Raw genomic sequence first — 576,716 nt, forward strand, 5'->3', positions numbered from 1 at the left:
ATAGAACGAGCTCTGAGACGTGGGAACTCTGCTGACCGCAATCCCTAATCCTCTCCAACCACACTAGAGGCAGCCGTGGATTGTGCCTAACGCTCCCTATGCAACTCGGCACAGCCTGAGAAACTAGCTAGCCTGAAGATAGAAAATAAGCCTACCTTGCCTCAGAGAAATACCCCAAAGGAAAAGGCAGCCCCCCACATATAATGACTGTGAGTTAAGATGAAAAGACAAATGTAGAGATGAAATAGATTTAGCAAAGTGAGGCCCGACTTTCTGAACAGAGCGAGGATAGGAAAGGTAACTTTGCGGTCAACACAAAACCCTACAAAAACCACGCAAAGGGGGCAAAAAGACCCTCCGTACCGAACTAACGGCACGGAGGTACACCCTCTGCGTCCCAGAGCTTCCAGCAAGCAGGAAAAAACAAATAGACAAGCTGGACAGAAAAAAAACAGCAAACAAAATAGCAAAGCAGAACTTAGCTATGCAGAGCAGCAGGCCACAGGAACGATCCAGGAGGAAACAGGTCCAATACTAGAACATTGACTGGAGGCCAGGATCAAAGCACTAGGTGGAGTTAAATAGAGCAGCACCTAACGACTTCACCACATCACCTGAGGAAGGAAACTCAGAAGCCGCAGTACCACTTTCCTCCACCAACGGAAGCTCACAGAGAGAATCAGCCGAAGTACCACTTGTGACCACAGGAGGGAGCTCTGCCACAGAATTCACAACAGGATTGTGGGTCACAAGGGCCCAAAAAGAACGATCAACGCATCCAAATAGAGAAAAGTATAAAAATAAACAGCTTTATTGATACCATATGTATAAAAAATTACACAAATATACATATAATGCCAAGAACAGAGTGGATGAGTAGTGCCGCCTGGTGTGCAGAGACACCACATAGGCATAAAAACATATTAGGGGCGCATGGAGCCGGGAACATCCGTACCCATATAGGTAAATAGGCTGATCAGTAAGGGGTAAATACAACTCATATATCACACAAATAAATATAAATCACAGGAAACCATCCTTTATCTAATGTGATAAACTATGTGAAACTCCCTTATGAGCAGCCATACCAGATAGCATAGTAAGCATGTCACAAAGGGACCAATGGTCCACAGGGTGTAATACACATATAAAGTGTGACAATTACCTCTAAGTAGAGCACCGGGTAGGATGTACGCAGGGTCCGTGCGCCCTCCCCAACGCACGTTTCGGATATAACACCTTCCTCAGGGGGAATAAAATGGACAGCTAGGTGTGTTGTTATATACCTCACGATACCGGAAGTGACCGGGAATAACCCGGAAATGACACATCGCAACCATGGCAACTACTGTGCATACCCCTTAATGCGATAGAACACAGGCATAAACAGCGGTGGAATACTGCCCAGACATACCAGGTGGAGGATGCGCCGCAGATCGCCGACCGCCGATCAATCACAGGGCCCTGCGAAGACCGGCGGCGGACGAACACACAGCGCAGGCGCCAACGAGGCAAAAGGGCATAGGCGCGCATGCGCAGAATGCAAGTGAGTACAAAAGCCACCATTATAAGAAAGGGAATGCCGTGCCTAAGTAGAAAGAAAAAATAATAAACAACAATATACATATATACATAAAACACATGAATGGAAGTACACTCAAGGGTGTATATAAAGATACGATATGATATCACAAAATACGTCCATATCCGCATAGATATATTAAATGGCTAACAAAGCAAAAATGGATAATCCAGACGTCCTTCAACTGGAAAAGGCTTCAAAGATGTCAACCGGCGGCGCCTAGTGCTGCTCCATAGCAAAAGCTACCAGTCCAGCGGAATAGCAGATGGAATCTTGAGAAATAAACGTATCCACACATCCTCAGAGTGTAACAGGAACGACAACATCACAAACAACTAAACCTAACCTGAAACGAAATATGAAAATTAGTGACATAAAAATTAAAAAAATAAATAAAAACCACAGCAGTGTCCCGCAAAGATGAAAAAACGGGCGGTGATCACAGGAAGGACGAGAAATTGAGAGCCTCGTTAAGACCCCGTGGATGAACCGTGCCCAGAGTCCATATCCAGCGCGACTCGAGCTGTGTCAGACGTTGAGAGATATTACCCCCACGAATCCCTAGGTCAATTGTATCAATACCCTTTACACGCAACTCCTTGCTACTGCACCTATGATGTATCTTAAAGTGCCTGGGTATAGTTTTCAGAAGGGCTACATCACCCTGGTCACCGGCCGCCTGGATGCCACGCACGTGCTCCCTGACCCGTACCTTAAGTTGGCGTGTGGTAAGACCAACATAGATCAGGGAGCATGGACACGTGGCATAGTAAATGACATTCCTTGACTCACAAGTAATAGACTTCTCGATCTTATAGGTCTTACACCCAGATGAATCAACAAATGAGTCACTACGATCCACATTTACACAGGCGACACAGCGACCACAGGGCCTGCAGCCCCTCCTAACCGGGATGTCATCAAGAAATGTTCTGGGGGAAACACCATTATAATGACTATGAGTCAGGCGATCGCGCAAATTTCTGGCGCGTCGAAAGGTAATGGCGGGCTTATTAGGGAGAATCTTAGCGATGGTAGTGTCAGTCATCAAAATAGGCCACGCTCTTCTAAGAGCTGCACGTACTGACTCTGATTGGGTGTTAAAATTGGTGATAAACCTTACCACTCTAGAGTCATTTGGGCCAGTATTAGTTTTGTAGAGTAACGAATTCCTCTCTGACCATTTAGCTTTGTGATAGGCTCTTTTAATGGCCCTGCGACTATATCCTCTTTCAATAAATCGCTGCTTTAATTTTTCAGCCTCAGCCTCAAATAGTGACTGTGTCGAACATATACGCCGAAGCCGCAGGAATTGACCCACAGGCACGGCGCGAATCATGTGAGGAGGATGTGAGGAGGAGGCATGTAGCAGCATGTTTGTGGATGTGGGTTTACGATATATATTGGTGCTGACATTCCCGCCAACATCCCTCCGGAGCACCACATCCAAAAATTCAATTTTTTTCAGGGTGATAATTAACTGCAAGGCGTATGTTCTGATCATTATTATTAACCGCCTTAAAGAAGAGATCAAGAGCCGAAGATGAACCCTGCCAGATAAGGAAGACGTCGTCGATGTACCGCGCCCAAGATAGGACGCAGCACACCGACGACGAACAGCCATCTGACAGGAAGAGGTCCCTCTCCCAGAGCCCCAGGAACAAATTAGCATACGAGGGGGCAAAGGCCGCCCCCATAGCAGTGCCCTGGAGCTGTAGGTAGAGGGACCCCTTAAAAGTAAAAATATTATGGGTGAGAGTAAACTCTAACACCTCTAATACAAAAGCTTTGAAGTTGGGGGAGTAATCGGATGTGTCCAAAAAGAATTTAACCGCACGTAGCCCGTCACAGTGGCGGATACTTGTGTATAAGGACTCGACATCAGCTGTAGCAAGGAGGGTGTCAGAATCCAAGGAAAGACCGTCAACCATCCGAAGCAGCTGTGTCGTGTCCTTAAGGAAGGAGGGAAGACCCACCACCAAAGGCTGTAGTATGGAATCTATCCATTTATTAATATTCTCCAGGAAGTTTCCCCGCCCTGACACAATTGGACGCCCAGGGGGAACACTAATGTTCTTATGCACCTTAGGGAGGAGATAGAATGTAGGAATGGTAGGTTCTTTAACAGTCAATGCTGCCGCCAGCTCTTTCGTAATAATTTCACCATCGACAGCAGCCGCCAAGATAGTGGACAGCTGTACACAGAAGGCAGACAAGGGGTTAAACGTGAGCTTCTTATAACAAACCGAATTTCTCAGCTGATGGAATGCCTCACGTTCATACATGATAATGGGCCAAATCACAATGTTACCCCCCTTCTCCGCCGGTTTAATTACCACATCTGGAAGCTGCTGCAGATGGCGAAGGCGCTGCCTCTCCTCCCTAGTTAGATTATCCCCCTGAATTTTCATATTTCGTTTCAGGTTAGGTTTAGTTGTTTGTGATGTTGTCGTTCCTGTTACACTCTGAGGATGTGTGGATACGTTTATTTCTCAAGATTCCATCTGCTATTCCGCTGGACTGGTAGCTTTTGCTATGGAGCAGCACTAGGCACCGCCGGTTGACATCTTTGAAGCCTTTTCCAGTTGAAGGACGTCTGGATTATCCATTTTTGCTTTGTTAGCCATTTAATATATCTATGCGGATATGGACGTATTTTGTGATATCATATCGTATCTTTATATACACCCTTGAGTGTACTTCCATTCATGTGTTTTATGTATATATGTATATTGTTGTTTATTATTTTTTGTTTCTATTTAGGCACGGCATTCCCTTTCTTATAATGATGGCTTTTGTACTCACTTGCATTCTGCGCATGCGCGCCTATGCCCTTTTGCCTCGTTGGCGCCTGCGCTGTGTGTTCGTCCGCCGCCGGTCTTCGCAGGGCCCTGTGATTGATCGGCGGTCGGCGATCTGCGGCGCATCCTCCACCTGGTATGTCCGGGCAGTATTCCACCGCTGTTTATGCCTGTGTTCTATCGCATTAAGGGGTACGCACAGTAGTTGCCATGGTTGCGATGTGTCATTTCCGGGTTATTCCCGATCACTTCCGGTATCGTGAGGTATATAACAACACACCTAGCTGTCCATTTTATTCCCCCTGAGGAAGGTGTTATATCCGAAACGTGCGTTGGGGAGGGCGCACGGACCCTGCGTACATCCTACCCGGTGCTCTACTTAGAGGTAATTGTCACACTTTATATGTGTATTACACCCTGTGGACCATTGGTCCCTTTGTGACATGCTTACTATGCTATCTGGTATGGCTGCTCATAAGGGAGTTTCACATAGTTTATCACATTAGATAAAGGATGGTTTCCTGTAATTTATATTTATTTGTGTGATATATGAGTTGTATTTACCCCTTACTGATCAGCCTATTTACCTATATGGGTACGGATGTTCCCGGCTCCATGCGCCCCTAATATGTTTTTATGCCTATGTGGTGTCTCTGCACACCAGGCGGCACTACTCATCCACTCTGTTCTTGGCATTATATGTATATTTGTGTAATTTTTTATACATGTGGTATCAATAAAGCTGTTTATTTTTATACTTTTCTCTATTTGGATGCGTTGATCGTTCTTTTTGGGCCCTTGTGACCCACAATCCCCTGGGTAAAATGAAAGCTCAGTGGATCTGTTGTTTTTTTTTCTCTCCTTTCTGTGAGTCTTGACCTTTGTCAAGGGCTTTTTGTGTAATGTGTGTAGTTTTGTGGTAATTTTTGCATTGTGTTTTTTTGTTTTTGCAGTATGGGTTTTTCTATAGTTTCTCAAAATGTGAGAGTTTTTAAGAAAGCGAGGAGGAGAGCAGCAATTTTGGATTTTTTAGCTATGCAGAGTGCATCTATTTTTTGTTTGCAAGAATGTGGGATTGTGGATGGTGTGAAAGGGGATGAGTGGTCTTATGGTGCGTCTATATGGTCTGGTAGTGCAAATAATAGAAATGATGGTGTGGGTATTTTAGTTAAGGGGCAGGAGGTTGTTTTGAATAAATATTTGGTGGTGGAGGTGGGGAGGTGTATCTTAGCAAATTTTGAATATAAAAATGTTAAGTTTTGTGTTATCAATATTTATGCGCCAGTAGAAAAAAATGAGCGTAACTTATTATTTGAAAAAGTTAAGCTTTTTGTTCCAGGAAGAGTGCCTGTGGTGATTGTGGGTGATATGAATTGTGATGTGGGGGGAGTGAATGTGGATGTGTCTGGAAAAGTTTTGCTGGAGTTAGGGTACCGTCACACAGTGGCACTTTTGTCGCTACGACTGTACGATTCGTGACGTTCCAGCGATATCCATACGATATCGCTGTGTCTGACATGCAGCAGCGATCAGGGATCCTGCTGAGAATCGTACGTCGTAGCAGATCGTTTGGAACATTCTTTCGTCGCTGGATCTCCCGCTGTCATCTCTAGATCGGTGTGTGTGACACCGATCTAGCGATGCGTTCGCTTGTAACCAGGGTAAACATCGGGTTACTAAGCGCAGGGCCGCGCTTAGTAACCCGATGTTTACCCTGGTTACCAGCGTAAATGTAAAAAACAAACAAACAGTGCATACTTACATTCCGGTGTCCGTCAGGTCCCTGCCGTCTGCTTCCCGCACTCACTGACTGCCGGCCGTAAAGTGAAAGCAGAGCACAGCGGTGACGTCACCGCTGTGCTGTGCTTTCACTTTACGGCCGGCAGTCAGTGAGTGCGGGAAGCAGACGGCAAGGGACAGACACCGGAATGTAAGTATGTACTATTTGTTTTTTTTACGCTGGTAACCAGGGTAAACATCGGGTTACTAAGCGCGGTCCTGCGCTTAGTAACCCGACGTTTACCCTGGTTACCCGGGGACCTCGACATCATTGGTCGCTGGAGAGCTGTCTGTGTGACAGCTCTCCAGCGACCACACTACGACTTACCAACGATCACGGCCAGGTCGTATCGCTGGTCGTGATCGTTGGTAAATCGTATAGTGTGACGGTACCCTTAGTTACTGACTTTGATTTGAGTGATATGCAGCGTGTGTGTAAGGTTAACCCTTTGTTAGATACCTTTTTTTCTGATAGTGGAAGAGCACAGTCCAGGTTGGATTATTGTTTTATTTCTAAAAATATTATTCCTGTTGGATATAAGCAGGATAGGGTCGTTTTTTCGGACCATGTTTGTGTGTTGTGCGAGTTAGATATTAATGTTAGTGGTGTGTTTGGAAAGGGTTTGTGGAAATTAAATGTGAAATTGTTGGAAAATGAAGCTGTGAGGAAGGAGTATGTGAGAAAGTATGAACAGTGGTGTAAAAGTAAGGAAAGTTTTGGGAATGTTTGTGAGTGGTGGGATTGGGTTAAGAGGCAGACAAAAAAAGTTTTTTAAAAGTGTGGGGTATGAATTTGCGGCAATTAAGAGGGAAAAGTTTGTTAAGTTGAGTGCCCGTTTATGTTTATTGTATAAATTGAGGGAAGGAGGAATGGAGGTGGAGGAGGGGATAAAAAAGGTTAAAAAAGAAATTAAAGAGTTTTTGGAAGAGAAAGGGAAGAGTATTATTTTTAGGGCAAAAATTTATAGAATGGAGCAAGATGAAAGGTGTTCGAGGTTTTTCTTTAAAAAGGTTTTTGGGAAAAAGCAGAGAATGGGTGTTTTGAATGCAGTGGATGGAAGAGAGGTAAGTGGGGAGGATATGTGTGAACATGTGGCTAAGTTTTATGAGGAGCTCTATGCAGTGAAGTGGAGGGATGAGGCTTTGGAGGAGGATGTACTAAGTGTATTAGAAAATAAATTGAGTGAGATGGAGAGAGAGAGAGTGATGGGTGAGGTGACAGGTGATGAGGTATGGAAGGTAATTAATAGCATGGCGTTAAATAAGACTCCAGGAGAGGATGGTCTTCCTATAGAGTTTTATAGGGTGATGTGGCATGTGAATGGTAAGGATTTTGTGGATATGTGTAAGTATATGTGGTCTAGTATGGAGGTGGCTGAGAGTATGCGTGCAGGGATGGTTGTGTTAATACCTAAAAAAGGAGATTTGAAGAGTTTAAAAAATTGGAGACCGATAACGTTGTTGAATTGCGATTATAAGATCTATGCGAAAGTAATGGCGAATAGGATGCGTGATGTGATAGAGAGTGTGATTGGGGATGAACAGTGTTGTGCAGTGCCTGGGAGACGTATACATGAGTGTGTGTGTATGTTGAGAGATTGTTTGTGGGACTGTATGAGTCGGAAGAAGAGTGTATTTGTTTTGAGTTTGGACTTTGAAAAGTCGTATGATCGGTTAGCACATAGTTTTTTGTTCCGGGTATTATTGAGAATGGGGTTTCCGCCTGATTTTGTTTGGAGGGTGAGGAGCTTATAAAAAGACATTTATAGTTGTGCTTTGATGAATGGTTCTGTGGGTATAAGAGTGAATGTTTTTTCAGGTGTGCGACAAGGTTGTCCTTTGTCTCCTGTGGTTTTTATTTGTGCGATTGAACCGTTGCTTTGTATGTTGAGGAAAGATAAAGTGATTAGAGGTGTACAAGTGCCAGGAGGTGGAGGGAGGGAATGGAAGGTTAGTGCTTATATGGATGACGTGTGTGTGTTGTGTGATTCAGAGTATTCTGTGAGGCGGGTGAAGTTATTAGCGTCTATTTTTTGTGGTGCGTCAGCATTTAAGGTGAATTGGGAGAAGAGTGAGTGTAAGGTTTTTGGGGGAGGGGTTTTAAGTAAGGATGTAGGAGTGAATGAGGTGACTGGGTCTATTAAGGTTTTGGGTGTGAAATTTTCAGAGAGTTTGGATGGGAAAGAAAGTTGGGATGATGCGAAAGGAAAGGTTGAGCGGAAGTTATGTTTTTGGAAGATGAGAAGTCTTTCGTTTTTTGGAAAAATCTTAGTTATTAAAAGTGTGATTTTGCCTATTTTCTTATATATTGCAGTGGTCTTTCCATCGGGGTATATGTGTATGAGAGGGTTAAATAGGATTCTGTTTGTGTTTTTGTGGAATTCTAGAATGGAGAGGGCTAGGAGGGAGGTTTTGGTGAAACGTTTAGAAAAAGGTGGGTTGGGTTTTCCAAACCTTGAGGTGTTTTTTGGTGAAAATATTGTGTTTTTTTGTGTTGAGGGTGATTAGGATGGATGGGAAGTTTTCTTGTCTGTGTAGGTTTTGGTTTGGGGCATATTTATTTCGTTTGAGGTGGCGAGAGAGGGATCTGAGGTATCCGGTTGCTTTTGACGTGCCTAGATGGTATGTGTGGGTTTATAAATTGTTGGTAAAGTATGAGTTGTGTGATGTGGATGTTAGGTTGTTGAGTAATAAGAAGGCTGTGTATAGGATGATTGAATGTAGAGAGACAGAGTGTGGAATAAACATGGTTAGAGGGAATGATATAGAAAAAGTATGGAAGAAAGTGCGGTTGGACGGTATGACGAATAGGCAGAGTGAGATTGTGTGGCAGTCTTTGCATGGAGTGTTACCAGTTAGAGAATTTCAGAAGAATCGTGGGTTGGGGAGAAGTGATATGTGTCCGAGAGGTGGGTGTGGTGGAAGGGAAAGTGTAATACATGTGTTTTGGAATTGTCATTATGCTAGGGAGGTGATTGGAAGAATGGGACCGTTGTGTAAAGAATTGTGTGGTGTGAGCTTGTTATCATTCGAGTTGTTCATGTTTGGCTTGGGAATGTGTGATGGAGTGAAGGAGAGAGTGTTGTGGTTAATAGTTGCATGTATAAAGGAAGTATTATGGGATGTGAGGAATGTGTATGTTTTTAAGAGAAAGGAAATTGTAGTAAAGAATAGTCTAAAAGTGATTTTGGGGAAGATGTATGTGTGTTTTCTATGGGATAAAAGAAGAAGGGGGGAGGTGGATGCCGAAGGGATTTGGAAGGTGAAGAAGTGGAGATACCTTGTAAATATGTCTTGACTTGTTTTTTCTGATGTTGTAGTAAACTGAAATTTTCCGATGATGATGGGAACAGCTTTTGTGTTTTGGATTTGACGCAGCTGTTTGGGATTTTTCTTTGGTCTTGGATTTCTGGACCGTGGATTTTCCCATCTGAGGGAAAAAAAAAAAAAAAAAAGAAACAGCTGTCTGTGGATGGATACCATGCTTGGCATAGGTGGTTTTCCTTTATTGGATGTTTTCCTTTATTGGATGCTGCCCTTCCCTTGGTTGTTCCTTCCCGGGGAAAGGCCTAGTTATTCACTGCCTGCGTTGAGAAACACGTGATGGTGTCTCCGCAGCTCCTCTACATGCATTTGCATATTTTGGGGCAGTGTTCTGGATCACTGCGTTGACAAACACGTGATGGTGTCTCCACGGTGTTGGATGTTTTGGTCTCCATGAGGTCAATCATCCGTGCCTTTATAGACTTTCTACTAGGCACTGCTCCTGATAGCCAGTTTCCTACTCCACACTGATGAGGGGCAAAAACCCCGAAACAGCTGTCTGTGGATGGATACCATGCTTGGCATAGGTGGTTTTCCTTTATTGGATGCTGCCCTTCCCTTGGTTGTTCCTTCCCGGGGAAAGGCCTAGCTATTCACTGCCTGCGTTGAGAAACACGTGATGGTGTATCCGCAGCTCCTCTACGTGCATTTGCATATTTGGGGGCAGTGTTCTGGATCACAGCGTTGAGAAACACGTGATGGTGTCTCCACGGTGTTGGATGTTTTGGTCTCCACGAGGTCAATCATCCGTTCCTTTATAGACTTTCTACTAGGCACTGCTCCTGATAGCCAGTTTCCTACTCCACACTGATGAGGGGCAAAAACCCCGAAACAGCTGTCTGTGGATGGATACCATGCTTGGCATAGGTGGTTTTCCTTTATTGGATATTTTCCTTTATTGGATGCTGCCCTTCCCTTGGTTGTTCCTTCCCGGGGAAAGGCCTGGCTATTCACTGCCTGCGTTGAGAAACACGTGATGGTGTCTCTGCAGCTCTTCTACATGCATTTGCATATTTGGGGCAGTGTTCTGGATTACTGCATTGAGAAACACGTGATGTGTCTCCGCGGTGTTGGATGTTTTGGTCTCCACGAGGTCAATCATCCGTGCCTTTATAATCTCTCTGTTGGAGTCCGTCAAGGCTCTGTCCTAGGGCCCCTACTTTTTTCCATCTATACTCTTGGCCTAGCCTATGGCTTCCAGTACCACCTGTATGCGGACGACACTCAGATCTACCTCTCTGGCCCAGATGTCACCCCTCTGCTGTCTAGAATCCTGGAGTGTCTATCAGCCATATCCTCCTTCTTCACCTCTTGCTTCCTAAAACTCAATGTAGTAATCATAAAATGCCCAAAACTTTATTAGTATACAATCTCTAAAATGCCACCAACCTGTGGCTACACCAAAAAAAACAACAACAAAACACACCGTGAAAAAACTAGTGTAGGGGGAAGAGAGATACCCTATAGATACCTATGCTGGTGTCTGCCTATCAGCGGGGGTTGGCGCCCTAGGGGAAACGTTGTGGCGCCCCGGCTCCACGAAGGCTAGCCCTGGGGTCCCTACAAGGCCCTAATACAGCCAATGGGTCCCTCTACCCACACAATAATTGTAAACTTAAGGGTACCCCTCAAATGCTATACATATGACACTCCTATATTAAGGGAATCCTCAACCCCAGCACCGTGAAGATAAAAACAAATGAGAACATGTAGAGGGCTGATGGGAGGTATGAAGCGTGCACAATAAACGCCTAATGACTATATCTCAAAGCAGGCATTATTGTTATACATAGACTGATGATAGCACGCAGAAAGCAGCAAAACTGTGGATCACAGGCAACAATATAACCCCTGGACAAAATTATAAGTCTCTCAATGGGTATCTGCCCGATAGACAGTAACCTACATTGCCTAGGCAAGTGCCAATGTTATAGCCAAAGATCCACTATCATAGTAAATTGAAAAATAAAACTGCACAGTTGGTACTCATCGTTAAGTGCCGTGTCCCTCCATCAACCCGCTGTCATTAATCGCCTCGACGCGTTTCGCCCCTCTGGCTCATCAGGAGGCTGGATGGGTCTGTCATGTGTCTCGATGATAAAAGATAGGGGTCATTATATTAAAATTTATACTAAAACTCAATGTAGACAAAACTGAACTCATCATCTTTCACCCATCTCACGTATCCCCCTACCTGATCTATCTACAATATTACGGTAAACGGCATCACGCTCTCTCCCGCACCTGAAATCCATTGCCTTGGGGTAACTCTCGACTCTGCCCTGTCCTTCAAACCGCACGTCCAAACTCTTGCCACCTCCTGTCGCCTCCAACTCAAAAATATTGCCAGAATCCATCCCTTCATCAGCCCACAATCTAACTCTTGTGCATGCCCTCATCATCTCCCGCTTCGATTACTGCAACACCCTCCTCTGTGGCCTCCCCGCTAACTCTCTTGCACCACTCCAGTCTGTCCTCAACTCTGCTGCCCGGCTAATCCACCTCTCTCCTCGCTACTCCCCTGTTTCTCCCCTCTGCAAATCCCTCCACTGGCTCCCAATTCCCCAACGAATCCAGTTCAAACTGCTAACACTGATCTACAAAGCCATCCACAACCTGTCCCCTCCCTATATCTCTGAACTAATCTCCCAATATCTTCCCTCGCGTAATCTTCGATCCTCCCAAGACCTCCTACTCTCCTCCACACTTATTCGTTCCTCACACAACCGCCTCCAAGATTTCTCTCGAATATCCCCTATCCTCTGGAATTCCATGCCTCAACACGTCCAATTATCCACCACCCTCGGATCCTTCAGACGGAACCTGAAAACCCATCTCTTCAGGAAAGCCTACAGCCTGTAATAACCATTCTGCCGCCTCACCACCACCCAAGCTGCCACCTCACTAGCACCTAAGCTGCCACCTCACCACCACCAAGGCTGCCGCCTCACCACCACCAGAGCTGCCGCGGTGCACCAAGGCTGCCGCCTCACCACCACCAGAGCTGCCGCCTCACCACCACCAGAGCTGCCGCACACCCAACCTTCTGTCTCTTCCCCATTATCCCATAGAATGTAAGTCCGCAAGGACAGGGTCTTCTCCTCTCTGTACCAGTCTGTCATTGTAAATTTGTTTACTGTAAATGATATCTATAACTCTGTAGGTAACCCCTTTGTCATGTACAGCACCATGGAATTAATGGCGCTATATAAATAAATAATAATAATAGCAATAATCATTTTTCAAAGTGTCCCAGAAGCCATTTTTCAACACAACTCCAGACTTCTTTATACTCATGTTACTGTGAGCATCCTGTGTGGCCTAAATGTGCTATCATGGCTTGCAGCATCTCCAGACTTTTCTTTCATTAAGCACATCTGGGACAACCTTGGTCAGCAGTTGCAAAGGGAGCTGTCAACAGTAGAGCCTGAGAATTTGGGTGCCAAAATGTATTCAGTGTGGCAGAACATTTCTCAGACAACCATTAGTAACCTGATTGATAACATGCCAAGGTGTGTAAGTGCGGGGTTTCTGCATGTGACGCTCATACACAATACTGAATAAATGTCTATCAATCCTGTGATTTTTATAATTCCAAGACTTTTTCTTCTTGGTGTTGACATGGACGACCATATTTTCATTGTCCTGCTCCTAAAGGTAAAGCATCACAGATGTGAACACAACCTGAAGAGAAAACATTACATCTGTTTATCAGCTCATGATTTGCTGAAAGTTGAGCCAGTGAAATCAGGTAACTTTTCACTGAATGTATTGTACAGTCAATGACATAAGCCAGCCGCTCGCTGTAGGAATCCCAAGCAGCTAATGTTCTGAAAACAGCAGTCAGCTGCGTGACTGCACAGAACAAGGGGAGGCTCCGGTGTCTTGTGTGTAACCTTGTGTGAGCGGAGCTGCGAGCACTGGATCTCCAGAACTGGGAATATTTATTACCATGCACAGTGCATGACAAGCATTACATGAGCAGCACCAGAGCATAACCGTGCCTTGTCGTCCTGCCGAACATGGAAATGGTGAACAAGTGCTAAGGAAAGCGAACGTGCTACAATCATGAGTGCACCTGCAGCTACAGGAGTCTTTATATTGTCCCTAACAGCCATTCCTGTAACTTATCTCTTCAACTATGTATCTACAGTCCATAGGTAAGTGAATATAAATGTCATTTATATTCTGCTATATAGAGAAGTGTGTGTATAAATGACAACATAGTAGCACTTTTCTAGCAACTAGTTGGCCTGTGCGAAATTTTTGCGCATTGGTTGTCGGGGGAGCAGTCAATTTCAGGAAAATCAAGCTGGTCAAAAGTAAATGTATTTATTGAGATGACAAACATAGAGAGGTATGTGCCTCACTGACATATATGTATGTTTTCACGAATATTTGAGCCCATGAATCCATTATATGTCCATTTTGCAAGCCGGCGAAAACATCTCGTCATACGGATGTCACATGGATGCTTACATGCGAGAAAATCGTATCCTCGCACTGTACACGGATGACATACTGATCACTGTTCAGGGAACATTTCTACGATTCTCGTCCGTGTAAAACTGACCGATTTTTTTATATGTTGTGTGGGACTCCAGCCTAAAGGAGATCTCCCAACATTAAGCATAATGGTATTCTACTTACTGATCAGAAGGGGTCTGATTGCCAGGACCTTGCAAAGGAACAGGGGCAGCAGCTTTTTTTTCCCTCCACAGCAGCAGTGTCATCTATCTGAAGTGTAGGGAAGTGCAACACAGTCCTATGTATATGAACGGAGCAGCTCCTTGTATAGCAGTGCCACTTTGATAGTAAAAATTATGAAGGAGAATTGACCCCATAACTGAGCATATTTACACCATTGTAAAAAAAAAGTAATATCTGCAGATTATTTTACCCTTTTTTTCAATTTTTGCAAGGTTGTTTCCACCAATCTCTCCCATCAGGAAACAATGTACAATCTGAGTTATGTCAACGCTGCAGTTTTTTACTTGGAACCAGAGGTGACTCCAGGTCACCAATAAGCTGCCGCCTTAGAAGGAAGATAGACTTTTCAATGAATGTCCAATAATACGGAAAATTTGATGGTTCAGAACCTGTCCGGTCCCTGTTAGGCTGAATTCATTTATATCTTCAGTTTTAAAGCTGAAGTCTTAAACAGGTAAAGTTTTACTTTTATTCTACTTCCACATATGTAGCAAATATTTTATATGTACCTGCCTGAAATCGGCTGGGCAAGGAGTTCGGCAAGCTGGAAAGCTCTCAAGGTTAGGATTTGTTTCAGCTTTGTATTAGTATGCTTTGGGGTAGTGTGGTGCCACCTGCAGGTCATTTTTCCTTACTACAGGTTTATGAAAATTTATGTTTAAAGTGTATTTTGTGATCACATTGTGGATGTGTGGTTTGTTTGGCTATTTTTTTTTGCTGAAGGGGCAAGTTTACCTTTCAAATGGTGTATCATTTGTGTGTGTGGGTGCAGTATGAAGAGAGATGCAAAGGAATCGCCGAAAAAGAGTGTTTTGAAATAATACAGAAGGATTGGACTTTTGCACAAGTCTCTTGGATACTCTGACAGCAGTGGTCTAACTTGTGTAGCACTTTTATGAAGGGTAATTTTTCCGACATATTTGTATGGCAGGAATAGAATATATATGTCTTGTCAAATCCACAAAATGTCAAACATGTGCACGTGAGTTTGGCAAAAAATGTTACCCTTTTAAAATCCTTTAATACTAAATGACTGGCCTGAGCGGTTAGAAACTTTACAAAACTATTCTAAACCCAGGACTGTCTGACTTTGATGCCACTGTAAAGCCTCATCTGTTTTTTTTGCATCCGAGTGCTTTCTGTGGATTTCACAGATAACACTCATACCGGTGATAATCTATGGGGCCATTCAAATGTCCATGATTTTCCCAGATAGGGAAGTCCACAGAAAATGACGGAGACAAGTCCGATTTTGATCCAAGTATCAGATCACAATCTGCAATGCTTGTCTATGGTTCTGTGAAAAAAATTGGATGACATCCTAGTGCAGTCCGATTTTCACGGATTATTAGAAAGGAGAAAGTGGAGAAAGGTTTTTTCCTCTCCACGTATCAGAAAAACTGATGGCATTTGGACCATTTGGTGGTTTGTGGTTGTCCTGAAGAAGAAGTTGGAGTCATTCTGAAAAGCGTTGACAGTAAACCAATAATCCATTCTCCATCTTAGCTTATCATTTATCCAGCAGCACTGGATACTTCCATCGCCCACAGTAAATTTCGTATACAACTCTCTGGAAGCAGCAGCTGGAATCTATACATGTGTAGTGGTTGTGTCTCACATAACCCTATAAGGTGAGCCTAATAACCTATTGTTCCATCTCCCTTACTTGGATAAGATTTGGATAAAAAAGTATCCTTAAAGGGAATCTGTCACTAGGTTTTCACAATCCCATCTGAGAGCAGCATGATGTAGCGGCAGAGACCCTGATTCAAGCAATTTGTCATTTATTGCACAGCTTTCTATCATTTTGATAACATCCATGTTTTACCTGCTGCAAATCTACCAGTTCTCTGAATGTTGAGCTCTGTATAACCTCACTCACACTACTGAATAGTAGATTTCTGTGAAAGCTGCCAGTCAGTGTCAGGGTTATACAGAGCTCATGGAAACTCTACAATATGCTGCTATCAGATTAAGTAGCAAAAACCTAGTAACTGTGAGCACAAGATACGTCACACACAGAGAATGATCCAAAATATATCAGATATCGCAGATACCGATACCCGATACCAATGCAAGTCAATGGGACTCAAATATCGGAATGTTGTAGATAAGCCCTTTCTGTCCTTCTACATCCTGTTCCGGAGGGAGGAAGAGTGTGGGCGGTATGTGGGCGGACACTGTGTGTGTGTGTCTGTGTGTGCGGGTGGGGTCTGTGCGGGCCTGCCGGGGATCTGTACGGGCATCTCGGGGGTCTGTGCGTGCCTGCCAGTGCTCTGTGCGTGCCTGCCGGGGCTCTGTGCGTGCCTGCCGGGGTTCTGTGCGGCCTGCCAGGGCTCTGTGCGGGCTGCTGAGGCTCTGTGCGGGCCTGCTGGGGCTCTGTGCGGGCCTGCCGGGGCTCTGTGCGGCCCGCCGGGGCTCTGTGCGGGCCTGCCGGGGCTCTGTGCGTGCCTGCCGGGGCTCTGTGCGGCCTGCCGGGGCTCTGTGCGTGCCTGCCGGGGCTCTGAGTGGGCCTGCCGGGGCTCTGTGCGTGCCTGTCGGGGCTCTGTGCGGGCTGCCGGGGCTCTGTGCGGGCTGCCGGGGCTCTGTGCGGGCTGCCGGGGGCTCTGTGCGGGCTGCCGGGGCTCTGTGCAGGCTTGCCAGGGCTCTCTGCTCTCTCTCACTTGCGTTGGTACAGGTCCATCGCTATGCGTCAGGCTGATGTACCGACGCACGTTGTGAAATTTGTGCACGACGTGGGCAGCGGATGCAGTTTTTCAACTGCATCCGCTGCCCACGTCGTGCACAAATTTCACAACGTGCATCGGTACGTCGGCCCGACGCATAGCGACGGACCCGTACCGACGCAAGTGTGAAAGATTCCTTAATGAGTGTTGAATTTAAAAAACAACGGAAAAAAACGGCGTGGGCTTTCCCTATGGGGGAAAGCCGACGACCGTGTAGCCTGCTATGAATATCAGCCCGCAGCTGTCTGCGCAGCCTTTACTGGCTATTAAAATAGGGGGAACCCCCCAAAAAATGACGTGGGGTCCCCCTATATTTTATAGCCAGAAAGGCTACGCAGACAGCTGCGGGCTGATATTCATAGCCTAGAGAGGGGCCATGGATATTGCCCCCCCCCGGCTACAAATACCAGTCTGCAGCCACCCAGAAATGGCGCATCTATAAGATGCGCCAATTCTGGCACTTAGCCCCTCTCTTCCCACTCCCGTGTAGCAGTGGGAAATGGGGTAATAAGGTGTTAATGTCACCTTGCTATTGTAAGGTGACATTAAGCCGGGTTAATAACGGAGAGGCGTCAATAAAACGCCTATCCATTATTAATCCAATAGTAATAAAGGGTTAATAAAACACACACTTTAGGAAAAAAGTATTTTAATATTCTTCATTTAACCATACTTACCATACTTCAGCGCCTGCAAAAAACGTAAAATAATAAACCGTATACTACCTGTCCGCCGTAGTCCAATTAATAACGAGTGTCCCACGACGATCTCCCCTATAGAACAGTGACATCGGGTGATGTCACTGCTCTATAGGACCCTCAGTGACACACTGACAGGAGACAATGGCTCCTGCAGTGCATCACTGAGAGGTTACCTTAGGACAAAGTCTCACTTTATGGCAATTGCTGCGTGGGAAAATTTCTCACACAGCAATGCCAAAAGTGAGACTAGGGACAATTTTTTTTTCAGCGGCGGAGGAGTACAGTGCGGAAGGATACCTTTCTCCCGTCATTGTGTTCCTGGAGCCCCTAGAGAGCAGTTGCATCAGCTGATGCTGCCGTTCTCCATGGGAGATCGTTGTGGGACACTCGTGGATTTCTGCGGACAGGGAGTACTGTATATTGGTTGTTTGATATTTTAATCTTTTTTTCAGATGACACTGGCTTCGGAGAACAAAGTGACAAGTAATGGTGAGTATGTACTCTATGTTTTATGTACTGTATGTCTATATGTATGTATTGTATGTAATGTATGAATGTATTGCATGTAGTATGTATGTAGTATGTATGTGGTATGTATGTATGTAGTATGTATGTATGTATATATGTATGTAGTATGTATGTAGTATGCATGTAGTATGTATGTAGTATGTAACATGTATGTAGTATGCATGTAGTATGCATGTAGTATGCATGTAGTATGTATGTAGTATGTATGTAGTATGTATATAGTATGTATGTAGTATGCAGTATGTATGTAGTATGTAGTATGTATATAGTATGTATGTATATACAGTGGGGCAAAAAAGTATTTAGTCAGTCAGCAATAGTGCAAGTTCCACCACTTAAAAAGATGAGAGGCGTCTGTAATTTACATCATAGGTAGACCTCAACTATGGGAGACAAACTGAGAAAAAAAAATCCAGAAAATCACATTGTCTGTTTTTTTTAAAAAAAAATTGCATTTTATGGTGGAAAATAAGTATTTGGTCAGAAACAAACAATCAAGATTTCTGGCTCTCACAGACCTGTAACTTATTCTTTAAGAGTCTCCTCTTTCCTCCACTCATTACCTGTAGTAATGGCACCTGTTTAAACTTGTTATCAGTATAAAAAGACACCTGTGCACACCCTCAAACAGTCTGACTCCAAACTCCACTATGGTGAAGACCAAAGAGCTGTCAAAGGACACCAGAAACAAAATTGTAGCCCTGCACCAGGCTGGGAAGACTGAATCTGCAATAGCCAACCAGCTTGGAGTGAAGAAATCAACAGTGGGAGCAATAATGAGAAAATGGAAGACATACAAGACCACTGATAATCTCCCTCGATCTGGGGCTCCACACAAAATCCCACCCCGTGGGGTCAGAATGATCTCCAAGAACGGTGAGCAAAAATCCCAGAACCATGCGGGGGGACCTAGTGAATGAACTGCAGAGAGCTGGGACCAATGTAACAAGGCCTACCATAAGTAACACACTATGCCACCATGGACTCAGATCCTGCAGTGCCAGACGTGTCCCACTGCTTAAGCCAGTACATGTCTGGGCCCATCTGAAGTTTGCTAGAGAGCATTTGGATGATCCAGAGGAGTTTTGGGAGAATGTCCTATGGTCTGATGAAACCAAACTGGAACTGTTTGGTAGAAACACAACTTGTCGTGTTTGGAGGAAAAAGAATACTGAGTTGCATCCATCAAACACCATACCTACTGTAAAGGATGGTGGTGGAAACATCATGCTTTGGGGCTGTTTCTCTGCAAAGGGGCCAGGACGACTGATCCGGGTACATGAAAGAATGAATGGGGCCATGTATCGTGAGATTTTGAGTGCAAACCTCCTTCCATCAGCAAGGGCATTGAAGATGAAACGTGGCTGGGTCTTTCAACATGACAATGATCCAAAGCACACCGCCAGGGCAATGAAGGAGTGGCTTCGTAAGAAGCATTTCAAGGTCCTGGAGTGGCCTAGCCAGTCTCCAGATCTCAACCCTATAGAAAACCTTTGGAGGGAGTTGAAAGTCCGTGTTGCCAAGCGAATAGCCAAAAACATCACTGCTCTAGAGGAGATCTGCATGGAGGAATGGGCCAACATACCAACAACAGTGTATGGCAACCTTGTGAAGACTTACAGAAAACGTTTGACCTCTGTCATTGCCAACAAAGGATATATTACAAAGTATTGAGATGAAATTTTGTTTCTGACCAAATACTTATTTTCCACCATAATATGCAAAAAAAATTATAAAAAAACAGACAATGTGATTTTCTGGATTTTTTTTTCTCAGTTTGTCTCCCATAGTTGAGGTCTACATATGATGTAAATTACAGACGCCTCTCATCTTTTTAAGTGGTGGAACTTGCACTATTGCTGACTGACTAAATACTTTTTTGCCCCACTGTATGTATGTAGTGTGTATGTAGTATGTATGTAGTATTTTTATTATTATTATTATTATTATTATTAATTTATATAGCACCATTAATTCCATGGTGCTGTACATGAGAAAGGGTTTATATACAGAGGTATAGATATCGTTTACAGTAAACAAATTTACAGTGACAGACTGGTACAGAGGGGAGAGGACCCTGTCCTTGCGGACTTACATTCTATGTATGTAGTATGTAGTATGTATGTAGTATGTATGTAGCATGTATGTAGTTTTTTTTTTTTTTTACATTCAACACATTAGTCGGATGATGGGACTACTACTGTCCCATCATTGGCTAATGTGTCAATCACTGTCACCGTTGCAGGCATCGTCCGATGGGACTTGTAGTCCCATCAGACGATGCCTGCACAGACCCCCGGCAGCCCACACAGAGCCCTCGCAGGACGCACAGAGCCCCGGCAGGCCGCACAGAGCCCCAGCAGGCACGCACAGACCCCCCACGGTCACGCACAGACCCCGCCCGCACACACACACGCAGTCTCCGCCCACACTCCATTATAGTGCATCATTGCACTATGGGAACTTCCGATTCCGGTATCCGATATTGCAAAAATATCGGAACTCAGTATCGGAATTCCAAAATAGCGATTATCGTCCGATACCCGATATTTGCAGTATCGGAATGCTCAACACTAGTGACTACAGAAATAAATTAGGACAATGCCAGTTAGATGGACAGTTTTTACCAGCAAACTCATTAGCAGTAATCTTGATAAGATGTTGGATTATGGCACAGCCAGTCAACAATATGATCTGTAGCTCACTCCAATGTACAATGGCATATTAAAGTTTGGGCAACCCTGGTCAAAATTACTGTTATTGTGAACACTTATGAAACGATCGCTAAAAGGTCTAAAGTTAAAGGGAAACTGTCAGCAGGATTGTGCACAGTAACATACACACAGTGTCAGGTAGGCGCCGTTATACTGATTAAAATTATACCTTGGTTGATCAAATCCTTCTAGTGGTTGTTGTTTAATCTTTATTTTCAGCTTTTAGTTAATGATATGCCCGTGCTCCGGGGCAGCTTGTGGGGGGGTCTTCGTGTGGTGCTCTGCTTAGGTATTCATAATGCAGACTGCTGACAGGTCACTGATCCCTCACTGACCTGCCCCCTAGTTTGCATAATAAATATCTGTACATACTGAAGAAAAAACAAAAATGCTTCTGCCGGCAGGTGCCGGCCGTGACAGCTGCGCTGCAGCATAATCACATGTTTAGTGTCCAGTTAATAAGTATTCTTGATGTTATTGAGCAAGTGTAAAAAAAAAGAATCAATTTGAAAATGGTGCCCACTGCGCCTGTACAACTATCAGTGTGTATAGAGATCCGAGAGCTACTATTGCACAGGCGCTGGCGACGCCATCTTGCTGGAGAAGAAAAAAAAATTTCCTCCTCCAAGATGGAGCCATCCGCGCCTGCGCAGTAGCAGGTCTCAGACATCTTGACATCAGACAGGTACTGTAAGGACTCTGCAGGGAAGATACGTGGACATCCTTGTACCCATTCTATGGATGTTCACTAAAACCAGACCATAACATAACTTTAATTTTATCCCCCAACACATGGTGTGCTGGAGGAAACTATTCTGGTTTTACATAATTGATGCCATCATGCGCAGTAACACGTATCTCCCTTCCCTCACTTCACCAGTGACTTTGTCACAAAAAACCCCAAAAGCTTCTAAACTTCCTTCTCACCCCCAATGGGGGTGGTCTTTGTTGTCCTTTCTCATTCTCAGGTTCTCTACCAGAGGCCAGTGAGTTTGAGAGTTCTGGGCAGGATCTTAGTTGTTCCCAGCATTGTGCTTTTCTGGACAGAGAGTTCAGATGTTGCTCCTGGGATCTGTTGTAGCCATTCTTCCAACTTAGAGGTCACTGCTTCAAGTGCTCCTATCACCACTGGAATTATTGTTTTCTTCACCTTCCACATCTTCTCCAGTTCTCCAGCTTCTCATATTCCTTCTTTCTGATGTTGCTGTCACTTGGCACGGCCACATCTATTATCATTGCTGTCTTCTGATCCTTGTCTACTATCACAATGTCTGGTTGGTTAGCCAACACCTGCTTATCCGCTTGGATCTTGAAGTCCCACAAGATTTTAGCCCTTTCATTTTCCACCACTTTCTCTGGGGTCTCCCATCTGAACTTAGGGGGACTTAGCACATATGCTGTGCAGTTGTTCCTATATACAATTCCCGCTACTTGGTTGTGGCATTCGGTATACGCTGTTCCTGCTTGCATTTTGCATCTTGCCTCTATGTGTTGGACGGTTTCTGATGTTTCTTTGCATAGTCTGCACTTTGGGTCTTGTCTTGTGTGGTAGATTCCTGCTTCTGTGGATCTGGTACTTAATGCTTGTTCTTGTGCCGCTATGATTAGTGCCTCTGTGCTGTCTCGGAGTCCAGCTTTCTCCTGCCATTGGTAGGATTTCTCCATGTCAGCCACCTCTACTATCTGTTAATGGTACATCTCATGCAGTTGTGACGCCACAGAGTCCTGGTTGTCACAGTAGCATTGCTTTCCTCATGGGGAGAGTGATGTCACGCTTGGAAGCGATGAAAGATCTTTCATCAGGTAATCACATACACACATGTTCACACTCCAGGCCAGAAGGGGGAGCTCTGAACCCGGATTAAGGGGAACTTCCTTATATTCTGGTCTGGAGGGAAAGGAAGTTAGTCAGTCTGTCAGAGGACAGAGTAGAGAGCTGTCAGACCTTGAGTGTCGAAAGGACTGAAGGGGCCATATAGCCAGAGTTGCTACAGCTCCTGGGGAAAGAGAGAGAATACGAAAGGAAGAATATTGTTTAGTGAGCGTGCAGGAGAAGGAAGCACAGGAGAGTGACACCAGGGGAGCAGAGCAGCGAATTTGCTACCTCTGGCTGAGCGCAGAGGTTGTGTCGGACTCTAGGAGGCACAGCACAAACCAGCAGGACAGCTGGATTATTACAAGTAACCTGTCCGCCCTAGTACCCAGGAGGCACAGTGGCACATAGAGCCCGGGTCATGATAGAGACCCTGTAAAAAGGCTTGAGCCACCTGGCCTACGGGTTTGTGTCCTAACCTTTATGGGGGACAGAGAAGAACTGTGAGGACCTTATCAGAAGCCATAGGCAGTAAGGGACTACAACTCCACCGCGCTTTGAGGAAGGCTTTCATCTCCACCTGGTAAAGGAGACTCTGGATTCGCTTCCAAGCCGGCTGGACCCTGCCTGTACCTGTGATCTGGTGCCCTGGACTGCGGTTGCCTGAAGCTACAGTAAACCAAGTAAAGAGACTGCAAACCTGTGTCCTCCGTTCCTTACTGCACCATGCACCATCCTCATCCATACATCGGGAGCCCTGAGGACCTACTTCACCTGTGGGAAGTTATACCATCTTAGCTGCCATAACAACACCACAGGGCACCCCGTTAAGCAGCATCAGTCCCCTCTGACCGAATACCACAGGTGGAGTCATGAACACAAACTTTATTCACAAAACCCCTTAAAGACCTTACCCTTTTTAATCAGTGCGCTCAGGGCCACGGACCGGGTCGCAACCACGTGACATCCCCTTTAAGTGCAACCAGACCCGGTACCGTTTACCCCACTGCCCTGGCGGGCGACTCACAGCGGTTTGTTATACCATGGCGCCTCATATTCCTCTTCTTTCTTCCAGATCTGTTGTTACTGCCTTAGGCTTTCTCTCAGCATCTCATCTCTAGGTGCCATTTTTCTGATGTATTCCTGGATACTCCTTGTTTCATCCATGATGGTGGCTGCCTTGGATGATTATCAAGCCTCACCGACCCTCCTTTCTGTTGGTACACAATCTTTGGGCGTTGGACTTAGGGTGGAGACCTCCATGCATTGTGAGGAGCTTTCGCGTCTTCAGATCTACAGCTTCCATCTCTTCTTTTGGCCAGCACACTATGCCAGCAGGGTATCTGATATCTGGCAGGGCATATGTATTGATGGCACGGAGTTTACTGTTCCCATTGAGCTTGCTCTTCAGGACCTGTCTTACCCTTTGATGGTATTTAGATGTTGCTGTATATATATATACTGTATATATATATATATATATATATATATATATATATATATATACACACAAAAATGGAATAGCACAATACCAATAAGCGGGTGCTCAAGCCTCCTCAGCATCCTATACTTGCCCCAATCCAGATAAAGAAAAATGAAAGCAGCACTTCAAATGTGGTTTTTCAGGGCTTAGTGTGAGTCAAAACGTTGCCACGCCATGTGGGTTTAAATTAAAACCACATTTTTTTTCACCACAAATCTATGGAGTGCTGCCTTAAATTTTTCTTGATTTTTTTTTATATATATATATATATATATACATATACAGTACAGACCTAAAGTTTAAACACACCTTCTCATTTAAAGATTTTTCTGTATTTTCATGACTATGAAAATTGTACATTCACACTGAAGGCATCAAAACTATGAATTAACACATGTGGAATTACAGTGGGGCAAAAAAGTATTTAGTCAGTCAGCAATAGTGCAAGTTCCACCACTTAAAAAGATGAGAGGCGTCTGTAATTTACATCATAGGTAGACCTCAACTATGGGAGACAAACTGATAAAAAAAATCCAGAAAATCACATTGTCTGTTTTTTTATCATTTTTTTTGCATATTATGGTGGAAAATAAGTATTTGGTCAGAAACAAACAATCAAGATTTCTGGCTCTCACAGACCTGTAACTTCTTCTTTAAGAGTCTCCTATTTCCTCCACTCATTACCTGTAGTAATGGCACCTGTTTAAACTTGTTATCAGTATAAAAAGACACCTGTGCACACCCTCAAACAGTCTGACTCCAAACTCCACTATGGTGAAGACCAAAGAGCTGTCAAAGGACACCAGAAACAAAATTGTAGCCCTGCACCAGGCTGGGAAGACTGAATCTGCAATAGCCAACCAGCTTGGAGTGAAGAAATCAACAGTGGGAGCAATAATTAGAAAATGGAAGACATGCAAGACCCCTGATAATCTCCCTCGATCTGGGGCTCTACGCAAAATCCCACCCCGTGGGGTCAGAATGATCACAAGAACGGTGAGCAAAAATCCCAGAACCACACGGGGGGACCTAGTGAATGAACTGCAGAGAGCTGGGACCAATGTAACAAGGCCTACCATAAGTAACACACTACGCCACCATGGACTCAGATCCTGCAGTGCCAGACGTGTCCCATTGCTTAAGCCAGTACATGTCCGGGCCCTTCTGAAGTTTGCTAGAGAGCATTTGGATGATCCAGAGGAGTTTTGGGAGAATGTCCTATGGTATGATGAAACCAAACTGGAACTGTTTGGTAGAAACACAACTTGTCGTGTTTGGAGGAAAAAGAATACTGAGTTGCATCCATCAAACACCATGCCTACTGTAAAGCATGGTGGTGGAAACATCATGCTTTGAGGCTGTTTCTCTGCAAAGGGGCCAGGACGACTGATCCGGGTACATGAAAGAATGAATGGGGCCATGTATCGTGAGATTTTGAGTGCAAACCTCCTTCCATCAGCAAGGGCATTGAAGATGAAACGTGGCTAGGTCTTTCAACATGACAATGATCCAAAGCACACCGCCAGGGCAACGAAGGAGTGGCTTCGTAAGAAGCATTTCAAGGTCCTGGAGTGGCCTAGCCAGTCTCCAGATCTCAACCCTATAGGAAACCTTTGGAGGGAGTTGAAAGTCCGTGTTGCCAAGCGAAAAGCCAAAAACATCACTGCTCTAGAGGAGATCTGCATGCAGGAATGGGCCAACATACGAACAACAGTGTGTGGCAACCTTGTGAAGACTTACAGAAAACGTTTGACCTCTGTCATTGCTAACAAAGGATATATTACAAAGTATTGAGATGAAATTTTGTTTCTGACCAAATACTTATTTTCCACCATAATATGCAAATAAAATGTTAAAAAAACAGACAATGTGATTTTCTGGATTTTTTTTTCTCAGTTTGTCTCCCATAGTTGAGGTCTACCTATGATGTAAATTACAGACGCCTCTCATCTTTTTAAGTGGTGGAACTTGCACTATTCCTGACTGACTAAATAAATACTTTTTTGCCCCACTGTATATACTTAACAAAAAAGTGTGAAACAACTGAAAATATGTCTCATATTCTAGGTTCTTCAAAGTAGCCACCTTTTGCTTTGATGACTGCTTTGCACACTCTTGGCATTCTCTTGATGAGCTTCAAGAGGTAGTCACCGGAAATGGTTTTCACTTCACAGGTGTGCCCTGTCAGGTTTAATAAGTGGGATTTCTTGCCTTATAAATGGTGTTGGGACCATCAGTTGTGTTGTGAAGAAGTCTGGTTGATACACAGCTGATAGTCCTACTGAATAGACTGTTAGAATTTGTATTATGGCAAGAAAAAGCAGCTAAGTAAAGAAAAACAAGTGGCCATCATTACTTTAAGAAATGAAGGTCAGTCAGTCTGAAAAATTGGGAAAACTTTGAAAGTGTCCCCAAGGGCAGTGGCAAAAACCATCAAGCGCTACAAAGAAACTGGCTCACATGAGGACCGCCCCAGGAAAGGAAGACCAAGAGTCACCTCTGCTTCTGAGGATAAGTTTATCCAAGTCACCAGCCTCAGTAATCGAAGGTTAACAGCAGCTCAGATTAGAGACCAGGTCAATGCCACACAGAGTTCTAGCAGCAGACACATCTCTACAACAACTGTTAAGAGGAGACTTTGTGCAGAAGGCCATCATGGTAAAATAGCTGCTAGGAAACCACTGCTAAGGACAGGCAACAAGCAGAAGAGACTTGTTTGGCCTAAAGAACACAAGGAATGGACATTAGACCAGTGGAAATCTGTGCTTTGGTCTGAGTCCAAATTTGAGATCTTTGGTTCAACCACCGTGTCTTTGTGCGAAGCAGAAAAGGTGAACGGATGGACTCTACATGCCTGGTTCCCACCGTGAAGCATGGAGGAGGAGGTGTGATGGTGTGGGGGTGCTTTCCTGGTGACACTGTTGGGTATTTATTCAAAATTGAAGGCATACTGAACCAGCATGGCTACTACAGCATCTTGCGGCGGCATGCTATTCCATCCGCTTTGCGTTTAGTTGGACCATCATTTATTTTTCAACAGGACAATGACCCCAAACACACCTCCAGGCTGTGTAAGGGCTATTTGACCAAGAAGGAGAGTGATGGGGTGCTACGCCAGATGACCTGGCCTCCACAGTCACCAGACCTGCACTCAAACGAGATGGTTTGGGGTGAGCTGGACCGCAGAGTGAAGGCAAAAGGGCCAACAAGTGCTAAGCATCTCTGGGAACTCCTTCAAGATTGTTGGAAGACCATTCCCGGTGACTACCTCTTGAAGCTCATCAAGAGAATGCCAAGAGTGTGCAAAGCAGTCATCAAAGCAAAAGGTGGCTACTTTGAAGAACTTAGAATATAAGACATAATTTCAGTTGTTTCACACTTTTTTGTTTAGTATATAATTCCACATGTGTTAATTCATAGTTTTGATGCCTTCAGTGCGAATGTACAATTTTCATAGTCATGAAAATACAGAAAAATCTTTTTTTTTTTAATTTAAATAGATTTTTATTAACAATAAACAGAAAAAGAGAAAACATCATTCTCTCATCCACATTTCAATATATTACATACATCTTTTCTTAATTTAAGAATCCCCAACATACCCACAACAACCCTCCCCCCCCCCCACAGGACAGCTCATCCCAAGTCTAAACTCCCCTGAGGCCACCAGTGCCTCAAGTAGTTCTTACCTATCTGAAGCCTATAGTTCCCAACTTCTATTACTCCTCATCCCAACTCAAGCCATGGAGACCACATTTTATTAAACATCTCTATTTTCCCCCGTCTCTTGTAAACACCTTTTTCCAGCTTTAGACCATGTTGTACATATTGAAGAAATTCCCTCCTCGCAGGTGGTTCTGCCTTTATCCAGTTCCGTGCTATCACTTTCCGAGCCATATACAGTAACCTAGCGATTGCAATCTTCCAGGTGTTGTCCACTCCTATTTCATCCACGTATCCCAACAAGCATATTATCGGATCTCTCAGGACTCTACATTTATACGCTCCTTCCACCCGACTCAAAACTACCACCCAAAAAGCGGCCAATCTAGGACACGTCCACATCATATGATAAATTCCTGCATTCTCACACCCACACCTCGGACACTCAGAATCAGCACGCAACCCCGCTTTATGTAGCACTTCCGGAGATTTATATACTCTGTGTATAATATAGAGCTGCGACAACCTATACGGCTCACTCAATGACAATCTCGGAACCCACTCCAGCACCGATTCCCATGTTTCCTTCTCCACCGGGCCCAAGTCCCTCTCCCACTTAGCTCTGGCCTTTATGGGGAAATCTAACAGATACGTGTGCATAAGGTCCTTATATAGGGTGGAAATAACTCCCTTTGTAGTCCCGTCACCACATACATACTCCAATACTATATCCTCCTGAATCCCAATGTCAGTACTCTTTTTTTGAGCTCCAAAAGCATGTCTCATCTGTGCATACTGATATTCTCCTGCGGGCCTCAGACCAAACTCTGCTTGCAATCGGGAAAAGGACTTCAACGCTCGTTGTTGGACTATTTGGTGTACAAAGCAAATTCCTTTAGTCTGCCACTCCATCAGACCTCCCAGAGCCGCGAATTCCTTTAAATTACTGTTAGACCATATTGGTGTAAATTTGGTTAACCCTGTAACCCCCCGAATCTGCCTCAATCTGTTCCATAATTTACGTATCAGGAACAGGGTTGGATATAGCTTCCCCAATGCTCCCAAGGAGCCATCCTCTAAGCATTGCATTACCGGGCGTCGGCCTGTCACCCCTTCCATCAGGTGTTGTACTGCACTGGATGACGCCTCCCGCGCCCAGCCCTTCAAATGCTGACTCTGGGCTGCAAGAAAGTATACTTCAGGGTTGGGCAAAGCCAAACCACCATCTTCCTTGGGTCGCTGAAGCGTCTCCAGGCTAATGCGTGGGTACTGTCTCCCCCATATCAAGCTTCTAAAGAGGGCATTAATCTGTCGGAATTTCCCCCGCGGGACCCAAATTGGCGCGTTATGTAAAACGTATAAAATTTTTGGCATCAGGACCATCTTAATGAGATTGATCCTTCCAACCACCGACAAATGTAACTTATTCCAAGCATCTACCTTTGCCTTGAGCACCCCCATAACAGGAGTCAGATTTCTATGCAGGAACTCCGCGACTGGAACCGAAATCCATATCCCAAGGTATTTAAAATGAGATACCACCTTAAGCCGCTCATCACCAACATTCACACTTGCATTCTCTCCTACTCCATCTACCTTAAACAGAACCGATTTGTCCCAATTAATTGTTAGTCCCGATACGGACCCGAATCTTTCAACAATTTCAATGGCCCCTCCCAGTGAATCAACCGGATCAGCCAAAAACAGCAACACGTCATCGGCATATAGCGCTATCTTTTCCTCAACTTCCCCATATCTAAACCCAGGGACCCCATCAGATTGTCGAATCTTGGCGGCAAGTGGTTCCACAGCCAACGCAAACAAGAGAGGCGAAAGCGGACATCCCTGCCTAGTGCCTCTAGCCAACTTTATAGGCTGAGACAATTCCCCGTTCACCCTGATTCTAGCCGTCGGCAGCGAATACAACAGCTGAATCCAGGCCACAAACTGCGGACCAAAACCCATACTCTTCAACACCTGCCATAGATATCCCCACTCTACACTGTCAAACGCCTTATGGGCATCCAGTGACGCAATCACCCTCCGGCCACAATTGTCAGACTTCAGCTGTAAATTCACATATAACCTCCGCAGATTGATTGCCGTCGACCTATCAGGCATAAAGCCAGACTGATCCGGATGCACCAGGCCTGTAATGACACTAGACAGACGGGAAGCTAACACCTTGGCCAGAAGCTTGACATCAATAGTTAGCAAAGAGATTGGGCGATATGACTCAGGTTTCCCCAAATCCTTATCCTCCTTTGGAATAACCACTATTATGGCCTCCCTCATAGAAGCTGGTAAGCACCCCCGGGACCTAGCTTCCTCCAGAACCGTCTTTAATCTAGGAATTAACACTTCTCCCAAACTTTTATAGATCTCGGCGGGCAACCCATCGACCCCAGGCGCCTTCCCATTGGCCATGGACATCAATGCCCGACTCAGCTCCTCCTCCGTGATAGGGGCTTCCAAGCTCTCCCTATCCACCTCATTCAGTCTCGGCAGATCCAGACCCTCCAAGAAGGTCAATGTATCTCCGACCGACTCACCGACCCGGGAGGAATATAAGTCTGCATAAAAGTCCGCAAAAGTCCTCAAAATCTCCGGTGTTTCAGATACTCTGCTTCCACTTACAGGCTCCAATGAGTGTACATATGAAGTACCCCTCTGAGCAGCCACTACCAGCGACAGCATATGACCCACAGTTTCTCCCTCCTGGTAATACAACACTCTTTGAAATTCCTGCTTCCTCTCAGCTTTTTCCAACAGTACTTTTTCCAGTTGATTTTGTGCATTTTTCAGCCTTTTCCCCGCCTCAGGAGTTCCCAGTGTCGCCATCCCATCCTCTGCATCCTTCAACTCATCAACTGCCGCCCTTTCTGCCTCTCTCGTCCTTCGCTTACACCTACTAATGTCTCTAAACAGTAGTCCTCTCAGATACGCCTTCATTGCATCCCAAATCGTAAGAGCGTCTGTACTCCCATCATTCAAAAAGAAGAACTCCGCCACCTCCCGTCCTATACCTTCCATCTCAATACTATGTAACCAACTAGGATGTATCTTCCATTCCCTCCCATTTACAGACCGTGTTCCCGCCAATTTAAACTCCACCTCAATTGGACTGTGGTCCGACAAGGCCCTTGGGAGATATCTCACCTCCCCAACTAGTGTGTCTAATAGCTTATTTCCCAGAGCCATGTCAATTCTAGAGAGCGTGGCATGCGCCGGCGAATAACATGATTACCCTCTCTCCCCAATATGTCTAACCCTCCAAAGGTCAATCATACCTATCTCATGTACATAGGTGCCAAATGTTGTTGTATGTCCCCCCGACCTATTCTGGGTGTTTTTATTTTTATCCCAGAAGTCGTCACAGATGTTATTTAGGTCTCCAATAATCATCAGTGGTGTCGGCCCCCATCGTTCCACTCGCTCCAAAACTTCTCTAATCTTCCTGCTTGAGTAGGGAGGCGGAATATACATAGCTGCAATACACACTCTCACTCCATACACTATACATTGTATTAGTACGTACTGACCATCTGCATCTACACAAACTTTCACCTCCTCATACTGTACTCCCGCTGGGACCAAAATTGATACACCTCTCGCATACATTGAGAAGGTAGAGTGATATCCCTTCTGAATCCAGCGTCTATTTAAGACATTCACTTTCTCCCTTACCAAGTGCATCTCCAGCAAACATATCATTGAGGCCCGTTGGTCTCTTGCATACTGCAAAGTCGCGGCTCGTCTGGATTTCTCCGCCAGGCCTCTCATATTCCAGCTCAAAATCTTAAAACGGCCCCCCATCAATTGGCTCATCTTCTCTAACTATATCATTATTCTTGACCATGAGCTGTCTAACGTCCCTAACCCCCCCTATCCCAACTCCCTTTCCCACCCTTCCCCTCTCACAACTAACCGTTCTGCCTCTTTTCAAGAGTGGGGCATCATCGCCCATAGCGAACACTCCGATTGGCAGTACCTTCCCAACCCTCCTCCCGCCACTGTACATAGCAGAATTCCATACATTCTTTAACATGTCACAAGATTTCAACATTGATTAACCTGCAAATACAAGAAACCTAAACAAATTTATAATACGCCGCTTACCCTTCCTCCCCCTACCCCAGCAGCCGTTATAGCATTCCCTTAACTGTAGCTGATTACAACCCAGCTCCACCCTTCAGCTTTCACATCCCATAACCCCTGAGTTGTTAATTACAAGTCTCTTTTCCAACTGACAGAGAAATAATCGCATTCAGAGTCCCCCCTCAGTTTCAGTCTCCTTTTCCTTTAAGCCTTTTAGCATTAATGTCAATCCACTGAGTAGCTTCCTCCGGCTTCTGAAAAAAGTGAATTTTGTCAAACGCCACCACCCTCAGTCTTGCTTGAAACATCATGGAGTACTGCACTCCCAACTCCTTCAGCCGTCTCTTGATACCCGTGAACATCATCCGTTGTTTCTGAACCAGGGCAGAATAGTCTGGGTAAATCGCAATTCTTTGGCCTTCAACTGTCAGATCCGTCATATCTCTAGCCTTCCTCAGGATAATGTCTCTGTCTCTGTAATTTAGGATTTTGGCGAGCATGGTACGGGGATTCGCTCCAGGGACAGGTGGTTTCGGTGGGACCCTATGCGCTCTCTCCACCGCGAACACTTTTGTCAGCACCGTATCTCCAAAAGTCTCTAACAGCCATTTTTCAATATACTCAGTTGGATTCCTTCCTTCAGCTTTTTCAGGGATGCCCACTATGCGTATATTATTTCTTCTGGACCTATTCTCAAGATCCTCATTTTTTGCCGCCAATTCAGCTATTGCTTGAGTGAACTTCTTCTCAGCCTTTTGCAGCTGCACTATATGATCTTCTGCAGTGCTCACTCTCTCCTCTACCTCCCCCACACGTTTGTCAATCTTCTGCATGGCTGTGTCCCCCTTAACCTCCTGTATCTGTTGGGTCAGAGACTGTTTACATGAAGAAACCAACGCAAAAACGTCTCTCAGGGTAGGCTCAGCTTCTGGCGCCATGTCCTCAGATCCCCCTACTGCCACCGCCATATTGTTCTCCTGTCTCCCCTGTTGTACCTCATGCTCTCCTGCTGAGTTCTCTTCCTCCTCCTCTGTATCAGCTCCGGTTTCCTCCTCTGCAGCCTCCACTCTTACAAACTGCTGAAGCTTTGCCGCCACCTCCATGCGTTTCTTACATGCGGCGTTCTCTTTATCCGCCATCTCCCTTGCATCGGCGCCATCTTGGCTTGCGCCTGCATCCCCGGCTCCCGCGTCCTTCTGCCTTCTCCTAGTCATTCTCTCCGTTCACGGAGCTACCGCTCAGCACCGCCGAGCTCTCTGGGTCACCCCGCAGCCGGTAAGCCTCCCCTGGAGCCGTTCAGCGGCGGCTATACAGGATTTTATAATGCACAGCAGCGGGAGCTCTCTGCCGCACGTCCGCTCACATGGACACTCAGGCCACGCCCCCACAGAAAAATCTTTAAATGAGGTGTGTCCAAACTTTTGGTTTGTTCTGTATGTATATATATATATATATATATATATATATAGAAAAAATTGGAACGGCATCTTAAAAATACCTTAATGCAGTGCAAAGCTCTCCCAGCCAGTAGTCCAATGACTTCCAACAATATGAACAGAATAAGAAAAGCAGCACAAAAAAATAGAAAAAAGTGGACTTTATTGCCTGAACGGCGTGGCAACGTTTCGGATGCAAAATCCTTTTTCAAACTTTTTTCAAATCCTTTTTCCAATATATATATATCTATATATATAATTGTCTAAGGGTTTTTCTGTCTGTCTGTCTGTCCTGGAAATCCCATGTCTCTGATTGGTCGAGGCCGCCAGGCCTCGACCAATCAGCGACGGGCACAGCATGGCGACGATGATGTCATAAAGGTTGCCTCGGCCAATCAGCGACAGGCACAGTCTGCCGCGAATTCGTCTCGACCAATCAGCGACGAGCACAGTATCGACGTAGATGTCATAATGGTTGCCATGGTGACGATGATGTCATAAAGGTTGCCTCGACCAATCAGCGACGGGCACAGTCTGCCGCGAATTCTGGAATCATCATTGTCCATATACTACAGGGACATGCATATTCTAGAATACCCGATGCGTTAGAATCGGGCCACAATCTAGTATATATATAAAAATATATATATATACTAGATGGTGGCCCGATTCTAAAGTATCGGGTATTCTAGAATATGTATGTATATAGCAGCCACATACTATATAGCACAGGCCACGTAGTATATAGGAGCCATGTAGTATATAGCATACAAATAGTACGTGGCCTGTACTATATAGTATGTGGCTGCTATATACATACATACATATTGTAGAATACCCGATGCATTGTATATAACGCAGCCCACGCAGTATCTAACACAGGCCATGTAGTATACAGCAGCCATTTAGAATATAACACTGCCCACGTAGTATATAGCAGCCATGTAGTATATAGTACTGCCCACGTAGTATATAGCAGCCGTGTAGTATATAGTACTGCCCACATAGTATATAGCAGCCATGTAGTATATAGTACTGCCCACGTAGTATATAGCAGCCATGTAGCCAACGCAGACCACGCAGTATTTAGCAGTGTGGGCACATATCCCTGTTAAAAAAAAAAAGAATTAAAATAAAAAATAGTTACATACTCACCCTCTGGGATCCAACTGCGCTGTGGCGATGGGCGCGTGGCTGCCGCCATCTTCCGTTCCCAGGATGCATTGCGAAATTACCCAGAAGACTTAGCGGTCTCGCGAGACCGCTAAGTCTTCTGTGTAATTTCGCAATGCATCTCTGGGACTGGAAGCTGGCGGAAGTCGCGAGCGCATCCTCGGACTATGGAGGGTGAGTATAGCAGGCTTTTTTTTTTATTAGTATTTTTAACATTAGATTTTTTTACTATTGACGCTGCACAGGCAGCATCAATAGTAAAACGTTTGGGACACACAGGATTAATAGCAGCGGTAACGGAGTGCGTAACCCGTGGCATAACGCGGTCCGTCACCGCTGGCATTAACCCTGTGTGAGCGGTGACCGGAGGGGAGTATGGAGCGGGCACTGACTGCGGGGAGTAGGGAGGGACTAATCGGACTGTGCCCGTCGCTCATTGGTCGCGGCAGCCATGACAGGCAGCTGGCGAGACCAATCAGCGACTTGGATTCCATGACAGACAGAGGTCGCGACCAATGAATATCCGTGACAGACAGAAGGACAGACAGAACAACAGACAGATGGAAATGACCCTTAGACAAGTATATAGTAGATATGGATATATATATATATATATATATATATATGTTGCATCTTTTACATTTTAAAAATTACGAAAAGGAAAATGGGCATCCTGCATTATTAGTACTCATTAGCTTGTAAACACTTTTTGTAGGCAGACAAAAGTCTCAATTTTTGTTTGAGGGATTTTCATCCATTGTTCCTTGGAAAATTCTTCCAGTTCTGGGTCGTCTTGCATACACTGCTATTTTTAGGTCAAGGCATAGATTTTCAATGATGTACAGCCCAGGTTACTGTGAGGGCCATTGTAAGACCTTCAGCTTTCGAGGTAGTCTATTGGGGATATTGACGTGTTTAGGATCGTTATCCATTGTAGCAGCCATCCCCTTTTCAACTTCAGCTTTTTTTTTTTACAGATGATGTCATGTTTGCATCGAGAATTTGTTGAAATTTCATTGAATCCATTCTTCCCTGTGCTATTGGCTGCAACACAACCCCAAAGCATAATTGATCCACCCCCAAGCTTAATGGTTGGTAGATGGTCTTTTCCTGAAATTCTGTGCTCTTTTTTCTCCACACATACCTTTGATCATTTTGGCCACAGAGTTCTATTTTAACCTCCTCACCCATCCCTTGTAGATTGTGAGCCCTCGCGGGCAGTGACCTCTCTCTTCCTGTACCAGTTGTGACTTGTCTTGTTCAAGATTATTGTACTTGTTTTTATTATGTATACCCCTCCTCCTCACATGTAAAGCACCATGGAATAAATGGCGCTATAATAATAAATAATAATAATAATAACCTCATTAGTATACAGGACTTGTTTCCAAAATGCATCTGACTTGTTTATATGTTCTTTTGCATACATATGAAGCTGAATTTTATGGTGATGATGCAGGAGAAGTTTTCTACTGGTGATGACACTTCCATGAAGGCCATATTTGTGCAACAATGTACCACAACTCCAGAGTTTGCTTAACCATTCTGAAGGTCTTATGCAGTCATGTGGGGGTTCTGATTTGCCTCTTTAGCAAACCTCCAAGTAGCTCTCACTGAAATTTTGCTTGGTCTTCCAGACCTTATCTTGACCTTCACTGTTCCTGTTAACCTCCATTTCTTAGTGACATTTTGAACTGAGGAAAGGACAACTTGAATACACTTTGCTATCTTCTTATAGCCTTTGCCTGCTTTGTTGGCCTCCACCATTTTTATTTTCACAGTGCTAGGCAGCTGCGTAGAAGAACCCGTGGCTACTGTTTTTTGGCACAAGGTAACAGGAGGCTGGGTTTTATAAAGCTGAGAAATTTTCATGAAATGGCCTTTCCAATGATCATAGTGAACCAAGCTACAAATATCCAAGGTTGCCCAAACATTTGCATTGGTTAATTTTCCTTTTTGTTATTTTTAAAATGTAAATGATGACTCTATATACTGTATGTCTAAAATACAAATGAGTTATCTTTAACTTTAGGCCTTTTAGAGATCATTTCATCTTCAATTTGCTTACCTCTATAACAATAACAGTAATTTTGACCAGGGGTCCCAAACTTTTACATGCCACTGTATGCTACCAGAAAAGAGATGGATTTTATATGTTGGATTTCAACATGCCCTGTTACTTTGTTACCCTAGTGATTAGCAGTTTCTACATGTGTCTGTCAACAGCTTTTTTTCCCCTTGCCCAATTGAAATGAACTTGCATGCTTGGCCAGTGTGACCATGCATGTTTATGAAGAAATACCTGACAGTTGAATAAGCATGTGGCTAACAGCCATCTCATGTGTATGGCGCTTCTAAAGCATGTGAACTTATCTGCTATGTGAACAGCACCCAATCTGAAAAGTTGAAGTATTCTAGTGATGACAGCTCATGGGCACAGGAGATTCCTGACACCTAATGAGCATGCCAGTATGCAGTGGAGTTATACAATATATTTTAATTAATTCATATTGTTTTAAAGGGAACCTGTCACCAGGTTATTCGAATATAAAGTAGGACCAGCACCTGTAAGTCCACATAAACAGCATTCTAGAATGATGTATACAATCATGACCAAAAGTGTTGGCATCCTTGAAATTGTTCCACAAAATAAAGCAGTTCACTCAGGAACAGTGGCGTAACTACCACGGTCGCAGCGGTCGCCACTGCGACCGGCCCCGGCAGGTCAGGGGCCCGGCAGGTCAGAGGCACCCAACAACATTTTACAGTGCAGGAGATCCCTCCCACACGGCAACAGTCAGAGGCGTATCTAGGAGGAGGGGGCAGCCGGGGCATTCTTAAAAAGAAATAAGAAAAGGCGGAATACTCCGAATCTTAATCAACCAGAAACCAGTGGAGTAGAAGAACAGACCACCCAAAATGTAAATACAAACTAGATCAAATTTATTGATATACATAAAACACATACATTAAAATAACAAAAAAATATGAATCCAAAATTAGAATGGAAACATATGGAGAAGACATGGAGGTACAGTGGGGCAAAAAAGTATTTAGTCAGTCAGCAATAGTGCAAGTTCCACCACTTAAAAAGATGAGAGGCGTCTGTAATTTACATCATAGGTAGACCTCAACTATGGGAGACAAACTGAGAAAAAAAAATCCAGAAAATCACATTGTCTGTTTTTTTAACATTTTTTTTGCATATTATGGTGGAAAATAAGTATTTGGTCAGAAATAAACAATCAAGATTTCTGGCTCTCACAGACCTGTAACTTCTTCTTTAAGAGTCTCCTCTTTCCTCCACTCATTACCTGTAGTAATGGCACCTGTTTAAACTTGTTATCAGTATAAAAAGACACCTGTGCACACCCTCAAACAGTCTGAATCCAAACTCCACCCTGGTGAAGACCAAAGAGCTGTCAAAGGACACCAGAAACAAAATTGTAGCCCTGCACCAGGCTGGGAAGACTGAATCTGCAATAGCCAACCAGCTTGGAGTGAAGAAATCAACAGTGGGAGCAATAATTAGAAAATGGAAGACATACAAGACCACTGATAATCTCCCTCGATCTGGGGCTCCACGCAAAATCCCACCCCGTGGGGTCAGAATGATCACAAGAACGGTGAGCAAAAATCCCAGAACCACGCGGGGGGACCTAGTGAATGAACTGCAGAGAGCTGGGACCAATGTAACAAGGCCTACCATAAGTAACACACTACGCCACCATGGACTCAGATCCTGCAGTGCCAGACGTGTTCCACTGCTTAAGCCAGTACATGTCCGGGCCCGTCTGAAGTTTGCTAGAGAGCATTTGGATGATCCAGAGGAGTTTTGGGAGAATGTCCTATGGTCTGATGAAACCAAACTGGAACTGTTTGGTAGAAACACAACTTGTCGTGTTTGGAGGAAAAAGAATACTGAGTTGCATCCATCAAACACCATACCTACTGTAAAGCATGGTGGTGGAAACATCATGCTTTGGGGCTGTTTCTCTGCAAAGGGGCCAGGACGACTGATCCGGGTACATGAAAGAATGAACGGGGCAATGTATCGTGAGATTTTGAGTGCAAACCTCCTTCCATCAGCAAGGGAATTGAAGATGAAACGTGGCTGGGTCTTTCAACATGACAATGATCCAAAGCACACCGCCAGGGCAACGAAGGAGTGGCTTCGTAAGAAGCATTTCAAGGTCCTGGAGTGGCCTAGCCAGTATCCAGATTTCAACCCTATAGAAAACCTTTGGAGGGAGTTGAAAGTCCGTGTTGCCAAGCGAAAAGCCAAAAACATCACTGCTCTAGAGGAGATCTGCATGGAGGAATGGGCCAACATACCAACAACAGTGTGTGGCAACCTTGTGAAGACTTACAGAAAACGTTTGACCTCTGTCATTGCCAACAAAGGATATATTACAAAGTATTGAGATGAAATTTTGTTTCTGACCAAATACTTATTTTCCACCATAATATGCAAATAAAATGTTAAAAAAACAGACAATGTGATTTTCTGGATTTTTTTTCTCAGTTTGTCTCCCATAGTTGAGGTCTACCTATGATGTAAATTACAGACGCCTCTCATCATTTTAAGTGGTGGAACTTGCACTATTGCTGACTGACTAAATACTTTTTTGCCCCACTGTAAGTAGGGAGGGAAAACAGCACCAGATAACTACATCAGCGACAAAAGTAAAGTGCATAGTGTGCATGATATGCATTAAACCATCATCAATTCATTAACCCCTTTCTGACATTAGATGTACTATCCTGTCGAGGTGGGGTGGGCCCGTATGACCACCGACGGGATAGCATGTCATATGCGATCGGCCGCGCTCACTGGGGGAGCGCGGCCGATCACAGCCGTGTGTTAGCTGACTATCACAGCTGACATCTGGCACTATGTGACAGGAGCAGTCACGGACCGCATCTGGCACATTAACCCCCGGAACACTGCGATAAAACATGCTTGCAGCGTTCTGGCGGCATAGGGAAGCATCGCGCAGGGCTCCCTGCGTGCTTCCCTGAGACCCTCGGAGCAACGCGATGTGATTGCGTTGCTCCGGGGGTCTCCTATCACCTTCTCCCTGCAGGCCCCGGATCCAAAATGGCAGCGGCACTGCTTCTGGGTCCTGCAGGGAGGTGGCTTACAAGTGCCTGCAAAAAACGAGCCGCCATACAGCGTCATCAGCGAAAAAGTTAAAATCCTCCGAATAAAGCGATGCAAAAATAATTATATTTTATATAAAATAGTTTTTATCGTATAAAAGCACCAAAACATAAAAAAAAGATATAGCTGAGGTATCGCTGTAATCGTACTGACCCGAAGAATAAAACTCCTTTATCAATTTTACCAAAACGCCCCGCCCAAAAGAAATTCATGAATAGCCGGTTTTTGGTCATTCTGCCTCACAAAAATCGGAATAAAAAAGCAATCAAAAAATGTCACATGCCCAAAAATGGTTCCAATAAAAACATCAACTCATCCCGCAAAAAACAAGACCTTACATGACTCTGTGGACCAAAATATGGAAAAATTATAGCTCTCAGAATGTGGAGACGCAAAAACTATTTTTTGCAATAAAAAGAGTCTTTTAGTGTGTGACAGCTGCCAATCATAAAAATCTGCTAAAATACCAGCTATAAAAGTAAATCAAACCCCCTTCATCACCCCCTTAGTTAGTGAAAAAAAAATAAAATTAAAAAAAATTATTTATTTCCATTTTCTCATTGTGGTTAGGGTTAGGGCTAGGGTTAGGGTTGGGGTTAGGGTTGGGGCTAGGGATAGGGTTGGGGCTAGGGTTAGGGTGGGGCTAGTGTTAGGGTTGGGGCAAGTGTTAGGGTTAGGGCTACAGTTAGGGTTGGGGCTAAAGTTAGGGTTAGGGTTGGGGCTAAAGTTAGGGTTAGGGTTGGGGCTAAAGTTAGGGTTTCGATTACATTTACGGTTTGGATTAGTTTTGGGATTAGGGTTAGGGGTGTGTCAGGGTTAGGGGTGTGGTTAGGGTTACCGTTGATATTAGGGTTAGGGTTTGGATTACATTTACGGTTGGGAATAGGGTTGGGATTAGGGTTAGGGGTGTGTCTGGGTTAGAGGTGTGGTTAGGGTTACTGTTGGGATTAGGGTTAGGGGTGTGTTTGGATTAGGGTTTCAGTTAGAATAGGGGGGTTTCCACTGTTTAGGCACATCAGGGGCTCTCCAAACGCGACGTGGCGTTCTATCTCAATTCCAGTCAATTTTGCATTGAAAAGTCAAATGGCACTCCTTCCCATCTGAGCTCTGCCATGTGCCCAAACAGTGGTTTACCCCCATATATGGGGTATCAGCATACTCAGGACAAATTGCACAACCACTTTTGGGGTCCAATTTCTTCAGTTACCCTTGGGAAAATTAAAAATTGGGGGCGAAAATATAATTTTTGTGAAAAAATATGATTTTTTTATTTTTATGGCTCTGCATTATAAACTTCTGTGAAGCACTTGGTGGGTCAAAGTGCTCACCACACATCAAGATAAGTTCCTTAGGGGGTCTACTTTCCAAAATGGTGTCACTTGTGGGGGGTTTCAATGTTTAGGCACATCATGGGCTCTCCAAACGCGACATGGCGTCCTATCTCAATTCCAGTCAATTTTGCATTGAAAAGTCAAATGGCGCTCCTTCCCTTCCGAGCTCTGCTGTGCGCCCAAACAGTGGTTTACCCCCACATTTGGGGTATCAGCGTTCTCAGGACAAATTGCACAACATCTTTTGAGGTCCAATTTCTCCTGTTACCCTTGGTAAAATAAAACAAATTGGAGCTGAAGTAAATATTTTGTGAAAAAAAAATTGCAAACTGTCTCTTCAGAGAGGAAGAGGACTAGAACTCTAGTGCCACCTATTGGAAGTAGCAATCCTAACAGTCAATGTCAACCCTTTAACGAGCCTTGTCATATGGCTTAGGATAATAGCCAAACCAGAATCTCAATTTGTCTGATTACAATTTGTAGATATACAATTAGTACAGTGTGTGCAGCTTACTGGACATGGATTTAGTTGTTAAAAGATTATTTTTCTGAAAAAAAAATGGCGAGAGCTTTTGGGTGTCAGAGTATGAATCAAATAATCCTCACTTTTTTAGTAGTTAGATACGGTCACCACCCCTCCTAGGTGGTGCTATCTGTTCAATCACCTGGAAGCAAAGTTGTGATATTTTATGGTCCTTGTAAACAAAATGATGGGGAATGGTTAGGAGCAAATTCCTGCACCGAATTGTAGATTTATGTTTAGATATTCGGTCTTTCACAGGTTGCGTAGTTTCTCCTATATACAATAACCCACAAGGACATTTAATAAGATACTAGATGGTGGCCCGATTCTAACGCATCGGGTATTCTAGAATATGCATGTCCACGTAGTATATTGCCCAGCCAGGTAGTATATTAGGGGACGGGAAGAAAAACATTAGACTCGAACAAAGACGACCCAGGAAAACATACTCAGAAGGGAGGTAAGAACATTTCTAAAACAATCCACAGTGAGGAGATTGGAACAAAACAAAATCCTCTAAACTGCATGCTCGCAAACGCCAGAAGCCTGACAAACAAGATGGAAGAACTAGAAGCAGAAATATCTACAGGTAACTTTGACATAGTGGGAATAACCGAGACATGGTTAGATGAAAGCTATGACTGGGCAGTTAACTTACAGGGTTACAGTCTGTTTAGAAAGGATCGTAAAAATCGGAGAGGAGGAGGGGTTTGTCTCTATGTAAAGTCTTGTCTAAAGTCCACTTTAAGGGAGGATATTAGCGAAGGGAATGAGGATGTCGAGTCCATATGGGTTGAAATTCATGGAGGGAAAAATGGTAACAAAATTCTCATTGGGGTCTGTTACAAACCCCCAAATATAACAGAAAGCATGGAAAGTCTACTTCTAAAGCAGATAGATGAAGCTGCAACCCATAATGAGGTCCTGGTTATGGGGGACTTTAACTACCCGGATATTAACTGGGAAACAGAAACCTGTGAAACCCATAAAGGCAACAGGTTTCTGCTAATAACCAAGAAAAATTATCTTTCACAATTGGTGCAGAATCCAACCAGAGGAGCAGCACTTTTAGACCTAATACTATCTAATAGACCTGACAGAATAACAAATCTGCAGGTGGTTGGGCATTTAGGAAATAGCGACCACAATATTGTGCAGTTTCACCTGTCTTTCACTAGGGGGACTTGTCAGGGAGTCACAAAAACATTGAACTTTAGGAAGGCAAAGTTTGAACAGCTTAGAGATGCCCTTAATCTGGTAGACTGGGACAATATCCTCAGAAATGAGAATACAGATAATAAATGGGAAATGTTTAAGAACATCCTAAATAGGCAGTGTAAGCGGTTTATACCTTGTGGGAATAAAAGGACTAGAAATAGGAAAAACCCAATGTGGCTAAACAAAGAAGTAAGACAGGCAATTAACAGTAAAAAGAAAGCATTTGCACTACTAAAGCAGGATGGCACCATTGAAGCTCTAAAAAACTATAGGGAGAAAAATACTTTATCTAAAAAACTAATTAAAGCTGCCAAAAAGGAAACAGAGAAGCACATTGCTAAGGAGAGTAAAACTAATCCCAAACTGTTCTTCAACTATATCAATAGTAAAAGAATAAAAACTGAAAATGTAGGCCCCTTAAAAAATAGTGAGGAAAGAATGGTTGTAGATGACGAGGAAAAAGCTAACATATTAAACACCTTCTTCTCCACGGTATTCACGGTGGAAAATGAAATGCTAGGTGAAATCCCAAGAAACAATGAAAACCCTATATTAAGGGTCACCAATCTAACCCAAGAAGAGGTGCGAAACCGGCTAAATAAGATTAAAATAGATAAATCTCCGGGTCCGGATGGCATACACCCACGAGTACTAAGAGAACTAAGTAATGTAATAGATAAACCATTATTTCTTATTTTTAGTGACTCTATAGCGACAGGGTCTGTTCCGCAGGACTGGCGCATAGCAAATGTGGTGCCAATATTCAAAAAGGGCTCTAAAAGTGAACCTGGAAATTATAGGCCAGTAAGTCTAACCTCTATTGTTGGTAAAATATTTGAAGGGTTTCTGAGGGATGTTATTCTGGATTATCTCAATGAGAATAACTGTTTAACTCCATATCAGCATGGGTTTATGAGAAATCGCTCCTGTCAAACCAATCTAATCAGTTTTTATGAAGAGGTAAGCTATAGACTGGACCACGGTGAGTCATTGGACGTGGTATATCTCGATTTTTCCAAAGCGTTTGATACCGTGCCGCACAAGAGGTTGGTACACAAAATGAGAATGCTTGGTCTGGGGGAAAATGTGTGTAAATGGGTTAGTAACTGGCTTAGTGATAGAAAGCAGAGGGTGGTTATAAATGGTATAGTCTCTAACTGGGTCGCTGTGACCAGTGGGGTACCGCAGGGGTCAGTATTGGGACCTGTTCTCTTCAACATATTCATTAATGATCTGGTAGAAGGTTTACACAGTAAAATATCGATATTTGCAGATGATACAAAACTATGTAAAGCAGTTAATACAAGAGAAGATAGTATTCTGCTACAGATGGATCTGGATAAGTTGGAAACTTGGGCTGAAAGGTGGCAGATGAGGTTTAACAATGATAAATGTAAGGTTATACACATGGGAAGAGGGAATCAATATCACCATTACACACTGAACGGGAAACCACTGGGTAAATCTGACAGGGAGAAGGACTTGGGGATCCTAGTTAATGATAAACTTACCTGGAGCAGCCAGTGCCAGGCAGCAGCTGCCAAGGCAAACAGGATCATGGGGTGCATTAAAAGAGGTCTGGATACACATGATGAGAGCATTATACTGCCTCTGTACAAATCCCTAGTTAGACCGCACATGGAGTACTGTGTCCAGTTTTGGGCACCGGTGCTCAGGAAGGATATAATGGAACTAGAGAGAGTACAAAGGAGGGCAACAAAATTAATAAAGGGGATGGGAGAACTACAATACCCAGATAGATTAGCGAAATTAGGATTATTTAGTCTAGAAAAAAGACGACTGAGGGGCGATCTAATAACCATGTATAAGTATATAAGGGGACAATACAAATATCTCGCTGAGGATCTGTTTATACCAAGGAAGGTGACGGGCACAAGGGGGCATTCTTTGCGTCTGGAGGAGAGAAGGTTTTTCCACCAACATAGAAGAGGAATCTTTACTGTTAGGGCAGTGAGAATCTGGAATTGCTTGCCTGAGGAGGTGGTGATGGCGAACTCAGTCGAGGGGTTCAAGAGAGGCCTGGATGTCTTCCTGGAGCAGAACAATATTGTATCATACAATTATTAGGTTCTGTAGAAGGACGTAGATCTGGGTATTTATTATGATGGAATATAGGCTGAACTGGATGGACAAATGTCTTTTTTCGGCCTTACTAACTATGTTACTATGTTACTATGTTACTATATTGCCCAGCCACGTAGTATATTGCCCAGTGACAGTAATATTGCCCAGCCACGTAGTATATTGCCCAGTGACATAGTATATTGCCCAGCCACGTAGTATATTACCCAGCCACATAGTATATTGCCCAGCCACGTAGTATATTGCCCAGTGACGTAGTATATTGCCCATCCACGTAGTATATTGCCCAGTGACGTAGTATATTGCCCAGTGACGTAGTATATTGCCCAGCCACATAGTATATTGCCCAGTCACGTAGTATATTGCCCAGTCACGTAGTATATTGCCCAGTCACATAGTATATTGCCCAATGACATAGTATGTATAGTAGATTTTTTATTTTTTAACCTGTTACATACGTGGCTGTGCAATATACTACATAGCTGGGCAATATACTACGTCACTGGGTAATATACTGCGTGACTGGGCAGTATACTACGTGTCTGTGCTGTATACTACGTAGCTGTGCAATATACTACGTAGCTGGGCAATATACTACGTCACTGGGCAATATACTATGTGACTGGGCAATATACTACGTGGCTCTGTGCTGTATACTACGTCGCTGTGCAATATACTACGTGGCTGGGCAATATACTAAGTGGGCAATATACTACGTGAATGGGCAATATACTACGTGGCTGGGCAATATACTACGTCCCTGGGCAATATACTACGTGGCTAGGCAATATACTACGTCACTGGGCAATATACTACGTGGCTGGGCAATATACTACCTGGACATGCATATTCTAGAATACCTGATGCGTTAGAATCGGGCCACCATGTAGTAAACATATACTCACCTTCCGAGGGCCCCTTGTAGTCCTGTCGCCTGTGTGCGGTGCACGCGGCAGCTTCCAGTCCCAGGGTTGGTATGAGCGCAGGACCTGTGATGACGTCGCAGTCACATGACCGTGACGTCATGGAAGGTCCTTCTCCCATAGCATCTTTGGAACCGGAACCTGCCGCTTGCACTGCCGAGGACAGCACGCACGTCGGAGGGTGAGAATAATCTTTTTTTTATTATTATTATTATTTTTAACATTAGATCGTTTTACTATTGATGCTGCACACACAGCATCATTAGTAAAAAGTTAGTCACACAGGGTTAATAGCTGCGTAACCGGAGTGCGTTACACCGCGCTCCGGTAATGCTGGCATTAACCCTGTGTGAGGGCTGACTGGATGACTGGAGGGGAGTATGGAGCGGGCACTGACTGCGGGGAGGAAAGAGCGGCCATATTGCCGCCGGACTGTGGCCGTCACTGATTGGTCGTGGCAATGGTCGTGGGCGTTTTGCCACGACCAATCAGCGACTTGGATTCCATGACAGACAGAGGCCACGACCAATGAATATCCGGGACAGACAGAAAGACGGACGTGACCCTTAGACAATTATATAGCACTGGGGAACACAGTTTTTTAAGAGTTAGGTCAGACAACTGTTCTTAATTAATTTTTGGATGCTGAATCCAGAAATGATCTCAGTTTTTCTCTATCACGTCAAGTTTTTGAACTATAGGATTTTTGTCTTCTCAAAACTATGTAAACTACTGTACCTAAAAAGTGTTTTTTGTTTTGTTTTTAAATAGGACAAATATGAAAAAAAAATTAAATATATAAGAAATAGGCATGACAAAGTTGTGACTACTCTTAAAAGTTGCCACGTAGCTCTATATGAGTCGAATTGTAATCAGATAACAAGTCTTATTACAGATATCAATGCAATTGTGCTTCTCTGGCAGGTAAGTTGTGTAGGAAAAACTTGACGTGCTAGAAAAAAACTGACTAGATTTTTGGAATCAGCATGCCAATTTTAGTATAAATCAGCTGAAAAACCTAACTCAACAGAAAATTGTTTTCAAACTGTTCCCCTGTGTAGTAGATACCACGAAGAATCACATTTGAAAAAATTCCTAACTTTAAATGTTTTGCTAGAATAGGGTTGATAGATGGTGTCTCCTTTTATCACATCGCTACATTGATTGCAATGGAGGCATGGAAAAAGTACCTAATTTTGGCCTCTGAAGGAATAATTGTTTTTTTGAACCTATTGCCTTATCCAATGTTGGCTTTTACTAGTCTATCATTCAGGTTGGCTGCTCTTTTAAAACAAGGGAGAAATGGTTCCTTGAATTCAGGAATTTCAGGATGAGCATCATGTAATGCCAATGTTGGGGAATAGACTTATGTAATTTGTACACAAAGGGATGAAAAGTGTGTATAAAGGGTATACGCTTGTTGGAGTCCTGACGTCTCTTAGTGCAGCTAGTGAGGGATGCATCAAGTGTATGATCAGGGTATCTTCTATTGTTGAATTTAGAATGCATTTCACTAAGTCGTTGTGAGCGGAGTGATTAATCGGATACAATTCTATTGATCCTTTGAAATTGAGACTTCGGTATTGATTTTTTCATTGAGGTCAGATGGAAACGATGGAAATGTAAAAGACTATTGCGATCTGTATTTTATATGTACAGATCAGTGGTTAGTAGGGAACATATCTGTGACCGGCCTATTGCGGCGGCGCGTGCGCAGTAGAGACTGTGCACTTCGCTGCCTGCAGTCTGTTCGCATGTGCCTGGCCGGCCGCGCTTGCACAATCCTGCCTGCTGTTTCCCTTGCCTTTGCTGGTGGGGGATGCACCCTTTCATGATTCATTCCTGCCGCATGCGCACTGAACCAGGCGCTGCACTTCCGCTTTGGCTGGATCCACGCTCACCGGATCTGCATCAGGTTGGTCATACATAGTAACATAGTAACATAGTTAGTAAGGCCGAAAAAAGACATTTGTCCATCCAGTTCAGCCTATATTCCATCATAATAAATCCCCAGATCTACGTCCTTCTACAGAACCTAATAATTGTATATAGTAACATAGTTAGTAAGGCCGAAAAAAGACAAAATACCTTAGCTATTTATACAAGTCTCAATATACAAACTATATCTTCCCCTGACGAAGCCCTATTTGGAGGGCGATACGCGTGGGGCTGTGTCCCTTGGTCCCTGCCGGCTTGCACACGGGGACTGTATTTCCTCTCTCTCTCTATGTGGGTAATATCACGGTTCCTTGGCCTTATTATGGGCATTTGCTTGAACTAGGTCACAAACTATGCCGGTGTTCTATCCATAGTTGTGGAGTTTTCTCCATATTTTGTTACCGGTAATACCCAGGTGGTCTGTCCTTAAACACTATCACTAGGGCAGTTTTCTCCTTTCCTGCGCATACTCACCTTTATTGGGGGTCTGTGCGTGTTTTAGGGGTCTGGGTTTGGCCTACTGTGTTTACAGTCCCATGAGCCAGAGGGTAGGTTCCTTATTACATATAGGTGTGTGCATGCTTAGCAATATGCATTTGTATACTATATATAATATCTGTATATGGACCAAGTTTCTTATGTGCTATTGTTTTTAATTATGTTTTATGTTTTTTTGAAGTTGTGGTTTATTAATAAATTTCCTGTCTTTATATTTTGGTGATTGTCATTTTATTTGTTCGTGGTGTGCATTCATATAAGTGGCCTTTTTTCTGTTCAGTTACAGATCAGTGGTTAGTAGGCCACTGTCTTCTTTGATGACCAAAGTGTCAAGGAAATTGATTTGGTGGGAATCCTGTGTAAGCTATTGCTTACCCATGTCAGAAAGGAACAGTGATCAATCATGCACGCAGAAGCCCCGAGCCCCATGTCTATGTTAACATGTAACTTGGCCTGTTCAAATTTTTTTCATTAAAATAGCTTTTGATTTCTTAATGCTGCAAATTTCATAATTTCTTAATGCTGCAAATTCAACGAATGACAATTTTCAGCTTTTTACAACCTATAAAATATTTGGAAACCCTGTTGTGCATAATAATTTGCAACCATGCATTTTGAGTTTTTTCTAGTTTTGAAGAAAATACTGTTATCATTGGGAGATTTGTCCAATAGAATTTGATTTATACTCTTACTTGTTGAGGAGTTGAACATTAATTATACTGAGTCATTTGAAATCGAGCATTGTGGTGTAGAATTGCATTACATGCGTAAAATCAGGTAAAAACACCTATGTGTTTTTAGTGCATTTAAGCTGTGGAAAAAGACTAAAAATGTTTGTAATCCACATATGTCCACAAATGGCTGCTCACTCTCTCCAGTCCCACAAGCTCACTGCCTCGAGGTAATCCTTGACTCTTATCTCTCCTTCAAACCACATATCCAAGCCCTTTCCACTTCCTGCCGACTTCAACTCAAAAATGGATCCGTACATTCCTCAACCAAGAACCTGCAAAAACTTTAGTGCATTCCCTCATCATCTCCTGCCTTGACTACTGCAACTTCCTGCTCTGTGCCTCTCCTCTAACACTTTCGCACCCCACCAATTTATTCGAAACTTCGAAACTCTGCTGCCTGATTAATCCACTTATACCCCCTATATTCCCGGCCTCTCCCCTCTGTCAATCTCTTCACTGGCTCCCCATTACGCAGAGACTCCAGCAGGGCCGCCATCAGGGCACTACAGCCGTGACTGGCGTATGGGGCCCGGTGAGCAGAGGGGGCCCGCATCGGCTCACCGGGCCCCTACCGGCAGCCGCAGGCTGAACCGGGCCCTTAGCGGCGGCCGGCGCTACAGCTGTACGCTATTGACGTGCGGGCCCGCGCCCGCACGTCAATAGTTAACAGCCGCCAGCCGCAGCGTGCAGGTCGCCGGCGTCTGACGTCAGTCGCCGGCGAGTGCACGGTGCAGCTGCGTGGAGAGAGGAGCGCGGCAGGTAAGTAGAACTTTTTTGTTTTTTTGAGAGCTGCGATGCGGGGGGAGGGGGACCAGGGCAGTAAAGCTGGACACAGGGTGGGGGCCCGGGGGCAGTAAAGCTGGACACAGGGTGGGAGCCGGGGGGCAGTAAAGCTGGACACAGGGTGGGGGCCGGGGGGCAGTGAAGCTGGACACAGGGTGGGGGCCGGGGGGCAGTAAAGCTGGACACAGGGTGGGGGCCCACCAGGGCAGTAAAGCTGGACACAGGGTGGGGGCCGGGGGGCAGTAAAGCTGGACACAGGGTGGGGGCCCAGGGCAGTAAAGCTGGACACAGGGTGGGGGCCGGGGGGCAGTAAAGCTGGACACAGGGTGGGGGCCCGGGGGCAGTACAGCTGGACACAGGGTGGGGGCCGGGGGGCAGTAAAGCTGGACACAGGGTGGGGGCCGGGGGGCAGTAAAGCTGGACACAGGGTGGGGGCCGGGGGGCAGTAAAGCTGGACACGGGGGGGCAGAGTGCTGGGCAGAGTGCTGGACAGAGATGGGGCAGAGTGCTGGACAGAGATGGGGCAGAGTGCTGAACAGAGATGGGGCAGAGTGCTGAACAGAGATGGGGCAGAGTGCTGAACAGAGATGGGGCAGAGTGCTGAACAGAGATGGGGCAGAGTGCTGGACAGAGATGGGGCAGAGTGCTGAACAGAGATGGGGCAGAGTGCTGGACAGAGATGAGGCAGGATTGGAAACAGATGGGGCAGAGTGCTGGACACAGATGGGGCAGGATTGCACACAGACTGGGCAGAGTGCTGGACACAGATGGGGCAGGATTGGACACAGATGGGGCAGGATTGGACACAGATGGGGCAGGATTGGAAACAGATGGGGCAGGATTGGAAACAGATGGGGCAGGATTGGAAACAGATGGGGCAGGATGGATACGATGGAGACAGATGGGGCAGGATGGGGAGATCATATGGGGCAGAATGGATACCCATGAGGGCAGGATGGGAGAACATATGGCTGGAGCCTGGAATGAGACACACGGGGGCTAGGATGGCGAATATTACCATAGGGGCTAATTAAGGGATATTATTATTGCAGTGATGTATTTATTTTATTTTTTGAGTATACTGTTTTAAATGGGGGGGAGGTCCTGTTACTGTGTAGAGTGATACTATGTTGCCTTCTTCATGTGGTGTAATGTAGAAGTTGGGAAAATTAAGTAATGTGTTCTACAAGCGGAACTCGAGATAACTGTTTTATTTCCTGCAGAGACGAGTCCTGGCTGGATGAAGTGATGGCGGTCTGTGCTGGATGAAAGATGAAGGACTTCACCTAGAGACGTCACTGGTGAGTCAGTGTTACCTATACACTGACACTATACACTGTATACTATATACAGAGGTCCTGTGTACAATGTCACCAGTGATCACTGAATTACCTATACATTATATACAGAGCTCCTGTGTATAATGTCACCGGTGATCACTGTATTACCTGTACACAGACACTGCATACTAATTACAGATCTCCTGTGTATAATGGCACTGCTGGTGATAGTATTGTGGTTTTTTTTAAATTACTGATCAGTATTGTAGTATTCAGTCATTTGTGGTTATATGCGGTCTGGTCATGGTGTAGCGGTATTTGTTCCTTGTATTTTATATTATTCGATCACTGTGGTGGTAATATGTCATCTGGTCATAGTGCGGTGGTATTTGTTCCTTGTATGTAGTATTATAGGTCATTTTAAAAATTGAAAAATAAATAAAAATATACCTAAATTGTATTGCATATTTTAACAAATATTTAGTATATTTTAAGGTTTACACAGTAAAATATCGATATTTGCAGATGATACAAAACTATGTAAAGCAGTTAATACAAGAGAAGATAGTATTCTGCTACAGATGGATCTGGATAAGTTGGAAACTTGGGCTGAAAGGTGGCAGATGAGGTTTAACAATGATAAATGTAAGGTTATACACATGGGAAGAGGGAATCAATATCACCATTACACACTGAACGGGAAACCACTGGGTAAATCTGACAGGGAGAAGGACTTGGGGATCCTAGTTAATGATAAACTTACCTGGAGCAGCCAGTGCCAGGCAGCAGCTGCCAAGGCAAACAGGATCATGGGGTGCATTAAAAGAGGTCTGGATACACATGATGAGAGCATTATACTGCCTCTGTACAAATCCCTAGTTAGACCGCACATGGAGTACTGTGTCCAGTTTTGGGCACCGGTGCTCAGGAAGGATATAATGGAACTAGAGAGAGTACAAAGGAGGGCAACAAAATTAATAAAGGGGATGGGAGAACTACAATACCCAGATAGATTAGCGAAATTAGGATTATTTAGTCTAGAAAAAAGACGACTGAGGGGCGATCTAATAACCATGTATAAGTATATAAGGGGACAATACAAATATCTCGCTGAGGATCTGTTTATACCAAGGAAGGTGACGGGCACAAGGGGGCATTCTTTGCGTCTGGAGGAGAGAAGGTTTTTCCACCAACATAGAAGAGGATTCTTTACTGTTAGGGCAGTGAGAATCTGGAATTGCTTGCCTGAGGAGGTGGTGATGGTGAACTCAGTCGAGGGGTTCAAGAGAGGCCTGGATGTCTTCCTGGAGCAGAACAATATTGTATCATACAATTATTAGGTTCTGTAGAAGGACGTAGATCTGGGTATTTATTATGATGGAATATAGGCTGAACTGGATGGACAAATGTCTTTTTTCGGCCTTACTAACTATGTTACTATGTTACTATGTTAGTAGGTTATAGTAGAGTAGGGCCCGGCCAAAAGTGTCTACCGTGTTATGGTGGCGGCTTAAAAAATCTTTTGGCCAAAACAAAAGCTGCCGGCTATATGTGTGATCTGGTGATGGGAACTGTCAATGTGTGATAGGTGAGAAGTGGAGATTTTCCAAGAGAGAGCGGTGGGACTGTGGACAGTTCGAGGGGTGGAGCCTGGAGGCGGGGCTGGGGTGGAGCCTGGGCGGAGTTTCAAGGGGGCCCCGAAAATTTTGCCAGTATGGGGCCCCGAAATTTCTAGTGGCAGCCCTGGACTCCAGCTCAAAACCCTAACCATGGCATGCAAAGCCATCCACAACCTGTCTCCTCCATACATCTGTGACCTCGTCTCCCGGTACTTTCCTGCACGCAACCTCCGATCCTCACAAGATCTCCTTCTCTACTCCCCTCTTATCTCCTCTTCCCACAATCGCATACAAGAGGTCTTCCGTGCATCCGCCTAATCTGGAACTCTCTACCACCACATATCAGACTGTTGACTACTGTGGAAACTTCAAAAGGAACCTGATGACCTACCTCTTCCAACAAGCCTACAGCCTGCAGTAACCAGCACACTGCTGCACGACCAGCTCTACCCTCACCTACTGTATCCTCACCCATCCCTTGTAGATTTTGAGCCCTTGCAGACAGGGTCCTCTCTCCTCCTGTACCAGTCGTGACTTGTATTGTTCAAGATTATTGTACTTGTTTTTTATTATGTATACCCCTCCTCGCATGTAAAGCACCATAGAATAAATGTCGCTATAATAATAATAATAATATCACTATTTTTTGTCAAAGGCAAATACCAGGACATATAAAAAACAAAGCAGCTTTTAAAAAAAAGATGACATACCAAAAAGAGACAAAAACCGCAGTTTTAAAAACGTGATAAAAACGCATGTAAACTAACTTATCTAATAGGTGCAGAAATGCTGCCGAAAATCTGTAACATCAAAAACTCACCAAAAACTCATAATAGGAACGTAGCCTGAAATAGCACATACCAGAGTTTATAACACTGACTGGCACAGTAATGTGCCCCCTATACTGGTAAAATGGTGCAAGAGATATGTTTTCCATATTAAGTAAAACTGAAGGTAACAAAAGTAATTTTAATACAAGCACATGCTGAGATTTGTTCTTTCTCCATCTTACAGGATGTGTTAAAACAAGTTTGTAGCTATAAAATTCCATCTATGAAATAAATCATACTGTAAAGTTAAAAGGTTCTTTATATGGGCATGAAGCATGGCAAACCCCTTAGAGCCGCATTGTATATAAATACATAATTACAGAGGCACTAAAAAGACAAATGATCGCTCAGCTAAACCACAGAAGCTCATGTTTGTAACAATCTTTTTTGTATGTTTCTGCATATATTTTCTGCTGTACACCAGGCTGGAACTATTATTTTGAGGATTATTTTGTAGCTTTCAGAGATACTTGGGTATCCAATGCATCCTATTATTTTTGACACCACCCTTCACACCGTGACTCTTGTGGGGGCTGAACCAATAGACTGAAATTAATTCTGCTTATTATTTATAATTTTATGGCTTAATATTGAGTAGAATTAAGCATGCTGACATTCCCTTATATAAAGTATGACCCACCACATAGCCTCCTACATCAATATGAGCCCCCATACAGCCCCCTTAGTCAAAAACCAAAGCACTGCAACCAAAGCTGTACTGCAATGAGGATAACAGCTCACAGACCCAATATGCTCCCACATAGCAACCTACATATAATGCGTCCACACACAGCCTCCTATATACAGTATGAGCCCCTACATAGCTACCTATATACAGTATGAGCCCCACACAGTTCCCTATATTATAAAGGATTACACACTTCGCAAACAACAAAAACACAGAGAGTGGTGAATATCCTGTGGTGATGCACAATAAAGTGACCACGTGTTTGCTTAAATAGAATGGCAGACCATTCGGCAAAAATCAACAAGCAAGAGTGGAAAGACCGAACTGAAAAGTCAAATGTAAAGGGCAATGAACACAAGTAAATACATATGCTGCAAAAGGTATTGTTTATTATAAAGGATAAAGAAAGGGAAGAAAACACGGAAACATGGTACTAGTAACACTCAGTGAATATCTGCCCATAAAAACCACATAAGACCAAAAAATAGAGAACTATATAAACCTGACAACATAGATTAACAAAGCTCAATCATAAACCAAGATGGAAGCAATAGTACAAAATATGTGATATGGCCAATGATATAATATCAAGTACTAAGGTATACTGACATATATACAGTGTCAAAAAATGCTGCTAAATCATAATAGTGCCATATTTAACCTACACATGTTGTAGGTGACCATCCCCTAGAGCATATGTATGTCAGTTATAGAAAATAGAGTGTAATGTGTGCCTCACAATAAGGACCAGGTGAACAACATGATTTCAGCATCAGCAAACCCACTATAGCAGTTGCAATAATAACATGGCTATAACAATTATGTATAAATCAATGTCCAAAGTGACACATAAGGACAAAAAGATGTAAACGGGGAGAATAGTCTGTAGAAAGGTGATGCTGCGCCATATACCGATCAATGAATCAGCTGTAGATTGGCCAGAGATCTAAGTGTTGAGTATATGAAAATAGTGCTAGTAATATAGACATTTGGACAAGGAGATCACAAAATGATGATGCAAAAAGCTGGAAGATAACATAGAAGGTAATTACCTGGGTGGTCGTGTGGGTTATGGGCAGACACGTTCCCCGACGCACGTTTCGGAACAAGTCCTATACTATATATAGTATTAGCCCCATATAGCTACCTAGATACAGTATGAGCACTGCAAACTCACGAATGTCCAAAAAAGTCATCAGAGACTGGCACTTCAAGCAATAGTTAAACACCATATACGGACTTACATAACATAGCCGAACAAAGAGATCCAGAATAAAGTTAAAAACATCAGTTGCTTTATTAATAAAAAATGTTTAAATAACATCAACAAACAAACAAACAAGAGTGCCCTAACTAAGGGGGATGCTAGGTTATAGCACATAGGAAGCACATATACACATACCACATAAGGTGCACCAAATGTGGGGGGGGGGGGCCGTCCGGAAGAAGCTTATTGCGAAACGTGCGTTGGGGTGAGGAGGGACGCGGTGGTCAGCACAAGGCTAGCTTTAATTTGATCTCTACCTCTGGTAAAGTATTTTGTCTATTACATGTGCATACTTAGGTAACCTCTATTAGATTGGAACATAGATCTTTATGCACATTATAATGTGCGCCTTATGGGGCATGTGTATATGTGCTTCCTATGTGTATGTGCTATAACCTAGCATCCCCCTTGGTGAGGGCGCTCTTGTTTGTTTGTTGATGTTATTTAAACATTTTTTATTAATAAATCAACTGATGTTTCTGACGTTATTCTGGATCTCTTTGTTCGGCTATGTTATGTAAGTCTGTATATGGTGTTTAACAGTATGAGCACTGACATAACTCCATATATATACTGTATATTATAAGCCCCAAATAGCTCCCTATGTACAGTATGAGCCCACACATAGCTTTGTATACACAGTATGAGCCCATACATAGCCTCCTGTATACAGTATGAGTCCCCATAAAACCTCCTATATATAGTATGAGCCCACACATAGTATACAGTGTGAGCCCCATATATCCTCATAAACACAATACGAACCCGCACATAGCCTCCTGTGTACAGCCCCCATATTGCCTCCTATGTACAGTATGAGCCTGCATATAGTCCCCTGTATACAGTATAAGCCCTCACATAGCCTCCTAAATACAGTATGAGCCACCATATAGCCTCCTATATACAGTATTAGCCCCATATAACCTCCTATAACAGTATAAGCCCCCATAAAACCTCCTATATATAGTATGAGCCCACACATAGCCTGCTACATACAGTATGACCCTGCACATAGCCTCCTATATACAGTATGAGCCCACATATAGCCACTTGTATACAGTATGAGTCCGCATATAGCCTCCTATATACAGTATGAGCCTCCATATAGACTCCTATATATTGTATGACCCTGCACATAGCCTTCTAGATGCAGTATTAGCCCCCACATAAACTCCTGTATATAGTATTATTATTATTTATTGTTATAGCGCCATTCATTCCATGGCGTTTTACATGTGAGGAGGGGTATACATAATAAAAACAAGTACAATAATCTTAAACAATACAAGTCATAACTGGTACAGGAGGAGAGAGGACCTTGCCCGCGAAGGCTCACAATCTACAAGGGATGGGTGAGAATACAGTAGGTGAGGATAGAGCTGGTCATGCAGCGGTTTACCTTTAGTATGAGCCCCATATAGCCTTCTATATAAAGTATGAGCCCATACATAGCCTCCTATAAACAGTATGAGCCTGAACAAAGCCCCATATATACAGTACGAGTCCCACATAACCTCCTGTATACAGTGTGAGCCCCCATATAGCCTCCTATATACAGTACAAGCCAGCACATAGCCTCCTGTGTAAAGTATGAACACGCACATAGCCTTCTATATACAGTATGAGCCCCCATATAGCCTATTATATACAGTATGAGCCCCCATATAGTCTCCTATATACAGTATGAGCCCACATATAGCCCCCTGTATACAGTATGAGTCCGCACATAGCCTCCTATATACAGTATGAGCCCCCATATAGATTCCTATATATAGTATGACCCCGCACATAACCTTCTATATACAGTATTAGTCCCCATATAACCTCCTGTATATAGTATGAGCCCCATATAGTCTTCTATATAAAGTATGAGCCCACGCATAGCCTCCTATAAACAGTATGAGCCTGTACAAAGCACCCTATATACATTATGAGTCTCACATAGCCTCCTATATACAGTTTGAACACGCACATAACCTCCTGGGTGCAGTATGAGCCCGTACATAGCATCCTATATAGAGTATGAGCCCCCATATAGCCTCCTATATATATGAGCCCACACAAAGCCCATTATGTACAGTATGAGCTCCCACGTAGCCTCCTGTAAACACTATAAGCCCCATATAACCTCCTTTATATATTATGAGCTTGCACACAATCTCCTATACACAGTTTGAGCACCCAAATAGCCTCCTATATACAGTATGAGCCCACATATAGCCTCCTGTATACAGTGTAAGGCAGCACATAGCTTCCAATCAGGGGTGGATTAAGGGTAGCCAGGGCCCCGGGCTGTTCAGACACTGTGGCCCCCCCCCGGTCGTGTGACGGGGGTCATGTGACGGGGGTCATGTGACGGGGGTCATGTGACGGGGGTCATGTGACGGGGGTCATGATATACCCGAACCAGATTATTCCAGAAAAATGGCCGGGCCCTACTCTACTGTAACCTATTAAATATTTGGTAGAATCTGCAATACAATTTAGGTATATTTTGACCAATAATATCACATACAAGGAACAAATACCACCGCAACATGACCAGACCACAAATTACAACCACAGTGATCGAATAATATCACATACAAGGAACAAATACCACCGCACCATGTCAAGACCACATATTACCACCACTTGGTGACCAAATATCACATACAAGGGACAAATACCACAACACCATTTCCAGACCACATATTACCACCACATAGTGACTGAATACTACAATACTGATCAGTAAAAAACAACAACACAATACTATCACCATAAGTGCCAGTATTCACAGGAGATCTGTACTTAGTATGCAGTGTCTGTGTAGAGGTAATACAGAGATCACTGGTGACATTATACACAGGACCTCTATATAGTATACAGTGTATAGTTTCATGAAGACACAAAAGAGAATAGTAAAACCAAAAACACTCAGTTTGAAAAAATGTTGCAGTAATCCGCAAGTGCTAGTAAAAGATGTAAAAAACAGGGTATTTGGTTGATACGTTTTTTGCAAAAAATGTATACTAAGCTGCTCTACCAATCTTCACGGTATACCCTTATCAGAGCAGTCCTAACTAATGTATGCAATCCCTATCTGATGTATTTAAAAACCTGATCATCTGTATATAACCTGTGTGAACAGGGTTCAGAGAGGAAAAATCCATGTGTGCATACAGGGTAGAACAGCTTTTGTGCAGATAGCCCAAGAGGAGTGGTGGAACTCCCCAGTCTTGTAGACACAAGAGAACAATTATGGAAACAGGAACACATGGGCTACTTGCACAGTGAACAAGTCTGTATGATCATGTTCACACACCACCAAGAAACCTGAAGACACAAAAGAGAATAGTAAAACCAAAAACACTCAGTTTGAAAAAATGTTGCAGTAATCCGCAAGTGCTAGTAAAAGATGTAAAAAACAGGGTATTTGGTTGATACGTTTTTTGCAAAAAATGTATACTAAGCTGCTCTACCAATCTTCACGGTATACCCTTATCAGAGCAGTCCTAACTAATGTATGCAATCCCTATCTGATGTATTTAAAAACCTGATCATCTGTATATAACCTGTGTGAACAGGGTTCAGAGAGGAAAAATCCATGTGTGCATACAGGGTAGAACAGCTTTTGTGCAGATAGCCCAAGAGGAGTGGTGGAACTCCCCAGTCTTGTAGACACAAGAGAACAATTATGGAAACAGGAACACATGGGCTACTTGCACAGTGAACAAGTCTGTATGATCATGTTCACACACCACCAAGAAACCTGAAGACACAAAAGAGAATAGTAAAACCAAAAACACTCAGTTTGAAAAAATGTTGCAGTAATCCGCAAGTGCTAGTAAAAGATGTAAAAAACAGGGTATTTGGTTGATACGTTTTTTGCAAAAAATGTATACTAAGCTGCTCTACCAATCTTCACGGTATACCCTTATCAGAGCAGTCCTAACTAATGTATGCAATCCCTATCTGATGTATTTAAAAACCTGATCATCTGTATATAACCTGTGTGAACAGGGTTCAGAGAGGAAAAATCCATGTGTGCATACAGGGTAGAACAGCTTTTGTGCAGATAGCCCAAGAGGAGTGGTGGAACTCCCCAGTCTTGTAGACACAAGAGAACAATTATGGAAACAGGAACACATGGGCTACTTGCACAGTGAACAAGTCTGTATGATCATGTTCACACACCACCAAGAAACCTGAAGACACAAAAGAGAATAGTAAAACCAAAAACACTCAGTTTGAAAAAATGTTGCAGTAATCCGCAAGTGCTAGTAAAAGATGTAAAAAACAGGGTATTTGGTTGATACGTTTTTTGCAAAAAATGTATACTAAGCTGCTCTACCAATCTTCACGGTATACCCTTATCAGAGCAGTCCTAACTAATGTATGCAATCCCTATCTGATGTATTTAAAAACCTGATCATCTGTATATAACCTGTGTGAACAGGGTTCAGAGAGGAAAAATCCATGTGTGCATACAGGGTAGAACAGCTTTTGTGCAGATAGCCCAAGAGGAGTGGTGGAACTCCCCAGTCTTGTAGACACAAGAGAACAATTATGGAAACAGGAACACATGGGCTACTTGCACAGTGAACAAGTCTGTATGATCATGTTCACACACCACCAAGAAACCTGAAGACACAAAAGAGAATAGTAAAACCAAAAACACTCAGTTTGAAAAAATGTTGCAGTAATCCGCAAGTGCTAGTAAAAGATGTAAAAAACAGGGTATTTGGTTGATACGTTTTTTGCAAAAAATGTATACTAAGCTGCTCTACCAATCTTCACGGTATACCCTTATCAGAGCAGTCCTAACTAATGTATGCAATCCCTATCTGATGTATTTAAAAACCTGATCATCTGTATATAACCTGTGTGAACAGGGTTCAGAGAGGAAAAATCCATGTGTGCATACAGGGTAGAACAGCTTTTGTGCAGATAGCCCAAGAGGAGTGGTGGAACTCCCCAGTCTTGTAGACACAAGAGAACAATTATGGAAACAGGAACACATGGGCTACTTGCACAGTGAACAAGTCTGTATGATCATGTTCACACACCACCAAGAAACCTGAAGACACAAAAGAGAATAGTAAAACCAAAAACACTCAGTTTGAAAAAATGTTGCAGTAATCCGCAAGTGCTAGTAAAAGATGTAAAAAACAGGGTATTTGGTTGATACGTTTTTTGCAAAAAATGTATACTAAGCTGCTCTACCAATCTTCACGGTATACCCTTATCAGAGCAGTCCTAACTAATGTATGCAATCCCTATCTGATGTATTTAAAAACCTGATCATCTGTATATAACCTGTGTGAACAGGGTTCAGAGAGGAAAAATCCATGTGTGCATACAGGGTAGAACAGCTTTTGTGCAGATAGCCCAAGAGAAGTGGTGGAACTCCCCAGTCTTGTAGACACAAGAGAACAATTATGGAAACAGGAACACATGGGCTACAGACTTGTTCACTGTGCAAGTAGCCCATGTGTTCCTGTTTCCAGTGTATAGTTTCAGTGTATAGGTAACACTGACTCACCAGTGACGTCTCTAGGTGAAGTCCTTCATCTTTCATCCAGCACAGACCGCCATCATTTCTTCCAGCCAGGACTCGTTTCTGCAGGAAATAACACAGTTATCTCGAGCTCCGCTTGTAGAACACATTACTTAATTTTTCACAACTTCTACATTACACCACATGAAGAAAAAAAGGCGATATAGTGTCACTCTGCACAGTAACAGGACCGACCCCCATTTAAAACAGTATACTCAAAAAATAAAATAAATACATCACTGCAGTAATAATATCCCTTAATTAGCCCCTATGGTAATAATATTCCACATCCTGGCCCCGTGTGTCTCATTCCTGGCTCCAGCCATATGTTCTCGCATCCTGCCCTCATGAGTATCCATTCTACCCCATATGATCTCCACATCCTGCCCCATATGTCTCCATTGTATCCATCCTGCCCCATGATCCAATCCTGCCCCATGTCTTTCATTCTGCCCCATGTCTCCAATCATGCCCCGTGTCTACATTCTGCCCATGCCTCCAGTCCTGCCCCCAGTGTGTCCAGCAATCTGCCCCAGTATGTCCAGCATATTGCCCCAGTGTCCAGCAATCTGCCCCAGTGTCTCCAGCATATTGCCCCCAGTGTGTCCAGCATTGCCCCCAGACAGTGTCCAGCAATCTGCCCCAGTGTGTCCAGCATTGCCCCCAGACAGTGTGTCCAGCAATCTGCCCCAGTGTGTCCAGCAATCTGCCCCAGTGTGTCCAGCATATTACCCCCAGTGTGTCCAGCAATCTGCCCCAGTATGTCCAGCATAGAGTCCCAGTGTGTCCAGCATATTGCCTCCAGACAGTGTGTCCAGCAATCTGCCCCAGTGCGTCCAGCATTGCCCCCAGACAGTGTGTCCAGAATATTACCAACCGTGTGTCCAGCAATCTGCCCCAGTATGTCCAGCATTTCCCCCAGTGTCCTCCAGCCATCTGCCCCAGTGTCCTTCAGCCATCTGCCCCAGTGTCCTCCAGCAATCTGCCCCAGTGTCCTCCAGCAATCTGCCCCAGTGTCCTCCAGCAATCTGCTACAGTGTCCTCCAGCAATCTGCCCCAGTGTCCTCCAGCTATCTGCCCCAGTGTCCTCCAGCCATCTTCCCCAGTGTCCTCCAGCCATCTGCCCCAGTGTCCTCCAGCCATCTGCCCCAGTGTCCTCCAGCCATCTGCCCCAGTGTCCTCCAGCATTGCCCCAGTGTCCTCCAGCCATCTGCCCCAGTGTCCTCCAGCAATCTGCCCCAGTGTCCTCCAGCAATCTGCCCCAGTGTCCTCCAGCCATCTGCCCCAGTGTCCTCCAGCATTGCCCCAGTGTCCTCCAGCCATCTGCCCCAGTGTCCTCCAGCAATCTGCCCCAGTGTCCTCCAGCAATCTGCCCCAGTGTCCTCCAGCAATCTGCCCCAGTGTCCTCCAGCAATCTGCCCCAGTGTCCTCCAGCCATCTGCCACAGTGTCCTCCAGCCATCTGCCCCAGTGTCCTCCAGCCATCTGCCCCAGTGTCCTCCAGCCATCTGCCCCAGTGTCCTCCAGCAATCTGCCCCAGTGTCCTCCAGCATTGCCCCAGTGTCCTCCAGCAATCTGCCCCAGTGTCCTCCAGCAATCTGCCCCAGTGTCCTCCAGCAATCTGCCCCAGTGTCCTCCAGCATTGCCCCAGTGTCCTCCAGCATTGCCCTCAGTGTGTCCACCATTATAAAAAAGACAAAAAAAAAAAACAAGCAGTCTCCTCACCTGTCCGCGCTCCAGGCGGCGAGCTCCCTGCAGCAGCGCACACTCGCCGGCAACTGACAATGACGTCAGACGCCGGCAACGTGTGCGCCTGCGGCCGACATCAGCCGCCAGCCTCCAATTGGCTGGCGGCTGTTGTTAACTATTGATGTGCGGGAGCGCGCCTGCACGTCAATAGGAAACCGCCGCAGCGCCGGAAGGGGCCCGGTGAGCAGATGAGAAGGGGCCCGATGCGGGCCCCCTCTCTCTGCCCACCGGGTACGGCGGGGGGGCACATAAATGCCAGCGGCGGCCGCCGGCATTCACAGATGATTATCAGAGGGTCAATCTGTGCGGTAGCCCAGGGCCCCCCCAGACCACTGGGCCCTGGGCTACCGCCCATATTGACCCTCTGATAATCCGCCCCTGCTTCCAATACATAGTGTGAGCCCCTATATAACCTAGCCTCCTGTGTACAGTGAGCCCTGTATAGCCTCCTATATACAGTATGAGCCCCTGTATAGCCTCGGCCATCACTTCGCTCATCATCTCCATGCCGTACTGGTCACTCCTCCACTTCCAGCAGACTAATGGTGCCTTCTGGTTGCTTAGCATCCTACGTCACTACTCCACCAGTAACTGGGTAGGGACTTCTTCAGTGCCTCTGCCTATTTTTCTTCATCATACCTTGAGGGGTGGGTCTTCGCCTTCCACTTTGCTCTCTTTAGGTGGGCATCTCTCACTGTAGGCTGGCATTTCTTGTTAAGACACTCCCTTCTGTAGGCGTAACCTCTGGAGAGCTGAATGGACTGCCTCTACTGCACACTGGACCCTATCTGCCTTTCTGACAGAAAACTGTCTCTGTCCCTTCACTAAACAGCAAAACCACAAAAAGAGAACTTAAAAATCCTACAAAAATTCAAAAAACAGCAAAAAAAGGCAGAGATGTTTAACCGTCCAGGCCTCCAAACAAATGCACTATTAGGATGCAGTGGACCCATGTAGTTAAGATGGCGGCCACACAGGTGTAATATACAGATGAGACAACCACTCTCAGCCTGCCAATCCATGGAGGTGGTGGTTGCTTGGTATATTAATGTACAATAAAGGTTTCTATGCGGCGCTGTTCACATACAGGTGATGCACAGCATCTGACTTACAGCCTATTAGTGATGCCCATACTATTAGTTCAGGTGGGCTGCCCAGTGCTATCCAAATGCATCCCATGTGAACAAACACCACAAATTACAAGACCAAATGGGCCCAGCTGCACCCTGAAAAATAAAGTGCAGAAAAAAACATACAAAAAATATGTGACGTTTTAGTCCACATTTTGGCTAAAATATGCTAGCGTCAAGGGTCCTCACACTTGCGAGTCCTATCACAAAATAGCAAAACTACAAAAAGAGGACTTAAACCTCACCATTCTGGGCTAGTCCCAACTATTAACCCTAACTGTTCCTAATAGCTTCCTACTGCTGGGCACAATACAATCTATCACTAAAAATGGAACGCCCGCCAGGGCCGTGGGGTACCCGGTACTGGGTCCGGTATTCACAGGGGAATGTCACGGTGGCGAACCGGTCCATGGCCCTGGGCACCCATGTAAAAGAGGAAATTGATTAAAGTTCGTGTTCGTGACGCCACTTGTGGTATTCAGTCAGAAGGGACAGACGCTGCTTTAAGGGGTCCTCTGGGGTGATGTTATGGTAGCTAGGTGGTATAACTTCCCACAGGTGAAGTATATCCCCAGGGCTCCCGTGTGTAGATGGAAGATGGTGAATAGTGCAGTAAAGAACGAGGACACAGGTTTGAAGTCTCTTTACCTGGTTTACTGAAGACTTCAGGCAGACAGAGTCCAGGGCACCAGATCACAGGACAGGCAGGGATCAGCCAGCTTTGAAGCAAATCCAGAGTCCCCTTTACCAAGTGGAGTTAAAAGCCTTCCTCAAAGCGTGGTGGTGTTATAGTCCCTTACTGCCTATGGCTTCTGATAAGGTCTTCACAATTCTCTTTGTCCTCCATAAAGGTGGGACATAAATCCGTGTGGCAGGTGACTCGAGCCTTTTTACAGGATCTCTATCCTATGTGTCACTGTGCCTCCTGGGTATTAGGGCGGACAGGTGATGTGTAATCCAGCTGTCCTGTCGGTTTCTGCTGTCAGTCTTAGAGTCCCTCACAATTTCGGTGTTCCGACTACCGGTAATCTGCGCCAACCAGGGAGGTAGCTAATTCACTGCTCTGCTCCACTGGTGTCCCTTCTCCTGTGCTTCGCTCTCCCACACGCTCACTACAATCTGTTCGGCTTTTGGTATTATCTCTGTCCAGGAGCTGCAGCACTTTCTCGTGGCTACACGACTCCTCATACGTTCTTCCTGCCTCAGACTGCTCCAGTCTACTCTCCGGCACTATCTGACTAACTTTCCCTCCAAACCACAATATATCTCTATATGCAGGGGAGTCACCTAGAAAATAGGATCAAACGCTCCCCATTGTGTCCTGGAGTGTGAACATGTTGCATGTTTGTGTTACCTGGTGAGAATTATCCTTCATCGCAACACCACTGTGACGACCAGGACCCTGGGGCGTCACACTAACTTGTGTCACCCTACACATTACACATTCAAATGCATTATAACAATACATATATCTTTCAGGGAAAATGTGGGCAACACTTCCATGTTTTTACATAAGGAGCAGGGAAGAATCAGGAAATATGGTCAGAGATTTATAAAGGAAACAGAGTATGCACAGCCTTGTGTGTCATTGTCAGTGTTTTGAACTGAATTTACTGGCCAATGGTAGCCAGGGAAGGGATCAGAACAGTGGAAGAGTAATGAGGGGACGGACCAGTAAATTAGCTGGACAGCTTAGTTGAGAGAGGACTGGAGAGGCACCAGAGTGGCAGATGGGAGAACATAGAGTAGCATGTGGTTGTAGTCTAGGTGTTAAATGATGAGGGCATGCACTATTATTTGTGTTGATGTGGAATTTGCAAAAATGACTTTCTGTTTTTCAGCTCTTGGCCTGTTGCCCTTGCTAGTGGAATGGTGTTGGTGGTGATAACATTATTTTCTCGTCTGCTTGTGATTCAGAAACCACCCAAAGATCCATTATTCTATGGTATGTATATAATTAGAGCTTTTAAATATTTTTAGATATTTTTTATTATGATGATTTATTAGGTGCTTGAGTGGTAAAAAAGTGAGGCAAATGTTTATTAATCCCTTAGCCGACAACTCAGTTCTAGCCGGCACTTCGACTTTTGAAATTACTTACGGTATTCTATTTGAATTTACCTAGTTCCCCTTTAAGGTATTCCACAGATGAACCCAAATAGAGGAAATGCTTCTAGAAACCTACAGGGAAGGAGTTATAGGAGTTACATTACGTGTCTGTATGGATATTATGTTATTGACATCTCTGTGTTCAATAGCTCAAGAAGGTAAAAATAGGGCATCTTAGTTCTGCCACTCCGACACTGATTTGAAATACAAAGAAGATCACTGGGTTACCTAGAAGACTTCAACAAAAAAATTGGGTGAGATTGTTGCTGTTTTTTCTTCTGGACAGTATGAAAAACATACATAATCGTATGAGACGGGCAGCTAGTAAATATTTGTGTAGTTTAGTATCAACTTGATTATTTAGTTATAATTTAGTTTCATGGTGTGATAACGGGAAGCTACATAGAGAACACAACCACTGAGAACCTACATTTTCTGGCTGTTTTGATTTTAGGTTGCTTGGCATTTGGATGCAGTTGAATACCCGTGTGTTAGAACAGCCATTCTTGACCATTTTCTTTGTTTGTTGGCATTGGGTGCGCTCGACTACTCGTGCTATAATACGTATATTTTGTGTACTGTTTTGGTTAACATTAGCTATTTGTCATTCATTCTAAATGTTTCAATTAAAAGCTATGTCTTAAATTCAGCTTGATATGCAGAAAAATCATCCTAAAAGAACACAGCAGATGTGGACGCTGATCAGTGTAACTTCACTTTATGGTTACTTGTTATTTTTATGACAATTATGTCACCTGAAAAAATAGTCGACTCCAGTGATTGACTTTGTCGTACATTACCCAATCTGCTGTGTATGGATTATTTTGTTTTTTCTGACTCTACTTTTCCATTCAATGACAATGGTGCCATTGGGCTTTTGTCAGCAACATTTTTTTCTCCACAGACAGTATGGGAGTCTACATGATGTTAAGGACTGACGGAACGCACCAAGTACAAGATGAAATGGAACTAGGTGCGTTCGCAGTCCGAGGTCCACCGTGCAGGTAAAAACCCTGCTGCTAGTAAAGACGGACTATATGGCGGTACTATAAGAATACACACATGGGTTAGCTTCACCCTGTGTGAAGGAAGCGACCCTGTTGCGTCACAGGACCGCGGTACCGCACATAGAGCGCAAGCAAGGAGTCACTAATCTCAAACCCGAGACTGAGGATTTGAGTTCAGATGACCCCATGCGCTCGACACCGCAACTGGGGTGTCAGAGGAACATAAATAATAATATAAAGGCACAAGAGTGCGTGCGGTGCCGCACTGACGGACGCCACTAACCACCCAGGCTTGGGTCAGGAAAGCGCAGAGCAAGCGCACGGCGCCGTACTGGCGGACACAGCAACTGGTAGCTGTAATGTGTGTTACGTGCTGTTGGATAAGTCGGGCGCTAGATAGCAAACATACACCTTCCGCGAACAGTCATCCAATAGGGAGGGTTATTTAAAGAGCGACTTTCACTCACAACACACACACATATTTAGAAGACAATACTAGCGCATGGCCGTGCGGTCATGCGCAGTTTATATAGTTGCAGCACAGGAAGCTGCTACCGAAGTTTTGCCCTTTCAGGACCTTCCTGGAGGACCAATGGAATGTGCTGCAGTACCTGAGCATGTGACCCTCGATCTCCAACGGGAGATCTTGCCCTGGGCATACTCAGAGTGTGAAAATAAGGACTTAGTCCCAGAGAAGCCTGCTCGCCGCAGATCAGTGCAGGGTACAACAGGAGAGCCAGAAAAGGCAGCAGTAACCCTCTGCACAGAATCAGTCCCAGCAAGACGCTGGGAGCGACGCCTCCGCTGAGCAGACCCCACTGCGGCCGATGCAGAATGGGAGACCGCAGCAGACACGGATCGAGATTCCCCCTGTGCAGCAGAGGAAACTCGACTCCTAACACAGGATACTTTCATTATTTATTGTTTTGCATACATCATTGCATTCAGTTCATGATGTATGTAAAATTTTGACCTCGCAACATTCCCATCTCCAGTCACAGAACACTGTAAACACTCACTTTTCTTATCTGGTAACTTTATGGAAATAGACATTCTGCTCACATTCCCCGTTGAAGACATATGTATAAACATAATGTATTTTGATGTGTAATATGTATCATGATGTGTTGTTAGTGATAGGTTGTAGATTGACTGGCAATGGGGAGAGTTAGAGTTAATGTTTGGGACTAGCCCAAAGTGGGAGGGTCTAAAGTGAAAGGACAGAGAAAATTTCCTGTCAGCAAATCAGTTAGGGCTCAGTGCGCATGAGAAGCAGACCTGCATGATGTGGGTGTTCCTGACGTGAGTAGAGACGTAGGCAGGGGATAGCGTGATCCTGAGCAGAAAAACAAAAAGTGACAGAGAGACAGAAGTGATACATCGGAGACAGACCCCAGGACAGGATGAATAGTAGTATGGTACCGAATGTATAACTCTGAGAGGTAACAGGCCAGGATGGAACAGAGAGCGTGAGACAAAGAGAGTGCCTCAGGTCATAGTTCCAAGGCGTCAGCAAGTTGAGAAGCTAAGTAATGGCCATATTGGCATACTAGTTCCTTTAGGCGGGAAGAGCATGTGGAACTGCGGGTTGAGAATGGGATTCTCACTAACGGGACCTGTAGTACTGTGCTTGGTGGTGGTGAAGACAAAGAAATGCGAGGCGCGAGGCAGGTAAAAAGTAAACCTGCAGAGGTAGAGGGACTGTGTGTGAAGATGCTCCGTTTTGTGAAAGAAACATTTGTGAACCTATGCACCCCGCTATTTAATGTATGCAGTTTCCACCAACTTGATGTAAACTCCCACCTATGACCCCATTGTCACAGGATTGCCATTGGATTGCTGAGAGGTATGTTTGCAGTATATCTTACAGCTAATAATGAAACGGGTACTAGGTCAGTGAGCAAAAACTACCGTACAACCAAAAGAAAAGAGCATTACACAATGATAAGCACACCTGTAGAAAAAAAAAAAAAAACAAGTTCTGCTCTTGTCTGATCTTACAGTCCCATTCCCTGACCAAAACAAAAGATCTTTAAAAATGTGAGGAATTGAAATAGAACTATAATAAAAAGTTGAATAACGTTTCATTAAACAGTCATTCTTAATTTACATAAAACTAGAAAAAAAACAATTAGTAAATGCAACCGAACAGTTGTGGGTCTAATGGAATTTCTCTGCTTATGAAAAATAAATTGGCATTATATTTTTTTTTTCTTAACATTTCATGTTTTTCCTTGTAGTATATGCAGTATTCGCCTTCACCAGTGTGGTTGGTCTTATCATTGGACTTGAACAAGACGGAATTATAGATGGATTTATGACTTTGTATTTAAAAGAGGTAACAGCAAAAAACCTACATAAGCAGCTTCAGCAATGTAGGGGTTAAGTGGCATATTGGAAATTTGCCAGTGGTGTATTTCATCAGACCAGTCCCTTGCAACTTTTCCACCGCAGACCTCCCACAGCAGAAAATATGTACCATACTTAGATCTGCTTTGTTATGCAAATGCATCGGCTTTAATATCCGCTGAATAAATTGACACACTGGATATCAACTCTGCAGCACCACACAAATCTGCAGCTGTAATCCACAGCATTCACGCCACATAGGAACATACTTCTTTGTTCATAGATCATGTTCTTGAATTAGATGCATATTTGAAGAGTGCCACAGACAATTGTTATTTATTACCTTTGTATAAAACATAAGCATTTTTTGTGCTATTTTTTTGTATTGAAAAGCTTTTGTCTTTTTTTAGCAGAGTTAAAAACCAAAGTGTTCCGTGCGAACATTGTGTCTAAGGGGTACATGTTTTCCTTATGGAGAGCGCCAAGTTGGTGTAGGGAGACACACAAGCAGCCTCATCAAAGAGGAATTGGTCAGGGACTCTAGTGCCACCTAGTGGAGGTAGCAATCCGTCAATATTGACCATTTGAAGAGCCATTTCACATGACTCAGGATAGGAAGCCAAACTAGAAGCTACAGTTAGGCTACGTTCAGACTAGCGTTGTGCTAGTGTGCGTCGGGTGACGCAGCGGCGACGCACGCGTCATGCGCCCCTATGTTTAACATGGGGGACGCATGCGTTTTTGTTTGTTGCGTTGTGCGACGCATGCGTCTTTTTTGCCGCAAGCGTTGGACCAAGAAAACGCAACAAGTTGCATTTTTCTTGCGTCCGATTTTCGGCAAAAAACGACGCACGCGTCGCAAAACGCAGCGTTTTTGCGTGCGTTTTGCCGCGTTTTTGCGTGCGTCGTGCGTTGCGTCGCCGACGCAGCGGCGCACAACGCTAGTCTGAACGTAGCCATATAGACACGTTTTGTGAGTTTTACTACTCATCAGTAGTTCTCTGAAGAAGCTATTTACATATTTACTGTAAATCCCCAAGGTCAGCAATGCTTAGTCTGCAACTACGAAACATACAAAAGACACACAGCTAATAATGAAACGGATACTAGATCAGTGAGCAAAAACTACCGTGCGACCAAAAGAAAAGAGCATTACACAACGAGAAGCACACCCATATAAAAATATACAAATTTTATTGAGACCAAAATACAAGCACTAATATAAAACCAATTAAAACCAAGATAATCCCAAGACTCACGTATGCATAATGGAAACAATAATATGGATCCCACAAAAATATACAGCAATGGTCCAAAAAAAAACTATATGTATATGGCCCTAAATAAGATCAAGTATAAGTGGGTATATTCTAAATAGCACCTGAGAAGGAATACCTATATAATATCAAAATGTCATAAATAAGATGCAAGCAAATGGAACGCCCGCCAGGGCCGTGGGGTACTCGGTACTGGGTCCGGTCACACTTAAGGGGATGTCACGGTGGCTGCGACCCGGTCCGTGGACCTGGGCACCCAATTAATAGGGGAAAGGTCTTTTAGGGGTTTTATGAATAAAGTTTATTGTTCGTGACGCCACCTGTGGTGTTCGGTCAGTGGGGATCGACGCTGCTTAAAGGGGTCCTTTGGGGTGATGGTATGCGCTTGGAGGCAATAGGGGGGTCCCTCTCCCAGGTGATGTCTGTAAGCCTTTCCTACTTGTGCTACTTTAGTTGGCGATGTCCCTGCCGCTTGAAGCTTGGTTACAAAGTCCCCTCTCTCCTATCCTAAGACAGATGTCTGTACGATAGGCAGTGTGAGCCGGTTTATAGGGTCTCTATCACGATCCGGACCCTCAGGTTACTGCTTCACCTCAGACTTGATGTGGGCAATTGACATACAGTCCTATGCCCTCCAGTTCTGCCGCGTGTCCTGGAGAACAACACAACTTCGGGCTCCCGGTACCACGGTTTCTGCGCTCTGGCTCTTAGGGTTTCCTTCTGCTGTTCCCCTCCTGAGCCTCTTCCTCCTCTGTGCTCCTTTCCTCTAAGCACCTCCACTATTCAACTCCTTCAAATTCTCACTCTTTCCAGAGGTCGCAGCTCCCACATGGCTGCTCGGCCCCTCTGTCTGTTCCAGACGTCCTTCTCCTCTCACTCTCTCCTCTAGACTGCCCAACTCCTCCTCCAGACCAGGAAGCCTATAGCTAAGGGAGGCTCCCCTGAATCCGGGTCCTGGGCTCCCCCTTCTGGCCTGAATTCAGATTGTGTTGAATGTGAGTGCCTTACCTGGTAAAGAGAATCCTCCTTGCTTCCAACTGTGATACCACCCTCCCCGAAAGGAAGGCAACATCACTGTAACAACCGGTTACCTGGGGTGTTACACAAAAAGTATATGAATATACTGTATGCACTACATTTTATGCTTGCATTGGATGCATGAAGAAGCTTTTCCATATTTAGAGCACGTGGCTTATAGCTGTGCAGGGATTTCCATTCTTTTCAACGACTGCTAATGACCAGAGTATCTGTTCTATAGTATAGACCAGTGATGGTGAACCTTTTAGAGTGCCCAAACTGCAACCCAAAACTCACTTATCACAAAGTGCCAACATGGCAATTTAACCTCAATACTGAAGTTGTATTTTAGAAAAAAAAAAACTCATGCAGAGAGCAGGCGGGGGCAGCAGAGAGCAGGCAGGGGTAGCAGAAGAAGGCAATGAGAGCAGCCACAGACAGAAGCAGGGGTGCCAAACTGCAGATATAAAGGAATATGCTTCCTTTCCTGGTATACGTTCTCTATTATATGCCCCTCATCCTGGTATGTACACTTTCATCCTGGTATATGCACCCTCATACTGTTATATTAACCCGCATCCTAGAATATGCACCCACATTGTGGTATATGCTCTCCCCCACCCATCCTGGTATATGCACCCTCATCCTGGTATATTAACCCACATCCTGGTATATGCTACCCCACTCATCCTGGTATATGCTCTCCCCCACCCATCCTGGTATATGCACCCCCATCCTGGTCTATGCTGTCGCACCCCCCCATCCTGATATATGCTCCCTCAATACTTGTATATGCCTCTCATCCCTGTGTATGCCCCAATCCTAGTATATAATCTCCCAATCTATGTACTTGACCCCCATCCATGTATGTGTTCCCCCAATTCCTGTATATGTCCAATATCCATGTATATATTCCCCCATCCTTGTATTTGCTCCCCCATCCTTGCATACAGTGAGTACGGAAAGTATTCATGCGCCTTTAAATGTTTCACTCTTTGTTTCATTGCAACAATTTGCTAAATTCAAAAAAGTTCATTTTTTTCATATTAATGTACACTCTGCACCCCATCTTGACTGAAAAAAACAGAAGTGTAGAAATGTTTGTAAATTTCATAAAAAAGAAAAACTGAAATATCACATGGTCATAAGCATTAAGACCCTTTGCTCAGACACTCATATTTAAGTCACATGCTGTCCATTTCCTTGTGATCCTCCTTGAGATGGTTCCACTTCTTCATTAGAGTCCAGCTGTGTTTAATTAAACTGATAGGACTTGATTTGGAAAGGCACACACCTGTCTATAAGACCTCACAGTTCACAGTGCATGTCAGACCAAATGAGAATCATGAGGTCAAAGGAACTGGTCAAGGAGCTCAGAGACAGAATTGTGGCAAGGCACAGATCTAGACAAGGTTACAGCAGAATTTCTACAGTACTCAAGGTTCCTAAGAGCACAGTGGCCTCCATAATCCTTAAATGGAAGAAGTTTGGGACCACCAGAAGTGTTCCTAGACCTGACCGTCCAGCCAATCTGAGCAATCACGGGAGAAGAGCCTTGGTGAGAGAGTTAAAGAAGAACCCCAAGATCACTGTGGCTGAGCTCCAGAGATGCAGTAGGGAGATGGGAGAAATTTCCACAAAATCAACTATCACTGAAGCCCTCCACCAGTTGGGCCTTTATGGCAGAGTGGCTCAACGGAAGCCTCTCCTCAGTGCAAAACATATGAAAGCCGCATAGAGTTTGCTAAAAGACACATGAACAACTCCCAGACTATGAGAAATAAGATTCTCTGGTCTGATGAGGCGAAGATAGACCTTTTTGGTGATAATTCTAAGCAGTATGTGTGGAGAAAACCAGCCACTGCTCATTACCTGCCCAATACAATCCCAACAGTGAAACATTGTGATCACCCTATTCGGTCTAACCTATACAAAATAGCAGAAACGAAGAGATCCAGAGGTAGATAAGATCAACAAAGCTTTATTAAAGACAAATATATATTAGTGCATTAGTGCACAAACACCCTAACATAAGGTGAGAGGCTGAATAGTAAGCTGTACATTATGAAAATAACAATACTAGTAAAAACCACCGCAAAGTAATACATATATCCTCATGTACTGTCTGGTATAACTCCAGCTGCCTAAGCATACATAAAGTGCATCAATATTATAAATGTATATATAACCAGAGACAGTACTGATAGCTACCTGCAGAAAGTTCAGCGTCCCACCTCACCCCAACGCGCGTTTTGCAACCAGCTTCTTCCGGGGCCGTCTTATGGCAGAGTGGCTCAACGGAAGCCTCTCCTCAGTGCAAGACATATGAAAGCTGCATAGAGTTTGCAAAAAAACACATGAACAACTCCCAGACTATGAGAAATAAGATTCTCTGGTCTGATGAGGCGAAAATAGACCTTTTTGGTGATAATTCTAAGCAGTATGTGTGGAGAAAACCAGGCACTGCTCATCACCTGCCCAATAAAATCCCAACAGTGAAACATGGTGGTAGCAGCATCATGCTATGGGGGTGTTTTTCAGCTGCAGGGACAGGACAACTGGTTGTCATTGAAGGAAACATAAAAGTGGCCAAGTACAAAGATATCCTGGATGAAAACCCCTTGCAGAGTGCTCTGGACCTCAAACTTGGCGGAAGGTTCACCTTCCAACAAGACAATGACCCAAAGCACACAGCTAAATAACAAAGGAGTGGCTTCAGAACAACTCTGTGACCATTCTTGACTGGCCCAGCCTGATCCCTGACCTAAACCCAATTGAGCATCTCTGGAGAGACCTGAAAATGGCTGTCCACCAACGTTCCCCATCCAACCTGAAGGAGCTGCAGAGGATCTGCAAGGAAGAATGGCAGAGGATCCCCAAATCCAGGTGTGAAAAACTGAGCAAAGGGTCTGAATACTTATGTCCATGTGATATTTCAGTTTTTCTTTTTTAATAAATTTGCAAAAATTACTACATTTGTTTTTTTTTTCAGTCAAGATGGGATGCAGAGCGTACATTAATGAGAAAAAAATGAACTTTGAATTTAGCAAATATTTGCAATGAAACAAAGAGTGACAAATTTAAAGAGGTACAAATACTTTCCATACCCACTGTATGCTTCCCCAATCCATGTCTATACCCCATCCTTGTATCTGCTTCCCCATCAGGTTATAGTCCCTTCATCCTGGTATATATTCCCAAATCTTGTATATACTCTCATCCTTGTATATGCCCCCATCCTGGCATATGTCCCCAATCCTGATATATGTTCCCCCATCCTTGTATATGCCCTTCATCCTGTTATATAGCTCTGGCAAAAATTAAGAGACCACCACATCAAAACCCTGTCATGGGCAGCCCAATCTCCAGACCTGAACCCCATTGAAAACCTCTGGAATGCAATCAAGAGGATGATGGATAGTCACAAGCCATCAAACAAAGAAGAACTGCTTACATTTTTGCACCAGAAGCAGTGTGAAAGACTGGTGGAAAGCATGCCAAGACGCATGAAAGCTGTGATTAAAAATCATGGTTATTCCACAAAATATTGATTTCTGAGCTCTTCCTGAGTTAAAACAGTATTGGTTTTTCTAAATGATTATGAACTTGTTTTCTTTGCATTATTTGAGGTCTGAAAGCAGTGTTTGTTTGTTTTTATTTTGACCATTTTTCTTTGTCAGAAAAAAAAATACAAACTGTATTGCTTGGAAATTCGGAGACATGTCAGAAGTTTATAGAATAAAAGAACAATTTACATTTTACTAAAAAATATACCTATAAAGAGAAAAATCAGACAAACTGAACATTTTGCAGTGGTCTCTTAATTTTTGCCAGAGCTGTATATGCCCTTATCCTGGTATATGTGCCTCCAACCTGGTATATGTCCCCCATGATTTTATATGCGCCCGCATCCTGGTATATATCCCCCATCATTGTACATGTCCCGAACTTTGTCAATCTAATCGACTCCCTCTCCACCAGTGATTAGCTGCTTTCTGTCTATGCATAGTTAGTGGCACAGGCAGACATAGGTAAAACTCTTCAGTGAGAGGACTAGCAGAGTTGCAGCAGATAAAACAATGATTTTATCAAAACAGCAAATAGACCAGTAAATAACCAAGCTTTAGAATTTGGGTCTCTGCCCCTATTTTATGCTGCTCTAAAGTTGGTAAATGCGGTGACAGGATACTGGATTAATTAAATAGGCAAATCATGTGTTTTTAATCTGCTCTGATGGATTTATTATTATGTTATAGCAGTTAAGGAAATAAATTAACATAATATGATCAGGAATGTAACAGTAGAAAAACATTAGTGTCGCACTCCTCAATGAATACTTTGAGTTATATGTTAGAACATGAAAGCCTTAAAATAATTTGGGTCTCCTTCAAGAAGCACTCCTCCTCCCATCAAAATTTTTATCCTCATAATATATTGAAGTCATCATATTATATAGCACTGTGTACTTACAATTGCTCATTCTTCCTTTCTTCCCAGTTCATTTTTTTCTTTTCCATTAGGTCTGTGACATCACATGATTAATAACTGACCAGCTGAATCCGTCTATGCTCTGTGTAGAAAGAGGAGGTCAATTTTTCTTGTGTGAGTCATGAGTCACTGCAAAAGTTCCTGGCAGTGGAGAGGAGCGGTGTAGCTGGGTCAGGAGTTCATGAGGGGAATCATAAATGCAGGGAAGAGAGACTTCCTGTTTCTACATAGAGCAGAGAAAAGAGAAGAATTAGCTGGGTAGAAAGGCAAAATGAGCAATTGTAAGTACACAGTGCTATATAATATGATAATTGCAATACACTGAGGATAAAAACTTTGATGGGAGAGGAGGAGGAGTTCTTTAATACACAAGTATATCGCATTGCACACAGTGATGTCACTATAGATACATAATGCACCCAGTGATGTCACATAACATGAATAATGCACATACTAATGTCATAATATTAAGATAATGTGCACTTTGAAGTTATAGCACAACTATATTATGTATAGTGATCTCATAGCATAAAAAGTCACTATATACCTAATAGTTCACAGCATAATGATATCACTTGTAGGAATAATATACACATGATGGCACAGTATATATGCATGAGTCTCCTTTTTGGAACTTATAACAGGATCTCATTCAGTTTTCTACACTCCCTTCCATGACAATCACTAGCTACACATTCTGTCTATGTGGAAATAACTTATAAGCCAACTTAGTTGTTTGGCCCCGTGGCTACTTCTATGCCTGGTATCCTGGTAGCTAAGCTCAAAGCTATGATTTTCATAGACATTTTACTGCTGAGCTGGCACCTGAGGCATAAGCATTATGTGAGGCTGTAACTTTCCATCTTATTAGAGCATATGTGTTAAATATAAATAGCCATTTACCTTGTATACTTTTTTTCCCCATAGACTGAGCCCTATCTGAATACAGCACATGCTCATATGATCTGTTACTGGGATGGCACTGCTCACTACTTGATGTATCTACTGATGGTGGCAGCAATTGCATGGGAGTAAGTGACTTTGACAATAATCATTTGTCTTTATTTTGTCATAATCAACCTGGGGGCAGATTTTCAGCTTCTGTACAAGGTCTAAGGGTTAGCACTTCTCCTTGGGTAGAGTGACATGCCAGCCATGACATGCCAATGTAAGGAGACTTAGTTGCCGTGCAATGCTCTTCTGGGTAATTAAATATGCAACTTGTCTCTTCAGAGAGGAAGAGGACTAGACCTCTATAGCACCACCTGTTGGAAGCAGCATGACATAGGGTATACGTGAGTTCCGTGACCTGGAAAAAATTCCCCCAATCCCCTTAAACAGGCCCTATAACCATCGAAAGAATAAACTTCTATCATACACAAAACAGACTGAGACATATGTTGGATTTAATTGGCCACAGCAGCCATTTTATTAAATGAAAGATAACATAACTTTTATAACAACCCAGAATAGGAGGGGCGGTCCTTGAAGCCCCAAAGTTATAAAACTCAGCATCCCAAAATTCCACAATGTTCAGCCCAGGATGAGTCTTACCCCCAGCCGTAAAGCACCAGTTCAGGGATAGCTAACAACCAATCCTGGTCCACCGAACCCACCCCCATGCCAGGGGCCCATAAATCCACCTCACGCGGGATAACCGTACCGCGCCTTGTTAAATTCTCTTATGGGGTCCAGGACCTCTCAAGATCCACCCCATTGAACCACCATTTACCATTTCCACTGACTTCGAGGACCTCCACCCCCGCCAAACTGCCGTGACAATAACCTAACAGCATTCACAGAACAAAATAAATACATTTAAACGCCTCTTAAAACAGAACCCGAAACCTCGTGGGGACTTCCCCCCCATTGCCCTAATCAAAAAAGGGAGGTTGGGCGGGAGATTCCTCACTTGTCACGCAGGCACCTAAAATGGATGCCTGCGTGAGGAGCGTGCCCCTTTTTATGTGCCCCCTCCCCACAGTCCCATAGTTACACCCCCTTCATTCAAAATATGCCCCTTAAGCCACCCCTCAAATTCCAGTTAACCCTTGCCTCTGTACCCCAGCTCCAGCTCCCCAGGTCCCACATAACCCCGTCATGGCGGCCTCCCCTTAAGTGCCGTGGGCCCCCCAGTACGGCCTTTCTATCCTACAAGTCACTATTGATCCTTTACCGAGCCTTGCAATATGACTTAAGATAGTCAAATCAGATCTCGTACATTGCACTTATGAGGGGCAATACCTGAAACACCATGTCTGCAAACTGAGATTCTGTTTGGCTTTATGCTAAGTCATATTGCAAGGCTCGTTAAAGGGTTAATAGTATCTTATAGGATCGCTGCCTCCAGCAGGTGGCGCTATAGAGTTTTAGTCCCCTTCCTCTCTGAAGAGACAATTTGCATATTCAGCTTCTGGATGGAAACAGACAGGGGTCAAATTAATGCTTTTAACAACCATTAACTCTTAGTAGCGGTCATAGGATGAAGGAAGTGACAGACTTTTTACGGAGGAGGTGAAAACCAGTTAGCAACCAACAGGACGAGACCAGAACATTGCTTTACACGAGTTTCACACACCAGCTGTGATTTCTATAACTGGTTTGGAGAAATGGCTGGATTCCACCCAACGCTATGGAGTCGGAAAACCAAAGTTCCAACGCCGTCTCCTTTATATTACCACAATCAGACTCTGGTTCCTTCATAAATTAACTAATAATTAGAAGCAAAGGAAAACAGGGAACTCACCATGCTTTTGATAGAAATCACACCGCACAATAATGGATGGGTACCTATCCTGCTGGTGATGCCCAGCCAGTAGACGAGTAATGGAAGATGGATACGGCACAACCAGCCAGTTAATACAATCAAATTCTTAATTTAACCCCTTAGTGACCGAGCCAAATTTTTGAAATCTGACCAGTGTCAATTTTTGTGGTAATAACTCTGCAACGCTTCAACAAATCCCAGTGATTTTGAGATTGTTTTTTCGTGACACATTATACTTTATGATAATGGTAAATTTAGTTCAACATTTTTTGTGTTCATTTATAAAAAAAATCAAAAATTTGAGAAAAATGTTAAAAAATTAGCAATTTTCTAAATTTGAATGATTATCCCTTTAATCCAGATAGTCATACAAGAGCAAACCATTAATAAATAACATTTCCCACATGTCTGCTTTACATCAGGACCATTTGTAAAATGTTATTTTATTTTGTTAGCATTTTAGGAGGTTTAAAAATGTAGCAGCAATTTTTCATTTTTTCAAAGAAATTTACAAAATTTATTTTTTTAGGGACTTATCCATGTTTGAAGTGACTTTAGGGGTACCATATATTGGGAAACCCCCAAACGTGATACCATTTTAAAAACAGCACCCCTAAACATATTGAAAACTGCTGTCAGGTAGTTTATTAACCCTTCAGGTGCTTTACAGGAATTAATGCAAATTGGTATGACAGAAATGAAAATGTGTATTTTTACCACCTAAATGTTGCTAACTTCTAAACCGATTACTACAGCCGTCAGACTCTAAGGCCGCTATTTGGTCATGAATTGCCATGGCAAACATCAGGACCGCAAAATCATGATCTGAGGGCACCAATTGGGATAAAGAGGAAGCCCCCACACTCTGTTAACCATTTATAATGATGTAGTCACTATTGACAGCAGCATCTAAGGGGTTAAACAGATTTAGAAGGTGCAAATACTGATCGTGGCTGGTGCAGCAAGTTGTCAGCTATAGTGTACAGCCGACAGATGATGGATTGTCATCTGTATGGGGATACTATTCTCTTATATCTAAGGTCAGTTAAAAGACGTATTGGCGGTCATTAAGGGGTTAAAAATCAGTCCTCATCTGAACATCACTCTAGCAATTTTGTATCAGACATCTCAAGCTCCAGCCTTCCCAAAAAAATGCAACATAGGGAGGGGGGCAGGAGAGTCGGAGAAAGACATTCGAAAGCGCTATCCAATGAGAAACACAAAGAGGAACTATTACCACTAGAAATTAACCTTCAGAGTGTGCTGATATTATCTCCTACCATTCCAACCACCACCCAAGTAGAAGTTCTGGCAAAGTGTCTACATTTTATACCTTGTCAGAATTTCGATTTGTTTCAAACTATGAAAGATGTTAATACATTTGCTCACCTATTAACCATTAAGAATAATTTTTTCTCTGAGTGTGGTTCCAAGATAGTTGCTACTGACTGCAGTCCCATCAATTAAAAAAAATGCTTTTCCACTTCAATAAGAGAATAGAATGTTCTCCTCTCATTACAACATATTTAGACAAAAGCATATCATTAGGAGTTATCAATAATAAATCCGAAAAATATCTGTTGCCTTATTACCCTATCTCCCCAGTATTTCATGGGATACACAAAACTCACAAAGGAATTTTTCCTCCTCCCTTACATCCTATAATCTCAGTTATTGGATCTCTAAACAAGGGTTTAAGTTAGTGGCTTGATTAATGTTGATTATGATAATTTTAGGATAGCTTAAGGATATATCATCTGTATTACAGGTATTTGATAAATTTCAGAGGAAGAATGAAAAATCTTTCTTAACATGTAATGGGATCAATCTTTATTCAGTCATTTCTTATTCTTTTGATATATTAGCCATAGAGTATCAATTTTAACATGTATAGTGCTTATTCCATTGAATTAAAACTATTCTTACAGTTTTGGGTATCTATTACATCACAATTATTTTATGTTTGATTCTGATTTTTTTCTGCAAATTGAAAGAGCCCCAATGGTTTCAAAAATTTCCCCATGTTTAGATATTTTATTTATGGCTTGGAGGGAAGAATTTTTTATTTTCAATATTCAAAATCCTTTTTTTTCCCCACATATAATCTGGTATGGCTGTTATGTTGACGATCTCCTTCTCGTTTGGACTGGGCATTTGTCAGCCATCCCAATTTTTATTTCATATTTAAACTCTAATGATTTCAATCTTCACTTTACTTGTGGTATTCCAAGCAATAAGATTTCCTTTTTAGACTAAGTGGTAATCCATTATCGGGTACGGTAACATGTATGTTTAGAAAAAATTATGCTGGTAACACAATTCTGCATTCTATAAGTTGTCACACCAAACACACCATCAATGCGATTCCAAAGGGGGAATTTACAAGAGCTAGCTGTATATGTTCGGATGATTCTGCCAGAAGGAGCAGTCATCAGCGATAGATTACATGCCAGAGGGTAAAATCATTCTAAAATTCCTAAAGCATTTAATAATGCTCAATTGAAATCCAGAAATGAAATGCTGCACAAAAATAAATCTGGTAAGATCAATTCAATTACATATTAAAAATATAATTCTTAAATACCTGCCAGTAGTGAATCAAGTTGATGTTCTCTGACAGGTAGTCAGCGTGTAGCCAAAAGAAGATGCTTTATTGGTAATATGTTATCTCCTAGCATGGTATGTCAACCTAAAACCGGCACTAATTAGCTTACGGTAAATGGTTTTTACAAGTCTTCTGGTGTTAGATGCAATGTATGCAAATTTGCTGAAAACAAAAAAAAATGTTTCCTCTTCCCAGCGCGTTAGAATATAAAATCAATATTTTTATTAATTTTGATTCAGATCACGTAGTTTATTGCATTGTCTATAATGTTTGCAAATTACGCTACATAGGTTGCGCTACCAAGAAAAAAAAATCCATAGCTGTGGAGCAGTAAAACTCTTAATTTAATGGGGGGTGCGCCTCATAGTCCAGATGTACCTGCTCTGGATGTGGTGAGGAGGTGGGAGAGTGGCACAAGTGGAGAAGCAGAGGTGGAGCAGCGGGTCACAGGAGGCAAGAGCCGGCAGCTGTGGCTTACTCCTGTGCCCACTGCTAAAGAGAAATGAATATTCACTGCATTCCACACCCATGGGTGTAGAGGGCCGTGAATATTCATTTCTGTTTATTAGCATCCTGGTATGATTGGACCCCGTCCTGGTATGGATGGTCCCATCCCCATCCTGGTGTGATTGGCCCCCATTCCCATCCTGGTATGCAGGGCCCCATCAGAAAAACATTAAAAAAACAAAAAAATTACACTTACCTTCCCACGCTCCCTCTCAGCATCTTGCTCCGGTGTCAGCAGCTGCTTTATGCTTGTACGCAGCACAAGCCATGGACATCATGCACTGCTTACAAACCAAGGACAGCTGCGAGAATACTCACTGTTCTGCACACCAGTACTATGTGCATGGAGGTCAGTAAGTATTTAGTAGTGAGCACAGTGTCAGCTGCAGGCTTCCTGCAGCTGCCTGTCTGTCATGTGTCCCTGCTACTAAAGGGAATGAATATTCAATGCTCTCCACTCCCATAGGCGTGGAATGCAGTGAATATTCATTCCCATTAATAGTGGCACACGTGAGGATAGGGGACCATATATACCAGGATGGGGGATGGTAAGTACAGAATTGACCACATTTTTTGCTTCAAATTTTTTTTCTAATTTCCTCCTCCAAAACCTAGGTGCGTCTTGTAGTCCAAAAAATATGGTATATCCCATTTAGAAAAATTAGTCACACTTGTCAAACACTATGTTTATAAAGGCACGGATGATTGACCTCGTGGAGATCAAAACATCCAACACCGCGGAGACACCATCACGTGTTTCTCAACGCAGTGATCCAGAACACTGCCCCCAAATATGCAAATGCAAGTAGAGGAGCTGCGGAGACACCATCACGTGTTTCTCAACGCAGGCAGTGAATAGCCAGGCCTTTCACCGGGAAGGAACAACCAAGGGAAGGGCAGCATCCAATAAAGGAAAACCACCTATGCCAAGCATGGTATCCATCCACAGACAGCTGTTTCGGGGTTTTTGCCCCTCATCAGTGTGGAGTAGGAAACTGGCTATCAGGAGCAGTGCCTAGTAGAAAGTCTATAAAGGCACAGATGATTGACCTCGTGGAGATCAAAACATCCAACACCGCGGAGACACCATCACGTGTTTCTCAACGCAGTGATCCAGAACACTGCCCCCAAATATGCAAATGCAAGTAGAGGAGCTGCGGAGACACCATCACGTGTTTCTCAACGCAGGCAGTGAATAGCCAGGCCTTTCACCGGGAAGGAACAACCAAGGGAAGGGCAGCATCCAATAAAGGAAAACCACCTATGCCAAGCATGGTATCCATCCACAGACAGCTGTTTCGGGGTTTTTGCCCCTCATCAGTGTGGAGTAGGAAACTGGCTAGGTGGTTTTCCTTTATTGGAAAACCGCTGTCTGTGGTGCTGTCCCAGTTGGTGACAGACGCTCCATGCGGCTCCTCCGGTACCACGCTGGTGTATGAGCACTGCAGATTGGACATACATGACGACGGTGTTTCTGTAGGAGCAGGAACCCTGTGACGTAGACCAGTAAGGCCATGTTCACACAGTGCGTTTTTTTCTGCAGAACCGCAGCGTTTTTGCCGCTGCGGTTCCGCAGCTGTTTTCCATGCAGGGTACAGTACAATGTACCCTATGGAAAACAGGAACCACTGTGCACACGATCCTGAAATTCAGAAAAAAAGCCGCGCTGAATAGCTGCGGGAAAAAAGAAGTACCATGTCACTTCTTTTTTCGGAGCCGCAGCGGTTCTGCACCCATAGACCTCCATTGTGAGGTCAAACCCGCAGTAAAACCCGCAGATCAAAAATATATCTGCGGGTTTTATTGCGGTTTGTGGTGCCGAACCGCTGCAGCAGGAAGTGCGGGGAAGCGGGCGGAAGTGCGTGGGCGGAGTGTGGCTGCCCCGATCCCACCCCCCCATGCTCCGATGCCCCCCCATGCTCCGATGCCCCCCCGTGCTCCGATGCCCCCCCCGTGCCCTAATCTCCCCCCCTTATACTTACCGGGACTCCCGGTGTCCGTTCGGCCGTCTTCTCCCTGGGCGCCGCCATCTTGCAAAATGGCGGGCGCATGCGCAGTGCGCCCGCCGAATCTGCCGGCCGGCAGATTCGTTCCAAAGTGCATTTTGATCACTGAGATATAACCTATCTCAGTGATCAAAATAAAAAAAATAGTAAATGACACCCCCCCCCTTTGTCACCCCCATAAGTAGGGACAATAAAAAATTAAGAATTTTTTTTTTTCCACTAAGGTTAGAATAGGGTTAGGGTTAGGGTTAGGGGTAGGGTTAGGGGTAGAGTTAGGGGTAGGGTTAGGGGTAGGGGTAGGGTTAGGGTATTTTCAGCCATTTTAACCCTAAAAAACTTCCTAGAAAACACACAGACTCTGCATAGAAAACTGCATAAAAAACGCATCAAAAACGCATCAAAAAACGCACCAAAAAAGCACCAAAAAAAGGACCTGCGTTTTCTGCAAAGAGCTGCGGTTTTTAGTCCTGAAAAAAAGGATGGAAATCAGGAACGTGTGAACATACCCTAAGAGGTGCTAAAAGGACCAGCGCATTTTGGAAAACAAACGGTTTCCTTCATCAGGGATGGTCCTATTTATAGCATGGCTGCTTTAAATACTTAAGTTAATGCCTCTCAGGTGTTAATTAATGAAATGCGAATAATTCCACCTCGCTATTCAACCCTCTTGGTTTATGCCAATCCAATTGGAAAATTCAACGGTTCTCAGCCCATAACATCTGCTTAATATAGTCGCCCCTTCGCCAATATTTATGTATGATTTGTATATCCATTACTACTGTAACCTGTGCAGAGCCCCCATAATGTTATAAGAAATGCTTTGATAGAGCATGACCATCAAATTTCTTATTGATGTGACCGGGATGTTCAATAATCCTTAAATTCATGGGACGTTTTGTGTGTCCAATATATAATTTGCTGCAGGGGCAGTATCTTCCTACCTTGGCTAACCAATGTCCCTAGAAGCCAATGTCAATATATGAGCCAAAGTGTACTTCATGGGAGATGACCAAGGAGGACACCATTGTTGAAAAAAAATCATAAAAAAGCCAGACTGGAAATTACCAAACTACATATTGACAAGCAACAAAGCTTCTGGAAGGATGTCCTATAGAAAGATGAGACAAAAATGGAACTTTTTAGCAAAGCACATTAGCTCTATGTTCACAGACTTAAAATGAAGCATATCAAGAAAAGAACACTGTCCCTACTGTGAAACATGGAGGAGGCTGTTATGTTCTGGGGCTGCTTTGCTGCATCTGGCACAGGGTGTCTAGAATCTGTGCAGGGTGCATTGAAATCTCAAGACTATCAAGGGATTCTAGAGAGAAATGTGCTGCCCAGTGTCAGAAAGTTTGGTCTCAGTCGCAGGTCATGGGTCTTGCAACAGGATAATGACCCAAAACACACAGCTAAAAACACCCAAGAATGGCTAAGAGGAAAACATTGGACTATTTTGAAGTGGCCTTCTATGAGCCCTGACTTAAATCCTATTGCGCATCTTTGGAAAGAGCTGAACATGCCGTCTGGAAAAGGCAACCTTCAAACACAACTGGAGCAGTTTGCTTTTGAGAAATGGGGCAAAATACCTGTTGAGAGGTGCAGAAGTCTCATTAACAGTTACAGGAATCGTTTGATTGCAGTGATTGCCTCAAAAGGTTGTGCAACAAAATATTAAGTTAAGGGTACCATCATTTCTGTCCAGGTCTATTTCATGAGTTTTATTTTTTTTTTTTTTAATTCTGTGGAAGCATGGCTGAAAAGCAATGTCTGACTTTCATTTGTTCATTTTTATATTTTTTATTTATTACTTTTGTCAGATTCAAGTTATGTCTGTGACCATTGTGGGTTTTTCTGTCATTAAATGAGGGGTACCAACAATTTTGACCACGTGTGTATGTTGGATGCACAAAATGCCCCATGAATATAAGGATTAATGAACATCTCCGTAACATCAAGAAGAAATTTGATGTTCATCCTCTATCAAAGCATTTCTTAGAACATCATGGGGGTCTTCTTCCTCTCTGAAGAGGCAAATTGCATATTTAATTTCCCAGAGGAGCACTACAAGGCTAAAAGTCTTCTCAACTTGGCATGCCAGGCTTGACACTCTGCAAGGTGAAACGTCACCCCTTGGATAGCACACTTGGAGTGAAATGTTTTGTAGAATTTACGAATTGCTGTAAATACAATATCATAGTGTCAACCTTTGGAGTCTTCCGTGGCACAATGATGCATCATCTTGCACCCCATAAAAAGCTGATCAAGAATATCTTCTAAATATCCATTTTATTATAAAGCAACATTGGTAGCAGAATACATGAATTTTACAATATATGTTTTTGAAATGAACAATGCGTCTCTTACAACCTTCTTATGTCCAACAGTCAGAACTACAGAATAATTGGCCTTTACTGGGTAGGATCCATTATAATGACTATGATTGTATTTATTCCTGGAAGTATTGTTGGTAAGTAATACACATAATCCTTATATCTTATCTTTGTTCATCCATCTTACAAAACCATAGTCTAGAAAGATAGAACAGTTAGGGTATGTTCACACTATTGTTTTCAGGTGAATTTGGAGTGGGTCCACACTGAAACCCACCTGAAAAAGAGCCGATATACACTTAAAAGAATTAACACATTCATGTATATGTAAAAATGACTTGCTGTTCATATTTTCAGGCTTTTGAGCAACTTTTAAACGCTAGAGGTTTGGAAAGACACCAAGTGGTTACAAGAAATGAGCTGACAATTCTTGGGGCATTTTCCCTCTGAAGATGCTTTACATTTTCCAAAAATAGTCAATGGGATGGCTCAATTGACACCCGGAAGATACCCCTACATATTTTGAGCGTTTTATCTTAAAAAAACCCTCTGATGCTCAAAAACATTGAAAAAGTGCTCAGGAAATAACAATTTTTTTTTTAATAAAAAAACAAATGTTTTTGGCTGTCTAAAAGGATATTGTGTGAACATACCCTTAGCCCTAAGCTGGTCATACAGTTGATAACCTAAGGTCACGTGCACGTGTTGAGTCAGATTGCCTGAAAAACTGATGTCCCAGCCTATGATTGGTGCTCTAAGAGCATCGATCATAGGATGGTGCCTGGACCCGCTCTGTGTGATTGACGATTACATTGATCAAACCAATCACAGGGCACAGCCGCGTGTGACCACCAGTGACCTGCCTAGGATCAGAACTGTAAGAGCTCTGATCCTAGGCTGGTGCCTGGCAACGCCAGCATCACCTCAGCCAGCTCTGATTGGTGCAATCGACGACATCGATTGCACCAATCACAGGACAAAGACGCAGTGTGACCACTCTGTGATCTGTATTTGACTGCCCTGCACGTCCTCACAGTAGCTGAGGATTTTTACAGGGCGATCATGCAATTGGATCTGCACTGTGCTGGGCTTTGTGGTGCCAAAGAAGCCTGTGACACCACAATCGCTCACTTCTGCCAAAGAAGAAAGAACAGAGAAGAAAGAACAGAGAAGAAAAGAGAAGACATCTGTAAGAAGATCCCTGTCTGATCTCTCCTCCACCCCAATCCCCCTACCTCTCCCCTCACAGAAGAAGGAAGAGAGGAGGAAGAAAGAAGACACCTGTAAGATTTTTGATCCCTGCCTAATCTCTCCTCTTCCACCCTTCCCCCTCTTTTTACCCCCCTCCACACCTCCTTTGCACCACCACCAGGCACACATCCAGCAGCTGCCGAGAATTGAATATTAACACAGTACACTGATCAGCACTTGTGCCCGCTGTTTTACACTTTTTTTCATTGACTTTTTTTCCCCAGTTGCTGCTTTTTTTCTTTTATCTTTTTGTTTTAAAAAAAAGTCTACACCAAGCAGTCACACACACACACACACACACACACCTGAATAAAGTAGTGATACAAACATCCCATGCATAAGAAAATGTTGTCCCGCTCGTCACAAAAACACTATTCAGTGGAGGAGGCATACTCTTCCCCTGCCTCTCACTGACAGATCCTGAAGAAGCCAGAACGTTGACAATATTGGAGTGTTGATGTTTTATACAACACTCCAGTGTTCTGAATGGTCTTGGCCCAGAAACGTTTTTGAGGCCACCCACAAATTCCTGCATTACAATGATAATCCCCGAAATTACCCCAACTTTGACTGTCTGTCCAAAGTTGGGCCGGTCATCGAACACTTCAACAGAAATGTATGTGACCTAAAGTGACATCTGCATGGACGAGTCCCTAAATAATTTCAAGGGGAGGCTCAAATTCCGTCAGTGATCCAAAAAAAGAAGAAAAAAACGGCTTGCACTCACCAGGCCCGACGAACAATACTTATCTTTATTAAGATATGTGCACTAAATTCAGGGAGAATGTGCTGAATGTAGGATGACAGCTGTTTCGCGCACACCGCGCTTCCACTGATCCCGATGGCATGGGGGAAATGAGGTAACCACTTATACAAATGTACACCCCTCCCACCTCATGACACCATACATAATCACTCCTCTTATACAAAATGTGAATACATATCATTAAAAACATAGCTTAAAAACGATACAGCTTAATCTTTTTGTTAAGAGAACAAAAGAAAAAAAAACAAAAAGACAAAACACAAGAGGAAGGTCACTAGATATGACATCAATTATGACGAATCAGGTAATAAAAAAACGACATGTCAAGTCTCTCATTCAGGCCCATAGGGCCAACAGGCTTTGTCTTTTGTGCTTGGCCATAGTGCCTTCCAATTTGATGACCTGTGGTATATACAGGAGGAGGGTACTGCCATGGGTACATCGGTCTCTTGTACCCTGGCTAACCTCTTCTTAGCTGTCTTTGAGCAAAAGTTTATCTATTCCATCCAAAACCCATTTCTTAAGTATATCCAGCTTTACATTAGGTATGTCGATGACATATTGATTATTTGTGATGGTGACAATGAGGTTTTTTCTCAGTTTGTTGAGTATCTGGGATGTGTGAACACCATGAATATGAGGTTACATCCCATTTCGGAGGTGCGACTTTAGATTTCTTGGACGTTAAAGTTGTCCAGACAAGGGTTTTTCGCAAACCGACCTCCACGAATTCGCTGCTTCATTACAACAGTGCACATCCACAATATATCAAACATTCTTTACCTTATAGCCAATTTCTCAGGGTTAAAAGGGCAAACAGTACACTGGCGGGTTTCAGGGAACAATCAACAGAGTTATATAAACGGTTCCAAAATCGAGGTTACCCATCCGCTGTCTTGGATACGGCTCTTGAAAAAATAGATTCTAATGAAATAAATCTCCCCTCCAATACAATGACGGAGCAGGATAGGGACACGGAGGACAAAAACGCTTTGTTTTTTCCTTTAAATTTGGTCCCATGGATCATTATATTAGATCCGTTATTAGGAAAAATTGGGATATTTTGAGCAGAGACAATGACCTATTGCAGAGAGCTAAGAATGGCCCTTTGTTTGCTAGCCGTCGGGGAAAAACTATAAGGGATTTACTGGTGCATAATCGGGTGCAATCCAAACAAACAAATTGGTTGACAGAAGGTGCCCCCGTAGGCAACTTTAGATGCGGACAGTGCAATTTTTACTCTCCTCACCTTACAGCAAAAGCCTTAAAAATTGGTCCAATAGATCATGTGGTACGTGAGTTAATCTCTTGTAAAACCATACACGTAGTGTACGCCATATTATGCCCTTGTGACTTTTATTATATCGGCAAGACTTACCGCCCCATATTTGTGAGAACATTTCAACTCGTTCCGCACGGGAAAGGGGGTTCCCCGCCTCATCAATCATGTTAGGCAGGCACACCATGGTGATATTAAATCGCTTTCATTTGTGGGATTGGAAAGGGTGTCTCTGCCACTGCGAGGTGGAAATCTAAATAGGTTGCTCCTAAGACGTGAGGCAATATGGATAATGTGTACAAATGCTGTTAGCTCTATGGGCCTGAATGAGAGACTTGACATGTTGGTTTTTTTATGACCTGATTCGTCATAATTGATAACATATCTAGTGACTTACCTCTTGTGTTTTGTCTTTTTGTTTATTTTTCTTTTGTTCTCTTTAGATTAAGCTGTATTGTTTTTAAACTATGTTTTTATGTATTCACATTTTGTATAAGGGGAGTGATTATGTATGATGTCATGAGGTGGGAGGGGTGTACATTTGTATAAGAGGTTACCTCATTTCCCCCATGCCATCGGGATCAGTGGAAGTGTGGTGTGCGCGAAACAGCCGTCATCCTACATTCAGCACGTTCTCCCTGAATTTACTGCACATGTCTTAATAAAGATAAGTATTGTTCGTCGGGCCTGGTGAGTGCAAGCCGTTTTTTACTTTCTTTTCTTCTTTTTTTGGATCATTAACTCTTTTATGCACCGTGAAGTGCCCCTTCATGGATGAGTGGGTATGAGTACTGGAGCAGCATTACAGGGCGCACCATAAGAGGTTCGCATTAGGCAGCAGTGTGGGTGCTACACCTTTTTTTCTTTTTTGGACATCAAATTCCGTCAGTACCTGCCCAGTAAAAGGGCCAGGTCTGGAATTACATTCTATAAGCTGTGTGAGACTACCTCAGTGTACACCCACGGGTTTAGTGTTTATGAAGGGAAGGACACCCAGATTGAACCCCCTGGATGCCCCCGTCCTGGAAGTGAGTGGGAAAATTGTGCAGGATTTGGTTCACCCACTGCTGGATCAAGCTTATCACCTCTATTTGAAATGTGGATAACTTTTATACCAGCATCCCACTGTTCAAGTCCCTCTCTGCGCGAGGCACCGCAGCCTGCGGTACTATCCGCAAAAATCAGAGAGGCCTCCCGAAAACGCTAATTGGGCAGATGCTCAGAAGTGGTGACAGCAGAGCCCAATGTAGCGACCACCTGCTGGTGGTCAAGACAAGAACAAGAGGGATGTCTTGATTAAGGCCCTGATATTTGGCAGTCTGGGCCCCAGGACTTCCGGAAATGAAGGTGCTCGTATTGTTCCAGGCCAACATTTCCCGGGGGAGGTCCTTCAAAGCGGAAAAAAAGGTAAGTCGCAAAAGAGGTGCCAGTGTGTTACAGAAGGGGATATGCAAGGACACCATTTATCAATACGACACCTGCCCCAATAAACCTAACCTGTGTATGAAAGAATGCTTCAGATTGTACAACACATCCATGGATTACTAAATTTATTTCTGACTTACACAACTGACATATGACAACCTGACAAACACTACACAACTCACGTATGCCACTACATTATAAAATTCACATACCATGAAACAGTAGATCAGTTCCAAAAAGGGGGTAGTTGTTGGGCATTGTCATTGTTTAGGCACATCAGGGGCACTGCAACCGTGACATGACACCCACAGACCATTCCATCAAAGTCTGCATTTAAAAACATCACGCCTTCCCTTCCGAGCCCCGATGTGCACCCAAATAGTAGTTTTCTCCCACATATGGGGTATCAGCGTACTCAGGACATATTGCACAACAACTTTTTGGGGTCCACTTTCCCCTGTTACTCTTGTGAAAATAAAAAAGTGGGGGCTAAAAGATGATTTTTGTGGAAAAAATATTTATTTTCACAGCTCTACGTTATAAACTTTTGTGAAACACGTGGAGTTTCAAAGTGCTCACCGCACATTTAGATAAGTTCCTTGGTGGTCTAGTTTACAAAATGTGGTTACTTGTGGGTGGTTTCCACTGTTTAGGCACATCAGGGGCTCTCCATATACGACATGGCGTCCAACCTCAATTCCAGCCAATTTTGCGTTGAAAAAGTCAAACAGCACTCCTGTCCCTTCCGAGCTCTGCCGTGCGCCCAACAGTGATTTTCTCCCACATGGGGTATCAGCGTACTCAGGACAAATCAAACAACTTTTGGGGTCCAATTTCTCCGGTTACCAATGGGAAGGTAATAAAAAATTGGGGGCTAAAAGATCATTTTTGTGAAAAAATATTTTTTATTTTCACAGCTCTACATTATAAAATTCTGTGAAGCACTTGGGGTGTGCAAAATGCTCACCACACATCTAGATAAGTTCCTCTGGGGGTCTAGTTTCCAAAATGAGGTCATTTGAAGGGATTTTCCACTGTTTAGGCACATTAGGGGCTCTCCAAGCGCGACATGGCGTCCGATCTCAATTCCAGCCAACTTTACGTTGAAAAAAATCAAAAGCTGCTCCTTCTCTTCCGAGCTCTGCCGTGCGCCTAAACAGTGGTTGTTCCCCATATATGGGATATCGACATGTTCATGAGAAATTGCATTACAAATTTTGGGGTTAATTTTTCCTGTTACCCTTGTGAAAATAAAAAAAAATTTTAGTGAAAAAAGTTAAATGCTAATTTTTTCCTTTCAAATTCCACTAATTCCTGTGAAGCACCAGAAGGGTTAATAAACTTCTTGAATGTGGTTTTGAGCACTATGAAGGGGGCAGTTTTTAGAATGGTGTCACGTTTGGATATTTTATATCATATAGACCCCTCAAAGTGACTCCAAATGTGATGTGGTCCCTAAAAAATGGTTTTGTAAATTTTGTTGTAAAAATGAGAAATTGCTGGTCAACTTTTAACCCCTATAAGTTCCTACCAAAAAAAAGCTTGTTTAAAAAATTGTGCTGATCTAAAGTAGATATGTGGGAAATATTATTTATTAACTATTTTATGTGACATACTGTATCTTTCTGATATAAGGGCAAACAATCCAAAGTTTGAAAATTGCTAAATTTTTGCCTAATTTCTGTTTTTTACACAAATAAACGCAAGTCATATAGAAGAATATTTACCACTATCATGAAGTACAATATGTCACAAAAAATCTCAGTATCAGCAAGATCCGTTAAAGCATTCCAGAGTTGTTACCCGATAAATTGACAGTGGTCACAATTGTAAAAATAGGCCTGGTCATTAACGTGCAAACCACCTTCAGGGTACAGGGGTTAAAGAAGCACTCCCACTAACAGTTTTATTGTTTAAATGTGTGCATGTACATGTAATGTAAAGTGAGTATTAATATACTCACCTACTACCGTGGTCTCCGGTGTCCAGTGCTGTTCTTCTGCTCTTCTCAGTCACGTCACCGCAAATGAGACTTGCTGTCTCATTCTACACTCAATGTGTGATGCGGAAGTCACTGTTATAGTGAAAGCCAGTGAAGCCATGCTCTGATACCCCATAAGTTAACATTGAAAAAGTCACTTCCGGGTCACACAGAAAGCAGTGAGACCTGAGAGGAGTCTGCAGAGAGGTGGTGTGTTTCACAAGAGCGGAAGACCAGCGCTGGACACTGGAGAGAGCGGCGGTAGGTGGGTATATTAATATACTCTCACTACATTACATACACCCTATTTAAAAAATAAAAATATTAGTGGGATGGCCTCTTTAACCTAGAGATCTTGTGTGTCCATCTACCTAGATCTTTATAATAATAATAATGGTGATTTAAATGATTATATACCCCTATAATTTTGTGCAAGCCATAAGCGGTATAGTTTATAATTATTGGTTTTGCTGTCTTCTGATACTCATTAAAGCATTGTAATCTTTTTTACACTAGGTAAATATGGAACAAGAATTTGTCCTGCATTTTTCTTAAACCTTCTGTATATTTGTCTTCCACTATGGGCTGGGTTTAGAATCTACAAGCAACCGACCGTTATCAATAATCCTTCTACCAAGGTAACAGGTATAAATGTAATAGATAAGAATGATTGAAAAATTAAATAGTTATTACAGCCAATCTGGCCAGATTCTGAACTGCAGTCTGGGGATCAGTTGATGCATGTATCCTTACAATCTAATTGCTTTTAATTCTAATGTATAAATTGAAGCTTTATAACAAAGTATACTTAACGTGTTTTCACGCATCGATCAATGGGTGTCAACCTCTGGTACTGGCACCAATTAGACGAACAGGGAATTTTTTTGCGATGATGGGGCACTTTTATTTCTGTTGGAATGAAACAGCAATGCATATTCCTAATCGCTGCTCCATTTATTTATCCTTCTGCTTCCGGAAAAGGCTGAGCCTAGCAACTAGGGGTCAAGCATGCACACTGTCTCTGGAATTTTAAGGGGATAAAACAGCTCTGTTTTAGGCCATGTTCACATGTTGCGGATTTTATCGCGGATTCGTGGCGTTTTTGACGCTGTGGATCTGCAGCAATTTTCCATGCGGTTTACAGTACCATGTAAACCTATGGAAAACCAAATCCGCTGTGCACATGCTGCGGAAAAAAAACGCGCAGAAACAGAGCTGTTTTTTTTTTCCGCAGCATGTCAGTTCTTTGTGCGGATCTGCAGTGTTTCTGCACCCATTGACTTGCATTGAATCGGGCACATCCGCAGCAAAACTGCAGATGTAAAAAAGATCTGCGGTTTAGCTGCAGGGGAAACTATGCAGATTGGGAGGGGGGGGTGTGGGTGGAGTGTGGGCGGACACTGTGCGTGTCTGTGTGTGCGGGCGGGGCTCTCGGGGTCTGTGTGGGCTGCCGGGGTCTGTGTGGGGGTATCGGTGGTCTGTGCGGGGCTTCCGGGGGTCTGCCGGGGCTGTCAGGGGTCTGTGTGGGCCTCTCGGGGGTCTGTGCGGGGCTGCCTGGGGTCTGTGCAGGACTCTTGGGGATCTGTACGGCCTGTCAGGGGTCTGTGCGGGGCTCTCGGGGGTCTGTGCGGGGCTTCTGGGGTCTGTGCGGGGCTCTCCGGGTCTGTGTGGGCTGTCGGGGGTCTGTGCGGGGCGCCAGGGCTGTCGGGGGTCTGTGCAAGGCTGTCAGGGTCTGTGCGGGGCTTATGGGGGTCTGCCGGGGCTGTTGGGGGTCTGTGCGGGGCTCTCGGGGGTCTGTGCGGGGCTGTCGGGGGTTTGTACGGGGCTGTCGGGGGTTTGTTCGGGGCTGTCGGGGGTCTGTGCGGGGCTCTCGGGGGTCTGTGTGGGGCTGTTGGGGGTCTGTATGGGGCTCTTGGGGGTCTGTGCTGGGCTGTAGGGGTTCTGTGCGGGCTGCTGGGGGACTGTGCGGAGCTCTCTGGGGTCTGTGTGGGCTGCCGGGGGGCTGTGCGGGACTTTTGGGGATCTGTGCGGCCTGTCAGGGATCTGTGAGGGGCTCTCAGGGGTCTGTGTGGGGCTGCTGGGGTCTGTGCGGGGCTTCCAGGGGTCTGCCGGGCCTGTTGGGGGTCTGTGCAGGCTGTCGGGGGTTTGTGCCTGGGCTGTCGGGGGTCTGTGCGGGACTGCCAGGGGTCTGTATGGGGCTCTTGGGGGTCTGTGCGGGGCTGTCAGGGGTCTGTGCGGGCTGCTGGGGTCTGTGCGGGGCTGTCGGGGGTCTGTGTGGGCTGTCGGGGGTCTGTGCGGGCTGCCGGGGGTCTGTGTGGGGCTGTCGGGGGTCTGTGTGGGGCTGTCGGGGGTCTGTGTGGGGCTGCCGGGGGTCTGTGCGGGGCTGTCGAAGGTCTGTGCGGGCTGTCGGGGGTCTGCCGTGTCTGTCGAGGGTGTGTGTGTGTGTGCAGGCATCGTCCGATGGGACTACAAGTCCCATCGGGCTATGCCTGCTACAGTGGCAGTGAGTGACAAATTAGCCAATGATGGGACAGTAGTAGTTCCATCATCCGGCTAATGTGTTGAATGTAAAAAAACAAAGACACAAACATATAACAGTACATACAACATATAACATACAACATATAACAGTACATACAACATATAACATACAACATATAACAGTACATACAACATATAACATACAACAGAACATACAACATATAACATACAACATATAACATATAACAGTACATACAACATATAACATACAACGGTACATACAACATACAACATATAAAAGAACATACAACATATAACGGTAGATACAACATATAACATGCAACATATAACATACAACATATAACAGTACATACAGCCTACAACAGAACATACAACATACAACACACAACAGAACATACAACATACAACAGTACATACAACATATAACAGTACATACAACATATAACAGTACATACAACAGTACATACAACATATAACAGTACATACAACATATAACATACAATACATACATACATACAGTACATTCATACATTACATACAATACATACTGTACATATAGACATACAGTACATACAACATAGAGTACATATTCACCATCACCTTGATCCCCAAAGCCAGTGTCACCTGTAAAAAATATTAAAATAATAAACAAACAATATACTCCCTGTGTCCGCAGATATCCAATTAAAACGAGTGTCCCACGACGATCTCCAGTGGAGAGCAGCCACATCAGGTGATGCGACCGCTCTCCAGGGACTCCAGGAATGATGGAAGGTATCCTTCAGCAAAGTATTCCTCCACCACTGTAAAAAATAGTCCTTAATCTCACTTGTGGCACTGCTGTGGGAAATTTTCCACGCAGCATTGCCATAAAGTGAGAGAGTGAACTACAGTAACCTCTTGAGTGATGCACTGAAGGAGCCACTGTCTCCTGTCATTGTGTCACTGGAGGCCCTGTAGAGCAGTTACATCATCCGATGTCACTTTTCTATAGGGGAGATCGTCGTGGGACACTCGTTATTAATTGGACTGCGTCGGACAGGGAGTATACGGTTTATTATTTTTAATTTTTTGCAGGAGATAGAGTATGGTAAGTATGGTTAAATTAAGAATATTAAAATACTTTTTTCTGGCTGTGTCTTTATTTATTTTTTTAACTCTTTCACTACTATTGGATTAATAATAGTAAGGCGTCATATTGACGCCTCTCCATTATTAACTGGGCTTAATGTCACCTTATATTAGCAAGGTGACAATAACCCCTTATTACCCCATATCCCACCGCTACAGGGGAGTGGGAAGAGAGGGGCTAAGTGCCAGAATTGGTGCAGCTTACAGATGCGCCATCTCTGGGGCGGCTGCGGGCTGGTATTTGTAGCTGGGGGGGCCAATATCCATGGCCCCTCTCTACGCTATGAATATCAGCCCGCAGCTGTCTGCGTAGCCTTCTGGCTATAAAATATAGGGGGACCCCACGTCATTTTTTTGGGGGGTCCCCCTATTTTAATACCAGTAAAGGCTACGCAGACAGCTGCAGGCTGAAATTCATAGCCTGGGAGGGGCCATGGGTATTAACCCCTTCCTATGCTACAAATATTGGCCCCTGGCCGTCGGTTTTCCCTCTCTGGTGCAGAAAATTGCGAGGGAGCCCATGCCATTTTTTTCCTTTTTTTGTTTTTCTAATTAAACGTTCATTAATAAACATAGGCCTTGCTATTATATATCTATGGATATATCCAATATATCCATAGATAAATCTATAGATGGATAACTATGGCTATATCTATCTATAGACATATTGTCACGATCTATGTTTGGATCTGTGGCAGATCTGGTTTCCTTCAGATTAAAACGTTTTTTCCTTTCTGGTCATTGGGGGTTAATGCAGTTTTCTCCCCCTGGTGATATTGCATTGCATTGCTGTTGGGTCAGCTGATGTTTGTTACCACTCCCACCTTCCTTTAAAAGGTCACCTGGTGCATCAGCTGACTGTTGGTTATATAGGTCCTTTGGATACCAACCTTTCTGGAATTGCTGCTTGCTAAGTGCTTTGGTTCTGCAGCTGAATCCTCATTCCTGGTGCCTTACTCTGCTGTGCGGTGCATTGCAGCAGAGAAAGCTAAGTGTGCTGTTATTGTTTCTTTGTCCCTTTGTTGTGTAACTCTCCTTGTGTTGTATTAGTGCAGCGGTGGGACCAGTGCTCTCACCTGCCAGTTCCCTACTTAGGGATTAGAGCAGGGCAAGTGAGGGACAAGGTATCCTGGTCGGCGACGGGTTGAAAGAACCCGTATAGGGACGGTAGTAAGATCAGGGCACAGCCTCATGTGAGTGCAGGAGGTGCCCATTCCCCACTCCCTACCGTCAGGGCCCACCGTTGTTAAAGTGTCCCCGATGTACCCTTGTGTATTCTGTCGTTTTGTGACCGACCCGTCAGGTCGTGTTACACCAGGACAGTCACTTCATGACATTATAACCAACCATCACATTTTTTCTGGTGAGCTATGGCTCAAATGCAGGCCTTTGCCCAACTGCTTCAGACCCTCACCGACGAGTTTAAGGTGCTGCGTGGTGAGGTGGTGCAGCAGCTGCAGCAGTTGGTGGGGTTTTGGGCTTCGACCCAGGTAAATGCTCAACCTGAGCCCAAATTATCTCTTCCTGACAGGTTCTCTGGTGGGAGAGATACATTTTTGGTTTTTAAGGAGGCCTGTAAGTTATACTTTAGGCTCCCCCCTCGTTCATCAGGGAGTGAGGAACAACGGGTGGGAATCATCGTTTCCCTTCTTAAGGGTGATCCCCAATCCTGGGCCTTCTCTCTCCCGACCGGTTCTCCATCTCTACAGTCAGTGGATGAGTTTTTTGCGGCTCTGGCGCTGGTGTATGGTGACCCGGACGGTGTCTCCTTGGCGGAATTCCGTCTCTGTAAGATCAAGCAGGGGGCTCGGCCGGCGGAGGAGTACTGTTCAGAGTTCAGGAGGTGGGCCACTGACACAGTGGAATGACCCGGCCCTTAGGAGCCATTTTGTGCAGGGTCTGTCCCCTAGGTTGCAAGATACTCTGGTACAGTACGCCTCTCCCAGGTCATTGGAGGCCACCATGTCCCTTGCCATCCTGGTGGATAGACGTTTGAGGGAAAGGCATACACCAAATGTGCCCCCGGTAGTCCTTGCTAGGGAGGACACACCTGACCAGGTGGACGAACCCATGCAGGTGGGAGGAGTTGCTTCCCAAACGGGGTTGTCTGGGGTTCGCCATGGTGTGGGGGCATGTTTTTACTGTGGGCAGACTGGTCATTTTATCAATGTCTGCCCAGCTCGCGCCAAGATACCTGTTCCATCTAAAAAGCCACGTCCCCCTGGTTGTGTGGAAGGAAGCGACCAGGGAGTGTATATTTCCTCCATTTTTTCGTCTCGGTGTACCTTACCTGCTGAGGTGGTTGTAGGTGGGGTAACTGAGAATATTCCAGTGCTTGTGGACAGTGGAGCAGGAGTCAATTTGGTGGATGCTCATTTTGTCCAGAACCATGGCCTGATGAGTAGGTCGCTAGCTATACCCCTAAGTGTTCAGGCCATTGACTCCATCCCACTCAGCCAGGGGAGCATAACCCAAGTCGTAGACAACATACATCTGCGTATAGGGGCTTGTCATGAGTCCCTGTCATGCTACGTCTTGGAGGGCATACCAACTCCCATGGTCTTAGGTCTCTCTTGGTTGAAAAAACACAACCCGGTCATAGACTGGTGGTCCAGAGAAGTAGTCAGCTGGGGTCAGTCGTGTGAGGACTGCTGCCCAGGAGCTACGATCTCAGCCGTCCTTCTACAACCTACCCCTTCTTCTCCAGTGGGGGCAGTAGAGGTGCTCGAAGGGAGTAGGGGCAAGACTCTACCCTCACTACTTTCTAACCCGGTATGACAGAGACCTCTTACGAGGAAGGGTCAGAGGAGGGTGGTGGTTCCCTCGGTGCATAGTGGGGGTGTGAGTTTGGTGACACAGTGGGACGCCTCTGTTGTCGGTTCTGTAAAGAGTTCACCATCTTGTGGTAGACGCATGCGTGAAAATAAACGTCCAGGTCCGGACCTCTGTGTGAATGATTACGTATGGGTGTCCACCAAAAATATCAGGTGGAAGTGTGGAACTGGAATCTGGAGTTCCAGGGTAATCGGGCCATATCGGGTGTCAGCCATTGTCAGTCCAAAGACTTACCAGTTGGAGTTACCCTCAGTAATGCCCATACACAACTCTTTCCACAGGTCGGCACTCTGGAGATTTGTGCCACCTACGTTGTCATCTCCATCATGCTGTGTTCGCCATAAGCCTGAGAGTCAGGTGACTAAGGAGGTGAACTCTGGTGAATCGAGACGTTCTCACTGTAGGTTGTTTACTGATGAGGTCCAGTGTTGAGGGTCCAGAGGCCCCTCATTGAAAGGGGGGTACTGTCACGATCTATGTTTGGATCTGTGGCAGATCTGGTTTCCTTCAGATTAAAACGTTTTTTCCTTTCTGGTCATTGGGGGTTAATGCAGTTTTCTCCCCCTGGTGGCCGCTGGTGATATTGCATTGCATTGCTGTTGGGTCAGCTGATGTTTGTTACCACTCCCACCTTCCTTTAAAAGGTCACCTGGTGCATCAGCTGACTGTTGGTTATACAGGTCCTTTGGATACCAACCTTTCTGGTATTGCTGCTTGCTAAGTGCTTTGGTTCTGCAGCTGAATCCTCATTCCTGGTGCCTTACTCTGCTGCGTGGTGCATTGCAGCAGAGAAAGCTAAGAGTGCTGTTATTGTTTCTTTGTCCCTTTGTTGTGTAACTCTCCTTGTGTTGTATTAGTGCAGTGGTGGGACCAGTGCTCTCACCTGCCAGTTCCCTACTTAGGGATTAGAGCAGGGCAAGTGAGGGACAAGGTATTCTGGTCGGCGATGGGTAGAAAGAACCCGTACAGGGACGGTAGTAAGATCAGGGCACAGCCTCAGGTGAGTGCAGGAGGTGCCCATTCCCCGTTCCCTACCGTCAGGGGCCACCGTTGTTAAAGTGTCCCCGATGTACCCTTGTGTGTTCCGTCGTTTTGTGACCGACCCGTCAGGTCGTGTTACACCAGGACAGTCACTTCGTGACACATATTTATAGATAGTTATATCTGTAAACACATACGTAGATACATAGATATATCTATCCATATATCCATCTGGCTGCTTTCACACATCAGGTTTTTGCCGTCAGGCACAATCCGGCGAGTTTTGAAAAAAACGGATATGTTTTTTTCCGCCGGACCTGTTTTTTTTCTGATAGAGTTGTATTAGGTCCAGATTGCGCCTGATGGCCTCACGTTTCATCTGTTTTTTGCCGGATCCGTCAGAAAAGCTGTTTCCGGTGGACGGAGAAAACATACAGAAGAATGGTTTTTCTACCCGGCAAAAAAACGCTCAGCGACTGATTCGGCGAAAAACGGATGAAACTGAGATGTGAAATGATGAATCCGGCCTCCGAATCCGGTTTTTCATGCATGTTTCCATTAAAATCATGCACATTTTCCGTTCTCTCTCAAAAAAACGGATCCGTTGCATCAGTTTTTTACTATTTGCAACGGATCCGTTTTTTCAAAAATTCGCCAGATCCTGCCTGACAGAAACAAACTGATGTGTGAAAGTAGCCTAACTATCCATATATCTATCTACATTTTTTCCCCATTATCCACTCCCCGGTACATTCCTCTGTTATATGTGAGTGAATATTTGTATGCCTGGTATTTTCAGTTTCCCTTGTTCATCTGGTTGGTGTACTGTGGTGCACAGCTGCTCCCCTCTTCCCTGATTGGGGGAAGAGTACAGTCAGAGGGTGGATACAGGAGATATGGCAAGGTACATGGCACTGGCATCTTCACCCGGGGAATAGGGCAAGCTAGGGTGCCCCCTAACATCAGGGACAGGGATAGAGCCCTTGGTCCCGGGTCACCTGACAACCGATTCGTGACATCTGTCCTATATGCAGCAGCTAGGATGATATTGCTCAATAACCGTTACACCGATGTCTCTGACCTGTGACAGTCATTGCACTGATTACCCATCAACTACAGAGTTCAATATAAACTTTTCACTCTCACCCACAAATCGTTCCATGGTTCAGCACCAGTCTACATCACCTCCCTCGTCTCAGTCTACCACCCTTCCCGTGCCCTCCATTATGCTAATGACCTAAGATTGACATCTTCAATAATCCAAACCTCCGGCTCTCATCTTCCAAGACTTCTTGCGTGCTGCTCCAATTCTTTGGAATGCACTACCCAGGACAATTCGATTAATTGCTAATACTCATACAGTAGTTTTAATCGTGCCTTAAAACAAATTTTTCAGACTGGCCTACTGCCTCAACATATTTATCTAACTATCCCTGTTTTGCCCATATAAAATTTTCTTCAAAACCAGGACCCTCGTATCATCTGTTCTGACACCCGTTATGCATTTAATATAATAATCTTTATTTTTACATAGCGCTAACATATTCTGCAGCACTTTATAGTTTACACACATTGTCATCACTGTCCTCGATGGGGCTTACAATCTAAATTCCCTATCAGTATGTCTTTGGAATGTGGGAGGAAACCGGAGTACCCGGAGGAAACCCACGCAAACACAGGGAGAATATACAAACTCCTTTCAGATGTTGTCCTTGGTGGGACTTGAACCCAGGACTCCAGTGCTGCAAAGCTGCAGTGCTATCCACTGAGCCACCTTGCTGCCCTTAATATCCCTGTGTCTGTATTTTTATACATACTGGTTGGTTACAGTTAATGCAACATTACATAAACATCCTATTTATTACATTGATAGCAGGACCGTACAATGAAAGCAATTGTCAACATCCACATTTCGCATCTCCCCTATTTCCTCATAGTTTGTAACCTTGCAAGCAGAGCCCTCACTCCTCTATGTATCTGTTGATGTGATTGTTATTATGTAATGTCTTTTATTCTCTGTGAAAGTCCTCAGTAAAATGTAAAGTGCTGCGGAATATGTTGGCGCTAAAGAAATAAAATTATTATTTATTATTGAATAAAGTCAATCAGCTATCAATCAAGCTAAAGAGACTGTTGCTGGGCAGGGCAACAACCCCAGGAAGCAGAGGCTTGTTGAGTGCTCTTTCACGCCCAAAGCACTTAACACAGATGTGTAGCTAGGATTTTGGTTCAGGGAGGGCAAACCAGGTAACCGTGATTACAACTATAGTGACTTAGCCTAATAGTGGATATAGGAGAACCTCAGCAGACGACGGAGCTGTTACTAAAAAAAAATCTCTATACAAAGACGAACACTGATTTGGTGATCATATAGTGGTAGATACCAGTGCTAAAGAACGTGTAAGAAATTACAGTACAGTTACAGATAGAGACTCACAGCTGACGTTCTTTCTGATGGAGTCGTTAACTTTTCACGTCTTTTACATGTGGCCCAGACCGACATGACAACTTATTTCAGGCAGGACTTGGCTACAGACATTACAACAAAGACACATCTGACTTCTCACATTTCATGCACATCTATTCCCAATCTGCACAAACTCCTCATCCTACGGATACTCTAATGCTGGGCTGCTGCTGCCATAAGTGTCCCTATTACTGCACCTACTGTGTGTCCTCTAGATGGTAAAACAAACATTTAAAGCATATTAATGCCCTGTGCAAATTCTCTAGAAAACAGTGGTCACACTTTGCCCTCTAGAAAGTAATTATGCCCTCTGTGTGCCCTTTTCAGTCAGAATAACCTAAGTTCCCCTACACAATAAGTGCCCACTTAATATTTAATAATGTCTTGCGTCTCCCCCCCTGAACAACCCCCTCTACACAGTATGATTCTCTCCTATACACAGTATATTGACCCCCATACTATATAGTACCCTTCACACAGTATATCTACCCCTTAGTAGCCCAGAACTGTTTAATGGCCCCAACACTGTATGATCATCCCCACATTGTACAAAAGCCCCACATTAGCTCCCACACTGCATGATGGTCACCTCACTGTAATCCCCACTGTATGGTGACCCCCTAAATAGCCTCCATACAGTATAATGCGCTCCCCATAGTCCTCCATACAGTATAATGCACTCCCCATAGGCCTTCATACAGTATAATGCACTTCCTATAGGCCTCCATACAGTATAATGCACTCCCCATAGTCCTCCATACAGTATAATGCACTCCCCACAGGCCTCCTTATAGTACACTGCACTTCCCATAAGTCTCTATATAGTATAATGCACTTCCTATAGGCCTCCATATAGTAGTATAATGCACCCCCCATAGGCCTCCATACAGTATAATGCACTCCCCATAAAAAAATACAATACTCACCTCTCCTCGTTCCCGCGATGCTTGTCTCTACAGTGAGCGTTCTGAGAGCCTGCATGTCTCAGCACAGTGGGCGCCATGTAGGGATGTCATCTTGACCTCTGTGCTGAGACATCAGATGCAGACGGGGAATGATGGGAGAGGGAGCATCATTTGATGCTCCCTCTCTCATCATTGCTTTCAACTGTATCGGCATCCAGGATACTGACACAGTTGAACTTGTGATGATGGATTGGGGGCTTGGTGCTGGCGATGGCACCACCCCACCCTGGCTCACGGGCCCTATAGTGTCTGTGTGGCTGTGCAGGGAGATTGTGTCTCCCTGCTCTGCTGGAAAGCTTAACTGTATCGGCACGCTGCGCACACCTATTCAGTTAAAAGTAGCGTAGCTCTGGGTGTTTCCCTCAGAGCCCAGGGTAACCGCTCCCTCTGCTCCCTGGTAGCTACTGACTTAACATCTCCTTTGCATATGAATGAAAACGTTAGTTTCTCAGAAATGCAACAAGAGAAGTTAGAAAGGTGTTGATGAAATTTGCTGTCAAAGACCTACATGCCTTATATGTGACTTTGAGGGGTTGATCTTACTGACAGATTACTCTTAAAAAAATTGGGATATTTTTCTATTTCACTATATTAACCCCTTCCCAACCTGTAACAGTATGCATCATAAAAGTCGGTGCCAATCCGACCTGTGACGCATATGCCGTGTCACAGAATGATCGCGTCCCTGCAGGCTGGGTGAAAGGGTTAACTGTAATTTCACCCAACCTGCAGGGACAGGGGGAGTGGTACTTCAGCCCAGGGGGAGGCTTTGCCCCCCCTCCATGGCTACGATCGCTCTAATTGGCTGTTTAAAGTGACGTTTCACTTTCAATCAGAGCAATCGTAATATTTCACCAATGATAAGTTCTATCACAGCGATCAAAATAAAAAAAATAATAAATAAACCCCCCTTTATCACCTCCATCGGGAGGGACAATAATAAAATAAAGAAAATATATTTACTTTCATTTTTCCACTAGGGTTAGAACTAGAGTTAGGGATAGGGTTAGAACTAGGGTTAGGGTTACAACTAGGGTTAGGGTTACAACTAGGGATAGGGTTAGAATTAGGGATAGAATTGGGCTATATGCACACGGTGCAGATTTGGCTGCGGATCCACAGCGGATTGGCTGCTGCGGATTCGTAGCAGTTTTCCATTTTTACAGTACCATGTAAATGTATGGAACACCAATCCGCTGTGCCCATGGTGCAGAAAATAACGCGCGGAAACGCTGCTTTGTATTTTCCGCAGCATGTCAATTCTTTGTGTATGCAGTGTTTTACACCTGTTCCTCAATAGGAATCCGCAGGTGAAATCCGCACAAAAAGCACTGGAAATCCATGGTAAATATGCAAGTAAAACGCACTGCGTTTTACCTACGAATTTTTCAAAAAGTGTGCGGAAAAATCCTCACACGAATCCGCAACGTGGGCACATAGCCTTAGGGTTGGAATTAGAGTTAGGGTTGGAATTAGGGTTAGGTTTGAAAATAGGGTTAAGATTAGGGTTAGGGGTGTGTTGGGGTTAGGCTTGTGATTAGGGTTAGGGGTGTGTTGGGGTTAGGGTTGGGATTAGGGGTGTGTTAGGGTTAGGGTTGTGGTTAGGGGTGTGATGGGGTTATTGATGTGATTAGGGTTATGGCTAGAGTTGGGATTAGGGTTAGGGGTGTGGTGGGGTTAGTGTTGGAGTTAGAATTGAGGGGTTTCCACTGTTTAGGCACATCAGGGGTCTCCAAACGCGATATGGCGCTACCATTGATTCCAGCCAATCTTGCATTCAAAAAGTCAAATGGTGCTCCCTCACTTCCGAGCCACGACGTGCGCCCAAACAGTGGTTTACCCAAACATATGGAGCATAAGCGTACTCAGGAAAAATTGCAAAACAACTTTGGGGGTCTAATTTCTCCTGTTACCCTTGGGAAAATAACAAAATGGGGGCTAAAATCTTATTTTTGTGTGAAAAAAAGATTTTTTATTTTCACGGCTCTGCGTTATCAATTTCTGTGAAGAACTTGGGGGTTCAAAGTGCTCACCACACATCTAGATAAGTTCCTTGGGGGGTCTAGTTTCCAAAAAGGAGTCACTTGTGGGAGTTTTCTACTGTTTAGGCACATCAGGTGCTCTGCAAACGTAACATGACGCCCGCAGACCATTCCATCCAAGTCTGCATTCCAAAACGTCACTACTTCCCTTCCGAGCCCTGACGTGTGTCCAAACAGTGGTTTACCCCCACATATGGGGTATTGGTGTACTCAGGACAAACTGGACAACAACTTTTGGGGTCCAATATCTCCTGTTACCCATGTGAAAATAAAAAATTGCGGGCTAAAATATAATTTTTGAGGAAAGAAAAATGATTTTTTATTTGCACGGCTCTGCGTTATAAACTTCTGCAAAGCACTTGGGGGATTAAAGTGCTCACCACACATCTAGATAAGTTCCTTGGGAGGTCTAGTTTCTAAAATAAGGTTACTTGTGGGGGGATTTCCACTGTTTAGGCAAATCAGGGGCTCTGCAAACGTAACGTGACGCCCACAGACCAATTCCATCAAAGTGTGCATTCCAAAACATCACTACTTCCCTTCCGTGCCCTGACATGTGCCCAACCAGTGGTTTACACCCACATACAGTTGTGGCCAAAAGTATTGACACCCCTGCAATTCTGTCAGATAATACTCAGTTTCTTCCTGAAATTGATTGCAAACACAAATTCTTTGTTATTATTTTCTTCATTTAATTTGTCTTAAATAAAAAAACACAAAAATTGTCCTAAAGTCAAATTGGATATAATTCCACACCAAACATAAAAAAGGGGGTGGACAAGAGTATTGGCACTGTTCGAAAAATCATGTGATGCTTCTCTAATTTGTGTAATTACCAGCACCTGTAACTTACCTGTGGCACCTAACAGGTGTTGGCAATAACTAAATCACACTTGCAGCCAGTTGACATGGATTAAAGTTATTATTATTTATTATTATTTATTGTTATAGCGCCATTTATTCCATGGCGCTTTACATGTAAGGAGGGTTATACATAATAAAAACAAGTACAATAATCTTAAACAATACAAGTCATAACTCGTACAGGAGAGAGGACCCTGCCCGCGAAGGCTCGCAATCTACAAGGGATGGGTGAGGATACAGTAGGCGAGAGTAGAGCTGGTCATGCAGCGGTTTGGTCGATCGGTGGTTACTGCAGGTTATAGGCTTGTCGGAAGAGGTGGGTCTTCAGGCTATGTTTGAAGATTTCGATGGTAGGCGAGAGTCTGATGTGTTGTGGTAGAGGGTTTCAGAGCAGGGGTGATACGCGAGAGAAATCTTGAATACGATTGTGGGAAGAGGAGATAAGAGGGGAGTAGAGAAGGAGGTCTTGTGAGGATCGGAGGTTGCGTGTAGGTAAGTACCGGGAGACGAGGTCACAGATGTATGGAGGAGACAGGTTGTGGATGGCTTTGTACGTCATGGTTAGGGTTTTGTACTGGAGTCTCTGGGCAATCGGGAGCCAGTGAAGGGATTGACAGAGAGGAGAAGCTGGGGAATAGCGGGGGGACAGGTGGATTAGTCGGGCAGCAGAGTTTAGAATAGATTGGAGGGGTGCGAGGGTGTTCGAGGGGAGGTCACAGAGCAGGAGGTTGCAGTAGTCAAGGCGAGAGATGATGAGGGCATGGACTAGGGTTTTTGCAGATCCTTGGTTGAGGAATGAACGGATTCGTGAAATATTTTTGAGTTTAAGTCGGCAGGAAGTGGAAAGGGTTTGGATATGTGGTTTGAAGTAGAGATCAGCGTCAAGGATTACCCCGAGGCAGCGAGCTTGTGGGACTGGGGAGAGTGGGCAGCCAATTACTGTAATGGATAGGTTCATTGGGGGGGTCACGTGAGATGGGGGAAAGATGATGAATTCTGTTTTGTCCATGTTAAGCTTCAGAAATCTAGCGGAGAAGGATGAAATAGTGGACAGACATTGAGGGATTCTGGTTAGTAGGGAGGTGATATCTGGTCCAGAGACGCAGATCTGTGTGTCATCAGCATGGAGATGATACTGAAAGCCATGAGATTCTATGAGCTGTCTCAGGCCAAAGGTGTAAATGGAGAAGAGCAGGGGCCCTAGGACTGAACCTTGTGGGACAGATAGGGGGCGAGGTGAGGAAGTGACTCAACCTCTGTCCTGTGTCCTTGTGTGTACCGCATTGAGCATGGAGAAAAGAAAGACCAAACAACTGACTGAGGACTTGAGAAACCAAATTGTGAAGAAGCAGGAGCAATCTCAAGGCTACAAGTCCATCTCCAAAGACCTGAATGTTCCTGTGTCTACTGTGCGCAGTGTCATCAAGAAGTTTAAAGCCCATGGCACTGTGGCTAACCTCCCTAGATGTGGACGGAAAAGAAAAATTGACAAGAGATTTCAACGCAAGATTGTGCGGATGTTGGATCAAGAACCTCGACTAACATCCAAACAAGTTCAAGCTGCCCTGCAGTCCGAGGGTACAACAGTGTCAACCCGTACTATCCGTCGGCGTCTGAATGAAAAGGGACTGTATGGTAGGAGACCCAGGAAAACCCCACTTCTTACCCCGAGACATAAAAATGCCAGGCTGGAGTTTGCCAAAACTTACCTGAAAAAGCCTAAAACGTTTTGGAAGAATGTTCTCTGGTCAGATGAGACAAAAGTAGAGCTTTTGGGGCAAAGGCATCAACATAGAGTTTACTGGAGAAAAAAAGAGGCATTCAAAGAAAAGAACACGGTCCCTACAGTCAAACATGGCGGAGGTTCCCTGATGTTTTGGGGTTGCTTTTCTGCCTCTGGCACTGGACTGCTTGACCGTGTGCATGGCATTATGAAGTCTGAAGACTACCAACAAATTTTGCAGCATAATGTAGGGCCCAGTGTGAGAAAGCTGGGTCTCCCTCAGAGGTCATGGGTCTTCCAGCAGGACAATGACCCAAAACACACTTTAAAAAGCACTAGAAAATGGTTTGAGAGAAAGCACTGGAGACTTCTAAGGTGGCCAGCAATGAGTCCAGACCTGAATCCCATAACATCTGTGGAGAGATCTAAAAATGGCAGATTGGAGAAGGCACCCTTCAAATATCAGGGACCTGGAGCAGTTTTCCAAAGAAGAATGGTCTAAAATTCCAGCAGAGCATTGTAAGAAACTCATTGATGGTTACCAGAAGCGGTTGGTCGCAGTTATTTTGGCTAAAGGTTGTGCAACCAAGTATTCGGCTGAGGGTTCCAATACTTTTGTCTGGCCCATTTTTGGAGTTTTGTGTGAAATGATCAATGTTTTGCTTTTTGCTTCATTCTCTTTTGTGTTTTTTCATTTAAGACAAATTAAATGAAGATACTAATACAAAAGAATTTGTGATTGCAATCATTTTCAGGGAGAAACTGAGTATTATCTGACAGAATTCCAGGGGTGTCAATACTTTTGGCCACAACTGTATGGAGTATCAGCATACTCAGGACAAACTGGACAACACATTTTGGGGTCCAATTTCTCCTGCTACCCTTGTGAAAATAAAAAATTGCGGAAATGAGGGAAGAAAAATTATTTTTTATTTGCACGGCTCTGCGTTATAAACTTCTGTGATGCACTTGGGGGTTCAAAGTGCTCACTATGCATCTAGATAAGTTCCTTGGGGGGTCTAGTCTCCAAAATGGGGTCACTTGTGGGGGAGCTCCAGTGTTTAGGCACACAGGGGCTCTACAAACGCGACAGTGTCCGATAACGATTGTAGCTAATTTTTAATTTAAAAGTCAAATGGCGCTCCTTCCCTTCCAAGCCTTGCTGTGTGCCAAAACAGTGGTTTACCCCCACATGTGAGGTATCTGTGTTCTCAGGCAAATTGCACAACAAGTTTTCGGATCCATTTTATCCGGTTGCCCATGTGAAAATGAAAAAATTGAGGCTAAAGAATTTTTGTGTGAAAAAAAGTACTTTTTCATTTTTATGGATCAATTTGTAGAGCATTTGGGAGTTCAAAGTGCTCACTATGCATCTAGATAAGTTCCTTGGGGGGTCTAGTCTCCAAAATGGGGTCAATTGTGGGGGTGCTCCAATATTTAGGCACACAGGGGCTCTCCAAACGCGACATGGTGTCAACTAAATATTGGAGCCAATTTTTCATTCAAAAAGTCAAATGGCGCTCCTTCCCTTCCGAGCCCTGTCGTGTGCCCAAACAGTGGTCCCCCCCCCCACATATGGGGTATCGGCGTACATAGGACAAAATGTACAATAACTTTCGGGGTCCAGTTTCTTCTTTTACCCTTGGGAAAATAAAAAAATTGTTGCTAAAAGATCATTTTTGTGACTAAAAAGTGAAATGTTCATTTTTTCCTTCCATGTTGCTTCTGCTGCTGTGAAGCACCTGAAGGGTTAATAAAATTCTTGTATGTGGTTTTGAGCACCATGAGGGGTGCAGTTTTTAGAATGGTGTCACTTTTGGGTATTTTCAGCCATATAGACCCCTCAAACTAACTTCAAATGTGAGGTGGTCCCTAAAAAAATGGTTTTGTAAATTTTGTTGTAAAAATGAAAAAAATCGCTGGTCAAATTTTAACCCTTATAACTTCCTAGCAAAAAAAATATTTTGTTTCCAAAATTGTGCTGATGTAAAGTAGACATGTGGGTAATGTTATTTATCAACTATTTTGTGTCACATAACTCTCTGGTTTAACAGAATAAAAATTCAAAATTTGAAAATTGCAAAATTTTCAAAATTTTTGCCAAATTTCCGATTTTTTTCCACAAATAAACGTAAAAATTATCGACCTAAATTTACAGCTAACATGAAGTTCAATATGTCACGAAAAAACAATCTCAAAATTGCTAGGATCCGTTGAAGCATTCCTGAGTTATAACCTCATAAAGGGACATTGGTCAGAATTGTAAAAAATGGCCAGGTCATAAAGGTCAAAATAGGCTGGGTCATGAAGGGGTTAAAAACATTATTTAAATGTTAGGCTAAGTTCACACTTTGCGGATTCCACCGCGGATTTTTCCGCAGCAGAATTCCAAAATCCGCAGTGAAAACCCGTTGCGGTTTTTACTGCGGATTTATCATGGTTTTTACTGCGGTTTCTTCTGCGGATTTTCATCTGCAGTTTCCTATTGGAGCAGGTGAAAATCCGCAGAAAAGAAGTGACATGCTGCGGAATGTAATCCGCTGTGTTTCCGCGCGTTTTTTTTCCGCAGCATGTACACAGCGTTTTTTGTTTCCCATAGGTTTACATTGTACTGTAAACTCATGGGAAACTGCTGCAGATCCGCAGCGGTCAAATCCGCTGCGGATCCGCAGGAAAATCCGCAAAGTGTGAACATAGCCTTACAGGTTTCAGTCTGGTCGCTGAGCCTCATAATAGAATACCAAGTCCTATTCTGTAGGAAATCACTTTTTAGCAGCCTCATCATAACAGACAGGTTAATAAAAGATATAACTTCTGTACAATAGATACATGATCCACCATTTTCAATAGATGCTGGTCACAGCTCGCCTCCTCCCCCTCCAATTACGATTTCTACACAGAGCATACCTACAACACTCTCTCATCAATAGCAATTGAAAGTTAACTGATTCCTATATCAATGTAGCCGCTGTAAAACATTATTAATATACATTTTTATGGCGCCATTTATTCCATGGCGCTTTACATGTGAAAAGGGGCAAATATAGACAAGCACAATAAACATGAGCAATACACGGCACACACAAGTACAAAAGGAGAGAGGACCCTGCCCGCGAGGGCTCACAGTCTGCAGAGGATACACTAGGAGAGGATAGAGCTACCGGTAGTTGTGCGGCGGTTCAGCAGACTAAGGATCACTGCAGATTGTAGGCTTGTCGGAAGAGGTGGGTCTTCAGGTTATTTTGAAGGTTTCCATGGTAGGCAAGAGTCTGATGTGTTGGGGTAGAGAGTTCCAGAGTATGGGGGAAGCACGGGGGAAGTCTTGTATGCGGTTATGGGAAGAAGAGATAAGAGGGGAGCAGAGAAGGAGATCTTGAGAGGATTGAAGGTTGTGTGTGGGTAAGTACCAGGAGACCATGTCACAGATGTATGGAGGAGACAGGTGGTGGATGGCTTTGTATGTCATAGTAAGGGTTTTGAACTGGAGCCTCTGAACAATAGGAAGCCAGTTAAGGGGAGAGGCTGGGGAATAGCGGGGAGACAGGTGGATTAGTCTGGCAGCAGAGGATGGATTGGAGTGGTGCCAGAGAGTAGGAGGTTGCAGTAATCGAGGCAGGAGATGATAAAGGTGTGCACTAGCGTTTTTGTGGTTTCATGGTCAAGGAATGCACGGATCCGGGAAATATTTTTGAGTTTGAGTCGGCAGGAGGAGGCAAGAGCTTGGATGTGAGGCTTGAAAGAGAGGGCAGATTACTTTATATAAGTTTTGGTCTTTTTTATCTTCTGCAGGTGATCCAAGATGTTCAGCAAAAAAATATATTAAGCAGACCATGTGACCTACTGCTGGTCATGTATCTTATTGCTGCAACTCTCTTCTCTATATTCAGAGGAATGGTGAGTTTGAATCTGCATCCATTAAGTCAGTAAATTGTTCAAGACAGTAAAATGAATTGTCCACTAATGGACAAACCCTGCTTAATAATTTCAGGACCCCAAAACTATGTATACTCCCCAGCCACAATGTTCCAGTAATGTTGGCACTGCTACTGGTGACATTGTTGTGTCATGAGACCGCTGCAGCCAGCCAGCAGCCACTGACTGGCTGTAGCCTTTAACATTTAGTGAGCACGATCTGTGCAGACAATTAGCAGCTGCTGATTGGCTACAGTGATCACACGGCAACGTCACGTTACCTGCCAATATATTAACAAGCAGTTTCAGGTGCTGAGCTGTACATGCATCAGATGAGACCTGGTGTTCAGTGGATTGATCACTTAGTAAGTGGCTATTAGTAGCAGCCACTAATGCATTCCATGGATCTGGCAAGGTTGAAGCACCACTCCAATATTTTTTTTATTTATTTTCCCACTGGAGTGGTGCTTCAAATCTAATCCTTCAAATCCAGTCGGTCCAGTTTGTGACCTGCCAGCAACTCAAGTGTTTCATGAAGCGAGCCAGAGGTCACAGTGGAATGCGTGTCTATGAGAGTTTTGTTCTGGATCTCATAGACTTGCTTTGAGAGCTTGTGACTAGAGAAGAGATGAGCTAATTTGATCAGGTCCCTGCTTATTCGGCAAGATATAGCGCTTACCGAATATGCTGCAGTGGGAATCCGGCTTCCTGGATCGCTCCGGCTGATCAGCTGTTCTGCTCCGCAGCTGCATGTGTCACGGCTGCGTGACAGTCACGACACATTCCTGGAGAGCCTGTATGTTGGGACTGTCACACAGCGGTGACACATGCAGCTGCGGAGCCGAACAGCTGATCAGCCGGAGCGATCCAGGAAGCCGGGTTCCCACTGCAGCACATTCGGTAAGCGCTATAGCTTTCCGAATAAGCAGGTACCCAATCAAATTCACTCATCTTTACTTGTGATGTAGCTTCTGACTTCCGACCAGTTCAGAAGCCTCAGTCACAAGATGAAGCCATGAAGCGGACCAGAACTGAAAAACGGTGAAGATGCCAAAGGGTGAGTACAGTGGTAGGGGCAGGGACCTTAGATTGAAAGCACCATCTCAGCACTGATGCCCCCCCGCTGGAGTGGTGCTTTAACTAAATTGTATCAGTGGTCAAGTTAGTAAATAACCCTATTTTTTTTGTCTGCATAAAGGGTAAATTTGATGTTTTATATGCATTTTACCCTTGTCCACAGGTCGCTTTAGATTGTTCTTCTGACTTTTGTCGATTCTATACACAACTTCAGGAGCCGTATATAAAAGACCCCGCTACTTACTCAAAACTCCAGGTAATTTTTGTAAAATTGTCAGGATGAATTTCTCACAACAAATGGTATACTGTGTTCTAAATGATCTTGTGATACAAAATGTGTAATGATCAAGAAAGGTTGAACTTGATGGATATGTCTTTATTTTAATCAATGCAATATATATTATTGTGCGTATGCTTTTTTTTTTAACAGAAAGCATAGACATATTTTAGTCTGCAGGTATTTTATCAAAAGGAGAAATTTCCTACTTTGGACTGATTTGTGGGGCAAAGTGTTGTTTCAAATGATTGAATGAACTCATTTACTCCAGTATTTATACCATTGATTGTATCAGAGAAAATCACAAATGTAAGTACAAATCTTTTGGGGTTTGTTTGCACTGTTTTCACAGAATACCTTATGTCTTTATTTTGCAGATGTTAGCATACCTGTTCTATTCCGTTCCTTCTAATCTCTTCACTGTGTATGGGCTCCTGGTTCCTGGTTGCACGTGGATGCCAGATCTTACCCTTATTTATGCTGGTGGATTGGCTCAGGTAGTAGAAACATAGCATTCGACAAATACAAATAGAAGAGAATTATGCCAATATTATATTACATTTGATTAATGCTGAGTAACCAGTTCATGAACAGGCCATTTACCACCACAACTTCCTGACTAGGCACATTTTTAGGATTTCCATAGAAAAGAAAGTGGATTGGCACATACCGTCCCATGCAACAAAATCCTTTATTGCGGCATCGTCATACCAACAGCAGGCAGATAAAACAGTGGAGCAAATACAGAAAACGATCGTTTCACGCTTACATTGCGCTTCAACAGGTCATCGGCTAAAAACTTTTAAAATTGCATTCCCCTTTGCGTAGAAATTATTCCTATATATTGGACATATTTTTTTGCTGGGCTAAAATAGTTATTTAGACTATAGTATTTTTTTTTACATTTTTGTTTTTAATTTATGCTTTCTTCCATTTTATTTTTGCTATTTTTAATGTTTTACATTATGCCCCCGTAAGGTTTTTAAAAACCTTTTGGTTGGGGGAGGGCAATTTAAAGTATCATGATATTATATTTTGCTGATTTCCCCGTGGCATGTAAAGGTTCGGGCACCCCTGGTCAAGATTACTGTTCTTGTGAACAGTTAATAAGCAAGTTGAAATGATCTCCAAAAGGCCTCAAGTTAAAGATGACACGTTTCCTTTGTATTTTAGGCTAAATAAAACTACCGTAATAATAATTATATATATATCTACTATATAATTGTCTAAGGGTCAGTTCCGTCTTTGTCTGTCCCAGATATTCATTGGTCGCGGCCTCTGTCATGGAATCCAAGTCGCTGATTGGTCGTGGGCAAAACGCCCACGACCATTCAGCGACGGGCGCAGTCCGGAAGCAACATGGCCGCCCCTTCCTCCCTGCAGTCAGTGCCCGCTCCATACTCCCCTCCAGTCAGCGCTCACACAGGGTTAATGGCAGCGCTAATGGACCGCGTTATGCTGCGGTGTAACGCACTCCATTAACGCTGCTATTAACCCGGTGTGACCAACTTTTTTACTATTGATGCTGCCTCAATAGAAAAAAGATCTAATGTCAAAAATAATAAAAAAAATTAAATAAATCATCATATACTCACCTTCCGGCACCTTTCCTGCTCCTCGCGACTGTTGTGAATTCTGCTTTTGGGCTCCCTCCGGTGGTTGTAGGTGGTAATGCAGTTGTCCCTGGCTTGCAGTCCTGGACAGGTGTATCTGCTGATTGCAATTCTGACTGGGGTATTTAGGTTTGCAGGACTCATTAGTCCTTGCCAGTTGTCAATGTTTCTTGGGAAGTGTTGGATCTATGTCTGGCTTCTCCTGCTTAGCTGCCAATTCAGCAAAGATAAGTGTGTTTCTTTTTCTATGGCACACAAGCTGTGTGCTTTTTTTTTATTGTATTCCTGCTCTGAGTGTAGGAGTCTATGGAGTTGCAGATATACGTTTCACGTCTTTATTTAGATGGAGGAATTTTTTGTATAATCTGCTGTGGATATTTTTGGAAGGGTTTTAATACTGACCGCACAGAACTCTGTCCTATCCTTTCCTATTTTAGCTAGAGCGGCCTCTTGTGCTAAATCCTGTTTTCTGCCTGTGTTTGTCTTTCCTCTCCTACTCCCAGACAATATTAGTGGGGGGCTGCCTATCCTTTGGGGTTCTGCTCTGAGGCAAGGTAGTATTCCTATTTCCATCTATAGGGGTATCTAGTCCTCCGGCTGTGACGAGGTGTCTAGGGTTTGTTAGGTACACCCCACGGCTACTTATAGTTGCGGTGTTAAGATCAGGATTTGCGGTCAGTATAGTTACCACCTACTCCAGTGAAAGTTTTCATGCTGCTCCAAGGTCACCGGATCATAACAGTACAACTGGCCCATAATGAGTTAAATGCATCTCAGAAGAAGGGAAGAAAGGTGTTGAGCCATTTTTTCCCTTCAGTCTGCTTTATCGTCTTTTCCCTCTTTATCTCTGGGTGGCTGAGGAGCCTAGTGCTAGCATGAATATTCAGGAATTAGCTTCTCGTGTAGACCAGCTTGCTGCTAGGGTACAGGGTATTTCTGATTATATTGTTCAGACTCCTGTTTTAGAACCGAAGATTCCCACTCCTGATTTGTTTTTTGGTGACAGGTCCAAATTTTTGAGTTTTAAAAACAACTGTAAACTGTTTTTTGCTTTGAGACCTCGATCCTCCGGTGATTCCATTCAGCAGGTTAAAATCGTCATCTCCCTGCTGCGTGGCGACCCGCAGGATTGGGCGTTTTCCCTGGAATCTGAGAATCCGGCTTTGCTTAATGTAGACTCCTTTTTTCAGGCTTTGGGATTATTATATGATGAACCTAATTCTGTGGATCAAGCTGAGAAAACCTTGTTGGCCCTGTCTCAGGGTCAAGAAGCGGCAGAATTGTATTGTCAGAAATTCAGAAAATGGTCTGTGTTGACTAAATGGAATAATGATGCTTTGGCGGCAATTTTCAGAAAGGGTCTTTCTGAATCCGTTAAAGATGTTATGGTGGGGTTCCCCACGCCTGCTGGTCTGAGTGATTCTATGTCTCTGGCCATTCAGATTGACCGGCGCTTGCGGGAGCGCAGAACTGTGCACGCTGTGGCGTTGTCCTCAGAGCAGATTCCTGAGCCAATGCAGTGTGATAGGATTCTGTCTAGAACGGAACGACAAGGTTTCAGACGTCAGAATAGGTTGTGTTATTGTGGCGACGCTTCTCATGTCATTTCAGTCTGCCCTAAGCGGAAAAAGAGGATCGCTAGTTCATTTACCATCAGTACTGTACAACCTAAATTTCTGTTATCTGTGTCCTTGATCTGCTCATTGTCATCATTTTCTGTCATGGCGTTTGTGGATTCAAGCGCCGCCTTGAACTTAATGGACTTTGAGTTTGCCAGGCGTTGTGGTTTTCCCTTGCAGCCTTTGCAGAACCCTATTCCTTTAAGGGGCATTGATGCTACACCCTTGGCTAAAAATAAGCCCCAGTTTTGGACACAGGTGACCATGCGCATGTCGCCAGCCCATCAGGAAGATTGTCGATTTCTGGTGTTGCATAATTTGCATGATGCTATCGTGCTGGGTTTTCCGTGGTTGCAGGTACATAATCCTGTGTTGGATTGGAAGTCCATGTCTGTGACTAGTTGGGGTTGTCAGGGGGTTCATAATGTTGTTCCTTTGATGTCAATCTCCTCTTCTTCCTCTTCTGAAATTCCAGAGTTTTTGTCTGATTTTCAGGATGTATTCGATGAGCCCAAGTCCAGTTTCCTTCCACCGCACAGGGACTGCCATTGTGCTATTGACTGGATTCCAGGCTGTAAGTTTCCTAAGGGTCAACTTTTCAACCTGTCTGTGCCTGAACATACCGCCATGCGGAGCTATATTAAGGAGTCTTTGGAGAAAGGGCATATTCGGCCATCTTCTTCACCGTTGGGAGCGGGGTTCTTTTTTGTTGCTAAAAAAGATGGTTCCTTGAGACCCTGTATTGATTATCGCCTCTTGAATAAAATCACGGTCAAGTTTCAATACCCTTTACCTTTGCTTACCGATTTGTTTGCTAGGATTAAGGGAGCTAGTTGGTTTACGAAGATTGACCTTTGTGGGGCATATAATCTTGTTCGTATTAAACAGGGTGATGAATGGAAAACTGCGTTTAACACGCCCGAAGGCCATTTTGAATACCTTGAGATGCCATTCGGGCTCACTAATGCTCCATCTGTTTTTCAGTCCTTCATGCATGATATTTTCCGGACTTATATTGATAAGTTATTGATTGTATATTTGGACGATATTTTGATTTTTTCTGATGATTGGGAGTCTCATGTGGAACAGGTCAGGATGGTATTTCAGATCCTTCGTGACAATGCCCTGTTTGTGAAAGGGTCTAAGTGCCTCTGGGGTGCAGAAGGTTTCCTTTTTGGGCTTTATTTTTTCTCCCTCATCTATAGAGATGGATCCGGTTAAGGTTCAGGCCATTCATGATTGGATTCAGCCCACATCCGTGAAGAGCCTTCAGAAATTTTGGGGTTTTGCAAATTTTTATCGCCGTTTCATTGCTAATTTTTCCAGCGTGGTTAAACCCTTGACCGATTTGACGAAGAAAAGCGCTGATGTGGCGAATTGGTCCTCTGCGGCTCTCTCTGCCTTTCAGGAGCTTAAACGTCGATTTACTTCTGCTCCGGTGTTGCACCAACTTGATGTTTCTCTTCCGTTTCAGGTTGAGGTTGACGCTTCTGAGATTGGGGCAGGGGCCGTTTTGTCTCAGAGGGATCCTGTTGGTTCCTTAATGAAACCGTGTGCCTTCTTTTCCCGTAAGTTTTCACCTGCTGAACGCAATTATGATGTCGGCAATCGGGAGTTGTTGGCTATGAAGTGGGCGTTTGAGGAGTGGCGACATTGGCTTGAGGGAGCTAAGCACCGTATTGTGGTCTTGACCGATCATAAGAATTTGATTTACCTCGAGTCTGCCAAACGGCTGAATCCTAGACAGGCTCGATGGTCCTTGTTTTTTTCCCGTTTTGATTTCGTGGTCTCGTACCTTCCGGGTTCTAAGAACATTAAGGCTCACGCCCTCTCTAGGAGTTTTTTGCCTGATTCTCCTGAGGTCTTAGAACCGGTCGGTATTCTGAAAGAAGGGGTGGTCCTTTCTGCCATTTCCCCTGATTTACGACGGGTTCTTCAGGAATTTCAGGCTGACAAACCTGACTGCTGTCCTGTGGGGAAACTGTTCCTGACAGATGGACTAGTAGAGTGATTTCTGAGGTTCACTCTTCCGTGTTGGCTGGTCATCCTGGCATTTTTGGTACCAGAGACTTGGTTGGTAGGTCCTTTTGGTGGCCTTCTTTGTCGCGTGATGTGCGTTCTTTTGTGCAGTCCTGTGGGACTTGTGCGCGGGCCAAGCCTTGCTGTTCCCGTGCTAGTGGGTTGCTTTTGCCATTGCCGCTCCCTGAGAGGCCCTGGACGCATATTTCTATGGATTTTATTTTCGATCTTCCGGTTTCCCAAAGGATGTCGGTTATCTGGGTTGTTTGTGACCGGTTCTCTAAGATGGTTCATTTGGTGCCTTTGCCTAAATTGCCTTCCTCTTCGGATTTGGTTCCGTTGTTTTTTCAGCATGTGGTCCGTTTGCATGGTATTCCGGAGAATATTGTGTCCGACAGAGGATCCCAGTTTGTTTCTAGGTTTTGGCAGGCCTTTTGTGCTAGGCTGGGCATTGATTTGTCTTTTTCTTCTGCGTTTCATCCTCAGACAAATGGTCAGACCGAGCGAACTAATCAGACTTTGGAGACTTATTTGAGATGCTTTGTGTCTGCTGATCAGGATGATTGGGTGGCTTTCTTGCCATTGGCCGAGTTTGCCCTTAATAATCGACTAGTTCGGCTACTTTGGTTTCGCCTTTCTTTTGTAATTTTAGTTTTCATCCTCGTTTTTCTTCTGGGCAGGTTGAGCCTTCTGACTGTCCTGGTGTGGATTCTGTGGTTAACAGGTTGCAGCAGATTTGGGCTCATGTGGTGGCTTCGGGTTGGGGATCTGGTCTGGTTGTCTTCCCGTCATGTTCCTATGAAGGTTTCTTCTCCTAAGTTTAAGCCTCGGTTTATTGGTCCTTATAGGATTTCTGAGATTATTAATCCGGTGTCTTTTCGACTGGCGCTTCCGGCCTCTTTTGCGTTCCATAATGTCTTCCATAGATCTTTATTGCGGAAGTATGTGGAGCCCGTTGTTCCCTCTGTTGATCCTCCGACCCCTGTGTTGGTTGATGGGGAGTTGGAATATGTTGTTGAGAAGATTTTGGATTCCCGTTTTTCGAGGCGGAAGCTTCAGTACCTTGTCAAATGGAAGGGTTATGGCCAGGAGGATAATTCTTGGGTTTTTGCCTCTGATGTCCATGGCGCTGATTTGGTTCGTGCCTTTCATCTGGCTCATCGTGATCGGCCTGAGGGCTCAGTTGAGGGTTCGGTGATCCCTCCTCAAAGGGGGGTACTGTTGTGAATTCTGCTTTTGGGCTCCCTCCGGTGGTTGTAGGTAGTAATGCAGTTGAACCTGGCTTGCAGTCCTGGACAGGTGTATCTGCTGATTGCAATTCTGACTGGGGTATTTAGGTTTGCAGGACTCATTAGTCCTTGCCAGTTGTCAATGTTTCTTGGGAAGTGTTGGATCTATGTCTGGCTTCTCCTGCTTAGCTGCCAATTCAGCAAAGATAAGTGTCTGTTTCTTTTTCTATGGCACACAAGCTGTGTGCTTTTTTGATTGTATTCCTGCTCTGAGTGTAGGAGTCTCTGGAGTTGCAGATATACGTTCCACGTCTTTAGTTAGATGGAGGAATTTTTTGTATAATCTTCTGTGGATATTTTTGGAAGGGTTTTAATACTGACCGCACAGAACTCTGTCCTATCCTTTCCTATTTTAGCTAGAGCGGCCTCTTGTGCTAAATCCTGTTTTCTGCCTGTGTTTGTCTTTCCTCTCCTACTCCCAGCCAATATTTGTGAGGGGCTGCCTATCCTTTGGGGTTCTGCTCTGAGGCAAGGTAGTATTCCTATTTCCATCTATAGGGGTATCTGTTGTGAATTCTGTTGTCGAACTCCCTCCTGTGGTCGTGAATGGTACTTCGGCGAGCTCTGTCCATGGACTCCCTCTGGTGGCTGTGAGTGGAGCTGCTGCTTCTTAGGTTCCTTACACAGGTGACGTGGTTTATCCTTTGGTTGGCTGCTCTATTTAACTCCACTCAGATCGTTACTCCATGCCAGCTGTCAATGTTCCTGCATTGGTTCAGTTCGCTCTTGGATCTTTCTGGTGATCTGTCTACTCCAGCAGAAGCTAAGTTCCTGCTAGTTATTATTTGTTCATTGTTTCCTTGTCCAGCTGGATATCATGATTTTGCCTTGCTAGCTGAAAGCTCTGGGATGCAAAGTGGCATCTCCGCACCGTTAGTCGGTGCGGAAGTCTTTTTGCACACTCTGCGTGGTCTTTTGTAGTTTTTTGTGCTGACCGCAAAGATACCTTTCCTATCCTCTGTTTAGTAAGTCTGGCCTCCCTTTGCTGAAACCTGTTTCATTTCTGCGTTTGTGACTTTCATCTTTACTCACAGTCAATATATGTGGGGGGCTGCCTTTTCCTTTGGGGAATTTCTCTGAGGCAAGGTAGGCTTTATTTTCTATCTCTAGGGCTAGCTAGCTCTTAGGCTGTGAAGAGGCGTCTAGGGAGTGTCAGGAACGCTCCACGGCTATTTCTAGTTGTTGTGATAGGATTAGGGGTTGCGGTCAGCAGAGCTCCCACATCCCAGAGCTTGTCCTGTGTGAGTTTAACTATCAGGTCGTGCCGGGTGCTCCTAACCACCAGGTCCATAACAGTACAGCTGGCCCAAAGTATTAATGCATCTCAATAGAGGGATAAGAGAAGTTCTGAGACCATTTTTTTTCTTTGCACTGTGTTTTGTCTTTCTTTTCCCCTAAACCTTTGGGTGGTTCAGGACATAGGTGTAGATATGGACATTCAAGGTCTGTCCTCTTGTGTGGATCATCTCACTGCAAGGGTACAAAACATTCAAGATTTTGTGGTTCAGAATCCGATGTTAGAGCCTAGAATTCCTATTCCTGATTTATTTTCTGGGGATAGATCTAAGTTCCTGAATTTCAAAAATAATTGTAAACTGTTTCTAGCTTTGAAACCCCGCTCCTCTGGTGACCCCGTTCAACAAGTAAAAATCATTATTTCTTTGTTGCGTGGTGACCCTCAAGACTGGGCATTTTCCCTTGCGCCAGGAGATCCTGCATTGCGTGATGTTGATGCGTTTTTTCTGGCACTTGGATTGCTTTATGATGAACCAAATTCAGTGGATCAGGCAGAGAAAATCTTCCTGGCTTTGTGTCAGGGTCAGGATGAAGCGGAGGTGTACTGTCAGAAGTTTAGAAAGTGGTCTGTGCTTACTCAGTGGAATGAGTGTGCCCTGGTGGCAATTTTCAGAAAGGGTCTTTCTGAAGCCCTTAAGGATGTCATGGTGGGATTTCCCACGCCTGTTGGTCTGAATGAGTCTATGTCCTTGGCCATTCAGATCGATCGGCGCTTGCGTGAACGCAAAGCTGTGCACCATTTGGCGGTATTCTCTGGGCATAGGCCTGAGCCTATGCAGTGTGATAGGACTTTGACCAGAGCTGAACGGCAAGAACACAGACGTCGGAATGGGCTGTGTTTTTACTGTGGTGAATCCACTCATGCTATCTCCGATTGTCCTAAGCGCACTAAGCGGTTCGCTAGGTCTGCCACCATTGGTACGGTACAGTCTAAATTTCTATTGTCTGTTACTCTGATTTGCTCTTTGTCATCCTATTCTGTTATGGCATTTGTGGATTCAGGCGCTGCCCTGAATTTGAAGGACTTGGAGTATGCTAGGCGCTGTGGTTTTTTCTTGGAGCCCTTGCAGTATCCTATTCCATTGAGAGGAATTGATGCTACGCCTTTGGCCAAGAATAAGCCTCAGTACTGGACTCAATTGACCATGTGCATGGCTCCTGCACATCAGGAGGATATTCGCTTTTTGGTGTTGCATAATCTGCATGATGTGGTCGTTTTGGGGTTGCCATGGCTACAGGTCCATAATCCAGTGTTGGATTGGAGGTCTATGTCTGTGTCCGGCTGGGGTTGTCAGGGGGCACATGGTGATGTTCCATTGTTGTCAATTTCGCCTTCCACTCCTTCTGAAGTCCCTGAGTTTTTATCAGATTACCGGGATGTATTTGAAGAGCCCAAATCCGGTGCCCTACCTCCTCATAGGGATTGCGATTGTGCTATTAATTTGATTCCTGGTAGTAAGTTTCCTAAGGGCCGACTGTTTAATTTATCTGTGCCAGAGCACGCTGCTATGCGGAGTTATATAAAGGAATCCTTGGAGAAGGGTCATATTTGCCCGTCGTCGTCACCATTGGGAGCAGGGTTCTTTTTTGTGGCCACGAAGGATGGCTCTTTGAGACCTTGTATTGATTACCGCCTTCTTAATAAGATCACAGTCAAATTTCAGTATCCTTTGCCGCTGCTGTCTGATTTGTTTGCTCGGATTAAGGGGGCTAGTTGGTTCACCAAGATAGATCTTCGAGGGGTGTATAATCTTGTGCGAATTAAACAGGGCGATGAATGGAAAACAGCATTTAATACGCCCGAGGGCCATTTTGAGTACCTGGTTATGCCATTCGGGCTTTCTAATGCTCCATCTGTGTTTCAGTCCTTTATGCATGACATCTTCCGAGAGTACCTGGATAGATTCATGATTGTATATTTGGATGACATTTTGGTCTTTTCGGATGATTGGGAGTCTCATGTGAAGCAGGTCAGAATGGTGTTCCAGGTCCTTCGTGCGAATTCCTTGTTTGTGAAGGGGTCAAAGTGTCTCTTTGGAGTTCAGAAGGTTTCATTTTTGGGTTTCATTTTTTCCGCTTCTACTATCGAGATGGACCCTGTTAAAGTTCAGGCCATTTATGATTGGACTCAGCCGACATCTGTGAAGAGCCTGCAGAAGTTAATTTTTACCGTCGCTTCATCGCTAATTTTTCTAGTATTGCTAAACCGTTGACTGATTTGACCAAGAAATGTGCTGATGTGGTCAATTGGTCCTCTGCGGCTGTAGAGGCTTTTCAGGAGTTGAAGTGTCGATTTTCTTCTGCCCTTGTGTTGTGCCAGCCAGATGTTTCGCTCCCGTTTCACGTCGAGGTTGATGCTTCTGAGATTGGAGCAGGGGCTGTTTTGTCGCAAAGAAGTTCTGATGGCTCGGTGATGAAACCATGTGCCTTCTTTTCTAGAAAATTCTTGCCTGCTGAGCGCAATTATGATGTTGGCAATCGAGAGTTGTTGGCCATGAAGTGGGCATTCGAGGAGTGGCGACATTGGCTTGAAGGAGCTAAACATCGCGTGGTGGTCTAGACGATCACAAGAATTTGACTTATCTCGAGTCTGCCAAACGGTTGAATCCTAGACAGGCTCGATGGTCGCTCTTTTTCTCCCGTTTTGATTTTGTGGTTTCATACCTTCCGACATCTAAGAATGTGAAGGCTGATGCCCTGTCAAGGAGTTTTGTTCCTGACTCTCCGGGTGTTCCGGAGCCGGCGGGTATTCTTAAAGAGGGGGTAATTTTGTCTGGCATCTCCCCTGATTTGCGGCGCGTGCTGCAGAAGTTTCAGGCTGATAGACCTGACCGTTGTCCAACGGAGAGACTGTTTGTCCCTGATCGATGAACTAGTAGAGTTATCTCTGAGGTTCATTGTTCGGTGTTGGCTGGTCATCCTGGAATCTTTGGTACCAGAGATTTGGTGGCTAGATCATTTTGGTGGCCTTCTTTGTCACGGGATGTGCGTTCTTTTGTGCAGTCCGGTGGGACTTGTGCTCGGGCTAAGCCCTGCTGTTCTCGTGCCAGTGGGTTGCTTTTGCCCTTGCCGGTCCCGAAGAGGTCCTGGACGCATATTTCCATGGATTTTATTTCAGATCTCCCTGTCTCTCAAAGGATGTCGGTCATTTGGGTGGTTTGTGATCGCTTCTCTAAGATGGTCCATTTGGTACCCTTGTCTAAATTGCCTTCCTCCTCTGATTTGGTGCCATTGTTTTTCCAGCATGTGGTTCGTTTGCATGGCATTCCGGAGAACATCGTCTCGGACAGAGGTTCCCAGTTCGTTTCGAGGTTTTGGTGGTCATTTTGTGCTAAGATGGGCATTGATTTGTCTTTTTCTTCGGCTTTCCATCCTCAGACAAATGGCCAAACCGAACGAACTAATCAGACTTTGGAAACATATCTGAGATGCTTTGTTTCTGCTGATCAGGATGATTGGGTGTCCTTCTTGCCTTTGGCTGAGTTCGCCCTTAATAATCGGGCCAGCTCGGCTACTTTGGTTTCGCCCTTTTTCTGTAATTCTGGTTTCCATCCTCGTTTCTCTTCAGGGCAGGTTGAGTCTTCGGACTGTCCTAGTGTGGATACTGTGGTGCACAGGTTGCGGCAGATTTGGACTCATGTGGTGGACAATTTGACATTGTCCCAGGAGAAGGCTCAACGTTTCGCTAACCGCCGGCGCTGTGTTGGTCCCCGACTTCGTGTTGGGGATTTGGTTTGGTTTTCGTCTCGTCATGTTCCTATAAAGGTTTCCTCTCCTAAGTTTAAGCCTCGTTTCATTGGGCCATATAATATTTCTGAAGTTCTTAATCCTGTGTCATTTCGTTTGGACCTTCCAGCTTCTTTTGCCATCCATAATGTGTTCCATAGGTCGTTGTTGTGGAGATACGTGGTGCCTATGGTTCCCTCCGTTGATCCTCCTGCCCCGGTGTTGGTCGAGGGGGAGTTGGAGTATGTGGTGGGGAAGATTTTGGATTCTCGTGTTTCGAAATGGAAACTCCAGTACCTGGTCAAGTGGAAGGGTTATGGTCAGGAAGATAATTCCTGGGTTTTTGCCTCTGATGTTCATGCTGCCGATCTAGTTCGTGCCTTTCATTTGGCTCATCCTGATCGGCCTGGGGGCTCTGGTGAGGGTTCGGTGACCCCTCCTCAAGAGGCGGGGGTACTGTTGTGAATTCTGTTGTCGAACTCCCTCCTGTGGTCGTGAATGGTACTTCGGCGAGTTCTGTCCATGGACTCCCTCTGGTGGCTGTGAGTGGAGCTGCTGCTTCTGAGGTTCCTTACACAGGTGACGTGGTTTATCCTTTGGTTGGCTGCTCTATTTAACTCCACTCAGATCGTTACTCCATGCCAGCTGTCAATGTTCCTGCATTGGTTCAGTTCGCTCTTGGATCTTTCTGGTGACATGTCTTCTCCAGCAGAAGCTAAGTTCCTGCTAGTTATTATTTGTTCATTGTTTCCTTGTCCAGCTGGATATCATGATTTTGCCTTGCTAGCTGGAAGCTCTGGGATGCAGAGTGGCATCTCCGCACCGTTAGTCGGTGCGGAGGTCTTTTTGCACACTCTGCGTGGTCTTTTGTAGTTTTTTGTGCTGACCGCAAAGATACCTTTCCTATCCTCTGTTTAGTAAGTCTGGCCTCCCTTTGCTGAAACCTGTTTCATTTCTGCGTTTGTGACTTTCATCTTTACTCACAGTCAATATATGTGGGGGGCTGCCTTTTCCTTTGGGGAATTTCTCTGAGGCAAGGTAGGCTTTATTTTCTATCTCTAGGGCTAGCTAGCTCTTAGGCTGTGAAGAGGCATCTAGGGAGTGTCAGGAACGCTCCACAGCTATTTCTAGTTGTTGTGATAGGATTAGGGGTTGCGGTCAGCAGAGCTCCCACATCCCAGAGCTTGTCCTGTGTGAGTTTAACTATCAGGTCGTGCCGGGTGCTCCTAACCACCAGGTCAATAACAGGTATCTAGTCCTCCAGCTGTGACGAGGTGTCTAGGGTTTGTTAGGTACACCCCACGGCTACTTCTAGTTGCGATGTTAAGATCAGGATTTGCGGTCAGTATAGTTACCACCTACTCCAGTGAAAGTTTTCATGCTGCTCCAAGGTCACCGGATCATAACACGCGACGCTCCGGTGACCAGTCTGTTATGGACCTGGTGGTTAGGAGCACCAGGAACGACCTGATGGTTAAACTCACACAAGACAAGCTCTGGGAAGTGGGAACTCTGCTGACCGCAACCCCTAATCCTATCACACAACTAGAAATAGCCGTGGAGCGTACCTAACACGGCCTAGACGCCTCTTCACAGCCTAAGAGCTAACTAGCCCTAGAAATAGAAACTAAAGCCTACCTTGCCTCAGAGAAATTCCCCAAAGGAAAAGGCAGCCCCCCACATATATTGACTGTGAGTAAAGATGAAGTCACAAACACAGAAATGAAACAGGTTTCAGCAAAGGGAGGCCAGACTTACTAAACAGACTGAGGATAGGAAAGGTATCTTTGCGGTCAGCACAAAAAACTACAAAAAGACCACGCAGAGTGTGCAAAAAGACCTCCGCACCGACTCACGGTGCGGAGGTGCCACTCTGCATCCCAGAGCTTCCAGCTAGCAAAACAAAATCATGATAGCAAGCTGGACCAGAAAACAATGAACAAATAATAACTAGCAGGGACTTAGCTTCTGCTGGAGTAGACAGGTCACCAGAAAGATCCAAGAGCGAACTGAACCAGTACAAGAACATTGACAGCTGGCATGGAGAACGATCTGAGTGGAGTTAAATAGAGCAGCCAGCCAACGAATAAACTCCGTCACCTGTGGAAGGAACCTCAGAAGCAGCAGCACCACTCACAGCCACCAGAGGGAGTCCATGGACAGAACTCGCCGAAGTACCATTCATGACCACAGGAGGGAGTTCGATAACAGAATTCACAACAGTACCCCCCTTGAGTAGGGGTCACCGAACCCTCACCAGAGCCCCCAGGCCGATCAGGACGAGCCAAATGAAAGGCACGAACTAGATCGGCAGCATGAACATCAGAGGCAAAAACCCAGGAATTATCTTCCTGACCATAACCCTTCCACTTGACCAGGTACTGGAGTTTCCGTCTTGAAATACGAGAATCCAAAATCTCCACCACATACTCCAACTCCCCCTCGACCAACACCGGGGCAGGAGGATCAACGGAGGGAACCATAGGCACCACGTATCTCCGCAACAACGACCTATGGAACACATTATGGATGGCAAAAGAAGCAGGAAGGGCCAAACGAAATGACACAGGATTGAGAACTTCAGAAATCTTATACGGACCAATGAAACGAGGCTTAAACTTAGGAGAGGAAACCTTCATAGGAACATGACGAGACGAAAACCAAACCAAATCCCCAACATGAAGTCGGGGACCAACACAGCACCGGCGGTTAGCGAAACGTTGAGCCTTCTCCTGGGACAATGTCAAATTGTCCACCACATGAGTCCAAATCTGCCGCAACCTGTGCACCACAGTATCCACACCAGGACAGTCCGAAGACTCAACCTGCCCTGAAGAGAAACGAGGATGGAAACCAGAATTACAGAAAAAGGGCGAAACCAAAGTAGCCGAGCTGGCCCGATTATTAAGGGCGAACTCAGCCAAAGGCAAGAAGGACACCCAATCATCCTGATCAGCAGAAACAAAGCATCTCAGATATGTTTCCAAAGTCTGATTAGTTCGTTCGGTTTGGCCATTTGTCTGAGGATGGAAAGCCGAAGAAAAAGACAAATCAATGCCCATCTTAGCACAAAAGGACCGCCAAAACCTCGAAACGAACTGGGAACCTCTGTCCGAGACGATGTTCTCCGGAATGCCATGCAAACGAACCACATGCTGGAAAAACAATGGCACCAAATCAGAGGAGGAAGGCAATTTAGACAAGGGTACCAAATGGACCATCTTAGAGAAGCGATCACAAACCACCCAAATGACCGACATCCTTTGAGAGACAGGGAGATCTGAAATAAAATCCATGGAAATATGCGTCCAGGACCTCTTCGGGACCGGCAAGGGCAAAAGCAACCCACTGGCACGAGAACAGCAGGGCTTAGCCCGAGCACAAGTCCCACCGGACTGCACAAAAGAACGCACATCCCGTGACAAAGAAGGCCACCAAAAAGATCTAGCCACTAAATCTCTGGTACCAAAGATTCCAGGATGACCAGCCAACACCGAACAATGAACCTCAGAGATAACTCTACTAGTCCATCGATCAGGGACAAACAGTTTCTCCGCTGGACAACGGTCAGGTCTATCAGCCTGAAATTTCTGCAGCACACGCCACAAATCAGGGGAGATGGCAGACAAAATTACCCCCTCTTTGAGAATACCCGCCGGCTCAGGATCATCCGGAGAGTCAGGCACAAAACTCCTTGATAGGGCATCAGCCTTCACATTCTTAGGGCCCGGAAGGTACGAAACCACAAAATCGAAACGGGAGAAAAACAGCGACCATCGAGCCTGTCTAGGATTCAACCGTTTGGCAGACTCGAGATAAGTCAAATTCTTGTGATCCGTCAAGACCACCACGCGATGCTTGGCTCCTTCAAGCCAATGTCGCCACTCCTCGAATGCCCACTTCATGGCCAACAACTCTCGATTGCCAACATCATAATTGCGCTCAGCAGGCGAAAATTTTCTAGAAAAGAAGGCACATGGTTTCATCACCGAGCAATCAGAACTTCTTTGCGACAAAACAGCCCCGCTCCAATCTCAGAAGCATCAACCTCGACCTGAAACGGAAGTGAAACATCTGGTTGGCACAACACAGGGGCAGAAGAAAAACGACGCTTCAACTCCTGAAAAGCCTCTACAGCCGCAGAGGACCAATTGACCACATCAGCACCTTTCTTGGTCAAATCAGTCAACGGTTTAGCAACACTAGAAAAATTAGCGATGAAGCGACGGTAAAAATTAGCAAAGCCCAGGAACTTCTGCAGGCTCTTCACAGATGTCGGCTGAGTCCAATCATAAATGGCCTGAACTTTAACAGGGTCCATCTCGATAGTAGAAGGGGAAAAAATGAAACCCAAAAATGAAACCCTCTGAACTCCAAAGAGACACTTTGACCCCTTCACAAACAAGGAATTCGCACGAAGGACCTGGAACACCATTCTGACCTGCTTCACATGAGACTCCCAATCATCCGAAAAGACCAAAATATCATCCAAATATACAATCATGAATCTATCCAGGTACTCTCGGAAGATTTCATGTATAAAGGACTGAAACACAGATGGAGCATTAGAAAGCCCGAATGGCATAACCAGGTACTCAAAATGGCCCTCGGGCGTATTAAATGCTGTTTTCCATTCATCGCCCTGTTTAATTCGCACAAGATTATACGCCCCTCGAAGATCTAGCTTGGTGAACCAACTAGCCCCCTTAATCCGAGCAAACAAATCAGACAGCAGCGGCAAAGGGTACTGAAATTTGACTGTGATCTTATTAAGAAGGCGGTAATCAATACAAGGTCTCAAAGAGCCATCCTTCTTGGCCACAAAAAAGAACCCTGCTCCCAACGGTGATGACAACGGGCGAATATGACCTTTCTCCAAGGATTCCTTTATATAACTCCGCATAGCGGCGTGCTCTGGCACAGATATATTAAACAGTCGGCCCTTAGGAAACTTACTACCAGGAATCAAATTAATAGCACAATCGCAATCCCTATGAGGAGGTAGGGCACCGGATTTGGGCTCTTCAAATACATCCCGGTAATCTGACAAAAACTCAGGGACTTCAGAAGGAGTGGAAGACGAAATTGACAGCAATGGAACATCACCATGTACCCCCTGACAACCCCAGCCGGACACAGACATAGATATCCAATCCAAAACTGGATTATGGACCTGTAGCCATGGCAACCCCAAAACGACCACATCATGCAGATTATGCAACACCAAAAAGCGAATATCCTCCTGATGTGCAGGAGCCATGCACATGGTCAATTGAGTCCAGTACTGAGGCTTATTCTTGGCCAAAGGCGTAGCATCAATTCCTCTCAATGGAATAGGATGCTGCAAGGGCTCCAAGAAAAAACCACAGCGCCTGGCAAACTCCAAGTCCATCAAATTCAGGGCAGCGCCTGAATCCAAAAATGCCATAACAGAATAGGACGACAGAGAGCAAATCAGAGTAACGGACAAAAGAAATTTAGACTGTACCGTACCAATGGTGGCAGACCTAGCGAACCGCTTAGTGCGCTTAGAACAATCGGAGATAGCATGAGTGGAATCACCACAGTAAAAACACAGCCCATTCCGACGTCTGTGTTCTTGCTGTTCAACTCTGGTCAAAGTCCTATCACACTGCATAGGCTCAGGCCTATGCTCAGAGAATACCGCCAAATGGTGCACAGCTTTGCGCTCACGCAAGCGCCAATCGATCTGAATGGCCAAGGACATAGACTCATTCAGACCAGCAGGCGTGGGAAATCCCACCATGACATCCTTAAGGGCTTCAGAAAGACCCTTTCTGAAAATCGCCACCAGGGCACACTCATTCCACTGAGTAAGCACAGACCACTTTCTAAACCTCTGACAGTACACCTCCGCTTCATCCTGACCCTGACACAAAGCCAGCAAGATCTTCTCTGCCCGATCCACTGAATTAGGTTCATCATAAAGCAATCCAAGCGCCAGAAAAAACGCATCTACATCACGCAATGCAGGATCTCCTGGCGCAAGGGAAAATGCCCAGTCTTGAGGGTCACCACGCAACAAAGAAATAATGATTTTTACTTGTTGAACGGGGTCACCAGAGGAGCGAGGTTTCAAAGCTAGAGACAATTTACAATTATTTTTGAAATTCAGGAACTTAGATCTATCCCCAGAAAACAAATCAGGAATTGGAATTCTAGGCTCTAACATCGGATTCTGAACCACAAAATCTTGAATGTTTTGTACCCTTGCAGTGAGATGATCTACACAAGAGGACAGACCTTGAATGTCCATATCTACACCTGTGTCCTGAACCACCCAAAGGTTAAGGGGAAAAGAAAGACAAAACACACTGCATAGAAAAAAAAATGGTCTCAGAACTTCTCTTATCCCTCTATTGAGATGCATTAATACTTTTGGCCAGCTGTACTGTTATGGACCTGGTGGTTAGGAGCACCAGGAACGACCTGATGGTTAAACTCACACAAGACAAGCTCTGGGAAGTGGGAACTCTGCTGACCGCAACCCCTAATCCTATCACACAACTAGAAATAGCCGTGGAGCGTACCCAACACGGCCTAGATGCCTCTTCACAGCCTAAGAGCTAACTAGCCCTAGAAATAGAAAATAAAGCCTACCTTGCCTCTGAGAAATTCCCCAAAGGAAAAGGCAGCCCCCCACATACAGGTCCTTCTCAAAAAATTAGCATATAGTGTTAAATTTCATTATTTACCATAATGTAATGATTACAATTAAACTTTCATATATTATAGATTCATTATCCACCAACTGAAATTTGTCAGGTCTTTTATTGTTTTAATACTGATGATTTTGGCATACAACTCCTGATAACCCAAAAAACCTGTCTCAATAAATTAGCATATTTCACCCATCCAATCAAATAAAAGTGTTTTTTAATAACAAACAAAAAAACCAACAAATAATAATGTTCAGTTATGCACTCAATACTTGGTCGGGAATCCTTTGGCAGAAATGACTGCTTCAATGCGGCGTGGCATGGAGGCAATCAGCCTGTGACACTGCTGAGATGTTATGGAGGCCCAGGATGCTTCAATAGCGGCCTTAAGCTCATCCAGAGTGTTGGGTCTTGCGTCTCTCAACTTTCTCTTCACAATATCCCACAGATTCTCTATGGGGTTCAGGTCAGGAGAGTTGGCAGGCCAATTGAGCACAGTAATACCATGGTCAGTAAACCATTTACCAGTGGTTTTGGCACTGTGAGCAGGTGCCAGGTCGTGCTGAAAAATGAAATCTTCATCTCCATAAAGCATTTCAGCCGATGGAAGCATGAAGTGCTCCAAAATCTCCTGATAGCTAGCTGCATTGACCCTGCCCTTGATGAAACACAGTGGACCAACACCAGCAGCTGACATGGCACCCCACACCATCACTGACTGTGGGTACTTGACACTGGACTTCAGGCATTTTGGCATTTCCTTCTCCCCAGTCTTCCTCCAGACTCTGGCACCTTGATTTCCGAATGACATGCAAAATTTGCTTTCATCAGAAAAAAGTACTTGGGACCACTTAGCAACAGTCCAGTGCTGCTTCTCTGTAGCCCAGGTCAGGCGCCTCTGCCGCTGTTTATGGTTCAAAAGTGGCTTTACCTGGGGAATGCGGCACCTGTAGCCCATTTCCTGCACACGCCTGTGCACGGTGGCTCTGGATGTTTCCACACCAGACTCAGTCCACTGCTTCCTCAGGTTCCCCAAGGTCTGGAATCAGTCCTTCTCCACAATCTTCCTCAGGGTCCGGTCTCCTCTTCTCGTTGTACAGTGTTTTCTGCCACATTGTTTCCTTCCAACAGACTTACCATTGAGGTGCCTTGATACAGCACTCTGATACAGCACTCTGATATGGCACTCTTGATACAGCACTCTATTTGTTGAGAAATTTCTTTCTGGGTCTTACCCTCTTGCTTGAGGGTGTCAATGATGGCCTTCTTGACATCTGTCAGGTCGCTAGTCTTACCCATGATGGGGGTTTTGAGTAATGAACCAGGCAGGGAGTTTATAAAAGCCTCAGGTATCTTTTGCATGTGTTTAGAGTTAATTAGTTGATTCAGAAGATTAGGGTAATAGGTCGTTTAGAGAACCTTTTCTTGATATGCTAATTTATTGAGACAGGTTTTTTGGGTTATCAGGAGTTGTATGCCAAAATCATCAGTATTAAAACAATAAAAGACCTGACAAATTTCAGTTGGTGGATAATGAATCTATAATATATGAAAGTTTAATTGTAATCATTACATTATGGTAAATAATGAAATTTAACACTATATGCTAATTTTTTGAGAAGGACCTGTATATTGACTGTGAGTAAAGATGAAGTCACAAACACAGAAATGAAACAGGTTTCAGCAAAGGGAGGCCAGACTTACTAAACAGACTGAGGATAGGAAAGGTATCTTTGCGGTCAGCACAAAAAACTACAAAAAGACCACGCAGAGTGTGCAAAAAGACCTCCGCACCGACTCACGGTGCGGAGGTGCCACTCTGCATCCCAGAGCTTCCAGCTAGCAAAACAAAATCATGATAGCAAGCTGGACCAGAAAACAATGAACAAATAATAACTAGCAGGGACTTAGCTTCTGCTGGAGTAGACAGGTCACCAGAAAGATCCAAGAGCGAACTGAACCAGTACAAGAACATTGACAGCTGGCATGGAGAACGATCTGAGTGGAGTTAAATAGAGCAGCCAGCCAACGAATAAACTCCGTCACCTGTGGAAGGAACCTCAGAAGCAGCAGCACCACTCACAGCCACCAGAGGGAGTCCATGGACAGAACTCGCCGAAGTACCATTCATGACCACAGGAGGGAGTTCGATAACAGAATTCACAACACCGATGCATGCATTCCGATCTCACGAGATGATGATGTAGCGGTATCGCGAGACCGATACGTCATCATCTCGCGAGACCGCAATGCACTCTTGAGACCGGAGCGCGCGAGGAGCATCGGTAAACGCTTCCTGGATCCAAGGGTCAATGGAAGGTGAGTATATAACTATTTTTTAATTTTAATTATTTTTTTTAACAGGGATATGATGCCCACATTGCTATATACTACGCGGGCTGGGCAATGTACTACGTGGGCTGTGCAATATACTACGCGGGCTGTGCAATATACTACGTGCGCAGGGCAATCTACTACGCGGGCTGTGCAATATACTATGTGGCTGGGCAATATAGTACGTGACTGGGCAATATACTACGTGGCTGGGCAATATACTACGTGGCTGGGCAATATACTATGTGGCTGGGCAATATAGTACGTGACTGGGCAATATAGTACGTGGTTTGGCAATATACTACGTGGGCTGTGCAATATACTACGTGGACATGCATATTCTAGAATACCCGATGCGTTAGAATCGGGCCACCATCTAGTACAGTATATATGTATAGAACACACACTGCTCCAAAGCATAAAGGGAACCCCAGAATACCATTTCCTAGATATCAATGAATTAGATATTCCAGTTGCATATATTTGGTCTCGCAATGGGTCTGAGGATCTCATCCCGGTACCTAATGGCAGTCAGGCTACCTCTGGCTAGTACATGGAGAGCTGTGCAGACCCCCAAAGAAATGCCTCCTCACATCATCATTGACCCACTGCCAAACCGGTTGTGCTGGAGGAGGTTGCAGGCTGCAGAACGTTCTCCACAGCGTCTCCAGGCTCTGTCACATGTGCTCAGTGTGAACCTGCTTTCATCCATGAACAGCACAGAGCACCAATGTCAAATCTGCCAATCTTGAAGTTCTCTGGCAAATGCTAATGGCCTTGCACGATGTTGGGCTGCAAGCACAACACCCACTTGTGGACGTCAGGCCCTCATAGTCTCTTTTTAAGTTTGAGTATATACATGGATGTTAGGGGCCAGCTGGAGGTCATTTTGCAGGGCTCTGGTGCTGCTCCTCCTTGCACAAAGGAAGAAGTAGCGGTCCTGCTGTTTGGTTCTTGGCCTACTATGGCTCCCTACACATCTCCTAGTGTACCGGCCTGTCTCTTGTATCTGCTCCATGGTTTGGACACTGTGTTGACAGATACAGCTGCCTTTCTTGCCACAGCTCGCATCCTGAATGAGCTGCACTACCTGAGAAACGCCTGTGGGTTGTAGACATCGCCTCATGCTACTGTAGGGGTGAGGGAAATGACAAAATGCAAAAGTAAGCAAAACAACAGATAAAAAGGATGAGCACATAGAAAAGGTCTGTGGTCACCTATCGCAGAACCACTTCTTTATAGGGGTTGTCTTGCTAATTGCCTATCATTTCTGCCTGTTCCACTTGCACAACAGCAGGAGTAATTGAATCACAATCGGTGTTGCTTCATAACTGGACAGGTTGTTCTCAAAGAAGCGTGATTGACTTGGAGTTACATTGTGTTGTTCCCTTTACTTTTTTAGCAGTGTATATACAGTGGGTACGGAAAGTATTCAGACCCCTTTAAATTTTTCACTCTTTGTTTCATTGCAGTCATTTGGCAAATTCAAAAAAGTTCATTTTTTTTCTCATTAATGTACACTCTGCACCCCATCTTGGCTGAAAAAAAAATGAAATGTAGAAATTTTAGCAAATTTATTAAAAAAGAATAACTGAAATATCACATGGTCATCAGTATTCAGACACTTTGCTCAGTATTGAGTGGAAGCAACCTTTGAGCTAGTAGAGCCATGAGTCTTCTTGGCAATGATGCAACAAGTTTTTCACACTTGGATTTGGGGAACCTCTGCCATTCTTCCTTGCCGATCCTCCCCAGTTCCGTCAGTTTGGATGGTAAAAGTTGATGTCCAGCCAATTTCCGGACTCTCCAGAGATGCTTAATTTGGTTTAGGTCAACTTTTTTTTTTCTTTTTACAGATGGTGTCATATTTGCATCAAGAATTTGTTCAAATTTATTTGAATCCATTCTTCCCTCTACCCGTGAAATGGTCCCCGTGCCATTGGCTGCAACACAAACCCAAAGCATCATTGATCCACATCCTTGCTTAATGGTTGGCGAGATATTCTTTTCCTGAAATTCTGTGCCCTTTTTTTCTCCACACATACCTTTGATCATTGTTTGCAAAGAGTTCTATTTTAACCTCATCGGTCCACAGAACTTGTTTCCAAAATGCATCAGGATTGTTTAGATGTTCTTTTGCATACTTCTGAATTTTATGGTGAGGACGCAGGAGAGGTTTTCTTCTGATGAGTTTTCCATGAAGGCAATATTTGTGCAGGTGTCTCTGAACAGTAGAACAATGTACCACAACTCCAGTCTTCTAAATCTTTCTGAAGGCCTCTTGCAGTCAAGCAGGGGTTCTGATATGTATCTCTAGCAATCCAACGAACAGTTCACACTGAAATTTTATTTAGTCTTCCAGCCCTTATCATGACCTCCAATGTTCCTGCTAACTGCTATTTCTTTATTACATTTCGAACTGAGGGAAGGGCAACTTGAAAATGTTTATGCTATCTACTTATAGCCTCCTCCTGCTTTATGTGCCTCCACTATTTTCATTTTCAGAATGCTAGGCAGCTGCTTAGAAGAACCCATGCTGTTTTTTGGCACAAGGCTAAAGGAGGAATTTTTTTAAATGTAAAAACTGAAAATAAAAAATATATATATAGTAACATAGATAGCAAGGCCGAAAAAAAGACATTTGTCCATCCAGTTCAGCCTATATTCCGTCACAATAAATCCCCAGATCTACGTCTTTCTAAAGAGCCTAATAACTGTAAGATACAGTATTGTTACGCTCTATGAAGACATCCAGGCCTCTCTTGAACCCGTCGACTGAATTCGCCATCACCACCTCCTCAGGCAAGGAATTACAGATTATCACTGCCCTAACAGTAAAGAATCCTCTTCTATGTTGGTGGAAAAACCTTCTCTCCTCCAGACACAGAGCGTCTCCTTGTGATCGTCACATTCCTTGGTATAAACAGATTCTCGGAGAGAAATTTGTATTGTTCCCTTATATACTTATACATGGCTATTAGATCGCCCCTCAGTCTTTTTTGTAGACTAAATAATCCTAATTTTGCTAATCTCTCTGGGTATTGTAGTTCCCCCATCCCCTTTATTAATTTTGTTGCCCTCCTTTGTACTTGCTCTAGTTCCATTACATCCTTCCTGAGCACCGGTGCCCAAAACTGTACACAGTATTCTATGTGCAGTCTAACCAGGGATTTGTAGACGCAGTATAATGCTCTCATCATGTGTATCCAGACCTCTTTAAATGCACCCCATGATTCTGTTTGCCTTGGCAGCCTCTGCCTGGCACTGGCTGCTCCAGATAAGTTTATCATTAATTAGGATCCCCAAGTCCTTCTCCATGTCAGATTTACCCAGTGGTTTCCTGTTCGGTGTGTAATGGTGATATTGATTCCTTCTTCCCATGTGTATAACCTTACATTTATCATTGTTAAACTGCATATGCCATCTTTCGACCCAAGTTTCTAACTTATCCAGATCCATCTGTAGCAGAATACTATCTTCTCTTGTATTGCCTGCTTTGCGTAGTTTTGTATTATCTGCAAATATCGATATTGTACTGTGTAAACCTTCTACTAGATCGTTAATAAATATGTTGAAGAGAATAGGTCCCAACACCAACCCCTGCGGTACCCCACTGGTCACAGCGACCCAGCTAGAGAATATACCATTTATAACCACCATCTGCTTTCTATCAGTAAGTCAGTTACTTAGCCATTTACACACATTTTCTCCCAGACCCAGCATTCTCATTTTGTGTACCATCCTCTTGTGTGGCACGGTATCAAACGCTTTGGAAAAATCAAGATATACCACGTCCAATGACTCACCTTGGTCCAGTCTATAGCTTTCCTCTTCATAAAAACTGATTACATTGGTTTGACAGGAGTGATTCCTCATAAACCCATGCTGATATGGAGTTAAACAATTATTCTCATTGAGATAATCCAGAATAACATCCCTCAGAAATCCTTCAAATATTTTACCAACAATAGAGGTTAGACTAAGTCTAAGTTCACATTTGCGTTGTGCGCCGCAGCGTCGTCGCCGCAACGCACAATGCAAACAAAAACGCAGCAAAACGCATGCACAACGCAGCGTTTTGCGCCGCATGCGTTCAACGCATGCAGCGCAAAACGCTGCGTTTTTTTTAAACGCAGTTGCGTTTTTACCAAAAAACGCAGCGTTTTTCGACGCATGCGTTTTTAGTGCAGTGAGTCATTCTTCATCCCCCTCCCACAAAAAAAAGTGTCTACATAATAGATAAGGACCACCAATGGCTAGAAGAGGGTTGGTGTTAAAAATGTGTATATACCATGGCAGAGATGAATTCCTCCCATTTTGCTGGTATTCATGATGGAGCGACCCATGGACAGTATCTACATGGATATGGAGATGGAATTTGCCTTGGCTCATGCCTATGCTGTTGCCTGTTTTAATCAAAGGGAAAGGGAAAAACGGAGATTGAGTCGTCGCCGCTTTTGGATACACCCTATCGTGGAAGTCCGGGAGAGCCGTGGAGCATACCATTGCTTGTTCGGCGAACTGAATGACAACCGGGAAAAATATTTTGAATATACCAGGATGTCACAGGACAGCTTCCGCTATCTTCTGCGTCGGGTGGAAGGATCCATTAGCAGGCAGGACACGCAGCTCCGGAGAGCTATTTCCACAGAGGAACGGCTGCTGGTGACTCTACGGTACGTTGCTGTTTGAATGACTGTGATATGTATTTACTTTTTATTTTATTTTTAATTTTTGTTTTTAATTGTAATGGTCAATGTACTTTTATAAATTACAATGTACTTTAATCTAAATTTCTTTATCTTCTTGGCAGTTTCCTGGCTACCGGAGAGACGTTGAGATCACTTCATTTTCAATTCCGGATTGGAGTCTCCACTCTTTCCGGAATTATTGCTGAGACATGCCGCGCATTGTGGGATAATCTCCGGGAGGAATTTTTACCCGTCCCTACAAGCGAAATCTGGGAGGCCAACGCACAGAAATTCGAGCAAGTGTGTTCTTTTCCAAACTGTATTGGCGCAGTGGATGGAAAGCACATTCGGATTACCAAGCCTGCGAAAAGTGGATCCCTTTTCTACAATTACAAAAAATACTTTTCAACTGTGCTCATGGCAATTGCCGGTGCGGACTGCCGTTTTCTCGCAGTGGACATTGGTGCATTTGGGCGTGCAAATGACTCGCGCACATTTAAAGAGTCGGATATGGGCCAAAAATTATATGGCAACAATTTTAATTTCCCACAGCCACAACCTCTTCCCCACACCGAAGGCCCTGCGATGCCATTTGTTGTGGTTGGGGATGAGGCATTCCAAATGTCTGCCAACCTATTGAAACCCTACTCCAGTCGGGGCTTGGACCATACAAAAAGGGTTTTCAATTACAGACTGTCCAGGGCCAGAAGGACTGTGGAATGCGCCATTGGCATCCTTGTCTCAAAATGGCGGATATTAGGATCCGCCATTAATCTTAAAATTGAAACAGTGGATGAGGTGGTGAAGGCTTGTGTGGATCTCCACAATTTCATTATGGCCAAAGAGAGACTGAATGTGGAACTCGATGAACCCATAGCCAACCCATTGCCCGATTACCATGATCATCCTCTGAGGACAAGTGTGGAAATTGCGCAGATGCGGGATCGTTTTGCGGCCTATTTTGTGTCAGATGTTGGCCGTGTGTCATGGCAAGATCAAATGGTGTAGTAATGTTACTGTTGGACTGTCTTCTGATTTTAACTACACCAATAAATACCTCTACTGTGACTGTGCTAAAAATATATGAAAATAAAGTAATTCTCCAGTAAATGTGCAATAAATGTTCCGTTTAGGTTGGTTGGGTATATGTCAAATTTGGCATCTAACTATAGTTCACAAATTTAATATGCCTATAAAAAACTGGAACCCATTGTTTTTAAAATGTTGTTGTTTAATAAAAATTTTTTCTAATTTTATACCGATTCAAATAACATTTTTATACCATACCATAACATATTTATTTGTTTGTCTGATCGCCGTGTATCTTTGTGTTTTACAGCAAACGCAACGATAACAGCGATGTTTTACAATGGTAACCAGGGTAAATATCGGAAGCGTGGCCCTGCGCTTAGCAACATGATGTTTACCCTGGTTACCCGTGGGCCTCTGCATCGTTGTTCGCTGGAGAGCTGTCTGTGTGACAGCTCTCCAGGGACCAAACAGCGACGCTGCAGTGATCTGCATCATTGTCTGTTTCGCTGCTGCATTAAGTGTGAACACCTCATACACTTTAGTGTTTGTGAACACCTCATACAGCAATGAGAGACACCCAAAAAAAGGCAAACTAACAATTGTAAAAATAGTGTCTGACATTGCATATATGAGGTGTTTGAAGCACAAAATATGTGTAGACAGCACACGGCGTGACTTGCCGAGAAATATTCTGGAAACTAAGAACAAATATTGTTTTTTTAAACCAAAATTTTTTATTGGGGGGAAACAGAAAAAAAAAGGGGGAAATAAACTTAGGGGGTTTCAACCTGTGCCACCATGGGGGAATGGTATGTGTCTTGTTTGGAATGGGGAGAGGAAGGGGAGGATGATGATGAACAGGAGGATGATGGCGAAGAGGAGGATGATGTCCTATAGTCCAGGAGGCTCGATGGCAGGTCCAAACCCTCCACAGGGTATACTGGGGAAGAAACCGCCACCTCTGTAGGGGAGGGAGGAGGCAACACAAGCCTTTGAGTTTTTCTTGGTTGGCCCTGGCTGCTCCTGCTGCGGCTAGAGCCCCGACGCGCACTTGGTGTCTGTACTGGAGCAGCCAGAGCCTCAGTGTGTGCCTGAGTGTGTGTCCTCTTTCTTTTTTTGCGTTTTTTTGCTCCCGCGGCAGCTCCCCCAGAATGACGCCTACGGGAGGATGAGGGCATGGCAGGAGCAGGAGTCGGCGGAACTATGCTATGGTGCCTGTGGTGGCGTCGCTCGGCACGTGGACCACGGTGGGGTGGCTGGAGTGGCTCTCCAGCAGGAGTCGGAGTCATGCTTGCCAGCGACGGCACTACAGGCATTGTCGCTGACTGCATGACCCGAGCCTGCTGGAGAGCCCTCACGTAGGTAGTGTTGCAGGCCTGCATTACCGAAATCTGGAGTTCCGGCGTAAGGTGTTCCACCATGCCCTTAGCAATGGTACTAAAGAAATGTTTGGCCGGACTCGAGAGCTCGGATTCCATAGTTTCAAGGCGCCGGTCGATATTGGACAGACGAGTGTCCATTTTATCGCTCAACGCCTTGAAACAGTTCTGGAAAACCGTGCTCAAATGCAAAAATTCGGGCATGGCTGGCCTGTCCGAGGCCCGCTGGCGCTGTCGGGAATTCCCAAACGAAGGTGCGCCAGAGGCCTCGGGCAGGGAAACACCTGATGTACCGGCTGCCGGTTCTCCAGATGGCGGTGCAAGCCTGCTGTCGCTGTGGGAGGGCTGTGATGGGTCAGATGGCGATTCATGAAGGTCCGCTCCTGCGGGGCGAGCTCTCTCGAGGGTGCTGCTGTGTGTCCTGTGAAAAGATAATGGAAAAATTAGTCTTCAATTAATAACCTATCCCATACGCCAACTCCTGGAATAAAAATAACATTACATTACACAACAATACAAATCCTCTGTCTCTCAGTCTGTGTGGCCTATAATAAATTGCTGATTGTTATCGCCAGCTGACCGTTATGGCTGAAGATAAGAATCATGGACATTCCCGCTGCCAAAGCCTTTTGACCGCATACCACTGTGGGTAAAAAAAATTTTGGAATCTAAAACTCTTTCTTGACGCTGCCTATGCCGCAAAAATAGTATAAAATTTAATGTCAAGATAAAAAAAAAAAAAAATACACAGTGATTTCGCTGATCTGATTGCAGGAACGACCATGACGTTAGGATCATGTGATCGAGACTTCATCATTATTCCTGCGATCAGAACTACCCTGACTCAGAACTTAACCTGTCATGGACTACAAGGACTCACGCTTAACCCAAAAAATAACTAATGGCCTATATACCATTTCACTAGGGATAAATTTACGTGGATGGCCAATATGTTACGCTGACTACATGGATGGCCAATACACTATGTGCCTGGGAAATATACTATGTGGATACGTGGCTAGAACGTGTACTATGTGGCTGCGATATAGTGCCCTGCCAATATACTATGTGGATGCACAATGTACGTGGCTGGGCAATGTACTATGTGGCTGTGCAGTAGGCTATGTGGCTGGGCAATGTAATGTGGCTGTGCAATATGGTTTGTGGACAAAATACTTACTGTCGGCGGCCAAGGACCGGTCTTAAGAACTGTAAAGCCTTGCTGTATTTGTATGGCACAGACTTGGCCGCAGCAGCACCACTCTTTGATCGCTCCTCCTCAGCCCGGATCCCCTTATTGAAACGGTCCTTCATGGATCGCCATCTGATCCTCAACCTTTTAACTGTGAATGCAAAGAAAAAAAAAAGGTTACACATTTAGCATTTTAAAAGGATAAAACAACCGTGTGCAATGCAAACTTTAGGCGTTGATTGCATCACACACGGTTGTGTTTATCCTGGAAAGATGGGTCACAGCAGCGTATCAGCACGGCGTATCAGCAATACTCACCAAAGTTGGCTTTGTCCTTGGCTGGAGCAATGTCAAAGCCCTCCCACAGCGACTTTGCCACCTCTACCCACAAACGCCTCAACACCACCTGGTCCATGTGCCGGGAGTCACGGCTGTCCCACAACGGGCCACGCTCCTGGATGCTGGAGATCAGGAGCTCCACGTCAATTACTCCTTGGTCCCGTTGTGAAACCTAGAAAAATTACAAACCAAAAAGGTTAGAAATATGCAAATATTAACAACCACCAGCACCTGTCATGATATGTACCTTGGCCCTATCCTTTGCCATTTGATATATGTATATTGATGGTTTCTACACCTGTATTTTGGAATGTTTTTGTTCTGAAAGTTTCACCTTTGTTACCTTCCCCCAATACTTGCTACCCTGAAAAGTTATAATGTAAGCTTACTAAACATCCCTAGTGAAAGCAGGATGCTACTCAAATGTAATGTTCCGCACAGCAGGATGCTACTTAAAAAAAAAAAAAAAAAATTGTTAAAAAAAAATACTCAGTCGCCGTCCTGACGCCACACCTTGGCCCTGACCTCGCTGCTCCCGCTGACTGCCTTCCCCCTCACTTGAAGAAGCCTGTAAAAATTGTATAAATAAATTATTTTCAATACTACAAATGACAGTGAATAGTAAGCAAATGGACATAATTACTCAAGGCACTCCCCTGCGCCGATTGGCTATGTTCAGAATCACTCGCCATTCTTGCAAGTTTGTTCTGCCATGAAAAAATGGGAAAAAAAATCACATCCACACCTAACTATGGCACATACAATAAAATAGGCCCAAAAATTTAAACAACCACAATTGACTGTTGACTGATAGGACAATGCAAAATCAGAAAGCGACACCACAACGCCATACATTGCAAGAGAAGACAATAGAAGAAACTATACAAGAATAGACCCAAACAAAATTAAGCAAAAATAGACACCTATGTCCAAATTTTTACATATCAAAACTTTCCAAAAAAACATTACAGGCACAAAAAAGGACAATGAAATAGCAAAATAATGAACGCCATACTTTACAATTGCAACAAGACATGATCCAAAAAAACACCATCTGGTGAAATCTAACCACAGAAAGACATCAGAAAAAGGCAATAAATACCATTCTAGATAATAAGCAATAAACATTACGGGACAACTGCTGTAAAAATATACAGCAACCCAAAGATAAACCATAGTCAAATAGAAAAGAAAACACATGAAATTTTCAAAAAGGGCACCACCCAAAAAAAAAAAAAAATTATACTACACACTTGGCAATGCAAACAGTCAATGAAGGAAGATATATGCCATATGGAAAACGACGTAAACACATCAGAGATTTTTTTTTTAAATAAAGGGAAAGTACAATTGAAACTATAATGGCATAGCAGCACGGAACTATACAATACAAATGAGACATCATAAATGTAGCCCCCCCACCAGCAAGAAAAGACACTCAAGGAAAGAAAAAATAAAGCCAACAGCATAATAAAAACACAGCAAGACATGAGCCAAGAAAATGCCACACAGTTACCACCAACAATAGAAACCAAAAAAAAAAAGAAGCACCTGAAATTTTACAAGAAAAAATGAGCCAAAATCAAGACATTGAACAACCACATGACACAAGAACAAAACACAAAACCAATCCAAAACCAACGTAAAAAAAAAAAAAAAAAGGCCAAAGACAATAAACGCAATCATATAAAGCCAGAAGAACATCAGAACCAGAAAAACAATTTTTCAATAACAACCCATAACCGTAAAATAGCACAGACCAAACATTGCAAAAATAAATAAAAATCAAGAAATAAAACACAGAATACAAAATGTGCAAAGAGAAATATATACTTACAAGTTTGGAAAGCAGATTCTCTCCAGATTTTCTCCTGGGTGATGACTTGTAAAAGACAATGGCAAACCCCTTTTTCTTTTATATATATATAGGTTGTTTTTTTTGTGTCTAGACAATGTTTAGCATTTTTTATTGGAAAACGCATGCGTCGTACAACGCACCACGACGCAGGTACTTGCGTCGTCTGCGATGTCAATACAAGTCTATGGGGGAATAGGCGTTTTTTAAAAGGTCGGCGCCGCCCGAAAAATGCAACATGTTGCGTTTGCCGCGCCCAGACAGGTGCGCCCTAACGCTGCATGCGGCGTAAAACGCAACAAAACGCAACACAACGCATGCACATGCGGCCCCATGCGGCGCCAATGTTAAAGATAGGGCCGCACGACGCATGCGTTTTGTTGCGGCGGCGACGCTGCGGCGCAAACCGCAAATGTGAACGTAGCCTTACTGAACTATAATTTCCAGGTTCACTTTTAGAGCCCTTTTTGAATATTGGTACCACATTTGCTATGTGCCAGTCCTGTGGAACAGACCCCGTCCCTATAGAATCCTTAAATATAAGAAATAATGGCTTGCCTATTACATTACTTAGTTCTCTTAGTACTCGTTGGTGTCTGCCATCCGGACCCAGAGATTTATCTATTTTAATCTTATTTAGCTGGTTTCGCACCTCTTCTTGGGTAAGATTGGTGACCCTTAATAGGGTTTTCTTTGTCTTTAGGCATTTCACCTAGCATTTCATTTTCCACCGTGAATACCATGGACAAGAAGGTGTTTAATATATTAGCCTTTTCCTTGTCATCTACAACCAGTCTTTCCTCACAATTTGTTAAGGGGCCTTCACTTTCACTTATGATTCTTTTACTATTGATATAGTTGAAGAACAGTTTGGGATATATACATAAAGAAAAAAACAGCACCTGAAAAAATAACAACAGTTGGCTGCAGAGCTTCATAGGTACATACCAGTCCTTATTAGTGATGTACTCGTTGTTCGGGTACATCTATTAGCCAGCTTGATTACATGTGGGGATTCCCTAGCAACCAGGCAACCCCCATATGTACTCAGCGTGGCTAGTAGCTGTAAATCATTAAGCTGCCAAGATGAAAACAATCTCCAAGCAGTCATAATTACTCAGAGGTCACCCGAGCGTGCTCGGGAAAACCCACTCGCTCATCACCAGTCCTTATAGTAAAGAAAATGAGGAAGCAGTACACCATTACTTTAGTGCAAAAAAAGCTATTGTAATGGCCCATTTGTGTGACATTTCGGCTCTGAGTGTGAACATGGTGTCTCAATTCCAGTCAATTTTGAATTGAAAAATCAAACGGTGCTTCTTCCCTTCCGAGCTCTGCCATGCACCCAAACAGTGGTTTACCCCCACATATGGGGTATCAGCTGTAAGGTTTGTACCCGCTCAGATGCGTAGGAGGAAACAGGAGGCACATTCTCTTTAATGTCCATGTGGATTTGCTCCATAAACCAGCAAGACAGCAACAAAAAGGAAAACAGTCCATACATCAGGCCGACATAGCATAAAAGTCCATAGAAGAGCTCTGCTCTTCTCAGGCCTGTGGGCACACAGGCTGTGCAATGTCCAGCACTCAGGCTCTATCTGAAGCCACAGACACAAAAGGGCTTCTTCCTCTCAATACACAGACTCCTGTCTGTAGTGTCCAGCCTGGACACATGGAAATCTGTCCACACTGAGACTCCCAAACACTCCCCCATGTGCTAAATACACCTCCTTTACATAGGTGTAACCACACCCAGGTACCTGTCACATGGCCAGTCAGGTGAGCGTGACATCACCACAGGTCCTTAAACACAAAACCATTTTACGTGTTCAGACACACCTCTTTGGGTGGGTTTGTAGGTGACTGAACCCACCCATCTCTCCAATCACCTGGACGCCTTCCCAATGTAAACAAATCCCTCAGCAGTAAATCTGCTTGAGCAAAACATACCCAGGCTTCCATCACAGGGCCACCCACCTCTGTGATACATACCGCCCATTAATCACATGACCAGTCGCTATGCCACACAGCATACTCAGGACAAATTGCACAACAACTTTTAGTGGTCCAATTTCTTCTGTTACCCTTGGGGAAATAAAAATTTGGGGGCGAAAAGATCATTTTTGTGAAAAAATATGATTTTTTATTTTTATGGCTCTACATTATAAACTTCTATGAAGCACTTGGTGGGTCAAAGTGCTCACCACAGATCTAGATAAGTTCCTTAGAGGGTCTGCTTTCCAAAATGGTGTCACTTGTAGGGGGTTTCAATGTTTAGGCACATCAGGGGCTCTCCAACCGCGAAATGGCATCCTATCTCAATTCCAGTCAATTTGGCATTGAAAAGTCAAATGGCGCTTCTTCCCTTCCGAGTTCTGCCATGCGCCCAAACAGTGGTTTACCCCCACATATGGGGTATCAAGCATACTCAGAACAAATTGTACAACAACTTTTAGGGTCCAATTTCTCCTGATACCCTTAGTAAAATAAAACAAATTGGAGCTGAAGTAAATTTTTTATGAAAAAAAAGTTAAACGTTCTTTTTTTTTCAAACATTCCAAATATTCCTGTGAAATACCTGAAGGGTTAATAAACTTCTTGAATGTGGTTTTGAGCACCTTGAGGGGTGCAGTTGTTAGAATGGTGTCACACTTGGGTATTTTCTATCATATAGGCCCCTCAAAGTGACTTCAAATGTGATGTAGTCCCTAAAAAAAAATGGTGTTGTAAAAATGAGAAATTGCTGGTCAACTTTTAGGCCATGTTCACACAGTGCGTTTTTTACCGCGGAACCGCGGCGGTTTTGCCGCTGCGGTTCCGCAGCTGTTTTCCATGCAGGGTACAGTACACTGTACCCTATGGAAAACAGGACACACTGTGCACATGGTCCGGAAATTGTAAAAAAAAAGACGCGCTGAATAGCTCCCGGAAAAAAGAAGGAGCATGTCAATTCTTTTTCCGGAGCCGCAGCGGTTCTGCACCCATAGACCTCCATTGTGAGGTCCAAACCGCAGTAAAACCCGCAGATCAAAAATATATCTGCGGGTTTTACTGCGGTTTGATGTGCAGAACCGCTGCAGCAGGAAGTGCGGGGAGCGGGCGGAAGTGCGTGGGCGGAGTGTGGCTGCCCCCCCCGTGTTCCGATCCCGCCCCCCCGTGCTCCGATGCCCCCCCCCAGTGCTCCGATGCCCCCCCCCAGTGCTCTGATGCCCCCCCCGTGCCCTAATCTCCCCCCCTTATACTCACCCGGCATCCCGGTGTCCGTCCGGCCGTCTTCTCCCTGGGCGCCGCCATCTTGCAAAATGGCGGGCGCATGCGCAGTGCGCCCGCCGAATCTGCCGGCCGGCAGATTCGTTCCAAAGTGCATTTTGATCACTGAGATATAACCTATCTCAGTGATCAAAATAAAAAAATAGTAAATGACACCCCCCCCTTTGTCACCCCCATAGGTAGGGACAATAAAAAAAATAAAGAATTTTTTTTTTTTTTACTAAGGTTAGAATAGGGGTAGGGGTAGGGTTAGGGGTAGGGTTAGGGGTAGGGGTAGGGGTAGGGTTAGGGGTAGGGTTAGGGGTAGGGGTAGGGTTAGGGGTAGGGTTAGGGGTAGGGTTAGGGGTAGGGTTAGGGGTAGGGTTAGGGTATTTTCAGCCATTTTAACCCTAAAAAAATTCCTAGAAAACACACAGACTCTGGCTAGAAAACTGCATCAAAAAAACGCATCAAAAAACGCATCAAAAACGGACCAAAAAAGGACCAAAAAAAGGACCTGCGTTTTCTGCCAAGAGCTGCAGTTTTTTAAAAAACAGTCAGGAAAAAAAAAGGATGGAAATCCTGAACGTGTGAACATACCCTTAGGGTATATGCACACGTCCGGATTTTTAGCATTTTTTTTTTGCGGATTTTCGCTATAAAAACGCTATAAATCCGGTAAAAAAATGCTAACATTATGCATCCTATCTTTTAGAATGCATTCCGCATTTTTTGTGCATATGTTAGCGTTTTTTTCCGCAAAAAAAACGCATTCCGCAAAAAGAACGGACATGCTCATTCTTTTTGCGGATTTTTTGCGGATTCCATGGCAAAAAGGACATTCAGGAAAAAAAAAAAAAAAACGCTAAAAATCCGCAAAAAATCTGCGCAAATTCCGCGAGAAATCCGCGCAGAAAAAAACGTGGATTTCTGGCAGAATTCTCAGGATTTTGTCAGGAAAAAAACCTGACGTGTGCACATACCCTGAACCCTTATAACTCCCTAACAAAAAAAAATGTTGGTTCTAAAATTGTGCTGATGTCAAGTAGACATGTGGGAAATGTTACTTATTAAGAATTTTGTGTGACATATATCTGTGATTTAAGGGCATAAGAATTAAAAGTTGGAAAATTGCGAAATTTTCGTCAAATTTCCTTTTTTTCCCATAAATAAACGCAGGTAATATCAAAGAAATTTTACCACTATCATAAAGTACAATGTCACAAAAAAAAATCTCAGAATCATCAGGATCCGTTGGAAGCGTTCCAGTTATAACCTCATAAAGGGACAGTGATCAGAATTGTAAAAATTGGCCTGGTCATTAACGTGCAAACCACCCTTGGGGGTTTAAGGGGTTAATTATAGGTTTGACCAAAAATTGCAAGATAATTTTTAAGTTAAAAATCTCTGCTCTGCTATATCTACATCAGCTCAAACAAAGACTTCTGAGCCATGAATAACCCAATCCACACCCCTGATTGGCAGCTCCCTGTGTGCACTGTGCATTGTCAGCAAGCTGCTAATCAGCGATGTGGTTGGTGTTAAGGTACTGTCACACTAGACGATATCGCTAGCGATCCGTGACGTTGCAACGTCCTCGCTAGCGATATCGTCCAGTGTGACAGGCAGCAGCGATCAGGCCCTTGCTGGGAGATCGCTGGTCGGGGAAGAAAGTCCAGAACTTTATTTCGTCGCTGGACTCCCCGTAGACATCGCTGAATCGGCGTGTGTGACACCGATTCAGCGATGTCTTCACTGGTAACCAGGGTAAACATCGGGTAACTAAGCGCAGGGCCGCGCTTAGTAACCCGATGTTTACCCTGGTTACCAGCGTAAAAAAACAAACAGTACATACTTACATTCAGCTGTCTGTCCCTTGCCGTCTGGTTCCTGCACTGACTGCTGGCCGTAAAGTGAAAGCAGAGCACAGCCACAGCGGTGAGTCACCGCTGTGTGACTCACCGCTGTGCTGTGCTTTCACTTTACGGCCAGCAGTCAGTGCAGGAACCAGACGGCAAGGGACAGACAGCTGAATGTAAGTATGTACTGTTTGTTTTTTTACGCTGGTAACCAGGGTAAACATCGGGTTACTAAGCGCGGCCCTGCGCTTAGTTACCCGATGTTTACCCTGGTTACCGGGGACCTCGGGATCGTTGGTCGCTGGAGAGCGGTCTGTGTGACAGCTCTCCAGCGACCAAACAGCGACGCTGCAGCGATCCGGATCGTTGTCGGTATCGCTGCAGCGTCGCTAAGTGTGACGGTACCTTTACACAGATTAGTCTGACTAGTCTGCACAGGAGATGTAGTCCTGTAGTGCTAATTTCCTGCTGATAAAATGATTGCATTGAAACAGCAACACACAAGTGACACATCCCTGGAATCAGGCTCTCCTGTGCTATATTATGCTGTTATAAGATTAAATAGCAAATACCCGCTAACAGATACTTTTTAAATCCTGTTTCACTACTGTGTCTTTGCTAAAGTAGCTAGTATAACTGCTATATTATTTTTTTTCTGTTACAAAATGAAAAAACAATCAAATGTTTCTAATGGAAACCAGATTGAAATAATTTGTTACTGTCTGATACATTTGATTTATTGATCTGTAAATCAAGGAAAACAGCTCACAAGGCAACAACATATCTCTTATACTAGGCCCTTTCCATTGTTACTAATGATGAGGATTTTGACATGATGTATAACTTACAGTCATGGCCAAAAGTATTGACACTTTTGGCCATGTTCTCATACACTTTATGCAGTATTAGCCCTCTGTGTCTGTACTGCTACATACTGGTTCATGCAGCTTTACATGAACACCCGAGCCTTACACTATAGCTGGTCCGAATAACTAAAGCAATTGTTACCATCCACCTCTCGTGTCTCCCCTTTTCCTCATAGTTTGTAAGCTTGCGAGCAGGGCCCTCACTCCTCCTGGTATCTGTTTTGAACTGTATTTCTGTTATGCTGTAATGTCTATTGTCTGTACAAGTCCCCTCTATAATTTGTAAAGCGCTGCGGAATATGTTGGCGCTATATAAATAAAAATTATTATTATTATTATTATTATTATTGACACCCCTGCAATTCTGTCAGATAATACTGTCAGATAATACTCAGTTTCTTCCTGAAAATGATTACAAACACAAATTCTTTGGTATTATTATCTTCATTTAATTTGTCTTAAATGCACACAAAAGAGAATGAAGCAAAACATTGATTATTTCACACAAAACTCCAAAAATGGGTCAGACAAAAGTATTGGCACCCTCAGCCTAATACTTGGTTGCACAACCTTTAGCCAAAATAACTGCGACCAACCGCTTCCGGTAACCATCAATGAGTTTCTTACAATGCTCTTCTGGAATTTTAGACCATTCTTCTTTGGCAAACTGCTCCAGGTCCCTGATATTTGAAGCGTGCCTTCTCCAAACTGCCATTTTTAGATCTCTCCACAGATGTTCTATGGGATTCAGGTCTGGACTCATTGCTGGCCACCTTAGAAGTCTCCAGTGCTTTCTCTCAAACCATTTTCTACAGCTTTCTGAAGTGTGTTTTGGGTCATTGTCCTGCTGGAAGACCCATGACCTCTGAGGGAGACCCAGCTTTCTCACACTGGGCCCTACATTATGCTGCAAAATTTGTTGGTAGTCTTCAGACTTCATAATGCCATGCACACGGTCAAGCAGTCAAGTGCCAGAGGCAGCAAAGCAACCCCAAAACATCAGGGAACCTCCGCCATGTTTGACTGTAGGGACCGTGTTCTTTTCTTTGAATGCCTCTTTTTTTTCTCCTGTAAACTCTATGTTGATGCCTTTGCCCAAAAAGCTCTGCTTTTGTCTCATCTGACCAGAGAACATTCTTCCAAAACGTTTTAGGCTTTTTCAGGTAAGTCTTGGCAAACTCCAGCCTGGCTTTTTTATGTCTCGGGGTAAGAAGTGGGGTCTTCCTGGGTCTCCTACCATACAGTCCCTTTTCATTCAGACGCCGACGGATAGTACGGGTTGACACTGTTGTACCCTCGGACTGCAGGGCAGCTTGAACTTGTATGGATGTTAGTCGAGGTTCTTTATCCAACATCCACACAATCTTGCGTTAAAATCTCTTGTCAATTTTTCTTTTCCGTCCACATCTAGGGAGGTTAGCCACAATGCCATGGGCTTTAAACTTCTTGATGACACTGGAACACAGGAACAGGAACATTCATGTCTTTAGAGATGGACTTGTAGCCTTGAGATTGCTCCTGCTTCCTCACAATTTGGTTTCTCAAGTCCTCAGACAGTTCTTTGGTCTTCTTTCTTTTCTCCATGCTCAATGTGGTACACACAAGGACACAGGACAGAGGTTGAGTCAACTTTAATCCATGTCAACTGGCTGCAAGTGTGATTTAGTTATTGCCAACACCTGTTAGGTGCCACAGGTAAGTTACAGGTGCTGTTAATTACACAAATTAGAGAAGCATCACATGATTTTTCGAACAGTGCCAATACTTTTGTCCACCCCTTTTTATGTTTGGTGTGGAATTATATCCAATTTGGCTTTAGAACAATTCTTGTTTTTTTCATTTAAGACAAATTAAATGAAGATAATAATACCAAATAATTTGTGTTTGCAATCATTTTCAGGAAGAAAATGAGTATTATCTGACAGAGTTGCAGGGGTGTCAATACTTTTGGCCATGACTGTATCTCCCTATGTTGACTTATGACTCCTGACTGCACTTTTTTCAATCCTGCAGGCACAGTTTTCTCACATTGGTGCATCCCTTCATGCAAGGACTCCTTACATCTACAGAGTTCCTGATGAAGCAAGACTTTTTGTTTTAACCACAAATCTTCTTTTTGGGATCTTTCCACAGATATTAGCTCATCGTTGTGTAAACCAGCCAGAATTTTTTGTGAGGATGAAACTAGGGGCCAAAACTAATTAATGGGTAAAAGGATATCATGGACATTTACAAACTGTGTGATGTTTGATATTTGGGTACTATCTATAATTCGGTTTTCTACTGGTTCATGCAGATCTTTTTGAAGCTAAACCCAATCAAATATGAGTGGCTTGATTGACACAAAGTTAACATTGCCTTAATGGAAGATAAATAGAAAGTAGGGGATTGTATACAGACCTCCGCTTTATGATGAATGTATTGCATATGTGACTTCTTGTGAAAGCTACTTGTATGTTTCCAGTGCACTGCAACAAGTGCATAGCTGTGATTGGTACTCAGGCTAAGTCCTATTCACCTCAAATTTCAGTCTCAAGCACATGCACCCATGGAAACAATGAAGGAAATCTAATGCACGCAGAAGCGCAAATTCTTCTGTCTCTTCATGTAATCCCAGACAGACTCGATGTTAAATAAGTTCTTTGTGAGTACCAGATCATCTCTTTTAGGACTCCCTTGTTCTTCTTTACATTGAAGATAGTTCTAAATGGCATTGGCTGTATGTTTGGGGTTGTTGTCCTGCTGCAGAATAAATTTGGAGCCGCTCAGATGCCTACCTGATGGTATTACATGATGGATAAGTATCTGCCGATATTTTTAACATTTTCTGTCATAAGTTCAGAGCAACTGCAGCCAATTTTCGACACTCAGGTGCTATGTTTTTGTGCATAATTGAGTCGCTTGGTTGTATTTCCATGTCTATTGTATTGCATTTGGCTGCAATTCTTCCACTTCTTCAATGATGACCACTTCTGACCAGACTTCTCTGAGCAGATGGGTGCAGCTTAGTCCCATTGATTGCTGCAAATCCTGAGCTGATGGCACTGCCGGACATCTTCCGATTTCAAAGGGAAGTAAGCATGATGTGTCTTTCAGCTGCCACACTGAGTTTCCTTGGCTGACCACTACGTCTTCTGTGGTCCCCAGGGTTGAGCATTTCTTGGTGCTTCTTCAAGAGCTTGAACAGCATATCTAGAAAGCCCAGTCTGCTTTGAAATTTTAGCCTGAGGAGGATCTTGTAGATAAAGTACTGTATAACTATCATGTGTTTAGTTGATATTCTCAGTCTTGCAAAGGTGTATGACTTGAGACATGAAGGAAGAACAAATTTCGGGAAGTAATGATATGGCCTGCAGAGAATTCAGATTTCTACATCAAGTGTTTCTGGGAATTCATGAAAAGACAGAAGGTTTTGTGCAAGCCCACATCCATAGAATAATCTGTGGTTAATTCTCCAATATATTGTTCCTTCTGTGTTCCTTCAAAAACTGTATGGAAGTGTACCTTAAAGAATTGATACTTTAAAGGCAAAGAGTGGTCACACCAAATACTGATTTGATTTAGATTTCTCTCTGATTCATCCAATTTGCATTTTGTTAACAGATATTTTTAACACCTATTAATTGTTGAAAGCATTCTTATTTTGCAACATTTTTTCCACACCCACCTAAAGCCTTTGTTATGTAGTACTGTATATATCCTAGACACGTACACACACTAATGTAAAATCCCTTAGACATCGCATATATTTACTATTATGCCAGTGACAAGAAACTGGTTCCATTGTCAGACAACATGAGATCTACAACAAGTTAGTGCATTTTTTTTTTGCGTCTTTATTACAGAACCATAATGGATCTTCTCCATTTGTTAACACTTCTTTCAATGTAATATGCATCATACACAATTATTATCTGCAATTATAATCAACGCCATTGTTTACATAAGTTTTTCTTTTAATAACTGTTACATATATAGTAAATTAACTCGTGTGACCTGTTTCCGTCTTTACAATCTATAACCATAATTTCCAACATACATCAGGAGTGTTCATTTTGTAAAAACAGCAATACAACGGTATACGAGATGTGTTTCAACTACAAACACTGGAAATGCCAAAGATGCGTTAGAGAAGAACAAAACATAAAGAAAATGTTTTCACAAAAAAATTGCAATAAAATAAATAAAATCTATTATCACAATAGCAACATTATTGTTCACAAGAAAATACATTCTGGAATGGCTAATTATTAGAATTGTGACTACAACTGTTAGCTTGGTAGAAAAGAACCCCTCTACTGTAACACCTAGATTGCCAGGTAAGTATATAATGTTATGACATATACTTTCCAGCAAGAAAGGCTATTCCTTCTGGTATGACTTAAAACCGCATCTTCCACACACCTTGTAGAATTCTTAATGTGGCCACACAATTTCAAACGACATTTGGTTGTCAGCTATTCCCTTTCCTCTATACACATGCACACATGTGTTCCAAAAAGGAAGATGGGAATAAGCCACTGCCAGACACCTAAGAGGACATTCAGACAAACCTATTTCCTGTCCGTGTGGAAAGCAGGCAGCACATGGACCCTATGTTACCATGTGAGCTAGTTCACATGATCTATTTTTCACACGGACCTTGGCTAACCAGATAATATCAGATGGTTGGTAGGTCTTGCTAACTTAAGTGTAATGCAATATGGCCACGTTTAGCTTATGAGAGGATTGTGGCAGATGAAAAGCACAAACAGAAAAAGCAGTTTTTTGGTTAATAAAATACCATGAAGCAAAGATAGTGGCTGTCAGAGATCCCAATAGGAACCAGGTGTCATATGATCTAACTAATTGTAAGCTTTTATTAGGATAATTATTAATCTCTTGGAAGGGATGTCCATTGATAACCCGTAACAATCTGTGGGTATCTGAGATCAAGTTGATGATGGGTGGTTTTGATAATGGGGACCCCTTTTCATTAGCCTTTGTCGCAGTTGCGAGGCATAATGAAAACAATACATTGTAGGATACTCACTAACGTCTATGGTTGTACCTTTCACTCTATTACAGCAGTGTTTCTCAAATATGATCCAAAGTCCAAAGCTGCAGTCACTATTCTGCTGGCTGCTAGTGGAAACTGTCAAGAAATCTGCTGTCCATCAACCACAACTAATTGTGAATTCACAGCACAAGGCCTGGAGCAATGTCTTGGAGTTCACAAGCATATACAGCTCTGGCAAAAATTAAGAGACCACTGCAACATTCTCAGTTTGTCTGATTTTTCTCTTTATAGGTATGTTTTTGAGTAAAATGTAAATTGTTCATTTATTCTATAAAACTTCTGACAACATGTCTCCGAATTTCCAAGAAATAAATTTCATATTTTTTTTTCTGAAAAAGAAATATGGTCAAAATAATAAAAAAACAACAACAAAAAACAGTGTTTCAGACCACAAATAATGCAAAGAAACAAGTTCATAATCATTTAGAAACAACAATACTAACGTTTTAACTCAGGAAGGATTCAGAAATCAATATTTTGTGGAATAACCATGATTTTTAATCACAGCTTCCATGCGTCTTGGCATGCTTTCCACCAGTCTTTCACACTGCTTCTGGCAAAAAAATGTAAGCAGTTCTTCTTTGATGGCTTGTGACTATCCATCATCCTCTTGATTACATCCCAGAGGTTTTCAATGGGGTTCAGGTCTGGAGATTGGGCTGCCCATGACAGGGTTTTGATGTGGTGGTCTCTTAATTTTTGCCAGAGCTGTATATACGAGTATGCTTGTTTTGTGCTTCACACATTTATCAGCCATGTAAAACTTCATTTACACATATAAAATCCATTTAGCACAGAAGCCGTCATTCACATTACATTCACACTTAGATATGGCTGATCAGCATTGTAAAGAATGGGGACAGTACATGGGAATTTCAATATCATGCCTCTGCTTTACAGAAAAACAACTAGCAACAAAAACAGGATCAGATCCTATCAGGAAAATGCTTCCAAACTCATTTCATTGACTGGAGCAGGTCATTCTTTATACTAACACAGGGATTTTATAATTATGAGGCCTGGCTATCCATCAGTTTACTACACAACTATCTGATTGCTTCTGGATTTCTTAACACAATTACATACAAAAGTGCTACATAAATAGTATAGCCTGAATATTAGCACTGAGAAAACATTCGGTTTAATGAAATTCCCTTTATAATTTTTTGCCTTTTCCTCTTGAACATGAAAACTTCTGTTACAGTCAATGTGAATATTCTTTCAATGACGCATATTTAAGAGCTGCCATAAAATTTGTACCAAGAACGTACAAATCGGTTTCATAAGGGTCTTTAAATAGCATATAACATGTATAGCGGTGAGCAAGAAAGATACACGGATCTACCCGTTAAGCCCTGGCAAAGTTAATAGTATCTGCAAGAATATAAAGAATGACATCTAAAATGGGAATCTGGATATGATGTGTTTTACAGTTTTGTTGCTGTATTTATAATACATGTACTTGAATTCACTTTTTTTTTTTAAATTGGAAATAATTACACAAATTGAAATCTGTGAAAACATAAAATTAGCTAGTTTTAAAGGGCAACATCATGCAAAAGAATAATGGAAAATGAAAAGCTGCCCCCTGGAGTAGAAACACTTCTGATGCCAGCAAATACAACAAACAGGGACGTGATATTATGCTTACAAACTGACACATTCTTGGTGGCAACAATTAAATGTGTTGAGCCATTTCAAATCCAAGAATACTAAACTGCGAAATATGGACCTCTTCTCACGGTATGCTGCACTTAGTTACGTCTGAAAAAAGAAAAAATAATCAACACGTCAGTTTCATGCCATTTACAGCTGAAAACCAAATGTATTTCTATTGTACGTAAATATGCTGAATTATATAAAGATGTACGAGGGGCGTTCATTAAAGATTTCCCGAGACCTACTTCTATTTATCACAGGACGCTGAAACTGCACATTTGCAATGATATCAGTCTCTATAGGTTACGTGCTAATTTGCAACTCAGAACTGATAACGGTCTCGATTTCACAGGTGCTGAAGTGGTGTAAGGTTTGATAATGGTCCCAGTGGAATACAGAGCAGTCATCAAGTTCCTTTGCTTGAAAGGCTGCACACCAAAGGAGACATTCAATGAGATCAAAGATGATTCCCCATCATATGATGTAGTCAAGAACTGGCATCGTCAATTCAAATGTGGTCGGATTTCAGTGCAAAACAGCTCCAACTCCAGGGTGAGCCCACTCTGCTATTGATGAACACACCATCCAGCAAGTGGGGGGTCGTCATTTTGGAAAATCAACGCATAACAATTCGCCACCTAGCCCAAAATGCCAAGATTATCGTGGGGTCCGTGGAAACAAATCATCCAAGACCATGTTCACATGCATAAGGTATTCGCTCGCTGGGTTCCCCGGCTGCTCACACCTTTCCAGAAGCAGGAAGGAGTCGAATGCTCTCAGGCTCTACCCTCACCTACTGTATCCTCACCCATCCCTTGTACATTGTGAGCCCTCGCGGGCAGGGTCCTCTCTCCTCCTGTACCAGCTGTGACTTGTATTGTTCAAGATTATTGTACTTGTTTTATTATGTATACCCCTCCTCACATGTAAAGCACCATGGAATAAATGGTGCTATAATAATAATAAATAATAATAATAATAATAATGATGATGTGCCATGGAAACTAGGAGGAATTTTTCAACAGACTGATCACACAGGATGAAAGCTGGGCCCATCACTATGATCCTGAGACCAAAGTCCAGTTGATATTTCCTAGCAAAGGGTACCATTATTATTGGGGCATTCTATGCTTCACTGCTGCAGAAATTGAGGGAGACCATCAAAACCAAGAAACGTGGCATGCTCACCAAAGGTGTTTGCCTTCTGCAAAACAATGCACCAGTTCACAACTCACATGTTGCCCAAATGGAAGCATGCTCCTGTGGCTTTCAAATTCTGCCGCATCCCCCTTATTCACCCGACCTCGTACTATCGGACATCCACCTCTTTCAAATAATGAAGTTATTTTTGAAGGGCAAGCATTTTCCAGATGATGAGACTCTGATATCCGAAGTCACAACATGGCTTTTGGAGCAACTTGTCGACTTCTACAAGTGAGGTGTTTACAGTTGCTTAAAGAGATGGGAGAAATGTGTGTCCCTAGGTGACACCTATGTAGAGAAGGACTAATAACTGTGCCAAGTTTCATTGCTCTCAGTCCACAGGAAGTGGGACAGGTGAACTCTTTAATGAACGCTCCTTGTAGATGCCTTAAATTGGCATCACAACAAACATTCTTACAATTAACTGGAAATGGTACAGTATATTCTCACATAAATCCAGAAGAATTTGAAGCTTTCGATATTGTACAGGTAAGAAGAATAATGTAACTGCTATTATAAACAGGTTTTCACAAAATCACAAGTTATCCCTTAAGAACAGGGGAAAACCTGCTGACTGCTGAACATGTGACCGATTGACCCTCAGAATGGATGTCTGTAGAGCCCTACCTTTAATTTAGCGTAGTTGCATAAGCTTGGCATCCTCCCTATTTATCACCGAGAAGGATGAAAATATAGTGCTGTATTTGGCTTTCTCAGCAGTCCCATAGAAATTGATTGGATAGGAGGCCATACGCAACTCCACTATATTTAAGACAGAGCTTTACAGAAAGCCGTTCTCGGGATCATTGAGGGTCCCATCGGTCAAACCCCAGGCGATTATCAACTTATCCACAATGAATATTTTTTTTGGGAAAAACTATTTTAATAGCTAGCTTAGTAAAAAAAAAAAAAAAAAGGTCTTCAACCTTTCTGTAGCTAAAAAGCCACATTCAAAGAATACAGATGAAGTTAAGCCACTACAAAAAACGCCTGCACATCTTACAGATTGCAATTCACAGTTTACAGCTAATTTCTGACAAACAGAACAACAACAAGGATGTGCTGATAAAGTCTAGGTTAACGACGTTGGCTCAAGTACAATGTGCTTATGATAAAACCCTTGGAGACATTATTTATAATAATATGTTGCCCATTGTTGACAAGCCATTTTCAGGGACCAGTAGTTGAGGAACATTTCAGTAAGAGCAGAACAACCGCAGTGTTTACGCCCCATGTGCTCTATAACTGTCTATTACTATAATGTACCACAAGTCCCAGTTTATAGGAGTTGAAGCAAAGAATCAGACTCAGCAATTGTATAAAATATTGTAAGTCAGTCAGCTTGGTGAGAAGGCAACAACTGTTGGTGCAATTATTAGAGAAGGATGGTAAGGAGGTAAGGATGATTCGGAGAAAGGTCAGGAATCAGCCTAGAACACGGATTAAAATCCTCCAGGGCACGTAAGGTCCCCCTGCTCACGCCAGCACATGTCCAGGCCTGTTTGAATTCGCCAATGACCATCTGGATGATCCAGAGGAGGCATGGGAGATGGTCATGTGGTCAGATGAAACCAAAAATAGAACTTTTTGCCAACAACTCCACTTTGTCGTGTTTGGAGGAAGAAGAAGGATGAGTACAACCCAAAGAATACTGTCCCAACTGTGAAGCATGGTGCAAAAAACATCACACTTTGGGGTGCTTTTCTGCAAAGGGGAAAGGACCACTGCATCATATTGACAGGAAGATGGATGGGGTCATGTATTGATCGATTTTGGCCAGCAACCTACTTCCCTCAGTAAGAGCATTAAAGATTGGTCGTGGCTGAGTCTTCCAGCATAACAATGACCTGAAACACACAACCAGGGCAACTAAGAAGTGGCTCTGTAAGAAGCATTTGAAGATCCTGGAGTGGCCTAGCTAGTCTCCAGACCTCAACCAAATAGAAAATCTTTGGAGGGAGATGAAACTCAATTTGCCCAGTGACAGCCCAGAAACCTGAAAGATCTGGAGAAGATTTGTATGGAGGAGTGGGCCAAAATCCCTGCTGCAGTGTGTGCAAACTTGGTCAAGAACTACAGGAAATGTCTGACCTCTGTAAATGCAAACAAAGGTTTCTGTACCAAATATTAAGTTATGTCCATCTATTGTATCAAATACATATTTCATGCAATAAAACGCTAATATGCGAATATCATACAATGTGATTTTCTGGATTTCTTAAAAATAGTCTGTCTCTCACAGATGAAGTGTACCTACTATAAAAATTACAGACCTCTCCATTCTTTGGCGGTGGGAAAACTTGCAAAATCTGCAGTGTATCAAATACTTATTTCCCCCACTGTATTTGCACAGATTATAAGAAGATTAAAAGCACACACACGTATTTTCCAGGGAAATGGTATTACATCTAATAATTAACTGATAGTTATAACATCCCTTTATCTACAGTAAAAACTAATAGGGAGAAAAGATGAACAAATCTAAGTATTTTCATATTTTATCAATATAAATCGCAAGACAGTTCTTGTGGATCTGAATGTGTGTAGTACCTCAGATCCTATCGAAAGGATAAATGACTGTATGCTCACCAAATCTTGCCTGTGCGCCACTAAGATTTATCATTTCTCTTTAGCATCTGTGCATTTCTTACGGGATCCAGCTCTTGCATGTACATTCTGCAGGAAAATCACAGAACACCTTGTGTAAAACCTTTTGTTCAAGCAGAAACAGTTTAATGCACTTCTCATGCTGGATCTAGTATGAGGCTGAGAAGTCAGTACAGCGTCACAATCATACACTGCCACAGATACATTAAATGCAGCTCACACAGCAAGGTGCCTTCATGATTGCTACTTATGCTACGATTTCCATCAACTTTTCATGTACACATTTTATCAGGTGAAATAAATCTCATAACAGAAGTTCAAAGAACGGTTTTAAAGATTTGACTTTAGAACTTTAGAATCCATTCCTGGTTTTACCTCAAACATAAATAGAAAAAAAGAAATTCAGAATCAGTTGAATAACCTCCGATTAATATGGAAGCTTGGATTGGCCAAGCATGAATGTCTGTTTCGGTTTGTGTCCTAGGTCATGGGTCTTCCAGTAGGACAATGACCCCAAACATGCTTCAAGGAGAACCCAGAAATGGATGGAAACAAAGCGCTAAAGAGTTCTGACGTGGCCAGAAATGAATCCGGATCTAAATTCCATTGAACACCTGTGGAGAGATCTTAAAATTGCTGTTGGAAAAGGCACCCTTCAAATACGAGAGACCTGGAGCAGTTTACAAAAGAAGAGTGGTCCAAAATTCCAGTTGAGAGGTGCAAGAAGCTTGTTGGTTATAAGAAGCAAATGATTGTAGTTATTTATACCAAAGGGTGTTCAACCAACTATTTGGACCATTTTTGGGGTTCTGTGTGAAATGATTTCCAATTTGCCTTTTTTTTTAGCTTTTTTTTGTGTTGTTCCAATACACACAAAGAAAATACACATTGTGTATAACGAAACGTTGTAATTGTAATACTTTTCTGAGAGAAATACTTAATTTTCTGGAAGAATTTCAAGGCCATGACTGTATACTATGTTGTATATAAAGATTTCCAGGATGCAACTTGACAGTATGTTTTGTAGTGAAAAGTATTTTTACCACAGTTGTAGTGTAATTATGACACCTGAGTGTCCAGTTTATATGGCAAAACACTTGGTTCTAAAAAAAAAGACCTAACAGTTAGTTAGTGTCCACTGTAAATGCAGATGCTTAAGCTATTTCATGTCAAGAAAATGAAATTCCTACTAGTAAATAACGTCTGTGTAAAAGTGTCTTCATGTAACAGAAAGGTGTATGAAAATAGTACAAACTTAAAAACACTGAGGGTAACTACATTTTTTGTTTATAGTCTTGTACATTTTATGTAGGTTTAGTGTAGAAAGGCAACAACTGGCATATCTGGCTTTGACTGTGCTCATCATGAGTGAATGATATATAGATTATTTTGTGACTAATGTACATTTCCATATGTACAGCCTATATAACAGTGCACCTCAGATTGCTTCAGCGCAGGGCCAATAGAAAATCACATCTGAATAATGACTGCTGTCATTGAGGCCATGTGCACACGTTCAGTATTTTTCGCATTTTTTTGCTATAAAAACGTGATAAAAATGTGAAAAAAATGCTTACATATGCCTCCTATTAATTACAGTGTATTCCGCATTTCTAGTGCAAATGTTGCTTTTTTTTCCGCGAAAAAAATCGCATTGCGGAAAAAAAAGCAACATGTTCATTAAAAATGCGGAATTGCGGGGATTCCGCACACCTAGGAGTGCATTGATCCGCTTACTTTCCGCATGGGGCTGTGCACACCATGCGGGAAGTAAGCAGATTATGTGCGGTTGGTACCCAGGGTGGAGGAGAGGAGACTCTCCTCCACGGACTGGGCACCATATAATTAGTAAAAAAAAAAAAAAAAAGAATTAAAATAAAAAATAGTCATATACTCACCCTTTGATGGCCCCGGTGTCTTCCCGCCTCTCAGCGGTGCATGCTGCCGCTTCTGTTCCTATAGATGGTCTGTGTGAAGGACCTGCGATGACGTCGCAGTCCTGTGATTGGTCGCACGACCGCTCACGTGACTGCGACGTCATCGAAGGGCCTGCACACACACACCATCTATAGGAATGGACGCCGCTGAGGAGATCGGCTGTCTGCAGGGTAAGTATAACCATTTTTAAAAAAATTTTTTTAATTATTTTTAAACATTCCATCTTTTACTATAGATGCAGCATAGGCAGCATCTATAGTAAAAAGTTGGTCACACTTGTCAAACACTATGTTTGACAAGTGTGACCAACCTGTCAGTCAGTTTTCCAAGCGATGCTACAGATCGCTTGGAAAACTTTAGCATTCTGAAAGCTAATTACGCTTGCAAAATGCTAAAAAAACGCAAAAAAAAATGCGGATTTCTTGCAGAAAATTTCCGGTTTTCTTCAGGAAATTTCTGCAAGAAATCCTGACGTGTGCACATACCCTTATTGTACAATTTCTGAATTGAAGAAAAAAACAAACCACTGTATCAAGAGTTCATTTTCTTGCACACACCTAACTGAATATCATTAGTTATATCCCAGTCTGCATGTGTTCTCTATCATTTGTTTCCAAATAAAGGTTATTTCATCAGTTGAAGCCCCATGCTGATGGCTGCTATTTCATTGGCCCTCCAATGAAGATTTTTCATGAACTCTGTATATGTGTATGTAGTGTGTGGTAATATACTCACTTACTGCCATCTTCTCTTGTGATCAGCACAGTTCTGCTCTGCTTCTCAGTGATGTCATTGCTCTTCAGACTCAGTGACACTGTGCTCTGTGTGACCCGAAGTGGCTATTATATTGTAAGCTTATGGAGCGTCAGAACGGGGCGGCAAAGAATTACATTGTATAAGAGATTTCCGAATCACAAATAAGAGTGATCTGAATAGTCTGAAGAGCAGTGGTGTCACTCACAAGAGGAGCGGAGGGTGCTGGATACTGGAGAAGGCGGTGGTAGGTTAGTATATTGTTATACACACTACACGACATGCACATATACACATTTAATTAAAAGATTTAATTAATAAAACTTAATGAGGGCTTCTTTAACCCGTTTCTGACATTGGATGTATTCAGTACGTCATGCTCAGCTGGTACTTCCCAACCTTAGATAGGCTGTGCGCATGCGATCACAGCTGAGTGTCAGCTGATTCTGATGGGTCACCAGGCTACAGCAAGCCCCTCAGGCCATGCACAGAGCACAGTCTCAGGGACTTGTGTCAGTGCAGCACTAACAGTTATAATCTATTGCAATGCTCATGCACAGCACACGTACCATCAGTATGACTTGCGAGAAATTCTCAGGCATTGGGCAGGTGACAGGAATGGCTCAGCCATTATTTGCTCATTTTGCAAATGTGTGAGAGGATCTCACCATACGGATGAGAAAAAAAAGCATCCTGGAATAGCACACGGATGAGATACGGATCACCATATGGAGAACATTTGTGCGATTCTCAGCAAACAAAATCAGACAGATTTTTTTATACATTGTGTGTGACCCCGGCCTAATTGCGATCAGGTTGCTGAAAGTAAGGCTATGTTCACACTTTGCGGATTCCACTGCGGATTTTTCCACAGCGGAATTCCAAAATCCGCAGTGAAAACCCGTCGCGGTTTTTACTGCGGATTTATCGCGGTTTTTACTGCGGTTTCTAATGCGGATTTTTATCTGCAGTTTCCTATTGGAGCAGGTGAAAATCCGCAGAAAAGAAGTGACATGCTGCGGAATGTAATCTGCAGCGTTTCCGCGCGTTTTTTTCCGCAGCATGTGCACAGCGTTTTTTGTTTCCCATAGGTTTACATTGTACTGTAAACTCATGGGAAACTGCTGCGGATCCGCAGCAGTCAAATCCGCTGCGGATCCGCAGCAAAATCCGCAAAGTGTGAACATAGCCTAAAAGTCCCATAATGGCACAAAGTAAAAATAAAAAAAAATTGTAAAAATATTTGAAAAAAAAAAAATAAAAATCTGAAAATAATCTTATATATAATTGCCTAGAATACTACTTCCTGCAATTTCCATAATTGTTCTCTTGTGTCTACAAGACTGGGGAGTTCCACCACTCCTCTTGGGCTATCTGCACAAAAGCTGTTCTACCCTGTATGCACACATGGATTTTTCCTCTCTGAACCCTGTTCACACAGGTTATATACAGATGATCAGGTTTTTAAATACATCAGATAGGGATTGCATACATTAGTTAGGACTGCTCTGATAAGGGTATACCGTGAAGATTGGTAGAGCAGCTTAGTATACATTTTTTGCAAAAAACGTATCAACCAAATACCCTTTTTTTTACATCTTTTACTAGCACTTGCGGATTACTGCAACATTTTTTCAAACTGAGTGTTTTTGGTTTTACTATTCTCTTTTGTGTCTTCAGGTTTCTTGGTGGTGTGTGAACATGATCATACAGACTTGTTCACTGTGCAAGTAGCCCATGTGTTCCTGTTTCCTGCAATTTGTGCCAACTTCCGTGGCTTTGTCCGGAGCTAATGTCCGGAGCTAATGTCCGGAGCTAATGTCCGGAGATAAGTGACGTCAACAGTGTCCAGTGTCTGATTGGTTGCCGCCTGCTGCGAGCGACCAATCAGAAACGTGCCGTACTGTGACACACTCCGCCCGCCATTTTGGTGTGATTTTTGAATTTTTACCTCACAGCAAGTTTCTACTGCATGGAGGCGGGCCCAGTGACGTTGCTCTTCAAGCTCCTGCCGAATTTCAAGTATATATGGATTCTAGACTCCCGATTCTTTAGAATCGGGCTGCCATCTAGTAAAATATAATATGTATATTTAAAAAAAGGAGGGGGGATTTGGGTGGGACACAATGGTTTTTCAATTAACAAAAAGTGGAATAAAACAAGACAAATGTAAGTGCAAATGGTATCTCTGAAAACATCATCTTCTTCCGCAAAAACAAGCTGTCATGCAGTGCCATCAGTGGTAAAATAAAAAATGTTAGCTCTCAGAAAACAGCGATGCAAAAATAATAATTTTTTTTCTACAAAAAAGTTTTTACTGTGTAAAAGCGCCAAACCCCTTAAAAAAACTACAGTATTTTTCGGATTATAAGACGCACTTTTGTTCCAAATTTTGGGGGAAAGTGGGGGGTGCGTCTTATAATCCGAATCTGCGTGCTATGCTGTAGAGGAGGGGGGGTGGCTCTGGAGTGGTGTCAGGGGGCTGGGATGGGCTGGCTGCTGGCAGCAGAGACAGCCAGAGGTCCTGTGATCCCGCTCATTAGCCTCATGTAATATTCACTGCACCTGCTGTCCATCACCTCAGTGCTGAACCTGTGCCCAGTTGATTCACAGGGGAGCAGCGAATATTACATGTGCCTGCATCTCCCCCCCCCTCCCATCATGGACATGGCCTCCTCAGTCACTCTTATATGCCCCCCCCCCCCCCGTGCTGCTGGCAGACACATGCCCCCCCCCCATGCTGCTGGCAGACACATGCCCCCCCCCCCATGCTGCTGGCAGACACATGCCCCCCCCACCCCGTACTGCTGGCAGACACATCTTCCCCCCTGTGCTGCTGGCAGGCACATGCCTCCCCTATGCTGCTGGCAGACACATGCCCCACCCCTGTGCTGCTGGCAGACACATGCCCCACCCCTGTGCTGCTGGCAGACACATGACCCCCCTGTGCTGCTGGCAGACACATGCCCCCCTGTGCTGCTGGCAGAAACATGCCCCCCCACCCGTGCTGCTGGCAGACACATGCCCCCCCTGTGCTGCTGGCAGACACATGCCCCCCACCCCTGTGCTGCTGGCAGACACATGCCCCCCCTGTTGCTGGCAGGCACATGATAAAATAACAAACACTTAACTGACCTCCTTCCGATGATGGCTCTGTGCGGACATCCGATCATGTGATCGGCACAGCACAGTGATGACATCACTGTGTGCCCAGGTAACATGATCCGATGCCTGGGAAACAGGAAGCACAAGAGAGGAGCTGTGAGCACGGAGCCAACATCGGAAGGTGAGTTAAGTGTTTGTTATTTATATCATGTGGCTGCCAGCAGCACAGGGGGGGCATGTGTCTGCCAGCAGCACGGGGGGGGGGATCATGTGCCTGCCAGCAGCACAGGGGGGCATGTGATTGCCAGCAGCACGGGGGGGCATGTGCCTGCCAGCAGCAGAGGGGGGGGCATGTGTCTGCCAGCAGCACAGGGGGGGGCCTGTGTCTGACAGCAGCACAGGGGGGCATGTGTCTGCCAGCAGCACGGGGGGGGGGGAGCCTATGTCTGACAGCAGCGAGGGGGGGCATGTGTCTGCCAGCAGCGGGGGGGGGGGGGGTGGTGTCTGTCTGCCAGCAGCCCGGGGGGGGGGGTCATGTGTGTCTGCCAGCAGCACGGGGGGGGGGGAGGGGGGGCATGTGTCTGCCAGCAGCACAGGGGGGGGGGGGGGTATGTGTCTGCCAGGAGCACGGGGGGCATATAGTGACCGGGGGGGCTGTACCTGTCAGCAGCACAGGGGGGCATATTGTAACCGGGGGGGCACGTGCCTGCCAGCAGCACAGGGGGCATGTTCCTGCCAGCACTGGGGGGGGGGGCAAATTGTGACCAGGGGGGCATGTCCCTGCCAGCAGCACAGGGGGGCATATAGTGACCCAGGGGGGCATGTGTCTGCCAGCACAGGGGGGGCATATAGTGACCCAGGGGGGCATGTGTCTGCCAGCAGCACAGGAGGCATGTGCCTGCCAGCAGCAGAGGGGGGCATGTCCCTGCTTGCAGCAGAAGGGGACATATTGTGACCAAGGGGGCATGCGCCTGCCAGCACAGGGGGCATATAGTGACCCAGGGGGGGCATGTGCCTGACAGCAGCACAGGGAGGCATGTGCCAGCACAAGGATGGGGTTTATATTGATAGAAGAATGAGGGACATATGATTTGTAAGACAGATACTGGCATTATAAGACAGACCCCCATTTAACATAAAAAATTATTTTTTTCTCTTTTTCTTCACCAAATTTGGGAGTACGCCTTATAATCAGGTACGTGTTATAAAGCGAAAAATACGGTATATACAGTGCCTTGTGAAAGTATTCGGCTCCCTGGAACTTTTCAACCTTTTTCCACATATCATGCTTCAAACATAGATACCAAATGTTAATTTTCGGTGAAGAATCAACAAGTGGAACACAATTGTGAAGTTGAACGAAATTTATTGGTTATTTTAAAAAAATTTTTGGAAATTCAAAAACTTAAATGTGAGGCGTGCAATATTATTCTGCCCCTTTAGGGTGCGTGTCCACTGTCCGGATTAGCTGCGGACAACCACAGAATTCAATCCGCAGCGTCCAGATGTTACGGCATAGTGGAGGGGATTTTATGAAATCCCGTCTCCACTATGCATGCGAACACACATCCGGCAGCCCTGCATTTACGGACATGCAGCGTGTCTTTTTAGAGCATAGCATGTCCGTTTACCTAACGCTGCGTCGCCGCAAGGTAAATCACAGGGTGTTAGGGGTTGAGATCCCACCTCTGCCCAGGGGGAGTCTTGAACCATCTCCGCTGCGGTCTCCCATTCTTCTCCAGCCGCAGCGGAGCCTGCTCAGCAGAGACGTCGGTCCCAGTGTCTGGCTCAGCCTGATACTGTGCGGATGGTTACTGCTGCCTTTCCAGGCTCAGCCATTGTAGCCAGTACTGGTCAGCGGCGAGCAGACGTCTCTGGGACTAAGTCCTGCTTTTCCCCTTCTGAGCATGCCCAAGGTAAGACCTCTCATTGGAGGTCAGGGGTCACATGCTCAGGTACTACAGCAGCTCCCATTGGTCCTCTAGGAAGGTCCTGAAGTTGCTGCAGCTATAAAAGGTTTGTATGGCCGCACGATCATGCGTTAGGATCAGCTTATGTCATGAGCTTTTGCTATTCAGTGGTCTTGTCTGCTTGTGGTCAGGGTCCGGCTGAAATAAGCCACTAGAATACCGGCACCTCCGGTGAGGAGTTTTATGTGGTGAATTCAGGGCTGGCGTAAAGCCATTAGAATTCTGGCTCCATCGGAGAGGTGTTTGTGTGCTTGCTACTCCCTGACGACTGATTGCTTTTGCTCGGTTAGGCAGCTGTGTTCCCCTGTGACGCTAACACGGCACAGCGTTTTCCCTTCTGTGCGACTCTGAGGAGTAACAGAGTTCACTTATACCGCCATATTGTGCCCCCATTTGCTAGCAGCAGGTCCGTCTCCTGCACGGTGGACCCCGGGCTGCGAACACACCAATAATTATATCTAAATATACTCGGTGCTTTCCGCCAGCCGTAACACAGAGCCCTATGAATGGGCTGCGGAGATTCCGGATGTGTGCACACATCCGGAATCACCGTGCGTATAGAAGGGGGCAGCGCTTTGGGCAGAGCGAGTTTGCCGCTCCTTCCAAAGCGCCGGCAATCTGGAATGTGGAACCTTACCCTTACTTTCAGTGCAGCAAACTCACTCCCGAAGTTCATTGTGGATCTTTGAATGATCCAATGTTGACCTAAATGCCTAATGATGATAAATATAATTCACCTGTGTGTAATCAAGTCTCCGTATAAATGCACCTGCTCTGTGATAGTCTCAGGGTTCTGTTTGACGCACAGAGAGCATCATGAAGACCAAGGAACACAACAGGCAGGTCCGTGATACTGTTGTGGAGAAGTTTAAACTGGATTTGGATACAAATTGATTTCCAAAACTTTAAACATCCCAAGGAGCACTGTGCAAGCGATCATATTGAAAAGGAAGGAGTATCATACCACTGCAAATCTACCAAGAGCCGGCCGTTCCTCTAAACTTTGATCTCAAACAAGGAGAAGACTGATCAGAGATGCAGCCAAGAGGCCCATGATCACTCTGGATGAACTGCAGAGATCTACATCTGAGGTGGGACAGTCTGTCCATAGGACAACAATCAGTCATACACTGCATAAATCTGGCCTTTATGGAAGAGTGGCAAGAAGAAAGCCATTTCTCAAAGATATCCATAAAAAGTGTTGTCTAAAGTTTGCAACAAGCCACCTGGGAGACACATCAAACATGTGGAAGAAGGTGCTTTGGTCAGATGAAACCAAAATTGAACTTTTGGCAACAATGCCAAACAATATGCAAAAAGGGGAAGAAAAAAGCCGCACCACCACACAAATCTTTGTCCTTTATGTCAACAGCGTGCTGTGGACTTGGTTACAGGAACAGGTCTATTGCATTACCCGGTGAAGTTGGGGGCATGTAATTAGACTTCACGCACCTGTAAAAGGGACGAGAACAGAGTTTTGAACAGGCAGAAAGCTTTCCAAAGATGTATTGGGGTTAGTAATTTCCATAAGGGTACTGACATCATCGAGATGTAAGGGGTATTCAGGGGGATATGCCATGAACCTCAAAGTGCCTATGGACAAGATTTTGGCACCTGGAATTTTTTTGCCCATGTTTACATTGGGAAAACCATAAGATCTATGCTCATAAGATTTCGGGAACACTTTAATTCTATCACCACAGGGAAAGGCTCGCCGCGGTTTATTAAACATATCCAGGAGTCTCATGGTTCCGATCCCCACTGCCTACGATTTGCAGGGTTAGAAGTGGTTAAAACACCAAAAAAATGGAGGGACCATAATAAAATTCTCCTACGTTATGAAGCGAAATGGATTATTAAAGCCAATGCGCAGAGCCCCTTAGGTCTTAATGAGAGGTTGGACTTTTCGTGTTTCTTATAATTTTCTTTCTCCATGCCGGTTTAAGATTTTTTGGAAAATAATGAGGAAAAAAATGCTGTTTGATATTTTTGTGAATTGGTAACATTATCAATGAAACATTGGTGGTTGTTTTTACATGTTTTGCTCATGTGTTTCACATGTTTTAATTATTTTAAATTCTATGAGGTCACGTGGTGACATTTAAAAGGAAATGACACACCATCTGCTTTATCTGGACCCGTTGAAGCGTATAACACGCGAAACGGCCATAGTCCATTAACTTAATCAGCTTGTTCCACCACTATCCTTCCCTCTGTAACCATGTCCACAGCACGCTGTTGAAATAAAGGACAAAGGTTTTTTTATCGGAAGATTTGTGTGGTGCGGCTTTTTTCTTCCCCTTTTTGGATTTCCACTTATGTTTCTTAAAGCAAGCATGCCATACTCCTTGGATTACCGGTTGGTGGGGTTGTTGACTCAGCTAAATCCACTGGACTCTGCTAAATCTGTTCAAACAGTGAGTACTCACCTGTTTCTTAGTGACATTCAGCTTTTCCTTAATCATTATGGAATGCCAAACGATATGTTTGGCGTAAAGGCAATATAGCTCATCACCCTGAACACACCATCCCCACTGTCAAACATGGAGGTGGCAGCATAATGATTTGGGCCTGCTTTTCTTCAGCAGGGACAGGGAAGATGGTTAAAATTGATGGGAAGATGGATGGAGCCAAATACAGGACCATTCTTGAAGAAAACCTGTTGGAGTCTGCAAAAGACCTGAGACTGGGACAGAGATTTGTCTTTCAACAAGACAATGATTCCAAACATAAAGCAAAATCGACAATGGTATGGTTCACAAATAAACATATCCAGGTGTTAGAATGGCCAAGTCAAAGTCCAGACCTCAATCCAGTCGAGAATCTGTGGAAAGAGCTGAAAACTGCAGTTCATAAACGATCTCCATCAAACCTCACTGAGCTCGAGCTGTTTGCCAAGGAAGAATGGGCAAGAATTTCAGTTTCTCGACACACAAAACTGATAGAGACATAACCCAAGCGACTTGCAGCTGTAATCACAGCAAAAGGTGGCGCAACAAAGTATTAAGTTAAAGGGGCCGAATAATATTGAACGCCCCACTTTTCATTTTTTGAATTTCCACAATTTTAAATAAACAATAAATTTCATTCAACTTCACAATTGTGTTCCACTTGTTGATTCTTCACTAAAAATGTACATTTGTTATCTTTATGTTTGAAGCATAATATGTGGGAAAAGGTTGAAAAGTTCCAGGGAGCCGAATACTTTCGCAAGTCACTGTAAGGGCCCCTTTCCACTTGAGAGAAAAAAAACGGTCCGAATTACGGACCGAAAAAACGGATGTAACGTATGCGAGTGTCATGCTATTTTTTTATCGCAACATCCTATGACATCCGTATTGCTGTCCGATTTTTACGCATGGGTCTCCTTTGAAAAGCCGGTAATTCAGCGCAGTGTACAGTAAAATCACACTGACAGGTTAGATTAGATCTATACACATAGAATAGGTATATATACATATATATATATATGTCAGGGAGACACCTATATATATATATGCAAAAAAAAAGGGATATGAGATGGTTTACTGTATGTAAACCATGTCTCATATAATGTCGGGTTTGTGAAGGAGATAGCAAAAGCCGGCAATTGAATTACCGGCTTTGAAGCTATCTAGCGCTGCATTAAATATAATGCATAAATATAAATATTTATATTTAATGCAGCGCTAGATAGCTTCAAAACCGGTAATTAGGTGTCATAATTGACGCCTCTCCATTATGAACCTGGCTTAATGTCACCTTACAATAGCAAGGTGACATTAACCCTTCATTACACCATATCCCACCGCTACACGGGAATGGGAAGAGAGTGGCCAAGTGCCAGAATAGGCGCATCTTCCAGATGTGCCTGTTCTCGGGTGGATGGGGGCAGATGTTTTTAGTCGGGGGGGGGGGGGCAATAGCCATGGACCCTCTCCAGGCTATTAATATCTGCCCTCAGTCACTGGCTTTACCACTCTGGCGGAGAAAATTGCGCGGGAGCCCACGCCAATTTTTTCCGCGACTTAACCCTTAAGTATAATAGCTAGAGCGCCCAAATTTTGCACATACACACTACTAACATTAGTAGTGTGGAATATGCAAAAAAAAAGGGATATGAGATGGTTTACTGTATGTAAACCATGTCTCATATAATGTCGGGTTTGTGAAGGAGATAGCAAAAGCCGGCAATTGAATTACCGGCTTTGAAGCTATCTAGCACTGCATTAAATTATATATATATGTGTCTCCCTGACATATATATATTTCAATTCTCTACTCCGTCCCCCAGCACCTCCCTCCTCATTTCTGCTGAAGATTTCGCCTCTTTCTTTAAACAGAAGATCGATACGATCAGAAAAAGTTTTGGCCCACAGCGCCCACTGCCCCTCTTAGCTGCTCAACCCTGCTCCTCCAAAACCAGCTTATCCACCATGACAGAAGATCAGCTCTCCACCCTCCTGTCAAGATCACACCTCACCACCTGCACGCTTGACCCACTCCCGTCCCACCTCATCCCTAACCTTTCTACGGTCTTCATCCCAACCCTAACGCACCTTTTCAACCTCTCACTCACAACAGGTGTCTTCCCCTCATCCTTCAAGCATGCCAAGATCACACCCATCCTCAAAAAGCCCTCCCTCGACCCATCCTCTGTGTCTAGCTATTGCCCGATATCTCTTCTCTCTTATGCCTCCAAACTGCTGGAGCAACACGTCCATCTTGAACTGTCCTCCCACCTCTCCTCCTGCTCCCTCTTTGATCGGTTACAATCAGGCTTCCATTCCCATCACTCAACTGAAACTGCCCTAACTAAAGTCACCAATGACCTACTAACTGCCAGGAGCAAGCGACACTACTCTGTCCTCCTTCTCCTGGACCTGTCTTCTGCCTTTGACATTGTGGACCACTCCCTTTTGCTACAAATCCTCTCATCTCTTGGCATCACAGACTTGGCCCTTTCCTGGATCTCGTCATATCTGACAGACCGAACATTCAGTGTCTCCCTCCCCCACACCACCTCCTCACTTCGCCCCTTGTCAGTCGGTGTTCCTCAAGGCTCTGTTCTAGGACCCCTACTCTTCTCCATCTACACTTTCGGCCTGGGACAGCTCATAGAATCCCACGGTATGCAGTACCATCTCTACGCTGACGACACGCAGATTTACCTATCCGGACCTGACCTCACCTCCTTCCTTACCAAAATCCCGCACTGTCTGTCTGCTATTTCAGCCTTCTTTTCTGCTCGCTTTCTACAACTGAACATGGACAAAACAGAATTCATCATCTTTCCCCCATCTCACTCTACCCCTCCACCAGACCTATCCATCAATGTCAATGGCTGCTCACTTTCCCCAGTCCCACACGCCCGGTGCCTCGGGGTGATCCTCTCTTTCAAGCCACATATCCAAGCCCTTGCCTCCTCCTGCCGTCTCAAACTCAAAAATATTTCCCGGATCCGTGCTTTCCTTGACCGCGACACCGCTAAAACGCTAGTGCATGCCCTTATCATCTCCCGCCTCGACTACTGCAACCTCCTACTCTCTGGACTCCCCTCTAGCACTCTGGCACCATGCCAATCCATCCTACACTCTGCTGCCCGACTAATCTACCTGTCTCCCCACTATTCCCCAGCCTCTCCCCTATGTCAAGCCCTTCACAGGCTTCCTATCACCCAGAGACTCCAGTTCAAAACCCTCACAATGACATACAAAGCCATCCACAACCTGTCTCCTCCATACATCTGTGACATGGTCTCCCGATACCTACCTACACGCAACCTCTGATCCTCTCAAGACCTCCTTCTCTACTCCCCTCTCATCTCTACTTCCCAAAACCGCATCCAAGACTTCTCCCGTGCTTCCCCCATACTCTGGAACTCTCTACCCCAACACATCAGACTCTCGTCTACCATAGAAACCTTCAAAAAGAACCTCGCGGGCAGGGTCCTCCCTCCTTATGTACCCGTGTGCCTTATTTGCTCATGTTTAATGTACTTGTCTATATTTGCCCCGTATCCACATGTAAAGCGCCATGGAATAAATGGCGCTATAAAAATGTATAATAATAATAAATATATACCTATTCTATGTGTATATATCTACTCTAATCTAACCTGTCAGTGTGATTTTACTGTACACTGCGCTAAATTGTCGGCTTTTCAAAGGACACCGGTGCGTAAAAATCGCAAGGTGCGAGTGCTGTGTTTTTTTTTCTCGCACCCATTGACTTGCATTGGCGAGTCTCGTCCGAGAATCGCAGCAATACGCAGCATGCTGCGATTTTTTTCTCAGTCCAATTTCGGCTGAGAAAAAAATCGCAAATGGAATATCACCTACTGAATAACATTGGTCCGAGTGCAATCCAATTTTTTATCGGATTGCACTCGTCCATTTTCCTCGCAAGTGGAAAGGGGCCCTAAGTGTGGTATCCTGAAGAATAAAGCTGCCTTATCAATTTTACCACACGCTTAACGTCATAAAAAAAAAAACAATTCCTGAATTGCTCATTATTTGCAATAGAAAGCAATCGGAAATGCTACCAATAAAAATGTCAACTCGTCCAGCAAAAAACAAGCCATCACATAACTGTGTTGGGTGAAATATGGAAAAATTACAGCTCTCAAAATATGGCGATGCAAAAACTAGCATTTGCAATAAAAAGCGTCTTTTAGTGTGTTGTAGCAGCCAAATATATAAAAAATTATATAAAACTGGTATCACTGTAATCGCACCGATCCGAAGAATAAAGTCGCCTAATCACTGATACCCCACGAGGAATGGCGTAAAAAATAAATAAAACCAATTCTTCACCTGGTGTTGATTTTTTTCATTCCACCTCCCAAAGTTCGCAGTAAGGCTCAGAGCACATTTATCCTGCTCTCTACACTGAGCGCTTACAAAGGGGTTTCCATGTAAATCTGTGAAATAAGTGATACAGACGCACAGCGGAAGATTCCCTGCTAATCACATCCTCGCATCCCAAAACAAATCAAGTTAAATCTGTGTCCCAAATCCCCTCATCCTTATGAACCCCACAGTGTGCCTAAACCACATTTAGCGTCCACATGTTTGTCATTTCTGTAGAGATGAGAGTCTGCCTAATTTACAGTTTCGTGTTTCCAGAAGCATGATATGGTCACTATAACGTACTGGTCATTACAACAGTAGTTTGCAATTTTCTGTCCGTAATATCCACTGCTGCCTGTTTCTGGAAAACACCTATGGAGTCAAAATCATCACTATACCTGTAGATAAATTCCCAAAGGGCTAAAATTTACAAAATGGGGTGACTTGAGGGGGGATTCTGCTCTTCTAGCACTCAGGGGCTCTGTTTATGGAGTCCGCAAAGCATTCTAGGAAAATCTGCGCTCCAGGAGCCAAATAGCGCTCCGTCCCTCCAGAGTATAGCTGCATAGCCTTGTGTAGCCATATATGGGGTATTTTTAAATTTAGCAGAAATTGTGTGATACATGTTGGTGCCAATTTTACCGATTTCTCCTTGTGAAAAACAATTTTTTTGTGATAAAAATTTAATTATTTGTTCTTCACAGCCCAATGGTATCAAATTCTATGAAACACCTGCTGTGTCAATCTGATCACTGCAACCCTAGGTTAAGCCATCAACAGGTGTATTTTGTAAAATGGGGTCACTTATGAGGAGTTCTGCTGTTCTGGCACCTCAGAGACTCCCCCAGTGGCTCATGGCACCTGCAAGCCATAACAGAACAGTAAAATATGCACCATAACATGGCACACCCAGGAGAATTTTTTATAACAGGTCCGTCTTTTCCTATTAGCCCTTAGCAAAAAATTAAAAACTTGGGGCTAAAACAATATTTTAGTGGTAAAAATGTAACTACTTTCTTCACCGCCCAATAGAATTAAAATCTGTGAGGCACAGATGGTGTCAATATGATCACTGCACCCCTAGATGAATTCATTGGGTAGTGTAGTTGGTAAAATGAGTTCATACAGTATATGGGGGGGGTGGTTCTGCTGTTCTGGTACCTCACTCCTAGATAAGTTCGCTGAGGAGTCTAGTTTCCAAAATTGTGTCACTTGTGGAGGGTTTTCAATGTTTAGGTACATCAGGGGCTCTCCAAACGTGACATGGCGTCCACTAATTATTCCAGCAGACTTTGCTTTCAAAAGGTCAAACGGCGCTCCTTCCCTTCCAAGCCCTGCACCCAAACAGTGGTTTTCCCCCACATATGGGGTATCGGCATGCTTAAGAGAAATTGCACAACAAATTTTGGGGTCCATTTTTTTGGGTGAAAATAAAATAAATTGGGGTCTAAAATGAATTTTTGTGAAAAAAAAATTAAATGTTCATCTTTTTTCTTCCACATTCCAAAACTTCCTGTGAAGCACCTGAAGGGTTAGGGTAAGTTCACACAGGGCATTTTTGCTGCTTTTTTTCTGCAGCAAAACCTGATCTTCTTGGCAAGAAATAAGCTGCGTCAAAAACGCAGGTTTAGTTGCGTTTTTTGTTGTGTATTTGGTGCGTTTTTTTGGTGCGTTTTTTTCTCTTAATGTCCTTAAATTTTCAGCAGCAAAAACACAGCAAATAATGATACCTGAATTTTTGCTGCGTTTTTTCAACACCCATTCAAGTCAATGGGTGAAAAAACGCAGCAAAAATGCTGAAAGAAGTGACATGCTCTATGTCCAAAAAATGCAGCAAGCACAAAATACTGATCACGCCAAAAAACAATGTGTGTGCATGAGATTACTGAAATCTCATAGTCTTTGCTGGTACTGTAAAAAGCAGCTGAAAATTAGCATTAAAAAACGCAGCACAAACACCCAGTGTGAACATACACTAAATCAACTTCTTGAATGTGGTTTTGAGCACATGAAGGGGTACAGTTTTTAAAATGGTGTCACTTTTGGGTATTTTCTGTCACATAGACCCCTCAAAGTCACTTCAAATGTGAGGTGGTTCCTAAAAAATGGTTTTGTAAATTTAGATGGAAAAATGAAAAAGTGGCTGGTGAACTTGAAAAACTAAATGAGGGTATGTATCATTAATACCATTATGTCAACAATAAAGAGATGTCCCAGCCAGGAAATAATTTTGCACCCACTTCATCTGTGTAAATGGAAACGAAGATCCTCTTTGGTGTTCACTACAGATACAGAAATTAAAATAGATGTGACTGAACTATCTACGTTTCCCTTGGATTACCTGTTTTAAATAAATATGATCATACATGGCATGAAGACTTTGGGGAGGAGGCAACGCTTTATTATTAATTATTTGCTTATAAATAACAGAACTTATATGACGTTATAGGACTTGTTTGGTTATTAATTTTGTTCGCTTGAAATGTCAATACCAGTTTCAGAAAAGTTTTTATGCAAATATTTTTCAAGTTACGGTATATACTTGATATACTTGAGTATAAGCCGAGTTTTTCATGTGCTGAAAACGCTCCCCCTGGGCTTATACTCGAGTGAGGTGTCCAGAAGATCGAGGGGGGAGCGGCAGCAGCGGAGCAGAGGGTCACAGGAGTCAGAAGCCCGTTGCTGTGGCTAACTCCTGTGCGCTGGCAATGAATATTAATTTCTCTGTAATAGTGCGCACAGTGTCAGCCGCAGCAGCCGGCTCCTGCAGCTGCCAGGAAGTCACGTGTGCCCAAAACTAAATATTCACCTCTCTCCACACCCATGGGCATGGAGAGAGGTGAATATTAATTTATCTTAAGTAGCAGCACATGTGACCGCCCGGCAGCTGACACTGTGCGCGCTACTTAAAGGGAACCTGTCACCCCCTCAGGCATTTGTAACTAAAAGAGCCGCCTTGTGCAGCACAAATGCGGCATTCTGACAAGGTGCCTCTTTCAGTTATGATGCCTGTACACGCTGAAATAAACGTTTATAAAATGTGCCCCCTCATACCCTGAAATCGCCAGGGAGGCGGGTCTTTCTTTTCTAATCAGACGCAGCACAGCCGTCACTCCGGGCCTCCTCTTGCAGCATTATCGTCCCCGGCGCCTGCGCATTAAGTTTTTTTTTTTCGGGCGTGCACAGCTGCACTGCCCTTTATACTTACAGCACAGGTGTCGGGGACGATAATGCAGCAAGAGGAGGCGGCGCCCAGCGCGCACAGGCCCGGAGTGACGGCTGTGTTGCGTCTGATTAAGAAGGAAAGACTCGCCTCCCTGGCTATTTCAGGGTATGAGGGGGGCACATTATATAAACGTTTATTTCAGCGTGTGCAGGCATCATAACTAAAAGAGCCACCTTGTCAGAATGCAGCATTTGTGCTGCACAAGGTGGCTCTTTTAGTTACAAACACCTGAGGGGGGTGACAGGTTCCCGTTAATACTCACTACACTCCACGCAAATAGTTCTGGCGTGGAGAGCGGTGAGTATTCCGGCAGCGGTGCTCTGCTTGTGAGCAGCGCGTGACATCCCTGCTGGCACCAGAACAAGACGCTGCGAGGAAGCGCAGGAAGTTAAGTACAATGGTTAATTGTGTATGTTTTTTGATGGGGGCCAACCATACCAGGATAAGGATGGGGTCATGCATACATGGATAGTGATGGAGCCATGCATATAAGTATAGGGATGGTGGGCCAATTATACCAGGATAGGGATTGGGAGCGATGCATACAATGATAGGAATGAGGAGCCATGCATACAAGGATGGGGATGAGGAGCCATGCCTACAAGGATAGGGAGGAGTCATGCAGACAAGGAAAGGGATAAGGAGCCATGCATACCAGGATAGGGATGAGGGGACAATGCATACCAAGATAGGGATGAGGAGTCATGCTTTCAAGGATAGGGATGGAGCCATGATACAAGGATAGGGATGGAGCCATGCATACCAGGATAGGGATGAGGAGCCATGAATACCAGAATAGGGATGAGGAGCCATGCAGATGCGGATAAGGGGACAATGCATACCAGGCTTATACTCAAGTCAATAAGTTTTCCCAGTTTTTTGTGGTAAAATTAGGTGCCTCGGGTCGGCTTATACTCAAGTATATACGGTATTTAATTTCTGTACTTGTAAATTATCACATAATTCAGAAGGCTTTCTTGTGTTAAGATAATCCAGGTATTATACTAATCTTTAAAGCTATGACTTCATGGTTCTTATTCCCAAATTATAATTCTGCATTGGCTCAATTATTGCTAGTCTTGTTTCGAATGCCGATGCTCTTATGATAAGTGTCTTTTGCAGTATTGTATTTTCTTGATGCTTTAATGGAACCTGTCTGGTATTATTGCAGTAGCCAACCTAATAGAAAATACATGCCAGAAAATAAGTCACAAAATGCAAACGTTGGCAGCCAATGGGTTTACACTAATAGATTTTGAGGACAGTCAGAGCCCTTTTCAAATAATAAAGCAGCGTGAGTCCAGTTTACAGTTCACAACTTTATTCAGTCTAAATATTCCTCTGCCATGTGAGTGGACTATATCTAGGAGATATGTGTAACTATTTAACCTTTACAGTAGAACTGACAAGCTGGTGTAGGTAGGGAAGAAGTGTTATAACCCTTGTAAATGCAATCTGTCAGAAGTAACCCATCATTGTCCTACATAATACATGGTTCTCCTTGGTTAAAAAAAAGTATTGTTTTGCATTGTATTATAAAAACCTCAATAAAAGTTCTGTTGAGAAAAAAAAAGTATTGCACAACTGTAGTAAGTCTGTGATACTGAAACCCTTCACCCCCACGCAATTTTTTATTTTTTCCTCCTTTCAAAAGTCATAACTTTTTTATTTTCCACCAACATAGCTGTATGAGGGTTTGTTCTGTGTAGGACGAGTTGAAGTTTTTGATGACACCACTCATTTTCCCATACAAACTACTGAATAACAGGGAACAAATTCCAAGTTCAGTGACATGGTGAAAAATACGATTCAATCATTGTTTTATTGGGTTTTGTTTATGACTAAGAACTTTGTTCAAAACGCGTCAGGCATTTATGGGCGGCGTCCCCTCATGTTTTCTTTCTTGACATGAGAATAAAATACTGAAGATTTTATGAAGAGACGCCTGGTGCTGGAACTTTCTTTTCCTTTTTTCCTATTTGATTAATAAGGCGTTTACTGATCAAGTTAATTAATTTCCATAGATCAGACTTTAATGGACATAAAATAAAATATGTTTATTTTTTATTTATTTGTAATGGGTAAAAATGGTGGCAATTTTAATTTTTACATTTTTTTTTTTAAAAAACTTTTTTTGGTTAGTTTAACCCCTTAATGACAGCCAATACGTCTTTTAACTGACCTGAGATATTTGAGAATAGCCTCCCCATAAAGGTGACAATCCATCAGCTGTCGGCTGTCCACTATAGCTGACAACTTGCTGTATCAGCCATGATCACTGTTTGCCCCATCCAAATCTGTTTAACCCCTTAGATGCTGCTGTCAATAGTGACTACATCACTATAAATGGTTAACAGAGTGTGGGGGCTTCCTCTTTATCCAAACTGGTGCCCTCAGATCATGATTGCATGGTCCTGATGTTTGCCATGGCAATTCATGACCAAATAGCGGCCTTAGGGTACCGTCACACAGTGGCATTTTGATCGCTACGACGGCACGATCCGTCGTAGACTGCTGTCACACTTTGCAATGTACGACGCTGGAGCGATAATTTCATGACGTATGTGCGATGTAGAAGCCGTTGGTTACTATGCGCACATCGTATACAATATCGTGCACACCTTTGTTACACCATGCGATCATGCCGCCACAGCGGGACACTAGACGACGAAAGAAAGTTTCAAACGATCTACTATGACGTACGATTCTCAGCGGGGTCCCTGACCGCAGGAGCGTGTCAGACACAGCGAGATCGTAACTATATCGCTGGAACGTCACAAATCGTGCCGTCGTAGCGATCAAAATGCCACTGTGTGACGGTACCCTTAGAGTCTGCCGGCTGTTGTAATCTGTTCAGAAGTTAGAGACATTTTGGTGGTAAAAATACACATTTTCATTTCTGTCATACCATTTTGCATTAATCCCTGTAAAGCACCTGAAGGGTTAATAAACTACCTGACTGCAGTTTTCAATATGTCAGGGGGTACTGTTTTTAAAATGGTATCACGTTTGGGGGTTTCCCAATATATGAGACCCCTAAAGTCACTTCAAACATGGATAAGTCCCTAAAAAAATAAATTTTTGTAAATTTCCTTGAAAAAAATGAAAAATAGCTGCTACATTTTTAAACCTCCTAAAATGCTAACAAAATAAAATAACATTTTACAAATGGTCCTGATGTAAAGCCAACATGTGGGAAATATTACCGTATTTATTAATGGCTTGCTGTGGTATGACCCTCTGAATTAAAGGGATACTCATTAAAATTTAGAAAATTGCAAATTTTTTAACATTTTTCTCAAATTTTTTTAATAAATAAACACAAAAAATATTGACCTAAATTTACCATTATCATAAAGTATAATGTGTCATGAAAAAACAATCTCAAAATCCCTGGGATTTGTTAAAGGGTTGCAGAGTTATTACCACATAAAGTGACACTGGTCAGATTTCAAAAATTTGGCTCTGTCACTAAGGGGTTAATCATGAGTCATGAAAAGGTAATCACCTGATTGCTTATACTATATAATGGTATACCATTGTATTGCAGTAGAACAGGTGGATCTCCAACGAAGATCAGCCTATTTCTGAGCTAAGATGGTGGTCTTCAGTAGACCCCTCGCTGTCATAGGAAACTATCAGTTCTGGGCAGGGGGTCAATGGGAGCCAGCGTGAGTACCAGATGTCATTTAAACTCTGCTGTCAGAGATTGAAGGGAGCATTTAAATAGTTTACAACCACAGTCAGAATTTGGCTGTTAGGCCGGGATCACACATGCGAGAAACACGGTCGAGTCTCGCATGTTAATACCCGGCATTGCTGCCGTCACTCATGAGTGGAGTGTGCGGCCGCATAGCAATACATGGAGCTGCACGCTCCGCTCCTGAGTGACGGCGGCAATGTCGGGTATTAACATGCGAGACTCGGCCATATTTCTCGCATGTGTGATCCCGGTCTTAGACAAATGCCAGCTATTTAGTATTGCCAGTATCAGCTGCGCATAACGGAAGCTCAGTGAATGACATATGATTACGTCTAGATTTGTAAAGGCGTTAACTAGTATAAAACAATGCACCAACCGTTACCATGTGCTTACAATTGCAACATTTGTCTGCAACCACTTCTGAACTCTGCCATAATATACAGCTGTACCAAAAAACAGATGCAGTCCTACCCCCGCATTGCTTTTCTGCACCTCTGATGCATTTCTTGTGTCGTTATCCGCATCACCAGCCTCTGAACCACTCTTATTTTCTTCATCTTTGCTGTCTTTTTCTCCCTCGTCACCTGAAGATTTCCGAGAAAGCTTTGATGGTTTCTGAAATTTTTATAAAAATGGGAAAATTATTTTATTTGGTTACATAAAACCATTAATTTCCACTGCATTTTACAGACACCATCTAACAATCTAAATTCCCTATCAGATAAAGTACGCCTGCGCAGGAGCCGCGGCAGGAAGAAGAGGACATCATCATATGAAGATGGGAGGCGCTGGACCCGGACCGTGACACCCATCAGACTGGACTGCATCAGGGGCTTATATACAACATTACAGAACGCTGTAGATAAGCCCCTGATGTCGGTGGCCTTAGCTTATAGGAGAATTTTGGGGTGACAGATTCCCTTTAAATGGTGCAGGTTTCTTTTAGCAGTGCAGAGGTTAATCTGCTCAGTTGAGAGATCGGGAAGCTTTCCTGCATGAAGGCTCAGCTGTGCAATGTTAGCCACTCCCATCTCCTATATACAGTATGTTGGGTCCTGGTTAGCACTTATTGTCAGAGCTATGTTATGCTGCATGGCTGGAGGTTGTTAGTGGTTATTATTGGAGAAAGGCGTTTGATGGATTTATCTGTGACTGATACTAGGTTTTCAGTGTGTGATAATTTTCATTCTTCTCCTACTTTGATTTACCCTTAAGCCAGGTTCACATTACGTTTTTGGCATCCATTAGACGGACTACGTTACACCGCGGCATAACGCGGTGTAACACAGTCCGTTAACGCCGCCATTAAGTCCTATGTCAGACGCATCGCTATGGGCGTGCGCTAGCGATGTGCCGTCATTGAGTGATGGACCCTGGGACGCGGGCTGCAGCGTTTCCGGGTCTGTCACTGCTAGCGCAGATAGATCATCTGCTAGCTCTATCTGCGCTAGCGCGACGACATATCAGCACTTGCGTTAACAGCAGTCCGTTAACGTATGTGTTGAACGGGCTGCTGTTAACGCAATGTGAACCCGGCCTTATCCTCCACTCCCTGGTGCATTCCTCTGTTACGTGCGAGAATATTTTTATGTTTGGGATTTTACATTATCCCTGTTCGGATTACCTTCTTAGTCTGGTTGGTGTATTACGGTACACTACTACTCCCCTTTTGTCTGCTGGGGGAAGGGTAGAGACTTAAGGGCGGATTCAGGAACTGAGGCAAGGTACGTGGCCCTGGCATCTTCATCATCAGAAGCAATCCAGGGAGCAGGGTGAGCTAGGGCGTCCACTAGGGTTATGGACAGAGAAGGAGACCCTGGTCCCGGGATACCTGATAACAGAGTCGTGACAGCAAATGAGTAGTGTCTAAAGGTTAAAAGTCCCCCAAGTACTACTACCAGTCACAGAGAGCAAAAAACACAACTACATGCATCATTAACAGATGTAATAGGCCTTGAAGCTTTGAAGTCAGTCTCCTGTGTAATAATGCTCTCTTGGTCATAAGAACAGCATGTGAAGTAAAAAAAACCATATAAGAAGTTGTCAAAATCTCTTCTTCCTCTCATACTGAGTCACCAGTACAGGACTATAAAACGGGCTCTAAATTATGTCAGTCAGACATTGAGCTGCCAAGGTAATAAGTATGTGCTTGCATAAAGTGTACTGAAGCAGCAGAGCGATCCTGAGGGAGACTCAGTACAAGAGTTTACAGAAATACAAAGGAAGAACACCTCTCCCCACATTCCCCGATTAAATGATATGCAGCTACACTTGAAACCAAACGTTTACATACACTCTATAAAAAGACACATATGCATGCTTTTCTCAATATCTGACATGAAATCAAAATAAACCTTTCCGATTTTTGGTCAATTACCATAATTATTAATATTTGCCAAATGCCAGCATAATGAGTGCTAGTAGAATGATAGGAAACAAAAATGCGCAAATAGGGTCTTATCCCACGGATTATTCCAATCAATGTTAGAGAACTGCTCACCTGATGGTGCAGAGTAAAAGCATGTAGATGTCAGCAGCTGCAGATCCACAGGTCGGCAAAACGACCTCTCTGACGTTATAATAAATGTGTGTGGATGATATCCGCGCTGCTGTGACAAAACAAATCCAGATATAGTTGTAATGCTCTCCAGTGGTTTATTCAACGCGTTTCAAAGCCCATGGCTTCTTCTTCTGGAAATTACCACAGAGACATGCGCAGCAGCTGGACCCAGTAGGAAAGAATGGATGGTGCAGCAGGCAGAGTTGGTATCAGAGTGCAGTAGGCAGAGTTCGTATCAGAGTGCAGCAGGCAGGATCTGCACCAGAGTGCAGCAGGCAGGATCTGCACCAAAGAGCATCTGGCAGGATCTGCACCAGACTGCAGCTGGCAGGATCTGCATCAGAGTGCAGCAGGCAGGATCTGCACCAAAAAGCATCTGGCAGGATCTGCACCAGAGTGCAGCTGGCAGGATCTGCACCAGAGTGTAGCAGGTAATATCTGCACAAGAGTGCAGCAGGAACTGGTACGCAACCTTATGCAACTTAAGAGTGCAGAACAGGAAGGTTGCTCAGGCACCTCCCCAGCGGGGAGGAAGCAATATACACATACTGCCCCACAGCCACTGGCTGGGGAGGAAATAGCAAGGGCACGTGCTGGCCTTTTAAGAGGGAAGGATCACGCGCACGTATGCTCTAAGGACATGGCTAGAGGCCCGGCTGCTGGAAGCATGCGAAGCACGAGAAAGGGGAGAACCGACAGCAGCGCGGGTCAGTAAAGTGACAAAATGAAGGCCCTGCCTGTCAGAGCAGGGATTCGGTGTGGTGCTAATAGCCAGTACCTGGCAACAATAGGATATTTTTCCTATTGGTTCATTTATTATCACTGTGATAGACCCTATCACAGTGATCGAAATAAAAAAAAAAAAAAAAGTAAATCAAAACCCGCCTTTTAAGATAAAAGTAAATTAAAATAAATGTAATTTTTTCCATTCTTTGCAGTTAGGGTTAAGCTTGAGGCTAGGGGTTATAGGTAAGATTAGGGATTAGAGCTAGGGTTAAGGTTGTGGTGTTGGGGTTAGCGTTGTGTTGGGGATACGGTTGTGTTGTGGTTCTCATTAGGGTTAGGGTTGAGGGGTTTCCATAGTTTTAGGTACATCAGGAGGTCTCCAAACGCGACATGGCACCCATCATTGATTCCAGCCAATTTTGCGTTCAAAAAGTCAAACTGTGCTCCCTCCTTTCTGAGCCCTGGCATGCCCCCAAACAGTACCCCCCACATACGGAGTATCAGCGTAGTCTGTAGAAATTGCACAACAAATTTTGTGGTCCATTTTCTCCCAATACCCTTGTGAAAATAAAGTTTGGGTCTAAAGTATTTTTTTTGTGAAAAAAAGTAAAATGTTCATTTTTTCCTTCCACATACAATTTCAATATACCTGGAGGTGCCTCATTCATTTGTACAAACAATTATACGCAAGTACACACAAGATGGGAATGTGCAGCCATCATATCGCTCAGGAGATGGGTTCTGTGTCCCACAGATGAACGTGCTTTGGTCCAACGGGCATATCAACCCAAGGACAAAAGCAAAAGACTTTGTAAAGGTGATGGCGGAAACTGGTAAGATTGTGTCAATATTCACAATGAAAAGAGAACTTTATCAACATGGGCTGAAAGGCCACTCTGCCAGGAAGGAGCCATTACTCCAAAAGAAACATAAAAAAAGTTGTTTTGCTGCAGGAGGTACTGGTGAACTTCACAAAATAGATGGCAGAATGAGAAAAGAAGATTATGTGGCAATACTGAAGCAACATTTCAAGACATCAGCCAGGAAGTTAAAGTTTGGGCGGAAATGGGTCTTCCAAATGGACAATGACCCGAAGCATACTGCCAAAATGGTAACAAAGTGGCTTAAGGATAACAAAGTCAATGCTTTGGCCATCACAAAGCCCTCATCTCAATCCTACTGAAAATTAATGGGCAAAAATGAAAACGCCGATGCGAGCAAGGCGACCTACAAACCTGGATCAGTTACACCAGTTTTGTCAGGAGGAATGGGCCCAAATACCGACCAACTATTGTGAGAAGCTGGTGGAAGGATATCCAAATGGTTGACCCAAGTCATTCAGTTTAAGGGCAATGGTACCAAATGCTAATGTAATGTATGTAAGGGTACCGTCACACAGTGCAATTTTCATCGCTACGACGGTACGATCCGTGACGCTCCAGCGTCGTAACAATATCGCTCCAGCGTCGTAGACTGCTGTCACACTTTGCAATCTACGACGCTGGAGCGATAATTTCATGACGTATGTGCGATGTAGAAGCCGTTGGTTACTATGCGCACATCGTATACGATATATGTTACACCATGCAATCATGCCGCCACAGCGGGACACTAGACGACGAAAGAAAGTTTCAAACGATCTGCTACGACGTACGATTCTCAGCAGGGTCCCTGATCGCAGGAGCGTGTCAGACATTGCGATATCGCTCGAACGTCACAGATATATCGCTCGAACGTCACGAATCGTGCCGTCGTAGCGATCAAAATTTCACTGTGTGACGGTACCCTAAGCTTTTGACTTTGCAGTAAGCAATAAAAATCAGTGTCATAATACGGCACCCCATAGACATAGGAGATAACAGACGGCCGCTGACTTTATCTCTAACATTGCAGCTGCATTAGCAGTAAACTGGGCACGCCTCTGTAGGCTGCACAATTCACTGCTGTAGGTGTGGCTGGCCGCCATTTTATTATAGCCCAGTGCTATTCGCTGAGCTTCACTTACCCTCAAGCTGTACTGTTCACTTCTGGCATAACAGGTCCTGTGTTGTCAGGACAGGCTGTAGATGCAGAGGTGGACAGCAAAGGAGAGAAGTGCTCATTGGAGCCGGACAATAGAGAGTGGTAAGTGCAGATGATTTACCTCTGTGCTCCTCTGTCCTGTTACTCCAGGAACTGCGCTGTGCGTCCTGAGCAGACATCCTCTGCTCCTCACAGGCTGCCATGCTCTCCTGTGTCCTTCTGCTCTGTCTCCGCCTCCCCACTCACATACAGTCCCAGTGATCTCCTATCTCTGGTAAGCTGAACTCACAGCCTGCAGAGAGAGGGAGTTGACACCAGGAACGCAAGAGAAAGAGCAGGACAGCTGACAGGACAGTGATTAAAAGGTGGGGGATGACAAGAATGTTATTCACAAAACAGGGGAGAGAAGTAGCATGCACACAACCGGGATCATATATCCTTCCACCATATATCTCCTCTGTGATCTTCCATAGTTCAGCACACTGCTCTCCTGAAATACTCTGTGCTGCTGTCACCCTGCTCCTTCCCCCATATATGTCCCTCTGTGACCCCCCATAGATCAGCACACTGCTCTACTGAAATACTCTGTGCTCCTGTCACGCTGCTCCTTCCCCCATATATCTCCCTCTATGACCCTGGAGGTCTGGAGTTGACTGTCTTTCCCCATGTGTGCTCTCCATCCCCCTGTGCCTGGTCTCTCTCCCCATGTTTGCTCATCCTCCTGTGCCTGGTCTCTCTCCCCATGTGTGCTTTATCCCCCTGTGCCTGGTCACTCTCGCTCCTATGCACTCCTCTTCCCCTGCATGTCTCTCTCCCCATGGGTCGCTCTCCCTCCTATGCACTCCTCTCCCCCCTGCATGTCGCACTCCCCATGGGTCGCTCTCCCTCCCATGCACTCCTCTCCCCCTCGCATGTCTGGGGAGATGGAAAGAACAGGTTATTTAGTTGATACGTTTTTTTGCAAAAACAATGTGTATACTAAGCTGCTCCACCAATCATCAAGGTATACCCATACCCATTTTTTCCATCTTTTGACTAGCACTTGCTTATTACTGTGATTTTTTTCTACAACAGAGTATTTTTGACCTCACTGTGCTCTTTTGTGTCTTCAAGTTTCTTGGTGGTGTGTCAACAGGTTCCTACAGACTTGTTCATTGTGCAAATAGCCCATGTGTTTCTGGTTCTGTAATTGTTCTCTTGTTTCTACAAGACTAGGGAGTCCACCACTCCTTATGGGTCATTTGCATCAAAGCTGTTCCATCCAGCATGTCCACATGAAAATTCCCTCTCTGAACCCTGCTTAGGCTACGTTCACATTAGCGTCATGCGACGCAGCGTCGCCGACGCACGACAACGCATGCGTCATGCGCCCCTATCTTTATCATTGGGGACGCATGCGTTGCGTTGTCGTGCGTTTTCGGTAAAACGCACGACGCATGCGTCGTTTCACCGCACCTGGGTGGCGTCGGAGACGCTACCTTGTTGCATTTTTCTAGCGTCCAAAAAACGCATGCGTCGCACGTGCGTCGTCAATGCGTTCAATTTCCCATTGAAACCTATTGACAACGCACTTGCGTCGCGGGTGTGCGTCGTGCGTGCGTTGTGCGACGCATGCGTCGTTAGATAAAATAAAACAAAAAAGTGTCTAGACAGTGCAAACAGTGAGAAAAACATCCCCCATATATAAAGAAAATGTTGGATTGTTTGTCACTTCTGCTGCAGCATCTTGAGGCAAGACACCAGAGGCACATCTCCAGAATATCTAGAGGCATCACACCAGAACCCCAGACGACTTCTACTTTATCCGCTGTCCAGAGATGTAAGTATAGAATGATTCTGTGCATTTTCTACATGTTTTTTAAAATTATTTTTGCAAGTTGTGTATTATATTCTGCACTGTGGTTAAAGATATTGTGGTATTTTTAGTCTGGTTGTGATGTATGGCGTGGTATAAGATGGCGTTTCATTGTCTGCGGCCTTGATTATTGTTACAGGATAGATTTTTCGTTTCCATTTTTTGGTTTGGTGGTGTTTTTTGTATTCAGTTGTGATGTTTTATTCTTGCGTTATATGATGGCGTTTAATAGTCTCCGGCCCTGTCGGTTTTATTGTTAAGTATGGTAGTATAGAATGATTCTGCGCCCTTTTATTACATTTATTAATTTTTTATTGCAAGTTGTGTATTATGTTCAGCACTGTGGTTGTGTAAAGACATTGTTGTATGTTTTCTGGTTGCGATGTATGGCGTTGTATGGCCCTTTTATTGTCTCCGTCCCTGTCGGTTTTATTGTAAATTAAGGTATAGAATGATTCTGCGCCCTGTTATTAAATGTAATAATTTATATTGCAAGTTGTGTATTATGTTCAGCACTGTGGTTGTGTAAAGACATTGTTGTATTTTTTCTGGTTGCGATGTATGGCGTTGTATGGCCCTTTTATATTGTATCCGTCACTGTTGGATTTATTTTAAAGTATGGTGTGTTATTAATGTTTCTGCCCTTAATTTTTTGGGGTTGTTAATTTTTTACTTTCAAAAAACTATTGTGTTTTTTGGGTTGCTCCATGCATACTGTACTTTTTTAAAAAAAAAAACACTCTTTTGGGATTACTACATAGGGTCTGTTGTAGATTAGTTTTCTTATCTTTAGGCTTTTGTACTCTGGCATTGGGTTGTCTCTGCCATTGTTTCTTTAATTTAATCAATGTGGCAGTGTTGTTTGCTCAGCGTTAGGGTACCGTCACACTATAACATTTCGATCGCTACGACGGTACGATTCGTGACGTTCCAGCGATATCGTTACGATATCGCTGTGTCTGACACGCAGCAGCGATCAGGGATCCTGCTGAGAATCGTACGTCGTAGCAGATCGTTTAGAACTTTCTTTCATCGCTGGATCTCCCGCTGTCATCGCTAGATCGGTGTGTGTGACACCGATCTAGCGATGCGATCCAGCGATGCGTTCGCTTGTAACCAGGGTAAACATCGGGTAACTAAGCGCAGGACCGCGCTTAGTTACCCGATGTTTACCCTGGTTACAAGCGTTAAACTAAAAAAAAAACAGCACATACTTACATTCTGGTGTCCGTCAGGTCCCTTGTCGTTTGCTTCCCGCACTGTGACTGCCGGCCGTAAAGTGAAAGCAGAGCACAGCGGCTGTGCTTTCACTTTCACTTTACGGCCGGCAGTCACTGAGTGCGGGAACCAGACGGCAAGGGACCTGACGGACACCAGAATGTAAGTATGTGCTGTTTGTTTTTTTTTTAGTTTAACGCTTGTAACCAGGGTAAACATCGGGTAACTAAGCGCGGTCCTGCGCTTAGTTACCCGATGTTTACCCTGGTTACCCAGGGACCTCGGCATCGTTGGTCGCTGGAGAGCTGTCTGTGTGACAGCTCCCCAGCGACCACACTACGATTTACCTACGATCACGGCCAGGTCATATCGCTGGTCGTGATCGTAGGTAAATCGTATAGTGTGACGGTACCCTTAGTTCAGTTGGAGTGCAATGTTCTTTGTGGTTTAAATGTTTTTTTTTTTTTTATATATATTGCTGGATTGTGCATAGGAGCATAGGATCAATGTTATTTTGTTCTTTATTTCAGAATTGCATTAGTCATGGCCAGCGGCAGCGACTCGAGTCACACCCCACCGCTGAGGAGTCCGGTGAGTACATGATCTACTATTGCTTATATTCGCTGTCATTAGTAGATGGGTCACTCAACTTTTTGGTAAACTATTTTGCAGGCTTCTTCAAGTGAGGAGGAGGACCAGGAGGAACAGAGGGAGCAGGAGCAGGGACCACGGGGCCAAGCTGTGGCTGCAGGACAGAGAGTAAGTATCTATTTCAAACCTATTCATTTTTTTTGTTTAATTTTTTTGTTTTTGCGGTTATGGGGGGTGGTGGGAGGTTGTGGTGTTGTGTGTAGTAGGTGGCGGTGGAGGAGGTAGGGACCATTGTTTTTATCTTTCAAACATTAATATTTTCCATTTTTTCTAGGTTTCACAATGGGCCCTGGATGAACCACTCAATATTGACATGATGGTGGCATCCATTGAAGCACGGGGCCCGTTGTGGGACAGCCGTGACCCCCGGCACGCGGACCAGGGCATATTGCGGCGTCTGTGGATAGAGGTGGCACAATCGCTGTGGGATGGCTTCGACAGCGCTTCACCAAAGGCCAAAACTAGTTTCCGTAAGTATTTCCAAAATGCTGCTCTGACCCATCATGCCAGGATTACACAACCGTCTGTGATGTCTTCTATTGGGATTGCACACGGTTGCGTAATCGTTTTCAATATATTATCTAAAAACTTTTTTATTTTTTCAATTTATACACAGTTAAACAATTGAAGACCAGATGGCGCTCCATGAAGGACCGCTTCCGGAGGGGCCTGAAAAAGGAGGGACAGACTCGTAGTGGTGCTGCCGCTTCAAGGACCTCGGTGTATAAGTACAACCGTATACTGCAGTTCTTGCGACCGGTCCTTGAAAGCAGAGAGTAAGTATAGTACCTATGCACACACCTAGTTTTTACAACATGCATATTCACATACTACATTCCAGCCACGTAGCTTATTGCCCAGCCATTTATTTTGGCAAGTACAAAGTATAGAAATGAAGAAAAAAAGGAAAGCTCACCGAGGCGTGAAAAGTAAAAAATACATACTTTTATCCTCTTCAATCATAAGCAGAGGACGAAACATCAGCACAATACAATAGACACTATCTACGCGTTTCAGGTGACAGGGAACATCAGACCTGAAACGCGTAGATAGTGTTTTTATTGTATTGTGCAGATGTTTCATCCTCTGCTTATGATTGAAGTGAATAAAGTATTTTGTTTTTACTTTTCACGCCTCGTTGACCTAGAATTTTTTATTCATTTCTGGTCTTCTCACACTTGACACAGCGGCTCCGTGCTCCGAGCCTTCTGGGATTACTACAAAGTTGAGCTTGACTTACTAGCAATTTCACCGAAATCTGAAGTATACAGAACACAGAAAAATAGTAGATTGGCCATGCCCAGCCAATATTTAATAGTGTAGTAGTATAGTGGCTATCCAGGTGTATCCCCGATTTTTTATACACAAAAAAGTAAAATATAATAGATACGGCATACATTCCACTGCAAAGCAGGGTATGTTCCCATGGTTGCTCAGCTCGCAGGACCTGTGATGACGTCTCGGTCACATGACCATGACGTCATGGCAGTTCCAACGTAAGCATAATTGTCTGGCGTTGCAAACCACAACCATGGGTGACTATTGTGAATTAAATAAATAACTTTTTTTGTTAATATTGATGGTGCATATGCAGTGTCAATATTAAAAATAGGTTAATATTAATGGCGGCAATGGATAGCTGGCGGTAAAGTTAATTAATGACACATGTGAAATGTGATATTTAGTATACTAATGGTTTCCTTATGTTTTCACAGAACACACAGCAGCACCCGCGAGACTGTCCGACCCTCTGGAGCGGTCCTTTGTGAAGCGCCATCTGAACAGTCGCAGCCATCCCACAGCGAGAGCAGGTCTGCACCAACACAATCTGGCGAACCGGCAGCCGGTCCATCAGATGTTCCCCTGGCCGAGGCCTCTGTCGCTCCTTCCTTTGGGTCTTCCCGACAGCGTCAGCGGGCCTTGGACAGGGCGCCCATGCCCGAATTTTTACATCTGAGCACCGTATTTCAGAATGGTTTCAAGGCGCTGTGCGATAAAATGTGCAATATCGAACGGCGTCTTGAAAACATCGAAACGGATCTCTCGAGGCCGGCCAAACATTTTTTTACTGCCATTCACAACGGCATGGTTGAACATCTTACGCCGGAACTCCAGATTTTGGTCATGCAGGGCTGCAACAATGTATATGTCAGTGCTCTGCAGCAGGCTCGGGTCATGCAGTCAGCGACAAATCTGCCCGCAGTACCATCGCTGGCTGCCATGACTCCGACTCCTGCTGCAGAGCACCACCACAGAGCTCCGCGTGCCGAGGGCCACCGCCACCGCCACCACAGAACAGAGCCCCAAAGTTCAGAGCCTGACAGGCCTTCAAGGGGACACAGACGGGATGCCGACCCACACCCAGAGGGAGAGAGGAGGAAAAAGAAGAAGAAGACGACGACAAGTACTACGACCTTGGCTATGGCTGCTCCCACAACTACCACCAGAAAACACCCCGGGTCGACCCGGAGCACACCAAGTACCCAGGCTGGGTCTACACGGAGTACACCCAGTACCCAGCCTGGGTCTACAAGGAATACACCATCACAGCCTGGGTCTACCCGGAGCCGGAGTAGCCAGCCAAGGACACTGGTCGTCCCTCCTCCTCCCTCACCTCCTGCTTTGCTAATCTCGCCACCATCCACTACCTGGATTGATGTCGGCATCCCGTCTAGTGTGATCGAGTATGCTGCTTCCTCCCCCTCGTCCTCCTCCTCGGTCTCCTCAACACCCCCAAAAAGTGTGGGATATCAATCCCCTTTAACCCCTTCATGACCCAGCCTATTTTGACCTTAAAGACCTTGCCGTTTTTTGCAATTCTGACCAGTGTCCCTTTATGAGGTAATAACTCAGGAACGCTTCAACGGATCCTAGCGGTTCTGAGATTGTTTTTTCGTGACATATTGGGCTTCATGTTAGTGGTAAATTTAGGTCAATAAATTCTGCGTTTATTTGTGATAAAAACGGAAATTTGGCGAAAATTTTGAAAATTTCGCAATTTTCACATTTTGAATTTTTATTCTGTTAAACCAGAGAGATATGTGACACAAAATAGTTAATAAATAACATTTCCCACATGTTTACTTTACATCAGCACAATTTTGGAAACAAAATTTTTTTTTGTTAGGAAGTTATAAGGGTTAAAATTTGACCAGCGATTTGTCATTTTTACAACGAAATTTACAAAACCATTTTTTTTAGGGACCACCTCACATTTGAAGTCAGTTTGAGGGGTCTATATGGCTGAAAATACCCAAAAGTGACACCATTCCAAAAACTGCACCCCTCAAGGTACTCAAAACCACATTCAAGAAGTTTATTAACCCTTCAGGTGCTTCACAGCAGCAGAAGCAACATGGAAGGAAAAAATGAACATTTAACTTTTTAGTCACAAAAATTATCTTTTAGCAACAATTTTTTTATTTTCCCAATGGTAAAAGGAGAAACTGAACCACGAAAGTTGTTGTGCAATTTGTCCTGAGTACGCTGATACCTCATATGTGGGGGTAAACCACTGTTTGGGCGCACGGCAGGGCTTGGAAGGGAAGGAGCGCCATTTGACTTTTTGAATCAAAAATTGGCTCCACTCTTTAGCGGACACCATGTCACGTTTGGAGAGCCCCCGTGTGCCTAAAAATTGGAGCTCCCCCACAAGTGACCCCATTTTGGAAACTAGACGCCCCAAGGAACTTATCTAGATGCATAGTGAGCACTTTGAACTCCCAGGTGCTTCACAAATTGATCCGTAAAAATGAAAAAGTACTTTTTTTTTCACAAAACAATTCTTTTAGCCTCAATTTTTTCATTTTCACATGGGCAACAGGATAAAATGGATCCTAAAATGTGTTGGGCAATTTCTCCTGAGTACGCCGATACCTCATGTGTGGGGGTAAACCACTGTTTGGGCACATGGTAAGGCTCGGAAGGGAAGGAGCGCCATTTGACTTTTTGAATGAAAAATTATTTCCATCGTTAGCGGACACCATGTCGCGTTTGGAGAGCTCCTGTGTGCCTAAACATTGGCGCTCCCCCACAAGTGACCCCATTTTGGAAACTAGACCCCCCAAGGAACTTATTTAGATGCCTAGTGACCACTTTAAACCCTCAGGTGCTTCACAAATTGATCTGTAAAAATGAAAAAGTACTTTTTTTTTCACAAAAAAATTCTTTTCGCCTCAATTTTTTCATTTTCACATGGGCAGTAGGATAAAATGGATCATAAAATTTGTTGGGCAATTTCTCCCGAGTACGCCGATACCTCATATGTGGGGGTAAACCACTGTTTGGGCACACGGCAGGGCTCGGAAGGGAAGGCGCGCCATTTGACTTTTTGAATGGAAAATTAGCTCCAATTGTTAGCGGACACCATGTCGCGTTTGGAGAGCCCCTGTGTGCCTATGCATTGGAGCTCCCCCACAAGTGACCCCATTTTGGAAACTAGACCCCCCAAGGAACTTATCTAGATGCATATTGAGCACTTTAAACCCCCAGGTGCTTTACAGAAGTTTATAACGCAGAGCCATGAAAATAAAAAATAATTTTTCTTTCCTCAAAAATGATTTTTTAGCCTGGAATTTCCTATTTTGCCAAGGATAATAGGAGAAATTGGACCCCAAATATTGTTGTCCAGTTTGTCGTGAGTACGCTGATACCCCATATGTGGGGGTAAACCACTGTTTGGGCGCACGGCAGGGCTCGGAAGGGATGGCACGCCATTTGGCTTTTTAAATGGAAAATTAGCTCCAATCATTAGCGGACACCATGTCACGTTTGGAGAGCCCCTGTGTTCCTAAACATTGGAGATACCCCAGAAATGACCCCATTTTGGAAACTAGACCCCCAAAGGAATTAATCTAGATGTGTGGTGAGGACTTTGAACCCCCAAGTGCCTCACAGAAGTTTATAACGCAGAGCCATGAAAATAAAAAAAAAAAATTATTTTCTCAAAAATGATCTTTTAGCCTGCAATTTTTTATTTTACAAAGGGTAACAGGAGAAATTTGACCCCAAAAGTTGTTGTCCAGTTTCTCCTGAGTACAATGATACCCCATATGTGGGGTTAAACCACTGTTTGGGCACATGCCGGGGCTCGGAAGTGAAGTAGTGACATTTTGAAATGCAGACTTTGATGGAATGCTCTGTGGGCGTCACGTTGCGTTTGCAGAGCCCCTGATGTGGCTTAACAGTAGAAACCCCCCACAAGTGACCCCATTTTGGAAACTAGACCCCGAAAGGAACTTATCTAGATGTGTGGTGAGCACTTTGAACCCCCAAGTGCTTCATAGAAGTTTATAATGCAGAGCCGTGAAAATAATAAATACGTTTTCTTTCCTCAAAAATAATTATTTAGCCCAGAATTTTTTAATTTTCCCAAGGGTAACAGGAGAAATTTGACCCCAATATTTGTTGTCCAGTTTCTCCTGAGTACGGTGATACCCCATATGTGGGGGTAAACTACTGTTTGGGCACATGCCGGGGCTCGGAATTGAAGTAGTGACGTTTTGAAATGCAGACTTTGATGGAATGCTCTGCGGGTGTCACGTTGCGTTTGCAGAGCCCCTGATGTGCCTAAACAGTAGAAACCCCCCACAAGTGACCCCATTTTGGAAACTAGACCCCGAAAGGAACTTATCTAGATGTGTGGTGAGCACTTTGAACCCCCAAGTGCTTCATAGAAGTTTATAATGCAGAGCCGTGAAAATAATAAATAGGTTTTCTTTCCTCAAAAATAATTATTTAGCCCAGAATTTTTTATTTTCCCAAGGGTTACAGGAGAAATTGGACCCCAAAAGATGTTGTCCAGTTTCTCCTGAGTACGCTGATACCCCATGTGTGGGGGTAAACCACTGTTTGGGCACACGTCGGGGCTCAGAAGGGAAGTAGTGACTTTTGAAATGCAGACTTTGATGGAATGGTCTGCGGGCGTCACATTGCGTTTGCAGAGCCCCTGGTGTGCCTAAACAGTAGAAACCCCCCACAAGTGACCCCATTTTAGAAACTAGACCCCCCAAGGAACTTATCTAGATATGTGGTGAGCACTTTGAACCCCCAAGTGCTTCACAGACGTTTACAACGCAGAGCCGTGAAAATAAAAAATCATTTTTCTTTCCTCAAAAATGATGTTTTAGCAAGCATTTTTTTAGATTCACAAGGGTAACAGGAGAAATTGGACCCCAGTAATTGTTGCGCAGTTTATCCTGAGTACACTGATACCCCATATGTGGGGGTAAACCACTGTTTGGGCACACTTCAGGGCTCGGAAGTGAGGGAGCACCATTTGACTTTTTGAATACGAGATTGGCTGGAATCAATGGTGGCGCCATGTTGCGTTTGGAGACCCCTGATGTGCCTAAACAGTGGTAACCCCTCAATTCTACCTCCAACACTAACCCCCCCACACCCCTAACCCTAATCCCAACTGTAGCCATAACCCTAATCACAACCCTAACCACAACCCTAATTCCAACCCTAACCCTAAGGCTATGTGCCCACGTTGCGGATTCGTGTGAGATATTTCCGCACCATTTTTGAAAAATCCGCGGGTAAAAGGCACTGCGTTTTACCTGCGGATTTTCCGCGGATTTCCAGTGTTTTTTGTGCGGATTTCACCTGCGGATTCCTATTGAGGAACAGGTGTAAAAAGCCGCGGAATCCGCACAAAGAATTGATATGCTGCGGAAAATACAACGCAGCGTTTCCGCGCTGTATTTTCTGCACCATGGGCACAGCGGATTTGGTTTTTCATATGTTTACATGGTACTGTAAACCTGATGGAATACTGCTGCGAATCCGCAGCGGCCAATCCGCAGCCAAATCCGCACCGTGTGAACATAGCCTAATTCTAAAGGTATGTGCACACGCTGCGGAAAACGCTGCAGATCCGCAGCAGTTTCCCATGAGTTTACAGTTCAATGTAAACCTACGGGAAACAAAAATCGCTGTACACATGCTGCGGAAAAACTGCACGGAAACGCAGCGGTTTACATTCCGCAGCATGTCACTTCTTTGTGCGGATTCCGCAGCGGTTTTACAACTGCTCAAATAGAAAATCGCAATTGTAAAACCGCAGTGAAATGCGCAGAAAAAAACGCGGTAAATCCACCATAAATCCGCAGCGGTTTAGCACTGCGGATTTATCAAATCCGCAGCGGACCAGAATACGTGTGCACATACCGAAACCCTAACCCTAGCCCTAACCCTAGCCCTAACCCTAGCCCTACCCCTAACCCTAGCCCTAACCCTAGCCCTAACCCTAGCCCTAACCCTAGCCCTAACCCTAGCCCTAACCCTAGCCCTAACCCTACCCCTAACCCTAGCCCTAACCCTACCCCTAGCCCTAACCCTAGCCCTAACCCTACCCCTAACCCTAACCCTAGCCCTAACCCTACCCCTAACCCTATTCTAACATTAGTGGAAAAAAAAAATTTCTTTATTTTTTTATTGTCCCTACCTATGGGGGTGACAAAGGGGGGGGGTCATGTATTATTTTTTTTATTTTGATCACTGAGATATAATCTATCTCAGTGATCAAAATGCACTTTGGAACGAATCTGCCGGCCGGCAGATTCGGCGGGCGCACTGCGCATGCGCCCGCCATTTTGGAAGATGGCGGCGCCCAGGGAGAAGACGGACGGGACCCCGGCTGGATCGGTAAGTATGATGGGGTGGGGGAGGACCACGGGGGGGGGGGGGGGGATCGGAGCACGGGGGGGGATCGGAGCACGGGGGGGGGAATCGGAGCGCGGCAGGCGTGGAACGGAGCACGGGGGGCGTGGAACGGAGCACGGGGGGCTGGAACGGAGCATGGGGGGGTGGAACGGAGCACGGGGGGGGGTGGATCTGAATGCAGGGGGGGGTGATTGGAGCACGGGGGGGTGATTGGAGCACGGGGGGAGCGGACAAGAGCACGGGGGGGAGCGGAGCACTGGATGGAGGGGAGCCGGAGCAGTGTACCGGCCAGATCGGGGGGCTGGGGGGGCGATCGGTGGGGTGGGGTGGGGGCACACTAGTATTTCCAGCCATGGCCGATGATATTGCAGCATCGGCCATGGCTGGATTGTAATATTTCACCCGTTATAATGGGTGAAATATTACAAATCGCTCTGATTGGCAGTTTCACTTTCAACAGCCAATCAGAGCGATCGTAGCCACGAGGGGGTGAAGCCACCCCCCCTGGGCTAAACTACCACTCCCCCTGTCCCTGCAGATCGGGTGAAATGGGAGTTAACCCTTTCACCCGATCTGCAGGGACGCGATCTTTCTGTGACACAGCATATGCGTCACAGGTCGGATTGGCACCGACTTTCATGACGCATACGCTGTGTCACAGGTCGGGAAGGGGTTAATTGCGGATGTTGGTACCCCCTAATAACATTTCCCAATTTCTTTTTTTTTGTACCCTAAATAAATGTTATTTTTTTTAAAAAAAATTAGTTTTTATTGTCTCAAATAAAGTTTGCACAAAATCACACCTTGCGCCGTATACACAAATCTTGTCTTTGTAACACCTGATGTGCAATGTCTGACAATATTTATCAATTTGTTTTTCTCATTGTTTTATAGGGCTGTCGCTCATTGTACTCAGATGTTACAAACACAAACAGCATTGCTCAATATGTCAAGTTTACAATGTACCATCACACAACAATTTCAGTATAGATAAAGTTGGTTTTTGTGTGTAACCAACGTTATCTTTTCTGAAATCGTAAAACGATTGAGCCCCTGCTGTGAGTTTTTTGGTGTCAGCGAATGATTTGGAATTTTTTTTGGGTAACTGATCAGACGCTGTCATTGTTGGATCGGCGAGTTTAGACCGATCCAGCGATGTCTTTGTTTTAAACAAGGGAATATTGGGTTACTAGCGCACTGTTTTAAACACTCAAATAAAAAGTGAACAATACCCCACAAATATAAAAAGGTGTCTACCACGTCCCTCGCCGTCATCTTTCCGCACTGACACTGTGATTCCCGCCCGTAAAGCTGAGCACACCGTTGACTTAATAATAAACGCTGTGCTGTGCTTTAGGGCTGCCACAGTACGGGAAGTTGACGGCGATGGACGTTTCACACACCGGAGTGTAAGGGTTTTTTGTATTTTTTAAAATTACATTTAAAACATTGTGAGTGTGGCAAAACATTACCCAGATTACACGGGACTTGCTCTTTTTTGGTCGCTGGAGAGCTGTCTGTGTGACAGCTCTCCAGCAACCATGCGACAACTAAACAACGATCTCGGTCCAGTCGTATCACTGGTCGGTATCGTTGGTTAATAGTTTTATTACGGTACCTTAAGAATATTGGTCAGGTGAGGTGGTAGCAATGTTCACAGTGTCGCCACTATTTGACTCTGGACGAATTCTAGCATCCTGAGTACAATAGTGTTAACTCTGTAGAGTTTTGCAAACATGATCGTCTCCCTCCTTGTCAAGCCTGGTTCCATATGCAAATAGTCTGCAGGATTAAAAATGGTTGACAAGGTGGGAGCCGATTATGTAATTATACGTCAAAACTATGGAACACACAAATTTTGTGTGACACACATTACTTTCAATAAAATTGGATTTTACAATTCTCTTACTATGGAAAACGTATGGGAGATTTGTTTGGTGAAAACGGAAAGGCACAAGAACTTTATTTCAAAACACAACGCATTGTACAATCAGGGGACATTTTAACAATAACCTTACATAGTATGGTTAAATGACATGGACTCCACAGTGTTTACATGACATCATAATAACACGAAGAATTAAACCATTTGATCTTGCCATGAAACACGGCCAACATCAGAAACAAAGTATGCAGCAAATTGGTCCCTCATATGAGCAATCTCCACAGTTGTCCGCAGAGGATGAGCTTGATAATCAGGCAATGGATTTTGTATGGGTTCATCGAGTTCCACGTTGACTCTCTCTTTATCAATAATAAAATTGTGGAGAACCACACACGCCTTCACCACCTCATCCACTGTCTCAATTTTCAAATTTATGGCGGATCCTAAGATACGCCACTTCGAGACCAGGATGCCAAAGGCGCACTCCACAGTTCTTCTGGCCCTGGACAGTCTATAATTAAATATAGTTTTGATGCGGTCCAACCCACGACTTGAGTAAGGTTTAAGTAGGTTGCCACTCATTTGAAAAGCCTCATCACCAACAACAACAAATGGCAGGGCCGGGCCGTCGGTGTTGGGAAGAGGTCGTGGATGGGGGAAATTAAAATTGTTATTGTACAATCTTCGGCCCATATCAGACTCCTTAAATGTCCGTGAATCATTTGCACGACCAAACGCTCCAATGTCCACAGCGAGAAACCTGCAGTCCGCACCTGCAACTGCCATCAGCACGGTGGAAAAGTATTTTTTATAATTAAAAAAAAGAGATCCACTTCTTGAAGGCTTGGTAATCCTAATGTGCTTCCCATCCACGGCTCCAATACAGTTAGGGAAAGAACACACTTGTTCAAATTTTTGGGCGTTGGCAAGCCATATTTCTCTTGTAGGGATGGGTAAAAATTCCTCCCGGAGGTTGTCCCACAATGCGCGGCAAGTGTCGGCAATAATACCCGACAGTGTTGAGACTCCAATCCGAAACTGGAAATGCAGTGATCTCAATGTCTCTCCGGTAGCCAGGAAACTGACAAGAAGAAAAATAAATAAATATAATTAATAAAATTGTTATGAAAGAATTTTTCATTTTTAATAACAATCCCCCCACCCCACAAAACAAAAACACGTTACTTTAAAAAATGGCAAGAACATATAAATCCTTCACATTCCATTACGTACCGTAGAGTCACCAGCAGACGTTCCTCAGGGGAAATCGATTTACGGAGCTGCGTGTCCTGCCTGGAAATGGTTCCTTCCACCAGACGCAGCAGATATCGGAAGCTGTCTTTTGACATCCTGGTGTATTCAAAGTATTTGTCCTGGTTCTCATTTAATTCGCCAAACAGACAATGGTAGGCTCCACGACTCTCTCGGACTTCCACTATAGGGTGTAGCCAAAAACGCCGACGACTCCTTCTCCGTAGTTTGTCTCTTTTCCTCTGTTCATGACAGGCAATAGCATAAGCAATAGCAAGGGCTAATTCCAGCTGAAAATTGAGGTAGATACTCTCCATGGAACGATCCATCTTGATGCTCTATGGTTGGAAATAATCTATGCCGGGGTATATATACCACTATTACATTAATACCCACCCCCATTTACCCATTGGTGGCATTATCGATTGTCTAGACACTAGACCCACCCTCTTCTATTCATTGGTGGTGTTATCTAGTGTCTAGACACTAAATTGTGTGTAAAGATCTAATCAGTGTTTGACAACGCATGCGTCGTAAAACGCTGCGTTTTTTGTAAAAACGCAACAAAAATGCCACAAAAACGCTGCGTTTTACGACGCATCCGTCCGACGCTTGCGTCAAAAAAGGTGCGTTTTTGCGTGCGTTTCCGAAGCGTCGTGCGTTGCGTCGACGACGCTGCGTCGCATGACGCTAATGTGAACGTAGCCTTATACAGGTACTATACAGATGATCAGGTTTTTAAATACATCAGATAGGGATTATATACATTAGGTAGGACTGCTCTATATGGGTATACCTTGACGATTGGTGGAGCAGCTTAGTATACATTTTTTTGCAAAAAAACGTATCAACTAAATACCCTGTTTTTTCCATCTTTTGACTAGCACTTGCTTATTACTGTGATTTTTTTTTTACAACAGAGTATTTTTGACCTCACTGTGCTCTTTTGTGTCTTCAAGTTTATTGGTGGTGTGTGAACAGGTTCCTACAGACTTGTTCATTGTGCAAGTAGGCCATGTGTTTCTGGTTAGTAATGGATAGGTATCTTATAGACGCCTCTCCATTACTAAGCCGTGGACTTGATGTCACCGGACAATACAAAGGTGACATCAACCCCATAAATGAAAAGGCGCATCTAACAGATGGGCCATTTCTGGGGCGGCTGAGAGATGATGTTTTTAGCCTGGGAGGGTGTGGGGGGAAATATGAACGCTAGATCATTGTATGGTATCTGCTATATATATGCACAGGGCACAAAAAACTCCTCATAGAGTGTAGAATAAATATCAGTAATCCCAATAAAAGCAGAGGGTATAAATAGATATCACATATAGTATTTAGATAGAAAGTGCTTTTAGTGCAAGCCTGGTAATTGCTGACATAACCATCATACAGCCTGTGCTTAAAAAGAGACAAAAGTGCCGTGCATCATGTGCAAAAGTTGCAGCCTAGCGATACATCAAATCACGACATTGAATGGGGTGCAATCACTTGCTAAATGGTAACCTACCCAGGTGTTAGAGACCAGCTCTGCCCGACGCGCGTTTCGCCTTGGCTTTGACGCTTCTCCCTCGACATCAAGCCGGCTTAGTAATGGAGAGGCGTCAATAAGACATCTATCCATTACTAATCCTATAGTTGTTAAGGGGTTAAATAAACACAAAGCCAGAATAAAGTATTTTAATGAAATAAAACACTACACAGTTTCCCATCTTTATTATTCAGCTAATCCATGCAACACCCTCGATCTCCTGTACAAAATAATAAACAGTATACTCCCTGTTCCCGCACACAGACATACACGCAGATACACAGACACCCGCACAGAGACACGCACATATTCACCGCACACACAGTCTCTGCCTGCACACAGTCTCCACCCACACACTCTTCCTCCTCCCTATCTGCAGCGTTTCTCGCAGGCAACTCCGCAGCAAAACCACAGATTTTTAAACCTGCGGTTTTGCTGCGGATGTGCCCGACTCAATGGTAGTCAATGGGTGCAGAAATGCTGCAGATTGGCAAAAAGAATTGACATGCTGCGGAAAATAAAACGCTGCAAATCCGCGTATATTTTTCCGCAGCATGTGCACACCAATTCTCAATTTCCCAATGACTAACATTGGTTGTGCACTACACTGCGGATTTGATGCAATTTCGCGCATCCAAAAATGCTGCGGAAACGCATCAAAATCCGCAACGTGTGCACATAGCCCAAGTGTCTCACGCCTGCTATTCCATGTTTATCTCTCTCCCCATCACACTCCATGTCTCAATCATACTACATGTCTCTCTCCCCATCACACTCCAAGTGTCTCACCCCTGCTATTCCATGTGTATCTCTCTCCCCATCATGCTCCATGTGTCTCATTCATCATACTACATGTCTCCCAACACTCCAAGTGTCTCACCCCTGCTATTCCATGTGTATCTCTCCCCATTATGCTTCATGTGTCTCTCTCATCATACTACATGTCTCTCTCCCCATCACACTCCAAGTGTCTCACCCCTGCTATTCCATGTGTATGTCTCTCCCCATCATGCTCCTTGTGTCTCATTCATCATACTACATGTCTCTCTCTCCCACCAGTTTCTCTCAGCCAGATTACATGATTCTCTCCCCCCCCCTACTCCACAATGCCTGGCCATTCACTGCAGACCTGGAGCTCTTTCTTATGTTACTGAGGGATGAGTCACAGACAGCTCCCCCTCCAATAATGCTATAATGCTGCTCCATACCCACCACATGTCTTCACGTTTCCTCAGGTCCAGGATGCTGCTGAGTCCACTGTCTTCTGCTCCTCTGTAAACAAGCTGTGCTTCTGATGCAGTAACGGTTGGTGATAGCAGGTCACAGGGCAGTCACACACAAAATGGCGCTGCCCTGTTATGCTACTCTTCATTCTGCCCCAGGAATACTAGACCACCCAAAAGGGGAGGGAATTAGTGATGTCAGCAGTTACTGCCCCAATTTTCCAGCTAAGGCTGCTTTTACACATCAGGTTTTTTCATTCCGGCTGATTACGGCTCTTTTCAGAAAAACAGGAACCGGCAAAAATAAAAACCGAAACCGGTTTTTCCCCATTGACTTGTATTAGCGCCGGATGGCCTAGCGTTCCTTCCTTTTTTTTCCGGATCTGGCGAACATTTCGATTCCGGCGTCTGGAAAAAACATCTACTGGTAACGTTTTCTGTCTGCGGCGAAAAAGCCGGAAGGGCCGGATCCGGCTCTTCGCAACAATGCATGTCTATGGACGCCGGAATGCGCCAGATCCGGAAAAAGGCAGATTCAGCGGCCTGATCCAGTTTTTTCTCTGAGCATGCTCAGAACCTATAGGGCTGCCCCCAGGACACATATATAAAAGAATGCCATTGAGGCCCTCACTCATTTCCAGTCTTCCAGCAAGAGAGCCAACACCCTGCCTTCCAGCTAGAGCCTGCCTGCCTTCCAGCAAGAGCCTGCCTGCCTTCCAGCAAGAGAGCCAACACCCTGCCTTCCAGCTAGAGCCTGCCTGCCTTCCAGCAAGAGCCTGCCTGCCTTCCAGCAAGAGCCTAGCCTACCAGCAAGAGCCTACCTGCCATCAGGTTTGAGGCAGTGGTCTTGGGGGGGAAATTGAAAGGTGTTTCCATACAAATGACTGCAGACAGTTTGAAAACTTGGGAATCATTAGAGCAGCCATACGCCCCAATATCCACCGCTACAAATTTGTAATCCGCATTGGCGATGGCCATCAGCACAATGGAAAAGTACTTTTTATAGTGAAAATATTCTGATCCAGATGCAGCCGGTTTCACAATACGGATATGTTTCCCGTCCACCGCGCCCAAGAAATTGGGAAACTGACACACTTGCTGGAATTTCTCAGATACTTCCAACCAATTCTCCATTATGGGATATGGTATAAATTAATCGTGCAAAGAGTCCCACAGTGCACGGCAAGTGTGCTTTACAATTCCAGAGATGGTGGAAATTCCCAGTCTGAACTGGAAATGTAGTGACGAAAGGGATTCTCCTGTAGCAAGGAATCTGTGAACAAAATCAAGGCAGAAATTACTACAAAATCAAATTACAATCAATTAAAGTGTACTACAGGAGTACATACAATAAAAATGGCTTACCAAAGAGTGACCATCAGACGCTCAGCCAGTGAAATAGAGAATCGGCAATATGTATCACTCCTTTGCATGAGATGTTCAATTCGGTCCACCAATACATCAAAGTTCTCCGCTTTCATCCACACATATGAGAAAAATTTCTCTGGGTTTCCTCGTAGCTCCATGTGCAGAGTAGAAAACACCCCATGTGTCATTCTCTGTGCGGTGATGGGGTGGCTCCACAAACGGCGTCGACGCAGTCGCATGATGCGTTGTCTCTCTCGCCCCTTCTCCAGAACAATTGCTTTTAAGCGATTCGCCTCCACAATGAAATCCACGTTGTTCTGCAGAATCTTCGCAATAACGACATCCATCTTCTCTCCAAACACTTGCTCCTCTCCAACCTGTCACTGATGGGGTGTAGGAAGACTCTATATATAGTTTTGAGGGGGCCAATCACATTTTGGAGCCTCCCAGGGGCGTTCTTAAAAACCGGATCCGTCAAAACCCGGATGGAAAACCGGACGAAACGGATGCCAACCGGATGGGACGGATCTGGTTTCTAGCCGGATCCGGACATCGGATCCGGCTGAAAACCGGAACCGTCCCATCCAGTTTCCACAAATTACGCCGGATCCGGCGTTTCGGCGCGACGCCAGAATTGGCAGGTAGCAAAAAAACTGATGTGTGAAAGAAGCCTAACAGTAAAGCTGGTACGTCTCACTATATGTGCTTAAGGTCTAAAACGGAAAATGCTCCCCCTAGTAGTAGATATATATATTTGTAAGAAAATATATATTTTTCATATAGAAATGTTTGCAAACAGTGCAAACATTGCATTAATACATTGTAATTACTATTTTAAGCTTAACTTCACAAAAAAACAAACTACACGAAAACTGGTGGCACCTTCCCTTTACAACATTAGCTCTCTTTCATTACTACGGCATTTGGCAAATATTAATAATTATGGTAATCCTGATTGACCTAAAACGGGAAAGGTTTACTCTCATTTCATGTCAGATATTGAGAAAAACATTCATATGTGTCTTTTTATGTAAACTTCTAGTGTCAACTGTATATCTCTAATAATATAAAACAATAAGGATGGCAGTAATGTAAAAAATAAATTAAAATTGAGGATTTTAGTTAGGCAAACATCAATGCTTCAGTCCATGTAGAGAAAAAAATCTGAGGATGGGCACAGTTGTTAATATAGGCCAGGGGTGATGTTATATGTAAATATATACCATTTACTATACAAAAGGAAAAGATTCACATACAAAGAAACCTGCAGGCGTCTGAAAATATAATCAAAAAATATATACAGCAAATTTATTCAATAAAAAATAAGATTGAAACATTTGACGGTGGTGACCCATAGATCCTACCTGTAAAATTTAGGATAACACCTCAAATGCCAAATTAATATACAGTGTCTTACAAAAGTATTCACACCACCTTGGAATTTTACCTATTTCATTACATGACAACTTGTGTTTAAATATTTTGGATGGAGGAAGGTGCTGCAGTTATCCAGAAAAGTGGGACGATTTTTTCTCTCTTATTATCTATGTGCAATATGTTTTTTTTTTTTACAGAAGCTGCTTTTAACCCCTATCTGACCTCGGACGGGATAGTACGTCCGATGTCGGCTCCCCTGCTTTGATGCAGGGCTCCGCGGTGAGCCCGCACCAAAGCCGGGACATGTCAGCTGTTTTGAACAGGTGACATGTGCCCGTAATCGGCGCGGGCAGAATCGCGATCTGCCCGCACCTATTAACTAGTTAAATGCTGCTGTCAAACGCAGACAGCGGCATTTAACTACCGCTTCCGGCCGGGCGGCCGGAAATGACGTCATCGCCGACCTCCGTCACATGATCGGGGGACGGCGATGCGTCTGGATGGTAACCATAGAGGTCCTAGAGACCTCTATGGTTACTGATGACCGGTGGCTGTGAGCGCCACCCTGTGGTCGGCGCTCACAGCACACCTCCATTTCTGCTACATAGCAGCGATCAGCAGATCGCTGCTATGTAGCAGAGCCGATCGCGTTGTGCCTGCTTCTAGCCTCCCATGGAGGCTATTGAAGCATGGCAAAAGTAAAAAAAAAAAAGTTCAAAAAAATGTGAAAAAAATAAAAAAAATATAAAAGTTTAAATCACCCCCCTTTCGCCCCAATCAAAATAAATCAATAAAAAAAAAATCAAATCTACACATATTTGGTATCGCCGCGCTCAGAATCGCCCGATCTATCAATTAAAAAAAAGCATTAACCTGATCGCTAAACGGCGTAGCGAGAAAAATATTTGAAACGCCAGAATTACGTTTTTTAGGTCGCCGCGACATTGCATTAAAATGCAATAACGGGCGATCAAAAGAACGTATCTGCACCAAAATGCTATCATTAAATACATCATCTCGGCACGCAAAAAATAAGCCCTCAACCGACCCCAGATCACGAAAAATGGAGACGCTACGAGTATTTTTTTTTTTAAGCAAAGTTTGGAATTTTTTTTCACCACTTAGATAAAAAATAACTGAGTCATGTTAGGTGTCTATGAACTCGTACTGACCTGGAGAATCATAATGGCAGGTTAGTTTTAGCATTTAGTGAACCGAGCAAAAAAGCCAAACAAAAAACAAGTGTGGGATTGCACTTTTTTTGCAATTTCACCGCACTTGGAATTTTTTTCCCGTTTTCTAGTACACGACATGCTAAAACCAATGATGTCGTTCAAAAGTACAACTCGTCCCGCAAAAAATAAGCCCTCACATGGCCAAATTGACGGAAAAATAAAAAAGTTATGGCTCTGGGAAGGAAGGGAGTGAAAAACGAACACGGAAAAATGAAAAATCCCAAGGTCATGAAGGGGTTAATCATTTACAAAACCATTTTCGGTTTCCTACATTACAAAACTGCAAAGTCTCCATAAAAATCAGATGCTTACTGTGGCATCGGATTTTATTTGAGCACCCATAGACCTGAATGGGTGAGTCTCATCCAATGTAGGGAAATCGCGCATGTTGCAAATTTTTTTTTTCACACCCTGGGTTGGTCACTGTAAAAACGTTTGAATACCTTATTTTTCAGATTATAAGATGCATCCCAAGTTTTGAGGAGAAAAATAGGAAAACATTTTTTTTTAGTAAAATGGTGGTGCTTCTTATAATCCATGCGTCTTATTTACTTACTGGGGGTGGTGGCTGTGGTGAAGCGGTGTCCCAGGGTTGCTGCTGGAGGAGGCAAAATTGGGACAATAATGCAGGCCGTAGGCTGGGATGAGGGAGTGTTCCAATGTGCGGCGCGCTGCTGCAGGTGTGTCCGCGGCTGCTGCGGGGGTGTCCGGCCCTGCTGCGGGGGCCTCTGCCGACATTTTGTGAAAGTTCCATGGTTTCCAGTGCTCTGGACTCCGGGAAAATGGGTGTCGGGAGGCGGTGCATGCACAGATGGAGATCTCAGCACCAAGATCTCGGGAGATGAGATCTCGCTCAGCACCGGAGACACCCACAGCAGCGCCGAACACTCCCTCATCTGTGGTCTGCAGCAACGGTACTGGTAAGTTATATCCGCATTATAAGACACACCCCATTTCCTCCCCAAATTTGGGGGATAAAAGTGCTTGTTATAATCCAAAAAATACGGTACACTGGTTAGAGTGTAATCTGTTTTTAAATAATTGCACTCGGTCTGAAAATACGGTGGTGTGAATAAGCCTTATCTGTGGCATACTGCTGTCTTTCTCTACAGTAGGACCCACAAAAATAACAATATTTTCTTAAACTCACTGGATTAGACATTGGCTGGAATACTTAACCACATGCAGTAACAATTTAAAGTTAGAAAAGTTTAAACAATTAGTGTGAAGGGTAAAAAAATAGAAAAGAATTATCACTTTAGATCATTTCACCTTTGAAGTGTATGACTTCTTTCTCTTGGAGCCCGCTTTCTCATTCTTCCTTTTGCCTTTTCCATCCTCTTCCACCTGATCCCCTTCTTCTTCACTACTGCCATCTGCAGCATTTCCTCCTTCTCCTTCAGTTTCTGAAGAGCTCTGCTGTTGAATTGCCTAGACAAATAAAAAAAAAATAGTCAATAAATAAATAAGCATAATACCAGGAGAATACGGATTCTTTGGTGTCAAGTGATAGAAAAGGGGAGAATAAGGCCAGTTTACTAGCTGAAAATGATTTAACATAAGGAGTACAACACTTGCAGAAACTTGTTGTATTAGTACATTCCTAAACCAAGAATCTGCAAAAACCCTAGCCCATGCCCTCATCATCTCCCGCCTCGACTACTGTAACCTCCTGCTCTGTGGCCTCCCCTCGAACACTCTCTCGCACCCCTCCAATCTATTCTAAACTCAGCTGCCCGACTAATCCACCTGTCCCCCTGCTATTCCCTGGCCTCTCCCCTCTGTCAATCCCTTCACTGGCTCCCCATTACCCAGAGACTCCAGTACAAAAGCCTAACCATGACATACAAAGCCATCCACAACCTATCTCCTTCATACATCTGTGACCTCGTCTCCCGGTACTTTCCTGCACGCAACCTCCGATCCTCACAAGATCTCCTTCTCTACTCCCCTCTTATCTCCTCTTCCCACAATCGAATACAAGATTTTTCTCGCGGATCACCCCTACTCTGGAACTCTCTACCACAACATAGCAGACTCTAACCTACCATCGAAACCTTCAAAAAGAACCTGAAGACCCACCTCTTCCGACAAGCCTACAACCTGCAGCAACCACCGATCGACCAAACCTCTGCACGACCAGCTCTATCCTCACCTACTGTATCCTCACCCATCCCTTGTAGATTGTGAGCCCTCGCGGGCAGGGTCCTCTCTCCTCCTGTACCAGTTGTGGCTTGTATTGTTCAAGATTATTGTACCTGTTTTTAATATGTATACCCCTCCTCACATGTAAAGCGCCATGGAATAAATGGCGCTATAATAATAATAATAGTATTTCAGCTTATGAAAATCTAAAATACTGAGAGTTGAAAGACGAAAAGATCTGAAAAGAATCTGCAATGCACAGATAAATTCATTCTTGGTCAACAGGACCCAAGATAAAAATAAAAAGTTTTTTTTTCATGTGACTGTGCCTGTAATACTGTATGACTAAGATTTGTCTCTGAATTATAAGTACAACGCTTAGATTGATAGCCCCATTTCTCAAGAACTGAGCCTATATTACTGTAGGAGTTCTAAGATTTTCTAGGAATGGTTCTTTTGTGCCGCTAGAGGCCCATGTGGTGCAGCTGTAGTAAAGATATGTTCAACTGTCCGAAGGGTCATTTGGAAATAGGCAGTGATGGTGGATTTCCACTCTAAGAGCTGCTGGCAGACCTGTTTTTGAGCATGTTCCCACTTGCACCTACTTAATCGTAATGTAAAAACTTCCTTTACAGTAAAAGGTCCTTTCTTCATTGTACAGTCTTGTATTATTTCAGTAGTTTGTAGTGCTCACCTTCAGATGCATCTGTGAAAACAGAAATAAGTATTCTTGATAAACTTAGATTTCTTTTTACGATTTACCATTTTGCTATTTTTCAACTGCAAGTAAACTTAAGGGTTCTCTCACAGGAGCATATAAATCAGACGAGCGCATTGTAAGAAAACACTGAATTGCACTCTGACCAATGTTAGTCAATGAGGCAGTGTTCACCGGCAATGTTTTCCTCAGCTCTTTCGGCAGCATTCTGCGAGTGGATGCATGACTCAGCCAAGACTTGCCAATACGACTCAATGGGCGAGAGAAAAAAATTGGACTGCACACAGACCGTCCGAGATGTAAGCACACATCTCAAAAGGAAACAGCCATTTACAGCAAATTCACAGAAAGAGCCATCTTACCGTAATAAATAAAATGAATAGCTAGATGTCATGTAGATATACAATTTCACAAGCCCCCTGAACATAACAAACTTGCACCCTTTAGGGTCTTTCATAGGCACTAAAGGGTGATTAGGCTTATTTAACCTATAAATAACAATTGAGTCCCCCCTATTTTTGATAACCAGCAATGGTAAAGCAGACAGCTGTGGGCTTATATTATCAGGCTGGGAAGGTCCTGGATATTGAGCCCTTTTTAACATAAAAATACAAGTTCGCAGTTGCCCCAGAATGGGCGCATCGCATTAGATGCTCCAATTCTGCTGCTTTGCCGGACTCTTCCACATTGCCCTGGTGCAGTGGCAATCAGGGTAACGGTAGTTGGGGGTGATGTCAAAAATCATGCCCGGGGTTGGTAATGGAGAGGTATCTGTAAGACACCCCCATTACCAACACAGTATTTTTTACTGAATTGAGTTAGGGTTAGTGTCAGTAAAGAGAAACAAAAAAATAATAATTTAGATTAGGGACAATAAAAATATACTGTAGTAATTGTCGTCTAACACGTTAATTATTATTGAATTTAGTTAGTGTCACTGTCAGAAGCATACGTTTTCCTTGCCTTCGACACTGACAGTGAGAAAAGTGTAACTTTTCATTATTTTTCATCCTCTCTTTCATCATCTCTTCTGATACCAAACCGCCACGCAGACGCCCCAGGACAGCAACTGAACCAGTGCTTGACTGAAACTGAACCACTGTTACTGACCCCATATGGATCTCACCCCCTGAAGATTATGAGCCACAGAGTCTTGATTTTTGTGGCGCAACCAGGAATCAAAATTGACACCACCAGCCTCAAAGAAACTGACTTTTGTCTTTTTCTCTGAGGATTTTGTAAACCTCATGGTGGCACTCAGACAAATTTGTACGTCCAGCAATTTTTGTCACAAAAATGCTCTTCATCATTTTCTAACTCGAGTCCTGTAGATGCAGTAGAAATTATCACGTTTTGGGGCCTGGTGTTTCACATGAGCTTAGTGAAGAAGCCAGAACTTTTGCAATATTGGAGTGTTGACATTTTACAGGGCTGTGGAGTCGGAGTCATGGAGTCAGAGCCCATTTTGGTGGAGTCGGAGTCAGTATAAAATGGACCAACTCCTAAAATATATAATCGGGTACAGTAGTTCAATGCAGTTTGTGGGGAATATTTTTTTCATAAGAATTTGGGAAAGTTATGAAATGTCCTATAAATGCATGTCCTATTCCTCATCTAAGGTCTAAACTTTTAGCTGAGATGAATCTGTGCTGCAGTTTATGTTCATGATAAGTAGTGAAGCTCCACCTCTACAAATAAGGAGAAAAAATAAACACACAGGGCAGGAAAGCATACATTCATCTCAGAATTTCTGGACTGAACAGGAGAGCAGGATTAAAGAAGGTAAGTACTTCCTAAAGCATATCTAAACTTTCAATAAACTGTGCATAAAATCAATAGTCCAGTATATGTTGTCTCTATGCTTGATGTTTTAGTTTGTTTTTCATCTTAGCTCATGTTTGAAGAAATTAGCTGCTCTGATGACTTATATACACTATATATAGAATCTAAGGGGAAAAAACTGTTTTCTAACATCTCAAATTCAGAAACACAGTAACAGGACAGATGAGGACATATATGTTTGTGTGTGTTCTGGAATGTGATTTAGCACAAACATGCTCCCTTCCTCCTCAACTCTTAACAGACTGTGAAGAAATATGATGTGAAGCATTTAGTGAGCTGTACCCTGCTGAGACAAGCCTTGACATTGAAAGTTCAGAGTAAAGCCATCTAACACATTTTACAAACTTTATACTTATCATTTGCACTACTGATTTATGCAAAGATTGTTTTGTTTTATTTCTATCCCAAATTATACACTGCATGATTCCCTATTCTTGCAAGAATTATAATATACTTTATTTTTTTCACAGGACAAAATTATTTTGAGAGCGAATTTACATAATTACAAAATGTCTATGAAGCATCTTATGAAGTCAGCTGTATTTGAGCATTTCACAGTGACTCAAGATGATAAACATTCTGTATGTCAGTGTATAAGTGACCTAGATGAAAACAAATGCTGTGATGCCAAAATCAGTGCATACTCAGGAAGTGGTAAAAATGCTCCTTCAAGAGCTTCCAATCTACCCTAACTAAGGTCACCAATGACCTATTAACAGCCAAGAGCAAGCAACACTACTCTATCCTCCTCCTCCTGGACCTGTCTTCTGCCTTTGACACAGTGGACCATTCCCTATTACTACAGACCCTCTCATCCCTTGGCATCACAGACCTGGCCCTATCCTGGATCTCGTCATACCTAACTGACCGAACATTTAGTATCTCCCATTCACACACCACCTCCTCACCTCGCCCCCCATCTGTCGGGAGTCCCAAAAGGTTCAGTTCTAGGGCCCCTGCTCTTCTCCATTTACACTTTTGGCCTGGGACAGCCAGCTCATAGAATCTCACGGTTTTCAGTATCATCTCTATGCTGATGACACACAGATCTACATCTCTGGACCAGATATCACCACCCTACTAACCAGAATCCCTCAATGTCTATCCGCTATTTCATCCTTCTTCTCCGCTAGATTTCTAAAACTTAACATGGACAAAACAGAATTCATTGTCTTTCCTCCATCTCACGCGACCCCCCCAACGAACCTATCCATTACAGTAAACGGCTGCCCACTCTCCCCAGTCCCACAAGCTCTCTGTCTCGGGGTAATCCTTGACACTGATCTCTCCTTCAAGCCCTTTCCACTTCCTGCCGCCTTCAACTCAAAAATATTTAACAGATCCGTACATTCCTAAACTAAGAATCTACAAAAACCCTAGTCCATGCCCTCATCATCTCCCGCCAAGATTACTGTAACCTCCTGCTCTGTGGCCTCCCCTCGAACACTCTCGCACCCCTCCAATCTATTCTAAACTCTGCTGCCCGACTAATCCACCTGTCCCCCGCTATTCCTCGGCCTCTCCCCTCTGTCAATCCCTTCACTGGCTCCCCATTACCCAGAGACTCCAGTACAAAAGCCTAACCATGACATACAAAGCCATCCACAACCTGTCTCCTCCATACATCTGTGACCTCGTCTCCCGGTACTTTCCTTTACGCAACCTCCGATCCTCACAAGATCTCCTTCTCTACTCCCCTCTTATCTCCTCTTCCCACAATCGCATACAAGATTTCTCTCGCGCATCACCCCTACTCTGGAACTTTCTACCACAACATAGACTCTCACCTACCATCGAAACCTTCAAAAAGAACCTGAAGACCTACCTCTTCCAGCAAGCCTACAACCTGCAGTAACCACCGATCGACCAAACCACTGCACGACCAGCTCTATCCTCACCTTCTGTATCCTCACCCATCCCTTATAGATTGTGAGCCCTCGCGGGTAGGGTCCTCTCTCGTCCTGTACCAGTTGTGACTTGTATTGTTCAAGATTATTGTACTTGTTTTTCTTATGTATACCCCTCCTCACATGTAAAGCGCCATGGAATAAATGGCGCTATAAAAATAAATAATAATAATAATAATAATCTGAAAAAACATTTACAACGCTGCCACTCAGAAATTTAAAAAGCTGTGACTGAAAAAGATCACAGCAGCACGAAGAAACCAGAGACCAACACTTTCCGCCAGTCAAAGAAGGAGGAAAGAGCGTCTCAAACATCAGTTACAAGATATAATTTTGTAACTGACAAAGTTACTGTAACAATGACAGCAGATGTGTTTAAAAGACAGCTCATCGAGCTTGTTGTGAAGGACTGTGTACCATTATTTGCACGACCAGCTTTTACAGCTCTTAATGGAGAAATGGCTCACAAACTTGGTGTTTCTCTGGAAAGAGAAATTATTAGAAAATTAGTGATTGAAGAAGCCCTTAACCAAAAGGAAGATCTTAAAAAGACTCTCAAGAGATGCTTTGTATTTCTTAAAATGGATGCCTGCACACGTCACAGAGTGAACTATTTTGCTATCAACGTTCGATATGCTTGTGACAACAAAAAAATTGTTACTAAGACACTGGCAGTAAAAGATACTAAAGCTCATCACAGCAGCCAGTTTCTCCAGACCTTAGTGGAAAAAGTTCTGCAAGATTACGAGCTAAAAAAAAGAACAGGTTCTTGCTACTGTAACTGATAATGCTTCAAATATGATAAGTACAATTACACTGATGAATGAGAATAATGAAGGTAAACAGCAGCTAAAACAACATTTCACATTCAGTATGTTGGAGATGGGAGGCCACTGTCCTGTTCCCATAACGGAGGAACAAACAGATATTACTACAGAAGAACATCAAAATTATTCTTTACAATTAGATGATCTTGTTGGAGCTGCTTTACACCTCTTTCCTATTTATCACATGTACTTTGTTGTGCACATGCTGCAGCTGGCAATAAGAGATAGTCTGCAAGAGGGACATGCTGGAATTCTGATTAGCAAAGTGAGGAAATTGGCTACTGCTGCCAGAACCCCAAAATTGATTCCATCTTGAAGAGATGTGCTGGAAAAGGGATAATTGTGGATCAAGCCACTCGGTGGGGCAGCACCTATTTAATGATTGAGCGATTGTTTGAGCTGAAACCCTTCCTTGTAGATACGGCCAACCCTCAGGTAACACTACAAGAAGGTCAATGGACACAGGTGGCAGAATTGAAGGAATTGCTTCATCACCCATTTACAGTGACAAAAAAGTTACAAGCTGAAGATTTAAGTCCTGGCATTTTTATAAAGGAAGAACTTGTTGTTTTGCCTGTCCCAAAGAGGTTTAATTGCAGATGGCAATGCTGCTTCAATGAAATGGAGAGAGACACTGCTATTAGAAAATAAAATTCTTCTGGCAGCTGTTTTTGTGGACCCGAGTCATCGTATATTGCTGGATGATCAACAGCTTGCTAAAGGAAAAGAAGCTCTGTTTGAGGTAGCAGTTAGGATGAGTAGGATACAGGACGGCCAAGAGCAAGAGGACTCAGGTGCTGCCAGTGCTGCTGCTGCCGTTCCTTCATCCTCATCAGATGAGGAGTTTGTTTTCAACCAGTATTTGGATGACATGGAGCAGGCTGTAATGGGGCATCCACTGGACCACTGACCAGACTACCCTGGAAGGGGCGTAACTAAGTAGCTTCCTAGGTGTTCGCTGGAGCCTCTGATGGTGAGGTCAGACTTGTGCGGCAGGTAGCTACCAGGTACCACTCCAGGGTGGTGTCTGGCTGTGGCTGCTGATCCCACCGGGGGACAGGACACAGGCAGGCAGGCAGGGCTCTGAAGCTGGCAGGCGAACGGGTACAGCAGAGACACTGGCGGACAGACAGCACGACCAACACTGGCAGGCAGGCGGGCACGGCTGGCACTCTGGCAGACAGACGGACAGGGCTGATACTCTGGTAGGACAGGTAGGAACTGGTATACAGGCGGGTGTATGGAAACAGGTAAGAACCTGTTCAGACTGGAGGGTATATGGAAACAGGTAGGGACCGGTTCGAACTGGTGAATATAAGGAAACAGGTAGGGACCTGTCCGGCAAGTTGCTGAATGGAGATAAAGCAAGACTGCAAGAGCGGATGCACAACAGAACCAGAGGAGGTGGAGCCAAGAGCAGAGAAGAAGGATGCGGATCTAAGAGCAGAGAAGGAGAAGGCAGAGCTAAGAGCAGAGAAGGAAGGAGGTGGAGCCAAGAGCAGAGAAGGAGGAGGCAGAGCTAAATGCAGAGGAGGTGAAGCTAAGAGCAGAGAAGGAAGCGGTGCCAAGAGCGAAGCCGCTGGAGGCGGAGCCAAGAACCAGAAGGCGCAGAGCCACAGGTTGTGGTGAGCAGAGCGGAGAAGCACAGAGCCACAGGTTGTGGCGAGCAGAGCAGAGAGGTGCAGAGCCACTGGTAGTGGCAAGCAGAGCAGAGAGGGAACACAGAGGTACACACATCAGAGTGGGACTGGCAAGCAAACAAAGAACAGGAACGGACATAGGCCAGAGTACAGACAGGAACGGACACGGATTCACAAACAGAACACAGATAAAGGCCTGCGTATTGCAGCCCTCAGAGACAGAGATAGAACACGACCTGGCAGCTCAGTAGCAAATACTAACTGAGGGAAATAGTTTGCTCAGGCGTCCTCCAATGGGTGAGGACGGCTTAAGTATCAGAGGCCTCTTGGCAATTGGCCAGGGACACCTTAGGGAGGTGCACACAGTCTCAATAAGAATCTGGATTTGCCAGCGCCGCCCCCCTATGCACACAGCCAGGACGTGTACACAGAGCAAGCAGCCATGAGGCACACGGCATGGAGCCGGCAGCAGACAGAACTCACAGCATGGCACGGGGTGAGTGAGTTGATGTATCAGGCAGGTGGGGGATGGAAGGCCATGCTGTGATGCCGGCAGGGTTGTTACACAGGCAAAGCGTTGTGGCAGGGAAAAAGATTCCACTCCCATAGAAAACAGATTGACCATATCTCAGCAAAATGTTTCACTTGCTCTCAAAGAAGTAGAAGAGTTCAATTGTTCATCAACACTGACTGTGCACGAGGCAATTCCTTTATGTCCTGAAATTGTTAGAGATGTTGCCCATGTGGTTACTGGTTTGCCACCAACCCAAGTTAGGGTAGAAAGGTTGTTCTCTAGCCATAAAATAATTAGGTCAGCTTTGAGGTAATCTATAAAGGAGGATCTGATGGAGGCGATACTATTTCTCAGAACAAATTCATAGCCTGCACAAATGCTATTCAGTACGTTCTTGTTGAAAACTGTTTTTTTCTCCACTTACTGCAGAGTGTATAATAAATTATAAATATGCAAAAAAAAATGTTGTTCTAAAGTTGTATTCCAATAAATATATTTTATGTTCTATCTAAATGGCTTGATTATTGTATCATAATAAAGATTAAAAGCCTGATGTTACCATTTTACTACAGTAAATTTATCACATGAGCCATGTATGAGGGAGTCGGAGTTGGAGTCGGTGTCCTGGAAATTAAGGAGTCAGAGTTGGAGTCGGAGGTTTGTCTTACCGACTCCACAGCCCTGGTTTTGTATGACACTCCACTGTTCCGAATGGCCATGAACTGTAAATGTTTTGAGGCCATCCACAAATTCTTTCATTAAAGTAATAATGCATGAGATGACCCCAACTTTGACCGTGTTTTCAAAGTTTGGCCGGTCATTGAACACGTCAGGAACAAGTTTGCTGAGGTCTACGTGCCCCAAAGGGACATCATGTCCACAAAAATCCGAGAGGCCCCCCTATGTAGCAACAACATGCTGGTGGTCAAGTACAAGGACAAGAGGGATATCCTTTTCTTGACCACCATACATTGTGATGGCAGCATCCCTAGCACTGTAAGAGGTACATCTACACAGGTCCACAAATAAAACTGTGTACTGGGGTACAATAAGTACATGGGGGAGATGATATCTCTAAGCTAGAAGATCGTTGGGTACAGCCGGGACCAGCTGCTTCGAAAGCATCACCAAACCGCGCGCCTTACGGCGCGCGAATTTTTTCCTGAAGGACATTATTGCAAGAGAGCTTGGCTGAGTAGATTACACAAGAAGGAAAACACACAGCAAGTCAGCAGGATCTAGGAGCAACATGGCAGATGTGACAACCTACATGGTGAGCTGCAGCATGTGCTACATGTTCACAGATCGACCAGAAGAAGAATTAAATTTCACCTGTCTGAAGTGTAGACTAGTGGCTCTTTTAGAAGAAAAGGTGCGGGGTCTGGAAGAAAGAATAGCAACTTTGAAACTCATCAAAGAGAATGAAGACTTTCTAGACAGAACAGAAGCATCTCTACTGGTCACAGAAGGTGCAAAAAGTGTCAGAGAACCTCCAAAAGCAGATGAGTGGAAGCATGTGACCAAAAGAAGCAAGAAGACCATGGAGAAATCACCAACCACACAACTGAAGAACCGATATCAAATCTTTGTAGAGGATGAAGATGGCACACCTAAGAATGAAGCAATACCAGCAAGCAAAAAAGAAAAGGGCACACAGCAACAAGTGACAGCAAAAAGTACAGCCAAGAAGCAACGAAGAGTGGTGGTGGTGGGAGACTCACTACTGAGAGGCACAGAAGCAGCCATCTGCAGACCGGACATAACTGCAAGAGAAGTATGCTGCCTTCCAGGTGCGATGATCAAGGATGTGACCGATAGGATACCAAAGCTCTTCAGCTCCAAGGACGTCCACCCATTTCTTCTGATACATGTTGGCACCAATGACACGGCAAGGAAGGACCTACCGACAATCTGCAAGGACTTTGAAGAGTTGGGGAAGAAAGTAAAGGAACTGGATGCACAGGTAGTTTTTTCTTCTATCCTTCCAGTAGACGGGCATGGCACCAGGAGATGGAACAGGATCCTTGATGCAAACAACTGGCTAAGACGATGGTGCAGACAACAAGGATTTGGATTCCTGGACCACGGTGTGAATTACTGGTATGATGGACTCCTCGCCAGAGACGGACTACACCTCAACAAACCTGGGAAACACACATTCGCCAGAAGACTCGCTACACTCATCAGGAGGGCGTTAAACTAGAAGAAGAGGGGACGGGAAGAAAAACATTAGACTCGAACAAAGACGACCCAGGAAAACATACTCAGAAGGGAGGTAAGAACATTTCTAAAACAATCCACAGTGACGAGATTGGAACAAAACAAAATCCTCTAAACTGCATGCTCGCAAACGCCAGAAGCCTGACAAACAAGATGGAAGAACTAGAAGCAGAAATATCTACAGGTAACTTTGACATAGTGGGAATAACCGAGACATGGTTAGATGAAAGCTATGACTGGGCAGTTAACTTACAGGGTTACAGTCTGTTTAGAAAGGATCGTAAAAATCGGAGAGGAGGAGGGGTTTGTCTCTATGTAAAGTCTTGTCTAAAGTCCACTTTAAGGGAGGATATTAGCGAAGGGAATGAGGATGTCGAGTCCATATGGGTTGAAATTCATGGAGGGAAAAATGGTAACAAAATTCTCATTGGGGTCTGTTACAAACCCCCAAATATAACAGAAAGCATGGAAAGTCTACTTCTAAAGCAGATAGATGAAGCTGCAACCCATAATGAGGTCCTGGTTATGGGGGACTTTAACTACCCGGATATTAACTGGGAAACAGAAACCTGTGAAACCCATAAAGGCAACAGGTTTCTGCTAATAACCAAGAAAAATTATCTTTCACAATTGGTGCAGAATCCAACCAGAGGAGCAGCACTTTTAGACCTAATACTATCTAATAGACCTGACAGAATAACAAATCTGCAGGTGGTTGGGCATTTAGGAAATAGCGACCACAATATTGTGCAGTTTCACCTGTCTTTCACTAGGGGGACTTGTCAGGGAGTCACAAAAACATTGAACTTTAGGAAGGCAAAGTTTGAACAGCTTAGAGATGCCCTTAATCTGGTAGACTGGGACAATATCCTCAGAAATGAGAATACAGATAATAAATGGGAAATGTTTAAGAACATCCTAAATAGGCAGTGTAAGCGGTTTATACCTTGTGGGAATAAAAGGACTAGAAATAGGAAAAACCCAATGTGGCTAAACAAAGAAGTAAGACAGGCAATTAACAGTAAAAAGAAAGCATTTGCACTATTAAAGCAGGATGGCACCATTGAAGCTCTAAAAAACTATAGGGAGAAAAATACTTTATCTAAAAAACTAATTAAAGCTGCCAAAAAGGAAACAGAGAAGCACATTGCTAAGGAGAGTAAAACTAATCCCAAACTGTTCTTCAACTATATCAATAGTAAAAGAATAAAAACTGAAAATGTAGGCCCCTTAAAAAATAGTGAGGAAAGAATGGTTGTAGATGACGAGGAAAAAGCTAACATATTAAACACCTTCTTCTCCACGGTATTCACGGTGGAAAATGAAATGCTAGGTGAAATCCCAAGAAACAATGAAAACCCTATATTAAGGGTCACCAATCTAACCCAAGAAGAGGTGCGAAACCGGCTAAATAAGATTAAAATAGATAAATCTCCGGGTCCGGATGGCATACACCCACGAGTACTAAGAGAACTAAGTAATGTAATAGATAAACCATTATTTCTTATTTTTAGGGACTCTATAGAGACAGGGTCTGTTCCGCAGGATTGGCGCATAGCAAATGTGGTGCCAATATTCAAAAAGGGCTCTAAAAGTGAACCTGGAAATTATAGGCCAGTAAGTCTAACCTCTATTGTTGGTAAAATATTTGAAGGGTTTCTGAGGGATGTTATTCTGGATTATCTCAATGAGAATAACTGTTTAACTCCATATCAGCATGGGTTTATGAGAAATCGCTCCTGTCAAACCAATCTAATCAGTTTTTATGAAGAGGTAAGCTATAGACTGGACCACGGTGAGTCATTGGACGTGGTATATCTCGATTTTTCCAAAGCGTTTGATACCGTGCCGCACAAGAGGTTGGTACACAAAATGAGAATGCTTGGTCTGGGGGAAAATGTGTGTAAATGGGTTAGTAACTGGCTTAGTGATAGAAAGCAGAGGGTGGTTATAAATGGTATAGTCTCTAACTGGGTCGCTGTGACCAGTGGGGTACCGCAGGGGTCAGTATTGGGACCTGTTCTCTTCAACATATTCATTAATGATCTGGTAGAAGGTTTACACAGTAAAATATCGATATTTGCAGATGATACAAAACTATGTAAAGCAGTTAATACAAGAGAAGATAGTATTCTGCTACAGATGGATCTGGATAAGTTGGAAACTTGGGCTGAAAGGTGGCAGATGAGGTTTAACAATGATAAATGTAAGGTTATACACATGGGAAGAGGGAATCAATATCACCATTACACACTGAACGGGAAACCACTGGGTAAATCTGACAGGGAGAAGGACTTGGGGATCCTAGTTAATGATAAACTTACCTGGAGCAGCCAGTGCCAGGCAGCAGCTGCCAAGGCAAACAGGATCATGGGGTGCATTAAAAGAGGTCTGGATACACATGATGAGAGCATTATACTGCCTCTGTACAAATCCCTAGTTAGACCGCACATGGAGTACTGTGTCCAGTTTTGGGCACCGGTGCTCAGGAAGGATATAATGGAACTAGAGAGAGTACAAAGGAGGGCAACAAAATTAATAAAGGGGATGGGAGAACTACAATACCCAGATAGATTAGCGAAATTAGGATTATTTAGTCTAGAAAAAAGACGACTGAGGGGCGATCTAATAACCATGTATAAGTATATAAGGGGACAATACAAATATCTCGCTGAGAATCTGTTTATACCAAGGAAGGTGACGGGCACAAGGGGGCATTCTTTGCGTCTGGAGGAGAGAAGGTTTTTCCACCAACATAGAAGAGGATTCTTTACTGTTAGGGCAGTGAGAATCTGGAATTGCTTGCCTGAGGAGGTGGTGATGGCGAACTCAGTCGAGGGGTTCAAGAGAGGCCTGGATGTCTTCCTGGAGCAGAACAATATTGTATCATACAATTATTAGGTTCTGTAGAAGGACGTAGATCTGGGTATTTATTATGATGGAATATAGGCTGAACTGGATGGACAAATGTCTTTTTTCGGCCTTACTAACTATGTTACTATGTTACTATGTAATCAAGTTCTCCAGCCGTACAGTGCGATGAGAAAAAGCAAAGGTGTGGTACAAGAAGTTGGCTGTGCACACTGTACAGATGGAAATATACAACGCTTTTGAGCCATCAGGATGTGCAGGCCAGACAAGTACGACGTACCTTCAGTTCCAGGAGGTAGTAATCAAGGCCCTAGTCATTGGAGACCACGAAGGAGAGGGCCCCAGTACTTCCGAAACAGAAGGTGCTCATATCGTGCCAGGCCAACATTTCCCTGGGGACATCCCTCAAACCACAAAAAAAGGAAGGTCACAAAAGTGTTGCCAAGTGTGTTACAGAAGGGGGATATACAAGAACACCACTTATCAATGCGACACCTGCCACGACAAACCTGGCCTGTGTATAAAAAATGACTTACTGTACCACATCCATGGACTACTAAATTAATTTCTGACGTACACAACACAACTAACTTATGAAAACCTGACGTACACTACAGAACTCACATAACTTATGCCAACCTGATTCCAACCTGATGCCCTCTAGACAATTTACGTATGCCACTTCATTATAAACTTCACACACCAGGACACCAGATCAATTCCTATATAGGGCCACTTGTGGGGGTTTTCCACGGCTTAGGCACATCTGGGTCTATTCAAACGCGACATGACGCCCATAGACCATTACATCAAAGTCTGCATTCCAAAACATCAGTCCTTCCCTTCTGAGCCTTGCAATGTGCCCAAACAGTGGTTTTCCGCCACATATGGGTTATCAGCATACTCAGGAGAAATTACACAACACATTTTGAGGGTTCATTTTATCTTGTTACCCTTGCGAAAATAAAAAAAATCTGGGGATAAAAGATTATTTTTGGGTAAAAAATATATATTTTTTATTTTCAGAACTCAACATTATGATTTTCTGTGAAGGACCAGGGGGTTCAAGATGCTCGCCACACATTTTTTTATACATTCCTTTGGGGGTCTAGTTTCCAAAATGTCGTCACTTGTGCCTCAACAGTAGAAACGCACTACATCAGGGGCTCTCCAAATGCAACATGGCGCTCTGAATTCCAGTCAATTTTGCATTCAAAAAGTCAAACAGTGCTCCATCCCTTCCGTGCACCCAAACAGTGTTTTCTCTCCACATATGGGGCATCAGCGTACTCAGGAGAGCTTGCACAACAATTTTTGGGTTCTAATTTGTCCTGTTACCCTTTTGAACAGTAAAAAAAATTGGACTAAGAGATCATTTCTGTGAAAAAAAATGTGATTTTTTTTATTTTCACGGCTCTAGGTTCTAAACTTCGGTGAAGCACCTGTGGGTTGAAGTTGCTCACCACACATCTAGATAAGTTCCTTGAGAGGTTTAGTTTCCAAAATGGGGTCACTTGTGAGAGATTTCCATTTTTTAGGCATATCTGGGGCATCTCCAAATGCAACATGGCATCCGCTCTAAATTTCAGCCAATTCTGCATTCAAATAGTCAAATGGTGCTCCTTCCCTGCGCCATTGCTGAGATCTGAATTTGAGCATGCGCCGCCCCCAGCGGCTATTTTCCTGGAGGCCACTGCATTGCAGCAATGGGGCCTCTGGACTTTGACAAAATGCCGGCAGAGCGCCGCCGCCCCAGCACAGAGCACCGCTGCTGCCCCAGCACAGAGCGCCGCCCCAGCACAGAGCACCGCTGCCACAGCATTTGTAAGTATATTCCGACTATACGACGTACCCCCTTTTTCCCCAAAAAAAAATTTGGGAAAAAGGTGCGTCTTATAGTCCGAAAAATACGGTATTTTCTCTGATCAGACTGGGACATCTGAAAGAATGACCAGAAAAGAAAAAGTGAGCGCTACCATGAATCATGCCAAAAGTAAACTATACTGAGACCATTCATGTGTCGATTTCCTTTTCGTTCAAGGGAGTGGGCTCATTCACAATTTTGCCTAAGAACACTGCCAGAAATATAGAATGGTATCTAAAACTTCACCAATATCAACTTTTCTAAACGATTCAGGAATAATTTAAAATAAACAATGCTTTTTCTAAGATGATGGAGACAATGTCACAATGCAAAAGTGATAACTAAGTGGCCTGGTGAACAAAAAATTGACATTTTGGGTACATGGCCAGGAAGTGTCCCGGCTCTCAATCCTATTGAGAACTTATGACCAATCCTCAAAATGCAGAGGAAAACAAATGGCAGACGTCTTGAAAAATAAGTGACAATACTCTAAATGTTGAGTTCTTGCATAAACTTGATGTATTTGTCAATAAAAGTGTTAAAACTTATGAATTGTTTATAATTGTACTCCAGCAACCGTAGAAACATCTGACTACCAGATCTAAAAACAATGAAGCAACAAACCAAAATATGTCTCAGTCTCAAAACTTTTTGTCACAACTGTAGATATTCTGTAAACTAAGGTCTCAGTGGTTATTTTGACTTGCAGAATTTTCTATACATTATTGTCCTGTCTGAATACCTGGTATCCAGTAAATTTGACTCCGGGGTTATTTTCTATTTCCCACAATCCTTCATTGAATCCTTTCCGCTTGTTTGACTTTCCAAACTTGTCTTTAAATTCCTTGTAGGGAAACAGATCTTTGGGTCCCAGAAATGCACTAAAATAAGGAAAATGTCTTAAAGAGATAATGACACCATAAAACATGTAATTCCTAAACTTTTTTTCTGCATTATCCAACACCTGTCTTGTGGGCACAAGACTTAATTTCTCCATGGTTACTCTGCAGTTGTATTAAAACCTTGACCAACATCTTAAAAGGGGTAGTCCAAATAATACCACCTATACTCACATCCGTTGCTGTCCCTTCCTTCAGACCAATCAGACATCTGGAGGAAGTGACAGAGCAGCAACAGCGCTCACTCCCTCCTGATAACAGTTACGTCTAGAGGAGAGTGAAGTGGCCACTGATTGGCTGAAAGGAGCCCAAAGAGTGCCAGTGCCAACAAAGCTGAAAAAGGTGCCCTGCTCCAGAGGTGAATAGAAGTGGTATTATTTTAGAACATGGTGATAGAAAAGGTATTGTCCGAGTAGTGGACAACCCCTTTAACTCATCCTGATGTTCTATTTCATGTCTTAGTAACCCAAAGAGAGATTGGACAAAGGAGCATATAAAATAAAATAACAATATTTATTAGAACAATTCATAAAAAAATGATAAGTAAAAGACCAAAAATTATTATTCACTTAAGGGAGAAGGGGAAAGCGACACCAAAGTGCCGTGTCCATACAGGAGGCACAAGGTCCAAGGATTAAGAAAAGAGCATGCAGTGAAAAAAACGGGAAAATAAAGAAAGCTGCTACTGCGCAAGTGCGTGCGGCACCATCTTGGAGGAGGAATTTTTTTTCTTCTCCAACATCACGGCGCAGCTGGCGCATGCGCAGTAGCAGCTATCGGATCACCTATATACACCGATAGCTGCGACCACGCAGGCGCCATTTTTAAAATTGACTCTTTTTTTTCTATCTGAACAACATCAACCACATTTATTCTTGGGACATTAAACATGCGATTATGGTGCAGAGCACCAGCCTGCAGTATGTACAGATATTCATTATGCAAATTAAGGGGCAAGTCAGTGAGCGAATAGTGACCTGTCAGCAGTCTGCTCTATGAATATTTAATCAGAGCACCACATGAAGACCCCTCACAGGCCGACCCAGGGCACGGGCATATCATTAACTCTAAACTGAAAATAAAGATTACACCACAACCACAAGACGAATTTCAATAACCAAGGTATCATTCTAATCAGTGTAACGGTGCCGGCCTGACACTGTGTGTAGGTTACTGTGCACAATCCTGCTGACAGGTTCCCTGTAAATGGATCAATGGTAATGCAAGACATTTTATAATAAGATGTACATAGATCCTGTATAGCAATATAAAGTGCTTGTGCAACCAAGGTAAATGAATTATATACTTCATGGTAAGAAATATAAAGTGCCAAGTATATATAGAGCCCAATCCAGGAAATACGTACAAACTATACGTACGTATATGTACGTATTTCCTGGATTGGGCTCTATATATACTTGTCACTTTATATTTCTTACCATGAAGTATATAATTCATTTACCTTGGATATATATATATATATATGTATATATATATATATATATATATATATATCTATATCAATAATTCACCAATAATTTATAAATATAGCAGCCACCATATATAATGGTGAAACACCAAGCATTCCTGATCCCAATTTTCTAGTGTAACAGAAGAGTATAAATCCCAGTGTACAATCTTGTGGATGAATGGCCCCATGGGAGGTAAATAAAAGTATTATTATTTTATAATATGGTGACAGAAAGGGGATAGTCCAAGTAGTGGTCAACCCCTTTAACTCATCCTTAGATACTATTTCATGTCTTAGATACAACCTATTTATAATTTTCAGTAATTATGGTATATACCGTAATTTGCTTATGTTAAGTCAAGGCTAAGGGTGCATTTACGCTAGATCAGCAGCGTAAGTCAAAGCTATACTTCAGAAGGATTTTCTTATGTGCCTCACCAACACATCCAACGAGTGCCTCTATATAGGTATATAGTGTCATACGTTACCCATTGGTTCTCATATTAACAATGTATATACACCTATGAAGAGGTAAGCTATAGGCTGGACCACGGTGAGTCATTGGACGTGGTATATCTCGATTTTTCCAAAGCGTTTGATACCGTGCCGCACAAGAGGTTGGTTCACAAAATGAGAATGCTTGGTCTGGGGGAAAATGTGTGTAAATGGGTTAGTAACTGGCTTAGTGATAGAAAGCAGAGGGTGGTTATAAATGGTATAGTCTCTAACTGGGTCGCTGTGACCAGTGGGGGTACCGCAGGGGTCGGTATTGGGACCTGTTCTCTTCAACATATTCATTAATGATCTGGTAGAAGGTTTACTCAGTAAAATATCGATATTTGCAGATGATACAAAACTATGTAAAGCAGTTAATACTAGAGAAGATAGTATTCTGCTACAGATGGATCTGGATAGGTTGGAAACTTGGGCTGAAAGGTGGCAGATGAGGTTTAACAATGATAAATGTAAGGTTATACACATGGGAAGAAGGAATCAATATCACCATTACACACTGAACGGGAAACCACTGGGTAAATCTGACAGGGAGAAGGACTTGGGGATCCTAGTTAATGATAAACTTACCTGGAGCAGCCAGTGCCAGGCAGCAGCTGCCAAGGCAAACATGATCATGGGGTGCATTAAAAGAGGTCTGGATACACATGATGAGAGCATTATACTGCCTCTGTACAAATCCCTAGTTAGACCGCACATGGAGTACTGTGTCCAGTTTTGGGCACCGGTGCTCAGGAAGGATATAATGGAACTAGAGAGAGTACAAAGGAGGGCAACAAAATTAATAAAGGGGATGGGAGAACTACAATACCTAGATAGATTAGCGAAATTAGGATTATTTAGTCTCGAAAAAAGACGACTGAGGGGCGATCTAATAACCATGTATAAGTATATAAGGGGACAATACAAATATCTCGCTGAGGATTTGTTTATACCAAGGAAGGTGACGGGCACAAGGGGGCATTCTTTGCGTCTGGAGGAGAGAAGGTTTTTCCACCAACATAGAAGAGGATTCTTTACTGTTAGGGCAGTGAGAATCTGGAATTGCTTGCCTGAGGAGGTGGTGATGGTGAACTCAGTCGAGGGGTTCAAGAGAGGCCTGGATGTCTTCCTGGAGCAGAACAATATTGTATCATACAATTATTAGGTTCTGTAGAAGGACGTAAATCTGGGGATTTATTATGATGGAATATAGGCTGAACTGGATGGACAAATGTCTTTTTTCGGCCTTACTAACTATGTTACTATGTTACTATGTTACCTGTATGTCCTATGTATTTGCCATATTCCACAGCCTCGTTATTTGTATAAGCCCTCCTTCTCACTACACTGTGTGCACCTTACACCCCATGTGTCCATTCTCATGGGTGTCCCTGTATGCGGTCAGCATCCTGCCAACCGCTGGCCAAGCATCTACGGTATTCATGTTTGTGAATTGGAAGTGATGTCAGGGTGCCGCCTGCTCTTATATCAGGTTAGCGCTCTGGCAGACCATGCCATACAGTAACAGCTGTCGCTTTTCCCTCAGCGTTTCTTTCTTGTCTTTCTCTCCTTGCTTCCATACACAATCCATTATGTTCCTCCATTTATATGCTGCTTTATTCTTCTCATGTTACAGGATATCCCTCACTCATGATGCACACTGGATGTCTCGATTTTATCTTTGTCTGATGCTTTCACTCAGTTGGAGATCAGCTGTAATCCTGCACCACTATACTCCAGATCCCTGTGACTCTCCTGCCCTACTACATCACAGCAATGTCTACCTACAAGTACCCTTCTATCTAATGCTATACTGTTTGTACTACACACCGGCCCCAAGGGGCTGCAACATCTGGTACAGGTTATTACATTTGGTCTTTTTACTGCAGATAAGCCCCATATCTGCAGATCAATGGCGTTTTTTTTACATGAATGGTTCACTTTTATCTAACATGTATAATCAATTGAGCAAGCAGTATCTAAAATTGTAAGCCTGGTTTATAAATTTGGCTAAATATGGTGAACTTATTACTCTGCCTACAAGTGTATTCACACATCTTAATCTTTTTTCTTATTGCAATTTTTCCAAAATCAATATAAAATATTACAATATATCTTACAAGCAAACTATCAGAAATAAGTACAAACTTACGTTTCATGGGTGCCAAAGAAGAAGATTGGAAATTTATTTGCAGGTGGTTTCACTGCTCCTTCTGGCAATTCATCAATCTGTAAATAATAATACGGTAAAGTGTTTACTTATTCATGTTTCATATCTTGCAAATTGAATTGTAAAATAATTTAAGGTGTCACATCATCATACCAAATTCCATAGTATATATGTACACAGCAAGTGTCAGCCACTCAGAATAAAATAAAAATGGGGTTAACTTTTCAAGGAAATTAAAGAACTGTCAAGTAATGGTAAGAAGATCAGGTTGAAGCAAAGAGGGTGGAAGTGTAAAGAGATGGACACATTGCCCTGCTCCCCCTCAATGTTATTGTTATAATGTAAAGTGTAGTGTAATGCGTTATTGTGATAGAGAAATGTAATGTGAATAGTAATGGTGGTGTATTGTAATGTTCTGCACTGCACTGTGAGGAAGCAGAGTTCTGCCCAGCAACAGCGAGTCGGTACAGTTAGAGTTAATGTTTGGGATCAGCCCATAGTGGAAGGGGCTAGTGCAAGCCACAGTGACTGTTTCCTTCTAGAAACTCAGACTGAGCCTAGCTTGCAACCAGCTAGAACACAAATTTGGTCTGAGTGCTCAACAAGGCCGAATGCAGTGGGGGTTCTGTAGCAAGAGAGAGAGGAGATTGGGACAGAGATAGCGTTAGATATTAAATAAATTAAAATGCAATTTCTCAACAACTAGACTGTAGCTATGAGGCATACATGTAAGACTATTTTAACCATTCTATTACCTGCATGCCCATAGTAATAGGTTATATACATTCCAGGGGGTGACAGATTCCCATTAATATCATCACAAACTTTGAGGGAGCGTTAAGGAGTTAGAGAGTAGGGAAATCAAGAAGAGAAGTATCTGTAAGAGCCTAGGTTTAAATTGTGTTTCACTACTTAATCCTCATTCACACATTCATTTTTTGTCATAAATGTGCTTTCCGTTACTTTCAATGAATCACCATGACACGTACATTCTTAGGCTATGTTCACACCTTGCGTCGGGTCCCTGCGGGTTCTCCCGCAGCGGATTTGATAAATCTGCAGGGCAAAACAACTGCGGTTCTCCCTGCAGATTTATCGCGGTTTGTTCCGCGTTTTCCGCTGCGGGTTTCCGCCTATACTATTGATGCTGCATATGCAGCAATATGCAGCATCAATAGTAATGTTAAAAATAATAAAAATTGGTTATACTCACCCTCTGATGTCCGGATCTCCTGGGCGCTGCACCCGGCGGTCCGGTTCCAAAGATGCTGTGGGAGAAGGACCCTTCGTGACGTCACGGTCATGTGACCGCGACGTCACCGCAGGTCCTGGTCGCACAGCAACTCTGACCGGACGGCCGCGTGCAGCGCCCAGGAGCTCCGGACATCAGAGGGTGAGTAAAATCAGATTTTTTATTTTTTAACCCCAAATATGGTTCCCAGGGCCTGGAGGAGAGTCTCCTCTCCTCCACCCCGGGTACCACCCGCACATTATCCGCTTACTTCCCGCAACGTGGGCACAGCCCCATGCGGGAAGTAAGCGGTTCAATGTATTCCTATGGGTGCAGAATCGCAGCGATTCTGCACAAAGAAGTGACATGCTGCGGGTTGTAAACCGCTGCGTTCCCGCGCGGTTTTTCCCGCAGCATGTGCACAGCGGTTTGCGGTTTCCATAGGGTTTACATGTTACTGTAAACGCTATGGAAACTGCTGCGGACCCGCAGCATCAAAATCGCGGCGGTTCCGCGGTAAAAACCGCTAAGTGTGAATATAGCCTTAGGGTCCTTTCACATATGAACTATGCAAATTAATGATCTGTAAAACAAAAACCACAAGATGTCCTACTTGATGGATCAAAATTGCCCAATCAAGTGAATGGATCTGTGAAAGAAACAGGCAGCAAGTGCATGCAACACTAATGTTTGTTAGGGCTCGCTCATGCGTATAACTCTGATGAACTCTATCCGATGATTAATTAGATAGCACTTAGATCAATTTTATATTATGGGACAGTGCAGATCTGCTATTTTTTAACCCTTTTTTTTAATTTAACAGATATTGCGTTTAAGGCTGGATTCACACTTGCAAGAAACTCACTCGAGTCTCACACCTCAATACCAGGCACTGCCGCTGGCACTTGGAACATGTACGTCTATGCAGCTGAACACTCCAGTCCGAGTGCCGGCGGCAGTGCAGGGTACTGAGGTGCGAGACTTGTGCGAGTTTCTCGCAAGTGTGACCCGACCTAATGCAGATTTTGTGTGTGTGTTATTATTTAAATCTTTATGGACCATTTCATTATGTTCATTGCTTAACATCGGGCTTGGTATTATACGAGGGGCGATCCAAAAGTAATGATAATCGGTTATTTCTATTGCACACAGAAATTAAAATAAAATGTTTTCTTCTCTCTTAGGTACCCACTAGTCCAGGAAAAAAAAAATATCACTTAAATAGACCACGATTCCCGGGAACTACATTCATTTGAATATGAACTGCCGAGGAGTGAACATCAAAATGGAAAAAAACGAGCTCAGAGCTGTCATCAAATACCTCTGCTTGAAAAAAATGACTACCAAAGACATACACAGCGACTTGGTGGAAACATTGGGGGACTCTTCTCCTCCATATTCCACAGTTGCACGCTGGGCCAAGGAATTTAAGCTGGGAAGAACATCGACGGAAGATGAACATCGTGAAGGACGCCCATCCACATCCCTCAATGAAGAAAATGTGAAAAAAGTTGAAGAAGTTGTATTGGCATATCGAAGAGTGACTATCAGGCATGTAGCTGAGGTCACAGGGATCTCATATGGCAGTATTCAAAGAATCCTTGCAAAAGAATTGCATATGAGAAAGGTCTCCGCGCGTTGGGTGCCAAAAATGTTAACCGACGAACAAAAGAAGAAACGAGTTGACATTTCAATAGCAAATCTCGAAAAGTTCCAAGCAGACAAGGAAAATTTGTCACGTTTTTTGACCATGGACGAGACCTGGATCCACCACTTTGATCCCGAAACTAAACAACAATCGATGACGTGGAAATGAGCCGACGAACCAACGCCGAAGAAATTCAAAGTGTCAAGCTCAGCAGGGAAGGTTATGGCGTCCGTTTTTTGGGACGCTGAAGGAATTATTATGGTGGACTATTTGGAGAAGGGAGCCACTATTACGGGCTCCTACTACGCAGAACAAATAAGAAGATTGCGGGAGGCTATCAAGGAGAAAAGGCACGGCAAACTGCGGGCTGGAGTGTTGTTTCACCAAGATAACGCGCCGGCTCACAAAGCTGCTGTTGCCATGGCTACCATTCAAGAAGCGGGCTTTGAACTGGTGGAACACCCCCCCTATTCACCAGATCTAGCCCCCAGTGACTTCTTTCTCTTTCCTCGGCTCAAGGAACACCTCCGGGGCAAGAAATTTGACGACAATAGCGACGTGATAACCGCTGTTGGGGATTTTTTTGAGGGTCAAGATCAAGAATTTTTTTCGAAGGGAATTCTAAGTTTAGAAAAGAGATGGACTAAATGTATAGACTTGTTAGGAGACTATGTAGAAAAATAAATTAATTTTTTTACTATATTCATTGTGTTTAGTATTGATTATCATTACTCGTATATCTATCTATAGATATTCATTTATATTTGTTTTGTGTGTGTATCACGTGCGACTTGGGGTTACGCCTGCAAGGGTTAATCTATCTCCCAGCATTCAACCTCTGTCCTATGCTGTAATGGGAGCATAAATCACACACCCGCTCATACACGCTGCCACCACTCACCGAACACACGGGCGATGAGTCCCGGAAATATTACTACTACTGTCTGCCAATCATAAGACTCGCATACTTTAAGGCTATGGATTCTTTAGAACATGCAAGGTTCAACTTGTTAAAAGTTTTGTGCTTTAATACAAAAAGGTACAGTGCTTACAATAAAAGGGTATAAAAATATGGCAATAAAAACGGGGGCGGCAATAACATGTTTTTGCAACGGATAGTCGACTTGTGTTTGGAGATACGGTCTTTGATAAGACTGGGTGGTTTCCCAAATGTAAAGGAGACCGCAGGGGCATTTGATTGAATATACTACAAATGTGGTGTCACAAGTCGAGAAACATTTGATCCCTTTTCACTTCATTTCCAAAGGACACAACGTATCACAGCTCAAATTTCAGGTCCTTAGAGCAGGGGTCCCCAACCTGTAGCTCGGGAGCCACATGTGGCTCGCGGTCCCATGAATTGTGGCTAGCGACTGTCTGCCAGCTTGGTGCATTAGCTCAATGTCTAGCAAACTGGTATGAAGAGCACATCTCAAAATGGTGAATTTTGTGAGAAGCCCTGCACAGAAGTGCAGATCTGGATGCACATTTACTGGTTTAGGTGTTTAGAGATGTTTTAGGTAAGGTACACTAGAAGATGGTACTACCTGTTAGAGGAGGTGCTCAAAGCTGGATGTGACAGTGTGTTGAGAGTCCTTGATGGGAGAATACTGAAAGGTGGTATTGTGGAAACCCATGGATCTCAGTTTACTGCTTTGGAGTGATTTCTGTGCAAAAGCTTTGGTTATCATTATACCTGTAATGGGGGCTTTGGTTGACACTACTTTGAAGGGGGCGGGAGCTGGATGTGGCTCGCGACCCTCTCTCAGTGCTGAATGTGGCTCGCAACCCTTTCTAAGCTGAATGCGAATGTTTCTAGTTCTGGTCCGTATATCTCTTTGGTTCTGTTAAAGCCAAGTGACTGACATTAGGTGAGGTATTATCTCCATCTCTTCAACACCATATACACTCCTTACATTAGGACTGACATGGTTTATATACTTTATTACAGCTACTATCTCATTACTAATTTGAAGCCCTATACCTTGTTGACCTACTAGACGTAATGTTACACCTGGTTAGTATACCGTCATCATTCATACACTTGTTTACGACACCTTATCTATGTACCTACCACCGAAGCTTACTCTTATTTTTTTTTAGGAAGATCACTCTCCCGAGAGGTCTTTCTGGTTTAGCCCCCACATACATGGACCTACATTGATGTACTGTGTTATCTACTTGATATACCACAAGAGCAGTCGGGTATGTAATCTATTCCCTCTTCCGCATTTCTCCTACCCTCACTTCCACCACCATGCACCTAGTTGATATGAGATTCACTTTGCTATTATTGTTATGTTTGCTATTGGAACCTTTTTTGTATACACGTTTGTGTTTTCTTACATTGTTCTTTTTTTGTAATGTTTAAATGCAGTTTACTGAAGACGGGCTCCTTTTGACCGAAACGTTTATTTTGGACTGCAATAAAAATATCTCTTTCAAAGCAACAACCCTATATAAGTTGAGTGCCAAATTATTTATTATATACTTACTGGTTTGGGGAACCTATCTTGTGCACCAACACAGCTGTTCCACGATATACTTCACCAGTTTTTAACAGCAGCACGGAGCGCTCATTTGTTAGGTGAAATAATTTTTTATGCTGCATAAAAAAAAAAAATCAGTGTTCTCAATAGTGCATAGTCCTGAATAAAAAGGATTTGTGCTACTGAGAACAATGGCAGCCTTTATGCACTGAATACCTATTCCAGATCAATCAGCGCATATTTGAAGATGGGTCGGTCATTTAAAAGTACCTTCACACTAAACGACTTACCAATGCTAATGCTAATGCACGCGCTGCTGCCGAGAGCTTCCCTGCACTTTCTGTGTCAGCGCCGGCAGTAACAGCGGTGACGTCACCACTGTGCTCTGCTTTACGGCCGGCGCTGACACATTAAGAGCGCTCCTGCCGAAAGCAGTTTTAACCCTGTGGACGCCAGGGGACATGACAGACATCAGAATGTGAGTATGTACTGTTTTTTTTTTTAACTTTTACAAGTGGGTGATCAGCGACCAAAAAATTGTCCTGATCATTCCCCAACGACCAACGATCTCCCAGCAGGGGCCTGATCATTGGTCGCTGTCACACATAACGAGATCGTTAGCGGGATCGTTGCTACGTCACCAAAAGCGTGACGTTGCAACAATATCGTTAACGATATCGTTATGTGTGACTCCAGCTTAACAGTGACCATTGTGCAATGTAAACTAACCTTTACTATTGATCATCAGTTTTTGTAAGCTAGCTGCTAAATAATGCAATCTAAGGGTATGAGCAAAAAATCTTTTTTAGACTCTGGAACCCACCTGAAAAAGCACTTTAAAAATCATAAGGGTATGTTTCCACAGGCAGAAACCGGCAGCGCTTTGGACACAGCACATGTCCTCTCCGTCGAAAGCGCTTCCGGCTTTGAACGCAGGTGATTCCGCATGTGTCATCGAACTGTGCGGAATAACCGCGTCCTATACAGTACAGAGCAAAAGTTTGGACACACCTTCTCATTTAAAGATTTTTCTGTATTTTCATGACTATGAAAACTGTACATTCACACTGAAGGCATCAAAACTATGAATTAACACATGTGGAATTATATACTTAACAAAAAAGTGTGAAACAACTGAAATTATCTACTATATAATTGTCTAAGGGTCACTTCCATCTTTCTGTCTGTCTGTCCTTCTGTCTGTCTGTCACGGAAATCCAAAGTCGCTGATTGGTCTCGGCAAAACAGCCACGACCAATCAGCAACGGGCACAGTCCGGCGGCAAAATGGCCGCTCCTTATTACCCTGCCGTCAGTGCCCGCTCCATACTCCCCTCCAGTCAGCGCTCACACAGGGTTAATGGCAACGTTAACGGACCGCACTATGACGCGGTGTAACGCACTCCGTTAACGCTGCTATCAACCCTGTGTGACCAACTTTTTACTATTGATGCTGCCTATGCGACATCAATAGTAAAAAGATCTAATGTTAAAAATAATAATAATAAAAAAAAATCGTTTTATACTCACCGTCCATCGGCCCCTCGGATCCAGAACAGGCCTTTCCCTGCTCCTCGCGACGCTCCGGTGACCGCTCCATGCATTGCGATCTCGCGAGATGATGACGTAGCGGTCTCGCGAGACCACTAGGTCATCATCTCGCGAGACCGCAATGCACTCTTGGGACTGGAGCGTGCAAGGAGCATCGGTAAACGCTTCGCCTGGATCCGGGGGCCAACGGAAAGTGAGAATATAACTATTTTTTATTTTAATTATTTTTTTAACAGGGATATGATGCCCACATTGCTACATACTACGTGGGCTGTGCAATAAACTACGTGGGCTGTGCAATAAACTACGTGGGCTGTGCAATAAACTACGTGGGCTGTGCAATAAACTACGTGGGCTGTGCAATAAACTACGTGGGCTGTGCAATAAACTACGTGGGCTGTGCAATAAACTACGTGGGCTGTGCAATAAACTACGTGGCTGTGCAATATACTATGTGGGCTGTGCTATATACTACGTGGGCTGTGCTATATACTACGTGGGCTGTGTTATATACTACGTGGGCTGTGTTATATACTACATGGGCTGTGCTATAAACTACGTGGGCTGTGCTATAAACTACGTGGGCTGTGCAATAAACTACGTGGGCTGTGCAATAAACTACGTGGGCTGTGCAATAAACTACGTGGGCTGTGCTATATACTACGTGGGCTGTGTTATATACTACGTGGGCTGTGCTATATACTACATGGCTGTGTTATACACTACATAGGCGGTTATAGACTACGTAGGCTGTGCTATATACTACGTGGGCTGTGCTACATACTACCTGGGCTGTGCTATACACTACGTGGGCTGTGTTATAAACTACGTGGGCTGTGTTATACACTACGTGGGCTGTGTTATATACTGCGGGTGTGGGCTGTTATATACTACGTGAGCTGTGTTATATGCTACGTGGGCTGTTATAAACTACATGGCTGTGTTATATGCTATGCGGGCTGTTATACACTCTGTGGGCTGTGCTATATACTCCGTGGGCTGTTATATACTACGTGGCTGTGCTATATACTCCGTGGGCTGTGCTATATACTTCATGGAAGTGCTATATACTACGTGGCTGTGCTATGTATTACGTGGCTGTGCTATTTACTACGTGGGCTGTTATATACTACGTGGGCTGTGCTATATACTACGTGGCCGGCCGCGAACAATCAGCGACAGGCGCAGTCCGGCCGCAAATTGGCGCGGGATTTGAACCACGTTTCGCTAATTGGTCGCGGCCAGCTGCATTCTGTGTATTCAATGTATTATTCTAAAATCTTCATAAATAAACTACATACATATTCTAGAATACCCGATGCGTTAGAATCGGGCTACCATCTAGTGTCTTATATTCTGGGTTCCTCAAAGTAGCCAACTTTTGCTTTGATGACAGCTTTGTACACCCTTGGCATTCTCTTGATGAGCCTCAAGAGGTAGACACCGGGAATGGTTTTCACTTCACAGGTGTGCCCTGTCAGGTTAAATAAGTGGGATTTCTTTCCTTATAAATGGGGTTGGGACCATCAGTTGTGTTGTGCAGAAGTCTGGTGGATACACAGCTGATAGTCCTACTGAATAGACTGTTAGAATTTGTATTATGGCAAGAAAAAAGCAGCTAAGTAAAGAAAAACGAGTGGCCATCATTACTTTAAGAAATGAAGGTCAGTCAGTCCGAAAAATTGGGAAAACTTTGAAAGTGTCCACAAGTGCAGGCAAAAACCATCAAGCGCTACAAAGAAACTGGCTCACATGAGGACTGCCCCAGGAAAGGAAGACCAAGAGTCACCTCTGCTTCTGAGGATACGTTTATCCGAGTCACCAGCCTCAGAAATCAAAGGTTAACAGCAGCTCAGATTAGAGACCAGGTCAATGCCACACAGAGTTTTAGCAGCAGACACATCTCTACAACAACTGTTAAGAGGAGACTTTGTGCAGCAGGCCTTCATGGTAAAATAGCTGCTAGGAAACCACTGCTAAGGGCAGGCAACAAGCAGAAGAGACTTGTTTGGGCTAAAGAACACAAGGAATGGACATTAGACCAGGGGAAATCTGTGCTTTGGTCTGATGAGTCCAAATTTGAGATCTTTGGTTCCAACCACCGTGCCTTTGTGCGACGCAGAAAAGTTGAACGGATGGACTCTACATGCCTGGTTCCCACCATGAAGCATGGAGGAGGAGGTTTGATGGTGTGGGGATGCTTTGCTGGTGACACTGTTGGGAATTTATTCAAAATTGAAGGCATATTGAACCAGCTTGGCTACCACAGCATCTTGCAGCGGCATGCTATTCCATCTGGTTTGCGTTTAGTTGGACCATCATTTATTTTTCAACAGGACAATGACCCCAAACACATCTCCAGGCTGTGTAAGGGCTATTTGACCAAGAAGGAGAGTGATGGGGTGCTACGCTAGATGACCTGGCCTCCACAGGACCGCAGAGTGAAGGCAAAAGGGCCAACAAGTGCTAAGCATCTCTGGGAACTCCTTCAAGATTGTTGGAAGGCCATTCCCGATGACTACCTCTTGAAGCTCATTAAGAGAGTGCAAAGCAGTCATCAAAGCAAAAGGTGGCTACTTTGAAGAAAGTAGAATATAATAAATAATTTCAGTTGTTTCACACTTTTTTGTTAAGTATATAATTCCACATGTGTTAATTCATAGTTTTGATGTCTTCAGTGTGCATGTACAATTTTCATAGTCATGAAAATACAGAAAAATCTTTAAATGAGAAGGTGTGTCCAAACTTTTGGTCTGTACTGTACAGTAAACCATTTCATATCTGTTAGATTTTTACATATCCCTCACTAATAATGTTGGCAGTGTGTGTGTGCAAAATTTGGGAGCTCTAGGTGTTAAAATAAAGGGTTAAATCACGGAAAAACTGGGGTCGGAATTTTTCTGAATATTTTCTCACGCTACAGTTCATATGAGTTTATGCAACCAGGGGGCGCAGCTTCGGTGAGAGCACCGCTACTCACCGAAGCTTCGCTACCTTCATTTAATTCATTCTCTAGTCATTTACAGCAGGGAGTGGATGCATTAGCATGCTCCTGGTTGCAAATGTATAAGGGTGCCCATACTTATGCACTTGTCAAATTTTGTTTGAATGCAGATTGCACATTTTCTGTTAGTACAATAAACCTCATTCCATATAAAACTGAAATAGCTGTTGCAAAAAAAAACAATTTTTATAAAACATTAAGCTTAAGATTAATAGGGGTGCTCAAACGTTTTCATATAACTGTATATATACAGTGGGGCAAAAAAGTATTTAGTCAGTCAGCAATAGTGCAAGTTCCACCACTTAAAAAGATGAGAGGCGTCTGTAATTTACATCATAGGTAGACCTCAACTATGGGAGACAAACTGAGAAAAAAAAATCCAGAAAATCACATTGTCTATTTTTTTAACAATTTATTTGCATATTATGGTGGAAAATAAGTATTTGGTCAGAAACAAACAATCAAGATTTCTGGCTCTCACAGACCTGTAACTTCTTCTTTAAGAGTCTCCTCTTTCCTCCACTCATTACCTGTAGTAATGGCACCTGTTTAAACTTGTTATCAGTATAAAAAGACACCTGTGCACACCCTCAAACAGTCTGACTCCAAACTCCACTATGGTGAAGACCAAAGAGCTGTCAAAGGACACCAGAAACAAAATTGTAGCCCTGCACCAGGCTGGGAAGACTGAATCTGCAATAGCCAACCAGCTTGGAGTGAAGAAATCAACAGTGGGAGCAATAATTAGAAAATGGAAGACATACAAGACCACTGACAATCTCCCTCGATCTGGGGCTCCACGCAAAATCCCACCCCGTGGGGTCAGAATGATCACAAGAATGGTGAGCAAAAATCCCAGAACCACGCGGGGGGACCTAGTGAATGAACTGCAGAGAGCTGGGACCAATGTAACAAGGCCTACCATAAGTAACACACTATGCCACCATGGATTCAGATCCTGCAGTGCCAGACGTGTCCCACTGCTTAAGCCAGTACATGTCCGGGCCCGTCTGAAGTTTGCTAGAGAGCATTTGGATGATCCACAGGAGTTTTGGGAGAATGTCCTATGGTCTGATGAAACCAAACTGGAACTGTTTGGTAGAAACACAACTTGTCGTGTTTGGAGGAAAAAGAATACTGAGTTGCATCCATCAAACACCATACCTACTGTAAAGCATGATGGTGGAAACATCATGCTTTGGGGCTGTTTCTCTGCAAAGGGGCCAGGACGACTGATCCGGGTACATGAAAGAATGAATGGGGCCATGTATCGTGAGATTTTGAGTGCAAACCTCCTTCCATCAGCAAGGGCATTGAAGATGAAACGTGGCTGGGTCTTTCAACATGACAATGATCCAAAGCACACCGCCAGGGCAACGAAGGAGTGGCTTCGTAAGAAGCATTTCAAGGTCCTGGAGTGGCCTAGCCAGTCTCCAGATCTCAACCCTATAGAAAACCTTTGGAGGGAGTTGAAAGTCCGTGTTGCCAAGCGAAAAGCCAAAAACATCACTGCTCTAGAGGAGATCTGCATGGAGGAATGGGCCAACATACCAACAACAGTGTGTGGCAACATTGTGAAGACTTACAGAAAACGTTTGACCTCTGTCATTGCCAACAAAGGATATATTACAAAGTATTGAGATGAAATTTTGTTTCTGACCAAATACTTATTTTCCACCATAATATGCAAATAAATTGTTAAAAAAACAGACAATGTGATTTTCTGTATTTTTTTTTCTCAGTTTGTCTCCCATAGTTGGGGTCTACCTATGATGTAAATTACAGACGCCTCTCATCTTTTTAAGTGGTGGAACTTGCACTACTGCTGACTGACTAAATACTTTTTTGCCCCACTGTATATAATATACAAATATTCATGAACATATACCGTGTATATATATATATATATATATATATATATATATATATATATATATATATATATATATATATATATATATATATATATATATATATATATATACACGGTATATGTTCATGAATATTTGAGCCCATGGATCCATTCTATGTCCATTTTGCAAGCCAGCGAGAAAATCTCTCTATACGGATGACACACAGATACCTTTTAGAGAAAAAAAAAAAACGCATCCTGGCACTGAAAATGGATCACTATTCAGGAAATTTTCTACGTATCTCGGCCGTAAAATACGGACTGTATTTTTATACATTAGGTGTGACCCCGGCCTGATCCTTAAAAGTGTGGGCTAGACCGTAGTACCCCAAAAATAGTCAAGAACTGATATTATAATTTGACGTTTTTGACGCGGTGTATTTTCGATGCCTCAAAAATGCAGCATCTTAGTTCCGGCAAAGTGTATGGGATTTATAGAAATCTTAAGGTACCTTCACACTAAGCGACGCTGCAGCGATACCGACAACGATGTCGATCGCTGCAACGTCGCTGTTTGGTCGCTGGAGAGCTGTCACACAGACAGCTCTCCAGCGACCAACGATGCCGGTAACCAGGGTAAACATCGGGTTACTAAGCGCAGGGCTGCGCTTAGTAACCCGATGTTTACCCTGGTTACCATCGTAAAAGTAAAAAAAACAAACACTACATACTTACCTTCAGCTGTCTGTCCCCGGCGCTCTGCTTTCCTGCACTGACTGTGAGCACAGCGGCCGGAAAGCAGAGCGGTGACGTCACCGCTCTGCTTTCCGGCTGGCCGACGCTGACACAGGATGCAGGAGGAGTGCAGAGAAGCAGAGCGCCGGGGACAGACAGCTGAAGATAAGTATGTAGTGTTTGTTTTTTTTTACTTTTACGATGGTAACCAGGGTAAACATCGGGTTACTATGCGCGGCCCTGCGCTTAGTAACCCGATGTTTACCCTGGTTACCAGTGAAGACATCGCTGAATCGGCGTCACACACGCCGATTCAGCGATGTCTGCAGGGAGTCCAGCGACGAAATAAAGTTCTGGACTTTCTGCAGCGACCAACGATCTCCCAGCAGGGGCCTGATCGCTGCTGCGTGTAAAACACAACGATATCGCTAGCCAGGACGCTGCAACGTCACGGATCGCTAGCGATATCGTTGTGAAGTTGTTTAGTGTGAAGGTACCTTTATACCCACTGTGCTTTTACTTTACGCAGCAAAAACTGATAAGAGAGAAAGAGAGAGAGAATTACTTTCTTTATACTTTTATTTCTTTTTGCACCCACTCCTGGATATGAAACAAAATACTTTGGCTTCCAACATTTTCAACTTGACATTAAGGCCATGTTCATGATTTGGTCAGTATTTAAACCTCAGTATTTACAGTCATGGCCAAAAGTATTGACACCTCTGCAATTCTGTCAGATAATACTCATTTTCTTCCTGAAAATGATTGCAAACACAAATTATTTGGTATTATTATTTTCATTTAATTTGTCTTAAATGAAAAAACACAAAAAGAATTGTCCTAAAGCCAAATTGGATATAATTCCACACCAAACATAAAAAAGGGGGTGGACAAAAGTATTGGAACTGTTCGAAAAATCATGTGATGCTTTTCTAATTTGTGTAATTAACAGCACCTGTAACTTACCTGTGGCACCTAAATCACACTTGCAGCCAGTTGACACGGATTAAAGTTGACTCAACCTCTGTCCTGTGTCCTTGTGTGTACCACATTGAGCATGGAGAAAAGAAAGAAGACCAAAGAACTGTCTGAGGACTTGAGAAACCAAATTGTGAGGAAGCAGGAGCAATCTCAAGGCTACAAGTCCATCTCCAAAGACCTGAATGTTCCTGTGTCTACCGTGCGGAGTGTCATCAAGAAGTTTACAGCCCATGGCACTGTGGCTAACCTCCCTAGATGTGGACGGAAAAGAAAAATTGACAAGAGATTTCAACGCAAGATTGTGCGGATGTTGGATAAAGAACCTCGACTAACATCCAAACACGTTCAAGCTGCCCTGCAGTCCGAGGGTACAACAGTGTCAACCCGTACTATCCGTCGGCGTATGAATGAAAAGAGACTGTATGGTAGGAGACCCAGGAAGACCCCACTTCTTACCCCGAGACATAAAAAAGCCAGACTGGAGTTTGCCAAAACTTACCTGAAAAAGCCTAAAACGTTTTGGAAGAATGATCTCTGGTCAGATGAGACAAAAGTAGAGCTTTTTGGGCAAAGGCATAAACAGAGTTTACAGGAGAAAAAAAAGAGGCATTCAAAGAAAAGAACACGGTCCCTACAGTCAAACATGGCGGAGGTTCCCTGATGTTTTGGGGTTGCTTTGCTGCCTCTGGCACTGAACTGCTTGACCGTGTGCATGGCATTATGAAGTCTGAAGACTACCAACAAATTTTGCAGCATACTGTAGGGCCCTGTCATGATTCCAATGGCAGGGAATCACAAAAGGACAAGCACCAACGAGCTCTAGGGTGATGGAACCTGAGCTGACCGCGACCCTAAACCTGAACACACAAATAACAATAGCCGGGGAACGTGCCTACATTGATCCTAGACGTCTCGCACCAGCCGAAGATCAAACTTCCCCTATTAGAAGAAACACAGACCTCTCTTGCCTCCAGAGAAATACCCCACAGAAATAGCAGCCCCCCACATATAATGACGGTGAAATGAGAGGAAGGCACATACACAGTATGAAAACAGATTCAGCAAAATGAGGCCCGCTAAAACTAGATAGCAGAGGATACAAAAGTAAACTGCGCGGTCAGCAAAAAACCCTTCAAAAAACCATCCTGTAATTACTTGAACTCATGTTCCAACTCATGGAACATGAGGAGCAATTACAGCCCACTAAAGCAACCAGCAGCAAAGAGACAATTATATGCAAGCTGGACAAGACAAAAATAAAGCAAAACGTGGAACAAGAAAATCAAAACTTAGCTTGTCCTGAAGATTACTGAAGCCAGAAGCTGAGGTAACAAAACACTCTGATAACCTTGATAGCCGGCGGGGAAATGACAAGAAAGCCCGGTTAAATAGGAAACTCCCAAATCCTAATAGAACAGGTGGACACCTGATATGGACGGCAATCAGGCAACACAGTGTGCAGTAATCAGCGCACATACAGAGATCTGGCAATAACCAAAAACAATAGGACGAGCTCTGAGACGTGGAATCTCTGTAGACTGCAGTACCTGATCTATCCTCACACAACTATAAGCAGCAGTGGATTGCGCCTATCACTACCTATGCAACTCGGCACTGCCTGAGGAGCTGACTAGCCTGAAGATAGAAATACAAGCCTGACTTACCTCAGAGAAATACCCCAAAGGAATAGGCAGCCCCCCACATATAATGACTGTTAGCAAGATGAAAAGACAAACGTAGGAATGAAATAGATTCAGCAAAGTGAGGCCCGATATTCTAGACAGAGCGAGGATAGCAAAGAGAACTATGCAGTCTACAAAAAACCCTAAAACGAAAACCACGCAAAGGGGCAAAAAGACCCACCGTGCCGAACTAACAGCACGGCGGTGCACCCCTTTGCTTCTCAGAGCTTCCAGCAAAAGTTAATAGCAAGCTGGACAGAAAAAACAGAAAACAAACTAGAAGCACTTATCTAGCAGAGCAGCAGGCCCAAGGAAAGATGCAGTAGCTCAGATCCAACACTGGAACATTGACAAGGAGCAAGGAAGACAGACTCAGGTGGAGCTAAATAGCAAGGCAGCCAACGAGCTCACCAAAACACCTGAGGGAGGAAGCCCAGAGACTGCAATACCACTTGTGACCACAGAAGTGAACTCAGCCACAGAATTCACAACAGTACCCCCCCCTTGAGGAGGGGTCACCGAACCCTCACCAGAACCCCCAGGCCGACCAGGATGAGCCACATGAAAGGCACGAACAAGATCTGGGGCATGGACATCAGAGGCAAAAACCCAGGAATTATCTTCCTGAGCATAACCCTTCCATTTGACCAGATACTGGAGTTTCCGTCTAGAGACACGAGAATCCAAAATCTTCTCCACAATATACTCCAATTCCCCCTCCACCAAAACAGGGGCAGGAGGCTCCACAGATGGAACCATAGGTGCCACGTATCTCCTCAACAACGACCTATGGAATACATTATGTATGGAAAAGGAGTCTGGGAGGGTCAGACGAAAAGACACCGGATTGAGAATCTCAGAAATCCTATACGGACCAATAAAACGAGGTTTAAATTTAGGAGAGGAAACCTTCATAGGAATATGACGAGAAGATAACCAAACCAGATCCCCAACACGAAGTCGGGGTCCCACACGGCGTCTGCGATTAGCGAAAAGCTGAGCCTTCTCCTGGGACAAGGTCAAATTGTCCACTACCTGAGTCCAGATCTGCTGCAACCTGTCCACCACAGAATCCACACCAGGACAGTCCGAAGACTCAACCTGTCCTGAAGAGAAACGAGGATGGAACCCAGAATTGCAGAAAAATGGAGAAACCAAGGTAGCCGAGCTGGCCCGATTATTAAGGGCGAACTCAGCCAACGGCAAAAATGACACCCAATCATCCTGGTCAGCGGAAACAAAACATCTCAGATATGTTTCCAAGGTCTGATTGGTTCGTTCGGTCTGGCCATTAGTCTGAGGATGGAAGGCCGAGGAGAAAGATAGGTCAATGCCCATCCTACCACAAAAGGCTCGCCAGAACCTCGAGACAAACTGGGAACCTCTGTCAGAAACAATATTCTCAGGAATGCCATGTAAACGAACCACATGCTGGAAGAACAAAGGCACCAAATCAGAGGAGGAAGGCAATTTAACCAAGGGCACCAGATGGACCATTTTAGAAAAGCGATCACAGACCACCCAAATGACCGACATTTTTTGAGAAACGGGAAGGTCAGAAATGAAATCCATCGAAATATGTGTCCAAGGCCTCTTCGGGACCGGCAAGGGCAAAAGCAACCCACTGGCACGTGAACAGCAGGGCTTAGCCCTAGCACAAATTCCACAGGACTGCACAAAAGCACGCACATCCCGTGACAGAGATGGCCACCAGAAGGATCTAGCAACCAACTCCCTGGTACCAAAGATTCCTGGATGACCGGCCAGCACCGAACAATGAAGTTCAGAGATAACTTTACTAGTCCACCTATCAGGGACGAACAGTTTCTCGGCCGGACAACGATCAGGTTTATTAGCCTGAAATTTCTGCAACACTCTCCGCAAATCAGGGGAGATGGCAGACACAATGACTCCTCCCTTGAGGATACTCGCCGGCTCAGATAACCCCGGAGAGTCGGGCACAAAACTCCTAGACAGAGCATCCGCCTTCACATTTTTAGAGCCCGGAAGGTATGAAATCACAAAATCAAAACGAGCAAAAAATAACGACCAACGGGCCTGTCTAGGATTCAAGCGCTTGGCAGACTCAACATAAGTAAGGTTCTTATGATCAGTCAATACCACCACGCGATGCTTAGCACCCTCAAGCCAATGACGCCACTCCTCGAATGCCCACTTCATGGCCAGCAACTCTCGGTTGCCCACATCATAATTACGCTCAGCAGCAGAAAATTTCCTGGAAAAGAAAGCACATGGTTTGAACACTGAGCAACCAGAACCTCTCTGTGACAAAACCGCCCCTGCACCAATCTCAGAAGCATCAACCTCGACCTGGAACGGAAGAGAAACATCAGGTTGACACAACACAGGGGCACAGCAAAAACGACGCTTCAACTCCTGAAAAGCTTCCACGGCAGCAGAAGACCAATTAACCAAATCAGCACCCTTCTTGGTCAAATCGGTCAATGGTCTGGCAATGCTAGAAAAATTACAGATGAAGCGACGATAAAAATTAGCAAAGCCCAGGAATTTCTGCAGACTTTTTAGAGATGTCGGCTGAGTCCAATCCTGGATGGCCTGAACCTTAACCGGATCCATCTCGATAGTAGAAGGGGAAAAGATGAACCCCAAAAATGAAACTTTCTGCACACCGAAGAGACACTTTGATCCCTTCACGAACAAGGAATTAGCACGCAGTACCTGGAAAACCATTCTGACTTGCTTCACATGAGACTCCCAATCATCTGAGAAGATCAAAATGTCATCCAAGTAAACAATCAAGAATTTATCCAGATACTCACGGAAAATGTCATGCATAAAAGACTGAAAAACAGATGGAGCATTGGCAAGTCCGAACGGCATCACCAGATACTCAAAATGACCCTCGGGCGTATTAAATGCCGTTTTCCATTCATCTCCCTGCCTGATTCTCACCAGATTATACGCACCACGAAGATCAATCTTAGTAAACCAACTAGCCCCCTTAATCCGAGCAAACAAGTCAGAAATCAATGGCAAGGGATACTGAAACTTAACAGTGATCTTATTAAGAAGGCAGTAATCAATACACGGTCTTAGCGAACCATCCTTCTTGGCTACAAAAAAGAACCCTGCTCCCAATGGTGACGACGATGGGCGAATATGTCCCTTCTCCAGGGACTCCTTCACATAACTGCGCATAGCGGTGTGTTCAGGTACGGACAAATTAAATAAACGACCCTTAGGGAATTTACTACCAGGAATCAAATCGATAGCACAATCACAATTCCTATGCGGAGGTAGGGCATCAGACTTGGACTCTTCAAATACATCCTGAAAGTCCGACAAGAACTCTGGGATGTCAGAAGGAATGGATGACGAAATAGACAAAAATGGAACATCACCATGTACTCCCTGACAACCCCAGCTGGTTACCGACATAGAGTTCCAATCCAATACTGGATTATGGGTTTGTAGCCATGGCAACCCCAACACGACCACATCATGCAAATTATGCAGTACCAGAAAGCGAATAACTTCCTGATGTGCAGGAGCCATGCACATGGTCAGCTGGGCCCAGTACTGAGGCTTATTCTTGGCCAAAGGTGTAGCATCAATTCCTCTCAACGGAATAGGACACCGCAAAGGCTCCATGAAAAATCCACAACGTTTAGCATAATCCAAATCCATCAGATTCAGGGCAGCGCCTGAATCCACAAACGCCATGACAGAATACGATGACAAAGAGCACATTAAGGTAATGGACAAAAGGAATTTGGACTGTACAGTACCAATAACGGCAGAGCTATCGAACCGCCTAGTGCGTTTAGGACAATTAGAAATAGCATGAGTAGAATCACCACAATAGAAACACAGTCTGTTCAGACGTCTGTGTTCTTGCCGTTCTACTTTAGTCATAGTCCTGTCGCACTGCATAGGCTCAGGTTTACTCTCAGACAATACCGCCAGATGGTGCACAGATTTACGCTCGCGCAAGCGACGACCGATCTGAATGGCCAAGGACATAGACTCATTCAAACCAGCAGGCATAGGAAATCCCACCATTACATCCTTAAGAGCTTCAGAGAGACCCTTTCTGAACAAAGCCGCTAGTGCAGATTCATTCCACAGAGTGAGTACTGACCACTTCCTAAATTTCTGACAATATACTTCTACATCATCCTGACCCTGGCATAAAGCCAGCAGATTTTTCTCAGCCTGATCCACAGAATTAGGCTCATCGTAAAGCAATCCCAGCGCCTGGAAAAATGCATCAACATTACTCAATGCAGAATATCCTGGTGCAAGAGAAAACGCCCAGTCCTGTGGGTCGCCGCGCAAAAAAGAAATAATAATCAAAACCTGTTGAATAGGATTACCAGAAGAATGAGGTTTCAAGGCCAAAAATAGCTTACAATTATTTCTGAAGCTCAGGAACTTAGTTCTGTCACCAAAAAACAAATCAGGAATCGGAATTCTTGGTTCTAGCATCGATTTCTGATCAATAGTATCTTGAATCTTTTGTACATTTACAACGAGATTATCCATTGAGGAGCACAGAGCCTGAATATCCATGTCCACAGCTGTGTCCTGAAGCACTCTAATGTCTAGGGGAAAAAAAAGACTGAAGACAGAGCTAAGAAAAAAAAATGATGTCAGGATTTCTTTTTTCCCTCTATTGGGAATCATTGGTGTGGCTCCTTGTACTGATATGGACGGCAATCAGGCAACACAGTGTGCAGTAATCAGCGCACATACAGAGATCTGGCAATAACCAAAAACAATAGGACGAGCTCTGAGACGTGGAATCTCTGTAGACTGCAGTACCTGATCTATCCTCACACAACTATAAGCAGCAGTGGATTGCGCCTATCACTACCTATGCAACTCGGCACTGCCTGAGGAGCTGACTAGCCTGAAGATAGAAATACAAGCCTGACTTACCTCAGAGAAATACCCCAAAGGAATAGGCAGCCCCCCACATATAATGACTGTTAGCAAGATGAAAAGACAAACGTAGGAATGAAATAGATTCAGCAAAGTGAGGCCCGATATTCTAGACAGAGCGAGGATAGCAAAGAGAACTATGCAGTCTACAAAAAACCCTAAAACGAAAACCACGCAAAGGGGCAAAAAGACCCACCGTGCCGAACTAACAGCACGGCGGTGCACCCCTTTGCTTCTCAGAGCTTCCAGCAAAAGTTAATAGCAAGCTGGACAGAAAAAACAGAAAACAAACTAGAAGCACTTATCTAGCAGAGCAGCAGGCCCAAGGAAAGATGCAGTAGCTCAGATCCAACACTGGAACATTGACAAGGAGCAAGGAAGACAGACTCAGGTGGAGCTAAATAGCAAGGCAGCCAACGAGCTCACCAAAACACCTGAGGGAGGAAGCCCAGAGACTGCAATACCACTTGTGACCACAGAAGTGAACTCAGCCACAGAATTCACAACAGACACCAGAGACAGCAGAACACAAATCACCCAGTACCATCAGTAACCACCAGAGGGAGCCCAAAAACAGAACTCACAACAGGGCCCAGTGTGAGAAAGTTGGGTCTCCCTCAGAGGTCATGGGTCTTCCAGCAGGACAATGACCCAAAACACACTTCAAAAAGCACTAGAAAATGGTTTGAGAGAAAGAACTGGAGACTTCTAAGGTGGCCAACAATGAGTCCAGACCTGAATCCCATAGAACACCTGTGGAGAGATCTAAAAATGGCAGTTTGGAGAAGGCACCCTTCAAATATCAGGGACCTGGAGCAGTTTGTCAAAGAAGAATGGTCTAAAATTCCAGCAGAGCATTCTAACAAACTCATTGATGGTTACCGGAAAATGTTGGTCGCAGTTATTTTGGCTAAAGGTTGTGCAACCAAGTATTAGGCTGAGGGTGCCAATACTTTTGTCTGGCCCATTTTTGGAGTTTTGTGTGAAATGATCAATGTTTTACTTTTTGCTTCATTCTCTTTTGTGTTTTTTCATTTAAGACAAATTAAATGAAGATAATGATACCAATACATAATTGCAGGGGTGTCAATACGTTTGGCCACAACGGTATGCATGTGCATACAACAGCTTTTTCAGGTAGGTGAACCTGCCAAGTTTTTATGCCAAAGGTTTTTGGCAGCTGGTGGTTTTTCTGGACATCTTTTTTACTAACATTTTCTGGAAGTTTTTGTTTTTCTAACATCATTCAACAATGAAGAAACCACTAACAGTTTTTCAAGTGAAAATGCTGCCAAAACATTTAAAAGACCCAGATTACTGTTGAGACTTCCCATTGACTTCTATTATAAATTTCAGAGCATCTACAGAGCTGAAAATCCTTAATGAATAGGCAGGTCACTTACTTACTGCTTGGCATCTTTAGAAATCTGAAGCAATTATAAGACACTCAAAAGACTGAAGATATGAACAGCAAGCTGTTTTTACATAGAAATGAATGTAATTCTTTTCAGTGTTTAGGTATTGCATTTTTAGTCTGTTTTTGGAATGGAATCTGCCGTGGAATCTGCCTGAAAAATACATTGTGTGCACATACCATTACAGGGAACCGGCCAGCAGGATTCTGCCGAGTAAATATTTGTTTCCACAAAGATGGCGTCGGCGGTGCCTGCACAGTAGCATCTATTGGGGCAGCACGGTGGCGCAGTGGTTAGCACAGCAGCCTTGCAGCGCTGGGGTCCTGGGTTCTAATCCCACCCAGGACAACATCTGCAAAGAGTTTGTATGTTCTCTCCGTGTTTGCGTGGGTTTCCTCCGGGCACTCCGGTTTCCTCCCACATTCCAAAGACATACTGATAGGGATTTTAGATTGTGAGCCCCATCGGGGACAGTGATGATAATGTGTGCAAAACTGTAAAGCGCTGCGGAATATGTTAGCGCTATATAAAAATAAAGATTATTATTATTATAATAATCTATTGGATCGTCGATAGATGCTACTATGCAGGCGCCGCCAGGACCATCTTGGTGGAGAAATTTTTTTTTTCCTCTAGCAAAATAGCACCAGCAGAGTAACATCTATTGGATTACCGATAGATGCTACTTGTGCAGGCGCGGCCGCCGCCATTTTGAGAAACATTTTTTTTTCAGAATAAATGTATCTGACTAAATAAAACAATTCAATGCATATTATAGATGTGATCATGCTGCAGCGCAGGCGCCGCTGCCGTCACCTGCCTGCTCAATGTGATTTTTTTTTCAATACATATAATATTCAGTATGTAAAATAGGGAGCAGGTCATTCAGGGATCAATAACCTGTCATAAGCCATCAGTATGAGTACCAAAGCAGAGCACTACATAAAGACCCCCCTCCAGGCCCGCCCCAGAGCATGAGAATCTCATTAAGGCCGGGGTCACACTACCATAGAACACGGACGAGTGCTATGCGACAAAACATCACACAGCACTTGGACCAGTGTTAATCTATGGGGCAGCTCACATCACCACTTTTTTTCTCGGGTGTATTCAGCGTGCTAGTGAAGTCGCAGCATGCTGTGACTGTATGTGTATATCGGCCGAGTCTCACCAATGCAAGTCTATGGGTGCGAGAAAAAACTGGACACCACACAGACCATCAGTGTGACTTGTGTGAAATACGCACACATTTTTCTCATTTCAGCCCACTGAGCCAATAAATTCAATGAGGAAAAGTAGTGAGAAATGTAAAGCCATACGCATGTCATACGGATGCCATACAGATGTAATACGGATGTATAGGTGTGAGAAAATCTCATCATCGCATTGCAAACGGATTACACACGGATGACCATACGGAGAACACTTGTGCGACTCTCGGACCAATTTTCCATACGTTAAGTGTGACCCCGGCCTTAAAGTACCTTCACACTGAGCGACTTAACAATGATATCGCTAGCGATCCGTGACGTTGCAGCGTCCTGGATGGCGATATCGTTGTGTTTGACACGCAGCAGCGATCTGGATCCGGCTGTGACATCGTTGGTCGGAGCAGAAAGGCCAGAACTTTATTTCGTCGCTGGATCTCCCGCAGACATCGCTGAATCGGCGTGTGTGACGCCGATTCAGCGATGTCTTCACTGGTAACCAGGGTAAACATCGGGTTACTAAGCGCAGGGCCACGCTTAGTAACCCGATGTTTACCCTGGTTACCATTGTAAATGTAAAAAAAAAACCAAACAAACAGTACATACTTACATTCCGGTGTCTGTCCCCTCACCGTCAGCTTCCCGCACTGACTGTGAGCGCCGGCCGGCCGTAAAGCACAGCGGTGACGTCACCGCTCTGCTTTACGACCGGCCGGCGCTGAGACAGTGCAGGGAAGCTGAGGCCGGGGGACAGACACCGGAATGTAAGTATGTACTGTTTGTTTGTTTTTTACATTTACAATGGTAACCAGGGTAAACATCGGGTTACTAAGCGCGGCCCTGCGCTTAGTAACCCGATGTTTACCCTGGTTACCAGGGGACTTCGGCATCGTTGGTCGCTGGAGAGCTGTCTGTGTGACAACTCTCCAGCGACCACACAGCGACGAAACAGCGATCGGCATCGTTGCCTATATCGCTGCAGCGTCGCTTAATGTGACGGTACCTTAACTGAAAAAAAAGGTTAAACAACCACAAGGTGGATTTCATCGTCCCAGGTATCATTTTAATCAGTATAATGGCGCCAACCTGATACTGTAAGTTACTCCGCACAATCCTGCTGACAGGCTCCCTTTAAAAGGCTAATAGCCTTTAAAAGATAACTTTGTTAAGGCTTTTCTGCCATTGTTTTTAAAGATTAGCTGAAAGGTTGCAGAAGACTCAAATCCTGGATCCCAAGAAACTGTGAACTTTTTCTGTACATTTGCCACATTGTATTTTATTTACACAGCATGTAGGTCACAGGAAGCTGAATAAAATGATACCTTGATATTTACAATCTGATGTCTTATTCCAAAAATAATCTACATTTTGCATTTATGTAAATTAGCTGTTCCAGGCTATGGGCCGGACACTGATATCCCTGAGAATCTGCCTCCAGAGATTATCTTAATATATAATTAACTTGTAATGTCTTCACATCCTGTTCTGTCCAGATGTGTCTGGATCCCAGAATTCCAAGCAGCGAAAGTTCACCGACCGCCATATTGGGACACTCAATGATGGGTGTCTCAATATGGAAACTGCTGGTGGTACCAGCCTCTTGCGCGGTACCACCAGCGGAACACCGCCGCACGCACCACAGACACACACACAAACACACACTGTATATGCCATACGCACCACACACACACACACTGTATACGCCGTACCCAGCCTCTGGTGCGGTCCCACCAGTGGAACACTGTCGAACCACACACTCAATGTATACGCCATACGCACCACAAACACACACTGTATATGCCATACGCACCACACACACACTGTATATGCCGTATGCACCACACACACATACACTGTATACGCTGTACACAGCCTCTGGCACGGTACCATTAGCGGAACACCGTCGCGAACATGCCACCGCCGGGAACAGCCGAATGATTCACTAACCACCGCCATCTTTGTGCAGGAGGAGCGCATGCACAGTTTTAATGTGACCGCCGCTATCTGTCTGCACAAAGATGACGGTGGTCTGATTTACTGCACCTGCGTGAATTCCACGCAGGTGCAGTCAATCATTCGGCTGATCCCGGTGGCAGATGTGCGACGTGTCTACAGGTAGAGGAAGTCGGTCACATTAAAGGGGTTTCCCACGAACGAAAGTTCATTTTAAAAATTGTCTGTGTCTGACTGTGTACGGAGCATAACACATCTCATGGGCAGGGGAGGAAGCAAAAGACAATTCTGACATTACAGCAGGGGATCACAGAGGATTCATTTTGTCAGGTAAAATATTTCACTGACTGTTTTTAAACAATATTTTACACCACAAAATGTATCCTCTGCGATAAAAAGTACACCAATGACAATGAAAGGAAAGCAGCAAAGGCACAACGTCGAAGACAACAACGTGCAAATGAGACTCTAGAACGGAGAAAGACAGCAGACAAGGGGGATAGTACATGGGGTAGACAGGTCAAAGAAGAAAGGACAGATGGGAGACGTCAGCACATGGGGAAAGAGAGAGTGGATAGGTGGGGGAGCCCCCATCGTGACATTACCGCCCTCCTGATGCGATAGCATGGGGCCTCCATCTAGTTATATATGTACGGGTAGAGATGAGGGGACACCTGGACGTTCTGGTCTGACGGGTTTGGCAGAACAGTTACAAAAAGTTTGGGTTTGGATGACAGAACAGTACCCAGACCTGAACCAGGACCATTCACTTAAATGGGGGGCCCGAACATCCAGAGTCTGCCACGCTGTTATGTGCATGACAGCGCACAAACATCGCTTCTGATCGGCAGTGAAATCATCCCCGCCGGTCAGAGAGCTGCGGTTCCCACATTGTCAATACACAGCGTGGGCGTGCAGCTGTGATCGGAGATATAAAGTTTACCTCCAGTCACTGATGTCAGCAGATGGGACTACAGCTCCCATCATCCGACACCTGCTGCCTCTAATAACAGTGAGAGCAGAAGCACCTTTAGGCTGTGTGCACAGGTTCCGGATTTTTCGCATTTTTTCGCTATAAAAACGCGATAAAACCGCGAAAAAAAACGCATCCATTAACCCCTTCATGACCGGGGGATTTTTCATTTTTCCGTGTTCGTTTTTCACTCCCCTACTTCCCAGAGCCATAACTTTTTTATTTTTCCGTCAATTTGGCCATGTGAGGGCTTATTTTTTGCGGGACGAGTTGTACTTTTGAACGACATCATTGGTTTTAGCATGTCGTGTACTAGAAAACGGGAAAAAAATTCCAAGTGCGGTGAAATTGCAAAAAAAGTGCAATCCCACATTGGTTTTTTGTTTGGCTTTTTTGCTAGGTTCAATAAATGCTAAAACTGACCTGCCATTATGATTCTCCAGGTCAGTACGAGTTCATAGACACCAAACATGACTAGGTTATTTTTTATCTAAGTGGTGAAAAAAAATTCCAAACTTTGCTAAAAAAAAAAAAAAATTGCGCCATTTTCCGATACTCGTAGCGTCTCCATTTTTCGTGCTCTGGGGTCGGTTGAGGGCTTATTTTTTGTGTGCCGAGATGACGTTTTTAATGATAGCATTTCGGTGCAGATACGTTCTTTTGATCGCCCGTTATTGCATTTTAATGCAATGTCGCGGCGACCAAAAAAACGTAATTCTGGCGTTTTGAGTTTTTTTCCCGCTACGCTGTTTAGCGATCAGGTTAATACTTTTTTTTATTTGATAGATCGATTCTGAGCGCGGCGATACCAAATATGCGTACATTTGATATTTTTTTTATTGATTTATTTTGATTGAGGCTTCAATAGCCTCCATGAGAGGCTAGAAGCAGGCACAACCCGATTGGCTCTGCTACATAGCAGCGATCTGCTGATCGCTGCTATGTAGCAGAATTGCACGTGTGCTGTGAGCGCCGACCACAGGGTGGCGCTCACAGCGACGGGCAATCAGTAACCATAGAGGTCTCAAGGACCTCTATGGTTACAATATACAAGCATCGCCGACCCCCGATCATGTGACGGGGGTCGGCGATGACGTCATTTCCGGCCGCCCGGCCGGAAGCGGTGGTTAAATGCCGCTGTCTGCGTTTGACAGCGGCATTTAACTAGTTAATAGGTGCGGGCAGATCGCGATTCTGCCCGCACCTATTACGGGCACATGTCAGCTGTTCAAAACAGCTGACATGTCCCGGCTTTGGTGCGGGCTCACCGCGGAGCCCTGCATCAAAGCAGGGGAGCCGGCATCGGACGGTATAGTACGTCCGATGCCGGTAAGGGGTTAATAGAATGCAATCTGCAATTTTTGTGCACATGTTTTTTTCCGCGAAAAAAAACACATTGCGGTAAAAAACGCATCGAGGTAAAAAACGCAGCATGTTCATTAATTTTGCGGATTTTTCGTGGATTTCCCGCTATTTAATGCATTGGGAAGCTCCAGAAAAAAAATACGAAAAATCGGCACCCAAAAAAACGCGAGAAAAACGCATGTGGATTTTCTGCATAAAAAGTCCGGTTTTGTTCAGGAAATTTCTGCATAAAATCCTGATGTGTGCACATAGCCTTAATTCTCAACCTGAAGTGTTCGTTCAGTGGTGGATGAAGTTCATACCAATTCCACATGGGACGGATCCATATTATTTCTGCATTGTATGTGTTGATGTTCCTGAAGCCAAGTGACATTTCCTTGGTTTGTCATATTTTCAACCTCAATTTCTCATGGATTGCATCCACATACGCGTAAATACAGCTTACAATAAAATGCTATACTATTTTTCAGGCTTCACTAATTTTTTAATGGGGTTAAAGGCCCAATTCAGAAGCTACGCATGCTATGACGTCTGCCGCTCGTGACAAGCGTACTTGTCATTAGTCATCTAGGACTCAAGACAAGCCAAGGGATATTTACTAATGTATTTATGACAGTTTGTCTTAATTCACGTATATTGAAGAATATGAAATTCAGATAGACATGAAGCCTATTCGCCCTTTCTGATGTGTGTATTTATTGCAAAATAACTGGATGGTGACTCAGAGTCTCACAGTGACACATGTATCAAGATTTTCTGCTACAAACAACAGGCCAGAACTTCAGATTACCGTATATACTCAAGCATAAGTCGACCCAAGTATAAGCCAATTCACCTAACTTTACCTAAAAAAAACTGGGAAAACCTATTGACGCGAGTATAAGCCTGGTATGCATTGTCTCCTCATCCCCATCCTGGTATGCATGACTCCTCATCCCTATCCTGGTATGCACGGCTCCTCATCCCCATCCTGGTATGCACGGTTCCTCATCCCTATCCTGGTATGCATGGCTCCTCATCCCTATCCTGATATGGTTTCTCATCCTTATCCTGGTATGCATGGCTCCTCATCCCCATTCTTGTATTCATGGCTCCTCATCCCCATTCTTGTATGCATGGCTCCTCATCCCCATTCTTGTATGCATGGCTCCTCATCCCCATCCTGGTATGCATGGTTCCTCATCCCCATCCTTGTATACATGGCTCCTCATCTCCATCCTTGTATGTATAGCTCCTCATCCCTATCCCGATATGCATAGCTCATCATCCCTATCCTGGTATGCACGGTTCCTCATCCCTATCCTGGTATGTAACATAGTAACATAGTAACATAGTTAGTAAGGCCGAAAAAAGACATTTGTCCATCCAGTTCAGCCTATATTCCATCATAATAAATCCCCAGATCTACGTCCTTCTACAGAACCTAATAATTGTATGATACAATTTTGTTCTGCTCCAGGACGACATCCAGGCCTCTCCTGAACCCCTCGACTGAGTTTGCCATCACCACCTCCTCAGGCAAGCAATTCCAGATTCTCACTGCCCTAACTGTAAAGAATCCTCTTCTATGTTGGTGGAAAAACCTTCTCTCCTCCAGACGCAAAGAATGCCCCCTTGTGCCAGTCACCTTCTTTGGTATAAACAGATCCTCAGCGAGATATTTGTATTGTCCCCTTATATACTTATACATGGTTATTAGATCGCCCCTCAGTCTTCTTTTTTCTAGACTAAATAATCCTAATTTCGCTAATCTATCTGGGTATTGTAGTTCTCCCATCCCCTTTATTAATTTTGTTGCCCTCCTTTGTACTCTCTCTAGTTCCATTATATCCTTCCTGAGCACCGGTGCCCAAAACTGGACACAGTACTCCATGTGCGGTCTAACTAGGGATTTGTACAGAGGCAGTATAATGCTCTCATCATGTGTATCCAGACCTCTTTTAATGCACCCCATGATCCTGTTTGCCTTGGCAGCTGCTGCCTGGCACTGGCTGCTCCAGGTAAGTTTATCATTAACTAGGATCCCCAAGTCCTTCTCCCTGTCAGATTTACCCAGTGGTTTCCCGTTCAGTGTGTAATGGTGATATTGATTCCTTCTTCCCATGTGTATAACCTTACATTTATCATTGTTAAACCTCATCTGCCACCTTTCAGCCCAAGTTTCCAACTTATCCAGATCCATCTGTAGCAGAATACTATCTTCTCTTGTATTAACTGCTTTACATAGTTTTGTATCATCTGCAAATATCGATATTTTACTGTGTAAACCTTCTACCAGATCATTAATGAATATGTTGAAGAGAACAGGTCCCAATACTGACCCCTGCGGTACCCCACTGGTCACAGCGACCCAGTTAGAGACTATACCATTTATAACCACCCTCTGCTTTCTATCACTAAGCCAGTTACTAACCCATTTACACACATTTTCCCCCAGACCAAGCATTCTCATTTTGTGTACCAACCTCTTGTGCGGCACGGTATCAAACGCTTTGGAAAAATCGAGATATACCACGTCCAATGACTCACCGTGGTCCAGCCTATAGCTTACCTCTTCATAAAAACTGATTAGATTGGTTTGACAGCAGCGATTTCTCATAAACCCATGCTGATATGGAGTTAAACAGTTATTCTCATTGAGATAATCCAGAATAACATCCCTCAGAAACCCTTCAAATATTTTACCAACAATAGAGGTTAGACTTATTGGCCTATAATTTCCAGGTTCACTTTTAGAGCCCTTTTTGAATATTGGCACCACATTTGCTATGCGCCAGTCCTGCGGAACAGACCCCGTCGCTATAGAGTCCCTAAAAATAAGAAATAATGGTTTATCTATTACATTACTTAGTTCTCTTAGTACTCGTGGGTGTATGCCATCCGAACCCGGAGATTTATCTATTTTAATCTTATTTAGCCGGTTTCGCACCTCTTCTTGGGTTAGATTGGTGACCCTTAATATAGGGTTTTCATTGTTTCTTGGGATTTCACCTAGCATTTCATTTTCCACCGTGAATACCGTGGAGAAGAAGGTGTTTAATATGTTAGCTTTTTCCTCGTCATCTACAACCATTCTTTCCTCACTATTTTTTAAGGGGCCTACATTTTCAGTTTTTATTCTTTTACTATTGATATAGTTGAAGAACAGTTTGGGATTAGTTTTACTCTCCTTAGCAATGTGCTTCTCTGTTTCCTTTTTGGCAGCTTTAATTAGTTTTTTAGATAAAGTATTTTTTTCCCTATAGTTTTTTAGAGCTTCAATGGTGCTATCCTGCTTTAGTAGTGCAAATGCTTTCTTTTTACTGTTAATTGCCTGTCTTACTTCTTTGTTTAGCCACATTGGGTTTTTCCTATTTCTAGTCCTTTTATTCCCACAAGGTATAAACTGCTTACAGTGCCTATTTAGGATGTTCTTAAACATTTTCCATTTATTATCTGTATTCTTAATTCTGAGGATATTGTCCCAGTCTACCAGATTAAGGGCATCTCTAAGCTGGTCAAAGTTTGCCTTCCTAAAGTTCAGTGTTTTTGTGACTCCCTGACAAGTCCCCCTAGTGAAAGACAGGTGAAACTGTACAATATTGTGGTCGCTATTTCCTAGATGCCCGACCACCTGCAGATTTGTTATTCTGTCAGTGTGGAGACCAGACTGAACCAAAGGATCCATTTTGTCTCCCAGATGAAATCTGCTTCTGCACAGCAAACTTGACATTTCCTTTTATAGAAGTAATCACGCGCGCATTTCTCCTTGATATTGTAGCCTTTCACCCACATACCAGATATTGTAACTTTTCACTAGTATAGATTTGCTTTGTAAGTGATTATGAAATATGAGCGCTTGTGCGCATGTCTGTAAATGCCTAACTTCTTACTATATAAAGAAGGGGCAGCGCCCAGTGAGGCAGGCGTGCTCCGGGGCTACCCCTGTTTATGAACACACAACCTTTGTGCTGCGTGTCATTTACTTGGATTCCTCAATCCAGGAAGCCAGGGACGGAAGAGGACTCAACATTTCTTGGCGCCCGAAACAGGGACCCGAGGCGAGAGTGTCTACTCGAGATTCACCTACGGATACGGACAACGGAGATCTGGGATAATGGACGGCAAATGAATTGAAAAACCTGGCCAGGTAAGAGACATTATTAGTTCTCTTTTATCTGCCCTGTATTATCCGAAAGATCTCTACGAGCCGTGTCACGCTGGGTTAGTCTAGTAGTGAGTAGATACCTATAAAACTCGGGTTACCATATTGTATAGATTTATGAGTCCTGTCCCTGGCAGTGTGTGAACAAGTGTGAAGGTTGTGGCATGTTATGAAAGAAGGATAAAAGTACGTAGAACAATAAGCCGAAATTGTTAGGACAAGTCTTATTAGTGAAGTCAGCCTAACTGGGTCATGTGGTTGCGTCCTTTCGGGGAGACCTCCGCCCATGCTTGACTCTCTTTGAGAAACTTGTTCCTTCATTTTTGGATAAGAGTTTAATAGAATGAGCCCAGGACACGAGTCCATGAGCCTGGGACAAGTATGATAACAGAGACGGAGAGTTTGGTGATCTGTTTGGTGTTGCTGATCCTGTTTGCGTGCATTGTAGGAATCAAGTTTATTCTGCACATTAGAAAGAACGGAGCAGATCAGCCCTTCAATATCTTAGCTCCCTAGGAAAGAAGACAACGAGACATCACTCTAGTGAGGTGATTGTCCAAACGTCACCTAGGATAAGTGTAGCTATTATTGAAAAGAAAAATGGGAAATAAACAGACAAAATCCATCTTAGGACAAGTAGAAGCAAAAGATATCATACAGGAAAGATGTGGAAAGACAGTCAGAAGGCAGATCAGAAGGGTAAGAGAAAAATTGGGAATTTCAGAAGCACTTATGTTTAGCACTGAATGGGAAAGACTGAGTAAAGAACGAGGTGGAATTATCAAAGACAATGGGTGGGAAGAAATCATACACTGTATGATAAAGGTCTCAAAAACAGCTAAAGAGGAGAATTGGAAGTATGATCCAGACACTTCCAAATGGAGTATGGGTACGGGAAAATGTTGTGCCACGACTCATTCAGTTCCTCCTCCTTACCTAGATCCGAATGTTCAACCATTTGTACCTTCTGAAGGAGGACAAACCAAACCAAATTTATATCCTGGGTTAAATGGGGTGGAAGGATGGGTGTGCAAAAATTGTGGCCAGCAGAATCCAGACTGGAGAACTGAATGTTCTGCCTGTGGGGCCCCCAGAGGTCATCAATTGTTAGCTCCTGTTAGGATAGTACCGAAACCCTTCAGAGAAACTGGTGTAGATGGAGCAATGGCAACTAGATATCACCAAACCCGACAATACTTCCCTTGGTCCCCCGCTGAAGGAATATCTCTTCTACATAATGCACCAGATCCTACCCAGTACCCAGTTAGATTCGCACAGTATATACAGCAAATTATGCAGACTCATGCAGGAGTCTGGGCAGATGGAGAGGAATTATGTAGAATGAAAATGACTCCTGGTCTCTTCCAGGAACTGCTAACACATCTACAGGGACACAGGCCACAGGTGGGACAGGAGCTACAAGAGGGACAAGCGGGACAAGGTGCCTTACAAACGATAGAATCAGGAACACAATTTGTAGACCATTTAATAGTTTTCATGAGGCAGAAACAGAGGCAGAGAGGAACAACGGGAGTGGTGGCTCAGAGACCTGGACAATCGGTAGATGAATATTATCTAGGGGTAGAGAATAATTTTAGAGATGAAGGAATAGATCTAACCGCTCCAGGAATGATGAGGTTAATTACAAAAACCTTTATAGATGGATTGTCTCCAAAAGTAAAGGAAAAACTTAAGGCTGCAACTCCTGATTGGAGAACCTTGGAAGACCCACACTTGGCCAGGCAAAAAGCCGTAGGGATAGAGTTGGATTTAAGAGAAAATCATAAGCCTGTCAGAATAGCGCAAGCAAACACAACAGGTGGAAGGGCAAGACATAATTTTCCCTGTCATTACTGCAAGAAACCAGGACATTTCCAGAAAGAATGTAGAAAGAAGCAGGCAGACATAAAATCAGGAAAATTTGTACCAAAGAATAAGCCCTCAGACATCCAACAGACATCCATAGTGGATGGTCCCATACCAGACTCAGATTGACTCAATGTGTTACAAACTTCCCTACCAGCTAGAAGACCTATAATACAGGTGAATGTGGGGGGAAGAGAGATTCCATTTTTAATAGATACAGGTGCAACTTCCTCAATTTTGAATCAAGATTTTCTTTCAAACCCGGAAGATATTTCACAACAAACAACTTTTGCTGAGGGTTATGATGGGGTAATTCAAACACTACCATACACTGTGCCCCTAGAGGTCTCCTTAGGACCTAAATGTTTTGCATCCAGATTTTTGTATGCCAGAGGTGCCCCAACATGTTTGTTGGGAACTGATGTCTTGAAGAAATTAGAAGCTAACATCAATTTTAGGGAAGATGGCACAGTCATGCTGACTATCCCTGATGATGCGGAAACATTAGAACAATATGTCAGAATTCAGGCTTTTGAGGATTATACTGAAGAAAAAGAGTACACCACAGATCTAGACCTCTCAACGGTCCCAGAAACACTGTGGGCACAGGGTGACACTGATGTGGGATTATTGCATATCTCTCCTGTAAAACTATCTGTGCAACCAGGAACTGTTCTCCCACAGCTCAGACAATACCCTGTGAGTGCCCAGCAGGAACTAGCGATTACAAAACAGATAGAGGGATATAGAGAGAAAGGGGTTTTGGTAGAGATACAATCACCTGCTAACACTCCTCTGTATCCAGTCAAGAAGAGAACTCTTGATAAGGGTTCTGTACCCAAATATCGTATGGTACATGATCTAAGAGAAATAAACAAAGTTCTAGATCCAATCACCCCAGTTGTACCCAATCCTCATACGTTACTATCACAGATACCAGCCAGTTCTCAAGTGTTTACTGTAATAGATCTTTCAAATGCATTTTTCTCGGTTCCTTTACACCAAGACAGTTGGCATTTGTTTGCATTCACATTTAAGGGCAAACAGTTGGCGTGGACACGCCTTCCACAGGGAATGATACACTCCCCTACTCTTTATTCAAATGCCCTACAAACAGTCCTTCAGAGGTTTGAACCCGAACCACAGGTAGTAATTTTGCAGTATGTGGATGACCTACTACTTTGCTGCCCAGATCTAGAAACTGCAGAAAGGTCCACTGTGAGTTTACTATGTTTTTTAGAAAAAGAAGGGTGTAAAGTGAATAGACAAAAGCTACAAGTTTGTCAGACCAAAGTGGTCTTTCTAGGTCATTGCATTTCTCAAGGTAAAAAGCATCTTACACCTCAAAGAACTGAAGCAATAAGACAGATGAATGAGCCTAGAAATCATAAACAGCTACGAGCATTTTTAGGAATAGTGTCTCATTGTAGACAATGGATTATACATGCCAGTCAACTAATGCAACCACTGTATGACTGTGTAAAAAGTGAACCTTATTTGTTGACAAAAGAAGGTCAGATTTCGTTCCAACAATTAAAAGATGCCCTTGTTTCAGCTCCAGCGTTAGGGCTACCAGACTACACCAAACCATTTCAGCTTATGGCTGCAGAAGTTGATTCCCATGCTACAGGAGTTCTTACCCAGAAGCATGCAGGGAAACAAAGACCAATTGCATATCTTTCAGCAAGGTTAGATCCCGTAGCTAGAGCAGCGCCAACCTGTGTACGTGTAGTTGTTGCTGTCTCACTATTGTTGGACAAAGCATCAGAAATTGTCCTAGAGCATCCACTCACAGTTCAAACTACACATGATGTTTATGGGATATTAAACCAGGTCCAACCAAAACACATCTCCATGGCCAGACATTTGCGGCTTCAGTGTTCTTTGCTGCTACCCTCCACTATCACATTTGCAAGGCTTCAGACTCTCAATTTAGCTACACTGCTACCTCTCGAGTCTGAAGGGGGGAATAAGGACACTGATACACACACAAATTTTTTCCCTACAGACACACATGATTGTACAGAGCTCATTTTACAAGAAACGGTAGGCTTACCCAATGTATCCGAAACACCACTTCAAAATCCAGATTTAGAGCTGTTTATAGATGGTAGTAGGTTTGCAGATGACACAGGTAACTTCCATACAGGGTATGCAGTTGTGTCAGGATCTGAAACTCTCAAAGCAGAACCGCTTCCACCGAAACAGTCTGCACAAGAAGCAGAACTTACAGCATTGATTGAAGCCCTAAAAATAGCGGAGAATCAGACAGCTAACATATACACTGATTCAAGGTATGCACATGGTATTGTGTTTGATTTTGGAGTAATCTGGAGAGCTAGAGGTTACATGACAGCGTCAGGACAACCTGTAAAACATGCTTCTCTGATCAAACAGATCTTAGAGGCTGCACAAGAAACAAAAGAAGTAGCAGTAATCAAGGTAGCTGCACATGTGAGACTCGACACTAGGGAATCTAGGGGAAATGATAGGGCTGATAAAGCAGCCAAAGCAGCAGCAGTCAAACCCTTACAACAGTTCCATACTGTAAACCTCACAGAAAATACTGAAGATAGACTGAGACAAGCACAGGAAGATGCAGGAGAAGAGGAGAGGGACAGGTGGAAAAAGGAAGGGGCAGAAGAACAAGAGGGAATTTGGAAGAAAAATGGACTAATATGTCTACCTAGAGCCTGGTACCCGATAGTAGTTGGTGGATTACATCACCCTACGCATGTGTCTGCAAATGCAATGACACTACTGGCAAAGCAAGTCTGGTTGGCTCCAGGTTTTGGCAACTACGCAAGAGACTATTGTGCTGCATGCGCTATATGCCTGACACATAATCCCGGACAGACAGCAAAGACCCCTATGAAGCACCACGTCCGACCTCTCTACCCGTATTCAACGGTTGCAGATAGACTTTATCCAGCTGCCAAAGAGTAATGGGTATGAGTATGTGTTGGTGTGTGTGGACATGTTCTCGGGGTGGCCAGAGGCCTATCCAGTTCGGAAGGCTTCAGCTAAAAACACTGCTGTAAAGCTAGTTACCGAACTGGTGCCCCGTTATGGTCTCCCTGAAGTGATCGAGTCAGATAGGGGTACTCATTTCACTGGAGAAATATTTCAAAATGTACTAAAAATGTTGGGTGTTGAAAGTCAGTTACACACTCCGTATCATCCTCAAAGTTCTGGTAAGGTGGAACGCATGAATGGAACTTTAAAATTAAAAATACAGAAAGCCATGGCTGAAACAGGAAAGCCTTGGACAGAATGCCTTCCACTGGCCCTTTACTCAATACGCAATACCCCAAGGGGTAAGACTAAACTGTCTCCATATGAAATTTTGTTTGGCAGGACTGCCAATTTAGGATGTTACTTTCCACAGCAACTTGTGTTAAATATTGAATCACTGACTTCCTATGTGCAAAATCTTCAGAAACAATTAACTAAGGTGCATGCACAAGTTTTTGCTTCCCTTCCAGATCCTGATAACACTGAAGGAAGTCACAAGTTGGAACCAGGTGATCAAGTCTATATAAAAAGACACACCAGAAAGGCTCTAGAACCAAGATTTGACGGACCCTTCCAAGTCCTGTTGACAACACCTACATCAGTCAAGCTTGAAGGAAAGGCATCATGGATACATGCAAGCCATTGCAAAAAAAGCAGTATAAAACTCATGATATTGATGTTAATAATGTTAACCACAACGAAGGCATGGGAAAGACTAAATTCTTTAGCCCCTTTGAACAATAGATTCGTACAACATCATAGAAAATTAGTGCACGACTTGTTAAACAATACACAAACCCTGACAGATTGTTGGATCTGTACCCATTCGCCGGTATCAGCCACAAGTATACCTTTTCTAGCAGTTCCCGTATCAGCAGAAGAAATATTCGCTTGGCCTAATTGTTCAGACAACCTGGCCAACAACCAAACTGGTAACACTAGACTATGGAATACTACAATCGCCATACCAATTGTGGGATGGGTAGAATTTCCTTGGTGGCAGGGTAATCTCTCAGGAAGTAGTACACATCTACAATATTTGGCCTATAAGGGTGGGGCCTGGGTACCTAGGAATAAGACTGGATTAACTAATTTAGGACAGGTCCCCACAGAAAATCTACAGCTCAGTTTCAGTACAACCGCCCCTCCCTCTGATGCTTTCAAACCTGTAGTATTGGAAAGATACATACATAATAGAAAATGGGAACATTCTGAGTTGTTCCCCCAAGGTGATGCAAACAGTTGTACAAGTAAGCCGGGGAACCTGGTTTGTAATGAATCCAATGAGTATATCAAAGGAATGCCTGTATGTGGGAATCCCGCAGCCGGGTACTGTAGCCCCTTGGGACAAAAACCCTCTTGGTGTATGCTTCAAAATGTATCTAGTTTTGTGGATTTGGCTCACAGATTGGTATTGCAGCACTCAGCTCTATGGGATCTGCCTGAGGGTACATTTTGGATATGCGGAGAAGGAGCATATAAATGGCTTCCCGTAGGTATAAAGGGTACTTGTACATTAGGACGCCTAACCCCAGCTACTTTCATAATTTCAAATAAACAAGTGAATATGCAAGCCGTACCCAAGCACACACTATATAAAAGAGCTGCAGATAACTCACCACGTCCCTCAGGGAGGCCACATATAGTACAAATGGGAATTCCCAACAAAATTGCTAGTACCATTTTTATTTATCCTATGTTAACACAAATGTGGGATAAATTAGTTAGAGCCACGGATTATCTAGATGATCAGATCTGGGATATATTGGATATACTAAACACTAGTATAGCTGTACAGAATCAGCTTATAATAGTCACTAACCAACATACCCTGGTATTGGATTACCTAACTGCCTCACAAGGGGGTATGTGTCAAATCATTGGACCCACCTGCTGTCATTATATAGACCCGAATAGTACTATGAGTATGACATTTAAATTAAAGGACGTACAACGACTCAGAGATCAGTATGACAAAGACAATGACCAGAATAAGGATAGCTGGTGGTCAGATACCTTTTCTTTTCTTAACCCAGCCAACTGGTTCAGAGGGATCGGTGGGTGGGTTGCCGGGATTATGCAGAGCATAATACATATAGTTATGATTATTGTAATCATATATGTGTTATTCAAGATTGTACTCAAGGGTATCTCAGTATGCACAAATAAATTTTGTGTAATAGATGCAAGAGTATAAAGTTTATTATTGCCGTACTAATTTTCTTTTATATTTTAGTATACTGCCGCATAAAGAAGAAAATGCACAAGCTTCATGCAAAAATTTATGACAAATAATAAAAGAATATGTCAAAGGGGGGAATTGTGGAGACCAGACTGAACCAAAGGATCCATTTTGTCTCCCAGATGAAATCTGCTTCTGCACAGCAAACTTGACATTTCCTTTTATAGAAGTAATCACGCGCGCATTTCTCCTTGATATTGTAGCCTTTCACCCACATACCAGATATTGTAACTTTTCACTAGTATAGATTTGCTTTGTAAGTGATTATGAAATATGAGCGCTTGTGCGCATGTCTGTAAATGCCTAACTTCTTACTATATAAAGAAGGGGCAGCGCCCAGTGAGGCAGGCGTGCTCCGGGGCTACCCCTGTTTATGAACACACAACCTTTGTGCTGCGTGTCATTTACTTGGATTCCTCAATCCAGGAAGCCAGGGACGGAAGAGGACTCAACAGTCAGGTCTATTAGATAGTATTAGGTCTAAAAGTGCTGCTCCTCTGGTTGGATTCTGCACCAATTGTGAAAGATAATTTTTCTTGGTTATTAGCAGAAACCTGTTGCCTTTATGGGTTTCACAGGTTTCTGTTTCCCAGTTAATAACCGGGTAGTTAAAGTCCCCCATAACCAGGACCTCATTATGGGTTGCAGCTTCATCTATCTGCTTTAGAAAATTAAAAGGATACCAGTGCTGTGCAAATATCCATCATTGAGGCAATACTCAATATGCAATAATATAGAAAGGAGGACTTTGAGTTTTAGCACAAAATACAAACTTTATTAGAAACCAAAAAACAATACAACAATAAAAATGGATATCATAGGTCAAACAAGTAGTGATCAGTGAACCATACCCAGGTAAAGTTACTAAACCAGAGATTCACACTTAGAAAAATTCTATCTGGGTAATGATATAGAGTGTGGGTATATTGTGAATATTTTCTCAGGGACTAATATTCCCAAGTTCCCAAACACCCACTGCTCATATACATAAGCCCACATGGGACACTCGTAGCCAGTACATCAATATCAAGTTTCAATCAATAATTACCCATGTCCAGAAAGTATGTGAATCCCGGTAACCCCAACGCGCGTTTCGCGTGCCAATAGTAGCCTCGCTTCCTCAGGGGGCTTCCTCGCTTCCTCAGCGAGGCTACTATTGGCACGCGAAACGCGCGTTGGGGTTACCGGGATTCACATACTTTCTGGACATGGGTAATTATTGATTGAAACTTGATATTGATGTACTGGCTACGAGTGTCCCATGTGGGCTTATGTATATGAGCAGTGGGTGTTTGGGAACTTGGGAATATTAGTCCCTGAGAAAATATTCACAATATACCCACACTCTATATCATTACCCAGATAGAATTTTTCTAAGTGTGAATCTCTGGTTTAGTAACTTTACCTGGGTATGGTTCACTGATCACTACTTGTTTGACCTATGATATCCATTTTTATTGTTGTATTGTTTTTTGGTTTCTAATAAAGTTTGTATTTTGTGCTAAAACTCAAAGTCCTCCTTTCTATATTATCTGCTTTAGAAGTAGACTTTCCATGGTTTCTGTTATATTTGGGGGTTTGTAACAGACCCCAATGAGAATTTTGTTACCATTTTTCCCTCCATGAATTTCGACCCATATGGACTCGACATCCTCATTCCCTTCGCTAATATCCTCCCTTAAAGTGGACTTTAGACAAGACTTTACATAGAGACAAACCCCTCCTCCTCTCCGATTTTTACGATCCTTTCTAAACAGACTGTAACCCTGTAAGTTAACTGCCCAGTCATAGCTATCATCTAACCATGTCTCGGTTATTCCCACTATGTCAAAGTTACCTGTAGATATTTCTGCTTCTAGTTCTATGCATGGCTCCTCATCACCATCCTGGTATGCACGGTTCCTCATCCCTATCCTGGTATGCATAGCTCATCATCCCTATCCTGGTATGCACGGTTCCTCATCCCTATCCTGGTATGCATGGCTCCTCATCCCCATCCTGGTATGCACGGTTCCTCATCTCTATCCTGGTATGCATGGCTCCTCATTCCCATCCTGGTATGCATGGTTCCTCATCCCTATCCTGATATGCATGGCTCCTCATCCCTATCCTGATATGGTTTCTCATCCTTATCCTGGTATGCATGGCTCCTCATCCCCATTCTTGTATGCATGGCTCCTCATCCCTATCCTGATATGGTTTCTCATCCTTATCCTGGTATGCATGGCTCCTCATCCCCATCCTGGTATGGTTTCTCATCCTTATCCTGGTATGCATAGCTCCTCATCCCTATCCTGGTATGCATGGCTCCTCATCCCCATTCTTGTATGCATGGCTCCTCATCCCCATTCTTGCATGCATGGCTCCTCATCCCCATTCTTGTATGCATGGCTCCTCATCCCCATCCTGGTATGCATGGTTCCTCATCCCCATCCTTGTATACATGGCTCCTCATCTCCATCCTTGTATGTATAGCTCCTCATCCCTATCCTGGTATTCATGACTCCTCATCCCTATCCTGGTATTCATGGCTCCTCATCCCTATACTGGTATGCATGACTCCTCATCCCTATCCTGGTATGCATGGCTCCTCATCCCTATCCTGGTATGCATGGCTCCTCATCCCTATCCTGGTATGTATGTCCTCCTCATCCCTATCCCGGTATGTATGGCCTCCTCATCCCTATCCTGGTATGTATGGCCTCCTCATCCCTATCCTGGTGTGCATGGCTCCTCATCCCTATCCTGGTATGCATGGCTCCTCATCCCCATTCTTGTATGCATGACTCTTCATCCCTATCCTTGTATGCATGGATCCATCCCCATCCGTATATGCATGACCCCATCCTTATCCTGGTATGAATGGCCCCCTTCAAAAAACATTAAAAAAATAAGCCATTACACTTACCAACCTGCGCTCCCTTGCAGCATCCTTGCAGTGAATATTCATTTCTCTTTAGCAGCGGGCACAGGAGTTAGCCGAAGCAGCCGGCTCCTGCCTCCTGTGACCCACTGCTCCGCCGTTGCCCCTCCCCCTCCATGTTCTGGACACCTCACTCGAGTATAAGCCGAGGGGGGTATTTTCAGCACAAAAAAAAGTGCTGAAAAACTCAGCTTATACTCAAGTATATATGATACAGTCTGTAGTTTATTCTACTCTCAGTAGAAGGTATACTTATACTTCTATCACCTGATTCATCAAAGCCTTTACGCTAGTACTCTGGGGTAAAAAGCTTAGAAAAGTTGCATAATTTTAGCACAACGCTAAATTTTGCAACTTTTGGCGTTCTCACGCCATTTTTGCCCACCTCTGAAAAAGAGCAGAGCTGGGACGAGGGTGCGGTGGTCACCTTTCGGCGGGACTGGAGTAGAATTTGTGGCACGCAGCACACAGAGGTGCATGCCACTTGTCAGACGCTCCTGTTCATGAACAGTCGTACGTACGCGTCTCACTCCACCACACCTCCTCAAGTCTGGCATATCTAATATATAATTGCCTAGAATACTACTTCCTGCAATTTGTGCCAACTTCCGTGGCTTTGTCCGGAGCTAATGTCCGGAGCTAATGTCCGGAGCTAATGTCCGGAGATAAGTGACGTCAACAGTGTCCAGTGTCTGATTGGTTGCCGCCTGCTGCGAGCGACCAATCAGAAACGTGCCGTACTGTGACACACTCCGCCCGCCATTTTGGTGTGATTTTTGAATTTTTACCTCACAGCAAGTTTCTACTGCGTGGAGGCGGGCCCAGTGACGTTGCTCTTCAAGCTCCTGCCGAATTTCAAGTATATATGGATTCTAGACTCCCGATTCTTTAGAATCGGGCTGCCATCTAGTGATTACATAACCAGCTGTCAACCAAATAGAATGGATTGGTATTCAAATAAAAACTTATTACTTACAAACCAAAACGACTAAAAGTGGAAACCAAAGTTTCCATTTTTTATCAGATCCGTCTTTAAAAAAAAAACAAAAAAAAAAAACACGAATCCGTTCAAAAGTAGACACTTTGGTTTCCGTTTTGCAAACCTCAAATGTACTGAGCATGCTCAATGCTAAAAAAAACTAATCCGCTAACAAATGACATAATGGATAGCCATTTGTTGTGATCCGTTTACCATAGACTTAAAGCGCTACTTCGAGGAGATAAAAAAAAAAAAAAAAATGTGTACTGTCCTTGCCCTCATCCTATATAATAATCGCCAGTTGGGACTTCCGGCCGTTGTCCCCAAATCCCATAAGGCACCGTGGCAGTGTCACTTGCGCCTGCGCAAGTGACATACACGTCTCCGCTATTCCAGCGCAGGTGCAGTAACAGCCGCGTCAATACTATGGCTGCGCGAGAATAGCGGTGACGTGTATGTCACATGCACAGGAGCAGTTAAAGGGACTCTGACACCTGAATTTGGAGGGAACAATCTTCAGCCATAGAGGCGGGGTTTTCAGGTGTTTGATTCACCCCTTCCTTACCGGTCGGCTGCATGCTGGCTGCAATATTGGATTGAAGTTCATTCTCTGTCCTCCATAGTACACGCCTCGTCATTTGGATTAAGAGTATAATAAACTATTACAACACGCTGTGTCTTTATTTCAATACTTTTTTCCTAATGTGTGTGTATTTTATTAACCATTTACTACTATTGGATTAATAATGCATAGGTGTCTTATTGACTCCTCTCCATTATTAACCAGGCTTAATGTCATCTTACAATAGCAAGGTGGCATTAATCCTTTATTACCCCATATCCCACCACTACATGGGAATGGGAAGAGAGTGGCCAAGTTCCAGAATAGGCGCATCTTACAGATGTGCCTTTTCTGGGGTGGCTGGGGGTAGATGTTTTAGCAAGGGGGGGGAAGAGGGGGCAATATCCATGGTCCCTCTCTAGGCTATTAATATCTGCCCTCAGTCACTGGCTTTCCCACTCTGGCGGAGAAAATTGCGCGGGAGCCCATGCCAGTTTTTTCCATGATTCAACCCTTTATTTTAACAGCTAGAGCCCCCATATTTTGCACACACACACACTACTAACATTAGTAGTGTGGAATATGCAAAAAAAAAAAGGGATATGAAATGGTTTACTGTATGTAAACCATGTCTCATATCCTGTCGGGTTTGGGAAGGAGATAGCAAAAGCCGGTAATTGAATTACCGGCTTCTCTGCTATCTTGCGCTGTATGAAATATAAATATACATATATGTGTCTCACTGACACACACACATATATATATATATATATATATATATATATATATATATATATATATATATATATATATATATACCGTATATACTCGAGTATAAGCCGAGATTTTCAGCCAATTTTTTGGGGCTGAAAGTCCCCCTCTCGGCTTATACTCAAGTCATACCCGGGGGTCGGCAGGGGAGGGGGAGCGGGGGCTGTCTAGTTATACTTACCTACTCTCGGCGCGGTCCCTGCAGTCCCTGCTTCTTCCAGCGCTGTATCTTTTTCCTGTATTGAGCGGTCACATGGTGCATGTGAGGTGGAACCGCATATTCATGACTGAAAATGAGCGGTAACTGTGACCGCTCAATACAGTAAGAAGATGCAGCGCCGGGAGAAGCAGGGACTGCAGGGACCGCAACAGGAGCAGGTAAGTATACGGGGAGGGGAGGGGAGCGCTGCGCGATATTTACCTGCTCCTCGCTCCGATGCGGCTCCATCTCTAGTGTCCTCTGGCAGTGATGCTCAGGTCAGAGGGCGCGGTGACGTAGTCAGTGCGCGCCCTCTGCTGAGCGTCAGTGCTGGAGACGGAGCCGCATGAGGAGCAGGTAAATATTGAAAGCGCCGGCGTCCTGAGCGAAGAGAGGTGAGTATGTGATTTTTTATTTTTTTTTAATTGCAGCAGCAGCATTCTATATGGCACAGCTTGATAAGGAGCATCTATGGGGCCATAATCAACGGTGCAGAGCATTCTATATGGCACAGTTTTATAAGGAGCATTTATGGGGCCATAATGAATGGTGCAGAGCATTCTATATGGGGCACAGCTTTATAAGGAGCATCTATGGGGCCATAATCAACGGTGCAGAGCATTCTATATGGCACAGCTTTATAAGGAGCATTTATGGGGCCATAATGAATGGTGCAGAGCATTCTATATGGGGCACAGCTTTATAAGGAGCATCTATGGGGCCATAATCAACGGTGCAGAGCATTCTATATGGGGCACAGCTTTATATGGGGCCATAATGAACGGTGCAGAGCATTATATGTGGGGCACAGCTTTATAAGGAGCATCTATGGGGCCATAATCAACGGTGCAGAGCATTCTATATGGCACAGCTTTATAAGGAGCATTTATGGGGCCATAATGAATGGTGCAGAGCATTCTATATGGGGCACAGCTTTATAAGGAGCATCTATGGGGCCATAATCAACGGTGCAGAGCATTCTATATGGGGCACAGCTTTATATGGGGCCATAATGAACGGTGCAGAGCATTATATGTGGGGCACAGCTTTATATGGAGCATCTATGGGGCCATAATGAACGGTGCAGAGCATTATATGTGGGGCACAGCATTATATGGAGCATCTATGGGGCAATAATGAACGGTATGGAGCATCTATTTTTATTTTTGAAATTCACCGGTAGCTGCTGCATTTCCTACCCTAGGCTTATACTCGAGTCAATAAGTTTTCCCAGTTTTTTTGTGGCAAAATTAGGGGGGGTGGCTTATACTCAGGTCGGCTTATACTCGAGTATATACGGGGTATATATATATATATATATATATATATATATATATATATATATATATATATATTCGCTCAAATATTCGTGGAAACCTATATACGGTCAATATATGTGTGTGTGTATATATATATATATATATATATATACATATTGACCGTATATAGGTTTTCACGAATACTTGAGCCCATGGATCCATTCTATGTCCATTTTGCAAGCCGGCGAGAAAATCTCGCCGTACGGATTACATACGGAGGTTTACATGCGCAAAATACACAGCCACACCCTGCCTATGGATGACATACGGATAACTGTTTTGGGATTTCTGTGTATTACGCCTGTAAAATACGGACCGTAGTTCCCTACGCTGAGTGTGACGCCGGCCTAAGACTGACTAATCATAAGCAAGCAGCAACACATTGGAAAAATAAGAACGCCTCAGCCACAGCTTAGAGTTTATCAGTGTATGTAATGATATAGCTCTGATCTCCTGGTATAACCTTCTGTATATACTAGTCAGTGTGTGTGTGTGGGGGGGGGGGGGGGGGGCAGTGCAGCTGAGTTTAGCGGCTTCATATTACAAATCATTCTATTATATCTGCTCATAGCACTGTCAGCTTTGCTGTGGTGCCTCTCCCACCACACTGTCTGTCTGGAGATGTATCAGTAATTGGACTTAGAAAATAGAGTGGAAAAAAGAAGCACAAAATAAGGAGTTTAAACAATTTAGAAAATGCACTCACTTGGTAGGATTGTGATAGTCACAACTCCTATAGAAAGCATCTGAAGGATGCCACAGGACCACCAATTAGATATTATGCAACTGAATGAGGAATGTGGTGGTTAAGAATCTGGCTGCCAAAGGTCCGACGTACGATCATAGACAAAGAAGCAGTTTATTTCTTCAACGCGTTTCAAGACTTTCAAACTTCTTCACCGGACAAAACCACAATAAACACAAATATTGTGGTTTTGTCCTGATGAAGAGGTTTGACAATATATTGAAACGTGTTGACAAAATAAACCGCAGAAATACCTTCTCTTTGTCTATGATCCTACTTTAGACCTTTGGCAGTACTGATTCTTAACCGCTATATTTTCTCATTCAAATGCTCAAATTGCACTTATGTCTGTTGTGCTCAGAGTGTAATTGCTCTGCAGTAAGATCAGAACAGGCTGTCATTATATCTCAGTTTTTGAAACAGGCAGGGTGCTCTTGAGAGATATAATGTCAACACTGATCTCACTGTGGAGCCATTACAAGTTGAGAACAACAGACATAGATGTGATTTCTGACACTTTGAGCTCTCAGCTTCAGACAGGCAGTGTGGGGGTAGGGCACAGTATTATGAGAGGAGGACTGATAGGACGATTTTTAATGTGACACAGCTAAACTCAGCTGTACTGCTGTTCTGTTGTGAATTCTGTGGCTGAATTCACTCCTGTGGTCACAAGTGGTACTGCAGCTTCTGAGCTTCCTCCCTCAGGTGTTCTGGTGAGCTCGTTATCTGCTTCATTACTTAACTCCGCCTGATGCTGCTATCCTTGCTCCTTGTCAATGTTTCAGTGTTGGATCTGAGCTTCTCCTGATTGTTCCTGTGACCTGCTGCTCTGTATAGCTAAGTGCTTTTTGCTTTTTTGTTGCTTTTTTTCTGTCCAGCTTGTCTTTTGTTTTGCTGGAAGCTCTGAGACGCAAAGGGTGTACCGCCGTGCCGTTAGTTCGGCACGGTGGGTTTTTTTTGCCCCCTTTGCGTGGTTTTGCTTTAGGGTTTTTTGTAGACTGCAAAGTTCGCTTTACTGTCCTCGCTCTGTCCTAGAATATCGGGCCCCACTTTGCTGAATCTATTTCATCCCTACGTTTTGTCTTTTCATCTTACTCACAGTCATTTGCCTTTTCCTTTGGGGAATTTCTCTGGGGCAAGTCAGGCCTATTTTTCTATCTTCAGGCTAGCTAGTTTCTTAGGCTGTGCCGAGTTGCCTAGGTAGTTGTTAGGCGCAATCCACAGCCGCTTTTAGTTGTGTTTAGGATAGGATCAGGTGTGCAGTCTACAGAGTTTCCACGTCTCAGAGCTCGTTCTTGTATTTTTGGGTATTTGTTAGATCACTGTGTGCGCTCTGATCGCTAAGCACACTGTGTTTCTGGATTGCCTTCATAACACCTGTCATTAGCAAACATAACAGTACAAGGAGCCAAACTAATGATTCTCAATAGAGGGAAAGAAAAAGTTCTGACATCAATTTTTTTTTTTTTTTTTCTGCTCTGTGTTCACTTTTTTTTTTTCCCCTAGACATTTGGGTGATTCTGGACACAGGTGTGGACATGGATATTCAGGGTCTGTGCTCTTCAATGGATAATCTCGTTATAAATGTACAAAAAATTCAAGATACTATTGATCAGAAATCTATGTTAGAACCAAGAATTCCTATTCCTGATTTGTTTTTTGGAGATAGAACTAAGTTTCTAAGTTTCAAAAATAATTGTAAGCTATTTCTGGCCTTGAAACCTCATTCTTCTGGTAATCCTATTCAACAGGTTTTGATTATTATTTCTTTTTTGCGCGGCGACCCTCAAGACTGGGCATTTTCTCTTGCGCCAGGAGACCCTGCATTGAGTAGTGTCGATGCGTTTTTCCTGGCGCTCGGATTGCTGTACGATGAGCCTAATTCAGTGGATCAGGCTGAGAAAAATTTGCTGGCTTTGTGCCAGGGTCAGGATGATATAGAAGTATATTGTCAGAAATTTAGGAAATGGTCAGTACTCACTCAGTGGAATGAATCTGCGCTGGCAGCTTTGTTCAGAAAGGGTCTCTCTGAGGCTCTTAAGGATGTCATGGTGGGATTTCCTATGCCTGCTGGTTTGAATGAGTCTTTGTCTTTGGCCATTCAGATCGGTCGACGCTTGCGCGAGCGTAAATCTGTGCACCATTTGGCGGTACTGCCTGAGGTTAAACCTGAGCCTATGCAGTGCGATAGGACTATGACTAGAGTTGAACGGCAGGAATACAGACGTCTGAATGGTCTGTGTTTCTACTGTGGTGATTCCACTCATGCTATTTCTGATTGTTCTAAGCGCACTAAGCGGTCCGCTAGGTCTGCCGTCATTGGTACTGTACAGTCCAAATTCCTTCTGTCCATTACCTTGATATGCTCTTTGTCGTCGTTTTCTGTCATGGCGTTTGTGGATTCGGGCGCTGCCCTGAATCTGATGGATTTGGATTATGCTAAACGTTGTGGGTTTTTCTTGGAGCCTTTGCGGTGTCCTATTCCATTGAGAGGAATTGATGCTACACCTTTGGCCAAGAATAAACCTCAATACTGGGCCCAGCTGACCATGTGCATGGCTCCTGCACATCAGGAAGTTATTCGCTTTCTGGTGTTGCATAATCTGCATGATGTGGTCGTGTTGGGGTTGCCATGGCTACAAACCCATAATCCAGTATTGGATTGGAATTCCATGTCGGTATCCAGCTGGGGTTGTCAGGGGGTACATGGTGATGTTCCATTTTTGTCGATTTCGTCATCCACCCCTTCTGAGGTCCCAGAGTTCTTGTCTGATTATCAGGATGTATTTGAAGAGCCCAAGTCCGATGCTCTACCTCCGCATAGGGATTGTGATTGTGCTATCAATTTGATTCCTGGTAGTAAATTCCCTAAAGGTCGATTATTTAATTTATCCGTGCCCGAACACGCCGCTATGCGCAGTTATGTGAAGGAATCCCTGGAGAAGGGACATATTCGCCCATCGTCATCACCACTGGGAGCAGGGTTCTTCTTTGTTGCCAAGAAGGATGGTTCGCTGAGACCGTGTATTGATTACCGCCTTCTTAATAAGATCACTGTTAAATTTCAGTATCCCTTGCCATTGTTATCTGACTTGTTTGCTCGGATTAAGGGGGCTAGTTGGTTCACTAAGATAGATCTTCGTGGTGCGTATAATCTGGTGAGAATCAGGCAAGGAGATGAATGGAAAACTGCATTCAATACGCCCGAGGGTCATTTTGAGTATCTAGTGATGCCGTTCGGACTTGCCAATGCTCCATCTGTGTTTCAGTCTTTTATGCATGACATCTTCCGTGAGTAGCTGGATAAATTCCTGATTGTTTACTTGGATGACATTTTGATCTTCTCAGATGATTGGGAGTCTCATGTGAAGCAGGTCAGAATGGTTTTTCAGGTCCTGCGTGCTAACTCTTTGTTTGTGAAGGGATCAAAGTGTCTCTTCGGTGTGCAGAAAGTTTCATTTTTGGGGTTCATCTTTACCCCTTCTACTATCGAGATGGATCCAGTTAAGGTCCAAGCCATCCAGGATTGGATTCAGCCGACATCTCTGAAAAGTCTGCAAAAGTTCCTGGGCTTTGCTAATTTTTATCATCGCTTCATCTGTAATTTTTCTAGCATTGCCAACCCATTGACCGATTTGACCAAGAAGGGTGCTGATTTGGTTAATTGGTCTTCTGCTGCTGTGGAAGCTTTTCAGGAGTTGAAGCGTCGTTTTTGTTCTGCCCTTGTGTTGTGTCAGCCAGATGTTTCTCTTCCGTTCCAGGTCGAGGTTGATGCTTCTGAGATTGGAGCAGGGGCGGTTTTGTCACAGAGAGGTTCTGATTGCTCAGTGATGAAACCATGTGCTTTCTTTTCCAGGAAGTTTTCGCCCGCTGAGCGTAATTATGATGTGGGCAATCGAGAGTTGCTGGCCATGAAGTGGGCATTCGAGGAGTGGCGTCATTGGCTTGAAGGAGCTAAGCATCGCGTGGTGGTATTGACTGATCATAAGAACTTGACTTATCTCGAGTCTGCCAAGCGCTTGAATCCTAGACAGGCCCGTTGGTCGTTATTTTTTGCCCGCTTCGACTTTGTGATTTCGTACCTTCCGGGCTCTAAAAATGTGAAGGCGGATGCTCTGTCTAGGAGTTTTGTGCCCGACTCTCCGGGTTTATCTGAGCCAGCGGGTATCCTCAAGGAAGGAGTCATTGTGTCTGCCATCTCCCCTGATTTGCGGCGGGTGCTGCAAAAATTTCAGGCGAATAAACCTGATCGTTGTCCAGCAGAGAAACTGTTCGTCCCTGATAGGTGGACTAATAAACTTATCTCTGAACTTCATTGTTCGGTGTTGGCTGGTCATCCTGGAATCTTTGGTACCAGAGAGTTAGTGGCTAGATCCTTCTGGTGGCCATCTCTGTCACGGGATGTACGTACTTTTGTGCAGTCCTGTGGGATTTGTGCTAGGGCTAAGCCCTGCTGTTCTCGTGCCAGTGGGTTGCTTTTGCCCTTGCCGGTCCCAAAGAGGCCTTGGACACATATTTCGATGGATTTCATTTCTGACCTTCCCGTTTCTCAAAAGATGTCAGTCATTTGGGTGGTCTGTGATCGCTTTTCTAAAATGGTCCATCTGGTGCCCTTGGCTAAAGTGCCTTCCTCCTCTGATTTGGTACCTTTGTTCTTTCAGCATGTGGTTCGGTTGCATGGCATTCCTGAGAATATTGTTTCTGACAGAGGTTCCCAGTTTGTTTCAAGGTTCTGGCGAGCCTTTTGTGGTAGGATGGGCATTGACCTATCCTTTTCCTCGGCTTTCCATCCTCAGACTAATGGCCAGACCGAACGAACCAATCAGACCTTGGAAACATATCTGAGATGTTTTGTTTCTGCAGACCAGGATGATTGGGTGTCCTTTTTGCCGTTGGCTGAGTTCGCCCTTAATAATCGGGCCAGCTCGGCTACCTTGGTTTCTCCATTTTTTTGCAATTCTGGGTTCCATCCTCGTTTCTCTTCAGGACAGGTTGAGTCTTCGGACTGTCCTGGTGTGGATTCTGTGGTGGATAGGTTGCAGCAGATCTGGACTCAGGTAGTGGACAATTTGATCTTGTCCCAGGAGAAAGCTCAACTTTTCGCTAATCGCAGACGCCGTGTGGGTCCCCGACTTCGTGTTGGGGATCTGGTTTGGTTATCTTCTCGTCATATTCCTATGAAGGTTTCCTCTCCTAAATTTAAACCTCGTTTTATTGGTCCGTATAGGATTTCTGAGGTTCTCAATCCTGTGTCTTTTCGTTTGACCCTCCCAGACTCCTTTTCCATACATAATGTATTCCATAGGTCGTTGTTGCGGAGATACGTGGCACCTATGGTTCCATCTGTTGAGCCTCCTGCCCCGGTTTTGGTGGAAGGGGAATTGGAGTATATTGTGGAGAAGATTATGGATTCTCGTGTTTCTAGACGGAAACTCCAGTATCTGGTTAAATGGAAGGGTTATGCTCAGGAAGATAATTCCTGGGTTTTTGCCTCTGATGTTCATGCTTCCGATCTTGTTCGTGCCTTTCATGCGGCTCATCCTGGTCGGCCTGGGGGCTCTGGTGAGGGTTCGGTGACCCCTCCTCAAGGGGGGGGTACTGTTGTGAATTCTGTGGCTGAATTCACTCCTGTGGTCACAAGTGGTACTGCAGCTTCTGAGCTTCCTCCCTCAGGTGTTCTGGTGAGCTCGTTATCTGCTTCATTACTTAACTCCGCCTGATGCTGCTATCCTTGCTCCTTGTCAATGTTTCAGTGTTGGATCTGAGCTTCTCCTGATTGTTCCTGTGACCTGCTGCTCTGTATAGCTAAGTGCTTTTTGCTTTTTTGTTGCTTTTTTTCTGTCCAGCTTGTCTTTTGTTTTGCTGGAAGCTCTGAGACGCAAAGGGTGTACCGCCGTGCCGTTAGTTCGGCACGGTGGGTTTTTTTTGCCCCCTTTGCGTGGTTTTGCTTTAGGGTTTTTTGTAGACTGCAAAGTTCGCTTTACTGTCCTCGCTCTGTCCTAAAATATCGGGCCCCACTTTGCTGAATCTATTTCATCCCTACGTTTTGTCTTTTCATCTTACTCACAGTCATTATATGTGGGGGGCTGCCTTTTCCTTTGGGGAATTTCTCTGGGGCAAGTCAGGCCTATTTTTCTATCTTCAGGCTAGCTAGTTTCTTAGGCTGTGCCGAGTTGCCTAGGTAGTTGTTAGGCGCAATCCACAGCCGCTTTTAGTTGTGTTTAGGATAGGATCAGGTGTGCAGTCTACAGAGTTTCCACGTCTCAGAGCTCGTTCTTGTATTTTTGGGTATTTGTCAGATCACTGTGTGCGCTCTGATCGCTAAGCACACTGTGTTTCTGGATTGCCTTCATAACACCTGTCATTAGCAAACATAACACTGTTCCCCACACACATTATACTTCTCACACACTGAGAATTCTTCTCTAAGCTACAGTGGAGACATGTTCCTCTTTCCTTTGAGAGTAGCTACATGCTTATGACTGGTCAATGTCATACATGAGGACAAATTACACGCTTCCAGTGAAAATTATCTGATAACACCCACTTGGACTTACACCCCCTCACAACAGGGCCAATTTCCATTTTTATTTTTTCCTCTCCTTTCCAAAGCTATAACTCTTATTTTTTGTCCACATGTAAGAATGAGGGTTTATTTTTTGCAGGATGAGTTGTACTTTTGAATGACACTATTCATTTTAGCACATAGTGTACTGGAAAATGGGAAAAATTCTAAGTGGGAATAAATTGTGATAAAACACGCAATTCTTTCATTGTTTTTTGGGAATGGTTTTTATGGTGTACATTTTGTGGTAAAAGTGACCTTGCAATATGATTCTGCTCATCAGCACAATTATGGTGATACCAAACATGTCCAGTTTTATTATTTTAAAGGTGAAAAAAAATTCTGAAGTTTTGAAAAAGAAAATTTGGGGGGTTGTGTCACAATCCGCAACACTTTTGTTTTATGGTTGATGGAGCTGTTGTTTTTTGTGGGATGAAAAAACGCTTTCACTTATTTTATTTTGGGATAGATGTGGCATTTTGATTGCTCGTTACAGCATTTTTTTTTGGAATTATAAAAACCAAAAAACATAATTTTGCCATTCTTTATTCTTCCCGTTTACCGATTGGGTTAATTATTTTATATTTTAATAGGACTTTTCTGAACGCGGCGATACCACATGTGTATTTTATATATCTTTATTTTTAAATGGGGCAAAAGGGGAGTGATTTGAACGTATATGTTTTTTCATATTTTTAAAAACATTTTTTTTTTTACTTTTTATTGTTCTTGCTAGCTGAAGCTGCAATCGTGTGATTGTTTGTGCTATATACAGCAATGCCTCAGCATCACGACCTATAGCAGAAATCAAGGTCTCCTTTGAAGCCCGGCCACAAGCAGGGTTTCAAAGGAGCTCCGTAATGACAAGCATGGGGGGGATCTTCAACAGACCCCCGGCTGTCATAGCAACCCACTGGCGATTCACGATCACACACGCGCCGATAGAGGCGTGGAGTGACGCGACCCCATGCCGGAGCGTTAAATGTTGTTGTCCAAGTTTGACATAGATTTTATAATCCTGAGTATATTGTTCACATCAAAAACGATGATTGATTTGCCAAATTAAAATCCTGAATGTGAATAAAAATTCAGACTGTGAGAATAAACCCTATGTAAATGCTAGAAGAGCCACTGCTTCTCAAAACTGATGGGTGTATAAGCTAGGAGACAATTCATTCATTTTTATACCATGACTAATTAACAAGTCATAAAAACACATTCTTATATACAATATCACAGATGATAAATATAATTACATAATAATAAGAATCCTATTCTTTCCAGATCCCCGAGTTTCTAAAATTACAATATCACCTTATGAACATCAAACATCTATGTCTCATATGGGCTCCTATTACCATAACTGTATCAGTAACATCTGTGGATAGTAAAGTGAAAACATACGAGAGCCTTTTCTTGCCAATAATAACATGAAAAAATCCAGACATGCCATTTCTACTAAATATGTCTGGAGAAAAATCAAAATCCTGTTTCCACCATTATGACACAGTTCTGCAGAGGGAGAGTAAACATGGAGATCATTTTTCTGTCTTACAACCGTAGAGGAGGCAGTGCTGGTGAATGAAGAAAGCACAGCAGCCAGAAGCCATGGAGGTGTGGCGATCCTAGTAACTGCATGTGTGGAGACGCGCCTGCAGAATCTCTATTGTCACACACAGTGAAGTGCTTCTTCACTCAGGATGGAAAATAAATATCTGGAGCTGTATTGAACCCCCTCTGTGCTGGACCCCAGCTCAGAGCTGAGAGCCCTTCCTTTGCTGGTTTTCGACAACCTTGGGAAAGATCCAAGAAATGGGGGTTGTACTACAGTGTGTAATGAGCTTTACCACTATTTCATAGTCAGAGCTATGAATGATTATGCAGCATTCCTATTCGTATTTACAGCTACAATTCGATAATCTACAATACAAGATTGGACTGGATGGTATCAATATGCTGGAGGTGAATGACAAAATATGCAAATATATGCAATTTATACAAATTAGCTCCGCACCAGAAGAAAGGAAGCCATCTCATATTAGCAAAATCAGAAACTAAAAGAAAAGAGTGCCATCGAGTCAGGGTTTTTGGCAATTATGAGGCGTAGAGCAGGGTACTTGTTGGCTGGATGAAATGCCTTACAGGGACTCTGTCAGCACAGAATGACTGTTCAAACCAAGTACAGGCGCTCGGTGCATCATGTCGGGGCCAATCATTTATACGCACCTCCCACCTGCTTGTTTTACATCTATCTCCATCCTTCTTTGGCTCTATTAAGCTAGAACTCTCAATCAAAGAAGAGGGCGCAGAGAGAGATGGAAAACAAGCAGGTGGGAATGTTAACCCCTTCATGACCCCAGCTTTTTTGGGTTTTGCATTTTCGTTATTCTCCTTCCCAGAGCCATAACTTTTTTTATTTTTCCGTCATTATGGCCATGTGAGGGCTTATTTTTTGCGGGACAAGTTGTACTTTTGAACGACATCATTGGTTTTAGCATGTCATGCACTAGAAAACGGGAAAAAAATTCAAAGTGCGGTGAAATTGCAAAAAAAGTGCAATCCGACACTGTTTTTTTTGCTTGGATTTTTTGCTAGCTTTACCAACTGCTAAATCTGACCTGACATTATGATTTTCCAGGTCATTACGAGTTCATAGACTTCAGACATGTCTAGGTTATTACTGTAACTTTTTTAACTTTGCTAAAAAAAAAAAAATTCGAAATTTTGCAATACCAGTAGCGTCTCCACTTTTCGTGATCTGGGGTCGGTTGAGGGCTTATTTTTTGCGTGCCGAGCTGACATTTTTAATGATACCATTTTGGTGCAGATACGTTCTTTTGATAGCCCGTTACTGCATTTTAATGCAATGTCGCGGCGACTGAAAAAAAGTAATTCTGGCGTTTTTAATTTTTTTCTCACTATGCTATTTAGTAATTAGGTTAATCCTTTTTTTAACTGATAGATTGGGCGATTCTGAACACAGCGATACCAAATATGTGTAGGTTTGATTTTTTTTTATTGTTTTATTTTGAATGGGGCGAAAGGGGGGTGATTTAAACTTTTATATTTTTTTCATATTTTTTAAAACCTTTTTTTTTTACTTTTGCCATGCTTCAATAGCCTCCATGGGAGGCTAGAAGCTGGCACAACTCGATCGGCTCTGGTACATAGGAGCGATACATTGATCGCTCCTATGTAGTAAATTTACTGCTTTGCTATGAGCGCCGACCACATGGTGGCGCTCACAGCAATCCGGCATCAACAACCATAGAGGTCTTCAATAGACCTCTGGTTGTCATGCCGATACATTGCTGACCCCCAATCACATGACAGGGGTCAGCGATGTGCTCATTTCCGGCCCAATGGCAGCATATACAGTAGAGGATGTCTGAAGTCTATTAAAAACATTGGAGAAAAATCCCTGCGTGATCAGTTTTGTCAGAGAGATACGCCAAGTAGGAATTGTCCAAACTGTGCAGCAAGGGCTTGCCTGCTGAATCCTCCATTCATCTCAACAACAGGGTGACTGCGGCCACCGCCATTAGGGGCTTATCTACAGCATTCTGTAATGCTGTAGATAAGTCCCCGATGTAACCTGAAAGATAAGAAAAACAAGTTAGATTATACTCTCAAAGGGGCGGTCCAGGTCCGATAGCCGGCGCAGGTCCGAGTCTGGCACCTAAAAAAATACATACCATGAGATACGGCCCTCCCAAAACCCTGTCTGATGACAAATGCACACTTAGCAGGATGCAGCAGGCCTCCACTGATAGTTGAGTTATATCAATGTGCATTTTTTCTGCTAGGCAGCCAACCCCTGCAATGTTTGGTTGGGGTGGTTGTTTTTATCAAGTAGTTTGCACCTGTGCCGCTCCTAGCCTTTATCAGTGGAGGCCTGCTGCATCCTGCTAAGTGTGCATTTGTCATCAGACAGGGTTTTGGGAGGGCCGTATCTATTTTTTCTGAGTTTTTTCTATGTTAGCTGTTTTTGATATTAGTGGTAGGACCCGCAATATTATGGGGACCCTTGACGTTGGGTTGTGAGCTTACTTTATTTTGGCCAAAATATAAAACCAATACCTCATATAGTGTATGTATTTATCATATGCATGCATTTTTTTGCACTATATCATATCCTTTTCTGCAGGATGTGGCCAGGCCTCTTTATGTTGGCTAGGTTTTTCTGGGGCGTCTTTCACTGTGCGCTGCATTTTATAGTGCTGGGCAGCCCGCCTGTTAATACAAGGGGCGTCATCAATAGGTTGCATACAGACACTGTGCACCGCACCTATCAGTGTGACTGGCATCCTATGTGAGTTATATCAATGTGCATTTTTTCTGCAAGGCAGCCAACCCCTGCAATGTTTGGTTGGGGTGGTTGTTTTTATCAAGTAGTTTGCACCTGTGCCGCTCCTAGCCTTTATCAGTGGAGGCCTGCTGCATCCTGCTAAGTGTGCATTTGTCATCAGACAGGGTTTTGGGAGGGCCGTATCTCATGGCATGTATTTTTACTGAGTTTTTTCTATGTTAGCTGCCAAGTCTGGCACCTCCCATCTTCATATGATTTCGTCATCCTCCTTGCTTCGTGTTGCGGCTCCTGCGCAGGCGTACTGATTTGCCCTGTTGAGGGAAGCGTAAAGTACTGCAGTGCGCAGGCGCCGGGAAAGCTCAGAGAGGCCCATTGCCCGCGCACTGCAGTACTTTACTCTGCCCTCAACAGGGCAAATCAGTACGCCTGCGCAGGAGCCGCAACAGAAGCAAGGAGAATGACAACATTGTATGAAGATGGGAGGTGCCGGACTCGGACCTGCAATGGCCATCGGACCCGGACCACCAATGGGTGAGTATAATCTAACTTGTTTTTCTTATCTTTCAGGTTACATCAGGGACTTATCTACAACATTACAAAATGCTGTAGATAAGCCCCTAATGGCGTTGGCCGCAGCTTATATGCGAAAAATGAGGTGACAGATTCCCTTTAACCCTTTCATGACCCAGCCTATTTTCACCTTAATGACCTGGCCATTTTTTGCAATTCTGACCAGTGTCCCTTTATGAGGTAATAACTCAAGAACACTTCAACGGATCCTGGCGATTCTGAGAGTGTTTTTTCGTGATATATTGAGCTCCAAGTTAGTGGTAAATTTAGGTCGATAATTTTTGGCATTTATTTGTGGAAAAAAAATGGAAATTTGGCTAAAATTTTTAAAATTTTGCAATTTTCAAATTTTGAATTGTTATTCTGTTAAACCTGAGAGTTATGTGACACAAAATAGTTAAAGGGAACCTGTCACCTGAATTTGGCGGGACTGGTTTTGGGTCATATGGGCGGAGTTTTCGGGTGTTTGATTCACCCTTTCCTTACCCGCTGGCTGCATGCTGGCCGCAATATTGGATTGAAGTTCATTCTCTGTCCTCCATAGTACACGCCTGCACAAGGCAAGATTGCTTTGCGCAGGCGTGTACTATGGAGGACAGAGAATGAACTTCAATCCAATATTGCAGCCAGCATGCAGCCAGCGGGTAAGGAAAGGGTGATTCAAACACCCGAAAACTCCGCCCATATGACCCAAAACCAGTCCCGCCAAATTCAGGTGACAGAGTCCCTTTAATAAATAACATTTCCCACATGTCTACTTTACATCAGCATAATTTTGGAAACAAAATTTTTTTTTGCTAGGAAGTTATAAGGGTTAAAATTTGACCAGCGATTTCTCATTTTTACAACAAAATTTACAAAACCATTTTTTTAGGGACCACCTCACATTTGAAGTCAGTTTGAGGGGTCTATATGGCTGAAAATATCCAAAAGTGACACCATTCTAAAAACTGCACCCCTCATGGTGCTCAAAACCACATTCAAGAAGTTTATTAATCCTTAAGGTGTTTCACAGCAGCAGAAGCGACATGGAAGAAAAAAATAAATATTTAACTTTTTAGTCACAAAAATGAACTTTTAGCAACAATTTTTTTTATTTTCCCAAGGGTAAAAGAAGAAACTGAACCACGAAAACTGTTGTACAATTTGTCCTGAGTATGCCGATACCCCATATGTTGGGGGAATCACTGTTTGGGCACACGACAGGGCTCGGAAGGGAAGGAGCGCCATTTCACTTTTTGAATGAAAAATTGGCTCCAATCGTTAGCGGACACCATGTCGCGTTTGGAGAGCCCCTGTGTGCCTAAAGATTGGAACGCTCCCACAAGTGACCCCATTTTGGAAACTAGACCCCCCCAAGGAACTTATCTAGATGTGTGGTGAGCACTTTGAACCCCCAAGTGCTTCACAGAATTTTACAACGCAGAGCCGTGAAAATAAAAAATCATTTTTTTCCCACAAAAATAATTTTTTTAGCCCCCATTTTTTTATTTTTCCAAGGGTAACAGGAGAAATTAGACCTCCAGCATTGTTGTACAATTTTTCCTGAGTACGCTTATGCCCCATATGTTTGGGTAAACCACTGTTTGGGCGCACTTCTGGGCTCGGAAGGAAGGGAGCACCATTTGACCATTTGTCGTGATTGGAGACCCCCTGAGGAGGTGGTGATGGCGAACTCAGTCGAGGGGTTCAAGAGAGGCCTGGATGTCTTCCTGGAGCAGAACAATATTGTATCATACAATTATTAGGTTCTGTAGAAGGACGTAGATCTGGGGATTTATTATGACGGAATATAGGCTGAACTGGATGGACAAATGTCTTTTTTCGGCCTTACTAACTATGTTACTATGTTATGTTACTGATGTGCCTAAACAGTGGAAACCCCTCAATTATAGCTCCAACACTAACCCCAACACACCCCTAACCCTAATCCCAACTCTAACCATAACCGTAATCACAACCCTAACCCCCAATACACCCCTAACCACAACCCTAACCCCAACACACCCCTAACCCTAATCCCAACACACAACCAACCCTAACCATAACCCTAATCACAAGCCTAACCCTAACCTCAACACACCCCTAACCCTAATCTTAACCCTATTTCCAACCCTAACCCTAATTCCCACCCTAACTAGTTCCAGCCCTAACCCTAAGGCTATGTGTCCACGCTGCGGATTCGTGTGCGGATTTTTCCGCACCGTTTTTTGAACAATCCGCAGGTAAAACGCACTGCGTTTTACTTGGGGATTTCCAATGGATTTCCAGTGTTTTTTGTGCGGATTTCAGCAGCGGATTCCGATTGAGGAACAGGTGTAAAACGCTGTGGATTCCACACAAAGAATTGACATGCTGCGGAAAATATAGTGCAGCGTTTCCGCACAGTATTTTCCGCACCATGGGCACATGTGGATCCGCAGCCAAATCCGCACCGTGTGCACATAGCCTATTTCTAACCCTAACCCTAATTGCAGCCTTAACCCTAATTCTAACCCTAATTGCAACCCTAACCCTAGCCCTAACTCTAACCCTAACCCTAGTTCTAACCTTAACGCTAGAGGAAAAATAAAAATAAATATATTTTATTTATTTCATTATTTTCCCTACCTATGGTGGATGATAAGGGGAGCTTTATTTACTTTTTTTTTATTTTGATCACTGTGATATAACCTATCACAGTGATCAAAATGTACCTGGAATGAATCTGCCAGCCGGTATTTTGGAAGATGGCGGCGCCCATCGCTGAAGACAGACGGACACCGGGACTTGGTAAGTATGGGGGGTGGGATCGGACAGCGGGGGGGGGGGGGGGGTGGAGGGGAGGCCTGGGGCAGGCGGAGGGGAGAGGAGGGCAGCGGAGCACAGAATGGAGAGGAGGAAAGACTGACAGTGACGGCAGATCGCCGCTGTCAGTCGATAGATGTGGCAGATCATGGTCCAGCCATGGCCGATGATATTACAGCATCGGCCATGCCTGGATTGTAATATTTCACCAAGTTTCACAGGTGAAATATTACAAATTGCTCTGATTGGCTGTTGAAAGTGAAACAGCCAATCAGAGCGATCGTAGCCACGTGGGGGCAAAGCCACCCCCCCTGGGCTGAAGTACCACTCCCCCTGTCCCTGCAGGTCGGGTGAAATTGGAGTTAACCCTTTCACCCGATCTGCAGGGACGTGATCCCTCCATGACGCCACATAGGTGTCACAGGTCGGATTGGCACCGACTTTCATAACGCCTACGTAGTGTCACAGGTCGGGAAGGGGTTAAGTATTTCGTGCAAAAATTTCTGCATCTTTTGGTAGGAAAAATACTGCATAAGGCCGGTTTCACACGTCAGTGGCTCCGGTACGTGAGGTGACAGTTTCCTCACGTACTGGAGACACTGACTCACGTAGACACATTAAAATCAATGTGTCTCTGCACATGTCAGCATGTTTTCACGGACCGTGTGTCCGTTTTGAAAACACGGAGACATGTCAGTGTTTGTGGGAGCGCACGTATTACACGGACCCATTAAAGTCAATGGGTCCGTGTAAAATACGTACTGTACAGGGATGTTGTCCGTGTGCAGTCCATGTGCCGTGCAGGAGACAGCGCTACTGTAAGCGCTGTCCCCCCAGCGTGGTGCTGAAGCCGCTATTCATTTCTTCTCTCCAGCATCGTTCGCTGGAGAGAAGATATGAAAACTCTTTTTTTGTGTGTGTGTGTGTTTAAAAAAAAAAAGATTCCTGTCCCCAACCCCCTCCCACCCCCTGTTCGCCCCCCCCCCCTCCCGCTGTTAATAAAATACTTACCCGGCTCCCTCGCTGGCGCTGCTTCCTGTCCTCGCCGCAGCTTCTCCTGTATGAGCGTTCACGTGGTGCCGCCCATTACAGGGATGAATATGCGTCTCCACCCCTATGGGAGGTGGAGCCACATATTCATCACTGTAATAGGCGGCACCACGTGAACGCTCATACAGGAGAAGCTGCGGCGAGAAAAGGAAGCAGCGCCAGCGAGGGAGCCGGGTAAGTATTTTATTAGCAGCAGGGGGGGAAGAAGGGGGCGCACAGGGGGTGGGAGGGGGTTGGGGACAGGAATCTTTTTTTTAAACACAAAAAAAAAAAGAGTTTTCATATCTTCTCTCCAGCGAAATGCAGGGGACAGCGATTAACTCTAGCGCTGTCTCCTGCACGGTGCGTGTGGTCCTCAGTCGGCACACGGGCGGCACTCGGATGCCGCACATGTGCCACACTGATGTGCCACATAAACGCACGGACACGGATAATTCCGGTACCGATTTTGGTGCACATTTTTCACCACTCATTAGCATGAGTGATATCTGCTGCAAAAAGACTGAAAGAACATGCTGGAAATTCAAATCTGCACCAAATCTGCTGGCACCAGGAAACCCTTGGGGTATGTGCACACGTTGCAGATTTCCTACGGATCCGCAGCGTTTTTTCCGTGCAGAAACGCTGAAGATCCACAAGTGATTTACAGTACAATGTGAATCAAAGGAAAAATAAAAATGCTGTGCTAATGGTGCGGAAAATTCCGCACGGAAAATACAGCAGATTAAAAAATGGACCATGTCAATTCTTTTTGCGGATCTGCAGCGTTCTACACCCATTCCATAATAAAAATCTGCAAGGGTAAAAAACACATGAAATCCGCAAAAAAAAAAACGCACAAAAACGCGCAGATTCTGACCTGCGTTTTCTGCCAAGAAATGCAGAATCTGCACAGAAAATTCCACAGTCAAATCCGCAACGTGTGCACATACCCTTGAGGTTTTGTGACAAATCTGCGCAGAAGAAAAACTTGACAAATCTGCAACATGTGCACAGGCTCTAAGGCTATGTGCACACGTTGCATATTATTTGCGGTTTTTTAGCGTTTTTGCGCTATAAAAACCGCAAATAATCTGCATACATTAAGCATCCTATCATTTTTAATGAAATCCGCAACTTCTGTGCACATGATGTGCGTTTTTCCGCATGAAAAACGCATTGCGGAAAAATAATGAACCTGTTCATTAATTTTGCGGGTTTTTTTGCGGTTTTCCCACTGTCTAATGCATTGGGAAATGTCCGGAAAAAAACGCGCCAAAACCGCGCCAAAACCGCATGCAGATTTCATGCGGAAATCTGGCAGAAATGTCCGGATTTTCCCAGGAATTTTCTGCATGAATTCCTGAACGTGTGCACATAGCCTAATAGTGCAAAGAAAGATCTCTTATGGCCTGTGCACACATTGCGTTTTTGACACATTTTTTTCTGCTCAGTTTTATCACAAAACTTAGAAATGCAGAATCTGCACAGAAAATTCCAAAGTCATATCTGCAACATGTGCACATAGCCAAAGAGTTTCCTAGCACCAGCAAGATGAATGAGGTTCCTAAAGTCTCATGCACAGTTGCTTATTTTCTTCCTGTTGATTTGGTGCAGATTTACATTTGCAGCATATCAATTCTTTCAGCGTTTTTGCTGCAGATTTCTCTCATGCTAATAAGTGGGGAAATATCAACAACACATGCAAGAAATGCAAAAAAAAAACGTATTTTACGCAGCGTTTTTCCTGCTGACACATCATTTGCAGCAGAATTTTCAGCTACAGATCCTGAATGTGTGCAAAGACCCATAGGCTTCCAGCAAAGAAGGCAAATCTCCTACAGTGCCACTGGCACTATTACTTGCACACGTATTTATAAAGGTGACAATACAATTTATACTGGAATTATCTATTGTTAGAAAGCAGCAGAAATCAGGACTCATTTACAGCTTGGTTCTGTTCACATTAATGTTACGGCTTCTTCATAATGGACCCATAACAACTCTACCAAATAAATGCCACCAATTTGTTATATGGGACATAAAAAAAATGCCACAAAGTGGTCATTAACCTTTGCCAGCACTTTCTAAGATGCCCTGCTGACACTATTGTTTATGGGGCTCAACCTAATGGCGCTGATAATGGAGGCGCGGGGGTTGTTGGGGTCTGCCTTGGACCCTACAAACTGTGCATATCACCTATACACCATATATATCACCTGTATATTTGTTTATGGGGCTCAACCTAATGGCGCTGATAATGGAGGCGCGGGGGTTGTTGGGGTCTGCCTTGGAATTGTCTGAATACTGTATGCAGTGTACATCACCTGCATAATGTGTATGTCTCCTGTATACTATATATCACCTACAAACTGTGCATATCACCTATACACCATATATATCACCTGTATATTATATACATCACCTGCATACTGTGTACATCACCTGTATACTATATATCACCTACAAACTGTGTATATCACCTATACACCATATACATCACCTGTATATTATATACATCACCTGCATACTGTGTACATCACCTGTATACTATATATCACCTACAAACTGTGTATATCACCTATACACCATATACATCACCTGTATATTATATACATCACCTGCATACTGTGTACATCACCTGCATACTGTGTACATCACCTGTATACTATATATCACCTACAAACTGTGTATATCACCTATACACCATATACATCACCTGTATATTATATACATCACCTGCATACTGTGTACATCACCTGTATACTATATATCACCTACAAACTGTGTATATCACCTATACACCATATACATCACCTGTATATTATATACATCACCTGCATACTGTGTACATCACCTGTATACTGTGTACATCACCTGTATACTATATATCACCTACAAACTGTGTATATCATCTATACACCATATACATCACCTGTATTTTATATACATCACCTGCATACTGTGTACATCACCTGCATACTATATATCACCTACAAACTGTGTATATCACCTATACACCATATACATCACCTGTATATTATATACATCACCTGCATACTGTGTACATCACCTGTATACTATATATCACCTACAAACTGTGTATATCACCTATACACCATATACATCACCTGTATATTATATACATCACCTGCATACTGTGTACATCACCTGCATACTGTGTACATCACCTGTATACTATATATCACCTACAAACTGTGTATATCACCTATACACCATATACATCACCTGTATATTATATACATCACCTGCATACTGTGTACATCACCTGTATACTATATATCACCTACAAACTGTGTATATCACCTATACACCATATACATCACCTGTATATTATATACATCACCTGCATACTGTGTACATCACCTGTATACTGTGTACATCACCTGTATACTATATATCACCTACAAACTGTGTATATCATCTATACACCATATACATCACCTGTATTTTATATACATCACCTGCATACTGTGTACATCACCTGCATACTATATATCACCTACAAACTGTGTATATCACCTATACACCATATATATCACCTGTATATTATATACATCGCCTGCATACTGTGTACATCACCTGTATACTATATATCACCTACAAACTGTGTATATCACCTATACACCATATATATCACCTGTATATTATATACATCACCTGCATACTGTGTACATCACCTGTATACTATATATCACCTACAAACTGTGTATATCACCTATACACCACCTGTATATTATATACATCCCCTGCATACTGTGTACATCACCTGTATACTATATATCACCTACAAACTGTGTATATCACATATACACCATATATATATCACCTGTATATTATATACATCACCTGCATACTGTGCACATCACCTGTATACTATATATCACCTACAAACTGTGTATATCACCTATACACCACCTGTATATTATATACATCACCTGCATACTGTGTATGTCTCCTGTATACTGTGTACATCACCTGTATACTATATATCACCTGTATACTATATGTATCACCTACAAACTGTGTATATCATCTATACACCATATACATCACCTGTATATTATATACATCACCTGCATACTGTGTATGTCTCCTGTATACTGTGCACATCACCTGCATAATATATATCACCTACAAACTGTGTATATCACCTATACACCATATACATCACCTGTATATTATATACATCACCTGTATACTGTGTATGTCTCCTGTATACTGTGTACATCACCTGTATACTATATATCATCTACAAACTGTGTATATCACATATACACCATATATATCACCTGTATATTATATACAGGTCCTTGAGACCTCTATGGTTACTGATGATGGCCTGCTGTGAGCGCCCCCCTGTGGTCGGCGCTCAAAGCACACCTGCATTTCAGCTACATAGCAGCGATCTGATGATCGCTACTATGTAGCAGAGCCGATCAGGCTATGCCAGCTTCTAGCCTCCCATGGAGGCTATTGAAGCATGGCAAAAGTTTTTAAAAAAAGTTTTTAAAAATATGAAAAAAAGAAAAAATATATAAAAGTTTAAATCACCCCCCTTCCGCCCCATCCAAAATAAAACAATTAAAAAAAAAAATCAAACCTACACATATTTGGTATCGCCGCGTTCAGAATCGCCCGATCTATCAATAAAAAAAAGCATTAACCTAATCGCTAAACGGCGTAGCAAGAAAACATTAGAAACGCCAGAATTACGTTTTTTTTGTCGTCGTGACATTGCATTAAAATGCAATAACGGGCGATCAAAAGAACGTATCTGCACAAAAGTGGTAGCATTAAAAACGTCTGCTCGACATGCAAAAAAAAAGCCCTCACCTGACCCCAGATCACGAAAAATGGAGACGCTACGGGTATCGGAAAATGGCGCTTTTTTTTTTTTTTTTTTTTTTTTTTATAGCAAAGTTTTGAATTTTTTTTCACCACTGACATACAAAATAGTCTAGACATGTTAGATATCTATGAACTCGTAATAACCTGGAGAATCATAATGTCAGGTCAGTTTTAGCATTTAGTGAAGCTAGCAAAAAAGCCAATCAAAAAACAAGTGTGAGATTGCACTTTGTTTGCAATTTCACCGCACTTGGAATTTTTTTCTCGTTTTCTAGTACAAGACATGGTAAAACCAATGGTGTCGTTCAACTGTACAACTCGTCCCGCAAAAAATAAGCCCTCAGATGACCATATTGACGGAAAAATAAAAAAGTTATGGCTCTGGGAAGGAGGGGAGCGAAAAACGAAAACACAAAAATGAAAAAGGGCCGTGGCGGGAAGGGGTTAAACATGCCTCAATCACACCTATCCTCAAAAAGCCCTCTCTTGATCCATCCTGTGTATCGAGCTATCACCCTATATCACTTCTCCCCTATGCCTCAAAACTACTGGAACAACACGTCCATCTTGAACTGTCCTCTCATCTATCTTCCTGCTCCCTCTTCAACCGCTTACAATCTGGCTTCCGGTCACACCACTCCACTGAAACTACCCTAACTAAGGTCACCAATGACCTATTAACCGCCAAGAGCAAGCGCCACTACTCTGTCCTCCTCGTCCTGTCCTCTGCCTTTGACACAGTGCACCATTCCCTGTTGCTGCGGACCCTCTCATCCCTTGGCATCACAGACTTGGCCCTATCCTGGATCTCGTCATACCTAACTGACCGGACATTCAGCGTCTCCCATTCACACACCACCTCCTCACCTCGCCCCCTATCTGTCGGAGTCCAGCAAGGCTCAGTTCTAGGGCCCCACCTCTTCTCCATTTACACTTTTGGCCTGGGACATCTCATAGAATCTCACGGTTTTCAGTATCATCTCTATGCTGATGACACACAGATCTATATCTCTGGACCAGATATCACCACCCTACTAACCAGAATCCGTCAATGTCACCCTTCTTCTCCACTAGATTTCTAAAACTTAACATGGACAAAACAGAGTTCATCGTCTTTCCCCCATCTCACGCGACCCCCCAACAAACCTATCCATTACAGTAAACGGCTGCCCACTCTCCCCAGTCCCACAAGCTCGCTGTCTCGGGGTAATCCTTGACACTGATCTCTCCTTCAAACCGCATATCCAAGCCCTTTCCACTTTCTGCCGCTTTCAACTCAAAAATATTTCACGGATCCGTACATTCCTAAACCAAGAATCTGCAAAAACCCTAGTCCATGCCCTCATCATCTCCCGCCTCAACTACTGTAACCTCCTGCTCTGTGGCCTCTCCTCTAACACTCTCGCACCCCTCCAATCTATTCTAAACTCAGCTGCCCGACTAATCCACCTGTCCCCCCACTATTCCCCGGCCTCTCCCCTCTGTCAATCCCTTCACTGGCTCCCCATTACCCAGAGACTCCAGTACAAAAGCCTAACCATGACGTACAAAGCCATCCACAACCTGTCTCCTCCATACATCTGTGACCTCGTCTCTCAGTACTTTCCTGCACGCAACCTCCGATCCTCAAGATCTCCTTCTCTACTCCCCTATTATCTCCTCTTCCCACAATCGCATACAAGATTTCTCTCGCGCATCACCCCTACTCTGGAACGCTCTACCACAACATATCAGACTCTCACCTACCATCGAAACCTTCAAAAAGAACCTGAAGACCCACCTCTTCCGACAAGCCTACAACCTGCAGCAACCACCGATCGACCAAACCGCTGCACGACCAGCTCTATCCTCACCTACTGTATCCTCACCCATCCCTTGTAAATTGTGAGCCCTCGCGGGCAGGGTCCTCTCTCCTCCTGTACCAGTTGTGACTTGTATTGTTCAAGATTATTGTACTTGTTTTTATTATGTATACCCATCCTTACATGTAAAGCGCCATGGAATAAATGGCGCTATAACAATAATAATAATATGTACCAGAGCGTGCTCGGGGAAAACCCAAGCAACGACTACACTTGCTCATCACGACTGACATGTCTCCGAAGTTTCAAGCAATTAATTTTGTAATTATTTTCTGAAAATGAGAAATGGTCAAAATAACAAAAAAATGCATTGCTTGCAGACCTCAAACAATGCAAAAAAAGTTTATAATCATTTAGAAACAATACTAATGTTTTAACTCAGGAAGAGTTCAGAAATCAATATGTTGTGGAATAAGCATGATTTTTAATCACAGCTTTCATGCGTCTTGGCATGCTTTCCAGCAGTCTTTCACACTGCCCCTGGCACAAAAAAGTAAGCAGTTCTTCTTTATTTGATGGCTTGTGACTATCCATCATCCTCTTGATTACATTCCAGAGGTTTTCAATGGGGTTCAGGTCTGGAAATTGGGTTGGCCATGACAGGGATTTGATGTGGTGGTCCTTCATCCACACCTGGATTGACCTAGCTGTGCATGGCGCATTGTCCTGCTGGAAAAACCAGCCCTCAGAGTTGGGGGGAACAGTGCCTGAGCAGAAGGAATCAACTGGGTTTCCTGGAAAACCTTGTATGCGGCTTGATTCATACGTCCTTCGCAAAGAACAACCTTTCTAATTCCAGCCTTGTTGAACTTTGTTTTCTTTGCATTATTTGAGGTCTGCAAGCAATGCTTTTCTTTGTTATTTTGAGCATTTCTCATTTTCAGAAAATACAAAATTCATTGCTTGGAACTTCGGAGATGTTGTCAGTAGTTTATAGAATAAAAGAACAATTTACATTTTACTCAAAAATATACATATAAAGAGAAAAATCAGACAAACTGAAAAATTTGCAGTGGTCTCTTAATTTTTGCCAAAGCTGTATATATCTATATGTATATAGATATATCTATAGATATATATATATATATATATATATATATACACATACATATTTCACCCATATACTATGCACATTACCTGTATACCCTTTGTATCACCTCTAAACTGTGTATATCACCTATATACCATATACATCACCTGTATATTATATACATCCCCTGCATACTGTGACCGTCGCCTGTATACTATATGTATCACCTACAAACTGTGTATATCACCTATACACCATATATATCACCTGTATATTATATACATCCCCTGCATACTGTGACCGTTGCCTGTATACTATATGTATCACCTACAAACTGTGTATATCACCTATATACCATATATATCACCTGTATATTATATACATCTCCTGCATACTGTGACCGTCGCCTGTATACTATATGTATCACCTACAAACTGTGTATATCACCTATACACCATATATATCACCTGTATATTATATACATCCCCTGCATACTGTGACCGTCGCCTGTATACTATATATCACCTACAAACTGTGTATATCACCTATATACCATATACATCACCTGTATATTATATACATCCCCTGCATACTGTGACCGTCGCCTGTATATTATATACATCACCTGCATATTCTGTATATCACCTATATACCATATACATCACCTGTATATTATATACATCCCCTGCATACTGTGACCGTCGCCTGTATATACATAGTAACATAGTTAGCAAGGCCGAAAAAAGACATTTGTCCATCCAGTTCAGCCTATATTCCATCAGAATAAATCCCCTGATCTACTTCCAACAGCATCTAACATGCGTCAGCTGGAAACACGTCACAAGTCCTGCACATTGGCAACCCTGTCATGTGATCCGCGGGGCTGCCGATGGGTTGTCATGACAGCTATATGTATACTATATGTATCACCTGTACATTGTGTATGTCACCTACATATATCACTGGTACCCTGTGTGTGTATATTATGCACACTGCCTGTATAGCGCCCACATCACCCGTACAGTGAGAGGAGCTGGTAGTGTGTGGTGGCAGCTGGGCATGGGCCGGGCAGGACGAGGGGCGCACAGGCCTCACACCCCGCATCCTCACCTGGCCCTCAGCTGCTGCCCGGGGCCTCTATGCGCCACACACGGGTATATCCGTGTACACTGCGTACATGCGCACTCTGTATACACCGTGTATGTGCGCACAGGGGATATACCGTATGTCGGTGCACCGTATACAGGCTGTACCAGATGTGCGCAGTGTGCCCGGATCAGGCTTTCCCGCCCTTTTGTGGATGTACGGACCTTATTCGGGGAGGGCTCTGCCCTCTGCCACCCCTCCCGCGGGCACTCACCCGGGCCGGCCAGTGCGGGTATCCCTTCATTTTGGCAAACACCAGTTCTCCAGCCTTGTAGTCCCGGGGCCTGGGCCGAGCCATCCTGTCCGCCTCACAGCGACACACACAACCCTTCCGCCCCCTCCGTCCTGCGGCAGTCGCTGAGAATGGGGGAGTGTGCGAAGTGAAGCACGGGGGGCAAGCGAGGCCCACAGCCACCTCCCCTCACCGAGCCCCTCACACAGGAGCAGGAGGCCCGTCCTCCCGGTGCGAGCGGCTGCTAGTCACAGGCTGCCAGCTGGGAGGCGATGGCGCTGATGGCGAGCGGCCAGAGCCCTGATACAGACAACGGTTCGGGGCGGCAGTCTCTGCTCGGGGAGGCAGTCTCTGCTCGGGGAGGCAGTCTCTGCTCGGGGAGGCAGTCTCTGCTCGGGGAGGCAGTCTCTGCTCGGGGAGGCAGTCTCGGGGCCGCTGTTTCTGCTCGGGGCGGCAGTGTCTCTGCTCGGGGCGGCAGTCTCTGACCGGGGTGGCTGTCTCGGGGCCGCTGTTTCTGCTTGGGGCGGCTGTCTTTGCTCGGGGCGGCAGTGTCTCTGCTCGGGGCGGCAGTCTCTGCTCGAGGCGGCAGTCTCTGCTCGGGGCGGCTGTCTCTGCTCGGGGCGGCAGTCTCTGCTCGGAGAGGCAGTCTCTGCTCGAGGCGGCAGTCTCTGCTCAGGGCGACTGTCTGCTCAGGGAGGCAGTCTCTACTCTAGGAGGCAGTCTCTGCTCGGGGAGGCAGTCTCAGGGCCGCTGTCTCTGCTCAGGACGGCAGTCTCTGACCGGGGTGGCTGTCTCGGGGCCACTGTTTCTGCTCGGGGCGGCAGTCTCGGGGCCGCTGTTTCTGCTTGGGGCGGCTGTCTTTGCTCGGGGCGGCAGTGTCTCTGCTCGGGGCGGCAGTCTCTGCTCGAGGCGGCAGTCTCTGCTCGGAGAGGCAGTCTCTGCTCGGGGCGGCAGTCTCTGCTCGGAGAGGCAGTCTCTGCTCGGGGCGGCAGTCTCTGCTCGGGGCAGCAGTGTCTCTGCTCGGGGCGGCAGTCTCTGACCGGGGTGGCTGTCTCGGGGCCACTGTTTCTGCTCGGGGCGGCAGTCTCGGGGCCGCTGTTTCTGCTTGGGGCGGCTGTCTTTGCTCGGGGCGGCAGTGTCTCTGCTCGGGGCGGCAGTCTCTGCTCGGGGCAGCAGTGTCTCTGCTCGGGGCGGCAGTCTCTGACCGGGGTGGCTGTCTCGGGGCCACTGTTTCTGCTCGGGGCGGCAGTCTCGGGGCCGCTGTTTCTGCTTGGGGCGGCTGTCTTTGCTCGGGGCGGCAGTGTCTCTGCTCGGGGCGGCAGTCTCTGCTCGAGGCGGCTGTCTCTGCTCGGGGCGGCTGTCTCTGCTCGGGGCGGCTGTCTCTGCTCGGGGCGGCAGTCTCTGCTCGGGGAGGCAGTCTCTGCTCGAGGCAGCAGTCTCTGCTCAGGGCGACTGTCTGCTCAGGGAGGCAGTCTCTACTCTAGGAGGCAGTCTCTGCTCGGGGAGGCAGTCTCGGGGCCGCTGTCTCTGCTCAGGACGGCAGTCTCTGACCGGGGTGGCTGTCTCGGGGCCACTGTTTCTGCTCGGGGCGGCAGTCTCGGGGCCGCTGTTTCTGCTTGGGGCGGCTGTCTTTGCTCGGGGCGGCAGTGTCTCTGCTCGGGGCGGCAGTCTCTGCTCGGGGCGGCTGTCTCTGCTCGGGGCGGCTGTCTCTGCTCGGGGCGACTGTCTGCTCAGGGAGGCAGTCTCTACTCTAGGAGGCAGTCTCGGGGAGGCAGTCTCGGGGCCGCTGTCTCTGCTCAGGACGGCAGTCTCTGCTCGGGGCGGCAGTCTCTGCTCGGAAAGGCAGTCTCTGCTCGGAAAGGCAGTCTCTGCTCGGAGAGGCAGTCTCTGCTCGGAGAGGCAGTCTCTGCTCGGGGGGGCAGTCTCTGCTCGAGGCAGCAGTCTCTGCTCAGGGCAACTGCCTGCTCGGGGAGGCAGTCTCTGCTCGGGGAGGCAGTCTCGGGGCCGCTGTTTCTGCTCGGGGCAGCAGTCTCTCCTTGGGGCGGCTGTCTTTGCTCGGAGCAGCTGTCTTTGCTCGGGGAGGCAGTCTCTCCTCGGGCGGCAGTCTCTGCTTGAGGAGGCAGTCTCTGCTCGGGGAGGCAGTCTCGGGGGCGCTATTTCTGCTCGGGGCGGCAGTCTCTGCTCAGGGCAGCAGTCTCTGCTCGGGGCGGCAGTCTCTGCTCGGGGCAGCGGTCTCCCCTTGGGGCGGCTGTCTTTGCTCGGGGCGGCTGTCTCTGCTCGTGTCCCCCTAGTTCCCGGCGGTGCTGATGGAGTCGGTGTGAGTGCTGGGCTGCGCAGTAGCAGCCTGCCCTGTCTGTAGCATCTATGGCCAGGCAGTGACAGTGCTGCTCCTCAATATGTCGCACTCGCTATCCTTCTGAGAGACACATGAGCGCCATTTACACCTGTGGATAGTTTCACCTTTCAACACAATCATCCATCGTATCAATGGCGATAGCTGGTAGAAACAATTGCTGCCAGTGTGAACGCTCGTAATGATATTTGGTCACTGTAGAAATAGAGCAGGAAAAAACACAACAATGAATTTCAAATTACAGTTATTCCACGACTTCTCACACGCTGCGCTAATTCCTTGGAATGCACTACCCAGGACAATGCGATTAGTCCCCACTACCCACAGTTTTAAGCTGGCCTAAAAACGCATTTCTTCTGACTGGCCTACCTCCTCCACTTCACTGATCTAACTATCCCTGTTTTGCCCTTTCAAGATATCTTTAAAAATGTGGACCCGTGTAGCATCTGCTCACACCCTCCGTGTACTTCTAGCCTTCTGTGTACTGCACATACTGGCTGGGGACCGCTTCATGCAGCATTATAGTTTCTGTGCATGTTTGTGCATGGCAAGTCTGCAGAGAAATACAGTGTATGCAAAGATTTTCCTTATGGAAAGAGATCTTTGCTGCTGACTTTTTTTTTTTTTTTTTTTAAATTGTGATTTTTTTTTTGTTGTTGTTGTTGCTTTAAATACAACAAATAAGAGACATCAGGGCCGCAATGTGTCAACACATCCTTATGAAATGCCTGAGGTGCTGTGGTCCAAGCAATCACAGAATGTTTTGTGGCGCTCTAACAGCCGTGAACCATGCGGTGGCAGGTCCTGTACATGTCACTCGAGGACCCGTGATACTCTGTGCATACCTGAGCACAGACTCGAGTAACGAGCACTTGCGCTCATCGCTATTGAGTAGTCTTCCTTGGCCGCCATGTCTCAGCTCTCTAACTCTATGGTGTTTCAGAGTGAGACAAACCTGGCTGCTGCCAAGCTCTGATTCTTACTGCCTGTGGTTCAGGGAGCATTAATTTAGTGACAGCTTCCATTTAAGAAACAGGATGCAAAGCTTAAAGGGAACCTGCCACCCCCAAAATCGAAGGTGAACTAAACCCACCAGCATCAGGGGCTTATCTACAGCATTCTGTAATGCTGTAGATAAGCCCCCGATGTACCCTGAAAGATGAGAAAAAGAGATTAGATTATACTCACCCAGGGGCGGTCCCGGTCCGGTTCTGGTCCGATGGGCGTCGCGGTCCGATCCGGCGACTCCTATCTTCTTACGATGACATCCTCTTCTTGTATTCACGCTGCTGATTCGGCGCAGGCGTACTTTGCCTGCCCTGTTGAGGACAGCAAAGCACTGCAGTGCGCAGCCGCCGGGAAAGGTCAGAGAGGCCCGCAAACTGCAGTACTTTACTCTGCCCTCAACAGGACAAATCAGTACACCTGTGCCGGAGCCACTACAGAAGCAAGGAGGATGACGACATCGTATATGAAGATGGAAGGACCCGGACCTGCGACGCCCATCGGACCAGCCCACACCGGGACCGCCCCTGGGTGAGTATAATCTAACTTGTTTTTCTTATCTTTCAGGGTAAATCAGGGGCTTATCTACAGCATTACAGAATGCTGTAGATAAGCCCCTAATTGCGGTGGCCGCAGCTTATATGTGAAAAATTAGGTGACTGTGTTGAGGGCAGACAAAGTACTGCAGTGCGCAGGCTCCGGGAAAGGTCAGAGAGTCCCGGCGCCTGCACACGCCAGTACTTTGCTGAGCAGCAGCGTGAATACAAGGAGAGGACGTCATCGTAAGAAGATGGGAGGCCCCGGACCGGACCGCAACGCCCATCAGACCAGTACCGGACCGGGACCGCCCCTGGGTGAGTATAATCTAACCTCTTTTTCTCATCTTTCAGGATACATCGAGGGCTTATCTACAGCATTACAGAATGCAGTAGATAAGCCCCTGATGCTGGTGGGCTTAGCTCACCTTCGATTTTGGGGGTGACAGGTTCCCTTTAAATGACCTATAGTCAGGAGTGGGGACCACAAGGATCTGAGGCCCAGTTCTTTTAATGTCTATAAATAACCTCGTGGAAGGGATTGAGGGTATGTGCACACGTATTTTTGAGGGCTGCGGATTTTTCCGCTGCAGATTTCATAAATCTGCAGGTAAAAGGCACTGCGTTTTACCTGCGGATTTACCGCGGTTTCTATGCGGAATTTGTGCGGATTCCACCTGCGGTTTTACACCTGCGGATTCCTATTATAGAGGAGGTGTAAACCGCTGCGGAATCCGCACAAAGAATTGACATGCTGCGGAATGTAAAACGCAGCGTTTCCGCGCTTTTTTTTCCGCAGCATGGGCACTGCGGATTGCATTTTCCATAGGCTTACATTGTACTGTAAATGCATGGAAAGCTGCTGCGGACCTGCAGCTGCAGATCCGCTGCGAATCCGCAGCAAAATCCGCAACGTGTGCCATAGCCTCAGAGTAAAGTGTCAGTCTTTGCTGATGACTCAAAGGTTTATTGGATTATAAAAACTGAGCTTGACAGTATAACATTACAAAACGATGTAGATAAGATGTCATCATGGTAAAAAAAAAAAAAACATGGTCCATATCCTAAGTACTGCACATGTACACAGACTGTGAAGGTGGTACCAGCATGCGCACAGTTTGGGGGCAGGAACCCCTGTTACAGAACCCCCAGCACCAAGAATATGTTATGCAGTATTTATTATGTATAATAGGTTCCATGTGAAATGCATCAGTCCACAGGCTGCGCCCCTGGGCAGAGGGGACACGATATTCCCCTTTTGTCCTCCCCCACCTTTGTAATTCCCACAGTAAATATCAGCAGGCTCTGGCTCCCTGCGGCTATTGTAATGTATTTCTGGCCTGCTTTTTCTATTGGCCTGCCCTGTTTATCTGTGTTATATATTCTGTGTGCTGTAAATAAAGTGTGTTCTTTTAGACTGGAAATACGTGGAGTAGCAGTCAGCTTTTATATGCTCTCACGTAATCAAGGAATTCCAGCCAGCGTCCTTCATTCAGAATCCAGCAAAAGCAGAGTGGACCTCCTGAAACACGGGGTGGTACTGAAAGATGTTCCCCAGCTTGGTAGACTCCGTTACACTGGTGGCAGCAGTGGGATACCCCTTCTACAGGAGGAAAGGAATGAATGGAAGACAACTACCAGAAGTTAAAGAGGACTACATTAAAAGATCTGGTGGAAGCCCGAGGGTTAATCACCAGCAACAAAACAAAAGCGGATTTGATAGCAGCCATCATGGAACACGACAGTGCAGCGCCCCCAATGTGAACGTGGAGGAGACTGAATTCCAGAGGGAGGTAAAGAACAGACTGGCGTTCTATGGCCCAAACCCTGCAGTAGAGATCATACGAGAGGTGATGGCTGATGTGCGTACTGATCTGAAGGAAAAGATGGCCGAGCGGACCAGGATAGAGCTGGCCAAGATGGAGATGGCAGAGCGGAGAGAGGAGAGTCAGCGAGCAGGGGGAGTTCTGGTCTCCGCCCAGGTGCCTTCAACAGTAAGCCACAAAAAGATCCAGTATAATGCCTTCAAACAGTTGGGGGAGGCAGAGGAAGACATTGATGGCTTTCTGCAGGACTTTGAGCGGCAGTGTGCCCTTCATCAAGTGAAGCCGGAGGAACGGGTTCAGATTCTGGCCAGCAAGCTGACAGGCCGGGCAGCGGATGCCTATCGCACGGTACCTGATGAGGACTGTATGGACTATGAGCGGATCAAAGAAGTGATCTTGGCCCGGTATGTGCTGACACCAGAGGCATACAGCCAAAAGTTCCGCGGACTTATAAAACGAGTAACCGATACCCACGCTGAATGGGCCTGTAAATTACGGCGGTCACTGCTACAGTGGGTACAAGGGAGCCAAGCAACCACTAAGGAGGACGTCCTCCAGCTCTTCTTGTTAGAACGATTCTTTAATGGACTAAACCCCGAGACACAGGAATGGCTTCGGGACAGGCGGCCAATGACTCTTGAGGAAGCCACTCGTCTGGCCGATGAACATCGTGACGCCAGGTGGCCTCAGTTGTCCGGATCAAAGATGGTCACTAGGGGTCGGCCTATGGACCTGGAGGGCCCCAAACCACCGAAGATTGTAGGGGGACCAGCTAGAAACCCAGCCTACCACAGTTCCCCTGGGGCGCGATGCCACACCTTCCGTCAGCTGGGCCACCTGCAAAGACAATGTCCCAACCGGACTCAGCATACCCAGTGGCCAAGGGCAGGAACAGCTACCTTCCGCCGGGCCGCTGTACACTGCTACCAAGGCGAAGCTGACCCGGCATTGGGGGCTACAACTTACCAAGGGGTGGAAGACATGGAGGAAGTGCATGAAGTAGACCCCGTGCAGGCAGCCCGGGCAGATAATCGACAACAGCATCGACAGGTCGTGTGGGTTAATGGGAAACGCATGCAGGGACTAAGAGATTCCCGAGCATCTTTGACCCTTGTGAAGCCTCATCTCGTCCGGGACCAAGAGAAGACGGACCGGACAGTGGCAGTCCATGTAGCAGGGGGAGCCATACATCGACTGCCCACTGCCAGGATTCACCTGAACTGGGGAGTTGGGGATGGCCTTGTTGAGGTCGGCTTGATGGAGGATTTGCCTGCAGACGTTTTGCTGGGAAATGACTTGGGGCCCATGTTGTCTGCCTTCTCGGTTGCCCCTCTGGCTGAGACATATCCTGTGACCACCCGGAGACAAGCTCGAGCTGCGGAGGCGGAATCACACTCAGAGGAGGCCCAGGTAAGACATCCCAGCCCTACACGTATTCCCATAGCCAGACACATTTCTTGGGCCACCCCAGATGAATTTAAAAGGGAGTTACTTGAGGATCCTTCATTGGAGGGATATCGTGGGAAGGCACAGGAGGGGAGAGGGGGTACTGGAAGGGGAACAGTTTATATGGAAGCAGGGACTCCTCTACCGGATCACAGAGCAGCACCACACAGGGACGAACCCCACTATCAAACGACAGCTGGTAGTTCCCAAGAAGTATAGGCAGGAGTTACTGCGAATCTCTCATGACTTACCCTTGGCCGGGCACTTCGGCGTCAGTCTGTTGTGAATTCCATTCTGGAGCTCCCTACCGGTGGTTGCTAATGGTATTTTTGTGAGTTCTGCCCTTGGGCTCCCTCAGGTGGTTTCGAGTGGAACTGCTGCTCCTTTAGATAGCTGTAGCAGCTGCCTTCACTAATCGCCTTGCCTGGGTTTGTTATTTAAACCTGCTCTGGGCTTTAGTCCATGCCTGCTTTCAATGTTCTTGGTTGGATTTGGTTCTCTCCTTGGAATTTTCATATGGCCAGTCCTTGTCTGCAAAAGATAAGTTTTTGCTTGTTTTTGTTTGTCCATTCGTTTGGACTCTATTGCTTTGCAAATATGTTTCTTTTTGTCCAGCTTGTCACTATGTCTTATTCCGGCTAGCTGGAAGCTCTGGGAAAGCAGATTTGCCCCTCCACACCGTGAGTCGGTGTGGAGTTCATTTTTGTAATCTCTGCGTGGATTTTGTAGTTTTTATACTGACCGCACAGTATCCTTTTCTCTCTGTCTATCTAGTTTAGTTTTGGCCTCCTTTGATGAATTCTGATTTCATTTCTATGTTCGTCATTTCCCTCTCCATTCACAGTCAATATTTGTGGGGGGCTATCTTTCCTTTTGGGGGTTTTCTCTGAGGCAAGATAGCTTTGTATTTCCTTCTTTAGGGGTAGCTATTTCTTAGGCTGTGAAGAGGTGTCTAGGGAGAGTCAGGAACATCCCACGGCTATTTCTAGTGTTGTTGTTAGGATTAGGGACTGCAGTCAGTAGAGATACCACCTTCTCAGAGCTCGCTCCATGTTGCGTTTTAGCCACCAGGTCATCTCAGTGTGGCCTCTTAACCACCAGGTCATAACACAGTCGCACCAGGCATCGTCTGACACAAAACTTCTTTTGGCCGGGGGTAACCTATGATGTTCGTCAATACTGCCAGACCTGTGACAGTTGCCAGCGCATTGGCAAGAGGGGAGATCGATGCACGGCCAAATTACGCCCCCTCCCCATTGTGGAGGAACCATTTAGCCGAGTAGCGGTCGATCTTATAGGTCCGTTAGCCAAACCCAGTCCGTCAGGGAAAAGGTATATATTGACAGTGGTAGATTATGCCACACGGTATGCAGAGGCGGTTGCGTTACCTAACATACTGGCAGAGACGGTGGCGGCTGCCCTGCTCCAGGTTTTCTCACGGGTTGGATTTCCCCGGGAGATTATCTCAGACCAGGGTACCCAGTTTACAGCAGAGGTGACCAACCAACTGTGGAAGCTGTGCGGCGTAAAGTCCATTAGAAGTGCCCCGTACCACCCGCAAACCAATGGGTTGTGTGAACGCTTTAACGGGACGTTAAAACAACTCATTGGGACTTTTACCAGGACCTACAGGGACTGGGAGAAATTCTTGCCTCACCTCCTGTTTGCCTATCGAGAGGTGCCCCAAGAATCCACGGGGTTCTCCCCATTCGAACTGGTATACGGGAGACGGGTAAGGGGACCCCTAGACTTAGTGCTAGAACACTGGGAAGGGGAGGGCATCATAGAAGGGGTACCTATTGTACCCTATGTGCTGGAATTCCGGGACCACTTACAGGAGCTGATCCAGGCTGTACGTGGGAACATGCAGGTGGCCCAGCGGCGCCAGCACGTATGGTACGATCGGAGGGCCAGAGAGCGCACCTTGGAAATAGGGCAGAAGGTCCTGGTGTTAGAGCCCGCTAGGCAGAACAAGTTCCAAGCTGCATGGCAGGGGCCCTACCAGGTAGTGGGGAAAATAGCCGACACCACCTATAATGTCGCCGATTGTGACAACCCCAGGGTTATCCGCATGTTCCACGTGAATATGCTGAAGCCCTATCGGGAACGCCCTGAAGAGGTAGTGGCCATCTGTGCACCTGAAGCAGAGGATTTAGCCGGACTTCCCTTGCCTGATGTCTTAGGGGAGAGGACTCAGTCTAAAACATGGGACCAGGTATACTGGGGTGAAGACTTACGTCCCCGGGAGAGACAGCAGGCGGAGGAGTTGTTGAGGCAGTGACAGAGGATGTTTTCAGGGAAACCCGGGTACACTCACCTGGCACAACACAAGGTTGAGACCCAGGATCAGACCGCCCTGCGACAACCCCCTTTCCGCGTCCCTGAGTCTTTACGAGAAGGGATGCGACGAGATACAAGAGATGTTGCGTTTAGGGGTCATTGAAGAGTCAGATAGTCCCTGGGCATCCCCCGTAGTGTTAGTGCCCAAGAAGGATGGGACTACACGGTTTTGTGTAGACTATCGTAAGCTCAATGAGAAAACAGTGACGGATGCGTATCCCATGCCGCGTGTGGATGACTTTTTAGACCGGCTGGCAGGGGCAAAGTATTTGACCACCATTGATCTATGCAAAGGCTACTGGCAGATTCCCCTTAGTCCTGATGCTATTCCCAAGTCGCCATTTGTCACCCCGTTTGGCTTATTCCAGATTCGAGTTGTGCCATTCGGGATGAAGACTGCCCCGGCGACCTTCCAGAGGCTGGCTGACCGGCTTCTGGATGGTCTCCAGGACTATGCGTGTGCCTACCTGGATGACATCGCCATCTACAGCGCGACATGGGAAGAGCATCTAAATCACCTAGAGACAGTATTGGACAGGATCCACAAGGCCGGAATCACCCTGAACCCAAACAAGTGTCACGTGGGCAAAGCAGAGGTTCACTATTTAGGGCATTGGGTGGGAAGTCGGAAACAGAGACCAGAACCAGCCAAGATTGAGGCCATAGCCAAATGGCCCACCCCACGCACTAAAACCCAGGTCATGGCGTTTCTAAGGACAGCGGGGTATTATAGGAAATTCGTACCCAATTACAGCAGCGTGGCCAAGCCCCTCACTGATCTGACCCGTAAGAACCAACCCGCCAGGTAACCTGGACCCCAGAGTGTGAGGAAGCCTTCCGCCAGCTAAAGGACGCCCTCACCAATACCCCTGTATTGGCCGCACCCGATCCAACTAAACGTTTCCTTGTTCACACAGATGCTTCTATGTTTGGATTGGGGGCAGTACTGCGCCAAGTCGGACCGGACAGCCAAGAACACCCGGTAGCTTACCTGAGTCGGAAACTACTGCCCCGTGAAGTGAGCTATGCGGCCATCGAGAAGGAGTGCCTGGCAATAGTTTGGGCACTCAAAAAGTTACAACCATATTTGTATGGACAACAGTTTTCCCTCCTAACGGGCCATAATCCCCTAGTCTGGCTTAATCGGGTCTCCGGAGACAACGCCAGATTACTGCGGTGGACTTTAGCCCTACAACCTCTGGACTTCACCATCCACTACAGACCTGGCAAACAAAACGGTAATGCCGATGGACTAAGTCGACAAACGGAACTTGTACCAACCCCATAAACTTCGGTCATCCCCAAACCGATCCGTTAAAGATCAGATTGTATGCCGATCGCATCGCTGAAAAGGGGAGCCGTGTTACAGAACCACCAGCACCAAGAATATGGTATGCAGTATTTATTATGTATAATAGGTTCCATGTGAAATGCATCAGTCCACAGGCTGTGCCCCTGGGCAGAGGGGACAAGATATTCCCCTTTTGTCCTCCCCCACCTTTGTAATTTCCACAGTAAATATCAGCAGGCTCCGGCCCCCTGCAGCTATTGTAATGTATGTCTGGCCTGCTTTTTCTATTGGCCTGCCCTGTGTATCTGTGTTATATATTCGGTGTGCTGTAAATAAAGTGTGTTCTTTTAGACTGGAAATACGTGGAGTAGCAGTCAGCTTTTATATGCTCTCACGTAATCAAGGAATTCCAGCCAGCGTCTTTCATTCAGAATCCAGCAAAAGCAGAGTGGACCTCCTGAAACACGGGGTGGTACTGAAAGAGGTACCCCAGCTTGGTAGACCCCGTTACAACCCCTTTCATCATTGCCTCCTGTCAGCTGCTGCCGCTTGCTACTCTGATATTCCCCAAAGTGGAGGAGAGGATCAGTTACGTTCTCCTACTGTGTTCATCGGATCACAAAATGGGTCAGTGTCAGTGCGGACATTCACCTATTCTGTTATACACTGAACACAGGAGGAGAACGTAATTGATCCTGTCCTCTCTGAAGCTGATTGCTACACCTTTGGTTGCACCAGAGTAGAGAGCGGTGGAAGTTGACCGGAGGCAGTGATGAAAGAGAGGGGTCCTGCCCCCATAGTATGTACACGCTGTTAACTCCTTCATCGGCAGTGTGTATCATGACTGCTGTCGGGTGAACTGGGACCAGGGGCTCCTTCCCTGTCCCTAATGCTAGGAGGCGCCCTAGTTCGCCTTGTTCCCCGGGTTACTTTTGAAGGTGAAGATGCGGGGGCCACGTACCTTGCTTTATCTCCTGAAATCGCCTTCCGTCTGTACCCCTCCTCCACACAGGGAAGAGGGGAGTAGCAGTGCACCGTAGAATACCAACCAGACTAACAAGGTAACATGAACAGGGGAAACGGAAAATACCAGGCATACAAATATAGCCTCACATATAACAGAGGAATGCACCAGAGAGTGGAGGATGGGGTAAAACCAAAGTAGGAGAAGAAAGGGAAGGATCACACTAAACCACGGGTGTCAAACTGCATTCCTCGAGGGCTGCAAACAGTTCATGTTTTCAGGATTTCCTTGCATTGCACAGGTGATAATTTAATCACCTGCAGAGAATGATTCCAGCACCTTGTGCAATGCTAAGGAAATCTTGAAAACACGCATGGTTTGAGGCCCTCGAGGAATGCAGTTTGACACCCCTGAACTAAACAAAGCAACAGTCACAGAACATGTAAATCCACCAAAAGCCTACTTTTCTAACCACAAACTACTTTCCACCCAGCCATGCAGCATAAGGCTACTTTCACAAATCAGGTTTTGGCCGTCAGGCTCAATCCGGCGAATTTTAAAAAAAACGGATCCGTTGGAAATTGTGAAAAACTGATGTGATGGATCCGTTTTTCGCCAGATCCGAGTTTGTGGATCTGCCGGCTATTTTGGATTCTGGGAAGAGAGAGAGACTCCAGAATGACGTCATGTTTCACCCGTTTTTCACCACATCCGTCGCTCTCCATTATTTCGACGGCAGAAAAAAACATTCCCTTGTCCGATTTTTCCGGTCACCGGAAAACGGATTTTCGACAGATCCGGAAAAAAACTGATGAAACCTGAGGCCATCCGTCGCAATCAGGCGCTAATACAACTCTATGAGAAAAAAACGGATCCGGCGGCAAATTTTGCCGGATCCATTTTTTTCAACATTTACCGGATTGTGCCTGAGGCCGGGATCACACATGCAAGAAATACGTCCGAGTCTCGCATGGTAATCCCCGACCCTGCACCCGACACTCAGGAGCGGAGCCTGTGGCTCCATGTATTGCTATGCGGCCGCACACTCCGCTCCGGAGTGCAGGCGGCAGGGCCGGGGATTACCATGCGAGACTCGGATGTATTTCTCGCATGTTTGATCCCGGCCTGATGGCAAAAACCTGATGTGTTATAGTAGCCTTAGCCACCTCTGACGATGTGTGTGCGTCTGGACCCAGATTATATAGGGGATAGGAGTGGCTAACCGTGCTCAGCTGAAAGCCCTAGCTCCCAGAGCTCTCAACATGGCAGATTAACCTCTCTACTGCCAAATTAAATTTGCACAGGTTAAAAAGGAGGTGAAATGCTACTATACAGCCCAGGAATAGGAGCAATCAAATGCTGGGCTCTTCTGGCTCCTCTGTCGGGGTAACCCCATGACAGTGTGTACTTGCAGCGCCATAGTTATGGTTCAGTCAGCGCTTGCTGTAGCCAAGGAAGCACTATCAATCAGAGTCAAGGAAACTGCTCAGTGTATACCAAGCTCTTGCAGCTTGTCTATGACCCTCTCTGGTGACATGTCTCTAACCCCACACAATGGGCTTGCGCTGCATCATCACAGAGGATTAGTCACAAGGCTGCTCTCATTTACGGTTACCTAATCAGCACTACACTATTTTAACATGCCTGGTCATTCTGGAATGCTGTAGATAAGCCACTGATGTATCCTGAAAGATGAGAAAAAGAGATTATATTATACTCACCTGGGCGGGCGGTCCAATCCGATGGGTGTTGCGGTCCCGTTCAGGGCCTCCCATCTTCATAGGATGAAGTCCTCTTCTGGTCTTTAGGCTTCGGCGCAGGCGTACTTTGTCTGCCCTGTTGAGGGCAGAGCAAAGTACTGCAGTGCGGAGGCGCCGGGAAAGGTCAGAGAGGCCCAGCGCCTGCGCACTGCAGTACTTTGCTCTGTCCCCAACAGGGCAGACAAAGTATGCCTGTGCCGGAGCCGCAGCATGAAGACAAGAATAGGACGTCATCTGATGAAGATAGGAGGCGCAGGACCGCGAAACCCATCGGACCCGACCGGGATCGGGAACGCCCCTGGGTGAGTATAATATAACCTCTTTTTCTCATATTTTAGGATACATTGGGGGCTTATCTACAGCATTCCAGAATGCTGTAGATAAGCCCCTGATGCTGGTGGGCTTAGCTCACCTTCGATTTTGGGGGTGACAGGTTCCCTTTAAAGGGTTGTGACTTGTAGGATCGCTACTTCCAACAGGTGGCGCTACAGAGTTTAAGTCCTCTTTTTTTCTGAAGAGGCAATTTGCATATTACCTTTTATAGATATTTTTTCCTCACATATTCAGTTGTCCAGGTCTAACAACAACATGGAATATTTCATTCTCATATGATTGGACTAATCATATTACTCTGTTATGCTGGCGATATATCAACAGTCAATAACTATAATATTTATATCTATGGATTAAATCTTCAGTCTATTAGATCATTGCCTTTTTGGTACTATAGATCCATTTGGGTTGTTGTCACCAATTCAGATTATTAGAGGATCATAGATGCTGAATATTATCGTGAGCCACTAATTGCACTATATCATAAAAATAACCCATTTGGGCTATACTGCAGATGGTACTGCTATTGTGCTATTGTTGGTAACTTTTCTGACTGGGACAAATATTTTGCCCTGGGTTATATTTCAAACAGCACCACCATTACATTATTGTCCTCTATGGATCAACTGTCCTAAATCATATTGCTAAAATGGATGATGCTTTATATAGGTAAAAATCCTGCCTGGGGATTTTGTTGTGTATGTGGGGAAGATATATGGTGTATCTGGCCCCTGAAAAAAAATATATGTACACAAAATGTATACAAAAGGAATAACATATTTATTGCTACTATGGGGTTACACTCTGTATTGCACTATTTCCAAAACAGCGGGATTACCTGCAGTATTAGGCTACTTTCACACATCAGGTTTTTGCCGTAATGCCGATTCCGGCGTAGTGCCGGAGCGACGGATCCAGCATAAAATGTGAAAAACTGATGAAATGGATCCGGTTTTCCTTCGGATCCGACTAGCGGAACCGGCGACAAACTGCATCGGTTTCATCAGTTTTGCATCCGTTTCTTCGTTTTTTTTATCCGTTTTTTGACGGATTCAGTTTTTAAAGATACCCCTGGGAGGCTCCAAAATGTGATTGGCTACTGAACACCTATATATACAGTGTTCCTTCAGCCCATCTGTGACAGGATGTAGAGGAGCAAGTGGTTGGAAAGCAAGATGGAAGGCGTTATTGCGAATATTCTGAAGATCTACGTGGATTTTACTGTAGAGGCGAATCGTTTGAGACCGATTGTTCTGGAGAAGGAGCGAGAGAGACAGCAGCGCATCATGCGTCAGCGACGACGGCATTTGTGGATCCATCACAGCACAGAGAATGACGTGGGGAGGCTTTTTAACTTTATACATAGAGCTCCGAGGAGACCCAGAGAAGTTTTTCTATGAGCGGATGAAAGCTGAGAACTTCGATCTATTGGTGGACCGAATTGGACATCTCAACCGAAGGAGTGACACGTATCACTGATTCTCCATTTCACCGGCAGAGCATCTGATGGTCACTCTTCGGTAAGCCATTTTTATTGTATCTCCTCCTGTGGAGAAACGGGGTCAGTGGGTGCTCTCGTCCGCTGGTCCGGCTGTCGTTAGCAAGACTGCATGGACCACAGCTCATACCACTGAACGCCCGCTCTATCTCCCAGTGGGCAATACACTACACAGACAACACAGGGTTAAAGGGACACTGTCACCTGAATTTGGAGGGAACAATCTTCAGCCATGGAGGCGGGGTTTTTGGGTGTTTGATTCACCCTTTCCTTACCCGCTGGCTGCATGCTGGCCGCAATATTGGATTGAAGTTCATTCTCTGTCCTCCATAGTACACGCCTGCGCAAGACAATCTTGCCTTGCGCAGGCGTGTACTATGGAGGACAGAGAATGAACTTCAATCCAATATTGCAGCCAGCATGCAGCCAGCGGGTAAGGAAAGGGTGAATCAAACACCCAAAAACCCCTCCTCCATGGCTGAAGATTGTTCCCTCCAAATTCAGGTGACAGTGTCCCTTTAAGGTAAAACAGAGTGGCAATACTTTATTGAACCACAGCACACAATAGCAAACAGAACAATCCCAATATGGCTGCAATTGCTTACATGGGCGCATATAAAATATCACTGCGTCTCCACGTATTTCCATTATGACATGATGTCAGAGCTCCCAGGGTCACATGGGCGCATATAAAAGATCACTGCGTCTCCATGTATTTCCAGTATGACATGATGTCAGAGCTCCCAGGGCCGCTACTCCATCTGTGGATGAACGCACAGAGAAGGGGTAACAACAAGCATAGGGAGATGACCAAGAACTGTCCATAGAGTCCATACAAGGTCCATAAGCTAGTTGATATGTCAGAGCTCCCAGGGTCGCTACTCCATCTGTGGATGAATGCACAGAGAATGGGTAATGACAAGCATAGGGAGATGACCAAGAACTGTCCATAGAGTCTATACAAGGTCCAAAGCCAGTTGACATGATGTCAGAGCTCCCAGGGTCGCTACTCCATCTGTGGATGAACGCACAGAGAAGGGGTAACGACAAGCATAGGGAGATGACCAAGAACTGTCCATAGAGTCTATACAAGATCCGAAGCCAGTTGACACAAGAGTCACCACCTGGCTTATCTGACCATCTCCATGGAACCAGGCGACCAGCGGGTCCCAACCCTGGCTTTCTCCAAACATATCCATGGTTCAGAGATGGTCACTGGATCAGATGTGTGTCCTTCCAACCAGAGCCGAAAACCCCTAGGTTGTTTCCTATAGAATCATAGATCAGTGTCCCTCGTGATGGTGCCATGATGAATTGGCTGCAGTCCTTTCTCTTGTCTGTTGGGAGGTTTTCAGAATCTCTGGCTGGTAGCTCTGTATTACTTCCGACTCCCCCAGCATGTGATCTCTGAGTCTTTTTATACCCAACGCATGTAAGCTATTTTTAGAATTACCCAGTGTCCTTTAGTTCAACATCAAGATATGGCAAACAATGGTGATGAGATTACGTAGTACTACTTGACCATTCAATCTATTTGCACAGTCTTTCCTTCTCTGCTTTAGAAGTCACCAAGCTAGTTCAGGAATTCAATGCACAATTAGCATATCAGCACACATCAATAAACAAAGATAAACACACACTATGTACAAGTCACTATTACAGACTTACACTGTATGTTAAATGGTATCAGTTTGCAAGTCTGTCTTCTTGAACCACCAGACATAAACACTTAAATGCACAAGACAATATACAAATGAAAAGTCAGTTCTTATTGGTTTGCAAAAAGGTAGCTGTCTGGGTAATTAAGATACAATCTGGTTTCTTCACACCTCCTGTTAAAGCTCACTTACAACTTTAATGTTGTTGCTGGTAGTTTTTATGAATTTTTTATTGTATTTCTTACAGTTAAAGTTGACTTATAACTGTAATGTTATTGATTGCATTTTTTATGGCATCTCCTACTGTTAAAGCTGACTTATAACTGTAATGTTATTGCTGGTATTTTGTAATAATTTTTGCCTTGCTTTTATTAACAGCTTCCTTGCATCTGGAGAATCCCTTTCGTCACTACATTTTCAATTTCGGCTTGGAATTTCTACCATATAGTTAATTGTAAAGCACACCTGCCGTGCATTGTGGGACTCTTTGCACGGTGAATTTATACCACATCCCACAATGGAGAGTTGGTTGGCAATAGCCTAAAAATTCCACCAAGTTTGTCAGTTTCCCAATTGCTTGGGTGCAGTGGACAGGAAAAATATCTGCATCGTGAAAGCGGCTGGATCTGGATCGGAATATTTTAGCTATAAAAAATATTTCTCCATTGTGCTGATGGCCATCGCCGATGCAGAATACAAATTTATAGCGATGGATATAGGGGCGTATGGCCGCTCCAATGATTCCCAAGTTTTCAAATTGTCTGCAATGGGGCGTCATCTCTATGGAAACACCTTTCAATCCCCCCCCCCCTTGCCTCCAAGACCACTGCCTCAAACCTCTGGGCAACCAATGCCATTTGTTTGTTTTGGGGATGAAGCCTTCCAACTATCTGAACACCTGCTCAAACCCTACTCCAGTAGTGGATTGATGCAAACTAAAAGAATTTTTAATTACCACCTCACACGAGCACGAAGAATGGTGGAGTGCACTTTTGGGATTCTGATGGCCAAATGGCGAGTTCTATTGACCGCTATCAACTTGAAGACTGACACTGTTGACGAGGTGGTGAAAGCTTGTGTAGTCCTGCACAATTTTGTGATATGCAAGGAACATATTTCCATTGAAGAAACCACCCTGGTTGATTATCGGAACATTACGTATAAAAGTTCTGCATCAGTTTCCAGAATGAGGAAAAAATTTGCAGAATACTTTAGTTCACCTGAAGGAAGAGTAGACTGGCAGGATGAGAGTTTGAAAAATTTTTCTTGGACCTTGTAACCAAAAATATTGTACCTTATTTTACCAAAGTTGTGTACCTGTTTGGATTTTACACAAAGTATTTTACCTTCTTTTACCAAAGTTGTGTACCTGTTTGGATTTTACACAAAGTATTTTACCTTCTTTTACCAAAGTTGTGTACCTGTTTGGGTTGTATTCAAAGTATTTAACCTTTACCCACAGTATTTAACCTTGTTTTACCCAACGTATTTTACCTTATAAATCTTATAAATAAATGAAAGACAAAATTTATAACCAATAAACTGTTTTATTAACACATTATTAAACAAAAATAATATTATAAGTTTAAATAGTGTGGGGTGGAGATAATGCTGGAGGGGCTGTCAGATTGGGACACTTCGACATTGGGAGTGTGGAGAGAGGAATGTGATGGTGCTGGTGAAGGATCAGTAGGTAAAACAGGTGAAGGGGTGGAGAAAAAAAGAGAACAGGTGGACATGAAACCGGGAGTAGTATTGGGAATTTGGAGGGGTGGAGTGGATGGATTGGGAGGCAGAAGAGGTGGTGGCTGGAGAAGAGGATGACGATGGGGCATAATGGGTGAAGGAGACTGGTGGTAGTGGGCACGGAGTGGAGGCGCGGACGATGTTGGTGGGAACTGATACAGGGCGGGATGTTGGTATGGGGCAGGATGTTGGCACGGGGCAGGATGTTGGTAGTGGCTGGAGGGAGGGACAGTGGCTGGAGGGGGGGGCAGGTGGAGTGGCTTGGGAGGTAATTAGCGCTAGAGCAGACTGGCACAATTGCATTACTTGCATCTGCTGATCAGTAGATAGCTTATCCATGCGCTCGAGTACCGACTGGAAAAATGTGTGGTTTGGAGATTTACTTGCATCTGAATACATCCTATCCAGGCGTGTGTGCAACTCAAGAATACTGTTGCTGAGCAAATTAAATCCTGCGGTCATTTGCTCAGACAGCAGTTTGAGACAGTTCTGGAAGGCTGCATTCAGATGCAAGAACTCGGGCGCATAGCTCTTTTCCTGACCCCTCTGCCGCTGCTGCCCAGAACCCACAGGTGTACTAGAGGTGGCAGCATTAGAGGGGTGGGGTAAAAGAAAAGCTATATCCTCACCAGTAGATTCATGCAACGCAGGCGGCCACGATGCTCCAGCACTGGTGGATGGGACCAAGGGATCAGATGTGAGGGAAGGCTGGTAAGGTGCAGATGGGCCCGGACTGTCGATGTGTCCCTCAGTGGCGGACTCCTGAGGGATCGCCCCAGAAGGGTTCAACACTGCAGGCTCCCGAGTGCTGCCGACAGGGCTGTGGAACAAAGAGAAAAAAATATATAATCAATATATTGATATAGCATGGCCCTGGCTGAAACCCCCAAAAACTGTTAGACATGTAAACATTTTTAATTAAATGGAGTGGGTAATATTTACCTTCTGCTCACCATCGTTGATCGGAGGAACGACAGGGCCCTTGCATATTTGTACTTGCTCTTGCGTCCTCCAGATCCACTCTGGGCCCGCATCTCTTTGTTGAACTCCTTCTTGAAGCGATCCCTGATTGACCGCCACCGCTTGACAATTCTCTCTCTCTCTCCCGATGACGACTGCCCTGACTCTCACACCAGCAACCTTGGGAGCCGCTTTGAGGACCTCTGGATCGAGCACCAGAATCAGGAGACTATGAGGAAAAAAATATTAAAAATTATGTGCTTGGATGTAGGCTTATGTGTTGTGTGCAGTGTGATGTCTATAATGATCAGTTTGTATGTGTTGTATGTAGTGTGATGTCTGTAATGATTAGTGATGGGCAAGCACTAAAATGCTCAGGTGCTCGTTGCTCGGGACGAGCAAATTGGAATACTCGGGTGCTCGGCCAGAACAACGAGCCCAATGTAAGTCTATGGGAGACCCGAGTATTTTTACCGCGATCCCCTCGGGGGTCCTTTTAAGGTCTAAAAACGTCTGAAAATGATGGAAACACTGCTCAAATGACACAGGGACAGCATGGGGATCGCCCCTGGAAGCATTCCTGACTCCTAGTTCACAGCTTTCATCATTTTTTCCAAGATTTATGCCATTTTTCCCGGTGCCACAAAAAAACACATGAAAACGAAACCAAAAAGGGTTTTGCTTGGAAATATGTCAAGGTACATCCTTTGCAGGTTAATGACTTGCCTGTAAGGCCAAATATTTAACCCCAGACTGAAAATTTCCTCTCCCACTTAGGCTAGTTCAGACACTGCGTTTTTGAAGCATTTTTCAACTTTAACATTGCTTTCAACCACTACAAATGCATTCACTGGGAAATGTCATTGTAACATTTAACTAGCTGGCGATGTGGTGTGTGACACATAAGCAGATCCATTTTGTTTCACATATGAAGGAGCGACTCTTAAAATCAGAGCCTATTTTTACTGGTGCATCAGGCGGCATTAATCTTAAAGAGCCCCATACTAGCAAAATTTTTGGGCTCCCTTGAGACTCCGCCCAGGCTCCACCCCAGCCCCACCTCCACCCCTCGAACTATCCACAGTCCCACCGCTCTCTCTTGGAAAAACTCCACTTCTCACCTATCACACATGAACAGTTCGCATCACCAGATCACACATATAGCCGGCAGCCTTTGTTTTAGCCAAAAGATGTTTCTTAAGCCGCCACCATAACACGGTAGACACTTTTGACTGGGCCCTACTCTACTGTAACCTACTAAATATTTGTTAAAATATGCAATACAATTTAGGTATATTTTTATTTATTTTTCAATTTTTAAAATGACCAATAATATCACATACAAGGAACAAATACCACAACACCATGACCAGACCACATATTACCACCACAGTGATCGAATAATATCACATACAAGGAACAAATACTGCTACACCATGACCAGACCACATATTGCCACCAGTGACCGAATAATATCACATACAAGGAACAAATACCAACAGACCGTGACCAGACCACATATTACCACCAGTGACCAAATAATATCACATACAAGGAACAAATACCACCGCACCATGACCAGACCACATATTACCACCACAAAGTGACCAAATAGTACATACAAGGGACAAATACCAAAACACCATGTCCAGACCACATATTACCACCACATAGTGACTGAATACTACAATACTGATCAGTAATAAAAAAAAATACAATACTATCACCATAAGTGCCATTATACACAGGAGATCTGTAATTAGTATGCAGTGTCTGTGTACAGGTAATACATTGATCACTGGTGACATTATACACAGGAGCTCTGTATATAGTATACAGTGTATAGTTTCAGTGTATAGGTAACACACTGACTTACCAGTGACGTCTCTAGGTGAAGTCCTTCATCTTTGTTTTTCATCTTTCATCCAGCACAGACGGCCGTCACTTCTTCCAGCGAGGGCTCGTCTCTGCAGGAAATAACAGTTATCTCGAGCTCTGCTTGCAGAACACATTAATTAATTTTTCCCAACTTCTACATTAAACCACATGAAGAAAAAAAGGCGACATAATATCACTCTACACAGTGTTGTGAATTCCGCTCTTGGGCTCCCTCCGGTGGTTGTAAGTGGCACTTTTGTGAGTTCTGCTCTTGGGCTCCCTCTTGTGGTTTCAAGTGGTATGGCTGCTCCTTGGAGTTAGCTGTCTTCAGCTGCTTCCACTGATCGTCTTTTCTGCTCGGCTATTTATGTCTGCACTGTCCTTCAGCCAGTGCCACTTGTAATTGGTTCCTGGTTGGATTCACATCTCTTTGGAGTTCCCTGTTATCCTGACCAGTTCATCAAAGCTAAGTTTTTGCTTGCTCTTTTCTGTCCATAGTTTGTGGACTTATCCATTCTGTGCTTTCTATGTTTGTCCAGCTTATCAGTGTGAATTTATTCTGTCTTGCTGGAAGCTCTGGGAGGCAGATTTGCCCTCCACACCTTTAGTCAGGTGTGGAAATTTTTTGTAAACTCTGTGTGGATTTTTGTAGTGTTTTATACTGACCGCACAGTATTCCATCCTGTCCTATTTAGCTAGACTGGCCTCCTGTGCTCATCCTGGTTTCATTCTGTGTATGTCTTTTTCCTCTCCACTCACAGTCATTATTTGTGGGGGGCTAATCTATCCTTTGGGGATTTTCTGTGAGGCAAGATAGCTTTCCTGCTTCTTTCTTTAGGGGTATTTAGCTCTTAGGCTGTGACGAGATGCCTAGGGAGAGTTAGGAGCATTCCACGGCTACTTCTAGTGTTGTGTTGAGCTTAGGGACTGCGGTCAGTACAGTTACCACTTCCTTCAGAGCTCGTTCCATGTTGCTCCTAAACCACCGTATCATAACAGTACAAGTGGCCGAAAATGAATTAAATGCATCTCAAAAGAAGGAAAAGAAAGTTCTGAACCATTTTTTTTCTGTGCTCTGGTTTATTTTTTTTTCCCTTTTTATATCTGGGTGGTTCAGGATTTATGCTCTGGCATGGATGTTCAGGGTTTGTTTTCTCGTGTGGATCAACTTGCTGCACGAGTACAGAGTATCCAGGACTACGTTGTCCAGACTCCGGCTTTAGAGCCTAGAATTCCTACTCCTGATTTGTTTTTTGGGGACAGATCCAAGTTTTTGAACTTTAAAAATAACTGCAAATTGTTTTTTGCTTTGAAACCCCGTTCTTCAGGTGATCCCATTCAGCAAGTGAAAATCATCATATCCTTGCTGCGTGGTGACCCTCAAGACTGGGCTTTTTCTCTTGAAACAGGGGATCCGGCATTATTGAATGTAGACGCATTTTTTCAAGCGATCGGATTATTGTATGACTAACCTAATACTGTGGATCATGCAGAGAAAACCCTGTTGGCCTTTTGTCAAGGTCAGGAAGCGGCAGAATTATACTGCCAGAAATTTAGAAAATGGTCTATGCTCACTAAATGGAATGAGGAGGCTCTGGCTGCTATTTTCAGAAAAGGTCTTTCTGAAGCCCTTAAAGATGTTATGGTGGGCTTTCCTACGCCTGCCGGTTTGAGCGAATCTATGTCTCTAGCTATTCAGATTGATCGGCGTCTGCGCGAGCGCAAAGCTGTGCACCATATGGCAGTGTCCTCGGAGCAGAGTCCTGAACCTATGCAATGTGATAGGATTCTGACTAGAACAGAATGGCAGGAATTCAGACGTCAGAATAGGCTGTGTTTTTACTGTGGTGATTCTACTCATGTTATCTCTGATTGCCCTAAGCGTACTAAGAAAGTCGCTAGGTCTGTTACCTTTAGTACTATACAGCCTAAATTTCTCTTATCTGTGACCCTGATTTGCTCATTGTCGTCCTTTTCTGTCATGGCATTTGTGGATTCAGGCGCTGCCCTGAACTTAATGGACTTAGAATTCGCCAGGCGCTGTGGTTTTTCCTTGCAGCCTTTGCAGAGCCCTATTCCTTTGAGGGGCATTGATGCTACACCATTGGCCAAGGATAAACCTCAGTACTGGACGCAGATGACTATGTACACGGCCCCAGCACATCAGGAAGATTGCCGTTTTCTGGTGTTGCATAACCTGCATGATGTTGTTGTACTGGGTTTTCCATGGTTACAGGAACATAATCCGGTGCTGGATTGGAAAACTATGACTGTGACTAGTTGGGGTTGTCAAGGGGTACATAGTGACGTTCCTTTGATGTCAATTTCCTCTTCCCCTTCTTCTGCGGTCCCTGAGTTTTTGTCGGATTTCCAGGAGGTATTTGATGAGCCCAAGTCCAGTTCCCTTCCACCACACAGGGACTGTGATTGTGCTATTAACTTGATTCCTGGTTGCAAGTTCCCTAAGGGTCGACTTTTCAATCTGTCTGTGCCAGAGCATGCCGCCATGCGGAGTTATGTTAAGGAGTCTTTGGAGAAGGGGCATATTCGGCCCTCTTCGTCACCATTGGGAGCGGGTTTCTTTTTTGTTGCTAAGAAGGATGGCTCCTTGAGACCCTGTATTGATTATCGTCTTCTTAATAAGATCACGGTTAAATTCCAATACCCCTTGCCTCTGCTTACTGATTTGTTTGCTCAGATTAATGGGTTAGTTGGTTTACTAAGATTGACCTCCGAGGGCATATAATCTTGTTCGTATTAAACAGGGTGACGAATGGAAAACTGCATTTAATACGCCCGAAGGCCATTTTGAATACCTTGTGATGCCATTTGGGCTCTCTAATGCTCCATCTGTGTTCCAGTCTTTCTTGCATGATATTTTCCGCAATTATCTTGATAAATTCATGGTCGTATATTTGGATGATATTTTGATTTTTTCCGATGATTGGGAGTCTCATGTGAAGCAGGTCAGGATGGTGTTCCAGATCCTTCGTGATAATGCTTTGTTTGTGAAGGGGTCTTTTTTGGGTTTTATTTTTTCTCCCTCGTCTATAGAAATGGATCCTGTTAAGGTTCAAGCTATTCATGACTGGATTCAACCCACATCTGTGAAGGGCCTTCAAAAATTTTTGGGCTTTGCTAATTTCTAGCGCCGTTTCATTGCCAACTTTTCCAGTGTGGTTAAGCCCCTTACTGATTTGACGAAGAAAGGCGCTGATGTGACGAATTGGTCCTCTGCGGCTGTTGAGGCCTTTCAGGAGCTTAAACGCCGATTTACTTCTGCCCCTGTGTTGCGTCAGCCGGATGTTTCTCTTCCTTTTCAGGTTGAGGTCGACGCTTCTGAGATTGGGGCAGGGGCCGTTTTGTCTCAGAGGGAGTCTGATGGTTCTTTGATGAAACCGTGTGCTTTTTTTTCCAGAAAGTTTTCGCCTGCGGAACGCAATTATGATGTTGGCAATCGGGAGTTGTTGGCTATGAAGTGGGCGTTTGAGGAGTGGCGACATTGGCTTGAGGGAGCTAAGCACCGCGTTGTGGTCTTGACTGATCATAAGAATCTGGTTTACCTCGAGTCGGCCAAGCGGCTGAATCCTAGACAGGCTCGATGGTCTCTGTTTTTCTCCCGTTTTGATTTTGTGGTCTCGTATCTTCCGGGATCTAAGAATGTTAAGGCTGATGCCCTCTCTAGGAGTTTTTCACCTGATTCTCCTGGAGTCCTTGAGCCGGTTGGCATTCTTAAGGAAGTGGTGATTCTTTCTGCCATCTCCCCTGATTTGCGGCGGGTGCTTCAGGAATTTCAGGCTGATAAGCTTGACCGCTGTCCTGTGGGGAAGTTGTTTGTTCCTGATAGATGGACGAGTAAGGTGATTTCTGAGGTTCATTGTTCAGTGTTGGCTGGTCATCTTGGGATTTTTGGTACCAGAGATTTGGTTGCTAGGTCCTTTTGGTGGCCTTCCTTGTCGCGCGATGTCCGTTCTTTTGTGCAGTCCTGTGGGATTTGCGCCCGAGCCAAGCCTTGCTGTTCCCACGCTAGTGGGTTGCTTTTGCCTTTGCTGGTCCCTGAGAGGCCCTGGACGCATATTTCCAAGGATTTTATTTCGGATCTTCCTGTTTCCCAGAAGATGTCTGTTATTTGGGTTGTTTGTGACCGGTTCTCTAAAATGGTCCATCTGGTACCTTTGCCTAAGTTGCCTTCCTCCTCAGATCTGGTTCCATTGTTTTTTCAGCATGTGGTTCGTTTGCATGGCATTCCGGAGAATATTGTGTCTGACAGAGGTTCTCAGTTTGTCTCTAGATTTTGGCGGGCCTTTTGTGCTAGGATGGGCATTGATTTGTCTTTTTCTTCTGCGTTTCATCCTCAGACTAATGGTCAAACTGAGCGAACTAATCAGACCTTGGAGACCTATTTGAGATGCTTTGTGTCTGCTGATCAGGATGATTGGGTGTCTTTCTTGCCGTTGTCTGAGTTTGCCCTTAATAATCGGGCTAGTTCGGCTACTTTGGTTTCACCTTTCTTTTGTAATTTTGGTTTTCATCCTCGCTTTTCTTCTGGGCAGGTTGAGCCTTCTGATTGTCCTGGTGTTGACTCTGTGGTGGACAGGCTGCAGCAGATTTGGACTCATGTGGTGGACAATTTGACGTTGTCTCAGGAAAGGGCTCAACGTTTTGCTAACCGCCGTCGGTGTGTTGGTCCCCGGCTTCGTGTGGGGGATTTGGTTTGGTTGTCTTCTCGTCATGTTCCTATGAAGGTTTCGTCCCCTAAGTTTAAGCCTCGGTTTATTGGTCCTTATAAAATTTCTGAAATTATCAATCCGGTGTCTTTTCGTTTGGCTCTTCCAGCTTATTTTGCCATTCATAATGTTTTCCATAGATCTTTGTTGCGGAGATATGTGGTGCCCGTTGTTCCCTCGGTTGACCCTCCTGCCCCGGTGTTGGTTGAGGGAGAGTTGGAATATGAGGTTGAAAAGATTTTGGATTCTCGTTTTTCGAGGCGGAGGCTTCAGTATCTTGTCAAGTGGAAGGGTTATGGTCAGGAGGATAATTCTTGGGTTGTTGCCTCCGATGTCCATGCCACCAATTTGGTTCGTGCTTTTCACTTGGCTCGTCCTGATCGGCCTGGGGGCTCTGGTGAGGGTTCGGTGACCCCTCCTCAAGGGGGGGTACTGTTGTGAATTCCGCTCTTGGGCTCCTTCCGGTGGTTGTAAGTGGCACTTTTGTGAGTTCTGCTCTTGGGCTCCCTCTTGTGGTTTCAAGTGGTATGGCTGCTCCTTGGAGTTAGCTGTCTTCAGCTGCTTCCACTGATCGTCTTTTCTGCTCAGCTATTTATGTCTGCTCTGTCCTTCAGCCAGTGCCACTTGTAATTGGTTCCTGGTTGGATTCACATCTCTTTGGAGTTCCCTGTTATCCTGACCAGTTCATCAAAGCTAAGTTTTTGCTTGCTCTTTTCTGTCCATAGTTTGTGGACTTATCCATTCTGTGCTTTCTATGTTTGTCCAGCTTATCAGTGTGAATTTATTCTGTCTTGCTGGAAGCTCTGGGAGGCAGATTTGCCCTCCACACCTTTAGTCAGGTGTGGAGATTTTTTGTAAACTCTGCGTGGATTTTTGTAGTGTTTTATACTGACCGCAACAGTATTCCATCCTGTCCTATCTATTTACATAGTTACATAGTTATTAAGGTTGAAGGAAGACTTTAAGTCCATCTAGTTCAACCCATAGCCTAACCTAACTTGCCCTAACATGTTGATCCAGAGGAAGGCAAAAAAAACCCATGTGGCAAAGAGTAAGCTCCACCTTGGGGAAAAAAATTCCTTCCCGACTCCACATACGGCAATCAGACTAGTTACCTGGATCAACGCCCTATCAAGGAATCTAGTGTAAATACCCTGTAACATTATACTTTTCCAGAAAGGTATCCAGTCCCCTCCTAAATTTAAGTAACGAATCACTCATTACAACATCATATGGCAGAGAGTTCCATAGTCTCACTGCTCTTACAGTAAAGAATCCGCGTCTGTTACTATGCTTAAACCTTTTTTCCTCCAAACGTAGAGGATGCCCCCTTGTCCCTGTTTCAGGTCTATGATTAAAAAGATCATCAGAAAGGTCTTTGTACTGTCCCCTCATATATTTATACATTAACATAAGATCACCCCTTAGTCTTCGTTTTTCCAAACTAAATAGCCCCAAGTGTAATAACCTATCTTGGTATTGCAGACCCCCCAGTCCTCTAATAACCTTGGTCGCTCTTCTCTGCACCCGCTCCAGTTCAGCTATGTCTTTCTTATACACCGGAGACCAGAACTGTGCACAGTATTCTAAGTGTGGTCGAACAAGTGACTTGTATAGAGGTAAAATTATGTTCTCCTCATGAGCATCTATGCCTCTTTTAATCCATCCCATTATTTTATTTGCCTTTGTAGCAGCTGCCTGACACTGGCCACTAAATATGAGTTTGTCATCCACCCACACACCCAGGTCTTTTTCATTGACATTGGCTACCCGCAACAGGAAATAACATCTACTTTTCAAGGTGATTTTTCTAACGTTTTAAATATTTCTAGTTGTAATCTTTCAGTGGAATAATTGCAAGTTCTTTCTCTGGGACTTAAATATGCACCGGATCAACGGTTTGACCTGTTTCATACATTAATGGACGTTAACAGATTCATTCGTAACCTAACAGTTAAAAGACATTCCTTTGGACAGGAATCGGTTACAACTGTGGGTGTTTCTGCTGTTCAGAATGAATATTGTGATCTCATATTTAATGAACAATGTCTATTGAGAAATTTGAACGATCTAAATAATCTCAATGTATCCATGAATAGAGATGTAAATCAAGCTGAACAATTTAACACAAAAAATCCATTATTCTATCCCATTCAATCGAGAGTGGATTGCATGGACAGATTTCAAGCTGTTATTGAACGGGATTTGAGATCCCTAGATATATCTGTTCAGCAGAAAACATGTAAAGGTAATCTCAATTTGAAGCAGCGTAAAGCTCTTCAAGAAATCAGAAACATGGACGAGATCACTATAAAAAAGGCAGACAAAGGTGGTTTAATTGTAGTGATGGACACATCGACATACAAAGATCAAATTAATTGTCTGCTCAGTGATAGTACAACATATAGGAGATTGCCTTCAGATCCCACACTTTCTTTTAAGAATGAATTGTTTAGCCTAGTAGATGATGGTGCAGCTTTGGGTACACTAACTAAAACGCATGTGGAATATTTGAAGGTGGGTCACCCTATTATACCTACGATGTACGGCTTGCCCAAAGTGCATAAGGGTACTACACCTCCTCCAATGCGTCCTATTATATCCGGGATGGGTTCCCTTATGGAACATTTAAGTCAATGGGTGGACTCTTTGTTGCAGCCTCTTGTCATGAGAGTTCCAGGATTTCTGAGAGACTCAAGGGATGTTTTGCACCAACTTTCTAATACTGTATGGAGTGACAGTTTTCATTGGATAGGCTGTGATGTCATCTCTCTTTATACATGTATTCCACAGAATATTGTCATTCAAGCGCTTGAATTTCATCTGCACAAATATAGCAATTATACTATTGATTTGTGCAATTACATTATGCAAGCTATCTATTTTCTGATGACTCACAATTATTTTTCTTTTGACCAACAGTTTTTTCTCCAATGTAAAGGAGTCTCTATGGGAGGTAAACATTCACCATCCGTGGCCAATTTGGTCATGTCATATTGGGAGGAATTGTTTCTATACTTGGACTGTAATCCGTTTTTGTTGGATATATTCTGGTATGGCAGATACATCGATGATATGCTCCTTATTTGGAGTGGCGATGTATCTGCCATACCGGAACTTTTGAGTTATTTTAATTCCAATGAATTCAATCTTCGTTTTACCTGTAACACTGATTCACATGTAATTTCTTTTTTAGATCTGACGTTGCGTGGTATTGTAGGTGATGTTATCACCACTTCCACATATTGTAAACCATTGTCGGGTAACAGCATCTTGCATGCGTCTAGTAGCCATCCTGGACATACTATTAAGTCTATACCAGTAGGTGAATTAACCAGGATAACTAGAAACTGCAATGATGTGGGTATTCTCAGGCAAGAAATTGATTCGTGTTGCAGGAGACTAGAAAAAAGAGGCTACACTAATTGGTCGCTTGATAGAGCTAAAAATATAGTGAAAAGGAAAAAACGGAGCGATATGCTCTTGCCAAAAGATAAGGAGAGGAATTCTAATCAAAATCAAAAGATATTTTGCTCTATTAAATACAGTCCTCAATATAATAGTATTAAATCTCTTATTCTAAAAAACATTCCTATTCTATATGAGGACGAAATTCTTTCCAAGATTTTGTCTTCAGGGTGTCAAGTGGTTGCAAAGAAGGCCACCACTTTATCTGACATTCTTTCTCCCAGTTTTTTCAATTCTGGTAATGTCTCTCGCACCTGGTTATATCATACAGGTTTTTACCGCTGCGGTGCCCCTAGATGCCGAACATGTGCTCACTCTGTTGTTGCACATTCTTTTCATGATAGCGACAACAGACAGGAATATAGAATTCAGCAACTTATTAATTGTAACAGCAGAAATGTGGTATATATGATAACATGCACAAAATGCAAACTGAGTTATATAGGTTGCACTACTCGTACGCTTAAGATCCGTATTTCTGAGCATATTACTGACATTGTTGTCTCTACTGATAGTAATCGCTCCATGTCTTATGCCTCTAAGCATTTTATTACCTGTCACCAGAGGAGCACAGCATTTTTCCGGGTTGTCGGCATTGAGAAGCTTGCGATTTCAGCCAGAGGAGGAGACTTCAAAAGACGCTTAATGACGTGTGAAGCTTACTGGATGTTCTGCCTTAACACTTGCTATCCTGCGGGCTTGAATGCTCGCAAAGAAATCATGTTCCACTATTAAGATATCAACATTGTTTAGTTTGCATGTAATGTTTGATGCACTTGTATGTTAATTTTCCTCTTTTTCTGTTATTTTGATGTTTTTATTGTGTATATTCACTTATGTGTCAGGTGATAGTTTTACTCACTGTGATTTGTCACAGCTGCTATTTAACCATACTGTCATGCATAGTGAGCAGCTTTGAAAAAGAACTCATTGTTCGAAACGCGTAGCGTGCTGCTATTCATTCTCCTGTGAACCATGTCATTGGACTTTGGATTTTATCCTCAATAAATCTTGATATTTTTGGAAGCTGGATTTTTTTTTCCTGTTTGCCTTATCGTTCCACGTGATGACTGCACGGTATCCGGGCTTCCCCACAATAAATGCCTAATAGGTGAGCTGGTTTTTCACTATTTTTCCTTTTTCATTGATGGTTTTGCCCAGAGTTTTAGAATTAAGCACATAATTATACATCTTATTACTTCTACCCAAGTGCATGACCTTACATTTATCCCCATTAAAGCTCATTTGTCATTTATCAGCCCAAGCTTCTAGTTTACATAAATCATCCTGTAATATAAAATTGTCCTCCTCTGTATTGATTACCCTGCAGAGTTTAGTGTCATCTGCAAATATTGAAATTTTACTCTGAATGCCCCCTACAAGGTCATTAATAAATATGTTAAAAAGAAGAGGGCCCAATACTGACCCCTGTGGTACCCCACTGCTAACCGCTACCCAGTCCGAGTGTGCTCCATTAATAACCACCCTTTGTTTCCTATCCCTGAGCCAGCTCTCAACCCACTTACACATATTTTCCCCTATCCCCATTATTCTCATTTTATGTATCAACCTTTTGTGTGGCACCGTATCAAAAGCTTTTGAAAAGTCCATATACACTACATCTACTGCGTTCCTTTGGTCCAGTCCGGAACTTACCTCTTCATAGAAGCTGATCAAATTAGTCTGACATGAACGGTCCCTAGTAAACCCGTGCTGATACTGGGTCATGAGGTTATTCCTCTTCAGATACTCCAGTATAGCATCCCTTAGAATGCCCTCCAGGATTTTACCCACAGTAGAGGTTAAGCTTACTGGCCTATAGTTTCCGAGTTCAGTTTTTGTTCCCTTTTTGAATATTGGCACCACATTTGCTATACGCCAGTCCTGTGGTACAGACCCTGTTATTATGGAGTCTTTAAAGATTAAAAATAATGGTCTATCAATGACTGTACTTAATTCCTGCAGTACTCGAGGGTGTATCCCATCCGGGCCCGGAGATTTGTCAATTTTAGTGATTTTTAGACGCCGCTGCACTTCCTGCTGGGTTAAGCAGGTGACATTTAATGGGGAATTTTTATCACTAGTCATTTTGTCTGCCATGGGATTTTCTTGTGTAAATACTGATGAAAAAAAGTCGTTTAGCATATTGGCTTTTTCCTCATCCTCATCCACCATTTCACCCAGACTATTTTTAAGGGGGCCAACACTATCATTTTTTAGTTTCTTACTATTTATGTAGTTAAAGAATATTTTGGGATTATTTTTACTCTCTCTGGCAATGAGTCTCTCTGTCTCAATCTTTGCTGCCTTGATTTGCTTTTTACAGAATTTATTTAATTTTTTGTATTTATGTAATGTCTCCTCACTACCTATTTCCTTTAATTCTCTAAATGCTTTCTTTTTGTCACTTATTGCGCTCCTTACCGCTCTATTTAGCCATATCGGTTTCCTCCTATTTCTAGTATGTTTATTCCCATACGGTATATACTGTGCACAGGTCCTATCCAGGATGCTAATAAATGTCTCCCATTTTCTTTGTGTATTTTTATGTCTCAGGATTTCGTCCCATTTAATTGCACCAAGATTCTCTCTCATCCGTTGGAAATTTGCCCTCCTGAAGTTTAGTGTCCTTGTAACCCCTCTATTACACATCTTTTTAAAGGATACATGAAAGCTTATTATTTTGTGATCGCTTTTTCCCAAGTAACCCCCAACCCTTATATTTGCTATGCGGTCTGGCCTGTTGGTTAATATTAGGTCCAGCAGTGCCCCTCTTCTTGTTGGGTCCTGAACCAGTTGTGAAAGGTAATTATCTCTCACAGTTGTCAAAAACCGATTACCTTTGCTGGAACTGCAGGTTTCTGTTCCCCAATCTATTTCAGGGTAGTTAAAGTCCCCCATAATAATGACTTCTCCTTGAGTCGCAGCTTCATCTATTTGCTTTACGAGGATATTCTCCATTGCTTCCATTATTTTTGGAGATTTATAACAAACCCCTATCAGTAATTTATTATTTTGTCCCCCTCCCCTTATCTCCACCCACAGGGATTCTACATTTTCATTAAATTCACCTATGTTATCACGCCGGATGGGTTTTAAGGACGATTTTACATATAGACACACCCCACCTCCTCGCTTATCTGTACGGTCATTTCTGAACAGGCTATAGCCCTGCAAGTTAACAGCCCAGTCATGGCTCTCATCCAGCCACGTTTCAGATATCCCCACCATTTAGCTAGACTGGCCTCCTGTGCTCATCCTGGTTTCATTCTGTGTATGTCTTTTTCCTCTCCACACACAGTCATTATTTGTGGGGGGCTAATCTATCCTTTGGGGATTTTCTCTGAGGCAAGATAGCTTTCCTGCTTCTTTTTTTAGGGGTAGTTAGCTCTTAGGCTGTGACGAGATGCCTAGGGAGAGTTAGGAGCATTCCACGGCTACTTCTAGTGTTGTGTTGAGCTTAGGGACTGTGGTCAGTACAGTTACCACTTCCTTCAGAGCTCGTTCCATGTTGCTACTAAACCACCGTATCATAACAACACAGTAACAGGACCGCCTCCCCCATTTAAAACAGTATACTAAAAAAATAAAATAAATACATCACTGCAGTAATAATATCCCTTAATTAGCCCCTATGGTAGTAATATTCCCCATCCTAGCCCCTGTGTGTCTCATTCCTGGCTTCAGCCATATGTTCTCCCATCCTGCCCACATGAGTATCCATTCTGCCCCATATGATCTCCCCATCCTGCCCCATCTGTCTCCATTGTATCCATCCTGACCCATGATCCTGCCCCATCTGTCTCCAATCCTGCCCCATCTGTCTCCAATCCTGCCCCCAGTGTCTCCAATCATGCCCCGTGTCTCCAATCATGCCTGGTATCTCCATTCTGCCCCATGTCTCCAATTATGCCCGTATCGCCATTCTGTCTCCTATGTCTCCAGTCATGCCCTCATGTCTGCAATCCTGCCCAGTGTCTCCAATCATGCCCCGTGTCTCCATTCTGCCCCATCTGTCTCCAATCCTGCCCCATCTGTCTCCAATCCTGCCCCATCTGTCTCCAATCCTGCCCCCAGTGTCTCGAGTCATGCCCCTAGTTTCTCCAGTCATGCCCCTAGTGTCTCCAGTCATGCGCCGTATCTCGCATTCTGCCCCATGTCCAGCATTCTTCCCCCATATCCACCATTCTTCCCCCATGTCCAGCATTCTGTCCCCATGTCCAGCATTCTGCCCCATGTCCAGCATTCTGCCCCATGTCCACCATTCTGCCCCCATGTCCAGCATTCTGCCCCCATGTCCAGCATTCTGTCCCCATGTCCAGCATTCTGCCCCCCATGTCCAGCATTCTGTCCACATGTCCAGCATTCTGCCCCCCATGTCTAGTATTCTGTCCCCATGTCTCACTGTCTGGCCTGGGCCCCCCGGATCGCCGCTCTGAATAAAAAAAAAAAAAAAAAAAAAAGTTCTTCTTACCTTGCCGCGCTCCTGTGGCGGGCGAAGCTCCCTCCATGCAGCTGAAGTGCGCACTCGCCGGCGACTGACAATGACGTCAGATGCCGGCTACATGCACGCAGCGGCTGATGTCAGCTGCCAGCCTCCGATTGGCTAGCGGCTGTTAACTGTTGACGTGCGGGCGTGGGCCCGCACGTCAATAGCGTAAAAACTGCCGCAGGGCCGCTAAGGGCCCGGTTTAGCCTGCCGGTAGGGGCCCGGTGAGCAGATGAGACGGGGCCTGATGCGGGCCCCCCTCTGCCCACTGGGCCCCATACGCCAGTCAAGGCAGTAATGCCCTGATGGCAGCCCTGGTTGTAGCCTATGCTGTGAGTGGATGGGCTGCCAAGAATTACTACGCACCACAATACCCCTGTCATAAGATGTCCAGGGGGGAGTCCTGAAAAAGTGTTACATTGAATTCAAGACCTGCCCTGCTACCAATAAGCCTTTGAACCCACATAGTGGATGGACCCATGAAAATCCACTTCACAATATGCATTTTGTACTCCGTACTCCTTTGTTTTACACATTGGCGGCAAGGCCAGCCCTGCTGCATAGTCAGTGATATGCACCCCATTAGGCCTTGGAACCCACATAGTGGATGGGCCCATGAAAATCCACTTCACAATATGCATTGCGTGCTCCTTACTCCTTTGTTTTATACATTGGCAGGAAGGCGAGCCCTGCTGCATAGTCAGTCATATGCACCCCATTCGGTCTTGGAACCCACATAGTGGATGGGCCCATGAAAATCCACTTCACAATATGCATTTTGTGCTTCATACTCCTTTGTTTTATACATTGGCAGGAAGCAGAGCCATGCTGCATAGTCATATGCACCCCATTAGGCCTTGGAACCCACATACTGGATGTGCCCAGGAAAATCCACTTCAGAATATGCATTTTGTGCTCCATACACCTTTGTTTTACACATTGGAAGCAAGGCCAGCCCTGTTGCATAGTCAGTCATATGCACCCCCATTAGGCCTTGGAGCCCACATACTGGATGTGCCCATGAAAATCCACTTCACATTATGCATTTTGTACTCCCGTACTCCTTGGTTTTACATATTGCCGGCAAGGCCAGCCCTGCTGCATAGTCATATGCACTCCATTAGGCCTTGGAACCCACATAGTGGACTCTATCAAGAACTGCCATCCCGCTCCGGTCACCCCCACTTTCCACACTTATAGAAACATACAGGCCATTAACACCCAGAAACTTATGAAGAACTTGCAGTCCTCATTGGCCCCAATCTCCTCCATCTCATGTCCTGATTCTGCTCTGAAGTATTACAATGAAACCCTGCAAAGTGCCCTGGATGAAGCTGCACCTCCTATACATAGAACAACTCAGCACAGACGGCAACAACCGTGGCACATGCTGCAAACACGTTTCCTGCAGCGGTGCGCCAGGTGTGCTGAACGTCTGTGGAGAAAATCTAATCTACCCGAAGATTTCATCCATTATAAGTTCATGCTAAAAACATACAACTCTGCCCTTAAAGGGAACCTGTCACCTGAATTTGGCGGGACTGGTTTTGGGTCATATGGGCGGAGTTTTCAGGTGTTTGATTCACCCTTTCCTTACCCGCTGGCTGCATGCTGGCTGCAATATTGGATTGAAGTTCATTCTCTGTCCTCCATAGTACACACCTGCACAAGGCAAGATTGCTTTGCACAGGCGTGTACTATGGAGGACAGAGAATGAACTTCAATCCAATATTGCAGCCAGCATGCAGCCAGCGGGTAAGGAAAGGGTGAATCAAACACCTGAAAACTCCGCCCATATGACCCAAAACCAGTCCCGCCAAATTCAGGTGACAGAGTCCCTTTAACCTCTCCAAACAAACCTATTTTAACACCCTCATCACCTCGCTGTCCAATAACCCTAAACGTCTCTTTGACACTTTCCAGTCCCTACTCAACCCAAGAGTCAAGGCCCCAACCACGGATCTCTGCGCTGATGATCTGGCCAATTACTTCAAAGAAAAAATTGACCACATTTAACAGGAAATCATCTCCCAATCTCTTCATACCATGCACCGTCCTCCCTCCCCCACTGCATCTAGTTCACTCTCTGACTTTGAACCAGTTACAGAAGTAGAAGTAATCAGGCTCCTTGCATCTTCTCGCCCAACCACTTGCACCAGTTACCCCATTCCGTCACATCTCCTCCAGTCCCTTTCCCCGGCTGTCACCTCTCACCTAACAAAAATATTCAACCTTTCTCTCACTTCTGGTATTTTTCCATCCTCATTTAAGCATGCCATCATACATCCATTACTTAAAAAAAAAAATCCTTTGATCAAAACTGTGCTGCTAATTATAGACCTGTCTCTAATCTTCCCTTCATCTCTAAACTCCTCGAATGCCTGGTCCACTCCCGTCTTATCCGCTATCTCTCAGATAACTCTCTTCTCGACCCTCTACAATCTGGTTTCCGCTCTTTACACTCTACTGAAACTGCCCTCAGTAAAGTCTCTAATGACCTACTAACAGCTAAATCTAATGGTCACTACTCCATGCTAATTCTCTTGGATCGCTCCACAGCATTCGACACTGTGGATCATCAGCTCCTCCTCACTATGCTCCACTCCATCAGCCTCAAGGACAACGTTGTCTCCTGATTCTCCTCCTATCTCTCTGACCGATCTTTCATTTCATTGTATCTTTTGCTGGTTCCTCCTCCTCCTCTCACCTTCTACTTACTGTTGGGGTTCCTCAAGGATCAGTCCTAGGCCCCCTCTTCTCTTTGTATACTGCCCTTAGGCCATGTTCACACAGTGCGTTTTTTACTGCGGAACCACCGCGATTTTGCCGCTGCGGCTCCGCAGCTGTTTTCCATGCAGGGTACAGTACACTGTACACTATGGAAAACAGGAACCACTGTGCACATGATGCGGGAATTAACTAAAAAAGCCGCGCTGAATAGCTGCGGTAAAAAAGAAGTACCATGTCACTTCTTTTTGCGGAACTGCAGCGGTTCTGCACCCATAGACTTCCATTGTGAGGTCAAACCCGCAGTAAAACCCGCAGATGAAAAAAATATCTGCGGGCTTTCTGCGGTTTGTGGTGCAGAACCGCTGCAGTGTGGCTGCCCCCCCGTGCCCCAATCCCACCCCCCCATGCTCCGATGCCACCCCCCGTGCTCCGACGCCCCCCCCCCCCCGTGCCCTCATCTCCCCCCCTTGTACTTACCCGGCCTCCCGGTGTCCGTCCGTCCGTCTTCTCCCTGGGTGCCGCCATCTTCCAAAATGGCAGGCGCATGCGCAGTGCGCCCGCCGAATCTGCCGGCCGGCAGATTCGTTCCAAAGTACATTTTGATCACTGAGATATAACCTATCTCAGTGATCAAAATAAAAAAAATAGTAAATGACCCCCCCCCCCCCCCTTTGTCACCCCCATAGGTAGGGACAATAAAAAAATAAAGATTTTTTTTTTTTCCACTAAGGTTAGAATAGGGTTAGGGTTAGGGGTAGGGGTAGGGTTAGGGGTAGGGGTAGGGTTAGGGGTAGGGTTAGGGTATTTTCAGCCATTTTAACCCTAAAAAACTTCCTAGAAAACACACAGACTCTACATAGAAAACTGCATAAAAAAACGCACTAAAAAACGCATCAAAAAACGCACCAAAAAAAGGACCTGCGTTTTCTGCCAAGAGCTGCGATTTTTAGTGCAGAAAAAACAGCAGGGAAATCAGGAACGTGTGAACATGGCCTTATTGGACAAACAATCAGTAGATTTGGTTTCCACTACCATCTCTATGCTGACGACACCCAATTATACACTTCTTCTCCTGTTATCATGCCGACCTTTTTAGAAAACACCACTGATTGTCTTACCTCTGCCTCTAACATCATGTCCTCCCTCTATCTGAAACTGAACCTGTCAAAAACTGAACTCCTCGTGTTCTCTCCCTCTAATAACCTACCTTTGCTTGACATTGCCATCTCCGTGTGCGGTTCCACCATTACTCCAAAGCAACATGCCCGCTGTCTTGGGGTCATACTTGATTCCGAGCTTTCATTCACCCCCCACATCCGATCACTGGCTCGCTCTTCTTATCTGCATCTCAAAAACATTTCTAGAATTCGCCCTTTTCTTACGTTCGACTCTGCAAAAACTCTTACTGTTTCACTTATTCATTCTCGTCTGGACTATTGTAACTCTCTACTAATCGGCCTCCCTCTTACCAAACTCTCCCTGCTCCAATCTGTCCTGAATGCTGCTGCCAGGATCATATTCCTCACCAACCATTACACCGATGCCTCTACCTTGTGCCAGTCATTACACAGGTTACCCATTCACTCAAGCATCCAGTACAAAACTACTACCCTCATCCACAAAGCACTCCACGGCTCAGCACCACCCTACATCTCCTCTCTGGTCTCAGTCTACCACCCTACCCGTGCCCTCCACTCCGCTAATGACCTCGGGTTAGCATCCTCAATAATCAGAACCTCCCACTCTCGTCTCCAAGACTTTACACGTGCTGCGCCGATTCTTTGGAATGCACTACCTAGGTTAATACGACTAATCCCCAAACCCCACAGTTTTAAGCGTGCCCTAAAAACTCATTTGTTCAGATTAGCCTACCGCCTCAACGCATTAAGCTAACTATCCCTGTGTAACCCATTAAAAAAAAAAAAAAAACATAATCAGGTTCTTCGCATCATGTTCTCATACACTTTATGCAGTTAATAGCGCTTTGTGTCTGTACTGCTACATACTTAGGCAGTTAACTGGTTCATGCAGCTTTACATGAAAACCCCATTCTTACACTATGGCTGGTCCGAATAACTAAAGCAATTGTTACATCCACCTCTCGTGTCTCCCCTTTTCCTCATAGTTTGTAAGCTTGCGAGCAGGGCCCTCACTCCTCTTGGTATCTATTTTGAACTGTGATTTCTGTTATGCTGTGATGTCTATTGTCTGTACAAGTCCCCTCTATAATTTATAAAACGCTGCGGAAAATGTTGGCACTGTATAAATAAAATTATTATTATTAGTGCTAATTGCGCCACTTTAACTGGGGGCTCAATGTAAGCAGTGCTACTCGTCCACCACCAGATGGTGCTATCAGAGCAGTGTCTGAGTAGTTTATTAGTACTAATTCTAAATGCACTTCAATCTAAATGTTTTATTTCTTCTGTTAACCAATTATTGTGTAAGAGAACACCAGTGCAAACATTGAGAGAACATGTAACTACTATGCAACTGTCATTCTTTTTAACTGTTATTTAGCTACAAGGAAACAAAAAAAATGCACACCCTGAGTGTACCTGAAACACAGAATACAAGTTCTGTGGATAAATTATGTGAATATTTGACCAGAGTTAATAATAATAATAATAATAATCTTTAAAAATCTTTATTTTTATATAGCGCTAACATATTCCGCAGTGCTTTACAGTTTGCACACATTATCATCACTGTCCCCATCATCAGGGCTCACAATCTGAATTTCCTATCAGTATGTTTTTGGAATGTGGGAGGAAACCGGAGTGCCCGGAGGAAACCCACGCAAACATGGGGAGAACATACAAACTCCTTGCAGATTTTGTTAGTGTTAGTGTATAGGGGCTTGTGATTGATTATAGCTGTGTTCCCTATTTAGTAACTCAGGAGCCACTGTAATTACTATTACTATTGTGTATTAGCGTGACAAATGCTGTATAATGCTACTTAAAAAACATTAACTCATTATAACGGCTCTTGTCATGGGATGATATTTACAGTGGGTACGGAAAGTATTCAGACCCCTTTAAATTTTTCACTCTTTGTTTCATTGCAGCCATTTGGTAAATTCAAAAAAGTTCATTTTTTCTCATTAATGTACACTCTGCACCCCATCTTGACTGAAAAAAACAGAAATGTAGACATTTTTGCATACTTATTAAAAAAGAAAAACTGAAATATCACATGGTCATACGTATTCAGACCCTTTGCTCAGACACTCATATTTAAGTCACATGCTGTCCATTTCCTTGTGATCCTCCTTGAGATGGTTCTACTCCATCATTGGAGTCCAGCTGTGTTTAATTAAACTGATAGAACTTGATTTGGAAAGGCACAAACCTGCCTCTATAAGACCTCACAGCTCACAGTGCATGTTAGACCAAATGAGAATCATGAGGTCAAAGGAACTGGCCAAGGAGCTCAGAGACAGAATTGTGGCAAGGCACAGATCTGGCCAAGGTTACAAATGAATTTCTGCAGTATTCAAGGTTCCTAAGAGCACAGTGGCCTCCATAATCCTTAAATGGAACCTGGCTGTCCAACCAAACTGAGCAATCGTGGGAGAAGAGCCTTGGTGAGAGAGGTAAAGAAGAACCCCAAGATCACTGTGGCTGAGCTCCAGAGATGCAGTAGGGAGATGGGAGAAAGTTCCACAAAGTCAACTATCACTGCAGCCCTCCACCAGTTGGGCCTTTATGGCAGAGTGGCCCAATGGAAGCCTCTACTCAGTGCAAGACATATGAAAGCCCCCATAGAGTTTGCTAAAAAAACACATGAAGGACTCCCAGACTATGAGAAAAAAGATTCTCTGGTCTGATGAGACAAAGATAAACCTTTTTGGTGATAATTCTAAGCGGTATGTGTGGAGAAAAACAGGCACTGCTCATCACCTGCCCAATACAATCCCAACAGTGAAACATGGTGGTGGAGCATCATGCTATGGGATGTTTTTCAGCTGCAGGGACAGGACAACTGGTTACCATTAAAGGAAACATGAATGCTGCCAAGTACAGATATATCCAGGATGAAGACCTCCTCCAGGGTGCTCTGGACCTCAGACTTGGCCGAAGGTTCACCTTCCAACAAGACAATGACCCTTACCACACAGCTAAAATAACAAAGGAGTGGATTCAGAACAACTCTGTGACTATTCTTCACTGGCCCAGCCAGAGCCCTGACCTAAACCCAATTGAGCATCTCTGGAGAGACCTGAAAATGGCTGTCCACCAACGTTCACCATCCATCCTGACAGATCTGCAAGTAAGAATGGCAGAGGATCCCCAAATCCAGGTGAAAAAACTTGTTGCATCATTGCCAAGAAGACTCATGGCTGTACTAGCTCAAAAGTGTGCTTCTACTCAATACTGAGCAAAGGGTTTGAATACTTATGACCATGTGATATTTCATTTTTTCTTTTTCAATAAATATGCAAACATTTCTACATTTTTTTTTTGTCAAGACGGGGTGCAGAGTGTACATTAATGAGAAAAAAAATGAACTTTTTTGAATTTACCAAATGGCTGCAATGAAACTAATGGTGAAAATTGTAAAGGGGTACGAAAACTTTCCGCACCCACTTTATGTAACTTATGAATTGTCAGAGCGTAAAAATTTCCATCAGCTTGTGTATAAACTTTTTGCGGTGCTGCAGGATGTGGCTGAAACTATCTTTGAAATAAAAGAAAATATAATCAAACTCAGCGGTCTTTTTTTTTTAATCCCATTGTAATTTCCAAACAGGAATTAATCTTGTATTTTCAATGTAATTTTCCTATCCAGCATCCGAAAATGACGTAAGATTAGTTAATCATTAGTGATGAGAGAACGTGCTCGAGTGTCTTCGGCACGTTTGATTATTATGTTCGAGTCCCCACGGCTGTATGTCTCGTGGCTGTTCGACAGCTCCAAAACATACAGGGATTACCTATCATATGGACAATCACTGCATGTGTTGATGCTTTTGAACAGCTGCGAGACATGCAGCCGCGGAGCCTAAGACATAGTATTTGAGCACGCCGAAAACACTCTTAGCACTCGAGCACGCTAGCTCATCCCTATTAATCATGTCTCTTTTACAAACCCTGTGTTAAACAGTGTAATTAATGGTTGATTTTAATAATCATTTACTTCTCACTTTGTAACTTTTAAATGTTCAGAACTTTCTTAAACTAATTATTCTTCATTCTACCCGATCATCACTTCCCCTTTTCTGACCTGACATTGCCCTGCGTTACACAGGCAACGCTTCATACTTGGATGGCAGCTCTGTAGGAATTGCCTTTAAGCCTAGTCATTTGGTGATATTTCTCGCAAAAGTGTGTGCATAATTCCAAATCAGATAACTACAGCAAAGAAAAATGCTGTCAGAGGTAGATTTAGTTTGCAGATCACTAACTCTGCTTCTGACAGTTGTTCTCTTTCATGTCTGCATAAAAGGTCGTAAACACAGACCTCTGCTAGAATTGAATGACAGCACCATGGGGTCTGCATTGACCCAATTCAAATAGTGTTCGCCTCTGGTATTCACATAGATATGCAGTATGGCAAGTGCTTTCCATGTATAATCCGATATGGTTAGATCACCTGCATATTCTGCAGCATTGTTTAAAAGTGTTGCCATCATGGACACTCAAGTTGCATTGTTGATGATCTCAAGGCAAACAATCAGGAAGGGAGGAATAGGAAATTGTATTTAAATTGGACAGGTTCTGTCAAACATCTCACATTGACCAGCAAATTCTACCCATTTTAAGTTGATATTTTGTTTATAACGCCCAAATGTACTTCCGTTCTGTTGAATTGAACCTTCAGTGCCATAGATGGCTATGGTGCTACACGTTTGGTTCAGTAGCAGTGCATTATATATTCTGTTCAATCTGGAATATGTATTAAGATAGGTACAATATAGGCATTTGCCTGACACCTAAAGTGGCCAATAATTTTAAATCCAGTTGACATTTACATTATTTCCATATACATCATATTGACTTCATTGTTTTTTTAGACCTTTAAGAAATTTAATTTGATGTGAGCTAATAATGTTGTCCATGCTCTCTGTTCTCAAGGCTTCAGTTGACGTTGAAGGTAGAACCACATTGATTTTATTTTCTATGGTGCTGTATAGATCTTGTCAGGAATATTGTTTTGCATTTTAAAGAGCAATTTCATTCAGGTCAAAAACTATCAGCTTTTGCTTTTAATTTTACTCACTTTTATATAGTGATTGTTAAGCCTCGCCACGTCAGGTGGGTCCGCTAAGTCTAGGTCCAGGTGAGCACACAAACCCCTTAAATAGGTCTAAGGAAGTGATGTCATTGATCCATGCCAGGCAACTTACAAAACCCGATGTGAAACAATAGAGGTCAGCGGACGTAGAGGACGGTACCGTGAACCAGAATTCCCAGAACAGGTGTGTAATAGTACTCACACTCTTAGGGCCCCTTCCAGATGAGTGTGGCACAGCAGAAAAAGGAACCTTCCCTTGACATCCCTTTAGCAGGATAGGAGCATCTATGTCCTTTTTGGGCCCTCAGCATCACTCCTCAGGATCACGAACCATTTTACAGTCCAGTACACAGTTGATTTCATACTACGTGATTGGATCAGAAGTAATTCTTGGACTGTTTTGACTGTAGAATAAGATTGATTGAGGGCCAGAGGATAACCTGCAGGTGTAAAATGAAGAGGCAGAAGAAAAGATATGCTCAGGCTCAGTCACGTCTTCCCTGCTGTTCTCTTTTACCCCATGCTTGTAGAAGACATCTGTGAAGTTCTGATAGGAGGCTGAAACATTAGAGCCCGCCTAAATGATTCATCTTCCATTTGTCCCGTTATACCTCTGGAAGAACCTTTTACTTCAGCCACAGGGCAGCAGCAGCTATTCAAACCATCACAACCCTTTTAGGTGAGTGATACGATTGATTATATATATCCCTTACCAGACAGTATTGTCCTATTTTGCGTGCGCTTCTGTGCCTCTCCAGAGCTTCATATAGGTAAAAAAGTGACATACTTTGCTAAAAAGAAAAAAAAGGAGAATGAACCGCACATCCCAAAATCATACGTTGAGCTAAAGCCGCTAGGCGGAAATTTATATAGCTGAACATGAGGTTTTCAGATTAACATTCTGATCAGACTGTATGAAGCCCACTGCCACGTCATGGCAAACCTTGTAGTGGGTCCTACCGCCCTAACGGAGCGGAGCTATGAGGCACCCACCGCCACAGCGGCAATGCACCAGCAGGGCAGACGGCCTGTTGCCCCACAGCACCCAAGCTGTAAGACTGAGTCCCCATGACTCCAGACCGCGCCGCCCCACCAGCACAAAGCCACAGCCACAGTCTGATCAGAATGTTAAACTGAAAACCTCATGTTCAGTTATATAAAAATTTTGCTTAGCGGCTTTAGATCAACGTATGATTTTGGGATGTGCGGTTCATGCTCCTTTTTTTCTTTTTTGCAAAGCATGTTCTAGTCTTTTTCTTGGACCAGCATTCCTCCCATTTGGCAGAGGTGATTTTAATTAGCAGGAGACTGCAAAGTAAGGGGTCTAGCCCATTTTGGCTCTCACTGAAGAGCTGGAGGAAGGTGAGTTTCAGTGCTCCTTTCATTTTGGTGTTGGTGCTGTGTGGCGGCCATTGTTGCTGTGGCTTTGTGCTGGTGGGGCGGCACAGTCTGGAGTCATGGGGACTCAGTCTTGCAGCATGGGTGCTGTGGGGCCACAGGCCGTCTGCCCTGCTGGTGCATTGCCGCTGTGGCGGTGGGCACCGCACGGCTCTGCTCCGTTTTCACCATCAGTGTTATCAGTCTTTTTCACGGATGGATAAATAAATTATAAACCTTCTCCTATACTTTGCAATGTTAAATACGGACAGCACACGGATGGCACACCGATGTCGTCCATGTGCTTTATGTGTTTTTAATGGAGCCATAGCCAGAAACAAACGGATATGTGAATAGCAATATAGATTATAATGTTTACATATTGTATCCATGGAAAAAAAAGATACGAACATGTGAATGAGGCTCTGCAGTAAAAAGTTGCTGTCTGTGATGATGATGATTAAACCTTATTTCCTCTAGACGTACATTTCTCATTGCCCCATAGAAAAAAGTAGATTTTCCAGCGAAACGTTCTTAGGTAAGTAAAACTTTAAAAGGAACCTGTCACCCCCAAAATGGAAGGTGAGCTAAGCCCACCAGCATCAGGCGTTTATCTACAGCATTCCGGAATGCTGTAGATAAGCCCCCGATATATCCTAAAAGATGAGAAAAAGAGGTTAGATTATACTCACCTGGGCGGGCGGTCCGGTATGATGGGCGTCACGGTCCGGTCTGGGGCCTCCCATCTTCTTACGATGACGTCCTCTTCTTGTCTTCATGCCGCGGCTCCGGCGTAGGTGTACTTTGTCTGCCCTGTTGAGGGCAGAGCAAAGTACTGCAGTGCGCAGGAAAAGGTCAGAGAGGCCCGGCGCCTGCGCACTGCAGTACTTTGCCCTGCCCTCAACAGGGCAGACAAAGTATGCCTGCGCCGGAGCTGCCTCGTGAAGACAAGAAGAGGACGTCATCTGATGAAGATAGGAGGCGCCAGACCGGACCGCGACACCCATCAGACCAGACCGGAAACGGGACCGCCCCTGTTGTGAATTCTGTTGTCGAGCTCCCTCCTGTGGTCATGAATGGTACTTCGGCTGGTTCTGTCCATGGGCTTCCTCTGGTGGTTGTGAGTGGAGCTGCGGCTTTGAGTTTCCTTCCACAGGTGACGTTAGCTGGCTGCTCTATTTAACTCCACTTAGCGCATTGCTCCATGCCACCTGTCAATGTTCCAGCATTGGTCTAGTTCTCTCCTGGATCGTTCTTGTGACCTGTCTTCCCAGCAGAAGCTAAGTTCCACTTGTTTTTCTCTGGTTTGCTATTTTTCTGTCCAGCTTGCTATTTTGATTTTTGTCTTGCTTGCTGGAAGCTCTGGGACGCAGAGGGAGCGCCTCTGCACCGTGAGTCAGTGCGGAGGGTCTTTTTGCACCCTCTGCGTGGTCTTTTTGTAGTTTTTTTGTGCTGACTGCAAAGTTACCTTTCCTATCCTCTGTCTGTTCAGTAAGTCAGGCCTCACTTTGCTAAATCTATTTCATCTCTGTGTTTGTAATTTTCATCTTTACTCACAGTCATTATATGTGGGGGCTGCCTTTTCCTTTGGGGAATTTCTCTGAGGCAAGGTAGGCTTTATTTTTCTTTCTCTAGGGCTAGCTAGTTTCTTAGGCTGTGTCGAGTTGCATAGGGAGCGTTAGGAGCAATCTACGGCTATTTCTAGTGTGTGTGATAGGATCAGGGATTGCGTTCAGCAGAGTTCCCACGTCTCAGAGCTCGTCCTATATTATTAGTAACTATCAGGTCATTCCATTCGCTCTTAACCACCAGGTCCATTATTGTCCTTACCACCAGGTCATAACAGTACAGGTGGCCCAAAGTATTAATGCATCTCAATAGAGGGATAAGAGAAGTTCTGAGACCATTTTTTTTTCTTTGCAGTGTGTTTTGTCTCTCTTTTCCCCTTTACCTCTGGGTGGTTCAGGATACAGGTGTAGATATAGACATTCAAGGTCTGTCCTCTTGTATTGATAATCTCACTGCAAGGGTACAAAACATTCAAGATTTTGTGGTTCAGAATCCGATGTTAGAGCCTAGGATTCCAATTCCTGATTTGTTTTTTGGGGATAGATCTAAGTTTCTGAATTTCAAAAATAATTGTAAATTGTTTCTTGCTTTGAAACCTCGCTCCTCAGGTGACCCTGTTCAACAAGTGAAAATCATTATTTCTTTGTTACGTGGCGACCCTGAAGACTGGGCATTTTCCCTTGTGCCAGGAGATCCGGCATTGCGTGATGTTGATGCGTTTTTTCTGGCACTCGGATTGCTTTATGATGAACCTAATTCAGTGGATCAGGCAGAGAAAATCTTGCTGGCTCTGTGTCAGGGTCAGGATGAGGTAGAAATATATTGTCAGAAGTTTAGAAAGTGGTCTGTACTCACTCAGTGGAATGAATGTGCCCTGGCAGCAATTTTCAGAAAGGGTCTCTCTGAAGCCCTTAAGGATGTCATGGTGGGATTTCCCATGCCTGCTGGTCTGAATGAGTCTATGTCTTTGGCCATTCAGATCGATCGACGCTTGCGTGAGCGTAAAGCTGTGCACCATTTGGCGGTATTATCTGAGCATAGACCTGAGCCTATGCAATGTGATAGGACTTTGACCAGAGCTGAACGGCAAGAACACAGACGTCGGAATGGGCTGTGTTTTTACTGTGGTGATTCCACTCATGCTATCTCCGATTGTCCTAAGCGCACTAAGCGTTTCGCTAGGTCTGCTACCATTGGTACGGTACAGTCGAAATTTCTTTTGTCCGTTACTCTGATTTGCTCCTTGTCATCCTATTCTGTTATGGCATTTGTGGATTCAGGCGCTGCCCTGAATTTGATGGACTTGGAGTTTGCTAGGCGCTGTGGGTTTGTCTTGGAGCCCTTGCAGTGTCCTATTCCATTGAGAGGAATTGATGCTACGCCTTTGGCCAAGAATAAGCCTCAGTACTGGACCCAATTGACCATGTGCATGGCTCGTGCACATCAGGAGGATATTCGCTTTTTGGTGTTGCATAATCTGCATGATGTGGTCGTTTTGGGGTTGCCATGGCTACAGGTCAATAATCCAGTATTGGATTGGAAATCTATGTCTGTGTCCAGCTGGGGTTGTCAGGGGGTACATGGTGATGTTCCATTTTTGTCTATTTCGTCATCCACCCCTTCTGAAGTCCCGGAGTTTTTGTCGGATTACCGGGATGTATTTGATGAGCCCAAATCCAGTGCCCTACCTCCTCATAGGGATTGCGATTGTGCTATCAATTTGATTCCTGGTAGTAAGTTTCCTAAGGGCCGACTGTTCAATTTATCTGTGCCAGAGCACGCCGCTATGCGGAGTTATGTAAAGGAATCCTTGGAGAAGGGTCATATTCGCCCGTCGTCGTCACCATTGGGAGCAGGGTTCTTTTTTGTGGCCAAGAAGGATGGTTCTTTGAGACCTTGTATTGATTACCGCCTTCTTAATAAGATCACAGTCAAATTTCAGTACCCTTTGCCGCTGCTGTCGGATTTATTTGCTCGGATTAAGGGGGCTAGTTGGTTCACCAAGATAGATCTTCGTGGTGCGTATAATCTTGTGCGTATTAAACAGGGCGATGAATGGAAAACAGCATTCAATACGCCCGAGGGCCATTTTGAGTACCTGGTTATGCCATTCAGGTTTTCCAATGCTCCATCAGTATTTCAGTCCTTTATGCATGACATCTTCCGAGAGTACCTGGATAAATTCCTGATTGTGTATTTGGATGATATTTTGGTCTTCTCGGATGATTGGGAGTCTCACGTGAAGCAGGTCAGAATGGTGTTCCAGGTCCTTCGTGCTAATTCTTTGTTTGTGAAGGGGTCAAAGTATCTCTTTGGAGTTCAGAAGGTTTCATTTTTGGGTTTAATTTTTTCCCCTTCTACTATCGAGATGGACCCTGTTAAAGTCCAGGCCATTTATGATTGGACTCAGCCGACATCTGTGAAGAGTCTGCAAAAGTTCCTGGGCTTTGCTAATTTTTATCGTCGCTTCATCAGTAATTTTTCTAGTGTTGCTAAACCGTTGACTGATTTTACCAAGATGGGTGCTGATGTGGTCAATTGGTCTTCTGCGGCTGTGGAAGCTTTTCAGGAGTTGAAGCGTCGTTTTTCTTCTGCCCCTGTGTTGTGCCAGCCAGATGTTTCGCTTCCGTTTCAGGTCGTGGTTGATGCTTCTGAGATTGGAGCAGGGGCTGTTTTGTCGCAAAGAAGTTCTGATGGCTCGGTGATGAAACCATGTGCCTTCTTTTCTAGAAAGTTTTCGCCTGCTGAGCGCAATTATGATGTTGGCAATCAGGAGTTGTTGGCCATGAAGTGGGCATTCAAGGAGTGGCATCATTGGCTTGAAGAAGCCAAGCATCGCGTGGTGGTCTTGACGGATCACAAGAATTTGACTTATCTCGAGTCTGCCAAACGGTTGAATTCTAGACAGGCTCGTTGGTCGCTATTTTTCTCCCGTTTTGACTTTGTGGTTTCGTACCTTCCAGGCTCTAAGAATGTGAAGGCTGATGCCCTGTCAAGGAGTTTTGTGCCCGACTCTCCGGGTGTTCCTGAGCCGGCAGGTAATCTCAAAGAGGGGGTAATTTTGTCTGCCATCTCCCCTGATTTGCGGCGGGTGCTGCAAAAATTTCAGGCTGATAGACCTGACCGTTGCCCAGCGGAGAAACTGTTTGTCCCTGATAAATGGACTAGTAGAGTTATCTCTGAGGTTCATTGTTCAGTGTTGGCTGGTCATCCTGGAATCTTTGGTAAAAGAGATTTGTTGGCTAGATCCTTTTGGTGGCCGTCTTTGTCGCGGGATGTGCGTTCTTTTGTGCAGTCCTGTGGGACTTGTGCTCGGGCTAAGCCCTGCTGTTCTCGTGCCAGTGGGTTGCTTTTGCCCTTGCCGGTCCCGAAGAGGCGCTGGACGCATATCTCTATGGATTTTATTTCGGAGCTCCCTGTCTCTCAAAAGATGTCGGTCATTTGGGTGGTTTGTGATCGCTTCTCTAAGATGGTCCATTTGGTACCCTTGTCTAAATTGCCTTCCTCCGCTGATTTGGTGCCATTGTTTTTCCAGCATGTGGCTCGTTTACATGGCATTCCGGAGAACATCGTTTCGGACAGAGGTTCCCAGTTTGTTTCGAGGTTTTGGCGAGCCTTTTGTGCTAGGATGGGCATTGATTTGTCTTTTTCCTCGGCTTTCCATCCTCAGACAAATGGTCAAACCGAACGAACTAATCAGACTTTTGAAACATATCTGAGATGCTTTGTTTCTGCTGATCAGGATGATTGGGTGTCCTTTTTGCCTTTGGCTGAGTTCGCCCTTAATAATCGGGCCAGCTCGGCTACTTTGGTTTCGCCGTTTTTCTGCAATTCTGGTTTCCATCCTCGTTTCTCTTCAGGGCAGGTTGAGTCTTCGGACTGTCCTTGTGTAGATACTGTGGTGGATAGGTTGCAGCAGATTTGGACTCATGTGGTGGACAATTTGACATTGTCCCAGGAGAGGGCTCAATGTTTGGCTAACCGCCGGCGCTGTGTGGGTCCCCGACTTCGTGTTGGGGATTTGGTTTGGTTGTCGACTCGTTATGTTCCTATGAAGGTTTCCTCTCCTAAGTTTAAGCCTCGTTTCATTGGTCCGTATAAGATTTCTGAGGTTCTCAATCCTGTGTCGTTTCGTTTGACCCTTCCAGCTTCTTTTGCCATCCATAATGTATTCCATAGGTCATTGTTGCGGAGATACGTGGCGCCTGTGGTTCCATCCGTTGATCCTCCTGCCCCAGAGTTGGTTGAGGGGAAGTTGGAGTATGTGGTGGAGAAGATTTTGGATTCTCGTATTTCGAGACGGAAACTCCAGTACCTGGTCAAGTGGAAGAGTTATGGTCAGGAAGATAATTCCTGGGTTTTTGCCTCCGATGTTCATGCTGCCGATCTGGTTCGTGCCTTTCATTTGGCTCGTCCTGGTCGGCCTGGGGGCTCTGGTGAGGGTTCGGTGACCCCTCCTCAAGGGGGGGGTACTGTTGTGAATTCTGTTGTCGAGCTCCCTCCTGTGGTCATGAATGGTACTTCGGCTGGTTCTGTCCATGGGCTTCCTCTGGTGGTTGTGAGTGGAGCTGCGGCTTCTGAGTTTCCTTCCACAGGTGACGAGGTTAATTCGTTAGCTGGCTGCTCCATTTAACTCCACTTAGATCATTGCTCCATGCCACCTGTCAATGTTCCAGCATTGGTCTAGTTCTCTCCTGGATCGTTCTTGTGACCTGTCTTCCCAGCAGAAGCTAAGTTCCACTTGTTTTTCTCTGGTTTGCTATTTTTCTGTCCAGCTTGCTATTTTGATTTTTGTCTTGCTTGCTGGAAGCTCTGGGACGCAGAGGGAGCGCCTCCGCACCGTGAGTCGGTGCGGAGGGTCTTTTTGCGCCCTCTGCGTGGTCTTTTTGTAGTTTTTTTGTGCTGACCGCAAAGTTACCTTTCCTATCCTCTGTCTGTTCAGTAAGTCGGGCCTCACTTTGCTAAATCTATTTCATCTCTGTGTTTGTAATTTTCATCTTTACTCACAGTCATTATATGTGGGGGGCTGCCTTTTCCTTTGGGGAATTTCTCTGAGGCAAGGTAGGCTTTATTTTTCTTTCTCTAGGGCTAGCTAGTTTCTTAGGCTGTGTCGAGTTGCATAGGGAGCGTTAGGAGCAATCCACGGCTATTTCTAGTGTGTGTGATAGGATCAGGGATTGCGGTCAGCAGAGTTCCCACGTCTCAGAGCTCGTCCTATATTATTAGTAACTATCAGGTCATTCCGTGTGCTCTTAACCACCAGGTCCATTATTGTCCTTACCACCAGGTCATAACACGCCCCTGGGTGAGTATAATCTAACCTCTTTTTCTCATCTTTTAGGATACATCGGGGGCTTATCTACAGCATTACAGAATGCTGTAGATAAGCCCCTGATGCCGGTGGGCTTAGCTCACCTTCCATTTTGGGTGTGACAGGTTCCCATTAAGCTTTTCACAAACACATTAAAGCCAGGAATGATAGCACATAGCAGACCAGACTACAGTGAAATGAGGACACGACCTACTAGTTTCGGTATACAGCCTTCATCATGGTCATAGAGAAATAGATACACACCGCCATTATATACATCTAGTCCCAATCACATGTTACTGGCATCCTATCAAATATGTAAACACTAAACAATAAACTGAATAAAAAGTAAAAACACATTAAAAACACATTAAAATGATATTAATGAAGCATAAGTGAATATGTGGATTTTCAGTTATGTTGTAATATCAGATCATGTCTGATATTTAATCCTAAAGGAACTTTGGTTTCCAACATGAATTGGATTCTCTATTAAGGATTTTCCCTCTACAAACTCCCCTCCTGATAGGTCTCCACACACTTTCAATGCCAGCAAACTTCAGGCAGAAGTATTGCCTTTGTGCACACTGGAAAAGTGTCCGGATACTGCTGGAATATTAACCACAGCTGGATTAGCGGCATCAGACATATGCCTATGGATACTTTTTTTTAAGGGGGCCTCTGGTACAGCCCACATATTATATTTTGCACACCTCACATTCTATTAGATAAATTACATTTGATGTGTTGCAGTTAATAAAATCCTTAATGGTAAAACTATATCTATTACAATAAGAATGAAAAATAGTGCATTTCTGCCCAAAATTACACAAAATACAAAGGGTGTGACCACATTTAAGAAACCCTTAAAGGAAAGCCATGCTTTATGTGTTTTCACACCTGCTAAAGAAAAAACACTTGTAGAAAGTTAAAAAAAAAAAAAAAAACTAGCGTTGGAGCTTTTTTTGCTGCAAGTCTGACAAAAAAACTCTCCAAAATATTCTAGCATTTTGGATCCTGATTTAGTAAAGCTTAATATTTTTTTAATAATGGCAGTAATCATGTGAAATTGTGGAGAAAATGATGAAAGAATCAAAGGTTTTTCTGTTAGATTTGCGATGTTGCGTGGTTAGTAAGTTTTTCTTTCTATACAATAACAATATTACTAGCTCAGTTTAAAGTCCAATTCAGATAATCCCTTTCCTTTAATCTAAAAAGAACTTTTTTCTGATTCTGTAGCATAATTTGATTAGTGGGAACAATTGCGTTAACTACATATTAATTCTCCCATGGGGATGTTTTTAATGACGGGGGAGGGCAGGATGACGCATTAAGCATGGAATTCGAAGCAGTACATTTTTAAAAAGGAATCACAGTTACTATGTTGGAACTAGAGTGACCTACTAAAAAAATATTCATTATTTTTTTTTCAGAAACAAAAAAAACTGGTACATTTTAAGTTGTATGGGTTGGAATTATTGTAGGTTAACAAGGAAAAAACGTTTTCACAACTATCATTCCACACAAAAAGCCAATCATCTATAAAACTTCAATACCATAAAATGCTGGTACAATATGGGTTAGATTTATGAAATAACTATTTTTTTCCTCCTAAACCACCATAACTATATAGGCCAAAGAAGGGGAGAACTTAGCTCCCATGCCCAGAATCTGATCCCATTCACATTGCAATGTGTCTGAGTATGACAAAAAATGTTGGTTTCGGTCTAAAATAAGTATACTGTACAATTTCTTGTGTTGGCCTTATAAAGGACTTGCACACTAGTTTAACCCCTTAGTCAGAGGCGTAGCTAGAGTTTCAACTTGGGGGGGGGGGGCGAAACATCTGAGTGGGCCCCTAACCAGCTAACCCTGATTACAGCTACGGTTGCGCACTCTAATTATGACTATAGTGGAACCTCAGAATATGACCGCACTGTTATTGAAAATAAATCTATATACAAAAACGAACATCGACTTTACCGCCATATTGTGACCATATGCAACTTTGATGGTCACAATACTCTGAGTGCCCCTATAACAATGATACTTAAGTGCCCAGTTAACATTTAATAATGTCCCCTATGTTCCCCCATGTACTGCTCCATTATACACAGTATGGTGAGCTCAAAGCTTCCATATACAGTCTAAGGTTCCCACAGCTCCCCTATACCCAGTATGATGATTCTATAACTCCCTGATACACCGTATGATGTTCCCACTGCTCCCCTATAGATAGTATGAGCCCAATGCTCCCCTATACACAGTATAATGCTGACAAAACTCCACTATAGAAAGTATAATGTCCCCCAGAGCTCCCCTATATACAGTGAAATGGGCCAACAGCTCCCATATGCACAATATGCCTTCACAGTTCCCTATACACAGTATGATGGGCCTGCAGCTCCTGTCCAACAGTATGATGTCCCCCACAGTTCCCTATACACAGTATGATGGGCCCACAGCTTCCATATACACAGTATGATGGGCCAGCAGCTCCTGTCAAACAGTATGATGTCCCCCACAGTTCCCTATACACAGTATGATGGGCACGCAGCTCCCTTATACACAGTATGACGTGTGCACAGCTCCCTTATACACAGGATGATGGACTCACAGCTCCCTTATACACAGGATGATGGACTCACAGCTCCCTTATACACAGTATGATGGGCCCACAGCTCCCTTATACACAGTATGATGGGCCCACAGCTCCCTTATACACAGTATGATGGGCCCACAGCTTCCTTATACACAGTATAATGGACTCACATCTCCCTTATACACAGTATGATGAGCCCGCAGCTCCCTTATACACAGTATGATGGACTCACAGCTCCCTTATATACAGTATGATGGGCCCACAGCTCCCTTATACACAGTATGATGGGCCCACAGCTCCCTTATACACAGTATGATGGGCCCACAGCTTCCTTATACACAGTATAATGGACTCACATCTCCCTTATACACAGTATGATGAGCCCGCAGCTCCCTTATACACAGTATGATGGACTCACAGCTCCCTTATACACAGTATGATGTGTGCACAGCTCCCTTATACACAGTATGATGGACTCACAGCTCCCTTATACACAGTATGATGGACTCACAGCTCCCCTATACACAGTATGATGGACTCACAGCTCCCTTATACACAGTATGATGTGTGCACAGCTCCCTTATACACAGTATGATGGACTCACAGCTCCCTTATACACAGTATGATGGGTCCGCAGCTCCCTTATACACAGTATGATGGGCCTGCAGCTCCCTTATACACAGTATGATGGGCCCGCAGCTCCCTTATACACTGTATGATGTGTGCACAGCTCCCTTATACACAGGATGATGGACTCACAGCTCCCTTATACACAGGATGATGGGCCCACAGCTTCCTTATACACAGTATGATGGACTCACAGCTCCCTTATACACAGTATGATGGGCCCATAGCTCCCTTATACACAGTATGATGGACTCACAGCTCCCTTATACACAGTGTGATGGACCCACAGCTCCCGTATACACAGTATGATGGACCTGCAGCTTCCTTATACACAGTATGATGGGCCCACAGCTCCCTTATACACAGTATGATGGGCCCGCAGCTCCCACATACACAGTATGATGGACTCACAGCTCCCTGTCATGATTTGGATGTCCCGGTCATTTACTCATCCTCCGGCGTATTCACTATTTTGTGGCACTGCTGCAATGCCGCTGCTCAAACTTATGAGCGCAGCTTCTGGCAGGCCAGAAGTTAGAAGTTATGTCACAAGCGCTCAATGTAAGACTGAGGCTATGTGCACTTGTTGCGGATTCGTGTGCAGAATTACCGTGGATTTCCTGTGTTTTTTGTGCTGATTTCACCTGTATTTTTACACCTGCGGATTCTTATACAGGAGCAGGTGTAAAACGCTGCAGAATCCGCAAAAAGAATTGACATGCTGCGGAAAATACAACGCAGCATTTCCGCGCGGTATTTTCTGCACCATGGGCACAGCAGATTTGGTTTTCCATAGGATTACATGGTACTGTAAACCTGATGGAAAACTGCTGTGAATCCACAGTGGCCAATCCGCACCGTGTGCACATAGCCTGAGCGTGAGAACGAGGCCAGAATGAGGCTCTCATAGACTCACATTGATTAGTGACCTCTGCGCTGCTCCATGAAAGAGAGCCCAAAAAACATATCAACCAAATACCCTGTTTTTTACATCTTTTTACTAGCACTTGCTGATTACTGTGATTTTTCTTCAACGGAGTGTTTTTGATTTTACTGTGCTCTTTTGTGTCTTCAACTTTCTTGGTGGTGTGTGAACATGTTCCTACAGGTTTGTTCACTGTGCAAGTAGCCCATGTGTTTCTGTTTCCATAATTGTTCTCTTGTGTCTACAAGACTAGGGAGTTATCCACCACTCCTTGTGGGCTATCTGCACAAAAGCTGTTCCATTCAGCGTGTCCACATGGACATTTCCTCTCTGAACCCTGCTCATACAGGTAATATACAGATGATCAGGTTTTAAATACATCAGATAGGGATTGCATACATCAGTTAGGACTGCTCAATATGGGTATACCTTGACGTTTGGTGGAGCAGCTTAGTATACATTTTTTGCATAAATCATCAGCTAGTAGATCTTATGTCATCTTAATTTTTTATACCTACCTTGCCTTCGATTTGGTGTCTTTAGTCCCTTTTGAAATCCCTTGTTTTAATGAATCGGTCCCTTATACTGCAGTCTGTTGATAGCTAAGCTATTGGTTACCAGTTATCCACTTACCCTTGGCTATTATTCATTTACACTGAACAAGAAGATATGTTGATGCCACTCGGACATTACTAAAGCTGTGTTTTCATTAAAAGCTCAAAATGAGTTATTTACAGTCCTTGGAATATTTTCCAGGCAATATGAGGCTTTGCAGCAAAATTTCAAATTCAAATTTTTGGGACGAAGTCGCAGCATAAAATATTTCAATCTGCAAAACCATTCAAGACATTATTTCTGTCTTCTAAAGAAAAACAAATGTTCAAAATCCGGAAGAGACAAGCTTCTTTACTATGAGAACTAATCTACTGTGGAACAATTTACCACAGGAGCTGTGTGATGTTTCTGGATTTGAACACTTGATTCTGTGGTCGGCGTCTCTCTCCGCTGAACGCCCACAGATACAACTTTCCTTTGGGTGTTTTAGTTCTTTGTCTCTGTTAGTATTGGGTGACCAGTGTTTTTCATTTACTCTGTTTCTCTGTCCTATCACCTTTCGGGTGTAGTTTTAAATACCTTCCCCTTCTGGTGTTTCCTGTTGGTGATATTCTTTGTTGGATTCATTCACTGTGCTGTAGTTTGTGTTAGTTGCAGTTGTTTTGTGTGTGCTACTAAAGACATTCAGGGTAAGCTGTCGAGTGGTGGCACCATTGCTTTACCTTAGGCTGCCAACGTCCGTGGTCAAATAGACAAGAGTCAGTGAAGGACTTTTCCTAGTCTGAACAGGGACCTGTCAGGTTCAGGTATTTGTCTTCCTGCGTTGTACATTACCTGTGTGAATGTGAGTTGACAGTCTTAACAAGCTGATTAAAGCGGGAACCAACAATGGTTTTAAAAACGCTTTGACGTTTCTTTTTTTTTTAAAGAAAATATTAGAAATGCTTGTGAACATGTGAAATACTCTTCTTCAGTATATTGATACATTTGGGATAAGAATGGAATAATAATATGTGAAATACTCTTCTTCAGTATATTGATACAGTTGGGATAAGGATGGAATAATAATAATAATCTTTAAACTGTCAGAACACATGAGAAAACATCTTTTTTCAGAGTCACCACATTACTTTTGATATGTATTTAGTGTAAATTGACACATTTATCTCTCCTTTGTTTATTGGAATGGCTAGCAGCATTCTACCATCAGCCAGATGCAAAGTCCAAAGGCCAAAGAACCCCACCAGGTAACAACAAGAACACGAAGAAAATAAAGTCCAAACGGGCGATAGCGTAAAGAGAAAAATTTAATGTGCCAAATACATGACTTCTTAATGTATTTGGCCCAATAAATGTTGCTTTATATATTGTAAGGTGGCTGCCAGACACAGTGGATTGGAAATATGTATCACGGAGGTGGTTATCCCCTGTGATGTAAACCTGGAGTAATGCTCTAGCACACATAGCACTAAGAGGGGTTAATCGGCCATGACAGGGCCAGGTTTATTTGTGAATAGCCAAAGAGTTGGGCAGAATGGCTGTTCACCATATCTCGACCCCTGCGTGATGTTCACCTTGCAAAATGGGGCCTGTTTATCGAACACATGTTATGTGTGTGGAGGTGTGCAGATAGTCCAGGATTGTGTGTTTTTTGCTAAAGGACTAACCCAAGCGGGCAAACCAAAACTATTATATGGACTTTTTACTTTGCTTCATTTTGTGCCAGACAAGGGGTGAATTTAAGTTTTCATGAGATGTGGTTTATAAAGAGTGAAATAAACCAGCCGGACTTTTAAATAGACACTGTTCCTGTCATACCTCATCCCACTCCCAAAAGAGTAACATTGTTACATTTCGTGTTAGAAGTGCGGGCAGCATTCCCAGGGAACACATGTGACTGCTACAGAAGTACTGCATGCCTTGGGTGAAGGTGGCTATAAGCCAAGATTAACATCAGACAACATGGAGGACCTTATAAAACACTTGTTGCAGACCCGGCAACTACAACAACAGGCATGAACAGGAGACAAATAAGCTGTTTTTGCTACAGATCCAACAGCGCTTCATGGCATAGTGACAGCCCCGATGTCAAGATCAGCTGATTTTTCTATCCAGAAGGCGGTGATGAGAACCTTGCAGAAAACGACCCTGGGTGGAAACATACAGACCTTTTTAACTGATTTTGGAAGGGTCGCCAAAAGGGAGAAATTCTTGCCAGAGCAGTAGGCGGGAATCTTAACGGGGGATCCGCAGAAGGTCTGCTATGATTTAGCCTTACAGGACACCAAAGAATATGCAAAATTGAAAACGGAAATTTTGGTGTGCTTGGGGGTGACAATGACTGTCGGGGCACAATGAGACCACAGCTGGGCATATTACCATTACAAACTCCCACACTCCCAAATGTTTGACCTGCTGCACCTCATCCAAAAATAGTTACAGTTGAAGTCCTCTATCCCAGCGCAGATGGTAGAGCGAGTTGTAATGAACTGATTCGTACACTCACTTCTGAGGCCGATGCAGACTTGGGTTGCCCAGAAAGATCCCCAGAATGCCCTTGACCTGGTTGGACTGGTCAAAAGGTATCAGGGGGTTGAGGGTTCCATGTGGAGGCAACACACTCCATACTGGGTCCCATCAGCAGGCGGAGGCTTAGCTGGCGATGTAATATGCTGGAGAGGTCATGGCCCAGGTCATATAGTAGCCCATTGTCCCCTGACCACTGAGCAAATGGACTGTGGCATGGGACGTCGGTGTTTGTCCTATGCACATCCAGCCTGCAGTGTAAACTGTCCACCCGGTGAAGGGCCATAAGCTTGTCCCATAAAAGTGAATGGTCGCAAATGATTGTACTACTAGACTCGGAAAGTTTGGTGACACTCTTGATTGCCACACTTCCCCTGTAACTGATCCCTGGGAAGAAGGTGGGCATCCACTGCATTCACCGGAATGCTAAAAACTATTCGGTGGCCAGAGTGGTCATTTAGACAGCCTGAGGTACTGTCACATGAGGTCGGCATGGTCTAGAATTTATTGCACCCAGTTATCATAGGCCGGGACTATGTATTGTTTTGGGACTTGTGGGGGAAGTGGATACGCCTCGGTTGCTCGGATAAGAGACGGGTTGTCCATAAAGAAATCTCCCCACAACCTGAGTTTGACAGGCTTTCCTTCTGTGTAATGATGGGGGTAAGGAGGTAGTAGCCCCTGAGACTGGCATCTCTGAGATGGGGATGATTGGAGAAAATTTTGGTCTACCTAACATAGGGACCTAACTCTAAAAGAGGCGTTCAATAATGCAACCATTATAAAAGGAAGTGTCGATACAATAACCGGCAGCATCACAGCTCAACGCCTCAGCTAATATGCAGAGAATGCATCCTATATTGTAGAAAGTACGTGGACTGACTTCAATGCCGCTTAGCCTATCATATCATAGCATACGCGACTCTGCTTGTATCAAGGGGATACATCCTCAGTAATACACCATAAAGTCAGACTCCATGTTTCAATGTCATATCGACTACGTATATACATATACCGCGTACAGAGCCTATAACGGCCAGACATGCCCATCTAGTAAATCTTAAGCACAGTAAAGGCCATACAATATATGTCCACACCTTAATAGATACATGACATGTGTGTGAACTACGCATTATCCGAAATATCACGTTCCATCAGCATTAAGATCAGTTGAAGCAGCCCTAAAGAGGCTTTATAATTACTTATATAATCCGCCCTGCTAGATATAATGCACTTGTGCCTTCAAATGGTATATAGTCATTTTTGGAGCATGAGATAGATATACCCATACTTTATCTAATGAACATATTAGGCATCAAAAGTGATGGGCATATGAACACGTAAAAAGTATATACTGCAGTAAAAGAATACCCGTACTTAGTACAATGAAAATATAATGGGCCACACAAAACAGGGCACAGGAGAGAGAGATCCATCTATCCTGTGGCAAACATAAAAGTAAGTGGGGCAAGGATAAGTATAAAGAGTGCGATGAACAACAAATTTTTCATGGAAATCCATGTGAATCCTCAAAAGTGAGGACTCCATAGAAAAAATGGTATGACCATATCATCCTACTAACCGAACTCGTAACTTAGACTACATAACCAGAAGATGTAAGACTACACGTAGATAGCTACAGAAAACATGTATACGACATTTGCTCATTGATTCCCTTTGGTTCGAGAGACTTCATCCTGAAGATTCACATTCCTGTTTGAGGATCAATCTGTCCAGATTGCCTCCTCTCTGGTTAACTCTAACCACTTCTATAACAGTGAATCTTACTTCTCTTGGATCTTCCCTGTGGTAAGTGTGCATATGGTGTATCCCTATTATTGCGAATCTCGCCCATATGCTCCCCCACTCTTCTCCTAAACTCCCTCTTTTTCTTCCCAATATAATCTTTTGGGCAGGAGCAGGACGCCACATATACCACACCAGTTGTCTTGCAATTTGAAAATTCGCTTTGGTAAAAGATTTTACCCGTGGTGGAGCTCTGAAACCGTTTGCACGATCTTATCCATTTACACAGGCTGCAGTCTCCGCACTTGAAGAAACCGCATGGCCTCCTATCCAGCCAAGTCTCGCCGGATTTTGGTCGCTGATATTGGCTATGCACCAGCATATCTCTGATGGAACGGCCCTTCCTAAACGTAATATTAGGGCGTTCACCTACTATGTCCATCAGATCCGGATCTAACTTCAGGATATCCCAGTGTCTAGTAAAGACCTTCCTAATATCCTGGTTCCGTGCATCAAAAGTACCAATGATCCTTACAGTGTCATCGACCTCCGTCTTACTATGCTTCTGCAGTAGACCTTGTCTCAGTCTTCTTTGCAAATTCATAGGCCCTGTTCATGACAGGTCTCGGGTACCCCTTCTCTCTAAACCTGTCAAACAAGTCCCCAGCCTGGCTCTTAAAGGTATCCTCTCTGGAACAATTCCTCCTCAGTCTGAGGAATTGACCCTTCGGGATCCCCCTTTTCAGGGAGACAGGATGATGACTGTCCCAGTGTAACAGACTGTTAGTGCTCGTAGGCTTTCTGTAGATACTTGTCGCTACTCGCCCATGTGCCTCTTTCACAATTCTCAAGTCTAAGAACGCCAACTATACCTCACTGATCTCTGACATAAATTTCAGGCCCACATTATTCACATTAAGGCATCCCATGAAAACTTTAAACTCCTCTTTGGTACCTGTCCATACCATAAAAACATCATCAATATATCTGTACCATATGGATACAAATTTATGCCACCATCTCTCTTCGTCCCCAAACACGATGGTCTTCTCCCACCAGCCCAGGAACAGGTTAGCATACGATGGGGCACATGGACACCCCATCGCTGTGCCCCTGAGCTGGTGGAAGTGTTTGCCATCAAAGGTGAATGCATTATGGGTAAGGATGTACTCAAGTAATGTTAAGACGAAATTATTATGTTCTCTGCACCTAACTGATCTTTGTTGTAAGAAATAACTTACTCCCTCGATCCCTGCTCGGTGCAGGATACTGCTAAATAGTGCTTCTATATCAATAGAAGTTAGCCACACGTCTTGTCCCAAATGCACTCCCTCCAGCTTTAATAGCAAATCGGATGTATCCCTTAGGTAGGACAGGATGGAGGTGACGAATGGACGGAGAACCTGATCTTCATACAACCCACAATAATGTGTCAGGGAATCCACCCCAGACACAATTGGCCGCCCCTTCAAGGGATGGTACCCCTTATGCACCTTGGGTAGTGCATAAAAGGTTGCAATTAAAGGAAATTTTGGTAGCATGAAGTCAAATTCACTCAGTGAGATAAGTTGGCGCGACAAGGCCTCCTCCAAAATCAGTCTCAAATCATTTTTAAAGGTCTCAAGTGGATTGGTGGTGAGTATCTCATATGTTGTTCTATCTTGTAAGATAGAGGTACAGATAGCACGATATTCGGGATGATCCATAATTACTAAATTCCCCCCTTTGTCAGAGGGTTTTATGATTAGCTGATCATTTCTCTTAAGGCTGTCTAATGCTCTCCTTTCAGTCTCTGTAAGGTTGTCCTCAGTCTGCCAGTCTGTTCTCCTCAATTTTTTAAGATCTCTTTCTACTAACAGAGAAAATAGATCAATATTACTCGTGTCACCTCGTGGTGGCATTTTCACACTTTTGTTTTACAGTGAGGTGAATGGGCCTCTACCCTCCTCCGGGGTCCTATTATTTTCTTGAAGCAGCCCACATAGGGCCTCATACCCCTCCATGTCTTCCTGGTCGAGCCCTAGTCCCTCACACTCCTCACGGGTATTATGTTTGAAAAATTTCTTCCATTTGAGTTTTCTAGTAAACAAGTTGAGATCCTTTACCCACTCGAAACAATTAAAATTATTTGTTGGAACAAAATTGAGACCTCTCTGCAGGACATCATACTCATCCCTAGAGAGAATATGCGAGGACAGGTTGATAATTTGGCCCCTATTTAATTGAGCCGAGTTCTTAGTTGATACCCTGTTCTCGCACCCTGCTCCAAAAAAGAAACAGGCACAGAGGAGGAGGCCCCAGATGATTGACCAGGTACCGGACTGGGTGCCAGAAAGGGAGTCAGGGTACCTACGCCATTCCTGTACTTCCCTCTCCCCTTTTTCCGGACTTCCCTCTTCCACCCTGCCATCTCTGTCTGGTCTGCTGGCCTCTAAAGAACTGTATATTACTGACTGTTGTTTCAGTCCTTTCTGTGTCCGATATATCAATATCTGACGAGGATGCCTCTGATTGCCTCTCTACCGGGACACTCACAACCTTATTTTCAATGAACTCGCTCAGGTCCCTTTGGAATTGTAGGTGTTTCCTCTCTTTTAATAATGCTTGATATCTCTCTACTGAGGTCTGAAGCAGACCCTCCCTTCTATTGAAGTCGGGATCTGTTTTGCACTTCAGGACCCGTTCTATAAGTTTGTTCAACTGTTCAGTAGATTTTTCAAAGACCTTTTTCTCCTCTATAAGTAGAATCTGCATAAATCTAATAGACGATTCCACGTATTCTTTTTGCCAAATAGTCATGAACTCGGGTGATGCAATTCTCTGTGAGGGGGCGATGTTAATCCGCAAACCCCTTGGGACAATGCGATTCTTTATATAATTTTCAAGTGCTCTTATTTCCCACCAGGATTTGAGGTACTCATTGTACCCCCCGTAGACCTCATTAAACAGATTTTTAAAGCTAGGGGACTTGTGCTGGCATCCTGTGTACCACCTATACTAAACGCCTGATTCGCATCCTCCAACCATAAGTTCGAGTTTACAGGTCCGGCTAGAAAACTGGCCATACCAAATTCGGAATTAACACTGTAATAATCTCAAGGAAATTGCTTCTGCACGAGGTACATACAGCAAAATCATAAAGAAATCCTCAATATATATATAAAACCACTTTGGCACTACGTATCATATTATCGGGCCTCCTGATGAGCCGTGGCAGGCGAAACGCGTTGAGGCATTCACTTAAGATGGCGGTGGTGTGGAGCACAGTGGACTTACTGACAGATGAGTACTGATGGCTTCCATATATATCGATGCATAGGAGACTATTTATGCTGTTGGAGCCTATCATCTAGACTGGTGATGTAACAGGGGAACACAGTACTGGTGCTCCTGCCTGTGTAAATCTTGAAGTATGTCCGGTAGTAGTGTATTAATCTGAATGTGAGCTACTCCTAACAATCCACTGGGGAGTTATTATCATCCAGCATATTCACCATTTACCGCCACATGTGTCTATGTAAAACTTTGTTCTTTTGGGGATATAGGTCTTCCCTAGCACAGTTGGTCTATGTATAGTGCTAGAGGACCCTGCAGCTTTTGGGTAGAGGCTCTCATTAGTGGCTGTAGGGCATATTAGGGCCCCTAGGGACAGTCATCGTGGAGCGGGGGCGCCATAACGTTCCCCCATAGGGTGTCTACCTCCGCAGCCAGGTAGGGGCGGATATAGGTGCCTCAGCTAGGGTGATATAGTTATTCCCCATCAGTTTTATGGTGTTTTTAGCACTTTTTTGTATTTTTGGTTTGGTTATTTGTTGTTTTTTGTCACTATTGGTGGGGTTTGTTGCCTTGCTTTTAATTAATAAAAAGTGGTTTTATATATAGAGGATTTCTTTATGATTTTGCTGCATTTATTCATATAGTTATTTTTCGTACGAATATGCGGAGATATCGTTCATAGTTGCAGTGTCTCCACTGCTGCTGCATTGTTTGTTTTTTGGCTGCAGCGATGACATATTGTAGGATTAGATGGGTGCTCAATTTGGTATTTTCATGTGACACAATCCATTGAACAGAAAAAAAATATTTGTAGAAAATTCTTTAAAATGGGTTCTCCAGTAGTACAGAACTCTATTCAAACTCCTCCAGACTTCTCCATGGGTGTTTTCCAATTATAGGCAGCAATGGACTTGATTGGCCAGAAACCACTAACTGGAATATATCTTAAAATACTTTTTTTTAAAATCTCCCGCATCTGGGCATCAGCCGGCAGCACATATAATTGTGCTCAAAAGTTTACATACCCCGGCAGAATTTTTGCTTTCTTGGCCTTTTTTCAGATAATATGAATGATAACACCAAAACTTTTTCTCCAGTCATGGTTAGTGGTTGGGTGAGGTGTTATGAACAGGTAATTCAGAACCACAATGGACCTTGAAGTTCAGAGCATACAAAGTGACCTGACATTTACCAAAAACATATGACGAGCTCTGAGACGTGGAAACTCTGCTGACCGCAATCCCTAATCCTATCACACCACACTAGAGGTAGCCGTGGATTGCGCCTAACGCTCCCTATGCAACTCGGCACAGCCTGAGAAACTAACTAGCCCTGAAGATAGAAAAATAAGCCTACCTTGCCTCAGAGAAATTCCCCAAAGGAAAAGGCAGCCCCCCACATATAATGACTGTGAGTAAAGATGAAATACAAACACAGAGATTAAATAGATTTAGCAAAGTGAGGCCCGACTTACTGAATAGACCGAGGATAGGAAAGATAGCTTTGCGGTCAACACAAAAACCTACAAACAACCACGCAGAGGGGCAAAAAGACCCTCCGCACCGACTAACGGTACGGAGGTGCTCCCTTTGCGTCTCAGAGCTTCCAGCAAGCAAGAAAAACCAATATAGCAAGCTGGACAGAAAATATAGCAAACAAAAATAACATAAGCAGAACTTAGCTTATGCAGGATAGAAAGGCCACAGGAACGATCCAGGAGGAAGCAAGACCAATACTAGAACATTGAATGGAGGCCAGGATCAAAGCACCAGGTGGAGTTAAATAGAGCAGCACCTAACGACTCAACCTCATCACCTGAGGAAGGAAACTCAGAAGCCGCAGTACCACTCTCATCCACCAAAGGAAGCTTATAAACAGAACCAGCCGCAGTATCACTCACGACCACAGGAGGGAGCTTGGCCACAGAATTCACAACAGTACCCCCCCCCCTTGAGGAGGGGTCACCGAACCCTCACCAGAGCCCCAAGGCCGACCAGGATGAGCCACATGAAAGGCACGAACCAGATCGGCAGCATGGACATCAGAGGCAAAGACCCAGGAATTATCTTCCTGACCATAACCCTTCCACTTAACCAAATATTGGAGTTTCCATCTCGAAACACGAGAATCCAAAATCTTCTCCACAATATACTCCAATTCCCCTTCAACCAAAACCGGAGCAGGAGGATCAATAGATGGAACCACAGGTGCCACGTATCTCCGCAACAATGACCTATGGAACACGTTATGGATGGAAAAAGAAGCTGGAAGAGTCAAATGAAAAGACACAGGATTAAGAACCTCAGAAATCCTATATGGACCAATGAAACGAGGCTTAAATTTAGGAGAGGAAACCTTCATAGGAATATAACGAGATGACAACCAAACCAAATCCCCAACACGAAGTCGGGGACCCACACAGCGCCTGCGGTTAGCGAAACGTTGAGCCTTCTCCTGGGACAAAGTCAGATTGTCCACTACATGAGTCCAAATCTGCTGCAACCTATCCACCACAGTATCCACACCAGGACAGTCCGAAGACTCAACCTGCCCTGAAGAGAAACGAGGGTGGAACCCAGAATTGCAGAAAAACGGCAAAACCAAAGTAGCCGAGCTGGCCCGATTATTAAGGGCGAACTCAGCCAAAGGCAAAAAGGACACCCAATCATCCTGATCAGCAGAAACAAAACATCTCAGATATGTTTCCAAGGTCTGATTGGTTCGTTCAGTCTGGCCATTTGTCTGAGGATGGAAAGCCGAGGAAAAAGACAAATCAATGCCCATCCTAGCACAAAAAGCTCGCCAAAACCTCGAAACAAACTGGGAACCTCTGTCAGAATTGATGTTCTCTGGAACGCCATGCAAACGAACCACATGCTGGAAAAACAACGGCACCAAATCAGAGGAGGAAGGCAATTTAGACAAGGGCACCAAATGGACCATCTTAGAGAAGCGATCACAAACCACCCAAATGACCGACATTCTTTGAGAGACGGGGAGATCCGAAATAAAATCCATAGAGATATGTGTCCAAGGCCTCTTCGGGACCGGCAAGGGCAAAAGCAACCCACTGGCACGAGAACAGCAGGGCTTAGCCCGAGCACAAATCCCACAGGACTGCACAAAAGAACGCACATCCCGCGAAAGAGACGGCCACCAAAAGGATCTAGCCACCAAATCTCTGGTACCAAAGATTCCAGGATGACCAGCCAACACCGAACAATGAACCTCAGAAATAACTTTATTCGTCCACCTATCAGGGACAAACAGTTTCTCCGCTGGGCAACGGTCAGGTCTATTAGCCTGAAATTTTTGCAGCACCCGCCGCAAATCAGGGGAGATGGCAGACAAAATTACCCCCTCCTTGAGAACACCCGCCGGCTCAGACAAACCCGGAGAATCGGGCACAAAACTCCTAGACAGGGCATCCGCCTTCACATTTTTAGAGCCCGGAAGGTACGAAACCACAAAGTCAAAACGGGAGAAAAACAGCGACCAACGAGCCTGTCTAGGATTCAACCGTTTGGCAGACTCGAGATAAGTAAGTTTTTGTGATCAGTCAAGATCACCACGTGATGCTTAGCTCCTTCAAGCCAATGACGCCACTCCTCGAATGCCCACTTCATGGCTAGCAACTCTCGATTGCCAACATCATAATTTCGCTCTGCAGGCGAAAATTTCCTGGAAAAGAAGGCGCATGGTTTCATCACCGAGCAATCAGAACTTCTCTGCGACAAAACAGTCCCTGCTCCAATTTCGGAAGCATCAACCTCGACCTGGAACGGAAGCGAAACATCTGGTTGGCACAACACAGGGGCAGAAGAAAAACGACGCTTCAACTCCTGAAAAGCTTCCACAGCAGCAGAAGACCAATTGACCACATCAGCACCCTTCTTGGTTAAATCAGTCAACGGTTTAGCAATGCTAGAAAAATTAGCGATGAAGCGACGATAAAAATTAGCAAAGCCCAGGAACTTCTGCAGGCTCTTCAGAGATGTAGGCTGAGTCCAATCATAAGTGGCCTGAACTTTAACAGTGTCCATCTCGATAGCAGAAGGAGAAAAAATGAACCCCAAAAATGAAACCTTCTGAACACCAAAGAGACACTTTGACCCCTTCACAAACAAAGAATTAGCACGCAGGACCTGGAACACCATTCTGACCTGCTTCACATGAGACTCCCAATCATCCGAGAAGACCAAAATATCATCCAAGTATACAATCAGGAATTTATCCAGGTACTCTCGGAAGATGTCATGCATAAAGGACTGAAACACTGATGGAGCATTAGAAAGTCCGAATGGCATAACCAGGTACTCAAAATGGCCTTCGGGCGTATTAAATGCTGTTTTCCATTCATCGCCCCGTTTAATACGCACAAGATTATACGCACCACGAAGATCTATCTTGGTGAACCAACTAGCCCCCTTAATCCGAGCAAACAAATCAGACAGCAGCGGCAAGGGGTACTGAAATTTGACCGTAATTTTATTTAGAAGGCGGTAATCAATACAAGGTCTCAGCGAACCATCCTTCTTGGCCACAAAAAAGAACCCCGCTCCCAATGGCGACGATGACGGGCGAATATGACCCTTCTCCAAAGACTCCTTCATGTAACTCCGCATAGCGGCATGCTCAGGTACAGATAAATTAAACAGTCGACCCTTAGGAAACTTACTACCAGGTATCAAATCGATAGCACAATCACAATCCCTATGCGGAGGTAGGGCATTGGACTTGGGCTCATCGAATACATCCCGGTAATCAGACAAGAACTCTGGGACCTCAGAAGGGGTGGATGATGAGATAGACAGAAATGGAACATCACCATGTACCCCCTGACAACCCCAGCTGGACACAGACATTGATTTCCAATCTAATACTGGGTTTATGGACTTGTAGCCATGGCAACCCCAACACGACCACATCATGCAGATTATGCAACACCAGAAAGCGAATATCCTCCTGGTGCGCAGGAGCCATGCACATGGTCAGCTGGGTCCAATACTGAGGCTTATTCTTGGCCAAAGGCGTAGCATCAATTCCTCTCAATGGAATAGGACACTGCAAGGGCTCCAAGACAAACCCACAGCGCCTAGCAAACTCCAAGTCCATCAAATTCAGGGCAGCGCCTGAATCCACAAATGCCATGACAGAATAGGAAGACAAAGAGCAGATCAACGTAACGGACAAAAGAAATTTCGACTGTACCGTACCAATGGTGGCAGACCTAGCGAACCGCTTAGTGCGCTTAGGACAATCGGAGATAGCATGAGTGGAATCACCACAGTAGAAACACAGCCCATTCTGACGCCTGTGTTCTTGCCTTTCAGCTCTGGTTAAAGTCCTATCGCACTGCATAGGCTCAGGTTTATGCTCAGATAATACCGCCAAATGGTGCACAGATTTACGCTCGCGCAAGCGTCGACCGATCTGAATAGCCAAAGACATAGACTCATTCAGACCAGCAGGCATAGGAAATCCCACCATGACATCCTTAAGGGCTTCAGAGAGACCCTTTCTGAAAATAGCTGCCAGCGCACATTCATTCCATTGAGTGAGCACGGACCACTTTCTAAACTTCTGACAATAAATCTCTATCTCATCCTGACCCTGACACAGAGCCAGCAAATTTTTCTCTGCCTGATCCACTGAATTAGGTTCGTCGTACAGCAATCCGAGCGCCAGAAAAACGCATCAATATCACACAATGCAGGATCTCCTGGCGCAAGGGAAAATGCCCAGTCTTGAGGGTCGCCACGTAATAAAGAAATAATAATTTTAACATGTTGAACTGGGTCACCAGAGGAGCGGGGTTTCAAAGCCAGAAATAGTTTACAATTATTTTTAAAATTCAAAAACTTAGCTCTATCTCCAAAAAATAACTCAGGAATAGGAATTTTAGGTTCTAACATAGGATTCTGAACCACTAAATCTTGAATGTTCTGTATTCTTATAGTGAGATTATCCATCAAAGAGGACAGACCCTGAATGTCCATGTCCACACCTGTGTTCTGAACCACCCTGATGTATAGGGGAAAAGAAAGACAGAACACAGTGCAAAGAAAAAAAATGGTCTCAGAACTTCTCTTTTCCCTCTATTGAGAAGCATTAGTACTTTCGGCCTCCAGTACTGTTATGAACAGGTAATTCAGAACCACAATGGACCTTGAAGTTCAGAGCATACAAAGTGACCTGACATTTACCAAAAACATATGACGAGCTCTGAGACGTGGAAACTCTGCTGACCGCAATCCCTAATCCTATCACACCACACTAGAGGTAGCCGTGGATTGCGCCTAACGCTCCCTATGCAACTCGGCACAGCCTGAGAAACTAACTAGCCCTGAAGATAGAAAAATAAGCCTACCTTGCCTCAGAGAAATTCCCCAAAGGAAAAGGCAGCCCCCCACATATAATGACTGTGAGTAAATATGAAATACAAACACAGAGATGAAATAGATTTAGCAAAGTGAGGCCCGACTTACTGAATAGACCGAGGATAGGAAAGATAGCTTTGCGGTCAACACAAAAACCTAAAAACAACCACACAGAGGGGCAAAAAGACCCTCCGCACCGACTAACGGTACGGAGGTGCTCCCTTTGCGTCTCAGAGCTTCCAGCAAGCAAGAAAAACCAATATAGCAAGCTGGACAGAAAATATAGCAAACAAAAATAACATAAGCAGAACTTAGCTTATGCAGGATAGAAAGGCCACAGGAACGATCCAGGAGGAAGCAAGACCAATACTAGAACATTGACTGGAGACCAGGATCAAAGCACCAGGTGGAGTTAAATAGAGCAGCACCTAACGACTTAACCTCATCACCTGAGGAAGGAAACTCAGAAGCCGCAGTACCACTCTCATCCACCAAAGGAAGCTTATAGACAGAACCAGCCGCAGTACCACTCACGACCACAGGAGGGAGCTTGGCCACAGAATTCACAACAGTGAAGCCATTTATTGCCAAAACTAATATGTTTTCTCTTTATAAATCATAATGACAACCCAAAACATCCAAATGACCCGAATTAAAAGTTTACATACCCCATTTCGTAATACCGTGTATTGCCCCCTCTAACATCAATGACAACGTGAAGTCTTTTGTGGTAATTGTGGATTAAGATTGAGGTTCTTTATTTTCTCAGATGGTAAAGCTGCCCCCTCTTCTTGGCAAAAAGCCTCCAGTTCCTGTAAATTCCTGGGCTGGCTAGCATGAACTGCACGCTTGAGATCTCCCCAGAGTGGCTCAATGATATTGAGGGCTGGAGAATGAGATGGCCACTCCAGAACTTTCACTTTGTTCTGCTGTAGCCAATGACAGGTGGACAGGGCTTGTATTTTGGATCGTTGTCATGTTGGAATGTCCAAGCACGTTCCATGCGCAGCTTCCCAGCTTATGATTGCAAATTTGTCTCCAGTATTTGCTGATATGTGCTGCATTTATCTTTTCAGCAACTTTGACCAAGTTTCTTGTGCCTTTGTAGCTCACACATCCCCAAAATATCAGTGATCCACCTCCGTGCTTTACAGTAGGAATGGTGTTCCTTTCATCATAGGCCTTGTTGACCTCTCTCAAAATGTAACATTTATGATTGTGGCCAAAAAGTTAAATTTTGATCTCATCAATCCAAATTACCTTGTTCCAGAAGATTTCAGGCTTGTTTCTGCTGTTTTGCATATTGTAGGCAAGATACTTTGTGGCATTTGTGCAGCAATGGCTTTCTTCTGGCGACTCGACCATGCAGACCATTTTTCTTCAAGAGCATCCTTATTGTGCATCTTGAAACAGCCACACTGCTTCTTTTCAGAGAGTCCAGTATTTTCTTTGCATCCCAAACAATTTTCCTGGCAGTTTGTTGGTCTACTTGACTGTGGCTTTGTTTTTAGAGCCCCTGATCTTCCATTTGTTAATCACAGTTTGAACACTGCTGACTGGCATTATCAATTCCTTGGCTATATTTTTGTATCCTTTTCCTGTTTTATGAAGTTCAACCACCTTTTCCCCTAGATCCGTTGACAATTCTTTTGCTTTCCCCATGACTCACAATCCAGAAACATCAGTGGCTGGATGAAAGATGCAAGAGTCTGTTTGGATCCCAGAAACTCACTCAGCTTTTATGCATACACACTGATTACAAGCAAACAGGTCACAGATCACAGGTGAGGATTTTACTTTTAGCAGCCATTCAAACCCATTTGTGCCAACTTCTGTGCATGTTATCAGGCCAAAATCACCAGGGTATGTAAACGTTTGAACAGAGTCATTTGGATGTTTTGGACTGTCATTATGATTTAAGAAGAGAAAACACAGTAGCTTGACAATAAATGGCTTCACCCAACCACTAACCATGAGTGGAGAAAAAGGATTGGTGTTATCATTCATATTTACTGAAAAAAGGCCAAGAAAGCAAAAATTCTGCTGGAGTATGTAAACTTTTGAGCACAACTGTATAATTTTGTGAGAAAAGATTCAATATAATTTGTGTTTTAATCATTTAAACCTCTGCTCTTTCTGGGATTTTCGGTCCATTGGGCTGTCCAATCAGTGATTTTTAGCAATGTCTGTATGCCTACTCATCATACAAAGACTGCTGTCAATCACGGATAGGACCACTCACTGGACCCAAAATCCCAGATTAAATTATTATACACAGGTTACACTAAATCTTTACTCACAAAACTACATATCATTCTATTCCGCACCTGTGCTTTGTAACATGGTGGCTGCAGATTAGACTGCAAATTCATAGTGACAGGTTCCCTTTAATTTACAATTTCAAGCATTTAAACATTCTGCTAATGCAATCTTGCCCACTAGATGTCAGTCTTAGGCAACAGATACGCGACCATCAAAAATCGATTTACCTAGCGTCAACATCATCATCTTCCTGTCACTATAGTGCCCGTTTATGTATTTTAAAATATTAAAATAACAATTGTCATAAATCTTAAAAAGTATAACCAACATCATTAAAAATAAAGTGCACGTAGAATTAAATGCATTTAACATATAAAGGGTCTAAATGGTTGGAGAATATTGTTATTCATAGTTGTATAATTTAAGAGCTAATGAAGTGGCTGCTTTCCTCAAATCCTTAAGGGGGATGATCCCATCTTGGACATTTATGTCATATCCAAAGGCCCCATCTTGGAGACATGCATTGACGATGAGAAATGGGGTCCCATAACCCCTACCTTGCGGCCACTGTCAACTGATATGTGGCTTCCCCTGTGCAACTCACTACATCCACTTGTATGGGAGTTATAATAATGGAATAGCAATGTTACTCAGCCATTTTCAGAATTTCCATAGAAGTAAAAGATTACACAAAATCTCAAAGGCTTTCTGCTGTATCAGGCACCAGGAATTCAGCAGCAGATCCTTTAGAATATGTTCACACTATGTGTTCATTCACAATGCATTTTTTAATGCGATTTTCTGAAATTGTGGTAAAATGTAAATGCATCATGTGAACATACCCTCAAGGTGAGAGATTCTGCATCTTTTTCAAGCACACCCCAAAGATGCCATTAAAGGCTTCCTGACGAGGCCATTATTCGTATCTGCTCTTTTGTTTTTTTTCTTCCCTTCTTCTAAATACAATAACTTTTTTTTATTATTGCTTTAACAGCCGAACAAAGGCTTGACAACTTATAGCTTTGAATGACATTACCACACTTTACCATATAACGTATTTAAAAGACAGTAAAAAACAAAGACAAGATTCCAATATTGTTTAGTTTTCAAGGTATGCATTAGGCAGTAAAAATGACCTACAGTAGCAATATGATTGTTCTTGTCAGTACGATTACACCGATACCAAACTTATATAAAACTTTTCTGGTGGTTAAAAATAGCTCAATTTTGATGTGTGGCTATTTTCTGAGACCCATAATTTTTTTTTATTTTTCGGTTGATGAACCTGTAGGAGGGATTGTTTTACATGAGACACTGTCAATTTTTTAATACTATTTTGAGATACATGTGATTTTTTTGGTCGCTTTTTACTACATTTTTTCGGAGAGGTAAAAAGGAGAAAAAAGACTATGCACACAGTGGGATCAGCTTAATTTAACAAATTTTATTATAGATATACCACCTCACCACGCACAAAGGCAAGACAAGGAGAAACAAACATTTAAAAACAATTAAAAGCTAAACCATCCTATCCACAACCCCCCCAATACAGTCACAAGAATTCATATAATCATATACAATAAGTGTACGAATCATGTGGCAGACATATACAAGTTAGACAGAATAGCAACAATGCATATATTTGATATCCGGTACTGCCAACTAGAAAAAATCTTAATAAGAAGAAATATTAATTGAATCCTTAGTGCGCCAATGTACCCCAGTTGCACAGCAAGCCTGTGAAAGATGCACGATAAATGTCCTGAAAAAATCAGATACTAGGCTAGACAAAGTGCTGATGCGACCCGTTTATAACATACCCCTGTTCTAACACTCCACATGATACATTACCAAGCACTGCAGAACCTGCTGCCGAAAGGTCAATCCCCCATACACATCCAGAGAGACGGAATAAATCCGTGTGCCCCTAAGGCCAATGAAGGTACAGCAGATATGCAATGGCTAGTGCTGCCAAGTAAGGCTGAATAATCCTGAAGGTGGAGCTAAGATCAGGAAGATCTGAAAAAATGGGGGAGGACGGGGAGAAAGAGGATAGGAGCCCAACGCGTATCGACGCTGCTACGGCGTCTTCGTCAGGGGAAAGTAATGAAAGTGTCCTCCAGACTAACCTTATATGCGTGAGGCGCAATCAGAAGAGATTAGTATCACCTGTGTGGCTGTCGGCAACGTTCCAAAGGCTTAGCAGATGCAAGGTGCTGAGTGAATAATATCGGACCTGCGCACACCAGTCCCGAACTCCGACCCACAGATCACCGGCCAATTAGCTCCTACATACTATTCACCACTCAGAGAGGCCGGCACTGATTGGCAATATATTAGTGTGTGGGTCATGCGCACACGCATCGGTCCCATGCAGAGAGATTCCACACCCGGCCTCCCAAGTAAGGGGCACCCGGGCATGCGCAGTAGATGCGACGCGCAATGGAAAGCCAATGCGCCAATTTGCCCACTCCCATGTATCCGGGGGCATAAAACATGATTTTAGAGTAAACACAGAACGCCCATGTAAGTCCATGAATAGCGCAAATGAAAGTACTGATGCGCACGCGCCCAGGGTATCATGGAGCGAGCGCTACGAAGATACACAAATGCGCCCATATGTGTCAGTTTGTAATCTTACACAAGCTGAACTCCCAAAGGGATCAATACCAAGTTTGTTCGCAATGGACGTGAAGTCCATATGTGGGCACATGAGTGCAAAAGAATCTGCAGCTCTACCTGTGCATACGCATACAGGCCGACGGGACTGTATGGAGAAATACCAAACACGTATGCATTACAAATTAATACCCATTTTCCCTGTACCAGTCATCTTCCATGTGCGCACGCGCATTAATTACCATGGTGGTTATGGAAAATAAAAGAAAAAAGAAAAAGAGGGGGCACACAAGTATGCCCACACTGGGGGTATGAAAAGTCATACACTCAACAGGCAGTCTGGTACCACAATCTTGCCACACAAACTGTGCATAGCTCAATGATAAAGCATACCCCATACATCCACATTACACTATCCATGTGCATAGCCACAGATCGTAAGACATAGGCAGATAGATCAAAGAGTCATAAAGAGCCTATGTGAACATTATAAGACCCTGGGTTTGGACGTGTAGGCACATAAATATCATCAGTCACCCAAAGGTGTATATGAAGGATAATCCTCCCAAAATACACCAAGGGACAAAAGGGTACCGGGTATACCCCCAAAAAACCAAGGTGGGCATAAAAGATGAAAAACCCAGCATCAAAAAAGCGCCAACTGGTAAGAGACGGGAGCTCTGCAAACGGAAAAAAAAAAAAAAAAGGGGAAGAAGAAGAGGGGGGAGAATTTGTATAGGCCATTGAGGGCTGAGCACCACCTGCGGCACGTTTAGGGACCCAGTGAGCATGCAGATAGATATATGGCCCATGCCTCAGTGTCCCACCATAGCGGGTACACTTCTGGTGATATTCACAATGTAAACTCGGTCAATACCAAACCTGTATCCACAGGGCTAGACTTGCTTGTAAAAGCCGGTGAACAGCAATTCTTCGTTGATCCCTACAGGAGCCCGACTATTAAGATTGTAAATCCACTTGGACTCTCTCCTAAGTAGGTCCAACACAATATTGCCACCCCGAATATCAACCTTTACTCCTTCCAACCCCATGACCCTCAGACCCCCCGTAGAACCGCCATGTACCTGCAGGAAATGTCCCGCCACCGATGTAAGTTGCTTGCCCTTCTCCCAATCTCTTTTGGCGGTGTTAATACTAGACAAGTGCTGTTGCACCCGGCATCTTAACTCCTGTGTCGTGTACCCCACATATAGTTTGGGGCACCCACACACCAGGGCATACACCAAGTTCCTGGTACGGCAGTTGAAGTATGCTGACGGTTCAATCCTTTTTGGAATGTGTGGAAGTGTAAGACCCGTATCCGATATCATGAAACTGCACACGTTACATCCCCCACATGGGTAGGAGCCAAAAATGCGACCGCAGATACTCCCCCTAACGGATGCCCGTTTAAAGTGGATAGATACCAGCTCATCCTTGAGGTTCCGTGACCTTCTGGCCACCATTCTCGGTGTAGGGGCAAGCCATGGGTGGAGTTTAGGTTCTGTGAGTAAGATGTTCCAATTTTTCTTAAGAATCCCATACACATCCCCCCATTGGTTATGGTACACAGTGATCAGATCTATTGTCCGTACATCCTTCTTTTGTCTCGGTTTGAGTATATCCTCCCGTTCACACTGTTGGGAGTGCTGGAACGCTCGTGAGATCACCTTCCGTGGATACCCCCTGGCTTGGAACCTATCCGTAAGTTTTTTTGATTCTATCCGAAAATCATCCTCAGCCGAACAGTTCCTTTTGACCCTCAGGAACTGTCCCTTAGGTATACTGTTGCGGAGATGGATCGGGTGTGCACTATCATAGTGAAGAAGGCTGTTGGTTGCAGTCTCTTTCCTGTGCAGATTCGTAGTGATGCAGTTATCCTTCATGATGATGTTTAAATCCAGAAATTCCACCCTAGTAGGGGATATCTTAGAAGTGAGCCTGATGTTCCATGGATTCCTGTTGAGCAGATCGATAAAGTCATTACATGTCTCCAGGGTCCCAACCCAAAAGAAAAGAACATCATCAATGAACCTATGCCATTCCAGCACATGTTCACGGTATTGTTGTAACTCATACACATGTGTCTCCTCCCACCACCCCATGTACAGGTTTGCATATGATGGCGCGCACCTGGCACCCATAGCGGTGCCAGACGCCTGTCTATAGAAGACACGATCAAAAATAAAGTAATTCTTCTCTAGAACTACCTTAAGCAAATCCAAAACAAAGCGGTCGTGGTCTCTGTCCCTACTCGACTTTTTATCCAAGAAATATGCAACTGCCTCCAGTCCGAGCCCATGGTCAATGCTGGTGTATAGTATTCAGCCTTACTTGGCAGCACTAGCCATTGCATATCTGCTGTACCTTCATTGGCCTTAAGGGCACACGGATTTATTCCGTCTCTCTGGATGTGTATGGGGGATTGACCTTTCGGCAGCAGGCTCTGCAGTGCTTGGTAATGTATCATGTGGGGTGTTAGAACAGGGGTATGTTATAAACGGGTCGCATCAGCACTTTGTCTAGCCTAGTATCTGATTTTTCAGGACATTTATCGTGCATCTTTCACAGGCTTGCTGTGCGACTGGGGTACATTGGCCGCACTAAGGATTCAATTAATATTTCTTCTTATTAAGATTTTTTCTAGTTGGCAGTACCGGATATCAAATATATGCATTGTTGCTATTCTGTCTAACTTGTATATGTCTGCCACATGATTCGTACACTTATTGTATATGATTATATGAATTCTTGTGACTGTATTGGGGGGGTTGTGGATAGGATGGTTTAGCTTTTAATTGTTTTTAAATGTTTGTTTCTCCTTGTCTTGCCTTTGTGCGTGGTGAGGTGGTATATCTATAATAAAATTTGTTATATTAAGCTGATCCCACTGTGTGCATAGTCTTTTTTCTCCTTTTTCTCTATGAACTGTATATATGCACGTGGTTGATCTTCTTAGCATATTTTTTGGGCGGTGCCCGCCTTTCTGCTTGTCTTCAATTGATTGTTTTGTACCTGGTGGAAGTGTTTGACCAGGGTTTCTTGGCGGTGGCACGCCCATAAATATATATATGGATTTGGAAACTCGTGAGGCTGCTTGGCGGGACCAGGCTTCGGATGTATTTGGTGCTGGGGATGATGTGGCAGGCGCTGCTGTGGAGCGTGATGAGGGTTTTTCCAAACTAAGTAGTGAGATTACACATTTGCATAAATCTTTGACCAAGGTCTGGTGGAATACGAAAAGCCTGGAGGAATATAAAAGGCTGGGCCTTATCCCCAGGGGACTGCGTGTGCAGATCTTCCCGGCTTGGGAGGTGGATTCCAATTTTAAAAAAACCTGGGAGGATGGCTTATCAAGATGTTCTACCATACTTATGGATATGTTGTTGGAACATGACCGTGCTCTGTTGATCAGGCTGAGGGATGAGATTAAGTTGAAGGAGGGGAAGCTCCAGGCTTTTGACTTACAGAGCCAGGTTACCCCCTTTAAGCAGCGACTAAAAATTTCCATTGATACCTTTGAAAAAGAGGTGATTAAAGGCAAAAAGCATAAATTCCAATGAGACAAGCTGGACTTTGACAACCTGAGAGCTTATAGATGGTCACATCGTGGCAACAATAGAAGGGTGGCCCTGACTACGCAGGGTGATAGAGTACAAGTTGAGCAGATCGAACCTGTCTCCAGTGATTTTTTATCTTCGGACATAAGCGATCAAGAAGGCGGAGCAGGAGGGGGAGGCGTAGGTGCCTCCAACCTAAGACCGAGGGGGGGACCTCTTCAGGATTGGACAGTGGGGCGCAAGAGGACCACGAGGAAGAACAATCGGAGGTACTAATGCAGGACAACGCACAGGGGGGTAAGTTGCAGATTATCAATTTGTCAACATACTCTTTGTCACCGGGAGAAATCTCCTTACTCTCCAAGGGATTGTCTTTTTCTCCCACAAACTCTCTGAACAAATTTGAACTTACTAAAGATCTGTACCTATTTTGTAGACAGCTTATGTTCAAATTGCTTTACCACAAACCATCGGTGATTGACACCATGCCGGATGAGGACAGACGAGTATTCCGTGATTTGTTGGAACTCCTTGATGAAAACGATGGGGAGGATGGTAAGTCCCGTAGGTTTATGGGGCGTATTCCGTCCCAGGCCTCACCCTCTTTTTCCCTTTTCCCTGTAATACAGATTTTTTTCGAAACTGTGAGCAGGGATATTCACAACCTTAAATTAAAGGATTTGGGTACAAAGAACTTGACCCGGGAGGAGGCATTTTCTTTGAAAAATTTAAAAAAACAGGACTCATTTGTGATCAAGGAGGCCGACAAAGGGGGCAATATCGTCATCTGGCCCAAGGACATGTATGTGGCTGAGGCTAAAAGGCAATTACTAAATACCTTCCATTATCAGGTCTTACCCTCGGATCCTACGGAGGTATTTAAGAAACAACTCGATGGACTGATCCTGACCGCCTATGGTTTGGGAATCATTAACAAAAGAGAGAAGGATTTCTTAACTACGGAGACGCCCAGAATACCTACATACTAGGTATTCTGGGTATCCGGGACCAGCTGCTTGGAAAGAATCACCAAACCAGGGATTCAAGCTTGAGGAGGCTAATTTGCATATTCCAGGTGCTTTCTGGGAAAAGCGAAGAGTCTCCCTAAGCTAGAAGATCGTTGGGTACAGCCGGGACCAGCTGCTTGGAAAGAATCACCAAACCAGGGATTCAAGCTTGAGGAGGCTAATTTGCATATTCCAGGTGCTTTCTGGGAAAAGCGAAGAGTCTCCCTAAGCTAGAAGATCGTTGGGTACAGCCGGGACCAGCTGCTTGGAAAGAATCACCAAACCAGGGATTCAAACTTGAGGAGGCTAATTTGCATATTCCAGGTGCTTTCTGGGAAAAGCGAAGAGTCTCCCTAAGCTAGAAGATCGTTGGGTACAGCCGGGACCAGCTGCTTGGAAAGAATCACCAAACCAGGGATTCAAGCTTGAGGAGGCTAATTTGCATATTCCAGGTGCTTTCTGGGAAAAGCGAAGAGTCTCCCTAAGCTAGAAGATCGTTGGGTACAGCCGGGACCAGCTGCTTGGAAAGAATCACCAAACCAGGGATTCAAGCTTGAGGAGGCTAATTTGCATATTCCAGGTGCTTTCTGGGAAAAGCGAAGAGTCTCCCTAAGCTAGAAGATCGTTGGGTACAGCCGGGACCAGCTGCTTGGAAAGAATCACCAAACCAGGGATTCAAGCTTGAGGAGGCTAATTTGCATATTCCAGGTGCTTTCTGGGAAAAGCGAAGAGTCTCCCTAAGCTAGAAGATCGTTGGGTACAGCCGGGACCAGCTGCTTGGAAAGAATCACCAAACCAGGGATTCAAGCTTGAGGAGGCTAATTTGCATATTCCAGGTGCTTTCTGGGAAAAGCGAAGAGTCTCCCTAAGCTAGAAGATCGTTGGGTACAGCCGGGACCAGCTGCTTGGAAAGAATCACCAAACCAGGGATTCAAGCTTGAGGAGGCTAATTTGCATATTCCAGGTGCTTTCTGGGAAAAGCGAAGAGTCTCCCTAAGCTAGAAGATCGTTGGGTACAGCCGGGACCAGCTGCTTGGAAAGAATCACCAAACCAGGGATTCAAGCTTGAGGAGGCTAATTTGCATATTCCAGGTGCTTTCTGGGAAAAGCGAAGAGTCTCCCTAAGCTAGAAGATCGTTGGGTACAGCCGGGACCAGCTGCTTGGAAAGAATCACCAAACCAGGGATTCAAGCTTGAGGAGGCTAATTTGCATATTCCAGGTGCTTTCTGGGAAAAGCGAAGAGTCTCCCTAAGCTAGAAGATCGTTGGGTACAGCCGGGACCAGCTGCTTGGAAAGAATCACCAAACCAGGGATTCAAGCTTGAGGAGGCTAATTTGCATATTCCAGGTGCTTTCTGGGAAAAGCGAAGAGTCTCCCTAAGCTAGAAGATCGTTGGGTACAGCCGGGACCAGCTGCTTGGAAAGAATCACCAAACCAGGGATTCAAGCTTGAGGAGGCTAATTTGCATATTCCAGGTGCTTTCTGGGAAAAGCGAAGAGTCTCCCTAAGCTAGAAGATCGTTGGGTACAGCCGGGACCAGCTGCTTGGAAAGAATCACCAAACCAGGGATTCAAGCTTGAGGAGGCTAATTTGCATATTCCAGGTGCTTTCTGGGAAAAGCGAAGAGTCTCCCTAAGCTAGAAGATCGTTGGGTACAGCCGGGACCAGCTGCTTGGAAAGAATCACCAAACCAGGGATTCAAGCTTGAGGAGGCTAATTTGCATATTCCAGGTGCTTTCTGGGAAAAGCGAAGAGTCTCCCTAAGCTAGAAGATCGTTGGGTACAGCCGGGACCAGCTGCTTGGAAAGAATCACCAAACCAGGGATTCAAGCTTGAGGAGGCTAATTTGCATATTCCAGGTGCTTTCTGGGAAAAGCGAAGAGTCTCCCTAAGCTAGAAGATCGTTGGGTACAGCCGGGACCAGCTGCTTGGAAAGAATCACCAAACCAGGGATTCAAGCTTGAGGAGGCTAATTTGCATATTCCAGGTGCTTTCTGGGAAAAGCGAAGAGTCTCCCTAAGCTAGAAGATCGTTGGGTACAGCCGGGACCAGCTGCTTGGAAAGAATCACCAAACCAGGGATTCAAGCTTGAGGAGGCTAATTTGCATATTCCAGGTGCTTTCTGGGAAAAGCGAAGAGTCTCCCTAAGCTAGAAGATCGTTGGGTACAGCCGGGACCAGCTGCTTGGAAAGAATCACCAAACCAGGGATTCAAGCTTGAGGAGGCTAATTTGCATATTCCAGGTGCTTTCTGGGAAAAGCGAAGAGTCTCCCTAAGCTAGAAGATCGTTGGGTACAGCCGGCACCAGCTGCTTGGAAAGAATCACCAAACCAGGGATTCAAGCTTGAGGAGGCTAATTTGCATATTCCAGGTGCTTTCTGGGAAAAGCGAAGAGTCTCCCTAAGCTAGAAGATCGTTGGGTACAGCCGGGACCAGCTGCTTGGAAAGAATCACCAAACCAGGGATTCAAGCTTGAGGAGGCTAATTTGCATATTCCAGGTGCTTTCTGGGAAAAGCGAAGAGTCTCCCTAAGCTAGAAGATCGTTGGGTACAGCCGGGACCAGCTGCTTGGAAAGAATCACCAAACCAGGGATTCAAGCTTGAGGAGGCTAATTTGCATATTCCAGGTGCTTTCTGGGAAAAGCGAAGAGTCTCCCTAAGCTAGAAGATCGTTGGGTACAGCCGGGACCAGCTGCTTGGAAAGAATCACCAAACCAGGGATTCAAGCTTGAGGAGGCTAATTTGCATATTCCAGGTGCTTTCTGGGAAAAGCGAAGAGTCTCCCTAAGCTAGAAGATCGTTGGGTACAGCCGGGACCAGCTGCTTGGAAAGAATCACCAAACCAGGGATTCAAGCTTGAGGAGGCTAATTTGCATATTCCAGGTGCTTTCTGGGAAAAGCGAAGAGTCTCCCTAAGCTAGAAGATCGTTGGGTACAGCCGGGACCAGCTGCTTGGAAAGAATCACCAAACCAGGGATTCAAGCTTGAGGAGGCTAATTTGCATATTCCAGGTGCTTTCTGGGAAAAGCGAAGAGTCTCCCTAAGCTAGAAGATCGTTGGGTACAGCCGGGACCAGCTGCTTGGAAAGAATCACCAAACCAGGGATTCAAGCTTGAGGAGGCTAATTTGCATATTCCAGGTGCTTTCTGGGAAAAGCGAAGAGTCTCCCTAAGCTAGAAGATCGTTGGGTACAGCCGGGACCAGCTGCTTGGAAAGAATCACCAAACCAGGGATTCAAGCTTGAGGAGGCTAATTTGCATATTCCAGGTGCTTTCTGGGAAAAGCGAAGAGTCTCCCTAAGCTAGAAGATCGTTGGGTACAGCCGGGACCAGCTGCTTGGAAAGAATCACCAAACCAGGGATTCAAGCTTGAGGAGGCTAATTTGCATATTCCAGGTGCTTTCTGGGAAAAGCGAAGAGTCTCCCTAAGCTAGAAGATCGTTGGGTACAGCCGGGACCAGCTGCTTGGAAAGAATCACCAAACCAGGGATTCAAGCTTGAGGAGGCTAATTTGCATATTCCAGGTGCTTTCTGGGAAAAGCGAAGAGTCTCCCTAAGCTAGAAGATCGTTGGGTACAGCCGGGACCAGCTGCTTGGAAAGAATCACCAAACCAGGGATTCAAGCTTGAGGAGGCTAATTTGCATATTCCAGGTGCTTTCTGGGAAAAGCGAAGAGTCTCCCTAAGCTAGAAGATCGTTGGGTACAGCCGGGACCAGCTGCTTGGAAAGAATCACCAAACCAGGGATTCAAGCTTGAGGAGGCTAATTTGCATATTCCAGGTGCTTTCTGGGAAAAGCGAAGAGTTTCCCTAAGCTAGAAGATCGTTGGGTACAGCCGGGACCAGCTGCTTGGAAAGAATCACCAAACCAGGGATTCAAGCTTGAGGAGGCTAATTTGCATATTCCAGGTGCTTTCTGGGAAAAGCGAAGAGTCTCCCTAAGCTAGAAGATCGTTGGGTACAGCCGGGACCAGCTGCTTGGAAAGAATCACCAAACCAGGGATTCAAGCTTGAGGAGGCTAATTTGCATATTCCAGGTGCTTTCTGGGAAAAGCGAAGAGTCTCCCTAAGCTAGAAGATCGTTGGGTACAGCCGGGACCAGCTGCTTGGAAAGAATCACCAAACCAGGGATTCAAGCTTGAGGAGGCTAATTTGCATATTCCAGGTGCTTTCTGGGAAAAGCGAAGAGTCTCCCTAAGCTAGAAGATCGTTGGGTACAGCCGGGACCAGCTGCTTGGAAAGAATCACCAAACCAGGGATTCAAGCTTGAGGAGGCTAATTTGCATATTCCAGGTGCTTTCTGGGAAAAGCGAAGAGTCTCCCTAAGCTAGAAGATCGTTGGGTACAGCCGGGACCAGCTGCTTGGAAAGAATCACCAAACCAGGGATTCAAGCTTGAGGAGGCTAATTTGCATATTCCAGGTGCTTTCTGGGAAAAGCGAAGAGTCTCCCTAAGCTAGAAGATCGTTGGGTACAGCCGGGACCAGCTGCTTGGAAAGAATCACCAAACCAGGGATTCAAGCTTGAGGAGGCTAATTTGCATATTCCAGGTGCTTTCTGGGAAAAGCGAAGAGTTTCCCTAAGCTAGAAGATCGTTGGGTACAGCCGGGACCAGCTGCTTGGAAAGAATCACCAAACCAGGGATTCAAGCTTGAGGAGGCTAATTTGCATATTCCAGGTGCTTTCTGGGAAAAGCGAAGAGTCTCCCTAAGCTAGAAGATCGTTGGGTACAGCCGGGACCAGCTGCTTGGAAAGAATCACCAAACCAGGGATTCAAGCTTGAGGAGGCTAATTTGCATATTCCAGGTGCTTTCTGGGAAAAGCGAAGAGTCTCCCTAAGCTAGAAGATCGTTGGGTACAGCCGGGACCAGCTGCTTGGAAAGAATCACCAAACCAGGGATTCAAGCTTGAGGAGGCTAATTTGCATATTCCAGGTGCTTTCTGGGAAAAGCGAAGAGTCTCCCTAAGCTAGAAGATCGTTGGGTACAGCCGGGACCAGCTGCTTGGAAAGAATCACCAAACCAGGGATTCAAGCTTGAGGAGGCTAATTTGCATATTCCAGGTGCTTTCTGGGAAAAGCGAAGAGTCTCCCTAAGCTAGAAGATCGTTGGGTACAGCCGGGACCAGCTGCTTGGAAAGAATCACCAAACCAGGGATTCAAGCTTGAGGAGGCTAATTTGCATATTCCAGGTGCTTTCTGGGAAAAGCGAAGAGTCTCCCTAAGCTAGAAGATCGTTGGGTACAGCCGGGACCAGCTGCTTGGAAAGAATCACCAAACCAGGGATTCAAGCTTGAGGAGGCTAATTTGCATATTCCAGGTGCTTTCTGGGAAAAGCGAAGAGTCTCCCTAAGCTAGAAGATCGTTGGGTACAGCCGGGAATTTTTGCCTGTAGGATATTATTGCAAGAGAGCTTGGCTGAGTAGATTACACAAGAAGGAAAGCACACAGCAAGTCAGCAGGATCTAGGAGCAACATGGCAGATGTGACAACCTACATGGTGAGCTGCAGCATGTGCTACATGTTCACAGATCGACCAGAAGAAGAATCAAATTTCACCTGTCAGAAGTGTAGACTAGTGGCCCTTTTAGAAGAAAAGGTGCGGGGTCTGGAAGAAAGAATAGCAACTTTGAAACTCATCAAAGAGAATGAAGACTTTCTAGACAGAACAGAAGCATCTCTACTGGTCACAGAAGGTGAAAAAAGTGTCAGAGAACCTCCAAAAGCAGATGAGTGGAAGCATGTGACCAAAAGAAGCAAGAAGACCATGGAGAAATCACCAACCACACAACTGAAGAACCGATATCAAATCTTTGTAGAGGATGAAGATGGCACACCTAAGGATGAAACAATACCAGCAAACAAAAAAGAAAAGGGCACACAGCAACAAGTGACAGCAAAAAGTACAGCCAAGAAGCAACAAAGAGTGGTGGTGGTGGGAGACTCACTACTGAGAGGCACAGAAGCAGCCATCTGCAGACCGGACATAACTGCAAGAGAAGTATGCTGCCTTCCAGGTGCGATGATCAAAGATGTGACCGATAGGATACCAAAGCTCTTCAGCTCCAAGGACGTCCACCCATTTCTTCTGATACATGTTGGCACCAATGACACGGCAAGGAAGGACCTACCGACAATCTGCAAAGACTTTGAAGAGTTGGGGAAGAAAGTAAAGGAACTGGATGCACAGGTAGTTTTTTCTTCTATCCTTCCAGTAGACGGGCATGGCACCAGGAGATGGAACAGGATCCTTGATGCAAACAACTGGCTAAGACGATGGTGCAGACAACAAGGATTCGGATTCCTGGACCACGGTGTGAATTACTTGTACGATGGACTCCTCGCCAGAGACGGACTACACCTCAACAAACCTGGGAAACACACATTCGCCAGAAGACTCGCTACACTCATCAGGAGGGCGTTAAACTAGAAGAAGAGGGGACGGGAAGAAAAACATTAGACTTGAACAAAGAAGATCCAGGAAAACACACTCAGAAGGGAGGTAAGAACATTTCTAAAACAATCCACAGCGAGGAGATTGGAACAAAACAAAATCCTCTAAACTGCATGCTCGCAAACGCCAGAAGCCTGACAAACAAGATGGAAGAACTAGAAGCAGAAATATCTACAGGTAACTTTGACATAGTGGGAATAACCGAAACATGGTTAGATGAAAGCTATGACTGGGCAGTTAACTTACAGTGGTTACAGTCTGTTTAGAAAGGATCGTAAAAATCGGAGAGGAGGAGGGGTTTGTCTCTATGTAAAGTCTTGTCTAAAGTCCACTTTAAGGGAGGATATTAGCGAAGGAAATGAGGATGTCGAGTCCATATGGGTCGAAATTCATGGAGGGAAAAATGGTAACAAAATTCTCATTGGGGTCTGTTACAAACCCCCAAATATAACAGAAACCATGGAAAGTCTACTTCTAAAGCAGATAGATGAAGCTGCAACCCATAATGAGGTCCTGGTTATGGGGGACTTTAACTACCCGGATATTAACTGGGAAACAGAAACCTGTGAAACCCATAAAGGCAACAGGTTTCTGCTAATAACCAAGAAAAATTATCTTTCACAATTGGTGCAGAATCCAACCAGAGGAGCAGCACTTTTAGACCTAATACTATCTAATAGACCTGACAGAATAACAAATCTGCAGGTGGTCGGGCATCTAGGAAATAGCGACCACAATATTGTACAGTTTCACCTGTCTTTCACTAGGGGGACTTGTCAGGGAGTCACAAAAACACTGAACTTTAGGAAGGCAAAGTTTGACCAGCTTAGAGATGCCCTTAATCTGGTAGACTGGGACAATATCCTCAGAAATAAGAATACAGATAATAAATGGGAAATGTTTAAGAACATCCTAAATAGGCAGTGTAAGCGGTTTATACCTTGTGGGAATAAAAGGACTAGAAATAGGAAAAACCCAATGTGGCTAAACAAAGAAGTAAGACAGGCAATTAACAGTAAAAAGAAAGCATTTGCACTACTAAAGCAGGATGGCACCATTGAAGCTCTAAAAAACTATAGGGAGAAAAATACTTTATCTAAAAAACTAATTAAAGCTGCCAAAAAGGAAACAGAGAAGCACATTGCTAAGGAGAGTAAAACTAATCCCAAACTGTTCTTCAACTATATCAATAGTAAAAGAATAAAAACTGAAAATGTAGGCCCCTTAAAAAATAGTGAGGAAAGAATGGTTGTAGATGACGAGGAAAAAGCTAACATATTAAACACCTTCTTCTCCACGGTATTCACGGTGGAAAATGAAATGCTAGGTGAAATCCCAAGAAACAATGAAAACCCTATATTAAGGGTCACCAATCTAACCCAAGAAGAGGTGCGAAACCGGCTAAATAAGATTAAAATAGATAAATATCCGGGTCCGGATGGCATACACCCACGAGTACTAAGAGAACTAAGTAATGTAATAGATAAACCATTATTTCTTATTTTTAGGGACTCTATAGCGACAGGGTCTGTTCCGCAGGATTGGCGCATAGCAAATGTGGTGCCAATATTCAAAAAGGGCTCTAAAAGTGAACCTGGAAATTATAGGCCAGTAAGTCTAACCTCTATTGTTGGTAAAATATTTGAAGGGTTTCTGAGGGATGTTATTCTGGATTATCTCAATCAGAATAACTGTTTAACTCCATATCAGCATGGGTTTATGAGAAATCGCTCCTGTCAAACCAATCTAATCAGTTTTTATGAAGAGGTAAGCTATAGGCTGGACAACGGTGAGTCATTGGACGTGGTATATCTCGATTTTTCCAAAGCGTTTGATACCGTGCCGCACAAGAGGTTGGTACACAAAATGAGAATGCTTGGTCTGGGGGAAAATGTGTGTAAATGGGTTAGCAACTGGCTTAGTGATAGAAAGCAGAGGGTGGTTATAAATGGTATAGTCTCTAACTGGGTCGCTGTGACCAGTGGGGTACCGCAGGGGTCGGTATTGGGACCTGTTCTCTTCAACATATTCATTAATGATCTGGTAGAAGGTTTACACAGTAAAATATCGATATTTGCAGATGATACAAAACTATGTAAAGCAGTTAATACAAGAGAAGATAGTATTCTGCTACAGATGGATCTGGATAAGTTGGAAACTTGGGCTGAAAGGTGGCAGATGAGGTTTAACAATGATAAATGTAAGGTTATACACATGGGAAGAAGGAATCAATGTAACCATTACACACTGAATGGGAAACCACTGGGTAAATCTGACAGGGAGAAGGACTTGGGGATCCTAGTTAATGATAAACTTACCTGGAGCAGCCAGTGCCAGGCAGCAGCTGCCAAGGCAAACAGGATCATGGGGTGCATTAAAAGAGGTCTGGATACACATGATGAGAGCATTATACTGCCTCTGTACAAATCCCTAGTTAGACCGCACATGGAGTACTGTGTCCAGTTTTGGGCACCGGTGCTCAGGAAGGATATAATGGAACTAGAGAGAGTACAAAGGAGGGCAACAAAATTAATAAAGGGGATGGGAGAACTACAATACCCAGATAGATTAGCGAAATTAGTATTATTTAGTCTAGAAAAAAGACGACTGAGGGGCGATCTAATAACCATGTATAAGTATATAAGGGGACAATACAAATATCTCGCTGAGGATCTGTTTATACCAAGGAAGGTGACGGGCACAAGGGGGCATTCTTTGCGTCTGGAGGAGAGAAGGTTTTTCCACCAACATAGAAGAGGATTCTTTACTGTTAGGGCAGTGAGAATCTGGAATTGCTTGCCTGAGGAGGTGGTGATGGCGAACTCAGTCGAGGGGTTCAAGAGAGGCCTGGATGTCTTCCTGGAGCAGAACAATATTGTATCATACAATTATTAGGTTCTGTAGAAGGACGTAGATCTGGGGATTTATTATGATGGAATATAGGCTGAACTGGATGGACAAATGTCTTTTTTTGGCCTTACTAACTATGTTACTATGTTATACTACATGCTCCCCAAGGTGCACAAAAATCTGGACAACCCCCCAGGTAGGCCCATTATATCGGGGATCGGGGGGTTGTTTGAGAAGCCGTGCATATATTTGGATTATTTCCTGCAACCCCTAGTTTTTGCCTTGGGGTCGTACGTTCGGGACTCTATGCACTTAATAGAAAGGATTGGGAGGCTGGAGACTCCAAAGGATACTTTCATCGTCACACTTGACGTAGAGTCCCTGTACACCAGTATTGACCATGGGCTCGGACTGGAGGCAGTTGAATATTTCTTGGATAAAAAGTCGAGTAGGGACAGAGACCACGACCGCTTTGTTTTGGATTTGCTTAAGGTAGTTCTAGAGAAGAATTACTTTATTTTTGATCGTGTCTTCTATAGACAGGCGTCTGGCACCGCTATGGGTGCCAGGTGCGCGCCATCATATGCAAACCTGTACATGGGGTGGTGGGAGGAGACACATGTGTATGAGTTACAACAATACCGTGAACATGTGCTGGAATGGCATAGGTTCATTGATGATGTTCTTTTCTTTTGGGTTGGGACCCTGGAGACATGTAATGACTTTATCGATCTGCTCAACAGGAATCCATGGAACATCAGGCTCACTTCTAAGATATCCCCTACTAGGGTGGAATTTCTGGATTTAAACATCATCATGAAGGATAACTGCATCACTACGAATCTGCACAGGAAAGAGACTGCAACCAACAGCCTTCTTCACTATGATAGTGCACACCCGATCCATCTCCGCAACAGTATACCTAAGGGACAGTTCCTGAGGGTCAAAAGGAACTGTTCGGCTGAGGATGATTTTCGGATAGAATCAAAAAAACTTACGGATAGGTTCCAAGCCAGGGGGTATCCACGGAAGGTGATCTCACGAGCGTTCCAGCACTCCCAACAGTGTGAACGGGAGGATATACTCAAACCGAGACAAAAGAAGGATGTACGGACAATAGATCTGATCACTGTGTACCATAACCAATGGGGGGATGTGTATGGGATTCTTAAGAAAAATTGGAACATCTTACTCACAGAACCTAAACTCCACCCATGGCTTGCCCCTACACCGAGAATGGTGGCCAGAAGGTCACGGAACCTCAAGGATGAGCTGGTATCTATCCACTTTAAACGGGCATCCGTTAGGGGGAGTATCTGCGGTCGCATTTTTGGCTCCTACCCATGTGGGGGATGTAACGTGTGCAGTTTCATGATATCGGATACGGGTCTTACACTTCCACACATTCCAAAAAGGATTGAACCGTCAGCATACTTCAACTGCCGTACCAGGAACTTGGTGTATGCCCTGGTGTGTGGGTGCCCCAAACTATATGTGGGGTACACGACACAGGAGTTAAGACGCCGGGTGCAACAGCACTTGTCTAGTATTAACACCGCCAAAAGAGATTGGGAGAAGGGCAAGCAACTTACATCGGTGGCGGGACATTTCCTGCAGGTACATGGCGGTTCTACGGGGGGTCTGAGGGTCATGGGGTTGGAAGGAGTAAAGGTTGATATTCGGGGTGGCAATATTGTGTTGGACCTACTTAGGAGAGAGTCCAAGTGGATTTACAATCTTAATAGTCGGGCTCCTGTAGGGATCAACGAAGAATTGCTGTTCACCGGCTTTTACAAGCAAGTTTAGCCCTGTGGATACAGGTTTGGTATTGACCGAGTTTACATCGTGAATATCACCAGAAGTGTACCCGCTATGGTGGGACACTGAGGCATGGGCCATATATCTATCTGCATGCTCACTGGGTCCCTAAACGTGCCGCAGGTGGTGCTCAGCCCTCAATGGCCTATACAAATTCTCCCCCCTCTTCTTCTTCCCCTTTTTTTTTTTTTTTCCGTTTGCAGAGCTCCCGTCTCTTACCAGTTGGCGCTTTTTTGATGCTGGGTTTTTCATCTTTTATGCCCACCTTGGTTTTTTGGGGGTATACCCGGTACCCTTTTGTCCCTTGGTGTATTTTGGGAGGATTATCCTTCATATACACCTTTGGGTGACTGATGATATTTATGTGCCTACACGTCCAAACCCAGGGTCTTATAATGTTCACATAGGCTCTTTATGACTCTTTGATCTATCTGCCTATGTCTTACGATCTGTGGCTATGCACATGGATAGTGTAATGTGGATGTATGGGGTATGCTTTATCATTGAGCTATGCACAGTTTGTGTGGCAAGATTGTGGTACCAGACTGCCTGTTGAGTGTATGACTTTTCATACCCCCAGTGTGGGCATACTTGTGTGCCCCCTCTTTTTCTTTTTTCTTTTATTTTCCATAACCACCATGGTAATTAATGCGCGTGCGCACATGGAAGATGACTGGTACAGGGAAAATGGGTATTAATTTGTAATGCATACGTGTTTGGTATTTCTCCATACAGTCCCGTCGGCCTGTATGCGTATGCACAGGTAGAGCTGCAGATTCTTTTGCACTCATGTGCCCACATATGGACTTCACGTCCATTGCGAACAAACTTGGTATTGATCCTTTTGGGAGTTCAGCTTGTGTAAGATTACAAACTGACACATATGGGCGCATTTGTGTATCTTCTTAGCACTCGCTCCATGATACCCTGGGCACGTGCGCATCAGTACTTTCATTTGCGCTATTCATGGACTTACATGGGCGTTCTGTGTTTACTCTAAAATCATGTTTTATGCCCCCGGATACATGGGAGTGGGCAAATTGTCGCGCGTGCGCATTGGCTTTCCATTGCGCGTCGCATCTACTGCGCATGCCCGGGTGTCCCTTACTTGGGAGGCCGGGTGTGGAATCTCTCTGCATGGGACCGATGCGTGTGCGCATGACCCACACACTAATATATTGCCAATCAGTGCCGGCCTCTCTGAGTGGTGAATAGTATGTAGGAGCTAATTGGCCGGTGATCTGTGGGTCGGAGTTCGGGACTGGTGTGCGCAGGTCCGATATTATTCACTCAGCACCTTGCATCTGCTAAGCCTTTGGAACGTTGCCGACAGCCACACAGGTGATACTAATCTCTTCTGATTGCGCCTCACGCATATAAGGTTAGTCTGGAGGACACTTTCATTACTTTCCCCTGACGAAGACGCCGTAGCAGCGTCGATACGCATTGGGCTCCTATCCTCTTTCTCCCCCTCCTCCCCCATTTTTTCAGATCCTCCTGATCTTAGCTCCACCTTCAGGATTATTCAGCCTTACTTGGCAGCACTAGCCATTGCATATCTGCTGTACCTTCATTGGCCTTAAGGGCACACGGATTTATTCCGTCTCTCTGAATGTGTATGGGGGATTGACCTTTCGGCAGCAGGTTCTGCAGTGCTTGGTAATGTATCATGTGGGGTGTTAGAACAGGGGTATGTTATAAACGGGTTGCATCAGCACTTTGTCTAGCCTAGTATCTGATTTTTTCAGGACATTTATCGTGCATCTTTCACAGGCTTGCTGTGCGACTGGGGTACATTGGCCGCACTAAGGATTCAATTAATATTTCTTCTTATTAAGATTTTTTCTAGTTGGCAGTACCGGATATCAAATATATGCATTGTTTCTATTCTGTCTAACTTGTATATGTCTGCCACATGATTCGTACACTTATTGTATATGATTATATGAATTCTTGTGACTGTATTGGGGGGGTTGTGGATAGGATGGTTTAGCTTTTAATTGTTTTTAAATGTTTGTTTCTCCTTGTCTTGCCTTTGTGCGTGGTGAGGTGGTATATCTATAATAAAATTTGTTATATTAAGCTGATCCCACTGTGTGCATAGTCTTTTTTCTCCTTTTTCTCTATGAACTGTATATATGCACGTGGTTGATCTTCTTAGCATATTTTTTGTGCGGTGCCCGCCTTTCTGCTTGTCTTCAATTTTTTCGGAGAGGTGTGAATAAAAATATGAATTCTGGCATTTCAAGTTATTTTTTTTTACATTGTCTACCACATATTTAATGTTAGATTATCATAGATCTGAGTTTTCTGGATGCAGCAATACCAAATATGTCGGGTTTTTTTTTTTTCAATTATATTTTTGAGTTAGAAAAATGAGTGGTATTCAAACATATATTTTTTGTTTTAATATTTTTCAATTTATATTATATTCATACATACACACACAAAAAGTACAAAACTTCGGCACTCAAGTGATAAATTTATTCTCAAATGTTCATGTGAAAAAATTGGCTAGAAAACCACAATACAAAAAATCGGGATGAATGACCCCAGTGAAAACAGATATACTTCACAACTTTTCGGCATGGATATGCCTGTTTCAAGCATAATCTGTATGAAAATATATACAGCAGTGTTAGAATACAAATAAATATGCAATAGGTTATTGCATACAGGAAACATTCTTATAAAAAAATACCTCAAAACAATTAAAGAAATTCTTGAACATATGTGTTTCCAACAATATAATTATAAATAACAAACTAGTAGTTGCTTGTTTAGTCAGGAAGAAACACTCAGCGTCATCCCCTAATAGAACTACCAAAACAAATGGCCCTGAAAAAAAAAATGATGAGGGCTATTGGACCATAAGGCAGAAAAAATAATAAAACATGTGTAACAAGCCCATTATTACCTGTGTCGAGAAAGGTCTTTGAATGTGAGATTTAATCCTCATGCATGCCTAAAACAGAATGTGCCGATCCATTAATCAAATGACCCAGGATAAAAGTTAAGGTGCGGTCGCAAAAGGACAAAAGCCAGAGAAATGTCATGTAAAATAGCCAGGACAGTGTTCCAATAAAATGCGCCGAGAACAGCTGCCAGGTACCGGTAAATATAAAAGAAAGAACGCTCTAACTGCCCCAAGGATTTGATTTACCTGAGTGGTACGGAAACTCCCGGTTCAGGACGCCACAAGTGCCAGTGTTCCGCAAGTCATCTATAGTAACTGGTCTCAGATGTGGACAGTCCTTTTCTCGGAGGTGAACCGGAGGTAGATGTCCTGTGCCCGAAAGAGGACTGGCATGTGTAACGATTGCAAACAGGTAGATATGGTGCCCGGCTGCTATCCGGAGGATATCCTGGGGCTGTGTATGGCTGTGTGAGTAAAGAGACTGTGATACAGCAATGCAGGACACCACAGGAACTAGTCAGAGGAAGACTGGCATGTGTAGTGTCTGCGACATGTAAAGCTGTGTGTTTGGAGACTGTAATACTGTATGGCATGCGGTTGCCCAGGGAAACTGGACAAAGGAAGTCTGGCCTGTTTAGTGACTGCAATCTAAAGCCGTATGATGTGTAGTGCTATGAAAAGGGCACTGAGACGAGATGCAACTGTGTGTATTTAACTTTGATGTTGTGTACTGTAAAATGCTATGCACCTTTATGTGTGAAGTAACACAGTAAAGAGACTTTTATGTTTGAACTTTGTGGGTCACTACCTCTTCACTGCGTACGATGCTACCGCAGCATTGCACCGTGTCATGTGCGGCTTCCTAATGTTATATGAACATATGGTGTGTTTTTCTCATGTTCTTGTATTGTGTTACATGCGGTATCATAATGTGATGTACTCTTAATGTCTTGTTACTGTAAATGCATTTGTACTAATGTGCTTAAGGTCGGGGGCAGAGGAGTTAAGTGTGGCACCCCTGAGGGTCCAGTCACCACAGAGGTACTGCACCTCAGCCAGAGGTGTGGTACTCCACGCTTAGGTACGGGGTGGGCACTACCATTTTCTCTTTATAGATATATTTTTGAGTAAAATGTAAAGTGTTCTTTTAGTCTATAAACTTCTGACAACAGAAACTATTTCCAAGCAATACATTTTGTTTTGTTTTTTTTTCTGAAAAAAAGAAATAATCAAAATAAAAAACAAAACAAAAAACCCCCAGTGCTTTCAGACCTCAAATAATGCAAAGAAAACAAGGTCATAATCATTTGAAAAAAACAATACTAATGTTTTAACTCAGGAAGAGTTCTGAAATCAATATTTTGTAGAATAACCATGATTTTTAATCACAGCTTTCATGAGTCTTGGCATGCTTTCCACCAGTCTTTCACACTGCTTCTGGCGCAAAAAATTTAATCAGTTCTTTTTTTGATGGCTTGTGATCCATCATCGTCTTGATTACATTCCAGAGGTTTTCAATGGGTTTCAGGTCTGGAGAATGGGCTGCCCATGATAGGGTTTTGATGTGGTGGTCTCTTGATTTTTGATATACTATATATATAAATATATACTCTATATATACTCTCTCTCTCTCTCTATATATATATATATATCTATATATATATAGAATAAGAGAAATAAAAAGTTAGAAAGGTGGGAGGGTAGAATTATATTTATAAGTGAATCATAAACAAAGGCCAAGGCAAAGAAAAAGGGAGAAAAAAGGAACAAAATTAGAAGAAAGAGAGGGAAACCAAAACAAAAAACTCATGCTGACTGCAGCTAAAGCAATACAGACTGACAAATCTCTTTATGACAGTGAATGACTCAATAAACCATGGTGGTCAATTTGTTCTTTGCTACATTATCCCTTCCGGACATCTGATTTGCATTTTGTTTTTTTACTGTATAAACATGAATACACTGCTCAAAATAATAAAGGGAACACTTAAACAACAGAAAAAAATTAGATGGAAATTATTGGCAATTATCAAGACACACCCAATAAAGGAGTAGTTCTGCAGGTGGGGACCACAGAACAAATCTCAGTACCAATGCTTTCTGGCTGATGTTTTGGTCACTTTTGAATGTTGGTTGTGCTTTCACACTCGTGGTAGCATGAGATGGACTCTACAACCCACACACGTGCCTCAAGTAGTGCAGCTCATCCAGGATGGCACATTATTGCGAGCTGTGGCAAGAAGGTTTGCTGTGTCTGCCAGCGTAGTGTCCAGAGGCTGGAGGCGCTACCAGGAGACAGGCCAGTACACCAGGAGACATGGAGGGGGCTGTAGGAGGGCAAGAACCAAGCAGCAGGACAGCTACTTCAGCCTTTGTGCAAGGAGGAACAGGAGGAGCACTGCCAGAGCCCTGCAAAATGACCTCCAGCAGGCCACAAATGTGCATGTGGAGCGCCCCCAGACACAGGGCCACGAGTTCTCGGTACCGGGCCTCTCTGGTTCGGTTCTGAGGCTGTCACGGTGGCTAAACCCGGTCCGTGACCTTGCTAAGGGGCGTCCAGTAAAGGGATTTGTACAGTCTGTCAATGGTTCGTGACGCCACCTGTGGTGTTCGGTCAGGGTGACCGATGCTGCTGTGGGGTCCGCTGGGGTGATGGAATGGCAGCCGGATGGTGTACCTTCTCACAGGTGAAGTATGTCCCCAGGGCTTCCCAGTAAGGTGGATGGTAATGGTGTAAGGCGCAGTCAATAACGAGGACACAAGGTTGCAGTCTCTTTACCTCTTTACTGAAGGCTTCAGGATCCTCAATCCAGAGTACGTTTAACAGGGCTCTCAGAGACTGGCCGGTCCGATGGGCACATCCAGAGTTTCCCTCGTAGATGGAAATCGTTGCCTACCAATAGCGCCTGTGTGTTGTAGTCCTACCCTGCTGAGCATTCGGAATAGTCCTCACAACTGCTGTTCTCGTTCGTTCGTTCCCCAGGTATGTTATGGCTAGGATGCCACCCGTTTGACGGGAAGGCTTGGAGGTCTTCCGGGACCCTAGAGACGCCCCTCTCCCAATGTTGCTCCCTATGTCTTCGTAGGTGTGGAAGGTAGACAGCCAACCTATAATCAACTGTCCAGCGGAATTTGAAGTAAGGCCTGAAGTCAGTTACTCCTACAGTGATCCGGCCACCGACTACGCGCCTCGGTAAGATGTTGCCTTCCTCTCTCGGCACGACTCTTACTGGCTCTCCTTTGTGCTGATCTTGTTTACACTGTTCCACAATATTCTTCCCCTCTTATCTCTCTCTTAGGATACCGCCGCAAGGTGTGCAGGTGCGGTTCCGTTACGTTCTGTTCTGTCGCTAGGCACCTGCCAGGTTCCCACGCCTGACAGGGACCCCCCTGTGCCTTCTCCCTGCAACACCCCCTGCCACAGGATGTTGCCTGGTTCCAACCCAGTCAGCTTCTAACTAACTTCCTCCCCAGCCCCTAGTTTTACCAGTGTGAGGCATGGCCCAATAAATAAAGCCTTTTTCTCCCCCTAGTGGCCGGAGTGTGAAGTGTAATGTGTTCTGGTGATACCTGGTCAGGATAACTCTTTAGTGCCATCAGACGTACCGCTGCTCCCCTTAGTGGCAGAGCGCTATACTGCAACGACCAGGTTTCTGGGGCGCTGCACGTGTCTGCATAATCAGTTAGAAACGAACTCTATGAGGATGGTCTGAGTGCCCGACGTCCACAGACTGGGGTTGTGCTCACAGCCTAACACCATGCAGAACGATTGGCATTTGCCACAGAACACCAGGATTGTCATATTCGCCACTGGCGCCCTGTGCTCTTCACAGATGATAGAAAGTTCACACTGAGCACATGTGACAGATGTGACAGAGTCTGGAGACACCGTGGAGAGCCATCTGCTGCCTGCAACATCCTTCAGCATGACCGGTTCGGCAATGGGTCAGTAATGGTGTGGGATGACATTTCTTTGGAGGGCCGCACAGCCCTCCATGTGCTCGCCAGAGGTAGCCTGACTGCAATTAGGTACCGAGATCCTCAGATCCCTGGTGAGATCATATGCTGGTGCGGTTGGCCATGGGTTCCTTCTAATGCAGGACAAAGCCAGACCTCATGTGGCTGGAGTGTGTCAGCAGTTCCTGCAAGATGAAGGCATTGAAGCTATGGACTTGCCCACCCGTTGCCCAGACCTGAACCCGATTGAACACATCTGGGATATCATGTCTCACGCCATCCGCCAACGTCACGTTGCACCACAGACTGTCCAGGAGTTGGCTGATGCTTTAGTCCAAGTCTGGGAGGAGATCCCTCAGGAAACCATCTGCTGCCTCATCAGGAGCATGCCCAGGCATTGTAGAGAGGACATACAGGCACATGGAGGCAACAAACACACAACTGAACATAATTTCCTTGTCTTGAGGCATTTCTACTGAAGATGGATCAGCATGTAATTTGATTTTCCACTTTGATTTTGAGCATCATTCCAAATCCAGACCTCCATGGGATATTTATTTTGATTTTCATTGTTCATTTTTATGTTTTATTGTTCTCAACTCATTCCACTATGTAAAGAATAAAGATTTGCAACTGAAATATTTCATTCAGTGATATCTAGGATGTGGTACTCAAGTGTTCCCTTTATTTTTTTGAGCAGTGTATATGTACATATATTACATATATATATCTGTTTTATATTTGTTGAAGGTCATTGTAAGACCTAAACGTCTTCTTTACCCTTAGAAGAATTAAACCTGCAGTTGTTTGCATTCTTGTATTAAATACTAAAATATTCAGTATTGCAGTATATAGGAAAAGGAGTAATAAAAAGCTACGCTTGTGCCTGTGTATCATTGTAATTCAAAGATGGAGGCCATATGGATGTTTAACATAATATAGCATGTGTAAAAATGTTTTGATTGTTTAAAAATATTGAAAAAAAAAATGTTATTGCCGCTTGGGAACTTGAATGTCTATGAGCCTGCTCATTCATCTAACATTGTGCCACAATTTTATATTGCAATATATTATGCTTATCCAGGGCCGCCATCAGGGCATTACTGCTCTTACTGGTGTATGGGGCATTTTGAGCAGAAGGGGCCCGGACCGGGTACCCTTCTGTTCACCAGGCCACAGGGGCAGGATCCTGCTGGGTCAGTAACTGCATGTGGGCACGCATGGCAATAAAAGCCGACAGCCAATCACTGGCCAGCAGCTGATGTTGGCGTGTTGCCAGTGCATGACTTCACTGTCATTCGCCAGCGAGTCCACACTTCACATGCACGGAGGAGACTACGCCGCTGGACCGAGGCCAGGTAAGGAGAAATTGTTTGTTTTTTTTCACTGAAAGCGGCATGCCGCAATATGGGAGCAGATTAGGCAGGATCATGGGACACATAGGGCTGGATGGAGACAGATGGGGCAGGATGGAGACACATGGGGTAGGATGAAGACACATAGCACAGGCTGGAGACAAATGGTACAGGATCATGGTACAGGATCACAGGACACATGGAGCAGGATAGAGAAAGATGAGTGAGAATCATGGTACACATGACAGGGTAGGATGGGAGATTATATGGAGAAGGATGGGAGATCACATGGGAGCAGAATGGAGACCCATGGGGCCAGGATGAGAGAACATGTGGCTGGAGCCTGGAATGAGACATAACGGGGCCAGGATGGGGGATATTATTACTGAAGTGATGTACACTACTCAAAAAAATAAAGGGAACACTAAAATCTCACATCCTAGGTATAGCTACAGTTTAGTTGCTTAATCAGCATTCATATGTGCATTAATCACAATATTCCATATATATTTAGATAACCAATAACAGAGGAGCTAGACAATATGGTAATTAACTAACCACCCCTAACCACCTCCTTTCTATATGCAATTATAAATCCATGTATGTACAATAAATAATCAGTATTGGTGGAATGTTATTGTCACAATGGTGTGCAATCTCATTCTTGAGCACTCAAAATACTCATTCTAATTGGGAGCGGCCGCAGCACCAACAGGGATAGATTTATCCAAACCAAATTTCCATAACATCTGGTGCCCAATGTGGGGAAATGGACGAAATGCACGGGAACCCTGCTGACCGGAGAGACGGAGATGTTGGCCACGGCCTTGGTTCACGGGACGGAGACTGCGCAGCTCCATAAGTAAGGTAAGAAAATGTTATCATCTTACATGAAAGTCCCCAGTGCCCAGTCCGGGTCTTTACCTCTTGTCGGACAGGTGTGGTCACCACTGCATTCCCAGGTAGTGTAAAAAGTCCAAGCCCATATCCAAACCCTGGGATATAAGTCAAGGTGTCTGCTGTGTGCCGTGTATGTGTTCTGTGTTTGTGTAGACCTGGGAGACAGCAGTTGGAACGGTGACAGTTTTTGTTTGTGGTGGCTGAGTAACAGATGGCAGGAAGTCAAATCGCTTGATAAGCTATCACAGATTCCCGTGCATAGGAGGGACCGGTAGTCCCAGGATCCAGGCTCAGATGGTGATAGCTTAGAGGGCTACCACAGATTCCCATAGCTGGCGAGCCAGTCAGGATGACCGGATCAGAGGGTGGTAGAATACCCGCTTGTTGTGCTTCTCACTTAGGCGGCCCGAGCATATGCGTGCTAAGTGCGATTGACAGTTGTCTGTTCCCAGAGCAGCCAGCACATGTCCCAGAATAATAAAGAGGGTATTGGTTTCTCCCGGACGTCTGTATCTGTTTTTGTTCATGTCATGTACTGTTGCTTTAAGTGCATACAGTTATAAACGAAAGTTTTTCCTCTTTTTCGCACTTCTCCTTTTGCTGTTAGCAAAGATATGTCCATTGTAAATCACACTGTCACATCTGTTTTTGCTGTTTTCTGTTTCTACATTCTGAGATAAGTGCTCGCTACAGTGTAGCAATTTTGAAGAAGTGAAACTCAGTGATATAGATCATTTTTGCTGTGAGCTACTTGTTTTTAGATATGTGATTTCAGTGACTTTGGATACAGCAGCATAAGAAAGGGGAAGTGTGTGTGTCTCATTGCGTCTGAGCCCAGACAAAGTGTTAAAAAAGACGTTTTTACCCTTTGAAGTTTTTCCTTCTGTATCAAAATGTTAAGTTTTTTGTTTTTGTACCAAGTTTTTGATGGTTTTCTTTTCCTTTTTATATCAACTTCTTGTACCAACTTTTTTGTCGCTGTTTTTTTTCCTTTCTTCTTTGTTTTTTGTTTTTGTCATGGGGAGTAAGATGGGCATACAGGAGTGTTTTTTTGTTTTGTTTTTTTATATTCCTGAAGAGCAAACTGCCCGCCCAGATAGTGGCAGACCACGAAGGTGTCAAGTATGTGAAGAATTTTAGAAGGTATAAAGTATGTGAAATCCATCAGAATGGCAGAATTCAAGCTTCGGAATGGCATGATGCAGAAAGGAAAATAAGGGAAGTTAGATTAAATTATGTTAAATTGCTGAATACTAATACATGGTATAAAGTAGCAGCAGAGCTTACATCGTTTAGGTGGTACAGAAAGATATGTGAGCAAACCAGGAGGTGATTTTTGTGTGTACAAGATGGGAAAAGGTGTTAAGCTCCTGACATGATAAACCCCATCTGCAGGACCAATACCTCAAATTACCCTGAAAGTGGATGGCATTGTCAAATCTTTTCTTCTGCACACCGGTGCAGCCAGAAGTGTGATGAGACCTGTGGAACTCCCTGATCCCATCTGCCTATCAGAATCCTCTGTGTCTTGCATGGGCATTGATGGTCAAGTCAGACATTCTCAGCTTACAAAGCCTCTGAGCGTGTGCACTCAGCCAGGACACTCTATCCTGTCCCAGTTTGTGGTGTCAGGGACCTGCCACTCAACCTGCTGGGAGCGGACCTACTGCAAAAGCTGAAGGTGTTCCAGGAAGATGGGACCGTGACACTTTCTTCATTCCTGACCCAAGAAGAATCATGCTGACGACCCTACAAGAACCTCAAACAACCGACGGAGGCCTACCCAAGGAGGTACTGGACGAAGTACCAGAAAGTCTATGGTTTAAGGGACGTCAGGACGTGGGAAAACCTCAAGTTGCCCCAGTATGGGTGTCATTCAAGCTAGGTACCTCGTACCCTCGTAAGGCCAAGTAACCCCTGTCCATTACCTAGAGTCAAGCTGTCTCTGACCAACTGAAGTTCTACCTGGAAATAGGAATCATTGTTCCTTGCATATCGCCTTGCAATACCCCGCTTTTCCTGGTCAAGAAAAAGAATGTAAAAGGAGAGCCAGCCAAGTTCAGAATGGCACATGACCTGAGACACGTGAATGACGCCACGGTGTTTGAAACTCCAATTGTGCCGAATCCGCACACTCTGCTCTCAAATGTGCCTGCCACAGCGAAAGTGTTCACAGTGACCGACCTGGCTAATGTTTTCTTCAGTGTTCCTTTTCACCCAGATGACCAGTACCTGTTTGCCTTAACGCACCAGGGGGCACAGCACACATGGACAGTGATGCCACAGTGGGCCCAGAACAGCCCTTCACAGTTCACCAAAGCAATGTCCACAGTCCTCGCCAACTGGGTCACACAACTTGCAGAAGTAACCCTGCTACAATACGTGGACGATCTACTCCTTTGTGCAGTTGACTTTGACACGTGTAAAGCCCATTCCTTGTCTCTCCTACTCTACCTGGCAGAACAGCACTGCAAGGTCTCAAAGAACAAAGTCCAGTGGTGTCTGAAGCAGAAAACCACAGTGGAGAAGATGATTCCTCCAACAACTCCAAAGGCGCTACAGGCCTTCCTTGGTCTAGTTTCGTATTGCAGAGTCTGGATCCCTGATGCCTCAGTCCTAATGCAGCCTCTGTATGATCGTGTCAATGTAATCCCATTCCTCCTGACAGATGCAGCCTTCAGCTCGTTCAATAGGTTAAAAGACTCAGTCTCAGCGCCAGCACTAGGCCTACCTGACTACGAGAAGCCATTCCGTCTCTACCTGATGGAAAAAGGAGGCCTTGCTACTGGAGTCCTGATGCAGCTTCAGGGGGGAAAGCAGAGACCTTTAGGCTACTTTTCAGCTCGCCTGGATCCAGTTGCAAGGGGAGCCCCCACCTGCATAACAGCAGCATTTGCAGCACAAGCCCTCCTGGACAAAACTGCTGACATCATTTTTGGATATCCATTGGAAATCCTGGCTCCGCATGACATCTGTCATGATTCCAATGGCAGGGAATCACAAAAGGACAAGCACCAACGAGCTCTAGGGTGATGGAACCTGAGCTGACCGCGACCCTAAACCTGAACACACAAATAACAATAGCCGGGGAACGTGCCTACGTTGATCCTAGACGTCTCGCACCAGCCGAAGATCTAACTTCCCCTATTAGAAGAAACACAGACCTCTCTTGCCTCCAGAGAAATACCCCACAGAAATAGCAGCCCCCCACATATAATGACGGTGAAATGAGAGGAAGGCACATACACAGTATGAAAACAGATTCAGCAAAATGAGGCCCGCTAAAACTAGATAGCAGAGGATACAAAAGTAAACTGCGCGGTCAGCAAAAAACCCTTCAAAAAACCATCCTGTAATTACTTGAACTCATGTTCCAACTCATGGAACATGAGGAGCAATTACAGCCCACTTAAAGCAACCAGCAGCAAAGAGACAATTATATGCAAGCTGGACAAGACAAAAATAAAGCAAAACGTGGAACAAGAAAATCAAAACTTAGCTTGTCCTGAAGATTACTGAAGCCAGAAGCTGAGGTAACAAAACACTCTGATAACCTTGATAGCCGGCGGGGAAATGACAAGAAAGCCCGGTTAAATAGGAAACTCCCAAATCCTAATAGAACAGGTGGACACCAGAGACAGCAGAACACAAATCACCCAGTACCATCAGTAACCACCAGAGGGAGCCCAAAAACAGAACTCACAACAGTACCCCCCCTTGAGGAGGGGTCACCGAACCCTCACGAGAACTACCAGGGCGACCAGGATGAGCCCTATGAAAAGCGCGGACCAAATCATCAGCATGAACATCAGAGGCAACCACCCAAGAATTATCCTCCTGACCATACCCCTTCCACTTGACCAAATATTGGAGTTTCCGTCTGGAAACACGAGAATCCAAGATCTTCTCCACAACATACTCCAATTCTCCCTCCACCAGCACCGGAGCAGGAGGCTCAAGCGAAGGAACAACAGGTACCTCATACCTCCGCAACAACGACCGATGGAACACAGTATGAATAGCAAACGATGCCGGGAGATCCAAACGAAACGACACAGGGTTAAGAATTTCCAAGATCCTATAAGGACCGATGAACCGAGGCTTGAACTTAGGAGAAGAGACCTTCATAGGAACAAAACGAGAAGACAACCACACCAAGTCCCCAACACGAAGTCGAGGACCCACGCGGCGACGGCGATTAGCAAACTGCTGAGCCTTCTCCTGGGACAACTTCAAATTGTCCACCACATGACTCCAAATCCGATGCAACCCATCCACCACCATGTCCACTCCAGGATAATCAGAAGGCTCCACCTGACCAGAGGAAAAACGAGGATGAAACCCCGAATTACAAAAGAAAGGAGAAACCAAGGTAGCAGAACTAGCCCGATTATTAAGGGCAAACTCGGCCAGCGGCAAAAAGGTAACCCAGTCATCCTGATCAGCAGAAACAAAACACCTCAAATAAGTTTCCAAGGTCTGATTAGTTCGCTCCGTCTGGCCATTCGTCTGAGGATGGAATGCAGACGAAAAGGACAAATCAATGCCCATCTTAGCACAGAACGTCCGCCAAAATCTAGACACAAACTGGGATCCCCTGTCAGAAACGATGTTCTCCGGAATCCCATGCAAACGAACCACGTTCTGGAAAAACAGAGGGACCAACTCAGAGGAGGAAGGCAACTTAGGCAAGGGTACAAGATGAACCATTTTAGAAAAGCGGTCACACACAACCCAGATGACAGACATTTTTTGAGAGACAGGGAGATCCGAAATAAAGTCCATGGAAATGTGCGTCCAAGGCCTCTTCGGGATAGGCAAAGGTGACAACAATCCACTGGCTCGAGAACAGCAAGGCTTAGCCCGAGCACAAACCTCACAAGACTGCACAAAAGAACGCACATCCCTCGACAAGGAAGGCCACCAAAAAGACCTGGCCACCAAGTCTCTAGTACCAAATATTCCAGGATGACCTGCCAACGCAGAAGAATGGACCTCGGAGATGACTCTACTGGTCCAACTATCCGGAACAAACAGTCTCTCAGGCGGACAACGATCAGGTTTACCCGCCTGAAACTCCTGCAAAGCACGTCGCAAGTCTGGGAAGACGGCCGACAAAATCACCCCATCCCTAAGGATACCAGTGGGCTCAGAATTTCCAGGGGAGTCAGGCACAAAACTCCTAGAAAGAGCATCCGCCTTCACATTCTTTGAACCTGGCAGGTATGAAACCACAAAATTGAAACGAGAGAAAAACAGTGACCAACGAGCCTGTCTAGGATTCAGACGCCTGGCAGACTCAAGGTAAATCAGATTTTTGTGATCAGTCAAGACCACCACACGATGTCTAGCACCCTCCAGCCAATGACGCCACTCCTCAAATGCCCACTTCATGGCCAAAAGTTCCCGATTACCCACATCATAATTCCGCTCAGCGGGCGAAAATTTTCTAGAAAAGAACGCACATGGCTTCATCACCGAGCAATCGGAGCTTCTCTGAGACAAAACCGCCCCCGCTCCAATCTCGGAAACATCAACCTCAACTTGGAAAGGAAGCGAAACATCAGGCTGACGCAACACAGGAGCAGAAGAAAACCGGCGTTTAAGTTCCCGAAAGGCCTCCACAGCCGCAGGAGACCAATCAGCAACATCAGCACCCTTCTTAGTCAAATCCGTCAAAGGCTTAACAACACTAGAAAAATTAGTTATAAAACGACGATAGAAATTAGCAAAGCCTAAGAACTTCTGCAGACTCTTAAGAGATGCAGGCTGCGTCCAGTCACAAATAGCCCGAACCTTGACGGGATCCATCTCAATAGTAGAAGGGGAAAAAATATACCCCAAGAAAGAAATCTTCTGGACTCCAAAGAGACACTTTGAGCCCTTTACAAACAAGGAATTAGCCCACAGGACCTGAAACACCTTCCTGACCTGCTGAACATGAGACTCCCAGTCATCAGAAAAAAACAAAATATCATCCAAATACACAATCATAAATTTATCCAGATATTCACGGAAAATATCGTGCATAAAGGACTGGAAGACTGAAGGAGCATTAGAAAGTCCGAAAGGCATTACCAAATACTCAAAATGGCCCTCAGGCGTATTAAATGCGGTTTTCCACTCATCACCTTGCTTTATTCGTATAAGATTATACGCACCCCGAAGATCAATCTTAGTGAACCATTTAGCCCCCTTAATGCGAGCAAACAAATCAGTCAACAAAGGCAAAGGATACTGATATTTTACGGTAATCTTATTCAAAAGACGATAATCTATACAAGGCCTCAAGGACCCATCTTTTTTGGCCACGAAAAAAAAACCTGCTCCCAAAGGGGACGAAGATGGACGGATATGTCCCTTTTCCAAGGACTCCTTAACATAATCCCGCATAGCAGTATGCTCTGGCACTGACAGATTGAACAAACGACCTTTAGGAAATTTACTACCAGGAATTAAATCTATAGCACAATCGCAATCCCTGTGAGGAGGAAGCGAACTGAGCTTAGGCTCCTCAAAAACATCCCGATAATCAGACAAAAATACAGGAACCTCAGAAGGAGTAGATGAAGCGATAGAAATCGGAGGTGCATCATCATGAACCCCCTGACATCCCCAGCTTAACACAGACATTGTTTTCCAGTCAAGGACTTGATTATGAGTTTGTAACCATGGCAGACCAAGTACTAGAACATCATATAAATTATACAATACCAGGAAGCAAATCACCTCCTGATGAACGGGAGTCATACGCATGGTCACTTGTCTCCAGTACTGAGGTTTATTCATAGCTAAAGGTGTAGAGTCAATTCCCTTCAAAGGAATAGGGACTTCCAGAGGCTCAAGACTAAACCCACATCGCTTGGCAAATTACCAATCCATAAGACTCAGGGCAGCGCCTGAATCTACATAGGCATCGACGGAAATGGATGATAATGAGCAAATCAGAGTCACAGACAGAATGAACTTAGACTGTAACGTACTAATGGCAACAGACTTATCAACCTTTTTTGTGCGTTTAGAGCATGCTGATATAACATGAGCTGAATCACCACAATAAAAGCACAACCCATTTTTCCGCCTATAGTTTTGCCGTTCACTTCTAGACTGAACTCTATCACATTGCATTGTCTCAAGTGCCTGTTCAGAAGACACCGCCAAATGGTGCACAGGTTTGCGCTCCCGTAAACGCCGATCAATCTGAATAGCCAGTCATAGACTCATTCAGACCCGTAGGCGCAGGGAACCCCACCATAACATCTTTAATGGCCTCAGAAAGGCCATCTCTGAACTTTGCAGCCAGGGCGCACTCATTCCACTGAGTAAGCACTGACCATTTCCGAAATTTTTGACAATATATTTCTGCTTCATCTTGCCCCTGAGAGAGAGCTAATAAAGCTTTTTCAGCCTGAATCTCCTGGTTAGGTTCCTCATAGAGCAAACCCAATGCCAGAAAAAACGCATCCACATTAAGCAACGCAGGATCCCCTGGTGCCAATGCAAATGCCCAATTTTGAGGGTCACCCCGCAGGAAAGATATAATAATCTTAACCTGCTGAGCAGGGTCTCCAGAAGAGCGAGATTTCAAAGAAAGGAACAGCTTGCAATTGTTCCTAAAATTCAGAAAACTAGATCTATCTCCAGCAAAGAACTCTGGAATAGGAATTCTAGGTTCAGACATAGGAGCATGTACAACAAAATCTTGTATATTTTGAACCTTAGCAGCAAGATTATTCAAGCTGGAAGCTAAACTCTGGACGTCCATGATAAACAGCTAAGGTCAGAGCCATTCAAGGATTAAGAGGAGGAAAAAAAAAAAAAAAAATCAGCCTGGCTGCAATTAAGGCTAGGCAGCAACCTCAGAGGAGAGAAAAAAAAAAAAAAAAACTTCCTCAGACTACTTTTCCTCCTACTTCAGCCCAAACATTTTGGCCGGCTATACTGTCATGATTCCAATGGCAGGGAATCACAAAAGGACAAGCACCAGCGAGCTCTAGGGTGATGGAACCTGAGCTGACCGCGACCCTAAACCTGAACACACAAATAACAATAGCCGGGGAACGTGCCTACGTTGATCCTAGACGTCTCGCACCAGCCGAAGATCTAACTTCCCCTATTAGAAGAAACACAGACCTCTCTTGCCTCCAGAGAAATACCCCACAGAAATAGCAGCCCCCCACATATAATGACGGTGAAATGAGAGGAAGGCACATACACAGTATGAAAACAGATTCAGCAAAATGAGGCCCGCTAAAACTAGATAGCAGAGGATACAAAAGTAAACTGCGCGGTCAGCAAAAAACCCTTTAAAAAACCATCCTGTAATTACTTGAACTCATGTTCCAACTCATGGAACATGAGGAGCAATTACAGCCCACTAAAGCAACCAGCAGCAAAGAGACAATTATATGCAAGCTGGACAAGACAAAAATAAAGCAAAACGTGGAACAAGAAAATCAAAACTTAGCTTGTCCTGAAGATTACTGAAGCCAGAAGCTGAGGTAACAAAACACTCTGATAACCTTGATAGCCGGCGGGGAAATGACAAGAAAGCCCGGTTAAATAGGAAACTCCCAAATCCTAATAGAACAGGTGGACACCAGAGACAGCAGAACACAAATCACCCAGTACCATCAGTAACCACCAGAGGGAGCCCAAAAACAGAACTCACAACAGACATCTCCGCAATCCTCAACCAAACCCAGCCAAAACATCTCCACCGCCAGGCATCTTCACCTCCAGTGCTCTCTATTCTTGCCCAACAATGTCACCATCTCCAGATGCACAGTCCTCAACCCGTCCACTCTACTCCCACTCCCAAGGGGGATACAGATATGGACCCTCAGATCAAAATTCTGATCAAAATCTGCATGATACTTTCCACAGGGATCTGGATTTGCTCCGGACGGAGGACCATGATTGCTTCAGCCTCATGCAACAGGAAACAGCAGGACTACCGAAGGTGGCAGAAGGTGGCTACTACATAGCAACTGAGGACAAGGCACCTGACCAGATGACGTCCTGCGATCTGCTCAAGAAGTTGCAGGAGCAAGCCCCAAAGGACGAGAAGGAATGCTGAATGCGGAAGGGAGCAATACATGAAGAAGGAAGGGTATACGCATCTGATTGGTGCTTATTGGTTCGCTCCAGGGATCGCCACCCTAACAGCCAAGTTCACTAGCAGCTGTTTGACCTATGGCAAATGCAAACCTGGATGAGTGGAGAAAGTTCCCACACATCATCTTGCCAGACCACTGTACCCCTGCCAGAGAATCCAGATAGACCACATCCAGATGCCGCCAAGTGGAGGATTCGAATATGCCCTTGTGGTCGTGGATGTGTTCTCAGGATGGCCAGAGGCTTTCCCAGTGAGGAACCAGTCAGCAAAGACTACTGCAAAGAAGCTACTCTCAGAGATCGTGTGCAGATATGGGGTCCCAGAAGTGATAGAGTGATCAGGGACCCGCATTCACAGCAAACCTCACACGGGAGATCTGGTCGGCAGTAGGGTCAGACTTAGGGCTACACACTCCCTACCACCCTCAGAGTAGTGGGAAAGTAGAAAGACTAAATGGTACACTTAAGAACAGGGTGTTGAAAGTTGCCCAAGAGACAAAAACCATGAAATGAAACACTCCCAATCACACTATTTAGTGTTAGGCACACTCCCAGAGGCCTAGAAAAGCTGTCACCATATGAAATTTTGTTTGGGTCTAGTCCCAGGTTAGGGGTATTCTTTCCCTCAGCAGCTGAGTATGAAATATGATACTTTGTCTGCTTATGTAATTGAACTCACCAAGAATCTTGCTAACATCCATTCTCGAGTTTTTTCTTCATTGCCAGATCCAGATTCAGTGTCCGGTACGCACTTCTTGAAGCCAGGAGACTGGGTGTTGGTGAAAAAGTTTGTAAGGAGAACACCACTTGGTCCCAGATTTGATGGTCCTTTCCAAGTGCTGCTGATGACACCAACTGCTGTGAAACTGGAGGGAAGACCCACTTGGATCCACACATTGCATTGCAAGACAGCTCCCCTACCAGAGGATGACACCCAAGCCAGAATGATGTTGTAGATGCCCTGCCTGATGGAATAGATGACCTCCCTGATAAAGAATACACACTGCTCACTACACATGCTGTTGATTAAGAGACTGATTGCAACGAACCCCCGTTAGGGACAGATCTCCTGACCGCCCATTTGCGAAAAGTCTGTACGGAGGGGGGTGTATGTGTCAGCTCACCGGCAGCATAAAAAAGTTGCAGCGCTTTGGGACAGGAGGCTAGGATTAGGGCAAGTGATATCTAAGGGGGGATTGTGATGGAAATATATATCATATAGATCTCACTTGCGTATATACTCCTATATAATTATATATACTCATGTATACTCGTATATCCACAGCTAATATATACACTATAATCAATTGCTTAAAATGGCTGACAAACTGATATAAGCCAGACAGACTGTTTGGGGCTTTCCAGAGAAAAGTGGAACAGCACCAGATGTACTAAATGGTGATCAGATGTCTCAACTTTGTCCTAGATGCAGAAAGATGCAGACAGCTACAGTTTAGTTGCTTAATCAGCATTCATATGTGCATTAGTCACAATATTCCGTATATATTTAGATAACCAATAACAGAGGAGCTAGACAATATGGTAATTAACTAACCACCCCTAACCACCTCCTTTCTATATGCAATTATAAAACCATGTATGTACAATAAATCATCAGTATTGGTGGAATGTTATTGTCTCAATGGTGTGCAGTCTCATTCTTGAGCGCTCAAAATACTCAGTCTAATTGGGAACGGCCGCAGCACACACAAGGATAGATTTATCAGAACCAAATTTCCATAACATGATCAATCGGATTCAGGTCTGGGGAACGGGCGGGCGAGTCCATAGCTTCAATGCCTTCATCTTGCAGGAACTGCTGACACTCCAGCCACATGAGGTCTGGCATTGTCTTGCATTAGGAGGAACCCAGGGCCAACCGCACCAGCATATGGTCTCACAAGGGGTCTGAGGATCACATCTCGGTACCTAATATCAGTCAGGCCACCCCACACTATTACTGACCCACTGCCAAACCGGTCATGCTGAAGGATGTTACAGGCAGCAGATCGCTCTCTATGGCGTCTCCAGACTCTGTCACATGTGCTCAGTGTGAACCTGCTTTTATCTGTGAAAAGCACAGGGCGAATTTGCCAATCCTGGTGTTCCGTGGCAAATGCCAAGTGTCCTGCACGGTATTGGGCTGTGAGCACAACCCCCATCGTCGGGCACTTAGACCATCCTCATGGAGTCTGTTTCTAACCATTTGTGCAGACACATGCACATTTGTGGCCTGCTGGAGGTCATTTTGCAGGGCTCTGGCAGTGCTTCTCCTGTTCCTCCTTGCACAAAGGCTGAGGTAGTGGTCCTTCTGCTGGGTTGTTGCCCTTCTATGGCCCCCTCCGTGTCTCCTGGTGTACTGGCCTGTCTCCTGATAGCGCCTCCAGCCTCTGAACACTACGCTGACATACACAGCAAACCTTCTTGCCACAGCTCGCCTTGATGTGCCATCCTGGATGAGCTGCACTGCCAGAGCCACTTGTGTGGGTTGTAGAGTCCGTCTCCTGCTACCACGAGTGTGAAAGCATAACCAACATTCAAAAGTGACCAAAACATCAGCCAGAAAGCAGTGGTACTGAAATGTGGTCTGTGGTACCCACCTGCAGAATCACTCCTTAATTGAGTGTGTCTTGATAATTGCCAATAATTTCCATCTGTTGTCTATTCCATTTGCACAACAACATATTAAATTGATTGTTAAACATTGTTGCTTCCTAAGTGGACAGTTTGATTTCACAGAAGTTTGATTTACTTGGAGTTATATTCAGTTGTGTGTGTTCCCTTTATTTTTTTGAGCAGTGTATATTATTTTGGAGGATACTGTTTTCAATAGGTGGTGGTCCTGTTTCTGTGCGGGCAACACTAGGTCACTTTTTTCTTTATCTGGTGTAGCGTAGAAGTTGGAAAAAAAAAAAAAGTAATCTGCTCTGCAAGCACTGGTCTAAATAACTGTTATTTTCCTGCACAGACGAGTCCTGGCTGGAAGAAGTGATGGTGGTCTGAGCAGGATGAAGAAAAGCAAAGATGAAGGCCTTCAACTAGATACTGTTAGTGCTAGCGCACCAAATAATAAGAGATTAAGGTGCGTTCGCAGCTCGGGGTCCACCGTGCAGAGATGGAACCTGCTGCCAAGTAATGATGGACTATATGGCGGTACAATGTGAATACACACACGGGTTAACTTCACCCTGTGTGAAGGAAGCGAACCCTGTTAAGTCACAGGGCCGCGGTACCGCACACAAGAGCGCAAGCAAGGAGTCACCAAGCTCAGTCCCAAGACTTGGGATCTGAGCCCGACTAGACTACTTGCGCTCAACACCGCTAATGGGGTGTCAGCGTAACCAAAGTAATAATAAAAGATGCACGAGAGTGCATGCGGTGCCGCACTGGCGGACGCCACTAACCACCCAGGCTTGGGTCAGGAAAGCGCTGTGAAAGCGCACGGCGCCGCACTGGCAGTCACAGCAATTAGACGCTGTATAGTGTGTAACGTGCTGGTAGCTGAGTCGGGCGCTAGATAGCAATCACCCACCTTCCGCGAACAGACATCCAATAGGGAGGGGATTTTAATGAACGACTTTCACTCACAACACACACACGTTTACAAATGTACACTAGCGCATGGCCGTGCGGTCATGCGCAGCTTATATAGCTGCAGCACGTTCAGGACCTTTCAATAAAGGACCAATGGGAACGGCTGCAGCATCTGAGCATGTGACCCTCGATCTCCAATGGGAGATCTCATCCTGGGCATGCTCAGAAGGGAAAAAGCAGGACTTAGATCCCAAAAGCGTCTGCTCGCCACTGCCCAGCACTGGCTTCAATGGCAGAAGCAGGCAAAGCAGCAGTAACTCTATGCACAGAGTGAGACTGAGCAAGACGCTGGGACCGACGTCTCCGCTGAGCAGACTCCACTGCGGCTGGAGAAGAATGGGAGACCGCAGCAGAGATGGTTCGAGATTCCCCCTGTGCAGAGGCGGGAACTCGACACCTAACAGATACGTCACTGGTGAGTCGATGTGTTACCTATACACTATGTAGTATATAAACAGAAAACCACCAACAATACCACATACTGTACAACTAATTTTCTATTACCATTATATTTTGAAAAGATTAATTGTGGATCATTAAACTAATGGAACATGTCAAGAAGCAACCACAACCACAGTTCCAAAGGAACAAATGATGTACAAGTCCAAATAGTAAACATATAAACTGTATTAAAAACACTTATAAAAAAATTCAACAGATGAATAGTATAAAAACAATTAAATGCTGTTAAGAAAGGTGCACAAAGTTGCAGGACCGAAACGTGCATTCGGGCGGGCACACACTGCCCTTGGGTTTCCACCAGGAGCTGCGCACTCTGCACTTTAACAACAAGTATAAGCTGGAATCTTTTTGTTATTTATATTATTATGATCATGTGGTGGTATGAGAATTTAGATGTTGGTGGTTGTTGAATATTAGTTATATTGATTCCAGCCCTATATTTAGTGTGCATTTATGGATTATATATTAAAATATGAATTAATATTTTTCTGGTGGGCTCAATTAGGTGGTGTGTGCACCTTTCTTAACAGCATTTAATTGTTTTTATACTATTAATCTGTTGAATCTTTTTATAAGTATACTGTTTAGTATATAAAGAGCTCCTTTTTGTAATATCATTGGTGATCACTGTATTACATGTACACTATACACCTGTATATTATATACAGAGTTCCTGTGTATAATGTCACTTGTGATCACTGTACACTATGCACTATATACAGAGCTTGTGTAGTGTTACTGCTGATCCCTGTATTACTTGTACACTATACAATATATCCAGAGCTCCTGTGCGCAATACCACTGGTGATAACTGTATTACCTGTACACTGGCACTGTATACCATGTACAGAGCTCCTGTGTACAATGGCACTTATGGTAATATTAGTATTGTGTGTTTTTCTTAATGATCATTCTTGTAGTATTCTTTCATTGTGTGGTGGTAATATGTTGTCTGGTCATGGTGTGGAGGTATTTTTCCCTCATCTGTAGTAGCATTATTCGGTCACTATGTGGTGGTAATGTGTGGTCTGGTCATGGTGTGGAGGTAATTTTCCCTCGTATGTAGTAGCATTATTTGGTCACCATGTGGTGGTGATATGTGGTCTGCTCATGGTGTGACGGTATTTGTCCCTTGTATGGGATATTATTGGTTATTTTAAAAATTTAAGAATATACCTAAAAATAGTATTGGATATTTTAACAAATGTTTAATAGGTTAGAGTACAGTAGGACCTGGCCAAAAGAGTCTACCTTGTCATGGTGGCAAAAAATCTTTTGGCAAAAACAAAAGCTGGTGGCTATGTATGTGATCTGGTATTAGTTGGAAACTGTTAATGTGTGATTGATGAGGATGTGGTGCAGAAGTGAAGTTTTTCCAAGAGTGCAAGGTGGGACTGTGGAAGGATTAAAGGGTGGAAGCAGAGCTGGGGGTGGAGCCTAAGCAAAGTCTCAAGGGGGCCTGAAAATGTTGCCAGCATGAGGCCCTGAAATGCCTGGTGGCAGCCCTGTGCCTATCTGTGTAATACTTGTAGAGCTGTGACAGAGACTGTTGTGTAGCTGCCCCTTAAGACAACAATTGTGTAGTGCGAATATTGGCATGTATTTCTACTGCATTTTTGGTAGCCATGTAAAATGTATAGAGTGTAATGTAAACAATGCAAAGTGTGATAGGTACTGATGCTGCAAAGATAACATGTAAGATAACTCTGGTACACTCAGCTCAGGTATAGGGAAAGTATGAAATATAGGTTGGTGCTTAGGCTAGAGATAGACAGTTACTGTAGATACAGTAGGGAAATATACAGTTAATAATATTTTGGGAATAGCCCAGATTGGGAGGGGCTAGGGCAAGTAGAAAAGGGAACCAATTCCTGGTTTAGTCAGTTATTAAGAGTTAGTGAAATTGACAGTGAAAGTATTCGTTGGAGGTAAGGTGAAGTTCAAGTGGCAATGAGTTGGAAGCACCATGTGAACAAAATGTTCCGGTGGTATGAGGTCGTACAAAACTCCCAGTGGACATTCCTGCAACATCCATGACCTAAGGCTCAAGTCAGGGGCTATGATAGCACCGAGAACCTTTCCGTACAGAAGAAGATTGTGGAACTGCGTTAGGGAAACGTAGTGGATCTCGAGACTACTGCAAGTGAGTGCAATGCAAGGTACACAGCACAGCACTTTTGAACCTGGACACGATTTGTTTGAAAAGTGCCAAGGCGTAATAGAGTAGTAACTTGCCCACTACTACCATCCTGGGCACGTTACATGCTAACAGGGCAAAATAGTGTAATAAGATGGCCGATTTATGCCTCTTTTTTACCAAAGAAACCCATCAGCCCCAAGAAATTGTGGGGATTTAGGGAGCCCCTCCCTCTGTCTACCACTGAAAGGAGTAAGCGTTTTAATTTCTATTCAATAAGTCAATAGTACATATGAAAATAGGCAAGTTTGTATTATTTCTGACTCTGCAATATATTTTTTCTCTGTAAACTCTGTATTCAGCGGCAAAAATTGGTTATAAGTGAATATAGATTTTCACATTACTGAGATAGCAGAAGCAACTTGCTGCCTGTAAGATTCGATAGAGGGAAGGAAGAAAGAGCTGGAGCTAGAGGCAGACACAGACATTCTGCTTCAAGTTCTCCTGAAACAACAGTTTCACTTAAAAGTGACCTTTGAGACGATTCATTCTGCCCAAAACTCAGGCAGCTTGAATCTTAGCCTTACTGCACGATTGCAGCCAGGTATATTATTCTCTAAAATGCTCCAGAATTTCAGAGAAAATACTAAATGATCCTGCTATAGACCATAGCCCGGGAGAAAACTTGTCCAGCACCACCTCTGGATGGCTCTTTCCATTGCTGTTGCAGGTGATTCCTGGGTCATTCCCTATGTACAAACAAAGAAGAGACCTATCAATCACATCCAGTAGTGCTGAAATCATCAAAATATGTCACGCTGGGTGAGGAGAAGCTAGGTGCACAACAACGGGAAGAGGGTTGGGGAGCTCAAAAACTAGGAAAGGAAGGAGTGGAAACCCCTAGGCAGATCTGACAACACCCTGTCTACCCTAACATCTTTAAATAGGTTCTGCACCTGTTACTGAGCCGGAACCTAATCCTTGACTGCCACTAGCAATAGGCCCTAGATAGGGAGAGGAAGGTGTAAGCACTAGTCAGTCCCCATTACAACTAAAGACAAAGCAGGAAGACAAAGAAGGGAATACACTTAGCGAGATGGCACAAGAGAGCTCACTCCAGAAATCCTCCAAGAGGCTCCAAGAAGAAACTAGTCGACATCTAGCACTTACAACAGACAGAGACAAATAGAGCTAGCAGCAGCACCTTGCTGAAGGGACTCATGATATTTAAACATCCAGCAAAGGTGTGTCAATAAGCAGCAGAAAATGGAGGTTACTGCTAGGCCCTAAAGGGAGAAGGATATCACTCCATAACAGAGATGAAAATCAAGAAAGAGCTAGCAAAGCTAAGCTCAGAGACCTTCAACAGCCTGATCCAAAATAACTGTCTGTCGCACCTGGCACACCTGTACCAGTATCCCCCCTTCTATGAGTGGCCTCCAGACAATCAGGACCCAGTTTCACCGGATGAGAGGCGTGGAATGAATGAATCAGCCAAGGGGCATTTGCCTCTGATGCTGAAACCCACATCATCTCTTCTGGATCATAACCCCTCCAGTGCACCAATTACTGCAGTGCATGATCTAATTAACATGTGTCTGCAGCACTGACAGGTTATAAGATATAACAATGCTCCTGCATTTCTATACCTTATCATAGTGATCAGACTGCAGAAAGTGAAAATCGCATAGTAAGACTAAGTAAGAAAGTTTTAAAAATGTGGAAAAATGTGGAAATTCAAAAACTGAAAAGTGGTAGTGTGCAATATTATTCGGCCCTTTTACTTTCAGTGCAGCAAACTCACTCCAGAAGTTCATTGTGGATCTCTGAATGATATAATGTTGTCTTAAATGCCTAATGATGATAAATATAATCCACCTGTGTGTAATCAAGTCTCCATATAAATGCACCTGCTCTGTGATAGTCTCAGGGTTCTGTTTGAAGCACAGAGAAGAGAGCATCAAGAAGACCAAGGAACAAAACAGGCAGGTCTGTGATACTGTTGTGGAGAAGTTTAAAGCTGGATTTGGATACAATATGATTTCCAAAACTTTAAACATCCCAAGGAGCACTGTGCAAGTGATTATATTGAAACTAGATTGTGGCCCGATTCTAACGCATCAGGTATTCTAGAATATGCATGTCCCCGTAGTATATGGACAATGATGATTCCAGAATTCGCGGCACACTGTGCCCGTCGCTGATTGGTCGAGGCAACCTTTATGACATCATCGTCGCCATGGCAACCATTATGACATCTACGTCGATACTGTGCCCGTCGCTGAATCAGAAACGTGAGATGTCTACGTCCTTTATGACATCATCGTCGCTGTGCCCGTTGCTGATTGGTCGAGGCCTGGCGGCCTCGACCAATCAGAGAGCCGGGATTTCCAGGACAGACAGACAGACAGAAAGACAGACAGAAAGACAGACGGAAAAACCCTTAGACAATTATATATATAGATGGAAGGAGTATCATACCACTGCAAATCTACCAAGACCCGGCCGTCCAGCTAAACTTTCATCTCAAGCAAGGAGAAGACTGATCAGAGACGGAACCAAGAGGCCCATGATCACTCTGGATGAACTGCAGAGATCTACAGCTGAGGTGGGACAGTCTGCCCATAGAACAACAATCAGTCGTACACTGCACAAATCTTGCATTTATGGAAGAGTGGAAAGAAGAAAGCCATTTCTCAAAGATATCCATAAAAAGTGTTGTTTAAAGTTTGCAACAAGCCACCTGGGAGACACACCAAACATGTGGAAGAAGGTGTTCTGGTCAGATGAAACCAAAATCGAACTTTTTGGCAACAATGCCAAACGATATGTTTGGTTTAAAGGCAACACAGCTCATCACCCTGAACACACCATCCCCACTGTCAAACATGGTGGTGGCAGCATCATGGTTTGGGCCTGCTTTTCTTCAGCAGGGATAGGGAAGATGGTTAAAATTGATGGAAAGATAGATGGAGCCAAATACAGGACCATTCTTGAAGAAAACCTGTTGGAGTCTCCAAAAGACCTGAGACTGGGACGGACATTTGTCTTCCAACAAGACAATGATCCCAAACATAAAGCAAAATCTACAATGGAATGGTTCACAAATAAACGTATCCAGGGGTTAGAATGGCCAAGTCAAAGTCCAGACCTCAATCCAATCGAGAATATGTGGAAAGAGCTGAAAACTGCTGTTCATAAACGATCTCCATCAAACCTCACTGAGCTCGAGCTGTTTGCCAAGGAAGAATGGGCAAGAATTTCAGTCTCTCGATGTACAAAACTGATAGAAAGCGACATGCAGCTGTAATCGCAGCAAAAGGTGGCGCAACAAAGTATTAAGCTAAAGGGGCTGAATAATATTGCACGCCCCACTTTTCAGTTTTTGAATTTCCACAAAAATTTAAAATAACCAATAAATTTCATTCAATTTGACAATTGTGTTCCACTTGTTGTTGATTCTTCTCCAAAAATTTACATTTGGTATCTTTATGTTTGAAGCATGATATGTGGGAAAAGCTTGAAAAGTTCCAGGGGGCAGAATACTTTCGCAAGGCTATATATATATATATATATATATATATATATATATATATATATATATATATATATATATAGATAGAACCCATAAATATTATTATGAAAAAAATAAACAATAAAAGTACACATATTTGGTATCGCTGTGTCTGGAATGACCAGACTTATAAAACTGTCCCACTCAGTCAGTCAGGTTAACCTCTTTAGTGAACACCATACGAAAAAAACAAAAAAAAAAAACAATGCAAAAAACGATGCTTCATGCCGCCAGAGAAAAAGGGCAAAAAAAGAGACAAATGTAAATAAAAATGGTATAGCTGAGAACATCATCTTGTCCTGCAAAAAAACAAGCTGCCATACAACTCCATTAGTGGAAAAACAAAAAAAAGTTATAGCTCTCAGAATATTTATATTTGCAACCCTTTATTCTTTCTATAAAAGTTTTTATTGAGTAAAAGCACCAAAACATAAATAAAATATTAACGAGGTATCGCTGTAATCATACAGACCCGAAGAATAAAGCTGCCTTTACCATACGCGGAATGGCATAAAAATCCTGAATTGTTGTTTTTTGTTTAATCTGCCTCCCAAAAATCAAAATAGAAAGCGATCAAAAAATGACATGAGCCCAACAATGGTACCAATAAAAACGCCAACTTGTCCCACAAAAAACAAGCCCTAGCATGCTGTTGTTCGCAGAAATATGGAAAAGTTATAGCTCTCAAAATATGGCGATGTGAAAACTAAACTGCAAAAAAAAACTGATTTTTAGTGACAGCAGCCAAACATAAAAGCCTAAAATAAATCTGATATCGCTGTATTCGCACCAACTCAAAGACTAATGTCATCTAATCATTTATTATCGCACGAGGAACGGCATATAAAATAAATAAAACCAATTATTCACATTCTGTTCTTTGGTTCATTCTGTATTGATGACAGCCCACCTAATTTACAGGTGCATGAGCTGGGCACAATGTACGGGCACTACAACAGCAGTTTGCAATTTTCACTCGGCAAAATCCACTGCTGCTTGTTTCTGGAAAAACACCCATGGAGTCAAAATCGTCACTACACATGTAGATAAATTCCCAAAGGGGTATAATTTCAAAATGGGGTCACTTGAGGGGGGACTCTGTAGACTCCATACACAGAGCCCCTAAGTGCTAGAAGAGCAAACTATTATAGAATATTCAGCACTCCAGGATGCCTCATTTTACAGTACTGCTTAGCCATACGGCAAGACTTGGGAGGGACGGAACGCTATTTGCCATCAGCGCACTGTCCCTCCAGAGTCTCTCCATATGTCTAAGCAGTACTGTTCAGCCACATATGGGGTATTTCAACATTCATCAGAAATTGTGGGACAAATTTTGTTTCAATTTTTACCCATTTCCCAGTGTGAAAATGTAAAATCTGGGGCTAAAGCAAAATGTTGATGGTAAAAATATAATCATGTTTTTCTTCATTGTCCAATGGTATACAATTCTATGACCCACCTGTGGTGTCAATATGATCATTGCATCACTAGATTAATTAATTGAGAGGTGTAGTTTGTAAAATGGGCTCTCTTATGGGGGGTTCTGCTGTTCTGGCACCTCAGGGGCTCTGCCAATTTGACATGGCACCCTCAAACCAGTCCAGCAAAATGTTAACTTCAATATGGCGCTTCTTCCCTTCTGAGCTTTGCACTGTGCCTCAAAAGTAGTTTTCGGTGGCACACGTTAGGGAGCTGAAACTCCTAAACTCTTCATCCAATTTTAATGTGGATACTCTCAAATAAAAGCTGAAAGTCTGATCTTCAACTGCATCTGAATTGTTTTGTTTAAAATTCATTGTGGTAATGTCTATAACCAAAATTAGAAAAATGTTTTCTCTGTCCAAATATATATGGACTTAACTGTATATAATAAGAGAGGACGGTATGTAATAAAAACAGGGCTCTATATAATGCAACATGTAAGGGACTGTGCTGTACATAGCAAGAGAGGGCACTGTATAAGGGACAGCAATATACATAAAGGAGACTGTGTAATATATATACGTGTATGTGTGTGTGTGTGGATATATATATATATATATATATATATATATATAGCTTTGTCGCCATAAAAGGAGGGAGTTTAAACACATTTCTTGCACAGGGGCCCCAAGCTGTCAGTGTCCGCCCCTGCTCTCAGCGGTTTACTGTTAGCCACTCTCCTCTCCTATATATTCTGGGCTTCCGCAATCACTCATTGCCACAGCTAGCTTCATTGTTGCATTGCTTAAGAGATCGTTATTTGGTGGATTTGTCTGAGATTATTGTGAGGTTTTGGTTGTGTGCTAATCCCCGCTTTTTCCTACTTTGGTTTTTCCCCATCCTCCACTCTCCAGTGTTTAACATTGTTGTTTGTGTCAGTGTATTTGTATGTTTGGTATTTTCCTTTATTCCTGCTTGTATTACCTTCGTAGTCTGGTTGGTGTATTGCCATACACTGCCACTCCCCTCTTTCCTGAGTGGGGCAAGGGTACAGACTAAGGGCGGATTGAGATGCTCAGGCAAGGTACGTGGCCCCAGTATCTTCACCATCAGAAGTAATCAAGGGAACATGACTGGCTAGGGCCAGGGAAGGAGCCCCTGGTCCCAGGATACCCGATAACAGTTGACATTTTCATTATAGAATATACTTTTGAGACACCCCCCTTTTCATTTTGCTGCCGTTAACTGTTCAGCTTATCCTAGTAAGCAGCTGTTTTTTTTCTTTATTTGGAGTGAGTCTACCAAATTTATGCCACAGGTAAAGGCCTCGTGTACTTATTTTCGGTCAGAGTGTGATCCAACAAGACATCGGATTGCACTCAGCCATGCAAGCTAGTCAGAAGATAAAAAATTCACAGCATGCCCGACTTGGATCTCATTATCGGATCGCACTCAGCCATGCAAGTCAATGAGGCCATTTAAAATTTCAGACTGAACTTGGATAACATCTGAGTGCTGTCCGATTTCCACGGACTGACAGAATCGAGATTTTTTTTTTCTATTTTCTCCTCATCTGAGAGAATCGGATGACACTGTGATCAAACTGTGATCAGAGTGCGATTAACACTGGTGTGACCCTAGCCAAAGTATAAAATTTAAATGTTCCCATTAAATGTTATTCCAAAACAGTGTGTGGGTATGAATCCTAAGCATCCTGATAAGTGGCATGGCATTTATAAAAATAAGGATACCCAATTATTTTCAGGGAAGCATCAAAACACGATTGACAGGTGTTCTGGCAGAATCGCTCCAGCTACCCAGCTCATCAGTGGGCAGATTCGGTTATCCTAGAGCAGGGGTCCCCAACTCCAGTCCTCAAGGCCCACCAACATGTCATGTTTTCAGGATTTCCTTAGTCTTGCCCAGGTAATAATTGCATCACCTGTGCAATGCAAAGGAAATCCTGAAAACATTACCTGTTGGTGGGCCTTGAGGACTGGAGTTGCGGACCCCTGTCCTAGAGCACTAAAAAGTACACACTTATTTTATTTTGACGCCTTTCAGTTTATTATAAATTAATTTGTGTAGCTTTTACTCAAAAGTCAGAACCTTAAATTCATACCATGTTGTGCAAGCTGGATGACAAGCCCCGTCACGGTGAACATTCCTCTGGCTGACCCCTCGTCATTTAGTCTCAGTGCTGTAGTAACTGAGCCAGCTGTTCCCTACAGACAAGAGTTGTGACAACATGGATGTTTATTAGTTGAATAGATGCACCTGCCTTCTGGTACAGCACAGGGAGTTTTGGCAAAAGTACCCAGAAAATCATTTTTTCATGGTGAAAATGGTCCCAGGTGGTAACGGAATCAATCTTTTTCAGTCTCAAGCATGTCTGATGTAAGGTTTTAGACAACTAAGCATATGTTTACTGTTCACACGTAACCTTTTTGATGCTTTATTTCCACTTTATGAAACATGCATGTTTTGGCTACAAAACCATAGTGGAAAAATCAGTATTTTTTTTATCCTTTTATTTTTTTTGAGGAGGTTGTGGGAGGTGTCTTATTATGCTTTTTTGCTGCTAATCCTCTTGGCTCAATAAGAAAAAACAAATACAAGTGCTGAATTGAGATGTATGATAAGCAATGGTTTTTGTTTAAGAAAAAAAAAATCACCATGCTGGTCAAAACACACAAGGAAAAAACACACTATGTGAGTGAAAAACTGTCTTAGAAAGTATTCACTCTCTTGGGCTTTTTACCTATTTTGCTACATTAGGACCTGTATTTAAATATTTTTGCAATCAGATTTGTGTCCGATGCATCAGCATTTAATGGTCTAAGTTGGTGAAGTGAAGTGAGAAAAATATAGGCAAAAATTAAATTTATGGGATCAAATAACAAAAAATTTGCATGTGCATATGTATTCACCCTTTTTTTTTAAGTCCCTAAAAATGGTGCAAGCAATTACCTTCATAAGTCGGATGTTTAGTGAAATGAAGTCCACCTGTGCGTAATCTAAGTGTCACATGGTCTGTCAGTCTATACACACCTTTTCTGATAGGCCACAGAAGCTTCAACACCACTAACCAAACACCACCATGAAGAATAGGTACATCTCCAAACAAGTCAGGGACAAAGTTGTTGAGAAGTACAAGTCAGGGCTGGGTTACAAAAAAATATCCCAATCTCTGATTGTCCCCTGGAGCATCATCAAATCCATTATCATCAAATGGAAGAAACATGGTACGATAACAAACTGCCAAGGGAGGGCCACCCACCAAAGCTCTCATCCTGGGCAAGGAGGGCATTAATCAGAGAGGCAGCACATAGACAAAAAGGTATCAGTGAAAGTGCTGGAGAAATACCAAGCAGAGACTGGAGCATCTGTCCATAGGACCACAGTAAGCCGTACACTTCATAAAGGTGGCCTTTATGGAAGAGTGGGCAGAAAACAGCCTTTACTTACATACAGAAACTGTAAGGTTTGTTTTCAGTTTGTCAAAAGACGTGAGAGACTCCTCAAATGTATGAAGGAAGGTGCTGAGGTCAGAGGAGAACAAAATTTAACTTTTTTGGCCATTAAGGTAAACCCTATGTCTGGCACCAAACTACCACAGCTTATTACCCCAAGAACAACATCCCAACAGTGAAACATGGTGGTGGCAGCTTCATGCTGTGGGGATGTTTTTCTGTAGCAGGTGCAGGGAAAATGGTCTGAATCGAGGGGAGATGAATGGTGCAAAACACAGGGATATTCTTGAGCAATACCTGTTGCAGTCTGTCAGTGATTTGAGACTGGGATGGAGGTTCACCTTCCAACAAGACAATGACCCAAAGCATACTGCTACAGCAACACCCAAGTGGCTTAAGGGGAAACATGTACATGTTGTGGAGTGGCCTAGTCAAAGCCCAGACCTTAATCCAATTGAGAATCTGTGGTCAGACTTAAAGATTGCTGTTCACCAGAGGAAACCATGTAACTTGAAGGAGCTGGAGCAATTTTGCCTTGAGAAATGGACAAAAATCCAAGTGACAAGATGTGGAAAGCTCAGAGACTTATGCAAAGCGACTTGCAGCTGTAATTGCTGCAAAAGGAGGCTCTACAAAGTACTGCCTTAGGGGGTGAATAGTTTTGCACACTGAAGTTTTCAGTTATTTTGTTCTATTTGAGGTTTGCTTCAAAATAAAAAATAAAACTAAACGTTCACAGTTGTACGCATGTTCTTTACATGAACTCATGTAAAGCCTAAAAAAAAAAACCGTGAAATTCCAAGTTGTAGGTAACAAAACACTAAAACCTGCCAAGGGGGCGAGTACTTTCGTAAGCCACTGTTTTAGAAGTAGCAATCCCAAATGTCAATATCAACTCATTAATTAACCTTGCCACATGACTTAGGATAAAAAGTCAAACCTGACATTCCATTTGAAGACATGTGTTTCAGGGTGTTTGCACCCTCATCAGTGCAAAGCAGGTGGTCTGATTTGGCTAGGTGAGAGGCCGCTGAAGAATATACAGTATCTTCATATTGAAATTCCAAGAGGAGCATTGCATGGTATGGCCGATAAGTCTCCTTCCTTTGGCTTGGCACTCCTGCCTTGCATTAATGAGGGGGCAAACACCCTTAAATTTCTGTTTGTAAATGGAGTGTCTGGTTTGGATTTTTATTCCAAGTCATATGCCAAGGCTCGTTAAAGAGTCGATATTGACTTTTAGGATTGCTACACGCAAGAGTTGACTCTAGAGTTTTAGTTCTTTTCCTCTCTAAAGAAGTTATTTGCAAGTTAGGATTTTTGAAACTTGTGTTACATATACTAACTAAATTCCCTCAAAAGTACAGATATAATTTCTCATTAAAAAATGTAACCCAAAATTGAAACCGTTTGAGTAGAGCTTTCAGTCATTTTAACGCATTAACGCTTAAACCAGTTGTCACCCTCCTGACCAGGCCAAATTTTTCAATTCTGATGAGCGTCATCTTATGTGGTAGTAACTAGTGAACAAATTTGTTCAAAAAATTATCGCCAAACATAAAATTGACACGAATATGGCACATTTGGATTCGTGATCGGATACGAGTGCAAAAAATCGGAAACATTCGGTAAAAAGTGCGGGAAAATATTTGCGTTGCCACTAAAGTATTTTGAGCACTTAGACTATAATAATGAAGGTGTTTGATGAGCGTGGGGCATGTGTTTGATGAAGGTAGGGAGTGGGGAGAGCTAAGAGGAGCAGCGTGCTTGCAAACTTTTTTCTTTTTTTATTCTAACTTTATATGTGCACATTGCGGCCAGCCAATCAGGGAGCAGGAAACATCCACAATGTCCTGACACAACTATTTGTGTTATTGGCTACTAAAACCACATTTCCCTCTCCATATAAAGAACGGATATCTTGTTTTAGTGTCATTTTGACACTAACAGCGCATAGAGAGAGCTCATGCACATTAAAATAAAATTCTGTTGCTAAACGTGATACAACCCGCCATATCCCACACTGTAATTTTGTGGTGGTGAAATTGAGCTGCCTGCATAGCTCATTCAGATTTAAAAAAATATATATTTTTTATTATTTTGGTCCTTCACTTGGGGAACCTGAAGAAGCCAGAAGTTTGGCAATAATGGAGTGTTGATGTTTTATAAAACACTCCAGTGTTCTGAATGGTCGTGGCCAGGGCACGTTTTGAGGCCATCCACAAATTCCTGCATTATACCGATAATGCACAGTGTCCCCTACGACATGACCCCAACTTTGACCATCTGTTCAATCTTCGGCCGGTCATCGAACACTTCAACAAAATGTTTGCTGAAGTGTACGTGCCCCCAAAGGCACATCTGCATGGATGAGTCCTTAATTAATTTTAAGGGAAGGCTCAAATTCCATCAGTACTTGCCCAGTAAAAGAGCCAGGCATGGAATTAAACGTAAAATCTATAAACTGTGTGAGTACCTCAGGATACACCCATAGGTTTAGAGTTTATGAAGGGAAGGACACCCAGATAGAACCTACTGAATGCCCCCCTGTCCTTGGAGTGAGTGTGAAAATTGTGTGGGATTTGGTGCACCCACTGCTAGATAAAGGTTATCACCTCTACATGGAAAACTTTTATACCAGCAGCTCACTCTTCAAAACCCTCTCTGTGTGAGGTACCGCAGCTTGTGGTGCTGTCCGCAGAAATCATAAAAATGCAGATACTCAGAAGGGGTGACAGCAGAACTCAATGTAGCGACCACCTGCTGGTGGTCAAGTACAAGAGGAATGTCTTTCTTTCTGACCAACATACACGCTGATGGCAGCACCGTCGGCACTGTACGAGGTACTTCTGCACAGGACAGCAAACAGGACGGTGTACTGGGGTACAACAAAAACATGGGGGCGTTGAACACTCTGATCAACTCCTCCAGCCGTATAGTGCTTTGAGAAAGGCCAAGGTGTGGTACAAGAAGCTGTCTGTGCACATCGTATATATGGCAATGCTCAATGCTTTCCTGCTGTCACAAATTACAGGCCATACTGATGCGTTATACCTTCATTTCCAGGAGGTAGTGATCAATGCCCTGCTATTTGGCACTCAGGGAGGAGCGGGCCCCAGTACTTCCGGAACTGAAGGTGCTCGTATCGTACCAGGTCAACATTTCCCGAGGGGGGGGGTCCCTCAAACTGGAAAAAAGGTAAGTCACAAAAAAGGGTGCCGAGTGTGTTACAAAAGGAGAATACGCAAGGACACCATTTATCAATGCGACACCTGCCCCTGCCCCAATAAACCTGTTGAAGTGCACTTGTGCGAAACGATCGTCGTCATTCACGCACCCCTGATCCCATTCTCCCGCAGAAGATGCTGCAATAAAGTCTGAAACATTAGCCTGGTGAGTGCCATTCGTTTGTCTATATTTCATATTGGAGGACTGTTGTGGCCCTGGATGAGCACTCGAAGGCTTCATTTTATCTGCCGGCTGCAGCTCACATAGGGATATGGACGGCAGCAATGCAGGTGTTTTAGTGGTGCGGACTCTTTTGGTTCTTTCATGAGAATTTGCTGTGTATGATTGAATTATTCAGACTGTATCATACCTCCATTCACTACTAAATTCATTTCTGACTCACCCAACTGACGTATGACAACCTGACAAACACTACACAACTCACATATGCCACTACATTATAACATTCAAATACCAGGAAACAGTAGATTAGTTCCACAAAGGGGGCACTTGTTGGACATTGCCACTGTTTAGGCATATATAGATAAGTTCCTTGGGGGTCTAGTTTCTAAAATGGGGTCACCTGTGGGGCATTTCCACTGTTTAGGCACATCAGGGGCTCTGCAAATGTGACATGACGTCCGCAGACCATTCTGCAACCAAGTCTGCATTCCAAAACGTCACTACTTCCCTTCTGAGCCCCGACGTGTGCCCAAACAGCAGTTTTCTCCCACATATGGGCTATCAGCGTACTCAGGATGAATTTGGCACCAACTTTTGGGGTCTAATTTCTCCCATTACCCTTGGGAAAATTAAAATTGGGGACTAAAAGATCATTTGTGTGTGAAAAAAATATTTTTTATTTTCACGGCTGGCATAAACTTTAGTGAAACACTTGGGGTTCAAAGTGCTCACCACACATCTAGATAAGTTCCTTGGGGGGTCTAGTTTCCAAAAAGAGGTCACTTGTGGCGGGTTTCCACTGTTTAGGCACATCAGGGGCTCTCCAAACGCAACATGGCGTCCAATCTCAATTCCAGCCAATTTTGCTTTGAAAAAGTCAAACGACGCTCCTTCTCTTCCAAGCTCTGCCATGCTCCCAAACAGTGGTTTTCCCCATATATTGGCATATTCAGGAGAAATTGCATTATACATTTTTGGGTTAAGTTTTTCCTATTACCCTTGTGAAATAAAAAAAAAGTCTAAAGTTACATTTTAGTGAAAAAAAGTGAAATGTTTAATTTTTTCCTTTCATATTCCATTAATTTCTGTGAAGCACCTGAAGAGTTAATAAACTTCTTGAATGTGGTTTTGATCAGCCTGAAGAGTATAGTTTTTAGAATGGTGTCATTTTTGGGTATTTTCTGCCACATAGGCAGCTCAAAATGACTTCAAATGTGAGGTGGTCCCTAAAAAAAGGTTTTGTAAATTTTGTTGTAAAAATGAGAAATCGCTGGTCAACTTTTAATCCTTTTAACTTCCTAACAAAAACAAATGTTGTTTCCAAAATTGTGTTGATGTAAAGTAGGCATGTGGGAAATGTTATTTATTAACTATTTTGTGACATATTTCTATGTTTTAAGGGCATAAAGAATCAAAGTTTGAAAATTGCAAAATTTTCCAAATTTTTGCCAAATTCCCATTTTTTTACTCAAATAAACTTAACTTATATCGAAGAAATTTTTACCATCAATGTGAAGTACAATATGTCACGAAAAAACAAACTCAGAATCGCCAAGATCTGTAGAAGCGTTCTATAGTTATTACCTCCATACAGCCAACCAATTCCAGCCCTGTGCTGATGAGGGCCTAAAGCCCGAAACACGTGTCCACAGGTAGGAATTGGTTGGCTGTGTAAATTTAGAAACTAATCCGCAGCATTGCACGCTTGGCGGTTCCAAGCGCTGTGGATTAGACTGGGGTGGAAAGAGATGATTTGCATAGCTCCGCCTACTGCAAAGGATTCTGGGTAAACCTGCTATTCTTTGTATTATGCTGCTTGCAAATACTTTCCGTTTCAGGAAAGCATCCACTATGTATTTCCTTTAAGTAGAGGGCTTTTCGGTCTCTTTCGTCCTGCTACATTTAGCCCAACTTGGGTCTCTCCCTAAGGTGGCTAGCATATATGTATCACTTGCTCACCGAGCCCCACTCCATACAGCCAACCAATTCCAGCCCTGTGCTGATGAGGGCCTAAAGCCCGAAACACGTGTCCACAGGTAGGAATTGGTTGGCTGTGTAAATTTAGAAACTAATCCGCAGCATTGCACGCTTGGCGGTTCCAAGCGCTGTGGATTAGACTGGGGTGGAAAGAGATGATTTGCATAGCTCCGCCTACTGCAAAGGATTCTGGGTAAACCTGCTATTCTTTGTATTATGCTGCTTGCAAGTACTTTCCGTTTCAGGAAAGCATCCACTATGTACCTCATAAGTTGACAGTGTTCAGAGTTGTAAAAACTGGTTCGGTCATCAACGTCCAAACCACCCTCGGGGGTTAAGGGGTTAAAGTTGGGGAAAAATACAATAAAAAAGACCAAGATCAGGCCTTCTACTAAATATTAAAAGAACAAACATACAAAAAACTGGCTTATGCTTGACCACTGTGTAGCACTAAAAACCACTCATTGTACATTCAGACACAGCAGTTCGTTGGTATACGTGTCTGTACCTGGTACTGAAGCTGAACACTGCTCCTAAGGATGGCCATTGATGCTTCTACCTAGAAAACCACTTCATGAATACTAGAGGAAATTTTCCTAATGGTGGAAAAAAAAGATCTTTATGAAAATTCTAATAGGTTGCAAGAATACCGTACATACTCAAGTATAAGCTGACCAGAGTATAAGCCGACCCCCCTAATTTTGCCACAAAAAAATGGGAAAACTTATTGACTCGAGTATAAGCCTAGGGTAGGAAATGCAGCAGCTACCGGTGAATTTCAAAAATAAAAATAGATGTTCCATACCGTTCATTATTGCCCCATAGATGCTCCATATAAAGCTGTGCCACATATAATGCTGCATACTGTTCATTATTGCCCCATAAGATGCTCCATATAAAGCTGTGCCACATATAATGCTCTGCACCGTTTCGTTATGGCCCCATATAAAGCTGTGCCACATATACTGCTCCATACTGTTCATCATTGCCCCATAGATGCCACATATAATGCTCTGCACCGTTCATTATGGCCCCATATAAAGCTGTGCCACATATAATGCTCTGCACCGTTCATTATGGCCCCATATAAAGCTGTGCCACATATAATGCTCTGCACCATTCATTATGGCCCCATATAAAGCTGTGCCACATATAATGCTCTGCACCGTTCATTATGGCCCCATATAAAGCTGTGCCACATATAATGCTCTGCACCGTTCATTATGGCCTCATAGATGCTCCATATAAAGCTGTGCCACATATAATGCTCTGCACCATTTATTATGGCCCCATAGATGCTCCATATAAAGCTGTGGCATATACAGTCATGGACAAAAATTTAGAGAATGAGACAAATATTAATTATTCCAAAGTCTACTGCTTCATTTTTTCTAATGGCAATTTGCATATACTCCTGAATGTCAGAGTGATCAGCTTAACAGCAATTACTGTACTTGCAAAGTCAATATTTGCCCAGAAAATGAACTTTAACCCCCAAAACACTTTTCAACATCATTGCAGTCCTGCCTTAAAAGGAGCAGCTAACAACGTTTTAGTGTTTGATCCATTAACACAGGTGTGGGTGTTGATGAGGACAGGGCTGGCGATCAGTCATGATTAAGTAAGAATGACATCACTGGACACTTTAAAAGGAGGCTGGTGCTTGGTATCATTGTTTCTCTTCAGTTAACCATGGATATCTCTAAAGAAACACGTGCAGCCATCATTGCACTGCACAAAAATGGCCTAACATGGAAGAGTATCGCAGCTACAAAGATTGCACCTCAGTCAACAATCTATTGCATCATCAAGAACTTCAAGGAGAGAGCTTCCATTGTTGTCAAAAAGGCTCCAGGGCGCCCAAGAAAGACCAGCAAGCGCCAGGACCGTATCTTAAAACTGTTTCAGCTGCGGGATCGGACTACCAGCAGTGCCGAGCTTGCTCAGGAATGGCAGCAGGCTGGTGTGAGTGCTTCTGCATGCACTGTGGGGCGGAGACTCTTTGAGCAAGGCCTGGTTTCAAGGAGGGCAGCAAAGAAGCCACTTCCCTCCAGAAAAAACATCAGGGACCGACTGATATTCTGCAAAAGGTACAGGGAGTGGACTGCTGAGGACTGGGGCAAAGTCATTTTCTCTGACGAATCCCCTTTTCGATTGTTTGGGACATCTGGAAAACAGCTTATTCAGAGAAGAAGAGGTGAGCGCTACCACCAGTCTTGTCTCATGCCAACTGTAAAGCATCCTGAAACCATTCATGTGTGAAGTTGCTTCTCAGCCAAGGGAATCGGCTCACTCACAGTCTTGCCTAAAAACACAGCCATGAATAAAGAATGGTACAAGAATGTCCTCCAAGAGCAACTTCTCCCAACCATCCAAGAGCAGTTTGGTGCCCAACAATGCCTTTTCCAGCATGATGGAGCACCTTGCCATAAAGCAAAGGTGATAACTAAATGGCACATGGAACAAAACATAGAGATTTTGGGTCCATGGCCTGGAAACTCACCAGATCTTAATCCTATTGAGAACTTATGGTCAATCATCAAGAGACGGGTGGACAAACAAAAACTAACAAATTCTGGCAAAATGCAAGCATTGATTATGCAAGAATGGACTGCTATCAGTCAGGATTTGGTCCAGAAGTTGATTGAGAGCATGCCAGGGAGAATTGCAGAGGTCTTGAAGAAAAAGGGTCAACACTGCAAATATTGACTTGCTGCATTAACTCATTCTAACTGTCAATATAACCTATTGGTACTCATAATATGATTGCAATTATATTTCTGTATGTGATATAAACATCAGACAAACACTAATAAAAACCAGAGGGCAGCAGATCATGTGAAAATATAATTTTGGTGTAATTCTCAAAAATTTTGGCCATGACTGTAGAATGCTGCTGCTGCAATAAAAAAAAAATCACATACTCACCTCTCTTCGCTCAGGACGCCGACGCTTTCAATATTTACCTGCTCCTCATGCGGCTCCGTCTCCAACACTGACGCTCAGCCCTCCGACCTGAGCGTCACAGCCAGAGGACGCTGAAGACGGAGCCGCACCGGAACGAGGAGCAGGTAAATATCGCGCTGCGCTCCCCCTTCCCGTATACTTACCTGCTCCTGGCGCGGTCCCTGCTTCTTCCACCGCTGCATCTTCTTCCTGTATTGAGTGGTCAGAGTTACAGATCAGTACAGTAATGAATATGCGGCTCCACCCTCTATGGGGGGTGGAGCCGCATATTCATTGCTGTAATGAGCGGTACCATGTGACCGTTCAATACAGGAAGAAGATGCAGTGCTGGAAGAAGCAGGGACGTGCCAGCAGTAGGTGAGTATAACTAGACAGCCCCGACTTCCCCTTCCCTGCCGACCCCGGGTATGATTCGAGTATAAGCCGAGAGGGGGACTTTCAGCCCCAAATTGAAATCTCGGCTTATACTCGAGTATATACAGTAATTTTTTTGCTGTAAAGTCAAAATTATACCACGTAAAGTTATAAAATAATGGGTAAAAAATAAAAATGGGACTAATACAGTATATACATACAATGAAAAATGGTTTCTATTATTTCCTCAAAGAACTGTTCACTACATGACATAACAAAATTGGTATGACCAAGTCAAGGGACATTTTATATGCAGGTAATAATACGATTTGTAAATAAATGGAACTAATCAGTGTAATGTGAGCAAGATTTATTATTTCAAAATAATGTACATAGGGTATATAAATGAAGCTATTGGGAAACACTTGATATTAAATACCTAGCAAAATACAACAGATTTTGAAAGACCTAGAAATGTGGAAGAGTTTTTTTGTGGAATGTTGAAGAAAACGGGACCACTTAGATTAATGTAAGCTTTAATTACAGAATACTGTTCATTTTAAGGTTATTTTCTGTCAATATCACAAACAAAAATAAATCAGAAACAAAACCAGTGGCAAGACATTATTCATCAAAGATCTCGATCACAGGAATGGACGCGATTAGCTATTTAAGTCATGTTTTAGGTTAACCGCTCATGATAATACCAATTAAATCTTTACAATTGTCCGGTAAATGACAGGTGTAATTTACCTTAAGATGCCTGCACAAAGCCGGCAGTGACACACCTAATCCCTATGGTTCCATATTTCAGAGCCCTAGACACTCTGTGCGACACGGCAAATCTCTGCAGGGCACAGTATTCTTCCCCTAAAAGAAATGTTTATAGGACCAGGCGCACGAATTTAGAAATGTAGCTGGATGACTAATTGAGATAGTCAAATTTATTTTGTATAAAATGATTACTTTTAATAATTATTTTCCTTTGGAAATGTTATGTGTCACCAGGTTTTTAACACCTAATCAGAGTGACAATGTAGAGACAACCCTCGGTTTCACTTACAGGACTGTTTGCTGTAGTTTTGATAAACTCCTGCTGATAAAACAGTGGTTTCAACACAAGAAGACTAGTGAACTTGCTGCCAAATAGTCAAGTATATTCATCAACTGTATAATCCCACCTCCGCTAATGATTGGCAGCTGCCAATCATAGGTGTGGGTGGAGTGACACAGAACTTAGCATTTAGAGAACTGCTAGATCTGAAGCAAAAACAGGGATTTTATTAAAATGACAGCAGGCAGCCTAGAAAGTAACATATCGCTGGAAGCAGGGCCTCTGTCTCTTCAGTATACTGCTCTCAGAAGCATGCACCCTAACCAACTGTTGTCGGTGTCGGCAGCTGCCGGCCGGAAATGTTTATTTGCAGACCTGGCTGCCTTCTGATAGTGGCTAAGGCTGGGACTATACATATGCCTCCTACTCAAATTAATAGGAGGTGGATGTGTAGTACCCTGCCATGACCACTATCAAAAAATGGAGCAGCTCTGCAAGTGAGTATTTCCAGCCAGCGATCACCGTCACATACAAAGACCAGCTGATCAATGGGGGTGCCCGACCGATCAGACATTGATGACCTATCCTAAAGATAGGTCATCAGTGCTAAAGTAGTGGACAACCTCTTTAAGTCTCATTCAGAAGTACAGTAGTTTTTTTTTTCCGGTTAATGTGAACAACTGACCGACTTACAGTGTCTTGCAACAGATTTTCATCAGTGTTTTGTCAGGATGTCAAATTTTTACCATCAGGGCTTCATCATACAGTACAGACCAAAAGTTTGGACACACTTTCTCATTTAAAGATTTTTCTGTATTTTCATGACTATGAAAACTGTAAATTCACACTGAACGCATCAAAACTATGAATTAACACATGTGGAATTATATACTTAACAAAAAAGTTTGAAACAACTGAAAATATATGTCTTTTATTCTAGGTTTTTCAAAGTAGCCACCTTTTGCTTTGATGACTGCTTTGCACACTCTTGGCATTCTCTTAATGAGCTTCAAGAGGTAGTCACCGGGAATGGTTTTCACTTCACAGGTGTGCCCTGTCAGGTTTAATAAGTGGGATTTCTTGCCTTAAAAATGGGGTTGGGACCAACAGTTGTGTTGTGAAGAAGTCTGGTGGATACACAGCTGAGAGTCCTACTGAATAGCCTGTTAGAATTTGTATTATGGCAAGAAAAAAGCAGCTAAGTAAAGAAAAACGAGTGGCCATCATTATTTTAAGAAATGAAGGTCAGTCAGTCCGAAAAATTGGGAAAACTTTGAAAGTGTCCCCAAGTGCAGTGGCAAAAACCATCAAGCACTACAAAGAAACTGGCTCACATGAGGACCGCCCCAGGAAAGGAAAACCAAGAGTCACCTCTGCTTCTGAGGATAAGTTTATCCGAGTCACCAGCCTCAGAAACCGCAGGTTAACAGCAGCTCAGATTAGAGACCAGGTCAATGCCACACAGAGTTCTAGCAGCAGACACATCTCTACAACAACTGTTAAGAGGAGACTTTTTGCAGCAGGCCTTCATGGTAAAATAGCTTCTAGGAAACCATCCGGTTTGCGTTTAGTTGGACCATCATTTATTTTTCAACAGGACAATGACCCTAAACACACCTCCAGGCTGTGTAAGGGCTATTTGACCAAGAAGGAGAGTGATGGGGTGCTACGCCAAATGACCTGGCCTCCACAGTCACCAGACCTGAACCCAATCGAGATGGTTTGGGTGGAGCTGGACCACAGAGTGAATGTAAAAGGGCCAACAAGTGCTAAGCATCTCTGGGAACTCCTTCAAGATTGTTGCAAGACCATTTCCGGTGACTACCTCTTGAAGCTCATCAAGAGAATGCCAAGAGTGTGCAAAGCAGTCATCAAAGCAAAAGGTGGCTACTTTGAAGAACCTAGAATATAAGACATAACAAAAAAGTGTGAAACAACTGAAATTAAGTATAAAATTCCACATGTGTTAATTCATAGTTTTGATTCCTTCAGTGTGAATTTACAATTTTCATTGTCATGAAAATACAGGAAAATCTTTAAATGATAAGGTGTGTCCAAACTTTTGGTCTGTACTGTATTTTTGTGTGTTTTTTTGATATGCAAAAAGAAACAAAAGCTGATGGAGGTTTTTAAAGGTTTTTTTTTTTTACACCAAAAGAAATAAAGGTCAGAACTAGGATGCCTGTCCAAGTGTTTCATTAATTCATAGACTTGAATGGGTGAGTTTAGTCCATATCTAGGATCAAAATTGGAAAGTCACAGTTTTTTTTTGCAGACCCTCGGACCGTAAAAGTGCTGTCATGAGAAAGCCCAGAATACTATAATGAGTATATGTCCTATTTGTAAAAACACAAATGTCTGAATGAGACCTTAGAAAAACTTAAATAAATGTAATGGGAAAGCTGATTGTCTTGAACTTAAGACCCTGATAATCCTAGGCAGTCTGGTTGCAAATATTTAATGAAGGCAGTGTATCTACAGCAGCTTATCTGTCTCAAAATCATAGCCCACAGAATTAAAGTAGCTGTCTAAAATTAGAAAAAAAAAGGGTCTTCTGATTTTTCAGGATCAGGCCCACTCTAGAGTTATGGACTTTGAATGGGCTATACAGCAAAAACCAATCAAATGCAACGGAGCTGCAATATCATCCATGACCAAAAATGTGTTACTCTGAAAGTGCATAGAAAAGTAAACCCATGTTTACCAAGCTTTAGATTAGAAGACGACCCCAGTGTGTAAAAGAATTCACTGTAGCATTTAATAATCCATCATTTTAGACTTATCCCTCATAAATGAAGTGGTTCCCGGGAAGGATACATTTGTCCCCAGTTTAGCTTCATTTTACAAAGAGTTCCACTGCATTTAGGTAGCAAGAACATGCAAACTAACTGGGCTCATTCCCAATAAGTTAAATAACAAAACTCGGCTACAAACAGCAACAAATGAAATTCGGATTTCTGCTTTCGTATATTTACAGTGCATGATAATTACACAACTCCAGTGTTACTGGAAAACATGGAATGAAGGAAAGAAAATATTTTTACTATTTACAAACTAATCGATATCATGCTTCTGGAAAACATCTGCCTTTTCCAATTTAGCCAAAGAAAATAAAACAAAAAACATACACAATAATAATATAATAATAATAAGATATAATATTATTTATAACAAAAGTGAACAGACTGCATTTTAATACAAAATGCCTGGAACAAGTGCATAGCATACAGAATAACAAAAACATTATACAGTGACAAGGCTGAAGTGACAGGGTATCAAAACTGTACAAATCAGAGAATGACTTTACTACTTACACAGCTCATTAATGTCTACAAAAACGTGAACACTTATTTTGTTCAGCTGGCATCATAACAGTAGTGGTTTGACCATTTTGTGTGTTTTTGGGTTCAATATAGGGAGTTGTTTGCACATCCTCTACTTTGAAATGCATCATTGTTTCGTTCTTTCAAGATCATGCTTTTTCCTAGAATGAAAAAGATGCATTAAAAAGAGGGCAGCGAGCGACATGTTCCTTACTGTATGAGAAGGAAGCCATCTCTATGCCATACAACATATGCTCTTTACATTCGTTATCATTTTCACACTTAAATGGGTGTACCTCCTGACAAAAATTATCTAAAAAAAAAGGGGGTTAAAAAGGAAACAAACAATTGTAAATCTTAAAGTGGTGGTCCGAAACTAATATTGATTTTAATCCTAAAGGTCTATTTATTGATTTATTGTAATAATCTAATCTTTTTTATAATATACTGTAAAGTTCTGATCATTTCCCCTCTAATCTAACTTCTTTTTTTTTTACATTTTCTTTATCTACTTATGTTTTGATGACATTTTGTTTGCGAATCACCAGTGCATGCTGGGATACTAAAGCAGGATGTCATCAGAGGGCAGGGGATGCAATCACTGCCGCAGTCTCTGTCCTCACACGAAAATTAAGCATATTTACTCAGCAAGCGTTTGCTTGTCACTTCCGACGTATGCTCAGTACAAGCTCCCTTTTCACTGCGCAATATTCTTTTCAATGTATAGTGACACTGCCCTCCCTCACCAGCTCTAATGAGAAGTGACAAGCTGTCAAGAGAGCACACTGTCAGCAATAAGCAAAGAGGAGCAGAGACCAGCCCCATCCCCAAAACAGACATCACTTTCTTGGGTGAGGCTGGATACTGCTCTCTCCTTACAATGCATGCTGACAGTGCACTCTCTTGCTGGCTTGTCACTTCTCATTAAATCTGGTGAGTGAGAGCAGTGTCACTGTACAGTGAAAAAAACATTTGCAAATTAACAAGGGAGCATGTACTGATCATATGCCAGAAATAACAACCGACGCATGCTCAGCAGAGCTGGGACTAGCCTAGCTCCTGAAATGACTGTCACTGAGTGCGCTTCTTTTTAGACCGTTTGATTATCCCAGCATGCACTCGGGATTTTCAAACAAACCATCAAAAAGGAAGTAAAAAAAAAATAAACGTAAAAAGGAAAAAGACCAGCTGACCCTTTCAAGGAAAAATTGGTACGGAAGCCCACGACTGATGCCACTGCTCAGCGCCCAGTGAATGCAGGTGAAGGAAGGCTCCAGCTTCTGTTCTAGGTATATGTCAAGTGGATTCCTTTATTAGCAAACAGTGAAATATGTGACAAAAAAAAGAAAAGAAAAACAAATGCACACCAACAATCTAAGGTGTGAAAGGGGGAAATTGGAGGACTCATCATTGGTTTTCTTTTTGCCACATTTTAACTTTTTGCTAATAAAGGAATCTGTTTTACATATACATGGATCGGAGGCTAGATCCTTCCTTCTGCAAAAAAAATAAAGCAGATAGGGAACGGTAGAAACTTTTTAATAAAAGTCTATTAGAAAAGCAATTAGATTAATAAAATAGATATACATTTAGGATTAAAATCCATATTAGTTTCGGACCACCCCTTTAATCTTTTATTGTGATATATCTTGACCTAGATATGTGTATATATTGGTGTTTTCTCCATATTTGAAATCCACTGCATAGATAAAGTTTTACTAGATGCAGTCACCACCAGAGGGAGCATAGGAGCTTATTGCATACTGGGTTATTATGGAGTACAAGGCATAAGAGTATGCAGAATGCTCCCAAGCTCCTCCTAGTGGCATATTTTTAAATCTACATTTGTTGATGTGATTTTTAGCTCTTCCTCACAAGAATGAAGCTCCAGCCTCTAGGACAATAAAGACCTTGAATTGCTCAGAATTTTTAACCTATTTAGATTAAAACAATTACAAAACAAAAGTGTGCTCAAGGATGGACAAGCACTATGATCTGCTGTATGAAAATCTCTAGTGCTTTCAAAAGTATTTTTAATTTAAGAATGCATTAACATAAATCTGGCATTTAAAGTACCGAAGTCCGATTTTCTTTTAACCCTAGATCATTGGTACTAAAAATAGTACTAGGTGACTCAGATATGCTTCTGTGCAAGTTGAGATTTTGGCTGTGTCTGTTCCTACTACGCACAGAAGAGAACATTATGTTGCAACCAGCCACCTTACATTTATGGAGTTGCCTTAGATGTACTGTTTTGTAATGGGCTTTAAATGTCCCCTTATTACTGTATGTTTTTTGACAGATGTGGCAAGTTATTGGCATACCAGATGGTATATTCGAGAAACTTTGGTCAACTCTACTGACCAAATTCAAATTGTGGTAAAGCTCTTCCTGTGGAATAAAGTTCAAGCCTTCAAAGTGTTCATCCCTATCTTCCACTGGTAGGTTACCTTCTTCACTACCGCCATCCGAGTCCCAAGAGGAATGTGAGCTGCTTGTTGACTTGACGCTTGAGGTTGTGCTCAAATCCAACACAACACTGTCATTCACAGGCTCTGTACCAAAGCTGTCCAAACAAGGCTCTCTGATCTTACTCATGGGATAAACCAGACTCCCTGTCCGGTTCATTCCTTTGAAGATCACAGATGTCTGTCCTGGGTTTTTTAGTGGGGATTCCTGGTAGTGATTGTTGGCCATGTCTTTCAAAAGATAAGGAAAATTGTAAGGGCTGTTTTGTAGTTCCAAAGCATCTCTGGTTAGAAGCTTATGATGAAGGTTCAGATTAGAACTGTGCCTGAAAGACAAAAGGAGAATTAAGAAGGAAGTCCAAAATAATAGAAGGTAACTGCCTATTTTTAAATGTATTATGGAAAAGTGTAATCTCGCCCTTAAAAGTATGTTTTTTTCCGCAGGAACAGAAAACAAAGTCTTCATAAACAGTTATGTTAGAAAGTGACTAACAATGAGTAAGGAATTTTCACCTGGAAATTGACTGTAGGATGCCACCTTCTTCCATGTGTTCTGAAAATTGCATTGGAATGAAAAGCATGTGATCAAAGCTATCCATCAGCCTCCTCAGATTGAAAAGTACCAAACTCTTCCTCAAAAATAGATGTATTTAACCTATTTTTGAAAATTAGTTTGGTACAAATTCAGAACACATAATAACACTACTGTTACATACTACTACAGCATGTAAAGATAACTTCTCCAGCAGCAGCGCAGTCAACCGTAAACGTCTATCTCTTTTTACTCCTCAATATATGCAGATGAAGATTTGCTTCTATCCTCAGGAGTGACTCCAGCAGCTCTACGGGTATACAATGGGGTTGTGACATGCACAATCTGGTCAGGTGAGCACCCCCTAACTTCCTCTACGTGCACTTGTCTCTCTTTTTTTTTTTATTGGCCAAAGAGAAAAAAGTTTTCCCATGGGTAGTTTTTCTTCATTGGAGGAGGTGGAAGGACAGGTCTGGTAACATGCTCCTCTATCAATTGCCACTTTCAGAACAAATAAGTTGAACAATCTTTAAAGTTCCGTTCACTCATTAGTGCAGCCTTCCTCACAAACGATAAAAATCTGTACTACTTAGATCTATTAGTAAGGGTCACAAAACAATATCCCCAAAACATTTACTAAAGACAACCCCTTTAAGTTAACTTATCTATTCCAATTAGCAGCATAGTTGTTTGCTTTGGTCCTTCTCTACCTGCTCGCATCTTTGTGGGTGGAATTTTAGAAGGAGCTGTAATGTGTTCCCTCAGTGAAGTGAAAATCTGTCTTCACTAAACAGAGTAAATGAACAGTATAATAGCAGAAAACGATTTTTATATTTAATTATATATTACAAACTTCATTATATGTACTTAAGTCCATAGTACAACGGTAATTTTTTAAATTGACATTAGCGGGGAGGATTTTGCCTTCTTTTGTGCGGATATATGTAAATGACATGTATAAACAGGAGGCATATTTTACATTCTTAAGTAGGTCTAACTATGAAGTAGACAGTGCTATTGTGTCCAATTAAAGAGACGAACAGCAAAGGAACAGAGACCAAAGTATCATATGCTGCAATTTGTTTGTCCCATTGAAGAAGTCAATGAATATACAGATAATTAGCAATTATTATTATTTATTGTTATAGCGCCATTTATTCCATGGCGTTTTACATGTAAGAAGGGGTATACATAATAAAATGATATATCTAAAGAAACAAATGTACACATGCTATAGATAAGTGCAGTTTGGATGTGCTATGGCAGTAAACTAATTATGGCAAAACACAAAATAAAATTTTCATATGTAGTAAATAGGTTTTTACCTGTCTCTGCTTCTCCGAGAAGGAAAAGCAGCATTGCAGCCATCAATTGTACATAAATGCATTTCTTTTGGATGCACATTTTTGTAATGCATTTTAACACTGTATGGGTTTTTAAACGCCTTCTTACAAATCTCACATTGGAAACAGTTTTCATCCTTGGATATATCTAAGTGCTGATCGATGTCTGAAGAGTCACTCAAGCCAGGGCCTTTGTTCGATATTGCACCAAAAATGCCCCCATTAAAAGAGTAATGTCGAAATTCAACACGGTCCTCAGAATCAGAATGTTTTGACCGTTCTTTAATATAGAGGGAGGGGTCATCCAGCTGCCTCACAATGTTAAAGTGGTTTAAGTGATCATATTTATTTTCACTGGAATCTACTTTCAATGCCGGCTCTTGAGTGAAGGGATGAAATTCATTCTCAGAGTCAGAAGATGCATTGTCATAACTTTTATCCATTGCAGTATGAGAATCTTGTTCATCTCCATTTTGGGAATGGAAAGGAATTGACGAATGTGTATTATCTCTCTCATGTCTACCTGGACTTTCAGCGGAGGTCCCTACATTTCTGTCTGAGTAATCAAATACAGAGGAATCATCTTTATTTGGAGAGAGGTCCTCTTCAGAGCTCATGTTTTCTGTGCTTTCTGTTGGGGTATCCACAGATTCTTTGTGAATCTTGATGGGCATACTAGATTTTCGAGATTTCTTTTTTGGCATCATGTCCAAAAGGTCTGCAGAAGCCATCTTATCACTGACCGGTGAAGAGATTGCTGGTAGGGAAGGAAGCATGCCAGGAGTATTGGCAATTTCAGCTGGAGTAACAGGGCTTCTGTAGAAAGGTAAAACTGGTTGAACAGTTTTCAAGTTAGGAATGAGAACACAAGACTGTCCAATATTAGGCAAACCAGTTGGCATCTTTGAATCAGTGCTATGAGTTACATAGGTATTAGGAGATCTGTTTTCTAGGCATGGACTTTTTAGTCCAAGCCTTTTATGTTCCTCAGACACAGAGATGATAAGACCATTTCTAAGATCTTTATCTCTATTATTCCTATTCATTGGCATATGAAGACGTGGGTTGGGATTAGAACTGTGACGATTTCGGCTACGTAATGAACTAAATACCATATTGCAGCCCTCTATGGTACACCTGTGCTTTATCTTCAGATGCACTGCATTGTAATGGATCTTTAATGTTCCCTTGTCATAAAAGGTCTTTTCACAAGCAGTACAGAAGACACGGCCCTTTCTGGGTCCAGTGCCATTTCGTTCAGCAGTATTCAGTGTATTGTCAGGAGACACTGAAGTCATCTCATAGTTTGTCAAGGTGTTGTGTGAACTGGAATCGCTTAGTGGGCTATCATCATCTGCTTTGGTGACGACATCCTGAGCACTTATGCTGGACTCATTTTCTAAATTAAATGATGCAGAACTAGAAGTCAAGAAGCTGCTTTCAGAGAATGATATATGGGCATCTTGTTTTCCGTCACTCCCTCTATCCTGGCTTCTTTCAGTAAATGGCCTTTCAGGTAGTGAGCCTATGAGAGGTGGAGGCACGGGGCTGAAAAATTGAAATGGTAAAGTAAAGGCCATGTTATTGATCATGTTCTCAAATGGATGTATGGAAGATGGAGACACTTTCTCCAGTGGGTTAGCAACTATAATGGGACTGTTCCTGGGGTTGCTGTTTTCAATAAACGTTCTGATGTCAGAATTTGCCCGAGTGCTGGGAACAAGTACGGAGTACCCTTCCTTCTCATGGATTGCCATCAGTTCTACAATTGATTTGGTTTCTCCAAATCGAAGAAACTGTTGCAATGTGGCTAATTCTTCTTCTACAGTCATTATTGACCAGTGATCCAATACTTTTCCAGATGCATCCTAAAGTCAGTGTTGTATAAGGAAGAGAAATAAAGAAAAAAAAAACATCTGTTAAATATAAACGAATAAATCTTGATGGTTTAGGCCATAAACATATATACATAAATACTAACCAAGCTAAATACTTATGGACAATTGCAAGAATGTGAAGTTATTTTACCCAAAAACATTAAGGGCTCATTCAGATGTCAGTAATTTTTCTCATATGGAAAAAAAGGTTAAAATTTTATGTTTGTATGTGTGTGTGTTTTTTTTTTAAATGAGAGTTTCGCCAGACTGTCAGCTTTTACCATCCGAGTTTGGTCAGAGTTTTATCACTTTTCTCAGATGAATAAAACAAACACTGAGTTTTTCACAGATGGTTTGCTATGAGAAGCTCGAAAAACCTGACTATATGCGGATGGCATAAGAGTGCTTTCCGAATTTTTCACGGACTGAAACTTACATTGTTGAACTTGATTTGAGAAACGGATCAAAATTATACATGTCTTCGTGTATTTTTTGTGAACACAGTAGAACAGTGTGAACAGTTTTATTTATATAATTTACTCACTTATACAGTGCCATTAATACTACAACGCTTTACAGATGTCATCATAGACACTTACAAGGATGTGTCTATCTAAAACAGATACAGAACTTGTATGAGGCAAGTCTTCATAATTCAACCACCACAACCCCTTTGTACACCAGACCAATGCCCAAACCCCATAACCTCCCTATCCATCGTCACTGAAGGGGGGCTTAATTGTCTCCTTTCCAAATCGGACCTCACCACCTGTGCACTCGACCCAATCCCATCCCACCTCCTCCCCAACCTCACCACCACACTTATCCCATCCCTAACCCACCTCTTCAACCTATCACTAACTTCTGGCACCTTCCCTTCTGCTTTCAAACATGCCACAATCATGCCTATCCTTAAAAAGCCAACCCTCGATCCAACTGCTATGTCCAGCTATCCCCAATATCGCTGCTCCCATTTGCTTCCAAACTCCTGGAGAAGCACGTCCACGCTGAACTTTCCTCCCACCTCTCATCTAACTTGCTCTTTGACAATCTACAATCTGGTTTCCACCCCATCACTCAACTGAGACAGCCCTGACCAAAATCACTAACGACCTACTTACAGCCAAAGCTAACGGACAATACTCTGCACTCCTCCTTCTAGACCTGTCCTCTGCATTCAACACAGTTGACCACTGCCTCCTACTACAGATCCTCCCCTCCTTTGGCATCAAAGACCTCGCCCTATCCTGGATCTCCTCGTACCTTTCCAACCGCACATTCAGCGTCTCACACTCCCACACTACCTCCTCATCCCACCCTCTCTCTGTTGGAGTCCCCCAAGGCTCTGTTCTAGGACCCCTACTCTTCTCAATCTATACACTTGGCCTGGGACAACTCAAAGTCTCATGGTTTCAAGTACCACCTTTATGCTGACGACACGCAGATCTACCTTTCTGGCCCAGAAGTCACAGCTCTGCTGTCCAGAATCCCGGAGTGTCTATCAGCCATATCCTCCTTCTTCTCCTCTTGCTTCCTCAAACTCAATGTGGACAAATCTGAACTCATCATCTTTCCTCCATCCCATAGATCTTCCTTACCTGACCTATCTATCGCAATTAACGACATCACGCTTTCCCCCGTACCAGAAGTCCGCTGCCTCGGAATAACCTTTGACTTTGCCCTGTCCTTCAAACCGCACATCCAAGCTCTCTCCACCTCCTGTCGCCTCCAGCTCAAAAATATCTCCAGAATCCGTCCTTTCCTCAACCATCAATCTACTAAAATGCTTGTGCATGCCCTCATCATATCCTGCCTTGACTACTGCAACATACTTTTCTGTGGCCTCCCTGGTAACACCCTTGCACCTCTCCAGTCCATCCTTAACTCTGCTGCCCGACTAATTTATCTATCTCATTGCTACTCCTCCGCTTCCCCTCTCTGCAAATCTCTTCACGGGCTCCCATTCCCTCAGTGTATCCAGTTCAAATTACTAATACTGACCTACAAAGCCATCTATAACCTGTCTACTCCATATATGTCTGAACTAATCTCCCGATATCTTCCCTCACGTAATCTCCGGTCCTCCCAAGACCTCCTTCTCTCCTCCACACTTATTTGCTCCTCATCCAACCGCCTCCAAGACTTCTCCCGAATATCCCCCATCCTCTGGAATTCTTTGCCCCAACACGTCCGACTATCAACCACATACGGATCTTTCAGACGGAACCTGAAAACCCACCTCTTCAGGAAAGCCTGCACTGACCCTGCTGCCTCCTCATTACTACCAGAGATACTGCCTCACCAACAACGGAGATTCTGCAACCCTCAACCTATTGTCTCCTTCCCCATAATCCTGTAGAATGTAAGCCTGCAAGGGCAGGGTCCTCGCCCCTCTGTATCAGTCTGTCATTGTTAGTTTGTTTACTGTAAGTGATATCTGTAATTTGTATGTAACTCCTTCTCATATACAGCACCATGGATTCAATGGTGCTATAGAAATAAATAATAATTATAATAATAATAAGAGAAATTTACGTCTGATTGAGTTCTAAAGCAGAGACACATGTAAAGTTGACTAATAGCAGTGGTAACACTGTTCATATTTTATACAAGCAATCTGGAAACAATAGTGTTAATGTGTATCAGTCAGTAACAATTTTGAAGATTGCAAATGAAACCCTACAGCAAGGTGTAGTGCGCTTTAAAGGGAACCTGTCAGCTAACAATTAAAATACCCAGTATTTACCATATTTTTTGGACTAGAATACACACTTTTCAGCAAGAAAAAAATCTTGCTAAAAAGTGTGCATGACAAAGTCCACTGGCAGCTGTGGTCAAGGAGACCATGGAACATCCTTCCCCATCACTGAGAAAATGTCTCAATCTCCTCCTGCCCCACATGGATATTTGATCAGTAGATGACAGGAGAAAAAGCTACCAGGATCTGCACAGATGCTTTACATCCTGAGTAGCTGTAGGACTTTAGAGGCCATGTGATCAGTCACATTCCTGGAAGAAATTTCAAAATGAGGCAAAGTGTACAGAGTGTGTGTTTTGATGATGTGTCCAAGCTATAGATGAGCTTTACGTGTTTTGTTTTGATGATGTAGCTGAGCTGTGTGTTGATTGTATGAAGCTGAGCAGAGCAAACATGTACTGTACATGCAGCAGTGTTGCGTATATGTGTGCACTACAGAGAGCAAAATGTGTGTGCTATAAAGCTGAATGCAGAGAAACAACAATAGATCTATCACATCCCTATTCTACCCTAGTGCATTATAATATTGATATGGAAACATCCACTTCTTTACACCACCGGGGAATTTTTTATTACTAGTAAAGAGAAAAAACATTTTCTGCTGTCAAAAACAGTTAAATTTCACAGTAATGTACGTCCTACAATCGAAAAATATAGTAAGTGCAGCCAATGTGTCATGTGCAGGTAAATAGCATTTTAAATATGTGCAGCATTCTAACTGGAAATGCTGTGGCAGGAAGAAAATAACGTTCTATTCTCCCTGTAGCTGCTCACTTCCAGTCATCGTGACAGCAGCAAGGAAGTGAACAGTCTGCGCTCACTACACCCTGCGCACACTGTAATCACTCCCCTGCAACACAGCATGTGTGGAGAGCAGGAGGTTAGTCAATGACAAGGGGGAGTGATTACATTGTGCTCACTCTGCAGCAATCACTTATTGTACAAAAGCCATAGCCCTCTGTGCCATCCACTTGGCTGGAAGCGATTGGCTGTAGGGAAAATATAACTTCATTTTCTCCCTTTAGCAACACTTCGAATTAGACACCTGCACATGTTTAAAATTGTATTTACCTGCAGATTACCACTATTTTTGCAGTTAAATACCAATTATTTTTGTTGATAGGGTCCCTTTAAATCAGCATTTTTATATCATATTTGCTATATGGTCATGCAGATCATAGGGAGTTGAACAAAATTATATCTTGATATCTGCAATGTCTTATTCCACATAAAACCAGATATTTCTTAAATGCTAATCATCGGTTAAGATCTACGGGCTGGAGACTGATCTGCAGGAAAATCTTCCTCCAGACATTATTTTAAATGAAAGGGGGTGTTACCAGGGTGAACCAAGTAATGACTGACACTTTTCCTTCATAATTACAAACGGCTCTTCAGTGCATTCAGTACTTACATATCACAGTAGGGCTAACACAACACAGCAGAACGTCAACTTTCTCTCATTACATATAGGGGTAAGGTTTCTCCTTGTGGAGAGTGACATACCATCTTCGGCTTGTCAAGGTAAGGAGGCTTATTCACCATGCAACGCTCCTCTGGGAAATGTAATATGCAAATTGCCTCTTCAGAGAAAAAGAGGACTTAAACTCTATAGCGCCACCTGTTGGAAGTAGCGATCCTACAAGTCACAATCAACCCTTTAACGAGTCGTGCAATATGACTTAGGATAAAAGCCAAATCAGTATCTCAATTCGCAAACACAGTGTTTCGGGCTGTTGGCCCTCATCAGTGCAAGCATGAGAGCTAATTTGGCTAGGTGAGAGGCTCTGGACTGGCAATTTGCATATTAAATTTCCCAGAGGAGCATTGCACGGCGAATAAGCCTCCTTACCTTGACAAGCCAGAGCTGGTATGTCACTCTCAACAAGGAGAAACCTTACCCATTAGACCTCAGTCCAGAGCCTCTCATCTAGCCAAATTAGTTCTCATGCTTCACACTGATGAGGGCCAACAGCCAGAAACACCGTGTCTGCGAATTGAGATACTGATTTGGCTTTTATCCTAAGTCATATTGCACGACTCGTTAGAGGGTTGATTATGACTTGTAGGGTCGCTACTTCCAACAGGTGGCGCAATAGAGTTCAAGTCCTCTTGCATATCACATTATAAAAACATTTGTAGCTGCACTTGTCCTCTCATAATGCTTCAGCTTCAATCTCACAGACAGTCAGCGTGGTGGACGGCAGTAGAACAGAGCTGAAATCAATTTGAGAATACAACTGCAAATGTGCTTGTTGTGTTTGTAATGAGACAAAGTTCAACTCTGCAGTACTATGTTAGCTATAATCCGGCACAGCGGTGCAGCAGAGCTGACAACACTATGAGAGGACACAGATGTGTGTGATTATGAGAGTGATAACTTGGTTCACACTTCTAATGTACCCTTTTATTTATAATAATCCCTGGAGGCAGATTCTCAATCAGATCAATGTCCATCCGATAGATTTTAACAGGTCATTTACATATAAGAAAAAAGGCGGATTTCTATGGAATGAGACATTGGATCGTAGATATTACATTATCATTTTATTCAACTTCCTATTACCCGAGTGCCGATATAGATGGCTTAGGCGTGTTGATCCTATTGACAGATTCCCTTTAAGAATACAAACTGAGCATAATACTTTTTAGACATGGAAAGAAGATAACCTATAAAGACAATTTCTCATCTAAATTTAAATGGATCAATTAATATGAAGATAAAACGTCATGCAATTTAAGTTTTAGATTAGCTTCTCACTTTAGTCAAGTCTAATTTTTCACCCACCATCCCCTTTAAGTTTAATAATCTTCCAGGCAACTAAGGATCGTGGAATAAATGAAGGCATATTGATCTATAGCCATCGTCCACAAAGCACAGCTGTAATTACACTTGAGTGTTAGAGTTATATCAAACTCTGGCCTTGTCTAACTTTTCCCAATAACTACAATAAATATTTTATCACAGGACATGTATTTGATAGCCTACTGAGATTTTTCACAGTCCATGAAAGACTTTCCAGGTTGATGAAGAACGTATCATCATATTTTTTTCATGCTGTAGAGGCTTTGAGATAATTGATTCCATATTTTTAATCCCAACACTAAAACGCAAGATTATCCAGCTCATTAAATATTGAACTGTGTCATGATATAAGACCATAAGAGAACTTTGCATTAAAAAAAAACATAATTGTAGCAAGCAGCGGGAAGTGAAAGGATCTTGCAAGCTGTTTAATTAGCATAGCTTAACTGAGGTCCATTGTGCTCTGTGAAGGTACAGAGAGGAGTTACAAGATGACCATAATGGACTGCAAACTAAAGATCTTCTAACTGATTTACTATTCTTATTGGAGTTTATATAGAAATGCAAAAAACGTAAAGAAACAAGATTTTAGAGAATGTGCCATGCATGTTATTCCTTGTCTACTGGTCATAAAACAGCACCATTATAATGCTGGCTGGGAGACATACTGTAGGTACACTTCTTTTAGGGTATGTGCACACGTCAGGATTTCTTGCAGAAATTTTCCTGACAAAAACCAGACATTTCTGCCAGAAATCCGCATGCGTTTTTGTTCACGTCTTTCATTCGTTTTTTGTGCGTTTTTCCCCAAATGCATAGAATAACGGGAAAAACGCAGAAAATCCGCAAAATTAATGAACATGCTGCTTTTTTACCACAATGCATCATGTGCACAAAAATTGCAGAATGCATTCTAAATGATAGGATGCATATGTCTGCGGTTTCTAATGCGGTTTTATCACGTTTTTAAAAACCTGAATGTTTGCACATACCCTGAAACAGATTCTCTAGCTAAGTGCTGCTAAGGCCATGTTCATATTGAGTTTTATCTTTACTAGTGATGAGCGAATATATTCGTTACTTGAGATTTCTCGAGCACGCTCGGGTGTCCTCAAAGTATTTTTTAGTGCTCAGAGATTTAGTTTTTCTTGCCGCAGCTGAAAGATTTACATCTGTTAGCCAGCATAAGTACATGTGGGGATTCCCTAGCAACCAGGCAACCCCCACATGTACTTATGCTGGCTAGTAGCTGTAAATCATTCAGCTGTGGTGATGAAAACTAAATCTCCGAGCACTAAAAATTACTCGGAGGTCACCCGAGCGTGCTTGGGAAAGCTCGAGTAACGAGTATATTCGCTCATCACTAATCTTCACATCAGTGGCTCCATTAGGGTTTACGCCTGCAGCCCGAAAAAATGACATCATATACGGAGTTGATGGGATCATTGACTGTTAGGGTGCAAATGGAGTCACTGTGTACTCTGCTAGACATCATTTTTGGCCGTATCCACCTATTTGAAGCAGGCTCTAAGAAGCAATCGACAATGACTTGGAGCACCCCTCAAATAGGTATATAATGATGTTCTGCAGTGGAAACAGGGACTCCTTCTGTATCTTTACAGTCAATGGTCCAGTCAGCGCATACGCCCAACTTCGGTTTCCCAGGACCTCAGACGTAAACCCAGATGGGGCCACTAGATCTAGACTAAAACAATATCTGATCCCAGCATGAGAGTCATCAGAAGGTCATGCATTAGGGATTTCCTTAATTTGAATAGATAAAGTTGCATACTAGCCTCACCACAGCAGATATCCAACTCATTTTCAGGTGCAACCATTTTCTCTGCTCTTTACATGTATTGTACTAAAGTTAAGGAACAGACTTCCTTCTTAGGGTGGGCTCACACATTGCATATTTGATGTGGATTTTACTTGCAGATTTCTAAACTGAAATCTACTGCAATTTCTGCATTTATTCATGGATTTTTACTTGTATTTTTGTTGTTGCTGCTGAACTGCACCAAAAGCAGAACAACAAAACCATGCCACACCAATGGTTCAATATGTAGATTTAGGGTCCTTATTGAAATGGTTAAAATTTTAAACCAAAAACAAATGCAGAAGAATAGTAAGATAAAAGTTTGCTCTACTTTGCGGGCACTGTAAAATGCTGCAGACTTTATGTGTGGAAGTCAATTTTAAAGCCAATTAACACTGGGCAATAACTGGTCAAACGTCCATTGAAACAAGGGGAAATCAACTTACTATATAGATGTTTGGTACTGATATTAATTGGCTCTTAGCGAGATGCGTATATGGGCAGTACAGAGATAATGGATGGATAAAACTTTGTCCATAAATACTGCGGCATACCTGAAGCACATAGCCCCGGATGTAGTCCTGGAGCGTCCAGTCAAGTGAATGAAGTATCTGAATGACCTCTTCTTGCTTTAAGACACTAAAAAGTCGATCAAGCAGAATTTTCAGTCGAATAGGAATGGCTTGAGTTCCATAAAGCATAAGGCTGCTAATATCAAAGACTACGCTGGACTGAACAATTTCAACTTGACCGGTGGGATAAAAATGTGGGATCCGAAGTTTACTCAGTGCTGTATAAAAGGGGATACAAAAAAATATATGTTAGAAATATAGTAAGTGAATAGATGCATTAGAAAATTGTCATTGTGATTAGAATATAGGCATATAACATTTACCATGTGCCACCCATCCATGCCTGCACTGCTCACACTGACGGGGATTTATTTTGCCAGGTTTGAATCCCAAACAGATGCAGTTTACCAGTGTACATCTTATTGCCTAAAATATAAATACTAAATATTAGCATTTAATACTACAGAGACAAAGCAGAAAATAAAATTCACTTATTTTAGTCATCTTGCAGCCATTTTAGTTACTCCCAGCAACAATGGTGGTAAAGTGATGATACCACTATCAAGTACACATTGACTAATGCAGACACAAAGTGTACGCTGGACATCAGTGAGATTATACATTGCACATGTTCATACTTTTCTAACTTCCAAGTGCAATGCAATGCTCACTTTACATTGTCGTAGTACATCTTATCCTTATCCATCTGGATGCCGCATGCAGGACATAAATAATCTCCAAAGTCAGATGCACAACTTGCATACATGACCTAGAGTACTAGAAGCTAATGGGGGTAAAGAACATGTGTTTTCATGGATGCTCCTATATAATAAAAAGATGAAAAGGAGGTAAACCATTTCCTAAAATACAAATGTCCTCGTTATAATTCTTAAATTGTTGATTTATGAACTCTTACGGGCCAGGGAGGGTAGCTGCATTCACGCAACTTTGCTTAAATTTGGATGAATGAATTTGGGATACATGTATCTAAGAGGTGGTGACAGATTGATGTTCTCACTGGTTCCATCACTGACTGTTTCTGGGAACATAAAATTCCTACAAGTTCGGTATTGGAGGGCACTGCACCCAGCTGTATGAACACAGTCAAGGCTGGGGATGTATATTAATTCTCTGGAGAAACCATTCCTGTATGAAGTGGAAAACAGATTATAGCAGTCTAAGAAAACCTGTCTCAAGTTACCCCTATTAGCATTTCAGCAGCAGCATGTCCTACAGGGGTTTAGTACATCTGCTGGACCTTTGTGTGCAACTGATTTACACAACTACAAGATCAATACCTGAAATGTGGTAGCAGAGCTGAATTCTTGGACTTCGGCTTGATAATAAATTTCAATAAAGCAAGGACTACTCAACAACCAAAAATCTCACGTCATTTACATGAAAGGTACTGTCTCATTCAATTTTTATTATCACAAAGGTGATTACCCCCTCCCATTGTGAATAATAGACATTGCAGGGTTTTCTAACAGGTGACATTCACTTTTAAATGATGGCCTGGTTTAGAAACCACAAATACCCTATTTGGAAATCCAGAGCCACATGGATGGTTCAGTCCTCATTGACCCAGCTCATATTTGCATTATACAGACTGCCTATTGATTTCAGTAGAAACTGCCTTATTATTCCCTTTCCTCCGTAACTGTGCTGTAAGGAGATTAAATACCAGGTTCCCTCACAGATTACAACTGTCTGAAGGTTGTCCCAGCACTGGAATCTACTTTTCTTTGGGTACCTTTGGACAAGTCACTCCAGCCCATATGCGAACGTTGTAATATGGTGTTCAGAAATATACAGATTTTGACAAAATTGGTTCCATGTGGCAGACATCCATCTTATACTCTCAACTGAGTTAACAATTATTTTAGATTAGTTAATTAATTAATTAACAAGGCCAACTCAATGTTAAGGTGGTGATCATACATGAAGCACAGTAGGTTATCACTTGATGTAGCTTACAAGAGGGCAGTTTTGTGTCATCAGATATCCTTTCCATAAGTACATGGCCCCTTCATAGAGTAAGAGAGTATAGTCTCCCATATGATTGTTACTTATAATAGCTGGTACAAGTCATTATTAACCTTTTAAAAGAGCCTTGCAACAGGACTTTGGATAGAAAGCTAAACCAAAATTTACATTTGTAAGGAACAGTTTTCTTTTTTGCCCCTCATCAGTGCCAAATAGGAGACTGGTTGGCTGGATGAGAGGCCTTTGATGGACATAAAAAGGGGTAAAGTTTCTTCCTACAGGGGTTTTCTTACAAAGTACATTTTAATTACTAGATCTTGGAATAATATTAACTTTCACAATTGGATGTGCTGAAAAAAAATGTTCTTGTCCTGAGATAATCTTATAAATTTGCCCCTGCTGTGTACTGTGTAATGGCTGTGTCTGACCGTACAGGAACATGGTTTGATGTTACCACAGCTCCTGGGCAGGGGAGGAAGAAAAAATGTATTCAAACATTAAAGCCTGGGATCACAGCTGATTCTTTTTGTGAGTAAAACATTTCCCTGTCTGTTTTTAAACAACTAGATGGTGGCCCGATTCTAACGCATTGGGTATTCTAGAATATGTATGTATGTATGTATATAGCAGCCACATAGTATATAGCACAGGCCACGTAGTATATAGGAGCCATGTAGTATATAGCAGACAAATACTACGTGGTCTGTGCTATATGCTATGTGGCGGCTATATACAAACATACATATTGTAGAATACCCGATGCGTTAATACAGGCCACACAGTATATAACACAGCCCAAATAGTATATAACACAGCCCACGCAGTATATAGCAGCCATGCAGTATATAACACAGGCAACATAGTATATAACACAGGCAACGTAGTATATAACACAGGCCATGCAGTATATAACAGTGGCCGCGTAATATATAGCACAGGCTACGCAGTACATAACACAGCCCACATAGTATCTAACACTGGCCACGTAGTATATAGCAGCCACGCGGTATATAACGCAGCCCACGCGGTATATAACACTGCCCACATAGTATATAACGCAGCCCACGCAGTATATAACACTGCTCACGTAGTATATAACCCTGGCCACGTGGTATATAGCAGCCACACTGTATATAACGCAGCCCACGTGCTATATAACACTGCCCACGTAGTATATAGCAGTGTGGGCACATATCCATGTTAAAAAAAAAGATAATTAAAATAAAAAATAGTTATATACTCACCCGCTGGGATCCAGCGAAGCTGTCCTATGCGGCTGCCGCCATCTTCCGTTCCCAGGATGCATTGCGAAATTACCCAGATGACATAGCGGTCTCGCGAGACCACTAAGTCTTCTGGGTAATTTCGCAAAGCATCTCTGGGAACGGAAGATGGCGGCAGCTGCGAGCGCATCGCTGGACTACGGAAGGTGAGCATAGCAGGTTTTTTTTTATTATTATTATTTTTAACATTAGATCTTTTTACTATTGATGCTGCATAGGCAGCATCAATAGTAAAAACTTGGTCACACAGGGTTAATAGCAGCGGTTACGGAGTGCGGTACCCGCGGCCCGTTACCGCTGGCATTAACCCTGTGTGAGCGGTGAGTGGAGGGGAGTATGGAGCGGGCGCCGGGCACTGACTGCAGGGGAGTAGGGAGGGACTAATCGGACTGTGCCCGTCGCTGATTGCTTGCGGCAGCCATGACAGGCAGCTGGCGAGACCAATCATCGACGCGGGATTTCCGTGACGGAAGTTGCCAACAGACAAAGACAGATAGATGGAAGTACCCCTTAGACAATTATATATATAGATGTTTTATCTCAAAAAAAGAATCAGCTATGTTCCCCTGCTGTAATGTCTGTATACTCTTTTCTTCCCTGCCCAGGAACTGTGATATGATCAGACCATATTCCTGTACGGTCAGACACAGCCATTACACAGTACACAGCAGGGTCACATTTATAAGATTATCTTAGCACAGAAACATTTTATTTATACACATCAACTTATGGAACTTTTTATTCAAAGATCAATTGATCTATTGATTAAAATTAACTTTCTTCGTGGGAAAAGCCCTTTAAGGAGACCTTAGTCTGGTGTAGGGAGACTTATAGGCCATGCAATGCTCATTGGAAAATTAAATATACAAAGGACATCTTCACAGAAGACAGGATCTCCGGTGCTCCCTATGGGAAGCCGCAGTCTTTACAGTCAATCAACCAAAGAGCATTGCCAAATGACTTGGGATGTGAGACCTTTCCTGTAATACTCCACTTGCCATTTAAAGCTGTCCTCTTCTAAAAACTACAATAAGGGTCAATAGTATTAATGGTGCATCAACATTTTCAGCACACATTCCTAGTAGGGAGCAAACTATTAGTGCAAAATAAATCTACAAAATTGCTAGTATAGAGCATATGAAGGGAAAGTGTTAATATGGGAAAAAAAAGTAAAAACTTACCTCATTCATTTTGTGCTTTGGTTCAGTCCCCACAAACAGCTGAATCTCATTCCCTGGAATGCACTCACTAACACACAAAACAGAAGGTCAAGTTACTTTCTGAAAACACTTCTTGGCAATGTTTCCCAAACCAGCTACCACCCTCATTACAGATATTCACTCTGCTACAACTAATGACTTCTGTTCAGTATCAATAAGCCTGAAGCCACGCACACCATACAGACCTTCATGGTGTGATGCTGGAGAGCTTTCATAGCCCATGAAACAGCAAGGTCATCTTTATCCAGCATTGTTTAATAGGTCGTTATTTGTCTCCACCTTAAGGTGGCCACACACAGCCAACAGCTTTCTCCTCTGACTCCCCCATAAACATTCATGCGTGGATCTGCCAAACGTGCATGTTTATTTTAACGAGAGGGGTGAATGCCACTGCCAGGCACCTCCGACCGTGCTCCTTACTCAGGGGTACAAAGAATCAGACACATATCATCCAGCATTCCCCATCTTTCTTAATTACTGTTCATGTGGCATTTTACTCCTCTGGCTTTAAAGACACTACTGTAGTGTGCTAGTGGCAACAGTGTGATAAGGAAGGGAAATTCAGAATATTATGAATCGGAGCTCCCCAAAGAGGTTATAGTATGGGCACGTAACCAGTGTGTGACCTACAGGAAGCAGCCAGGCAAGCCTCAACGTCTGGCAGACGGGCACTAATTTAGAGGCCGATTTATCAATATTGCCATTAGTTGGGCGATATTTGTGGTGCGATATGTACGGACATCTTTAGCAAGTGGAAAAACACAATGTAAAGAAGTGTGTGAACAGGTGTGTTTAACCACGTCATTATAGCGTCTACATGTATCGTGCACACTGGTCCACGTGAAGGCATACTAAAACTTCTATTATGGCAGGCTAGAGATGTAGTACATTGATAAATATACAGAGGTAATAATCTCGTAATCTCAGATATATTCAATAGCACTATTCATTTGTCAGACAGCCCACAAGCTGAATACTAGACAAAAAGATTTGTAGTCATGGATGACTAATGATCAGACAATCAAGTTGATCTGAGACCATAACCAAATATGTCTTGCTTACAAATCTCAAGTGACAACGTTTGGCTGTAGTCAGGTAACCCCAAAACACTGGTGCAGACAAAATAATGACACAATAGAAGTTATATGGCAGCCATAAGATGCAACTCATACAGGAAAGGATGAGCTCATCATCAGGGCCTGAATCATTTCCACTATAACTCTTGCAGGATCATGTAGCAATCTCAAGTACACAGAACATTCCACATGCATCTCCTTTCTCAATTCATTTTTCAATATTCCTACCAAATATTATACAGTCATTTGCTATAATATGTATAACACACACAATTAATAAAATTGAAAATTATCTACAACCTAAAGAGTGTATTTATATGCCAGGTACACATCTATGTATTTTATTGCATGCTACATGTAAAACTATTACTAAAACACCAGTACGCTATGAAGGCATGGTACAGCAAACATGTGTGTGCCTTAATACCCATCTGAGTGTGGTTGGTTGTTCAGCATGTGCATCTATTTTTATAAACCATATTCTAATATATAATGCAGCAGATGAAATTTCTGCAAACAATCTGCCACATGAGCAAAAACCCCAAAATGGTCCAGACGCTGCAGAATTAAGGTGTCTTTTCCTCAAGTCTACTTTACATACAGGTGACATCCAATTTAGCATAAGCATACCCAGTAGAAACAGAAGAGGACGTCAGCCATATGTTGGCGCCTCAACTAGAGATACTGTATAGTACAAAAATATTAGTACACCTTCCTTGTAGTCCCACCACACATCTAAGAATCCCGTGCTTATGTAACTGCTCCATATAATGCTACAAGTTGTACATGATTGACATTTGTCTTTCCCCCATGATAATAATTGTATAAGGGATAATCTTAGAACGAGGCAAGCTCCAGCACAATAGGAGTATGGTCATTTACGGAAGAGTACAGGAGCAATGCAGTATTACACACAACGTGGGTTAGCCATTATAGAGTAAAACAGGTCACGATGTTTACGATGATTCAAGTGTGTGGATTTTTATTTTCTTTGAAGGAAGCCAAATACAGAAAAAGGTCAATGTAATAGATGTGGTTCCTTCACAGGGAGAGTGGCTTGCATGGCAATGCACAACTGTGCCACTGTTTACTGTGCCACCACCACACATACCCATTTACTTTCAGTAAACTTTTAGTTGTTCTCCTTACAGGTTATCAGAACAATACATAAACTCAGGCAGAATCATTAAGTAGCAGTTGTGATCATTTTTTTTGCAACTGATGTAACTATGTCCCCAGTTATTGTCACACATTCCAGTAATGAAAAGCCAACCTAACTCAATACCGGTAATTGGAAGGATAGCAGCAGATGTATTTTAATCATGCCTTACAGTATGGGGAAATTCCTAAAACCCATAGTTCCTCCACTCTAGATATGGAGACTTTCAAGAACGTCAAGCAATCAGATATCACCACGAATTGTGTCAGAATGACAAACGTGTGCTGTTGCATCTGTACACATCCTATTTTCTGTAAAACAGCGCCTTTATCTGATTGTTTCATGTTTATATAGAAAAAAGTGGCAGATACTAAAAGGAAAAACTTTTTGGGAATAAGTTGGCACTGAACCAAATAGACATGGTAAAAGTAAATTCGTTAGCTACCTCCCCAAAACTATACCTCTAGATGAGTGACTTCAGTTGCAATCAAGTGTCAATTAACTTTTAACAGTAGACTTTTAAAAGAATTCTTCAACCCCGTCAAATGAAAACAGGACAATTCAAACCTCAGGAAAGATGCTTGGTCACACAGACGTCAGGCCACATACAGAACAATTGACAGAAGCTGTCAATTAGCAATGCTGCATTTCTTGTTGATGTCTGTACAGTTAGCTGCTCATCCATCACATGATGATGGTTTGCTGGACCATTGTGTTACCTGGTGTCTGAACACTAGACAATTAGGTCTATGCATCGTTACATCCTTTAAGAATATGTCAATATCAACAGAGATCTAATACTCTAATTTACAAGGCGCAAAGAGTAAAGATCCCAAAGTCATGCCTTAGGTATCAAACTATATCTACACGATGTCACAATTCACATCAATCTGAACATTGCAAACACAGTGAAATATACTGGCAAAATAGTTATGCAATGTATGTCTTAATGTCTACATAGGAGCCATGAAATATTACCTGTTGAAAATCTTCAAGAGAATTTAGCACTTGTCCAGACAGACTTAGCTGTCAGGTTTCCCATAAGGAAGGAAATCATGGGTCTGTTCCAAGACATCCCGTTCTTCCGAAAAAAAAGTAATGTTCACTTTAGTCCCACAGTTGCAGAACTAATGAATCCGCAAATATTTTTTTTTCCCAAGATCAGACACATATTTGTATGCTTAAAAAATAGAGGCGCTAATTAGGATGAACTGACCTGTGTAAAGGATCAGACATCAGAGAATGACATACTTGCCAGGGCCTCTTGTGAAAAAAAATCATAATATCAGTAAAAGGATGTAAAAGCAGCGAATACATTATGCATGTTTAGGAATGGTGATAAAATGATAGCATTCTATGAAAAAGAGCAGACAGACGAGAAAAAAAAAACACGCTTATCCGTTCTAGCCTGTAATAAACCCAGAAGTTGAGACAGTGGCAACTCAATGGTAAGAAAAGAGGAGCAGTAAAGAAGAACATGTTTCTACACTGCCTTTGAGAAAGTTTGGCTTCCAGCTATGCAGTGATTAATATCAGATCTCCTCCTTTACTTGCCTCTTGACAATCGTGTCACATCTGGCTGACAAATCCTTACAAGCTTATCCAAACCTAGGCAGCCCAGATCATGCTCCAGGACTTGCTAGAAGGAAGCGGTAACACCAGTCCTGTACTGATGTGCCATCATGAAACTAATGAAGCTGACTTCACTTGTAGACTGCAGAAAGACAAAGCAGCACAACATGCCTGGAGGTCCTTGCAACATAGATGTTAGCTCACCCAAAAGACACAAACAACAATCCGCTTTCCAGTTCAAGAAGCCAAATCAGCTACATGATTCCGGGCTGTGCAGGAGAGCATTGTGGAAGAAGATAATCACAGATTAACAGAAGAGCAGAAAGACACCTTCGTGCAGGCGAAACAGGACAGTTTGGCTTTAGATTGCACTTTCCATCTCTAGCATTACGTCAAACTAAGAAAATGGGCTGGGCACACCTATCTTAATGGATACTGCATAGTTAAAGCCATCTATCAGTGTATTGATCGCTCTGTACCAAGTTCAGTGGAAAGATTGGCTTCCCATCTACAACTACTGGAAAAGCTTAACATAAAAAAGGAGAAAAAGAATTTCAGCATGCTTTCTAAAAAAAATACATATGGCAACATTTTAAAAATGTATAAAGTGCACTTGTGAGAATCATATCTTTAGACTATTAAGTGTTACGACATTGGAGTGTATTGAGAATATTCTGTTGAATTAGAACGGAATACAACGGAGCGGCCGACCTTATACCATCTTCATCATTCTCATCATCACCACAGTGCTTTCAATGCAAAGGACTACAGGACTAAGTGTGCTCTGAGGAAGGACAATAGCACTCTTCAATAAAAGGATAAGATTGTATGCATAATTTACAAACACAGATCACCAGCCACTAATAACACTAAGAAGGACTATAGGAAAATTGGTTTTACGGCCTGCTCTAAAGAGCATTTCTGCATCATAATAAGGACATTAATGCACTTGCTTAAAGCACTTTATCCTGGACTCCTTTAAAGTTATATGCCAGCGTGAGCGGACATGGGGTGAAAAGAATGGAGACAAAATGAAAAAAATGTAAAAACATAAAATGCCAAGTTGTATGACAGTTATTGAGCACAAGATATAGTTTTATGATACGAAATCTACTTCTTTACAAAAACAAAATTCCAAGACTATTTAAGATTTGAATCTAAGAAATGAATAGATGAAGTTTCCTTACTTTGTCCATTGCTAGAGAGATGTCATGTCCCAGGCAGTTCCTCATTCCCTCAATGAGTACTCCAGCTATGTACTTTAAGCGCACTCCTGTCTGTACAAGTACTAACACAGAACATCACACGCCTTCTCAGCCTTGTCTGAATATGAGCACCTCAAGGTCTGATGAATACTAAGCCTGTGCACAGGGGAGTGGAAGGAGATCCTCCCACTTGGTGATCTGTGGGTCCTCCAAGTTTGTGTCTGCCTGGCTCACCTCTGCAGCATGCTCTCACCTCAGTGCCCTGGTGTGCTCTGTTCCAGCATGCTCTCAGAGTCACAGGGCAGTCCCCTCACAGCTGGCTTGAAGAGGGCATGACACTCATCTTTCACAGAGATTTGATCAAAAGAAATCACAGAGGCTTGAGGCACTCCTGATGCAGTCTAAGGAGATTCTACCTCAGTTCTGGCAGCCTAAGTAATGCATTAAATCAATGCTGCTGACCTAAGGCCACTTACCATTTTTTTCCCCTGAAAACAGAACTATCTGTGTATAAACCACCAGGCTTATTTCAGATTGGAATTACTTGTTCGAACCACCACCTAAACTAGCTCCCCAAACCGAAATTTCTTCAGCAGCCTTGTTAAAGCTTATTATAATAAGATACAGAAAAGAACCCGGATTTTCAGTAGTGCTAAGATTTGTACATGATACAAAGAATCTGATTACAATATTTGCAATTTTTCAATCAGAGAAGTAATGTTTTTGTGTTAAAGTTACAACTGAATCGTACAGGTCCGTCTAATATTCCTGCACCTGTTAAATCCATTTATTGCAAGCCTAAAGACGCTTAAAAAGACATAGGTGTTCTAAAAACACTAACAGTATACAGTTGGTTAAGGTTTTACATGTTATCCTGTGACTTTACCCATATGACATTTCAATAGTCTATTAACTCACCTGTCACCAGAGCACCCATGAAATGTAAAGCATGCACAGCTGGGTATAAAGAAAGAAAACAGCACTACATAGTGTACTTAGGAGTCGAACATGAATTAGGTATGTAATAAAAAAAAGAGCATAAAAATACATTTTATACAAGATCTCCTACTCTACTCCCCTCTTATCTCCTCTTCCCACAATCGTATACAAGATTTCTCTCGCGTATCACTCCTACTCTGGAACTCTCTACCACAACATATCAGACTCTCACCTACCATCGAAACCTTCAAAAAGAACCTGAAGACCCACTTCTTCCGACAAGCCTACAACCTGCAGTAATCACCGATTGACCAAACCGCTGCATGACCAACTCTACCCTCGCCTACTGTATTCTCACCCATCCCTTGTAGATTGTGAGCCTTCGCGGGCAGGGTCCTCACTCCTCCTGTACCAGTTATGACTTGTATTGTTTAAGATTATTGTACTTGTTTTTATTATGTATACCCCTCCTCACATGTAAAGCGCCATGGAATAAATGGCGCTATAACAATAAATAATAATAATAATAATAATACAGAATTAAACTTCATTCTTTTCCCTACAAGATTTATTTAAATATTATATACACAAGCTGTACTGTCCAGATGGAATTTTGACAGTGTTAGAATTTTCATTATTTAGACTCTGTGCACCAAGACAGTGCATCCGAAACAAAGTCATCAAGAGGAGATTAAAGTGTAGACCTACAAAATTAAAGGTATTTTTTATAAAAAATTGCATTAACCATTTCAGAATAAAAGACATTTTAAGGTGTCCCTCCATCTCTATAAGCTTAAAAGTAATTGACAAGTGACTGATAAACCATTTTGTAGTCCAGTTGTGGGCTTTTGCCTTTTATTTCATGACACATTGAGAAGATCAAGGCCTCAACTCACAATAGCTAGGTAATTCTAGAGGAAAAAGCTTTCAAAAGTCTGCAAAATTTGGCTCAACCCAAGGATGAGCTAAAATGTTGCTACTTTTGGCATCCTCATATCATTTTCACCCAGATCAAAAATCATAATTAACCGCAGCATTTCTTATACTACAAATGTTACTTCATTCCCAACCTGTCAAATGCTCCCAATTTATTAAGAAGCATATGCCTCTTAATGAATCAGGAGTGTCTGACTCCAGCAGGCCCCCTCACCAAGACTGGTGTGAAAAACGCCGGTTTTGATGAATGGAGCCCAAGGGCTTGAATCATGAAACCTTTTATGCCAGACTTCTCGCATAAAAAGCTTTGGAAAGCCACAAAATTTTGGCGCAATGCAAGGCCACATGGAAATTTTGTGACATTTGCCATTCTCGGGCCACTTTCTCCCAGCTCTGACAAAGTCAGTGGGGTAAGGACAGGGGCATGTTAACCCGTTTGTTAAATTCATGACCAGCGACAGCGTTCCTTACACCCAAAATCTTACACCAGTTCCAGAGCGGAGTGAGATTTGTAGCAAGGTGAACGCCACTTGTCATTCCCTCCTAATTCATTAAGAGGCATAGTTTATGCATTAAGCATGTGTTTGCAGCAAGTGCAAACTGTGTGGTCACATTTACAGGATACCTTAATAAATAGCCATGTTTTGTCAGAATTTAAAGATTAATTCTGAAGTGTATAAAGCTATACATTCTGTCTAAATTTAAGATCCATCTACACGAACCTACTGTAAATGTTTAAATGTTAGTTGTCACTTAATTACCTGTGTACACAGGCAGCCTGCACTTAAGGTACCTTCACACTAAACGATATCGCTAGCGATCCATGAAGTTGCAGCGTCCTGGCTAGCGATATCATTCAGTTTGACACGCAGCAGCGATCAGAATCCTGCTGTGATGTCGTTGGTCGGGGCTAGAGGGCCAGGACTTTATTTGGTCGCTGGCTCTCCCGCTGACATCGCTGAATCGGCGTGTGTGACACCGATTCAGCGATGTCTTCGCTGGTAACCAGGGTAAACATCGGGTTACTAAGCGCAGGGCCGTGCTTAGTAACCCGATGTTTACCCTGGTTACCATCCTAAAAGTAAAAAAAACAAATGCTTCATACTTACCTTCTGCTGTCTGTCCTCCGGCGCTGTGCTTTCCTTCACTCACTGTGAGCACAGCGGCCGGAAAGCAGAGCGGTGACGTCACCGCTCTGCTTTCCAGCCGCTGTGCTCACAGCCAGTACAGAGAAGCACAGCGCCGGGGACAGACAGCGCAAGGTAAGTATGAAGCGTTTGTTTTACTTTTAGGATGGTAACCAGGGTAAACATCGGGTTACTAAGCGCGGCCCTGCGCTTAGTAACCCGATGTTTACCCTGGTTACCGGCATCGTTGGTCGCTGGAGAGCGGTCTGTGTGACAGCTCTCCAGTGACCAAACAGCGATGCTGCAGCGATCCGGATCATTGTCTAGATCGCTGCAGCGTCGTTTAGTGTGAAGGTAATGTGGCACCCCTAGGGGTATTTGCCACAAAAATAGTTACTGACACTAAATACAAATATTAAGATAGCAAAACTGCACTACCACCTCCGGCCAGAAGGGGGAGCTCCAGAGACTCCCCTTGATCCATTCTGGTCTGAGAGAAGAAATGGCAGTTGGGCTAAGGAGCTGAAAGTGAGAGGTCATACAGCTGAATTTCTAGCAGCCCTATGACGGTTTCCAGGCCCAAATCACCGGCCTGAGGAGAAGAGGGACAGAGAAAAAGGACAATGTGAGAACCGGGTAGCATTAATCACTACCCAGAACAGGCGCAAAGACGGATACCGGATCCGTGGCTGTATTCATTATATATAATACAGCAACCGGAAAAACGTGAGGTGATATCAGCTTCACTAGGGCCGGAAGCAGCAACAGACACAGAGTTCAGCGGTACTCCCCGAGGGGGTAAACCGATAAAAGGACTCGGGTTGCCCGTCGAACCAGGACCCGGAGGGGACAGATTGGGCCGGCAGCCAGTTCACATACAGCAGCAGGGCCACACAGAAACTGCGTACAATAAGAGGCGAAGACCCCGGCAGGGTCAAAGTAACTCAGAGCTCACATACAGACTCCAGTGACAGGACTGGTTGTAAATCCCTTTATGTTGAAGTAAACTGGTTAAACGTTTCAGTGCCTCAGTCTTTCATTTGGATAATAGCCATCTATCCAGGGTTGGGATCATCACCGCTGGGAGAACCTGCTGCTGATCAAGTAAGTGCCTGTTCCCTCACGATACCCCTTACACTGTGCATTGCCTGAGGCCACAGCACCGGGTCAAGCCACCCGTGACATCCCCCTCAAGAGACAGACTCCATTGGTCCGGTGCTGGGTACCCCGGTCTCCTGGACGTCACAATTGGCGTCACGAACAGGATCTAGCCAGCCCGTATACCGGGTATTGTGTGCGGTGAATGGAGTCCAAAACTGTGAAAACTTGGATGAAAAATCTTGAAAATTGACTTTATTAAAGAAAATTCCATTCCCCATTGAAAACTATTGAAAGTGACTTTTCCCCATTGGTTATAATGGAGTAAAGATGGCCGCCATCCCCTGAGGTAATCACCTCATAACCGTTAGGTACGAGACTGTTAATTGAGCTACGCCATTACCTGAGCCCCAGTCTGACTGAAAAACTTCAGAATCCGCCATTACAGAGCGCGCGGCGGACGGGAGCAGCAGGGGGCGTGTCATTGTGGGCGGCACCAAGCTGAGCACTCTGACGTCAGAGCAAGGGGAAAACCAATCCTGCTGCACAGCGGAACAAATCTACACTATCCCGAAGGAAGCGGAGGACCGGAAGGGTCCGGATTAACTAAGGGGGCACAGTATGTCGCAGCACGGAGATGCCGCAGCACCCGGCGACGCTAATACAGCTGAAAGACAGAGTGTCGATAGAGAGTCCGGCAGCGCAGCGGTGCAAGGAGTGGCACCCATCATGCCGGTGCTGATGCCATATACCCCGGGTGGCCCATGGCTTCCAATGTATGAAGGTGAGCCTAATACCCTTGACGATTTCAGAGAAAAGATGCTGGCCCATTTTGACATGTTCCCCGTGGGTGAAGTTCAGCGTGTTAGTCTCCTGATGATGCAGTTAAGTGGCCATGCTAAGCGAGAAGTCACAGCATGGGCAGCTGACCTAAAAGGCACTGTTGAATGCATATTTGCTGGATTAAAAGCTACATTTGAAACCACTGCCAGCAGCAAAGCTAAAGTACGATTCTTTAATTGCAAACAAAAAGCTAATGAGGGCTTGAGAGACTTTGCCTTAAACCTGCAGGAAGCCCTTAAATCACTTACACTGGCTGAACCCATTTTTAACACCGGAGCGGATAAACTGCTAAGAGATCAATTTATTGAGGGACTCTACACCCCTTCTCACCGGGGGCATGTGAGCATGCTTGTTTTTAAGAACCCTGAATTGACATTTGCCCAATTAAAGGAGAGCGCTATACGTCTCCAGCTGGCAGAGGCACCTCGGGATCAGGAGCCTGCGCAACCCATGGCAGAGGCTCCTCAACAACAGGGAGTGCCAGTGAGATCAGCTATGTCCGGGGCCATTGCTAAGCCCCTGGGGCCCAGTACTAATGAGGCTCTTCAACAAAAGCTTGACTCTTTAACTGATGTTGTTGCTTCAATGGCTAAAACCATGCAGGAGATGAGAGGACCCAAGATGGAGTTGGCAAACCGTAGAGAAGATGTTCCATGGATGAGACCCCGGAGATACCCGACATGGAGAGGACGACCCCGCGACCGCTACCAACCGGATGGACAGCCCATTTGCCGCCGTTGCCAGCAGCCAGGCCACTTTGCACGAGATTGTGATTTAAACGGGAATCCCCTGGGAATGCGGGCCGCTTCGCAGGAATGAACTTTCAAGGCCCAACACCCTGGCACGACAGGTACATCGGAGGACGACCCATTATCCCTATCGTGCTGGACGGAATGCCCCTCAACGCTTTGCTGGACACAGGTTCCCAGATTTCATCTATACCGTATATCCTTTATAAGAGGTACTGGGCTGATGCAGATATTGATAAAGGGCCCTCTGATGTTGAACTAGATATATGGGCCAGTAATGGTAAGTTGGTACCGAAACTAGGATTTAGGGAGATGACCATAAAGATTGGTAAAGTAGAATTGAAGAAACAGGGTATAATTGTTGTTGATGTTGACCGGCGGAACTGTGAACCAACTGTATTGATAGGAATGAATGTATTAGAGAACTGCTTTTCTGAAGTCATTTCTGTCTTACAGCAAATTGCTGAAACTGCCCAATCCTGCCAGCAGAGAGTTCTCCGGAGGGAAATAAAAGTATTGATGTTAAGGCAACAGGTAGAAGTTGCAGGTGGAGAAATCGGCAGGGTGAGGGTAAGTGATCCAACGTCTATTATAATCCCACCAAAAACGGAAATGCTGGTATGGTGTAGAGCAGCCATTGGTACTAAGGGACGAGATTATCAAGCCTTAATAGAACCAGTGTACACCGACAGCAGGCCCACTATACTCACAGCACGAGGGATAGTCGAGGTACACCGGGGACGAGTGCCGGTACGACTTTTGAACTGTGGAGAGGAAGACGTCACTTTGCCAAGGTATGCTACAATGGCAAAGGTATATACTGTTGACAACAATGCCATCACAACCATTCAGCCCTTAGAACCAACCTGTCAGGTGGAAGGCAACGGCTCAGATGGAGAATTGGAGGATTGGTGCCAACAGCTACACGTGGGCATAAATTCAACACCTACCCATCAAAAACAAGGGGTGTATAGGCTAGTGACGGAATATGAACAAGTCTTCAGTAAACACCCATTGGACTTCGGACGGATAGAAGGGGTAGAACACACAATCCCCACCGGTGACCATCCAATCCATCCATCCATCCAATAAAAGAAAGATATAGACCCATACCGCCCGCTCACTATCAATGTGCAAAAGATATGCTGAGGGAGATGAAACAGGCCGGGGTAATAAGAGACAGCTGTAGCCCCTGGGCAGCCCCTCTAGTGATTGTCAAAAAAAAAGACGGAACCATGAGAATGTGTGTAGACTACCGGCAGATTAATAACATCACCCATAAAGACGCCTACCCCTTGCCTAGGATAGAAGAGTCCTTGACTGCTTTGAAATCTGCTAATTATTTTTCCACCTTAGACTTAACAAGCGGGTATTGGCAAGTCCCTGTGGCTGAGAGAGATAAGGAAAAGACGGCATTCACCACACCAATGGGTCTAAGTGAATTTAATCGCATGCCGTTCGGACTCTGCAATGCATCCGGTACTTTCCAGCGGCTGATGGAATGCTGCCTCGGACACAAGAACTTCGAGACCGTCCTCCTGTACCTAGATGATGTGATCGTCTACTCAAAGACTTACGAACAACACTTAAAAGACTTGGCAGAAGTGTTCGAAGCCTTATCCAGGTATGGCATGAAAATCAAGCCATCCAAATGTCACCTTCTCAAGCCAAAGGTACAGTACCTGGGACACATCGTGAGTTCGGAGGGAGTAGCACCGGATCCCGATAAAATAACCGCCATAAGGGATTGGCCGAGACCTACCAGCGCAAAAGAAGTGAGGCAATTCCTGGGATTGGTGGGTTACTATCGCAGATTTATAAAAGGATTTACCAAGTTGGCAGCACCCTTGCAAGACGCCTTGGTAGGGCAGACGAAGAAACCTTCAAACCAAAACCCTCCTTTCCAGTGGAACGACGAAAGGGAAGACTCCTTTGAACAACTAAAGAAGGCACTAACTGGAGAGGAGGTTCTGGCATACCCAGATTACCATCAACCTTTCATCCTCTACACCGATGCCAGTAATGTGGGACTAGGAGCGGTGCTGTCACAAAAGCAAGAAGGTCGGGAGAAAGTCATCGCCTTTGAGAGATGTAGAAGAAGAAACGGGGGAGCTTGAAGAAATTGAACTACCAGCCTTCCATCATCCCAAGGCAAAACATCATCAGTCAAGTACCTATCAGAAACAACAAGAGGTGAATTTTAATCCGTTAGCACACCATAGATGGGCTGACACCCAAGACAGCAATCCGGCTGTGAAGTTGGTGAAGGAACTGTTAACTGAGCAAAGTGCATATCCCGATGAGGATGCCCCAGAAGAGACGCATCAACTCTGGAAAGAGAGAGGCAAAATGTTCCTGTATCAAGGGGAAGCTCTGTAGAAGGTACACCAATCCGAAAACACATGAATTGGTTTGGCAGATTATCGTGCCTAAACAAGATGTCAAGATGGTCCTCGAAGCTTACCATAATGGTGCTGGTCACTTTGGTTGGAAAAAGTTAGAAGTACTTCTAAGAGAAAGATTTTATTGGGTCGGGATGAGAAAATCAATCGAACAGTGGTGCAGAAATTGTGGCCCGTGCAACCTCAGAAGAAACGATCAAAAGAACCAAAGAGCACCACTGCAGCCCATAATCACCAAACAACCACTTGAACTTGTAGCCATAGACCACGTGAAGTTGATACCAAGCCGGTCCGGCTATGTCTATGCCTTGACCATCATGGACCATTATTCACGCTTCTTGGTAGTAGTACCCGTAAAAGATCTGACAGCAAAAACAGCAGCCAAAGCATTCCAAACGTACTTTTGTAGACCCCATGGATATCCGGAACAGGTTCTCACCGACCAAGGTACAGCATTTGAATCAGAGATCTTCAGAGAATTCTGTAATATGTATGGTTGCAAAAAGATCCGGACGACGGCCTATCATCCACAAACAAACGGCTTATGCGAGAAGATGAACCATATTGTAATAGACCTACTAAAGACTTTACCTGAGACAGAAAGGAATCAATGGCCAGAGAAATTGCCTGACTTGGTGGATCTGTATAATCATGTCTCGGTGAGCTCCACCAACTGCACCCCAGCTTATCTTATGCGTGCAAGACCCGGCCAATTACCAATCGATCTAGAAATGGGAATTCTGAAACCAGACGCAGAAGTTCAAGACTCCAATTGGGATATCATACGGCAAAAGCAGTATCGCCAAGTGCAAGAGAGTGTGGAAAGAAGCCTTCAGCAAACTAGAGAAAGACAAGAGTGAACTTTCAACCAGAATGCTCTAGCGACCCCATTAAGACCGGATGACCAAGTGCTCAAGAGAAATCGTCGAACCAATAAACTGGACAATCAGTGGGAAGCCGTACCCTACACAGTTTTACCAACAAGAATGGATAATCCTAAAATGTGTCTCATTAGCAAAAACGGAGGCTTAACATCTGTACTGGTGTCAAGAGACAATCTTAAATTATGTCCGGAAGCATTGAAAGAGCCAGAAGTTGTCCAGCCAGAACCAGAAGTTATTCAACCCATACAGGTTCAACCAGTAAAGGAAAAAGAAGAGGAAATGTATCACACCTGTATAGTAGACTTCCCCAAAATCCTACTAACATACCATGGTGCAGTAGTGGTTCCCATGGTGGCCTTTTACCCAACACCGAACCCAATACCAGAAGTCCCAAGACAGGAAGAGGCTGACCCCGTACTACAGGAGGTTCCAGGCCAGGAAGAACAGATTCCTGGTCAGAGTAATCCCATTCACGGTGGACTTGCCAACTCCATAGTCGTGGAATTATCTTTAGCAGAGCGGGCAGATACTACATCCGCAGTAGACAGTAGTACACCACATGAAGAGACACCGCTATTACGTAGATCACAGCGTAGTACCCAGGGTCAATTACCAGCCAGGTATGCAGATTACCAACTATAAAACTCATAATGTGAATTGTATATATGTTATGCCGTATATAGTTAAACAGAAAATGTAGTATAGTCATTGTTATCAGTCTGCAACGTTTAAGCCCAGTGCCTACAGAGACTTGTCTGTATGAACTTCTTGCATATTCTTGAACTTGTTATCAGCCCGGAGACACTAAATCAAAGCTCCGTAAAGACTGCTTTTTGAACTTTGCTTTTTGCTCTTTTTGAACTTTCTTTAGACTTTATATTGACAACTCCGTTGGAAAAATGGAACTAAATTCCTGGACACAAAGTGCAGTGCCTTTCCTAGTACCTTCAAGGATAGGACTGTATTAATAGACGCTATTTGAAGTGACTTTTTACAGAACTCTATTTTTGTTTCCTTGAGTGGTTTTTGTAACTTTTCATTTTTAAGACTCTGTACATATTAATTGTTATTTCAAAATGTTATCGTCCCACAGTCCCGGAGTACTGTTCTTAACTAAGGGGGAATGTGGCACCCCTAGGGGTATTTGCCACAAAAATAGTTACTGACACTAAATACAAATATTAAGATAGCAAAACTGCACTACCACCTCCGGCCAGAAGGGGGAGCTCCAGAGACTCCCCTTGATCCATTCTGGTCTGAGAGAAGAAATGGCAGTTGGGCTAAGGAGCTGAAAGTGAGAGGTCATACAGCTGAATTTCTAGCAGCCCTATGACGGTTTCCAGGTCCAAATCACCGGCCTGAGGAGAAAAGGGACAGAGAAAAAGGACATTGTGAGAACCGGGTAGCATTAATCACTACCCAGAACAGGCGCAAAGACGGATACCGGATCCGTGGCTGTATTCATTATATATAATACAGCAACCGGAAAAACGTGAGGTGATATCAGCTTCACTAGGGCCGGACGCAGCAACAGACACAGAGTTCAGCGGTACTCCCGGAGGGGGTAAACCGATAAAAGGACTCGGGTTGCCCGTCGAACCAGGACCCGGAGGGGACAGATTGGGCCGGCAGCCAGTTCACATACAGCAGCAGGGCCACACAGAAACTGCGTACAATAAGAGGCGAAGACCCCGGCAGGGTCAAAGTAACTCAGAGTTCCCATACAGACTCCAGTGACAGGACTGGTTGTAAATCCCTTTATGTTGAAGTAAACTGGTTAAACGTTTCAGTGCCTCAGTCTTTCATTTGGATAATAGCCATCTATCCAGGATCGGGATCATCACCGCTGGGAGAACCTGCTGCTGATCAAGCAAGTGCCTGTTCCCTCACGATACCCCTTACACTGTGCATTGCCTGAGGCCACAGCACCGGGTCAAGCCACCCGTGACATCCCCCTCAAGAGACAGACTCCATTGGTCGAGTGCTGGGTACCCCGGTCTCCTGGGCGTCACAGTACCTTTAGTGATGAACTCAGAATGAGCTATAATAGATAGGCTGCCATTGTTCTCGGCAGCACGAGTCTTGTTTACACAGGAGAAAGTTCTACCGAGAAGGATCATTGCTATACAGTGAAGGAAATAATTATTTGAACCCTTGCTGATTTTGTAAGTTTGCCCACTGACAAAGACCTAAACAGTCTATAATTTTAAGGGTAAGTTAAATTTATATTGAGATAGAATATCAAAAAGAAAATCCAGAAAATCACATTGTATAAATTATATAAATTTATTTGCATTTTGCAGTGAGAAATAAGTATTTGATCCCTCTGGCAAACAAGACTTAATACTTGGTGGCAAAACCCTTGTTGGCAAGCACAGCAGTCAGACAATTTTTGTAGTGGATGATGAGTTTTGCGCACATGTCAGGAGGAATTTTGGTCCACTCATCTTTGCAGATCATCTCTAAATCATTAAGATTTTGAGGCTGTCGCTTGGCAACTCGGAGCTTCAACTCCCTCCATAAGTTTTCTATAGGATTAAGGTCTGGAGACTGGCTAGGCCACTCCATGACCTTAATGTGCTTCTTTTTGAGCCACTCCTTTGTTGCCTTGGCTGTATGTTTTGGGTCATTGTCTTGCTGGAAGACCCAGCCACAACCCATTTTTAATGGAGGGAAGGAGGTTGTCACTCAGGATTTTACGGTACATAACTCCATCCATTCTCCCATTGATGCGGTGAAGTATTCCTGTGCCCTTAGCAGAGAAATACCCCCAAAACAATTTTTCCACCTCCATGCTTGACAGTGGGGACGGTGTTCTTTTGGGTCATAGGCAGCATTTCTCTTCCTCCAAAACACGGCGAGTTGAGTTAATGCCAAAGAGCTCAATTTTTGTCTCATCTGACTACAGCACCTTCTCGCAATCACTCACAGAATCATCCAGGTGTTCATTGGCAAACTAAAGATGGGCCTGCACATGTGCCTTCTTGAGCAGGAGGACCTTGCGGGCACTGCAGGATTTTAAACCCTTGCAGCGTAATGTGTTGCCAATGGTTTTCTTGGTGACTGAGGTCCCAGCTGCCTTGAGATCATTAACAAGTTCCCCCGTGTAGTTTTAGGCTGATCTCTCTCCCTCCTCATGATCAAGGATACCCCACAAGGTGAGATTTTGCATGGTGCCCCAGATCGATTCGAGTCATTTTGTATTTCTTCCATTTTCTTACTATTGCACCAGCAGTTGTCTCCTCACCCAGCGTCTTACGTATGGTTTTGTAGCCCATTCCAGCTTTGTGCAGGTGTGTGATCTTGTCACTGACATCCTTCTAAAGCTTTTTCGTCTTGCCCATGTTGTAGAGGTTAGAGTATGACTGAATAAATGAGTCTGTGGACAGGAGTCTTTTATAAAGGTGACTATGTAAGACATCTGTCTTTAATGCAGGTAACGAGTTGATTAGGAGCGTCTAACTGGTCTATAGGATCCAGAACTCTTAATGGATGGTTGGTAAGGGATCAAATACTTATAGAATCATAGAATGGTAGAGTTGGAAGAGACCTCCTGGGTCATCTGGTCCAACCCCCTGCTCAAAACAGGATTCACTACATCATTCCAGACAGATGTCTGTCCAGCCTCTGTTTGAAGACTTCTATGGACTTATTTCTCACTGTAAAATGCAAATAAATTTATATAATTTGTACAATGTGATTTTCTGGATTTTATTTTTGATATTCTATCTCTCAATGTTAAAATTAAACTACCCTTAAAATTATACACTGTTCATGTCTTTGTCGGTGGGCAAACTTACAAAATCAGCAAGGGATCAAATTATTATTTCATTCACTGCATATGGTGTTGAAGCATCTTCCTACTGCCAAGTAAAGTTTAAGGCCAAGCAGTTTAAATGGGATAGGAAATCAACTGAAGATGACCCATGTAAAGAGCAACCTAATTATATTCAGTGGAAATGTGTTGTAAAGCGGAGGCCATGATTTTGGAAGATCGTCCAGTCAAAGTCATTGTTATAGCTCATGAATTAAGTATTTCAGTTGGCAAAGTTTCCATTATCATTCATGATGTGATGATGTCAAAGGGCAGTTCCCATTGGGTGCCACACATTATTAACGCCTAAACAAAAAACATGTCAGCAGCAATTTAGCCATGAGAATTTAGATGTGCTTAGAGGAAATTCAGGAGACTTCTCTTGTCAAATTATTAAGGGTGATGAAACATGGGTCTACCACCAAGATTCTGGGACCAAACAAGAGTCCATGCAATGGAAGCACAAGTGGTCATCAACCCCAAATAAATTTTGTGCCCAGCAGTCATCATGAAAGCTCATGGCAACAGTTTTTTTGGATACAGAAGGTGTGTTATGACTAGAAGCCATGCCACACAAGACAAGAAGTACTGGAAACAACTATGCTTCAACCATAAAGGCATTATGTGAGGTTATCAAAGAGAAATACAGTGGAAAGTTGTTGGAAGGTTTGTTGCTGCATCACAAAAATGCACTAGTTCACAAGTCTTGCAAATCACAACAACGAATGTGGTTTCATTGAGCTTAATCATCTGCACTACAGTCCAGTCCTGGCTCCCAGAGACTACTTTCTATTTCAGAAACTGATGACATTTCTGGGTGGGTAAAGATTTCCTGATGATATTTCAGTCAAAGAGGCAGTAACAGGGTTTTTGAAGCAGTAAGAATCTCCTATTTTCAGGGCATCCAATCAATGGAGGCAAAGTTAAATAAGTGTGTTGGTGTCAAGGTGGATTATAATGAAAAGTAGCAAGTTCCATTTTCTCAGAAAATTGTGTTTTCATATTCAAGTAGATAAATTATTATCATTCTTTCCTGCTCTAACCCGCTTAGCTCCTGTGCAGGTTGTTTCAGTGTGGTCTTCAGTGGGATAGGAAGTAATGACATCCAGTTCCTTGGTCAGCTGACTGCTGCAGCAAATCACAGGCCTTAGAATGGGAAAGTGTTTATTTCAATATAAACACCTAATCTCCTTCAAACCAGCCAGCTTAAAAATAATAGAAAGAAGTAGGGCCACCAGAAACTATTCCAAAGTTAATTATCCATTTTTTATAAATGTGTAGTAAAAGTCAATCAGGTGATGTGCTATGAAGATATGTGCCGATATCTGTTTACATAGTGGTCATATTTATTACGTAAAGAAGCAAACTCTGTGAAGTACATATACTGAAACCTCATCACATGGAGCCTGAAAGGGTTCCACATAAAAATATAAAGCACCTGTGAGAACAATTTAATTTCACAGTACACTGTCCAACATTCCAAGAAATGTGCTCTGGAAACCCAACCTTCCTCTGATTTCAGATTGTTGCTTAGAAAGCCGAAACGTTGAAAGCGAATCAATTTTCTGTGTCTGGAGGGAGACTGTATCCATTCTTGTATATGAACCAAAGCAGACAGCCAAAATCAACTGGATCAAACTTAAAAGAAAAAAAAAAAAATTCATTGCAATATGTACACTATATCCCATAAGATCACCCATTGGGTAGTCTTGTGCATAACAAGAAACAGGTGCATTAAACTGAGTCCATGGTTCTTATAAATGTAAATAAGGTCATTAGAAAAAAATCTTCCATAAGTAAATATACAATATTTTATATATAATTAAAAAAAAAATTTGCAGGAAGAAAAAAATCACTACTTTTGACCTTGGCTTCACACATCCCACAGCCCCCATTAGCTTCTAAAATGAACATAGCCATGAACTGAAGATGGGCATCAGAAAGCGGTAAACAGCCTCTTTTAGGAAAAGTAAACAGAGACAAAAATCTTTACTTTGAGTGAGCAGATAATAGCCCATGAGAGCAGCAGAAAGCCCCACTTAATACCCTTCAGGATAAGGTCATGGCAGGGTTGCATGTCTTGTACACTGGTAGTGCTGCTCTAACATCACAGACAGTCATCCTAGCATTGTGAGCCATTCAAGGGATTTATGGGGCACTTTACTGTGGCTGAAGGCTATGAAAATTGAAGGGTACAAGTGAGAGTCAGATTACAACCTAAAGACACGTATACTTGTACCTTTGAAAAGGTGAGCAGAAAGCTTTTAAACATTCCTTCATTTTAAAAAGGACATCATTTGGTCAGCACAGTCATATGGAGGAAGTCACCAAGATTAAAAAAATCTTACATTCCTTCCCGAGGAGGCAGGGCATTCCAGCCATCAATGTAAATTTACTTCTTGTACATATGATAACCTTTTGCAGTGATATATAGTGGGTTCTCTCAATAGAATATACTTCACTTTTTGGTTTTCGATATCTGTGTTTGCTGTCAGTGAATTGATGCCTGAAAACTTGATCAGATTTACACTTGCACTACTGTCCAGTTTTGTAGGACAGGTTTTCTGCCCCTAAGGCTATGTGCACACCCTGCAGAATGGTGTGCGGATTTTTCCGCACTGTTTTGGTAAATCCGCACTGCAGATTTACCGCACATTTACAGCGTTTTTTGTGCGGATTCCACCTGCGTTTTTACACCTGGGGATTTCTATTGAGGAGCAGGTGTAAACCGCTGCGGAATCCGCACAAAGAATTCACATGCTGAGGAAAATAAACCGCTGCGTTTCCACGCTTTTTTCTGCAGCATGTGCACTGCGGATTTTGTTTTCCATAGGTTTACAGGGTACTGTACACCTCATGGAAAACTGCTGCGGATCTGCAGCGTCAAATATCCGCAGCAAAATCCGCAACGTGTGCACATAGCCTCAGGGCTTGTGCAGGCGACCATAGTTTCTGCTCAAGCGCGATCCGTCAAAACATCGGCTCACACTTGGACCAATGTTATTCAATGATGCAGTGCACATGTCTAATTTGCCTCTGATAATCTGATGGCGTTTGCCCATTCATGTTTTCCACGGACCCATAGACATCGGACCGCACTAATAAGACATCCGAGTGAATTTGGGTAAGTTTACACTAGGCCCTTTTCAGAGTTTTTTTCTGCAACAAAACCTGATCTCGTGACAGGAAAGAAGCAGGTTTTCCTTATTTTTCTTGTAGGTTTTTTTATGCGTTTTTGTGCTTTTTTGCCATGCTAAAATTTCTCTCTTGTACATGCTGATTAAGTTTAGTGTTGAGAAAAAAAAAGTCCTATGCCATAGAATCAAGTTTTGGCATAAAAAACGCAGCAAAACATGATACCTGCGTTTTTGGTGCGTTTTTTCAGCGCTTTTCTCCACCCATTCCAGTCAATGAGTGTATAAAACGCTGAAAAATACGCTGAAAGAAACGACATGCTCTTTGGCCAAAAAAACACAAAGCACAATATACTGATGACAAAAAAACAATATGTGTGCATGAGATTTCTGAAATCTCATAGGCTTTGCTGGTACTGTAAAAAGCAGCTGAAAATTAGCATAACAAACGCAGCAAAAACGCCCTGTATGAACTTAGCCGAAATGGAGAAGCTGGAGAACTTCTCTTTTAAAATCTCCACATCCCTTTATTAAGGTACACAAAGTCACTTTGCACTCTCGCCTCCGCTTTGGCAGTGTCCACTTTTTGAGGCAAATAAAAGTGTCGTCGACCACACTATTGTGTGACTGCCTCAGAACATACCCTACGGCTGCCTTCAAATACATTTTGGATAGACATTAAAAATTAGCGTTTTTATGGGTTTATCATCTTTATTTCTTTTCTCTCTGCTATAGTCATGTTTTTAACATTACAAATCATTTTCTTCATTATTGAAGTGATTTCAGACTTTGTCAATTAATTTTATATTTGAAAAACACAAACAACAAAAAAAGTAAGTCACGCAAAATTTTGTTTTGTTTTTTTACAAATGAAGAAAATAAACACAGTAAGTCTGTGGGTGAAAAGCAGGACAAAGTGGAATTTTAAAGAAAAACAAAACAGAAAACTGCAGTGTGTATAATGCATTTTATATTGACTTTTATCCAACAACTGACCTTACCATTTTTCATTTAAAAATACTGGGTGTAAAATCAACCCTATTGGCTCATTTACATGTAATTTTTAAAGCATAATTTCTGTTCATGTTTTTCATGGATAAACCTTGTACATATGAACAGCCCCATAGAGCTAATAGGTACGTGTATTTTTGAGGACCGAGTGGTCTGCACCAAAGTGCAGACGCATGTTCGATTTTACGCAGAGTCCAGGATAAAACTGGAAAAAAAAAGGGTTCAATAGCAGTCAGGTTTTTGTCCCTGCATTCTCTGTATCAGCAATGATCCTAGGAGGTCAGCTCAACACTGATCAGGATGTTTTTCAGATTGTGGTCAAGCCTAGTGCAAATGCCGTGGCCGGTTTACATGGAATGGTAAAATTTATGGCAAGCAAAATTTTAATGATTAGACTCCTTTGATTTAGCCGCTGCCCCTGAATTCTTGTATTGTCTGAAAGCGATAAAAAGCCTTACTGCTAGTTTACACCACTGCTACTGATGTATATGCATCTAAGGCTAGGTTCACACTGGCGTTGTGCAGTCCGTTCAACAAATCTGTTAAACGGACTGCACTAACGCAAGTGTCGACTTTGGCACTGCGCTAGCGCAGATGGAGCATCTGCTAGCACCATCTGCGCTAGCAGTGTGCTACCAGTGACGGAACAGGAAACGCTGCAGCCCGCGTCTCGGGTCCGTCACTCAATGACGGCACATCGCTAGCGCACGCCCATTATGGGCGTGCGCTAGCGATGCGTTCATCATTGCAAGTAATGGCAGCGTTAATGGACTGCGCTACATCGCGTTATGCCGCTGTGTAACGTAGTCCGTTAAACAGGTTCACACAACGCAGTGTGAACCCAGCCTAATAGATTCAAACAAAACACTACTGGTGAAATTTATCAAGCTTGGAGTTTTGTTGTCCAAACTTGAACCCAAGTCCACATATATCCATTGCATATACAGTTAGGTCCATATTTGGAGAGTGACAAGTTTTGGCATTTAGCAGTTTTCAAAAAATATTCAAGTATAAACATTACATTAAAGTGCAGACTCACGGCTTTTATTTGAGAGTATTCGCATCTTATTGGAGCAAGGATTTAGGAATTATAGCTCTTTAATATGTAGATGCCTCTTTTTAAATGGAACCAAAAGTAATTACACAATTATCGCAATATATCTTTAATATACAGCATTCTGTAGTGCTGTAGATAAGCCCCTTATGTAACCTGAAAGAGAAGAAAAACAAGTTAGATTATACTCACCTGGGGGGGTGGTCCAGTCCGATGGGTGTCGCGGTCCGGCTCCTCCCATCTTCATGCAATGACGTCCTCTTCCTTGCTTCCTGTAGCAGATTCTGTACAGGCGTACTTTATCTGCCCTGTTGAGGGCACAGCAAAATACTGCAGTGTGCAGGCACTGGGAAAGGTCCAAGAAGCCCAGCGCACTGCAGTACTTTGCGCTGCCTTCAACAGGGCAGATAAAGTACACCTGTGAAGGAGCCGCGACAGGAAGCAAGGAAGAGGACGTCATCGCATGAAGATGGGAGGCACCGGACCACGACGCCCATCGGACTGAACAGCACTGGACCACCTCTGGGTGAGTATAATCTAACTTTTCTTATCTTTCAGGTTACATAAGGGGCTTATCTACAGCATTACAGAATGCTGCAGATAAGCCCATGATGGCGGTGGCCACAGCTTATATACGAAAAAGTAGGTGACAGATTCCCTATAATATGGTTACACAAGCATATGAGGTATAGTGTACCACAAACTCAAAACCTGCAGCTGGGCAGTGGTTGTACTAGAAGATCCTTATCTTCTTTGTAGATAGAGCAAAAGGGAAGGAAAGATGTCAGTTAATAAACTTACTTGTCTAGTCGGTGGTCCAAACCTGAATCACATTCACGCTCCAACACGCACCCAAACACCAAGTCAGCAAACTCCATACGCCGATGTCTACATGCAACCTAACATAACGGCAAGATGGGACAACCGCATGGCTCCAGCCTCACATACGACAGAGACTGTATACACCAAACCGGTTGCTGGGTTAAATGCATATGGTGCTCCATACCTTCCCACAGTTCTGAACTAAGAAACTACAACCAAAGTAAACAGCACTACTCAGCCAGCAAGTGTGCTCCCAAAGTCAGAAAGAACAGACATGTCCTTTGCGAGGTACATGATTCGCCGAGAACTCACCTACACCAGACTCACAAGGTTCGACGACCAACCCAAAAACTACAGAGGGTGGAAGCGTGCCTTTAAAACCTAAATTAGTGTAAGATTGCACTTACTGAGTTTATTGGGGGACACTCACTTGGCACGGGATTCAAGCACCTAGGCATGATTTTTCAACTTAAACAGTCCACACAGTTTATTATGTGAAATCCAAAACGGTACCAAGATCCAGGACGGACCACCAGATCAAAGGTATGGACAACCTGGTGATAAACATCTCATCTAGAACTCTTAATGTTGCGGAACATTCTCTCTTACAAAAGGGCCTTTCATTCTGTCCGTCATACCGTTGCCATACGTTTGATCTAGATATGGACCTACAGCGTTTCTTTCGCCTCATCAGATTAAAAGTGTATTTTGCTACGACCCCTGTTAGTAATGACAGTAGTATGTGTGTCTGTAATCCTAGACTTCTATCCTCCTCGAGCTTGGGCTTACGCTCTAAGAGTCATTTTAGACCTCCACATTCCTCCCACGCTGTAGAAACCTTCATTGGTTTTGTACAAAAGTCATTTCTATCTTTTAAAGATGACATAGAGAGGGGTACCCTTTTTTATCCACCTAATCTCACGGTGGAGGAGAGACATTCCCTAAGAAATTTACAAGATGACAAATCAATTGTAATTAAACCTGCTGATAAAGGCGGGGCATTAGTTATTATGGATAAAACTATGTATCTAGCAGAAATCATGCGACAGTTGAGTGATGTCTCAATATATCAAGTGCTAGATAGAGACCCATCCTCTGCCATCCGCCATGAGATTGAAGTCATCCTACATAAATACAAGCATTTAGGGATTTTGGACCAAAAAACTTGTGACTACTTGACAAACCCTTACCCAATTACTCCATTTTTTTTATATGCTACCCAAGGTCCATAAGAATTTGGAGAATCCACCTGGTAGGCCCATTGTAGCCTCCACTGACTCTATCCTATCTCCTATTGCCAAATATCTTGAGAGAATCCTCACTCCACTTGTACAAAAATCCCAATCCTTCCTTTTAGATACAGGGTCCTTTCTTCATCTTATCCGTGACACTCATCTAGTACCCACTGATGCCCTCCTGGTTACCCTTGATGTTAGGGATTTATATACCTCCATTCCACATATCGAAGGCATCAATTCCACACGCCGCCTATTAGAGGACACAAGCATGGACACGGATCAGATATCACTCTGTACTGACCTCTTGAAACTGGTTATCACGTCTACTTTTTTCTCTTCCAAGAGACATTCTATCTACAGGTAAGAGGGACCGCAATGGGCTCGCACGTAGCACCTCCGTATGCTAATGCATACATGATAGACTTTGAAGAAAGTATCATCTATAAGAACCCTCTCTTCCAGGCTAACGTCATCCTATGGAAGAGACACATTGATGACGTGTTCTGTATATGGCACGGTCCCACTGAGACTCTCCACTCTTTCTTTGAAACACTCAATGTCTCTTGGCCAGGCATCAGCTTCACTATCAGTTACAGCCCTGAGAGGATGAACTTCCTTGATACACTGGTGATCAAAAATCCTGAGGGCCTCTTGGGCACTGATCTGTACTCTAAGAGTACGGACCGGAACAGCCTACTGCATTTCGAAAGTCTCCACCCCCCCTCCACTAAGAAATCTATACCCAGGGCACAGTACCAAAGAGTCCAGCAGATTGTATCCGACATGTCTGTCAGGGAGTCACGAATACGTGAAATGACGCACAAATTTGAAGCGAGAGGCTACCCCCTCCCCCTTCTAGAGGACTCTAAAACCACACCAAACAAACCTAAGAGTGACACCTCTAAACGGATTCCATTCATACATGCCTTCCACCCCTCGGTATACAAAATACATAAAGCCATACGGAAAAATTGGTCAATACTCGCCACTGCTCACCCTGAAGTCCCTGAATTCAAACAACCGTTTTTACCATGCTTTAAACGAGCTCCCAGTTTAAGGGACACTTTTGTGAAAGCTGATATAGGCCCCAGCACGGTAACAAGGCAACATTTTCTCCACAAACCTAGAAAAGGGACTTTTCCATGTCTTCATTGTGCGCAGTGTAACAATGTTCTCAAAGGTGACAAAATTACACACCCATATTCCGGCAAAGAATTTAAAATTCATGGTTACTTCACATGCAGTTCCACATATGTAGTCTATGTTATTAAATGCCCTTGTGGCCTACTGTATGTAGGCGAGACATCACAACCCATCCGTGATAGAGTGTCTAAACACAAATCAACCATCCGTTGCAAAAACCTTCTCTTACCGATACCCCATCACTTTCTCTCCATGGGACATAACATTTCCCAACTGAAATTCTTAATCTTGGAACATGTACCACCCCCACGTAGAGGTGGAAACAGAATCCTGACCCTCAAGAAGCGTGAGGCGTTTTGGATTCATGCATTAGACACATTGTCACCAAAAGGTCTGAATAGAGAGTACGAACTATCTGCTTTTACCTAATGTAATACCATAGTGGCTATTGTATATATGTAATAATTGTGATATGTTCTATTCTCTAATATATGTCTCTGCTTCTTTTAGAGTCGTCTCTATTGAACCGATCGGATGGGCACGCTAAAATATTTCACCTAACATCTTGCTACCCTTCCGTTGATTTTGCACTACCTGGAGACACCTCTTCATAATGTACTCTAGACACCATTAATGCCATTAGACGTATGCAACTATATCACGGGCCCACTAAGTGTCTAATACCATACTTTTTCCTTGTTATAGGTATTCCGATTTCACCTTCTATCATACTCAGTATATCCGTCTCAATTTAGACACTGTTACACAGATAACAGCATTCTTTTTTTTTTCTCCAACGCCACATCACATCCTGTTTAGTGGCACTGCCCCCTAATTACCCGGCTCCTGCCTCCTATACTATTTATACACAGACAGATCCACACTCCCCAGACTTGCGGTGGATTCCGTGTCTGGAGGTCGTGCCTCTTTTTCTCCTGTTACCATCATCCTCAGGTAATATGTCTCTTGGACATTTGGCACATTTTTACTGGAGCGCCCCATATCCTTAGGTTTAACAATAGTCTGAATCCCCCCTTTTTTTCTTTTTCTTTTTTTTCCCCCAGACTGCAGGTGTTTTACTTTATAGGTGGTCATCGCCCCACCATATTAGCACTCTGCCTAAGTTATATTGCTCCTATCCTTGGTGCCCTATAGAGTGGCGGCGTCTTTGTGAGTATTTTAGTCATACCCTTGGTTTTCTATCGTCTCCAGGATATCCTTTACAAGCATTCGTTACAAACATTCTTTTCGTTTCCTGTTTATTTATGTTAGGTACATTGATTGGGTACTGTTTCTTTTCCCATGAACACAGCCCTACTGGCTATCATTAGCACGGTACGTTCTCCATTGTGTGGGCTCTTATGGTCACTTATTGTCTCACTTTCTTTGACACGGGGGGTAGATATTTGCGGTTCAACCTACTGCCTTTATATCCTATTCTAGTATGATACTCCATTTTGACCTCTTGCCTCAAGCGAATGTTGTATGTCAATTTATTGTTTATATGTTACTGTATGTTATCCTGTATATACCTTGGTTATTTTTGTACTGGTTGTACATAATTTTTTGTTTCTTTTTTTTCTTATGATACTGTAGTGACTGATGAAAGTCCCTTTGGACTGAAACGTTTCAAGTGCTACAAATAAATCTATTCCACGTTTGCTGAAGATGAGTGCTAGACTTCTTTTTTATTCACACAGTTTATTATGGCATCATAAACCTGATTATGCACACTTCATTATATACACTTCATAGAACACAATAGGCACCAACATGCAGCTTTATCTTTTGACACTTCATATTCGGCTTTATCTCACGGACACTAAACATGCTGGACCTCTCACTTCATCCAGTTACCATGGGTGACTGCACGGTTCCCCATATGCTGGGTTACCTTCCAGAAGATCCTGCTCCACACGCTGACTCTTGTCAGTACTCACTCTCTCAGGGAAGCTGCCGAACTGGGATCACAGTCCCGGGCAATGCCTTGCTCACCAGGCCACCTGACAGTCCAGATCTTCAGACGGGCTGTAGCTTCCCCAAACGCAGTGCCATCACGGACTCTGCACACACGTCCTCTCTGTGCGCTATTCAGGACGTCCATCTCCATCTGGGACCGTCCAACACACAGGCCCCCAGGTCCAAGGCCGCCCCCATGTGCTCTTCAGGGATCTAGTCCTACTCCCAGGACCTCCCAACACAGAGGCCCTCCAGGACCTGGCACACAGACCACTCAGGTCCATCCATTTCTCCTCATGTGACCCACATGGTCACATTATATACTTGTAGACACTCCCATAGGTGGGAGGTGTGTGTGGCTATTTCAACCATTACAACTACAGATATGCCTCCATACATATCCTGAGGAGCACATGCAGCGCTCCCTAGCTGTAACAGGAGTCACTGCATCACACTAGTGACCTTGGCAATACTGCTGCTGAAGAGATGGACCTGCTGATCAAGTGGCTGGGACCATGATCCACAGAGAACATCAAGAGACTCAGATCAGTTTTCAGCGATCCAGCGGCTGGTCTCATTACAACATGGGACAGACAATAGAAAGGTTTCGGCAGTCCTGAAGCTATTGAAGATGCACTGCTCAAACAATTACAGTATTTTCCTAAAATATCTTGCAAGGATGCATCAAAATTCCAGGAACTCCGCGATCTGCTGTTCGAACTCCAGTTGGTCAAAACAGACACACATCTACCTTGCCTCAGCTGCTTGGACACCGCACGTGTTGTGAAACCCATAGTCACCAAGCTGCCATATAACGCTAGAAAGGTTGGCTACGCTAGGAACAAGTTACAAAAAGGAACACCAGGTGTCTTTTCCTCTGTTCTCCTACTTCTGCCTGTTCAAAGACATTTCAGAGCTTAAAGGCCAACCCAAGCTTCACCTGTGGAGAACCCAAAGGCACAGCTTCACCAGCTCTCAAATATGAGAGCCCTCATCAAATTGACAGAAAACATAGAGGCCCAGTATCGGTAAAAAACACTGACGTTCTTCCTACACCAGCATCGATTCCTGACAAGGGCCACAAGGGTGAAAGAGTCCAAAATCCAAACCATCAGTGTCCCATCCACAAGACCACACATCCGCTGAAGAAATGTATTGGCTTCAGAAAGAAACCACTCCAAGAAAACTTCTAAGGAAGTTTGGAGTGTGCTTGAGATGTTGTGCTTCTACCAAACAACTCGCTAAGGACTGTAAGGTTACAATCAAGTGTATGGAGTGTGACACCGAGGACCACGTACAAGTGCTCCATCCATCCCAGCTGAACCCTACACCTAAGCCTTGTCCCACGACAAGCCATGGCAGGGAGAGTACAGGCCAAGCAGCAAGTCATCTCGCAGTATCTTCCTCATGCACCGAATTCTGCAGAGAAGTTCAATGGGACAAGTCTTGTGCGAACATTTGTCTGGTTAAGGTATATCCCAAGGATCACCCAGAGAAGGCCATGAAGGCGTATAGCATCCTGGCAGATCAGAGCAACAGATTACTAGCAAGGTCAAAACTCTGATCTGTTCGATTTAAAGGGAAGCGCCTACCCTTATACCTTAGGCACCTGCAGCGGCATCTCAGATGTCTTCGGAAGAAGGGCCAGTGGTCTCACGGTAACGTCTCTTGAAAATATAGTAAAAGTACCTCTACCCCAACGTCGAGTGCAGTTAGATACCATCCAACAAGGAAGAGATCCCCACACCAGAATCCACTCTTCATCTCCCTCACCTGAAGACTGTAAACAGCAAGATTCCAGCTCTCGATCACAACACAGAAATCCACAGAAAGCCAAACAATCTGCAGCAAGCAACAGCAAGGTTCTCTTCTCTAAAGCACACTTTAAATAGAAGGCCAGAGATGAAAAGACATTTCATGGATTTCATGCAAAACATTTTTGACAGCGATCATGCAGAACCCATACCACCACTGAAGGAAGGTGAAGAATGCTGGTACCTTCCATCTGTTGGGGTCTACCACCCTTGGAAACTTAACCAGATCAGGGTGGTATTTGACTTCAGTGCTCAGCTCGAAGGAGTCTCCCTCAACAACTTGTTTCTCACTGGACCCAACATGAACAACAGCCTCATAGGAGTGTTGATTCACTTCAGGCAGGAACCCGTGGTGATAATGGCCGACATCCAGCAGATGTTTCATTGCTTCATTGTGAAGGAAGACCGTAGAAACTATCTCAGGTTCCTATGGAACAAGGGCAATGACATCCACGACGAGGACATAGACTACCGGATGAAGGTACACATCTTCGGCAACGACCCTTCACCTGTTGTAGCGATCTATGGACTGAGACGGGCAGCCCAGGAAGATGAAAGAGAATATGGATGTGATGCTCATCAGTTTGTAGAGAAGAACTTCTATGTGGATGACAGGTTCAAGTCTTTATCCTTGAGTGGAGAGACTATCGATCTGTTCTCCAGGACTCAGGAGATGCTCTCCATCAAATTTTAGGCTCCACAAGATTATCTCCAACAGTCAAAAGGTAATGGAAGCGTTTCCATCCGAAAACTATGCCACGAGCTTAAAAGACCTCAATTTAGGTTCAGACATCCCTCCAACGCAACGCTGCCTTGGTCTGCTATGGGATATTAAACAGGACGCATTCACCTTTCAAGTGTCACCCTGCGAATAACCTTTCACCAAACGAGGAGTCCTATCTGTCAAACAGTATCTACGATCCTCTCGGGTTCGTCGCACCCATTACAATTCAAGGCAAGATACTGCTAAGGCAGCTCACTGTCACTGCCGAAAATACCGATTGGGATGCTCCCAGGAACAACAAAGATGGGAGACCTGAAAGACTGAAGGTCCTAGAACAACTCGAAATCCCACATTGTTACTCTGTAAAATCGTCACTTGCCACCAGAAGAGAAGTCCACATTTTCTCTGACATGTCTACAGAAGCTATAGCTGCAGTAGCTTATCTGAAGACCTTGGGAGCGCACAATGAAGTGCACTGTGGTTTCATTCTGGGTAAGGCCAAACTAACCATTAAACCTGCACACTCCATACCAAGGCTTGAACTTTTTGCTGAAGTATTGGCGGTAGAAATCGCTGAAGTCGAGAGAGATGAAATAGACATCGCAATCGATTCCTTTACATTCTACACAGATAGTAGAGTGGTACTCAGATATATATGTATAGCCAAACAAAACAATTCTACATCTACGTGAGTAAGAGAGTAGAGTGCATCACACATTTTGCTACTTTTGAGCAGTGGCATCACATCCCCTCTGATCTAAACCCATCTGACTGAGGAATGAGATTTACAGCTGCAAGCTTGGTGACGTGTGGCTGACACCTCAAAGTATCTTATATGAGGATACCTACGATAACTACGTCAACAACGCATATGAGCTGGTGGATCCAGAATATGACAAAGAAATTAAACCAACTATCTCCACACACTATACTTCAATGACATCAAGGCTGAAGTTGAAACCTCATCTTTTTGAACACTTCTCAAGTTGGTCATCCACTGTTCGAGCCATGACTCGTCTTACATCACTCATAGTTTTACCAATGGCAAGACATCAGGGTGCCGCGGCTGGAACATGTACAAGGGTCATCCTGCCGAAGACAAAGAGGTACATCATAACCATTGGCCGGTGGGTCTTATCACCAAGGTTGTGCCTAGCAATGACGGAAAGACTCAGAAGGTAGAAGTCAAGGTGACAAAAGGGGCTTCAACTTGAACCTTCCTTCGCCCAGTCACTGAACTCATGCTATTTTACCGAAGGAGGAAGTCACATGAACTGAACATTGCTGATGGACTCCGCCATGGCAGGGAGCATACACCCTCATACCCAGTGTTAGGACATAAAATGCTCTGCATGCAACCAGACTTGAACACTTCCCCATGGATTAACCGTTACTATTGGATTGTTGGAAGAGTTTGCTTGTTGCAGCTTCCCCAACCCGAAGATGGGTTTTTCTATTGAAGTCATATTCAATTTTTATTTCTTATTCAAGGACGACTACACGTCATCGCTCAATTATGGACTTGAATTGTTGCATTATTGTTGAACATTGTTTTCTTCTCTCTCCTCTTTGAGGTTCAATGTCGGCACTGGACAGCTACAATTTGTCACGTCATACAGAGACATTGTGAAATCTAAAGATTTCAGATGGGGGAGTGTTGTCCCCATAAATGGGAACTTGTTATGTACTTTATAGGTTATGCATTTGATTCTGCTGTTTCTAGGGAGTAGTTCTGCCGTTTGAAGTTTGTCCCTTTTTCTCTCATGTAGTTGATGAGGTTTAGCTTTTGCACCTCCCGTCTTCCTCATTATCAGTTTGATGTAGCCATTTTAGATGTTCATGTGTATTTCTCTGTTGGGATTACTCTTTCCACCTGCTACATTGTGCTTAAATACAAGATTTCAGAGAAAATCAACTCTGTTTCTCTTGGACTCTTATTACATGTCAGTGTGGCCGAGCAGGAACTATCTGAGGATGCATTGCGTCTGAGTACAACAATTATACAGTTATCTAAGGGATTGATGACTAAAGATTTAGAGACTCATAGTACCTTGAGTCAGAATAATTTGTATGTAGGTGAAAAGTGGGCCATCAATGTTACTGGTGGGCCCTTCACACCACAGTCTTACACTGGGCATCGCTATAATTACTGGCTCACACAGCCGTCTCTCACCATTATATATCCCTCTATACGTTACTGATGAAGGTTCCGACCTGGGACCGAAATGTCTATTATATATTGGGATCAATAAATCTACTCCAATATTTCACTGCTAAGTTGAGTGCCGGGTTATATTTTACTTATCACTACGGTTTGGGAACCTACCCGGGCACCATAAGGTTGTAGTGCACACGTTTCTCGATCAACTGCTTTAATAAAGCCTGAAAGTCTACATTTTAATTGCATCTCAGTTGTTTCATTTTAAATACAAATTAGTGTCATGCAGAGTCTAACCCACAAAGAGTTGGTAAAATATTTCTGGACCTCACTTAAGGTACCTTCACACTGAACAACTTAACAGCGATATCGCTAGCGATCAGTGACGTTGCAGCGTCCTGGATAGCGATATCGTTGTTTTTTTACACGCAGCAGCGATCTGGATCCTGCTGTGACATCGTTGGTCAGAGCAGAAAGGCCAGAACTTTATTTCGTCGCTGGATCTCCCGCAGACATCACTGAATCGGCGTGAGTGACGCCGATTCAGCGATGTCTTCACTGGTAACCAAGGTAAACATCAGGTTACCAAGCGCAGGGCCGCACTTAGTAACCCGATGTTTACCCTGGTTACCATTGTAAATGTAAAAAAAAATAAACAGTACATACTTATATTCCGGTGTCTGTCCCCTCGCCGTCTGCTTCCCGCACTGACTGTGAGCGCCGGCTGGCCGTCCGTAAAGCACAGCGGTGACGTCACCGCTCTGCTTTACGGCTGGCCGGCGCTGACACAGTGCAGGGAAGCTGATGCCGGGGGACAGACACCGGAATGTAAGTATGTACTGTTTGTTTTTACATTTACAATGGTAACCAGGGTAAACATCGGGTTACTATGCGCGGCCCTGCGCTTAGTAACTCGATGTTTACCCTGGTTACCAGGGGACTTCGGCATCGTTGGTCGCTGGAGAGCTGTCTGTGTGACAGCTCTCCAGCGACCACACAGCGATGAAACAGCGACGCTGCAGCGATCGGCATCGTTGCCTATATCGCTGCAGCGTCGCTTAACCTTTGTCCGGCTGAGCAGGTACAATTGTAACTATTCCGTTTTAAAATTGCAATAACTTTTTTTTTGAAAAGCTGTAGAGGGCTGAAATTTCGTGACATCTCTGCAGTTTTGGTCCAGAATATTTTGGCCAAATTTCAATAAAATATATATGAAGGTACAATTGTACCTCTGCAGCCTGTTAACGTTGTAAAATTATGCAGCCTGACGAAGGTTAATGTGACGGTACCTTTACACTTCTGTGTTTAGCTAAAAAAAAACTGCATCCAGAGCCTGCACAAGAAAATCCATGTGATTCCAGCTTAGGCTATTGGAGAAGGGTATAATTTCTGACACCTATCACTAAGTTAGTTTTCTACAGCTCTGTCGTTCTCAGATGCTCCACTATCTCCCCACTCCCCATGTGCAAGTTTAGCCTTAGCAAGGTCTGAGGACACACATTACAGGGTTAATTTTGTGTCACCTTCGGTTTGTAATACTGGTGTAGAAGATCACCGATTTTAAACAAGCACAGTCTCCAACAACAAAAAAAACAGTTCAGGTATGATGTTCCCTAGAGGTGTGGCTTTTAATCCATAAATTGCAATACAAGTTTTAACAGGCAAGTCTGGTCTGTCACCAGGAGTTTAGTAATTAATAAAAAAGTCTCTTTTTCCTAATGGTTTATGAGAGATGCATGTGAGCAAAAGCACTACTCTGCTTTGCAAAGATATCCATCTACTTGGTGATCCCTTTTCTGTTGTATCCAATTAAAAGAAGCCTATAGGCCAAGAGTACACATAAACATAACATTCCTGAAGTCATGTTTCAACTTCAGTGATGTTTTTAGAAGTGCAGATAGGAGCCTGGAATAGGTATAAAACAGGAAGATGCACTAATCATGCCAGAGCCGTCTTCAGAGGAACAGAAAATAAACTACTAGAGCAGCAGCATTCAGAAGGAAAGCATGGCTTGCTGCTTGCCTAAACACCTTACATCATTAACCTTTTCAGGGGCAGGAGCAGAAGATAGAGCATCTCTTTATAAAATTTATTAAGTAAACTACATAGATTACAGGTATGCAGGGTTGCCATCAGGAATTTCAGGACCCCACACTGGCAAAATTTTGGGGCACCCTTGAGACTCTGCCCACTTTTGGAAAAACTCCACTTCTGCACCACATCCTCACCAATCACACATTAACAGTTCCCATTGAACACCATATCACATACATAGCCATCAGCTTTTGTTTTGGCCAAAAGATTTTTTTAAGCCACTACCACGACAAGGTAGACTCTCTTGGTAGGGCCGTACTCTAAGGGTGGTTTCACACTTGCGTTTTTGTCTGCAGCGTTTTTTTTCAAAAAAACGCATGCGTTTTTCTCCTATATTTAACATTGAAAACGCATGCGTTTTTGTTTGTACGCGTTTGGTCGCGTTTTGCAACGCATGCGTTTTTTTACTGCATGCGTTCATTTTCAGAAATGCAACTTGTAGTATTTTTGAGAGGCGTTTTTTGGACCAAAAAAAACGCATGCGTTTTCATGCTTTTTTTTGGGTCAAAAAATACATTGGAGTCAATGGGGACGCATGCGTTTTTTTGTGCATGCGTTTTTTTGCGTTAAAAACGCATGCATTTTTATATTAAAAAACCAGAAAACACACTGATATGCCACCCCCCAACATAAAAGTGATAAAGGGATCCTAACCCTACCCCTAACCCTAACCCTAAGGGATCCTAACCCTAACCCTACCCCTAACCCTACCCCTAACCCTAAGGGATCCTAACCCTAACCCTACCCCTACCCCTAACCCCTTTAGGGGTAGGGTTAGGATCCCTAACCCTACCCCTAACCCTAACTATTTCTGTTTATAGTGGGTTTTTTACTTTATTTTGATGATTGGCAGCTGTCACACATTTCTCAGCATGCGTTTAAAAAACGCAAACGCATGAAAAAACGCATGTAAACGCGTCAAAACGCCGTGTTTTTTCACCACATGCAAAAACGCATGCGTCAAAAAAAGCAGCGTTTACATGCGTTTTTTCACCATGCTTTTTTTGCGTTTTTTACCGCAAAAACGCACCCAAAAAAACGCAAATGTGAAACCAGCCTAACCTATTAAACATTTCTTAAAATATCCAATACTCTTTTTAGGTCTATTTTGATTTATTTTACCTCAAGACAATGTGTCATATCAATTTTTTAAAATGACCAATAATGCCACATACAAATTATTACTGTCACATCATGACCATACCACATAGTGACCGAATACAATACGGATTATAAAAAAAAACCCTACAGCACTAATATTACCATAAGTGCCATTATACAAAGGAGCTCTGTACATAGTATACAGTGCATAGTGTCAGTGTACAGGTAATACAGTGACTCACCTGTGACATTATACACAGGAGCCATGTATATATAGTGTCAGTGTACAGGTAATACAGGGATCACTGGTCATATTATACACAGGAGCTTTGTATATAATCTTTATTTTTTTTTTTTTATATAGCGCTAACATATTCCGCAGCGCTTTACAGTTTGCACACATTATCATCACTGTCCCCGTTGGGGCTCACAATCTAAATTCCCTATCAGTATGTCTTTGGAATGTGGAAGGAAACCGGAGTACCTGGAGGAAACCCACGCAAACACGGAGAGAACATACAAACTCTTTGCAGATGTTGTCCTTGGTGGGATTTGAACCCAGGACTCCAGCGCTGCAAGGCTGCTGTGCTAATCACTGCGCCACAATGCTGCAGTGTGTGTACAGGTAATACATGGATCACCAGTGCCAATATACACAGGATCTATGTATATAATGTCAATGTACACATAATACAGTTATCACCGGTGACCATATACGCAGAAGCTCTGTATATAGTGTTAGTGTACAGGTAATACACGGATCACCAGTGACATACACAGGAGCTCTGTACATAGTATATAGCGTCAGTGTACAGATAATACACTGACACACTGGTGATGTCTCTAGCTGAAGTCCTACATCTTCATTTTTCTTTTTCAACCAGCGCAGACTGCCATCACTTCTTCCATCAACACAATGTCTTGAATAAGGGAGGCACTTCATGCAATATAGAACCACAATCCCATATATGAATAAATACGGGGAATAAGAACAGATCCAAAGATGATATTAAAATTGTATTTTTATTCAAAGATAAAGATTAAAAACATGTAATATAAAAAAGCAGAAATGCCGTAGAGGATGCTGAGCAAAAACGGGGCAGAAAATAGGTAAAATGGGAGAATTGTTATGGAGAGATAATAATAGGGATCAAAGAAGATACATAATCGTACAGTGACTCTCTAACATGCAGGTTAAACCACAATAGCCAAATTGCACTCGGTCGTTGCTAAAATACAGCTAAGGTGTAAACACTATGATCTAAATAACGTCCTAATTATTTGCTGACAAAATCCTGGGTAGGTGCAGCAATGGCCGCTAACATGTTCCTAATAGCCAGACATCAGATATAAGTATGTAAGTGTAAATAGATATTGTTACCTGGGAGTTAAAGCTGCTAATAGAGATGCCCAAGCGTCCCCTCATCTCGATGCGCGTTTTGCCGCCAGCTTCTTCCGGGGGCATCAAGAAGAAGAAGCTGGCAGCGAAATGCAAGTCGGGGTGAGGGGATCCTTGGGCATCTCTAGTGGTAGCTCTCACTCTCAGGTAACAATCTCTATTTACACTTACATCCCTATGTCTGGCTATTAGGAACGTGTTACCTGGGTTTCTCTCAGGTAACAATCTATATTTACACCTACATCCTTATGTCTGATGTCTGGCTATTAGGAACCTGTTACCGGCCATTCCTGAAACCTACCCAGGATTTTGTCAGCATATACTCAGGACATTATCTAGGTCATAGTTGTCACGCCCCAGCTATGCATGCAGATACACGCTCCACTAGATGGCAGTAGAGTGGAGGGAAGACTGCAACACTTGCCAGAGCAGACCTGCAGCACTGCAGTGAGGCAACCACCAGGTGGCAACAGGGTAGTCAAACAAGCCGCATCAAAACCAGGAGAGTAACATAGTACAAAGGGGGAAATCAACTCAGAGCCAGAGATTATTATTATTATTATTATTATTATTATACATTTTTATAGCGCCATTTATTCCATGGCGCTTTACATGTGAATACGGGGCAAATATAGACAAATACATTAAACATGAGCAGATAACAAGGCACACGAGTACATAAGGAGGGAGGACCCTGCCCGCGAGGGCTCACAGTCTGCAGGGGGTGGGTGAGGATACACTAGGAGAGGGAAGAGCTGGCTGTGCGGCTGTTCAGTAGGTTGAGGATCACTGCAGGCTGTAGGCTTGTCGGAAGAGATGAGTCTTCAGGTTCTTTTTGAAGGTTTCTATGGTAGGCGCAAGTCTGATGTGTTGGGGTAGAGAGTTCCAGAGTATGGGGGAAGCACGGGAGAAGTCTTGGATGCGGTTATGGGAAGAAGAGATGAGAGGGGAGTAGAGAAGGAGGTCTTGGGAGGACCGGAGGTCGCGTGTAGGTAGGTACCGGGAGACCATGTCACAGATGTATGGAGGAGACAGGTTGTGGATGGCTTTGTATGTCAGTACAAAGAGATGCACTAGAGGGTCAATACCAGTTGGAAGCAGAAGTACCAGGAACAAAAGACAGTCAGGTCAGAGACAAAATCGAGTCAAGTACCAGAGAGTCCAAACACGAAGGGAAAACACTGAGTTGGGAAGGGGAATGAACAGACACGGGAACAGTCAGGAATCGCAGCAGGACAAATCAAGATATAACCAGAGTCTGCTACTCACGCCGTAGGCAGATGCTATAACTGACACTGCCTGCAGGATGCAGTGGAGAAAAATAGCAAACCTGAGACCAGACTGAGGCTGATGAAAGTTATTATTATTTATTGTTATAGCGCCATTTATTAGATGGCGCTTTACATGTAAGGAGTGGTATACATAATAAAAACAAGTACAATAATCTTAAACAATACAAGTCATAACTGGTACAGGAGGAGAGAGGACCCTGCCCGCGAAGGCTCACAATCTACTAGGGATGGTCGATCGGTGGTTACAGCAGGTTATAGGCTTGTCGGAAGAGGTGGGTCTTCAGGCTCTTTTTGAAGGTTTTGATGGTAGGTGAGAGTCTGATATGTTGTGGTAGAGAGTTCCATAGTAGGGGTGATGCGCGAGAGAAATCTTGTATGCAATTGTGGGAAGAGGAGATAAGAGGGGAATAGAGAAGGAGATCTTGTGAGTTAACCCCTGACATGATCAGACCAGGCAAAGGGAAGCCAGGACTCAAAACCTAGTCTGGATCATGACAATACCCTCCTCCTAAGCGGGGCCACCGGAACCCAGGTCTCCCAGGATAACACGCATGAAACGCCCGAGCCAATCGATCAGCATGGACAGATCGTGCCAGGACCCACGATCGATCCTCAGGACCGTAACCCCTCCAATGAACCAAATACTGAAGTGAACTGTGGACCATGCAAGAATCCACAATCCGTTTAACTTCATACTCAGTCTGACCATCTACAGAGACAGGAGGCGGAGGGGATGGAGACCCAGCAGAGGAAGGTACAAATGGACATATGAAACACATTGGGGATCTGAAGCGACGGATGTAGGCATAAGCGGAAGCCAACTGGATTGACAACCTCAATGATCTCATAAGGATCTAGCTTAGCAGAAGGAACTTTCAGACGTAAGTGTGGTTTCTACCAAGAACAATCTCCTACCAGGAATATAGGTCCTACAGACCATCGCTTATCAGCAAAATGTTTATCTTTGCCCTGAGCCTCCCCAATGTTCTTCTGGACCTCCCTCCACACCTCCCCCAATCGTTGGACTGCCAAATCAGCCCTTGGACCTCCACAATCCAGCCTAGAAAATTCACCAAAATGGGGGTGAAAACCGTAGTTACAGAAGAATGGGGAGGTGCCAGTGGACTGATTAATTTGATTATTAAAAGCAAACTCAGCCACGGGCAATGAAGAACACCAATCATCCTGCTGAGATGTAGCAAGACACTGCAAAATCTGTTCAAGTGACTGATTGGTCCTCTCCATCCAGGGCCGGACTGACCATTTAGCAATTCTGGCAAATGCCAGAAGGGCCGGTCTGGTTGCGGGCTGCATTGTGTCCTACGTTGTTAACAGAATCAATGTTCTCAAGACACTCATACTGTAATAGTTGTGACGGAGCACAAAGCCTGTCACTCCGTCACTTACCTCAGCATTCCGTGGGCATAATTAGAAATATTGGTCTTGTAGTAAATCTTTCTTTCCTCCATCCAGGGTAATATTAGTAATATATCCCATCTGTTTATTGGGGACGGGGACACCAAGGGCCTGTGTGATTTCAAATGCCAGGACTGAATTTCATCCCCAGTCCGTACCTGTCTCCATCTGATCGTTGGTCTCGGGATGGTAGGCCAAGTTGAAGGTCAAGCAAATACCCAATCTTTTACAAAATGCCCTCTAAAATTTGGACACAAATTGTACCCCTCTACCAGAAACGTAGGCACACCATGCAGCCATACAACGTGCTCAACAAACAGCTTAGATAGTGTTTCAACATTAGGCAATCCTGCCAGAGGTACAAAATGCACCTGTTTACTGAATCAGTCAACCACTACCCAGATCACAGTTTTGCCATTGGAAGGAGGGAGATCAGTGATGAAATCAATGGACAAATGAGTCCAAGGTCTATCCAGAATTGCTAAATAGCACCAATTCCCTGGCCGGCCAGTTATGGGAGCTCTTAGCTCAGGCACAGGTATCACAAGCAGACACAAACACAGCGACATCAGAGGTCATGGAGGACCACCAAAACAGCCTAGCAATGGCTTTCCGGGTGGCCGAGATCCTCGGGTGTCCACTGAGAGCAGAATCGTGGAACTCCCGGAGAACCCTCAACCGGTACTGAACCGGGACAAAGAGCTTATTGTCAGGTAAAGAAGGAGGAGCAAGAGACTGAGCCTCCCGAATTTCAAGCTCCAATTCAGAGGATACCCCAGCAACAACCACTCTGTGCTGAAGAATGGACGAAGGAGGTTTGGGGGATGAGATCAAAACTGTGAGATAAGGCATCCGCCTTGACATTCTTGGAACCAGGCCGAAAGGTGACAAACAAATGAAAACGAGAAAAAAAAGTGACCACCTCACCTGTCCAGGAGTTAACCGCTTGGCAGACTCAATGTAGGACAGGTTCTTGTGGTCTAATCACCGTGATCCAATGAACCACCCCCTCCAAAATGTGCTTCCATTCTTCAAAACTCAATTTTCTGGCCAATAACTGCCGGCTACCAACATCATAATTCCTCTCTGCAGAAGAAAACTTCCTGGAGAAAAATGCACATGGTCTTAAATTGGTCAAAGTAGCGGGTCCCTGAGACAACACTGCCCCCACTCCCACCTCCGATGCATCCACCTCTACAATTAATGGTTTTGACGTATCGGGCTGAACCAATACAGAAGTGAGATCGGTGAGTGGCTTGACCACATGAGAAAACCCCGTGCTGAATTTTTTATAATAATTGGTGAAACCCAGAAAATGCTGCAGACTCTTGAGGTCTCTGGGTTGCACCCAATCAACAATGGCCTGTACCATTCCGGGATCCATCCGAAATCAATTGGCAGAAAGGATGAACCCCAGAAAGGAAAGCTCCTGGACACAAAACGAACATTTCTGGGGTCTAGCGAACAGATAATTTCCCCATATCTATGAAGAACGTAAATGGCCAATGTGGGATTCCTTGTCAGGAGAGAAAACAAGGACATCGTCCAGGTATACAACTATAAAGTGCCCGATAAAATGAGAAAAAAAATCATTCATGAAGTTCTGACACACTGCAGGCACGTTCGTGAGACCGACTGGCATGACTAAATTTTCAAACAGACCCTCGGAGGTGAGAAATGCCGTTTTCCACTCATCCACTTCCTGAATGCGGATAAGGTTATATGCTCCCCTAAGATCAAGTTTGGAAAACCACTTAGCCCCAGACATTTGGTTATAAAGATCTGGAATGAGTGGGAGAGGGTAGGAATTTCTCACTGTAATCTTATTTAGTTCCCGGAGATCGAGGCACGGGCGTAAACCACTATCTTTTTTCTTAACAAAATAGAATCCAGCGGCCACAGGAGAGACAGAGGGATGGATGTGACCTTTGCGTAGACTATCAAAGATATAGTTTTTCATAGCGGTACATTCCGGGCCAGAAAGATTGTACAAACGGGCCTTGGGCAATTTAGAACCCGAAATAAGGTTACTAGTACAATCATAAGGACGATGTGGTGATAAGACCTTTTTATTTATTTATTTTTTTTCTATATATTATTAATAATGTTCATTCTAAATGCCTGTTGGCATGAGGTTTTGGCATCATAACTCATGCTCATAACTGTTATACAGGACATTTGGTGGCTCTTGGGGTTGGCCTACTATTTTTTCTCCTCAGTTTTTTGTCTCCATTTGTTTGTTATCTATTTTTAGGAGGCGTATTATAGGGAAACTGAGGGTTAGCCTTGATTGAGCGGGGGTGCCATTTGCGTCTTGTGGTAGGGTGCCAACCTCCGCAGCTAGGTAGGGACGTGGTAAATAGGGATTGTATAGGGTTTTTATACCCCCACCTGTTTTTTCCACTATAACGCTTATTGTGTCTGTTTTTTTTTTTTTTTTTTCGTTAGATAATGTTGTTTTTTTGATACTTGTGTAGTACCCTTTAGGTGTTTATTGATTTATGGACCCTCCTGGCATGCTTTAATTGATTTCACAACGGTGGTTCTGGTCCCAAAAACATTGTTTGACGTTTCCCCTAATTCTAATTATCAGTGTATCTATTTGGCATATTTGAATACACCACATGTAGATCTATTGGTGTGCATTATTTTAGGCGATTCCAGGGATATTAGGGTAAACTGCCGTTGAGTGGGGGCGCCATTTGCCTTCAAGAGGGTGCCAACCTCCGCTGTCAGGAAGGGTTCAGTGAGGGTTCATCAGGGCTAGTTAGGTTGTATATTAACCCATGTTGTTATAAGTGACACGGATCAGCAGCATTCTCTTTATGTTTGTTTTTTTTCACATGGTGTACTATGGGGTTTTTTTCTATCCCCTTTTTTTAGACTTGATAAATGAAAGATATTTTTTAGAGGTATTAGTTTTCTTTGTTTATGAGCCGTTATTATAACTAATCCTATTTGCATCAATTACATAACAACTTCTTGTGGCAAGACCTCAGCCTCTTTTCAGACAACACATCCCCAAAATCCTTCAGGTACTCCGGAATACCCTCCAGATTAATCTCAAACACAAAAACAGCAGAAAGACAACCATTGGAACAATTAGTACTCCATTTAACAATATCATGAGATCCCCAGTCTATAACAGGATTATGTCTCTGTAACCTGGGGAACACCAGTCCCGCAGGAAGATTATTGATAATATAGCATGAAATTTGTTCCTGGTGCAAGGAATCCACCTTGAGGAGGGACTCCTCAGAGACAAACTTAACATTTTGAGCCAACGGTGTCTTATCAAAGACAATTATATGGATGGGAGTCTCTAGCCTAACTGTCCCTAACTTTAACTTGGACACCAAACTAGAGTCAACGAAGTTCATGGAAGATCCACAGTCCACAAAAGCTGAAGAAGAGGCATAACCACCTCCATAACACAGTTTCACCTCTAGCAAAACTTTTTGAAATGATGAAAATGGTACCTGATAGTCTGGGTGACCTCCTCGACAGTCACCCAGACTCGGAAGCTTGTTAATCGATGGACAAGAGGGGCAGTCCTCCTTCCAGTGTCCCAGATCTCCACAATAAAAACATTATTTCTAGTGATGCCCGGGTTTCCTCGAGCATGCTTGGGTGGTCTCAGAATATTTGGATGTGCTCGGAGATTTAGTTTTCGTCGTCGCAGCTGCATGATTTGCAACTGCAAGAGCCTGAATACATGTGGGGATTGCCTGTTTGTTAAGGAATTCCCACATGTGTTCAGCCTGTCTAGCAGTCACAAATCTTGCAGCTGCAGCGAAGAAAACAATCTCCAAGCACATCCAAATACACCATCCCCAATTTATCATTATTTGTTGCCCCCCATCCTCACCTTCAATTCAGGATTTGTGGTCCCACAACCTCAATACATCATTTATTCCCCCCACCCTCAATTCATTATCATTTGCTGCCCCCCACCCTCAATTATTTGCTCTCCCCATTCCCACCCTCAATTAAATGGCGCTTCCAGCAATCGTGCCAGAAATACGCACACCAGTGACCTGTGTCACACGATCACGGGTCACCGATGTGTTGTCATGACAACCTGAGGTCTCCTGGAGAGGTCTATGGTTGTCAGTGCCGGATTGCTGTGAGCGCCACCCAGCAAACAGACAACTTATGGACACACGCTACAACAAAAAATTGGTGTCGGCACCTACACAGGACTATTATAAGGAACTAAACAAGTTGGTATCTCGTCTGCCCGACGAATCCAGAAGAGCCGATGACCCGATACCAGAAAGTCCAAGAATATGGACATTCTACATGCTTCCCAAAATCCACAAATCTGGAAATCCAGGAGGACAAATTATTTCATGTTTCGGCACCCTTACTGAGCAGGTATCTGCATGGGTAGAGGGTATTCTTAAACCCTCGGTAAAGGATACCCACAGCTACATTCTGGACACAACTGACCTATTGAATAAACTAGCAGCAATAGGTCCTCTACCAGAAGGAACCATCCTGGCCATTTCATCCCACCATCAACTTGACACTCAACTACACCTGTACTGAAATTAACTTTTTGGACACCATTAAGCTGCAGAACAATGAAATAGAGACATCCCTGTATCAGAAGCCAATCGACTGTCCAACATACCTTAAATGGGACAGTTTCCATCCAAAACACATAAAAAACTCTATTGTCTATATCAATCCATCAGATTCAATCGTATATGTTCCAACCCCATGGATAGAGATGAACACACCTTGGTCGCCTCAGAAAGACCTTTTTGAATCAGGGCTACCATCCAAGAACAACTGAAAACCAGATCACAAAAGCCATCAGAATATCAAGGAATCACCTGCTACATTACAAAGCTAAAGAAGAAAATAACCGGGTAACTCTAGTAGTCACCTACAATCCAAATCTGGAGGTGCTAAGGGGAGCTGCATGGAAATTACAACCTTTACTACAAAAAGATGCCCAATTACAATCCGTTTTTCCAGAACATCCACTACTGTGTTTTTTGGCAGCCCCAAATCTAAGAAGCATCATTGTCAGAAACTCCCTGTCCTCTCCAACAACAGGAACATTTCCTTGCAACCAGAAAAAATGTAAAACCTGCCAATTTATAATGACCACGGACACGATAAAGATCCCCAATTCACATCAGGACTACAAGATCACAGGTACTTTCAGCTGCATCACATCTAATGTGGTGTACCTAATTATATGTACCAAATGTCCAGCTGGGGGTCTGTATGTTGGGGAGAAAGGGCAAAAACTGAGAACAAGGATAAATTCTCACGGCCACACAATAAGAGAAAAAAGAATGGATCTACTTGTGGCCAAACATTTTTGTATGCCTGATCATAGCACCATGGACCTGATATTACTTGTATTGAAAGGTAACTTCAAATCGAGAGAGACAGGAGAATCTGGGAGTATAAACTTATGATGACCTTTGAAACACTTAGTGCAGGAATGAATGTGTTGCATGGATTTATGTCTTTTTATATCAATTAAGGAATTTGCACTTCAGACCTTATAGGGCATCATAAAGAAGGAGACCCCAATCAGAGGACAATAAAACATTTACTCTTTATCTGCGAACTGTTCCAATATTTATGGACACAACTGTTCATCACTCTCCCATAATGACAGTTCTGTGCAGTGTTGTGTATAAATACGTGATTCTTCAGATGTTGTATTAGTCTATGCCTGATGAAGAGTCCTGAGTAATCTCGAAAGCTTACAATTTGTTACCATCTTTTCAGTTAGCCATTAACCCCTTTCTGACATTAGACGTACTATTCCTTCGAGGTGGGGTGGGCCCCTATGACCACCGACGGGATAGTACGTCATATGCAATCGGCAGCACTCACGGGGGAGCGCCGCCGATCGCGGCCGGGTGTCAGCTGTTTATCACAGCTGACATCCGGCACTATGTGCCAGGAGCGGTCACGGACCGCCCCCAGCACATTAACCCCTGGCACACCGCGATCAAAGATGATCGCGATGTGCCGGCGGTATAGGGAAGCTTCCCGCAGGGAGGGGGCTCCCTGCAGGCTTCCCTGAGCCCCCCGCAGCAACGCGATGTGATCGCGTTGCTGCGAGGCTCTTACCTCTCTCCCTGCCAGGCACTGTGAAGCCTGCAGCACTGTAAGTCAGATCAGTGATCTGACAGAGTGCTATGCAAACTGTCAGATCATTGATCTGTGATGTCCCCCCCTGGGACAAAATAAAAAAGTTAAAAAAAAAATTTCCAAATGTGTAAAAAAAAAAAAAAAAAAAATATTCCTAAATAATGAAAAAAAATAAAATATTATTCCCATAAATACATTTCTTCATCTAAATAACAAAAAACAAACAAAAAAAGTGCACATATTTAGTATCGCCACGTCCGTAACGACCCAACCCATAAAACTGGCCCACTAGTTAACCCCTTCAGTAAACACCGTAAGAAAAAAAAAAAAAAAAAAACGAGGCAAAAAACAACGCTTTATTATCATACCGCCGAACAAAAAGTGGAATAACACGCAATCAAAAAGACAGATATAAATAACCATGGTACCGCTGAAAATGTCATCTTGTCCTGCAAAAAACGAGCCGCCATACAGCATCATCAGCAAAAAGGTAAAAAAGTTATAGTCCTGAGAATAAAACGATGCAAAAATAATTATTTTTTTCTGTAAAATAGTTTTTATCGTATAAAAGCGCCAAAACATAAAAAAATGATATAAATGAGGTGACGCTGTAATTGTACTGACCCGAAGAATAAAACTGCTTTATCAATTTTACCAAACGCGGAACGGTATAAACGCCTCCCCCAAAAGAAATTCATGAATAGCTGGTTTTTGGTCATTCTTCCTCACAAAAATCGGAATAAAAAGCGATCTAAAAATGTTACGTGCCCGAAAATGTTACCAATAAAAATGTCAACTCGTCCCGCAATAAACAAGACCTCACATGACTCTGTGGACCAAAATATGGAAAAATTATAGCTCTCAAAATGTGGTAACACAAAAAATATTTTTTGCAATAAAAAGCGTCTTTCAGTGTGTGACGGCTGCCAATCAAAAATCCGCTAAAAAACTCGCTATAAAAGTAAATCAAACCCCCCTTCATCACCCCCTTAGTTAGAAAAAATTAAAAAAATGTATTTATTTCCATTTTCCCATTAGGGCTAGGGTTAGGGCTAGGGTTAGGGTTAGGGCTAGGGTTAGGGTTAAGGCTAGGGTTAGGGCTAGGGTTAGGGTTAGGGCTAGGGTTAGGTTTGGGGCTACAGTTAGGGTTGGGGCTAAAGTTAGGGTTAGGGTTTAGATTACATTTACAGTTGGGAATAGGGTTGGGATTAGGGTTAGGGGTGTGTCAGGGTTAGAGGTGTGGTTAGGGTTACTGTTGGAATTAGGGTTAGGGGTGTGTTTGGATTAGGGTTTCAGTTATAATTGGGGGGTTTCCACTGTTCAACGCAGGCCTGGCTATTCACTGCTTGCGTCGAGAAACACGTGATGGTGTCTCCACAGCTTCTTTACATGCATCTGCATATTTCCCATAAGGGATGGGGGCAGTGTTCTGGAATCACTGCGTTGAGAAACACGTGATGGTGTCTCCGCGGTGTTGGATGTTTTGGTCTCCCCGAGGCCAATCATCTGTGCCTTTATAGCCTTTTTACTAGGCACTGCTCCTAATAGCCAGATTCCTACTCCACACTGATGAGGGGCAAACACCCCGAAACAGCTGTCTGTGGATGGATACCATGCTTGGCATAGGTGGCTTTCCTTCATAGGATGCTGCCCTTCCCGTGGTTGTTCCTTCCCGGGGAAAGGCCTGGCTATTCACTGTTTGCGTCGAGAAACACGTGATGGTGTCTCCGCAGCTTCTTTACATACATCTGCATATTTCCCATAAGGGATGGGGGCAGTGTTCTGGAATCACTGCGTTGAGAAACACGTGATGGTGTCTCCGCGGTGTTGGATGTTTTGGTCTCCCCGAGGCCAATCATCTGTGCCTTTATAGCCTTTTTACTAGGCACTGCTCCTAATAGCCAGATTCCTACTCCACACTGATGAGGGGCAAACACCCCGAAACAGCTGTCTGTGGATGGATACCATGCTTGGCATAGGTGGCTTTCCTTCATAGGATGCTGCCCTTCCCGTGGTTGTTCCTTCCCGGGGAAAGGCCTGGCTATTCACTGCTTGCGTCGAGAAACACGTGATGGTGTCTCCGCAGCTTCTTTACATACATCTGCATATTTCCCATAAGGGATGGGGGCAGTGTTCTGGAATCACTGCGTTGAGAAACACGTGATGGTGTCTCCGCGGTGTTGGATGTTTTGGTCTCCCCGAGGCCAATCATCTGTGCCTTTATAGACATGTTTGTTGTCTGTAAACTCGTAATGACCTGGAGAATCATAATGGCAGGTCTGTTTTAGCATTTAACGAACCTAGCAAAAAGCCAAACAAAAAACCAGTGTGGAATTGCACTTTTTTTGCAATTTCACCAAACTTGGAATTTTTTTTCCCATTTTCTAGTACATGACATGGTAAAACCAATGCAGTCATTCAAAAGTACAACTCATCACGCAAAAAATAAGCCTTCACTTAGCCATATTGATGGAAAAATAAAAAAGTTATGGCTCTGGGAAGGAGGTGAGCGAAAAACGAAAACGCAAAACCGAAAAAAGCTCCGTGGGTTAAGGGGTTAAGACTGGTATTTGAAAAGCCAATCTTTTTTAGCACTTTTCACCCAAAATGAATGGGAAAAGTGCATCAAAAATATGTTTATGCAATGTTTTTCCTGTTGCAGAAAAATCTACTGCAAATACTCAACATTTGCACATACCTTAGGCTACATTCCCACAAAAAAGTATTTGGTGAGTTTTTGAAGTTACAGGTTTCCTGCACTATTCTCCGTATGTAACGCAATTCTATTGAGAATATGGAGCACATAAAACTTAAAGGGAACAAGTCATGTATAAAAATGCTATTAACCTGCACATATGGGGTTAATCTGCAGGTTAATCACATTCTGACATGTGGCCACCGCACAAAAAGCCCTACTTTTGGGAGGAAAGTAACTCTATTCCCCCTGGCAGCCTCGCAGTTTTAGTCATAGGGATGGCACCGGCAATGTTTCAAACACTGCACTATGCATAGAGAGCAGCACCTGTAACCATGCCTCCGCATTGACTGTCAACCAGCCCTACTGATGAACTGGCTGTCAGTCAGTGCCGAGGGTGTGATTACAGCGGCTGCTCTCTATGCGCAGAGCGGTGACAGAAACAGTGTCAGTCTCAACTCCATGACTGAAAAAGCGAGACTGCCGGGGGGGAATAAAGTTAATTTCCTCCCAACAGTGGGGCTCTGAGTGCAGGTGCTGCATTGTGGCTCACCACTCAACCTGCAGATTACACCCAGGTTAAATCACATTTTTTCCACATCACAGGTTCCCATTAACACAAAATGAGACCAAAGAATTTCCTGTCTCATAAAATGTTACGGTGTAGTTCTAGCCTTATTTTAAACTGTACACAACATCTATTTCAGGTGGATTCCGCTTGGAACTTTCCTGAAAAAGCACAAAACAGCTGCAAAAAATGAACAGTGCGCAGAAAAGTAAAAACGACATTCCAGTGCATATATTTAGCCTTTTGTTACTTTTTTTTTTTTTTTAACTGCTTCAGAGTTCAGAAAACTTCTTCCAGGAAGTGGCTCACTAGTTAGAGAATAAATTATAGAAAAAAAAACTGCCGGTGGCCAGAGCAAAAATGGTGGCAAAACAGTCAGCGAAGTTGCTTCCGGAAAAAGGCTTTTGGATTTGCCTTGATGTGGCTTCGCCTATGAAAACCTCAGTAGGTTTACTGGCGTCTTAAAAACATTTCGTGCACTTACCCTACAGCAGTTTTCTACAACTACAGTCAACCAACAGGTCATGTTTTCAGGATTCCCTTAGTATTGGCCAGGTGATAATTCTAAAAACATGATCTGTTGGTGGGTGTTCAAGACGTATAGGAATACTGCCCTAAGAATTGTAATGTGCCTCTGTGTGCCTCCAGGTTCAGATATCTTTATACAGAGATTATTCATTCCTTTAACTAGAAATGATACAAATAAAAATATGTATACACAAATACAATCATTATTGAAACATGCCGCTTACGATATCACGTATACAAAGTTATTCTCTAAAAGCAATGCCCAAAACACCAAGAAATAGACAGCATTCAATCCATGCAATAATTTTAACAAATATGCCAGATTTTTTCAGGGTCAGCACAAACAGGATGATTTCCTCTTGGATTACAAAAAAAGATGGGATAATGCAAATATGAAAGTACCTCTTAAATATTTTCATAATTTCTTTATCACTTTGTCATGTACAGCATATGTCACTTCCAACACAAGATATCCAGATGTATAATTTACTGAAAACGTTCATTGTATGGCCCCAACTGTAATTAAAATGCCTTCCTGTTGGTGAGCCACTTAAAAAAGGGAATATTCTATTCAGTAAAACATGATCTACTCCCTGCAATCTGTGATGTGGCTGGCACTAAATGTTATGTAGGATGAATTTGTTGTAGGAATGTTCACTCATCAACATCTTCAACAGGACTGTCAAGGTCAAAGAGGTTTAACGTAGACCGACCATTTAATGGAATTAATGGAATAATGTTTACAAAGAAAGTCCTATAAATCTCCAAGGACAGTGATGTCTAGGGGAAAATGAAAAAAAATCTTGGTGTTTTCTGGGACTTATGGGATGCAAAAAAGCTTTTATGCATTGTCAAAACTAGGGCATATCCTAAATTACAAGAGCGAATTTAAAATTAAAACATGTTAGGGTTCATGCATCTAGAAGTTGCACCAAGATTAGGATATTTGCTAGAAACTACAGCTACATAAAAAGGTCTTGAGGTTCAACCAGAGATTAGAAGAGCTCCAGAGTAGCAGTGCAGGGTAACCGGTACAGAAGGGTCCACCTGGAGGCCATCAGTCTCAGCCAAGTAAACAATACTGACACTAGATTTAGCCTGCTGACCAGCCTAGGTTAGGAAGGGTCACAGAGACATAAGGGTGACCTAACTGTGCCTGAAGCATTAGATGATCTGGAAGCCATCACAGTAACCTGTAGAGAAAGTCATCTTTCTTCTCTATACATGAAATAGGTATTTGTAATTTTAAAGTAATGGAATCCTCATTACTTAATATAGAGAAAAAACACACAGTTTAAATACAAAGTACTAATGAATGGCGAAGACTATTGATAGTCATCTTGTAGAATGAATGAAAATATGCTACTGTGTACACCTGTATGCTGTAAACCCGACATCTTCACAACTAGGGATGGATGAATAAATTGTAAGAAATGGTGAAGGAATGTAAAGAAACAGTAAAAGATTCTCAGTGTTCATCCTGGATTGATGAGGAGAGTGTAATGGACATTGGCTACCATATCAAATGTGTCTCTGCTCAGTAACATAGCAGGCTGCATTTTAACATTAGCCACATGGCTAGAAATTTTTTGTTCTGTAACTAAATAAAACTTTTTACATTGGAGGGTAGTTTATGAACAAGGCTTTGAAATATTTTCACACATCCTATGAGCCTGTTCAAGGCAATCTGCCACCAGGTTTTAGCTACCCCATATAAAAGAGCAGTATGATATAAGGTCATAGATCTTACACTAATGTATCACTTGCTGGGCTTCTTGCTACAGTTTTGATAAAAGTTTTAGCTCCTGCTGATCTACCAGTTCACTGAATACTGAGATCTGTATAGCCCCGCCTATACCACTTATTGGCAGCTTATAGTGTACACTGTGTGTAAGCAGAAAGCTGCTAATCAATGGTGGAGGTGGGGTTATACAGAGCCAATGAATATGGAGGACTACATGGCAGCAAGTTTACTAGTCCTCGAGTGAATCTACTGCTGATAAAACAGTGATTTTATCAAAACAACTGCGAGCAACCAAGTAAGGCTAGATTCACATTTGCGGTTGAGTTAGCAGCGTTTTGTACGCAACCGCAAACGCATGGCAAAATGCGTGGGCGTGGCTCATGGGATTTCTGTATATAAACCCTTGCACAGCTGAAATCCTCCTGTATCCTGTGTCAAGATTGATCTTCGCATGGAGAGTTTCTATCGGAATCTGGATTTGGATTTCAACTTGTTTCTTTCTTTTGCATTTGCTTGTGACCAAGAACGGAAAAGAGAAAAAACAGAGAAGATAGAGTCGGCGCTTTTGGCAGCACCCAATTGTTGAACTCCGACAGAGCCATGGAGCCTACCACTCCTTATTCAGTGAGCTCCGTGAAAACCCGGAGAAATATTTTGCGTACACAAGGATATCTCAAGACAGCTTCATGGAACTGCTGGATCGTGTACAAGGAGCCATCAGCAGAAAGGACACCCAGCTCTGTAGAGCAATTACTGCTGAGGAACATCTGCTGGTGACGCTAAGGTACGTAATATTTAAACATTAACGCCTGTCATAATTCTTATTGTTCAGCACTGTACTTAATATTTTTCAATTTCTTTTGCTAAAATATTGTCCTAAATATTATTGTTATAAAAGCTACCGGAGAGAGCCTATCATCGCTCCATTTCCAGTTCTGGATAGGAATTTCAACACTATCTTGGATTGTCGCAGACACCTACCAGGCTTTGTGGGATGTTCTCTGTGCGGAATTTTTTTCTTTTGCTAAAATACTGTCCTAAATATTATTGTTATAAAAGCATGTTCTCTCTTTTTCTTTTTTTCCTTTCTTTGTTTAGCAAAAAACCCCAGTCATAAATATTATTGTTCTGATTTATTTTTTTTATTTTTCTGTTCAGCAGATTCCTGGCTACCGGAGAGAGCCTATCATCGCTCCATTTCCAGTTCTGGATAGGAATTTCAACACTATCTTGGATTGTCGCAGACACCTACCGGGCTTTGTGGGATGTTCTCTGTGCGGAATGTATCCCCCTACCCACCACGGAAATCTGGCATCAAACTGCTGAACAATTTTTTGAAGATTGTAATTTCCCCAACTGTTTGGGAGTAGTGGATGGAAAACATATCCGGATTACCAAATCAGCTGGAACTTGATCCGAGTACTTTAATTATAAAAAATATTTTTCCATAGTGCTCATGGAGATTGCAGCTGCGGACTGTAGGTTTGTCGCTGTGGACATTGGATCTTTTGGCCATGGTAATGACTCCCAGACATTTAAAAAACTTGGACATGGGCCAAGTTGTATGGGAATCATTTTAAATTTTCCCCTGCCGCGACCTCTTCCCAACACTGAAGGCCCACCAATTCCATTTGCTGTGGGTGGGGATGAGGCCTTTCAGATGTTTGGAAACCTCCTGAAACCATACTCCAGTCGAGTCTTGACACACACAAAAAGGATTTTTAATTACAGACTGACCAGGGCATAAAGAACTGTTGAGTGTACCTTTGGGATTCTTGTCTCAAAATGGCGCAATTTAGGGACAGCCATTAATCTCAAAATTGAGACAGTCGATGAGGTGGGTCAAGGCTTGTGTGGTTCTGCACAACAACATAATGGCTAAAGAGTGACCCAACATTGAACTTGATGAACCTGTTTCTAACCCATTGCCAGATTACCATCATCACCCTTTCAGGACAACAGTTGATGTTGCCAAAATGAGGGATACATTTGCATCCTACTTTGTTTCTGACAGTGGACGTCTGTCCTGGCAAGATTACATGGTTTAGTGTTCTTGTAATGTTGTGCAATCTTATGCACCTGTAATTATTTAAATTTATTTTAATGTTTGCTGACAATAAAACACCTGTAGTTAAACACCTGTTCCAAGTGTCCTCAATATTAGAATAATTATTTTAAAGTTTAATAAGGTGATCACCGGTTCTCAGCTACAGTTTTTATAAAATGCACTCGCTGTATCATGCAGCTTACAGGATACAGGAAGTGGATTATAACCAAATTGGGTTATGTAAACCATGCTTTACACTACACCTCTTCTCTCTGAGGTCAGTGCTATGGTAGGTGACGTTGGATTAGCTCCATCGTCTCTTCAGTCTGCATTTCTATTTTTCTATTAATACAGACTGAAGAGATGATGGAGCTAATCCACCTCATATCTTTACTCACCTGCCCGTGTGTCAAAACTAGTGCACTCACGATGCAAAAAACACAGGATCCTGAGTGCACTAGTGCTGACTAGGGTTGAGCGACTTTTCTTTTTATAGGATCGGGTCGGGTTTCACGAAACCCGACTTTTTCAAAAGTCGGGTCGAGTGAAATCGGCCGATCCTATAGAAAAGTCGGGGTCGGGGTCGGCCGAAACACGAAACCCAATGCAGTGCATTGGGTTTCTAATGGTTCCCAGGGTCTGAAGGAGAGGAAACTCTCCTTCAGGCCCTGGGATCCATATTTAAGTGTAAAATAAAGAATCAAAATAAAAAATATTGATATACTTACCCTCGGACGCGCCCTGGTTCTCACCGGCAGCCTTCCTTCCTAAGAATCAGCGCCTGAAAGACCTTCGATGATGTCGCGGCTTGTGATTGGTCGCGTGAGCGGTCACATGGGCGTCACACGACCAATCACAAGCCGTGACGTCATCTAAGGTCCTTCAGGCGCTGATTCTTAGGAAGGAAGGCTGCGGGTTAGAACCAGGGGGCGTCCGAGGGTGAGTATATACCTATTAGGAATATACTCACCCTCGGACGCGCCCTCGGACGCTTCCTTCCTAAGAATTAGCGCCTGAAGGACCTTAGATGACGTCGCGGCTTGTGATTGTTCGCGTGACGCCCATGTGACCGCTCACGCGACCAATCACAAGCCGCGACGTCATCGAAGGCCCTTCAGGCGCTCATTCTTAGAAAGGAAGGCTGCCGGTGAGAACCAGGGCGCGTCCGAGGGTGAGTATATCAATATTTTTTTATTTTTATTCTTTATTTTACACTTAAATATGAATTCCGATACCGATTCCCGATATCTTAAACATATCGGAACTCGGTATCGGAATTCCGAACCCTAGTGCTGACACCTGGGCAGGTGAGCATTGTTGACTCCTGACCCCTGTATTAATATATATTTTTGGAGGATTTTCAGTCCTTTTTGTGTTTTTGCCACCTCATAGCTCCATGACAGACAAGAAGCAAAGCTGCAGTGCAAAGCAAATAAAACAGAGGAGCAGTAGATTGCGTGTCAGGGAGCTATGAGGTGGCAAAAAACACAGTGTTGTATACGGTGACATGTGTGTCGACGGCGCACGGCATGTGTTGCCGGCGACGAAAGACAAAAAGATCAAGCAGTGATTGGGGAAAAACAAAAATTTATTTAAAAAAAATAAATAAAAAAAATTAACTTTTACGAACCGATGAGGGGGAAATGTTATGGACCTGGGGGGTGTGGAGCTGGGTGGATTGGCTACGTGTTGGTGATGAAGGGGTTCCAGGGGAAGGGCTAACTAAACTTGTGGGGTCTGGGAGGTCAAGGATGGAAGTAGACACATTAGGAGTGGTAGCATGGGATGGGAGAGTCACAATGGAAGGGAGAGAAAAACTGGACAGCACAGACACATTGGGAGGTGAGGGTGGAGGTAATAATAATAATCTTTATTTTTATATAACGCTAACATATTCCACAGTGCTTTACAGGTTGCACACATTATCATCGCTGTCCCCGTTGGGGTTCACAATCTAAATTCCCTATCAGTATGTCTTTGAAAAATGTGGGAGGAAACCGGAGTACCCGGAGGAAACCCACGCAAACACGGAGAGAACATACAAACTCTTTGCAGATGTCCTTGGTGGGGTTTGAACCCAGGACCACAGCACTGCAAGGCTGCGGTGCTAACCACTGCGCCACCGTGCATGACACTTCTGCAGCAACGAGTCCTTTTGCCTTTCTGTCCAGTTTAACGGGGCAGCTTCCTTATTTGTGTCTCCTAGGGAGGGTGGGAGAGGTGGAGTCAGCAGGTCGTTCACACTGTCGACCCGGCCTGGTGGCAGCGGTGGACAGTCGTGCAGTATCTTCAGGCGGCCTAGTGGTGGTGACGGTGGGCAGCCATGCAGGATCAGTAGGCGGCCTAGTGCTGGTGGTGGTGGACAGCCGTGCAGGAGCAGGACTTGGAATGGTGGTAGTGGTCAGGGCCGGCGTCAGCACCTGGCATACCTGGGCAAGTGCCGGGGCCCTGGCAAGACAGGGGGGCCCATTCAGGGCCGGCGTTAGGGGCAGGCAGCTGCCTAGGGCCCCTCAGCTAGCGGCACATCAGCAGCCGCTATGGGGCCTCTGTGAGGCAGGGGGGCCCGCCTGTCGCCAGCGCCAACTCCCCCGCCACCGCATTGAACTATACCGGTGTCTGCTGGTAAAGTTCAAAGCAACTGATGGAGGAGAGAGCGTCACCTGACACTCCCTCTCCCATCATTCCCCACTCTGCCTCTGACACTGCCGCTGCGGGTGCACGATGAAGTCATCGCGCACTCGCTGTGCATCAGGCAGTGCAGCGGCAGCCGCCGAGACCAGAGCAGGGAGCAGCGCGGGCATGTTGAGAGGTGAGGAGTGTTTTTTTGTTGTTGCAACTTTAACAGTGAGTACTGGACTATGGATCCATTCTTGGGGGGAGGGAGGCTGTGCTGTATACTACATGTCTGTGCTATATACTACATGGCTGTGTTATATACTACATGGGCTGTGCTATATACTATGTAGGCTGTGCTATATACTACAAGGCTGTTCTATATACTACATGGACCGTGTTATATACTATCTGGCTGTGTTATATACTATATGGGCTGTTATATGGTACGTGGGCTGTGCTATATACTATATGGGCTGTTATATGCTACGTGGGCTGTGCTATATACTACGTGGCTGTATTATATACTACGTGGGCTGTGTTATATACTACATAGCTGTGTTATATGCAATCATGAATCGTGGTATGTGTTAAAGGGGGGGGCCCACTGAGACTCTTTCGCCCCCGGCATGGTGGTGGCGGTGTAGTGGTGTGGGGGAGTAATAGAGTCCAGGGTTGAGTATGTCACCACGGGTCAGAGAGACCAACTGTTGAGGGGAATTTATTAACAGAAGTAAGATTCTCCTCACAGGGAGTGAACAGGGAGTTAATAGAGATACAGTAAACAGTTAAGCGGAATCGAAATGGTTAACGAATGTTCTTGTAACTTATCAGTCCAGGGCGGTCCTGACTGGAGGGTCCTTATTCCAACATGGGTACAGTCACCAGCAGCGCTTGAAGATCCTGAAGTCTCTCCTCTGTCTCCTGGGAACTGGAGACTCCGGGGTTAACTCTTTGCAGTCTTTTCTCCCAGTGAAGCTGGAAGCAGGAAGTAACACAGCCACTCTGCTGCGAGTCTCTGTATATTAGGCTGGCAGTCTCCCTCTATGCAGCAGCAATGCTACACACACACTGAGCAATTTACTGTCACACTCAGGGGTCCTGGCTTGTCAGTGTGGTCACCAGGGCTGCATGCTCAGGTCACTGTAAGGGGATACGTCTTCTTTGATTACGGAGGCTTCCAAGTCCACACTCTCACATCCAGCCTTCACTATGGCTGGTATCTCAGCCTCAGTGCCCTCACGGGGAGCAATCTTTCGGGGAGCGCGGTGCTGCAGCATGCTCTCTCTCTGGCGTGCTGTCCCCTCTGTCCCGCTGTCCCCTCTGTCCCGCACGCTCTGCTCTCCCACTCTTTTCTGACCACACCCCTCTCTCTTACTCTCAGCAGTCACATGGTCCCTTTTGTCCAGGGCAGAAAGTCTTCCCTCTAACAACCCAGCTGTCTAAGTGGTTCCAGGTAAGGAGCAGGGAAAGCAACCTCCTTACAGCAGTACTGCGCATGGTGGTGGCCATAGACTGGTATGCAGCAGAACTCGGTATTGATGTTAGGTGTGAAATTTGACGCACAGATGTTAATACCACCTGTGGCTGGTGTAAGTACCGAGTCTGCTACATAGCCTGAACGCAAGCAGCATTGCAGTCCTGCATCACGTTGAGCTGAAGTTCAGCCATAAGGTGTTCTGACATGCCCTGCTCTATCTTATAAAAAAAATGGTGTGCTGGTCTCTGGAGGTCGGCTTCCAGACAGTTAAGGCATTGGTTGACATCCTGGAAAAGTGTGTTAATATGAGTCAGACCACTTTCCAGTCTCCCAGCGCCTTCAAGCCATTCTGGAAGACCGAGCTTAAGTGAATAAACTCGGGCATGAGGGACCTGTCCGAGGCCGTCTGCCTCTGGCAGGAAGAGCCAAAAAAAAAAAAAAAAAGAGGCAGAGGACTGGGACAGGGGAACACCTGGAGGACCAGCTACCTGTTTTCCAGCCTGTGACGCTGGCAGACTTGCTGCTTCGCTGGTGGATGGCTGGGACTGGTCCGTGGCTGTTCGATGTGGGACCACTCCAGAGGACGATCCAGGTTCGAGGGTGCTGCTAAAGGTTCTTTGAAAAGAAAAGAAAAGCCATCAACCGGTGGTACTTATATTTCCCGATCCTTGCTGCAGCACCACTGTGAACTTGGATCTCCTGTCTCAGGTCCTTGTTGAAGCGATCCTTCATCGAACGCCAATTGGTTTTGACTTTGTTCACTGTGAATAGGGGAAAAAAATTGTTAAACAATGCAATTTAGGCTGGGATCACACAACTGTGTGTGATGCGAGAACCTTGCAGGAGTTTCTCGCATCACACATTGTTGTGTGACCCCGGCCTTCAGGTTCACTGCCGCATAAGACCACACTGCAATACTTATGAAAAGCCTTTCTGATTCGTGACGTGGCATTGTCCCAGTCATCCATCAGCGCTTGGGCCAGTCCACAGCCGTCGAATCACCACAGCGTCTGAGTGCTGCTGCTCCTGGGTGTTCCACAATGGAACTAACTCCTGCACCAAGGTGATGAGGAGGTCATTGTCTATAAAATTCTCCTCCCATTGTGGGAACTAGAAAGAAACAAATACATTAATGTTGTAAAGATAAAACACTTAAAAAAACCAGTCAAGGATAAATAAAAACAGTCAAGAATAAATAAAAACAGTCAAGAATACTTACACGCAGTCTTGCCACCGAAACTTGGGCCCGAGCCTGCTGCTCCTGCTCTTCTGCACTGGAAGGGTTCTGTGAAAAGAAAAATAAATATTTTGCCACATGTGTAAAATAGTGACAGTGAATACTTACCAATCAGTAGCAAATGTACTCACTTCAGTCTCCTGTCCACTGTGTGAGCTCTGATCTTCAGTGGAGGACATGATGAGGAATGTTGCAAGAGAGACAGAAATGATTAAAGACTGCAGAGAGAAAAACAGACAGGTAGACATATAGCTTGTATACTTACATTTTGATAGAGTCTTCCAAACTTGATGCTGCAAGGCTTGTATCACTTCCAGAGTCTTGAGAGTAATCGACTTCCACTGCCCACACCTTCTGTTATAACCTTTGTTTGGGGGGTGGCTTAAAACAAGTTCCAAGACATGTTTACTCATAAAAACGCATGCATATGTAAATGCAATCATATGCATGTCCTTGCGTTCCTATGCATTCCCATAGACTGTAATTTATTTGTGTTTATATGTGTTTATTTGACACATTCCTTCTGCAAGCGTCCGCATGAGTATGGCGGCAGAAATTTGCCACCACAAAAAATTCTAATATGGTACGTCAGCCGCACACCGCGAAAATACACGTGTAAGCAAACGCGGGCGAATGCATGCAAACACACGAACCTGCGTCCACAATGTAAAAGATATGAAATCAAGACGCATGCGGATGTATGTGTCAGAAACGCTGCGGACACAACCGCAAATGTGAAACCAGCCTAACTGATACATCGCTGGAATCAGGGTCTCTGTATCTAAATTATGCATGACAGGGCTTGAAAGGGAAGAAGCGCCATTTGTGCTTAATCAATGGAAACCATCCACAAGTGACCACATTTTGTAAACTAGACCCCTCAAGGAAATTATCTAGATTTGTGGTGAGCACCTTGAACCCCAAGGTGCTTCACAGAAGTTTATAACGTAGAGCCGTGAAAAAAAAAAATCACATCTATCCCATATATGGTGAAAACTACTCTTTGTGCATACGGCAGGGATCAGAAAGAAAAGAGTGATGTTTTGGAACGCATATTTTGATGGAATGGTCTGCAGGTGTGATGTCACGTTTGGAAAGCCACTGATGTGCCTAAACAGTGTAAACCCCCACGTGACCCCATTTGGAAACTAAACCCTTCAAGGAATGTGTGGTGAGCACCTTGAACCCCCATTTGCTTCACAAAAGTTCATAATGTAGAGCCGTGAAAAAAATAAAATAAATACCGTATATACTCGAGTATAAGCCGAGATTTACAGCCCAAAAAAGTGGGCTGAAAGTGCCCCCCTCGGCTTATACTTGAGTCATGGAAGGCGGGGGGGGTCGGCGGGTGAGGGGGAGCGAAGACGGTCACATACTCACCTGCTGCTGGCGCTCCTGACGCGGTCCCTGCGTGTCCCATGGTCTCCGGCGCCGACACCTTCTTCCTCTGTTCAGCGGTCATGTGGTACCGCTTACTAAATTAATGAATATGGACTCCACTCCCATAGGGGTGGAGCCGCATATTCATTCCTGTAATGAGCGGTACCAGTGACCGCTCCATACAGGAAGAAGCTGCGGGCGGCGGAGACCATCTGTCTGGGAGAAGCTGCCAGGGACAGTGCCGGGAACAGGTGAGTATTAAATATTCACCTGTCCCTCGTTCCAGCGTTGGCGCCGCTCCGTCTTCAGCTTCCTCTGCAGTGACTGTTCAGAACAGAGGGCGCGATGACGTATTATTGAGCGCGCCGCCCTCTGCCTGAACAGTCAGTGCGGAGAGACGAGACACTGAGGAGCAGCGACGAGAGGGGAGTATGTCATTTTTTTTTATTACAGCAGCATTATATGTGGAACATTGTTATATGGAGCGTCTATGGGGCCATACTGAACTGTATGGAGCATTATATGGGGCATATTTGTATATGGAGCATCTATGGGGCCATAATGAACTGTATGGAACATTATATGGGGCATATTTGTATATGGAGCATCTCTGGGGCCATAATGAACTGTATGGAGCATTATATGGGGCATATTTGTATATGGAGCATCTTATGGGGCCATAATGAACTGCATGGAGCATTATACGGGGCATATTTGTATATGGAGCATTTTATGGGGCCATAGTGAACTGCATGGAGCATTATATGTGGCACATTTGTAAATGGAGCATTATATGGGGCGTATTTTAATATGGAGCATCTTATGGGACCCATCATGAATTGTATTGAGCATTATATGGGGCTCCTGATTCAATATGGATATTCAAAAACACTTAACCTACTGATGTCACAATTAATTTTACTTTTATTGGTATCTATTTTTATTTTTGAAATTTACCAGTAGCTGCTGCATTTCCCACCCTAGGTTTATACTTGAGTCATTAAGTTTTCCCTGTTTTTTGTGGCAAAATTAGGGGGGTCGGCTTATACTCGAGTATATACGGTAAATCACATTTTTCCCACAAAAATGTTATTTTATCCCCCAATTTTTTTTTATTTTCACAACGGTAACAGGAGGAAATGAACCCCAAAATTTGTTTTGCAATTTCTCCATATTACGCCAATACCCCATATGTATTTAAATTTAAAAAAACTGACAGTCACATCCATACATACACTAAGTGTGAACAGGTGCTGAACCTAGAGTCACCAACTCATATACAGTCAAATAAATAAGACAGCACACTGTAGCGCCAAAGCCTGCAAACATGAAACATGAAAATAGAACTGAATTACTGCAATAGAAATATGAAAAATTGAGAAACTTTAGCGCATGAATTGTCCAATTTATGTGTACCTTGTAGCCACGATAAGGCCTTTCTCGTATACAAGGACCTAGCAATACCTTTCCTCTCTGAGAATAAAGTCTTCTTCTGAATAGGAACCTAATGTGAGTCCTCTCTGACTCGTATACAGTCAAATAAATAAGGCAGCAAACTGTAGCGCCAAAACCTGCAAACATGAAACATGAAAATTGAACTGCATTACTGCACTAGAAATATGAAAAATTGAGAAAGAATACCCCATATGTAGTTCTAATACACCACAGGAAGAACACAGTCACTATGTCCCATAAAATATAAACCTTTATTCAATATATATATAAAACACAGAACATCAAAACAAGCACATTCAGTAAAAAATGGGTCTGGTAAAACCAACTAAATTGCAACACCACTATACACAGAAAGGGCTACATGGTGCCCCCCATAGCAACAGCGCACAGAAGATAGTGATAGTAATAAAGTAATAAAGTAGTTAATAATGCCTAGTATATATGGGAATTGCACATCTTTGCTAGATCGTTGCTGTTTAAACGCCACTTCTATAACGATGAATTCCGACGTCTTTTTCCTACAGAAGAAGAGCAGGAGGCTATAAGGATCCTGGAGGAGTTGGCACTCGAACATGATAATTCGGGAGGTAAGATTCCCCCATGTATTCGGCCACGCTCCACGAGATTCCCCCCGTTTACGCTATGTCCCAGCATTGATTGGTTCGTACGGGTGGTGACCAACGAAATTCTGAAAATCACTAGGTATGGGGGGGGAGGGGATAATCTAACTAAAGAAGAAAGGGTTAGACTTAGGTACCTTCAAGATCTCCCTGACGTGGTGCTGAAGCCGGCCGATAAGGGTGGCAATGCCGTTGTATGGCCTAAAACGATGTATGAAAGGGAGGCGTTTCGCCAGCTTAATGACACTGTGTGTTATAAAAAACTGACATACAATCCCCTTGCTGCCATCAGTGCTAAGCTGGAGTCCATTCTTAAAAGAGCACTTGACAACGACATTGTCACCAAGGATTTGGCTTCGGCACTCACTGTCAGGGAACCTACAATTGCCACATTATACCTCCTCCCAAAAGTACATAAGGATATTAGGTCACCACCCGGCCGTCCAATTGTGTCTGGGAGGGGGAATTTCCTGGAGCAAGTCAATAAATGGATTGACCATCATCTTCAACCTCTTGTGCTGACACTTCCCTCCTTTTTAAAAGACACTGGGGATCTGTTGCGCAAGGTCGACGGCCTGTGCTTGGAGGGTGATACTCTTTTTGCTTCAGTTGATGTTGAGTCCCTCTACACTAACATCCGTCATAGTGATGGGCTATGTGCTGTACAATTTTTTCTCAGTACGTCTACATTAGCTTTGCCTCTGAGGGACCTCATTCTGGAGCTTCTTGAGTTCACCCTCACACACAATTTCTTTGTGTTTAAGGGATCCTTCTACCTACAGCTCCAGGGCACAGTGATGGGTGCGGCCTTTGTGCCTGCCTACGCTAATTTGTTCCTGGGGCTGTGGGAGAGGGATCTCTTCCTGTCGGCCAAAAGGGGTCGATAGACCGTGTCCTTTTATGGACACGGTATATCGACGACATCTTCTTTGTCTGGCAGGGCACCGCCGTCGACCTTGCGCAATTTGTAGCCTCCCTAAACAGCAACGATCTAAATATTCGTCTTACCTCGGTGTGGGACGCCGAGAAAATTGATTTTCTCGATGTCACTATCTATAAGGACAGATTTGGCCTTACCCAGACAGACATCTACCGTAAGCGTACTGCTACTAACACCCTACTTCATGCGTCATCCTGCCATCCGCGCCATATGGTCCAGGCGATACCAATTGGCCAATTCCTCCGCCTTCGCCGGATTTGTTCTAATGATTCGGATTTTGAGGTTCGGGCGGAGGAGTTGAAACAGCGCTTTCTATCCAGAAGCTATAGTGGTCGTAGCATTAAGAAGGCATACCATCGTGCCAAGTATGCGAATCGCAATAACCTACTTTATGGTAGAGCTCCCACTAAATCTAACATCGATAATGGGGTTAGACTCATTACCACATATAATCTCTAGCATGAGAGATTACGTACGGCGGTTAAAAATGCTTGGCCTATCTTGAAGGCCGATTCTATCCTGGCTAAATTCCTTCCTGATAATCCTGCAATCACGTTTAGGTGAGCGAGAAATCTCAGGGATAGATTGACTAGGAGCCATTATGTTGGGCAGACGGTACCTACGTTCCTGGATGCTGCGAGGTTGGGGGGTGGATGCGCTCCATGCGGTAGGTGTGTCGCGTGCCCTAATGTCGATAAATGTGGTTCTTTTTCTAACTTTGATGGTTCTAAACATTTTACCATCAAACAACGAATCACTTGTGTTTCCCGGTACGTGATTTATTATGCCACCTGCCCGTGTGGTCTGGTCTATGTTGGGCTTACCACACGGCAGCTTAAAGTCCGTATCTGGGAACACGTATTGGGTATTATCGCAGCGGCCTCCTGTGTGGACGCATCCACCCTCAAAACCATTCCACGGCATTTTCGTGACTTTCATGATTGCAATGAGAAACTCTTAAGGGTTAGAGGCATCGATTTACTTCAAATCAATATAAGAGGGGAAAACCTCTCTAAGCGTCTTGCGCAGCTTGAGTCCAAGTGGATTTGGACACTTGGTACAATCCACCCACAAGGATTAAATGAGCATATCTCGTTTGCTCCTTTCCTGTAATTGTATACCTCCCACCATATAGAAGCCAGCTGATTGTATACACTTTGTTTTTACTTATGTCTTATTTTGTTATTTTGTTGTTCTGTTTTAGGTAGGTGTTCTTCTTGCCTTATATATCTGTGATCATTGGGGATATCTGGAACGCTATGCGGATATGGCGTAGATCTGGCTGAATATCTACTATCAATGCTCGTCTTCATACATGAACATTGTTTATATGGTCCATATTTCTTTGTATAGATATGTATATTAATTTATACAATTTTTCTTCTTTTTTCTTGTTTGTATTTTTATTTATTTCTATTGTCCTTTGTACAGATATATATATATATATATATATATATATATATATATATTGTTTATGTTGCTTTTGTTTTGTATATTTGTATATTTGTTGTTCCTGTATGTCGTATGGGTTTTCCGGTCTGCTGCAGCTAGTTTCAGTGGTTCTATTTAGCAGCTATATAGTTTATGCACAGTGTATCACATGATAGTAGTGTAGGGGTTGACGCCCCCTTTTGTGTACGATATTTATGTATAATGTGCGGCTACAATATTTAATAATGTTCTGCAGTTTTTTGATTCTCCACTTTGTTATATTTACATACATGTGTTCCTTGCCCTTTCATGTGCCCTTATCCAATATGGCGTCCGGGATCTGTCTCTGCGTGTGCGCCTCTGTGCCGCCTGTCCTCTGTGATGTCTGCTGTCATGTGGTGCCGGATCACGTGGGCCCGCGTGTTTCCGGTTCTGGATGGCGGCGGCGTCCTGGTTGGCGGTGTACGCGGCAGGTGCGCATGCGCCGGTGACTACTTCCGGCGCCATGGCACATAAAACCGCTATGGACATCTACCCTTTACACCCCCTGAGGAAGGAGCCGTTGTAGCGCTCCGAAACGCACGTCGGGGTGGGCTCTGGATCCCCCCTTGCTGGCGCACTACTAGGTAAGTATCTGGGTATATATGCGGCCATTTCTTTATATACAGGCGTTTGCTTGGGATTAACTGTGGACATATTGGGCGTTTGTGCCCACCTGCATTAGCAGTATATTTTTGTATTTATGTTCATCGCTGATCCCTATTGGCTATTCTTATGAGATATTAGCATTTAAGCCCATATTCCCATATATACTAGGCATTATTAACTACTTTATTACTATCACTATCTTCTGTGCGCTGTTGCTATGGGGGGCACCATGTAGCCCTTTCAGTGTATAGTGGTGTTGCAATTTAGTTGGTTTTACCAGCCCCATTTTTTACTGAATGTGCTTGTTCTGATGTTCTGTTTTTTTTATATATATATATATATATATATATATATATATATATATATATATATATATATATATATATATATATATGTATGTATATATATATATATATATATATATATATATATATATATATATATATATATATATATATTGAATAAAGGTTTATATTTTATGGGACATAGTGACTGTGTTCTTCCTGTGGTGTATTAGGATTCCTGTTTTACAGTTGTCCCTGTTACTTTGGTCCTTACATGCACACGTACCACATTACACTCCGCTGATGATATTAATTATTGGTATTCTCTGTATGTGATCTATGTGTGTAATATGTGTACTACAATTTCATTACCCATATGTAGTTGAAAACTATTTTTGATGCACAGTGCAAAGCTCAGAAGGGAATATTGGAGTTCAGATTTTGCTGGACTGGTTTGAAAGCGCCATGTCACATTGGTAGAACCCCAGAGGTGCCAAAACAGCAGAACCTCCCATAGGGGACACCATTTTACAAACTGCACCTCTCAATTCATCTAGGGGTGCAGTGATCATATTGACACCATAGGTGGGTCACAGAATTTTATACCATTGAGTAGTGAAGAAAATAATAATTACACTTTTACCACCAAAATTTTGTTTTAGCGAAAGATTTTACATTTTTACACTTGGAAGTGGGTAAAAATGGCACCAAAATTTGTTCCACAATTTCTGCTGAATGGAGAAATACCCTATATATGGCTGTACAGCACTGCATAGCCATACGGCAAGACACTGGAGGGACAGATCGCTATTTGCCTCCTGATGCGCAGATTTTTTCTAGAATTGTTTGCAGACTCCATTTAGAGTTATACTCAAAAGTGTACATACCCCAGCAGCATTTTTGCTTGCTTGGCCGTTTTTCAGAGAATATGAATGATAACACCAAATCTTTTTCTCCACTCATGGTTAGTGGTTGGGTGAAACCATTTATTGTCAGACTACTGTATTTTCTCTTTAAATCATAATGACAACCCAAAACATCCAAATGACCCTGATCAAAAGTTCACATACCCCATTAATTAATACTGTGTATTGCCCCCTCTAACATCAATGACAGCTTGAAGTCTTTTGTGGTAGTTGTGGATGAGGTTCTTTATTTTCTCAGATGGTAAAGCTGCCCACTCTTCTTGGCAAAAAGCCTCCAGTTCCTGTAAATTCTTGGGCTGACTAGCATGAATTGCACGCTTGAGATCTCCCCAGAGTGGCTCAATGATATTGAGGTCAGGAAACTGAGATAGCCACTCCAGAACCTTTACTTTATTCTGCTGCAGCCAATGACAGGTCAACTCGGCCTTGTGTTTCGGATCGTTGTCATGTTGGAACGTCCAAGTATGTCCCATGAGCAGCTTCTGGGCTGATGATTGCAAATTTGCCTCCAGTATTTGCTGATAAAGTACTGCAATCATCTTTCCTTCAACTTTGACCAAGTTCCCTGTACCTTTGTAGCTCACACATCCCCAACACATCAGCGACCTACCTCCATGCTTTACAGTTGGAATGGTGTTCTTTTCATCATAGGCCATCACTGATCTCTCTCCAAATGTAACGTTTATGGTTGTGGCCATAAAGTTCAATTTTGGTCTCATCACTCCAAATTACCTTGTCCCAGAAGTTTTGAGGCTTGTCTATGTGCTGTTTTGCGTATTGTAGGTGAGATACGTTGTGGCATTTGCGCAATAATGCCTTTCTTCTGGCAACTTGACCATGCAACCCATTTTTCTTCAAGTGCCTCCTTATTATGCATCTTGAAACAGCCACACTGCTAGTTTTCAGAATCCAGTATTTCAGCTGATGTTATTTGTGGGTTTTTCCTGGCAGTTGTGGGCAAAATTTTTGTTGGTCTACCTGACCATGGCTTTACAGAGCCCCTGATTTTCCATTTGTTAATCACAGTTTGAACACTGCTGACCGGCAGGAGCTTTGCTATGCTTTACAAACTGTCAGCGCTGCACTAAGAGACAAATACTACATTACGCTCTGAGCATGGTGTAGCAAATTTGCTAGCTCTGGTGACACAGACGTTGTCATGACAATATTGGGTACCAAGGTAACAATTGGCCTCTCGCGATGATGTCGTGGGGGCGCTGATCGGAGAGTAGAGGGCCTCCCTCCCTCTGCTTGCATGCTAAATACTTCTATCTATATTGATCACAGTATTTATGGGATTAAAGTGCTGCGAGCAGTGCAAGCACCATTGGGTGGCAGCTATCAGAATCAGCTGACACTAGTCAGTGATCGCAGACTCTGTGTGCACAAAATCTCTATGACTTATCTCACCTAGCCAAATTAGTTCTCATGCTTCGCACTGACGAAGGCCAACAGCCCGAAACACCGTGTCTGCAAATTGATATATTGATTTGGCTTTTATCCCAAGTCATATTGCACGACTCGTTTAAAGGGTTGATTGTGACTTGTAGGATCGCTACTTCCAACAGGTGGCGCTATAGAGTTTAAGTCCTCTTTTTCTCAGAAGAGGCAATTTGCATATGATATTTCTCAGAGGAGCATTGCACGGCGAATAAGCCTCCTTACCTTGTCAAGCCAGAGATGGTATGTCACTCTCCATAAGGAGAAACGATACCCCTTAGACCCCAGTCCAGAGCCTCTCATCTAGCCAAATTAGTTCTCATGCTTCGCACTGACCAGGGCCAACAGCCCAAAACACCGTGTCTGCGAATTGAGATACTGATTTGGCTTTTATCCCATGTCATATTGCACGACTCGTTTAAAGGGTTGATTGTGACTTGTAGGATCGCCACTTCCAACAGGTGGCGCTATAGAGTTTAAGTCCTCTTTTTCTCATAAGAGGCAATTTGCATATTATGACTTATCCATACGTCATAGGTCGGTAAGTACCAGCCAACCATGATGTATGGATACGTTCAATGTCGTGAAGGGGGTAAAAATAAAAAAGGAAAAAAAAACAAGGCATGCGTTCCCTAAAATGGAGCTCCATAGAATGGATAATGACGACTGGGATTGTCGTGGAACATCCATGTTCTGAATTACGGTGGACCCTGTGTTATTTGTTTTTGCAATAAATGGTGAAAGAGGGAAATTTTTGGGGAGGTTTTTTTTCAAATAAAGATTTTTTTCGGTGTGTTTTCTTCTCTTTTTATTTACCGAGTTAGTAATTGGGGTGTTTGATAGACTCCTCTCCATTACTAACCCGTGTGCTTTATGTCAGCAGACATTATGAAGTTGACATCAACCCAACAATCCCATTATCTTGATTGCCACCACACCAGAGCAATCGAGATGAGCTAAGGTTAAGCGCCAGAATTGGCGTATCTAACAGATGTACCATTTGTGGGTTGACTGAGGGATTGTCTTATAAGATTGGGAAAGGGCCAATATCCATGGCCCTTCTCTGCCTTTAATATCAGCCCCCAGATGTCTGCTTTGTCTTTGCTGGTTATAAAAAAATAAGGTGGACCCCATGTAATTTTTTCCGGGGTCTCCCCAAAAATTTCTCACGCTCCTGCCTTCCGCTGACCACGAGTATCCCTATTGAGCCTCGTTCTTCAGTTCACTGCCTGAATAAATCCCATACCAGGGAACTCCTTTGAGCTACCTTTGGTGTGCTCATTTCCTTTGCACGGTGGGCAGTAGTAGCTGACTTAGGTTAGTTTCACACTAGCGTTTTGCTGATCTGCAGCGGGCTGCGGACTTCCTCCGTCCACCCTCAGCAGCACCTCCGCCGCTAGCTCCGCCTACTTTGGAATGCGGCCGGCGTACCTATCTTTAACATTAGGTACGCAGGTCGTGCGGCTGTATGCGGACGCTTCCGCATGCGTCGTTTTGACAATGCAGAGAAAAAAAAATTGCTACAAGCTGCGTCCTACGCTGGTTGCCGCATCGTCAAAACGACGCATGTGGAAGCATCGGCATATAGCGGCACGACCTGCGTACCTAATGTTAAAGATAGGTACGCAGGCCGCATGCATGCCGCATGCAGAAGTAGGTGGAGCTAGCGGCAGAGGTGCGGCCGAGGGCGGGGCTTCACAGAGGAAGTCCGCAGCCCTCCGCAGATCAGCAAAACGCGAATGTGAAACCGGCCTTAGACTACTTTCACCCATCATTTTTTTCGGTAGGATCGCTACTTCCAACAGGTGGCGCTATAGAGTTTAAGTCCTCTTTTTCTCATATTTCTCAATCTGGCAACTTTTTTTTTTCCGCCAGATCCGTTTTTTTCTCATAGAGTTGTATTAGCGTCAGATTGCGCCTGACATCCACACGTTTCATCTCTTTTTTGCCTAATCAGTCAAAAATTATGTTTACGGCAGATGGAGAAAACGTACAGAGGAACGTTTTTTTCTGTCACAGCGACAGCGATAAACGGATGAAACGTGAGGTGAAATGGCTGGATCCGGCTACTGATTCCGGTATTTTTACCCTGAGCATGCCCCGTAGCTTCGTTTTCCATTCTGGAGTTCTCTCCCTCTGGAACAGGAATTCCAAACTCTAGGCCCAATAAACAAAAACGGATCCAGCAAAAAAAAAAAAAAAAAACAGATCCAGCGCATCAGTTTTTCACAATTTGCACCGGATCCGTTTTTTTGAAAATAGCCGGATTATGCCTGAAGGCGAAAAACTGATGTGTGAAAGTAGCCTTACTGGTTAGGGGCTGGGCACTGTGCTTTTCCACCCTGCACCCTCTTTTACTGTGCTGCTGGGGCAGCGTGACCACCTCCTCTTCCTTGGAACTGAGCACGTCACTATGATGGCCTTCACTCCATGTGGGGTCTAGGACCTCATCTCCTGCATCATCTTCCACCCACTCCTTACCCCTGCTCTGCTTGCCAGTCTGCACACAGCAGTTGTGTTTCCTCATCATCAGATATGAGCTGCAGTTGTCCACTGGCCATGTGCAATGGCCTTTCCACGTACTCATTCTTCGACATAAGTGGTTTGGCATCAGTGCACTCAGTCTCTTCCACTTCCAGAGCAGGGCAAGGTGGATAGAACCCCAGCTGGCGGAGTCATCAAAAAGCAGAAGAGAGCTGCAAAAACTGGGCTTTCTGCAGGGGATCGGGTGGAAGACAGTGCGAAGGAACTGGAGGCACTGTCAACCATCCAATCCAATCACTGCCTCAACATGTTGGGGCCTCACCATTCTGACAGCACTACTCGAACCTACAAAATGATGCAGAACGTCCCATTGCCTGCATGCACGTGAGGAAGGTTTTTCACTTGGGCATGTAACAGGCACAGCTCAACCAAGTCCTCTACTTGCAGTAGCACCACCATCACCACAACCACACCCCCTATTTGATGCTCTCCTCACATTTCTGGGCACTATACACCAGGCTGTAAGTACACTGTGCACCAGGCTTTACAGGCACTGTGCACCAGGATGTACAGACACTCTGGATCAGATTGTATGGGCACTCTGGACTAGGCTGTAAGTGCACTGTGCAACAGGCTGTTAGGGCACTAAGCACCAGTCTTTACAGGCAGTGTGCACCAGGCTGGAAGGACAATGTGCAACAGGCTGTATGGACACGCTGCACCAGACTGTATGGACACATTGGACCAGCCTGTCAGTGCACTGTGCACCAGGCTGTATGAGCACTATGCACCAGGCTGTACAGGCAATGTGCACCAGGCTGTATGGGTACTCTTGATCAGACTGTATGGGCACTGTACACCAGGCTGTACAGGCACTCTCTACCAGGCTATATGGGCACTAATAACCAGGCTCTTACGAACATAATAGGAGCTGTATGCACAAGGCTGTACGGCACCCTTTTCTTATGACAACGCTGATGATGGCACAACCCGTGATCCGGCCTTTATACAGGCCAGGACACGTGCTGCTCCACCCAATCACAGCCATGCCAGTACTGCCATGAGCTGCAGTCTTTCACCTAGGTTTATAAGGCAGCAGAACCCAAACGCTAAAACTGACTTCCTGTTTGAAGTCCGTGATCAGGGTTCAGTATCGATACGAGTTCATCCATCCATACTTGCCAAAAAAGTGGCAACACCAAATTTTGATTGGAGTTAGATTTCTTTTTTGATCATTAATTTGGCTATCAAATTAAGGGTTGTTGAGTTTGAAAAAACAAAGGATTAGGATGGATCCTATTCCAATATACAGATACAGTGGGTACAGAAAGTATTCATACCCTTTTAAATTTTTCACTCTGTTTCATTGCAGCAATTTGGTAAATTCAAAAAAGTTCCTTTTTTTTCTCATTAATGCACACTCTGCACCCCATCTTGACTGAAAAACAGAAATGTAGAAATTTTTGCAAATTTAATAAAAAAGAAAACTAAAATATCACATGGTCATATAAGTATTCAGACCCTTTGCTCAGTATTGAGTAGAAGCACCCTTTTGAGCTAGTACAGCCGTGAGTCTTCTTGGGGATGATGCAACAAGTTTTTCACACCTGGATTTGGGGATCCTCTGCCATTCTTCCTTGCAGATTCTCACCAGATCCGTCAGGTTGGATGGTGAATGTTGGTGAACAGCCATTTTCAGGTCTCTCCAGAGAAGCTCAATTGGGTTTAGGTCAGGGCTCTGGCTGGGCCAGTCTAGAATGGTTACAGAGTTGTTCTGAAGCTACTCCTTTGTGATTTTAGCTGTGTGCTTAGGGTCATTGTCTTTTTGGAAGGTGAACCTTCGGTCAAGTCTAAGGTCCAGAGCACTCTGGAAAAGGTTTTCATCCAGGAGATCTCTGTACTTGGCCGCATTCATGTTTCCTTCAATGACAACCAGTTGTCCTGTCCCTGCACATGAAATACACCCCCATAGCATGATGATGCCACCACCATGTTTCACTGTTTGGATTGTATTGGGCAGGTGATGAGCAGTGGCTGGTTTTCTCCACACATACCGCTTAGAATTATCATCAAAAAGTTCTATCTTCGTCTCATCAGACCAGAGAATCTTATTTCTCATAGTCTGGGAGTCCTTCACATGTTTTTAGAAAACTCTATGCGGGCTTTCATATGCATTGCATTGAGAAGAGGCTTCCGTTGGGCCACTCTGCCATAAAGGCCCGACTGGTGGAGGGCTGCAGTGATAGTTGACTTTGTGGAACTTTCTCCCATCTCCCTACTGAATCTCTGGAGCCACGATGATCTTGGGGTTCTTCTTTAACTCACTCACCAAGGTTCTTCTTGCACGATTGCTCAGTTTGGCTGGACGGCCAGGTCTAGGAAGACTTCTGGTGGTCCCAAACTTCTTCAATTTAAGGAATATGGAGGCCACTGTGCTCTTAGGAACCTTGAGTACTGCAGAAATTCTGTTATAACCTTGGTCAGATCTGTGCCTTGCCACAATTCTGTCTCTAAGCTCCTTGGCCAGTTCCTTTGACCTCATGATTCTCATTTGGTCTGACATGCACTGTGAGGTCATATATATGCAGGTGTGTGCCTTTCCAAATCAAGTCCTATCAGTTTAATTAAACACAGCTGGCCTCCAATGAAGGAGTAGAACCATCTCAAGGAGGATCACAAGGAAATGAACAGCATGTGACTTAAATATGAGTGTCTGAGCAAAGGGTCTGAATACTTATGACCATGTGATATTTCAGTTTTCTTTTTGATTAAATTTGGAACAATTTCTTACATTTCTGTTTATTTTCAGTCAAGATGGGGTGCAGAGTATACATTAATAAGAAAAATTTTTTTTTTAAATTTACAAAATGGCTGTAATGAAAAAAAAAAAAGTGAAAAATTTAAAGGGGTCAGAATACTTTCCGTACCCACTGTATATCGAGAGTACAGTGAACTTTCTAATGATCTGTTCACGTATAGTTAGGTCCAGAAATACCGTATTTTCTGGTGTATAAGATGACTGGGCGTATAAGACGACCCCCAACTTTTCCATATAAAATATGGAATTTAGGATATGCCCGCCGTATAAGACGGGGGTCATCTTATACACCCAGTCATCTTATACAGCGTGTGGTTCCCAGGGTCTGGAGGCGACTCTCCTTCAGGCCCTGGGATCCATATTTATGTAAAAAATAAAGAATAAAAATAAAAAACATGGATATACTCACCCTCGGACGGCCCCTGGCTCACAGCGCTGCTAGCGTCTGCCTCCGTTCCTGAGAATGCAGAGAGTGAAGGACCTTCGATGATGTCGCGGTCACATGACGATCCCTTGTCATTTTAAGTTATACTACAAATGTAATCCGAAAGGTCTTAAAATACATGGCAATGATTGAGTGAGATGTGGTATTAGGGGTGGAGACTGGAGCCGTACGCTGGCTCAGATTGAATGTAGGTGGATAACCACTTTAGACACTATGACTCCGATAGGCCTGAATGAGCAGCTAAGCTTTTCCCCTTTCTTAAGTTTTCGGTGATATCTCCATGTTTTGGATTGTAATTGTGTGTGTTTTTACTTTTTTAGTATTTGTCTTATCTAATTTTGCGATCAAGCCTCTAATCCTTCATACTTTTGGAAATCCGAATGTATGGTTCCGGATCAAGAAGTGTGCCTTCTCCATCAGATGCCAGCACCATCTACTTGTCGTATGCAATTATGGAATTTACGGATATTCATCTGATGGACACACAAATGTAGAGATTTCGGATGTGTATTGTGTCTGAACCCCTTTATACCTTTTTTATTGAGTATGATTTAATTATAATTTTGAAATTGCGGACTGTATGCATCTGCTCCTGCATTTGCCATCACATGACTAACACCGGAATATAAAGCTCTTCCCTTACATATAGGATTTCTTTCTATTTCCCTTTTGTTTTGTCTTCCATGGCATACCTGGGCGTGTGCGCATGCCTGCTGTGCCCGTGTCCTCGGTGCATCTCTCCGGCTTCTGTCAGTGACGCGGCCGGTCTGTGACGTCACGAGAGATTTCCCTCTGACCGTCCGTGTCACATGGGAGGCTTGGGGGAGTGGCGCCCATATGGGACTCGGGATCCAGTGCGCATGCGCCGTCTAATCGCGCCACTGATGCCGGACACCTGGAGAATGTAGTTATAAGGGTGGAGGGTTTTTGTGTCACACACAGCCACGGTCCCCCGAGGAAGCCCACGCGAAACACGCGTTGGGACTGTCTGGATGCACACACTGACGGCCTTATATGGGTAAGCAGGATCTGATTTTTCTCGTCTGGTGACGCGGTGGGTATACTATGTGACCAGGGGGCGGAATGTTCTGAACAGCACAGATTTGTGCACACTTCATCCTGTCCCACCCGCCTGCCCTCTAGATATATTCTGTGGTACACTAGGTTATGGTTATCAGAATCAAATGTTTACTTTGGCACTTTATTTGAATGCACTATGCACTTTAGCGATACTACTGGATACATCTTTTCCTGTTTGCTAGCCTCACTCAGTGTCTGCCTGTTCATGTGGCTTAAAGGGCCACTGTCACCCCCTCCAGCCGTTACAAACTAAAAGAGCCACTTTGTGCAGCAGTAATGCTGCATTCTAAAAAGGTGGCTCTTTTAGTTTTTGGTGCATTTATTCCCAAAATAAAGCGTTTTATAACTTCTCCAAAATACCTGTCTTTAGCCAGGGAGGCAGGTCCTCACCCTCCTGCTTGAAACGCCACACTGCCGTCACTCAAATCTTCAGGGGCGCTGGGCGCTGCCCCCTCCGCGCTGTTTTCGCATGAAATCCGGCGCCTGTGCTGTGTAGTACTGTCTGGTGCAGGCGCAGTGAGCTTTGGCCGTCTCACGTCCCAGCCAGGCTTGCAGGCCTCCTAGATTTAAAAGAGCACGGTGATCTTGTCATTTAATATTTTAAACATTAAAAATAATGGTTATATTTTGTTATAGTAGTCCATCAGATCAGTGATCATGGTCTAATACAGTGGATTTTTCTCAGACTTGTAGGTACTCATTCAGTGAATTTTGTTTGTGGGTCTTTCTGCATTAAGCATGTGAAATTTATGTTCGGTGGGGTTGAGATCTTTGATCGAATCAGCCATTGCAGAATATTCCACTTCTTTGCCTTAAAAACTCCTTGGTTGGTTTCACAGTATGTTTGGGTCATTGTCTATCTGTACTATGAAGTTTCATCTAATCAACCTTGCTGCATTTAGCTGAATCTGAGCAGAAAGTATAGCCCTGTACACTTCAGAATTCATCTGCCTTCAGTCAAAATCATTAAACACTAGTGACCCAGTGTCATTAGAAGCCATGCATGCCCATGCCATTACACTACCTCCACCATGTTTTAAGGAGGATGGGTGTGCTTTAACAGATAGTGGAAGGAATAGCCCATGCAATCCACTAAAGAGCTTTTGAAATAATTGTCCAATTACTTTTTGTCCATTTAAAAGGAGGCAGATCCCTATTAAAGAGCTGTAATTTCTAAACACTTACTCCAATTAGGATGTAAATACCCTCATCATTTGGTAATTTTATTTTAGGCATTTTATTGTACTATTTTGATACCGTGGCATGACAATGGTTTATATGAGTACTGTATGGCACTGATATTTCCATGGCATTTATATTTTAATTTTTTTATGTTTTAAATTCCGTTTACTTTATTATTTTTATAGGGGGGCAGTATTCTGAATAGAATGTTCTTCAATATATTTACGTACATTCCTGGAGGTGTACAACAACTGATCTACGGATAGACTGATTCATATGCAGAACGCACATCTACTTCTACTTCAGGCACTAATCACCAGAGATTTTTTAAAACTATAGATTTATCTTTGAACTGACTTCTCTCAGCTACATGATCATCGTCATCATTATCCAAGTATCATTTACTTCACCAGTATCCTGTCAAAGATCAGTTTGTATGCCAAAGGCAATCATGACCACACCTCTATTGTGAATATGATCAGAACACAGGCGCAATGATTATATTTGACACAGTGATAATGATAAAAATAATAATTTTCAGAATATCAAGTAAGTCCACAATTTGTGTAAGATTACCCAAGATCCTGAAATAAGTAGGTGTATCACATAGTATTGTTTCCTTGGGAACAAATCAGATTACGTTTTTATTTTGAAAACAGTTAAAAAAAAAAATCCTTTTGGGAACAATGGTAGTGTTCATGTTGTATCACCTACCAGTTTTGCTAGAGTAAAATAGTAAAAAAAAAAGCAACAGAAATGGCCAGGACAGATCATTCATTTTCAAAATTCTCAATTGACCGGTAAAATCTGTATTCAGTGAAGACAGACTTTCCCATTGCAGAGACAGAATCTAATCAGTAGCAATTGTCATTTCCTTTGTAGGAGGTAGGGGCACGGGAATGCTAAAGAGTATCCGGTGGCCAGGGTGGTGATTGAGATGGCCCAAAGTACTAAGTACCATGAGGTAGGATGGTCCAGGATTTATTGCACCCAATTATTATAGGCTGGGACTGTGAGTTTTGAGACTTGTGGGGGAGGTGGGAGAGGCCTCAACGGATCAGATAAGAGATGGGTTACCCCTAAAGTAGTATCACCACACTCAGTCTGACAAGTTTCCTTTTTGTGTAATGGTGGGAGATGTGGAGGTAGTATCTCAAGGCTGACATTCCAGAGATGGGGGTGACCGGAAAATTTTTTGAGTCCGCCCAACTTAGGGTTCTAACTCTAAAAAAAGCATTCAATAATGTGACCGTTAGAAATGGCACAGAGAAGGAGCAGAGGGCCGACAACAGATTCTTACTTTATGATAAGTAGGGAATTATTGTACTGGGCTACTAAAGTCAGAGAGGAAATAGTGGAGCAATTGTTGGTACCAGGACTCTATAGACTGAGGGTGTTGGACATGGCCCATTTTTGGGGGGGAAGTGCATTGAACAGCAAGGTGGATTGCTGCTGAGGGAAAAAAAATATTTTTAAAGCTTCAGCTTAGCGAGTGTGAACGAGCTGAGTGTGAACAGCGGTAAGTGTGGCTTGTGATTCAGTGAAGAGGTATTTGGAAAACTTAAATACCTGTGTGAATTGGTGTTTGTTGCTGAATTGGGAGTAGCTATATTCACAAGGGTTTAATTTAGGGTGGGGGCTCATAATCAAGGGTTTATAAGGGGCAGCTGGTTGGGGTCCAAGTCTTTTTTGGAAGTGCATTGAACAGCAAGGTGGACTGCTGCTGAGGGGAAGAAAAAAATTATCTTTAAAGCTTCAGCTTAGTGAGTGTGAACGAGCTGAGTGTGACCTGAGCGTAATTGTGAACGGCGGTAAGTGTGACTTGTGATTCAGTGACTTTGGATTCAGGGAGTTTCCAAGGGAGGAATTACTGAATTGCTGTGTGTATTTTATTAATACTTTGTATTTATTTTTATTTAATGTTTCTGTCTGGTGCAATCCCCATTAGAAATGTGCTCCACTATTGTTAATGCCATCCAGTGCACATCTTGCCACATGTATGCAATCCTTGATCAGCAGGTCAAGGGTGAATACTGCTGTGCAAGATGTGAGCATGTTGTGCATTTGGAAACCCAGATTCTCAATCTAAATGTGCAGCTGGCAACACTGAGATCCATAGACAATATGGAAAGGAGTCTTCTGCTCACTGAGCAGACGCTCAATGGGATAGATGAGGCGGGGGATGGTAGGACGGAGCTGAAGGACAGTGAAGCAGCAAGCTGGGTGTCAGTTAGAAGGCCAGGTAGGGGGAAGAGTGCCAGGGAGGCTAGTCCTGATCTGGCACACCCCAATAAGTTTGCTAAGTTGGCATATGAGGGGGCTGCCAGTACAGGGGTAGCACTGCTGCACCCAGGCATGTCCTCTGAAAGCTGGAGGAGTGACTGCTCCAGTAAGGAGGGAAATAGGAGAGCAGGGCAGGCCAGACAGGTGCTGGTAGTGGGGGACTCAATTATTAGGGGAACAGATAGGGCAATCTGTCACAAAGATAGGGATCGTCGAACGGTGTGCTGCCTACCTGGCACTCGAGTCTGACACATCGCTGATCGGGTGGACAGATTACTGGGAGGGGCTTGTGAGGACACAGCGGTCATGGTGCACATTGGCAAGTTAGTGGTAGGTGGAAGGTCCTTAAAAACGATTTCAGGGAATTAGGCTGCAAGCTGAAAGCAAGGACCTCCAACGTGCTATTTTCCGAAATACTGCCTGTACCACGTGCCACGCCAGAGAGGCAATGGGAGATTAGGGAGGTTAATAAGTGGCTCAAGAATTGGTGTAGGAAGGAGGGGTTTGGGTTCTTGCAGAACTGGGCCGACTTCTCAGTTGGCTACAGGTTCTACGCTAGGGGCTGCACCTCAATGGGGAAGGTGCAGTTGTGCTGGGGGAGAAAATGGCTAGAAGGTTGGAGGAGTGTTTAAAATAGGGAATGGGGGGAGGGTATTCATTTTATAGGAGCATTTTATAGGAGGGGAAGATAGTGCGGATAGAGACCTGGGCACAAATAAGGAAGTTGGGGGTGGCGGTGGCATGGGGGGGGGGGGGGGGTTAGATCAATTAATAATTTAAGAAAGAATAGAAGTGCAGAGAGATACATAAAATGTATGTATACTAATGCCAGAAACCTTGCCAACAAAATGGACTAATTAGAATTAATGGTGTTGGAGCATAATTATGACATGGTGGGGATATCTGAAACGTGGCTGGATGAGAGCCATGACTGGGCTGTTAACTTGCAGGGTTATAGTCTGTTCAGAAATGACCGAACGGATAAGCGAGGGGAAGGGGTGTGTCTATATGTAAAATCATCCCTAAAACCCATCCTGCGTGATAATATCGGTGAATCTAATGAAAATATAGAGTCCCTGTGGGTGGAGATAAGGGGAGGGGGAAAAATAATAAATTACTCATAGGGGTTTGCAAAAGTCTCCAAAAATAATGGAAGCAACGGAGAATATCCTCATAAAGCAAATAGATGAAGCTGTGACTCAAGGAGAAGTCATTATTATGGGGGACTTCAACTACCGCAAAATAGACTGGGGAACGGAAATCTGCAGTTCCAGCAAAGGTAAACGTTTTTTGACAACTATGAGAGACAATTACCTTTCACAATTGGTTCAGGACCCAACAAGAAGGGGGGCACTGCTAGACCTAATATTAACCAACAGGCCAGACCGCATATGAAATATAAGGGTTGGGGGTCACCTGGGGAATAGTGATCACAAAATAATAAGTGTTCATGTATCCTTTAATAAGATGTGTAATAGAGGGGTTACAAGGACACTAAACTTCAGGAGGGCAAATTTCCAACGGATGAGAGATAATCTTGGTGCAATTAACTGGAACGATATCCTGAGACATAAAAATACACAAAGAAAATGGGAGATGTTTATTAGCATCCTGGATAGGACATGTGCACATTATATACCGTATGGGAATAAACATACCAGAAATAGGAGGAAACCAATATGGCTAAATAGAGCTGTAAGGGGCGCAATAAGTGACAAAAAGAAAGCATTTAGAAAATTAAAGGAAGTAGGTAGTGATGAGGCATTAAATAATTACAGAAAATTAAATAAATTCTGAAAAAAGCAAATCAAGGCAGCTAAGATTGAGACAGAGAGACTCCTTGCCAGAGAGAGTAAAAATAATCCCAAAATATTCTTTAACTACGTAAATAGTAAGAAACTAAAAAATGATAGTGTTGGCCCCCTTAAAAATAGTCTGGGTGAAATGGTGGATGAGGATGAGGAAAAAGCCAATATACTAAATGACTTTTTTTCATCAGTATTTACACAAGAAAATTCCTTGGCAGACAATATGATCAGTGATGACAAAAATTCCCCATTAAGTGTCACCTACTTAATCTAGCAGGAAGTACGTCGGCGTCTAAAAATCACTAAAATTGACAAATCTCCGGGCCCAGATGGGATACACCCCCGAGTACTGCAGGAATTAAGTACAGTCATTGATAGACCATTATTTTTAATCTTTAAAGACTCCATAATAACAGGGTCTGTACCACAAGACTGGCGTATAGCAAATGTGGTGCCAAAATTCAAAAAGGGGACAAAAACTGAACTCGGAAACTATAGGCCAGTAAGCTTAACCTCTACTGTGGGTAAAATCCTGGAGGGCATTCTAAGGGATGCTATGCTGGAGTATCTGAAGAGGAATAACCTCATGACCCAATACCAACATGGGTTTACTAGGGACCATTCCTGTCAAACTAATCTGATCAGTTTCTATGAAGAGGTAAGTTCAGGACTGGACCAAGGGAACCTAGTGGACGTAGTGTATATGGACTTTTCAAAAGCTTTTGATATGATGCCACACAAAAAGTTGATACATAAAATGAGAATAATGGGGATAGGGGAAAATATGTGTAAGTGGGTTAAGAGCTGGCTCAGGGATAGGGAACAAAGGGTGGTTATTAATGGAGCACACTCAGACTGGGTCGCAGTTAGCAGTGGGGTACCACAGGGGTCAGTATTGGGCCCTCTTCTTTTTAACCTTCCTCTAGTGTTAGCTTTCTGTTACTCTTTCTTATGTTAACGGGTCAGTTTTGACCCGTGTCTTAAATCACCCCTAGGATACCCTAAAAACAGTTATTTATGATCCAATTTGTTTCTTACCTCTTAGTTACCTTGTTAGGGTTTCTCATCCATGGAAGGATTGATTTTAATATTTTTGTTGTGGCCCCCTGTTGTTTATGAGGTCAGTGTAGGGACTTATTATTGTTTTTTTACTCTTATATTAGACCTGGGTCAAAATTGACCCCAACAACACAAATGTTATAATTTTAATAAGAGCATTTTACAATTTAGTAAAATAGTTTTATTTTATTGTATTTTGTTTAACAGTTTGTTCCTGAAAAAGTCAAAAAGTCTTGATGCAATAGACATATGTATGTAGAACTTGTATGCATTTAAAACCTAAAACGGGTCGGTCACGACCCAAACACTAGAGGAAGGTTAACATATTTATTAATGATCTTGTAGGGGGCATACAGAGTGGAATTTCAATATTTGCAGGTGACACTAAACTCTGCAGGGTAATCAATACAGAGGAGGACAATTTTATATTACAGGATGATTTATGTAAACTAGAAGCTTGGGCTGATAAATGGCAAATGAGCTTTAATGGGGATAAATGTAATGTCATGCACTTGGGTAGAAGTAATAAGATGTATAACTATGTGCTTAATTCTAAAACTCTGGGCAAAACCGTCAATGAAAAAGACCTGGGAGTATGGGTGAATGACAAACTCACATTTAGTGGTCAGTGTCAGGCAGCTGCTACAAAGGCAAATAAAATAATGGGATGCATTAAAAGAGGCATAGATGCTCATGAGGAGAACATAATTTTACCTCTATACAAGTCACTAGTTCGACCACACTTAGAATACTGTGTACAGTTCTGGTCTCTGGTGTATAAGAAAGACATAGCTGAACTAGAGCGGGTGCAGAGAAGAGCGACCAAGGTTATTAGAGGACTGGGGGGTCTGCAATACCAAGATAGGTTATTACACTTGGGGCTATTTAGTTTGGAAAAACGAAGGCTAAGGGGTGATCTTATGTTAATGTATAAATATATTAGGGGACAGTACAAAGACCTTTCTGATGATCTTTTTAATCATAGACCTGAGACAGGGACAAGGGGGCATCCTCTACATCTGGAGGAAAGAAGGTTTAAGCATAGTAACAGACGTGGATTCTTTACTGTAAGAGCAGTGAGACTATGGAACTCTCTGCCGTATGATGTTGTATTGAGTGATTCATTACTTAAATTTAAGAGGGGACTGGATGCCTTTCTTGAAAAGTATAATGTTACAGGTTATACAGTGGGGCAAAAAAAGTATTTAGTCAGTCAGCAATAGTGCAAGTTCCACCACTTAAAAAGATGAGAGGCGTCTGTAATTTACATCATAGGTAGACCTCAACTATGGGAGACAAACTGAGAAAAAAAATCCAGAAAATCACATTGTCTGTTTTTTTAACATTTTATTTGCATATAATGGTGGAAAATAAGTATTTGGTCAGAAACAAAATTTCATCTCAATACTTTGTAATATATCCATTGTTGGCAATGACAGAGGTCAAACATTTTCTGTAAGTCTTCACAAGGTTGCCACACACTGTTGTTGGTATGTTGGCTCATTCCTCCATGCAGATGTCCTCTAGAGCAGTGATGTTTTTGGCTTTTCGCTTGGCAACACGGACTTTCAACTCCCTCCAAAGGTTTTCTATAGGGTTGAGATCTGGAGACTGGCTAGGCCACTCCAGGACCTTGAAATGCTTCTTACGAAGCCACTCCTTCCTTGCCCTGGCGGTGTGCTTTGGATCATTGTCATGTTGAAAGACCCAGCCACGTTTCATCTTCAATGCCCTTGCTGATGGAAGGAGGTTTGCACTCAAAATCTCACGATACATGGCCCCATTCATTCTTTCATGTACCCGGATCAGTCGTCCTGGCCCCTTTGCAGAGAAACAGCCCCAAAGCATGATGTTTCCACCACCATGCTTTACAGTAGGTATGGTGTTTGATGGATGCAACTCAGTATTCTTTTTCCTCCAAACACGACAAGTTGTGTTTCTACCAAACAGTTCCAGTTTGGTTTCATCAGACCATAGGACATTCTCCCAAAACTCCTCTGGATCATCCAAATGCTCTCTAGCAAACTTCAGACGAGCCCGGACATGTACTGGCTTAAGCAGTGGGACACGTCTGGCACTGCAGGATCTGAGTCCATGGTGGCGTAGTGTGTTACTTATGGTAGGCCTTGTTACATTGGTCCCAGCTCTCTGCAGTTCATTCACTAGGTCCCCCCGCGTGGTTCTGGGATTTTTGCTCACCGTTCTTGTGATCATTCTGACCCCACGGGGTGGGATTTTGCGTGGAGCCCCAGATGGAGGGAGATTATCAGTGGTCTTGTATGTCTTCCATTTTCTAATTATTGCTCCCACTGTTGATTTCTTCACTCCAAGCTGGTTGGCTATTGCAGATTCAGTCTTCCCAGCCTGGTGCAGGGCTACAATTTTGTTTCTGGTGTCCATTGACAGCTCTTTGTTCTTCACCATAGTGGAGTTTGGAGTCAGACTGTTTGAGGGTGTGCACAGGTGTCTTTTTATACTGACAACAAGTTTAAACAGGTGCCATTACTACAGGTAATGAGTGGAGGAAAGAGGAGACTCTTAAAGAAGAAGTTACAGGTCTGTGAGAGCCAGAAATCTTGATTGTTTGTTTCTGACCAAATACTTATTTTCCACCATAATATGCAAAAAAAATGATAAAAAAACAGACAATGTGATTTTCTGGATTTTTTTTTCTCAGTTTGTCTCCCATAGTTGAGGTCTACCTATGATGTAAATTACAGACGCCTCTCATCTTTTTAAGTGGTGGAACTTGCACTATTGCTGACTGACTAAATACTTTTTTGCCCCACTGTATATACTAGATTCCTTGTTAGGACGTTGATCCAGGGAACTAGTCAGATTGCCGTATGTGGAGTCAGGAAGGAATTTTTTTCCCCAGTGTGGAGCTTACTCTTTGCCACATGGTTTTCTTTTGCCTTCCTCTGGATCAACATGTTATGGCATGTTAGGTTAGGCTATGGGTTGAACTAGATGGATTTAAAGTCTTCCTTCAACCTTAATAGCTATGTTACTATGTTACTATTCACATGTATTGGGTTGCCATCTTGGTGTCGCCCAAACTCAAGAACGAGTCATTTGGAGGTTCTATTGGCCCAGATGTCACCAGGAAGTCCTAATATCTTGCAAGTCCTGTCTCACCTGCCAGTTAACCACTGTCCCTTCCCAAATCCCCTTGTGCTGCTACCCATCATATAGGTATTGTTTGACCGAATTACCATGCATCTGGCCACCCCCTTGTTACATCTGTTCGTGGGCATTAATACATATTGGTTATCCTCAACATTGCTACTTGGCACCCAGAAGCGGTTCCCCTGAGAAACTCGTCTGTGAAATGTATAGCCTGTGATTTGGTCCAAATTTTTGCCAGGACAAATTTGCAAACTATAATACTTTGCAAATTACATAACTGAAGACGTCAATTTATCATTCCCAGACGGCTTTGTGGAAAAGTTCAATAAAACCCTAAAGAGTATGCCTAATAAGGTCATAGAACAGGACGGTCGAGACTGGGACTGTCTGCTCCCATATCCATTATTTTCTATTCAGGAGGTTCCACTAGCTTCTACTAGTTTCTCACTCCATTTGAACTCTCGTATGGCTGACATCTGCAGGATCTCTTTGATATAGCAAAAAGAAACATGGGACACCAAGGTCATGCCCCATCGGAGCATCATTAAGCACGTCATCCAAAATGCAAGAGAGGGTTGCAAAGGTAATGCCAATCATAAAAGAACATCTCTTTCTGGCACAAGAGGCTTAATTCCTGGTCATTCTTATTCCCACCATAGAGTAAATTTTGAGGCCAAATGGCAAGGCCGTTATGAAGTGGTAGAGAAGCTGAGGGAATTGAACTACAAGTTTCATCAACAAGGAAGACGAAAGCTGTACCAGGTCTACCACATCAATCCACTTTAAGGGAGGATATTAGCGAAGGGACTGAGGATGTCGAGTCCATATGGGTCAAAATACATGGAGGGAAAAATAAGTAAATAAGTAAAAATTCTCATTGGGGTCTGTTACAAACCCCCAAATATAGCAGAAATCATGGAAATTCTACTACTAAGGCACATAGATGAAGCTGCAACCCATAATGAGGTCCTTGTTATGGTGGACTTTAACTATCCGGATATTAACTGGGAAACAGACATGAGAAACCCATAAAGGCAACAGGTTTCTAAAAACCAAGAAAAATTATCTTTCACAATTGGTGCAGAATCCAACCAGAGGAGCAGCACTTTTAGACCTAATACTATCTAATAGACCTGAGAGAATAACAAATCTGGAAACAGGAACACATGGGCTACTTGCACAGTGAACAAGTCTATAGGAACATACTCACACACCACCAAGAAACTTGAAGACACAAAAGAGCAGAGTAGAACCAAAAACACTCAGTTTCAAAAAATCACAGTAATCCACAAGTGCTAGTAAAAAGATGTAAAAAACAGGGTATTTGGTTGATACGTTTTTTGCAAAAAATATATACTAAGCTGCTCCACCAAACGTCAAGGTATATATATGGGTAACAAAATTCTCATTGGGGTCTGTTACAAACCCCCAAATATAACAGAAAGCATGGAAAGTCTACTTCTAAAGCAGATAGATGAAGCTGCAATCCATAATGAGGTCCTGGTTATGGGGGACTTTAACTACCCGGATATTAACTGGGAAACAGAAACCTGTGAAACCCATAAAGGCAACAGGTTTCTGCTAATAACCAAGAAAAATTATCTTTCACAATTGGTGCAGAATCCAACCAGAGGAGCAGCAATTTTAGACCTAATACTATCTAATAGACCTGACAGAATAACAAATCTGCAGGTGGTCGGGCATCTAGGAAATAGCGACCACAATATTGTACAGTTTCACCTGTCTTTCACTAGGGGGACTTGTCAGGGAGTCACAAAAACATTGAACTTTAGGAAGGCAAAGTTTGAACAGCTTAGAGATGCCCTTAATCTGGTAGACTGGGACAATATCCTCAGAAATGAGAATACAGATAATAAATGGGAAATGTTTAAGAACATCCTAAATAGGCAGTGTACGCGGTTTATACCTTGTGGGAATAAAAGGACTAGAAATAGGAAAAACCCAATGTGGCTAAACAAAGAAGTAAGACAGGCAATTAACAGTAAAAAGAAAGCATTTGCACTACTAAAGCAGGATGGCACCATTGAAGCTCTAAAAAACTATAGGGAGAAAAATACTTTATCTAAAAAACTAATTAAAGCTGCCAAAAAGGAAACAGAGAAGCACATTGCTAAGGAGAGTAAAACTAATCCCAAACTGTTCTTCAACTATATCAATAGTAAAAGAATAAAAACTGAAAATGTAGGCCCCTTAAAAAATAGTGAGGAAAGAATGGTTGTAGATGACGAGGAAAAAGCTAACATATTAAACACCTTCTTCTCCACGGTATTCACGGTGGAAAATGAAATGCTAGGTGAAATCCCAAGAAACAATGAAAACCCTATATTAAGGGTCACCAATCTAACCCAAGAAGAGGTGCGAAACCGGCTAAATAAGATTAAAATAGATAAATCTCCGGGTCCGGATGGCATACACCCACGAGTACTAAGGGAACTAAGTAATGTAATAGATAAACCATTATTTCTTATTTTTAGTGACTCTATAGCGACAGGGTCTGTTCCGCAGGACTGGCGCATAGCAAATGTGGTGCCAATATTCAAAAAGGGCTCTAAAAGTGAACCTGGAAATTATAGGCCAGTAAGTCTAACCTCTATTGTTGGTAAAATATTTGAAGGGTTTCTGAGGGATGTTATTCTGGATTATCTCAATGAGAATAACTGTTTAACTCCATATCAGCATGGGTTTATGAGAAATCGCTCCTGTCAAACCAATCTAATCAGTTTTTATGAAGAGGTAAGCTATAGACTGGACCACGGTGAGTCATTGGACGTGGTATATCTCGATTTTTCCAAAGCATTTGATACCGTGCCGCACAAGAGGTTGGTACACAAAATGAGAATGCTTGGTCTGGGGGAAAATGTGTGTAAATGGGTTAGTAACTGGCTTAGTGATAGAAAGCAGAGGGTGGTTATAAATGGTATAGTCTCTAACTGGGTCACTGTGACCAGTGGGGTACCGCAGGGGTCAGTATTGGGACCTGTTCTCTTCAACATATTCATTAATGATCTGGTAGAAGGTTTACACAGTAAAATATCGATATTTGCAGATGATACAAAACTATGTAAAGCAGTTAATACAAGAGAAGATAGTATTCTGCTACAGATGGATCTGGATAAGTTGGAAACTTGGGCTGAAAGGTGGCAGATGAGGTTTAACAATGATAAATGTAAGGTTATACACATGGGAAGAGGGAATCAATATCACCATTACACACTGAACGGGAAACCACTGGGTAAATCTGACAGGGAGAAGGACTTGGGGATCCTAGTTAATGATAAACTTACCTGGAGCAGCCAGTGCCAGGCAGCAGCTGCCAAGGCAAACCGGATCACGGGGTGCATTAAAAGAGGTCTGGATACACATGATGAGAGCATTATACTGCCTCTGTACAAATCCCTAGTTAGACCGCACATGGAGTACTGTGTCCAGTTTTGGGCACCGGTGCTCAGGAAGGATATAATGGAACTAGAGAGAGTACAAAGGAGGGCAACAAAATTAATAAAGGGGATGGGAGAACTACAATACCCAGATAGATTAGCGAAATTAGGATTATTTAGTCTAGAAAAAAGACGACTGAGGGGCGATCTAATAACCATGTATAAGTATATAAGGGGACAATACAAATATCTCGCTGAGGATCTGTTTATACCAAGGAAGGTGACGGGCACAAGGGGGCATTCTTTGCGTCTGGAGGAGAGAAGGTTTTTCCACCAACATAGAAGAGGATTCTTTACTGTTAGGGCAGTGAGAATCTGGAATTGCTTGCCTGAGGAGGTGGTGATGGCGAACTCAGTCGAGGGGTTCAAGAGAGGCCTGGATGTCTTCCTGGAGCAGAACAATATTGTATCATACAATTATTAGGTTCTGTAGAAGGACGTAGATCTGGGTATTTATTATGATGGAATATAGGCTGAACTGGATGGACAAATGTCTTTTTTCGGCCTTACTAACTATGTTACTATATGTTACTATGTTACTGTGATTTTTTGAAACTGAGTGTTTTTGGTTCTACTATGCTCTTTTGTGTCTTCAAGAATAACAAATCTGCAGGTCATCAGGCATCTAGGAAATAGCAACCACAAAATTGTACAGTTTCACTTGTCTTTCGCTAGGGGGACTTGTCAGGGAGTCACAAAAACACTGAACTTTAGGAAGGGAAAGTTTGACCTGCTTAGAGATGCCCTTAATCTAGTTGACTGGGAAAATGTTCTCAGAAATAAGAATACAGATAATAAATGGGAAATGTTAAGAACATCCTAAATAGGAACTGTAAGCGGTTTATACCATTTGAGAAAAAAAGGACAAGAAATAGGAAAAACCCAATGTGGCTAAACAAAGAAGTAAGAGGGGCAATTAACAGTAAAAAGAAAGCATTTAAACTACTAAAGCAGGATGGCACCATTGAAGCTCTAAAAAACTATAGGGAGAAAAATACTTTATCTAAAAAACTAATTAAAGCTGCCAAAAAGGAAGCAAAGAAGCACATTGCTAAGGAGAGTAAAATGAATCCCAAACTGTTCTTCAACTACTGTATATCAATAGTAAAAGAATCAAAAGTAAAAGTGTAGGCCCTTAAAAAATTGTGAGAAAAGAATGGTTGTAGATGAGGAGGAAAAAGCTAATATATTTAACACCTTCTTCTCCACGTTAGTCATGGTGGAAAATAAAATTTTAGGTGAAATGCCAAGTGACAAAGAAAACCCTATATTAAGGGTCACCATCTAACCCAAGAAGAGATGTGAAACTGGCTAAATAAGATTAAAATAGATAAATATCTGGGTCCGGATGGCATACACCCAGGAGTACTAAGAGAACCAAGTAATGTAATAGACAAGCCATTATTTCTTATATTTAGGGACTCTATAGCAATGAGGTCTGTTCTACAGGACTGGCGCATAGCAAATGTGGTACCAATATTCAAAAAGGGCTCAAACAGTGAACCGGGAAATTATAGGCCAGTAAGTCTAACCTCTATTGTTGGTAAAATATATGAAGGGTTTCTGAGGGATGTTATTCTGGATTATCTCAATGAGAATAATTGTTTAACTCCATATCAGCATGAGTTTATGAGGAATCACTCCTGTCAAACCAATCTAATCAACTTTTATGAAGTAGTAAGCCATAGACTCGACCAAGGGAAAGTCATTGGACGTGGTATATCTTGATTTTTCCAAAGCGTTTGGTACCGTGCCACATGAGGTTGGTACACAAAATCAGAATGCTGGGTCTGGGGAAAAATGTGTATAAATGGGTAAGTAACTGGCTTCGTGATAGAAAGCAGAGGGTGGTTATAAATGGTTTAGTCTCTACCTGGTTCGCTGTGACCAGTGGGGTACTGCAGAGGTCGTGTTGAGACCTATTCTCTTCAAAATATTTATGAACGATCTGGTAGAAGGTTTAGGCCATGTTCACACAGTGCGTTTTTTACCGCGGAACCGCGGCGGTTTTGCCGCTGCGGTTCCGCAGCTGTTTTCCATGCAGGGTACAGTACACTGTACCCTATGGAAAACAGGACACACTGTGCACATGGTCTGGAAATTGTAAAAAAAAAGACGCGCTGAATAGCTCCCGGAAAAAAGAAGGAGCATGTCAATTCTTTTTCCGGAGCCGCAGCGGTTCTGCACCCATAGACCTCCATTGTGAGGTCCAAACCGCAGTAAAACCCGCAGATCAAAAATATATCTGCGGGTCTTACTGCGGTTTGATGTGCAGAACCGCTGCAGCAGGAAGTGCGGGGAGCGGGCGGAAGTGCGTGGGCGGAGTGTGGCTGCCCCCCCCGTGTTCCGATCCCGCCCCCCCGTGCTCCGATGCCCCCCCCCCCAGTGCTCCGATGCCCCCCCCCAGTGCTCTGATGCCCCCCCCGTGCCCTAATCTCCCCCCCTTATACTCACCCGGCGTCCCGGAGTCCGTCCGGCCGTCTTCTCCCTGGGCGCCGCCATCTTGCAAAATGGCGGGCGCATGCGCAGTGCGCCCGCCGAATCTGCCGGCCGGCAGATTCGTTCCAAAGTGCATTTTGATCACTGAGATATAACCTATCTCAGTGATCAAAATAAAAAAATAGTAAATGACACCCCCCCCCCTTTGTCACCCTCATAGGTAGGGACAATAAAAAAAATAAAGAATTTTTTTTTTTTTTTTTCACTAAGGTTAGAATAGGGGTAGGGGTAGGGTTAGGGGTAGGGTTAGGGTTAGGGTTAGGGTTAGGGGTAGGGTTAGGGGTAGGGTTAGGGTTAGGGGTAGGGTTAGGGGTAGGGGTAGGGTTAGGGTTAGGGGTAGGGTTAGGGGTAGGGTTAGGGGTAGGGTTAGGGGTAGGGGTAGGGTTAGGGTATTTTCAGCCATTTTAACCCTAAAAAAATTCCTAGAAAACACACAGACTCTGGCTAGAAAACTGCATCAAAAAAACGCATCAAAAAACGCATCAAAAAACGCATCAAAAACGGACCAAAAAAGGACCAAAAAAAGGACCTGCGTTTTCTGCCAAGAGCTGCAGTTTTTTAAAAAACAGTCAGGAAAAAAAAAGGATGGAAATCCTGAACGTGTGAACATACCCTTACACAGTAAAATATTGATATTTGCAGATGATACAAAACTATGTAAAGTAGTCAATACAAGAGAAGATCGTATTCTGCTACAGCTGGATCTGGATAAGTTGGAAACTTGGGCCAAGAGGAGGCATATGCAGTATAACAATGACAAAGAATGTAAGTCTGCAAGGACAGGGTCCTCTCCCCTCTGTACCAGTCGGTCATTGTAAATTTGTTTACTGTTAACGATATCTACAGGTCCTTCTCAAAAAATTAGCATATAGTGTTAAATTTCATTATTTACCATAATGTAATGATTACAATTAAACTTTCATATATTATAGATTCATTATCCACCAACTGAAATTTGTCAGGTCTTTTATTGTTTTAATACTGATGATTTTGGCATACAACTCCTGATAACCCAAAAAACCTGTCTCAATAAATTAGCATATTTCACCCATCCAATCAAATAAAAGTGTTTTTTAATAACAAACAAAAAAACCAACAAATAATAATGTTCAGTTATGCACTCAATACTTGGTCGGGAATCCTTTGGCAGAAATGACTGCTTCAATGCGGCGTGGCATGGAGGCAATCAGCCTGTGATACTGCTGAGATGTTATGGAGGCCCAGGATGCTTCAATAGCGGCCTTAAGCTCATCCAGAGTGTTGGGTCTTGCGTCTCTCAACTTTCTCTTCACAATATCCCACAGATTCTCTATGGGGTTCAGGTCAGGAGAGTTGGCAGGCCAATTGAGCACAGTAATACCATGGTCAGTAAACCATTTACCAGTGGTTTTGGCACTGTGAGCAGGTGCCAGGTCGTGCTGAAAAATGAAATCTTCATCTCCATAAAGCATTTCAGCCGATGGAAGCATGAAGTGCTCCAAAATCTCCTGATAGCTAGCTGCATTGACCCTGCCCTTGATGAAACACAGTGGACCAACACCAGCAGCTGACATGGCACCCCACACCATCACAGACTGTGGGTACTTGACACTGGACTTCAGGCATTTTGGCATTTCCTTCTCCCCAGTCTTCCTCCAGACTCTGGCACCTTGATTTCCGAATGACATGCAAAATTTGCTTTCATCAGAAAAAAGTACTTGGGACCACTTAGCAACAGTCCAGTGCTGCTTCTCTGTAGCCCAGGTTAGGCGCCTCTGCCGCTGTTTATGGTTCAAAAGTGGCTTTACCTGGGGAATGCGGCACCTGTAGCCCATTTCCTGCACACGCCTGTGCACGGTGGCTCTGGATGTTTCCACACCAGACTCAGTCCACTGCTTCCTCAGGTTCCCCAAGGTCTGGAATCGGTCCTTCTCCACAATCTTCCTCAGGGTCCGGTCTCCTCTTCTCGTTGTACAGCGTTTTCTGCCACATTGTTTCCTTCCAACAGACTTACCATTGAGGTGCCTTGATACAGCACTCTGGGAACAGCCTATTTGTTGAGAAATTTCTTTCTGGGTCTTACCCTCTTGCTTGAGGGTGTCAATGATGGCCTTCTTGACATCTGTCAGGTCGCTAGTCTTACCCATGATGGGGGTTTTGAGTAATGAACCAGGCAGGGAGTTTATAAAAGCCTCAGGTATCTTTTGCATGTGTTTAGAGTTAATTAGTTGATTCAGAAGATTAGGGTAATAGGTCGTTTAGAGAACCTTTTCTTGATATGCTAATTTATTGAGACAGGTTTTTTGGGTTATCAGGAGTTGTATGCCAAAATCATCAGTATTAAAACAATAAAAGACCTGACAAATTTCAGTTGGTGGATAATGAATCTATAATATATGAAAGTTTAATTGTAATCATTACATTATGGTAAATAATGAAATTTAACACTATATACTAATTTTTTGAGAAGGACCTGTATAACCCTGTATGTAACCCCTTTTCACATGTACAGCACCATGGAATTAATGGTGCTATACAAATGAATAATAATAATAAATGTAAGGTTATACACATGGGAAGAAGGAATCAATATCACCATTACACTGAACAGGAAACCACTGGGTAAAATTTGACATGGAGAAGGACTTTGGCATCCTAGTTAATGATAAACTTACCTGGAGCAGCCAGTGCCAGGCAGCGGCTGCCAAGGCAAACAGAATCATGGGGTGTATTAAAAGAGGTCTGGATACACATGATGAGAGCTTATATTGTCTCTGCACAAATATCTGGTTAGACCGCACATGGAGTACTGTGTACAGTTTTGGGCACCAGTGCTTAGGAAGGATATAATGAAACTAGAGCAAGTACAAAAGGAACGCAACAAAATTAATAAAGGGGATGGAGGAACTACAATGCCCAGAGAGATTAGCAAAATTAGGATTATTTAGTCTAGAAAAAAAGACGACTGAGGGGCGATCTAATAACCATGTATAAGTATATAAGGGGACAATACAAATATCTCTCTGAGCATCTGTTTATACCAAGGAAAGTGACGGTCACAAGAAGGCATTCTCTGCGTTTTTTAGGAGAGAAGGTTTTCCCACCAACATAGAAGAGAATTCTTTACTGTTAGGGCAGTGAGAATCTGGAATTCCTTGCATGAGGAGGTGGTGATGGCGAACTCAGTCGAGGGGTTCAAGAGATGCTTGGATGTCTTCCTGGAGCGTAACATTATTAGGTTCTTTAGAAGGACGTAGATCTTGGGATTTATTCTGACAGAATATAGGATGAACTGGATAGACAAATGTCTTTTTTTTGACCTTGCTAACTATGTTACTATGTTACTAATCTTATCAGGGCATGGCAAGACAGGGACGCCCATTGAAACTACATCTTTGCTGGCTAACCCAGAAGGGGACATTGAAGATGTCACCATACCCGACACGCTATTGAAGGCCCAAAAACAGTGTTGGGAATTGCAGCAGAACAGAGAACCGTTCTCAGATTTGCCGAGGTGTACAGAAGATCTGACAGAACCCCATGTGTGGGTGAACTTTAAGCCCTATTGAATTCCTGAGGCCGGGCAAGTAATTGAGGAATCTAAAAGCTCGTGGTCTAGCTCAATTGTTCTTGCTCCAAAACCAGATGGTAAAGGGAGATTCTGTAATGATTATTGGAAGCTGAATGAAGTCTACAAGTTCAACACATATCCGATGTCGCGTGTTGATGAGCGGATTGAGAGAGTTGGGTCGGCAACGTACATAAGAAGACAAGGTGAAGACCGCTTGCTTCATGCCCGATGGGTGCTTCCAATACGTCTGGATACCGTTCAGACTGCAGGGAGCTCTGGTCACCTTCTAGAGGGCCAAGGACCAGATCCTTGCATCCCATAAGAATTACGTTGCGGCATACCTAGACAATATCGTAATCTTCAGCTTGGATTGGGGAAGTCATCTGGGAAAGGTACAGGCGGTGTTTGAGGCTCTCAGTATGGCAGGGTTCTCTATAAATTTAAAAAAAATGTGCCATGAGGAAAGAGGAGGCCAAATACCTTGGATATATAATAAGTAGAGGCAAATTAAACCCCAGATCAATAAAGGTGATGCAATCCAGAACTGGCAGAGACAGCTCTCAAAAAGCAAGTTAGGGTCTTTCTGGGGGTACTACAGGAGGTTCATTCCAAACTTTGCCATGGTGGCTGCCACCTTGAGTGACCCCCTTAAGGAGACAAAATCAGTTATGGCAAATAGATATTGGAGACAGAGATGGCCTTTCAAGAACTGAAAGAAGTTCTGTGTAAGAAGCCGGTCCTGACAGCCCCTGACTGAGAAGGAATTTGTACTCCAAACGGACACCTCAGAAGTCGGATTAGGAGTGGTCCCTTTTCATGAAATACATGGAGAGGAGCATCCTGTTTTCTACCCGAGTAGGAAACTGTCGGCATGTGAGCAAAATTATTCCATTGTAGAAAAAGAAAGCTTGGCCATAAAGCGGGTGGTGGACACTTAGGATGAAAATTTATATTAGTATCTGTCATGGTTGTGGACAGGATTCCCTTTCCTGTCCTCTCAGGGTTAAATTTGCATGGCCTCCTTTTGGTTTGGGGAGGGCTATATTTACCCGCCTCCATCTGGGGATCCTTGTCAGTGATACATTCATTCTTGACTGTGTGTCTGACCCCTGATATGCTTGCATACTGTTTTGTCTGTTTGCCTTTTAGTGTATGATCCGGTCTGTTTTCTTGTCTGTGCATTTGCCTAGTGACTCTGTCCTTGTTACCTGTTTCTGGCTCTGACACTTGGCTTGGTATTCTCTCTTCCCGTCTGCCTGCCCCATATGTACTGCGTCGCTATCTCCAGCTATCTGACCTCTTGCTACATCTTGACCACCCTTTACATCTCACCCTTTTGTGCTACGCTGTCATCCTAGCTTGACTTTGGCACTTTGACTACTATCGAGCATCTACAGCCACCACCGCTACTCAGTATCTGGCTCCACCTCTGGTCACTCCCCGGTGGTCACGTGTTTCAGGCAGGTAAGTTTGCCGCAGCTCTCCGCACACACTCTCTGTCCATTTGGAACACGTGCACAGACTCCTGCTGTAAGTCTGCAGCTGGGTTCCTGATATTATCACTGACCTACCAGTACTACTTCCTTCTCTGGTGTGGGGGTTTTGTTTTGCTATGGACCCATTGCATGCAGTTTCTAAGCAAGAGGTTAATCTCACTCAAATGATGCAAAAACTGTCTGTGGAACAGAGAACTCTAGTTCAGTCGCATCAACAGGTTGAGAAAAGAGTTGCTGACGCCATGCAGGGTTCTTTTTTTCTGGGGCTCGGGATGAGGGCACCATAGATATTTCCTTAGTTTCCCCCGAACTACCTGTTACGTTACCCAACACCTTTTCTGAGGACAAAAAATTATTTAGGGTGTTCAGAGATGGGTGTAAATTGTTTTTTTCCCTCATCAACTGTGCGCCTCAGGGAATGAAATCCAGAGGGTGGGGATTATTATTTCTTTACTAAGAGGGGCTCCACAGGCTTGAGCTCTCTCTCCCGCCTCTCCGGAACATATGTCTGTGGATCTGTTTTTCGAGGCTCTTGGGCATATTTATGATGAGCCTGATAGAGTGCATCTGGCTGAGGATATGGTGATGACACAGGGGAAGCACTCAGCGGAATAGTTTTGTTTCAAGTTCAGACGCTGGGCAGCTGAGATTTCCTGGAATGATGCCGCTTTATGAGGGTTGTTCCGCAGAGGCCTGTCCAACCATTTGCAGGATGCAATGGCGTTGCATCCTCCCCCAGATACCTTGGAGGATGCTATGACTCAGGCTGTCCGTATGGACACTAGGCTCTGTGCCAGAGGGGAGATGCAGCAGAAAACCCCTTTATACTTCACCACAGGGGACACCCCATCAACTACAGAACCCATGAAGGTGGGAGCAGTCTTGGTCAAGGAGAGAGAGAGGAGACCCCGCAGAGATAACCAGCTGTGCTTTTACTGTGGAGCCTCAGGACACTGGAAAAAAAGACTGTCCTTCTTGTCCCTCCCCATCTATGATGTCAGGAAACGCCTAAGTCTGGATAACGATCGAGGAGGCTGCCCAGACTCGCAGGTACAATTTTCCTCATTTGCTAAAATCCTTCTCCAGGTGGAGTTGGAGGTTGTGGGTGGCCCATTTTTGACTACCGCTTTTGTTGACTGTGGATCTAACATCATTTAATTGACTCTCGTATTAATTGACTCTCGTATTGTGACTCTTTATAAGATAGGGACAGTTAGGCTTGAGTCCCCAGTCAAGGTGGTGGCCATTGACTCCACTCACCCGAGAGGGAATCTGTTTTGGGTCGGAGGTCTTCTCTCTAAGAGTGGGCTCAGCTCATGTGGAAAACATAAGCTGTTTTGTCTTGAATAATTGGCCTGCGGGTCTTGTTTTAGGCATGCCCTGGCTTCAACACCATAACCCTGCTATCGATTGGGTAACTGGGGAAATTGTCCAATGGGGGTCCAATTGTTCCAGTCTGTGTTGCAATTCTGTGCTATTGTCCACCCCTTTTAAATCTGTATCTGTGTCATCTGTTGGTCTGGAGGGTATTCCGGAGTAACTAAAAGACTTTGAAGACGTTCTCCGAAAGCAAGGCTGAGGTGTTACCCCCACATAGACCTTTCGATATTGCCATTGACTTAGTTCCTGGCGCTAAATTGCCTAAGGCTCATTTGTTTAATTTTTCCAGGACTGAATGCCAAGCCATGAAGGAATATATTGCAGAGAGGCTCCGCAAGGGATATATCTGCCCTTCTGTCTTGCCTGTAGCAGCTGGGGTTTTCTTCATTAAGAAAAAGATGGTGGTTTGCGGCCATGCCTCGACTTTCAGAAACTCAAGATTACTGTGAGAAACATGTATCACCCCCCCCCTTATTCCAGATCTATGTAACCAACCTTCTGGGGCCCAATGGTTTTCCAAGCTTGATTTACGGGGAGCTTATAACCTAATTAGGGTTTGTGAAGGGGATGAGTGGAAAACTGCATTTCTCACGTCTGAAGGACTGTTTGAGAACCTGGTCATGCCCTTCGGTCTGACAAACGCTCCTGCTGTTTTTCAAAACTTTATTAATATCATTTTTTCTGATCCGATTGGGTGCTTTGTGGTCATTTATCTTGATGACATTTTAGTATACTCCTCTGATAGTCAAAACCACTTGCATCACCTGCATACTGTTCTTCTGAGACTTAGAAAACCATTTATATGCGAAGTTGGAGAAGTGTTCATTCTTTGTACAGAAATTCTCTTTTTTGGGTTTGATTGTTTCTTGTGAGAGTTTTCGTATAGATCCTAGGAAGGTCCAGGCTATTATTGATTGGGTTCAACCTCATGATTTAAAGAGTTTGCAACACTTCCTAGGCTTTGCAAACTACTATCGGAAGTTCATTAAGGATTTTTTGCAAGTTGTGAAACCCGACTGACCTCATAGTCAAAAGGGGCTGATGTTAGAAAATATTTTTTTGCAGAAGCTGATCAATTCCTAACTTTAAAAAAGTGTTTTATTTCCGCCCCAGTGTTGGTCCAGCCAGATTCATCTAGACCTTTTATCGTGGAGGTGGACGCTTCCGAGTTGGGAGTGGGGGCAGTATTGTTTCAGGGTCCCACTACTCTGACCAACCTCAAACCTTGTGCCTTCTTTTCCAGAGAAAAAGAGAAACTACAATGTGAGTAATAGGGAGCTCCTGGCGATTAAGTTGGCCTTTGAAGAATGGAGGCGTTTTTTGGAAGGGGCTGTTCATCCTATCACCGTGGTCACCGATCACAAGAATTTAGGCTACATAGAGTCTGCCAAAAGGTTGACCCCCAGGCAAGCCCGGTGGTCGCTTTTTTTCCCCAAATTTCAATTTTCCATCACCTTCCATCCTGGGCAAAAGAATGTTAAGGCAGATGCTTTGTCTTGAAGCTTTGATCCGTTGTCTCCTCCTGAACCTCCATGCTCCATTCTTCAACCTGGGGTGTTGGTGGCCGAAATCTCCTCTGATTTGGAGAGAGAGAGATATTTGAGGCCCAAGCTCTGGCTCCCAGTAATAAACCTGATGGTAAAAATTGTTTGTCCCAGAACATTTGCATCTTAGACTGCAGGAGTTTAAGGAGTCTGTGTTAAGTGCACATCCTGAGATTTCAGCCACCTGGGAGGCAGTTACTAGGATTTTCTGGTGGCCCTCTTTGGTTGCAAATGTTAAAATGTTTGTGTCTGCATGTGAAGTTTGAGCCTGTTCCAAGAGTTTTCATTGCCGGCCAGGGAATTGGTGCTTTTTCCAGTTCCAGATAGACAATGGACACATTTGTACATGGACTTTATCACTAATCTTCCTCCATCCAGGGGTAACTCCGTGGTGTGGGTGGTGGTGGAAAGATTTTCCAAACAAGCTCATTTTGTACCTTTGCCTGCTTTACCATCTGCAGAAACCTTGGCCAGGTTGTTTGTGCAGCATGTGGTTCAGGGTACGGTGCAACGCTTAAATACCTTGTGGGGGGGAGGTTCAGCAAAACATCACCAAAGCCCAGGGAAGGTACACATTTTTTGCGGACAAAAGAAGATGGTTGTTTCCTGCGTTCCTAGTGGGCGAGAAGGTATGGTTATCCACTCTCAATATTTAGCTCAAGTTCCCCTCAGCCATACTGATTTCTAAGTTCATTGGGTCATATAAAATTGTGGAGGTCATCAATCCGGTTGCCTACAGGTTGCAGCTTCCTGCCTCCTTCAAGATATCCAACGTCTTCCACAGGTCTCCTTTGAAACCATTGGGAGCAGTCGAGGAGGATTCCTCGTCAGTCACTCCACCTGTGTTGGTGGAGGGCCATCTTGAGGTGGGGTGCATCATTGATTCTCGGTGGGTCTGCCAGAATCTACATTATTTGGTGCACTGGAAGGGGTATAGTCCCGAGGATCGGTCTTGGGTCTCGGCCAGTTCAGTGCATGATGATCGGTTGGTTCGAGCTTTTCATGCCATGCATCCTGAGAAGCCTGGGGGTCCAGTGGCCCCTTTTTATTGGGGTACTGTCATGGTTGTGGTCAGGATTCCTTTTCCTGTCCTCTCAGGGTTAAGTTTGCATGGCCAACTTTTGGTTTGGGGAGGGTTATATTTACCCGCCTCCGTCTGGGGATCTGTTGTGAATTCTGCTCTTGGGCTCTCTCCGGTGGTTGTAAGTGGCACTTTTGTGAGTTCTGCTCTTGGGCTCCCTCTTGTGGTTTCTAGTGGTATGGCTGCTCCTTGGAGTTAGCTGTCATCAGCTGCCTCCACTTATCGTCTCTTCTGCTCCGCTATTTAAGTCTGGCTCTTTCTTCAGCCTGTGCCACTTGTCAATGTTTCCTGGCTGGATTCACATCTCTGCTTGGATTCTCCTGGTTTCCTGACTAGTTCTGCAAAGATAAGTTCTGGCTTTGCTCATTTCAGTCCACATGTTGTGGACTTATTGTTCTGTGCATTTTATATTTGTCCAGCTTGTCAGTATGGATTGTTTCTGTTAGCTGGAAGCTCTGGGAAGCAGATTTACCCTCCACACCTTTAGTCAGGTGTGGAGATTTTGTAAACTCTGTGTGGATTATTTTGTAGTTTTTATACTGACCGCACAGTATCCTTTCCTGTCCTGTCTATCAAGCTAGACTGGCCTCCTATGCTAAAATCTGATTTCATTTCTGCGTATGTTATTTTCCCCTCCTCTCACCGTCAATATTTGTGGGGGGCTATCTTTCCTTTGGGGATTTTCTCTGAGGCAAGATAGGTTTCCTGTTTCCATCTTTAGGGGAAGTTAGATCTTAGGCTGTGCCGAGGGGTCTAGGGAGCGTCAGGTACCCCCCACGGCTATTTTTAGTTGCACTGCTAGGTTCAGGGTTTGCGGTCAGTACAGATACCACCTCCTTCAGAGCTTGTCTCATGTTGTTCCTAAACCACCAGATCATAACAGTACAAGTGGCCAAAAATGAATTGAATGCATCTCAAAAGAAGGAAAAGAAAGTTCTGAACCATTTTTTTTTCTATGCTTTGGTTTGTCTTTTTTTTTTTCTCTTGATATCTGGGTGGTTCAGGATATATGTTTTGGCATGAATGTTCAGGGTTTGTTTTCTCATGTGGATCAACTTGCTGCAAGAGTACAGAGTATCCAAGATTATGTTGTCCAGACTCCGGCTTTGGAGCCTAGAATTCCTACTACTGATTTGTTTTTTGGGGACAGATCCAAGTTTTTGAACTTTAAAAATAACTGCAAATTGTTTTTTGCTTTGAAACCCCGTTCTTCTGGTGATCCTATTCAGCAGGTGAAAATCATCATATCCTTGCTGCGTGGTGACCCTCAAGACTGGGCTTTTTCTCTTGAAACAGGGGATCCGGCATTATTGAATGTAGATGCATTTTTTCAAGCGCTCGGATTATTGTATGACGAACCTAATTCTGTGTATCATGCAGAAAAAACCCTGTTGGCCTTGTGTCAAGGTCAGGAAGCGACAGAGTTATACTGCCAGAAATTTAGAAAATGGTCTGTGCTTACTAAATGGAATGAAGAGGCTCTGGCTGCTATTTTCAGAAAAGGTCTTTCTGAAACCCTTAAAGATGTTATGGTGGGCTTTCCTACGCCTGCCGGTTTGAGCAAATCTATGTCTCTAGCCATTCAGATTGATCGGCGTCTGCGCGAGCGCAAAGCTGTGCACCATATGGCAGTATCCTCTGAGCATAGTCCTGAACCTATGCAATGTGATAGGATTTTGACTAGAATAGAACGGCAGGAATTCCGACGTCAGAATAGGCTGTGTTTTTACTGTGGTGATTCGGCTCATGTTATCTCTGATTGCCCTAAGCGTACTAAGAGAGTAGCTAGGTCTGTTACCATTAGTACTATACAGCCTAAATTTCTCTTCTTATCTGTGACCCTGATTTGCTCATTGTCGTCCTTTTCTGTCATGGCATTCGTGGATTCAGGCGCTGCCCTGAACTTAATGGACTTAGAATTCGCCAGGCGCTGTGGTTTTTCCTTGCAGCCTTTGCAGAGCCCTATTCCTTTGAGGGGCATTGATGCTACACCCTTGGCCAAGGATAAACCTCAGTACTGGACACAGATGACTATGTACATGGCTCCTGCACATCAGGAAGATTGCCGTTTTCTGGTGTTGCATAACCTGCATGATGTGGTTGTACTGGGATTTCCATGGTTACAGGAACATAATCCGGTGCTGGATTGGAAAACTATGTCGGTGACTAGTTGGGGTTGTCGAGGAGTACATAGTGACATTCCTTTGATGTCAATTTCCTCTTCCCCCTCTTCTGAGGTCCCTGGGTTTTTGTCAGATTTCCAGGATGTGTTTGATGAGCCCAAGTCCAGTTCCCTTCCTCCACATAGGGACTGTGATTGTGCTATTAACTTGATTCCTGGTTGTAAGTTCCCTAAGGGCCGACTTTTCAATCTGTCTGTGCCAGAGCATGCCGCCATGCGGAGCTATGTTAAGGAAACTTTGGAGAAAGGGCATATTCAGCCCTCTTCGTCACCATTGGGAGCGGGTTTCTTTTTTGTTGCTAAGAAGGATGGCTCCTTGAGACCCTGTATTGATTATCGTCTTCTTAAGATCACGGTCAAATTCCAATACCCCTTGCCTTTGCTTACTGATTTGTTTGCTCAGATTAAGGGGGCTAGTTGGTTTACTAAGATTGACCTCCGAGGGGCATATAATCTTGTTCGTATTAAACAGGGTGACGAATGGAAAACTGCATTTAATACGCCCGATGGCCATTTTGAATACCTTGTGATGCCATTTGGGCTCTCTAATGCTCCATCTGTGTTCCAGTCTTTCATGCATGATATTTTCCGCAATTATCTTGATAAATTCATGGTCGTATATTTGGATGATATTTTGATTTTTTCCAATGATTGGGAGTCTCATGTGAAGCAGGTCAGGATGGTGTTCCAGATCCTTCATGATAATGCTTTATTTGTGAAGGGGTCTAAGTGCCTATTCGGAGTTCAGAAGGTCTCTTTTTTGGGTTTTATTTTTTCTCCCTCGTCTATAGAAATGGATCCTGTTAAGGTCCAAGCTATTCATGACTGGATCCAACCCACATCTGTGAAGGGTCTTCAAAAATTTTTTGGGCTTTGCTAATTTCTATCGCCGTTTCATTGCCAACTTTTCCAGTGTGGTTAAGCCCCTTACTGATTTGACGAAGAAAGGCGTTGATGTGACGAATTGGTCCTCTGAGGCTGTTGAGGCCTTTCAGGAGCTTAAACGCCGATTTACTTCTGCCCCTGTGTTGCGTCAACCGGATGTTTCTCTTCCTTTTCAGGTTGAGGTCGACGCTTCTGAGATTGGGGCAGGGGCCGTTTTGTCTCAGAGGGAGTCTGATGGTTCTTTGATGAAACCGTGTGCTTTTTTTTTCCAGAAAATTTTCGCCTGCGGAACGCAATTATGATGTCGGCAATCGGGAGTTGTTGGCTATGAAGTGGGCATTTGAGGAGTGGCGACATTGGCTTGAGGGAGCTAAACACCGTGTTGTGGTCCTGACCGATCATAAGAATCTGATTTACCTCGAGTCGGCCAAGCGGCTGAATCCTAGACAGGCTCGATGGTCCCTGTTTTTCTCCCGTTTTGATTTTGTGGTCTCGTATCTTCCGGGATCTAAGAATGTTAAGGCTGATGCCCTCTCTAGGAGTTTTTCACCTGATTCTCCTGGAGTCCTTGAGCCGGTTGGCATTCTTAAGGAAGGGGTGATTCTTTCTGCTATCTCCCCTGATTTGCGGCGGGTGCTTCAGGAATTTCAGGCTGATAGGCCTGACCGCTGTCCAGTGGGGAAGCTGTTTGTTCCTGATAGATGGACAAGTAAGGTAATTTCTGAGGTTCATTGTTCAGTGTTGGCTGGTCATCCTGGGATTTTTGGTACCAGAGATTTGGTTGCTAGGTCCTTTTGGTGGCCTTCCTTGTCTCGCGATGTGCGTGCTTTTGTGCAGTCCTGTGGTACTTGCGCCCGGGCCAAGCCTTGCTGTTCCCCCGCTAGTGGGTTGCTTTTGCCTTTGCCGGTCCCTGAGAGGCCCTGGACGCATATTTCCATGGATCTTATTTCGGATCTTCCTGTTTCCCAGAAGATGTCTGTTATCTGGGTTGTTTGTGACCGGTTCTCTAAAATGGTCCATCTGGTACCTTTGCCTAAGTTGCCTTCCTCCTCAGATCTGGTCCCATTGTTTTTTCAGCATGTGGTTCGTTTGCATGGCATTCCGGAGAATATTGTGTCTGACAGAGGTTCTCAGTTTGTCTCTAGATTTTGGCGGGCCTTTTGTGCTAGGATGGGCATTGACTTATCTTTTTCTTCGGCGTTTCATCCTCAGACTAATGGCCAAACTGAGCGAACTAATCAGACCTTGGAGACCTATTTGAGATGTTTTGTGTCTGCTGATCAGGATGATTGGGTGTCTTTCTTGCCGTTGGCCGAGTTTGCCCTTAATAATCGGGCTAGTTTGGCTACTTTGGTTTCACCTTTCTTTTGTAATTTTGGTTTTCATCCTCGTTTTTCTTCTGGGCAGGTTGAGCCTTCTGATTGTCCTGGTGTTAATTCTGTGGTGGACAGGCTGCAGCAGATTTGGACTCATGTGGTGGACAATTTGACGTTGTCTCAGGAAAGGGCTCAACGTTTTGCTAACCGCCGTCGGCGTGTTGGTCCCCGGCTTCGTGTGGGGAATTTGGTTTGGTTGTCTTCTCGTCATGTTCCTATGAAGGTTTCTTCTCCTAAGTTTAAGCCTCGGTTTATTGGTCCTTATAAAATTTCTGAAATTATTAATCCGGTGTCTTTTCGTTTGGCTCTTCCTGCCTCTTTTGCCATTCATGATGTTTTCCATAGATCTTTGTTGCGGAGATATGTGGTGCCCGTTGTTCCCTCGGTTGACCCTCCTGCCCCGGTGTTGGTTGAGGGAGAGTTGGAATATGAGGTTGAGAAGATTTTGGATTCTCATTTTTCAAGGCGGAGGCTTCAGTATCTTGTCAAGTGGAAGGGTTATGGCCAGGAGGATAATTCTTGGGTTGTTGCCTCCGATGTCCATGCTACCGATTTGGTTCGTGCTTTTCACTTGGCTCGTCCTGATCGGCCTGGTGGCTCTGATGAGGGTTCAGTGACCCCTCCTCAAGGGGGGGTACTGTTGTGAATTCCGCTCTTGGGCTCCCTCCGGTGGTTGTAAGTGGCACTTTTGTGAGTTCTGCTCTCGGGCTCCCTCTTGTGGTTTCTAGTGGTATGGCTGCTCCTTGGAGTTAGCTGTCATCAGCTGCCTCCACTTATCGTCTCTTCTGCTCCGCTATTTAAGTCTGGCTCTTTCTTCAGCCTGTCCCACTTGTCAATGTTTCCTGGCTGGATTCACATCTCTGCTTGGATTCTCCTGGTTTCCTGACCAGTTCTGCAAAGATAAGTTCTGGCTTTGCTCATTTCAGTCCACATGTTGTGAACTTATTGTTCTGTGCATTCTATATTTGTCCAGCTTGTCAGTATGGATTATTTCTGTTAGCTGGAAGCTCTGGGTAGCAGATTTACCCTCCACACCTTTAGTCAGGTGTGGAGATTTTGTAAACTCTGTGTGGATTGTTTTGTAGTTTTTATACTGACCGCACAGTATCATTTCCTGTCCTATCTATCAAGCTAGACTGGTCTCCTATGCTAAAATCAGATTTCATTTCTGCGTATGTTATTTTCCCCTCCTCTCACCATCAATATTTGTGGGGGCTATCTTTCCTTTGGGGATTTTCTCTGAGGCAAGATAGGTTTCCTGTTTCCATCTTTAGGGGAAGTTAGATCTTAGGCTGTGCCGAGGGGTCTAGGGAGCGTCTGGTACCCCCCACGGCTATTTTTATTTGCGCTGCTAGGTTCAGGGTTTGCGGTCAGTAGATACCACCTCCTTCAGAGCTTGTCTCATGTTGTTCCTAAACCACCAGATCATAACAGGGATCCATGTCTGCGATACATTCGTTCTTGACTGAGTCTGACCCCTGGTGTGCTTGCATACGGTTTCGTCTGTTTGCATTTTAGTGTATGATCCGGTCTGTTTTCTTGTCTGTGCATTTGCCTAGTGACTCTGTCCTTGTTACCAGTTTCTGGCTCTGACTCTTGGCTTAGTGTTCTCTTCCCGTCTGCCTGCCCCGTTTGTATTGCATCAGTATCTCCGGCTATCTGACCTCTTGCTACATCCTGACCACCCTTTACATCTCACCCTTTTGTACTATACTGTCATCCCAGCTTGACTTCGGCACTTTCTGACTACTCTCTGGCATCTACAGCCACCGCCGCCACTCAGCGTCTGGCCTCTGGTCACTCCCCAGTAGTCATGTGTTTCAGGTCCTGCACACCGGCAGATAAGCTTGCCACAGCTCTCCGCACACACTCTTGGTCCATTTGGAACACATGCGTAGACTTCTGCTGTAAGTCTACAGCTGGGTTCCTGATAGTATCACAAAGAGATAGTGTCAGACAATGCCCCACTCAAGTAGATGAGGGTGAAAAAGGGGAAAACCGCTTTTTACCCGCTGGTTTCTAGCCCTGCAGAATTTCCACTTCCATGTGAAACAGAGCCGGGAAGTTACACAGTAATAACTATGCTCTCTCGAGAATCCCATGACTAGTGGTGGAAGGGGCCAAGCCGCATGGTTTTAAGCAGAGGCAGGAGGTATGTAAGGTGGCTGCTGGACATATAGTGGATGGGAGATATGCATCACAGAGCTGCATGTCCTCTGTGAATAAACCTGGAGTAATGCTCTAGTACACAAAGTACTACGCGGTGTTAATTAGCCATGACAATGAGGCCTGTTTGTCTCACAGAAAGCAGTGTGTGGAAGTTTGCAGGCCTACCGGATTGTGTGCCTTTCCTAAAGGAATAGGAAACTGGACTAACTCAAATGGCAAACCCGCACTATTGTATAGACATGTTACTTTATGTTTTACTTTGTGCCACACAAAGGCTGTATTTGAGATTTCCTATTATACAGTTTATGAGGACTGAAATAAACCAGTCGGAGGAAGTTTAAATAGAAACGGATCCTGTGATACCTCATCTTGCTCCAAAATGAGTAGCATTGCTGCAAGGGCTACACTTTCTGCTCAGATTCAACCAAATGCAGCAAGGATGATTGGGTGGTGCTTCACAGTACAGATGGAAAATGGATTAAAACATACCGCAAAAGCAACATAAGAGTTTTTTTTTTTTTTTTAAAGGGAACCTGTCACCCTCAAAATCGGGGGTGTGAGCTAAGCCCACCAGCAACAGGGGCTTATCTACAGCATTCTGGAATGCTGTAGATAAGCCTCCGATGTATCCTAGAAGATAAGAAAAAGAGGTTAGATTATACTCACTCAGGGGCAGTCCTGGTCCGGTCCGATGGGTGTCACAGTCCAGTCCGGCGCCTCCTATCTTCATCAGATGACGTCCTCTTCTGGTCTTCAAGATGCGGCTCCGGCATAGGCGTACTTTGTCTGCCCTGTTGAGAGCAGAGCAAAGTACTGCAGTGCACAGGCGCCGGGCCTCTCTGACCTTTCCCAGCTCCTGCGCACTGCAGTGCTTTGCTCTGCCCTCAACAGGGCAGACAAAGTACGCGTGTGCCGGAGCCGCAGCGTGAAGACCAGAAGAGGACGTCATCTTACAGTATGAAGATGGGAGGCCTCGGACCGGACCGTGACGCCCAGGTGAGTATAATCGAACCTTTTTTCTCATCTTTTAGGATACATCGGGGGCTTATCTACAGCATTCCAGAATGCTGTAGATAAGACCCTGATGCCGGTGGGCTTAGCTCATCCTCGATTTTGGGGTTGACAGGTTCCTCTTAAAGTAAAAAAAAAAGTGGAATATTCAAACACCAGATTTCAACTCCATCGAGCATGCTTTTCACAAGCCATGCTTAAAATAGGTGTTCCTATCTCCAGGATCCTAGCAATATGTAGCTAGTGTAATACACTTCTCAAAAATAAATATAGAACACAAACAACGCAATGTAACTAAGTCTATCACACTTCTGTGAACTCAACCTGTCCAGTTATGAAGTAACACCGATTTTTAATCAATTTCTCCTGCTGTAGTGCAAATGGGACAGACAACAGGTAGTAACGATAGGCAATTAGCAAGACAACCCCTTTAAAAGGAGTGTCTCTGCAGGGAGTGATCACAGACCATTTCGCGGTTCTCATCCATTTTGGCTTTGTCACTTGTATTTTGTCATTAATCGCAAATCGCTATGTGAGAAATCAGCTTGCGTTTTTTTGCGCGTTTTTGGTGCGTTTTTTTTTGTGGATTTTTCCAGACATTTCCCAATGCATTACATAGTGGAAAATCCGCAAAATTAATGAACATGCTGCGTTTTTTACCGCAATGCGTTTTTTTCGCGGAAAAAAACATGTGCACAAAAATTGCAGAATTCATTCTAAATGATGGGATGCATAATGTATTCTGTTTTATAGCATTTTTATCATGAAAAAATGAGAAAAATCAGCAACGTGTGCACACAGCCTTACAGTAGCATGAGGTGTTTACAACCCACAGAAGTTGTTCAGGTAGTGCAGCTCATCCAGGATGGCACATCAATGCAAGCTGTGGCAAGAATGGTAGCTGTGTCTATCAATACAATGTCCAGAACATGGCGCAGATACCAGGAGAGAGGCCAGTACACCAGGAGACGTGGAGTGGGCATGTAATCGCACAAAAACGCATGTAATTCACACAAAACTATATGAAAATCTTGGCAAAGGCAAATACCAAAAAGTATCAAAAGCAAAGCAGCTTTAATCTCTTCACGACATGTGCCGTACATGTACTGCGCATGTCGTGTCTGGCGCTGAGCCCACATCTTTAACGGCACATGTCAGTTGTTTTGAACAACTGACATGTGCCTCTAACAACCGCAGGTGGAATCACGAACGCCCTGCAACTGTTAACCTGTTAAATGTCGTTGTTAATCTCTGACAGTGACATTTAACTCGTGCTTATTGGAAGTGCGCCAGAAATCCCACCCATTGGTGACCCAGTCATGTGATTGCGGGTCACCCATGGGTTGGCATGACAACCAGAGGTCTCCAGCAGACCTTTATGGTTGTCATTGCCAGATTGCTATGAGTGCCGCTCAGTGGTCGGCGCTCATAGCAAGACAGCATTTCTGCTACGCACAGGAGATCTGTTCATCGTCTGTGTGTAGCAGATTCGATCGGACAACTGCAGCTTCTAGTCTCCCATAAGATTATTGAAGCATGCAAAAAATAAAAAAATTTTTTAAAATATTAAAAGAATAAAAAAATACAAAAGTTCAAATCACCCCCCTTTCGCCTCAAAATAAAATAAAAAGAAAATCTAACATACACATTTGTTATCGCCACGTTCAAAATCACCCGATCTATCAAGCAATATAAAGAATTAATCCGATCAGTAAATGGCGTCGTGAAAAAAAAAGAACCCCAAAATTAAGTTTTTTTTGGTTGCAGCAACATTGCATTAAAATGCAATAACAGGCGATTAAAAGATCATATACACACCAAAATGGTATCACTAAAAACGTCAGCTCAGCAGTCAGCACACAAAAAATAAGCCCTCACCCGGTCTATGTTAAAAAAAAAAAAAAGTTGTGTAATTTTCAAACTTTGGATTTTTTTTTCACCACTTAAAGAACCTAGACATGTTTTGTGTCCATGAACTTGTAATGACCTGGGAAATCATAATGGCAGGTCAATATTAGCATTCGGTGAGCATGGTAAAAAAAAAATATCCAAAAAACAGTTGTGGAATTGCCCTTTTTTTGCAATTTTACCGTACTTGGTATTATTTTCCCATTTTTGAGTACCTGATATGGTAAAACCAATGGTGTCGTTCAAAAATACAACTCGTCCTGGAAAAAAACAAGCCCTCACATGGCCATTTTGTCAGAAAAATAAAAAGCTATAGCTCTGGGAAGAAAGGAGCGAAAAACAAACGCAAAAACAAAAAAGGGCTCCTTTATGAAGAGGTTAATTAAAACCTGACATACCAAAAAGACAAAAAAAAACAGCATCAAAAACATATGCAATAAAAAAACGTAAGTAACTTAATTTACTTAATAAGTGCAGAAAATTTGCAACATAAAAACTCATCCAAGGCTCATTGTGGGAACGTAGCCAAAGGGCTTCTGTATCCCAACCGTATAAATCAAATGAGTACTAGCCGATTTTTTTTTATCAAATAGCACACTGAACCATGTTATTCAGGGGGCAGTGCAGATCACAGAATCTGTCTGTGAAAAAAAAATAGCAGCATGCGATGACTTGACTCTCAAATCAGAGACTAACCCCTGCAAATGTATGGGTGCGAGAAAAAAAACCACATACCACCGTATGACATTCCATTTTTACAGATACATTACAATTCTGCAACATATGAAACTATAAATGGTCTTGTAAAATGATTAATAGCTGCTACGTAAAAAAAAAACTGCACAGATGACAAGAAAAAAATCGTTCCACTTTTTTGGATTAAAATCGGACTTTTTGTACTGTCATGTGACTCCAGCCTATGGGTACGCACACACTGATGCGGCAGAATTGGCCAGATTATGCTAATGGCACTTGGCTGAAACTCAGAGTTCGATCCAAGTGTCTCCTTAGTTGTGATGCGATTTTTCGCATGAGAGCATTGCAGCATTGGTGTGGAGAAGACGTAAAACTTAATATTCCATCTTCTCTGTGAGCGTACATCGGACTGCACTCAGATGACGTTCAAGTTCAATGCAATGTTCCAGATTTGTATGGATGCATGTGATCCAAATAACAGCATGCTGCGATTGTTTTCTCATGCCGAATCACAATAATTGCAGATCTGCACTGCCCCATAGTATAATATTGGCATGAGCGCTATCCGATAAAATATCGGATAGCGCTCGACTGTTATATGGATGTGTAAAATGGTCTTTAAAAATTACAGTGTCTGAATTTTGGTCCAGCTAAAAACTGATTATAGGTTGGCAGCCCTGCTCAGTAATTGAATGAAATTTGTTTTTGTTTTTTACTCCTAATTGATTACTTAATAGATTAGTCATGAAAACACTTTTTAAAACAATGCCAGGAGGATACTTTGCGCCTATGGTAGCCAAGATAATTTTCACACTTTCGGAGTGTACAACTCAACAAAAGACAAAGATGGCGTCATGCAGGGTACAATGTCCTAACCAAACGTGGCAAGATTCAGGAATGAAAATGGGCGAGTTCCAGCTTCTGGTTAATTTGTAAAAGTTCATTTCATCTTTATTCATTAAAAATCCATATAAATAAATAAAATGCCAGACAAAGAACAGGCGATTTATTTCAAACACAATGCTGCCTTTTTGCAAGCCTGATGGGAAATCATTCCCACAATCCTTTATACCAACTTGGAAGAATCTGGGGTGGGATTAAAATCACAAGGTATAAATTAAAGACATTCAAAATGACCCGTGAACTAAAAAGAATTGTAAAATACGAAACATATACAAAATACATGAAAAGAAAAATGGAAACCTTAATAAATGAAACATAACATCATGACGCAAGTTTAAACCATCAGTATACCTAGCGCCTAAATTAAAATATAAAAAATTCAAAGATGCCTCACGAGTTAACAGAAGACTTAATATCCCCACCTTTAGAAAGTTCCTTTTCCCTTTCAATACTGAACATCCTAAAAGAAGAAACATGAGGCTGTGTTGAATTATTATAATTGTGATATGCACGGCATTGCATTGCATAATGGCATGATTTGCAGCGTGTCACTCCACCTTTGTAGAAACTGCTGCAATGAGGTCGGGTGATATTAGGTTTATGTGGACCAGTGTTCCCCAAGTCCGGTCCTCAAGAGCCATCAACAGGTCGTGTTTTCAGGATTTCCTTAGTATTGCCCAGGTGAGAATTCCATCATCTAGACAGGCAACAATTCCATCACCTGGGCCATTCTAAGGAAATCCTGAAAACACGACCTGTTGGTGGCTCTTGAGGACTGGAGTTGGGGAACACTGATATTGTGAACTAAAAAACCTTGGTGAGAGAATGTTCCCAAGGGTACGAGCTCTCTTCGCAACATTACAACCTGATTTCAAGATGGAAGCGAAGGTTTGGTCCTCAGACAATATTGGTATTTATTGACAATATGTGTGATATTATCAAACTGGGAATTGTATTTAACAGAAAAGAGCGGTTTAGCAATTTTTTTGGTACAAATGGACATGTTGTCTATACATGGAGGTGGCAATACCTTGATTGGTAACAACAGAGAATTAAAGATCCATAAACGCAAATGGTAGAAGGATGATGTGTTGCAGTAAATTTTAAATTGTATTCATTGGTATTAATTGTACAAACAAATAAATCTGCTGTTGGATCAGACGAAATAAGTAACAAATCATCTACAAATCTATCATACCAATGAACACAATGAAAAGAATGGGTTGGTATGTGAATCGTGTGCAAATCAACACCTAACTTACTAAAAAATAAATTGATAATTGATATTAACCCTCCTTGACCCCCAATACTTACATATTTTTCTTAAGTAGATACCTGCCACATTGTGAAAATGTCACTCAACACTTATACATGCAGGCATCTTCATGCAATTTTGCATCAAAGTGAATTTGTTTTGTAAATATTCCATGTTAGTGGCTAAAAGTTTGAGGCCCTGAAATACTGATAGAACCAACCTCCCTCCCAGAAGTGACACCCTCTTAGAAACTATATCTGTCAAGAAGTACCAAAAAATGTTATTGACTGGCATTAATATGTCAGGACTAGAATGTACCATGGAATATATAATTATAATATACTAGATGGCAGCCCGATTCTAAAGAATCGGGAGTCTAGAATCCATATATACTTTATTTATTCAAATGTAAGAATAATACAATTAATAAATAATAGTAAGAAAGAACAAAAATAATAGGCAGTATATGGAGAAAACACCAAACAAAAGTTCAAAATTGGTGTGAAAATGTCACTGAACCACTTCACAACTAAATATATATAGTTTTGGTAAATGGTATTATCATTTTTTTTACGAAATTCGGCAGGAGCTTGAAGAGCAACGTCACTGGGTCCGCCTCCACGCAGTAGAAACTTGCTGTGAGGTAAAAATTCAAAAATCACACCAAAATGGCGGGCGGAGTGTGTCACAGTACGGCACATTTCTGATTGGTCGCTCGCAGCAGGCGGCAACCAATCAGACACTGGACACTGTTGACGTCACTTATCTCCGGACATTAGCTCTGGACATTAGCTCCGGACAAAGCCACGGAAGTTGGCACAAATTGCAGGAAGTAGTATTCTAGGCAATTATATATTAGATTGTATAACTATCAGTGTATATCTATATACATATATCCACGGTCACTAGCATAGAAGCAGGACTAAAATACGACCAATCACCAATATTAGTCAGAAGGGGAGATGGAGCTGAATCGCCAAAAAAAGATCACAAAGGCCATAAAAATATAATGTTTATTAAATCCTTAATTAGATGCAAAAATGAAAAGTTAGGACAAACAAGGGATAAAATGACACACATGCAAAAAAGCATCAGGGCACAGTGAACCACATGGGCAATTCATATCATATAGATAATAGGGACACAAAACCACTGGCCTTTCACAATAGAGTAATATCGTGAATTAATGAATGATATTAATCATCAATAATCAAAGACCAAGTGTCAAATAACCGGTCTTTACCTGGTTAACTTCACCCAGAGAGCCCAGTGGTGCGCCTTCCCACCCCAACGTACATTTCGGATTGATTCCTGACAGATCACTTCTTTCTGTGATTATCACAGCTGTGAATAATCTACCTGTGTGCTAGCTGAACACCAGACAACGGTAGGAATATGGGTGCACACTAAAAAGAAAAATCCAATATAGTTAAAAAAAAAAAGAAAATACGGTAGGTGGCACTCAAAATCCAATTAAAACAGTCCTTTATTTAGTCCATAAAACGGGTACAGCGGGAGAGAAGCGAAAACCTTCTGTGGACAATGGCCGTTTTGTGCTGACTGCGCTTCAATGGGTCCTGTGCTGGAAATGACAAGGTACCCTATTATAGGGAATACCACACAGGTGATTCTAACAAACATGAGTGTAGAACCAGAGGAGGAGTGACTTCTGGTTCTACACGTTTGTTACAATCATTTGTGACTGTTTTAATTGGATGGTGAGTGCCACCTTTTATCTTTTTCTTTTTTTGGACTATATTAAATGTGAGCTGAGCCTTACAGCGATCTTTGAAGAATTGGTTTTATTTATTTTTTACGCAGTTCCTCGTGCAGTATAAGTGATTAGACAACTTTATTCTTCAGATCGGTGCGATTACAGCAATACCAGATCTATATTTTTTATGCTTGGTTGCTAAAAGCTAGTTTTTGCATAGCCATATTTTAAGAGCTATAATTTTATCATATTTCGACAGACAGTTCTGTGAGGACTTGTTTTTTGCGGGACGAGATGTGTTACGTAACCCCACAGCACCCAGAATATGTTGAGTTATATGTATGTATAATAGGTTACATGTGAGATGCATCAGCCCACAGGCTGCGCCCCTGGGAAGAGGGGACAAGATATCCCCCTTCTGTCCTCCCCCCACCTTTGTAATTCCCACAGTAAATATCGGCAGGCTCCGGCCCCCTGTGGCTATTGTAATGTATGTCTGGCCTGCTGCTTTTCTATTGGTCTGCCCTCTGTATCTGTGTGATATATTCTGTGTCCTGTGAATAAAGTGTTGTCAGACTGGAAATACCTGGAGAAGCAGTGAGATTTTATATGCGCCCATGTAATTGTGAAGGAACATATTAAGAAAAATTCTCCATTTTGTGCTTTTCGACTCCATTTTGTTGTTTTGATATACATTTGTTACTAGGCTAAAATTTACAGCTGTTATGAGACCTTGATTGTTGCAATCTGCCAGGACATGAGACTGAGGGTGCATTGTTCTACGAGACTTTGACGTACAGACTGTTCCTGCATTCTAATACGTTAAGAACTGTGAACGTGTTCTTATGCTGATTGGTTGAAGTATAATTTCTATGACTATGAAAAGTCATAGACAATAAACGGGGGCCCAGAGATCTGCTTGATCCCCCCCAAACAGAGACATTCGTCTCCGTCTGGTCATTTTCAGTTGCCGCCAACGCCCTGTAGATTAATTTGGAAATCACTGAGTTAACCGTGAAGGATCACTTTAGATCCTCCCTCAACATAATCAAGGGATTCCAGCCAGCGTCCTTCATTCAGACTCCAGCCAAAGAAGAGTGGACCTCCTGAAACACGGGGTGGTACTGAAAAAGGTACCCCAGCTTTGTAGACCTCGTTACACTGGTGGCAGACAGCGGGATGTGATACTCCTTCTACAGGAGGAAAGGAATGAATGGAAAACAACTACCAGAAGTTAAAGAGGACTACATTAAAAGATCTGGTGGAAGCCCGAGGGTTAATCGCCAGCAACAAAACAAAAGCGGATTTGATAGCAGCCATCATGGAACACGACAGTGAATTGCCCCCCAATGTGAACGTGGAGGAGACTGAATTCTAGAGGGAGGAAAAGAACAGACTGGCGTTCTATGGCCCAAACCCTGTGTTAGGGACTGGCGGAACACACCAAGTATAGATGATATGAAACTAGGTGCGTTCGCAGTCCAAGGTCCACCGTGCAGGTAAAAACCCTGCTGCTAGTAAGACGGACTATATGGCGGTACTAAAAGTATACACGCACGGGTTAACTTCACCCTGCGTGAAGGAAGCGATCCTGTTGAGTCACAGGACCGCGGTACCGCACATAGAGCGCGAACAAGAAGTCAGCGAACACAACCCCAACACAGGATTGAAGTCCGATTAGACCACTTGCTGGCACAACACCGCAACTGGGTGTGTAAGGAAACTATTAAAATAGTATATAAAGGCATGAGAGTGCATGCAGTGCCGCACTGACGAACGCCACTAACCACCCAGGCTTGGGTAAGGAAAGCGCAGAGGAAGCGCACGGCGCCGTCCAGGCGGTCACAGCAACTAGACGCTATGTGTGTAACGTGCTGTTGGATATGTTGGACGCTAGACAGCAAACATACACCTTCCGCGAACAGTCATCCAATAGGGAGGGTATTTTAAAGAGCGACTTTCACACACAACACACACACATATTATCAAGACAATACTAGCGCATGGCCGTGCGGTCATGCGCAGTTTATATAGTTGCAGCACAGGAAGCTGCTACTGAAGTTTTGCCCTTTCAGGACCTTCCTGGAGAACCAATGGAATGTGCTGCAGTACCTGAGCATGTGACCCTCGATCTCCAACGGGAGATCTTGCCCTGGGCATGCTCAGTGTGTGCAAATAAGGACTTAGTCCCAGAGAAGCCCGCTCGCCGCAGATCAGTGCAGGGTACAACAGGAGAGCCAGAAAAGGCAACAGTAACCCTTTGCACAGAATCAGTCCCAGCAAGACGCTGGGAGCGACGCCTCCGCTGAGCAGGCCCCACTGCGGCCGGTACAGAATGGGAGACCGCAGCAGACAGGGATCGAGATTCCCCCTGTGCAGCAGAGGAAACTCGACTCCTAACACCCTGCAGTAGAGATCATACGAGAGGTGATGGCTGGTGTGCGTACTGATCTGAAGGAAAAGATGGCCGAGCGGACCACAATAGAGCTAGCCAAGACGGAGTTGGCAGAGCGGACCAAAGTGGAGCTGGCCAAGATGGAGAGTTAGCGAGCAGAGGGAGCTCTGGCCTCCGACCAGGTACCTTCAACAGTAAGCCACAAAAAGATCCAGTATAATGCCTTCCGACAGTTGGGGGGAGGCAGAGGAAGACATTGATGGCTTTCTGCAGGACTTTGAGATGCAGTGTGCCCTTCATCAAGTGAAGCTGGAGGAACGGGTTCAGATTCTGGCTAGCAAGCTGACAGGCCGGGCAGCGGACACCTATCGCACGGTACCTGATGAGAACTGTATGGACTATGAGCGGATCAAAGAAGTGATCTTGGCCCGATATGCGCTGACACCAGAGGCATACCGCCAAAAGTTCCGCGGACTTATAAAACGAGTAACTGATAACCACGCTGAATGGGCCTGTAAATTATGGCAGTCACTGCTACAGTGGGTACAAGGAAGCTAATCAACCACTAAGGAGGACGTCCTCCAGCTGGTCTTGTTAGAACGATTCTTTAATGGACTAACCCCCGAGACACAGGAATGGCTTCGGGACAGGCGGCCAACGACTCTTGAGGAAGCCGCTCATCTGGCCGATGAACATCATGATGCCAGGAGGCCTCAGTTGTACGGATCAAAGATGGTCACTAGGGGTCCGCCCATGGACCTGGAGGGGCCCAAACCACCGAAGATTGTAGGGGGACCAGCTAGAAACCCGGCCTACCACAGTTCCCCTGGGGCGCGATGCCACACCTGCCATCAGCTGGGCCACCTGCAAAGACAATGTCCCAACCGGACTCCGCATACCCAGTGGCCAAAGGCGGGAACAGCTACCTTCAGCCGGGCCGCTGTACACTGCTACCAAGGCGAAGCTGACCCGGCATTGGGGCTATGACTAACCAAGGGGTGGAAGAGATGGAGGAAGTGCTGCATGAAGTAGACCTCGTGCAGGCAGCTCGGGCAGATAATCGACAACAGCATCGACAGGTCGTGTGGGTTAATGGGAAACATATGCAGGGACTAAGAGATTCAGGGGGCAACTTTGACCCTTGTGAAGCCTCATCTCATCCAGGACTAAGAGAAGACGGACCGGACAGTGGCAGTCCGTGTAGCAGGGGGAGCCATACATCGACTGCCCACTGCCAGGATTCACCTGAACTGGGGAGTAGGGGATGGCCTTGTTGAGGTCGGCTTGATGGAGGATTTGCCTGCAGAAGTCTTGCTGGGAAATAACTTGGGGCCCATGTTGTCTGCCTTCTCGGTTGCCCCTCTGGCTGAGACATATCCTGTGACCACCCGGAGACAAGCTCGAGCTGCGGAGGCAGAATCATACTCAGAGGAGGCCCAGGTAAGACATCCCAGCAATACACGTATTCCCATAGCCAGACACATTTCTTGGGCCACCCCAGATGAATTTAAGAGGGAGTTACTTCATTGGAGGGATATCGTGGGAAGGCACAGGAGTGGAGAGGGGTACTGGAAGGGGAACAATTTATATGGAAGCAGGGACTCCTCTACCGGATCACATAGCAGCACCACACAGGGACGAGACCCACTATAAAATGACAGCTGGTAGTTCCCAAGAAGTATAGGCAGGAGTTACTGCGAATCTCTCATGACATACCCTTGGCCGGCCACTTCGGCGTCAGTCGCACCAGGCATCGTCTGACACAAAACTTTTTTTGGCCGGGGGTAAACTATGATGTTCGTCAGTACTGCCAGACCTGTCACAGTTGCCAGCGCATTGGCAAGAGGGGAGATTGATGCAAGGCCAAATTACGCCCCCTCCCCATTGTGGAGGAACCATTTAGCTGAATAGCGGTCGATCTGATAGGGCAGTTAGCCAAACCCAGTCCGTCAGGGAAAAGGTATATATTGACAGTGGTAGATTATGCCACATGGTATCCAGAGGCGGTTGCGTTACCCAACATACTGGCAGAAACGGTGGCGGCTGCCCTGCTCCAGGTTTTCTCACGGGTTGGATTTCCCCGGGAGATTATCTCGGACCAGGGTACCCAGTTTACAGCAGAGGTGACCAACCAACTGTAGAAGCTGTGCAGCGTAAAGTCCATTAGAAGCGCCCCGTACCACCTGCAAACCAATGGGTTGTGTGAGCGCTTTAACGGGATGTTAAAACAACTCATTGGGACTTTTACCAGGACCTACAAGGAGTGGGAGAAATTCTTGCCTCACCTCCTGTTTGCCTATCGGGAGGTGCCCTATGAATTCACGGTGTTCTCCCCGTTCGAACTGGTATAGGGGAGACGGGTAAGGGCACCCCTAGACTTAGTGCTAGAACACTGGGAAGGGGAGGGCATCATAGAAGGGCACCCTATGTGCTGGACCGGGACCGCCTACAGGAGCTGACCCAGGCTGTACGTGGGAACATGCAGGTGGCCCAGCGGCACCAGCGCGAATGGTACGATTGGAGGGCCAGAGAGCGCACCTTGGAAATAGGACAGAAGGTCCTGGTGTTAGAGCCCACTAGGCAGAACAAGTTCCAAGCTGCTTGGCAGGGGCCCTACCAGGTAGTGGGGAAAATAGCCGACACCACCTATAATGTCGCCGATTGTGACGACCCCAGGGTTATCCGCATGTTCCACGTGAATATGCTGAAGCCCTACCGGGATTACCCTGAAGCGGTAGTGGCCATCTGTGCACCTGAAGCAGAGGATTTAGCCGGACTTCCCTTGCCGGATGTCTTAGGGGAAAGGACTCTAAAACATGGGACCAGGTACACTTGGGTGAAGACCTAGGCCCCCGGGAGACACAGCAGGCAGAGGAGCTGTTGAGGCAGCGACAGAGGATGTTTTCTGGGAGACCAGGGTACACTCGCCTGGCACAACACAAAGTTGAGGCCCAGGATCAGACCCCCCTGCGACAACCCCCCTTCCGCATCCCTGAGTCTGTACGAGAAGGGATGCAACAAGAGATAGAAGAGATGTTGCGTTTAGGGGTCATTGAAGAGTCAGTTAGTCCCTGGGCATCCCCCGTAGTGTTAGTGCCCAAGAAGGATGGGACTACACGGTTTTGTGAAGACTATCGTAAGCTCAATGAGAAAACAGTGACGGATGCGTATCCCATGCCGCGTCTGGATGAGTTGTTAGACCGGCTGACGGGGGCAAAGTATTTGACCACCATTGATCTATGCAAAGGCTGCTGGCAGATTCCCATTAGTCCAGATGCTATTCCCAAGTCGGCATTTGTCACCCCGTTCGGCTTATTCCAGTTTCAAGTTATGCCATTCGGGATGAAGAATGCCCCGGTGACCTTCCAGAGGCTGGCTGACCAGCTTCTGGATGGTCTCCAGGACTATGCTTGTGCCTACCTGGACGACATCGCCATCTACAGCGCGACATGGGAAGAGCATCTAAATCACCTAGAGACAGTATTGGACAGGATCCACAAGGACGGAATCACCCTGAACCCAAACAAGTGTCACGTGGGCAAAGCAGAGGTTCAGTATTTAGGGGATTGGGTGGGAAGTGGGAAACAGCGACCAGAACCAGCCAAGATTGAGGCCATAGCAAAATGGCCCACCCCACGCACTAAAACCCAGGTCATGGCGTTTCTAGGGACAGCAGGGTATTACAGGAAATTCGTTCCCAATTACAGCAGCGTAGCCAAGCCCCTCACTGATCTGACCCATAAGAACCAACCCCGCCAGGTAACCTGGACCCCAGAGTGTGAGGAAGCCTTCTGCCAGCTAAAGGACGCCCTTACCAATACCCCTGTATTGGCCACACCCGATCCAACTAAATGTTTCCTTGTTCACACCGACGCTTCTATGTTTGGATTGGGGGCAGTACTGAGCCAAGTCGGGCTGGACGGCCAAGAACACCCGGTAGCTTACCCGAGTCGGAAACTACTGCCCCGTGAAGTAAGCTATGCGGCCATCGAGAAGGAGTGCCTAGCGGTAGTATG

General features: G+C 43.9%; 5 protein-coding genes and 1 long non-coding RNA gene across 11 annotated transcripts; 2 read left to right on the forward strand and 4 right to left on the reverse strand.

Annotated features, from left to right (window-relative positions):
• The first annotated feature begins 13,291 nt into the window (after positions 1–13,291).
• TM6SF1 (transmembrane 6 superfamily member 1) lies at positions 13,292–161,959 on the forward strand. 4 transcript variants are annotated; one of them, XM_069766091.1, is made up of 11 exons: positions 13,292–13,646; positions 18,076–18,112; positions 65,692–65,795; positions 69,207–69,304; positions 77,025–77,128; positions 86,370–86,452; positions 93,534–93,655; positions 112,317–112,421; positions 113,680–113,772; positions 114,171–114,290; positions 152,845–156,368. In XM_069766091.1, the coding sequence occupies exons 3-11, from the start codon at positions 65,720–65,722 to the stop codon at positions 153,034–153,036; spliced, it is 993 nt and encodes a 330-aa protein (XP_069622192.1). In that variant the 5' UTR covers positions 13,292–13,646; positions 18,076–18,112; positions 65,692–65,719; the 3' UTR covers positions 153,037–156,368. The 4 variants fall into 4 exon arrangements, with proteins under 4 accessions (XP_069622192.1, XP_069622191.1, XP_069622193.1 ...); XM_069766090.1 differs by lacking the exon at positions 18,076–18,112 and adding an exon at positions 157,902–159,176 and having other exon boundaries at positions 13,309–13,646; positions 152,845–153,039; XM_069766092.1 differs by lacking the exons at positions 18,076–18,112; positions 152,845–156,368 and adding an exon at positions 161,844–161,959 and having other exon boundaries at positions 13,309–13,646.
• Positions 140,831–143,943, reverse strand: LOC138676614 (uncharacterized). The gene is made up of 3 exons (XM_069766088.1): positions 142,982–143,943; positions 142,652–142,814; positions 140,831–141,892 (listed from the first exon to the last, which is right to left on the reverse strand). Exons 1-3 carry the CDS (start codon positions 143,076–143,078, stop codon positions 140,866–140,868), a joined length of 1,287 nt encoding a protein of 428 aa, XP_069622189.1. The 5' UTR covers positions 143,079–143,943; the 3' UTR covers positions 140,831–140,865.
• On the reverse strand, positions 154,648–301,540 carry HDGFL3 (HDGF like 3). The gene is made up of 8 exons (XM_069766094.1): positions 301,199–301,540; positions 231,020–231,096; positions 226,745–226,883; positions 212,294–212,305; positions 210,727–210,885; positions 183,356–183,499; positions 161,342–161,428; positions 154,648–157,654 (listed from the first exon to the last, which is right to left on the reverse strand). The coding sequence occupies exons 1-7, from the start codon at positions 301,280–301,282 to the stop codon at positions 161,372–161,374; spliced, it is 672 nt and encodes a 223-aa protein (XP_069622195.1). The 5' UTR covers positions 301,283–301,540; the 3' UTR covers positions 154,648–157,654; positions 161,342–161,371.
• LOC138674229 (uncharacterized) lies at positions 188,177–192,026 on the forward strand. Its single transcript, XR_011320540.1, has 4 exons — positions 188,177–188,294; positions 189,915–190,011; positions 191,796–191,856; positions 191,938–192,026. It is a non-coding gene; the product is annotated as an uncharacterized lncRNA (long non-coding RNA).
• An 18,242-nt stretch (positions 301,541–319,782) lies between the features above and the next one.
• Positions 319,783–331,729, reverse strand: LOC138674230 (uncharacterized). 2 transcript variants are annotated; one of them, XM_069762126.1, is made up of 4 exons: positions 331,560–331,729; positions 322,809–322,899; positions 320,915–321,161; positions 319,783–320,792 (listed from the first exon to the last, which is right to left on the reverse strand). In XM_069762126.1, the coding sequence occupies exons 3-4, from the start codon at positions 321,004–321,006 to the stop codon at positions 319,913–319,915; spliced, it is 972 nt and encodes a 323-aa protein (XP_069618227.1). In that variant the 5' UTR covers positions 321,007–321,161; positions 322,809–322,899; positions 331,560–331,729; the 3' UTR covers positions 319,783–319,912. The 2 variants fall into 2 exon arrangements, with proteins under 2 accessions (XP_069618227.1, XP_069618228.1); XM_069762127.1 differs by lacking the exon at positions 322,809–322,899 and having other exon boundaries at positions 331,560–331,725.
• A 102,170-nt stretch (positions 331,730–433,899) lies between these two features.
• BNC1 (basonuclin zinc finger protein 1) lies at positions 433,900–461,767 on the reverse strand. 2 transcript variants are annotated; one of them, XM_069766096.1, is made up of 8 exons: positions 460,597–461,423; positions 459,799–459,901; positions 456,547–456,613; positions 452,420–452,522; positions 452,079–452,314; positions 442,247–444,132; positions 440,372–440,715; positions 433,900–438,082 (listed from the first exon to the last, which is right to left on the reverse strand). In XM_069766096.1, the coding sequence occupies exons 3-8, from the start codon at positions 456,553–456,555 to the stop codon at positions 438,006–438,008; spliced, it is 2,655 nt and encodes an 884-aa protein (XP_069622197.1). In that variant the 5' UTR covers positions 456,556–456,613; positions 459,799–459,901; positions 460,597–461,423; the 3' UTR covers positions 433,900–438,005. The 2 variants fall into 2 exon arrangements, with proteins under 2 accessions (XP_069622197.1, XP_069622196.1); XM_069766095.1 differs by lacking the exons at positions 459,799–459,901; positions 460,597–461,423 and adding an exon at positions 461,580–461,767.
• Between the last annotated feature and the right edge of the window lie 114,949 nt (positions 461,768–576,716).

This window comes from Ranitomeya imitator, chromosome 4, assembly GCF_032444005.1.
Source record: "Ranitomeya imitator isolate aRanImi1 chromosome 4, aRanImi1.pri, whole genome shotgun sequence".
Lineage (NCBI taxonomy): Eukaryota > Metazoa > Chordata > Amphibia > Anura > Dendrobatidae > Ranitomeya > Ranitomeya imitator.

Coding starts and splice junctions, on each gene's coding strand:
- BNC1 (XM_069766095.1), bottom strand. Junction 440,716..442,246: donor TCTCGGAGAAGCAGAGACAG/GTAAAAACCTAT, acceptor TTTGTCTTTCAG/GCACAGTTCTAATCTGAACC. Junction 438,083..440,371: donor GGATGGCGGTAGTGAAGAAG/GTAACCTACCAG, acceptor TTTTCATTCTAG/GAAAAAGCATGATCTTGAAA.
- LOC138676614 (XM_069766088.1), bottom strand. CDS start 143,078: ATGGACCAGGTGGTGTTGAGGCGTTTGTGGGTAGAGGTGGCAAAGTCG. Junction 142,815..142,981: donor CAAGGACAAAGCCAACTTTG/GTGAGTATTGCT, acceptor TTGCATTCACAG/TTAAAAGGTTGAGGATCAGA. Junction 141,893..142,651: donor CCGGTCCTTGGCCGCCGACA/GTAAGTATTTTG, acceptor ATCTTTTCACAG/GACACACAGCAGCACCCTCG.
- LOC138674230 (XM_069762126.1), bottom strand. CDS start 321,006: ATGCGGGCCCAGAGTGGATCTGGAGGACGCAAGAGCAAGTACAAATAT. Junction 320,793..320,914: donor TCAACGATGGTGAGCAGAAG/GTAAATATTACC, acceptor TTTGTTCCACAG/CCCTGTCGGCAGCACTCGGG.
- TM6SF1 (XM_069766090.1), top strand. CDS start 13,555: ATGAGTGCACCTGCAGCTACAGGAGTCTTTATATTGTCCCTAACAGCC. Junction 93,656..112,316: donor TCAATAATCCTTCTACCAAG/GTAACAGGTATA, acceptor TATCTTCTGCAG/GTGATCCAAGATGTTCAGCA. Junction 114,291..152,844: donor ATGCTGGTGGATTGGCTCAG/GTAGTAGAAACA, acceptor TCAATCCTGCAG/GCACAGTTTTCTCACATTGG.
- HDGFL3 (XM_069766094.1), bottom strand. CDS start 301,282: ATGGCTCGGCCCAGGCCCCGGGACTACAAGGCTGGAGAACTGGTGTTT. Junction 183,500..210,726: donor AGAAGTCATACACTTCAAAG/GTGAAATGATCT, acceptor TAAAAATTTCAG/AAACCATCAAAGCTTTCTCG. Junction 161,429..183,355: donor TGCAGAAAAGCAATGCGGGG/GTAGGACTGCAT, acceptor ATTTTCCTGCAG/AATGTACATGCAAGAGCTGG.